This window comes from Haliotis cracherodii, unplaced genomic scaffold (genome assembly GCF_022045235.1).
Source record: "Haliotis cracherodii isolate W230 unplaced genomic scaffold, xgHalCrac1.p SCAF_4, whole genome shotgun sequence".
Taxonomy (NCBI): domain Eukaryota; kingdom Metazoa; phylum Mollusca; class Gastropoda; order Lepetellida; family Haliotidae; genus Haliotis; species Haliotis cracherodii.
Window position 1 is genome coordinate 30714927 of NW_027266297.1, and position 576716 is coordinate 31291642.

General features: G+C 39.9%; 23 protein-coding genes across 43 annotated transcripts in view; 14 read left to right on the forward strand and 9 right to left on the reverse strand.

Moving 5' to 3' along the window:
• Positions 1-446: 446 nt before the first annotated feature.
• Positions 447-1924, forward strand: LOC139478723 (transcription factor mef2A-like). The gene is made up of 2 exons (XM_071261322.1): positions 447-495; positions 1077-1924. The coding sequence occupies exons 1-2, from the start codon at positions 447-449 to the stop codon at positions 1922-1924; spliced, it is 897 nt and encodes a 298-aa protein (XP_071117423.1).
• A 7691-nt stretch (positions 1925-9615) lies between these two features.
• On the forward strand, positions 9616-10603 carry LOC139479367 (uncharacterized). Its single transcript, XM_071262226.1, has 2 exons — positions 9616-9664; positions 10077-10603. The coding sequence occupies exons 1-2, from the start codon at positions 9616-9618 to the stop codon at positions 10601-10603; spliced, it is 576 nt and encodes a 191-aa protein (XP_071118327.1).
• A 4859-nt stretch (positions 10604-15462) lies between these two features.
• Positions 15463-16106, forward strand: LOC139478155 (uncharacterized). The gene is made up of 2 exons (XM_071260492.1): positions 15463-15514; positions 15658-16106. The coding sequence occupies exons 1-2, from the start codon at positions 15463-15465 to the stop codon at positions 16104-16106; spliced, it is 501 nt and encodes a 166-aa protein (XP_071116593.1).
• An 8178-nt stretch (positions 16107-24284) lies between these two features.
• LOC139480511 (uncharacterized) lies at positions 24285-25213 on the reverse strand. The gene is made up of 3 exons (XM_071263604.1): positions 25165-25213; positions 24837-24977; positions 24285-24661 (listed from the first exon to the last, which is right to left on the reverse strand). Exons 1-3 carry the CDS (start codon positions 25211-25213, stop codon positions 24285-24287), a joined length of 567 nt encoding a protein of 188 aa, XP_071119705.1.
• A 5137-nt stretch (positions 25214-30350) lies between these two features.
• Positions 30351-31199, reverse strand: LOC139480495 (uncharacterized). The gene is made up of 2 exons (XM_071263585.1): positions 31151-31199; positions 30351-30766 (listed from the first exon to the last, which is right to left on the reverse strand). The coding sequence occupies exons 1-2, from the start codon at positions 31197-31199 to the stop codon at positions 30351-30353; spliced, it is 465 nt and encodes a 154-aa protein (XP_071119686.1).
• A 5530-nt stretch (positions 31200-36729) lies between these two features.
• Positions 36730-37569, reverse strand: LOC139478159 (uncharacterized). Its single transcript, XM_071260497.1, has 2 exons — positions 37518-37569; positions 36730-37157 (listed from the first exon to the last, which is right to left on the reverse strand). Exons 1-2 carry the CDS (start codon positions 37567-37569, stop codon positions 36730-36732), a joined length of 480 nt encoding a protein of 159 aa, XP_071116598.1.
• Positions 37570-44859: 7290 nt separating this feature from the next.
• Positions 44860-45739, reverse strand: LOC139478156 (uncharacterized). Its single transcript, XM_071260493.1, has 2 exons — positions 45688-45739; positions 44860-45287 (listed from the first exon to the last, which is right to left on the reverse strand). Exons 1-2 carry the CDS (start codon positions 45737-45739, stop codon positions 44860-44862), a joined length of 480 nt encoding a protein of 159 aa, XP_071116594.1.
• A 9043-nt stretch (positions 45740-54782) lies between these two features.
• On the forward strand, positions 54783-55691 carry LOC139478160 (uncharacterized). Its single transcript, XM_071260498.1, has 2 exons — positions 54783-54834; positions 55264-55691. The coding sequence occupies exons 1-2, from the start codon at positions 54783-54785 to the stop codon at positions 55689-55691; spliced, it is 480 nt and encodes a 159-aa protein (XP_071116599.1).
• A 6051-nt stretch (positions 55692-61742) lies between these two features.
• Positions 61743-62638, forward strand: LOC139478157 (uncharacterized). Its single transcript, XM_071260494.1, has 2 exons — positions 61743-61794; positions 62211-62638. Exons 1-2 carry the CDS (start codon positions 61743-61745, stop codon positions 62636-62638), a joined length of 480 nt encoding a protein of 159 aa, XP_071116595.1.
• An 8685-nt stretch (positions 62639-71323) lies between these two features.
• Positions 71324-72192, forward strand: LOC139478158 (uncharacterized). Its single transcript, XM_071260496.1, has 2 exons — positions 71324-71375; positions 71765-72192. Exons 1-2 carry the CDS (start codon positions 71324-71326, stop codon positions 72190-72192), a joined length of 480 nt encoding a protein of 159 aa, XP_071116597.1.
• A 9323-nt stretch (positions 72193-81515) lies between these two features.
• On the forward strand, positions 81516-82416 carry LOC139480547 (uncharacterized). Its single transcript, XM_071263651.1, has 2 exons — positions 81516-81564; positions 82001-82416. Exons 1-2 carry the CDS (start codon positions 81516-81518, stop codon positions 82414-82416), a joined length of 465 nt encoding a protein of 154 aa, XP_071119752.1.
• A 6874-nt stretch (positions 82417-89290) lies between these two features.
• Positions 89291-90225, forward strand: LOC139480507 (uncharacterized). Its single transcript, XM_071263601.1, has 3 exons — positions 89291-89339; positions 89533-89673; positions 89849-90225. The coding sequence occupies exons 1-3, from the start codon at positions 89291-89293 to the stop codon at positions 90223-90225; spliced, it is 567 nt and encodes a 188-aa protein (XP_071119702.1).
• A 5306-nt stretch (positions 90226-95531) lies between these two features.
• LOC139480510 (uncharacterized) lies at positions 95532-97157 on the forward strand. Its single transcript, XM_071263603.1, has 3 exons — positions 95532-95580; positions 96137-96277; positions 96781-97157. Exons 1-3 carry the CDS (start codon positions 95532-95534, stop codon positions 97155-97157), a joined length of 567 nt encoding a protein of 188 aa, XP_071119704.1.
• A 5464-nt stretch (positions 97158-102621) lies between these two features.
• Positions 102622-104235, forward strand: LOC139480509 (uncharacterized). Its single transcript, XM_071263602.1, has 3 exons — positions 102622-102670; positions 103227-103367; positions 103859-104235. Exons 1-3 carry the CDS (start codon positions 102622-102624, stop codon positions 104233-104235), a joined length of 567 nt encoding a protein of 188 aa, XP_071119703.1.
• A 5452-nt stretch (positions 104236-109687) lies between these two features.
• On the forward strand, positions 109688-111316 carry LOC139480493 (uncharacterized). Of its 2 annotated transcripts, XM_071263583.1 has the most exons (3): positions 109688-109736; positions 110293-110433; positions 110940-111316. In XM_071263583.1, exons 1-3 carry the CDS (start codon positions 109688-109690, stop codon positions 111314-111316), a joined length of 567 nt encoding a protein of 188 aa, XP_071119684.1. The 2 variants fall into 2 exon arrangements, with proteins under 2 accessions (XP_071119684.1, XP_071119683.1); XM_071263582.1 differs by lacking the exon at positions 109688-109736 and having other exon boundaries at positions 110220-110433.
• Positions 111317-118634: 7318 nt separating this feature from the next.
• On the forward strand, positions 118635-119873 carry LOC139478424 (uncharacterized). The gene is made up of 2 exons (XM_071260879.1): positions 118635-118689; positions 119266-119873. The coding sequence occupies exons 1-2, from the start codon at positions 118635-118637 to the stop codon at positions 119871-119873; spliced, it is 663 nt and encodes a 220-aa protein (XP_071116980.1).
• A 24467-nt stretch (positions 119874-144340) lies between these two features.
• LOC139480555 (microtubule-actin cross-linking factor 1-like) lies at positions 144341-420048 on the reverse strand. 19 transcript variants are annotated; one of them, XM_071263685.1, is made up of 91 exons: positions 420000-420039; positions 406846-406929; positions 385879-386064; positions 368645-368706; positions 320285-320302; positions 316912-317001; positions 316112-316189; positions 315623-315715; positions 253357-253523; positions 251026-251141; positions 244127-244233; positions 243501-243620; positions 242544-242639; positions 242149-242279; positions 240861-241118; positions 240133-240337; positions 239346-239474; positions 238802-238879; positions 238185-238346; positions 237429-237533; positions 236697-236792; positions 235635-235757; positions 235062-235208; positions 234708-234770; positions 234448-234539; positions 233651-233765; positions 232484-232658; positions 231711-231868; positions 231136-231296; positions 230613-230751; positions 229971-230161; positions 229142-229301; positions 228499-228582; positions 218499-218720; positions 206381-217189; positions 198632-205966; positions 195639-195785; positions 194915-195070; positions 194032-194214; positions 193282-193365; positions 191626-192936; positions 190922-191045; positions 189796-189948; positions 187664-187902; positions 187243-187372; positions 186441-186640; positions 185760-186092; positions 185023-185185; positions 184278-184444; positions 183693-184022; positions 183114-183434; positions 181727-181942; positions 180623-180736; positions 179866-179979; positions 179050-179262; positions 178440-178601; positions 177774-177944; positions 176693-177019; positions 176157-176465; positions 175498-175704; positions 175195-175314; positions 174674-175000; positions 174079-174285; positions 173205-173324; positions 172963-173071; positions 171970-172196; positions 171454-171678; positions 171067-171168; positions 170139-170465; positions 169661-169852; positions 169046-169174; positions 167789-167959; positions 166738-166893; positions 165231-165437; positions 164719-164838; positions 164354-164520; positions 163572-163731; positions 162603-162797; positions 161882-162010; positions 160677-160820; positions 159917-160105; positions 159297-159445; positions 158165-158429; positions 157830-157992; positions 156976-157088; positions 155810-155926; positions 152557-152674; positions 150956-151015; positions 147887-148071; positions 147075-147222; positions 144341-146218 (listed from the first exon to the last, which is right to left on the reverse strand). In XM_071263685.1, exons 3-91 carry the CDS (start codon positions 385994-385996, stop codon positions 145965-145967), a joined length of 33372 nt encoding a protein of 11123 aa, XP_071119786.1. In that variant the 5' UTR covers positions 385997-386064; positions 406846-406929; positions 420000-420039; the 3' UTR covers positions 144341-145964. The 19 variants fall into 19 exon arrangements, with proteins under 19 accessions (XP_071119786.1, XP_071119788.1, XP_071119779.1 ...); XM_071263687.1 differs by having other exon boundaries at positions 147123-147222; positions 320285-320332; XM_071263678.1 differs by having other exon boundaries at positions 320285-320332.
• Positions 420049-431635: 11587 nt separating this feature from the next.
• Positions 431636-444124, forward strand: LOC139479807 (multiple epidermal growth factor-like domains protein 6). The gene is made up of 5 exons (XM_071262686.1): positions 431636-432341; positions 435247-436275; positions 437538-438563; positions 441105-441171; positions 443706-444124. Exons 1-5 carry the CDS (start codon positions 431642-431644, stop codon positions 443725-443727), a joined length of 2844 nt encoding a protein of 947 aa, XP_071118787.1. The 5' UTR covers positions 431636-431641; the 3' UTR covers positions 443728-444124.
• Positions 444125-458186: 14062 nt separating this feature from the next.
• On the forward strand, positions 458187-470819 carry LOC139479800 (thiopurine S-methyltransferase-like). The gene is made up of 9 exons (XM_071262679.1): positions 458187-458315; positions 462937-463093; positions 463463-463555; positions 464152-464281; positions 464957-465009; positions 465322-465396; positions 466938-467023; positions 467350-467394; positions 468870-470819. Exons 2-9 carry the CDS (start codon positions 462960-462962, stop codon positions 468995-468997), a joined length of 744 nt encoding a protein of 247 aa, XP_071118780.1. The 5' UTR covers positions 458187-458315; positions 462937-462959; the 3' UTR covers positions 468998-470819.
• Positions 470820-480404: 9585 nt separating this feature from the next.
• On the reverse strand, positions 480405-491868 carry LOC139478813 (thiopurine S-methyltransferase-like). 2 transcript variants are annotated; one of them, XM_071261470.1, is made up of 9 exons: positions 491801-491868; positions 488403-488551; positions 488117-488209; positions 486279-486408; positions 485669-485721; positions 485004-485078; positions 484248-484324; positions 483607-483651; positions 480405-482577 (listed from the first exon to the last, which is right to left on the reverse strand). In XM_071261470.1, the coding sequence occupies exons 2-9, from the start codon at positions 488528-488530 to the stop codon at positions 482378-482380; spliced, it is 801 nt and encodes a 266-aa protein (XP_071117571.1). In that variant the 5' UTR covers positions 488531-488551; positions 491801-491868; the 3' UTR covers positions 480405-482377. The 2 variants fall into 2 exon arrangements, with proteins under 2 accessions (XP_071117571.1, XP_071117572.1); XM_071261471.1 differs by lacking the exon at positions 483607-483651.
• A 3424-nt stretch (positions 491869-495292) lies between these two features.
• Positions 495293-502834, reverse strand: LOC139479368 (probable thiopurine S-methyltransferase). The gene is made up of 8 exons (XM_071262227.1): positions 502707-502834; positions 501852-501944; positions 500353-500482; positions 498740-498792; positions 498000-498074; positions 497424-497500; positions 496715-496759; positions 495293-495964 (listed from the first exon to the last, which is right to left on the reverse strand). Exons 1-8 carry the CDS (start codon positions 502832-502834, stop codon positions 495795-495797), a joined length of 771 nt encoding a protein of 256 aa, XP_071118328.1. The 3' UTR covers positions 495293-495794.
• Positions 502835-530258: 27424 nt separating this feature from the next.
• On the reverse strand, positions 530259-541118 carry LOC139479369 (thiopurine S-methyltransferase-like). The gene is made up of 9 exons (XM_071262228.1): positions 541094-541118; positions 540312-540369; positions 538384-538476; positions 537582-537711; positions 536442-536494; positions 532982-533056; positions 531426-531502; positions 530940-530984; positions 530259-530472 (listed from the first exon to the last, which is right to left on the reverse strand). Exons 1-9 carry the CDS (start codon positions 541116-541118, stop codon positions 530318-530320), a joined length of 711 nt encoding a protein of 236 aa, XP_071118329.1. The 3' UTR covers positions 530259-530317.
• A 32341-nt stretch (positions 541119-573459) lies between these two features.
• The window catches only part of LOC139479372 (thiopurine S-methyltransferase-like), an 8914-nt gene continuing 5657 nt past the window's right edge, over positions 573460-576716 (reverse strand). The window contains exons 6-11 of the mRNA XM_071262229.1: positions 576611-576663; positions 575458-575517; positions 574894-574908; positions 574494-574570; positions 574024-574068; positions 573460-573614 (exon numbers count right to left, since the gene is read on the reverse strand). Coding sequence (XP_071118330.1) covers positions 573460-573614; positions 574024-574068; positions 574494-574570; positions 574894-574908; positions 575458-575517; positions 576611-576663 — 405 coding nt within the window. The remainder of the gene's footprint in view (positions 573615-574023; positions 574069-574493; positions 574571-574893; positions 574909-575457; positions 575518-576610; positions 576664-576716) is intronic.

Below are 576716 nucleotides of genomic sequence, written 5' to 3' on the forward strand. Positions count from 1 at the left end.
TGTGATACCGGTAGGGTAGGGCATGCTTACCCTTTTCGCGAACACCTGGTGTCATCACTGATTTTCAGTGATTCAATCATATACAATTACATTAATAAGGTCCTTCTTACTGAATATACTGATGGTTTTTACTAAGGAACGTCAACAAGAGAAGGGTTGGTTTGTGGTGGGTGATACCGGTAGGGCAGGGCATGCTTACCCTTTTCGCGAACACCTGGTGTCATCACTAGTCATATAGTTTTCACTATTTTGCCTTGCACGCCCAATGGGGTTTGTATCGGTAATAATCGTTATTCCCCAGCGTTGGCGTATTATATTTACCTCAACATGATAATATTAATCCTGTTCATCATGTTGTAAACTATATAAATTAACTGTTAAAATAATGCTATACTAAATAAACGTACTACCATTGTTGTGTCACAGTATCGACCTAGAGGAACAACATGAAGACTATTGCTGTCGTGTTAGCGGTGTTTGCCGCGGCCGTGTACGGTAGGTGCATTTAATTTTATCTAACGGGAGCACACAAGGCCCACTGATCAATGGAATCCTAGATTCTCTCCCATCGTGACTGTTGATCTGTCAGCATCACATCCGCCAGGTTCCACCTGGTTCGCCCTCATCCAACATTAAGCTGACACGCCGTGTTATAACCGAAATTCACTCAGAATCGAGTGCAATGTATATTTAAAACCTAAATGAATAATAGTATTTTTTTGCAGAAATAAGTATGTTCATTTTTTTATTATAAGAGGCGACTAAAAGGATCGGGTGGTTCGGCTCGCTGACTTTGTTGATGCATGTCATCGTATCCCAATTGTGTGGATCGATGCGCATGATGTCAATCACTGGATTGTCTGGTCCAGACTCGATTATTTTACAGACCGCCGTCATATAGCTGGAATAATGCTGAGTGCGGCTTTAAACAGCAAACAAACAAACAATATTATAATTTCTTCTGTGTTATTGAAGGATGGGCAACATAATACCTCTATACTTATTACCAGACGGTTATGAATGTGTTCGACAACGTGTATGGACTCTTTTGATAAAAGTATCATTTCTGCTTTCAGCCCAGACCCCAACTGCCCCAAGCCCTGTAACCAATTCTCCACTTGGGGGTAAACAGGCATCCAACAACAACAACAGTAACAACAACAACAACAACATGAACACCAACACCATGAATACTCCTGCGGATACCAACATGATGAACAACAATCTAAACAACAGGATGAACAGCGTCCATAACAACATGATGAACAACGGTCTCAATAACATGGTGAACAACGGTCTCAATAACATGATGAACAACGGTCTCAATAACATGGTGAACAACGGTCTCAATAACATGATAAACAAAGCTCATTCTAACGGCCCGTTTGCTCATTTCCAAAACCAAATGTTTAGGAACTTGAACAACAATAACAACAACAACAACATGCAGAATACCGCGATGGCCGCCTTCCCTCAAAACAACAATGTTCACCAAGACCAGGGAAAAAGCCAACATTCACAGTCAGCATTTAACTTCTTGCCATTCATGTTCGGCAATGATAGAGTCAACCAGATGGCGATGCTCTCGTTGATGTCGAATCCCTCCTCCGCCAGTAACATGCTGCCTTTCCTGGCATTGGGAGGGGGCAACGAAAACATGATCCGCCTCATGATGCTCGGCAACGTCATGAATCAACGCAAGGGAGGTCATGGTGAGGGATTCAACCCCTACACCATGCTCGCTTTGAACGGAAATGACATGATGCAGAAGCTCTTCCCAATGATGATGATGCTGAACCAGAACGGTCAGCAGGGAGCTACCTCCACCGCCACAGCCTCATCTGGAGCGACTACTACTGCGGCCAAACCCCAGGGAGCTAATAATGGATATCTCAATCTTATGATGATGAACAATATCCTGTAAATGTTGTTGGTTTGTCACACGGTGGTATTGAGATGATCCTCAATAACGCTTCAATGCTTGATTTACATGATGGGAATAAAACAAGTACCTATGTAGAACAGTTTTGATTTTAACATATTGAGTTTGATACTCTTTGGTACGTTTGGAGTTGTTGCACCCTTAAGCAACTCTGCTTCATCATGGAGCGACTGTGCCAATATCATGCGACATATGTTGCCTTGCAACAGCAATATCACATTGTTTATTAGGATTTCACAATCCCCGATATAATGTTCGGGTTTTACGAAGTAGTCAGTTCTCTCCATGCTTCAGGATGGAAGGTGGCAATAGCGTAGGATATACTCTTGCTAACAAAGATTTTAAGTTACAAGTTTATCGAATTCTGACACAAAACGCTGTAGTCTTTGACAGGCATTTGGAAATTTTGGAGAACATGAATACATGGCACTTTTTGCATGGATATCAACGTCTTTATTCTTTGTACGACGTTTCAGGGCTACTTGCTCCTTCATCAGGTGAATGCTTAGTAGTGCATAATATACAGTCGAAGTCAGCAATATATGTGTATATATATATATATATATATATATATATATATATATATATATATATATATATATATATATATTTAAGAATTGACTTTCACTTTGTGTGAGTTCATTGGAGCTCCGACGTTCATACAGTTTGGCCCTCACTCTATGAAGGTTCATACTCCAATGAGCTCACACTAAGTGAAAGTCAATTTTTATAATATTTCGTATCTCTATTTTGTACCTCAAAGGATCTAGATCCATACGGAATATTTAGTACGTGTGACGTCATGTTTACACTGACAGCCATACAACCACCTGTATCGCAGATTAAAATAGTTCCTCAAAACGAGATGTGACCTAAACGTATGTATGCTCAACATGCTCTACTTTTGTAGTTTCTTTACAACAAATGTATTCAAATAATATCCTCATAAGATGAGAAATGTCTGATAAGAACTACCTCAGTAAGTCAGTCACAATGACAGCGCGTCGTAATACATTTATATCAAGTACAAGACGTCAAAATGGCCGACACGATAAACGTGTCGGGAGAGATTTCGGGAGTTGTTAATGAACCTGTGGCGGTTACATGTTTTAGTCATCATTGATCAACTGGTCGACCATTGAAAGGTGTGGTTTGTTGGGTACGAGGAGTATTGTCATGAAGTCATATCATCAAGTAAAATTAAGATAGTAACAAACAAATTCATTTCAGTTTAGACACATACACACGTTTCATTGGCGTGAGTGAGTATGGTTTTACGCCGCTTTTATCAATATTCCAGCAATATTCCAGCGGAGGACACCAGCACTGGGCTTCACACATTGTACCCATGTGGCCTTCTACGTGACGAGCGAACGCATTAACCACTAGGCTACCCAAAGGCACTTGTCACAACCTTAACAAGAACAATATGTGACAGTTCCAAATTCACAGGTGCTGCGGGGCCCACTGGACTAAAACGACGTATTCGGTGTAGATTTACATCTCTTAGTCCGTATTAAGATCAGCTTTATTTGAGTTTGAATTCAGAATTCACCCCGATAATGTTCTTGCTCTGTTAGCGGGGATGGGCAGTCGTCTGAGGCGCCTCAATTCGCTATGGGGAGTTGCGTCCCTTGGGCACACCAGAAACCTGTGATTTGTGGATTCGAATCCCGGTTCGCCCCGATTATGTTTCTAGTTTTGTTTAGCACATTACCCATGCTCGTCTTAGACCTGCATTACTTCGAGCTTTCCACCCACAATAAGCTGATATAACTGGAATACTGTTCAACGCGGCATTAAACTCAACTAACTCTAGGGGAAGTCTTTGATAGGCATTTAGAAGTTGGAACAACATTATGACAATTTACAAAGAATATAAGAAGTTCTTATTTATATAAGAAAAGCGTCATGTATTCATACTTCATGGTGGTCTGACACTAATCGAGTCGACATTTGATAAATCAGTACTCATTAACATTTTGGGCCTTTAGTAGTGCTTATTTGTGAGAAAACATTGGAATAGCGGGCAATCTGTCAAGTTGAATCTAAATTGCGAAATCATCTAAATGAGAAAGCGGATCGTAAGTCTGTAAGGAACATGGGGACAGCTGGTTCTTCTTTCGTGTCATTACCACAATTCGTGTTTTGCAAACGCTGACAGGTTTTATTGCTTAGTGAGGTCTAGTTACATCCTTGTATGAGATTTTAGCGCGATAACCATAAAGACTAATACTTGGACAGTTTACGTCAATCTTTTACGATAAACTTTGACTCTAATAACTTTTACACTAGAGTGTTTTCGTTTTACACTTCACAGTATACCTATCTGGACCCTCATGTTTAACGTTCTTGGTAATGACATGCAATCAGCCGTGTCAAACAGCATGACCACCCAATACCCATTTGTACAGGCACAAACTACCTTGGTTCCATTTTGGCCCGGGTTCCCCTCCTGGGACCACTTGCACAAAGCGATCTTAGCGCTAAGATGATCTTAACCCACATACTTTCACATAGGCTTAATATAGCCCTAGCGCTAAGATCGCTTTGTGCAAGTGGGCCCTGGTCCTTAGACGTACATTTGTCAATCAGGTTTCGAAGACGCTTTGTATTAGCCACGTCACAAATACCTTGTTCTTCCACAATAAGGTTTAGACAATGTATTTTGTCCCAGGAAACACTTACATTTGATCTAAGATCTTCCAAACAAAAATGATACTTGTTAGGGGAATGGTTTTTTTTCTACAACGGACTATTTATTACTATATATGATAGAAAACAAGCGTTCTGGTCACCCGGCGACCCACGATTCCTTGCATTATATGTGTATTGCACGGCTTTGAAGTACGCGCGTAAGTTACATATGTCACGTTCATTTCATCTCTTCGTCAGTTACTTTGAAGAATTGATTCTAGCACACTATTTCGTATTAGTGAGCGGGGGAGTAGGGTTTTACGCCGCTTTTAGCAATATTCCAGCAATATCACGACGGGAAACACCAGAAATGGGCTTTAACATTGTACCCATGTCGGGAATCATACCCGGATATTCGGCGTGACGAGCGAACGCTTTAACCAATTTCGTATGAGTAAGTCAGTGAATATGGTTTTACGCCGCTTTTAGCAATATTTCAGCAAAATCACGGCGGAGAACACCAGAAATGGGCTTCACACATTCAACCCATGTGGGGAATCAAACCCGGGTATTCGGCGTCGTATGTGAAAATATTTGGTTTAACGTCGTTTCAACATTATTTCAGTTTGTCAGCTTGATGTGGAGAAAGGGAAGGGATGCAGGACGTTTACTACTTCGGAGAAATCCAAGAGCATGGTGATGAAAGACGGATGGTCATAATCAGCTGCAGGGCGAATATGAGAGTCGCACGCACTGCCAGGATCTTAGGGCACCGTTACGTACAAACAGGAAGCTACTTCCACTCTCTGTCTCGTGAGGCGTCAAGCGTGTCTTATAGACTCAGTCATCCCATGCATCCATGCCAGTTAAAAGGGTGCAGTTGGGTAGCCTAGGGGTTAAAGCGTTCACTCGATCTGTTGAAGACCCGGGTTCGATTCCCCACATGGGTACTAAATTTATGTGTGAAGCCTATTGCTGGTGTCTTGTTCTTGTTAAGGTTGTGACAAGTGCCTTTGGGTAGCCTAGTGGTTAATGCGTTCGCGTAGAAGGCCACATGCGTACAATGTGTGAAGCCCATTGCTGGTGTCCTCCGCTGGAATATTGCTGGAATATTGCCAAAAGCGGCGTAAAACCATACTCACTCACGCCAATGAAGCGTTTGTATGTGTCAAAACTGAATGAATTTGTATGTTACTATTTTGATTTTACTTGTAAATATTATATGACTTCATGACAATACTTCTCGTACCCAACAAACCACACCTTCTGGTTAAAATAAAGTGACCCCCTTCAATCCTCTGTAAATCGGTAATGGGAATTCATAATAACCACAAAGTTAACCTTACTTCTGAACAGAAAGCCAGCATTGCTAAGCGCAGTATTGAATTTGTTTTGAAAGAAATATCCCACGAGGCGATCTTCATCCCAGGTGAGCGGTCATCCGGTCTTTATCTTAGGTAAACGGTAACCTGTTTTTTGGTGAATTAATATCTTCACCAGTGCATTTAGATCACTGACGACACATGCCTTCAATTACCTGCTAATTGTGACGTCATCGTCTGGTCATCTCCGTGTTGTTTGAATCATGTCCGTGTCACGTGACATAGTTACGAGTGTAAGTCCCCTGAGCCACTGTCATTAATAATGTAATTAAAATAGATTCAGTGTAGAAAAAAACAGAAAGCTGAGTATGGCCGTCTCTGTTCCACTGTAACTGGGAGAGTTAGTGAGTGATTTGGGTTTAACGCCGCTTTTAACAGTAGTCCAGTTATATCACGGCGTGTCAGCTTAATGTGGGAGGAAAGCCCGAAGTGATGCAGGTCTCTGACGTTTACCACTTCGGTGAAACCCACGAGCACGGGTATGGTGCTGACAAACCTAGAAACATAATTGGGGCGAACCGGGATTCGAACCCACAATCATAGGTTTCTGTCGTGCCCAAGGGACGCAACTCTGCACAGCAAATCGCGGCGCCTTAGACGACTGGGCCACCCGTGCCACCTGTAACTGGAAGAAGATTCCGAGATTCGTCTTATTAGTTGATGGTTTGTCCTACACAGCAGTTGAAGGAAACAACAGTAGAACCTTTTCCATACACATGCCTTCCATGGTTCGTACTTGTAGTTAACATAGAACAACCTGGACAAAATACCTAACGGAACAGCAACATAACTTGAATCGTTTTTTAAGATTCATCTTTGTGATTAATATAGTACAGTCTTCACACCTTCGTTTATAGAGCAGCGATGAAATGTCTTTCCTAACGAACAAGTTATTTAGAGAATTCATTATTAAGAGTGACATAGCATTTCAATAAAAGTGACAACGCATTTCAATAGTCTCTCCTAAAAGCAGAGTCAATTGAACAATTTCGACTGTATCATGTTTATGAATCAAATAGCGGCGAGAGGTGTTTGCAAAAGGGGATAATTCAGTAACACATGCAAAGGAAAGTCAATTGTTCATCACTGAAGTTCATTTCTGAGGTTACAAAAAATCGAGTTTTTTAGAATCCACATGGTATTTATTACACCTGTCTGTGAATCTAAAGTCCTTCCTTCATTCAGGATTATAGCTAATGGTAATTGATGGAACAGCAATATAATTTCTTATATCTCTAATATAGAAAGACTTGATTTTAACATTTCCTCTTAGATGCTATACTACTGAATAGAACCCGTGAAAATCCGGGGTAGAATAGGTCTTCAGCAACCCATGCTTGCTGTAAAAGGCAACTCTGCTTGTCGTATGAGGCGACTAACGGGATCGGGTGGTCAGGCTCGCTGACTTGGTTGATGCCTGTCATCGATCCCAGTTGCGTGGATCAATGCTCATGATATTAATCACTGGGTTGTCTGGTCCAGACTCGATTATTTACAGACTGCCTTCATATAGCTGGAATATTACTAAGTGCGGCGTTAAAAAACCAACGAACCAAACAACTACTGAATAGAGGGTGCTCATGGGGTACATATAAAGAATTTAGTTGCACTGTATTGTTTAGACCTTAAATGAAATCTTATTTAAGCAGAGGTACATGCCTTTATCATAAGGCTTTATAATGACAAGGAGATTAATGTAGTTATTGGTATTTGCAACATCGTAATGTTTGCATGATTAAAAAATATGCAATTCTTATAAATCATCATTATGGTTTTAAACTTCATTTTTCAAAACGATAAAATGAAAGATAAAAGATGTTACTAAACATTGTTACACAACAGTCTAAAATTAAAAAGGCTAAGCCGGTTTGGATGAATCTCTCGTTTCCTGATATACGAAAATGATGGGATTTTATCGAAAAATAATTGTCCTAGTGAAAGCTTGATAAAAATAAATATGACCTAGACTGAAAAATTCTTTTGTCAGCCTGAAAACAATACATTCTTGCTAAAAAGAATATATTAATATATCTCTAGGCGCATAGCTTTAATTAATAATATATCTGGTGCTGTAGCAGAAAAAAATCAATTCTTCATACAAAATCCCAGCACTCCACCCCACCCCATCCCACCCCACCCCACCCCACCCCACCCCACCCATCCTACCTCGGCTCCCCGTTCACAGTTGCTATGTCATCACGTCGAATCAGCACAGACACTATTCTTCTTCTTCTTCTTCTTGACATTGACAAGATGCATGCATTGTTCCTGTACGTCCATATATCCTATCAATCAAATATGTGAAACAGCTATTGTTACGTCACAATGGTCACACATGACAGCGGTCATTCACAACTAACAATCCTTTGAGAAGATTATCTCAAATCCATCAAGGCATGTGTTGTTGTCATGCTTGTCAAGCAACGTATCACTGTAATTGATGAGTGACAAGGGATCATGTTTGATTCAGACAGGGTGGATATATACCCCCGTCTCTTTCCTTGTTGTAGCACTTCCATCAACCTTTTTCAACAACCACTGTATACAGAACCTCACCTGGTAAGTTGGCTACGGGTAACATGACTTTCGATGTAGCCCTTTGAAGGTACAGCTAGTAACCGATTTACCCATATTTTGAGGTATCATACTAGATCATGCTTTGTACACGGGCATACAGACATAACTGAATCAACTGTACAGTGAACGTTACTAACATTAAGCATTCACTTGATAACTCATTTATGATGATGCGACGTTATTGTTCAGCTATGGCCACTCCGCTTTTCCAGACCTACAGATAACGTGATGTGCTTACTATAACAAATACTTACTATTTTGCTCAAATTATGTAGTGGCTGGTGCTACCGATAGAGCAGGTCTACGATTGCCCATAAGGGACATGGAGTCTGTTTTTCGATATTTTGATATTTCACTTACTTTTTTCGTAATGTTTTGCAAATTAGCACAATTTGTCATACAAATATGTGATAAATCATGTATAAAAACAACCGAAAACATGGAAAATGTACTTTCAAGTAGCTATTGAATCGCTGAATGTGAAGCGAAAATTTCAAAAACTAAAATGAAAATACAGAAAACTATTTCCACCGCGATGACAATATTCCCACCGCGGTGTAAATAGTTTTCACCGCGATGGAAATAGTTTTCTGTATTTTCATTTTAGTTTTTGACATTATCGTTTTTGTTTTTGACATTTTCGCTTCACTTTTCAGCGATTCAATATCTTCTTTATACGTTACTTATCACATGTTTGTATGACAAATCGTGTTAATTTGCAAAAGGTTACAATAACAGTAAGTGAAATATAAAAATATTGAAAAACAGACTCCATTTCCCTTATGAGCCACCGTACAGGACATGCTTAACCTTTTCGCGAACACCTGATGTCATATTTCGCTAACACCCGTTGTCATCACTGATTTTCAATCATCTATATATGAAATGTTCACCACTATTTTGCCATTTTACGCCCATCGGAATCTGTTTCGGCAGATTTTCGAACCTGAATATTCAGGTTTTATATATCCTTCTATTGACTTCCTTTTAGCGAGGTTTTTCTGGTAACGATAGCATTGTGGCAAAGAAATTAAATATGTTGTGCTTACAAGTCTCATTTCCTTTCAGTGAACAATCATGAGGTCGACTCTTTCTCTCCTGGTAGCCTTGTCTCTCGTTGTTGGAGGTAATATATGCTGTCTGGTAGTAGTAGGATATACTATTTTTTCAATTGATTAAACAACATTTCCGTGTTTAAATGGCGCACTAAAATGGCAAACGTCAACGACATGTGCCTCTTCGGGCTTTCCTCTCACTTTTGTGGGGCGGTCGGGTAGCCTGGTGGTCAAAGCGTTCGTTTGTCGCGCTGAAGACCCGGGTTCGATTCCCGACATGGGTACAATGTGTGAAGCTCATTGCTGGTGTCCCCCGCAGTGATATTGCTGGAATATTGCTAAAAGCGGGGTAAAACCATACTCACTCACTCACTCACTCACTCTCACTTTAGTCTGAAACATCTAATATGACCGAAATAGTGCTGAAACTCACTCATTCACTATATTTGTTAAAAATACTTACAATGATTCTATTCATATTAGCCCAGCTGATGCATCACAACCAGGCAATGACAGGAGGCAACCACGGGAACAATTACCAAGGAACCATGATGAGGCCCAATCATATGAGCCACCAAAGGACGGTACCGACAGGCACCGGTAACCATAGTCCCATCAATTCCGGCCCGTCTGCTATGTCTCTGTACCAAATGGCAATGGGTTCCGACAAAGCTGCAAATATGGCACTGTTTAACATGATGATGAACTCCCCAAATGCAGACACCTTGGTACCCCTAATGATGCTGAGCAACACCAACGGTGGCAGAAGCAACAACAACAACGACTTCCTGCGCACCATGGCCATCATGAACACATTGAACCGAGGTCAGCAGGGAAATGGTCAAGGTCAAGGCCTCGATTCCCTGATGATGATGATGGCGTTATCTGGAAACCAAGAGGGAAAGTCTATGTTCCCCATGTTGTCCGGTACCCCAAATAATGGGGCCTCCTCTGCAGAAGGGGGTAACTCACAGGCTATGGATATGTACATGCTGAGTAGAATGGTCTAAAGAACTCATCCACCTCAAAGAGATGTTTCAGTATTTCATCGGAATAAAAACATGATATTATCTTAACACTATGTTTCTTCTTCTGTGTTACTGAAATTGAAGTTGTTGTCGTGGCTAAAGCGTTCGCTCGTCACGCCAAAGACCGGGTTCGATTCCCTACATGGGTACAATGTGTGAAACACATAACACAGAAGCACATTTTTGCCAATTTGTATGACTGTACTAGTATTGAAGGCACATAGAAAGTTTATCCTAAATGGACGACACAGGCAATCCTCATCTGCAAACTCTACAAGTGTAAGGTGACCCATCTGACGTTGGTCTTTCATGAGTGGGAATCTGTCCTCTGTGGTGCGGTTTCTCCTCATACCTCATACTGCACTTTCCGTGTCTTCATTATCCCCCGCCCCGTAGCATATTGACACCTTCCACGTTAAGGCAAGACAATGGCGTAGTCGTTGTCCCCACCAGAGTCCTTCGCTTGAATGAAGTCGGATGGCCTGAAAAGTGAAACAGAAGGCTTTCCGTTTGCCTGCTTAGTCACTTCCCACTCGAAACCGTCTATGTGTGATTTTGCATCAAAATGTAAATATGAAATGTAGATTATGCAATGAATTTAATGAGACTGTCCAACATACTGTCAGTGGATGCTCAGCTTTGGCAAAAAAACAGTATCGATCATTTTATTACCATCTTCGCCATGCTTGTGGTTTTGACACAGAGGTCCATCAATGGTACGATCCAGAATATGTAGAGGTCGTCATGGAAAATGATAAATACAAAATTCTTTGGAATAGGCCCGTATACAGCCTCATATTTTTCCAGGACAACAAACCTGATCTTGTCCTTTTTGATAATCCAATAAAATCATTATTATCATTGAATTTTCTGTCCCTTTTGACACTAATGTGATTGACAAGATTAAGAAAAAAAAGGTTAATCTGCAGACATTGCTTTCGAAATATCTCGCTTGCATCCCAAGTACCAAGTTGTCCGACTCCCAATTGTTCTCGGTGCCTTAGGTTTGGTACCTCCGAATCTGTAGACTGACATTGGGAGAGTACCAGGAATACAGCCCTTCTGACAATCTAGGTAATGCAGAAGGTTGCAGTTCTGGGTGGGTTTGACTAGGCAGCGCTTCCTGGGAGAAGTCCCATTCGCTGTCTGGGCTGTGTGTTGAGGGGCCAAGGGCCTTGAACTTATGATGAGCCTAGCCAGCCTGACTGTGCCAGGATAACCCAAACCCTCTTTGCTGCATTTTTTTTTATCTTAATCTGTACATAATAATAATTTTAAAAATATAACTACAAATAATGCCGAACATTAAAATATACTTATATTTAATATATAAAATAGGTTTAGGATGTTTGACGTTTCAGTGATCAATATTGATACTGATATAATATGACAAGTCTGCTATGTATTGTGTTACATGAGAAAAGGTGGGTAAACAGTGCACAAACACTCCTGAGTATTCTTGTATCGATCAATAAACCTTACAAACTGACTGGATCTTGAATTAAGGCCAGAGTGAAATGAGGCATTTTTTTTATCGAGACATTGATTGTGAATTTTGTGGGTTTAAACCGTTTCTAGTATTATTCATGTCACATCTAAAGCGGATGATACACCTAAGAGATGCACATGCTGGCAATCAAACCCGACTCTCTTGAGGGAACATTCTACCCACGATGCTACTCACAGCCCATGTATAACTGAATTTCCAAGCGTTTCATCGAGGCATTAATGTTGTTACATAATCGTTTTCAAATTTTGCGGCTCGCTGACTTGGTTGATTCGTGTCATCGTATCCCAGATCATGGTAGATCGATGTTCATGTTGTCGATCACTGGATTGTCTGGTTCAGACTCGATTATTTACAGACCACCTCATATAGCTGGAATATTGCTGAGTGCGGAGTTAAACAACAAACAAAAGATATATACTAAATGAAAAACAACCTTTTCTTGCAGATTATATAAGGAGCTGCAATTTGATACTAACTCATTGATTAAGAATTACATCTACTGTTTGTCATAAAGTGAAACGTGCCAAGACTTGCGTTGTTCGAGTGCACTGTCCGAAATAGGTAAGAGTGAGCAACGTGACTGAAATGAGACCAGATTGATATTTGATACATCGACTATTTTGCAAAATCCTAGATTATACACACCTGATGAAAGTATGATTGTCATATTTTCTGAGCGTCTCTATGCTTAAAAAAGACGTTGAAGTATTCATTTACATCCATATTTATTTCTGTATATCCATTTACTTACAAATAACTCTGTGATTGATTTGTATAAAACCTTTCCAGTTCAAATGACATTCAGATTTTCAACTGTTCCGTTTCTTTGTGACTGTATTAAGAGGAGCTCCATTTACTCTCGATATCGGTTAAACCGATTTAACGTCATAATCCTGACATAATTCGAATCATAAATATGATTATATATCGGTACTGTGCTTGTGTCGAACTGACTTAAAATCCCGATAGAATCCTAATCACAGTATGGTTATATATCGGCACTCCGCTTGTGTTGAGCTTAATTATATTCCCGACAGAATCCTAAAACACAAGTATGGTTATATACTGGTACTGCGCTTGTGTCGAACTGAATTATATTCCCGACAGAATCTTAAAACACAAGTATTATTGTTATATATTGGCATTCCGTTTGTGTCGAACTGACTTAAGATCCCCACAGAATCCTAATCACAACTATGGTTACATATTGGTACACCGGTTATCACAAGACTGGATGTTCTCTGATATTGAAATGTTATATTAAGAGTGCTTCAAATTTTAAAATTCACGTAAAATGACGCACAGAAATGTTTATTTCAAAAAAGATTGATGCATTGTCCCTTATCTATATGACGGTCTAAAATATGTCTAATATATGTGAAGATACTTATTAGGATTATTCATTTCAACACTAACGAATTCAAACAACGTGAGACGTTTGGCTTTAATTCTCAACCTACAAAATGACAATGATTTCTTTTCGTTTTTAATGGCAGGCCTACACAAAAATTAGCAAGATTAGGGAATATAGATTAAGTGTTGTATTGAGAATATACGTTGTATCTAAATTACAAATTGGGAATAGATTACTCGCCAAAAAAGCAATGAAGACAACATTATCTTGCATCATCCATTTTTTGGTTGTGAAACGTTATATATTAAGAGTTATGTTTAAAGACATTTATCCCAAATCAACTCTTAAAACATACATTCAATATTAAAAAAATCCGATTTACATTAGTCTGGACGTATATAGATATAATGTATACGAAAAGACACGCGGATGTTAGATTAACGTTAACTACACTCCTGGGCAAAAGAAAGTATACACTCATGTTTGGTGGTGTCTAAACGTGAAACAAACAACACATGATGTATTTGCTGCGGGTATGATAGTTATATTTTTTACTTTAAGTTTGCAGTGTTTCGGCGACTGTTTCCAGCCTTGTAGCATTTTGATAAAGTTTGTAACTTTTTGGTAAGTTTTGTACCTTTTAAATCCAATTTTCAAGTGTATACTTTTTTTTGCCCGGCAGTTTATATATGTAAAACAACTCACTTATTGCTTTTGTTTTCAATTACAATGAAATTCGGGCAAGAACTCGGTGGAGTGAGTACACAATTTCCAGACTGAACACTGCGGAAACAGCTGTCACGCTGATTGATAAGACACCGTGACAAAACATGTGTATAAATGTACATAATGTGGGCACATGAGTGATGACGGTCATCCGTGTACTGACCATTGCGTAATGACAAGCATTATCTTATCACAGAGTCATGATGCTATGTTACTGAGACAATTTACAACGTGACCGCCATCTTGGGTAATAAATGCCTGACGGTGGATGACGTCGGTCAACAGGGGGATATAAACGCTCTTGTTCTGGACACTCGGCACAAAGACCTTTGCTTGAGTTCTGGTTCAGAAGCAGCACACGGTAAGGAAACTTTTACGTAGACTCAGATGATATGTTCGTGTATCAAAGAGACTGTAATTTATTTGAATCATTAATTGTGCATGATTCACTGAAACTATTATTTATCCTTTAAAACCATGTGATGTGTTGGTGCAAATATAACCTTTCATGGTCCTCGTCACTACTACCTCATCGATATGTTTGTTAGTCACACATGAAACAGTGGAACATTGATTTTGATCGTTAGTGCGATTGTTGGATATACATTTTGAACTTTTATTTCCCTTAAAACCATTTGATGTATTGGTTGGTAGAAACAGATATTTATGTAAATGAAAGTTGACCACTATCTTGACCACGATCGTTAGTCATAGTTGACATTCAATTTCATATGCTTCATAGAGAAATCAGAACTTTAGATATTTGATTTATATAGCGTAGGGAGTTGCAAGAGGTAGAATGTGTTGGTCATTCGTATTAATTTATTTATATTTTCGATCCTAACATGACAACCACCATACTTTTGTTTCAAAAGGTATAATGCAATACTCAACCTTATTATTATATTTGTACTTTTAAAACCTAAGATTACAATTATTTTAAAATACTTTATACATGTACATACATGTTTTTTTCCTGGTTTTCTTTACGTGAAGAAAAGATTATCGACTGATTCTTATCTTATACAAAGAGAGTGAATGAGATATATGGGCAAAGCGTTTCAATTATTTGAAATTGTGAATGGTTCTTTCTCATTGAATCAGTCTTTTTTTGTATTATCAATAGTCCCTGTTTAGAAGATACATTTTTTACTCACTCACTTCAACTTCAATAATCCATATTTTCTTTTGAAATTCACTGATTTCAATTAAGTTACTGTATTATAATTATAGGTCCAACCTGGTCGAATCATGACGACAGCAGTTTGTGTAATTATTGCCTTTGTGGCAGTGACCATACACGGTACGTATATACAAATATACTCATAAACGTAATGAAATTTATTTTAAACCGTGCAATATTTTCAAAACGATATCTTCTAAAAAGGTAGCAGGGACAATTCATGTTATATATCATTGATGGTTTCTCATATCGAATATTTACAGCACAGGGCATGCCTTCATCAGCTCAGAACAGTGTTGGGTACGATATGAAAGCCTCCAACGTCCCCCTCGGTAACACCGTCAACGGCATACCACTCGCACCTGCACAGCATCCGAGCCCGATGCCAGGCGCTCTCTTGTCCCATGCCAGTAATGTCTTCAATAACAACCACCCGACGGCTGCCACCAACAATCACCACGCCAACAACGCTGCCCAGTCCCCCATGAACTATCTCCCTTTCATGATGGGGGGTGACAACGGGCGCAGGATGGCCATGTACAGCATGATGATGAACCCAAGGCAGTCCAACAATATGATGCTCCCTTTCGCCATGATGAACGGCGTCGACAACATGTGGCCCATGATGGCTCTCATGAACAATCGCAACCAGAGAGGTGGACGAGGCTTCGACCCCATGACGATGATGTTGCTTGGAAGCGAGATGATGTAACCACGACCCTACGACTGTAATAATTTATCCATTTCATGTCACCTATTTATTGAAGAATGAACGTCCCAACTATTTCCGACCCCTGATTCATAGATTGTATTTCAATTTCCAAAATGTTGCTGTATGAACATTCTCACTAAAATAAAGATATTGCATCAATGTGAAATTAATTGTTTTATGTGATTGGACTTTGATATAAATATGATCAATATGAAATTAATTGTTTTATGTGAATTGACTTTGAGACAGATTACTAAATCTATTCAAAGATGGCATTTTATCTTCGACTACGGTATTTTTCTACATATTAAGCAATAAAGATGCATTCATAGTATTAAAGGCCTCTTCATTCAAAAAGCCATCGCCAGAGAATATTTATGAAGATGATCTTTATTATCTGCCAAACAGATTCCATTGGGCGTAAACAGACAGATAGACAGACAGACAGACAGCTTATTCAGTAATTTAGGCATCAAGGCCCATAGTACAATGCAGATTGGATATTAACATTTGTCACGTGATGTACATGATTAGATTATCATTATAAAGACACATTTAAAAATACAGAAACACAATGGATCATATCAGGATGAGCAGAATTTAGCAGATTTAGCATTAACTGACGGTCTTTAAAAATACATTGGACGTAAAAGACAAAATAGTGTTGAAATTTATATGAATTGATCACTGAAAATCAGTGATGACACCAAGATCATGTGAAGAGGGTATTAGCGTACTATTTTCTTTCGAGGTATAAATGAAGGGACAGACTGATGGTACCTTTCTCAGCTGCGGTGAAGTAGCGGTCAGTTTTAAAAAAACGCCCTTTATATCTATATGTCATTCATAACATTCGCGGATGTTCAAAGTGGTGCACAGCACAGCTATCCAAATTAATATTTGTTTTGTTGTTTAATAGAGCTATAGTAGGGCTGAGTTAGTAAGTGAGTCAGTGATGTGTGTTTTACGCCGTTTTTAGCAATATTCCAGCAATATCACAACAGGGGACGCCAGGAATGGGTTTCACAGATTGCACTCATGTGGGGAATCGAACCCGGGTCTTCGGCGTGACAAACGCTTTAACCACTATCCCACATTCCCTGATATAGTAGGAGAACATCCTGACACTATTGTAGTTATTTAGCTCAGGTATGATATATTTGGCAAAAGGCAGAACATGTTTTATTAAACTTGTATTACAAGACTAGGGCATCTTCTACAATATAACGAGATAAAGGACCGACCATTTTTAGTGGGTATGACTAACCAGAACACCTTACCCTACACATCGTTTAAGATTATGTATCAGCACTATTTTCTTATGTTGGCACTCCGGTAGCTTCAAATTACAGGTAGCTCGAAATATGCTTGATTGTCCCAATGCTTTGTAACTGTTGATAACATCTTGTGCAAAATGTTAGGCTTATATAGCCACTATAAACAGCAGTTGTGTTGGTAAACCAACACGAACACAAGGATTATTTCTAGTGCAGTGTCATATGACAGATACCTCCGTCTATCCTTGTGACGGGCACCTGTCTGGGTACCGCTATGACAGGTACCTCACTGTAAATCTATGACTTGTGTCTCTGTGTGTCTTTGTTACTTTTTATCTGTTACTATATCTAGATAGGTCCGCCTACATTTCTACCTCCTATTTCTATTTAGGTCAGCATATATTTCTACTTTCTATATCTAGTAAGGACACTTACATTTCTACCTCCTATATCAAAATGGGTCTTCTGTATCGAATTAGGTCCATCTACATATATCTAGTTAGGTCCCCCTACATTTCTATCTTCTATATCTAGTTACGTCCGACTACATATATCTACTTAGGTCCACCTACATTTCTATCTTCTATATCTACTTAGGTCCACCTACATATATCTAGTTAGGTCCACCTACATTTCTATCTCCTATATCGAATTAGGTCCATCTACATATATCTAGTTAGGTCCCCCTACATTTCTATCTTCTATATCTAGTTAGGTCCCCCTACATTTCTATCTTCTATATCTAGTTAGGTCCGCTTACATTTCTATCTCCTTTATCTAGTTAGGTCCCCCTACATTTCTATCTTCTATATCTAGTTAGGTCCCCCTACATTTCTATCTTCTATATCTAGTTAGGTCCGCTTACATTTCTATCTTCTTTATCTAGTTAGGTCCGACTACATTTCTCTCTACTATATCTAGTTAGGTCCACCTACATATATCTACTTAGGTCCCCCTACATTTCTATCTTCGTTACCACAGAGTGTCTTCATTGCTTTCAAGATATGCTGCACGTGATTTCAAAACTTTACAGCTAATCCTGCACGAGCCAAATGGTGCTTCTCGAGACATGTTTCTATGACGTCACATGTTATGCGTTCATAAGCATCGGTTCACATAACATAACAGTATGTTCCTTTGTGGATCGAACACATCTACTATCTCTTAAATATGAGTAAGCCTTCATGTATTAACCAACATGTATGGAATTCGCGTTTCTTTTGGTGGTGAGTGCATATTGTGCAATTGATTAATTCGCACAGATAAAGATATGTAGGTAATATTTGTAATGCATAGATGTATCCACGAATATTTACTTACCATTGGCTGCAGCGCCAAAAAGAGCAATACAGAGGCATTTTGTCTGAAAAAAATACTTTGTCTATTTAGAATTCTGATTTACTGTCATAAATTCGTCTGTAAAAGTTTTTGTACTGCTTTGTACTAAGATGCTGGAAGATGCAAATGAACGTTCGAGTTAAATACACGGCACTTCTCAAACATTTGTATTGGCTAATTTTCAAACTTAACATGCATTCTCTAAACTATATTATTTGTAATAGTTTTACGTTCATGAATACAACACAGCCTTATAAGAAGTAATAGTCTAACATTCCCAAATATCAATAAAACTAGCCAATTTATAAATATGTATGTATCATCATAGCTGATAAAACCAAAGAATTTACCTGGCTTGGATTGTCCCTGTACCGAACTAGAGTGCTCCTGTAACTAATGAAGCCAATGATACTATCACCAGCTCAGCTGCAGTTTATAAACCATACGTTACAGAATCAGCAATAAGTGCAACACAACTTGTCTAAGATGGTATTAACTACGAGTCAAATTGACCACACGTAATACACTACAAGGTGTCAGTCGGCGCTTCACGCTGTTTTGTAATAATACAAGGTTGACACGAGTGCTGTTATGGATGACTGATATTCATGTACTACTCATGTCGCGATTACCTTTAATTGTTTAACAAATACTCAGATGTTCCTAATTAATATGTTTGTGGGATTTGACCTACCATGATTGTAGTAATTTAGGGAATTCAGAATATCATTGGAAGCTTTCCCTTAAGTTCGTTGACGGTTGTTGTCTTAAATAAAAGGTCTATCATTGTGAAGTATTTATTGATTTGTAAAATAAACCCATTGTGTTTGTAAACTGTTCTTTTGTTGTGTTACGCTATAAGCAACTGCAATAAACATGTTATTCTTATGGATGAGGATTCGAAGTACAGGCTGTTTCAGGCTATATTGTAGAAACATATTTAAAACTTTAAATGTTTTTAAACAGGTACATAATATATGAGTTGTCTTTAATGTGATATGACACATAACTAATTTCATATTCAGATATATACCTAAAGCCATAAGTTCGCAAAGACTTGATGACTTCACTGATTTTCAGATATCCCTTCATATACTTTTTAGTGCTAGTTAAGCCCAAGGATTCTGGTTCGAAAAAAAATGGACCCACATAGGCTTTCTAAGGTTTAATAAAACTTAAAACAGACTACTTATAAAGACGGGTATATATTTCTGAACATAAAACTGATGCAATCTTTAAATAGTTTGAGTGCTGATATATTCCTTCAGATCGAATACAAAATTATTGACAATGCTGTTTACATCTTGTACAATTCTTTAACCAAAAGAAATTTTGAAATGTTAATGTTCTAAAATCCACTGTGATATTGCTGCTATATTGTTAAAAGCGTCAACAAACCAAACTCACACACTCATTTACCTTTTCCGAAATGTACATCAATATGAATTGTTGAAACTATGTTCAGACATTTTCATTAAATAGATTGTTATATGCATAAAATATGCATCACCTTGAACCTGGATACCTACTTTAGACCACTATTCAATGGATTGTATGTTCTTTAAAAGTAAAATAATCTTGAACAGAGAGGTTAAATCCCATTTCTCCTCACCAACACGTTCAGAGTGAATGGGTGAGTTAGATTTAGAAATGGGCTTCACACATTGTACCCATATCGGGAATCGAACCCAGGTCTTCGGCGTGACGAGCGAACGCTTTAACCACTAGGCTAACCGACCGCCCCGAAATACTTTTAGATACTTGATAGGTTCTGATACTGATATAACAAAATAAGTCACATTTATTTATGGATCCTAAATACTATCAGAAACTATCTACCACACATAAATAATAAGTGTATATAATATAACTCAATGCCTGTTACAGATTTATTTATATTTGTAAATCAAAATGTTGGTCTTCTAAAAAATATTCGTAAATCGTTCTAACGAAATCAATGCTGTTTTAAACATACTACGAACAACGCGTTCTGTGTAATCTCACTGGTAAGTTAGATATACCTTAACAGCTTCAGAGGAACGACGGATGTCCACATGATTGTATTCAATATGAATCAAAAGAACATAAGACCCAGGTAGCATGCCACGAATGCGTCTAGGTATCCCTGTAATGTTGTATTACAACACAACAAGAGGGAGTGATTGACACATTGACAGTAGGTGACATGGGGGCCTCTTTGTCATGTGGTGCAGTTTATGAGGTGTTTTATATAATATACAACGTGGTGTCTGTAATTCATTGAGGGAATTCACATATATGTTATATATTCTGTAGCCTGTATCGTAGGAGTATCATCTTATTTAGTAAACTTGATCGAGAAATAGTCTAGAAGCATATTGTATTCTAGGCCACCGGACCATATACATAAGTTCAAAATATGTACAATATAATACTTGTATTATCCTTGCACCTATCGTTATAATGTGCTTCCTGTAGACATGGTATATATGCATAACTTTATTTCATTTGTGAGAAAGAGTTTTATTTTAAGTGTTTCAGACAAATATAAAAGATGAGAGGTATTGTTTTTGTCATAATAGAAGGGATAAATGGAGATATTCATTTTCAATTTTCATTGTTCCGTAATGGGCATACACGTATAAATACTGAACGATATGGTCTGAAAGTCATTGTATACAAATAAATCTCAGGTTCTGCATCATGAGCATGTGTTGATGAATCACTATCAAATAGTGATGATACCATGTGCTCGCGAAAACGTGAGCGTATTCTGACCCACCGGTGGCACGCGTCACAAACACATGCAAAGGCAAGTCAACTGTCAAACACGGGGACATTATGTGTATCGTGTATAGATTTTGTTACTCTGGATCTTCATGCATAGATCTAAATATTGACTTTTCACTGACTATTTATAGAACGATATCAGATGATGGATACACCTGAAGTTAAAGTTAAACTTGTTGGCCAATTTCCTTGTTTTGATTTGGCCAATCCGAAAAGAAATTGAGACTCGTATGCATAAAAAAACAGGTCAGCAAGGAGGGGATCATAAACGACGGACATGGAGTGCCTACTTCTTGCCTGAATGTCCTATTCCCAAACGTAACACAGATGTAACTCTATTTACATCAACCCCGTTTGTTTTTCCTTAAGTTTGTCGTGTTGATACCAGAGTACATTGCATGATAATATTTTTATTTTATTTTTAAACATTTCTATCACGCTTTGCTTTACCGCGTTTAATTAGATACATGGCATTATTAATTTCCTCATAAGTAACGGAAAATTGGCGAACGGAATCGCACAATGGACTCTGGAAAGGGTTTTGTCGCTTTTATTTATTTAATTTATCCTGACAAATCTTATAAGTGTATCCTGACTTATGCTGACTTGCGAGAAGAAGCAGGTGTTAAAATCCTTCTTATGGACCTTCCAAACTGATGATTTCCTGCAGCTGCATTCAGCCTATATGCCATAACTTGCTCAAAGGACACCTTTGTTTATCTACAGGTGAATCTGTTTCGGTGGATAATCTAGGCGGCTAATTAATTCTCTTGCATTTTATGTTTACTTAAACTGGGTCTGCTGGTCGACTGAAGTCCCCGAGTTTCATCACAAGCTCAGTAGCGTTTATCAATGCTGAGTCAGCTAAAAAACAAATGTTTGGGCCGAGACATCAAAACAGCCCCCACTGTGTTGATAAATGAATACATTCATTTCGTCAACGTTTTTCTTTACTCATAAGCAGCAGAATCTTTGCACTTGTACACAGCAGACGTAATTCAAAAATGAACATGTCGGTTTTATTAGTGTCAACAAAATGAGTAAATGCACTATCGTTTCACTGGATTTTCTCGACCACTTGATTGTCTGGTTTGTTTACAGTTTGTCGTCGCGTGTCAGGAGTACTGCTGTGCGGCATCAAGTTCTGGATACTTACTTTTTATGCAAATTGTGTGAGTGGCGGGTGCTACCAGTGGAGCAGGAAAGTCATGCTATCCTATTCACCAATACCTGCTGTCATCACTGATTTTCAGTGGTCCATTCATATACCTTTTATATCTAATTTGCCCTTTACGCCAAATGGCATCTTTTTCTGTGGAGAATCTAGGCTAGTACTTTATTATCTCGCATTAACAATTTGTATTTACGTCGGTTACGGAACGTACAATAAAGGTGTGTTGTTTTATTACATCGAAAGATCTGAGATGCTAATAGTTCCAGTCTTAATTAGAACTTGGTATTGGGAGTTAATAATGTCGTAGCACTGTGGTTGCTTTGAGAAACGGGTCCCCTAAACGTTACACTATAATGACGAAAGGGAAATAATCAACCAGTCACGTCAAAATAATAAATATCGGCTTGTAACGGGTTTTGGGAAGGGAAATGTTGGTAAACAACTGCAATACCCTTAGGGCACAGACCGCGACCTCGGAGTCAGTATACTGTGTCTGAGTGGGGTCATCATGTTAACTGTGGTATGGCATCTCAGTGGGAGAGCAATATCAAATCGGAATTAGTCCTGGCTAGTACAAGCAGACACACATAATCACACAAACGTGGATGCACGTTGCTATATGATAAGAAATAATAACCTTCATTCCATGTCACCTCATCAACACACCGTCAGGGTAAGATGCTGAAACAATCTATCTGTCGAAGGAGTGAATACTCTTCCAATGACTCCATCAAAAGTACTTCCTTACTCTTAAATTATACTTCAAATAAAGGACTCCTTTACATTGTATAATATAGAATGTAGAAACAGATATCGATCTCATACGAGTATACACATCTGTACATACTTCTTATTTTGATATGGTTCGTCTCAATCATATGGTAAATGCCTTCACTTTGAAGCAGCCCTTCCAGCTGCCACTGTGCTTGAAAAGTAAAGCTTTCAAAACGTTATATGGTAGACATGTGGAAGACATTTTCAAATCTGAAGCATCAGTGACCAAAATGATGTCCCTGCAATTCCCTATTTTGACTTGTGCTATATGTTCCCGTGTGTTTTTAGATGAACAATTGACTTAACTTTGCATGTGTTTGTGACGGGTGCCACCGGTGGGGCAGGATACGCTCACCTGGTATCATTACTATTTGAGAGTGATTCATAAACACATGCTCATGATTTAGTCGGAATGGTACTCGACTCTGCTTTATGTAGAGATTGGATAAGGAAAGGGTTTTGTCGAATTTATCATAAGGAATGAACGTATGAACAGTATCATCAATACGGCGACACTGTAAATGTATTGTCACGTCCATGTGGCAGCCTCTTTTGTTGCCGCTGTTCATGATCTAGATTTAGTGAATGAGTGTGTTTGAACGAATGTAACGTAACGGTATCATCAATTCGTCACGTGTGGTATATAGGTTTAAAACAACAAACATATAGCATGTATGATTCAAGAAAGTTTATTCAATAAATTATTATTGTTTCATAAATTAGTCAATAAATAGTTCGTGATATAAACGTTTTGAAGGTGGATCATGGGATACCATCTAACAAACATACATAAATAATCAACCCCTTGTGTTCACTCAAATATTACACCACAGTTTAGTCAATTCTTTAGTTCATCGCTTCATGAAGAGTCATCATCATGAAGGGGTTCATCCTCTGGCCTCTCTGGTTGCCGCTGTTCATGAAGGCCATCATGGGCAGCATGTTCTCATACCCTTGGTTCATCATGTAGAAGGGGAGCATGTTGTTGCCCTGCCTCGAGTTCATCATCATTCCGAGGGTTGCCATGTGACTTCCTTGATCCATACCCATCATCATAGGAAGCATGTAAGAGTTGATGTTGTTGGTGTTGCTCTTGTAACCAGTTGCAGTGGACGCGGCGCTGCTTTGGTAACCACTGTAACCATTCGCTTGGTAGGCGTAGTTGTTTGACATTGGGTAAGCGTTGGTATTCGTCGTGGGATAAGCTGGTGCAGGTGCTTGAGCTGCAAGCAAATCATGTTTCATGTGAGTTATCGTTTACTTTTACTAATATTACGTTCCTTATATCGTTTAACTGCTACTGCTACTACTACTACTACCATTACTTCTACTATTACTACCACTACAACTACCACTATCACTTGTCTTTGTAACCGTTGTCTTTGGAAACAGAATTACCTTGGTTACCGTTCTTGGTGGACATACTGTTACCATGGTAACCATATGCCGTGGATACAGTGTTGCCTTGACTGTGTTGGCTGTTCATTGGAGGGAAACTGAACTGGTTGATGTTGTTATAAGCTTGTGCAGTACTTTGAGCTGGAAAAGAATGATGAGAGTTATGATATTGCAATAGAATTGTGCACAGTGTCTTATCTTTAAGAATATTCATGAACTGTACTCGCAACACAAACTGTACTTATATATAATTATTCAACTGATTAATTCGCACAGATATGCAGTTAATATTTGTAATGTATATATGTATACGCGAGTACTTACTTACCATTGGCTGCAGCGCCAAAGAGAGCTATGCAAAGGCATATGATCTTCATTTTGTCTGAAAAATATACTTTGTATAGTTCAGAATTCTTAACATGCATTCTCAAACAATATTAATTGCATTTATTTCATGTTCATGAATGCAACACAGCTATATCAGTAACAACAGTGTTGCATTCCGATATTTCAGTAAAACTAGCCAATGTATAAATATGTATGTATCATCATAGCTAATAAACAAAAGAATTTACCTGGCTTGGATTGTCCCTGTACCGAACTGGAGTGCTACTGTAACTAATGAAGCCAATGATACTATCACCAGCTCAGCTGCAGTTTATAAACCATACGTTACGGAATCAGCAATAACGTGTATACTCTTACACAAATGATCTATGACCGTATTACCTATGCGTGAAACAGACCTCATGTAATAAACTACAAGTAAACCGTTCAAGCCGTTTTGTAATACTACAAGGGTGACACGAGTGTTATGATAGATGATTGATATGCCATTTATGTCCCTTTAAGTTGATAAACAGGAAATCTGATGTTCTTAAAAATTATTCTTGCTTTAATGAATGTAGTAGTTTGGGGGATTTAGAATACCATCGGAATCTTAACCTTGACGGCTGTTTGCAAGTCTCAAATATAAATACTATCATTGTAAAGGATTTATTGATGTGTACAAAAAGGCCACTGTGTTTGTGATCTGTTTTTTCGTGTTACGCTATAAGCAACTGCAGTAAACATGTTATTTTAATGGCTAAGTGTTGGAAGTTTATACTGTTTTAGGTTATTGTGTAGCAATATATGTTCAAACTTTTAATGATGTTAAGCAAGTACGTGATATGTAAGATGTCTTTAATATTGTATGACACACAATTCCTTGCTCAGATGTATATTCAAAGTCATAAGTACGCAAACACCTGGTGACTTCTAGTCTATTCTATGATCCATTCTATGCTTTTCACCGCCAGTTTGCCATATACGATATTAGTATCTTTTTCGTCGGATAATCGTGACAGGTCCAAAACTTGGATCCAAATAGACTTTCTAAGGTTAAATAAGAGTCTATTCAAAACAGACTATTTATACTGACGGGTTTCGATTTCTGAACATAAAACTAATGCTATCTTGTTCGAATCCGCACCTTCTATTATGCTGAGTGGCAAAATAATTATTCATATCGAATAGAAAACGCTTGACAATTTCATAAACCAAAAGAATTATAAAAATATGATTTTTCTAAAAACCGCTAAAAACGTCATAAACCCATGTTCAGTAACTTTTACCTAAATGTACATCAATTTATGTTGACAGTATGCGGTCGGGTAATCTAGTGGTTAAAGCGTTAGCTCGTCTCGGCGAAGACCCGGGTTCGATTCCCGACATGGGTACAATGTGTGAAGGCCATTCTGGTGTCTCCCGCCGTGATATTGCTGGAAATTTGCTAAAAGCGGCGTAAAACCATACTCACTCACTCAGACATTTTGATTAAATAGATTGTTATATGTATATGCACGCAGAAGTGTGTAGAGTTGCGTACGTTAGGCGTGACAGAATCTGAGGATTGTTGGTTTGAATGCAACATGATTATTACCCCTGATGATAACCTATCTTGTTTGTCATCACGATACCGAGCTGGTGGATTTCATTAATGTGGTAAAGTGTGAATCACTTCGTTCTTGACTGACCTTTCCCCGTATATGTTCAGTGTAATCTCGATAGTTCAAACTGTTGAAGCCAAAACATTGAATTCACTCACTCACTCACTCAAGACATTTCAGGGTATTCAAATGTATTTAAATGTAATGCGTTAATTTGTATTATGAGCAAACATTCAGGTTTTGTGTATGTATATATTATCATCATATTGAAAACATTTTCAGAAATTTACATAAACTACTTCACTGGATACTGAGGTATGCTAGTGTAAAACTGTACATTTTACAGATAGAAATGAAGGTCATATGTCTCTGTGTAGCTCTCTGTGCTTGTAGCATATGGTTAGTGCGGTGGACATTCACTATGAACTTGTATCGGGAAAAATATATGTCACTAATCCATGACACATTTTCAATGGAAAAATATGCTAGAATGCATAACGATGGTCTCATTGGTGTTGCCAAATCTGATCAGGTAACGCATATTTGCAAAGAAAAAATGAAGAATGCGTATATATTGCAATGTTTGTCAATGCGTATAGAGTGCAATGTTTGTGAATGCGTATAGCTTGCAATGTTTGTGAATGCGTATAGCTTGCAATGTTTGTGAATGCGTATAGCTTGCAATGTAATTTTGTTCCAACTCAATGTCCTACAAATGCGTAAACAACGTTCACCAGTTCAGCCGTAAGAATCAAGGGCGCACTCTATCAACCAACAATCCTTACCACGTAACACTAAAGCCCCCGCACCGGGATATTTTAAACTGAAATTCCCACAGTGGTAGTGGTAATGTTTGGCGTTTTTTGTTACAGGCAGCATTTATAAATTTTCAAGCCATGCGACGGCGCCCTTCAAATGATCGAGTCTGGACCAGACAATCTAGTGATCGATATTGTGTGGAACGATCCCCGCCGTCTGATTACGCTGAGCAATAACCAAGTTAACGAAAGTGATCACCCGATCTATTACGACCAGCACAGTCAGCTTGGTACCTATAATTCTAAACCGGAATACCCACGGGGGTATTAGTAGTAGTAGTACTAGTAGTTGTGGTAGTAGTAGTAGCAACAACAGCAATAGTCGTAGATAGCAGTAGTAGTAGTAGTAGTAGTAGTAGTAGTAGAAGTAGTAGTAGTAGCAGTTGTAGTAGTAGTAATAGTCGTAGTAGAAGCAACAACGGCAATAGTAGTAGGTAGCAGTAGTAGTAGTAGTAGTAGAAGTTATAGAAGTAGTAGTGTTTGTAGTAGTGGTAGTAGCACCAACAGCTGTTTTTTTCTCAAATCGTGACAAACATATCAGCTAGCTATATCTATGGCAAATGTTATTTCTTACACTCATGTGGCGTCACTCATAATCGATGTGTTATGTATTTATAAATGCGTCAGAGTGATCGTGAAAATTTACAAAATATCAATAGATTCGATGCTTTTATTCTCTGGTGCCACTTAAGGGTGTGTAAGAAACATATTACTGAACTCGTTCCTATCGCTTTCCCTCGTTAGATAGGTTTTGAAGCCACTGGGGTAAGATAAATGGTATCTGACAGACACTCGTGTAGTTATCTCTATATTCTATTCGGGTCTTGCACTGCCAAGCAACATAGCAGTGATTGGATTAAAGGTAATCTTGAACAAATGCGTATGCTTATATAATGGTAGTTTTCCTTCCAAGCGGAAGCTGTATACAATACCTGTGATCTTCTCCAACGTGCAATTGTTATCCGTATATTGTTATAAGATACTGGGTAGAATGACTTGGTTGATGCATGTCATTGTATCCCAATTGCGTGGACCGATGCTCATGATGTCATTCACTGGATAGTCTGGTCAAGACTCGATTACTTACAGACCGCCGTCACAGAGCTTGAATATTGCGGCGTTAAACAACCAACCAACCAACCAACCAACCAACCAACCTCATATATCTCATACTTTTTTAACCGATGTACTGATGAATGTTGAATAAGATATATACATTTTCACCGAACAACCATGCTGCGAGTAGCCTTCTTTAACTTTCGATATCATCCCATATTTAGTTGAACTCAAATGGTAATTATAGTAATTATATCATCCATTTAAGGACCAGGGACCGGGCAACCTATTGAAACTGAAGCCAATAAGTAATTTTGAAAAAAGTGTCTATAATTTACGTGTGCTGTATACGGCATTTATTATATGGCCATAGCAATCATTGAACTATCGCAAACACACTAAAATTATTTCAGAAGACAGTTTAATGTAATACTAATACCCATGGTTGACAATCGAACTGTTGACACACGCTAAACATATGATGCAAACATGTTATGGATAACATTTTCTGTTTTGTGCTTACCCTAATTAAAATGTAGCCGTGAAAATCACACATTAATAGATTGAGGTGACCGGTCGCGTTGGTCACAGAAACATACCCGTTGATGACACAATGCAGTTTGTACAATAAAGTAACAAACCGTGAAACGTTCCTGTATGTTAACCTAAAGGAACCTGTACGAGAAAGAATTTCAAATGAACTGTGAATATTTACATACATACTTCCACGGCAAGATTAATCTCAAAGCCCAATAGGACAGCGACAATGACAATGACAATCTTGTTTGTCCTTTAGTCCAACAGACCCATAAACTACGGTTATAACGAACACGCTTATAACGAACTGACCGATATAACGAACTTATTTTTTAGTCCCGGCCATTTGTTGTATATATGCTGTATATATGCTTATAACGAACTACGGTTATAACGAACTAAAATTAGTGGTCCCCTTGAGTTCGTTATAACCGTAGTTTACTGTAGCACATTTACTTACTTACATATTCCTGCAGCTTCAGCCCTTAGTGTCTACTTTTCACAACTTTTGAGGTACAATCGAGTATGCTTTCTCTTTCATGATTTCAAAGAGCGTCCTACACCACTTGTTCAGAAGTTGTTTGATCAAGGTTAGAACATTCAAGGCCTCAGTGAAGCTTTCAATACGTTTTATTGTAGAGGGAATTTCCAAATTTGACGCTTCAGTGACAAAACTTATGCAATTCCCAATTGGCTTGTACCCGTGTTTTTTTCAGGTGAACAGTTGACTTGCCTTTGCATGTGTTTGTGACAGGTGCCACCGGTGGGACGGGATACGCCCACCCTTTTCGCGAACACCTGGTATTATCACTATTTGATAGTGATTCACAAGCACGTGCTCATTATATTGTCGGAATCGTACAACTGACTCAGTTTTGGGCAAAGATTCCTTATGAATACTGAAAGGGCTTTGTCGCTTTTATTAACTAGGAACCACTCAAACAAACTGTATAATCAGTTCAGTGGCATTGCATCTAAATTTAGACATACAAAACATCAATACCATATAATTCGAAAGATTTTATTCAATGACTATATAAGAAATATGCAGCTGATTAATAAATAACGATGTAAGTAATGACTGCATCAAGGATGATCATCCGGAAAATGCTTAAATAACCAACCCCTTGTATTCCCTTCATAAATATAAATGACACAGTTTAGTCAATTCTTTAGTTCATCGCTTCATGAAGAGTCATCATCATGAAGGGGTTCATCCTCTGGCCTCTCTGGTTGCCGCTGTTCATGAAGGCCATCATGGGCAGCATGTTCTCATACCCTTGGTTCATCATGTAGAAGGGGAGCATGTTGTTGCCCTGCCTCGAGTTCATCATCATTCCGAGAGTTGCCATGTGACTACCTTGATCCATACCCATCATCATAGGAAGCATGTAAGAGTTGATGTTGTTGTTGCTCTGGTAACCATTTTGAGTGGACGCGGCGTTGCTATTGTAACCACTGTAAGACGACATGATGTTGCCGTTGTTCCCTTGGTAGGCGTAGTTGTTTGGCATTGGGTAAGAGTAGGTATTCGTCGTGGGGTAGGCTTGGATGTTCAAGGTAGGATGAACTGATGAAGGGGCTTGAGCTGGTAGCAAAAATGTTTCATGTGAATTAAGGTTTACTACTACTACTACTACTACTACTACTACTACTACTACTACCTCTACTACTACTACTAATACTAATACTAATACTACCACCGATCATAATCATAAGAGATCGTTTTAACCATTTGTTCGTTTTTGGTAATTTTCATTTTATCAAGCCTATCGACCATGTGATTTCGACAATAAATACACGCAAATATAGCATTTTCTATGCGTCTTACATACTAATAGACATGATTCGCAGTGTACAATATATATCTCACATCTACAAGAAATGTTATGGAGTGAGAGGAATAGGTCCGTACACATATTTGAGGAGCGGTAGAACATTATATTTCTAAGTAATCCATATGTTTACTTACCGTAAACTGCAACGCCAAACAGAGATATACAGATGCAAAATACTTTCATGTCTGTATGTTATTTTCTGTAAAGAGAAATTGTGAATATTCATCATATATTCAATACAATATTAGCGTACTGGGTTTAGTTTGACACCGATTTGAACAGTATTTCCGTTACATCAGCGTCGTGGCAGCGTCATGTTGGAAGTAAGCCCGAACAGATGCAGACCTTTGGCATTTACCACTTTGGTGAAACCCAAAAGATTAGTACTCAGTTGAGTGAGTGAGTGAGTATGGTTTTATGCCGCTTTTAGCAATATTCCAGCAATATCATGGCGGGGGACACCAGCAATGGCCTTCACCCATTGTACCCATGTGGGGAATCGAACCCGGGTCTTCGGCGTGACGAGCGAACGCTTTAACCACTAGGCTACCCCACCGCCCCAGTTTGTGAGTAGAGTGTATATGTTATATAAGGTGATGGTGAAAAAAGTATATCACCAACTATAAAATAAAACATTTTCCTGAAGAAAATCATCAAATAATTTAACAACAGTATAACAATGCATGCTAAAAACTAGAACTCAGCAAAAAGCAATGGATCCAGTTGCATTGAAAATACCATTGATAGGAAGCCTCAACTCACCTGGGCCTACTTCAGTTAACAAGCAAGAGAAGATGTGTCTGGTGAGCGACAACAGAGACGGTTCCATATATATACTGTACACTGGACGTGAATGGCATTAAGACACGTCAAACGAGCTGATACATCTTCATCAAACATGTCACAATTACATAACACATGAACTAATCGTGGTACATATTACAATATGTCCTGCACCTCGACTGTCCCTGCAGGCATATGGACAAAGTGAGGTAAGCTGTAACAATAACGAGGGATGTACATAAGCATCTTGCGTGTCATCAGGGAGCATGTTCATAACCTAAGTGTACATTTAGAGCATCATTTAGAGATTAGGTCATGGCTAATGACCACAGGAATATACAAGCACCTGTCCGGAATACAATATACCTTTGCTATTGAGGGCTGTAACTTAAATTAGTTTGACATCTTTGCTTTAGATATGATTTGTGTGATCTTAACTATGAATTACTGATCTCACTTGCATTGTCTGGCTTATTTCTTTATTTAATTCCCATTTTCTTTTAAAGTTTTAATATATGATTATGGCCTATTATGAAAGCACCATAGTATATTAAGAGTGATGTTTGAACACATATAATTGTTTTCAGGTAAGAAATGAATTTCGTATTGTGTTGGTTTACTGGAGTATGAACGCTTTGAACAGTGCAAATTAAAATCGTGTAAACGCCGGAGCTTGCGACAGTATTGGCGAGATTTACGAAGTTCCAAATTTTCAGAGGTCATTTTCAATAATTTTGGTTTGCCTAAAATGACAGTGGCTGATATCACTGAACAGTGAATTTCCCATAGAATTGAAAACTTGTGTGCGTTATGTATATTTATTAATTTAATCATGTTCTACTTCAACGTGACCGCCGTCATATAGCTGGAATAGTGCTGAGTGCGGCGTTAAACAACAAACAAACAAAACTTCAACGTGAGAGTTGAAGAGGAGGGACACATATGTCCCTCTGGCATCCATGGGTTAATGCGAATATGTAATTAAGTGTTTTAATGAAACATTGTGTAAAATAGGATTGTTATTATATTTTCCAATATTGCCGATCTTCAAGATCGTGGTAAGCAGGGGATCAAAGAGAAATCTTCAACTCAGGGATTCATCGTGAAAAGTAGTTCCGATCAAAAATCGTATAAACGTCAAAAGGTGAAGATATACTTTGTAAAAGTCACTTTTTTAATTTGTTGAAGCAGCAAATAAAGCAGTCACATCCCGGAAATCCTCACACAAGTTTTGTTTCTGCCTTCTGCCCTTATTTCAATTTCATTTCAAAACAAAAATATTGTACCGTAGATGTACGTCTCTATGTATATGTATTATGTTTAGGTAGCAGGACAATTGCAAAACGGACATTTGGACAATTGTCCCCTAGGACAATTACCACATATTTCATTTATGCATTGTTGTTCAACGCCACACTCATCAGCATTCCAGCTGTAAATATAAAACGTCAACGCCAGAGAATAACTAGTCTCGATTATCTGACGAAACAGATTTCATTTGACTTGAATTTATCAATGAAAATCAGGTGTCCGCGAAAAAGGGACGCATGTTATTATCCTGCCCTACCGATAGCCCAGCTATTTACACAACTTGTATATAAAAGGAAGTATTTTGTTGCTACCTGTAAGTGGTCGAATCAAGACCAGGGAACCCAGTGATAAATATTTATGTGTAACGATCCACACCTTACGGGTTCGGTAAAACACAATACTCGAAGTCACCGAGTCCCACCACCTGATCCGTTTAGTCCTCTTTTACGACCACCACAGGTTCCAGTGACTTTAACTAACCCACGGGTATTGTATGCAGTGGATGAACGCCCAAGTTAATGGTCGCAAGGCTGAAATCTGACATTACCCAAATTTAAATATATATAGTTTCTTATGGCCATACACCAAGGAAGCACCGCGGTTACAGATATATTCTGATGTAGGCTTCGTTATTCCAATAGTAAATAGGTTAAGATGAAACCGTTTGGACGAAACAATATAAAACTTTCCACAATACAATTGATGCACAAAGTAGGAATATGTGTGACTCTATGTCAGCGGGCTGTCAATACCAATGTGAATAAAGCTGCAAAACCCTTTCCATACTCAATAGAAATCTCTGCATAAAGCAGAGTCGATTGTACGATTCAGACTATAGCTTGAGCATGTGTTTATGAATCAATATCAAATATTATAGCTAAAATGGATAGAATTATCATTAAAACGCCCGCATGTTATCAGAAATGAGCGGACCACTGTAACTTGATAATGCCCTCATACCACTTGACGACGGGCCATTATCACGCCCGTTGTTAGGTGACGTCAAAGGATAGGATCGGTGACGTCACGTTCAATAGTGACGTCATCTGATTTGTTCTATGACGTTTCCATATAGTAAAAGTGGGTAAGTAACATTCGTGTTGATTGCAGTAAATGTTTCAAACACGATATTGTTGTTTCTTTTTATTTGATAAAAAATTCCATCCATTTTAGCTATAATAACGGTAACGCTCTCGGTCTTTTCAACTGCCCTCCTTCGTCGGGCAGTTAATGGAAGACCTCGGGCTTCTGCAAATGATAATGCCCAGAAAAATAGCGTTACCCTTATAATGATGATACCAGGTGTTCGCGAAAAGGTGAGCACCCGTCACAAACACATGCAAAGGCAAGTCAGTTGTTCATCTGTAAAAGAAACACGGGAACATATGGTACAAGTCAAAATAGGGAATTGCATCGGGCATCATTTGTGTCACTGATGTGTCCTGAGCATGAGGTGTATGCCGCTCTTTGAAATCTGGGTAGAAAGAGCATGCTTGATTATACCTCAAAAGCTGTGAAATATAGACACCAAGGGCTGGAGCTGCAGGTTTTGGTTTGGTTTGGTTTGTTGTTTAACGCCGCACTCAGCAATATTCCAGCTATATGACGGCGGTCTGTACATAATCGAGTCTGGACCAGACAATCCAGTGATCATATCATGAGCATCGATCCACGCAATTGGGATCGATGACATTCATCAACCAAGTCAGCGAGCCTGACCACCCGATCCCGTTAGTCGCCTTTTACGACAAGCATGGGTTGCTGAAGATCTATTCTACCCCGGATCTTCACGGGTCTGGAGCTGCAGGAGTATGTACGTAAATACATGAGTCTGTTGAACTAAAGAACAAACTAAGATTGTCATTGTCTTTGTCATATTAGGATTTGAGATCAATCTTGCTGTGGAAGTATGTATGTAAATATACACAGTTCATATGATTTTTTTTTCTCGTAGAGATTCCTTTGCGCTGATCCCTATGCGACCTTGTCTTGTGTAGTGAGTCGGTGAGTTGGGTTTGACGCCGCTTTTAACAGTATTCCAGTTATATCGCGGCGTGTCAGCTTAATGTGGGAGGAAAGCCCGAAGAAATGAAGGTGTCAGACGTTTACCACTTCGGTGAAACCCACGAGCACGGGTATGGTGCTGACAAACCTAGAAACATAATCGGGGCGAACCGGGATTCGAATCCTCAATCATAGGTTTCTGTCATGCCCTGTCTTGTGTAGACCGAAGCAAATAAATTAATGGTCTTTCTGTAATTTAATCATCCTTTTTTTCACCAAAAGTTTTTATACCACGTTATTTTTTAGACGTTACTATTTTTGTCTAGTAAGTTATGTAGCTGGGCAACGCAGATAAACGCAGATAAACGCAGTGGTCGTACGATCGCGTCCAAAAGTAAGAGCAGTATGACAATCAGCATTCATAGAAAAGGTACAGGTAATCGACGTGAGGATTGTGAGAATATGCGGGAAATGCCAAACCTAACCCACCTGTTCGTAAAATGGAATCGTCCGACATTGCCGAGGTCGTATTCTATTCAGGGAGTCATCATTATTAGAATTTGGGTAAAAATGTTTAAAGCTTGGACATTTGATCAACATTCTTAAAGAGGCTGTACATATTGATATCTCATATAAAAAAAATACGAATTCGAATTTGTTCTAGTTTTCGTTTTGCATTTTCTGAAACCAAAATCACATGAAAATGTGCTTTTCGCAGCTTTCATATTGACTTACACAAGATTGTATTGGATTACTATTATCGTAATATATATAGCCTTTCGTGGTTGGTGACCACATAGAGCTATATGTATAATACGAATCTAGTGTATATGGATGATATGGACTAGTAATTCCCGCTAAAAACTATACGCATTTGTATAGCTGTATGTATAACACACAAATATAGTGTATTTGGATGATATGGACTAGTAATTCCCGCTAAAGCTATATGTATTTGTATAGCTGTATGTATAACACACAGATATAGTGTATGTGGATGATATAGACTAGTTATTCCCGCTAAAGCTATATGTATTTGTATAGCTATGCGTATGTAGATCCTAGTTGGACTTAGTAAAACCCTACTTACTGACTCACTAACTCACTGACAGAAGTTGAGAACAACATGCGATATTTAATTGTTAGATTTTATTTCACGGTTCACTCAGATAATTCATTCCATTTGCAATAACAACTGCTTGAAATATAAGTACCTTCTGTGAGAAGAACAGTTAAGTGACAATCACATCACGTGAAGGGGTTAATACTAGTAACTATAACGATGAACTAATGAACTAATATTGATTCAGTTGTACATTTGAAAAGCCTTGTCGATGATGTTGCTGAAGATGTTTGTAAAAAATCATAAAATATCAGTGTATTTCAAGGTTTTACGTGAAGGCGACCATTGTCAAGTGTCATTGGCCAACGAGTAAAACTGCTTTCTATAAAAGAGAATGGTACAAAGAGATATTGTAACATGTCAATGCATCTTTATTGCTTAGTCCTAAGAAACACTAAACTGTCAGGGGTCGGTAATAGCTGGGTAGTTAGTTCGTATATCTATAAATAGGTGACTTGAAATGGATAAATTAATACAGTCGTAGGGTCGTGGTTACATCATCTCGCTTCCAAGAAACATCATCGTCATTGGGTCGAAGCCTCGTCCACCTCTCTGGTTGCGATTGTTCATGAGAGCCATCATGGGCCACATGTTGTCGACGCCGTTCATCATGGCGAAAGGGAGCATCATATTGTTGGACTGGCTTGGGTTCATCATCATGCTGTACATGGCCATCCTGCGCCCGTTGTCACCCCCCATCATGAAAGGGAGAAAGTTCATTGGGGACTGGGCAGCGTTGTTGGCTTGGTGGTTGTTGGTGGCAGCCGTCGGGTGGATGTTATTGAAGACATTACTGGCATGGGACAAGAGAGCGCCTGGCATCGGGCTCGGATGTTGTGCAGGTGCGAGAGGTATGCCGTTGACGTTGTTGCCGAGGGGAACGCTAGATGCCGTCATTCCGGGGGCGACACTGTTCTGAGCTGAAAAAGAACATATTTCCAGTCATTCTTCAAAGGAAAACATTGAATCTATGAATATGTTTGGAATATCTTTAGACATGCATCGGGCTCAAATGCTGTGCAGGTGAGAAAGGAACACCGTTGCCGAGGGGGACGTTGGACGCTGGGTTTCTAGGGGCGACACTGTTCTGAGCTGAAGCAGTTGTTTTGAAAAAAACCCTGTTATTCTCATATCTAAATAGAACATAATCAAGGGAAATATTGCGGAAATATGGCCCGAAAACAGCATTAGGAAATACAGGAATTCGTCGTACTAACTCGGCCACATTTTACACAATGTGCAACCGTCTGTTTTCAGGGGACACCAAAGCCATCACCTACCATGAATAGTGACTGCCACGAAGGCGAAAAGAGCACAAATTGCTGTCTTCATGATTCGTCTTTCCTGCAAGAGATAAACAACAACATTAATGAAAGAAAATACACGAATGAAGACCATTTATGATGTCCCCCGCCGTGTTTTTGCTGGAATATTGCTAAAAGCGGCGTAAAACCATACTCACTCATGCACTCAAACATGTTTACTTCGTCAGTATCCGCGGATACAATATTTACTTCAGCTCCATTCCATTTTCTTTTTCATGAACGTTAATAATTGGGCTTTTTGCCATACGAGCATAAGACAAATCAATAGGAATTCTGAAATTTGAAGTGAGTGAGTTGGGTTTAACGCCGTATTTAACAGTATTCCAGTCATATAATACGACGTGTCAGCTAAATGTGGGAGGAAAGCCCGAAGTGATGCAGGTCTCAGACGTTTACCACTTCGATGAAACCCATGAGCACGGGTATGGTGCTGACAAACCTAGAAACATAATCGGGGCGAACCGGGATTCTAACCCACAATCATAGGTTTCTGGCGTGCCCAAGGGACGCAACTGTGTATAGCGAATCGTGGTGCCTTGGACGACTAGGCCACCCGTTACCCCCTGAAATTTGAAGAACATGAAGACATGAAACCATTATCTATAACTTTTTATGGAGAAAACAACACGTGGAATGCTGGACTTCCTCATAGATAACATCGCAGGCATCGCCATGGGTACCAACTGTGATCCTCTCCTTGCTGATCTGTTTCTTTGTGTATACGCGGTTTGACAGAATTAAAACAAGGGAATTTGGTCACGGTGAGTTGAGGTGAACTGGGGTTTAACGTCGCTTCCAAGATCATTGCACTTATGCACCTGGGTGTGGGTGTGGCTGCTTGTACTAGTCCAGACTGATGCCGATTAATAGTGCTAGCCCACTGAGATACCATGCCGCAGTTTAACATGAATACCCCACTCAGACACAGTATACTGACTCCGAGCCGACCAGTCCTTGCCGATCGCCAGACAGGGTAACAACAAATACCATCTTTTAACGTCTTTTGGTATCACGCGGCCGGGGATCGAACCCCGGACCTTCCGCTCTCCGGGCGGACTCTATACCACTAGATCACGGGGGCGGTCGAGTTTGGTCAAGACGTTTATATTAAGCCTTAGTTATATCGATAATTTGATATCTCTCAATAACGTCAAATAGCTAATTCCCTTCTACCGATTTACCAACCTGACATATAAGAATCAACCTCACCTATTTCATATGTAGATCTATGCATAAAGAGTCACAAAACATTTGAGCACATTACCAACTTTGACGCATCAGAGACTAAAATGATGCCCAATGTACATCCCCATTTTGATTTTTACTATTTGTTCCCGGTTTGCTTTAGATGAACAATTCACTTGCCTTTGTATGTGTTTGTGATGGGTGCCACGAGTGGGAGAGGATACGCTAACCTTTTTACGACCTCCTGGTATTAAACGCATTGTTAACGGAGCACTACACACCACACACTCCCATCGTATACTTAGCCTATACATATCCGAAACTATATAAGATACAAAAAGTTGACGTTTCCTTACCTTGTGCTGCTTCTGAACCAGAGCTGAAGCCAGGGATGATGTGTTGAATGTCCAGCACTGAGCCTTTTATATCTCCTGGTGTGGCAGTGGGTCGTGGTTTCCTGTCAGCAATACATTACCCTTCTACATGATGTGCATGACGTAAGTTGTCAAGTGACCATGTCTTCATGTCTTGGTTATCACATATTTCTTGTTGCATGTCGGTATAAACATGTCGCAACGATCATCTTAAACTTACTACGAAGTTCATATTGAATAACAGTCTTCTCTTGATTAACCAGATAGTCCAGAATACCCAACTCTAATCTTATATGACATATTATCTCATATAGTTTCTTTAAGGATGATTCAAATGCGTCTTACAAAATAAAATCTAAACGAACATTTAATCGGTAGTTTCTAAACACCAATGTTTGAATATAAATATGAGCTTATGTTTATTTGTCTGGGTTTCCTCGAATTTATGAATATGCATTACATATTTTGTATACACAAAAACTTCCTCGGACTCGACAAGGTACATAACATTGACAGTATCTGTGTGTGCCTGGTATAATTCTTGTCAAGTTAGATAAATATGATGATATATTTCTAAAATTGTTTTTGTATTTAATAATGATTCAGAATTGAATCTCTCAAAGGGGATTCGGTTCTTGCAAATTGACATTCCTAGCGTAATTCAAGCCTTTCAGTTTTGTTACGTATATCAAAAGAAAAAGTAGTGATTAAACAGGGCCAATTTCTCAGTTTTATACACCAAAATGAGTGAATGAGTTTGGTTTTACGCTGCTTTTAGCAATAGTCCAGCAATATCAAGAGATTCGAACCCGTGTCTTCGGCTTGACCAACGACCGCTTTAACCACAAAGCTTCACCTCCGCCCCGTTTCAAACGAGATACTTATCACAACGTAGGACACTTACAGAAAGTAGACACCTAGGCATGGAGCACATTCCCATTGTACTTGGACAGGCTCCGCGAATCCCAGGTTTCTATGTTTACCCGCTTATGGAGTAAGTTACCAAGTCACAAATAGGGGCGGTCGGGTAGCCTACTGGGTAAAGCGTTCGCTCGTCATGCCGAAGACCCGGGTTCGATTCCCGACATGGGTACAATCTGTGAAGCCCATTTACGGTGTCCCCCGCCGTGATATTGCTGGAATATTGCTAAAAGCGGCGTAAAACCATAATCACTCACTCTCTTAGTCACACACATATGTGAGGCTCACACATCCTGTTAATTAGCTAGTTATGATCAGGAATATCAGAATCTCTATTGTCAAATACTTTTACTGGCAATGCAATATTTACCCTTGTCGCTTGGATATTAATTAATTAGCCTTAACTGTTCTTGTTTATTATATCATTTGTAATAAAAAGTAACTAAAACTAAACTATGTATAAATAATGACTATAAACATTATACATCAAAACAAATTATTGCGAAATGGTTATGTCCTATTATGCATAAAACGGCTTTAAGCTACCTGGCTTGACCTCATAAATGGTTTGTTGTGTTCCCGTTAGACTGAGTGAGTGAGTGAGTGAGTCTGGTTTAACGCCGCTTTTGACAGTATTCCAGTCATATCACGGCGTGTCAGCTTAATGTTGGAGGAAAGCCCGAAGTGATGCAGGTCTCAGAAGTTTACCACTTCGATGAAACCCACGAGCACGGGTATAGTGCTGACAAACCTAGAAACATAATTGGGGCGAACCGGGATTCTAACCCACAATCATAGGTTTCTGGCGTGCCTGAGGGACGCAACTCTGCACAGCGAATCGCGGCCCCTTAGACGACTGGGCCAGCCGTGCCCCCGTTCAAGTTAGAAGTTGGATCAATCTGTGAAACAATATTGGCCATATCGCTATTATTATTACTGATTTTCAGTTATTAATATGTTGTATGCAGCTACTTTCATCTTTGAGTAGACTTTGGATTTAAACACATTGTCTCCTTTCTGCCTTGATCAACAATGTGCGAGAAGATTTTCAATATAGAATGGGTATCAAGCATGTGATGTTACTTGCTAGAGTCCATCACTTACTTGATAACGGTGATAGAAACTACACCGTAACGTCGCTCCTAATTGCCATAAAGATGTTGTTCATCCATATGGCTTATCCTTACTTTGTACTCCAACTTCTAAATGCCTCTCCAAGAAGAGCTATAAGAATCTGATAATCGACCCGTGAAGACTCGGGGTAAATAGGTCTTCAGCAACCCACGCTTGCCGTAAAAGGCGACTATGCTTGTCGTAAGAGGCGACTAACAGGATCGGGTGGTCAGACTTGCTGACTTGGTTGATGCATGTCATCTGTCCGAATTGCTGGATCGATGCTCATGATGTCAATCACTGGATGATCTGGTCCAGACTCGATTATTTACAGACCGCCGCCATATGGCGGGAATATTGCTGAGTGCTGAGTTAAACAACAAAAAACAAACAAAAACAAACTCTGATAATCGTGGATGGCTATAGCTATTCGATGGTTCCAGCGTAACCACTCATAGTACTACAGCTTCAGATAAGGTTTTGATCTAGACACCTCTTCTCAGTGTATCCGCTGCTCTGCATATTTGTTGCAACAGAAATACATATTTTGAAATTGCAGTTTCTTTCCCTTTTTCAATATTTATAATATATTTGACTACTGGGCATTTCAAAAAAAATAACGGCAAAATAATCTAATATCTAAGTACCACACCCTCTGTAATTATTGTGACAATTTATCATTAGCACTAATTGGTATCCCTTTTTTCTTTAAACATTTGCTCATGTCAGGAAATACACTCCCGTTTCCATAAAACGTTGTGTCATCACCGCGACTTAACAGTGATTTGTGGTGCGGTCGGGTAGCCGAGAGGTAAAAGCGTACGCTCGTCACGCCGAAGACCCGGGTTCGATTCCCGACATCGGGTATAATGTGTGAAGCCCATTTCTGGTGTCCCTCGCCTTGATATTGGTCGATTATTGCTAAAAGCGGCGATACAACCACACTCACTCACTCACTCACTAATGTGATTCGTGTCTTAAGGTTCATGAATGTGTCCCTTACATATTGTATCGATGGACAGTCTACCCTTACTATGAGAGAAACGGCACCAAGCAAAGGCCATGAGTCTTTTATCCACTCCTATCTTTAGGAAAATAACTATTATTACGAATATAGCGTTGAAGAAACCTAGTGGTAAAGTGTTAACCATTTCATGTCCTGCCCCACCGGTGACAACAGCCACAAACCAAAGCAGAGGCAAGTCAAATGTGCACCTGAAAAAACAACCGTGAACATATGGTACATGTCCTTCACACGTCTACCATAAAACCTTTTGAAGGCTTTACTGAGGACTTGAAGGTTGTAACCCTGATCAAAGAACTTCTGAGCAAGAGTTGTATGTGCTGTATGAAATCTTCGTAGGCAAAACTCGAAACCTTATTCTCACGATATGCAGAGAAAAGTTATGTCAGCGGCTGTCACTTCATGAATGAGAAGCAGTTTGCATGCTGCTCCGATAGCATGAGACTGGTGGTATTTCAACACAAGATCGGCTTAGGTTTGAAAATAAAGCGACAAAACCCTTTCCATGTCCACATAGAAATCTCTTCTTAAAGCAGAGTCGATTGTACAATTCCGACTATATCATGCGCATGTGAATAGTGATGATTCCAGGTGTTCGCGAAAAGGTGAGCGTACCCTGCCCCACCGAGGCACCTGTCACAAACACATGCAAAGGCAGGTCAGTTGTTCACTAAAAGACATGGGAACATATGGTACGAGTCAAAATTTGGAATTGCATCAGGCATCATTTTTGTCACAGATGCGTCAAATTTGGAAATGTCCTCCACATGTCTACCATAAAATTTTATGAAAGCTTTCCTGAGGCCTTGAATGTTGTAACCTTGATCAAACAACTTCTGAGCAAGAGGTGTAGGACGCTCTTCGAAATGTTGGTAGAAATAGCATGTTCGATTGTATTTCAAAATTGCGAAATGTAAACACCAAAGGCTGGAGCTGCCGGAATATTGCTCGACATGAAGGGAAAGTTGACTGTTGGAAAGTTATACTCACTATCACAATCTCAGGACCAGTTCTACAATAAAAGCAAGTTCAAGTTCCTCAAAGTGACCACAGCACTACGCCAGTCTTCACTCATGAACACTAGGCTTATTTCGCTAACTATTTAATACAACGTGCAGCAATGGAGTAGTGATGTTGCATGAAGTCGCTGAAACCGTGTAACCTCAGAATCCGCCGCATAAACTTCGAATATTGTTATAACGTGACGGCCATTTTTGAAGGCACATTATTCTGTGTTTAACAGATATTATGGATACATCTTGATTTGAAGACAAAAACAAACGTAAACAATTTGAACAGTCAAGGACGTTGGCATTACGAGGTTCATATAATAATAACAAGGCTATTTGTATAACGCAAACCACTGAGGGACATGCTCACTGTGCAAAGTCAGCATATGTACATATATACAACAGAGTGGGGACAGTAAGATAGTAATATTATACACATTCAATTGTAGCGTTCACAAAGGTATGTTTGAAGTCCAGACTTAAACACAGTGATGCCAGGTGCACTTTTACGGCTAACGGAAGAGAGTTCCATATACCAGGCACCTGTGAACTTTGGTACAATACATGGTTCGGTGCACTGACCTCGAGAACGACACTACTTTATTGGTAGGTCAGACTCCTTTTTTACGGATGTTGATTGTGAAATACTTGGTCGGTAGGTCGGCACATAATAAACAAATAAAATGCATAGTATTGGATTTTCTTTTAAAATTCATGTTAAAGTTTGATTTGGATCGGTAGGTACAAAAATAATAATCTTGGCCTGGTTTGGGACCTTACAGACAGTGTTAATCTAAAATACGACAGCCGCATTTTAATTGTCATTAATGGCAAAGCGATTTGAACCTACGTCGGTAGCAACCTTTATCATACTGATTACATGGATATTTGTTTCAGAATTTTCGATTTTTAAAGTCGGCGGATCCATGAACTAAACAGAACATGTAATACCTCAAAGTATTCTGGGGCAGTCGGGTAGCCTAGTGGTTAAATCGTTCGCTCGTCATGCCGAAGACCCACGTTCGATTCCCTACATGTCTACAATGTGTGAAGCTCATTTCTGGTGTCCACCGCCGTGATATTGCTAGAATATTGCTGAGAGCGGCGTAAAACCATACTCATTCACTCACTCATAATATTCTTCATCACGCATGACACAGAACTTTTTGTTGTATCGTCAACTGGACGATGAAGAAAAGCTGACTTTCTGAATCTCTGCACTTGTACACATGCAACAGACGTAATGCAAAATTAAAATATCGTGTTTTTTAGTTTCAACGGAGTTCGGTAAATGCACTATCATGTCACTAGATCTTCTGGTTCATCGATCACTTGATTGTCTGGTTTGTTTACAGGCCGCCGTCACATGGCAGGGGAACTGTTGTGCGGTGTTGTGCGATGTCAATAAAATCTGTTTCGACGAATAATCAAGACTAGTTATTCTATTGCATTGACATTTTATATTTCATTATATTAATAAAGTGGTACAAAAGGTTTTCATTCAAAGCATGTTTATTACATCATTTCTAGAAGGAAAACATTGCCAGTTGTCGTTCATGTATCAATAAAAAGGTGACGTTAAATTCACGGTCGGTCAAAGTTGGGAAGCTTGTTCATACATCAATAAATAGGTGACATGAAATGGATAAATCTATATAAGAGAGTCGCGTTTACATCATCTCGCTTCCAAGAAACATCATGGTCATAGGGTCGAAGCCTCGTCCACCTCTCTGGTTGCGATTGTTCATGAGAGCCATCATGGGCCACATGTTGTCGGCGCCGTTCATCATGGCGAAAGGGAGCATCATATTGTTGGACTGCCTTGGGTTCATCATCATGCTGTACATGGCCATCCTGCGCCCGTTGTCACCCCCCATCATAAAAGGGAGATAGTTCATGGGGGACTGGGCAGCGTTGTTGGCGTGTTGATTGTTGGTGGCAGCCGTCGGGTGGATGTTATTAAAGACATTACTGGCATGGGACAAGAGAGCGCCTGGCATCGGGCTCGGATGTTGTGCAGGTGCGAGTGATATGCCGTTGACGTTGTTGCCGAGTGGAATGCTAGATGCTGTCATTCCGGGGGCGACACTATTCTGAGCTGAAAAAGAACATATTTCCAATCATATTTCATTTAGAATACTTCAAAAGAAAACATTGAATACTGTAAAAATAAGTTTGAAACATGCTTGGACATGCATATAATTGATAAAATCTTCGCCTACAGAGTAATAATAAAAATAATTTTATCATTATTCGCTGAGGGGCAAGGACCCTGAGCTGATGATGACCCTAACCAGCCTGACTGTACCAGAATCACCCAAACCCTCTTTTCTGCATTTTTTTATTTTAATCTCTACATAATAGCAACAATAATAATAATTATGCTACTACTACTACTACTACTACTGCTACTACTACTACTACTACTACTACTTCTACTTCTACTAAAGTACTGCCGATGTGACGTTAAATATTAATTCACTCACTAAACTACTTACCATGAATGGTGACTGCCACGAAGGCGAAAATGACACAAACTACTGCTTTCATTATTCGTCTTTCCTGGAGAATAAAAAATAATATGAATAGAAAGTTATAAACATAACAAAAATGACTTGAAATGTGTACTTCACTACCATTACCGTTACAAAGGCAGGTAACCGTGAAGGGCTTTCCTCCTACAATAAGTGGACGCGATAACTAAAATACTGTTCACATTGGCGTAAAACAAATTAACTCACTATAAATACAATTTTTACTTTTACTTCCTCTGGAGATAGTAGTTCAAACATTTAAAGACGTATTATATTTGGTCAGGATAACTTTATTCTGAAGCTATATATGATACAAATAGTTGACGTTTTGTTACCTTGTGCTGCTTCTGAACCAGAGCTGAAGCCAGGGATGATGTGCTGAATATCCGGCACTGGGCATTTTATATCCCCTGGTGTGGCAGTGGGTCGTGGTATTCCGTCAGCAATACATTACCCTTCTACATGATGTGCATGATGTAAGTTGTCAAGTGACCATGTCTTCATGACTTGGTTATCACATAATTCTTGTTTTATGTCCGTCAAGTGACCTTGTCCGTGGTTATCACATATGTCTTGCCGTATACCCTGATGATATGTTGCATGCATCAGTTTAAATCTACACAGCAGTTTTGAATAATAACTTCCTATGGAATAACTCTAGATCGTTCCACGTCCGAGCTGCCATATCTTTTAACGTCGCTATCAATGATTGAATATATAATAATATAATAATCATGTTAAGTTTTATTTGCATAAGAGTTCACTCGAGAGCAATTACTTACAAATAGTTAATTGTTGCGTTGCATCAATTGTACATATATTCGTCTTAATCTGTCTACGATGCGCCAACGTTAAAATTTGGTTTAGGAACCTGATGTCCAACAACTTGTCAGAGGGGTACACAGAGTACGTGGTCTAGACTTCCAGTAGTCGCACTTCCAGCCTCGGTGGCTGAGTTGGTTAGATCGCTAACTTTGTTGGCGATTAGGTGCCTTTCTCTGACAGTGTTGGTTCGATTCCCTGATTGGACTCAACCAACACAGTATTATTATTTGTAGGTAGAAAGTGTAATCCCAAATATAACATTGGTTTCATTGAACTTGATGTCGTTTTCACAAACGAAAGGGTTTAATGTCCTCTATTGTGCTTAGATTTCTCTAGTTTGACTTTTTGTACCATAAGTTCCCTGTCTTGTTCAGGTGAACACTTGACATGCATTTTTCCCTTTGACAAGATGGATGACTTCAATTTTCCCTTCATGTCAGTCCTTGGTGTCTACATTTCACAACTTTTGAGGTACAATCCAGCATGCTCTTTATACCAAGATTCAAAGAGCGTTATACAACTCTTACTCAGAAGTTTGATCAAGGTTAAAACATTAAATACCCCAGTAAAGCTTTCAAAAAGTTTATGGTAGATATGTGGAGGACATTTCCAAATTTGACGTATCAGTGACAAAACGTATGTCTGATGCAGGAATTTAGTACCATTTAATGTAAACAGTGATGAGGAAGTTGTCATATATAGATGCTCAAACTACCTGTAAACTTCCGGAATGGCGTGAATGGATGTCAAGCGGTATAGAAAGATATGGAACAATCTGTGATTTTTAGGGACACAGGACTGGTCTAGCACTGTGTGGAAAGTGCTGGAAGGTAGTTAGACTATATAAGTGGAGCGGATGCGTGCCTGTCTCATCTCACATTTCATCTGACATTACATCAAGACATTACATCACCCTAGTGTTCAGCCAAGGCCTATCTTTGAAGTTTGACCACTGTTGCCGCGTGGTAATCATTATTCTTGTCATTGTCATTTCTGCTGCTCTCACATTTTATACTGGGGGTGGTCGGGTAGCCTAGTTGTTAAAGCGTTTGCTTGTCACGCCGAAGACCCGGACTCGATTCCCCACATGGGTACAATGTACGAAGCCCATTTCTGGTGTCTCCCGCCGTGATTTTGCTGGAATATTGCTAAAAGCTTACTTACTTGCTTACTTTGGAGATTTAACGTGCGCATTCAGACTGATGCGTATTTTGCACACGGTGCTAAAAGCGGCGTAAAACCATATTCACTTACTTACTCATACGAAATGGGTCGGCCGGGTAGCCTAGTGGTTGAAGCTTTCGCTCGTCACGCCGAATACCCGGGTTTGATCCCGACATGGGTACAATGTGTGAAGCCCATTCCTGTTGTCTCCCGCCGTGATTTTGCTGGAATATTGCTAAAAGCGGCATAAAATCATACACACTCACTCACATTTTATACTGCCATTGAATAGTGTACTACCTATATATTGTGTATTGCCATTGTAATTGCTGTGCTGTAACTTGTATTGATTTGTTAACCTAGTTAATTGTGTAATTCAAGTGTTGATTGTATACTGTATGTTGGTTGCTTGTTGGTTTCACACTACATTCTCTTAGGACAGATTTCTGGGTTAACATATTGTTTCAATTTGGGAATCGACACGCAACAATATGTTCCCATGGGTTTTTTTCAGGTGAATAATTGGGTTGCCTTTGCATGTGTTTGTGACGGGTGCTACTGGTGGGGCAACACCATTTCGCGAACACCTGTTATCATCACTGATTGATAGTGATTCATAAATATTATTATGCTTATCATATATAGTCAAAAAGGTACAATGGACAATGCCTGGATGTTTCTTGGAGGCGAGATGATGTAAACACGACTCTCTTATATAGATTTATCCATTTCATGTCACCTATTTATTGATGTATGAACAAGCTCCCCAACTTTGACTGACCGAGAATTTAACGTCACCTTTTTATTGATATATGAACGACAACTGGCAATGTTTTCCTTCTAGAAATGATGTAATAAACATGCTTTGAAATGATGAAAACCTTTTGTACCACTTTATTAATATAATGAAATATAAAATGTCAATGCAATAGAAAAACTAGTCTTGATTATTCGTCGAAACAGATTCTATTGACACCGCACAAGAACAGTGCATTTACCGAACTCCGTTGAAACTAATAAACATGATATTTTAATTTTGCATTACGTCTGTTGCATGTGTACAAGTGCAGAGATTCAGAAAGTCAGCTTTTCTTCATCGTCCAGTTGACGATACAACAAAAAGTTCTGTGTCATGCGTGATGAAGAATATTATGAGTGAGTGAATGAGTATGGTTTTACGCCGCTCTCAGCAATTTTCTAGCAATATCACGGCGGTGGACACCAGAAATGAGCTTCACACATTGTAGACATGTAGGGAATCAAACGGGGGTCTTCGGCATGACGAGCGAACGATTTAACCACTAGGCTACCCGACTGCCCCAGAATACTTTGAGGTATTACATGTTCTGTTTAGTTTATGGATCCGCCGACTTTAAAAATCTAAAATTCTGAAACAAATATCCATGTAATCAGTATGATAAAGGTTTCTACCGACGTAGGTTCAAATCGCTTTGCCATTAATGACAATTAAATGCGGCTGTCGTATCTGTAAGGTCCCAAACCAGGCCAAGATTATTATTTTTGTACCTACCGATCCAAATCACACTTTAACATGAATTTTAAAAGAAAATCCAATACTATGCATTTTATTTGTTTATTATGTGCCGACCTACCGACCAAGTATTTCACAATCAACATCCGTAAAAAAGGAGTCTGACCTACCAATAAAGTAGTGTCGTTCTCGAGGTCAGTGCACCGAACCATGTATTGTACCAAAGTTCAAAGATGCCTGATATACCATTGATATGGAACTCCCTTCCCTTCAGCCTTAAAAGTGCACCTGGCATCACTGTGTTTAAGTCTGGACTTCAAAAATACCGTTGTGAACGCTACAACTGAATGTGTATAATATTACTATCTTACTGTCCCCACTCTGTTGTATATATGTACATATGCTGACTTTGCACAGTGAGCATGTCCCTCAGTGGTTTGCGTTATACAAATAGCCTTGTCATTATTATATGAACCTCGTAATGCCAACGTCCTTGACTGTTCAAATTGTTTACGTTTGTTTTTGTCTTCAAATCAAGATGTATCCATAATATCTGTTAAACACAGAATAATGTGCCTTCAAAAATGGCCGTCACGTTATAACAATATTCGAAGTTTATGCGGCGGATTCTGAGGTTACACGGTTTCAGCGACTTCATGCAACATCACTACTCCATTGCTGCACGTTGTATTAAATAGTTAGCGAAATAAGCCTAGTGTTCATGAGTGAAGACTGGCGTAGTGCTGTGGTCGCTTTGAGGAACTTGAACTTGCTTTTATTGTAGAACTGGTCCTGAGATTGTGATAGTGAGTATAACTTTCCAACAGTCAACTTTCCCTTCATGTCGAGCAATATTTCGGCAGCTGCAGCCTTTGGTGTTTACATTTCGCAACTTTTGAGATACAATCGAACATGCTATTTCTACCAACATTTCGAAGAGCGTCCTACACCTCTTGCTCAGAAGTTGTTTGATCAAGGTTACAACATTCAAGGCCTCAGGAAAGCTTTCATAAAATTTTATGGTAGACATGTGGAGGACATTTCCAAATTTGACGCATCTGTGACAAAAATGATGCCTGATGCAAGTCCCAATTTTGACTTGTACGGTATGTTCCCATGTTTTTGGTGAACAACTGACTTGCCTCTGCATGTGTTAGTGACAGGTTCCTCGATGGGCAGGGTACGCTCACCTTTTCGCGAACACCTGGAATCATCACTATTCACATGCGCATGATATAGTCGGAATTGTACAATCGACTCTGCTCTAAGAAGAGATTTCTATTGGACATGGAAAGGGTTATATATAATCATGTCATTGGGACATGGTCCGCGTCAAAAATATTTTTCTCTTTCACACCTAAGCCGATCTTGTGTTGAAATACCACCAGTCTCATGCTATCGAAGCAGCATGCAAACTGCTTCTCATTCATGGTTTTGGTTTGTTGTTTAACGCCGCACTCAGCAATATTCCAGCTATATGACGGCGGTCTGTAAATAATCGAGTCTGGACCGGACAATCCAGTGATTGATATCATGAGCATCGATCCACGCAATTGGGACCGATGACATGTATCAAGCAAGTCAGCGAGCCTGACCACCCGATCCCGTTAGTCGCCTTTTACGACAAGCATGGGTTGCTGAAGACCTATTCTACCCCGGAATCTTCACGGGTTTTCTCATTCATGAAGTGACGGCCGCTGACATAACTTTTCAATTATACATATCGTGAGAATAAGGTTTCGTGTTTTGCCTACGAAGATTTCATACAGCACATACAACTCTTGCTCAGAAGTTCTTTGATCAGGGTTACAACCTTCAAGTCCTCAGTAAAGCCTTCAAAAGGTTTTATGGTAGACATGTGAAGGACATGTACCATATGTTCACGGTTGTTTTTTCAGGTGCACATTTGACTTGCCTTTACATGTGTTTATTGGCTGTTGTCACCGGTGGAGCAGGACATGAAATGGCGAACACTTTACCACTAGGTTTCTTCAACGCTATTTTCGTAATAATAGTTATTTTCCTAAAGATAAGAATGAATAAAAGACTCATGGGCTTGGTGCTATTGATATCCCCGTTTCTCTCATATTAAGGGTACACTGTCCATGGATACAATATGTAAGGGACACATTCATGAACCTTAAGACACGAATCACATTAGTGAGTGAGTGAGTGAGTGTGGTTTTATCGCCGCTTTTAGCAATATTCCACCAATATCAAGGCGGGGAAAGCAGAAATGGGCTTCACGTATTGTACCCATGTCGGGAATCGAACCCGGGTCTTCGGCGTGACGAACGTACGCTTTAACCTCTCCGACCGCCCCGCGAATCACTGTTAAGTCGCGGTGATGACACAACGTTTTATGGAAACGGGAGTGTATTTCCTGACATGAGCAAATGTTTAAAGAAAAAAGGGATACCAATTACTGCTAATGATAAATTGTCACAATAATTACAGAGGGTGTGGTACTTAGATATTAGATTATTTTGCCGTTATTTTTTTTTTTGAAATGCCCAGTAGTCAAATATATTATAAATATTGAAAAAGGGAAAGAAACTGCAATTTCAAAATATGTATTTCTGTTGCAACAAATATGCAGAGCAGCGGATACATTGAGAAGAGGTGTCTAGATCAAAACCTTATCTGAAGCTGTAGTACTATGAGTGGTTACGCTGGAACCATCGAATAGCTATAGCCATCCTCGATTATCAGAGTTTGTTTTTGTTTGTTTTTTGTTGTTTAACTCAGCACTCAGCAATATTCCCGCCATATGGCGGCTGTCTGTAAATAATCGAGTCTGGACCAGACAATCCAGTGATTGACATCATGAGCATCGATCCACGCAATTCGGACAGATGACATGCATCAACCAAGTCAGCGAGCCTGACCACCCGATCCTGTTAGTCGCCTCTTACGACAAGCGTAGTCGCCTTTTACGGCAAGCGTGGGTTGCTGAAGACCTATTCTGCTATATGGATGAACAACTTCAACAAAGTCTACTCAAAGATGAAAGTAGTTGCATACAACATATTAATAACTGAAAATCAGTAATAATAATAGGGATATGGCAAATATTGTTTCACAGATTGATCCAACTTCTAACTTGAACGGGGGCACGGGTGGCCCAGTCGTGAAAGGCGCTGCGATTCGCTGTGCAGAGTTGCGTCCCTTAGGCACGCCAGAAACCTATGATTGTGGGTTCGAATCCCGGTTCGCCCCTATTATGTTTCTAGATTTGTCAGCACCATACCTGTGCTCGTGGGTTTCACCGAAGTGGTAAACGTCTGAGACCTGCATCACTTCGGGCTTTCCTCCAACATTGAGCTGACACGCCGTGATATGACTGGAATACTGTTAAAAGCGGCCTTAAACCAGACTCACGTACTCACTCACTCTAACTTGAACACAACAAACCATTTATGAGGTCAAACCAGGTAGCTTAAAGCCGTTTAAATGCATAATAGATCAAAGGACATAACCATTTCGCAATAATTTGTTTTGATGTATAATGTTTATAATCATTATTTATATGTAGTAGTTTATTTTTTAGTTACTTTTTATTACAATTGATAACATACATAAGAACAGTTACGGCTTATTAATTAATATCCAAGCGTCTAGGGTAAATATTGCATTGCCAGTAAAAGTATTTAACAATAGAGATTCTGATATTCCTGATCATGACTAGCTAATTAACAGGATCAAAGGACCGATGTGTGTGCCCCACATGTGTGTGTGAGACTAAGAGAGTGAGTGAGTGTGGTTTTACGCCGCTTTTAGCAATATTCCAGCAATATCACGGCGGGGGACACCAGAAATGGGCTTCACACATTGTCCCATGTCGGGAATCGAACCCGGGTCTTTGGCGTGACGAGAGAACGCTTTACCCAGTAGGCTATCCGACCGCCCCTATTTGTGACTTAGTAACTTACTCCATAAGCAGGTAAACATAGAAACCTGGGATTCGCGGAGCCTGTCCAAGTACAATGGGAATGTGCTCCATGCCTAGGTGTCTACTTCCTGTAAGTATCATGCGTTGTGATAAGTATCTCATTTGAAACGGGGCGGAGGTGAAGCTTTGTGGTTAAAGCGGTCGTTGGACAAGCCGAAGACACTGGTTCGAATCTCCAAATGGGTAAAATGTCTGAAGACCATTTCTTGTTTCCACCGCCGTGATATTGCTGAAATATTGCTAAAAGCAATAAAACTAAAACTGAAATTGAAACTGAGAAATTGGCCCAGTTTAATCACTAAATTTTCTTTTGATATACGTAACAGAACTTGTCCAGACAAACGAAATGATATTTGAAAGGCTTGAATTATGCTCGGAATGTAAATTTGCAAGAGCCAAACCCCCTTTTGAGAGATTCAATTCTGAATCTGATTCATTATTTAATATAAAAAATAATTATAGAAATATGTCATTATATTTATCTAACTCGACAAGAACAATACCAGGCACACACAGATACTGTCAATGTTATGTACCTTGTCCAGTCCGAGGAGGTTTTTTTGTATATAAAATATGTAATGAATATTAATACATTTGAGGAAACCCAGACAAATAAACATAAGCTCATATTCATATTCAAACATTAGTGTTTAGAAACTACCGATTAAATATTCGTTTAGATTTTATTTTGTAAGACGCATTTGAGTCATCCTTAAAGAAACTATATGAGATAATATGTCAAATAAGATTAGAGTTGGGTATTCTGGACTTATACGAACATGGAGTATATAGCACAATGGCAATTCAATTCATTAGCCTGTCCACAACTACAGGAAAACTTTGTTGTCAACTGGCCTAGTTAATCAAGAGAAGACTGTTATTTAATATGAATTTCGTGCAAGTTTAAAATGATCGTTGCGACATGTTTATACCGACATGCAACAAGAAATATGTGATAACCAAGACATGAAGACATGGTCACTTGACAACTTACATCATGCACATCATGTAGAAGGGTAATGTATTGCTGACAGGAGACCACGACCCACTGCCACACCAGGGAATATAAAAGGCCCAGTGCTGGACATTCAACACATCATCCCTGGCTTCAGCTCTGGTTCAGAAGCAGCACAAGGTAAGGAAACGTCAACTATTTGTGTCATAGTGAGTGAGTGAGTGAGTTTGGTTTTACGCCAATATTCCAGCAATATCACGGCGGGGGACACCAGAAATGGGCTTCACACATTGTACCCATGTCGGGATTCGAACCAGGGTCTTCGGCGTGACGAGCGAACGCTTTAACCAGTAGGCTACCCGACCGCCCCTTGTATCATATAAAGCTTCAGAATAAAGTAATCCTAACCAAATATAATACGTCTTTAAATGTTTGAACTACTATCTCCAGAGGAAATAATAGTAAAAATTGTATATATAGTGAGTTAATTTGTTTTACGCCAATGTGAACAGTATTTTAGTTATCGCGTCCGCTTAGTGTAGGAAAATAGCCCTTCACGGTTACCTGCCTTTGTAACGGTGATGGTAGTGAAGTACACATTTCAAGTCATTATTGTTATGTTTATAACTTTCTATTCAAATCAATTTTTTTTTCTCCAGGAAAGACGAATAATGAAAGCAGTAGTTTGTGTCATTTTCACCTTTGTGGCAGTCACCATTCATGGTAAGTAGTTTAGTGAGTGAGTGAGTTAATATTTAACGTCACATCGGCAGTACTTTAGTAGTAGTAGTAGTAGTAGTAGTAGTAGTAGTAGTAGTAGTAGTAGTAGTAGTAGTAGTAGTAGCAGCAGCAGCAGTAGTAGTAGCATAATTATTATTTTTGTTGTTATTATGTAGAGATTAAAATAATAAAATGCAGCAAAGAGGGTTTGGGTGATTCTGGCACAGTCAGGCTGGTTAGGGTCATCATCAGCTCAGGGTCCTTGCCCCCTCAGCGAATTATAATAAAATTATTATTATAATTACTCTGTAGACGAAGATTTTATCAATTATATGCATGTCCAAGCATGTTTCAAACTTATTTTTACAGTATTCAATGTTTTCTTTTGAAGTATTCTAAATAAAATATGATTGGAAATATGTTCTTTTTCAGCTCAGAATAGTGTCGCCCCCGGAATGACAGCATCTAGCGTTCCCCTCGGCAACAACGTCAACGGCATACCACTCGCACCTGCACAACATACGAGCCTGATGCCAGGCGCTCTCTTGTCCCATGCCAGTAATGTCTTCAATAACAACCACCTGACGGCTGCCACCAACAATCAACACGCCAACAACGCTGCTCAGTCCCCCATGAACTATCTCCCTTTTATGATGGGGGGTGACAACGGGCGCAGGATGGCCATGTACAGCATGATGATGAACCCAAGGCAGTCCAACAATATGATGCTCCCTTTCGCCATGATGAACGGCGCCGACAACATGTGGCCCATGATGGCTCTCATGAACAATCGCAACCAGAGAGGTGGACGAGGCTTCGACCCTATGACCATGATGTTTCTTGGAAGCGAGATGATGTAAACACGACTCTCTTATATTGTTTATCCATTTCATGTCACCTATTTATTGATATATGACCTAACTACCCAACTATGACCGACCATGAATTTAGCGTCACCTTTTTATTGATTTATGAACGACAACTGGCAATGTTTTCGTTCGATAAATGATGTGATAAACATGCTTTCGAATAATGAAAACATATTGTACCACTTTATTAATATAATGAAATATAAAATGTCAATGCACTAGAATAACTAGTCTTGATTATTCGTCGAAACAGATTCTGTTGGACGTAAAACACAAAATGGTGGTGAAAATTCTATGAATGGATCACTGAAACTCACTGATGAGGTTTTGCGAAAAGGGTAAGCATGTCTTGTCCTACCGGCAGGAACCGCCACTCACACAATTTAAATAAATAATTGTTTATTTTCTGACACCGCACAACACCGCACAACAGTTCCCTTGCCATGTGACGGCGGCCTGTAAACAAACCAGACAATCAAGTGATCGATGAACCAGAAGATCTAGCGACATGATAGTGCATTTACCGAACTCCGTTGAAACTAATAAACACGATATTTTAATTTTGTATTACGTCTGTTGCATGTGTACAAGTGCAGAGATTCAGAAAGTCAGCTTTTCTTCATCGTCCAGTTGACGGCACAACAAAAAGTTCTGTGTCATGCGTGATGTAGAATATTATGAGTGAGTGAGTGAGTATGGTTTTACGCCGCTTTTAGCAATATTCCAGCAATATCACGGCGGGGGACACCAGAAATGGGCTTCACACATTGTACCCATGTCGGGAATCGAACCCGGGTCTTCGGCGTGACGAGCGATCGCTTTAACCACTAGGCTACCCGACTGCCCCTGTAGAATATTATGAGTGAGTGAGTGAGTATGGTTTTACGCCGCTCTCAGCAATATTCCAGCAATATAACGGCAGGGGACACCAGAAATGGGCTTCACACATTGTCCCATGACGGGAATCGAACGTGGGTCTTCGGCGTGACCGCTTTAACCACTAGGCTACCCGACCTCCCCATTTTGAGGTATTAAATGTTCTGTTTAGTTTATGGATCCGCCGACTTTAAAAATCGAAAATTCTGCAACGAATATACATGTTATCAATATGATAAAGGTTAAAATCGTTTTGCCATTAATGACATTTAAATGCGGCTGTCATATTTTAGATTTATACTGTCTGTAGGGTCCCAAACCAGGCCAAGATTTTGTTTTTGTACCTACCGATCCAAATCAAACTTTAACATGAATTTTAAAAGAAAATCCAATACTATGCATTTTATTTGTTCATTTTTTTCCGACCTACCGACCAAGTATTTCACAATCAACATCCGTAAAAAAGGAGTCTGACCTACCAATAAAGTAGTGTCGTTCTCGAGGTCAGTGCACCGAACATGTATTGTACCAAAGTTCAAAGATGCCTGGTATATTATTGACTGACGTAGTGCTGTGGTCGCTTTGAGGAACTTGAACTTGCTTTTATTTTAGAACTAGTCCTGAGATTGTGATAGTGAGTATAACTTTCCAACAGTCAACTTTCCCTTCATGTCGAGCAATGTTCCGGCAGCTCCAGCCTTTGGTGTTTACATTTCGCAATTTTTTAGATACAATCGAACATGCTATTTCTACCTACATTTCGAAGAGCGTCCTACACCTCTTGCTCAGAAGTTGTTTGATCAAGGTTACAACATTCAAGGCCTCAGGAAAGCTTTCATAAAGTTTTATGGTAGACATGTGGAGGACATTTCCAAATTTGACGCACCAGTGACAAAAATGATGCCTGATGCAATTCCAAATTTTGACTTGTACGGTATGTTCCCATGTTTTTGGTGAACAACTGACTTGCCTCTGCATGTGTTTGTGACAGGTGCTTCGGTGGGGCAGGGTACGCTCACCTTTTCGCGAACACCTGGAATCATCACTATTCACATGCGCATGATATAGTCGGAATTGTACAATCGACTCCGCTTTAAGAAGAGATTTCTTTTCGACATGGAAAGGGTTTTCTCGCTTTATTTATATGTAATAATGTCATTGGGACAAGGTCTGCGTCAAAAATATTTTACTCTTTTACACCTAAGCCAATCTGCTTCTCATTCATGAAGTGACAGCCGCTGACATAACTTTTCTAAGCATATCGTGAGAATAAGGTTTCGTGTTTTGCCTACGAAGATTTCATACAGCACATACAACTCTTGCTTAGAAATTCTTTGATCAGGGTTACAACCTTCAAGTCCTCAGTAAAGCCTTCAAAAGGTTTTATGGTAGACATGTGAAGGACATGTACCATATGTTCACGGTTGTTTTTTCAGGTGCACATTTGGCTTGCCTCTGCTTTGGTTTGTGGCTGTTGTCACCGGTGGAGCAGGACATGAAATGGCGAACACTTTACCACTAGGTTTCCTCAACGCTATATTCGTAGTAAAAGTTATTTTCCTAAAGATAGGAGTGGATAAAAGACTCATGGCCTTTGCTTGGTGCCGTTTCTCTCATAATAAGGATACACTGTCAATGGATACAATATGTAATGGACACATTCATGAACCTTAAGACACGAATCACATTAGTGAGTGAGTGAGTGTGGTTTTATCGCCGCTTTTAGCAATATTCCACCAATATCAAGGCGGGGAAAGCAGAAATGGGCTTCACGTATTGTACCAATGTCGGGAATCGAACTCGGGTCTTCGGCGTGACGAGCGTACGCTTTTACCTCTCGGCTACCCGACCGCACCCCGAATCACTGTTAAGTCACACAACGTTTTATGGAAACGGGAGAGTATTTCCTGACATGAGCAAATGTTTAAAGAAAAAAGGGATACCAATTACTGCTAATGATAAATTGTCACAATAATTACAGAGGGTGTGGTACTTAGATATTAGATTATTTTGCCGTTATTTTTTTTTAAATGCCAAATATATTATAAATATTGAAAAAGGGAAAGAAACTGCAATTTCAAAATATGTATTTCTGTTGCAACAAATATGCAGAGCAGTGGATACATTGAGAAGAGGTGTCTAGATCAAAACCTTATCTGAAGCTGTAGTACTATGAGTGGTTACGCTGGAACCATCGAATAGCTATAGCCATCCTCGATTATCAGAGTTTGTTTTTGTTTGTTTTTTGTTGTTTACCGACGCACTCAGCAATATTCCCGCCATATGGCGGCGGTCTGTAAATAATCGAGTCTGGATCAGACCATCCACTGATTGACACCATGAGCATCGATCGACGCAATTCGGACAGATGACATGCATCAACCAAGTCAGCAAGTCTGACCACCCGATCCTGTTAGTCGCCTCTTACGACAAGCATAGTCGCCTTTTACGGCAAGCGTGGGTTGCTGAAGACCTATTTACCCCGAGTCTTCACGGGTCGATTATCAGATTCTTATAGCTCTTCTTGGAGAGGCATTTAGAAGTTGGAGTACAAAGTAAGGATAAGCTATATGGATGAACAACTTCAACAAAGTCTACTCAAAGATGAAAGTAGCTGCATACAACATATTAATAACTGAAAATCAGTAATAATAATAGGGATATGGCAAATATTGTTTCACAGATTGATCCAACTTCTAACTTGAACGGGGGCACGGGTGGCACAGTCGTGAAAGGCGCTGCGATTCACTGTGCAGAGTTGCGTCCCTTAGGCACGCCAGAAACCTATGATTGTGGGTTAGAATCCCGGTTCACCCCTATTATTTTTCTAGATTTGTCAGCACTATACCTGTGCTCGTGGGTTTCACCGAAGTGGTAAACGTCTGAGACCTGCATCACTTCGGGCTTTCCTCCAACATTAAGCTGACACGCCGTGATATGACTGGAATACTGTTAAAAGCGGCCTTAAACCAGACTCACTCACTCACTTACTCTAATTTGAGCACAACAAACCATTTATGAGGTCAAGCCAGGTAGCTTAAAGCCGTTTTATGCATAATAGACCAAAGGACATAACCATTTCGCAATAATTTGTTTTGATGTATAATGTTTATAATCATTATTTATATGTAGTAGTTTAGTTTTAGTTACTTTTTATTACAATTGATATAATAAACAAGAACAGTTACGGCTTATTAATTAATATCCAAGCGACTAGGGTAAATATTTCATTGCCAGTAAAAGTATTTGACAAAAGAGATTCTGATATTCCTGATCATGACTAGCTGATTAACAGGATCAAAGGACGGATGTGTGAGCCTAAGAGAGTGAGTGAGTGTGGTTTTACGCCGCTTTTAGCAATATTCCAGCAATATCACGGCGGGGGACACCAGAAATGGGCTTCACACATTGTCCCATGTCGGGAATCGAACCCGGGTCTTTGGCGTGACGAGAGAACGCTTTACCCAGTAGGCTATTCGACCGCCCCTATTTGTGACTTAGTAACTTACTCCATAAGCAGGTAAACATAGAAACCTGGGATTCGCGGAGCCTGTCCAAGTACAATGGGAATGTGCTTCACGCCTAGGTGTCTACTTCCTGTAAGTATCATGCGTTGTGATAAGTATCTCATTTGAAACGGGGCGGAGGGGAAGCTTTGTGGTTAAAGCGGTCGTTGGACAAGCCGAAGAAACTGGTGCGAATCTTCAAATGGGTAAAATGTCTGAAGACCATTTCTTGTTTCCACCGCCGTGATATTGCTGAAATATTGCTAAAAGCAATAAAACTAAAACTGAAATTGAAACTGAGAAATTGGCCCAGTTTAATCACTAAATTTTCTTTTGATATACGTAACAGAACTTGTCAAGACAAACGAAATGATATTTGAAAGGCTTGAATTATGCTCGGAATGTAAATTTGCAAGAGCCAAACCCCCTTTTGAGAGATTCAATTCTGAATCTGATTCATTATTTAATATAAAAAATAATTTTAGAAATATGTCATTATATTTATCTAACTCGACAAGAACAATACCAGGCACACACAGATACTGTCAATGTTATGTACCTTGTCCAGTCCGAGGAGGTTTTTGTGTATACAAAATATGTAATGAATATTAATACATTTGAGGAAACCCAGACAAATAAACATAAGCTCATATTCATATTCAAACATTAGTGTTTAGAAACTACCGATTAAATATTCGTTTAGATTTTATTTTGTAAGACGCATTTGAATCATCCTTAAAGAAACTATATGAGATAATATGTCAAATAAGATTAGAGTTGGGTATTCTGGACTTATACGAACATGGAGTATATAGCACAATGGCAATTCAATTCATTAGCCTGTCCACAACTACAGGAAAACTTTGTTGTCAACTGGCCTAGTTAATCAAGAGAAGACTGTTATTTAATATGAATTTCGTGCAAGTTTAAAATGATCGTTGCGACATGTTTATACCGACATACAACAAGAATTATGTGATAACCAAGACATGAAGACATGGTCACTTGACAACTTACATCATGCACATCATGTAGAAGGGTAATGTATTGCTGACAGGAGACCACGACCCACTGCCACACCAGGGAATATAAAAGGCCCAGTGCTGGACATTCAACACATCATCCCTGGCTTCAGCTCTGGTTCAGAAGCAGCACAAGGTAAGGAAACGTCAACTATTTGTGTCATAGTGAGTGAGTGAGTGAGTGAGTGAGTGAGTTTGGTTTTACGCCAATATTCTAGCAATTTCACGGCGGGGGACACCAGAAATGGGCTTCACACATTGTACCCATGTCGGGATTCGAACCAGGGTCTTCGGCGTGACGAGCGAACGCTTTAACCAGTAGGCTACCCGACCGCCCCTTGTATCATATAAAGCTTCAGAATAAAGTAATCCTAACCAAATATAATACGTCTTTAAATGTTTGAACTACTATCTCCAGAGGAAATAATAGTAAAAATTGTATATATAGTGAGTTAATTTGTTTTACGCCAATGTGAACAGTATTTTAGTTATCGCGTCCACTTATTGTAGGAAAATAGCCCTTCACGGTTACCTGCCTTTGTAACGGTAATGGTAGTGAAGTACACATTTCAAGTCATTATTGTTATGTTTATAACTTTCTATGCATATCAATTTTTTTTCTCCAGGAAAGACGAATTATGAAAGCAGTAGTTTGTGTCATTTTCACCTTTGTGGCAGTCACCATTCATGGTAAGTAGTTTAGTGAGTGAGTGAGTTAATATTTAACGTCACATCGGCAGTACTTTAGTAGTAGTAGTAGTAGTAGTAGTAGTAGTAGTAGTAGTAGTAGTAGTAGTAGTAGTAGCAGCAGTAGTAGTAGCATAATTATTATTTTTGTTGTTATTATGTAGAGATTAAAATAATAAAATGCAGAAAAGAGGGTTTGGGTGATTCTGGCACAGTCAGGCTGGTTAGGGTCATCATCAGCTCAGGGTCCTTGCCACCTCAGCGAATTATAATAAAATTATTATTATAATTACTCTGTAGACGAAGATTTTATCAATTATATGCATGTCCAAGCATGTTTCAAACTTATTTTTACAGTATTCAATGTTTTCTTTTGAAGTATTCTAAATAAAATATGATGGAAATATGTTCTTTTTCAGCTCAGAACAGTGTCGCCCCCGGAATGACAGCATCTAGCGTTCCCCTCGGCAACAACGTCAACGGCATATCACTCGCACCTGCACAACATCCGAGCCCGATGCCAGGCGCTCTCTTGTCCCATGCCAGTAATGTCTTCAATAACAACCACCTGACGGCTGCCACCAACAATCAACACGCCAACAACGCTGCCCAGTCCCCCATGAACTATCTCCCTTTTATGATGGGGGGTGACAACGGGCGCAGGATGGCCATGTACAGCATGATGATGAACCCAAGGCAGTCCAACAATATGATGCTCCCTTTCGCCATGATGAACGGCGCCGACAACATGTGGCCCATGATGGCTCTCATGAACAATCGCAACCAGAGAGGTGGACGAGGCTTCGACCCTATGACCATGATGTTTCTTGGAAGCGAGATGATGTAAACACGACTCTCTTATATTGATTTATCCATTTCATGTCACCTATTTATTGATATATGAACTAACTACCCAACTATGACCGACCATGAATTTAGCGTCACCTTTTTATTGATTTATGAACGACAACTGGCAATGTTTTCGTTCGATAAATGATGTGATAAACATGCTTTCGAATAATGGAAACCTTTTGTACCACTTTATTAATATAATGAAATATAAAATGTCAATGCAATAGAATAACTAGTCTTGATTATTCGTCGAAACAGATTCTATTGGACGTAAAACACAAAATGGTGGTGAAAATTATATGAATGGATCACTGAAACTCACTGATGAGGTTTTGCGAAAAGGGTAAGCATGTCTTGTCCTACCGGTAGCAACCGTCACTCACACAATTTAAATAAATAATTGTTTATTTTCTGACACCGCACAACACCGCACAACAGTTCCCCTGCCATGTGACGGCGGCCTGTAAACAAACCAGACAATCAAGTGATCGATGAACCAGAAGATCTAGCGACATGATAGTGCATTTACCGAACTCCGTTGAAACTAATAAACACGATATTTCGGCGTGACAAGCGAACGATTTAACCACTAGGCTACTCGACCTCCCCATTTTGAGGTATTAAATGTTCTGTTTAGTTTATGGATCCGCCGACTTTAAAAATCGAAAATTCTGAAACAAATATACATGTAATCAATATGATAAAGGTTTCTACGGCGACGGTTAAAATCGCTTTGCCATTAATGACATTTAAATGCGGCTGTCATATTTTAGATTTATACTGTCAGTAAGGTCCCAAACCTGGCCAAGATTTTGTTTTTGTACCTACCGATCCAAATCAAACTTTAACATGAATTTTAAAAGAAAATCCAATACTATGCATTTTATTTGTTCATTTTTTTCCGACCTACCGACCAAGTATTTCACAATCAGCATCCGTAAAAAAGGAGTCTGACCTACCAATAAAGTAGTGTCGTTCTCGAGGTCAGTGCACCGAACATGTATTGTACCAAAGTTCAAAGATGCCTGGTATATTATTGACTGACGTAGTGCTGTGGTCGCTTTGAGGAACTTGAACTTGCTTTTATTTTAGAACTAGTCCTGAGATTGTGATAGTGAGTATAACTTTCCAACAGTCAACTTTCCCTTCATGTCGAGCAATGTTCCGGCAGCTCCAGCCTTTGGTGTTTACATTTCGCAATTTTTTAGATACAATCGAACATGCTATTTCTACCAACATTTCGAAGAGCGTCCTACACCTCTTGCTCAGAAGTTGTCTGATCAAGGTTACAACATTCAAGGCCTCAGGAAAGCTTTCATAAAGTTTTATGGTAGACATGTGGAGGACATTTCCAAATTTGACGCATCAGTGACAGAAATGATGCCTGATGCAATTCCAAATTTTGACTTGTACGGTATGTTCCCATGTTTTGGGGTGAACAACATGCCTCTGCATGTGTTAGTGACAGGTGCTTCGGTGGGGCAGGGTACGCTCACCTTTTCGCGAACACCTGGAATCATCACTATTCACATGCCCATGATATAGTCGGAATTGTACAATCGACTCCGCTTTAAGAAGAGATTTCTTTTCGACATGGAAAGGGTTTTGTCGCTTTATTTATATGTAATAATGTCATTGGGACAAGGTCTGCGTCAAAAATATTTTTCTCTTTTACACCTAAGCCAATCTGCTTCTCATTCATGAAGTGACAGCCGCTGACATAACTTTTCTACGCATATCGATCGTGAGAATAAGGTTTCGTGTTTTGCCTACGAAGATTCCATACAGCACATACAACTCTTGCTCGGAAGTTCTTTGATCAGGGTTACAACCTTCAAGTCCTCAGTAAAGCCTTCAAAAGGTTTTATGGTAGACATGTGAAGGACATGTACCATATGTTCACGGTTGTTTTTTCAGGTGCACATTTGACTTGCCTTTGCATGTGTTTATGGGTGTTGTCACCGATGGGGCAGGACATGAAATGGCGAACACTTTACCACTAGGTTTCTTCAACCGTATTTTTTTGTAATAATAGTTATTTTCCTAAAGATAAGAATGAATAAAAGACTCATGGGCTTGGTGCTATTGATATCCCCGTTTCTCTCATATTAAGGGTACACTGTCCATGGATACAATATGTAAGGGACACATTCATGAACCTTAAGACACGAATCACATTAGTGAGTGAGTGAGTGAGTGTGGTTTTATCGCCGCTTTTAGCAATATTCGACCAATATCAAGGCGAGGGAAACCAGAAATGGGCTTCACGTATTGTACCCATGTCAGGAATCGAACCCGGGTCTTCGGCGTGACGAGCGTACGCTGTTACCTCTCGGCTACCCGACCGCACCACGAATCACTGTTAAGTCACACAACGTTTTATGGAAACGGGAATGTATTTCCTGACATGAGGAAATGTTTAAAGAAAAAAAGGGATACCAATTACTGCTAATGATAAATTGTCACAATAATTACAGAGGGTGTGGTACTTAGATATTAGATTATTTTGCCATTATTTTTTTTGAAATGCCCAGTTGTCAAATATATTATAAATATTGAAAAAGGGAAAGAAACTGCAATTTCAAAATATGTATTTCTGTTGCAACAAATATGCAGAGCAGCGGATACATTGAGAAGAGGTGTCTAGATCAAAACCTTATCTGAAGCTACAAACAAACCATTTATGAGGTCAAACCAGGTAGCTTAAAGCCGTTTAATGCATAATAGATCAAAGGACATAACCATTTCGCAATAATTTGTTTTGATGTATAATGTTTATAATCATTATTTATATGTAGTAGTTTAGTTTTAGTTACTTTTTATTACAATTGATATAATAAACAAGAACAGTTACGGCTTATTAATTAATATCCAAGCGACTAGGGTAAATATTTCATTGCCAGTAAAAGTATTTAACAAAAGAGATTCTGATATTCCTGATCATGACTAGCTAATTAACAGGATCAAAGGACCGAGGTGTGTGCCTCACATATGTGTGTGACTAAGAGAGTGAGTGAGTGAGTGTGGTTTTACGCCGCTTTTAGCAATATTCCAGCAATATCACGGCGGGGGACACCAGAAATGGGCTTCACACATTGTCCCATGTCGGGAATCGAACCCGGGTCTTCGGCATGACGAGAGAACGCTTTACCCAGTAGGCTATCCGACCGCCCCTATTTGTGACTTAGTAAGCTACTCCATAAGCGGGTAAACATAGAAACCTGGGATTCGCGGAGCCTGGCCAAGTACAATGGGAATGTGCTTCACGCCTAGGGGTCTACTTTCTGTAAGTGTCCTACGTTGTGATAAGTATCTCGTTTGAAACGGGGCGGAGGTAAAGCTTTGTGGTTAAAGCGGTCGTTGGTCAAGCCGAAGACACGGGTTCGAATCTCCAAATGGGTAAAATGTCTGAAGCCCATTTCTGGTGTCCCCCGCCTTGATATTGCTGGAATATTGCTAAAAGCAGCGTAAAACCAAACTCATTCACTCACTTTGGTGTATGAAACTGAGAAATTGGCCCTGTTTAATCACTAAATTTTCTTTTGATATACGTAACAAAACTGAAAGGCTTGAATTACGCTAGGAATGACAATTTGCAAGAACCGAATCCCCTTTGAGAGATTCAATTCTGAATCATTATTAAATACAAAAACAATTTTAGAAATATATCATCATATTTATCTAACTTGACAAGAATAATACCAGGCACACACAGATACTGTCAATGTTATGTACCTTGTTCAGTCCGAGGAGGTTTTTGTGTATACAAAATATGTAATGCATATTCATTAAATTCGAGGAAACCCAGACAAATAAACATAAGCTCATATTTATATTCAAACATTGGTGTTTACAAACTACCGATTAAAAATTCGTTTAGATTTTATGTTGTACGACGCATTTGAGTCATCCTTAAAGAAATAATAATAAATGAGATGATATGTCAAATAAGATTAGAGTTGGGTATTCTGGACTTATACGAACATGGAGTACATGTAACTTCTTTGATAGGCATTTAGAAGTTGGAGTTCTAAGTAAGGATAAGAAATTTATGGATGAACAACTTCTTTATTACAGTCACAACCCTCGCCACCAACCTCAAAGACTTCAAGATCAGGAAACTACAAGAAGCCATCAACATCAAAAGACTTCAGCCCTCAATCAACCGTGGCCAAGGCTATTACATACCCCTGGCCTACCATCAACTCATAAAAGACCCAAAAGACCCCAATCAGCCATAATCCCGTTGTTTACATTACTGGCTTCATCCTTTGTTCATGGCACTGACTTCACCCATGGTCATCATCACTGCCCTTGTGTGTACACAACAGGCTTCTCTACTCCAGCATAACAATATCTACTCTATTGTATAAACATTGCCTCCTACGTGTATATATACTTGCTTACCGCACTCTGTAAATCTAAAGCTTTCGACATGGTATGGCACGACGGGCTAATACAAAAACTTCAAAAAATAGGACTCAAAGGTCAGATAATAAACTACATCCAGGACTTCCTAAACAATCGTAAAATAACCGTGGGTATAGACCAAACACTATCGGACCAATGTCCCCTAGAAAATGGCACTCCCCAGGGCAGTATCCTCAGCCCCTCCCTCTTCAATATAATGATAAACGATCTATTCGAGGGCCTATCCCCTAAAGTAAACACATCGAAATTCGCGGATGACGGAGCCCTCTGAATCCGCACTAAAAGCATTAAAATGGCCCAAAATTTACTCCAAAAATCTCTTCATAAAATACAACAATGGGCTGACAAATGGGGCTTCTCCCTTAACTCAGAAAAAACAACAGGAATAGTATTAAAACATAAAAACATGAAACCCGCCTCCCCAATCCTCCAGCTAAACAACCAAACAATCAAATTTCAAAAACAAACCAAATTCTTAGGACTTATTTTCGATGAACATCTCACCTGGGATGCTCACATCCAAAACCTAACAACTAAATGCAGTAAAGACCTAAACACCCAAAGATGCCTAACTGGCTCTAACTGGGGAGCCTCCAAAGATACCCTCCTCTCTCTCTACATATCACTAATTAGATCAAAACTAGACTACGGCTGCGCCAAATACAACACCCTAAACAACTCTCTATCTAAAAAACTTGACTCAATACAATATCAGGCCCTCAAACTCATTACACGCACCCAACATGGCACCTCCTACACTTCACTTCAGGCCTTAACAGGAGAAATGCCACTAAGTCTACGCAGGGAACAGCTAAGCTTAAATTTCTGGGCCGCGTCCCAATCAAACCCTCTCATCCAAAACTTAATAAACCAAAATATCAGCCCCAAAAACCAAGCTCTAGCTCGTAAACACCCCTTACTTCCCAAAGAATAACAAACTACCTCAATGAACACCAAATTAAAAATCTTAAACAAAACTGCAAACAATCAAATATCTTCACCCCTAAACTTAAAATACCCAAAATAGACACAACACTAGCTAGCCAAATAAATAAACAAACCGACCCAAACATAGCTAAAACCACCACACTAGCATACATACACGAAAATTGGCCAAATTGGTGTCACATTTACAAGGACGGATCCTCAGATCCGACCTCCAAATACACAGGTTTCGGAATCCATACCACACAACCAACTAAAAGCACACAATCCTTCCGACTCCCAAACAACCAATCAATATTCACGGCAGAACTAATGGGCATGGCCTCAGCCCTCCATAATCAAAAACCACAAAAAAATCCTAATACTTACCGACTCCCTAAGTGGACTGCAAGCCCTCCAAAACAAAAATACCAAACACCGACCTAAATTAATAAATCAAATACTTAAAAGCTCCAACGACCGAACTAAGGCAGGCAAACAAATAACCTTCTTGTGGATACCCGCCCACGTAGGAATATACGGTAATGAAAACGCCGATAAAGCAGCTAAACTATCCCTCAAAATCCCAGAAATAAGCTTAAACTTACCAATCTCAAAATCAGAAATTAAAAGCGTAAACAAGCAAAAAATCACCAAAAAATGGCATAACCTTTATCTAAACTCAAATAGCCCAATAAAAAAAGTACTCAGCAAACCACTAACCAAACCAAAACTTCTCCATCCATCAAAAATAATCGACAGAGTAATCACTAAACTCCAAACAGGACACACCAACCTAAATAACCATCTAAAAAAAATTAAAAAACATACTACAGGTAACTGCCCACACTGCAAACAACTAGAAACCCCAGAACACGCACTCATCCACTGCACACACTACCTAACACATCGAACCGCATTACAAACCACCCTCAATCTAAACAAGGCTCCCACTCTAGAAGCAATACTAAACCCACAAAATAAACTAGAAAAATTCAAGGCCTTAGGCGTATTCTTAATCAAAACGGAACTAATAAAACGCATTTAAAAACACTATAATCTACCAAATCAAAATTACATAAACAAACACACATCCACCATACCCAGTTCTCCTCCCCAACCCCATCGGCATCTATTCCAAATCTCAAAATTCCAAAATTCTATATAAGCAACCCCTAAAGGCCCCTCTTGGATTGCACACACCACTTTCGCCCCTTTCGGAAACACATTAAATGGCCTGGCCGGGCCCGTGTGCGAAATACGCATCAGTCGGAAAGCGCACGTTAAATATCCAAAGTAAGTAAGTAAGTAAGTACTCTGTAAATCACTTGCTTGATAACGGTGTTAGAACCTACACCGAAACGTCGCTCTTAATTGTAATAAAGAAGTTGTTCATCCATAAATTTCTTATCCTTACTATGGAGTACATGGCACAATGGCAATTCAATTCATTAGCCTGTCCACAACTACAGGAAAACTTTGTTGTCAACTGGCCTAGTGTTAATCAAGAGAAGACTGTTATTCAATATGAACTTCGTGTAAGTTTAAGATGATCGTTGCGACATGTTTATACCGACATACAACAAGAAATATGTGATAACCAAGACATGAAGACATGGTCACTTGACAACTTACGTCATGCACATCATGTAGAGGGGTAATGTATTGCTGACAGGAAACCACGACCCACTGCCACACCAAGGGATATAAAAGGCCCAGTGCTGGACATTCAACACATCATCCCTGGCTTCAGGTTCAGAAGCAGCACAAGGTAAGGAAACGTCAACTATTTGTATCTTATATAGCTTCGGATATGTATAGGCTATGTATACGTTGGGAGTGTGTGATGTGTAGTGCTCCGTTAACAATGCGTTTAATACCAGGAGGTCGTAAAAAGGTTAGCGTATCCTCTCCCACTCGTGGCACCCATCACAAACACATACAAAGGCAAGTGAATTGTTCATCTAAAGCAAACCGGGAACAAATAGTACAAATCCAAATGGGGATGTACATTGGGCATCATTTTAGTCTCTGATGCGTCAAATTTGGTAATGTGCTCAAATGTTTTGTGACTCTTTATGCATAGATCTACATATGAAATAGGTGAGGTTGATTCTTATATGTCAGGTTGGTAAATCGGTAGAAGGGAATTAGCTATTTGACGTTATTGAGAGATATCAAATTATTGATATAACTAAGGCTTAAGTTAAACGTCTTGACCAAACTCGGCCGCCTCCGTGACCTAGTGGTATAGCGTCCGCCCGGAGAGCGGAAGGTCCGGGGTTCGATCCCCGGCCGCGTCATACCAAAAGACGTTAAAAGATGGTATTTGTAGTTACCCTGTCTGGCGCTCGGCATTAAGGGGCTAAAACAAGGACTGGTCGGCTCGGAGTCAGTATACTGTGTCTGAGTGGGGTATTCATGTTAAACTGCGGCATGGTATCTCAGTGGGCTAGCACTATTAATCGGCATCAGTCCGGACTAGTACAAGCAGCCACACCCACATCCAGGTGCATAAGTGCAATGATCCTGGACGCGACGTTAAACCCCAGTTCACCCCCAACTCACCTTGACCAAATTCCCTTGTTTTAATTCTGTCAAACCGCGTATACACAAAGAAACAGATCAGCAAGGAGAGGATCACAGTTGGTACCCATGGCGATGCCTGCGATGTTATCTATGAGGAAGTCCAGCATTCCACGTGTTGTTTTCTCCATAAAAAGTTATAGATAATGGTTTTCATGTCTTCATGTTCTTCAAATTTCAGGGGGTAACGGGTGGCCTAGTCGTCCAAGGCACCACGATTCGCTATACACAGTTGCGTCCCTTGGGCACGCCAGAAACCTATGATTGTGGGTTCGAATCCCGGTACGCCCCGATTATGTTTCTAGGTTTGTCAGCACAATACCTGTGCTCGTGGGTTTCACCCCCGAAGTGGTAAACGTCTGAGACCTGCATCAGTTCGGAGTTTCCACGAACATTTAGCTGACACGCCGTATTATATGACTGGAATACTGTTAAAAGTTAAACCCAACTCACGCACTCACTTCAAATTTCAGAATTCCTATTGATTTGTCTTATGCTCGTATGGCAAAAAGCCCAATTATTAACGTTCATGAAAAAGAAAATGGAATGGAGCTGAAGTAAATATTGTATCCGCGGATACTGACGAAGTAAACATGTTTGAGTGCATGAGTGAGTATGGTTTTACGCCGCTTTTAGAAATATTCCAGCAATAACACGACTGGGGACATCAGAAATGGTCTTCATTCGTGTATTTTCTTTCATTAATGTTGTTGTTTATCTCTTGCAGGAAAGACGAATCATGAAGACAGCAATTTGTGTTCTTTTCGCCTTCGTGGCAGTCACTATTCATGGTAGGTGATGACAGCTTCAAAAATATATTTTCGTAATGCTTTGGTGTCCCCTGAAAACAAACGACTACACATTGCATAAAATGTGGCCGAGTTAGTACGACGAATTCCTGTATTTCCTAATGCTGTTTTCAGGCCATATTTCCGCAATATTTCCCTTGATTATGTTCTATTTAGATATAAGAATAACAGTTCTTTTTTTAAAAACAACTGCTTCAGCTCAGAATAGTGTCGTCCCCGGCAACACAGCGTCCAACGTCCCCCTCGGCAACGGTGTTCCTTTCTCACCTGTACAGCATCCGAGCCCGATGCATGTCTAAAGATATTCCAAACATATTTCATAGATTCAATGTTTTCCTTTGAAGAATGACTGGAAATATGTTCTTTTTCAGCTCAGAACAGTGTCGCCCCCGGAATGACGGCATCTAGCGTTCCCCTCGGCAACAACGTCAACGGCATACCACTCGCACCTGCACAACATCCGAGCCCGATGCCAGGCGCTCTCTTGTCCCATGCCAGTAATGTCTTCAATAACAACCACCTGACGGCTGCCACCAACAATCAACACGCCAACAACGCTGCCCAGTCCCCCATGAACTATCTCCCTTTTATGATGGGGGGTGACAACGGGCGCAGGATGGCCATGTACAGCATGATGATGAACCCAAGGCAGTCCAACAATATGATGCTCCCTTTCGCCATGATGAACGGCGTCGACAACATGTGGCCCATGATGGCTCTCATGAACAATCGCAACCAGAGAGGTGGACGAGGCTTCGACCCAATGACGATGATGTTTCTTGGAAGCGAGATGATGTAACCACGACCCTACGACTGTATTGATTTATCCATTTCATGTCACCTATTTATAGATGTACGAACTAACTACCCAGCTATTACCGACCCCTGACAGTTTAGTGTTTCTTAGGGACTAAGCAATAAAGATGCATTGACAGGTTACAATATCTCTTTGTAGCATTCTCTTTTATAGAAAGCAGTTTTACTCGTTGGCCAATGACACTTGACAATGGTCGCCTTCACCTAAAACCTTGAAATACACTGATATTTTATGATTTTTTACAAACATCATCAGCAACTTCAATCATCGACAAGGCTTTTCAAATGTACAACTGAATCAATATTAGTTCATTAGTTCATTGTTATAGTTACCAGTATTAACCCCTTCACGTGATGTGATTGTCACTTAACTGTTCTTCTCACAGAAGGTACTTATATTTCAAGCAGTTGATATCGCAAATGGAATGAATTATCTGAGTGAACTGTGAAATAAAATCTAACAATTAAATATCGCATGTTGTTCTCAATTTCTGTCAGTGAGTTAGTGAGTCAGTAAGTAGGGTTTTACTTAGTCCAACTAGGATCTGCATACGCATAGCTATACAAATACATATAGCTTTAGCGGGAATTACTAGTCTATATCATCCACATACACTATAGTCGTGTGTTATACATACAGCTGTACAAATACAAATAGCTTTAGCGGGAATTACTAGTCTATATCATCCACATACACTATAGTCGTGTGTTATACATACAGCTGTACAAATACATATAGCTTTAGCGGGAATTACTAGCGAACATCATCCACATACACTATAGTCGTGTGTTATACATACAGCTGTACATATACATATAGCTTTAGCGGGAATTACTAGCGAACATCACCGACATGCACTATAGTCGTGTGTTATACATACAGCTGTACATATACATATAGCTTTAGCGGGAATTACTAGTCTATATCATCCACATACACTATAGTCGTGTGTTATACATACAGCTGTACAAATACAAATAGCTTTAGCGGGAATTACTAGTCTATATCATCCACATACACTATAGTCGTGTGTTATACATACAGCTGTACAAATACATATAGCTTTAGCGGGAATTACTAGCGAACATCATCCACATGCACTATAGTCGTGTGTTATACATACAGCTGTACATATACAAATAGCTTTAGCGGGAATTACTAGCGAACATCATCCACATACACTATAGTCGTGTGTTATACATACAGCTGTACAAATACATATAGCTTTAGCGGGAATTACTAGTCCATATCGTCCACATACACTATAGTCGTGTGTTATACAAACAGCTGTACAAATACATATAGCTTTAGCGGGAATTACTAGCGAACATCATACACATACACTATAGTCATGTGTTATACATACAGCTATACAAATACATATAGCTTTAGCGGGAATTACTAGTCTATATCATCCACATACACTATAGTCGTGTGTTATACATACAGCTGTACAAATACATATAGCTTTAGCGGGAATTACTAGCGAACATCATCCACATGCACTATAGTCGTGTGTTATACATACAGCTGTACATATACATATAGCTTTAGCGGGAATTACTAGCGAACATCATCCACATACACTATAGTCGTGTGTTATACATACAGCTGTACAAATACATATAGCTTTAGCGGGAATTACTAGTCCATATCGTCCACATACACTATAGTCGTGTGTTATACATACAGCTGTACAAATACATATAGCTTTAGCGGGAATTACTAGGGAACATCATCCACATACACTATAGTCGTGTGTTATACATACAGCTGTACAAATACATATAGCTTTAGCGGGAATTACTAGTCCATATCGTCCACATACACTATAGTCGTGTGTTATACATACAGCTGTACAAATACATATAGCTTTAGCGGGAATTACTAGCGAACATCATCCACATACACTATAGTCGTGTGTTATACATACAGCTGTACAAATACAAATAGCTTTAGCGGGAATTACTAGCGAACATCATCCACATACACTATAGTCATGTGTTATACATACAGCTGTACAAATACATATAGTTTTAGCGGGAATTACTAGTCCATATCGTCCACATACACTATAGTCGTGTGTTATACATACAGCTGTACAAATACAAATAGCTTTAGCGGGAATTACTAGCGAACATCATTCACATATACTATAGTCGTGTGTTATACATACAGCTGTACAAATACAAATAGCTTTAGCGGGAATTACTAGCGAACATCATCCACATACACTATAGTCATGTGTTATACATACAGCTGTACAAATACAAATAGCTTTAGCGGGAATTACTAGCGAACATCATCCACAAACACTATAGTCGTGTGTTATACATACAGCTGTACAAATACAAAGAGCTTTAGCGGGAATTACTAGCGAACATCATACACATACACTATAGTCGTGTGTTATACATACAGCTGTACAAAAACAAATGGCTTTATCGGGAATTACTAGCGAACATCATCCACATACACTATAGTCGTGTGTTATACATACAGCTGTACAAATACAAATGGCTTTAGCGGGAATTACTAGCGAACATCATACACATACACTATATTTGTGTGTTATACATACAGCTATACAAATACATATAGTTTTAGCGGGAATTACTAGTCCATATCATACACATACACTATATTTGTGTGTTATACATACAGCTATACAAATACATATAGTTTTAGCTTAGCGGGAATTACTAGTCCATATCATAAACATCCACTATAATTGTGTGTTATACATACAGCTATACAAATACATACAGTTTTAGCGGGAATTACTTGTCCATATCATCCACATACACTATATTTGTTTGTTATACATACATCTATACAAATACATACAGTTTTAGCGGGAATTACTAGTCCATATCATCCACATACACTATATTTGTGTGCTATACATACAGCTATACAAATGCATACAGTTTTAGCGGGAATTACTTGTCCATATCATCCACATACACTATATTTGTTTGTTATACATACATCTATACAAATACATACAGTTTTAGCGGGAATTACTTGTCCATATCATCCACATACACTATATTTGTTTGTTATACATACATCTATACAAATACATACAGTTTTAGCGGGAATTACTAGTCCATATCATCCACATACACTATATTTGTGTGCTATACATACAGCTATACAAATGCATACAGTTTTAGCGGGAATTACTAGTCCATACCATCCACATACACTATATTTATGTGTTATACATACATCTATACAAATACATACAGTTTTAGCGGGAATTACATGTCCATATCATCCACATACACCATATCTATGTGTTATACATACAGCTATACAAATACATATAGTTTTAGCGGGAATTACTAGTCCATATCATCCACATACACTATATTTGTGTGCTATACATACAGTTATACAAATACATATAGTTTTAGCGGGAATTACTAGTCCATATCATCCACATACACCATATCTATGTGTTATACATACAGCTATACAAATACATATAGTTTTAGAGGGAATTACTTGTCCATATCATCCACATACACTATATTTGTGTGCTATACATACAGCTATACAAATACATATAGTTTTAGCGGGAATTACTAGTCCATATCATCCACATACACCATATCTATGTGTTATACATACAGCTATACAAATACATATAGTTTTAGCGGGAATTACTAGTCCATATCATCCACATACACTATATTTGTGTGCTATACATACAGCTATACAAATGCATACAGTTTTAGCGGGAATTACTAGTCCATATCATCCACATACACCATATTTGTGTGCTATACATACAGCTATACAAATACATATAGTTTTAGCGGGAATTACTAGTCCATACCATCCACTTACACTATATTTATGTGTTATACATACATCTATACAAATACATACAGTTTTAGCGGGAATTACTAGTCCATATCATCCACATACACCATATCTATGTGTTATACATACAGCTATACAAATACATATAGTTTTAGCGGGAATTACTAGTCCATATCATCCACATACACTATATTTGTGTGCTATACATACAGTTATACAAATACATATAGTTTTAGCGGGAATTACTAGTCCATATCATCCACATACACCATATCTATGTGTTATACATACAGCTATACAAATACATATAGTTTTAGCGGGAATTACTTGTCCATATCATCCACATACACTATATTTGTGTGCTATACATACAGCTATACAAATACATATAGTTTTAGCGGGAATTACTAGTCCATATCATCCACATACACCATATCTATGTGTTATACATACAGCTATACAAATACATATAGTTTTAGCGGGAATTACTAGTCCATATCATCCACATACACCATATCTATGTGTTATACATACAGCTATACAAATACATATAGTTTTAGCGGGAATTACTTGTCCATATCATCCACATACACTATATTTGTGTGCTATACATACAGTTATACAAATACATATAGTTTTAGCGGGAATTACTAGTCCATATCATCCACATACACCATATCTATGTGTTATACATACAGCTATACAAATACATATAGTTTTAGCGGGAATTACTAGTCCATATCATCCACATACACTATATTTGTGTGCTATACATACAGTTATACAAATACATATAGTTTTAGCGGGAATTACTAGTCCATATCATCCACATACACCATATCTATGTGTTATAGATACAGCTGTACAAATACATATAGTTTTAGCGGGAATTACTAGTCCATATCATCCACATACACTATATTTGTGTGCTATACATACAGTTATACAAATACATATAGTTTTAGCGGGAATTACTAGTCCATACCATCCACATACACCATATCTATGTGTTATACATACAGCTATACAAATACATATAGTTTTAGCGGGAATTACTAGTCCATATCATCCACATACACTATATTTGTGTGCTATACATACAGTTATACAAATACATATAGTTTTAGCGGGAATTACTAGTCCATATCATCCACATACACCATATCTATGTGTTATACATACAGCTATACAAATACATATAGTGTTAGCGGGAATTACTAGTCCATATCATCCACATACACTATATTTGTGTGCTATACATACAGTTATACAAATACATATAGTTTTAGCGGGAATTACTAGTCCATATCATCCACATACACTATATTTGTTTGTTATACATACATCTATACAAATACATACAGTTTTAGCGGGAATTACTAGTCCATATCATCCACATACACTATATTTGTGTGCTATACATACAGCTATACAAATACATATAGTTTTAGCGGGAATTACTAGTCCATGTCATCCACATACACTATATTTGTGTGTTATACATACAGTTATGCAAATACATATAGTTTTAGCGGGAATTACTAGTCCATATCATCCACATACACTATATTTGTGTGCTATACATACAGTTATACAAATACATATAGTTTTAGCGGGAATTACTAGTCCATATCATCCACATACACCATATCTATGTGTTATACATACAGCTATACAAATACATATAGTTTTAGCGGGAATTACTAGTCCATGTCATCCACATACACTATATTTATGTGTTATACATATAGGTATATGAATTACGGGTCAGCACCATATATAGCTATGGAAAAACTACACCACCGTTTAGTATCCTTTCAAGTGTTTTAATAAATCTGAGTGAGTGAGTTAGGTTTAATGCCGCTTTTAACAGTATTCCAGTCATATCGCGGCGCGTCAGCTTGATGTGGGAGGAAAGCCCGAAGTGATGCAGGTCTCAGACATTTACCACTTCGGTGATAAACATAGAAACATTTTCTGTTTAAATTACCACCAAAGACAATAAATAGATCTTAATTGTGCACCCCCCTTTCCAAACATGCTGTATCCGCCCATGCCAGCCCTTGGTGTCTACATTTCACAACTTTGGAGGTATAATCAAGCATGCTCTTTCTACCCAGAATTTCAAAGAGCGTCATACACCTCATGCTCAGGAGTTGTTTGATCAAGGTTACAACATACAAGGCCTCAGTAAAGCTTTCCCCAAGAATTATGGTAGACATTTCCAAATTTGACGCATCAGTGACACAAATGATGCCCGATGCAAATCCCTATTTTGACTTGTACCATAAGTTCCCGTGTTTCTTTTACAGATGAACAAGATTAGAAACTATATATATTTAAATTTGGGTAATGTCAGATTCCAGCCTTGCGACCATTACTTGGGCGTTCATCCACTGCATACAATACCCGTGGGTTAGAAGAGGTCACTGGAACCTGTGGTGGTCGTAAAAGAGGACTAAACGGATCAGGTGATGGGACTCGGTGACTTCGAATATTGTGTCTTATCGAACCCGTAAGGTGGGGATCATTACACATAAATATTAATCACTGGGTTCGATTAATATTTATGTTTTTCGCGGACACCTGATTTTCATTGATAAATTCAAGTCAAATGAAATCTGTTTCGGCGGATAATCGAGACTGGTTATTCTCTGGCATGGACGTTTTATATTTACAGCTGAAATGTTGATGAGTGTGGCGTTGAACAACAATATATAAATGCAATTAGTGTTAATAGGTGGTAATTGTCCTAGGGAACAATTGTCCAATTGTCCGTTTTGCAATTGTCCTGCTACCTAAACATAATACATATATACTCGGACCCCATGGTACCGCGGCATTCATCGTATCGCGGCATTTGTGATTTCCGATAGTTCACGCGGGGCACGCCTCTTAGCGGCTGTCTTTTAATGCAAATCAGTAACCACGAAGTGCTCACTTCGTAAACAATTTCAATTTCCTCGGAATGTTCCGTCTGCTGTAAGTAAGGAGTTATTAATCAGTTGATACATATTTCTGGCATCTGTTGTGATATTGCCTTACCCCCATCTATCAATGGCCAACTATATAACCCGCAGTTCCCCAAGTAAACTTTCTCTATCGACCTGAACTGAACATCTGCATATTCATGGCGACTATTTTTCTCTTACTTTTCGGTAAATATGCATTGAATACCTATATTGCTGATAACACATTTAGAATTTTACTTGTGCTGTCTTTGCACTTGTCTGGACAAATCACTGATGTCTGGCATGATCATATCAAGTGGTTGGTAGAATTATGTCCTCTTTTTGTCCAATTCGGACCTCCATACACAACTTTTCTCTGTACCGCGATACGATGGAGTTCTCTCCCTTGTCAAACAGAGCGCGAGGCCCGGCTTTTACTCGGAGCTACTGATGTAAATAATGAACTTTTATCAGTAAAATTTGCATTGTTTGATAACATGAATGATATCTGATACAGAGAACACGAATAAACATAAAGGTTAGTGAGTGCATTTGGTTCCGTTTAGCGTACATGACAAGTACCGCGATACCCCGAGGTTGCAGGCTACATAGAGACGTACATCTACGGTACCATATATTTATATTGAAATAAAATTGAAATAAGGGCAGAAGGCAGAAACAAAACTTGTGTGAGGATTTCCGGGATGCGACTGCTTTATTTGCTGCTTCAACAAATTCAAAAAGTGACGTTTACAAAGTATATCTTCACCTTTTGACGTTTATACGATTTTTGACCGGAACTACTTTTCACGATGAATCCCTGAATTGAACATTTCTCTTTGATCCCCTGCTTACCACGATCTTGAAGATCGGCAATATTGGAAAATATAATAACAATCCTATTTTACACAATGTTTCATTAAAACACTTAATTACATATTCGCATTAACCCATGGATGCCAGAGGGACATATGTGTCCCTCCTCTTCAACTCTCACGTTGAAGTTTTGTTTGTTTGTTGTTTAACGCCGCACTCAGCAATATTCCAGCTATATGACGGCGGTCACGTTGAAGTAGAACATGATTAAATTAATAAATATACATAACGCACACAAGTTTTCAATTCTATGGGAAATTCACTGTTCAGTGATATCATCCACTGTCATTTTAGGCAAACCAAAATTATTGAAAATGACCTCTGAAAATTTGGAACTTCGTAAATCTCGCCAATACTGTCGCAAGCTCCGACGTTTACACGATTTTAATTTGCACTGTTCAAAGCGTTCATACTCCAGTAAACCAACACAATACGAAATTCATTTCTTACCTGAAAACAATTATATGTGTTCAAACATCACTCTTAATATACTATGGTGCTTTCATAATAGGCCATAATCATATATTAAAACTTTAAAAGAAAATGGGAATTAAATAAAGAAATAAGCCAGACAATGCAAGTGAGATCAGTAATTCATAGTTAAGATCACACGAATCATATCTAAAGCAAAGCTGTCAAACTAATTTAAGTGACAGCCCTCAATAGCAAAGGTATATTGTATTCCGGACAGGTGCTTGTATATTCCTGTGGTCATTAGCCATGACCTAATCTCTAAATGATGCTCTAAATGTACACTTAGGTTATGAACATGCTCCCTGATGACACGCAAGATGCTTATGTACATCCCTCGTTATTGTTACAGCTTACCTCACTTTGTCCATACGCCTGCAGGGACTGTCGAGGTGCAGGACATATTGTAATATGTACCACGATTAGTTCATGTGTTATGTAATTGTGACATGTTTGATGAAGATGTATCAACTCGTTTGACGTGTCTTAATGCCATTCACGTCCAGTGTACAGTATATATATGGAACCGTCTCTGTTGTCGCTCACCAGACACATCTCCTCTTGCTTGTTAACTGAAGTAGGCCCAGGTGAGTTGAGGTCTTCCTATCAATGGTATTTTCAATGCAACTGGATCAATTGCCTTTTGCTGAGTTCTAGTTTTTAGCATGCATTGTTATACTGTTGTTAAATTATTTGATGATTTTCTTCAGGAAAATGTTTTATTTTATAGTTTGTGATATACTTTTTTCACCATCACCTTATATAACATATACACTCTACTCACAAACTGGGGCGGTGGGGTAGCCTAGTGGTTAAAGCGTTCGCTCGTCACGCCGAAGACCCGGGTTCGATTCCCCACATGGGTACAATGGGTGAAAGCCATTTCTGGTGCCCCCTCCATGATATTGCTGGAATATTGCTAAAAGCGGCGTAAAACCATACTCACTCACTCACTCACTCACTCAACTGAGTACTAATCTTTTGGGTTTCACCAAAGTGGTAAATGCCAAAGGTCTGCATCTGTTCGGGCTTACTTCCAACATGACGCTGCTATGACGTGATGTAACGGATATACTGTTCAAATCGGTGTCAAACTAAACCCAGTACGCTAATATTGTATTGAATATATGATGAATATTCACAATTTCTCTTTACAGAAAATAACATACAGACATGAAAGTATTTTGCATCTGTATATCTCTGTTTGGCGTTGCAGTTTACGGTAAGTAAACCTATGGATTTCATATAAAGATAATGTTCTACCGCCCCTCAAATATGTATACGTACCTATACCTCTCACTCCACAACACTTCTTTCAGACTTGAGATATATATTGTACTCTGCGAATCATGTCTATTAGTATGTAAGACGCATAGAAAATGCTATATTTGCGTGTATTTAATGTCGAAATCACATGGTCGATAGGCTTGATAAAATGGAAATTACCAAAAAACGAACAAATGGTTAAAACGATCTCTTATGATTATGATCGGTAGTAGTAGTAGAAGAAGAAGTAGTAGTAGTAGTAGAAGTAGTAGTAGTAGTAGTAGTAGTAGTAGTAGAAGTAGTAGTAGTAGTAGTAGTAGTAGTAGTAGTAGTAGTAGTAGTAGTAGTAGTAGTTGTAAACCTTAATTCACATGAAACATTTTTGCTACCAGCTCAAGCCCCTCCATCAGTTCATCCTACCTTGAACATCCAAACCTACCCCACGACGAATACCTACTCTTACCCAATGTCAAACAACTACGCCTACCAAGGGAACAACGGCAACATCATGTCGTCTTACAGTGGTTACAATAGCAACGCCGCGTCAACTCAAAATGGTTACCAGAGCAACAACAACATCAACTCTTACATGCTTCCTATGATGATGGGTATGGATCAAGGAAGGCACATGGCAACTCTCGGACTGATGATGAACTCCAAACAGGGCAACAACATGCTCCCCTTCTACATGATGAACCAAGGGTATGAGAACATGCTGCCCATGATGGCCTTCATGAACAGCGGGAACCAGAGAGGCCAGAGGATGAACCCCTTCATGATGATGACTCTTCATGAAGCGATGAACTGAGGAACATTGTCTTAACTGTGTCATTTATATTTATGAAGGGAATACAAGGGGTTGGTTATTTAAGCATTTTCCGGATGAACATCCTCGATGCAGTCATTAACTTACATCATTATTTATTAATCAGCTGCATATTTCTTATATAGTCATTGAATAAAATCTTTCGAATTATATGGTATTGATGTTTTGTATGTCTAAATTTAGATGTTATGCCACTGAACTGATTATACAGTTTGTTTAAGTGGTTCTTAGTTAATAAAAGCGACAAAGCCCTTTCAGAATTCATAAGGAATCTTTGCCCAAAACTGAGTCGATTGTACGATTCCGACAATATAGTGAGCACGTGCTTGTGAACCACTATCAAATAGTGATAATACCAGGTGTTCGCGAAAAGGGTGGGCGTATCCTGTCCCACCGGTGGCACCTGTCACAAACACATGCAAAGGCAAGTCAACTGTTCACCTGAAAAAAACACGGGAACATATGGTACAAGTCAATTGGGAATTGCATAAGTTTTGTCACTGAAGCGTCAAATTTGGAAATGCCCTCTACAATAAAACGTTTTGAAGGCTTCACTGAGGCCTTGAATGTTCTAACCTTGATCAAACAACTTCTGATCAAGTGGTGTATGACGCTCTTTGAAATCATGAAAGAGAAAGCATACTCGATTGTACCTCAAAAGTTGTGAAAAGTAGACACTAAGGGCTGAAGCTGCAGGAATATGTAAGTGTGGGTATGGGTATGCTATATATGGGTCTATTGGACTAAAGGACAAACCAAGATTGTCATTGTCATTGTTTCTGTCATATTGGGCTTTGAGATCAATCTTGCCGTGGAAGTATGTATGTAAATATTCTGGATATTGCTGGAATATTGCTAAAAACCGGCGTAAAACCATACTCACTCATTCACTTACAAACTAGTTTCAAATATATAATATTGTTCCTGGGGCGTGCCTGAAACCTATGATCCTGAGTTCAAATCCCAGCTTCAGCTTGTCAACTAAGTACTAATCTTTTGGGTTTCACCAAAGTGGTAAATGCCAAATGTTTCTCATATTAGGCTTTGAGATCAATCTTGCCGTGGAAGTATGTAAGTAAATATTCACAGTTCATTTGATTTTTTTCTCGTAGAGATTCCTTTAGGTTAACATACAGGAACGTTTCAGGGTTTGTTACTTTATTGTACAAACTACATTGTGTCATCAACGGGTATGTTTCTGTGACCAACGCGACCGGTCACCTCAATCTATTAATGTGATTTTCACGGCTACATTTTAATTAGGGTAAGCACAAAACAGAAAATGTTATCCATAACATGTTTGCATCTTATGTTTAGCGTGTGTCAACAGTACGATTGTCAACCATGGGTATTAGTATTACATTAAACTGTCTTCTGAAATAATTTTAGTATGTTTGCGATAGTTCAATGATTGCTATGGCCATATCATCAGTACATCGGTAAAAAAAAGTATGAGGCATGAGGTTGGTTGGTTGGTTGGTTGTTTAACGCCGCAATATTCAAGCTCTGTGACGGCGGTCTGTAAATAATCGAGGTTTGACCAGACTATCCAGTGATTGACATCTTGAGCATCGGTCCACGCAATTGGGATACAATGACATGCATCAACCAAGTCATTCTACCCAGTATCTTCACGGGTCTATGAGAAATAACCATTGATCATATTGATATAGATATAGATAAAGATATAGATATAGATATAGATTTGTATATAGACAGCGCTAAGTTGAATAACAGGATACGGATAACAATTGCACGTTGGAGAAGATCACAGATATTGTATACAGCTTCCGCTTGGAAGGAAAACTACCATTATATAAGCATACGCATTTGTTCAAGATTACCTTTGATCCAATCACTGCTGTGTTGCTTGGCAGTGCAATACCCGAATAGAATATAGAGATAACTACACGAGTGTCTGTCAGATACCATTTATCTTACCCCAGTGGCTTCAAAACCTATCTAACGAGGGGAAGCGATAGGCACGAGTTCAGTAATATGTTTCTTACACACCCTTAAGTGGCACCTGCTTCCGTTGGCTTGACTGTATCATCCATGGCCACCACTTATCATTGAAGGTTCAAATGGGATGTTCCAAAATTAAAGAATGCTCAATTTGTAATCTCTGTTTATTTGTTTGTTTGTTTATTTGTTGATTAACGCCGCACCTATTTGACGGCGGTCTTTAAATAATCAGTGATTGACATCATGAGGATCGATCCACGCTATTGGGATACGATGACATGCATCATTCAAGTCAGCGAGCCTGACCACCCGATCCAATTAGTCGCCTCTTAATACTCTTTACTACAAGCATGGGTTGCTGAAGACCTATTTTATCCCAATTTCCAGGATCTTGTAATCTCTAATAGTTTCTGCATTGAAACATTTTGCGAAAATTCAAGGGCAGAACATGTACTTGGCTGATTGTGTGCCATCGTTCCGACAAGGCAAGAATCACTGCTCCTGTTATCAACCATTGGTTGAAAGTGAAATATTTACAGAGTTACATTAATTTAACTTTCTCTTTATTGAAACCCTAAACGCCATACAGATGATGAGAGTTGCTCTTATGGATCATCGCTTAACACGTTAACGTGAATGTAATCCTTGCTTTGGGAGTTACTAGGAGATAAACTGCAATTTAAACGTGTCGAGCGTGCAGCAGTAGGGCTCAACTGTCATTATTGGGATCACAATGTAAAACAGAGTGTTGTACACTCACCTTACAACAATACAGTTAAAACGACACTGTAAATATAGCAGCTATAGGGGGCGGTCGGATAGGCTAGCGGTTAAAGAGATCGCTCGTCACGCCGATGACCTGGGTTCGATTCCCGACATGGGTACAATGTGTGAAGGCCATTTCTGGTGTCCCCCGCCGTGATATTGCTGGAATATTGCTAAAAGTGGCGTAAAACCTCACTCACTCACTCACTCACTCACTCACTCACTCACTCGCTATTAGCTATAGTGTGAAATAAACAAACCCAATAACATTACATGTATAAGAGAGAGATGTTATTCAATAAACACTCATTATATAAAGGTATCGGGATTGCATAATTGGTTAATCATTCATAGATAAATATATTTGTTTGTTTGCTGTTTAACGCCGATCAGCAATATTCCAGCTATATGACGGCGGTCTGTAAATAATCGAGTCTAGACCAGACAATCCACTGCTTGACATCATGAACATCGATCCATGGCAATTTGGATACGATGACATCCATCAACCAAGTCAGCAAGCCTGACCACCCGATCCCGTTAGTCGCACCATACGGCAAGCATGGGTTGCTGAAGGCCTATTCTACCCCTGATTTTCACGGGTACACAGATAAGTACTCCTCTGACATTCATAGCTATCAATGCTGTGATGGTTTTGTCAATGTTCCTTATTCAACACTTCATGACGTTGTTGGCGTTGCTCTGGTAACCATTTCTGGTGGATGCGGCGTTGCTTTGGTAACCATTGTAAGACAACAAGATATTGCTGTTGTAGACGAAGCATGGGTATTCGTCGTGGGGTAAGCTGGTGCAGAGGCTTGGCCTGGTAGCAAAAATGTATCACGTGCGTTATCGTTAACTTTACTGCTACAACTAATATTACCACCACACCATTACTACTACTACTGCTGCCGCTGCTACTACTACTGTTACTACTGCTACCTACTACTATTGCTGTTGCTTCTACTACTGCTACTACTACTACTACTACTACTTCTACTACCACCACCATTACGTCTACTACCGCTGCCGCTGCTAATATTACTGTTACTACTGCTACCTACTACTATTGCTGTTGTTGCTACTACGACGACGACTACTAGTACTACTACTACCACCACCATTACTACTACTACTACTACTGCTGCCGCTGCTTCCTACGACTATTGCTGTTGTTGCTACTACTACAACGACTACTACTACTACCACCACCACCATTACTACTACTACTACTACTGCTGCCGCTGCTTTCTACGACTATTGCTGTTGTTGCTACTACTATTACTACTACTGCTACTTCTACTACCACCACCACCATTACTACTACTACTACTGCTGCCGCTGCTTTCTACTACTATTGCTGTTGTTGCTACTACTACTACTACTACTACACATACTACTACTACTACTACAACTTCTACTACTACTACTACTGCTACCTACTACTATTGCTGTTGTTGCGACTACTACTACTACAAATACTACTACTACTACAAATACTACTACTACTAAAACAGCTACTACTACTACTTCTACTACTACAAATACTACTATTGCTGTTGTTGCTACTACTACTACTACTACTACTACTACTACTACTACCCCCGTGGGTATTCCGGTTTAGAATTATAGGTACCCAGCTGACTGTGCTGGTCGTAATAGATCGGGTGATCACTCTCGTTAACTTGATTATTGCTCACCGTAATCAGACGGAGGGAATCGTTCGCATGTCTTGAAAATTTATAAATACTGCATGTAACAAAAAACGCCAAACATTACCACTACCACTGTGGGAATTTCAGTTTAAAATATCCCGGTGCGGGGGCTTTAGTGTTACGTGGTAAGGATTGTTGGTTGATAGAGTGCGCCCTTGATTCTTATGGCTCAACTGGTAAACGTTGTTTTCGCATTTGTAGGACATTGAGCTGGAACAAAATTATACAAACATTGCAAGCTATACGCATTCACAAGCATTGCACTCTATACGCATTCACAAACATTGCAATATATACGCATTCTTCCTTTTGTCTTTGCAAATATGCGTTACCTGATCAGATTTGGCAACACCAATAAGACCATCGTTATGCATTCTAGTATATTTTTCCATTGAAAATGTGTCATGGATTAGTGACATATATTTTTCCCGATACATGTTCATAGTGAATGTCCACCGCACTAACCATATGCTACAAGGCACAGAGAGCTACACAGAGACATATGACCTTCTGTAAAATGTACAGTTTTACACTAGCATCCCTCAGTATCCAGTGAAGTAGTTCATGTAAATTTCTGAAAATGTTTTCAATATGATAATAATATATACATACACAAAACATGAATGTTTGCTCATAATACAAATTAACGCACTGTAAATACATTTTAATGCCCTGAAATGTCTTGAGTGAGTGAGTGAATTCAATGTTTTGGCTTCAACAGTTTGAACTATCGAGATTACACTGTACATATAAGGGGCAAGGTGAGTCAAGAACGAAGTGATTCCGACTTTGCCACATTGATGACATCCACCAGCTCGGTATCGTGATGGCAAACAAGATAAGTTATTATCAGGGATAATAATCATGTTGCATTCAAACCAACAATCCTCGGATTCTGTCACGCCTAAGGTACGCAACTCTACACAATTCTGCGTTCATATACATATAACAATCTATTTAATCAAAATGTCTGAGTGAGAATATGGTTTTACGTCGCTTTTAGCAATATTCCAGCAATATCACGGCGGGAGTCACCAGAATGGCCTTCACACATTGTACCCATGTCGGGAATCGAACCCAGGTCATCGTCGAGACGAGCTAACGCTTTAGCCACTAGATTACCCGACCGCATACTGTCAACATAAATTGATGTACATTTAGGTAAAAGTGACTGAACATGGGTTTATGACGTTTTTAGCAATATCCAAGCCATATCACCGCGGTTTTTAGAAAAATCATATTTTTATCATTCTTTTTGTTTATGAAATTTTCAAGCGTTTTCTATTCGATATGAATAATTATTTTACCACTCAGCATAATAGAAGGTGCGGATTCGAACAAGATAGCATTAGTTTTATGTTCAGAAATCAATACCCGTCAGTATAAATAGTCTGTTTTGAATAGACTCTTATTTAACATTAGAAAGTCTATTTGGATCCAAGTTTTGGACCTGTCACGATTATCCGACGAAAAGATACTATTACAAACTGGCGGTGAAAAGCATAGAATGGATCATAGAATAGACTAGAAGTCACCAGTTGTTTGCGTACTTATGACTTTGAATATACATCTGAGCAAGGAATTGTGTGTCATACAATATTAAAGACATCTTACATATCACGTACTTGTTTAACATCATTAAAAGTTTGAACATATATTGCTACAAAATAACCTAACACAGTATAAACTTCCAACACTTAGCCATTAAAATAACATGTTCACTGCAGTTGCTTATAGCGTAACACGAAAAAACAGATCACAAACACAATGGCCTTTTTGTACACATCAATAAATCCTTTACAATGATAGTATTTATATTTGAGACTTGCAAACAGCCGTCAAGGTTAAGATTCCGATGGTATTCTAAATCCCCAAAACTACTACATTCATTAAAGCAAGAATAATTTTTAAGAACATCAGATTTCCTGTTTATCAACTTAAAGGGACATAAATGGCATATCAATCATCTATCATAACACTCGTGTCACCCTTGTAGTATTACAAAACGGCTTGAACGGTTTACTCATAGTGTATTACATGAGGTCTGTTTCACGCATAGGTAATACGGTCATAGATCATTTGTGTAAGAGTATACACGTTATTGCTGATTCCGTAACGTATGGTTTATAAACTGCAGCTGAGCTGGTGATAGTATCATTGGCTTCATTAGTTACAGTAGCACTCCAGTTCGGTACAGGGACAATCCAAGCCAGGTAAATTCTTTTGTTTATTAGCTATGATGATACATACATATTTATACATTGGCTAGTTTTACTGAAATATCGGAATGCAACACTGTTGTTACTGATATAGCTGTGTTGCATTCATGAACATGAAATAAATGCAATTAATATTGTTTGAGAATGCATGTTAAGAATTCTAAACTATACAAAGTATATTTTTCAGACAAAATGAAGATCATATGCCTTTGCATAGCTCTCTTTGGCGCTGCAGCCAATGGTAAGTAAATACTCGCGTATACATATATACATTACAAATATTAACCGCATATCTTTATCTGTGCGAATTAATCAATTGAATAATTATATATAAGTACAGTTTGTGTTGCGAGTACAGTTCATGAATGTTCTTAAAGATAAGACACTGTGCACAATTCTGTTGCAATATCATAACTCTCATCATTCTTTTCCAGCTCAAAGTACTGCACACGCTTATAACAACATCAACCAGTTTAGTTTCCCTCCAATGAACAGCCATCACAGTCAAGGCAACACTGTATCCACGGCATATGGTTACCATGGTAACAGTATGTCCACCAAGAACGGTAACCAAGGTAATTCTGTTTCCAAAGACAACGGTTACAAAGACAACAAGTGATAGTGGTAGTTGTAGTGGTAGTAATAGTAGAAGTAATGGTAGTAGTAGTAGCAGTAGCAGTTAAACGATATAAGGAAAGTAATATTAGTGTAAGTAAACGATAACTCACATGAAACATCATTTGCTTGCAGCTCAAGCACCTGCACCAGCTTATCCCTCGACGAATACCAACGCTTACCCAATGTCAAACAACTACGCCTACCAAGCGAATGGTTACAGTGGTTACCAAAGCAGCGCCGCGTCCACTGCAACTGGTTACAAGAGCAACACCAACAACATCAACTCTTACATGCTTCCTATGATGATGGGTATGGATCAAGGAAGTCAACTGGCAACTCTCGGAATGATGATGAACTCGAGGCAGGGCAACAACATGCTCCCCTTCTACATGATGAACCAAGGGTATGAGAACATGCTGCCCATGATGGCCTTCATGAACCGCGGCACCCAGAGAGGCCAGATGATGAACCCCTTCATGATGATGACTCTTCATGAAGCGATGAACTAAAGAATTGACTAAACTGTGGTGTAATATTTGAGTGAACACAAGGGGTTTATTATTTATGTATGTTTATTAGATGGTATCCCATGATGCACTCTCAAAACATTGATATCACGAACTATTTATTGACTAATTTATGAAACAATAATAATTTATTGAATAAACTTTCTTGAATCATATATGCTATATGTTTGTTGTTTTAAACCTACATACCACACGTGAACAATTGATGATACCGTTACGTTACATTCGTTCAAACACTCATTCACTTAACCGGGATCATGAACAGCGGCAACAAGAGAGGCTTCCGCATTAACGTGACAATACATTTACAGTGTCGCCGTATTGATGATACTGTTCATACGTTCATTCTTTATGATTAATTCAAAACGTGGAGGCACAAAAAGCGACAGAACCCTTTTCATATCCAATAGAAATCTCGAGTCTCGAGTCGAGTACAATTCCGACTAAATCATGAGCATGTGTTTATGAATCACTCTCAAATAGTAATGATACCAGGGACCCGCTCCACAAAGCGATCTTAGCGCTACGACTGTCGTAAGCCTATGTTTAAGTATGGGAGTTACGATCATCTTACCGCTAAGATCGCTTTGTGGAACCGGGCCCAGGTGAGCGTATCCTGCCCCACCGGTGGCAATCGTCACAAACACATGCAAAGGTAAGTCAATTGTTCATCTAAAAACACACGGGAACATATGGCACAAGTCAAAATAGGGAATTTCAGGGACATCATTTTGGTCACTAATGCTTCAGATTTGAAAATGTCTTCCACATGTCTACCATAAAACGTTTTGAAAGCTTTACTTTTCAAGCACAGTGGCAACTAGAATGGCTGAGCATTTACGATACGAATGAGACGAACCATATAAAAATAGGAAGTATTTACAGATGTGTATACTCGTATGAGATCGATCTCTGTTTCTACATTCTATATTATACAATGTAAACGAGTCGTTTATTTGAAACATAATTTAAGAGTAAGGAAGTACTTTTGATGGAGTCTTTTGAAAAGTATTCACTACTAAGACAGATAGATTGTTTCAGCATCTTACCTTGACGGTGAGTTGATGAGGTGACATGGGATGAAGGGTATTATTTCTTATTATATAGCTACGTGCATCCACGTTTGTGTGAGTGTGTGTGTCTGCTTGTACTAGCCAGGACTAATTCCGATTTGATATTGCTCTCCCACTGAGATGCCATACCACAGTTAACATGAAGACCCCACTCAGACACAGTATACTGACTCCGAGGTCGCGGTCTGTGCCCTAAGGGTATTGCAGTTGTTTACCAACATTTCCATTCCCATAACCCGTTACAAGCCGATATTTAATATAAGGGCAAATTAGATGTAAAAGGTATATGAACGGACCACTGAAAATCAGTGATGACAGCAGGTATTGGTGAATAGGATAGCATGACTTTCCTGCTCCGCTGGTAGCACCCGCCACTCACACAATTTGCATACAAAGTAAGTATCTTTTGCCTGATGCCGCACAGCAGTACGCCTGACACGCGACGACAAACTGTTAACAAACCAAACAATCAAGTGGTCGAGAAAATCCTGTGACACAATAGTGCATTTACCCATTTTGTTGAGACTAAAAAGAAACCGGCATGTTCATTTTTTGAATTACATCTGCTGTGTACAAGTGCAAAGATTCTGCTGCTTATGAGAAAAGAAAAACGTTGAAGAAATTAATGTATTCATTTATCAACACAGTGGGGGCTGTTTTGATGTCTCGGCCCAAACATTTGTTTTGTAGCTGACTCAGCATTGATAAATGCTACTGAAAAAAAATATTATCATGCAATGTACTCTGGTATCAACACGACAAACTTAAGGAAAAACAAACGGGGTTGCTGTAAATAGAGTTACATCTGTGTTACGTTTGGGAATAGGACATTCAGGCAAGAAGTAGGCACTCCATGTCCTCCGTTTATGCTCCCCTCCTTGCTGACCTGTTTCTTTATGCATACGAGTCTCAATTTCTTTTCGGATTGGCCAAATCTAAACAAGGAAATTGGCCAACAAGTTTATCTTTAACTTCAGGTGTATCCATCATCTGATATCGTTCTATAAATAGTCAGTGACAAGTCAATATTTAGATCTATGCATGAAGATCCAGAGTGACAAAATCTATACACGAGACTGTATGACAAGAGGGATGCTTTCAACTTTCCCTTTTTGTCGAGCAATATTCCAGCAGCTCCAGCTTTTAGTTTCTACTTTGGTGTACTTTTGAGGTTCAATCGAGCATACTTTTTCCACGAAGATTTCAAAGAGCGCCATACGACTCTTGCTGAGAGTTGTTTGATCTGGGTTACAACAGTCAAGGCCTTAGAAAAGCTTTCAAAACGTTTTATGGAAGACTTTTGGAAAACATTTTCCAATTTGACGCATCAGTGAAAAAAATGATGTCCGACCCAATTTTCTGTTTTGACTTTTACCATAATGTCCCCGTGTTTGACAGTTGACTTGCCTTTGCATGTGTTTGTGACGCGTGCCACTGGTGGGTCAGAATACGCTCACGTTTTCGCAAGCACATGGTATCATCACTATTTGATAGTGATTCATCAACACATGCTCATGATGTAGAACCTGAGATTTATTTGTATACAATGACTTTCAGACCATATCGTTCAGTATTTATATGTGTATGCCCATTACGGAACAATGAAAATTGAAAATGAATATCTCCATTTATCCCTTCTATTATGACAAAAACAATACCTCTCATCTTTTATATTTGTCTGAAACACTTAAAATGAAACTCTTCCTCACAAATGAAATAAAGTTATGCATATATACCATGTCTACAGGAAGCACATTATAACGATAGGCGCAAGGATAATACAAGTATTATATTGTACATATTTTGAACTTATGTATATGGTCCGGTGGCCTAGAATACAATATGCTTCAAGACTATTTCTCGATCAGGTTTACTAAATAAGATGATACTCCTACGATACAGGCTTCAGAATATATACCATATATGTGAATTCCCTCAATAAATTACAGACACCATGTTGTATATTATATAAAACACCTCATAAACTGCATCACGTGACAAAGAGGCCCCCCATGTCAGCGACTGTCAATGTGCCCATCACTCCCTCTTGTTGTGTTGTAATACAACATTACAGGGATACCTAGACGCATTCGTGGCATGATACCTGAGTCTTATGTTTTTTTATTCATATTGAATACAATCATGTGGACATCCGTCGTTCCTCTGAAGCTGTTAAGGTATATCTAACTTACCAGTGAGATTACACAGAACGTGTTGTTCGTAGTATGTTTAAAACAGCATTGATTTCGTTAGAACGATTTACGAATATTTTTTAGAAGACCAACATTTTGATTTACAAATATAAATAAATCTGTAACAGGCATTGAGTTATATTATATACACTTATTATTTATGTGTGGTAGATAGTTTCTGATAGTATTTAGGATCCATAAATAAATGTGACTCATTTTGTTATATCAGTATCAGAACCTATCAAGTATCTAAAAGTATTCGGGGCGGTCGGGTATCTTCGTGGTTAAAGCGTTCGCTCGTCACGCCGAAGACCTGGGTTCGATTCCCGATATGGGTACAATGTGTGAAGCCCATTTGTGGTGTCCCCCGCCGTGATATTGCTGGAATATTGCTAAAAGTGGCGTAAAAATCTAACTCACCCATTCACTCTGAACGTGTTGGTGAAGACAAATGGGATTTAACCTCTCTGTTCAAGATTATTTTACTTTTAAAGCACATACAATCCATTGAATAGTGGTCTAAAGTAGGTATCCGGGTTCAAGGTGATGCATATTTTATGCATATAACAAACTATTTAATGAAAATGTCTGAACATAGTTTCAACAATTCATATTGATGTACATTTCGGAAAAGGTGAATTAGTGAGTGAGTTTGGTTTGTTGACGCTTTTAACAATATAGCAGCAATATCACAGTGGATTTTAGAACATTAACATTTTAAAATTTCTTTTGGTTAAAGAATTGTACAAGATGTAAACAGCATTGTCAATAATTTTGTATTCGATTTGAAGGAATATATTAGCACTCAAACTATTTAAAGATTCCATCAGTTTTATGTTCAGAAATATATACCCGTCTTTATAAGTAGTCTGTTTTAAGTTTTATTAAACCTTAGAAAGCCTATATGAGTCCATATTTTTCGAACCAAAATCCTTTTGGCGTAAAAGGCAAACTAGGGCTAAAAAGTATATAAAGGGATATCTGAAAATCAGTGAAGTCATCAAGTGTTTGCGAACTTATGGAAATGAATTATGTCTCATATCACATTTAAGACAACTCATATATTATGTACTTGTTTAAAACATTTAAAGTTTTAAATATGTTTCTACAATATAGCCTGAAACAGCATGTACTTCGAATCCTCATCCATAAGAATAACATGTTTATTGCAGTTGCTTATAGCGTAACACAACAAAAGAACCCTTTACAAACACATTGGCTTTATTTTACAAATAAAAAAATACTTCAAAGTGATAGACCTTTTATTTAAGACTTGCAAACAACCGTCAACGAACTTAAGGGAAAGCTTCCAATGACATTCTGAATTCCCTAAATTACTACAATCATGGTAGGTCGAATCCCACAAACATATTAATTAGGAACATCTGAGTATTTGTTAAACAATTAAATGTAATCGCGACATGAGTAGTACATGGATATCAATCACCCATAATAGCACTCGTGTCAACCTTGTATTATTACAAAACAGCGTGAAGCGCCGACTGACACCTTGTAGTGTATTACGTGTGGTCAATTTGACTCGTAGTTAATACCATCTTAGGCAAGTTGTGTTGCACTTATTGCTGATTCCGTAACGTATGGTTTATAAACTACAGCTGAGCTGGTGATAGTATCATTGGCTTCATTAGTTACAGTAGCACTCTAGTTCGATACAGGGACAATCCAAGCCAGGTAAATTCTTTGGTTTTATCAGCTATGATGATACATACATATTTATAAATTGGCTAGTTTTATTGATATTTGTGAATGTTAGACTATTACTTCTGATATAGCTGTGTTGTATTCATGAACGTAAAACTATTACAATTAATATAGTTTAGAGAATGCATGTTAAGTGTGAAGATTAGCCAATATAAATGTTTGAGAAGTGCCGTGTATTTAACTCGAACGTTCATTTGTATTTTCCAGCATCTTAGTACAAAGCAGTACCAAAACGTTTACAGACGAATTTATGACAGTAAATCAGAATTCTAAAATTTACAAAGTATATTTTTCAGACAAAATGAAGATCATATGCCTCTGTATTGCTCTCTTTGGCGCTGCAGCCAATGGTAAGTAAATATTCGTGGATACATCTATGCATTACAAATATAACCTACATATCTTTATCTGTGCGAATTAATCAATTGCACAATATGCACTCACCACCAAAAGATACGCAAATTCCATACATGTTGGTTAATACATGAAGGCTTACTCATATTTAAGAGATAGTAGATGTGTTCGATCCACAAAGGAACATACTGTTATGTTAAGTGAACCGATGCTTATGAACGCATAACATGTGACGTCATAGAAACATGTCTCGAGAAGCACCATTTGTCTCGTGCAGGATTAGCGTGTCAAGTTTGGAAATCACGTGCAGCATATCTTGAAAGCAATGAAGACACTCTGTGGTAACACTTGACTGATTGTTAGTTTAACATTAATTGGTGTACATTCTTAACGAACATACTTCTCTATATGTTTCTTTGGTTCGTGTTTCTTTTATCGGTGAGTATATACACGTATCGTTTGTGTTGCGAATACAGTTCATGAATATTCTCAAAGATAAGACACTGTGCACAGTTCTGTTGCAATATCATAACTCTCATCATTCTTTTCCAGCTCAAAGTACTGCACATGCTTATAACAACGTCAACCAGTTTAGTTTCCCTCCAACGAACAGCCATCACAGTCAAGGCAACACTGTATCCCCGATATATGGTTACCATGGTAACAGTTTATCCACCAACAACGGTAACCAAGGTAATTCAGTTTACAATAACACAGCAGTTGTAAAGGCAGCTAGTGATAGTTGTAGTAGTTGTAGTTGTGGTAGTGGTAGCGGGAGTGGTTGTTGTTGTTGTTTATTTAACACCGCACTCAACAATATTCCAGCTATATGTCGGCGGTCTGTAAATAATCGATTTTGGACCAGACGAACCAGTGATTGACACCATGGGCATCGATCTACGAAAATGGGATACGATGACATGCATCAAAAGAGTCAGCGAGTCTGAACACCCGATCGCATTAGTCGCCTCTTTCGACAAGCAGAGTCGCCTCTTACGGCAAGGGTTGCTGAAGACCTATTCTAACCCGGATTTTAACGTGTCTCATTGGTAGTAGATGAAGTAGTAGTAGTAGTAGTAGTAGTAGTAGTAGTAGTAGCAGTAGCAGCAGCAGCAGCAGCAGTAACAGTAGCAGATAAATGATATAAGGAAAGTAATATTAGTATAAGTAAACGATAAACATTTTTTTGCTACCAGCTCAAGCACCTGCACCAGCCTACCCCACGACGAATACCAACGCTTACCCAATGTCAAACAACTACGCCTACCAAGCAAATGGTTACAGTGGTTACCAAAGCAGCGCCGCGTCCACTGCAACTGGTTACAAGAGCAACACCAACAACATCAACTCTTACATGCTTCCTATGATGATGGGTATGGATCAAGGAAGTCAAATGGCAACTCTCGGAATGATGATGAACTCGAGGCAGGGCAACAACATGCTCCCCTTCTACATGATGAACCAAGGGTATGAGAACATGCTACCCATGATGGCCTTCATGAACAGCGGCAACCAGAGAGGCCAGAGGATGAACCCCTTCATGATGATGACTCTTCATGAAGCGATGAACTAAAGAATTGACTAAACTGTGGTGTAATATTTGAGTGAACACAAGGGGTTTATTATTTATGTATGTTTATTAGATGGTATCCCATGATGCACTCTCAAAACGTTTATATCACGAACTATTTATTGACTAATTTATGAAACAATAATAATTTATTGAATAAACTTTCTTGAATCATACATGCTATATGTTTGTTGTTTTAAACCTATATACCACACGTGAACAATTGATGATAACCGTTACGTTACATTCGTTCAAACAAACTCATTCACTAAATCTAGATCATGAACAGCGGCAACAAGAGAGGCTTCCGCATTGACGTGACAATACATGTCGCCGTATTGATAATACTGTTCATAACGTTCATTCCTCATGATTAATTCACAAAGTGGAGGCACAAAAAGCGACAAAACCCTTAATAGTTTCCATATCCAATAGAAATCTCTACACAAAGCAGAGTCGAGTACCATTCCGACTAGATCATGAGCATGTGTTTATGATTCACTCTCAAATAGTAATGATACCAGGTGAGCGTATCCTGAACCACCGGTGGCATCCGTCACAAACATATGCAAAGGTAAGTCAATTGTTCATCTAAAAACACACGGGAACATATGGCACAAGTCAAAATAGGGAATTTCAGGGACATCATTTTGGTCACTGATGCTTCAGATTTGAAAATGTCTTCCACATGTCTACCATAAAACGTTTTGAAAGCTTTACTTTTCAAGCACAGTGGCAACTAGAATGGCTGAGCATTTACGATACGAATGAGACGAACCATATAAAAATAGGAAGTATTTACAGATGTGTATACTCGTATGAGATCGATCTCTGTTTCTACATTCTATATTATACAATGTAAACGAGTCGTTTATTTGAAACATAATTTAAGAGTAAGGAAGTACTTTTGATGGAGTCTTTTGAAAAGTATTCACTACTAAGACAGATAGATTGTTTCAGCATCTTACCTTGACGGTGAGTTGATGAGGTGACATGGGATGAAGGGTATTATTTCTTATTATATAGCTACGTGCATCCACGTTTGTGTGATTATGTGTGTCTGCTTGTACTAGCCAGGACTAATTCCGATTTGATATTGCTCTCCCACTGAGATGCCATACCACAGTTAACATGAAGACCCCACTCAGAAACAGTATACTGACTCCGAGGTCGCGTCTGTGCCCTAAGGGTATTTCAGTTGTTTACCAACATTTCCATTCCCATAACCCGTTACAAGCCGATATTTAATATTTTGACGTGACTGGTTGATTATGTCCCTTTCGTCATTATAGTGTAACGTTTAGGGGACCCGTTTCACAAAGCAATCACAGTGCTACGACATTATTAACTCCAAGTTCTACCAAGTTCTAATTAAGACTGGAACTATTAGCATCTCAGATCTTTCGATGTAATAAAACAACACACGTTTATTGTACGTTCCGTAACCGACGTAAATACAAATTGTTAATGCGAGATAATAAAGTACTAGCCTAGATTCTCCACAGAAAAAGATGCCATTTGGCGTAAAGGGCAAATTAGATATAAAAGGTATATGAATGGACCACTGAAAATCAGTGATGACAGCAGGTATTGGTGAATAGGATAGCATGACTTTCCTGCTCCACTGGTAGCACCCGCCACTCACACAATTTGCATAAAAAGTAAGTATCCAGAACTTGATGCCGCACAGCAGTACTCCTGACACGCGACGACAAACTGTTAACAAACCAGACAATCAAGTGGTCGAGAAAATTCCGTGACACAATAGTGCATTTACCCATTTTGTTGAGACTAAAAAGAAACCAGCATGTTCATTTTTTGAATTACATCTGCTGTGTACAAGTGCAAAGATTCTGCTGCTTATGAGAAAAGAAAAACGTTGAAGAAATTAATGTATTCATTTATCAACACAGTGGGGGCTGTTTTGATGTCTCGGCCCAAACATTTGTTTTGTAGCTGACTCAGCATTGATAAATGCTACTGAAAAAAATATTATCATGCAATGTACTCTAGTATCAACACGACAAACTTAAGGAAAAACAAACGGGGTTGCTGTAAATAGAGTTACATCTGTGTTACGTTTGGGAATAGGACATTCAGGCAAGAAGTAGGCACTCCATGTCCATCGTTTATGCTCCTCTCCTTGCTGACCTGTTTCTTTATGCATACGAGTCTCAATTTCTTTTCGGATTGGCCAAATCTAAACAAGGAAATTGGCCAACAAGTTTAACTTTAACTTCAGGTGTATCCATCATCTGATATCGTTCTATAAATAGTCAGTGAAAAGTCAATATTTAGATCTATGCATGAAGATCCAGAGTAACAAAATCTATATACGAGACTGTATGACAAGAGGGATGCTTTCAACTTTCCCTTTTTGTCGAGCAATATTCCAGCAGCTCCAGCTTTTAGTTTCTACTTTGGTGTACTTTTGAGGTTCAATCGAGCATACTTTTTCCACGAAGATTTCAAAGAGCGCCATACGACTCTTGCTGAGAGTTGTTTGATCTGAGTTACAACAGTCAAGGCCTTAGAAAAGCTTTCAAAACGTTTTATGGTAGACTTTTGGAAAACATTTTCCAATTTGACGCATCAGTGAAAAAAATGATGTCCGACCCAATTTTCTGTTTTGACTTTTACCATAATGTCCCCGTGTTTGACAGTTGACTTGCCTTTGCATGTGTTTGTGACGCGTGCCACCGGTGGGTCAGAATACGCTCATGTTTTCGCGAGCACATGGTATCATCACTATTTGATAGTGATTCATCAACACATGCTCATGATGTAGAACCTGAGATTTATTTGTATACAATGACTTTCAGACCATATCGTTCAGTATTTATACGTGTATGCCCATTACGGAACAATGAAAATTGAAAATGAATATCTCCATTTATCCCTTCTATTATGACAAAAACAATACCTCTCATCTTTTATATTTGTCTGAAACACTTAAAATGAAACTCTTCCTCACAAATGAAATAAAGTTATGCATATATACCATGTCTACAGGAAGCACATTATAACGATAGGCGCAAGGATAATACAAGTATTATATTGTACATATTTTGAACTTATGTATATGGTCCGATGGCCTAGAATACAATATGCTTCTAGACTATTTCTCGATCAAGTTTATTAAATAAGATGATACTCCTACGATACAGGCTACAGAATATATAACATATATGTGAATTCCCTCAATAAATTACAGACACCACGTTGTGTATTATATAAAACACCTCATAAACTGCATCACGTGACAAAGAGGCCCCCATGTCAGCGACTGTCAATGTGCCCATCACTCCCTCTTGTTGTGTTGTAATACAACATTACAGGGATACCTAGACGCATTCGTGGCATGCTACCTGGGTCTTATGTTCTTTTGATTCATATTGAATACAATCATGTGGACATCCGTCGTTCCTCTGAAGCTGTTAAGGTATATCTAACTTACCAGTGAAATTACACAGAACGCGTTGTTCGTAGTATGTTTAAAACAGCATTGATTTCGTTAGAACGATATACGAATATTTTTTAGAAGACCAACATTTTGATTTACAAATATAAATAAATCTGTAACAGGCATTGAGTTATATTATATACACTTATTATTTATGTGTGGTAGATAGTTTCTGAGAGTATTAATGATCAATAAAGAAATGTGACTTATTTTGTTACATCAGTATCAGATCCTATCAAGTATCTAAAAGTATTTCGGGGCGGTCGGGTATCCTCGTGGTTAAAGCGTTCGCTCGTCACGCCGAAGACCTGGGTTCGATTCCCGACATGGGTACAATGTGTGAAGCCCATTTGTGGTGTCCCCCGCCGTGATATTGCTGGAATATTGCTAAAAGCGGCGTAAAAATCTAACTCACCCATTCACTCTGAACGTGTTGGTGAAGACAAATGGGATTTAACCTCTCTGTTCAAGATTATTTTACTTTTAAAGCACATACAATCCATTGAATAGTGGTCTAAAGTAGGTATCCGGGTTCAAGGTGATGTATATTTTATGCATATAACAAACTATTTAATGAAAATGTCTGAACATAGTTTCAACAATTCATATTGATGTACATTTCGGAAAAGGTGAATGAGTGAGTGAGTTTGGTTTGTTGACGCTTTTAACAATATAGCAGCAATATCACAGTGGATTTTAGAACATTAACATTTAAAAATTTCTTTTGGTTAAAGAATTGTACAAGATGTAAACAGCATTGTCAATAATTTTGTATTCGATTTGAAGGAATATATTAGCACTCAAACTATTTAAAGATTCCATCAGTTTTATGTTCAGAAATATATACCCGTCTTTATAAGTAGTCTGTTTTAAGTTTTATTAAACCTTAGAAAGCCTATATGAGTCCATTTTTTTCGAACGAGAATCCTTTTTGCGTAAAAGGCAAACTAGGGCTAAAAAGTATATGAAGGGATATCTGAAAATCTGTGAAGTCATCAAGTGTTTGCGAACTTATGGAAATGAATTATGTCTCATATCACATTTAAGACAACTCATATATTATGTACTTGTTTAAAAACATTTAAAGTTTTAAATATGTTTCTACAATATCGCCTGAAACAGCATGTACTTCGAATCCTCATCCATAAGAATAACATGTTTATTGCAGTTGCTTATAGCGTAACACAACAAAAGAACACATTGGCTTTATTTTACAAATAAAAAAATACTTCAAAGTGATAGACCTTTTATTTAAGACAAACAACCGTCAACGAACTTAAGGGAAAGCTTCCAATGATATTCTGAATTCCCTAAATTACTACAATCATGGTAGGTCGAATCCCACAAACATATTAATTAGGAACATCTGAGTATTTGTTAAACAATTAAATGTAATCGCGACATGAGTAGTACATGGATATCAATCACCCATAATAGCACTCGTGTCAACCTTGTATTATTACAAAACAGCGTGAAGCGCCGACTGACACCTTGTAGTGTATTACGTGTGGTCAATTTGACTCGTAGTTAATACCATCTTAGACAAGTTGTGTTGCACTTATTGCTGATTCCGTAACGTATGGTTTATAAACTGCAGCTGAGCTGGTGATAGTATCATTGGCTTCATTAGTTACAGTAGCACTCTAGTTCGGTACAGGGACAATCCAAGCCAGGTAAATTCTTTGGTTTTATCAGCTATGATGATACATACATATTTATAAATTGGCTAGTTTTATTGATATTTGTGAATGTTAGACTATTACTTCTGATATAGCTGTGTTGTATTCATGAACGTAAAACTATTACAATTAATATAGTTTAGAGAATGCATGTTAAGTGTGAAGATTAGCCAATATAAATGTTTGAGAAGTGCCGTGTATTTAACTCGAACGTTCATTTGTATTTTCCAGCATCTTAGTACAAAGCAGTACCAAAACGTTTACAGACGAATTTATGACAGTAAATCAGAATTCTAAAATTTACAAAGTATATTTTTCAGACAAAATGAAGATCATATGCCTCTGTATTGCTCTCTTTGGCGCTGCAGCCAATGGTAAGTAAATATTCGTGGATACATCTATGCATTACAAATATTAACTACATATCTTTATCTGTGCGAATTAATAAATTGCACAATATGCACTCACCACCAAAAGAAACGCAAATTCCATACATGTTGGTTAATACATGAAGGCTTACTCATATTTAAGAGATAGTAGATGTGTTCGATCCACAAAGGAACATACTGTTATGTTATGTGAACCGATGCTTATGAACGCATAACATGTGACGTCATAGAAACATGTCTCGAGAAGCACCATTTGTCTCGTGCAGGATTAGCGTGTCAAGTTTGGAAATCACGTGCAGCATATCTTGAAAGCAATGAAGACACTCTGTGGTAACACTTGACTGATTGTTAGTTTAACATTAATTGGTGTACATTCTTAACGAACATACTTCTCTATATGTTTCTTTGGTTCGTGTTTCTTTTATCGGTGAGTATATACACGTATCGTTTGTGTTGCGAATACAGTTCATGAATATTCTCAAAGATAAGACACTGTGCACAGTTCTGTTGCAATATCATAACTCTCATCATTCTTTTCCAGCTCAAAGTACTGCACATGCTTATAACAACGTCAACCAGTTTAGTTTCCCTCCAACGAACAGCCATCACAGTCAAGGCAACACTGTATCCCCGATATATGGTTACCATGGTAACAGTTTATCCACCAACAACGGTAACCAAGGTAATTCAGTTTACAATAACACAGCAGTTGTAAAGGCAGCTAGTGATAGTTGTAGTAGTTGTAGTTGTGGTAGTGGTAGCGGGAGTGGTTGTTGTTGTTGTTTATTTAACACCGCACTCAACAATATTCCAGCTATATGTCGGCGGTCTGTAAATAATCGATTCTGGACCAGACGAACCAGTGATTGACACCATGAGCATCGATCTACGAAAATGGGATACGATGACATGCATCAATCGAGTCAGCGAGTCTGAACACCCGATCGCATTAGTCGCCTCTTTCGACAAGCAGAGTCGCCTCTTACGGCAAGGGTTGCTGAAGACCTATTCTAACCCGGATTTTAACGTGTCTCATTGGTAGTAGATGAAGTAGTAGTAGTAGTAGTAGTAGTAGTAGCAGCAGCAGCAGCAGCAGCAGTAACAGTAGCAGATAAATGATATAAGGAAAGTAATATTAGTATAAGTAAACGATAAACATTTTTTTGCTGCCAGCTCAAGCACCTGCACCAGCCTACCCCACGACGAATACCAACGCTTACCCAATGTCAAACAACTACGCCTACCAAGCGAATGGTTACAGTGGTTACCAAAGCAGCGCCGCGTCCACTGCAACTGGTTACAAGAGCAACACCAACAACATCAACTCTTACATGCTTCCTATGATGATGGGTATGGATCAAGGAAGTCAAATGGCAACTCTCGGAATGATGATGAACTCGAGGCAGGGCAACAACATGCTCCCCTTCTACATGATGAACCAAGGGTATGAGAACATGCTGCCCATGATGGCCTTCATGAACCGCGGCACCCAGAGAGGCCAGAGGATGAACCCCTTCATGATGATGACTCTTCATGAAGCGATGAACTAAAGAATTGACTAAACTGTGGTGTAATATTTGAGTGAACACAAGGGGTTTATTATTTATGTATGTTTATTAGATGGTATCCCATGATGCACTCTCAAAACGTTTATATCACGAACTATTTATTGACTAATTTATGAAACAATAATAATTTATTGAATAAACTTTCTTGAATCATACATGCTATATGTTTGTTGTTTTAAACCTATATACCACACGTGAACAATTGATGATACCGTTACGTTACATTCGTTCAAACAAACTCATTCACTAAATCTAGATCATGAACAGCGGCAACAAGAGAAGCTTCCGCATTGACGTGACAATACATGTCGCCGTATCGATGATACTGTTCATTACGTTAATTTCTCATGATTAATTCACAAAGTGGAGGCACAAAAAGCGACAAAACCCTTTCCATATCCAATAGAAATCTCTACATAAAGCAGAGTCGAGTACCATTCCGACTAGATCATGAGCATGTGTTTATGAATCACTCTCAAATAGTAATGATACCAGGTGAGCGTATCCTGAACCACCGGTGGCATCCGTCACAAAAAAAGGTAAGTCAATTGTTCATCTAAAAACACACGGGGACATATGGCACAAGTCAGAATAGGGAATTGCAGGGACATCATTTTGGTCACTGATGCTTCAGATTTGAAAATGTCTTCCACATGTCTACCATAAAACGTTTTGAAAGCTTTACTTTTCAAGCACAGTGGCAACTAGAATGGCTGAGCATTTACGATACGAATGAGACGAACCATATAAAAATAGGAAGTATTTACAGATGTGTATACTCGTACGAGATCGATATCTGTTTCTACATTCTGCATTATACAATGTAAACGAGTCGTTTAATTAGAAATACAAATTAAGAGGAGGAAAGTACTTTTGATGGAGTCTTTTGAAAAGTATTCACTACTAAGACAGATAGATTGTTTCAGCATCTTACCCTGACGGTGTGTTGATGAGGTGACATGGAATGAAGGTTATTATTTCTTATCATATAGCAACGTGCATCCACGTTTGTGTGATTATGTGTGTCTGCTTGTACTAGCCAGGACTAATTCCGATTTGATATTGCTCTCCCACTGAGATGCCATACCACAGTTAACACGAAGACCCCACTCAGACACAGTATACTGACTCCGAGGTCGCGGTCTGTGCCCTAAGGGTATTGCAGTTGTTTACCAACATTTCCATTCCCATAACCCGTTACAAGCCGATATTTAATATTTTGACGTGACTGGTTGATTATGTCCCTTTCGTCATTATAGTGTAACGTTTAGGGGACCCGTTTCACAAAGCAATCACAGTGCTACGACATTATTAACTCCCAATACCAAGCTCTAATTAAGACTGGAACTATTAGCATCTCAGATCTTTCGATGTAATAAAACAACACACGTTTACTGTACGTTCCGTAACCGACGTAAATACAAATTGTTAATGCGAGATAATAAAGTACTAGCCTAGATTCTCCACAGAAATAGATTCCATTTGGCGTAAAGGGCAAATTAGATGTAAAAGGTATATGAACGGACCACTGAAAATCAGTGATGACAGCAGGTATTGATGAATAGGATAGCATGACTTTCCTGCTCCACTGGTAGCACCCGCCACTCACACAATTTGCATAAAAAGTAAGTATCCAGAAATTGATGCCGCACAGCAGTACTCCTGACACGAGACGACAAACTGTAAACAAACCAGACAATCAAGTGGTCGAGAAAATCCCGTGACACAATAGTGCATTTACCCATTTTGTTGAGACTAAAAAGAAACCGGCATGTTCATTTTTGAATTACGTCTGCTGTGTACAAGTGCAAAGATTCTGCTGCTTATGAGTAAAGAAAAACGTTGAAGAAATTAATGTATTCATTTATCAACACAGTGGGGGCTGTTTTGATGTCTCGGCCCAAACATTTGTTTTGTAGCTGACTCAGCATTGATAAATGCTGCTGAAAAAAAATATTATCATGCAATGTACTCTGGTATCAACACGACAAACTTAAGGAAAAACAAACGGGGTTGCTGTAAATAGAGTTACATCTGTGTTACGTTTGGGAATAGGACATTCAGGCAAGAAGTAGGCACTCCATGTCCTCCGTTTATGCTCCCCTCCTTGCTGACCTGTTTCTTTATGCATACGAGTCTCAATTTCTTTTCGGATTGGCCAAATCAAAACAAGGAAATTGGCCAACAAGTTTAACTTTAACTTCAGGTGTATCCATCATCTGATATCGTTACTATAAATAGTCAGTGAAAAGTCAATATTTAGATCTATGCATGAAGATCCAGAGTTACAAAATCTATACACGAGACTGTATGACAAGAGGGATGCTTTCAACTTTCCCTTTTTGTCGAGCAATATTCCAGCAGCTCCAGCTTTTAGTGTCTACTTTGGTGTACTTTTGAGGTTCAATCGAGCATACTTTTTCCACGAAGATTTCAAAGAGCGCCATACGACTCTTGCTGAGAGTTGTTTGATCTGGGTTACAACAGTCAAGGCCTTAGAAAAGCTTTCAAAACGTTTTATGGTAGACTTTTGGAAAACATTTTCCAATTTGACGCATCAGTGAAAAAAATGATGTCCGACCCAATTTTCTGTTTTGACTTTTACCATAATGTCCCCGTGTTTGACAGTTGACTTGCCTTTGCATGTGTTTGTGACGCGTGCCACCGGTGGGTCAGAATACGCTCATGTTTTCGCGAGCACATGGTATCATCACTATTTGATAGTGATTCATCAACACATGCTCATGATGTAGAACCTGAGATTTATTTGTATACAATGACTTTCAGACCATATCGTTCAGTATTTATACGTGTATGCCCATTACGGAACAATGAAAATTGAAAATGAATATCTCCATTTATCCCTTCTATTATGACAAAAACAATACCTCTCATCTTTTATATTTGTCTGAAACACTTAAAATGAAACTCTTCCTCACAAATGAAATAAAGTTATGCATATATACCATGTCTACAGGAAGCACATTATAACGATAGGCGCAAGGATAATACAAGTATTATATTGTACATATTTTGAACTTATGTATATGGTCCGATGGCCTAGAATACAATATGCTTCTAGACTATTTCTCGATCAAGTTTATTAAATAAGATGATACTCCTACGATACAGGCTACAGTATATATAACATATATGTGAATTCCCTCAATAAATTACAGACACCACGTTGTGTATTATATAAAACACCTCATAAACTGCATCACGTGACAAAGAGGCCCCCATGTCAGCGACTGTCAATGTGCCCATCACTCCCTCTTGTTGTGTTGTAATACAACATTACAGGGATACCTAGACGCATTCGTGGCATGCTACCTGGGTCTTATGTTCTTTTGATTCATATTGAATACAATCATGTGGACATCCGTCGTTCCTCTGATGCTGTTAAGGTATATCTAACTTACCAGTGAGATTACACAGAACGTGTTGTTCGTAGTATGTTTAAAACAGCACTGATTTCGTTAGAACGATATACGAATATTTTTTAGAAGACCAACATTTTGATTTACAAATATAAATAAATCTGTAACAGGCATTGAGTTATATTATATACACTTATTATTTATGTGTGGTAGATAGTTTCTGATAGTATTTAGGATCCATAAATAAATGTGACTCATTTTGTTATATCAGTATCAGATCCTATCAAGTATCTAAAAGTATTTCGGGGCGGTCGGGTATCCTCGTGGTTAAAGCGTTCGCTCGTCACGCCGAAGACCTGGGTTCGATTCCCGACATGGGTACAATGTGTGAAGCCCATTTGTGGTGTCCCCCGCCGTGATATTGCTGGAATATTGCTAAAAGCGGCGTAAAAATCTAACTCACCCATTCACTCTGAACGTGTTGGTGAAGACAAATGGGATTTAACCTCTCTGTTCAAGATTATTTTACTTTTAAAGCACATACAATCCATTGAATAGTGGTCTAAAGTAGGTATCCGGGTTCAAGGTGATGTATATTTTATGCATATAACAAACTATTTAATGAAAATGTCTGAACATAGTTTCAACAATTCATATTGATGTACATTTCGGAAAAGGTGAATGAGTGAGTGAGTTTGGTTTGTTGACGCTTTTAACAATATAGCAGCAATATCACAGTGGATTTTAGAACATTAACATTTAAAAATTTCTTTTGGTTAAAGAATTGTACAAGATGTAAACAGCATTGTCAATAATTTTGTATTCGATTTGAAGGAATATATTAGCACTCAAACTATTTAAAGATTCCATCAGTTTTATGTTCAGAAATATATACCCGTCTTTATAAGTAGTCTGTTTTAAGTTTTATTAAACCTTAGAAAGCCTATATGAGTCCATTTTTTTCGAACGAGAATCCTTTTTGCGTAAAAGGCAAACTAGGGCTAAAAAGTATATGAAGGGATATCTGAAAATCTGTGAAGTCATCAAGTGTTTGCGAACTTATGGAAATTAATTATGTCTCATATCACATTTAAGACAACTCATATATTATGTACTTGTTTAAAAACATTTAAAGTTTTAAATATGTTTCTACAATATCGCCTGAAACAGCATGTACTTCGAATCCTCATCCATAAGAATAACATGTTTATTGCAGTTGCTTATAGCGTAACACAACAAAAGAACACATTGGCTTTATTTTACAAATAAAAAAATACTTCAAAGTGATAGACCTTTTATTTAAGACAAACAACCGTCAACGAACTTAAGGGAAAGCTTCCAATGATATTCTGAATTCCCTAAATTACTACAATCATGGTAGGTCGAATCCCACAAACATATTAATTAGGAACATCTGAGTATTTGTTAAACAATTAAATGTAATCGCGACATGAGTTGTACATGGATATCAATCACCCATAATAGCACTCGTGTCAACCTTGTATTATTACAAAACAGCGTGAAGCGCCGACTGACACCTTGTAGTGTATTACGTGTGGTCCCATTGACTCGTAGTTAATACCATCTTAGACAAGTCGTGTTGCACTTATTGCTGATTCCGTAACGTATGGTTTATAAACTGCAGCTGAGCTAGTGATAGTATCATTGGCTTCATTAGTTACAGTAGCACTCTAGTTCGGTACAGGGGCAATCCAAGCCAGGTAAATTCTTTGGTTTTATCAGCTATGATGATGCATACATATCTATACATTGGCTAGTTTTACTGACATTTGGGAATTTTGGACTATTACTTCTTATAAGGCTGTGTTGTATTCATGATCGGAAAACTATTACAATTAATATAGTTTAGAGAATGCATGTTAAGTGTGAAGATCAATCAATACAAATGTTCGAGAAGTGCCGTGTATTTAACTCAAACGTTCATTTGCATCTTCCAGCATCTTAGTACAAAACAGTACCAAAACTTTTACAGACGAATTTATGACAGTAAATCAGAATATTCTGAAATTTACAAAGTATATTTTTCAGACAAAATGAAGATCATATGCCTCTGTATTGCTCTCTTTGGCGCTGCAGCCAATGGTAAGTAAATATTCGTGGATACATCTATGCATTACAAATATTAACTACATATCTTTATCTGTGCGAATTAATAAATTGCACAACATGTACTCACCACCAAAAGAAACGCAAATTCCATACATGTTGGTTAATACATGAAGGCTTACTCATATTTAAGAGATAGTAGATTTGTTCGATCCACAAAGGAACATACTGTTATGTTATGTGAACCGATGCTCATGAAAGCATTACATCAGACGTCATAGAAACATGTCTCGAGAAGCACCATTTGTCTCGTGCAGGATTAGCGTGTCAAGTTTGGAAATCACGTGCAGCATATCTTGAAAGCAATGAAGACACTCTGTGGTAACACTTGACTGATTGTTAGTTTAACATTAATTGGTGAACATTCTTAAAGTACACACTTCTCTATATGTTTCTTTGGTTTGTGTTTCTTTTATCGGTGAGTATATACACGTATAGTTTGTGTTACGAATACAATTCATGAATATTCTCAAAGATAAGACACTGTGCACAGTTCTGTTGCAATATCATAACTCTCATCATTCTTTTCCAGCTCAAAGTACTGCACATGCTTATAACAACGTCAACCAGTTTAGTTTCCCTCCAACGTACAGCCATCACAGCCAAGGCAACACTGTATCCCCGGTATATGGTTACCATGGTAACGGTTTATCCACCAACAACGGTAACCAAGGTAATTCAGTTTATAATAACACAGCAGTTGTAGTAGTGTGGTAGCGGGAGTGGTTGTTGTTGTTGTTTGTTGTTGTTGTTTATTTAACGCAGCACTCAACAGTATTCTAGCTATATGTCGGCGGTCTATAAATAATCTATTCTGGACCAGACAAACCAGTGATTGACACCATGAGCATCGATCTTCGCAAATGGGATACGATGACATGCATCAACCAAGTCAGCAAGCCTGGTCATCCGATCCCGTTAGTCGCCTCTAACCACAAGTATAGTCGCCTCTTACCACAAGCATAGTCGCCTCTTACGGTAAGAATGTGTTGCTGAAACCTAATGTAACCCGGATTTTCACCCGTCAGTGGTAGTAGCAGTAGTAGTAGTAGTTGCGACAATAGTAGTCCTAGCAGTAGAAGTAGAAGTAGCAGTAGCTGTAGCAGTAACAGTAGCATTTAAACGATATAAGTAAAGTAATATTAGTATAAGTGAACGATTAACATTTTTTGCTACCAGCTCAAGCACCTGCACCAGCTTACCCCACGACGAATACCAACGCTTACCCAATGTCAAACAACTACGCCTACCAAGCGAATGGTAACAGTGGTTACCAAAGCAGCGCCGCGTCCACTGCAACTGGTTACAAGAGCAACACCAACAACATCAACTCTTACATGCTTCCTATGATGATGGGTATGGATCAAGGAAGTCACATGGCAACTCTCGGAATGATGATGAACTCGAGGCAGGGCAACAACATGCTCCCCTTCTACATGATGAACCAAGGGTATGAGAACATGCTGCCCATGATGGCCTTCATGAACCGCGGCAACCAGAGAGGCCAGATGATGAACCCCTTCATGATGATGACCCTTCATGAAGCGATGAACTAAAGAATTGACTAAACTCTGGTGTAATATTTGAGTGAATGCGAGAGGTTGATTATTTATGTATGTTTATTAGATGGTATCCCATGATGCACTCTCAAAACGTTGACATCGTGATTATTTATTGACTAATTAATGAAATAATAATTTATTGAATAAAATCTCTTCAATCATACATGCTGATGCGTTTGTTGTTTTAAACCTATATACAACACGTGTACTTTCGGCGAATTGATGATACCGTTACATTACATTCGTCCTCACACACTAAATTGGGATCATGAACAGCGGCAACCAGAGAGGCTTCCGCATGAACGTGACAATACATTTACAGTGTCGCCGTATTGATGATACTGTTCATACGTTCATTCCCAATTCACAATGTGAAAGTATTTACCATATAATCGAGACAGTGAGTGAGTGAGCTGGGTTTAACGCCGCTTTTAACAGTATACCCGTTATATCACGGCGTGTCAATCAGTTTATTCATATATAACTGTAAGACCACAGGCCCATAGTACAGAATACATGACAATGTGGAAGCGGTTAGGAATGTTACAAGGATTCATTTCTATATATTTCTAAATTTCGATATAAAGAGAGAGAGAGATTTTGTATAGCCGTTTTGCTTACATGTGAAATTAAAGAGATAAACTTGGATATGTTTGGATGTACATAGTATTTCTGTTCAATATATTTTTTCCTTAAATTATCATATTTACAACATACAAGTAGAAAATGAAATTCATCTTCGACAACATTTAAAGAACATTGTTTACATAATCTTAAACATTTGGGTATTTTGTTGTGTCTGCCAACTTCAACCATTAACCTGTCTGAGCTGCATCTAAATTGTGTTAATGATATTCTGCATTTTCGTATATTTACATCAGTTAAATATTTTTCTGCGCATATTTGCTTTTCAAAATATCTATAATATTCGCATTTGCTAGAAACATCTACAGTAGATCTCCATGTTTGAAAGTACATGTCAAAAAGCGTCTGCCTTATTTTCGATATGAACATGGCATGATTCTCTAAGAAACATTGGTTTTCCCAGATGTAACCATACCCACATTTATACAGTAGACATTTAACATTGTATGCCCAATTTTGATCTCCATTCTTTTCATACAATAGCATCATATTATAACATTTTTTGGCAATCTACTTACTGGCATTTTTAGTAATTTTAACCAATATCTTATGATTTTTAAGTAGTGATATATATACAAGGGCATGCGACCACATTCACCTTAAACCATTACGTTAGACGTACTATGTTTAACACCAAGAAATCTTTTGCATGCGTATAAATGTACGGATTCAATTTCTTTAGCCTCTGCGAAACCCCATATTTTTGAACCATAGGAAAGAGTAGGAGCTATTTTTGTGTCAAAGATTTTGAAGAAAGATTTATAAGCACACTCGCTAAAATGTTCAAACGTGTGTAAAATGCCCAATAGCATCTTTTTAGCTTGGATTGCTGCATTACATATATGTCGGTTCCATGATAATTCACTTGAAAATATTACACCAAGATATTTATATGAGGTTTCAGTTTTGAGTAATTGTCCATGAAAGTACCACTTTTCGTTTTTTGACAGCGTATTTCCTTTGCTAAATACAACAATGTTTGTCTTATCTAGATTAACATTAAGTTTCCACGTATCACAGTACAATTCTAGCTGATTTATCAAAGTTTGTAAACCTTTTACAGTACTCGAGAACATGATTATATCATCTGCAAATAGTAACATAAATATTTTTATAAGTTCAGGATGTAATTGTATACCATCATCGTAATTTCTTTTGATTTGGGCTGCAAGCTCATTAATATAAAAAAAACAGAACAAAAAGAGCTTAATACACATCCTTGGCGTACACCAGTATGACATATAAAAGAATCTGAATACATGCCGTTTTGTTTAACACATGATTTAACTTCCTTATAAATACCACATAACAATTTACCCATTTTATTACTGACACCATGTGAATTAAATAGATACCATAACTTATCTCTACAGACTGAATCGAATGCTTTCGAAAAATCTACAAATATAGCATACAATTTTCCACGTTTACGTTGAATATACCTATCTATAAGAGCCTGGAGAACAAACATATTATCAGTGGTTGAGTAACCTTGTCGAAAACCTGCTTGCTCTTCCTCAATCTTATCAAGTGCTTCCAACCACAATACCATGCGTTTATTAATAATGCTAAGAAATATCTTACTGAATATACTGGTAAGTGTAATCCCCCTATAATTTTCAACATCAGTCACTGAGCCTTTTTGTGAATTAGAACGATAGTTCCAAGTGTCCAACCTTTTGGAAAGTAAGAGGTATCCATTATTGTATTGAATAATATTTCCAAATACGACAGGGTATTATCAAGAGAGTATTTAAAGAATTCTGTGCGTGTCAAGCTTAATGTGGGAGGAAAGCCCGAAGTGATGCAGGTCTCAGCGTTTACCACTTCGGTGAAACCCACGAGCACGGGTATGGTGCTGACAAACCTAGAAACATAAACGGGGCGAACCGGGATTCGAACCCACAACCATAGGTTTCAGGCGTGCGCAAGGGACGCAACTCTGCACAGAGAATCGCGGCGCCTTAGAGGCCTTGGCCACCCGTGCCCCCATATCAAAATAAGAAATATTTGAAGATCAATATACGCGTATGAGATCGATCTGTATCTACGTTAAATATTCTGCAATGTAAAGGAGTTGTTTAATATTCGAAATACAATTTAAGGGTAAGGGTTGTGTTCATTTGTGTGGAGTAAGAACGTACCTTTGTTGTGTTCATTTCAAAAGTATATATTACTTTAATAAACTGCTACAGCATCTAAATTTGAGGGGGCGGTCGGGTAGCCTAGTGGGTAAAGCGTTCGCTCGTCACGCCGAAGACCCGGTTTCGATTCCCGACATGGGTACAATGTGTGAAGCCCATTTCAGGTGTCCCTGCCGTGATATTGCTGGAATATTGCTAAAAGCGGCGTAAAACCATACTCACTCACTCTAAATCTGAGGGGCATTGCAATCGTTTGCAAACATTGCCTTGTCTTTACCCTACACAAGGAAATGATTGTTGTATGTGATTGTATAATAATGTCCCTTTCGTCATCATAATGTACCGTTCAGGGACCCGTTCTGGATCCACAAAGCATCAACACGAAAGTACGTAGTAACTCCTAATAACATCTTCTAATTTCAACTGGGAGTATTACTATCTCAGAGCTATTGATGGAATCACATAACCAACGTAAAAACACACGTAGACAAGCAAAGGTGGTCGTTGAGGACGTTACGGTATATGGGCTGAATGCTCCTACGGGAAATACATCATCAATGTGGAAGGTCATTAGAGGTATTTCAAAACCTGCGTCTACTGGTATGTCAACAGACGTCAGCATACATGGCATAAGAATAAATTCCATAAATAAAAAGATATATCTGCTAAAAGTGTCCATTATTCGTGTCTGTTCTTGACGCTTGCGTTACAATGAGGAAATTTATAATGCCATTCATCTTAACAAAAACGGTAAAGCAGTAAATGTTGATATGTGACAGAAATGTTAAAAATTCCAGAAAACATGCCATGTACTCTCATATCAACACGACAAACATAAGGAAAATCAAACAGGGTTGCCATAGATATAGTTTCATCTTTATATTCAAAGGTTCAGGACAATTTGTCAAAAATGAAAGCAAATATCATCTGAAGTTTACTGAGAAGAGGGAAATGCTGGACTTCCAAAAAATATATAATGTTAATGCCAAAACATATTCAAGTCTGGATTAACTGCCGACAGATATTCCATTGGGCTCAAAAGTCAAAATAGTGGTTAAGATTATATGAATGGATCACCGCAAATGTTAAAACTTTTGCAGTAATGACGTACCAGGTGTTCGTGGACAGGATCAACGAATCCTTCCCTACCAGTAGCACCCGCCACTCACACATTTTGCAAACCATCTGTGTCACGTTTGGGGATAGGACATTCAGGCCATGGGCGCCACCTTGGTTGTGTGTTTCTTTATGCATACGAGTCTTTTTTTGGATCGTCAAAATGAAAACAAGGAAATTTGGCCAACAAGTTTAACTTTAGCTTCAGGTGTATCCATCATCTGATAACGTTCAATAACGGTCAAATAGTTAATACCCTTCCACTGATTTATCCACCTAATTTAGGAATAAAGGAGAAGACTGAAACCTCTTATCCGTTACATATTTAGATCTATGCATAAAGATTCATAGTGTCAAAAACTATTCACAAGACTGCATGACAAGAGGAATGATTTCGACAGTCCAATAGTCAAAGTCCCCTTCACGTCGAGCAATATTCCAGCAGCTCTAGCCTTAGCGTCCACTTTATGGTACTTTTGAGCTGCAATCGAACATACTCTTTGCCTTTGCATGTGTTTGTGATGGCTGCCACCGATGGGGCAGGATACGCACACCTTTTCGCGAATAACTGGCTACATCAATAGTTGATAGTGATTCATGAACACTTGCTCATGAAGTAGAACCACCGAATCATTTATTACATGTCTGCCCATTATGTAACAATGGAATTGAAAATGTACATTATTTTGTCATATTATATCCCTTGTGTAATGATTTACACAAGACTGTATTGCAAGAGGAAAGATTTCGACTGTCTAATTTCCATTTATGTCTAGCAATATTCCAGCAGCTCTTGCCTTCTACGTGTCTACTAAGGTGAATCGAGCATACTTTTTCTTCGAAGATTTCAAAGAGCGTCAAACGACACTTAATGAATATTATTTGATCAGAGCTACAACAATCAATGCCCTAGGACAGTTTTATGGTTGACATGAGGAAGGCATTTTCTAATTTAACGCATCAGTGACCAAAACGATGTCCGATCCAATTTCCTATTTTGACTTTTACCATAATATTCCCGCGTTTGCATGTGTTTGTGATGGATGCCTCCGGTGGGGCATCACTATTTGATAGTACTCATGATGTAGAACCTGATCAATATTTATACCAGTATACAGTAACTTTAAGAAAGTATCATTCAGTATTTATTGCGTGTATGTTCATTATGTAACAATGGAATTGCAAATGAATATAAATTTGTCTTAGTTTGCCACTTGTATAATATTTATATCCGGCGTAAACACTGAAAAGGAAACTCTTCCTCGGCAACTAAACAAACTACATACATACCATTTCTACAGGAAGCGCACTGATACAATAGACGCAAGCTCAATGTTAAATGGTACTTTGCACTGATGCACTGATGCTATATCTTACATCCTTCTTTTATCAAATACTTCAAGAGCATATCGTAATTCGTATACCTGAGAAATAAGCTCTGAAATTACCCAAAGTAATTAATGGTTTATCATCGTATTGAATTGTATAGACTAAGTAGTAAAGTATTGAATTGTCTAGACGAAGTGGTAAGGTATTGAATTGTATAGACTAAGTGTTAAAGTATTGAATTGTACAGACAAAGTGCTAAGGTATTGCATTATATAGACTAAGTGGTAAGGTATTGAATTGTATAGACTAAGTAGTAAGGTCTTGAATTATATAGACTAAGTGGTAAGGTACTGCATTTTATAGACTAAGTGGTAAAGTATTGAATTGTATAGACTAAGTTGTAAGGTATTGAATTATATAGACTATGTGGTAAGGTATTGCATTATATAGACTAAGTGGTAAGGTATTGAATTATATAAGGCTAAGTTGTTAGATATTGAACGTTCAACAACAAACAAACATGTCAGAATTCCTTCTTTGTATATTGACATGTTGTTTTTTTCCTTCCAATAGAAAGGAAAACTGCGTATATGTGAGGGGTTCATTCGGTATGTCGCAGACATGACTTATTTGCACGTATTGCACTTCTTTATATGTTGTTACTTATTTAACTAAACAGACAAAATTGGTATTGTTATAGTTTAACAAAACGTTTAAACAATTAACATAACACGGTTGTCCCGGTGGAGCATCCTTCAGTAAACCCATCCTTGCCGTAAAAGGCGACTATGCTTGTCGTAAGAGGCGACTAACTGGGTCGGGTGGTCAGGCTCGCTGACTTGGTTGATGCATATCATCGATCCGAATTGCGTGGATCGATGCTCATGATGTCGATCACTGGATTGTCTGGTCCAGACTCGATTATTTACAAACCGCCGTCATATAGCTGGAATAATGCTGAGTGCGGCGTTAAACAACAAACAAACAAACAAACAAAACATCCTTCGGTAGCCTGGCCTTGTCGCAGAAATGAGGATCTGTCCAACACTGATGCAGGACAAGTCACAAAACCAACACCCGGTCTATAAACATGAAGAAGCTTTGTGTCAGGAAACGCCTGAGGGAAGAATGTATATGTCCAACCTAACGCAATACGTTGCTTTATTAGTGAGTGAATTAGGTAATTATGACATTCTAGATGTATTACTTCATCTCGGACACGAAGAAACTGGAATGATCTGAAGAGTGATGTGATATGAAGTGGTATATATACCACATACTCTGTCCCAGACAACACTCATCTCCAGCATCTTCTTGCATCTTGAAGGTAACTTTGTGGGTCCAGGTTGCTTTACGTGTATGCATCTTATCTTAATGCGTTTGTTTTGTTACCATGTTGACACTTATAGAATTTAATATTTACTTTAGTTTACATAGTGTGTTAATTCTGTATCTGTATTTACATTCTAAATAGTTGAAGCTTTACGATACATTCTTATATTCATAGTATTTACTGAACCTCTACCAATACGATGTGCAATAGGATACGGGCATTTGTATCTATTCTATTTTGGTGTTTACATGTCGCAACATTCTCTTTCGGCCAAGATTTCAAAGAGCGTCATACGACTCTTGCTCTGAAGCTGTTTAATCAAGGTTCCAACATTCAAGGCCTCTGTAGAGCTTTCAAAAAGTTTTATGGTACACATTTAGAGGACATTACCAAATTTGACGTATCAGTGACAAAAATCATTTCCGTTGCAATTCCCTATTCGGACTTGTACCATATGTTCCCATGTTGTTTTTTCAGGTGAACAATTGACGTGCCTTTGCATGTGTTTGTGACGGGTGCCACCGGTGGGTCAGGATACGCTCACCTTTTCGCGAACACCTGGTATCATCACTATTTGATAGTGATTCATAAACACATGGTCATGATATAGTCTGAATTGTACAGTCGACTCTGCTTAATGCAGATATTTCTTTTGGATATGGAAAGGGTTTTGTCGCTTTATTTAAATGATGTACTATTTACTGTAATGTATTTATTCTTTACTTACAGACGAAATAACATTAACATGAAGGTTTTCTTTCTGTGTGTGGTGGCTGTCGTGTTCGGTGTCGTCGCTCGAGGTGAGTTGATCTTTCTATGGTGATTGAGTTGAACATAAAGCCTGTTCAGTTCTATGTATTTGATAGTGATTCATAAATACATGCTTATTATATAGTTGGAATCGTACAATGGACTGTGAGTTTTGCAGAGATTTCTTATGATCATGGAAAGGGCTGGGTCTTTTTTATTATACAGTAAACTACGGTTATAACGAACTCAAAGGGACCACTAATTTTTGTTTGTTATAACCGTAGTTCGTTATAACCGTAGTTCGTTATAAGCATATATAACATATATACAGCAAATGGCCGGGACAAAAAAAACAGTTCGTTATCTCCGTCTGTTCGTTATAAGCGTGTTCGTTATAAACGTAGTTTATTGTAATTACAAATATTGTTATAAAAAGAAATTGTCGATTTTATTTAGATATAATTATCGCTTGGCTGAAATCCAACAACTAAAGCCAACTTTTTGCTAATAGGCGTTACTGATTGAATACTTTATTAAAGTGTTTTGAAATATATTTCAAAATTATTTAGCAAAATATTCAATTAGTAAGAGATGGTGATTTGTGAGGTATGGTTTCTGTTTAACAGCGCAGTCCCCTGCAACTAATGCCACAACTGTCGATGCTCAGACAAGTGCTACAGTCCCACAAGGAAATCCTGCAACAAATACCCACGTCCCACAAGGAAACCCTTCAACAAACATCCCAAACTATCATATGATGAACACCCAAGGATACCCCACGACAAACCCACACGCCCCATATGGATTCCCCGTGATGAACACTCAAGGGTACCCCATGGCAAACACCCAAGGATATCTAATGGCGAATACCCAAGGATACCCAATGACGAACAACCCGGTCTATCCAATGACCATCGGCAATAGTATGCCTACTAATAATGGTTACCGTGGCAACATCTTGCCCGCCAACAACCATTACCAAGCCTTAGGGAACACCAACAACGTCAACTCTTACATGCTTCCTATGATGATGGGTATGGACCAAGGAAGGCACATGGCAACTCTCGGAATGATGATGAACTCGAGGCAGGGCAACAACATGCTCCCCTTCTACATGATGAACCAAGGGTATGAGAACATGCTGCCCATGATGGCCTTCATGAACAGCGGCACCCAGAGAGGCCAGAGGATGAACCCATTCATGATGATGACTCTTAGTGAAGCGATGAACTAAAGAATTGACTAAACTGTGGTGAAATATTTGAGTGAACACAAAGAGGTTGATTATTTTTGTATGTTTGTTGGATGGTATCCCACGATGCACGTCCAAAACCATTATATCATGACTATTTATTGAATAATTTAAAACAATAATAATTTATTGAATAAAATTTCTTTAATCATACATGCTATAGAGTTTGTTGTTTCAAACCTACATGCCAACTTTAACACCATGTAGAATATTATGTTTTCCTGTTGGTCAGGACTACATTTAAGAATATAATTATGTACACATTTTTATACGATAATTTATTTATTTATTAAACAGATTTTTATTTTATTTTTAAAACTGTTCACTATTTATGTTCACTTTGGATAAGCATCATTATTCACTGGTTTAAATTTAACATGGTATTAATAACAAGAGATATGTCTTCACGTAGATAGATCTACCTGAGTTCATAAATTCATCACTTTCAACATATCACGCATGAAGAGTTTTCACCTTTGTATATAAACAATATGCAGTAAACTACGGTTATAACGAACTCAAAGGGATCAGTAATTTTAGTTCGTAATAACCGTAGTTCGTTATAAGCATATATGCAGCATATATACAGTAAATGGCCGGGACAAAAAACAAGTTCGTTATATATGCGTCAGTTCGTTATGAGCGTGTTCGTAATAAACGTAGACGTCCTGTTCATACACTATCATACACTTTCCCGCCTGTGTTGAAGGGAATTATTAACACATCAATAACAACAGTGTTAAAACTCATATCAAGGCGAAAGTGTAAAGTGCACAATATTAATATAGATATTAAGTATGCATTATTTACATTTTAGAAACATAGTGTTGACAAAGACTAATCTGCGCTTCAGTAGGAGTAACTGCGTTATTTCTGCATTACAAGAGCCCACTCGACTTGTCACTCGATCCCACTCGGCATATTCCGGTATTTACGGAGCAAACATCGTTCGGGTAACAATGGAGAAGTGATATTACATGTAGTCACAGATTTTCCGGCCTTTATATAAATTAGGTATACGATAATTTGAAAACCAACCAGAAACAAGTTATACAGTTAACAAGCTATACAATTAAATAGTTATAGAAGGTGCACGACTACGGCCAAATGGTGTTGTGTCCAGGAATAGTCACGTGAATGAAACTAGTTTCAAAATGGCGTCTTGTCAGTGTTGTCCGAGATGAGCCGAAGGCGACGTTATGTGAAGGATGTCTGGTCGAGGCTGTGTTACCTTAGCCTGGGGCAATGTAATACAAATGACCATCCATCACCTGTGTTACACCCGAATGTTACACTATTCTTGATTTTGACATTTTAGTGAAAGAGCCAGTAGTATTTTTTATTTTTATTAACCACTAAAACAGGTAATCTGTCTCTGGGAATGCGTCGTCTACAACGCGAAGAACACCTAGTGCCTTTTGGCATGCTTCTGACTGATAGTGGGAAGTATCCGATACATGCAATGTGTCCCAGCCCGTGATTTGCCGATTTGGAATATGTTTCTGCAGAACATAAAATGTTGATGATCGACCCTGCAAAGGGCGCCTTAATCAGGATTAAGTCCAGGATCGATTAATCAGAAACCAAGCTTTACGAAATCGGGCCCAAACATTCAATCAGATCTCTGTTCACTTGCGCAAGGACACTAGTGTTCAACTTACTGACCAGAAATCTACTTCATGCAGCTAATCTGCATGCTCGGCGACCACGTGTTGGATCACAGTTAAAAAATCTACACATTCTAGCCAGACACCAGTAGTATTATGAGCGTAGAAACTGGGACAATCGCCGGTGATCTCGAGTAATGGACTTTCTGGGTAGGCGTGGACGTGTCTTGGGCGTCCTAACGATCGTTAATGTTACAGATTTGTGGGTGAGTCGGTAATGTGGGGCGGGTTCACTGGGACTGCTAGAAAACCACTGCCAGGAAGGCATGGAGTGAGTGAGTGAGCGAGTGAGTGTGGTTTTACGCCGCTTTTAGCAATATTCGAGCAATATTACGGCGGGTGACACCTGAAATGGGCTTCACACATTGTACCCGTGTCGGGAATCGAACCCGGGTCTTCGACGTGACGAGCGAACGCTTTAACCACTAGGCTACCCGACCGCCCCAGGAAGGCATGGAAGGGTCGCTGGACAGTACTACCTAGATAACATATTGGCGCCAATTGTTGTGTCTTTTATCCGCCATGCTGGTCCACGTTTTGTCTTTCAAGAAAATAACGCTCGTGTCCACCGACTGCTGACTAAATCACAATGGCCAGCCATGATGCCTGACCTTACCCCAACAGAGCACGTCTGTTCGCCGACGTCAACGTCCACCGCGTGTTCAAGAGGACTGGACATGTCTCCCTCAAATTGTCATTGGGAGATTGATTCGGACCATGCCAAAATACGAATGTTTGACCAATTGTGGGGGCATAACCCATTGGTCAAGTCATCTATAAAGTTCATTTTTCACTTCGCATTCCTGTCGCTTTTCTTGGTTGTTTGCACCCAAACACCGCCAACATGTTCTGTTGATTGTCATGTCACACACAGTCATTACCTTTTCCTATCCATCCACAACCATTACTCGATACCTCTTTGTATTTCTCCAATCATCTGTTATTTTTCGCATATCCCCTACTTTCCTTGCAGAGTATATATGAAGCACGAAAGGTTTCACTGGGGATTCGATGTTTAGAAATGCTAAGCGCATTTTAGTACCCAGTCGTTTAAGGCGCCGCAATTAGCTGTGCAGAGTTGCGTCCGTTGGGCACGCCAGAAACCTATGATTGTGGGTTCGAATCCCGGTTCGCCCCTGTTTGTAGGTTTGTCAACACCATACCCGGGCTCGTGGGTTTCATTAAAGTGGTAAACGACCTGCATCACTTCGGGCTTTCCTCCCACCTCAAGCTGAGACGCTGGATATAACTGGACTACTGTTAAAAGCGGCGTCAAACCCAACTCATTGATAGGAACTTGCAGATTGAGGTGGGTCCGGTAACCTATATGACTATCCCAAAATCGGTAAATTCTAGGCCACAAAATCATTATATGAATATTAAATATTAAATATTTATAAAAAGTGTTCCAGCACTTTATTGCTCGTCGTAAGTGACGACCTAATGTTTGTTTGTTTGTTTGTTTGTTTGCCTTTTTACGCCGCGCTCAGCGATATTCCAGCTATATGACGGCGATCTGTAAATAATCGAGTCTGACCAGACAATCCAGTGATTGACATTTAGTCGCTTTATTTCCCAACTGCCAACGCAATTCCTTCTCTCTTTCTGCTTCTGTGCTCATTCTCAAATAATATCCCCATCACTATATGGCTGCAATATGATATCCCCATAACTATATGGCTGCAATATTGCCGATGCGATGTGAAAATTTAAATAGTAATGTATTCGCAGCCTACAATTTCGGGATTTCCTCCCACATCAAGCAGACGCGGCTTGACATAACTGGAATACTCATTTCATAACATAGATATTTACATACGTTTCTTAATAACTTTTCATCGTTTGAAGACAGAAGCGTTCTAAATATATACATATTCTGATTATGATAATACAGAGTAGACAGATGTAGGTGTTTATGTTCTTATAGGAATTTCATATTAAAGTAAAATGGTATTCACCCTCTATCCCTTGATTATAAAGAGGACACATGCGTTAGCTTAAATAAACCCCAACTACCTCCCTTCGCTAGCCTTCAAGCTTAAACTTTCTTCACCATAAACCTCTTTCTAATGCCCTAAAGTGAGATTGACCAACCCCATACGAGCCCGGATACCGTCAGTAAAAATCCAAGATGGTTGATACTTACCTAATATGAGCCCGGATACCGTCAGTAAAAATCAAAGATGGTTGATACTTACCTAATATGAGCCCGGATACCGTCAGTAAAAATCAAAGATGGTTGATACTTACCTAATATGAGCCCGGATACCGTCAGTAAAAATCCAAGATGGTTGATACTGAGCTATTATGAGCCCGGATACCGTCAGTAAAAATCCAAGATGGTTGATACTGACCTATTATGAGCCCGAATACCGTCAGTAAAAATCCAAGATGGTTGATACTGACCTATTATGAGCCCGAATACCGTCAGTAAAATTCAAGATGGTTGATACTGACCTATTATTGCATGATATTACAGCGAGGGCCCACCTACCTGACGAAGGTGGGCTATGTTGAAAGAATGACAAAGACGCAACAGTGGATTTAATGGCCGAGGGTGTGGAGGTTCTAAAGGGCTACCCCAATTTAGAAATGGAATAAATACTATTACAGGCCTAAATGGCATAACCATGCCATGCCAAATTTCGCGATGTGGCGACTTGAGTCGCCAAACATATTTGTTAATAGATAATTGATGCCAAGGCCCAAATGGCGGAAACGTCACTACCCGACCACAGATGCGGGTCTAAATGGGAGCGAACGCCGCCAGGCCAAATTCAATTGTTAATATATACTTAATGCTACGGCCCAAATGACGGAAACGACGCAACCCGACCAACGCTGCGGGTCTAAATGGGAGCGAACGCCGCCAGGCCCAGCTATGTGGCAACTTGCGTTGCCAAATATAATTGTTACTAGATTCCCAAGTGAAAACCTGGGAAAGACTGGGTTCCAACTGGTAAGAAGGTAACCCAGTCTGGGTTCGCGCTGGAAAGCAGGTAACCGGAAACCCTAATTAGTATATGTATCAATATAAATTATGATGATATAGGAGGGAGCCCAGAAGAACCACGCCACTCCAATTTGTTGTGCCTGATACCTGTCATAGACAATAAAGTTGGAAATGAGATAGATGGAGACAAACAGGGCGAGCGGGTGGGAAAGCGGAAAGTGACAATGCGATGTACAACGCGATGAACGGCTGTGCGAAAGTTATGAATAGAGACAGTTACGTAATTGAAAAAGCAGTGATGACGTCACAACGACATGGTTACGTAACTTCCGAGGACACGCGCGTGCAATGACGCAACAAGAAGTAGGTAAAATTGTAAACATAAGATGATATACCTGCAATAAAAACATTTAGTCGCTAGTACTAAATGTAAATATGAGCCCGTATACCGTCAGTAAAAATCCAAGATGGTTGATACTGACCTATTATGAGCCCGGATACCGTCAGTAAAAATCCAAGATGGTTGATACTGACCTGATATTTTACTGACGGTATACGGGTTCATGTGGGGTTAGTAGTTCTGCTCTCTGATTGGTCAATCTCACTTTGAGGCATAGTAATACTAGTTATGGTGTCTTTAGTTGCCGTATACGGTGCCATATTAGGTTAGCAGATCAATAACGCCTCGCCCAATATTTTTCTGCTAACCTAATATGACACCGTATACGGCAACTAAAGACGCCATAACTAACAACATATACCCTTCCTGTGTTAAAAAGTAAAAATGAAAACAATGGTACAAATTAGGTATAAATGTAGCATCTTCCTACGTGATTTCTATGACGTATCGGATATTAAATCTGTGTTCAACCAATTTATCAAATACAATATGGTGTATCATTTTCACAAACATTCAAGCACCTACACACTACAAAGCACTGAAGGTGAGGTGAGGTGAGGTGAGGTGAGGTGAAATTGGGTTTAACGTCGCGTCCAAGATTATTGCACTCATATAGCGACGTGCATGCACATGTGTGTGTGTGTGTGTGTGTGTGTGTGGCTGCTTGTACTAGTCCGGACTGATGCCGATTTATAGTGCTAGCCCCCTGAGATACCATGCCGCAGTTTAACATGAATACCCAACTCAGACACAGTATACGGACTCCGAGCCGACCAGTCCTTGTTTTAGCCCCTTAATGCCGAGCGCCAGACAGGGTAACAACAAATACCATCTTTTAACGTCTTTTGATATGACGCGGCCGGGGATCGAACCCCGGACCTTCCGCTCTCCGGGCGGACGCTCTACCACTAGACCACGGAGGCGGTCCAAAGCACTGAAGACAATTATGAAGAGCACAGAAGAATACCAAGAACTTCCCATACACACAAGTTCACATTATTACCACCTTGATAGATATGTGAAATAAATCAGCCCGCCTTTAGTGTAATGATCTAAGTGAGAGCTGACCTTATGGACGTCGGGCTTCACAGTGTAACGTTAGCAGCGCATTAGACCATTAACAAGTAACAGGGCAGAGCATCGAGGTCACACGAGAGAAATACACCTGATTGATTTATTTAGATGAACTTCATCGAAACTGAGTTCAATGAAAGTGTTTATATACATGTATATAATGGTGTTTATATATGTATATATAGCCGGTAAACATACCGATATTGACAATGCGTTGCATTACTATAGTTTGATTACAACGACGCAACGTTAATATGTTGTCAAATATGAAAAATAAGCTTTCATCGTGTTACAGTTTATATTACATAGTTTGCATAGTTGTAATTGTCTACACTCGACCCCGGTATAACGGACACCTCAATATCAGATCGTAATCCACATAACTCAACCCCGGGTGTAACGAACACCTCAATATCAGATCGTAATCCACATAACTCAACCCCGGGTGTAACGAACACCTCAATATCAGATCGTAATCCACATAACTCAACTCCGGGTATAACGAACACCTCAATATCAGATCGTAATCCACATAACTCAACCCCGGGTGTAACGAACACCTCAATATCAGATCGTAATCCACATAACTCAACTCCGGGTATAACGAACACCTCAATATCAGATCGTAATCCACATAACTCAACCCCGGGTGTAACGAACACCTCAATATCAGATCGTAATCCACATAACTCAACTCCGGGTATAACGAACACCTCAATATCAGATCGTAATCCACATAACTCAACTCCGGGTATAACGAACACCTCAATATCAGATCGTAATCCACATAACTCAACTCCGGGTGTAACGAACACCTCAATATTAGATCGTAATCCACATAACTCAACTCCGGGTATAACGAACACCTCAATATCAGATCGTAATCCACATAACTCAACCCTGGGTGTAACGAACACCTCAATATCAGATCGTAATCCACATAACTCAACTCCGGGTATAACGAACACCTCAATATCAGATCGTAATCCACATAACTCAACTCCGGCTATAACGAACACCTCAATATCAGATCGTAATCCACATAACTCAACTCCGGGTGTAACGAACACCTCAATATTAGATCGTAATCCACATAACTCAACTCCGGGTGTAACGAACACCTCAATATCAGATCGTAATCCACATAACTCAACTCCGGGTATAACGAACACCTCAATATCAGATCGTAATCCACATAACTCAACTCCGGGTATAACGAACACCTCAATATCAGATCGTAATCCACATAACTCAACTCCGGGTATAACGAACACCTCAATATCAGATCGTAATCCACATAACTCAACCTCGGATATAACGAATACCTCAATATCCGATCGTAATCCACATAAATGATATTAGTTATGTGCATGTGACCGTGATAGTCATGTTACTGTGTTGATCCCATTAACACATGGAATTTTAGACCCGATGGTGATTCTTTGTCTGTCAGCGCCGTTATTATCAAATGTACGAATGTGACATTTCACATTATAAATGCATTACAGAGTGTTCATATTCACATAAACTATGGGGCAAAGGAAGGCATACACCCATATGTGATAGTGGGTAAATATGAAACAAAGAAGAAATGGTTAGTAGATGGTGATGTATTTGATACGGGTAATATAGTTGTGTTTTGGACCGCAAGTCTCCAGCGTTTCGGCTGCTGTTTTCAGACTAGTAACCTTGTGATAAGGTTTTTTTTTGGTCACATCCAATTTTCAAGTATTTACTTTATTTTACCCGGCAGTTTGTGTATTAATTCTACTATTACTAACTCATACGTCGTACACGTGTTCGAGGTTTCTCCAAAGTGGTAAACGTCTAAGATCTGTGTCAATGTAGCTCTCATACACGCCATTTGAATTACTTCACAAAACGGCGTAAAACCTTACTCCCATATGTGTCAGATGTGGTTCCTCACATGCTCTCATTGATAGGAGGGGGCACGGGTGACCAAGTCGTCTACGTCGCCGCACTTCGTGCTGAGTTGCGTCTCTTGGGCACGCCAGAAACCTATGATTGTGGGTTTGAATCCCGGTTCGCCCCGATTTTGTTTCTAGGTTTGTCAACCCCATACCCGTGCTCGTGGGTTTCATCAAAGTGGTAAACGTCTAAGACCTGTGTCACTTAGGGTTTTCCTCCCACATCAAGTTGAGACGCCGTGGTATAACGGGAATACTGTTAAAAGCGACGTTAAACCTTACTCACTCACTTATTGTAAAACCTACATTGGTGTTAGTTATCACCGATACACATGTACATATAGATTGATTCTTCTGAAGACACTTATTCATGTGCAGCATGTACATCCATTTAAACAATCGTGTAAAAAAACGATAAACGAAATCAAATGTTTATATTCAAGACCCAGTTTTGAAGATGTCTTATCATATGCCATAAACAAAACAAGAATCAACATTAAATCACTTAATCGCTCAATATTAAATCAGACCCCGACTGTTATAACCAGCAAAGGTCTAAGGTTGATGTGTCCTGCGCCAACAGCGAAAGGTAATACCATGTTACAAAGAAATTATGAAAACAGAAATAAGGATAACTCTTTGACCCGATAATGTTTGGAAGCCATTGTAACGCTGTTTAACCCACCCGCCAAGCGTAACAGATGAATGTGTAACCACCGGCCATGTTACGTCACACTGGCCAATGGTCTGGTTTGTATGAAGTAATGAGGCTGGTCATGAGACCAAGTGCGGCTCAACTCTGTGATGTATGATCGTAGCCTGCCCAGTCACACACATATATATAAAATCAAGGATTTACCTGGTTCATATGACAGAAACGCTCGGAATACAACAGTGTTGACGTTTAGTATTGGTAAGTCTACCTTTTGATAAAATTATTTTTACTATTTTATATATATATATATATATATATCCCTCTCTCTCTCGCTCTCTCTCTCTCTCTCTCTCTCTCTCTCTCTCTCTATATATATATATATATATTAAATGAGTGTTTCAAGTTTATTTGTTCTCAGTGACAAAATTATTTGTAGAGAATAACATCAATAATTGATAAATCTTACTTTTTATAATAATAGTACTCAAACAGTTGTAAAATTCACGGTTCACTTTTGATAAATATGATCATTCAAAATGACTAATTGCTGTAAATATTTTATAATCTGGATAATTGTATATTAATTTTATTCTTATTCAATTTCTAACCATTTTGATAATTTTAATTATTCTGCAACTAGTTCTTCATCGTTCTTTATCTTCAAGACTAACATAAAAGTGAAACGTATTTTGTCCCTTCTTCATTACTGCTATAAGCTCAGTTTTCCGGTTATGTTTGAAGAAATTATCAAACCCATCCACCATTTCTTTTAAGTCGAAAACCAGTTTATATGTTTACCTGTTCAGCCTCAGCCGTCCAGGTTAACAAAACTAGGCTGCATGTCAAGACAAACCCCTACTTTTGTGTGTGCGTGTGTGAGTGCGTGTGTGCGTGTGTGCGTGTGTGAGTGACGGGTAGTTCCGGTAGGTCATGGTTTACCTTTTCTCGAGCATCTGGTTTCATCACTGATTTTCATTGATCCATTCATAGAGTTTTCACCACCATTTCGCCTTTTACAAACACTGGAATCTGTTCGGCGGATAATCGAGGCTGGTAATACTCCAGCGTTGACGCTATATATGTACAGGATTATGTGAACAGAGTGTGTGAGTTGGGTTAAACGCCGCTTTTAACAGCATTCCAGTTATATCACGGCGTGTCAGCTTGATGTGGGACGAAAGCCCGAAGTGATGCAAATCTAAAACCCACGAGCACGGGTATGATGCTGACAAACCAAGAACCATAATCAGAGCGACTAAGGATTCGAACCCACAATCATAGGTTTCTGGTGTACCAAAGGGACGCAACTCTGCAAAACCGTGTCATCTATGTGAACATAGAAAATTATATCAATTCATGAAATATACATATACAATAACATGTATTTGAACTGTATGGTGTGTGAGTTCAATATACTGTTACAATTGACATGCTTGTAATGATGTGGGAGTGAGTTGGGTTTAACAGTATTCCAGTCATATCACGGCGTGTCAGCTTAATGTGGGAGGAAAGCCCGAAGTGATGCAGGTCTCAGACGTTTACCACTTCGGTGAAACCCACGAACACGGTATGGTGCTGACAAACCTAGAAACATAATCGGGGCGAACCGGGATTCGAACCCACAATTGCGGCGCCTTAGACGACTGGGCCACCCGTGCCCCTTATGCTGTGGGATCTAGGATTAGGGATCTGTGAGGACGTGAGGCGGATACTGACAACAGGAACCTGAGAGTAAATAGGCTTCATTTAAGGTACAAAACGAGGGGCAAAGTGTAGAGTAGAAACATGAATGTAACCACAAAGTCTGATACTGGAAAATTCAGAATTCAAGTCTACATTTAGTTTTATTGTCAGAACTACTCAATATCATTATCTTATTTTTCCTAATTAGAGAACATTTATTTCAGAAAAAGTAACAACAATGAAGTTCTTCATGATCTGTTTCGCAATGTCTGCATCTACACTAGTGCACGGTAAGTGAGGGAGTGAGTGAGTTTGATTTTTCGCCGCTTTTCGCGCATGGACGTCGCTATATAAGTGCAATAATCACTTACCTCTAGACCTGTGTGACATTACTTGTCATGATAACTTCCAGCCCAAAGTTATAATTACACAGAATGACACAACCCTTTCAATATTCATGAGAAATCTCTGCTAAAAACATACCATATCGTAATCCTGTGTTATGATTCACTACCAACTAGTGATGATACCAGGTCTTCGCGAAAAGGTGAGCGTATCCTGACCCACCGGTGGCACTCGTCACAAACACATGCAAAGGCAAGTCAATTGTTCACCTGAAAAAAACACGGGAACATATGGTACAAGTCAAAATAGGGAATTGGATCGGACATCATTTTGGACACTGATGCGTCAAATTTGGAAATGTCTTCAGCATGTCTGTCATAAAAAATTTCGAAAGCTCTCCAGAGGCCCTGAAAACCACATTCACTCTAGCGCGAGTAAACTACAATACAGTAGAGTGTGCTGAACAAGTCAGATGCCAATACACCGCATCTGCATAATTTAGAGTATATATTGTCTTGCAAAGAGAATTGAAAACGAGGAGCAAGAAGACGATGGTCAGTGATGCACTCTTGGATACAAGAGTAGTCTTCACTGACAGCGAAAGTAGAGTACATAGACATAGTGACGACCAGAAAGACTCACCCTCTTACACGATATAATAACGAAGTTTCATTGTATGTAGTATTCGCACATTTTTCCAAATGCTTTCCAGATGAGTGTATTATTTTAATGCAGAATTTTTTAATTTTTCTTCTTATTTTTTTTACATTTTTTTTTAATTTTTTATTTTTATTTTTTTTTAAATTAATGCAGAAATAGTTTAAAGTGCTCAGCCCCATATTAAGATAACATGTATCTGATCAACAGTTATCTGATCTACAGAGTGCTTTAGATTTTGATAGAGTAGATTCATTTCTATAATTCAATGAACTTTCTTTTGCTTCAGGTCAATATTCCACCGGTAACGATCTATATCCAGGAGGACGCACCTCTTATGGAAATGGCTTCAACAAACAATACTATGTCCAAAACCAAACACCTGGCACCAAGGATGTGGTACCTTACTTGATTCATCGAAGCCAACCTGTAGCCATCCCGGTCCTGAAAACCCAGTTTAACACCATGTTCAACACACATGGTTACCTAGGCAACACCAACAGAAATACAAACGGTTACTACAGACACATCAACGGAAATGGTTATAATGACAACATCCGCGTGAACGAACTGAGCATCCAGATGTCCAGAAACAAAGGTTACCATAGCAACTCGGCTATGCTCCCATTACTGTTTGGGGTCGAACATGGATCCGAACAGATGGCAGCCCTGGGACTGATGATGAACTCAAGACAGGACAACAACATGCTCCCCTTCTACATGATGAATCAAGGGTATGAAAACATGCTGCCCATGATGGCCTTGATGAACCGCGGCAACCAGAGAGGCCAGAGGATGAACCCCTTCATGATGATGACTCTGCATGAAGTGATGAACTAGGGGGAGAAGGAACATTTACCAAGGATTACGTATGCACCAGTTGAACATTCAACACGCACACAATAATTATTTATAATGATTATGTATTAATTGATAGGTAATTGATTGAAATAATGAAACAGTAAATATCCATCCGATTAATATAATCGGGTTTCGTTTCTTAAAGTACATCCAGGGTGTCTTTAAGCTAAACTCGTTTTTTTCATTCCAGATAACAAACAACAGTCAATATTGCTCGTGAATTGTCAGTGTTGGTTGGTTAAAAGTACTTTATGGAAGAACGTATACATCACTCATGGCCGACTATTGAACATCGCTTTAAATAGGTTAAGCGAACCCTTAGTTTAAAAACTATCGCGTTAGATTTCGGCAAATAGAAAAAAAAACATCGGTAATTATTTATCACGTTGTGTTTGTTAATTTATTGCATCCAAATATGCGTTAGTAACTATGAGTATGAATAAGTACACAAGAAAAGTTGATCAAGTCCATGTATCTTCGTGTTTTATTCATGCCATCATTCATTGTCTGCATCGTGCGTTGTTCCCCCGACAGTCTTGTGTGTGTGACACCGCTCATTAATATGCTAGACGTGTATCAGCCTTTGGTGTCTACCAAAGTAAAACATTAGGTAATGATTTGACCCTTGAGTTCATCACGCCAGCATTACATATGGCTTCCATCAACGTAAAGACATGATGTATGATTCACATAGCTCTTGTCCGCTTGTAATTGATTGGGGCGTAGATTCTGTGGGCATGTAATGTTTCTATTTCGGATGGATGGGTTTATTTTGAATATACTTAGCATGTGTATTAATTCCAGGTATAGCCATGTCACTTTAAATTAACGACGTTAAGTTCTGACTTGATCCTATGTCTGTTGTTTGTCTGTCCGAACTATCTTATAGTGATTTTGATTGCTTCTTTTAAATCCAATTACCTTGTCTGTAGTTTCGTGCATTAGGAATATAAACTAAAGGTGTTATTCTGCGTCAGTCTACACGCCTAACACTCAGAAGCATGACACAGAAAAAGAATAAATGAGACCTTCACATTTGACGAGAGTACAATGTGTGAAGCCCATTTCTGGTGTCCCCCGCCGTGATATTGCTGGAATATTGCTAAAAGCGGCGTAAAACCATACTCACTCACTCACTCACTCATCTGACGAGAATTCGCACCACATATTGCTTAGAACTATTTTTCGTTTTATCTAACACAGTAAAGTACGGTTATAACGAACTCAAAGGGACTACTAATTTTATAACCGTAGTTCGTTATAAGCATATATACAGCATAACTACAGCAAATAGTCGGGACCAAAAAAGTATGTTCGTTATATCCGTCAGTTCGTTATAAGCGTGTCCGTTATAACCGTAGTTTATTGTAGTTCTTATTTTCCATTCGGCAATTTTCAACTTTTCACCTTCATTGTACATATCAACGGCGATTATGTTTATTTGTGTATCTGTTATATCGTTTATGTTGACATAAACCTATCGAATGTTTTAACATGTTATATATTCAAATGTGAATCTATTTATTTATTTATAATGTATTTATAAATGAAGTCAGAATTAAGGAATTCAATGTTCCGTTTAATTATTTTTGATAATAAAATCATTTGTAAGTATTATACACAACGTCATTTTCTTTTTACTCTTACCATGCTGTTTGTATGCTGAACATGTGAGCGTATTTATACCACTTTGGGTACAATCATACCATTGTATGTTAATGTGTACCATCGAGCGCATACCATCGTGCGAAATCTCATACTGGGAGGGGAAGAATTGTGGATTTATCGTTTTCCATGACGCCCTCTACATATCTTGGGTTATTATTATTTGGGAATACACAGACTATAACATTATGTACAATCACTTCCCGAAATACGTGTGATATTGTTTAAGAAGTGGGGGCAAGGGTGTCCTTGTCGTCTTAAGTCGCCGCGATTCGCTGTGCAGAGTTGCGTCCCTTGGGCACGCCAGAAACCTATGATTGTGGGTTCGAATCCCGATTATATTTCTAGGTTTGTCAGCACCATACCCGTGCTCGTGGGTTTGACCGAAGTGGTAAACGTCTGAGACCTGCATCACCTCGGGCTTTACCCCGACATTAAGCTGACACGCCGTGATATAACAGGAATACTGTTAGAAGCGGCGTTAAACCCACTCACTCACTCATACTGGGAACTGTTGTTCCTCTGCCTGGCGCTCGGCATTAAGGGGATAAAACAAGGACCAGTTGGTTCGGAGTCAGTATACTGTGTCTGAGTGGGGTATTCATGTTAAACTGTGCATGGTATCTCAGTGGGCTAGCACTATAAACCCGGCATTGGTCCAGACTAGTGCAAGACACACACACACGGTAATCTTGGACGCAACGCTAAAACCCATTTTGCCTCATATCCGCCAAACCGCACGGTATTGCCATTGAATGTACTAATGCCGATGGAAACCTATTCGATTTAGAGGGGATGTGTAGGTGTATAGTTTGTTACGTTCACAAGATATAACGTTCCTTTGGTGCGGCGCTTTTTCTTTGATGTTTTAGTGAAATTATCTAGGTATTTACGGCAAGTTTATTTTCTTAATGCACGATGACGCGATTCCCTAAAGTAACATTTCCAAGATACTTGTCTTAGACAGAACGAGATGTTTTTAAGAAGTAATACTACTAGTTAACTAGGCAATGAAGCCATGCGCTAGAAATAAAAGAGACCAATGAAACTGCCTCATCTGTTTCATATTTAGATTTATGCATAAAGATTTAGAGTAACAAAACAATCTCGACAAGGCTGCATGACGAGACTTCAACTTTCCAATAGTCAACTTTCCCTTTGTGTCGATGAAGATTCCAGCAGCTCCAGCCTTTGTTGTCTACATTTGTATAGTCAGGGTGACCACATTCAAGGCCCCAGTGAAGGTTTCAATATTTGTATGGTACATGCGGAAGACATTTCACATTTTTTATTTTTTATCATCATCATCATCATCATCATCATCATCATCTTTATATTATTATTATTATTATTATTATTATTATTTACAAATTAAATTTAATATATGCCGCAAAGAGGGAATGTGTGATCCTTGCACAGTCAGGCTGGTTAGGCTCATCATCAGCCAGCTCAGGGTCCTTGTCCCCTCTACACGCAGCCCTGACATCGAATAGGACTTCTCCCAGGAAGCGCTGCCTAGTCGAGTCTGACGGGAGGTTTTCGGACAATGTTCGGATTTATCGTTTTCCATGACGCCCTCTACATATCTTGGGTTATTATTATTTGGGAATACACAGACTATAACATTATGTACAATCACTTCCCGAAATACGCGTGATATTGTTTAAGAAGTGGGGGCACTTAAGCGCCGTAATTCGCTGTGCAGAGTTGCGTCCCTTGGACACGCCACTAACCTGTGATTGTGGGTTCGAATATGTTTCTAGGTTTGTCAGCACCATCTCCCTACTTGTTGGTTAACCAAAGTGGTAAACATCTGAGAACTGCATCACTTCGGACTTTCCTCCGAAATTCAGCTGACACGCCCTGATATGACTGGAATACTGTTAAAAGCTCCTTTTTGAACTACTTCTAAATTATCACTAGCTCTTGTACTACTTCTTGGCCTGCAGACAACCGCAAACCCTTGTACAACCTCCAAAATTTGACTTGTTAACCATGTTCCCGAGGATTTTCAATTGAAAAAATTGACTTGCCTTTGCAGGTGTTTGTGTAGTTGCACCAGTGGGGCAGGATACGCTTACCGTTTAACGGACACCTGGTTTCATCACTATTTGATACTTATTCATATAGACAAGTTCATGAGAGAGTCGTAGATTTCAGAGGATCATGGAAAGGTTTCGTCGCTTTTGTTTTCTAGTATATGCCATTGAATGTGGAGATGCAATTAACACCGTCATTGAAGCATCCAGATGTCTTAATTTCAGATTGAAGAGGTTATGGAAGAACTGTCTTGTTATGCAACGTCCTATGTGTAAGGATAAAGGTAGTATATACGTGCAATGTGTATCCTCAGATATTCCGTTAGAAAATCTAACCGACTACCTGACAATACACCAAAAAGGCAGTTTATCATCTTTTACAAAACCTGGACTATGATATTGACTAAAAGGAATAATGGACTCTGCTTTAAGCAAATATTTATTCAAAGGATTTTTTCGCTTTTATTTATTGACTATAATACAAGGATTCATAGATCTCGATTTCTTGCCGTCGTTCGACCTCAACAGGACGAATGCTGTCGGCAGGGAATATAGACACTCCTTGCATGAACCCGCAGGGGAACGCTCCATCAAACATTGGCGGGACGGTGTCTGCAGGTGCGCGGTACATCCGGGTCTTTTAGTGTGTCAGAACAGAGCCAGGTTTCCAGAAGAGAGGTTTGTCTGCTTCCGTGACGGATCCATGCCTTGTATTGTATAAACTGTTGTTTTAATGTCGGCGATGAAGGAGCATATGTGTTTCTATACATAGAAGAATTGTTTCGCCACCTTCATATGGGAACTAATTTTAGACATTATTTGAGGTCTGGAATGTAGAGCGCTTGTACCGTAAATGCTGCCGCGAGACGGGTTTCCGGGCGATTTGAGCCCATTGCATGAAGAGTTTAGGTAACATTCAATAACATTAACTGTAGAATATTCAAGGAGTGCCATCGTGATCAAAACAACGGCTTCCTGTCGCGCGATAGCTAACTTACAGTGACACAGACAGACGTACGTAGACCTGTATGAGAAACGTCTGAACGTGTGTCCCGTTTGTAGAAAATTTAAGTTAAAATAGACTTCGTTAGACGCTTATATGGTACAATTGCAGAGTAAGAAGCGAAATGTAAAGTAAATGTTGTTTTGGGCCGCACTCAGCACATTCGTTTCATTCTTTTCCAGCTCAAAGTACTGCACATACTTATTACAACGTCAACCAGTTTAGTTTCCCTCCAACGAACAGCCATCACAGTCAAGGTAACACTGTTTCCACGGCATATGGTTACCATGGTAACAGTTTATCCACCAACAACGGTTACCAAGGTAATTCAGTTTACAATAACACAGCAGTTGTAAAGGCAGCAAGTGATAGTTGTAGTAGTTGTAGTTGTGGTAGCGGTAGCGGGAGTGGTTGTTGTTGTTGTTTGTTATTTAACGCCGCACTCAACAATATTCACGCTATATGTCGGAGGTCTGTAAATAATCGTATCTGGAGCAGGAAAACCAGTGGTCGACAGCATGAGCATCGATCCATACAGTCGGGGTTAGATGGCATAATATCAGCTTTGTCTCTCACTGATGACAAACTGTCGGTTCCAACCATATACACACACGCACGCGCGGACGGACGCTCGCACACACTCCATCAGGCCCCACCAAACGTTTACAAATGTTTCTACAAGAACGAAGGCATTATAACGTCAGAGGAGTTTCAGCTGTTAACCTTTTTCAAATCTTACTAAATCCAGAAAAAAATGAAACTTATTTGTCATTCAATTATTCTTCCATCTCTTATTTTTAACAAATTTAGGGTATACGGTCATAATTGAACCCAACGTCTCCGTGGTATGGACCAGGTCATTCAACGTTATTTAATCGTGTTCGCTTTGCAGTTGTATTTCTTTCCCCTGGTAGTATATTGGGAATCGTTGGGTATGGTCGGTCTGGAATGTGGAATGGTGGCGTTATATGTACACTTGGTGCCATCAATGGCGTGCTTGACATGTGATTGTAATTCGCAGTGTTTATTACGCTATTACATCTTACATTATCAAGAGAGGAATTCAACAGACGCCGAATGTTTTTGAAACAGTGAGTAATGGCGGTATCACCAGTAGGAAATAGTCCTCGTGTGTGTATTTCCTGGTTGGACTCAGTGCACAAACACGACAACAATCCCAGAGAGTGGCCACGGTTTCTGGTCTATACCTGGTTCAACAACATGAACTTATAAGGCGAACACTTTTTCTATGTCTGGCCATTTATGTATTTAGATTTTTGGTGATAATGTTTCATTGTTAAAATAAAGCAAGAGCCATTAATAATAGTATGTATGTTTCGGGATTGTGTGTATAGAAACGCTGAAAACGCAAAGTCTTGTTCCTATTTATATCTATGTTGCATTCATCAGACCCCCAAAGATCCGGGTTAGAACTGGCTTTCTGAACCCATGGCTGCCGTAAGAGGCGACTAACGGGATCGGGTGGTCAGGCTCGCTGACTTGACGCATGTCATCGTATCCCAAATGCGTAGATCGATGCTCATGATGTTAGTCACTTGATTGGATTATTTACGGACTGCGGTCATGTAACTGGAATATTGTTGTGTGCGGCGTTAAACAACAAACACTCAAAGCATTCATCAATTAAATGTTACAGTCAGAGTGTAAGATAAAGATGAAAAAATATTTCAAAACATAATTATGTGTATAGGCATATGTTTGTGGTATTTACGGTTCTATTTTGCGTCAAGAGATGGCGTCTTGGATCTCTGATAACCATATCTGTCACCTGAAATCAGTCATATCACCATACAAGCCATCCTCGACCCGAATCAACATGCAAACTAAATTGAATACCTATGATAACTGAAGATGGATACAGATTTGCCATAGAAAATCAGGGGAAAAAAAATAAAATTCGACTTATTTCTTTAAAATTATTTGTAAAGGAATTAATACAGTTTCAAAACAAGCACCTGTTGCCTTTAACGTAACGTCGCACATTGTGTGTCCTTGACTCTGCCAAAGTGGTGGCAAACGCTTTTTGTATGTTAACAACGTTGCAAGGAGCGGCCGTCAAACATTCCTGTCGTCACAGACGCAATACAAACGTTTGAAGAATTAAAAGAACAGCAAACCCCAGCGGTCCCTGTCTTTTGAGAAAAATTAATAACACACTCGCCTAACCCTACATATTCTACGAGAATATTTACCTTTGTGTCAAAACAATTTTTAAGGTTCAGATTTTGTTGCTTCCTTAAGCAGGTAATATTTTCTTAAACAAACAATTTACTACATGCCTGGGAGGGGGGGGGGGGGGGGGGGGGGGGGGTGGGGGTGGGAGAAAGGAGTGATGAGTTTGGAGTGAGTATTGGCACAATATTTGAATAACTTCCGCACCAAAATCAGGTTCACATTAGACGCCATTCAAATACGAAACATCAGTTTAGATCTAAATAGATCGTACGTATACTCCTCACCTGATTGTATGCAAACTCACACCACCCCATCAAAGGTACATCTCAAGGCTAAATTAAGCAATGCGAAGAAGGTCTCGGATGCCGTTGCTCTGTGTCACAATCAACAAGCGCCGGGTCTGCATGGAACCCAAATACCTGCTTATGGAGTAATAGAATGCCAGAAGTCGAAGACAAACAACACTTGATCTCGCTGCAGCTATTCTCGGCCTGAAGAAAGCCAAACCCTCCTTGATCCACTCACATCAATGGGATGTATTTTTTTACTCCTCAACGGGCATCAACTTAAAGAAGCGCTCGTAAACATTTCGCGAGTAAAGGTTTGTCTGAAGTGAGGGAAATTCACCTGAGTCGCGAATACCAGTGCTAAGAACATCATAATGACATTACGCTATTGGTGTTGCAATTGGTTCTGAGCCAGGAGTTCACTGACCATTCTGGACGTGCATTTTATACAAGTAAAACTGACCCAGCTATGGTCATTATGCAAACAGGTCTCGTGATTTCCCCGTTACCAAGCCTTTAATATCATTGTGTGAATGCATGTTCTCAAATTAACGATGGCAATGTTTTTAAACTGTTACCAAATGACACAACTATGAAGAAACGTATATTTTTATATGTTAATTTGAAAGAAGTAATTGCAACATATTTGTTGAAAAGGAATGATGACTTCAAATACTTTAGTATACTCAAAACAGTGTGATGATAGCATAAGAAGCGATCGGTACATACATCCTTGAATCTGACATATAGGAATCCTTGGGGGATCATGTTGGCCCAAGTTGTAGCAAATAGGTGATGTTCTGTATGTGATGTCTGATGATCTGTGCCGTCATGTAATGTGTGATGATCTGTGCCGTCGTGTGATGTGTGGTGATCTGTGCCGTCATGTGATGTATGATGATCTGTGCCGTCATGTGATGTATGATGATCTGTGCCGTCGTGTGATGTGTGATGATCTGTGCCGTTATATGTGGTGCTCTTTGTTGTTCTGTGACACGTGATGATCTGTGCCGTCGTGTAATATGAGATGGTCTGTATGTAATATGAGATGATCTGTGTGTAATATGTGATAATCTGTATGTAATATGTGATGATCTGTGCCGTTATGTAATTATATGAGATAGTCTTTATATAATATGTGAGGATCTCTGCCGTCATGTAATATTATGTGCTGATCTGTGCCGGCATGTGATGTGTGATGATCTGTATGTAATATGTGATGATCTGTATGTAATATGTTATTATCTGCGCCGTTATGTAATTATATGAGATGGTCTTTATATAACATGTGATGATCTGTGCCGTTATGAAATATTATGAGATGGTCTGCATGTGACGTGTGGTAGTCTTTGTCGTCATGCAATACGTGATGATCCGAAGTCTGTAATTTTGCAACCATATTACGTGCGGCCTGTCAAGAATAGAACACGATAGTCTTGTCTTGTGACAGTCAGGCGACGGTCAGTACGACTTGAGACTTGATATTTTACACACAATATGAAGGGTTGGAAAATATGGAGAAAAAACTCAACGTGGACGCAATGCGTTTGACGTTGCTTGCAGAAACCATTCCATATGTCACAAGTATAAGGACGGGCATTCATTGGAAAAGTTTGTTACAGAAAAGTTGTGCTAGATTGTTGTTATCATCATCATGATTATTATCACCATCATCATTATCATCAACACGTCATCATCATCATCTGTATATTCTTTTTTTACCACCTTCATCGTATATCATCATTCGTATTATCACCATCGTCTTAGTTATTATCACCATCATTATTATTATCATCATCATCATCATCATCATCATCACCATAATCATCCCTAATACAATGTGCAGCAGCATTATTATTGTCAGTATTATTATCACTATCATCATCATTATCATCACCATTATCGTTAATGATATTATTTCCAGTTTATCAGCATCATTCCCCAAGAGGATTGGCGTGATATATCGTGTGTGTCCAGACGGCACATGTTGAAGGTTTGACGGGCGGTTCTCGATTTGATGCAGTCGATCTGCGCGTTACATGGCTTAAAGTGGGGAAACCGCCTCCATAGAGAAATTCTATATCCCCAGATCTACAGGAACTAATATCAACATGGTTTGGATTGATAAACGAACCTCAAGGTTGGTATGAAATCAGTTCCAAAATATGTCATAGTTAGTGATGTTTTACATTAGTCATATTCCACGGCGACAGGATGACGTCACTGAGCAATAAGAAAGTATTATTTGCATATATTTGCACAGGACCTGTCGGTCATCCACACCAACGCTTATTGTAAGATGTTACAAAACTATAAATCTGTCATACAAATCGAATATATAAAGGGGAAGGACGACTTTTTATGCAACTATCAGGACACACGTCTAACAATCACCGTGTATGAATACAGCCCTTTGCCATTCTTGGACGCCAGACGTTCCGAATCCGATTCCGGAAATGAAGTTATTGGTTCGTCATAGCTGTGTGGATCAGAATAAACCGACTGTCGTGTATTGCTGCGATGTATTCAGACTCAATCAAGTCTCAGTCTCCAATATCCGGTCGTGCAGAAAAAGAGCCATAGAGATATATGACATTCATCCGCTGAGTACCAGGATGTCATTGGTCATAAATTGCATCCAGATACACGGGGCACTGGAGACCTGCGATCTCACCTGTGGCCTCTCGGATAATTTTCGTTCTTCCTTTCGAACTGGTAACGTCAACAGGTGATCGGTCTGATCTAAAAACTGATCATTTCGTGAACGTGAACGACTAACATTAGTGGGACTTTATTCAGCATTGAAACGGAGAGGCGTGAGAATATGGCGTCAAGGAGATGCTCGGTGGTAATTCACAGGGTAACTATGGGTCAATCTCCTTTCACGAACATTCGGTCGGGTTTTCCCAAGGGTAATTGGGACTGCAGGCAACTGAAATCTGAAAGGGCCCCTCGCATATAAATAAATGTCAATGATACAGTTTGTAAAAGTTCATCTTGGTGTCAACATACTGATATGATTGCAAAGGTTTCGTGGGTGTCATGTTTGGGATTCATAGGCGCAAGCCTATCAAGTGAACGATCGAAATGCGTCGAATAATTGGCGCCACTTCTCTGGTGGGTGCCATTTTGATGTGTGTTTTTTTTTTTTCGTTTTCGTTGTTTTTTTTGGTTGTTTTTTGTGTTGTTCTTTTTGTGTGTGTGGTTGTTTTTTTAGGGGGGGGGGGGGGGGGGGTCGGATCTTACGCCCGGAAATATTCTAGCAAAGTGAGGGCGACCTTAAATCATCGATCCTGGGCCGAACAAGCCAGTGATTAATATGCACAATGGTCCACGACATCGGGGTGCGATGGGGGTGGGGGTGGGGGGTTTGGGGGGTTAGGGTAGGGTACAAACTATCTACATATGGATAATTATAGACATGAAAGGTACATATACGTGATGTACATTATACATAGAGGTATTATATGTCATTTCATTTGTGTGATGTCAAAGCAGGCCCGGCCTATATCTCCAACACATCCTCCCAGCTGACTGGCAAGATATTTCGGACCCTCGCCACCAAGAAGAGACCATAGCCAGGACCCTCCTGCCTGGGAAGTTCTTCTTGTCGTTTCCAGGGTCCTTGTCCCACACACGCTCGCCAGCCGACGCCGTGCCTTCAACCGCTTGACCCCACCCCCTCCAACCCAAGCCCACCATTTTCCATATTATTCTATATTTTATTACATCCCACTCCCATCCAGCCAAACCCCAACCCCCTAGCTTTTCTTAGATAAGGACTGTAAACGTTTATACTATTTTGGGTTGCACTTCTTTAATAATTCTTTACGCTTTTTCTCCACAATAGCATAAGTGCAACCCTGTGTGCGAAATACGCGGGATGTATCGTTTTACATTTCCAGATGCGGACAAGCCACGTTAAATTTCAAATTGTTGTAGTAGTAGTAGTACCTGCAATCCGAATTTCTCGCTCACTTGATTGATGCATGTCGTGTCTGGTCAAGACTTGATTATTTACAGCCAGCCTGTCATATACATGTAGCTGACTATTGCTGAGTGCAGTGTTAAACAAACAAACACTCCAATACATATATCCTTATTTCAACGTTTACACTTTTTTGTGCATGTAGTCTTGACTGTTTGCGGCCAAATACAGTTCTTATATAAACTACGTGGTTATAATTTGTCGCAGCTTGGTGAGGAGGGTAATTTACCCACAACCAGCCTATATCAGTGCTTGTTTTAGCCCCTTATTGCTGAGTGCCTAGCAGAGTTACATGTAGAGGAGACAAACCTGATGCTTTGAGGTATATGAACAAAAAAGAATATTGAAAATGATGTTTCATACTCGAGTTAATGCTGTGAGTAGGTTTCAGTTATATCACTCTATGTCACCTTTAAGAAAGTCCAGACAAGCACAAGCACAAAGCTATCTTAGGGTTAAGGTGGTCGTAACTCCCATACTTTAACATGGGCTTACAACAGTTGTGAAGACTATCACTATCGCAAGATCTCTTTGAGTAATGGTCTTAGATGCTACAACTTTGGCAGAAAATGGCAGGTGCACAAGTTTGGTAAATATGACCAAGAATCAAATTCAGAAATGAATTTTCGATTCGAAATCATGATACCATAGTGAGTGAGTGAGTATGGTTTTACGCCGCTTTTAGCACTATTTCGGCAATATCACGGCGGGGAACACCAGAAATGGGCTTCACACATTGTGCCCATGTCGGGAATCGAACCTGGGTCTTAGGCGTGACGAGCGAACGCTTTAACCACTAGGCTACCCGACCGCCCCTCATAATACCATATTTGTCTACCTACCAGTGTGCTATCCACTTCCAATCTCAGCTCCCTGGGGAAGATACAACTTTTCCCAAGTATCAGACGTCTCAACAATAACTTCTTCAGAAAAACACATTGTCTTGGGTGTGAAGAGAGCCTTATCCCCATCTCCATCCTCCATCTCCATCTCCATCCCAGAATATATATTTTTCTATTCTATTCACAACAAACAAAATCATGAGATTCATATATTTATTCAGTGTATTTTGAATCAATCATTTTCTGCTTTTCTGGCAAGGATAATTTCCCCATTCACCCGAAATATCATTTCAATATTATGCAGAGTTAGCACGTTTCGTACACGACGTACATCTCTTTACAAGAAGCGATTGTTATCAAATTATGTCATGGAATATGGCATGTGTTAAGTAAATTATTCCTGTGGACCAAGTACTACATAAGGTATTTGGGAATGGTTACAGCGGCAATATTGTAGTACCAGGGACATCATAATAATAGTAATATATAGGACAATAATTTAAGATGATATCAAAATATTTTCAGCTCATATTTATATTACTTTAAAATAAAAAAATTAACCTTGACTACATTTTATGTAAGAACAGCAATAAGTACCTTGAGTGAGAGACAAACAGAACCATTCAAACCAAGGGACTAATGGCTGTACGGCTTAGCCTTCGATACGCAATGTTCAAACTAATGAAAATGTTGTTCATATATAATACACATCTGCATATAATTAAGCGGCATGAATGAATAACGGAGTGAAGCTTAAAATCAGTCACAACCAGCATACAAAATGATATATCACGCTCACACACTATCTTTCTCGAACACACTGCTAAACCAACCCAAACTTTAATCGTAAGACAAATATTTTCAACCTGGTCACAAAAAGGTGGTAAATTTGCAGCAACAATGACTCAGAGAGAAAACATTTGAGAAACGACATCAAATTCGGTTGCTAAAATATCTACAACGTATCTGAAATGAATGAAAGAATTACCGTGACGGTAACACCACAAAAGTGTTACTGAATGAAAAAAACCTAACCTTTTCACACTAATAACAATATGTATACACAAACAACAACTTCGACAAAACATTTTCTTTAAACATCCATAACAATAACTTTCGATTCAACAATCTTTAGCGTGGATGCATAAAAATAATTTTGAACCTGATAACATTCTATCAGAATCGTTACAAATATCTATACAGGAAAAGTTGTATACCATCATTGAAATATACATCGCTTAGGCACCCTGTATCAGTTAAATATCAATATGTATAAGCTTTTAAATAATTATAAGTTACTTCTCGACTATAGGCCTCTACATACTCAACACCCCTGTAATCTAACATGGAATAGACTATTGTATTGTCTAGGTGGTTCTACTTTTATCACAGGGGTGTCTTGAGACAAACACTAGACAGTGGCTTATGTCAGCTATAAGCACAACACTGTAGGACAACACTAGTTCCAGGGTATTCATATCTCTAGCTAAATCAAGCACTTAGTGGGGTAACATTGTCAAGTTTCACACGATAAGCACAAGACCTCCAATGATCAATAGACGTCGTCACACAATTGACACTCTTCCTTGAACTGAGATTCACAAAGCAGCACTTGATGATGACGTATTGTAACGAAATTGACAAAATCAAAACATGATTCTTTTTCTTTGCACATCCATATTGATTAGCATCCAAGCATATTTCGCTGTCAATCATTGATGCAAAAAACTAAACACACTGTACACTGTACATTTTCAGAATCCGAATGTACGCAAAAACTGAAAGACATTGAGAGTGTTCATTTCAATCACTTGTCTGAAAAGTCATCGTTCACTTCTTTCGGGGAGAAAATTTGGGTATTTTTGATCCTTTGGTTGGCGTTGGTATGTGAGACTGTGTGTGCGGGGGTGTTTGCAGTGTCCGAGGGTATGTTGGCGTCGTGGTGTTGCGTCCACCTGCACTCCGTGCCTCAGCGTGGCCAGTTAAATTCACATCAGGTTCACTGGTCTCCGATGCTTCACTTCCTGTCCTGCTCGGTGGACGACTTCCTGTTCCGGTGCTAGCTCGACTTGAACTTCTACTTACTGTAACAGAAAAGTGAGTGTGTGAATGTGTTTAAACGACTGTCAACCAGAAACCAGCCTGAATGAAATAGGCAAGTTACCAGGACCAGGCAAACCAATGGTTGATGGTATGAGCAACATCACTCCGAGGGATGATGACAGGCAATCAGCCAGGTCACACACTGTGACCATAAAATCTTTATTTAAGTCATTTTAAACAAGGTGAGTGAGTGAGTATGGTTTTACGCCGCTTTTAGCAATATTCCAGCAATATCATGGCGGGGGAAACCAGAAATGGGCTTCACACATAGTACCCATGTCGGGAATCGAACCTGGGTCTTCGGCATGATGAGCGAACGCTTTAACCACTAGGCTACCCGGTCGCCCCTTTTAAACAAGGATATGGGGTTCTTGGGATATATTTTGACCTAGAATCCCCATGAGGTGAAGAAAACATGGGCAAATCTTTTCAGAAAGGAACTGCTATAAAATTAGGAAAAGATTATTAGTAGCAACTAGCTACATAAAAACTACTTTAATTATGTTTTAGCTTAACTTTTTTGCTACCTATTCAGTGATGAGCAACACTCAGTTTTAAGATTCTACCATCTTAACAAGTTTAAGTTACTAAAATGACTTTCTCATTTAACTCTACAAACATAATAATCAAATTCTACATATACAATAGTTCTTTAGATTTGTACCAATGTGTTAGTATTCTTGAAAATCACCTAATGAAGCCAAAGAAAGAATGCATCCAATCATGTGACTAGTCACATGACCAGTAGATCACTCATATGGATCAAGGCTGTTCTCACTGATTTCGGAAAAGTTTCATCCATTCTGTTCATAGAGGAAGTAAAGAAAGAAGTTATACCTGGACTATTGATATTTCTAGGACTACGAAGATCTTTCGAATAGCGACCTTTCGGCGTCTCTGTTCGCGACATTATTTGGGTCACTTCCTTGTCAGGGCTTGTCTTGCCACGTTTCCATGGTGATTGGTGTTGTGTCTTTTCACGAATCTAAAACATGGTTATGAATTATGTTATTCTAAGTACTAATAAACAGACTTTAATATATCATATGTAATAACATGAAACAAATACAGCACAATGACATGCTTTCAACAGTCACAAGGGCAAACCACCCAGGCTTCCAATGACAAGCAAAAGGTTTGTTTGTTTGCTGTTTAACGACACATTCAGCAATATTTCAGGTACATGACGGCGTTCTGTAAATAATCAAGACTGGAACAGACAATCCAATGATTGACATCATGAGCATCAATCCACGCAATTGGAATACAATGACATGCATCAACCAAGTCAGCAAGCCTGACCACCAGATCCTGACTCTTACGACAAGCATAGTCGCCTTTTATGGCAATCATGGGTTGCTGAAGACCTATTCTACCCCGGATCTTCACGGAGCACAAGCAAAAGGCACTGGCACCTAGCTAAACCTGGAGAAGACAGTATATTCATCTATATCTTTACATATGTAGGACAGGACTTTAGCCACTAGTTTGAAGACTGATTAGTTAAATTCTGTTCGGAAAAGTAAGCTCAACTAATAAAAGTCCAAATACATGTAACAATAAATTCCACTGAAAATGGCACTCAGAGGCATGTTCGGGCTAGTCGGCTCAAATGTGTTTGGCACAGACTGGATAGGGTCGTGCTGTACCTTGTAGATGGGTCCACTTGCGGTGCTGGGGGAGCGGCTGCTCCAGGAGTTGTTGCCGCCGGAGTAGGTGGAACTACCGGAGTTGGAGCTGGGGGGAGTCTTGGGGACAAAACCTGTCATAGATTGACTCACACCCTCTGCAAGGATAAACTGCTCCCGGAGCTCTATATTTGTTCTTCCCTTTGCTGCAACACACGATGGAAACATATAAATTTCTATTTCAGAAGATTGGCATTTCTTCTGATTTCTTTTGTTAAAAGTGTTAGTTTGTTTAAGTTTGTTAGGATATACATTATTGAGGTATTTATATATGTTCAGACAAGAATAAAACATTACAACTTGAACTGAAAATTAACCTTTTTTCATGAGAACAATTCTTTGGAGAATGTTGTGAACTTAACGTCTGCAAAATAATCTTAAAGGCATAGTCATCACGATTTAGATAGATCACACTTTAAAGAACTATTTGTAAAATAAATTATGGTTTGCACTGAAATAACTATTAGATCATCTTATGTTTTGAGATGTTCAACTACATGAAACATGATGAAGCAGTCGAAACAAAGTGATGCAATTAGTTGGTTACAGCACAACTTCGAATGAACATGAGGTGAATGAAATCAAGATGCATGCATTTATATTAATTCTGGTTAAACCTATCAGGTTACTTTACAAAATGCATGTTTAGTGGCCTTCCAAGCGTATCTGATGCCTTAATTATTAGTAGCTTGTTTGAAAATTTTGACAAGCTGGGACAGATCAGACCGATCTTCCCCCACCACAACATTGTGGAAGCAATTTCAACGTTTTCAAACAAATAATGTCTAGACAGACCAAAGTTTGTTATGAGTGGGTACGGTTTTTATGACGCTTTTAGCAATATTCCAACAATATCATGGCCGGGGACACCAGAAATGGGCTTTACACATTGTACCCAAATAGGGAATAAAACTTGGGTCTTCGGCATGATGAGCTAATGCTTAAACTACTAGGCTACCCCACCACCCCAGGATTGTAATGAACACAAATCCGGGATTCTGTGATCAGTCGATCCTGATGGCTAAGGTCCATAACTCTGCATAGCAAATTGTCGCACCTATACCCGCAGGGCAACCATATCCCTTGGATGGGGACTTCATCTTTATTTAGGATGTGGAGGAATAGCCAGCAACATTACAGCTCTAGCCCAACCTGTGAAACAGTCGGGTCAAGGAAACCCTGTCTAGTCATATGAGTGAGTTAGTGAGTTGGGTTTAATGCTGCTTTGAACAGTACTCCAGTTATATCATGGCATATCAGCTTTTTGTGAGATGAACGCCTGAAGTGATGCAAGAATTAGACGTTTACCACATTGGTGAGATTTAATTGCCATCTATCTATCATGCTTAATGATTTGCGCCATTCAATCCCTAAATCTTACAAGAGTAGGACTGAATTCTTTCCCAGGATGCTCACAGACAGGTGGCCACAGTAAACATCAATAGGCAATGTTTACCATAAACAGATTCATATACAATTAAAACCTGGAATGGTGACTGAATATTAATTATTCTCAAACGCATCAGTAATTCATTGCTATATTTTATTTCTCCCCACTAAATGCTCCTGTGGATAACTACGCATCTTGCTGCTCCAAATAGATTATAATGCTTCTCCAAATAGTGAGTGAGTGAGTGAGTTGGGTTTAACGCCGCTTTTAACAGTATTCCAGTCATATAGCGGCATGTCAGCTTAACGTGGGAGGAAAGCCCCAAGTGATGCAGGTCTCAGACGTTTACCACTCGGTCAAACCCACGAGCACGGGTATGGTGCTGACAAACCTAGAAACATAATTGGGGCGAACCGGGATTCGAACCGGCAATCATAGGTTTCTTGCTTGCCCAAGGGACGCAACTCTGCACAGCGAATCGCGGCGCCATAGACGACTGGGCCACCTGTGCCCCCGCTTCTCCAAATAAATTAGGATCCTATTTTTACAAACTCAATATGTTGCTGCTTTCGATAACAACAAGAGATTAGTCTGTTCAGTAGCCTAACTGTGTTACTATCATCTAAGCATGATCTAGTAACATATTCTGTTCCGGAGACCAAGAGATTGATTATATTTACAACAATTTTCTCTTGAAAGCCGTAAAGATTAATGTAAAAAATATTCCAACATTATGATCTTTCATTATTTGCACCGAAATATTTTACATGCATATTGCACAGAAATGTACTTTCATTAACTTATGATCATTGTTTCAAAATTGATCAATGATAGTTCACACATTTTGTTTACATTTTTCAATGAATACATTTTTCAATGAATAAATAAATAAATCAACTTAAAACACAGATAAGACTTATATCACTCGGCATAAAACAGTAACAGGCTGGACAACTGAAATAAAACTTTTGAAGCATTTCCTGCAAAAAAATAATTTCATTAGATATTATTACATCAAATTATACTTCAGTTGTTTCAAATTCTCTTCTTTTGGATAAAAAAAGATGTTAGCTGTGTTAGACGTTTGTTGATTGTTAATCAATGAATGTTAATTGTTCAATGATAATTGTTGATGTTCAGACTCTTGCACAAAACAAAAGCAACAACTTTTTAAAAATCATCCAAAAGTCATGCTGAAAAAGACAATGTATCACAGTAATCATATCCGCAAAAATTGAAAATTACAACATCAAACAGTGTCTACTTCTACTACTATCTATCGGGGTCCTAGATATTGACGATGTCACGGCTAATCAATATCGCCAATATACTACTGCCACCGAGGTCAAAACCATTCCGTACACAAAGGCTGGGTGACATACATTGCGAATAAGACGTAAAACACATGCAGGACTCGCAAACCACACCATGCGACATGGGATCTATAACCCAGATGTAAATTTCTACCAAACACAGGTTTTTTGGCTATAGCAACAACCAATCAAATCACAGCTACTTGTCAACACAGGGACCAAACATGTTAAGCTGTGGTAAATGTCAAGGTTACTATGTCAATCACGCGACTGGCAGCAAAAACCAACGCAGAGAGTGAGAGTTACGTGGAGGAAATTGACACATACACTGGTCGTGATGAAGAAAACGTCTCATGAAGCGAAATCGGTTTCGCCGCCACAGGCCGACTTTGAAGAGAGAAAGAAAAAGAACAAAAGTGGCGAATTGATTTCATCGGGGTGATCTACAACTACGTACATGTATATAATCGACATATGCATTCCGACTACATTTATCTGATGCCAATCTGGGATATATTTCTTACAGAAGCGTAAAATAATAGGTATGATCTACAAAATCAACAGAAAGCTCCCAACAACAAAAATAAACAAAAAATGCAAGAGGTGAAACCTTCAACCCTGTAAAAAATAACATGAAAAAAATCTGAAAAAATTATTTTCCCCTCTCCAGTGCTATACTCACAAAAAGTTTTGATCTTTTTGGTCTGTTTACCAAAATCTGAGATTGCGTAAGATGAAGAAAAAAAAACATGATCAGTGGGAAAAATATGGCATCTTCTGTCATCTTTTTGGCTAAAAAAACATGACCCAGCAAACACTGAGATCCAAGGATGAAGGAAATGTAAAACTAAATCCAAGAAATGTGAAGTCAGTGATGTCTGAAAATGTGAAGATGACAGACCACAGGTAGGTGCTGAGAGACTGAGCTGTGAAGTAGTGCATAATTAAACCCTCACAACAAAAATATTGTTATTTATACTATTTTCCTAGTTTTATGTTATCTTATATTATATCTTTAGATGATTATTTCATGAACATGATGAAAATAATATTACTACAGACAAAATTTCACAAAGTGACATAGTGAATAATTATTGCTAATAATTCCATCAAATAATAAACTTAGATAAACTTTCTACCAATCCATTCATAGTTCAAGACTTAGGATAATAAAGAAGGGAAACGATTCATACAATCATTCAAGAAAAATGGTTATGTTTTCATTCCAGTATCATACCAATTTCTAAGTCCCAGTCCCAAATATTTTCTGTGAAATGCAATTTATAATTTAAATTCAAGATGTGAAAAAGAAAATTAAATGAAAGATAGTGAAATACAGTGTCATATGCATAAATTAGCCAAAATCATCAGTGTAACCAAACACATATGAAAGTAACAGTTTAGGTTATACCTTACTCGGACCAACAAACAAATAAATTACAATTAAGTAAGCAACAATTGTTCAAATTTAAACAGACAATAAAACTTTCTGTTCATTTATGAATAATAGTCACAAATTAAAATTTGGAATATATATCAAACAAAACATGCAACATTTAAGCTTTTACTTGCACACATCTAAATCATTCAGTCTAACACTATGATTTGCAGAGAGAGTATTTTTTCATTGAGCAGATTCACATACGAGGCTTCTATCAGCAATGCATTGAATACTTAAAAGACCAACTACAAAGCATGTACATTTTCTTGAAAATGGTTAAAGCGTCGTCTACAGAATGTAAATATTACACTGAAGTTTCTTTCAGTAAATCGTTTCTAAACCCATGTCATTCTACATTTGACCATGTCATTTGGTCATGAAACTAAAATCAATTTTAATTTGGGGTTCTTTGCAAATCTAAATGCTTTGCACTTGGAGTCCATTGTCATGTCCCTGAAAATAAAAGAGGAGGAAGTGCTGTATGTACCTCTGCATGGGTCGTTCTTCACGAGGAATTCATCCAACGCAATCCATCCTCCTCCAACTCGAACCATCACGGTGCTACGTAGGATTCGAACCAGACGCAATTTCTGTGAGTCCCCAAACTGAAATAAAGATCACAGAGAATGTAGGCACAGTCTTATTTGTCAATGGGCAAGTAGGGAGAGAGTGAGTGAGTATGGTTTTACGCCGCTTTTAGCAATATTCCAGCAATATCACGGCGGGGGACACCAATGGGCTTGACACATTGTACTATGTTCGGAATCGAACCCAGGTCTTTGGCGTGACGAGTGAACGCTTCAACCACTAGGCTTACCGACAGCTCCGGAATTTGGGAAATAGTTAATACATATCTTGGGCTGTACAGCCATGAAAGGCTGTTTCATAAAAGAATATTAGTGCTATGGCTACTGTAGGAGTATCTCGATGATTCTTGACACATCAGTTCAATTGCTGTTTGTCATTTCAAAAAGGCGCTCTCCTTACTAATCAATCTGATCTAAGCTCTAAGGCTACTTTAACACACATTTGCAGTAGTAGTGCTAAGCTTTCTTTGTGCACATGGTCCCTGCTGAGAGAGGGTTTGAGTGAGTGAGTGAGTTGGGTTTAACGCCGCTTTTAACAGTATTCCAGTTATATTGCGGCGTGTCAGCTTTTAATTTCAATTCGACTTGTCCATTGATGTCACTTATGTCAACTTTTCCAACAAGATGAAGATATGCATGACTGAAAATGCAATATACTGATTTTTTCCAAGTGTATTGCGATACGTATTCATTAGTATTTTATACCGTGGTATACGGGGAACACCACGCACCTCTAATGCTTATGGTAGAACTTTTGAAGTTTCATGCTGTGACATGACTGTAAGTCATTTCAAAGCTGCATTAAACCCAAATCACTCCCAAGGCCCACTTGCACAAAGCGATCTTAGCGCTACGACTCTTGTAAGCCTATGTTAAAGCATGGGAGTTACGATCATCTTAGTGCTAAGATCGCTTTGTGCAAGTGGGCCCAGGTGAGGGATAGTTTCCTTGTGGTTATAGGCATTAGAGGTGTAAAGGTACGGTGGGGTTGCTACGGTGATACAGTTAATCGATGTATCGTATTGCCGGCCTTGAATCATGATACAATACTACATCACTCTGTTGTTACCCCATCATGCCCATCGCTATCATTATTGTCAGATCTTGTGATGAGCCTACTCAATAGGGACTTTTTATGACGTAAACTAAACCATAACTTAACACCATGGAAATAAGGAAATGACTTTGAACTGGAACAGATTTTAAAGGACGGGTGATTGACAGATTGATTATGGTCAAACAATGAATAAACAGTTGATGTAAAAAGATTGAGGAACACCATGAAATGAGAATACCTACCTGGACAACCCAAATGACTACAAGCTCCAAAATACTGATTGACAAGCAAAAGAAATGTAAACAAAATAAGCTTAAGATAAGTCTTAGGATGGATTCCTTCAATAGCAACAATTAAATTTCACGATAAATGATAGATGCGTGGAATAAACTCTTCACCTGTAGACAACACCAGCCCAGTTCACTGGGACATAAAACAGGCTAAATATTGATTCATATTTCACAAGAACTATATCCAAAGTGCTTTCAAGTTTCATATCAAAATAAAAAAAATCCCAAAGGAATTTTTTGGGTAAATTTAGTTAATCCTGTGAATGTCATTTTGGCTTAAAACAAAACTGAAAGAATTGGTTCTCAGGCAATGGTTTTCGAAAATATAGTGCGGGCGGGTGGTGTCTTTTTTTCTTTTTTGGGGTGTGTTGGGGGTTGTTCAAACTAGTATGTAACCAAATAAACAGTTGTGTACAATCAACCTGGGAAAGGACCTCTCTAGATCAATGTATTCCTTGACAGGTAAAGAACTGGAATACTGTATTTGACTACCGTTGGACTTGGAATATTTATGGATTTTTAAAAAAAATATATTAAAAAATGGAAATAAAAACAAAACGTGCGGTTGACTTTATGATGCGGGTGGTGCCTGAGAACCAAGACTATTATTTTTTTTAGCCTTAAACACGTAACACATCTTTAAAAACAATCAGATGAAAACAATAAAATTCAAATACTGAAGAAGAGAAATCAGTTCAGACACTTGTGGATTTGTCAAGTGAATACACAAGAAAACGGAAGCTTGACTCAACAAGCTTTGCATGTTCGTTTATGTTTAACTGAATTCTAAAATTGCCTATCGCAGGTCAAAAGCCAAATAAAACAGTGGGAGAAAATTTGAAGAAGATTATAGACAAAAAGCTTTTTATTCTGAATATGCCTAGGCATGAAAAAAAAGAATTTCTAAAAATGCAGAAAGCTTTGAAAGCTTTGATATCTTAGGTTAAAATACCTTGAATATTTTGAGGGGTTTTCTTTTTATAGTTTTCCTCTGTAAAACAAAAGTGGATACAATGGGTGCATGTGCTTGTGGTATACGGACAACCCAGGCCCTGAAGCTTCCATACATCACAGGTGGGAAAACCTACTTCAGATTCTAAAAATAAGTAATATGAACGGAAAAACTTCCGCCCAAACCCCTGTGTCGAAATTTGTAAAATTCATAACTAGAAGTATTAAATAATCAGTTATGTAGGATGAGGCAAAATTTTAAGCAGGGGTTAGGGGCAGAAATCTTTCCATATAAACTGTAAACATCTACTTATCCGGATTTGAAAAATGTCCAGGTTTCAACATGTACAATATTATTTTCTTGTCTATTAATTCTGGTGCTATTTGTGTCCAATCTAAGTTGGGAGGTATCAGTACTGGTATCCAAGGTGCCAGCTACCTTCTATCACCAACTGGTCAGATTTTGACAACTTTGAAGGTGTTGAATACCAAAGAGAGTTGAAATGTACTAGAATATGTGCAAGTCGGACTTGCAGGACTAAAAAGACATTGTAGACTTTAAATCCTCCAGGCACATTTCTAGACAACTTATCCCTTCGAAATATCCGTACGACAATAACATGAGCCAGAAAAGTAATTCAACCCAACAAGGTTCAAGAGAAAGCAGTTGAACAGTGAAACCACTAAATGCAAGCACTACAATCCAGCATAAACTTGATGTGAACTATTCTCTATGTGACATAATATTGTTATCCTTTCAAGATACTCTTCAGATACGTATTGGCACAAGTTTGTTAAGAGCCCTAAACAGTGTATGAAAGTATTGTGACTGCGAGATGGAGAGGAGATATTCACCCTGTATTTCCCTTCTCCGATCTTGTGAATCTTGTACTGCCTCATGCACGTGCACTTGTGCACCTGCCGCTTCACTTCATCATTGATCTTGTCTGCTTCCGTCTCGGGTTTGGGAGGCTGTAAATACATATACACTATATAGTAATTCCATTTCATATGATGAGATTATGACAATACAATACAAGTGAATCTCAACTTGCTTAAAATTGCCCTTTAACGTACTCCTCACAGTAGTTAGTGGGTGTGAATGGTTTCAAGCCACTTTCAGCAATATTCCAGCTATACTAGGGCAGGGGACACCAGAAATGAGCTTCACACGTTATGCCCATGTGGGGATTTGAGCCCAGGCCTTCAGCGTGATGGCAAAGGCCTCAACCACCTATAGAGTCATGTGCATGTAGTGTGTGTGTGGCTGCTCGTACCTGTCCGGACAAGTGATGGTTTTATAGTCCTAGCCCACTGAGATACCATGCCGCAGTTTGACATGGATACCCCACTTAGGCACGGTATACTGGCTCAGAGCTGACTAGTTGTTGTTGTAAATCTAATGCCAAGTGCCAAACAGGGAAACAACAGTTACCATCTTGTAACGTCTTTCGCATGACATGACCAGGGCCCTGTTCAACAAAGCGATCTTAGCGCTACGATTGTTGTAAGTCAGTGTTAAACAATGGGATTTACGATTGACTTAGCGCTAAGATTGCTTTGAGGAACAGGGCCCTGGGATCGAACCACCATCAATATTCTAAGTATGGTAATATAAATATTTCAAATGTCCAAAGGACTCTGCTGTTCTGCTGTATTTAACATGTACAGCGGTCACAGCGCTGTCCTTGAACGGGTACGTAGTGAGTAAGTGAGTGAGTTGTTTTTAATGCCGCTTTTAACAGTATTCCAGTTATATCGCGGAGTGTCAGCTTAATGTGGGAGGAAAGCCCGAAGTGATGCAGGTCTCAGACCTTTATCACTTCGGTGAAACCCAAGAGCACGGGTATGGTGCTGACGAACCTAGAAACATAAATGGGGCGAACGGGGATTCGAACCCACAATCATAGGTTTCTGGCGTGTCCACAGGACGCAACTCTGCACAGCGAATCGCAGTGCCTTAGAAGACTGGGCCACCCGTGCCCCTACGGGTATGTAGACTAAGTCAGGTTATTACTTACATCTCTGTCTGGTCTGAGGGCTGATACGAACTCCTTGTAGTCGATGTAGCCATCACGGTTACGATCAAAAATATCAGCAACAGCATTCATTTCAAGTTTGGATGTTGGGAACTCTGAAGAATAACAGTATCATACAACATAATTGTACACGTGGACAAATATTAGTTTACTTTCAACTTCACATCAGTCTACATTCAATCATAACAGAAACTGAAACTTGCAATTGTCATCTTTAAAACTTCAGTTTGCAACTTCTTTCACTTGTCTGATGCCCAAATCTATTGACATGTCTTTCTGTCCATATGGCAATAGTTAACTCTACTGAAAACGAGGCCTCAATACAACTTCAGGCTAGTAGATCCAATTTTTGTAATTGGTCCCGGAAAATGTTTTCCTAAAGTGCTGTATCTCAGCCAAGGTCTCTTGATCCATATGAATAAAGTGTTACAAGGGTTTTGGTCGTGTTTCAAATGTGGACCAGACAATCCCCTGATTGGGCGCGTGATTGAGTCGTATTTTAAGATGCTTTTAGCAATATTCCAGCAATATTCCAGCAATATGACAGCGGGGGGACACCAGAAATGGGCTTCCAATATTGTACCCATGTGGGGAATTGAACCCGGGACTTCAGCATGCAGCGTAAACATTTTAACCACTAGGCTATCCCTCCGCCCTTATCCTGTTATTGACATCATGAGCATCGATGTAGTTATTTGGATACGATGACATGTACCAACTGAGTCTGCAAGCCTGACGAACCAATACTGTTAGTTGCCTCTTTCATGGCAAGCATGGGTTACTGAAGACCAATTCTAACCTGAATCCTCATGAAGGTGTTACGAAGTCGTACTCACTGGACGAGATGATACCCTCAATGAACTCCTTCCTAGTGACCTGGCCGTCGTGGTCGCGGTCCTGGCGACGGAACAGGTCCATAATGCGAGCCTTGTTGTGATGCATCCATCGCAGGTAGCGCTTCCGCCACTCATCAAAGTCGAAGTTTTTCATTCTCTCCACCTGAAAGTGAGACTCAGATTTCAGTAAAAGATCCAATGTTTCGGAAAAACAAAATTGCCATGAAACCTAATTTTGAATACGATGAACTGTCCTCCTGAGAAAAGGTTCCAGATTGGAACTTTAGCAAGTAGACTTTTTCAAATTGTATTCTCAGTTATCTCCCCTGCCTCACCTCATTCTGGTACTCCAGTGCATCCTGGAGTTTGCGTTGTCTGTCCATAGCCATAAGCCACACCTGCCTCCATTTGTTGAACAGAGCACCGACTCTGGGATTGGCATATAGAGGTTCGGGTGTTTTTCGGCCTGGTTCTGGTGTGCGGCGACCAAAATCTGGTGTTCTACGTCCGAAATCTGGTGTTTTTCTACCATAACTGCGACTGAAGTCAGGGGTCTTTCTTCCAAAGTCAGGAGTTTTTCTTCCTGGTGTGTCAAGGCGTCTGAAGCAGAATTCATTATTTACAAGTACCTTCCTCCCAAAAGTACAGAGTCCCTTTCACAGAGTGAATGAGACTAAGGATCGATACAGCTTTTATCAAAGCTGACTTCTGGATTCAACTTCATTATTCGTTCAATGAGACATTTTGGTACAGATGCTACTGCCTTTATCGAACAAGTGATCAATAACTGGGTAGGTGAGGTGAAATGGAGTTTAATGTCGCATCCAAGATTATTGCACTTATATAGCGACGTGCATGCCGCGTGTGTGGCTGCTTGTACTAGTCCAGACTGATGCCGATTTATAGCGCTTGCCCACTGAGATACCATAGCGCAGTTTAACATGAATACCCTACTCAGACACAGTTTACGGACTCCGAGCCGACCAGTCCTTGTTTTAGCCCCTTTATGCAGAGCGCTGGGCAGAGTAACAACAAGTACCATCTTTTAACGTCTTTTGGTATGACCTCCTAAGACATCTTCTAACGTCTTAGGAGGTGCAATAACTGGGTAGGACATGTATAAACAGCTTACATAATATATGCAAAGAGATAAAGCATGATGACACACAAGGGCACAGTTAGGTGTCTGAATCAATACCCCTCCTGCAATCCCCTCCGGTTCCGCCAGTGCCCTAGTATTAACTATCAAGCAAATCCATACCAAATAACCAACAGAACACTCCGTAAACTGTAACCAGGCAGGAAAACAAGCCTGCAGCATGACCACCTAACACAGATGCTACCCCTTCACACCTTTCCATACTGATATGCTCAGTCTGTTGTCTGATTCATGCCTCATTTAGAGACGGTTCTGTATTTATATATAGCCTTGTCTGCCTTTTTCATGCCTACTAATGTGAAACTTACGATGACTTGGTTGGTGTCTTGTAAGCTCCTTTGAGTACAGGGATGAATGAGGAAACTCCATCTTGAGATACTGATGATGTCCGCCTCTTTCCAGCCTTGGTCAGTCGGTCAACTTCTGGCTGCTTGCCAGACATCTCGTTCTGGAAATCCTGAAATGACAAAGATCAGTATGAAGACAAAGATGTTTTAAAAGGTCAAAGACGAAGGGCAATCAGATTTATTTGTTGAAAATACTTCAAAGAAAATATTCCACCACAGTGGTACTACTACACAGAATAATATACACTCACTTGAGTAATATATTTCAATAACTGTTCGACATTTCATATTTGGTGACCCCTTTGACTCTGTCCCACCACTGACCCTGGTAACCAAAGTCCAGAGTGCCATTGTACAAAACAACCTTAGCGCTACGACTGTCGTAAGTCTATGTTAAGGTATGGGAGTTATGATCACCTCAGAGCTAATTTCGTTTTGTAGAGCGCCCAGCACTCTTTGCGCTACGAATGTCTTAACTCTATATCAGTGTGAATTACAATAGTCGTGGCACTAAGATCACCCTGTGAAATATGTCCCTATCTACGTCAAAGCAAAGTTTGATTTGAATCGATGTCACATACCTGATGTTCCCGGATGAGCTCCATGATGGCCGGGATTTCTTCCGGGAGGGGTTCCTGGTCCTGGTTGTGGAGCTTCACCTCGGCTGAGTTGAGCCAGGCCAGCAGCTCCTCCAGCAGGGCGTTGTTCTTCCTCAGGTGGGTCAGACCCTCCGCCAGGCGGTGGCCGCGCTGCCTTGACCAGCTGGTCAGCTGGAATACACATGGCAGCTTGTAACACTGGGCACATTCCGTTTATATTGAAAGAGTGTTAACATCTCATTCACACCATGCTATTCATATGAAGCTAAGGCCGAAACATCAATATACAGCCTGAGTGCAAAATCGGCAACACCGGAAACACTCGTTAAATCTCCTACATCATCATCATCATCATCATCATCATCATCATCATCATCATTACACAGTGAAATCCTGTGAATCATAAAAACAATGAATGAGTAGGGTTAAATGCCATTTTTAGCAATATTCAAATTAGCTTCACACATTGCACCCATGTTGGGAATTGAAACCGTGTGGGGTGTGTGAACGCTTAACCACAGTCCCTTAAGAGATGTGTTGATAGTGTTAAGAAGGCTTCTGCTTGGATCATAAAATTGCTCAGATAAATATTTCAAGTTCAAGGTCAAATTAAGAAGATCACACTGTGGTAGATCTGTCAACGTCATATACTGGCTATGTATAAGATAAATTACTTGAATTTTTGTAAATGCGAAACACCCTTCCAGTAGAATTCCTGGAACGTATTGGTGGATGATCTCACCTCCTCCCAGCGAGCCCGGAGTGCTGACAGCCAGTACTTCATCGTGGACACAGCGTCAGGGTGACACCGCTTCATGATGTCCTGGCCGATGTTCAGAGTTTCTCTCAGGGTCGCCTCTTGTCTCATCAAGGCCTCCTCAAATTTCTGTAACAAATAACACCAGGATTAAGAATCACTGTCAATGTCCACACATCCACAAGTTCCCATCTCCACCACAGACAACCATGTCATTTCACTGGCTGGAATGGAGGTAAAATAGTCAACAGGGACTACGCTCCACAATATGGTGCACATTTTAAGTCTAGATCTGAGATACTGAGATCTCTGTTAATAGGGTTGCCATTAACTACAAGATCAATTACATTATATAATTTATCAAAAGAAGAATGTGTTTATAGGGACTTGAATCAAACTTGCCGAGACTGCCATTCGCCAAGGCCTAGTCCCTTTTAAGTAACAGTTACCTAGGATCTAGTGTTTCATGAAGAAGTGACTCACTGTTTGTGCCAGATATGACGGAGTGAATCTCTTAAGATGTAGTCAGCAATATGTCACAGCACAGCAGTGAGTAAATAACGGAGACTGCACAAAGCAAACCAACGCTTGGTCTACTACTTAAGCAACAATCGATGCCACTGGGCACAAATCAACCCAGTCACACACTTTACTCATTTCAGTCTGCCTCAACAAGCATGGTGTAATGAGGGCCAAGCACACTCATTGGTGACATATATGATCTGATGTGATCAGATGAGGAATGCATGCATGCATGGGAGTGTATGTGGTTGTTGTTTAATGCTGCACTCAACAATATTATATGACAGCGGCCTGTAAATAATTGAGACCAGACATTCCAGTGATTTAAATGACACTTATGAAACAATGATATCCCATATTTAGGGGTTCAAAAAGTCTTCAAGCCGCGAGGTAGGATGTTCTTGAAGCCACAGATCAGCTGACAGTTGACCCTGTGTTTGTTCCCAATTGGGGATTCAGGATTAGAAGGGGTCCCCAGCACCCTATGCTTGAGGTACGAGGCAACTCAGTGAAAATGGTGGTCTGAGTGGGTGACTTGGTTGATTGCATATCAATGTTCCCCAATTATGTCAGGAGTTGTCCTTAATATCAATCACTTGTTTGTCTGGTCCAGACTTGATTATTCCCAGGCCGCCATGAGGGTGACGTTGAATCACAAACAAACAAACCTTGTGCTCGTCCATCTGCTGTAGGATGAGCGGCTCCTCATCGGGGATTGGGCCTCGGTAGCGGAGGGTCTGTTCCGCCTCCGCAAGCCATTCCACCAGACCCTGGGCCTTCTTCTGGAACTCGTCAGCCTGGAGGGACAGAGTAGGTGGGTTTGTGAGTTTATACCACTTTGATAAGGGATCCAAACCAGTTGACATATTATCAATGTGAGAGGAGGGTCTAAAGTGATGCAGGTCAATCATAGAAGTCACTTATAGCATTTTGTAAAACCTAAAAGCATTGATGTGATACAGACAAACCAAAGATCCTAATCTAGGTAAGCCAAAGATCCAAACCCACAATCACATAATTCTGGCACTACTAAGGGACACAACTCTGCATCATGACATCTTCAGAAAGAAGAGTTCCAAAGCTTGAAAAAGGGATAAAATCAGCTTTTGACTGAATTTAAATTGAAAATATTTTTGCATTGTTACAGTGAGCTGGAAAGTGTTAAATGTATTGCGTAGATAAGGGATTTGAACAGCATAAGCCAAGTCATGCATGTGAGGACACATAACCCCATTATCAGTCGAATACCTGAAACTCTGGTTCAGGTGAGCTTAAAATTCATTAATTTGTTCAGCAGCAATATTAAGCAATCAGATAACAAGCATTAGAATGAGGACATGATATCCAGACCAAAAGGCTGGGTATATTCAGTGTTTCATGTGTACACACCAGTTTGTGTGCCTGGTCGAGTCTCTGCTGTTTGTTGGCACTGAGGCGGCAAGTGCGGTCCCACATGGTGGACAGCTCGATGAGCTGTGCCTGGAGCTGGGACGTGTCCTCCTGGGACTTCTCCATCAGCTCCTTGGCTGACTTCTGTACAAAGGCAACTGTGTTGGTTCTTGCACTCAGCTCCGTTTGGAATGTCTGTGAAACAAAATCAAAGTACAATAAAAATTGTGTGTACTTTTTAAGATCGTGTTACTAATAGTGTTCTGCCAACAATCATACAATTCAATTTAATGCTTGACAAAAGCTAAGAGTTAAGTAAAGATATTTTAATATTTATTAATTATTATTAATTTGGTAACTTTTCATGACAAAATGTGGTTTTAACATGACATAATAGACATTATATGCCTGTATATATTACACAGCATTGCTATGTCACTATAAACTGCTATGGTTATGTTATTTATTAAGACAGCTGGGAGTATTACTAGATCTTACACCTCACTCATCAATATTCCCCTGTATCACAGTGGCCTGTAAATAATGGTGTCTGGACCAAACAGGTAAACTGTTACTGTGATTGTTGCTTTAACACCGCACTCAGCAATATTCCAGCTATATGACGGCGGTCTGTAAATAATCGAGTCTGGACTAGACAATCCAGAGATTGATATCATTTGCAAGCATCAATCCATGCAACTGGGATTTAATGACATGCATCAACCAAGTCAGCCATCCTGACCCCCCTCTTATGACAAGCATAGTCGACTCTCACAACAAGCAGGGTTGCTGAAGACCTATTCTAACGCGGTTGATTGATACTGTGAACAATGATGAACAACAATCCACATTTTCAGGGTACAATGACAGAGTCTGACCACCCCATCCATTTATTCATCTCTTATGACCAGCATAGTAGCTGGGGCCTATCCTAACACAGAGTCCCCACAAGTCAGTAAGTGTCCCAACCTTGTGTTGGTCAAGCAGACTGTTGACCGTCTCAATGTCGCCATGGACGAGTTGGTCCTCTCCAAGGGTTGGCTCGACCTTGGCCAGCCAGTCCATCAGAGCTTGCAGGGCATCATTGAACTGACCCGAGGTGAGCAGCGCCTCCTCAAGCTTACGTTGTCTGTGATAAGGTAAAAAATATAATTCAGACATGTGGATAAAGGTGAGATGAAATGGGGTTCAACAGTTCAAGATTATAGCATACAGACTTTGAGTCGATCGATCTTGAAGGATGTAAACATAATTAGATTCTTTCCTCTTGCTGAGATATAATAGACTACATAATTTTAAAAGGACATCTTTACATTGCATATTTAAATTTTGCGAGTACACAAACTTTGTACTTTGAAGCGAAAGTTGACAATCTAGATACCCATGATGGTTCGGTAAACAGAAACTTCCTATGAGAATCAACACACTTGGCTACAGCAGAGACCATATACTGAAATAAAGTCTGTAAACACTCTCACGTGAGCCTTCAGATCTCGCAGATCTTGCACAGTCATTTGATAATTATCACTTTGTCTCGCATGGCGGTAATCAGTTCCTAATTAGCCCGGAGGCCTGCACCTCTGGCTACAGTGATATACAGTGGAACTGCAAAAAGTGTAGGAAAGGGAGACAACTCCTGACAGACTTGCAACCAGCATACAACCATGCTTACTGAAACCATGGCAACAGGGTACTCATTCCTCACCCATTCACCTCACCACTATCAGACTGGCATACACATATCTACGTACCTGTCAACAGACTTTCCACAGACAGCATTCCATCTGGACTTGAGATCATTCAACATCTGTTGTATCTCAGGGCTATCTTCCTTGGGGCATCGGTCTTTGAGGGAGCGGCCAGTACGGTTAACTGTGTCGAACTTGGGCTGCTTAGAGCCAAGCTTCCTCTGGAACTCCTGGTAAAGGAAGACAACTCTGTAAATGCTTGAATGCTTTGAGTTGTTTGATAAAATTGCAATTGCTTGCTGAACTTAATATTATGTTACTCATTAAATCAAGTGTGCACTGGAGCTTCATAGAATACTGACAAACTGAAGGCCAATTTTAACTCTGATCTTCATGGGGTTGAGCACAAGAGAAAAGGATGTCATTACCTTATGTTTGGCAATCTGGGCCTTGATCTTGTCTGGTTCATTTGCAATGAACTGGTCGGAGTCTACCTCGCTCTGTGCCTCCACCAGCCAGTCAATCAGGTCTCGCCACATGTCGTGGAACTGAAGCAGTCGTACATTAGCATGTGATCAACATGGCAGATAGCATTCATAGTAGCCTTTACAATAGGAATACATACCTGTACAAAATCTAACACAACATGTATTTTTAGGCAAAACCAAAAATGTGCAATTTTTCTACAGTCAAACAAAAGTGAGTGAGTGAGTTGGGTTTTTACGCTGCTTTTAACAGTATTCCAGTTATATCCTGGCGTGTCATCTTAATGTGGGAGCCTGACCACCCGATCCCGTTTGTCGCCTTTTACAACAAGCATAGTCACCTTCTACGGCAAGCATGGGTTGCTGAAGACTAATTCTACCCCGGAATAAGATGACACTACTGTTGTCATTTTCATCCCCATCCCCATCACCACCACCCTCCTGTTTCGTCTCACCTGCTTGGCCTCCTTGTACCCCCGCTCGAGGTGCCTGGTCCTCTCTGCACTGCGGGACACGATCTTCTCCCACCGGTGCTGTGCACTGGACAGCAAGTTCTTGATCAGGATGACATCCTGCTTCTGGCTGAAGTACTTCAGATGGGTACCCATCTTGTCAAGAGCGACCATCGCCTCTCGGTGCTTGCTCACATCCTTTTGTAGAAACTGTAACAAACCAGAGATAACATGAGCTTTTACGCCGCTTTCAGCCATTTTGTAGACATATCAAACACAAAGAACCAATTTCACTTAACTGATGTGGTTATTAAACCTGGGTCTTTTACACGATAAGAAAATGCTTTAAACACTAGGCTACCCGAACCCCCTGTATCAAACTGGAAACAAGTCGTTAACTCCATGTCAAAAATTCTAAAATTTGTAAGCATTATTTCAGCAATATTGTTGCCAGAATATTTTGTGTATATATAAATAACAAGATGTTAAAATATGATAACTAGATCACATATTATCATTAAAATACAAGTTAGAGAATATTCAATACAAATTACAATAAACCAATGACACAAAAAAAAGATGATTACACTTCACTATCATGGTGAGATGTTGTTAAGATGTCTACATGTCTCTATGACCTCACACCCCACTGATCCCATGGTAGGCTGTTGCCAAGATGCCTACATGTCTCTATGACCTCAAACCCCACTGATCCCATGGTAAGCTGTTGCCAAGATGCCTACATGTCTCTATGACCTCAAACCCCACTGATCCCATGGTAAGCTGTTGCCAAGATGCCTACATGTCTCTATGACCTCAAACCCCACTGATCCCATGGTAAGCTGTTGCCAAGATGCCTACATGTCTCTGTGACCTCAAACCCCACTGATCCCATGGTAGGCTGTTGCCAAGATGCCTACATGTCTCTTTGACCTGATACCCCACTGATCCCATGGTAAGGTGTTGCTACGATGCCTACATTTCTCTATGACCTCAAACCCCACTGATCCCATGGTAAGCTGTTGCTACGATGCCTACATGTCTCTATGACCTCAAACCCCACTGATCCCATGGTAAGCTGTTGCTACGATGCCTACATGTCTCTGTGACCTCATACCCCACTGATCCCATGGTAAGCTGTTGCTACGATGCCTACATGTCTCTATGACCTCAAACCCCACTGATCCCATGGTAAGATGTTGCTACGATGCCTACATGTCTCTATGACCTCAAACCCCACTGATCCCATGGTAAGATGTTGCTACGATGCCTACATGTCTCTATGACCTCATACCCCACTGATCCCATGGTAAGCTGTTGCTACTATGCCTACATGTCTCTATGACCTCAAACCCCACTGATCCCATGGTAAGCTGTTGCTACGATGCCTACATGTCTCATTGACCTCAAACTCCACTGATCCCATGGTAAGCTGTTGCTACGATGCCTACATGTCTCTATGACCTCAAACCCCACTGATCCCATGGTAAGCTGTTGCTAAGATGCCTACCCTGTGTTCATCAATCTGCTTGGTGACTCTGTCCACCAGGCGGCTGACAGGGTTGAGGTTGTTAAGGGTTTTCTCTGTGTCCGTCAGCCATGCAATGAACTTGTTCAACTCCGTGTGGAAGTTGCCAGCGAGGCCAACAGCTTCCTCCAGCTTTTTCTAAAAACATAACAAATAATTAATATCATATTTAAACACCAATATACATTTTTAATTAAGCTGTCTGAACATAAAATTTTATCGGAGATTGTCTGTGTTTCTGAACAGCAGAGAGCTATAAGCATGTTTATGACACATCAAGGAAATGCTATTTTCGAAAACACGCTTGCTCCCAAATTCTGAAAGTGGACATGTCAAATTTAATTGTAATATGTCCAATATTTAGAGAATATCAACAAGAAGGCTTGCTGAGTAGTTTTAAGTGTGATATAGTGTTGATATATTTGATATCAAAAGACTCGAGTAAGATTCTATCAATCATCCAAAATCATTTCCCCAAAATTTTCAGTTTGTAACCAGTAATTAGCAGTGTCTTATGTGTAAAAAGAACAGCAAAGGCTGAAAAAATATTAGTCTTGGTTCTTACGCACTGCCCACGTCATCATAAAGTTTGCTGCACATTTAATTTTTATTTCCATTTGAAAAAAGGTGAGGTGAAATGGGGTTTAACGTCGCGTCTAAGATTATTGCACTTATATAGCGAAGTGCATGCACGTTTATGTATGTGTTTGGCTGCTTGTACTAGTCCAGACTGATGCCAATTTATAGTGCTAGCTCACTGAGATACCATGCCGCAGTTTAACATGAATACCCCACTTAGACACAGTATACTGACTCCGAGCCGACCAGTCCTTGTTTTAGCCCCTTAATGCCGAGCGCCTGACAGGGTAACAACAACCGCCCCTCCACCCCCAAAAAAACAAAAAAACTATTAAAAAAACACCAAAAACCCAAAACACTGCTCGTACTATATTTTCAAAAGCCATTGCTTGAGAACCAATTCTTTAATTTTTCTAAGCCTAACAAGTGGCAGAGAGACTATATAGCTACTGACCTTCTTGTCCTCTGCTCGATTCTTGGCATGGTCCCACCTCTGCTTGAGCGCCCCAACATTCTGGGTCAGGTTGGACTGAGCAGGGCGCTTGGATTTCTTGGCTAGTTTATGTCCTTTGTCTATGACAGACTTGATCATGGGGTCAAGGGCTTGAAGTTCACTGTATACATCCTGTAGCAGAAATAAGGAATCTTCAGCCATGAAGATACGAAAGTTTCCCTTAGAGTGGCCTCCCTTGGTCATGTTAAGCAGACGACGCATTTCATTGCACACCATAATAAAAGTCGCCATCTTTGTTGTTATGGTACAATATTTAAGATCGATTTTAGCAATCCTAAGTTGGTCTGGAGCAACTTAGCATTTTGAACTTAACTTGCAACTCTATTAGTTAAGATTGCTTTGTGGAACGGGCGGCTGATCGGAACATAAATTTAGGATCGCATACTTAGGGAGGTACAATCAACTTAGCCCTAAGATCGCTTTGTGGAACGGGGCCCAGGTCTTAGGTGAGGTGAAATGGGGTTTAACGTCGCGTCCAAGATTATTGCACTTATATAGCGACGTACATGCACGTGAGTGTGTGGCTGCTTGTACTAGTCCAGACTGATGACAATTATTAGTGCTAGCCTATTGAGATACCATGCAGTAGGTTAACATGATTACCCAACTCAGACACAGTATACCGACTCTGAGCCAACCAGTCCTTGTTTTAGCCCCTTAATGCTGAGCACCAGGCAGGTTAACAACATGTACCATCTTTTAACATCTTTTGGTATGAGGCTGCTGGGGATCAAACCCCGGACCTTCCACTCTCTGGGCGAACGCTCTACCACTGGACCACGGAGGTGGTCTTAATGCATGTCTTAGATTTGACCTCCTGGGTGAAACCCCTGAACATGGGTATGGTGCTGAAAACATTATCAGGGTTAACTGGGATTCGAACCCATGATCATGATTCTCTGTTCAGATAATTGTGGCGCCTTAGACGACTGGGCATCCTATAAACATACCTATATCACAATATCCATTGAATTGAAGAAACTTTGAAGATGTTGAATTCATGAGTGAGTGAGTTAGGTTTTACGCCGCTTTTAGCAATATTCCAGCAATATCACGGCAGGGGACACCAGAAATGGGCTTCACACATTGAACCCATGTCAGGAATCGAACCCAGGTTTTCGAAGTGACGAGCGATATTTGATTCATTGGTATCATAGTGAACAACTGTCTAAATAAAATATTTCAAACAGATTTTACCATAAACTTCTCGAGTTGTTCCTTGGCAGTCTCTGGGAGTCCTCCGACCGGCTTGGAGGTAATGAGTTGGTTCTCTACATCCCCCAGTTTCATCATGATGTCCTGGAGGTCTCCACCAAAGGAGCGAGCCTGGGAACACAGATGGGTCAGTGTTACAACGTTATCTGATAAATAAACACTATTAGGCCATATGTTTTTTTGTTTTTATTGCTTTACATATTTTTGGCCCCAAAATTCAGGTCGGTGGGTCAAGAGAAAAAATTATCACAAAAATGTCTAATTTCCAATATATTTTAATTTCCTCAAATGGTAAGTTGCTAGAATAAAAAGTAGTGCTTGGGAATTTTTACGATAGATATTAAACAGGTTTTAATGACCGTATTTTAAATAATATATTGAAAGTGACAGTAAATGAGTTGGTTTTTATATTAACATTTGACTGATTTTAGCTAGGCTGATTCGGGTAACGATGACACAAAATCAGCAAAGTCCCGAAGCCTGACCATCTGATCCATCAAGTCGCCGCACACTACCAGCATAGGTGGATAGGGACCAATTCTAACCTGAAGGGTTGTAACCACAGGGTTACTTTTCATGTCAGTGGCCACTACTCACCTCCTTGAGGGCAGACTCCAGCCTGGCCTGCTTGTCGCCTAACTTGTCCTGGAGGTCGTCCCATCTGTTGTTCATCTTGTCCACCTTCTGCTTGGCGGCCGACTCTCCACTGTCAGCAGCCATCAGCTTCAGTGCCTCCTCGTTCAGGGAGTCCACGCTTGGCTGGTGTGCTGTGATGTCGTTCTGGAGAGACTGAGGACCGAAAGGAGATGCATGTAGTTACCTAAATGTTTCAACACAGGCCTACAGGAAATCAAGCCTCCTTTTATGGAATCAACACTCATTCTGGACTTTCCACGTGTAGCCATCATTCCAAAGAGGAAAATAATTTTTCAGAATACAAGTACATGGGTATAAGATTAACTTTGAAGTGTGTTCTATGTTTTTCAACCCCCAAACTGTCAAGTATTAAGTCACACAACATCAATCCACAACAACTGACCCGACACCCCATTCAAAGGGAGACAACACCGCTCACCTTTAGTTTAGCCAGTTCCATCTCGATGTCCTTGACTTCGCCCTCGACTGGTGTGATGGCATCAAGGGCCTTGTCCGTCTTCTCCTCCCAGGACAGCAGCTCGTCCAGGGCATGGTCAAACTGACCCACACTGAGCAAGGCCATCTGCAGCTGTCTCTGCCTCTCTCCGATTCCGGCCACCAGTGTGTCCCACCTTGTATTGACCTCCAGGAGAGGCTCCTTCACCACGGCGGCCTGCTCAGCATTGGAGTCCTTCACCATGTCATTCACTTGCTGGGTCAGGGTCTCAACGTCAATTTGTTTGGGGTCAACGTCAGCTTTGAAGATCTGGAAGAAAAATGTGTAAGATAATTATCAATGTGGAACTGTTGATGACTAGGTAATCTAAAGAGTACTCATCCCAGAAGAGTGAGTGAGTGCGTGAGTGAGTTTAACATGGCTTTGAACAGTATTACAGTTATGTGAAGGGATATCAACTTAATGTGGGAGGAGTGAGTGAGTGAGCGAGTGAGTATGGTTTGCAATATTCCAGCAATATCACGCCGGGGGACACCAGAAATGGGCTTCACACAATGTACCCATGTCGGGAATCAAACCTGGGTCTTAGGCATGACGAACAAACTCTTTAACCACGAAGCTACCCCACCGCCCCAAATGTGGGAGGAAATATTTCCAGTGGAATTACCTGTTTTTGAATACATCTTCATTTTGCATATCTTACACTCAATTAAGCATGGGTGTAAGTCATAATTTGGAAGCTGGTGTTTTTGGTCTCCTGGAGTCCCGACAAATGAAATTTCAATGTACACTAAGGTTGCAAGAAAAATTAATATTTCCTAACTGCCAATGTTTAAGTTATTTGATACTTGTTCCATCTTCACTGTGTGAGGTGGATTAAAAAAAAGGTAATACTGGTGGCTATATGTACCTTGAGTTCATCCCACTGTTTCTTGATTGTCTCAAAGTCAGATCCAATGGGTCCAAGGTCACAGAACCTTTCTTCCATCCTTTGCAGCCAAACAAGCATTTTCTGAAAAGGAAAAACCCCATTGTCATAAGCAAGGTTAAAAGTTAAAAAAAACAAAAGCATATTTGGACAGCTGAAACACATCCTCTTTAAAATATTTCATCATTCTTGTAATGAAACCAGCTGAAGAACCTGTGTGGCAAAAGCTGTTGTGTAAATGGCCTGGACAGATCGTCCAATGACTATGAGTCCAATGACTATTTAACTCTGTGAATTGAATAATTCATTCCTACTCTGAGAACTCCTTTACGAAAGAATTATGTTGAGTTGCAAAGCAAGATTACTGACCATCAGCTCATCCTGGAAAGTGACAGCCTTCTTCAGAGCATCTTCAAGGGTCTTGGACCTCTTCTCACACTCATCACTGATGGCGGCCATGTTGGCGTCTGCATCCTCGATGTTCTTCTGGACTTCTGGTTTGTCTGAATCTCCGACCATAGACAGGAGATGGTCTCCTGCCTGGCGGACATCATCCAGATCAGCAGCAGTAGCCTGGATGTCCTCTTTCAGAGCCTGCAGAAAGAAACAGGATAGTTAAAGAATGATACAAAATGTCAAACAGACGTATCATTAGTATAAAGATAAACCGTGGCCTTTGGGTAGTCATTGAAGATGTTGTCATATGAGAGTAGCAATATTTTTTCATTTTTTTAAAGCTCAAAGCGTACTTAAAAGTTTATATGATAGACAAGATAATTCTCTGAAACATAACACAAACATATTCCTGATAGACGTTGTCTTCTCTCCTTTCCTTGACAAAAATATTTTATTCTACTTGGGCTTCACAAGATGTTACCCTCTCACCTCAAGCTCTTCCTGCTGTTCTCGAATGGCTTCTGGTTCTAATGCTGGAGGTTCCTGGGTTTTGATGTTGGACTGCAGTTCATTGAGAGTGCCCATGAGGTTGTTGAGGTCATCCCAGAACTTCTCAGACACATCAAGTGTATCCTCTAGGTTCTCGCCACGATCCTTCGTGCTGGTCTTGATGTCGTCAAACAGCTTGATAAGTTCATCCAGCTTTTCTTTAACATCTGGAAACAAACGCTTTCATATTACACCTCTTATAGGAACTATTACTTTTACTTGATTTTTACTTTTACAAACCAAGCAACATGATGGCAGCCTCCAACTAATGGGGTCTGGACCAGTGATAGACATAATGAGCAACAGCTCATTACACTCGATCGGATCGGGTGGTCAGGCTTGCTGACTTGGTTGATGCATGTCATCGATCCCCATTGCGTGGATCGATGCTCATGACGTTAATCACTGGATTGTCTGGTCCAGACTCGATCATTTACAGACTGCCATCATATAGCTGGAATATTGCTGAGTGTGGGGTTTAACAATCAAACAATCAACCATTACACTCGATCAACCAAGCCACCAAGGCCGACCAACCGATCCACTGAATCACCTGGTCCGACAGGCAAAGGCTGCTGAGGACCTGTTTTAACCTGGAATCCCCATAGCTGAGCACACGGGATCTATGACTGAGCAAACGGGATAAATGATTGAGCAAATGGGGTTTTACGCTATGGTGAGCAATACATCAGCTTTGTCACTTCATCCTTCACAACAAGCAAACATCTATGAATGGCACAGGTGTATGATGGCACCCAGGTCCACAGGTCTTCACACCCAACTGAGTAAACATGGCTTTTTGCTGCATCTGCAATCTTGCAGCAGTTCGCATCAATAACATGACCCAAACTTTTATTTGCCTTTCCTTAAGCGCCCATCTACTCTGCAAACTATTTATCCAAGACATCTGGATAAATAAAATAATTCCTTCACCTTTCACTGCATCATCCTGAGTGTCTCCAGCCTGTTTCAGCAGCTCTTCAGCAGTGACCTTGACCTTCTCCAGTGCCTTTTCTCGCATGTCAATATCACCAATGATGTCCTGGAAAACAGACAAACACTGAATAAAAGTCTGCAGATGTCTGGTATGATACAACCTCAACCTGTACATCTTCTTTAGCAATCTCAGCGGTAGTATGGAGTAGCAGTCTTTAACACTGGGTTCCGATGCCTACCTTGTTCTCAACAATCTGGTCTCTGAGTTTGTCAGGGAAGGCCGAGATGGGCTCAGCATTCTGGACTTGTTCGTTGGTGGTGGTCATCGTCTCAAGCATGTCCTCAAGTTGGTCAGTGAACTGGAATCAAACAGTACACGTTTTCATATGCCATCTTATCAAAGTATTTCTGAGCATGAAATGAAGCCAGTTGGGAAGACAACCCAAACATCATTATCTGGACATATCTAAGTTGATCATTGTCATACATGATAAACAAATTTATTTCTGATTTATTTAAGAGATATACAACAACCATAGTCATTTATTTCTTATGTGAGAACTCAATATTATTTACAACCTCCCTAAGGATGTTCATGAAGTTTACAAGCTTTAAAAATATTTTCCCGTATTTAAACAGTGATAACTCCCTGAATACAATTTGGTCATGGCAATGTCGGACAACTCCATTTTATGAACAGGGGGTTTAAGATTGATATTTCCTGAATATTCTTACAAATCTCATGGGGATTCTCAGTACCTTTTCTCCCAAAACTGATTGCCATAACTCGCCCACTTTTGGAAACAAGCCTTCAGCCACTGCTTTTACTTGCACTGCCCAGCTCCATCTCTGGGGAACAACTCTCTACCCTCTCCAAAATAACATCGTCCAATTTATGATGTCATCGTGTTGTGAGCATATGTTCGTATCTCCAGAAATGATGTCATGACAGAACAATGTTTTATGGTGAAATAAACCACGCCTCATTCTTTATTGTTCTTTGAGATTTATCCCCTGGCTATCTTATATCTTGAACTATGTTTCCCAAATAATAAATGCATGATTTTTCAATAACTGATCTGATTTCTGACACACAAGGGCATGATAAATTACCTCAGCAGATTGTTGCATGGCAGCATCGATGGAATGTGACCTCTCCCTGACACCGTTTCGAATCTCCTCCATGCGGCGGTTGTCATCATCCAATATGTCCTGGACTTTCCCAGCGTCTCCTTGGCCACAGATCTGCAGCAGTGCGTTACCCGTCTTGTTCAGACGGTCACACATCGGCTTTTGGTCGGTCACATCCTGTCTCAAGGCCTGGAAGGAGAAGACAGTTACATACAAGTGTAGTGTAAAATACATTGACTTAGCGATAGTGCAGTTAATCATGATGGAGGCTTCAAGAGCTTCACAAACCTAGTGCCCATAGGAATTTCAGATCTGGGTCTTCTGCACGGCAAACATCAACATGAGTCCACCTGTATACATGTCTGAATTAAGAAACTCATTTCTACAGAAGTCACTATACAATACTGAATCTTTCCTATTTTCCTTGATGGTTGCCCTCTCATTTTGTGTGGACACGCTCTTCTACAAAAATATGTATGCTTTGAAGGACAGGCTTATTGACTTGGCTACCCATGAAATACTAAACCCATCTGCAAAGTTTTGCCTCACCCCAGCCCCCAAATTTAATTCCACCAACCTTGATCATCTCTTGTTGTTTCTTGACCTGCTCCATGTCAATAGAGGGTTTCTCCAGCTCTGCAAGTGAGGGCTCGATCTCCTCCATCCAAGACACAAGGTCAGCATGGGTATCAGTGAAGTGCTTAGACAATGGCAGTGCCTGTTCCAGCTGGGTGAGCCTGTCATTGCTCATCCGAGACAGACCATCAGATCTCTGCTTCAGAAGATCCATCTTCTCCCTGATGGCACCATCCTCCTCAACAGAATTCTCTCTCAGTAGTTTCTTGCCCAGTGCGATGGCATCTCTGGCCTTCGATTTCTGACTGTTAATGTCATCATTCATGGTCTAAAATGAATAAAAGTAAGTTTACAAAAAATGATGTCAAGTAAACTTTGTGTGTATAGTTCATTACTGATAAAGGATTCTCTTTTGATTCTACGCTTCTGAACCATGGCCAATTAGCTTATTAGCCATTGAAGATTTTGCAACAAATAAGACACACTATTCATTACCAATTACAGCATGTACAAGATCCATACCTTCTGCTCCACAAGTTGTGGCTGTAGGACACTAGGGTCGGAGCTGATGGCTTTACATTCAAGAAGCTTGCCCTCCTCCTCATCAAACCACTCCAGCAGGTCATCAAGGGCATTCACCACCTGCAGAGGTCATTTGACATTTCAATGAAGTCTCATAGGTCTACACTTTTAACATAAAGCAACTGCAATTTTTTTGTGTGCGAGTTTGACATGAGTCAATTTTCTCAATTCTTAACTGCCTCAAGTAATATGAATCAATTCCTTGTTACACATATTGCTACCCTGAGATATGGCATCACCCACCTCATTTGACTTCTGTCTGGACAGTTGGACCTTCTCTGCCTTCTTGGCAATCTGGTCCTTGACATTATCAAACCTCTTGTTGTCCTTGGAGATGAGGTCTTCAATACGGAGTCCGGAGTCTCCTGGAGCCAAGTCCGCTAAGTCGTTGCCCTCAGAGTTAAGAACTTCAAGGATTGGTTCAATCTCATCAAGTTGGTCCATGAGTACCTATATGGACATATTCATTGATGAAGAACAGCCAAAAAACTGAAGGCAATGGTTTTAACATCATGGTTTTCAGGTTATGGAACACAGCTATCATTTCAACATATATCCTGAAACCACATCTATTGTAGACGTCAGTCTCAAGCACATAGAGCTGTGAGGTGTGAGCTGTGAGGTCACAGAGTGGTAAAAAATAAAAATATGATTTGATCTATGATGTCAGATATAATTACATATCTACTCAACCATGTCAATGCACTGGAACTTTCAGTGGACAATGTGACCCCACCCATAACCCCTGATCATCAGCTTTAAAAATACAGCTTCCAACTTGAAGAAATTAAGTACGCTGATCTCTAGACTTAACATCTCTCTTTCATATTACCATATGAAACATGATCTTCAATTTCAACCATAGTTTTGTATGCCTTTCTACTATTCTAAAACATGCTTACCTGTACATGCTCTTCAGCATCCTGACCAACAGCGTCTTTAGACCTTGCCTCTGGTTCTACCTTGTTGAACCAATCAAGGAGCTTGGTATGAGCATCATGGAACTTCTCGGCCAATGGGAGAGCTTCTTCCATCTGTTCCAGGATGTCCTCCACCTTGTTCCTGAGGTCACCATATCTCTTCTGGCCATCATCAATCTTCTTCTGGATAAAGACCACGTCATCACCTTTGCAGTAATCCTGAAGACTCTTGCCCTTGGAGGCCAGACTATGAACATCATCATCCTTTTCATCAATCTCATCTTGGAGTTGCTGCAGAAGAAACACTCAGGTGCTCATTGTTTTTTAGAAATGACAACATTTTGGAAATCAGTTTTGAGATTCGCTGACTGAAAGTACGGTGGATTGGAGTGTGTCTGCATGTCCTGCAGGTTGTTCACACTGGGCCACCTGTCCTCCAGCATTATTTTGTGGCCAAAATATCAATTGGTCAGCTCTTTACAATATCAACTGTTTAACAAAGAACTTGTTAAACTCACCTTGAGTTCCTTTACCAGCTTCTTGATCCCCTCAGCATCAAGAGCCTTGGGTTCAAGCTGGGCAAACTTCTTCTCGCCTTCAGTCAACCATGAGGTCAGGGGCTCAGTGATTCCTTGGAAGTCCTTGGCAAGGTTCACAACATCCTCCAACATCCCCATCCTCTCGCCAGCCTTCTTGGCCAGAGCCCCCCATCGGGCATCAAGGTCACCCATCTGTTTCTGGATCTTCTTCTTTTCCTTGGGGTCTACGGTGGACTGTAGTGTGTCTGCAGTTTCCTTCAGGTTGTTCACGCTGGGCCATCTGTCCTCCAGCATCTTCTGCAGGAACTGTTAGGAGAGACATTGATGTTAGATCGGTTCAGATGCACAGGATGATGGATATTTTGGTCTGAAATCTGTGTATAAGGTGGCCAGTGGATGATGGAATAAAAGCACATGCTGGTCCTGGTTTGAGTGTGGCTTAAGTCACATTTAGCAATACTAGAGCAATATCATGGTGGGGGAACAAGAATGGGCTTAACAACATGTACAAATGTGGGAATGGAACTTTTGTCCTAGGTGGTCTTTTTTGTGACGAGCAAACAGTTATCAGGCTTCACAACTAACTCCCATGCTGGGTCCACTTGCACAAAGCGATCTTAGTGCTACGACAATCTTAACTCCCATACTGTAACATAGACTTACAATAGATGTACTGCTAACCTCACTTTGAGAAAGTGGGCACTGGAGCCGATTCTACAAAGCGATCTTAGAGCAAAGATTGATGTAAATATGTGCTAAAGTATGGGAGTTACGAACATCTTAGCGCTAAGATCGCTTTGTGGAATGGGGCACTGGTTTGAGTTAGTTACCAGGGCCCACTTGCACAAAACGATCTTAGCGCTAAGACTATCGTAAGCCTATGTTAAAGTATGAGAGTTAAGATCATCTTAGCGCTAAGATCGCTTTGTGCAAGTGGGCCCTGTACTATCATACCAAGCTTAATCATATATATGAAATACAAAAGAACCGACCTGACCTTTCATGAAAACAACACTCCAAAACGATCGGTCACTTCAAATAATGTCCTTCCTACACTTACCTTTTGTTCTTGGAGCTGAGCCTTGACGACCCTGAACTCGGGTGAGGGAGGTTTCTGGTTTGCCACCATGTCCTCTGTCTCGGACAGCCAGGACAGCAGAGAGTCTAGGGCATCATTGAACTTCCCAGACTGCAGCAGGGCACTGTCCAGACTCCTCTCCCGGTCAGACACCTGGAAGCAAGCAATGGGCAGTGTAACCAACCACATGCAGATTGGACAGATTTTGTTGTGGTTCACAAACATAGAGCAGAGACTATGTGAAGGTCGAGGGAGTGAGTGGGTCAAATTGGCTAACGCTGAAACGTATTTAAGTTATGTCACTGTGCATCAGCTTGTTGTAGATGCATACAGTTTTTGTGAACCCCATGGGTATGAAGTCAACAAACCTACACACTCATCAGAGTGAATCAGGGATTTAAATCCACGATCATGGGTTTGTAATCAAAGCTGTAAGAAACCCCAGCAAGAATTATTGAAACAGTTATAATGCCAGTTTGATTGTCTGCTGTCTCAAATTTGAATGTACCTTTGGCGTAACAGCTAGTGCCTTATCCCTAGACAACTGTGGAACACAGTCCCTCTGCCTCAAACAACCACCATTGGTTGCGGGGGACCTATTCTAACCAATTTTTTTCATGTGAGACTTTTTGTAGAAATGTCACATACCTTCTCATTAAGTTGGGACCACTTGTCAGCAAGGACCTCGAGATCAGTTTCGAGTTCAGATGTGTCCACTCCAGGTGGGACTGACTGAATCAGGCTCTGTCCCTCTGAGGTAACAACGTCAAACTGCTTCTGGAGTGGCTCAATGTCCTTGCGAATAACATTCTGGATAAAGAAATTACATAAACTTCAACAATTTTGCATGAAGCCAGGTGTCACAAAGTGTCTAAATGAAACATTCATTGAGACCAATCAGTTAATCTGAAACAAGATCTAAACAAGTTAACAATTCCAAATACTCTTCTAATTTCACATCAACAATTCTTATATTCAAACAAGTAATCTTAATTATTGAGAGCACACAATTTCTTTATCGTTTGGCCTTTTCATCCACTGCGATTTCTAAATATATTAACCTTGGCCAATATCCTAATAAAAATCTCTAACATCTGCATCCCGGAACATGTTTGTCTCTATTGAAACCAGTTTCTATTAGTTCTCAACATCTTAACCTTGGCCAATATCCAATAGTAAAGCGATATCATCAGCATCACTGAACATGTCTCTAAAACTCATGTCCACAACTTCTAGCCGAACATCTGCCCCATCTGACCTTGAGTTCATCCTGCTGCTCCTTGATGAGACCAACATCTCCTCCAACAGGTTTCAGCGACTCCAGCACGTCTGCGGACACATCCATTCCCTTCCTCAGTTTCTTCAGATTCTCGTTGACATTCTTCACCTTGTCCTGGTTGGCTTCAATATCAGCAGCCCGTTGTCTGGCTTGATGACTCAGACGGTCATGCTGGTTCTTCAGGTTGGCAAGCTGAAAAGGCAAGTCAATAGATGTTTAGACCAATAGATCTGTAGGAAGGCCTTCAGGCTGGTAGTTATGTAGAAATGTCTCTGAATAATTCTTGCTGATGTACCCATTCCATGAGTCATGAGTGCGTGAGTTGGTTGCTTTGAACAGTTTTTCATTTATATTACATGGTGTCAGCTTGATGTGGCTGAAAGTCTTGAAAAGCTTATCAATTTGGTGTATCCAACAAGGACAGGTATGGTGCTGACAAACCTAGAAACATATTCATGTAGGGTTCGAGAGGAAAGTCATGTATTTTCTGAAAACCTTTGCTGATATGATGGAACAAACACACAGTAACCATGAGCTCCTCAATCACAGTTAGCTCCACTGTACTGAATCAGACCTGTCCCATACAAGGGCAGTGAGACAATCCAACCATCCAAGAACAGTGTACAAGTTTTGAGAATGAGCAAGTGAAGATTTAATGCTGCTCAACACGTCATGGACGGTGACACAGAATTGGCTTCACACATCATCGTCAGCATGACAAGTTGATTCCTAATGTAGGCTACACCTCTGCTCAGAAGTTTTAAGAAGAAGACAAGGAATGAAGGAGGTCTTTACCTGTGTTCTCAGCATATCTGGGTCGGAGACATATCCAGCCCTGAGGAGGTCATCGCTCTGTCTCTCCAGGTCCTGGAGGGCCTCTTCCATGTTGTCCAGCTGTGTCTGGTAGTCCTACAACACAAGCACTCCTTAACACAAAGACTAAAGCCACACAAATAGACAAACCCTTTGTCAAGGTACCATATCATGATCATTTTTTTAATATATACATCAACTTTTACAATTGGTATTTTGTTATGATCTTCTGGGCGGGACGTCAAGCTTGACAATATTTATCATATACAGTACAATACAGCCATGTGATTCCGATACTCAGTTGAAAATATTATCGCCTAGTTTGTATTTCGACAATGGTAACGAGAGGAGTGTCCTGATTGGACAGGTGCAACACTACAAATAGATTCATACCAGTCGATAAATACGTTCATTGCAGAAACTCAAAGTTAAATAATGACCCTCTGTTTAATGGTGTCTATGAATATTTTGTCCTTGTGATTTGCTCTCCATAAATAGGCATATCATTCGCATACTTATCACCCATACGAAATATTTGAGAAAGCTGGCATCTATGACAGAGAGTGAATATGCTCTTACACATTAGAATGAGATACACACATTCTACACATGAGAGGATTTGAACCAGGTGAGGTGAAGACCCAACACTCAAGCCACAAGGATTACCAAATGACTGACCTACATTCAGAAGAGACGCTGTGGTGTTTACGAAGGCGGGGGATACGGGGCAAGCACCTACCTGAAGGTCCTGCTTCTGGGCATCGAGAGTGTGTTCGTCGCGGGCTACTGGGGCCATCTTCTTCAGCTCATTCTCCAGGTCAGACATTTCTCCAGCCACAGTCCTCAGTTGTCCCTGACATAGAATAAACAGGTGTTACTGACAGTGAGGTGAAATTGGGTTTAACATCGCGTCCATGATTATTGCACTTATATAGCGACGTGCATGCACATGTACGTGTGTGTGGCTGCTTGTACTAGTCCGGACTGATGCCCATTTATAGTGGTAGCACACTGAGATACCATGTCGCAGTTTAACATGAATACCCCAATCAGACACAGTATACTAACTTCGAGCTGACCAGTCCTTGTTTTAGCCCCTTAATGCCGAGCGTCAGACAGGGTAACAACAAGTACCATCTTTTAACGTCTTTTGGTATGACGCGGTCGGGGCTCTACCACAAGACCACGGAGGCAGTGTTACTAACAGTTTCATCACATACTTGCCTTAGTTTCTGAGTTCGATTAAAAGCAAGTGTTATCTTAAAATATAGCAACATATATATGTATACTACTCAACTTTCAATAGGGATAATCAGATGTCATTCTGTTTAAATATACACTTGACATAGACTGCTCCAAGAAGTTAAAGAACACTGACTTTTTCATATGACTATAGTTAATCTGTCATGTCTGGTGGGTATTGCAACACACAGCCTTCCAATTGTGGGTGTTTTTTAACTTGTTTTGAGTAGTATATTATGAGAATCAGTTTTGTGTAACATGGAGAGATAAAAATATCCATAACAAACGTGGAGTAGTATATATACTATACCATGGCAGATTGAAAAAATCGCAACAGGCATACTGATAACTAATCAGGTGGACATACATTGTGACCACCCAAACATCATACATCGAATCTTACTTGGGTACCAGGATCTATTTTCTCCAGAAATCCCCATGGGGTACCTGACATGGTTGTAGCCTCACTGACATCAGGGCCCACTTACACAAAACAATCTTAGTGCTTAGGTGATCGTAAGTCCCATATAATAACATAGGCTTACAATAGTCATAATGCTAACATCTCTTTGTGCAAGAGGGCCTAGGACATGCCTCTCACCTGGAACTGTCCAACAACTTGTGAGCCAGTCTCCATGTCACCAAGAAGCTCGTTGAGATTATCCTTGAGGGCATCCTGTCTGCATCGAACCTTGTCCACGCTGGCTTTCAGTTCTGCAGTGTCTGGTTCATCTGAAGCCTCTAGGCTGACTCCCTCCACCAGGGCGTCCAGGTAGTCGAGCTGGTCTTGGAGGCCTCCAACATCCTCTTGGAGGTTCTGGAATACAGGAGACACATGGAGGACATCTGATGGACCTGTAGCCACACTGGCGCTATGTTGAATATGTCAAGTTCAAAGTCTACTAGGGGCGGTCGGGTAGCCTAGTGGTTAAAGCGTTCGTTCGTCACGCCAAAAGCCTGGGTTCGATTCCCGACATGGGTACAATGTGTGAAGCCCATTTCTGGTGTCCCCCGCCGTGATATTGCTGGAATATTGCTAAAAGCGGCGTAAAACCATATTCACTCACTCACTCACTCACTCTCAAAGACTACTAGGATGTAACAATTATATAACAGGTAGATATAGAAATGTACATAGCCTATGTGAGGTAACACTCACTCAGTAACATGTTTTATTCATACCTAGATTTGAGTGATCTTCAATGAAGTAGTTGTCAAGGTCAGTAACATGAGTTAGTGAGTGAGTGGTTTAACAGCAGTATTCCAGTTATAACTTTCACTATAGGTAAAATGGATAAAATTATCATAAAAACGCCCGCATGTTATCAGATATGAACGGGCCACTGTAACTTGATAATGCCCTCATATTACTTGACGACGGGCCATTATCACGCCCGTTGTTAGGTGACGTCATAGCGATAGGGATAGGTGACGCCACGTTCAATAGTGACGTCATCTCGTTTGTTCTATGACATTTCTATATTTGTAAAAGTGGGTCAGTGACATTCGTGTTGATTGCAGTAAATGTTTCTAAACTGATATTGTTGTTTCTTTTTATTTGATAACAATTTCTATCCATTTTAGCTATAATAACAGTAATGCTATTTTTCAGAGCATTATCATTTGCAGAAGCCCTCGGTCTTTTCAACTGCACTCCTTCGTCGGGCAGTTAATAGAAGACCTCGGGCTTCTGCAAATGATAGTGCCCTGAAAAAAAGCGTTACCCTTCTAGCATTTCAGCTTAATGTGAGAGGAAAGTACGAAGTGATGCATGTCTCGGATATTTACCACTTTGGTGGAACCCATGAGCATGGGTAATGTGCTGACAAATCTCAAAAATAAATTGGAGCGAACCAGGATTAAACAATCACAGATATCTGGCACACTCAAGGGATGCAACTCCTCACAGCTAATTGCGGTGCCTCAGACATCTAGGCCACCCGCACCCCAGCAACATACTAGCTCCATGAACAGTGTTAAATGGCTACCTTGATCTTGTCTAGATATTTGGGATCCTTGGATATTTGTCCAAGAGCGAGATGGGATTCCAGCTTGTTTTCCCACTTGAGGAGGTTGCCGGTGGCATCTGCCATGTTGTCCTGGATCTCAGCCAGTCTTTGCTGGAGGTCCTCCAGACTCTGGCTCCTCTCGGTGATGCCTGAGTTGAGATGCTCCCAGCGGTTGTTGAGGTCGTCCAGTTGGTTCCTCACATTCTGCCGGCCATCCTTCACACATTCCATCAGGGCCTCTCCTTCCCGATTCAAGTGATCATGGTCGTGGGTCTTCTTCAGAACATCATTCTGCAGAGCCTGTCATACAAAGAAAACATGAATTTTGAACTTGTGTCATAACCTAAGAACATGAATTGGGGCGAGAGCCACACAGATCATCATAGTTATCATCCTCCATCATTATCCAAATTGCCTACATATCATCATCGTCGTCATCCATAGCCTACATATCATCATCATTCATCATCATCCATCCATCATCATCATCATCATCATCATCATCATCGTCGTCGTCGTCGTCGTCGTCATCATCATCAATAATAATTGCCTACACACCTGCAGCTCCTTCAGTTTCCTGCCCACAGTGTCCTTCTCGAGTTTATCAGGCTGGGTCTTCTTTAGCTTGTCATCCGACATGTCCATCCACATGAGCATCTTGTCCAGGCAGTCCTGGTACTTCTGGGCATGTGCCTTGGCTTCAGCAAGATCCTGCTCCTTGTCCTTGGCCGAGTCCTGGAGATCCTTCCACTCAGACTGGATCTGATCCAGGGTGTCTGCGATGTTCCTTGTGTCCATGGTTGGAGAAGATTTTTCCAGGATCTTCTGTCCCTTGTCCAACAGATCCCTTATTTCAGGCTCTTGGGCAGTAATATCTTGAAGCAAAACCTTAAACAAAGAGTGGGTTGAGTTTACAAACGGTGCAGGTCTTAGACGTTTCCACTTTGGTGAGCTCATGAGCATGAGTGTAGTGAGAACTACATGAACTGCTATCGATGTGTTGTTCAATTTGGTACTTTCAACGTATACTTTTTGGCATTTTTTCAATGCAGAAAAACAACACAACTTATTAGTAATGTGAACATGATTTTCCATCTCATCCATACTGAACAATCAAGTCAGCTGTAGTCTTATGCTCCATACCTTGTGATCATCTGCCTGTTTCTTCAGCACATTCTGATCCCCAGAGAGAGGCTGCTGGTTGCGGAGTCGTCGAGATGCCTCGTTGATCCAGGCCAGGTTCTCCTTACAGTCAGCAGTGAACTTCTGGCCCTCCTTGCCAGCCACCTCCAGGGCATCATTCCTTGCATCTAAACAGGATAGACAACAAATGTTTCAATACGTAGAAAACAGATTTACCATGATTCATCCCTGTGCTTACAATTCATAAAAATAATAATTGATCTGATCGAAAGGAATATATTTTGTCAAAAAAGTCATCAAACTACACCACTTAGGCTTTACAAAATAAAAGAATTGGTTCTCTGGCAATAGTTTTTGAAAATATAGTGCGGGCGGGTAGTGTCTTTTTGTGTGTGTGTGTGGGGGAGGGTTGTTCGAACAAGTGTTGCCAAATAAACACTTGTGTACAATCAACCTAGGAAAGGGCCTCCCTGTATAAATGTATTCCTTGATGAGTAAAATACTGGAACACAGTATCTGACTACCGTTGGACTTGGAATATTTAAGGGTATTTAAGGATTATATTAAAATGGAAATATAAACGAAATGTGCGGCAAACTTAATGATGATGCGAGCGATGCCTGAGAACCAAGACTATTATTTTTTTAGCCTTAATTTACTCATGATGTTCCACAATCTTACAATTGTCTGGTCCAGAAACAATTTTTCACAGACCACAATCTGATAGTCAAATCTGCAATCTTACCCATTTTCTTCTCGGCATCAGCCAAGGTTTTCTCAACCCTGGCCAGCTTGGCACGAAGGTCCGCTTTGGTGGCGGAGTCTTTGGTCTTCTCACTGAGTTGTTTACACAATTCCTTAGTGCGAGTCAAGACTGGCGTCTGCTCAATCATCTCCTCCGCCAATTGCTACAGGAAGACAGAAACATATTCATTACCTGGTTTCCCTTCTTGGATTTAACAACACTGAAACACGAACTTCTGGGGAACTGAACCCAGACTTTTGGTGTGACAAGCGAATGCTTAACCCACTAGGCTACCCCACCGCCGTTCCTTTCTTGTAAACCTTTGATTAAGTGTTTAATAGCCTAAATGTTAAAGGATATAAAAGACTTTTATCCTGTTAAAAAGGTGGAGCAAATAATACACTGGCAAAACAGATGAGATAGCCAGTGTGTTGGGGCAGATCTGTTGCTTTCAACACATTAATCTTTATCATTCCATACCACCTTGTGATGGAGAAAAACCCTAATTTATGACTACTTTAGGACTATAATTGGGCTGAATCTGGGATTTTAACCAAAACAAAGGCAATGTGGGTTTAACAATAGAAAGAGACAGCAAATAAGAATACATAAAAAAAGATTTTTTTTTAAAAGCCCACTGAAAACACATCCACTGTTTTTTATCAAACAATCTTCAGTTTCACAAACAGCACACTCAGTACAGGATATAACCGAGTTTGGATACAGGTGCCACTTACAATCATCTCATCGGCCTGCCTGCTCTGTTTCTCTGGGTAAGGGCTGACAGGTGGTAGGGAGTCCAGCCTGTTGTGGAAGTCATGGCCCCAGTTCTGTAGCATGCTGGTCTTCTGGGCGAACTCAGACCCAATGCCTTCCATGGCACTCAGACTGGACTGTCGCTCATTGAGGCGGCTCTGCAGTTTCTCCCAGGCCTTGCTGATGGTGTCCATCTTACGGCTGATCGTGGCAGCGTCACGTGAATCTGGGTCACATTTGTCCAGGATGGAGTGACCAGCATGGATGAACTGATCATACAAGGGCTCCTGGCTGGTGAACTCTTCATGAAGGACCTACACAGTTCATTATATATCATTATAAAATCTATTCCAAAGTAAGTCATGAGTACTGGCATGCGAAGGCAACATTACACACTAAGTTTACTTCTTATCATGAACCTGATTATTTGAATTAAAAAGTCTGAATAGCATCAAGTCCCAGAAGAATTCCCATGATCCTGTTAACCAGGAACCCAGTCAATAAAATGACACTGGTAGTCTTTAATCCTGTTCCAACATAGACTTAACAAGGTGCCGTAACTACACTACAATTGCGTTGGATTATCTCCGCAATCTGGTTGACCTTTAACAAGGTCACAGCAGCATTCACAGTGCTGCTAGATCTTTGATCAGGTCACTAACCTTGACCTGGTCTAGTTGGGTCTGGATGAGTGCAGGCTCAGTAGCAACTGGCCCCAAGACGTCGAGCATCTTCTCCTTCTGGGTAAGCCACTTGTTGAGCAGATCCCCATTCTCACGCAGGCTTCGCAGGTGGGACACTATGTCCTCCAGGCTCTTGCGGCGCTGCTCAGAGGTAGCACGGAGTCCATGCCACTTGTCATCTGGTGAATACAAACAGGGAGATCATGTTTTCAGCAATAGTATGTTTGTGTGTTTGTTGTTAAATGCTGCACTCAGGAATATTCTAGCTACATGACGGCGGTCTGTAAACAATCGAGTCTGGACCAGACAATCCAGTGATCGACATCATGCAAGTTGATCCACGCAATTGGGATACGATGACATGCATCAAACAAGTCAGCATGCCTGACCACCCGATCCCGATAATCGCCTTTTACGGCAAGCATAGGCCTCTCACGGCAAGCATGGGTTGCTGAAGACCTATTCTCCACCCGGATCTTCACCGGTCTTTCAGAAATTATAGTGGTGAGATCACAGAAGATTCACAAGAAAACGAGAGACTGATAATGACGTCACTTAATGGAACAAATTATGCCTCACATAGCCATTATAAAAATAACTGCAATGACATTTTCCTTTCATCGTATCCTAAATATGTAGAGTGCAAACCTGAGTTTATGGCAATAGGAAGGACAAATGTATTTTATAAAAATGTATTTCCCTATTGTGACTGTACAGTTTTGCCAATTAGTAAAAAGATTCTTTCTAATACGTGTAATTTCTGAGCTACTGAGGTACTGACCTAGTTGTGAGATCTGGGACTGAAGTGTGTCGAGTCCGGGGACGCCAGGCTTGGTCTTCAGCAGGTGCTGCGCTTTCTTTCTGATGTCCTCTACGAGACCCTCTTTACCAAGTAGCTCCCGGTGGAATGCCTGCAAAAACCATCACCCACATCAATATCTACACATTACCAACATAACTGACATTCAACTAAACTTTCGGTGTAAACAAAAAGAAAATTTGAAATAGATTTATTTCCCTATTAATTTCACATAATAATAGTTCACTACAAAAATAAATAATTCGAAAAACTTTGAGAGAAAAACAGTTAGCTACCTTGTCAAATAAACAAAACATAATGACTCAATAGGAATATGATTCTCATCTCAAACAAATACATGTAGTTACAAGAAGTGGAAATTCAGACGGGTGGCATCTCTTACCTCATGGTCCTTCAGCTTCCTCTTGGCCTCCTTCTCATTGGTGGGGATGGAGGCCACCTGTTTGCTGATGTCGCCGTCCTTCATGTCCAGCCAGGTGAGCATGTCCTGCAGGTCCTGCAGGAAGGTCTTGATGCTGGCCAGCACAGTGTTCAGCTCCTGTTGACGGTCAGCCAGGCGTTCGCCAACGATGTCGTACCGCTGGTTGATGTCCAACAGCTGCTGCTGGGTTTCAGACAGATCTGAACAACAGCATTGGTCAGTCATTAAAGGTCATCTTAACTTGACAAAAAAGATTCGGTATTTCAAGAAAATGTATTTGTAAAACTAATAATTAATGAAACCTAATATGGTAGCATATATTTCAGATGGTGTTTTTATGTCCAGTAGCTGTTGCTAGGTTTCAGACAGATCTGAACAACAGCATTGGTCAGTCATTAAAGGTCATCTTAACCTTTACAAAAAAGATTTGGTATTTCAAGAAAAATTATTTGTAAAACTAATAATTAATGAAACCTAATATGGTAGCATATATTTCAGATGGTGTTTTTATGTCCAGTAGCTGTTCTAGGTTTCAGACAGATCTGAACAACAGCATTGGTCTAACATTCAAGGTTATCTTAACTTTAATAAAACTTGAAAGCATGGATTCAAGAATTTGTTTATTTGTTTGTTGTTTAATGCAGCACTCAGCAATATTCCAGCCATGTAATGGCGATCTGTAAATAATCCAGTGACTAACATCACAAACATCGGTCCACCCAATTGGAATACGATGACATCAACCAAGTCAGCAAGCCTGATCACCAGATCTCCTTAGTAGCCTCAAGATTATGTCAAGCATGGGTTGACCTATTCTAACCAGGATCTTTACGGGTGTTGAGTGAGTGAGTTAAGTTTAACGTCACATCGGCAATATTTCAGCCACAGGTGTTAAGGATTTGAAAGAAAAATTATTTGTTAATTGATGATAAATAAACCTGAAATGGTTGCATGTATTTTACACACAAAAAATTCAAATTTGGATTTGGACAAACTGTTCTGGAGCCAATGACATCAAGACAGAACAAGAATACAAATGGTCTTATGTACTGCAACTGAAGCAAGGTTGGTCTTTTATGGTACGTCATCTTCTGCTATTTCAGTGATCAGTATGTGATCATGACTTCTTGAATCCTGACAATTCTTGAACAAAGGATCCTTAATGAACCTCAACCACAACCTCTTTTTCAGCTTCAGATTGACTTACCGATTTGTTATAATAGAAATGATGACACACTTCATATCAGATGGTGACATAGTTGACTTTCATCAGACAATATTTTACACTGTTCACAACCGATTTACCTAATTAAGACACATAATTCTAATCATCTGCATACATGACAAGTGCGCACTGTGCAATGTCGCTGTGACCTGCCAGCCTGCTAATAGTGGGGGTTAGACATGCAAGAGGGGTACTGTTAGTTGTGTAGGTCATACATCGGTCATCTATACACGGGGTCACAGTATAGACATGGGTACACAACAAATATCATTGTATATTGTCTCCAATACTGCACCATTATGGAATGTTATGAAATTTATGTATGATTCAATATCGGTTTATCACTCACAGCAACATAAATAGGCACATGCTATTAAATGTTTTTGACTTCCTTTTATTTTGAGTTGACACATGTTATAGCAGTCATTAAAACTTGTTACTTATTTAAAAAAATAAGTATTTACATTTCAAATTTTGGATAAAAGTAATATATAGACTATTATCATATATAAACATTAATGAAAAGATACATCTTTTAGAATAAAGATATTTATTTATATATCAATTATCAAATCTGTGGTAATTTTTTTTTGAAGACAAAAAGCATAAATATAAACTTCAGGGTTCCATTCAATATAGCAATCTTAGCGCTAAGACAACCATGACTCCTATACTATAACATGGATAACATGGACAGTCATAACACTAAGATTGTTTGTGGAACAGCTGCCTGGTTAAAGATCATAATTTTATTTCCAAACCGAATAATATAAAGTAAAAACAAAAAACCTCAACCAAGGTGCAATACAAGCAAATCCTCAAAGCCCCTGGTAATGGACGTGAATGAATGACGCGGAGATGTACATACCGTCCAGCAGCAAGTTGTCGGAGCTGCTCTTTCTGCTGCTGACCCCGCTGGACTCGCTGGACAGCGGGCTGGTGGCCAAAGTGGTCGGGGATGTGGGGAATGTGGGGGAGGGGGTACGCAGTCGCGAAGAGTACAGACCAAGGCGTCTCCGACCTGGTGGCAGACGGGCAAGATGTGGATGCAGAGAGCATGATGGTGAAGGTGGATGTGGAGATAGATCGTTTCACGTTCACAATATGTTGCTAATTGTTATTTGGATATTTTAAAGCATTATTTTATAACTTCTTTAAGTATCGTTTAGAAATTGAAATGATGAACAAAGGAGATGGTTCTATCGATGTACAACTTCTTTATTACAATGTAACATTTTCGAGTAGATACTAACACCATTATCAAGCAAGTGATCATTGTAATAAAGAAGTTGTATATCCAGAACTATCTCCATTGTTCATAATGTTATGATCAAAACAGTAATCATCAGTGAATATTTTTGTCAATTTTTGTCAGTGATGATTTTTGGCATTAAAGGTTTTTAAATTTGTTTATAGCAATTACAGAATATCATAATGTGAACATGAAACCACCTATAAAGATACTGGTGCTCGTAGAAGAAATTATGAGAATCAAAATGCTGGCTCTCCACAGCCAAGTGGATCACTTCAACTGTAGATTGTGTGTTAAGGCAATAAGTATTCCAAGTTGCTCCACATGACAGCATGGTCAAAGGAATCTCATGACAACCCAAACATAGATCTCTAAATCCTTGAGTGCAAGTGTCAAATCTCAAACATCTATCAGAACCAAGTTGGCATCAGTGAGGTAGGCTTGAGGAACATACATATTCATAGTTACAGCATTTACATGCAAATAATGCTGATTTCAATATCAATACAGTTTTTTTATCAAATGCCATCATGCTTGCCAACTTGCATCTGACCAATAAAGTTACCAAATACCATAAAAGCTTAAAACCCTGCCATCTAAAGAGAACCCATACCATTGAAAAGTTCTGAAAATCAGAAATTTGAATTGAATGAAATGACTGGTGATCATGAATATGCCAAAATGCAGTTCTGACATGCATCTGGTCCAAGACACTAAGCAAGCTGTAGAAGTTGGAACCTACTGTTTATCCTCCTGAATGGACTGAGAGGACGCTCGGTGGGTGACTGCATCATCTCAAGGGCATTGCCAAGGTCATTGATTTCGTCCACCTTCTCACCATGACCCTCAAACTCCTCAAGCATTGGCTGCAATAAAACAAAGATATTGTTTGTTTGTACTCATTGTCATATCATGTTTTTCATTTGCTGCAAATTATGGAATCAGCCACTTGCCCTACAGACACTCATGGTCAAACAAAGCAACTTCATTTGAGATTACATGTCACAAACAATTACAGCTATAAAATGTACTGGCATTTGGAAGAATTTTGGTATTTAGATCAGTAAACCTATTAAAGATACTTTCTGAATATGTCAGATATTACACAGAGCATTAGGCTACCTCATGGTAAGGCCAGACATTTTTCAAACTTGGTTTATAAATCAACTGACACCCCAAACTCCCACCTAACTTTAATTGAAAAATTAATAAATTCCAACCAACTTAACATTTTGAGAAAATCAAATATTGATATTGAAAACAGAATTTTTTATTATTCATATATACCAACCTGAATTTTTGGGCCAAATATCTGTACCCCTCTACATACACACAAAAGTCTTGCCTAACAGAGTGACAGTAAGCTTATCATGAGAATTCACTGTACGTTATATATACTGTTATAATTTCTACATCACCAAATTAAATTTTGTGACATCCTCTCACCTGTAGTTCTGCAATCTGCCGCTCCACCGTCTCAATGTCAACAGCCACCGGCTCAAAGGTATCCAGCTGAGACTCTATTGCTGCCAGCCAGAGAAGAATCAAGGTCTTGGCGTTCTCAAACTCGTTGTCCTGTTTCTCTTTCTGTTCTGCCTCTCTCTCCTTGTCTGCCAGGAGCACGGTCAGGTCATCCCAGTTCCTCTCTAGCTCGGCGAGCGAGTCCTTCACCGAAGTCACCTCCCCTGTCCTTGGATCTTTAACAAGGGAGTCACCTAGCTTCTTGAGATCAGAGACTAATCCAGCTCGTCTGTTCTTCTGATTTGCTACTTTTTCAAGTTCTGATTTCATCTCTTCACTTGGCATTTTGTTAAAGTCTTTTGATTCCATGTTGTCAATGTTAGCTACTATCCACTGATTTGAGTCTTTAAGTTCATCCTGGAATTTCTTCAGCTTAGCAGACACATCCTCAAGGTCGCGTCCTCTCACCTCAACCTTCTTTTGGATGGTAGCATACTGCTTGTCAATGTCCTCAACTTGTGATTCAAGTGCACGAGCCATCTCGAGGTCACAGGTCTTGATGAGATCAAGGGCTCCCTGTTTGATGGAGTCAATGCTGGACTTATGATTCAATATATCACTCTCAACAGCACGGAACTCCTGCATCTGTTCCTGAATATTGTCTGGGTTCAGACTGATTGCATGCTGCTTCTTCATCACCTTTTCAGCATCTTTCATCCAGTTGAGCAGACCACCTACAGCCTCCTTGACTCCCTGAGACTTGGTTATGGCAGTCTGTAGACTCTTCGTCTGATCGTCAATGTCTTTGTTGAGTGATTCGTATCTACCGGTAATGTCCTTCAGAGTATCTTGCATTTTACCCAATTGCTGGGGGTCAGCAGAGATGCCACTTAGACCATTGGTCAAGTTCCTTCCTTTCCTTTGGAGATCATCCACAACACCAGACTGTGCAATAGCATCAGTTCTAAGTGACTTCAGCTTTTCCAGCTGATCATGTAGTCTATTGGGATCAGGAGAACCACTTTCTTGCTTGTTGGACATAAGGTTGTCTTCAGCTTTTGTCAGCCACTGAAGCAGTTTGAATGCCACATCATTATAGTCTCTCTGTTTGTTGGCCAGATCACTCAACCTTTCACCAAAGTTGCCGCACTTGCCCTTGAGATCCTGGTAGCGTGTTTGAGTTTCCTTGAGATCATCCTTGACAGTTTCTGCTGCCAGACCCTCCATGCTGATTAGACTCAGGCGAGCTGGACGTTGTCGGTCGGCTTTGAAAGCATCAACCTCCAATTTGTGCAGCTGGAAAAAAATATATTAATGTGAGTAATACTCTGGACTCTTTGAGGTGAAAGCAGCTGGTGTTAGAAAGGGCTTTTTGTTTTCTGTATGAAATTGACTGTGACTGTGTGAGTGAGGTGCATTAAACATCGTCAACGGTATTTCAGTAATATTATGGCATGTCAGATGTGGGAGGAAAGCAAGAATTGATCAACATTGCCACTTTGGTAAAACCCACAAATACAGGTTTGGGGATGGCAACCCAGAAACATAATCAGGGCAAAACAGGATTCAAACCCATAATCACTTAGACAATTTGGACTCTAACTGTGACTAAAGATTCCAATAAATAAAGGTTCCACATACCTTAGCTTCCTCCATGTATTTCTGAGATGTCATTGACATGAACCTGAGGTCAGCTTGATGAGTCACGATGTCGGACAGCAGGGACTGAAATGAAGGACATGAGATCTGAAGAAAGAAGCAGGACATACATCCCCACCAGAATGCACTTGAGGGTTTTTATACATCATTTTCTCTTCTTAGTCATGACATGGCATAATCCAGCTTTTGACATGGTACAATTTGGCTTATGACATGACATGGTATAATCCTGATTAAGACAGGTAAAGAGTTCAGATTTTCAGGTCTAGATCTGGTTATTCTCAATTCGTGATGTGTATTCCAACCATTCAGACACAATGCCAATCCTAAAACACTATTTTCAATAGTCACCCTTTTAATCTGATAACTGGGTTTGAGCAGACAGAAGAATGTACAAAATTAAGGAAGTGAAGGACTGAAAGATGCAGGGATAATACCTAACAGGAAATGTAAACAGCTTACTTCATGACAGGACAAGAGCAACATCTTCATCAGACAAGAGTCATCAGAAGATGACAAATCCCCCTTGCCCCCACAATAGCATAAGCCACTACTTCAGCCCCTAGTTAATACATGTACCAGTTTGGATTAATAATCTTTCACGGTTTTCAAGTTATGTTCCGGAAACAAAGTATGGTCAGACAAACAAAGCAGATGATGACTATATCCTCCCTCCATTATATGTCAGGGGGATAAAAAGAAAACTATCTTGGAAATCATTTCATGCCATACCTTCTGTTTGTCCGCCAGTGGTTTGAGATCCTCGAATCTCTGCATGCACTCCTCCTGTCTGTCAAGCTCCTTCTCGGCTCCAGTCAACCACACCAGGAATTTGTTGTGCTCCGTCTCGTACTTCGTCAACTCCTCCAGGGCCGTAGACAGGTGCTTCAGACGTGTCTCGGATGACTTCACAACCTGCACACAGGAGTGTCAATACATGTTCATGTTCAGTGAAATCAGTTGTAGTGTCAGTTAGCTGGATCTGTAGTTGACTCGCACATCATGGTATGTGAAATTGATGAAGGAGGAAACTGATGGCAATGCTTAACACATTGGTGCCACACACCATATTTATATTTCAGAATTCATTGTAAAATGAGATGAGATTTCAACATGAGGTTATCATAGCTACCCATGTGTCTGGTAACATATTATTCAGCAAGTAGTTTCTGTATTCTTGCAACTGACTTTCTGATATTTACTGACAAAGCAAAGGATCTTAATATTCATTTCAGAGAGAATTAATTTGGATAACATAACTTAAAATGTTGCTACAATTGAGAAAAGAAAGAAATGAATATTGCCAAAGATAGATACTTAGATACTTTCTCAAAGTTCTTTCCATTCAGTCCTAAACATAGTCAGTACAGCTAAAAAATGAAAATGGGACCTGTACCAATCTGAGTAAGTGAGTCTGGTAAAATGCTATTTCCAGCAATATTACAGCAATATCCGAGTGTGTGTCACCACAAATTTGGCTTAGAATCCGGCCCATTGTGTGACGAGCAGACATTTTGCTAAGCTACTCCGCAGTGCATCATAACACAGACCTAGTGTGATAAACTTCTGAAAGCATATCACCACATGATATCCTGCAGGTTTATTATCAGCCCACCTTGCTGAGACTCTTCTTCAGCTGAGCAGCCATGGTCTGGATCTCCACGACCTGCTCGGGCGTCAGCTCCTCCTGGTAGTGTTCCGTTAGTTGTTCAGCTTGGTAGACCAGAGACAGCATCCGCTGCTGGTGACTCACGATCTCCTCATGGACAGCCTGAAGGAGGAAGCAGAGTGTGTGAGTTACTGAGTTGGGTTTGACACAGTAATAACAGTATATTAGTTATATCATGGCATATCAGCTAAACGTGGAAGCAAAGCATGAAGTGATGCAGGCCTTGAACATTCACTACTTTGGTGAAACTCATGATCATGGATGTGGTGCTGCAAAACCTAGGAACATACCCAGGGTAAATCTCTGATTCAAACCCATGGTCACAGGTTTCTGGCATGACCAAATGATGCAACTCTGCACAGGGAGTTCCAGCACCTTCATTGCTGACACCATGACATTATTATCATCCTCATAATATTATCCTGATGAATACTTAAATGTACTTGTTTTCTTTTGAGGGCACAAAGTTCTGGTGATCACAGGACATTCATTAAATGGGCACAATTCCCTCCCGTCTTCATCCTGTTTTTGTTTTGCAGTTTTCAGCAATATTCCAGCAATATGACAGTGTGTGACACCACAAATGGGCTTCACACAGTGTACCCATGTTGAGAATCGAAATCCCGGCCTCTGGCGTGATGTCACCATGTGACCTGCAACAGGTGCTTACCTTGTGAGCCTCTAGCTGACTCTGAACCTTGTAGGCCTCGTCTCCCATCTGTTGGTCCTCCTTCAGAAGCTGCTCGAAGTCCGAGATACGATTCTGCTCGTTGTGCAGATCCTGCATCAACTTCTCATAGGAGTCCGCCAGACGCCCCTAATGTCATAGACACACACAGGTCAGTATCACTGTCATGTCTTAATGCGTCACACAACTTAATCTAAATAGTTCCACTATCAAAAAAGACTTATTCACTTGAATATCTTCAGTTTATGCAAATCTATAAACATTGAAATCAATTTCACTTTATGGAAATCTAAGGAGTAAAAATAAGATTGAGGTCCAATTTATAAAAATAACATATATTTTCAATTAGTAACATTTAAAAGTCCAATTAATCTCTTTTTAACAAAATATAAATATATTTTTATTCATAATAATAAGGACATAAAATGTATGATGAATGGTGAAATGGAAGCTATGAGTCCCATACAATTACTATACTACTCAAAATTTTCTAAGGACCACACCTTTGACTAAAGATAACTATTTTGGTCTTTTGCAAATGTTGAGTAGTATTAAGTGTTTTAACAACTGTCTAAATTCTAAAAACATCCAATCAACATTTTTCACATGCACACAAGACCACACACACGTGCAAGCAGAATATAAAACATTGTCAGTCTGAAACAGAGGTTCATTAATTGGCTGCTGATCTGGACAATTCTCTCAGTGTACCTAAATAGAGAAATATAAGTAATAAACTTTAACACACAAACATACACATAATAATATACCAAACAAAAAACAAACAGTAGAGGTCAAAGGAGACAAAAAGTATAAAAAGGATTTTCTTGGAAAACACCGAGGGCATCAAGAAGATAAACATTCAAATATATAAAGAAAATCCATTGTGAAAATGTCCTTTTCGTTCTCTGTATGTGAAAGGATTGACACATCTTGATATCAGCTATTTGATTTAGACACATAGCATGGTATCAGGCTTTGTAAGTTCATTTTGAAGAGTGGGGAGTGTTGTTGAGTGAGTGAGTGAGTGAGTGAGTATGGTTTTACGCCGATTTTAGCAATATTCCAGCAATATCATGGCAGGGGACACGAGAAATGGGCTTCACACATTGTAACCATGTCGGGAATCAAACCCAGGTCTTCGGCGTGATGAGCAAACACTTTAACAACTAGACTACCCGACCGCCCCCCTGAGTATTGTTGACAGGCATCCAGTAATACCATAGCTCTGTCATGGGTGCCTGTCATCGTGGTTCCAGACAAACCAGTGGCTGATAGCATGAGGAATGATCATCAATCTGCAAGGTCACACATTGTATCCACATAGTCCTATGGTATACGATTTATGGGTAGTGAGACCATAATACAAATACTGACTTCCACACCAGTTTGTGATCGCATCACAAAGTACACATTAGAGGTCAAAATGGCCGCTGTCAAACTCATAGTGGCGATCTAGATTTGTACCAGTTCCATATACAATGTTGACATCTCAAAAGTATATAATATAAATTCTACACCCTGGTTACAGCTGGTCAATGACCAAGAACGATGTCACTAACTGGACAGTGTGACTTGTGTCAAGTGATTAGCAAAAGTTAGAACTGCATGAGATCCTGCAAATCAGAATATGGACTATTTATTACCGTTTGGCAACACCTGTATGTGTTTCTAAATGTTTCACTCAAAAATATGTTGCACAGTGCAAAAACAATATCACATCCCTATCTGTCTTGTCAACATGTAAATATTTCAAACACATATTTATTTCCCAAACATTGAAAAAACACATAATAAATACATTCATGGGACTGTTCTTGTACAATACAAAGTTCATCTCATCTTGTATCATCTTAGAATAGACGGAACATTTTCATGTCAACTAAACCGCTCATTACTGATGCCACCTGATGAGGTCAATGAGTATTGTCAAGCAAAGTCTTACTATCTATAAATCTACAAAACATACATAAGAAAATCAAAACGTAATGCTCATTAAGTGTGACACATATTGTACAACTAACATCAACATATGGTGACACTGAAACATTTGATTAAACTTAAATCAATGATAAGACTTTACAGTCAGAATCTCTTTGCAAACATTTGACATACAATTCATACTGTGCTGAGAAATATTTGACAAATTCTAAAATCTGACACGAAACATGTTTTGCGTTTAATCGTGTGAAAAACCATAAGTACAACGAACCAAGGATAAATTTAAACCTCTGCCCAATCTACCCAGAGTAACAAAGTTTTTTATATCTTTAATAGTTTACTTTCAAGTTACTATTCAAGAAAATCATGAATTTTTTTTTTTAACAAATTTGATAGTGAATTTGTGGACTATAATTCAAAACAAATCTATTTCTTGATGGTTCTTCACTCAACATTGGCTGTTTATCCCATTTCATCCTTTGAGAGAGGCTTATTCAGCTTTTAACATTACCCTCATTTCTTAGAAAGGCATATACTTCAGATTACTTATACAATCATTGAGCTGACTGTTCAGTGATATCAAAAGTGTAAATCGACTAATCACACCATGCATAACTGATACAACTATTAAGTTAGTCTTGGATGTAAAACACAAAGGAACTAAAAGTAAAACATTCCTTGAATTCAAATCATGCGGACGTTGCAAACACGTTCACATCTGTTAGTGGATATGTTGGATCAAAAAGCCTGGTTCACCATGCCTGAGACAATAGTCTTGTCTTGTCTCAGTGAGATCAGTTGCTCCTTGTCATGACACCAGACCAGGCCATGTCATCAGTTAGTAAATTTTAATCCATTTTATTCAAAATTGAATGAAAAACCTTCATGCAGAAATAACTTGATCACAGGCATAAATCCAAAATGCACTACTCTCATCCATTTTCTATCCAAACGGACAAGATTTAACTCCATGGCGGCAAAATTCAACAGCAAGCAGATGGCATTCGAACTGAAATGTTGATCATGCCAAGTACCTTTCTCCTTTCCCTGGCTGTGTTGCCTGCTTTAATGTTCATCTTCAAAATGAGCTCATTCAGCCTGTTGGCCTCACTCTCTGGGGTGCTTGCATCACTTTCGTCCCAGCTGATGGTACGAGCTCTGTCGACCTTCTGTTTTAGGTCACTGCCAAGGGTTGATGGCCTTTGGATTTTCTCATGTGGTGAGCATGGAACTGACTCATTGGAATCACTCTCTGATTCAATGTCCTTGAACCTGACCATTCTGCCTGCTTTCCCACCTTCTGATTTCTTGGGTTTCGATGTTCTGGTCGTATCAACTTCAGCTTCATCACTAGTTTTGATCTGGATGTTGGGTCTGTCAATATCTCCATTTGAATTCCTAAAATCAACCTTGAGGGATGGTTTGAGATCCACGTTTTGCTTGACACCATCTCTTTCAGCCATGTTAGGTACCATCTCCTTGGAATAAGGACTAACACTTGGGGATGAATCTTTGATTAAATTTTCAAATTTAGTTCCCCTTTCATCATGATCTTCATCCACATTTGACAAATCTTTTACATGTGTTTTTACCTTGACATCAGCATCTCTGCCATATTCAATAACTCTTGAAACATCCTTTCTGGAACTTTCAGGAACGTTTGGAATATCTTTTCCATCATTTCCAACAACTCTTGATACATCTCTGGCAAGTTCTGAAACTCCTTTTCTGGAACTTCCATCAAAGTTTGGAATATCTTTTCCATCATTTCCACCAATATTTGACACATCTCTGGCAAGTTCTGAAACACCTTTTCTGGAACTTCTATCAACTTTTGGAATATCTTTTCCATCATTTCCAACAACTCTTGATACATCTCTGGCAAGTTCTGAAACTCCTTTTCTGGAACTTCTATCAACGTTTGGAATATCTTTTCCATCATTTCCACCAATATTTGACACATCTCTGGCAAGTTCTGAAACACCTTTTCTGGAAGTTCCACCAACTTTTGGAATATCTTTTCCATCATTTCCACCAATATTTGACACACCTGTGCCAGGTTCTAAAACATCTTTTCTGGAAGTTCCACCAACTTTTGGAATATCTTTTCCATCATTTCCACCAATATTTGACACACCTGTGCCAGGTTCTAAAACATCTTTTCTGGAAGTTCCACCAACTTTTGGAATATCTTTTCCATCATTTCCACCAACTTTTGGTACATCTCTGCTAGTTTCACCAAGTATACTTATATTTGGAACATCTTTTCCATTCTTTCCAACAAGTCTTGATTCATTTCGGCCATTTTCATCATTTTCTGAATCATCCTTCCTGCTAGTTTCACTGACTTGATGTCGATCTTTTTCACCATGGTAACTGGTTTCCAAATCATTTCTTCTACTAGTGTCACTGCCTTCTGAAATAAGGCTTCTTCCATGATCATCAACCTTGAACACTTCTCTGAAGTTGTGATGAACTTGTGAACCATCTTCCTGGTTGTTTTCATTGATGTAAGAAACATCTGTCATAGGTTTTTGTATATTTTCAGCCCATGATCCTCCTGACAGTACTAAACCTGAATCAACCTCTGTCGTAGATGCAACACCAAATGTAGCTTGAAGTGGTTTTCTTATCCTAACTGTGTCTTTTTTGGAGGCTGCAAGAGCTGTACAAACAACTTCAGGTGCAGATTGATTGCTAATCTTATCAGCCTCAGTTGGTGCACTTTCTGGTTTTGTCTTCTTGTCATCTGATGTCAGGACACCTGGTTTAGGCCTATCATCATCACTGGATACTCGAGTCTGATCTTTCTCTGGAAGTGCATCTCCTCGTGCAGATTGTTTCTGCCTCAACTGTGAAGATTCTTGCAAGCCTTCTCTCGAGCTACTACTGAGGATAAGTCCAGCAGCTATAGCATCATTGAAGTCAAAAGACTGGTTACTGGAGGGGTTAACATAGCAGCCACTGTCAGGATCAATCAATCCTCTTTTTATTGCCTCACCTAGGGATATCACACTGTCATGACTAAGGTCCCTTACTTCAACACAGAGAGGAGTGATGACCTGATCTTCGATCAGGTCCTTCAAAGAATCAGTTCTCACTGGTCCTACAAACTGCCCAGAAGATGAATCGTATAGTCCTTTCATCACTGCACTGTAAAGACTTAGTCCTTTAGGGCTCAGAATGAAGCCTCTTTGTACAGCATCAGCTAATGACATGCATTCACCTGTTTGAGGGTTCTTGTAGTTACCAGTCTTGACATCAATCATGCCTAAACTAGCAGCTCTTCTCAAAGTAATTGGTTGGACAGTATCTGGATCGATGACCTGTGAGTTAGATCTATGAAGTATGCCACTCTCAAAGGCTTCTTCTAGTTTCTTTCTTCCAGTCGAAGTTGACTCGGATAAGAATTCTTCGACATAAATCTCAACTGCACTCTTTGAAGAATCTCTCTCCTTAAAGATGTAACCCACATCTTTAGCTTGCTGCAGTGTGAGGTCTTTATGCATGTTCTGGTCATGGTAAGTTCCACAGATTGGGTCAATTATTCCTCTAGATATGGCATCCTGGAGTGTTAATGGCTGCTTACTGCATGGAGAGATTACTTTAGCATTGTGATCAATCAGACCAGCCTCTATAGCTTCCACAAGTGAATATCTCTCCCCTGTTGTTGGATCTACAAATCTCCCTGTGTCATTCTCATAGTATCCCTTCTCAAGTAAGTCAAACAAAGTCCAATGTTTTTGACCATATTTCTGTTTCTTTACAGCGTTTTCTATTAAAGAATCCAAGGAAGCTGACAGTTCCCTTGATGGGGGTGTCCATTTGACTTGATGTAAATCCTTAGTGAAGCTTTCTGCTGCTGACACCTTTGCTGGGCTACTCAGTGACCTTGAAAAGTCAGATTTTGATGGATCTTTGTGTGATTCTGTTGTACAATCTGTAATTTTCTGTCCCAATGGTGAAACTGAATCATCATCTAAAGAACTTGAAATAGGAACTGTGTTCTCCATATGATGACCTGCGTCTCGTAAACTATCAGCAGATTTTGCTCTTGGAACTCCTTTTATGAAGAGTTTAGTTTCATCTTTAGGAGACTGTAGGCCATATTCATCACCAACGGAAAACTGTGCATCAGTATCCTTCACAGCTTTGACTGTCTTGAGTAAATGTGGGTCTCTCTGAACTGCTGCCATTGCTGCATCTTGTTTGGGAATCACACCTTTGTCAGTGTGAATAGATTCCTTGAATTGCACTCCAGGAATATGGACACTTTTCTCAGAAGAGTCTGCCCTGACATCTCCAGAAACACATACAGTTGCCTCATTTCCTGTCTTATTGTCCTTTGGTCCCAATCCTTTATCACCCCTCACCGACAAGTTAGAATGTTCATTTGGAAGCCCAGGTACAGGAATCTCTCCCATCTGTACCGTATCTTTGCCATAGTCTTTGGTCCCTTGTTGAGGAATGTCTGATGAGTTCTTGGAATCCCCAACAAAGAAATCTGGGGCTTTCAATTTCTCAACTTGTCTGTCCCTATCTGAATCTCTGAAAGCAAGTCCTTCCATTGATTTCACTGAGAAACTCCCATCCTTTGAAAATGCCTGAATAGGTACGGTGACATTAAGGCTTGAACGTTCGTCAAACACCTGTTTACCACTTCCAGAAGGGGAAACATCCGGCTGGTAGACATTTGGAGCAGACTGACTCCTTCCATTTGTCTCTGAAAATGTCATGCCCTGCATTTGCATAATATTTTGCTTTCTTCCACTAGTTGATGGGTCGGAAGTGATGAGTCTGCCTGTAGTCATGGCATCACTAAGAGACAGTGGACTAGCTGAAGCAATGTAGTTGCCAGTGTGTGGATCGACTAGGCCCTTGTCCAAAGCCTGCTTCAGGGAAAAATCTCCAACTTCAGGAACAACAACTTGGGGTAGGTCTGGGTTGATAAGTTTCTTACTGATAGCATCTTGAAGGGTCAGATCTTTCCCAGAGACTGGGTCACAAAATCTTTGTTTTCTACAGTCATACAGTCCTATTTCCAAAACATCAGCCAATGGTAAGCCAGATGGAGGCTTTTCAAAAAGAACATGGTCACTGAATGCTTGGGAGATATCAACTTTGTTTCCCAATGAATCAATGATAATTTGGTCTTCTTCAATATCTGCAGATCTAGCTAATACATCAGAGAGAGGTTCGTAGTTCTGACTGTTAGGCTGTTTGAATAATACATCTGATATGTCAATGAGACCAATATCTATAGATTCTTTCAATGAAAGAGGCTTTTTAGATAATGGATCAAGGATTGTGCCTTGGTTCATCTGCAGTAGTTGTCCATCAACACTTTGTTTCAAGGACAGAGTCATGGTACTAATGTTCTCCTGGATTAAACCTCGATCAAGGGCTTCCTTAAGATTCACCATTTCACTGGTTTCAGAGTCCACAACCAGAGCATTCTTAACATCAATAATCTTGGCATCTACTGCCTCCTTGAATGTCAGAAGTTTCTTGTTTCCTTTATCAAGGATTTTAAGCCTGTCCGAGTCAATGAGTCCTTCTCTGAAAACTTCACTCAGATCCCTAACTTTTCCTGTAGATGGTTCAATAAACTTTCCAGTTTTCTCACTGTATATCCCCTGTCTTATAGCTTCCATCAAACTGTCATCCGAAATACAAGAGTCAGAGAAAATGAGACCTTTCTCAAAACCTTCTCTAAAAGTCAGTTTTCCACCAGACTCCGGATCTGTGTACATTCCCGTTGAAGAATCAACTAGGCCTTCTGCAATGGCTCCATCAAGTGTTACAAGAGTATTACTTGATGTATCTCTCACACTAACAGAAAGTCTGTCTATAAGTCCAGACTCCATCGCATCATCTAACTGAACAATGAAACCACTGACAGGATCTCTAAAAGTACAGGTGTCAAGATCAAGAATATTTTCCTCAATTGCTTCTTGGAGGGTAATATTAGGCTGGTTACAAGTGTCTATGATGATTCCTTTGTCCATAGCATCTATCAAGTTGTAGTCCTCACCCTCAGCAGTATCCATGCAAGTACCCTGATCCAGATTCAAAAGACCATTGTCCACTGCTGAGTTAAAGTTAAGTAACATTCCAGTGCTTGTATCTCTGACTTTGATCAGATCTGGGTCAATTATACCATTTTGAAGAGCAGCTGACAGTTCTTCTTCTTGGTTTGTATCTGGATTAAGAAACTTGTTTGAAATGACATTAAACAGACCTTCATCAAGAGTTTCAGACAAGGATAATCCAAGAGGAGCTTTTGACCTGAGGATCAGTCCTTTGTCCATGGCAAAGTTAAGAGCTATTGCTTGTCCTGTAGCATCAATCATTTTGCCTGATTCTGGATCAATTATTCTTTTGTCTAGGGCTTCTCCTAAAGAAAGAATATCCCCGCTGAAAGGGTCTCTAACAAGAGAGTCTGTGTGGATGAGATTGGATTTCAATGCATCTTTCAGTGGAACTGATTTGTCTTTAGATGTTACACAATTCAAAACGGGATCATACATGCCTCTGGTAATAGCTTCATCAAGAGTAAGGCTAGATTTCCTACCAAAGTCACCTGCATAAGAAGATCTCCTTCTTCCAGGGGTGATAGTTTCAAACAATGAAATCTTCCTTCCACCTGGAATCACAATGTCAAGTGTATCAAGATTCAAAGAACCATTTGAAATAACTTCCTGCAAAGTGAATTTTTCCATGGTGACTGGATGTGTTAGTCTGGAAGCAGGGTTGATCAGACCTTCAGCAATGGCTTCTGTCAGAGATATGAAGTGTTTCGTCACAGGATGCTGGACTGCTTTTTCCTCAGGGTCAAAGATCCCACTCTGGAATGCTACAATCAAAGGAAGGAAAGCTTGTGGCGTATTTCTCAACAAACCTTTCTGTTTGGCTTTGTAAATAGTCAGTTTCTCACCACTTACTGTGTCATATATACCACCAGACTTCATATCCACAAATCCTAGGTTGATGCTTTCATGGAAAGAGTACACCAGTCCCGTTCCTTGATCTACCACATACACATCTTTGTGTGAGAGCAACCCACTTTCGTAAGCATCCTCAAAGGAAAATGTTTCTCCATCAGTGAATAGTTCTCCTGTCAACGGATCCAAACTTCCGTTTTCTAAAGCTTCCAGGATTCCAATAGAATTAGGCAGTCTTTCACCATTGGGGATGTTTAACCTCTTTCCATTTGTCCCATTTGCCATATTTGATGTTGGAGACTTGGCTGAATTTAACTTACTGGACACAATTAATCCACTATCCATCGCATCAAGAAGAGGTAATGCCTTCCCAATGGAAGTGTGAAACACTCTCCCTGTCTGTGTATCAAGTATCTTTCGTGATACAGCTTCTTCAACAGTAACCCATTCACTGTTTTCATTGTCAAAGATTTCTTTTTTATTGGTATCAATAAAACCTTGGTCAATCATCTGCTCAAGAGTAAGCAAAGTTCCACATTCACCTGGTTTGTAAAACTGATCTTTCTTTGTCTTAGAGAGATATGTCAGCACTGCTTGCTGCAGTGTTACTGGACGGGCATCCAAAACTAAACCCACTCTTTTAGCATCCTCCCAATTCATCCATTTGCCTGACACAGTGTCCTTCACAGTCGCATCTTTTGTGGACATCAGTGACTGCTGGATGCTTACTGGAACTGAGTATTTCTTTCCACTCTTCCTGTCCATTATCCTCAAAGACATTCTTGCCTCTCCTTTCACAACAAGCTGGAAAAGTCCCTCTCCCAGTTCTTTTGATATTGCATCTACAGTGCTGGTATCACAAGCATCATCTTCATGGATCATCAGGACTCCTGTTTTAAGAGCTTCAAGGACTGGGGTTACCAAGCCTGAGTTCATGTCAACGACTCGGCCTGACTTCCTGTCCATCTGGCCTGATGACAATGCTTCTAACACACTCACATCATCTTCTCCTTGAAACTGTTTCACTCGAAGACTTTCAGGTAGAAGAGATATTTTTATAGCATCTTGAAATCCTAACTTGGTACCTTTTTTAGGATGAATGAGCTTCTCTGATTGAGGCTCCCAAAAATTGAACAAAAGATTTTCAATGTATCGTTCAAGTATAAGTGATCCTTGTCCTGCAGGGTGACTTGGCTGTTGATTCTTTTGAAATTTCCCTTTCTCAATGTCACTTGCCTGTGAAGACATATCACTGCAACCATCGTGTTGAGAATCGACACTGGTTGAAACTGTGGGGTCTTGTGTCAAAGTTTCAGTCAATTCACTGTCTGTTGATGTATCGGGTGTCGTGCTTTTAACTTGTTCATCAGATATGGACATGGGTGACACTTTGATGGTTTTACCTAATGAATCCTTTGTCCGTTCCTGAAATTGACTCTTGTATTAGTTCATAAATTTCATAACATTGAAATGACATTGTCACGTTATACAATCATCAAATTGAGTTTAATAATCTCAACACTCAACAAAATGTAGTAAGAAGCTGCAACAAAAGAACAATGTTAATTTACACAACAAAAATAACTTGCATGTCTGTAACAAAATTGCAAGAATATCTAAATACAACTGAATTACCAAACTGTATTTTATCTTTGAGAAATCTGAAACAGGTTTACTTACCACATCCTATCAATAGAAACACAATTATACAAATGAGACACAAACATGATGATATGAACAAAAGGAAATCAACAACTAATGTGACCACTACAGTAATACTAGTCTACAATAAAGATGTGCAATGAAATGAAAATGAGTGAAAACATGCTGAAAACTCACCACCGGTGTGGTTGGGGTAGTTGCTGAGGACGTTGTGACAGAGGATGCCGGGGAAGATACCTCAATGACTGGAGGAGCTGGACTTGTCACCTGTACAGCACCAACACCTTGAGACTCCTCAATGTCTACAATTCCGGCATGTTCGGCTTCTGACAAAGACATCTTCTCACCTGTTTTGGTGTTAACAACATTACCAGATGAATCTATAGTAAATCCTGGTCTAGCAGTGTAGGTTGCAGAACCAGATGTCACAGTCACCTCTGTGGCTGTTGTGGATACAACCTGTCCATTTTCAACCACAATATCTTGTTTTGGTTTGAAAGGAGAGCCTTCTGTCATTGTGATGTATTTGTCTTGTGGTGGCTTGTGGTTATCATGATCTTTTGAAGATGACATTGTTGGTGCCAGATACCCCTCTAACACAGCTTGTCCAACTGGCATGGACTTTCCAGAGTCAGAATCTGTGAATATACCAGTTAAAGGATCCACCATCTCAAACTTGACAGCATTGGTTAGAGAAAGTATTTCTTTCTTATGTTGAGGTTTTCGATCCACAACATCTTCATTTCCATTTGGTTGCACATTTGGTTGCAAGTTGAGGAATCCACACATCACTGCTTCATCAACTGTCATGGTTTCACCAGTCAGTGGATCATGATAGAGTCCTGTTGAGTCTACTGAACCTGCTGTGAAGGCTTCATCAAGACTTGGTTTCTCAGTTGGAGACAGATGACTAATCATGCCCTTTACCTGGGCTTCACTAACTGTCATTTTCTGCCCGGTTTGTGTGTCAATAAGCTCCTTCATTCCCTCAGCAGAAATGACAGGAGCCACGCCTGATTTCAACATAACAACACTTTCCCCACGATTACCAACAACAGTTGAGACTGGGGATAAGAACCCTTTGTCAAGGGCTGCTTGAATTGTCATTTCCTGTCCAGAGAGTTCATGATGGAATAGTCCAGTTGTTGTGTTTATGAAACGTAGTTTAAGAGCATTCTGAAAGGTGAATCTAATTCCTTTGCTTGGCTCAACTTTGAACCTGTATGGTCTACCATCATCACCGAGAAGTTTACCAGATCGGATCCCTTCATCAACACTGTATGTTTTGGAAGCTTCATTATCCCTGTACAGTCCAGTATTGGGGTCCACAGAACCATTTCTCATTGCATCTACAAATTTTTCTCCATGCCGTTTCACGGTGATACTGACATCAGCTGCACCCTTTTCATCTCCTACCTCCTCAGTGATGACTAATCCCTTCTTGATAGCATCTGCCACAGACATAACAGATCCTGTTCTGGTGTCCACAAATGTTCCTGTTGGATCAAGTATTCCTTTGTTAACTGCATCACCAACAGAGATTTCTGCTCCATTTCTTGTGTCAATTACACCAACAATGTTGTACTTCGAGGATGATTTCTTTGACATAACTGTGGTCTGTGTTTGAGATATAGTCTGAATGGATCCTGCAACAAGTCCTTCTTTCATAGCTTCCTCGACAGACAATTTCTTTCCAGTCAGAGTATCAGTGTACATAGTACAATGTTCATCAATGATACCCTTATACATGGCATCCTCCAGCCTGAGTTCCTCTCCTGTCTTTGAATCCATGACTGAAGTCACATTTATCTGTTTAGAGTCTTGTTTTTGTTGTTCAGACTTTTCCACATCTTTCCCTTCAATCATGCCCTGCTTCATTGCAGTCATGACAGGCACCTTCTTCTTTGTAGCTGTGTTGTAATAGGTTCCTGCCTTTTCATCTAGTATGCCATTTTTCATGGCATCCCTAATGGACATCTCCTTTCCTGTCCTGGCATCAGTTACACTGGTGATGATCAATCCTTTAACCAGAGTGAATTCCTGAGCCTTCTGTCCTTGAACGACATCAGCACTCACCATACCTTTTCCCATAGCTTCATCAACAGAGATATGTTGACCAGTGTTCTTGTTGATGAGCTCTCCCTTGTCAGGGTCAAATATTTCCTCTTCTACAGCCTCAGCCAATGAGATTTCTCTTCCTGTGGCAGGGTCAACCAGACTGTGGATTGTCAAAGATTTCTGGACAACTGAAGTAAGTACCTGTCCTTCCTGTTCATCTCCAGAGATCTGGAAACGTTTAGCACCATGGACAGCTTTTCCTGTACTTGAATCAATATATTCCGCTGTTGCTCTCTCTCGAACTGGAATATCTCGCTTTTCTACAATAACTGGGGTAGTAATAGTTTCTCCATCGACAGAATCTAAAACTGCTAAAGACTTTGCAAATGTTGTGTCAGGTCTTACTTCTCTGGTTGAGGAACTAATTAGTCCTTTCTGAAAGGCATCTTGAATCGATATTGATGTGGAGAAGGCTGGGTCATTGTACATTCCGGTTTGCAAATTGATCAGTCCAGTGTCAATAGCTTCTACCACAGGGACTTCTTTGCCTTTTCGGGAATCATACACTGCAGTAACATCAAACGACTTTCGTTTCTTCAAAGTGCTTTGTGCAGGCCCTTTTCTGATCAAACCTTCACGGACACCTTGTTCAACTGACATGGCTTCTGAGTCAGAGATCTTATACATTCCTGTGGAAGGGTCAATAATATCTTGTCGAACTGCTTCCTTCCAAGACAAGTAATGTCCACTCTCTGCATCATACACTGACTGTTGTTGATCTCTCCTTTTCACAACTGACACATCATGGGCCCCTTGACCAGAAGTGGTTCCCTTCAATAAGCCTTGTTTAAGAGCATCTGCAATCAACATTGACTCGCCAGTTCTCTTATTGATAACTACACCTGCTGATGTATCAAGAACACCATTCTGAATTGCCTCTGCAACAGTCATCTGGATGTTTGTGGCAGGATCCAAAACTCCTTGAATATTGAATGTTTTTGTCTGTGTGACAATGTTTTCACTTGATCTTGTGTATTTTTCCCCTGTCTTCATCTCAGCCTTAATTTCACTTGCTGTTACTAACTGTTGCTCCATTGCCGTCTCTATAGGAATGTGTTTCTGGGCTGACTTCTCGAAATAGGTTTTCCCCTCTTTGTCAATTATTCCTTTAGCTATTGCTTCTGCAAGAGGAATATTTCTACCAGATTCAGGATCTCTTACAGACTGGACTTTCAGGGTCTTCTTTTCTGAAAATGCCACTTCTGCAGCAAAACCAGCTCTTGTTGTGTGTTCTTTGGTTCTGACACTATCAATGAGAGTACCTTGAACAAGCCCCTTTCTAACAGCATCAGAAATGTCCATAGCTGTTCCTGTAGATGGGTCTACATATGTTCCATCTTCAAGATGAATAATTCTTTTGTCAATGGCTTCATCAAGACTGATTTGTTGATTCGTTCTGGAATCATAAACAGAGTCAACACTTACTTTCTCGACCGTTTTGGCAAGAAGTTTACTGTGTTCAATTGGGTTGACTGACACTTCCTGAATGATTCCATCTTTGATCAGCTGTTCTAGGTTCTTGGGCGATCCTTTAACTTCCATATGACCAGTGTGATCAAGAATACGATCAAGAAGAGCTCTCTCCAGTGGTATCTTGGATCCTTTGTAATTAAGAATGGCAGAATCTCCTCTCACAACACCTTGTCTGACAGCCTCAAACAAAGTAATTTGCCTGCTCGTGTTTGGATCCTTAAGAACACCTGTCTTTGTGTTCAGGTAGCCTGTTGACACAGCTTCCATTAAGGTCAAGACATCAGCCTTCCCCTTCCCAAGTTCTGTACCTTGTTCCATCTGGGTCACTTCAATGACTTTAGGAGAAAGTTGTTTCACAGTTACAGTTTGGAAAGTAATCAATGGCCCTTCACTTTCTTTTGGTCCTTCTTGTACAGGTGCAGCTCCTTTCCTTGATCCAAATACAGAGCCAATTTTCTCCTTTGCCATGAAGGCAGCAGCTACAGGGGCACCCACAACAGCTATGAGACCCATCTTTGCAGCTTCTTTCAACGGAATGCTTCTTTTCGTGTCTGGGTCATAAACCTCTCCAGATGTTGCATCTAATTTTCCTTCTGAAATGCCCTCTTCTAGTGTGTAAATTTCACCAGATTTGACATCATAAATGGAGAACTTGCTGCTCAAAAATCCTGTTTTTACAGCTTCTTGGAATGTCAGACTTTTCTTTGGGGAAGCAGGATCCTTAAATCCTCCTTTAGATTTGTCATACAGACCTCTCTCTACTGCTGTCAAAGGACTCATACCTTCTGATTGGGCAGGCTCTAGGGTAGCTGAGGGGTCAAGGATCTGTTGCCTTAGGGCATCAACAATAGCCATTCTGGAACCAGTATTTGGGTCTGTGTATTTCTGTGTCTCAAGATCGATGAAGCCCAGATCAAGGGCTTCAGCAAATGATATCCGTTTTGATGGATCAATAACTTCTCTGTCTCTGGACCTCCTCTCCACATGCTCCTTTGTTGTTCTGATTTCATTGAGTTTCTCACTTACATTAAACGTCACCGATTTTCCAGAAGTTGCAGTCTGAGCTTCTCCAGAAGCAACATAGCCATAGCTGATTGCAGCAGCCAGAGACATGATGTCACTTGTCAAAGGATCGGTGAATGTGCCACTCTCCATGTCAACAAGTCCTTTAGCAACAGCATCTTTTAAACTCATGGCTTTGCCGTTGATTCGTAAAGTATTTAGGTGTTCAGGATGAGGAATGAGTCCTTCAAGATCAGCTTCCTGAAGGGTGATCTTCTCATCTGTGTCAGCATGAATTAAGTATCCAGTTCTGGGATCCAAGATACCCCTGTCAATAGCATCAACAAGTGGGACTGCATGGCCAGATTTTGGATCTATGACAACAGAGTTCTCCGAGTCGACCAGACCTTTACCAACAGCTTCACTTATAGTCATTGATCTCCTGGTCTTGGGGTCAATCACTTTTCCAGTCGAAGGAATGTATTGTTCTTCTTTGACAAGCTGATTCAAGGTGGGAACTTCATTAGACGGTCTCAAAGGTTTTGTATCAGTAACTCTAGATCCAGCCACAGATTCCACTTTTTCAGAATGTCTTACAGAGGAAGTGATTTTGTCACCAGCAGTGCCTTCTGTATGGGAACTCTTTTGCACTGTTGTGGACTTGAATGTCTCAGAAAACTGCACACCTTGGGTATAACCTGATGTTGTTTGTGTCTGATCACCTGTTACAGCTGTCAGAGCATTGAATGTAGGTCTATCAATAAGACCTTTATCTAGGGCTTGATGGATAGTGTATGTTTTACCCGAGTTCTTTTCTGTGATTGACCCATCATCCCAGTTTATTGTTATCTTATGCCCGGACTCAAATCCAGAATTCACAGCAAGCCTTTCAACAACTTCTGAATCAATGTATCCTTTCTGTACAGCCTGAGTAACAGTCATAGCAACACCAGTAGATTTAACAAGGACTTGTCCAGAATTCCAATCTATATCAAGGTCAGAGTCACTAACAGAGGGCACACTTGGTTTGGTTTCAGAGCTGGAGATAGAGGGTGTATATATTTGGGGAGCAGAGATAGAACTTGGACTAGGTTGCATAGGAACACCCTTCACCTCAGACTGTTGAGAAATACGCACAGATGATTTTGTTGGCGATGATGGAGAGGGTGCAGAGAACAGGGAGGAAGCAGAATCTACAGGAGCAACTCCAACTACACCACTTACCGAAGAAAATCTGTCAGTGGATGTTTCCGAACTATCCAGTTCGTCTGTCACCTTCCCCACCTCATGTAACTTTGTTTCAATCTTTCCATCTTCCCACATATCCGATGGTTTCCTAACCTTTTGAATCACACTTGTTTCCATCACTACTTGTTGAACTTCTCTAGAACTGGTTGGCTTGGCAGGACGGATGTTGTCACCTGGTTTAGCATACACTATTGTTGTCAATGGTTCTGTTTCCCTTGTCTCCACTGTTCTTGAGGACTCTCTGTTATTTGGTTCCCCATTCAACTGTCCTTCAGATAATCCAGATGGACGGCTTGATCTCTCTGACGTCTTCTTCTTGACTGCATCCACAACCATCTTCCCAGCTAAAATAGGACCACCGACAATAGCAAGGAGACCCATCTTCAGTGCATCTTCTGCAGACATGCTACTTCCATCAGACTTGTCAACAACATTGCCTGACCTGTCAATGAGACCACGTCTCAATGCATCCTGATACTGAACATGTTCACCAGTCCTTGTATCCAATACTTCAACACTTTCAGGCTTGAGTTTACCCTGAGCAAGGGCTTTTTCTAAAGGAATTTGTTTCCCCGATTGGGAATCCAATAACTGTCCAGATGAACAATCAAGCACATTTTCAACCAAGTCTCTTTCTATTGCAACTGGGAGTGGTATTTTCTTGTTGGTTGCTTTATCCCAAACTAAACACAATGTCCCATCAATGAGACCCTGCTGCATCGCACGTTTCAAGGGTACCCTTTCTCCAGTCTGAGTGTTTTTCACAGTAACCAGTGTGCCTTCAATATAGTTCTTATTTAATCCTTCTCGCAATGTGATTGATTTGCCAATAGTTGGCTCAAAGATCTTTCCAGATCTGTTGTCAAACAATCCATTCCTTACAGTATCAATCAGGTTTAGCTGTTTGCCTTTGAATAGTTGTTCTGCTTGCTTCACACCAGATTGTTCAGCTACCATAGGATCAACTTTGCAAGACACTGGATTAACAATACCTTTTGTTAAACAATCACTTAGACTGATGGTTCTTCCTGAGGTAGGATCAGAAATGGCTGTTTTGTCTGCATCTATCAGACCACATGTGACAGCATCAGACAGAGTCATAGTCACTCCAGTTTTGGGATCTTTGACTCTGCCCCTTTCAGTGTCTACTATGCCTAGTTTCACTGCTGCCTCATAAGAAAGTCCGAGAGGTTGTCTGCCTGATTCCTGAGTAAAGACTTCACCTGGAGTTAGAGGTGTATGAGGGAAGTCTGTGGATCTGTTCAACGGACTATGACTTTCTATTTCAGTGGAATAATGAAGAACTTCTCTTGCAAGTGTTGACTCTCCAGGTTCTTCAGCTGTTGTCTTTTCCAGTTCAATGTCCACAACTGACCAAGGAGAATCTTTATCGGAGCTTCTTCTCAGAACAATCTTTGGAATATCATCATCTTCATCCATGGATTTCTCAAGTTCGGAAGCACCAGTCTGTTTGGATGGGTTTAAGAAGCCTTGGTTCATAGCATTCTCAAGTGAGATCTCTTCTCCACATCTGGTGTCATAGAAGGTACCTTTTTCAACATTAATCAGGCCTTCTTTCACAGCTCTTGCTACAGAAATCTGCTTTCCAGTTCTAGGATCAATAGCAGATGTTATCTGGTGGGATGAAGTGAAAGTTGGTTTTTCTGCATTGACGGAGCACCTCATGATTTCTTCCTCTTTGGTCTTTGCTGTGACTTCTCCATGAATTAAGCCTTTTTCCATGGCAACAGTAATAGTCATTTTTTCACCTGTTAAGGGATTGCGATAGATACCATCATTGACCATGAGAATATCATTAAGGACGGCATCATCATAAGAGATCATCTCCATTGTTCTGGGATCAATGACACTGTTGATGCTTAGAGTCATGGTTTCAGAGTGAATGTCTTCGAGCAGAGTAGCTTCAAATGATTCTTGATCATCAGCAATATGGATACTAGCTATTTCTGCTCTTTCCATGTCATCTTCATCTTCTGCTGTGTCTGCCATAACAAGGCCACTGTCTATTGCCTCATTGAGTGGCATGCTCTCTCCAGTGACAAGATTGTGATAGATACCCTTCCCATGATCAAGGATACCGTCCTCAATTGCTTTGTTAACAGTTACCAGTCTACCAGTTCTTGGATCTTTGACAGCAGTCACAGCTAGCGTTGTCAGTTTTGTTGTGGTTATCTTGTTAACATCTCCTTCTGCATTTGATGTCACAGATGTGAGTTCAGCCTCAATCAGTTTCTTCTCGATGGCTTCATGGATTGACATTTTCACCCCAGTGAATGGGTTGATGTAAACACCTTCTGACTCGTCAATGATGCCCTGGGATACAGCATCTGCTACAGTCATGTATTTGCCAGTGAGAGGGTGCTTCACACTCTTCAAGTTGAATGTTTTGGTTTCTCTAAGCAGAGATCCAGGAACAGACACAGTTGTACTGATGTCTTCAGCTATCACAAAGCCTTTCTGTATAGCTTCACTGATGGGCATTGTGTCCTTTCTACCAAACTTGTCAGCTCCATGATAGAGGCCATTTTCTTGGTCAAGGATTCCATTTCTTATTGCTTGGCTAACGGTCATTTTCTCACCAGTTTTGGGATGAATAACACCGGTGATGGAAAATGCTCTCGTTTCCTTAATAGGTTCACCATTTTGAGAACTTGGATCACTCATTTGATCTGCTTTTATGTAGCCTCGTTCAACAGCAATGTTCAAAGGCATTTTTGTTCCACTGGTTGAATCACAGTAAAGTCCTTTCTCAAGATCAATCAAGCCCCTATTCATGGCGTCTGTTACACTGATGTCCCTGCCAGTTCTGGGATCAACAACAGACTTCAGAGTCAACTGACGTGTCTCATTGATGACTGTTGGTGTTATAGATGGTAGGGATGTGGTTGTGGTTGTGAAGGAATACTGAGCACCAGATTTAGACATGAAAGATTCAACAGACTCGGAGGGTTCAGTGTCTCTTGGCTGTGTTCCGTGTGACACTTTGAATGTAGCACCATTTCTTTCATCCAGTTCATCAAAACCTTTAGGAAGAGTTCCATCAGGCGTGGAGGGCCATTCTGAGCTGAGGCGAAGGTATCCTCTACTTAAAGCTTCATCAACTGGCATCTTTTCTCCTGTCTGAGGATGGGTGTACATGCCAGTTCCATCATCCAATAGACCTCTCCTGGTTGCTTCTGTCACCGACAGAGACCTGATCACTGCCTCAGGGTGGGAAGGTTGTATCTGAGTCAGGATGGTTGTTGAAGTCACAACTGGACTAATGAGACTCAGCAAGTCTGAAGCTTCATCTGGAGATAATATTCCTTCTGTGGCTGCTTGTTGACAAGTACGGAGCTTCCCTGTTCTTGGGTCTTTCACTGAACCATCTTCTGGTGAGATGTATCCCAACTGCACTCCTTGCAGCATGGTCAGTGTTTGACCAGTTCTGTCTTTGAGACTGGTTTTCTGGTTTAATTTATCTACTAGGGACTGATCGACGATGCCACGAGCCACAGCTTGTTGCGGTGAAAGTTCTTGCCTTGTCCTTTTATCAATGAAAGTGCCCTTGGATGTCATTAAGCCTTGCTTCATTGCTTCAGACAAGGTTACTCCTTGTTTTGTTGAGGTATCCTTAACTAAGGAGTCTGAGAATGTAACACTTTCATTCACAAGCTTAAGATCGCCCTGTCCAACAGCATTCAAGATAGATTTCGGAGAGCCTCTACCAAACGGCACAAAGTCACCAGCTTTATTCACAAGCCCTCGCCTCATGGCTTCACTCAACGATAGTACATCACCAGATTTGGGATCAACAAGACACTTACTTTCACCATCAACCAACCCTGACCTCAAAGCTTCTTCAAGTGTCACTACTTGCCCTGAGGTTTTATCGAGTATTGATCCATTTTCTAGTAAGCACCCATCAGATATCACATCTGAGAGAGGAGCTGGTCTCCTCACAAGCCCTCTTGTATGAGCTTCATCTAGTGGCAATCTCTGGTTTGTAGTTGCGTGGACATAGGTCCCAGAGACAGGGTCCACTATTCCTTTACTCACAGCTTCAGTGAGGGTCATGCATTGTCCTGATTGTGGACTCAGAATTTCACACACACTAGAATTCACAATCCCTTTTTCTACAGCATTGATCAAAGTCAACTTCTCCCCAGTAAAGGGGTCATGTATCTTTCCAGTAGATTGATCAAACAAGCCTTGCTCTATTGCCTGAGTGAGACTTACTGAAGCATCAGCCTTAGCAAGATCAGAATTGGGAACAACAGCTTGAGCATGTGTTATAGCTGTGATTTTGACAGGCTCTCCTTGCAGTGAAGCAGCACAAGATTCTGACATAATGTTCCTTGACACTGCAACAGACAAAGGCATTTCTGTACCAAAAGCTGGGTCTTTCACAGAATTGGTAACAGGGTCATACAAATCTTCACCAATTGCTTCCATAAGAGTTAAACTTTTGCCTGTCCTATCCTTGATGCCTGAGTTGGAATTCAATTGTTTCAAAAGGCTCTCATCAATGAATCCTTGTTTTGCAGCATTGTGTAAGGACAGCCTCTGTTTTGATTTGGGTTCACAGTAGGTTTGTGTCTTGGGATCAATCAAACCAGATTGTATAGCTTCGACAAGGTTCACTCTTTCCCTGGTCGATGGGTTCAAAATGGCTGACACATGCAACAATGGTCCCCTTGGTGCAACCTCAGTGTTCCTCACTGTGATCAGTGTCTGAACATCTGCACTGGTTGCCCTGGCATTTGAACTTGTCATCACAGCCACCTTTTCATACAGACGTCTTTGATGGTCTTGACTCACAGATACGCTCATACTATCAAGATTTGTCCTACTTCGCTGAGGACCTACGACTTCCTGGACAGTGCCGACCTTGGAAACACGCAACAGCCTTTCTTGGCTCTCCAACTGGGCTGAAACAGTAGCAGCTGGTTGGATAACAGCTTGACTGACGTAGGTATGGTGTCCACCGAAGTAGGTCGTGGGTAAGTTTCCGTAGCCCTCGAACTCGTTGAGTTGCTGGAAGAACTCCTCCATGTCCTCATCAAACAGCATGGAGGATCGTTTAGCCAGCTCGGCACGGAATGTACGAAGTAGGGGAATTTCATCATCTATGACCATTTGGAACTGAAAGGAAAGATACAAGGTCTGACTAAGTATTCAGTTTCTGTGCTACGGTGAAAGTGCTCCATCAAAATAATACTGGTCGGGTGAAGAAAGTGTGCAGAATAGTGAGTTGTGTTTGATTATTTATTTTTAAATGAGTGAATGCAGTTTTATGCCAGTAGGTAATATTCCAGCAATATCACAGCAGGGCTGCTAAAACACTAAGTTACACATTGGAAGCAGCAGACTTCAATTGTTGTTATTTCCAATGACAAGCACTGACTGCCCGAAATAAATTAATTCAAGAAGTCCTACAGTGCAAAGCAATCTTTATGTGGACAATAAAGAATCATTTAATATAATATTTGCTCTTTTTGTATGCTTCAATTTGTTCAACCAGTGTTATAGAGAAAGAGCACAAACATTTGCAGAATCATCACCACTATTTTGAACAGAAAGATTTAGCTATGACAGAAAGACACGCAAATTAATTCATACCTCAATGAATCAAATTTACAGTTATATTTAACATACACCACATGATGATCAAATTATGATGTAACAATTACATACATCTAAGTTACTACTTTCAGTTATTTTCCTCTATTGTTCTGATTTGCACAGTGATAAGAGATTGAGATATATCTACATCATAAAAACATCTCTTCCATGTTATATAAAGTATTCTAAACTTTCAAGACAAAGTAAAGAAATTCTCATGTAACACAATATAAGATCTGCATCCGTAACAGCATCAAAACATTGAGGCAAAACTACAAAAAGAAATTATTTCCCTGGTTATGAAGTCATATAATTTTGGACTCAACACCCAATTCTCCTTTCCTTGGTTTTAAAAGTGTGCTACTGAAGTGAATTTGATAATGCTTCAGCGCAATGGTGGTAAAAGATCGAAAAGTAAAATGAGATTTCCGTTGTTGGTTGGTTGGTTGTTTAACGCTGCACTCAGCAATATTTCAGCTATTTGTAAATAATCGAGTCTGGACCAGACAATCCAGTGATTGATATCATGAGCATCGATCCACACAATTGGGATGAATGACATGCATCAACAGAGTCAGCGCCTCTTACGACAAGCATAGTTGGCTTTTACGGCAAGCCGGATCTTCACGGGTACTAAAATGAGAAGAGAACCAAGAATTTATTTGTGTTGAAACATACACACTAGTACTCCCATGAATCAAAACTGCAGTGGAGGAGAAGTTTAATGTGGAAAAAAATCTACCTACTGTAAGAAAGGGAAAATCTACTTCTTCAACCTTCAGGTATTGTTTGACAACTCCACCCAAAGGTTGCGGTGCAAGTGACTTACCTTAATGTCTATATTGGCCTGGGACAGTATGGCTGTGATGTCCTTCAACCTAGCACTTGTCCACTTGACCATTTCCATGTAGTCCTTGTTCAGTGTGTCCAGCTCTTGCTGCACTGCCTTTGCACCTGACTGAGTCTTTAACTTCTTATGTACAGTTTCGATCAACTTGGCGTCAACTTCTTCAAGACTTTCCCTGTAGTGCCGCAGTCGCTTGTCATAAATCTGAAATAAATAATGTCCAATTTACAGCTTTTCCATTAAACCATTTTTACCTCAAACGCACAGTCCTTAATATAGTTTAATTTATAGGTCAATGACACTAAACTCCAAATACAATATCAAGGTCTATACAAAGTCTGGATGATAGACAGTTAAAAAGCAAAGCTCAGTCAGGTCAGATAATACTATGATGAATTAATTTACAAATTAGAAAATCATGCATATTAATACATGATTGAATCACAGTATGTTTCATTCAGCTGACAATGGATAACATAAGTATAATACAAATATGAAAGGCTGTACAAAACCATATTATATCATGCATTTCATTAATAGTTCACTGTTAGAATACCACTGTTAACTGATAAAGAAGAATATATTAAAATCAAGGACAATTATTTGTGACAAATACAAATTTGAAAAGACTGATGCCCTTTTGAATACAAATGTTGTATCTTTAGGTTTAACTCCAATGTTGTCCCTTTTAGAATTTTACAAAAATATGATCAGTTTTACTATTCAGGATAAAGTGTTTGAAGAATGATTTATCTAAATCAAAATGTTCAAATTAAACGGTTGTTGAAACGAAAAAAATTCAACAAACATTCCAAGTTGACAGTTTGGAGGCTTTAATTACATTATTCATAATCAGTGGTCAGTGAAAACAGTAGAGCTGACATTCATATTTGCAATATACACCAAATTGACATGTGATATACAAATGACATGCAGTAATCTGTCAATCTGATTGTTTGATTGGTGGCAACTACAGGCTGTATAACACACCCTGCCATGTAGCAGTAAATACACAAGCGATATTAACATGAGGTGACAGGTGATTGATATGCTATATATGGATATGCATATATATAAATGATTGATGTCCCTTGCTAAGAATCACACCTCACTGTCATGTATGCATATTTCTTTTACTTGGAATGCAAAGTAGAAATGTTTCCTTGATGATAATTCAAACCGTGGTTCAAAGATGACCAAATGTGTATATTATTAGACAAAATGCCAAAAACCTTGTTTTTTCTGGAATTAATTCTTATGAATTTAGATTTTTCAAGATATACTTGACGAGATATATGTTATATGATATGTGACAGTGGGGTGTATGCGCAGTTCTACAACACTGAGCAGTGATATATACACATGATATAAGGCTGTGAAATGTACATGTTATGGACAATGTTCTGCCAGAAACCAAATCTCAGAGCAACAATGCTAAGCATATCATATGAATTAGATGGCGATTGTAATGGCTGTTATAAACAGTGATGTATGTCACACACAATAGCACCTAAACTGACACTTTGGGAACATTCCTCACACAACAGTAACAAGTACATATCATACAGTGGACTGACCTTATCAAATAAGCAAACGGTATCAAGTTATCATAACAAATGTCCATAAATCCCCTTGTTACTTTATGTTACCTTCGCAATATTTTATGTTCACGGAAAACACTTTAAGATGAGTGTGAGGGGTCTTAATGCCTCTTTGAATGGTATTTCAGTCATGCCATGTCATAGATGTTTACCACTTTAGCAAAATCCGGGATCATGGGTATGGAACTGACAAAACAAGGATCATTATTTGGGAGAACTTACGGATCGAACCCAAGATCCTGACATGACCAAGGAACATAACTCTGCACAGTTGCAATGTTTGACACCACTGATCAACCCTTCTCTACATACAACACCGCTACTGTAAGTGGTTGATTATGTATAATCTGCTTTGAGCCATAATCCAGCAATATCCCAACATGGGACACTAGAAATGGGCTTCACACATTGTGCCCATTTATGGAAACAAACCTGGGTCTTCGGTGTGATGAACTACTGCTTCAACAACAAGGCTACCCCACAGACCCTTTAAGGGTGTTGTAGTTTTACTTACTTACAATCCTTTACAAAGAACATGTTCTGTCAACGAGACTAATTCTTAGTACAGTAAAGCTTTATTAATACATCTCAATATCAATATTTCAGAATAAAAGATGGATTGCCCTGAAGCTAATTACCCCATATCTAACACCGGCTTACTATAAAAGCCGATATTTATCATATTATATTACACATTTATATACTGCAGGTATCCAGGTACTAGTATCTGCTCAAATACGGTTTTGTTTGTTCCCTGACCAGTGGATCCGTTTTCATTCCAGTTATCATTCTAAACTCCCTGGGGAGTATACACCCAAAGCCGCCTACGGGTTATACATCTACCTCACATATGGAGTACCCATTCCCTGCTGGGTGAATAGAGGCATATTTGAACAAAGTCACTTGCCCAGGGTCGCACAACTCGTTTGACACATGTGTTTTGGGTGTATGTACCCCGGTACATATTCGTTTTTTCACCATCTGGTCACCTACCTTCGGACGAAGGGTTTTTTTGGGTGTACAGGGTGAAAAATTTGAAATTGTTGATATTAAACACCCTTAATACTGACAGCCATTACAATTTATCCATCATGAATTCAAGCTGGTATGATTCAATGATTCAGTTATCTGAAAGATGATACATTATGTAACATAGTCTATATGGATATAAAACCTAATCCTTTCAGCTGATCTGGAAGATCTGGATCTTCGGATGCTCAATCAAAGGATGACAATAGACCTACAAATCATTGGAGAGATTTCAACAAATACCTCCATTTGAATCTTTTTGATGTGTAGAATATGTATGGGTTCGTAGATGATAATGAGTTTTGGTTCTTATTGTCACAAAGAAACTGGAGAAACATTTATATTTATTAATATAATATGCAAAGTAATCAAGTCAGAAACTTTACATTACCGGTACATAGTGTTTGGCTTTAATATGACCTTCACCTAGTAACCTTAATGTTTAACTGTTAATCTATCAACTGTTATTAATGCCTGTTCCAGGGCATCAAGTAACTTTCTTCCTTTCTTACTACTGCCCTGACTCTGTATTTTGTTCCTTTAATATACTGTGGGGGTCTGGAATTTTTTATTGAGACAGAATATCTTTTCTGTTGGTGTTTTATACGTTTTTTCTTTGAAAAGAGGAGCGAGACAATGTATTTGCACCCACAACATATTTTTTTTCAGAACATCCAGTTTGTCAGGTAAACAATCTTTGTGTTGTTCAACTTGAGGAAAAGGTTTTTCTTTAACCAGCATTTTGGGGAACACATTAATACCCACCCCCATCCATCCATCAAGAGTTTCAAATGATTGGCAACTTACTAAGTACCCTGAATCCTTTTCCTATTTCTCGAACCTTTCTGCTTACAAATACCGCACCATCATTTCCAATCAATTGTGATAAATAATATTTCCTTTTCCAATCTTATTTTTCCCAATATAAGGCCATTATCTGTCTGAGTTTCCTATGTATGGCCCTACAGAGTTCCAAATAATTATTATCTCAGCTCACCTTTTGGTCTACAAGTCAATTTGTAATTCTGTTTCCCCAAATGTTACCTCAATTTGTAATCCATTTTGACATCTTGGGACCTATTTTGTGACCCTGTTTCCCATCTTGTTTGTAATTATATCCTATCTGTGACCTTATTTGTAACTGTTTCCCATTGAGTGCCCCTATTTGTAATTTTTTGCTATTTTGATAACTTATTTGTAACTGTTTCCAATGCAGTGTCCCTATTTGTATATGGTACCATCTAGTGCCCCAAGTTGTGTTTCCCCATACAGTGCCAATATTTGAATTGTTTCCCATCTCGTGCCAATATTTGAATTGTTTCCCATCTGGTGAACTTATTTGTAATTGCTTCCCATCTTGAGCACCTATTTGAAATTGTTTCCCATCTAATGCCACAATGTGAATTTTTTCCCATTCAGTGACCATATTTGTAATTGTTCCCCACCTAGGGCACTATTTGTACTTGTTTCCCATCTAGTGCCACTATTTCAATAGTTTCCCATCTCATGCCCTTATTTGTATTTGTTTGTCGTCTTGATCACTTATTTGTAATTGTTTCCCCAAATTCTACCCATATTTGTAATTGCTTCCAAGCCAGAGCACCAATTTTAATTGTTTCCCATAAGGTGCCATTATTTGAATTGTTTCCCATAAGGTACCATTATTTGAATTGTTTCCCATCAGGTGCCATTATTTGAATTGTTTCCCATCAGGTGCCCCTAATCATATTTGTTTGCATTCTTGATCACTTACTCGTAATTGTTTCCCATCTCATACCACTATTGATCAAAACAGACCACAATGGGAGCTACAAGGTTGTGGATTAGCTAGATGGTCATGGATAATGTTTTCATATTAGCTACATGGTCACAGACCACAATTACAGCTACAAGGTCACTGCAAGGTCACAGACCACAATGATAGCTGCAATGCAAAGGCAGAGACCACAATGATAGCTGCAAGGTCACAGACCACAATGATAGCTGCAATGCAAAGGCAGAGACCACAATGATAGCTGCAAGGTCACAGACCACAATGATAGTTTCAAAGGTCACAGATCACAATGATAGCTTCAAAGGTCACAGACCACAATGATAGCTGCAAGGTCACAGACAACAATGATAGCTTCAAAGCTCACAGACCACAATGATAGCTTCAAAGCTCACAGACCACAATGATAGCTTCAAAGCTCACAGACCACAATGACAGCTTCAAAGCTCACAGACCACAATAATAGCTACAAGGTCACAGACCACAATGATAGCTTCAAAGGTCACAGACCACAATGATAGCTTCAAAGGTCACAGACCACAATGATAGCCTCAAAGCTCACAGACCACAATGACAGCTTCAAAGCTCACAGACCACAATAATAGCTACAAGGTCACAGACCACAATGATAGCTTCAAAGGTCACAGACCACAATGATAGCCTCAACGGTCACAGACCACAATTATAGCTAGAAGGTCACAGACCACAATGATAGCTACAAGGTCACAGACCACAATGATAGCTTGAAGGTCACAGACCAAAATGATAGCTTCAAGGTCAAAAGACCATAATGATAGCTACAAGGTCACAGACCACAATGATAGCTACAAGGTCAGCCCACAATGATAGCTACAAGGTCACAGACCACAATGATAGCTACAAGGTCACAGACCACAATGATATCTACACGGTCACAGGCCAAAATTATAGCTACAAGGTCACAGACCACAATGATAGCTGCAATGCAAAGTCACAGACCACAATGATAGCCACAAGGTCACAGACCACAATTATAGCTACAAGGTCACTGAAAGGTCACAGACCACAATGATAACTGCAAGGTCACACACCACAATAATAGCTTCAAAGGTCACAGACCACAATGATAGCTGCAATGCAAAGTCTCAGACCACAATGATAGCTACAAGGTCACTGAAAGGTCACAGACCACAATGATAGCTACAAGGTCACTGAAAGGTCACAGACCACAATGATAGCTACAAGGTCACAGACCACAATGATAGCTACAAGGTCACAGACCACAATTATAGCTACAAGGTCACTGCAAGGTCACAGACCACAATGATAGCTACAAGGCTGTTGATTAAATACATGGTCATGGATGTTTTCATATTAGCTACACGGTCACAGACCGCAATGATAGCTACATGATCGTGGATGGTAGCTCTGAGGTTATGGACAATGTTTTGATATCAACTACAAGGTTATGTACAACAATAGAATCTACGAGTTCGTTGGCCGTATTGTGTTTAGCACAAGATTGTGTGCAAACTCTTCAGGTTAGCTACAAGGTCACTGACCACAACATTAGTGACATGGTAGCTACAAGGTCATTGATCTCTTTGATTTCTACAAGGTCATTGGCCATGGCATGATTGCTACAAGGTTGTGGGCCACAATGGTGGGTAGAAGGTCGTTGATCATAATATTAGCAATAAGGTCATGGATCCCACGTTTAGCTACGAGGTCATGGGGGATACATACAGCTACACGTCCAGGTGACTATGACAAAGAGGGGCGGGGGACTGTTCCTCTTGGATAGACAGTTTCAGAGTCTACAGAGAAGCATGCGCTCTACAGTGAGTTTTCTACACTATTGTAAGGTTGGAATTAATACATTACTAAACTCTATATTTTCTATGATTAGACGAAGTAGTTTATTATGAACTGAATCATGAATATAGTTATATGACTGATATCTGGGGATGTCCTGTATTGAGGGTAAAAGGTTTGAAATATGGACAAGAAATTTTTTCAAATAAATTTCAGGATATTTCTTTAAATATAACTCAGGACACAACTTGATGAAGTACATTTCACAATTATTAGACGCATCAAGTTTCCTTTTGCAACCCCTATACGCTCAAGTCACTGACAGTGAGTGCACTGTGTTGAAGAAAGAAGAAAAGTCTGAAGTGATGCAGGTCTTACATGTTTACCACTTTGGTGAAACTCCCAAGCATGGGTATGGCGCTAATAAACCTATAACCATAATCACGGTGAACCAGGATTCGAACCCACACTCATAGGTCTCTGGCGTGCCAAAGGGAGGCAACTCTGCACAGCGAAATGCAGTGCCTCAGCCGACTGGGCCACCCCTGTCCTGTCAAGTCAGTGACAATGTCATTGATAAGCATATCTATAAAATGGTTGTGAGTTCAGAGCTTCAACACCGCTTTGTACAGTATCTCAGACATATCACGGCTTGTCAGCTGAATGTGGGAGGACTCACTTGAACTAAATAATTCCGAAAACCACACAATAATAATATTGCCATGCAAAATACCCTTTTCTTGATATCTAACTTTATAATAACATTGATCCAATTTACACAAACAAGGGCAGACAAAACCTGCAGAGTGACTGACTGACTGACTGAATGTGCGACATTGACAAGTGCTGTGCAACATCATCATCTAAAGAATTCAGTTTGTACAGACAACTGACACTTCTCTCACACACAAGTGCACAATGAAATGTAAATGACGTATCAAAAGTGACGATTCTTGTCTTGCAGGTTAACAATGAAGTGACGTAAATGTTGATGAAGGATGTTAGCCATCAGCTGAAGCTGTGCGAGTCAGCTGGGATCAGATTAGTGTGGTTAATGTCACATGCTCTACAGCCTGGCCATGCAATCTACAGTCTACATGCAATCCACATGCAATCTAAATGCAATATACATGCAAGCTAAGGCAACAGATTTCACTTAGTGACAATAATCACCTCTAAGAAATCAAAACCAACCAAAAAGAATACATTCTTTCTTAGTTTTCAAAAATTTGGGTGCTGTATGTTCTGTATATTAAATAATGAGTATATTGTCAAATATAATTCAAATGTATTAAATTGTTTCACAAAAAAGTAATGTTAAGCATATCTATAAAAGTATTTCTTGAAATCGATAACCATCCAGTCCCCTTTGAATTATAAAGGCATGCTTCATTTGACTCTCAGTGAATTTGACAACAACCAGATATCTTCATGATTTTTGAAAATTTGATTAAATGATCGACATGTTGTCAAAAACAGGTGAGGTGAAATTGAAGCACATATCTATCAACATGCATGGTTAACCATCACCATAAGAAGACATCTAAATGCACAAGCTCTAACAATGAAAAACAAGAGAAAAGAAGCAAGCAACATTCCAAGATCTTTGCACTTACAAAGCAACAATTTACAAAACAATATATTCAGTGTATATATAAAATTACGGATAATTTCTTTTTCCATTACTGATACATGGCTTATATATACAGTCTATTCTAAAGATTACATGTTTTTGACAGTGGCTAGAAGCTCACTGAATGGAAAGTTCTTAAAAATGTCTCACCCAAAACTAGGTGTCTGACATCAAAATTCCAAAACAGAACATTGTTTTCAATCTGATCAAATCAGAATAATAAAATATATTAAAAGCATTTACTAGCTCATTCTATTTTATAAAGCACCTACGAACAAAATTTCTAGAAAAACAAAAGCAAAACAAAAACATCGCAGCCAGATGTCTAAAGTTTTGTAATAAACGTTACAGCCAACAAACTTTCCATTGAGGAGCCAAGGTCACCATTTGTATATTACTTACTGGTGGCTCAAGGTCAAACGTCTAGCTGACATTCATTGCGGAAAGGTTGGACAAGCCATGTGCATGAGCGGCAGTGCATTGTAAGTCACAACAAACAATAGTAACCAAATTGTTGCAAGCTGTGTCGGCAAGCAGCGAACTGAAAAAACTGGAGCTGGAACTAAACAAAACAAGCCGGACGGTATCGGAAAAAGGGTACAAAAATCAAAAAAAGGGTAACGACGGATTGTCCCTAAACACTCAAGTCGACGGAAATCTGCAGCGCAACAAGTTCACGTTAAAGATATGTTTCTTTGCTGGCGCGTATGTTTTGATTAGAATATAACAAAGCTCCAGGGATTAGGAGCAGCTAAAGCTCCAGGGATAGACACAACCACTTGTCCGTAAGTCCGAGACTAGTAACATTCTCGAAGGACTAGTTGTTATATCTCAAAATTTAGTTATTTTCCATAACCACATGCCCAGAATGAGCTGCGGACAAGCTGGCTATACAATGGTGTCTACCCCTGAGGTCTGTTGTAAGTAGTTGGTGGTATATGCTATATGTATATGTTACTGACATACACAACATATAATACAACCTGAATTAATTGCATCGCGGGAATCCGAGGTTAGCTTCCATATTCGTAGGTTCTTCATACTTGAGTGATTAGAGATACCCCAGTACCGAAGTACTTGAAAACAATAGGGGAGAGAGAGAGAGAGAGAGAAAGATGAGGATGGCGGGTATATTCTGTAGTAGTGTTACTGAGCCGAGGGAGGAGGGGAAGGAGGAACAGGGGGGTCAGGAAAAACAATCTGTAACAGAATCATTGTGCACATCTTTAATCATTGAGGGATGACATGTTGATTGGATGAAGGTAGGTCACGATGGTGTTGATATATGATAAGTATGGAGTGTTTAAGATGGATGAAATTGACAAAACAATAAAAGAACCCTCATTTTTAAATCGATGTTTATTGTGATATTGACATTTATAGTGAAAAGCCTTCACTTATGTTCCAGTTACCATGAACTTGAACAAATCCTTGAGAAAAAAAAGATAAATATTAATATACTTTTGTGTTTGTGAGTGATTCATATGTCTTAATATTTTATGACCAGGCATAACTTTCAAAGCTAAAATTGTTTAATATATTTTTAAAATCTAAAAAAATCATTGATAACGAGACATGACAAGCACTGAAACAAAACGTGGCTACAGAACTGCACTATACAACACAACACTAAACAACACTAGGCAACACTACAATCCATAGTGCATGAGAGACACAACAAACAGTGGTGATGACGGCGGCCAAGGCAGGCTGGACGGTGGACGAGGAGGGCTGCACATGCTGTAGGCAGACGAACAGCTCCATGCAGGGCTATATAGGAACCTGCAGTGCCAGGAGTCAGGGTGCATGTACATGCTAGCTACACATGCCACAAACAAGAGTGAGTTTATTTAAGTAGTCTGAAAGAAACAATGGTATGAGTGTTCTCGTTCATATCTTCATTCATTCGTCCTTCCTCACTGGATTGTTGCTCTGTTCCTATCGCCAGGTATGGATGCTTGGGGAGAATATGATTCACAATGATCTCTCATTTTGTCAAAATCCAATTTTCTTTTATTTCTTCAACATTTTTTAATTGTTTCAGGGGTATTATTAACTTTGTCTTGTGGTTGTGTCAGGGCATCCATACTGTGCTAGGAACAGGCAGCGTACAACTATACAGTGTAGCTGTGGAGACAGAGACTGGCACAGTACCTTTGCTTCTCGGATGTACTGTCCGCCATGACGGTTGACAGCCTCGATCTGGTGGCGACGTTCTCCGAGGGAGTTGTAAATAGACTGAAATACACCAGTGTCAGGCATGTAGAAGGTATAAGTAAGTGGATGTCATGAGTGAGTTACTTGTGACCCTGCTTTCAATCGTGTTTTAGCTACATCACAGCATGTCAGCTTTATGTGGCAGGAAAACCCGAAATGATGCAGGGCTTAGATGTGTACCACTTTTGAAAAATTGAAAGGTGCTGATAAATCTGGAAACAATGACAGCTAATCAGGGATTTGAACCCAATATTTCTGTTTCTAGAATCTTTATACAGTCAAGTCCCATTAATCCGACTTGATTGGTTGCATATGATCATGTCAGATTAACGAGTATGTCGGATAAACGAAATTAAGTAGTATCAACGTTCGTGATCAAACATTGGACATTACACGATAAATAACCATACAAACACAAAAGTCTCGGAAAGCGAAAATGTCAGATTAACGGGTCTAAAGAGCACTGATTTAATCAGTTCCTATCTTTAGTGTCGAATTGTCAATTGTTGAAATAACGAGCATCGGATGAGCGAGACTTGACTGTACGTCAATTCATAGACTTGGCAAGTTCTGGACTCACCATGTTGGGCTCCAGCTGTTGTTTGACATGGTCGACGTTGTCTGACAGGAGGGGCTGGGACTCTATCCTGGCCTGCATCTGGCCGACCCACTGCTGCTCCCCGGTCAGCCCGTTGTGGTACAGGGAGGCCAGGTCAGACGACGTGTCCATGCTCCGCAGTCTGCAACATGCAGCATCATGGCGGATCACTTCCCAACTTGGTTTTTTCTTCCGTATGTTACGTTTGCATATACAGAAAACTACGGTTATACGAACTCAAAGGGACCACTCATTTTAATCTATTGTAAATGTTGTTCGTTATAAGCATATAATCAGCATATATACAGCAAATGGACGGGACCCAAAAACAGTTTCTTTTATCCTTCAGTTTGTTATAAGGGTATTTGTTATAAAAGTAGTTTACGATCTATATTACTATAGTTCAGAAGTAGTAGAAGTAGTTCATAGTTTATTTCATGCCGCACTCACAATATTCCAGCTATATGACGGCAGCCTATAAATAATCAAATCTGGATGAGACAATCCAGTGATAAATATTGTGAATAGCACTCCATTCCGTCAGGTCAACACAAGTAAACGAGCCTAACCACCGGATCCATTTGGTCACCTCTTACGACCAGCTTAGGTTGCAAACATATCCAAACCAGAATGCAGACAGGGGCCATGACATATATGTCCTGTGTCAGGATTTGCAGTCTGGACCATGAATAACTAGAGGCTAAGATGGTCTGATGAAAAGTCAAACTGCCCATAGATATAACACAAAAACTAAGTTAACTTTTTCCTTCCCTTGACATCATAAACTACAGGCCCGCTTACAGCCTCTCACCTCTCCACCACCTGTATACAGACATTGTCCCAGCGCCCGGTGACCTCGTCAACGTCCTTCTCCAGCGACTCCACGTCGTGGTGCTGCATGACACCGGGGCGGCTGTGCTCTGTCAGTGCCCGCAACTTCAGCACCTCCCGCTTCAGGGAGTCAACGTGGGGCTGCTTGGTCTGGATGGAGGACTGGAGGTCCTGGGGGTGGAAATGTGGAAATGTGGAAGTGGAAATGAGGAAGTGGGAATGTGGAAGTCGAAATAGTGTTACAACTCCAGAGATGGTAGACAGCAGTGTTCGAAACAAAACATAAATGTCAATGGGTCCTTCAATGTGATAACCTAATATTAAAAGTTGATTATTTAAGGCGTCCCAATATAAAAAACACACTAGTAAATCTTTTTTTTTTTTCGTTGTTCAAGTTAGAAACCAAATTTTGTTTACAATAATTTTGGTGAAATCATGTTGTTCTTAAGTATTGTAGCTTTCATTGCCAGGTTAGCGTGTTCAATATGTGGATTTTTTTTATATAAAGATTTTATTATTTATTTACAATTGAAATCAAAACAAAACATGCTGCAGACTTTATGATTATGTGGGTGGTGCCTGAGAGCCAAGACTATTATTATTTTTTTTAGTTTCAACATACCACCAGCTCCTCTTTTGTATTGCGAAGACCCTGTGTGTCAGAGGTCATGTTGTCATGTGAGGCCAGCGTAATCTCGTAGTCCGACACTAGCTGCTTCACTTCATCCAGACTCGAAACTACAAGCATGGCGCTCTTCATTCTGGAGGAAGACAAATGAACATGAAATGAAAATGGTGACTGCAGTGCCGTAGCCAGCCGGTGGGTCAGGGTGGGCAGTTGCCCCCCTGATTTTTTTAAAGAAAACGGTTTTATTTGAATCATGAAAATACAAGTTGGGTACAAGTGATACTTGTACAAATATTTGCACCCCCTGTCAAAAAAAGTTAACATGAGATAGTGGGATTCAGACTCTTTAAACTGTAACGTTTGAGCTAATAAAACACATTTCATTATTATAATGAGTTTTGATTTCTTCTTAACGCTAGCAGCATGATACAGTTCACATTAACAGTAATTTGTTACTTTGAGTTAATCATATCTCAAAAGAACGTAATATTTGTCACAACCTTGAATTGTCTCTCACCTATCTACATATATCTGTGAAATTGCTTTAAGCTGGTCACATTTCTGGACCACGAGATTGAGGCGGGATTCAATCTGGGATGTTTTTGGCGTGATGTTCTGGTACGTCTTCTGCAGACGATCCACATCCTGTTCACTGCTCAGTAGGTCTCGGTCAAATTCCTGCACCACAAATAACAAATGTTGGTGTATGGCACAAAGACACTATCCACCAGCTCCCTGTGTGGCCTCCAATCATGAGCTATGTCTTTTGAATGTTTGACATTTTTATGTCGGTAAAAAGCCATTGCTTACTGAGACAATATGAGTTAACTCCCCTTGTTCATTTACTTTTCAGACTCCACACAGTTTCTGATTTCGACAAATATCAAATATTTTCAGGCAAGAAACATATTCACACTAGTAGGAGTAAAATTATTACAATAAACCACAAATTAACATTGGGAAATATTATTATGCAACAGATTCTTATGGTCGAGTTACGCGAGAAAGACAGCGGTCATATAAATCAAAATGACTAACATCAACATAGACTATCTTTCTCATCTATTTATAAACAACACCAGTGTTGCTTACCTGATGTGAGGTGAGAGATCTGTGAACAGCCTCAGTGTTGTTGTGGATAGGCTTGTTGAGGAGGGTGGACAGCTGCTGGTCACACTGACCCAGGTTCCGGTTTACCTGCTCCAGCTGCTGCAGGAAGCTCTGGGACGCCGACTGACTCAACTTGGACTCTGTCAAACAGAACAGAACAGAGGATGAAGCATCAATGTATCACACTACAGACCTATTGCTGAGTGACGCAGAACAGAGGATGAAGCATCAATGTATCACACTACAGACCTATTGCTGAGTGACGCAGAACAGAGGATGAAGCATCAATGTATCACACTACAGGCCTATTGCTGAGTGACATAGAACAGAGGATGAAGCATCAATGTATCACACTACAGGCCTATTGCTGAGTGACGCAGAACAGAGGATGAAGCATCACGTCTCGCGCTACAGACGTATTGCTGAGTGATGCGTAAGGAGGAATCTAAAATGGCAGAACAAACCATCAGTCATTCCGCTGATATAACCCCCTTTGTTTGCTTGTTGTTTAACGTCACACTCAGCAATATTCCAGCTATATGACGGTTGCCTGTAAACAATCAAGTCTGGACCAGACAATCTGTGCATTGATACTGTGAGCAACAATCCATGCCATAGGGATACATGACACATTATCAAGCAAGACACCGAGTTTGACCGAGTCTGATCCCTTTGGTCGCCTCTTAGGGTTGTTTGGGGCCTATTCTAACCCGAAAGGTTGGTCAATGAAAGAACTCGACCATCTGTCAACTTACCGTCTGCTGCTGCCTGAGACGAGAGGTTTAGGAAGATCTGGTTACACTCCTGCAGATCTTGTCGGAGTTTGGCCATCTGGGGGTCAGATTCTCCAGACTCGGCCAGGAGTTTCTCCGCGTCCTGTCGCAGTGCCTGCCATATGGCCACACGTTGGGAGGGGTCAAGGGCACGGAACTGGAACGACATCAGTGATTGGTATTTGCATGTACACTCTCGTTAAAATGAACACTACTTTCTCAACACACCAGCTCTTACGAAAGATGTAACTTTATTGTCAACCTGATTAACAACATAATCCTTATTGATATTGTGTTACAGCGAAACTCCTCTTGAACTTTGTATAACTGGATACATATCTGATGTTCCCCAAGAAATAGCGCTTGATCAACAATAATCAAACCTCGATGCTTGGAGATAGATGATGCTGTCTTGGAATCCAATACATAAAATCCTAATTTTTCCATTTCTTCCTAAGTAAATCTTTCAACCCATTATGGTTGAATACTACTACTGCTCTAAATATGGTCTGTAGATAAATGTAGATATAGCTTGTAGTTTCAGTCAGATTTGTTAGTTCTTTCAAAAATGACATCTTGTGTTAAAGGTTGGTTGGTTGGTTGGTTTGTTGTTAAATGCTGCACTCAGCAATATTCCAGCTATATGACGGCGGTCTGTAAATAATCGAGTCTGGACCAGACAATCCAGTGATTAATATCGTGAGCATCGATCCACACAATTGGGATCGATGACATTCGTCAACCAAGTCAGCGAGCCTGACCACCCGATCCCGTTAGTCGCCTTTTAGGACAAGCATAGTCGCCTTTTACGGCAAGCATGGGTTGCTGAAGATCTATTCTACCCCGGATCTTCATGGGTCTTGTGTTAAAGGCATTGTTGTAACGTGTTTGTTTGTTTTATTTGCTTGTTGTTTAACATTACAGCTACATGATGGCGGTCTGTAAATAATAAAGTCTGGACCAGACAAACCAGTGATAGGTATTTGATCAATGTTACATGTTGATTGGTACAATGACATGCAATTAACCAAGTCAACAAGTCTGATCATCCGATCCATTCAGTCGCCTCATGGGACAAGCAGAGGCTGCTGAGGATCAGCTCTAACTGGGAATCCCTATGGTGGAGCTTCAGTATGTGCACTAGGTTACCTGTTTGAGGTCCCATCCCTTGACAATCTCTATCGTGGCAAGCACCATCCCCTTCCTCATGTTCCGCTGCTGGGTACGGCACAGGGACAACAACTTCTCCAGCTGCGACTTTAACCTGACAACATTGACAGATGACTTCATGGTGCGCATTGGAAGTGACGGTAACTGTGTTACCTACAATAATGTTGGAAGGTTCCAACAAATGGAAAATTGGCTTAGCTTTGGGGAATACCCCTTACAGGTAATTCCTAGTCTATTTTTAGTAACTTACGTAAATACCATAATTATCAGTCAATATTTGTTTCTTATGAATGACATGTGACCACTTCTCAGCCAATGAATATGATGGAAATCTTTGCATTACATTATACCACAAACTAATGTCATAATATCAATAAATTGTCTTCAGTGTTCTAGTGGGAACATTTTTAAGTCTGTGACTTTGGCCACTATTCAGAAGACCAATTTTGGTATAGAAAAATCAGTCAAGAAAGAACAGCTGATGCTAATCTATATATGAGTGTGCATACTAAGACTAACATTGACTGAAGATAATGCCAAATTGCAGGTTTGGGCCAGTAGACTCTGTCTGTTGTTTCACAGACTGCTGCACTGTCTACACTTTCTTTCTTAAAGCACTCAATATCCCCAGACCTGTTAGGGAGCACTCTGTGTCAAAATAAGTTACTTAATATATTCAAAAGATTTAAGTTTCCAAGTTTGGATGACCAGCTTAAGTTTTTCACCTGACCAAGTTCCAAGATGGCTGGTGCACACAGTTCAGTCACATGACCTACCTGTTTGCATAGTCCACGGCTTCCTGGTTGGGGGGTGGGATAATGAAGCAGACAGATGGCACCGTCGATTCCATACCCACAGCCGTCCGCACCTGGCGCAGGGGAGAACATAGATCATAACCTCAATGTACACGTCACATAAAAATATTATCAACATTTGCCTTCCCATTTAAATTTTCTGTGAAGAAATTGATACTGAAATTGTTATTAATACTTTGAAAAACAAAATGTTGCCTGGTGATTAAGATTCTTTAACGTACCTTCCATTTCAGAGGATCTGAATTGCTCAACAAAACACACTCTTCTCCCCTCTGGAAACTCAGCTGCAGTAGAAGAGTCACATAAACTTAAATACCTCACACAAATGACCACGTCAATGTTTGTAAAGGCAAATATAACAGAACAGAAGGAGATCGTATGTCAAATTGGAAGGATGAAAATTCAAGTACTCATCACCAACAAAACCACATACTTTTATCATATTAAACTATGTTTCTAGAGCAAGAGAAATCTGAAAAAAATATGGTTTATGTGAATACCAAAAGGATTTTGCCAGGTGTGCATAATTTCAAATATGTGGATTTTATCGAACGTGATAAAACATGTCAGCTTACCTCCTCCTGGTGGTATGTGCAAATTGATCGGATACGGACTGGATTGAACACTGGGCGGTTCCGTTGCAGAAGGGGGACAACCTCGTGACTGCGTACCACCAGAGACGAGATATGGCGCTCGTAGTCATGGAGACGGTCCTGCATTTCCTGCAAGGATGAGCAGGTGGTTAAATCATATATCTACACATCTTGTTTCAGACTACAAGTCACCTAACAATTTCCTCCATATCACAGTGCCATGTAGACCAACTTGTGTTCTGACAATTGTTCATCTTTGTTGATTAAAATGAATCTAATCTACCATAAACTGTAAATTGTACGCCCACATCATGGCATGCCTTTTAATAACAATAAATGCTGAACCTGTAACTATGAATATTCTATGAGAATGAAAATATAGTGCAAAATATGGTATTTTATTCCATGTCATATTTCATATTTTGCCTTCACCTTTTAGTTCTTGGCAAGGGCAGATAACTTTACCTTCATGATGCATTTTCAATGACAAGTAACCCTAAAATCTTATTCTATTTACAAGAACGTCACATGATGTCACATGATTCGTGCACCTACCTCCAGTTCTCGGAGTAGATGTTCTGCCTCTTCTCCAGGGAGCATGTTTCGTGCGTATCGTTTCTGGAGATGTTCCGTCTGTCGCATCATCCACTGTTCACACTCCTGCCCCTCCTCGAAAAACTGGGGGATAAAATAGCAGGGTTTACACATGAGGTAATTCATTATTTCATCATAATTATCAGTGCATAAAATTCCCGGAAATTGCAGTCGGACAACTGGACAGGCAACATTGCAAAGTTACCAGTCAGATAAAATGTTGCTAGTCCAAAATTTTCTTGACTAACGAAAAAATGTAACAAAAGGGTAAACATAAGAATAGTACTGTCTAATGTTAGTTCTCAGAAAGTTACAATAAACTGGTGGATTGTCAACTTAGTAACTTCAATTCCTGACCTTCGGGGTGCAGCTTTTCAAAACTGACCCTCTGTCAGCAAAATTGACTGTCTCGGACTGTCGGTAGGTGTGTATTTTAAACGCTGTATTCATATTCCGAAGGTTCACATAAATAAGTCAATGGATATATGAACATGGAATTTCACCAAGTAATTTGTCATAAGAAAAGAGCATGGTGCAGTTATAAGACCTTGCTGAGCTAATAAACTGAATGGTATTCTTTCCTGAAACACTATCATATCTCATGGCCATGGTCAACACCGAGGAAGGTCTGATAGAAATAACAACAATTTCATTCTTCTCTTATCATCTTTGGAAAATGTATCCTCTATGAGAGATTTCTTACAAAAATGCTGAACATCATTGGCATTGGCCCTGTGACCCTGACACAAGGACCTTAATTACAATGAGTCTCCATCTTGTGTAGTAACAAAGGCTACAGAACATTATTAAACACCTAAATGGGACTATGCTCCATGTCCAACCTGTCAAGCAAATCCTAAATTTGACTTCAAGGACATGAATCAAGTTTTGACTGCTAATTATCCCGAGTCTAGTCTCCCTTTAGGTTTTGTTGCTCCAACTGAAACAACTGATCCAAAAATATTGCATAAATATACAGAGACACACTGAGAGGGAGGAAACATGAGATGTAGGTGGGTGTACCTGTTGGTGGGCGGTGGCGTGCTTGAGGTGCTGCTCCAGGCACGCCGTCAACTCCAACAGCCAGGACCACTGAGACTGTAACGTGGCCATGTATGCCTGCAACATTGACACATAACACACGGTCACCTGGCTCTCAATAGGAATACAAGGAATACAATTGAAATACAAGGTCAATATATGACGGCGGTCTGTAAATAATCGAGTCTGGACCAGACAATCTAGTGATTGACATCATGAGCATTGATCCACCAAATTGGGATACGATGACATGCATCAACCAAGTCAGCAGGCCTGACCACCCGATCCCGTTAGTCGCCTCTTACGACAAGCAGAGTCATCTGTTACAGCAAGCATGGGTTGCTGAAGACCTATTCTACCCCGGATCTTCACGGGTCGGCTGTAAGAGATAACTCCATGGATCAGATAGTATTAAATGCTCATCATTTGGTTGATTGTACCCCAACGACATAGGTCATTGCTCATACATAATATCAATTACCTGACTATTTATGGGTAGACGTCATATACAGTAAACTACGATTATAACGAACCCTAAGGGTTCACTCATTTTAGCTCGTTACAACCGTAGTTAGTTTAAGCATATATACAGCATATAAACAGGGACAAAACAATAAATTTGTTGTATCTGTCAGTTTATTATAAGCGTGTAAATTAAAATCGTAGTTTACTGTAGTAGGAACATTGCTGAGTGCAGTGTAAAGCAATTGTTACCTCAACAGTCTTAGCTGCTGGATGTCTGTCTAGAATCATAGCACCACCTCGTTCCTGTACAGCGTTGAACTGGGACTCGCGGGACTCTAGCTGTCGGACCAGGCCCTGCAACAACAAACAAATGACAGGTTATGAATACAACATGGCTCTCATGGTTCACAATTAACGCATTGCAGAGTAGACTTAATCATGCCCCCAGCAAGAAGGTAAGAATTAGTCACACACACATGTAATTAATTTTTTTAATTTGCAATTTTCTTCTCACATGGCATGTTACATTTAGGAAGATGTTCATATTTTTACACCATATTGAACATATTTCAAATATAAATAGTTGTAGAAATATTTTTTTTAAATTATTTTTTTAATCTCTCACATTACTAATTGCTCAAACTTTAGTTTGGATCCAAATATGATGAGCAATTGTGCTATACACAAAATATATAAAAAAGTTGATCTGACAACTATCTATCACTTCGGTAATTGGTTTGAAGTTGTTGGATAAAAAGGCAGCGTGTGTATCATTTCTGACTTTGTGATTGGTCTATCATGTAGTTTGATGGACAGCAGTGGTTATAAGTTAATTCTACTCTAATACGATGCAAATTGAAGACATCTTAAACACTGATAACACACAAGTGCTGACTAACCACAGATAATGTTCAAGGTATGAACCCAAGATTAGCAGGGACACAACTCTGTAGAATATAGGCCATCTAGTCACCTTCAAATGAGGAGCACAAATGCTGAACCTACCCTGTGTTGTTCATCGACTTCCCCGACGTTGATGTTGCGACTGCCCCAGTCTCGGGTCGTCTCCTCGCCCTCCTTGTGTCCGAGCCACACCAGCTCTGCTGTGGCCACCTGGATAAAGTCATGTAGTGACTCCAGGCACTTCTGACGGCGTACGGACGTGTTCTAGAGATACAAACCAAATACTGATACATGTTCTGTGAAGTAAAGTTAATATTATGATCCTCTGAAAACAGATTAGGGTCTTTCAGTAAGTGATTGAAAATACAAAATATTTTTGTAGAAAGTGAAATAAGTGAAATTGAGATATTTTATCATTTGGGATTTAAAAGTTATTAAATGAGTATGGTTTTAGCAACATTCTAGCAATATCAGGGCAGGGGACACACGAAATGGGCTTCACCCATTGTACCCATGAGGGGAATTGAACCCGGGTCTTCGGCGTGACAAGTAAAGGCTTTAACCACTAAGCTACTAAACCGCCCCTATAAGAAAAAGGAATATCAATGTTCTTAATTAGGGGGTTCCAGGGACTCGAAGTTTTCTTCTATTATATGTTAATCTAGGGACTTCCCCAAATTGTACAAGAACTCCATTAATATTGAGTATATGGCACCCACCGTTAACAGGGAATAAGCCACTTCTGCTTTGGAAAGAGTCTGGGTGTAAAGCTTTTGTTCTTCTCCTGAAAGACTTCTCTGAAAACAAAATTGGCTGGCATCAGTATTATTCTAAAAACATCCTCATGAAACACTAACAAGCCACATGCTCAGCTATAGATGGAACAATTAATATTCATTTAAAAAACATTTTACCAGAACAAACTACATGTGTCTTAAGGAAATAATGAAGTTGCAACATCATGTTAAAATGTTTGAGATTCATAGAGAAAATATGAAGAATTTTGAAAAAAGAAAATATTACTTAAGCATCTGGTATACGTGTTACACTTTAATTATAAACTTTCATGGTGATTCCAGGCAGAACAGATCCTCATACTCATTGCATGACGAAATTCAGTTTGCCCCGTACTCCATGCCTATTGCAGGATGAAATGCTGTTGGGATGGAGACAATGTGTGACCTGGCCATTGTGTGTCATTAATACCTGACTGCATGGCTTGTTGCTCATGCTATCAACCACCACCAAACTGAGAACACCTACCCGGTCTGCTATACACTTGTCGACCTGAGCCCGGAAGCCAAGGATCTCCTGGTGGACCCGTTGGTGGGCCTGGAGCAGGGCCTGGATACGGGACAGCTCATTGTCGTACTCGGCTGACTCGAGGGATTGCTGAAACACAGATAAATATATAGTTGTAAATAATGACTTGTAATACTCCACACCAAGGAGGAGAAAGCTAACACGAAAGTACAGAAAGTAACATGACATTACTACCTCCATTACTACCTCCAATGGATCAGGCAGCATATGAATATCATTTTTATCTCCCTAGGTATCATACCAAGTATGCCTAGATATCACCTGATGGAATCTGTATCAGCCACTTCTCAATATATCGCATCAGAGTGATTGAGGGAGTATGTTGAGGGAATCAAAGCCGGGTCTTTGGCATGACAATACTCAATGACTCAATACACATGCAGGTAATAACGGGGACCTTCCTGACAGCAAGACCTGTGGTGATTCCGGGGAAGAACATAGGTTCCCAAGGTTGTTAGAGGTGAATATATGGATCGGGAGGGCAGGCTCTATGACATGGTTCATTGCATGTCATCGTTCATGATATCAATCACTGGATTGTCCTGGTCCCAACTCGATTAATTACACACTGACATGAGAAAGATGTGATATTGCTGAGTGCAGCATTAAACAACAAACACATTCATGACCGCAAAAATACTCCTGTGTTCAATAAAATCTCTGAAATTAGATGCATAAACTGCGTCCCTCCCACTCAGTGACCTTAATCTTGACCTTGAGTACACACCTGCTTCTCCTCGATCCAGTCAAGACAGTCCTGTAAGTGTTTGAAGGCGGGGTTAGTGTCCACCATCCGAACCTCTGTGATGACCTCCTTCCTCTTGGTGATGGTGCGGCCCTCCTCCACGTAGGACCTTGACAGCAACCGCTGCACCACGTTGCTGTACAGCTGTGTGCGTAGCTGCGACACACGCGTCTGAAGGTCCGATACCCTGCAGAGACAAACAGAGGTCATACTTAACATGTTATAGACATGAGAAGCTAAAACACTTTTTCTCAAGCACTAACTGTGAGACATAAGTGGACAACCATGTTTTAGCCCATGCGTGTCCAATGTACAAGTAACAGTCAATGTGGGTATAAAATGGTTCAAACAAAATGTATCTGAGTGAGTGAGTGAGTGAGTATGGTTTTACGCAGCTTTTAGCAATGTTCCAGCAATATCACGGCAGGGGACACCAGAAATGGGCTTCACACATTGTACCCATGTCGGGAATCGAACCGGGTCTTCGGCGTGACAAGCGAACGCTTTAACCACTAGGCTACCTTACCGCCCCAGATGTATCTGAACTGCACTCATGAAAGTTGAAAATGCAACATTTTACTAATACTTTTATTTCTTACTTTTTTGCATGACCCGTCAATTATGATGCTGAGAATATACATATATATCCGTTTCATGATTATCCATGTATCAGCTCATACACTCATACATTCCATCTGTCAGATCCTCACCTCCTGTAGATTTGATCTGCCTGAGGATATCGTCCATCTTGTAAACTGTGAATGTCTCGGAACAGGTTACGAATGTTGTCCTCTATGGTCTTGATTGACCGGTCAATTGCATCACAGTTACGCTTGGCCTCGAAGGGGTGAATCACATCCACCCTCCTCTCTTCCTCCGCCACCTTCCTCTCCAGATCCACCAGAGTGTCCTCATTTAGCTTCGACTCTCGGTGCACCTTCTCCGCTACTCGCTGCAGTCTCTCCAACCTGTAGGAATCATCGTTAGTTATCACAGCTGCCATTATCATCATTATGATCATTTATCATAAATGGGCTTCACACATTGTACCCATGTCGGTATTCGAACCCGGGTCTTCGGCGTGATGAGCGAAGGCTTTAACCACTAGGCTACCCGACTGCCCATTTAACATATACTTCAGTGTTCAAGAATGAGGTTTCTCAAGTTGAGAAAAGTGATTTTTTCATTGCAGTGAACATTACACTTGATATTTCACTGCATTGAACACTTTAACGGAACTATTATCATACAAGAGTTACCTCCTGCAAATTGTCTCCCTTTATCGTAAGTGTCTGGCCCTGACATAAGCTTTTGACTTCCTTTTTACGGAAGTTCCACATTGACAAGGCAAAATATTGACAGAGGGTCATTTATGGAGTTAATATGGCTTCTTGCCATTGGTTATTCTCTTGAAAATGTTTTGTTATTAACTGTAAATTTCTCATTAAACTCGTCAATTGAGATGATTCATTCCGCAAAGCACCAATCTTGTTAATTGACCAGCCTGTACTTTTATCGCTTCCAACAGCGGTCTCATGGCTTTCAAGAATATGTTTTTGTTGAAGTTGATTTTTTAAATAATCATATCCAAATGTATGATAAAGAAGTTTAGTGACTTCAAGTATTTTTCGTTACTATTGTTTATATATTTTAAGAATTTGCAAACACGGAACTACGTTTTAATTCGCAATTACTAGGGGTGATGAAACCGTTCAAGGTTTTACATTTGAAATTAAATAATTTAATTTTCAGGTAGACAACTACAGAGAAAGTACATAATAAATAAGATAGTTCATATGTCTCGTGAAATATTTCTATGCCACTCATAAAAATATCTCATTTCTCACCGTCACTCAATGAGAGAAATCTTCATCACATCACACCAAGGAATCATTAGAATTATCATCATTGCTATTGTCATCACCATTGTCATAATAATCGTCATGTATCATCCCCACACAGCCCCCCGGATATAGAACCCCTGTGTCTATAGCTCACCTGAGTATCTCTGCTTGGAGGGCCATGTCTCTCTCCTGCTGGGCAGAGACGAATCTGCTCCACAATCGGTTGATATTGTCCGGACTAAACTCCTCCTCTATCCCGGGATGGGCGGAGTCTGTGGAGAGTTGCTGCCACACAAGGAAAGAATTGTATTCATCATCCATTAATATTGTAAAGATATTTTTCATATTCAGATAAGACACCTTGTAATGTCACACCACTGAAAGGTTTATCTATAATTTCAACCTAAAAAGTCACATTCAAACAAGTAATAACAAAGTGTTTCCTCTAAAAATCACCCACATTTTTCTAAAGGTGATTTCATACCACAGGAAGGTCTATCCATGATTTTGCTCTGACAAGGGTCAAAGATACGATGTATCAGTATTCACCTGTATTTCCTCCCACAGTTTGAGCAGCTTCTTCCTTTGTTCCATTCTTTCTGGGAAATCTTCCAGACGGAATCTATTGAAGTCAGCCAGCAAATTCTGCATAAAATACAAATACAGTCAAATATGTTTATAACGAACATGCTAATAAAAAAAGCGACGTATATTACGAACTTAATTTTTGGTCTCGGCCATTTGCTGTACATATGTTGTATATATGTTTATAACAAACTACAGTTATAACAAACTAAAATTAGTGGTCCATTTGAGTTCTTTATACCCGTAGCTGACTGTACATATAAAAACAGCGTTCATGTCTGTACTAAAAACACTGAGCGAATCAATGTCATGTTCAACACAGTGAGTGTTTTGTTTTTGTTTGTTTGTTGTTTAACGCCGCACTCAGCAATATTCCAGCTACATGACAGCGGTCTGTCAATAATCATGTCTGGACCAGTTAATTCAGTGATTGACATCACAAGCATCAATATAAGCAAATGGGATACAATGATACGCATCAATCAAGTCAACGAACCTGACCACCTGATCAAATTAGTCGCCTCTTACGACAAGTATGGGTTGCTGAGGACTAATTCGAGTGAGTGAGTGAGTGAGTGATTGAGTGAGTGAGCGAGCGAGTGAGGTATGGTTTAACACCGCTCAACAACATCCACAAAATGGGCACCATACCCCATGTTGGGAATTGAACCCGGGATTAAGCATGATGAGCAAACACCTTAACCACTAGGCTTCCCTAGCACCATGTTTAACACAGTAAATCCCACGTTTGCCAGTAATTTCTCATACAACACCTTGTAAAAGAACATACTATATAATCATCTTGCCAGTCCATGATGGAGATGTAATAATGTTACCGCTCTGTGAGTTCACCTTGTGCATGGAGCCTAGTGCACTATAAGTACACACACATTGTTGGATGTACATAAGACGAGCACATACCTTGAGCTCCATCAGGTTGCCCGGGAAGGAGCGGTCGAGCATCATGTTAGTGGTGGGAGTCAGCCAGGAGAGCAGGGCGGTGGCGAGGTCGCGGTACTCCTCCACCTTCAGCTGACGCTCCTGCACAGCAACAGCAACAACACACAGCACCATTAACGCACTGCCTCATCAACACACAACAGCATCAAAACACAATTAAAAGGGGACTACGCTGAAGAGATTTAAAAAAAAATAATTAATGACCTTTCTTGCTTTCAAAGGCTAAAAAATGTCTCTGTTTTTACATTGCAATAGCTTATAAACATCACAAAAGTAATGTTAATCAAATAACTTTTTTCCTCGTCTGAGCCACAGAAGAGTATCCAATACGTATTTGTATGGGGTGAGAAGGTTCTAAAGACAAAATTATCAATTTGTTGTTGCTCTACATTTTCTTATTGATGGATTGTTAAAAAAACTTAATTCATTTCTTTTTTAATATTTATATCTGAATATACCATAAATAATAAAAATAGATGAAAATAATAAAATGTTTAAAAACAGAACGTTTCTCTAAAAACTAATTTTTAAGCTACAAGGACTAGATGCTTTCCCAACTGTAATGGGTACACAGGGGAAGTACATACATTGTCTCTGAGTGACTGCTCGACAGTGGGGACTTGTGGGAAGACATCGTAGAGGGAGGAGACGTAGGTCAACACAGACTTGTCATCGGGGTCGGGTACGTCCAAATCTGAGGATACAAACATCACGTAAGTACACATCATATACCCCACATCGTGGTGTCTGCTATGTACACTGAAATCTTTCACATGACATCTTTCACATGACATCTTTTACATGACATCTTTCACATGACATCTTTTACATGACATCTTTCACATGACATCTTTTACATGACATCTTTTACATGACATCTTTCACATGACATCTTTCACATGAGATCTTTCACATGAGATCTTTCAGATGACATCTTTTATTAAACAATTTCTATGCTTAAATCAAAAAGAATTCAAATCTAATGTCTATTTCCCAGAGCTAGACAGACTCGTTTAATTTTTGTCATCTAGTCTTGGATAAAGGCCAGGATTAAATCAAAAGCAGATATTCCAGCCTAGGGCCGTTTCACAAAGTCATCATACCGTTACAACTGTCGTAAGCCTATGTTAAACTATGGGAGTTACGACAGTCGTAATGTTACGATTGCTTTGTGAAACGGGGCCCTGGTGCAGGACTAATTACAATGAGGTATGACTTGATGACCTGGTTGCTTGTGTGTGATCATGTTTGGCGGGCTGAAAACTGCTGTTATTCTTGACAATATTTGATATATTTTTAGGTGGAAAATAGAGCATATTGACTATGATTAACATTTAACTGATTTCCTACACTGCTAATAACAGTAAAACAACATTATGTAACTAATGCGATATTGTTAGAACAAGGTTGCTATGGTACTGAGATGGGAATCTCTGACAAGGACATATGTGGGCGTTCTACCAACACACAAAGTGTTCTACATCTGGGCACACACATCGGGGACACATCCACTTTCTGTACATTTGCCTGCACTTAACTGGCTGTGTGTGTAGCCTGCTGTGGTCTGTGTTATTTACCTATGAAACAGAAACTTGGCTTTGGAGACCTTATTGCTGAAAACAGGGTGTGCCGTTTGGCTTATACCTACAATGTCCAATCTGGTGCAGGCAAACGTGAGTGAGTGAGTGAGTGAGTGAGTGAGTGAGTGAGTGAGTGAGTGAGTGAGTGAGTGGGTTTCACACAGCTTTTATAAATTCTCTGCAATATCACAGCGGGGGACACCCAAAATGAGTTTCACACATTGTACCCATGTGGGGCATCAAATCTGGGCATTCAGGGTGATGAGGCTACTACAGCGCCTGAGTGAGAGTCAGGTTTTATGCCACTTTTAGTAGTATTATAGGCTTTACACTTTGTACCCATGGGGAATAAAACCTTGGCCTTCGGCAGATGAGTAGGCACTTTAACAAGCTAAAAACACCCAATGCACAAAATAACAATAAATTTCTTTTTAATTTTGGTCTAAGTTTAAAATATTCCACTCTGATGATTTTCAAGTCTGGAACGTTAGCATTCTTTATCATTACATAATGCTTTACTAAACGTAATATTGAATTAATCATATTTTTTCTCATTTAATATGACTTAATCAGTCTTTTTTTAAATCATGAAAAGGATAAATATAATTATCCTGACAGATGTCAGGTAAACTTCGTCTTCCAAACAGGCATGATCTTACTGATGCTGTAACACGCGGGAATGCTGATAAACATCGTGATACATTAACCTGACAAATAAACATCTCGGCTGAAATGAAAAACTAACTCATCCAATTACATCAATTTCCGTGCATCAATTACTCGCAAGGATTACTACAGACACACATATTCCTCTTACATTCCAAAAAAATATTCACCTGCCAATTACACTGACTGGCATGATCTGCACAGCATGGCAAGGCCTATACTGCTGCGTTACAGCATGACAGCATGAAACAGGATCAGCCATGGAGCAACTGTACCATTTATTGAACCTCAACTTAAGTATAGGTTTAATAATTATGCCGGATCATTGGAGTGAGTGAGTGAGTGAGATCACTGTCAGCAGTATTCCAGAAAGATCATGTAAAAGGACCTGCTATTCTGTACTAGAATCCTGATTGCAAGACAAGCATGAGGTGCTGGGAACATATTCTGTCCTAGAATCCTGATGGAAAGACAAGCATGAGGTACTGGGAACCAATTCTGTCCTAGAATCCCGATGGAAAGACAAGCATGAGGTGCTGGGAACATATTCTGTCCTAGAATCCTGATGGAAAGACAAGCATGAGGTACTGGGAACCAATTCTGTCCTAGAATCCCGATGGAAAGACAAGCATGAGGTGCTGGGAACCTATTCTGTCTTAGAATCCCAATTGAAAGACAAGCATCAGATAATGGGAACCTATTCTGTTCTAGAATCCCGATGGAAAGACAAGCATGAGGTGCTGGGAACCTATTCTGTCTTAGAATCCCAATGGCAAGACAAGCATCAGATAATGGGAACCTATTCTGTTCTAGAATCCCAATGGAAAGACAAGCATGAGGTGCTGGGAACCTATTCCATCCTAGAATCCTGATGGAAAGACAAGCAGGAGGTGTTGGGAACCTATTCCGTTCTAGAATCCTGATGGAAAGACAAGCATTAGGTGCTGGGAACCTATTCCGTCCTTGAATCCCAATGGAAAGACAAGCAGGAGGTGTTGGGAACCTATTCCGTTCTAGAATCCTGATGGAAAGACAAGCATTAGGTGCTGGGAACCTATTCCGTCCTTGAATCCCAATGGAAAGACAAGCAGGAGGTGTTGGGAACCTATTCCGTTCTAGAATCCTGATGGAAAGACAAGCATTAGGTGCTGGGAACCTATTCCGTCCTTGAATCCCAATGGAAAGACAAGCATTAGGTGCTGGGAACCTATTCCGTCCTTGAATCCCAATGGAAAGACAAGCAGGAGGTGTTGGGAACCTATTCCGTTCTAGAATCCTGATGGAAAGACAAGCATTAGGTGCTGGGAACCTATTCCGTCCTTGAATCCCAATGGAAAGAAAAGCAGGAGGTGTTGGGAACCTATTCCGTTCTAGAATCCTGATGGAAAGACAAGCATTAGGTGCTGGGAACCTATTCCGTCCTTGAATCCCAATGGAAAGACAAGCATGAGGTGCTGGGAACCTATTCTGTCTTAGAATCCCAATTGAAAGACAAGCATCAGATAATGGGAACCTATTCTGTTCTAGAATCCCGATGGAAAGACAAGCATGAGGTGCTGGGAACCTATTCTGTCTTAGAATCCCAATGGCAAGACAAGCATCAGATAATGGGAACCTATTCTGTTCTAGAATCCCAATGGAAAGACAAGCATGAGGTGCTGGGAACCTATTCCATCCTAGAATCCTGATGGAAAGACAAGCATTAGGTGCTGGGAACCTATTCCGTCCTTGAATCCCAATGGAAAGACAAGCAGGAGGTGTTGGGAACCTATTCCGTTCTAGAATCCTGATGGAAAGACAAGCATCAAATACTTGGAACCTATTCTGTCCTAGAATCCCGATGGAAGGCAAGCATCGAATACTAAGAACCTATTCTGTCCTTGAATCCCGATGGCAAGACAAGCATGAGGTGCTTGGAACCTATTCCGTCCTAGAATCCCGATGGAAAGACTAGCATCAGATACTGGGAACCTATTCCATCCTAGAATCCCGATGGAAAGACAAGCATGAGGTGCCGGGAACCTATTCCGTCCTAGGCACCCGATGGAAAGACAAGCATGAAAAACTGGAGACCTTTTCTGTCTTGGAATCCGAAAGTGGTTGCATCAGACAACAAACTTTACATAAGTTTTGAATAACCTTGACATTTCACAAAAGTAGTACCAGCAACTGTCAAAAACGTCAAAACATTTCACAACACCCATAATGTAGCTGAAATGTGGAGAATCACTCACAGTGTCAGACAGCCTACAGCCTCGCCTGAACATTTGGCACTATTTCCGTAACAAACAAGCTATGACTTTACCTGACATTATCAAATGTCATAAATACAGGGGGATGCTCATAATAGTATTACTGTCTGAAAACAAACAGATTCAGGAGATTTAGTATCGTAATTGCGTTTGCCCTTGCATCCATTTCAAAGTCAAAGCAAACAGGTTGTTATCTCTTTCGGAATTTACCAACTTCAGAAATAATCAAGGAGATGACATCTGATGCAGTAGTCATCAGTCGTGAGCCATATCAATGCGATAAGTATTATCTCCAGTATTATATTCAGTATTTTGTCTTGTCTCGTATTTAATATGACCAGTTTCAAGTCACTGGGAGAACAAGTTCTCGGGTTATTGCTTGTTTGATGGTTTTAAGTGGGTGAAAGACTTTAGTAGCGTGAGTGAGTGAGTTGGGTTTAACGCCGCTTTTAACAGTATTCCAGTTATATCACAGCATGTCAGCTTAATGTGGGTGGAAAGCCCTAAGCGATGCAGGTCTCAGACGTTTACCACTTCGGTGAAACCCACAAGCACGGGTATGGTGCTGACAAACCTAGAAACATAATTGGGGCGGACCGGGATTCGAACCCACAATCATAGGTTTCTGGCGTGCCCAAGGGACGCAACTCTGCACTGCATATCGCGGCGCCTTAGACGACTAGGCCCCCCGTGCCCCCACTTTAGTGGAACAGATCTTAGATGTTTACTACACAGGTTAAAACAATGCCAACAGAACGATACTGACATCAGGCGGTGCCAAAAGCCTGTGAGTACACTGACCCCCCAACTTATTCTTGTGTATATTTCTCAGCAGAGTTTACCCTAGACTAGTCCACACTGAGGATGGGAAATTCTGAAACTGTGGACTTAGCTTCATTTAAGGCTACAGCGTTACAGTAAGGGCTGGGCGGAAGGGAAAATAATATGGTTCAGGGACTGTAGACAGACTAATTTAATCCCTTACATATGAGCTGTCACAAGCGAAGATTAACAGACTTGAAAGAAATTGTGCCAGATACTGCTTCATGTCAGTGCCTTAAAGGGGGACTAAGCTTGGTTAATTGGCAGTCACAGCAAATTTAATTTACAACTCTAAAACAACAGTTCCCAGTTCCATTTTTATAATGTACACCAAATTAGGAGTTAATGATAACCCTAAGAACAAAGAGACAATGTCTAACTTTCACAAACGAAAGTAATTACATTGATCATGGAGCATTGTCTCCCTTCAAGATGGAAACTGCTGGCTCTTGGGACAGCCTCAACTACAGTCTCAACTACACCGTTCAACTACACCGTTCAGAATCAGCTGTTCAACAAGCAGTTTTCGAAGAGAGCTTTCAGTGCAGATCGAATCACCTGGCAGCTGTGATTGGATGATTTTGTATAAGATTATGGTTTTGAAAAGTACATCCATCAAGTAATTAAAACTGATGATTTTTATCTATATTTTGTGCTATCTTTTTCAACATTATAACTTATGCTTGGGGTGGTGTGTTTAATGTCCTGTACTCAGAAACAGGGCTGGCTAAGCTAGTCAAATTTGTTGTTTTCATTTCTGTTCTAAGGCCAGACTGTGCTCACATGTACAGGTAAAAGCTGTTGAATGCTTAGTTATTTTTCAAAAAAAAATATAATGTTATTACAGAAGTCTAACGGAAAACATTTGTTCGTGTGTAACCAATAAGCTGAATATCTTCACAAATAAGGGACACAACTCTGCTTGTATCAAACTTTAAGGTTACATTCAGACAGGAAACAATCTTCTCATAATAATCACAGGGAAAAACACTCAATCCTCAATCATCTTCACCTCAACAAGATATTCTGTAAACATATATCTAGCCACTTAGTTCAAAGGTGCAACTGTGTATTACATTATTCCTATTAAGGGCCAAACATTAACTACGATCAGCCCTGATGATGTGCATTGTATCGACCGTGCCAAGATACTCAAGACTTGTTTCAAGTCAGGTGTCTTAAGTATTCAGGTTATAAAAACTGTCTAATCTACAGGCTGAAGATCTGTGTGATAAACGTATCAGGTTAACTCTACTTGAGCCCACTTCCAAACCTACTTATATCTGTCCTAGACTACACATTTACATAGGAAGGTATACACACTGAAGGGAGAGTAGGGGTTACAAAGTTACTCCGTTGGAACTTGCGTGGGAAACTTTACCAGATAAATATATTCATTTTAATAGGTGGTGAGGTGTAATGGGGTTTAATGTTGTGTCCAAGATCATTGCACTTATATATCGACATGCATGTGTGTGTGCCAATTTTATAGTGCTAGCCCACTGAAGTAACGTGGCGCAGTTTAAAATGAATATTCCTGTCAGACACAGTATACTGACTGAGCCGACCAGTCCTTGTTTTAGCCCCTTTATCTTTATGCCTAACGCCAGACAGGGTAACAACAAGTACCATCTTTTAATGGGTATGACCCGCTCTGCTAATCATAGAGCCAAGATTTTGTGTGTGTGTGTGTGTGTGTGTGTGTGTGTGTGTGTGTGTGAGTGTGTGAGAGAGAGAGAGAGAGAGAGAGAGAGAGAGAGAGAGAGAGAGAGAGAGAGAGAGAGAGAGAGAGATTGAAAATAATCGAAATCTGGACCAGACAATCGCATGACTGATATTATGAGCAGCGCTCCACACTGTCAGGGTACAAGGACATGTTATCAACAGTCACAGAGTCTGACCACCTGATCCATTAAGTAGCCTCTTCAGACCAACATAGGTTGCTGGGGACACACATTCTAAGGTTTTAAGACCTGACTAACATCCTTGAAATCTCAAAATAAAAGCATTCACTGCAGTGAGTGAGTTGAGTGAGTGAGTGAGTGAGTGAGTGAGTGAGTGAGTGAGTGAGTGAGTGAGTGAGTGAGTGGTATAACTTCTTTGGACCTGGCAGTTCTAATAATGTCTGATAATTTGATACGATGAGTTGTTTCCCTTTGTCCTCACCTTCAGGGTCAAGAAGTCTGGTAACTCCATATTCCCTCTCATATAATCGGAAAGCTGTCTCTAGGTTCTGTTTGTTGCTGCAATGTCTGGCTTTCCGGAAGTCCACCAAATCCGGTCTGGAAACAGAATTGTACATGGATCTTATTGTCAAACCTTATATGCACAGCATACTGACAAAGGTTATCAAATTCAGAGTTTTTATCACAACTTGTTCTACAGATCCTAGAAGAAAGTGTTTTTTTCTGAAGTGTAAAAACAAAATAACAAACAAATCTGTAAAATAAAAAATAAAACTGATAATGTTCCTTATCTTGAAAAATCAAAATTTCAGAAAATGGATCACTGCTGTTGAAAAGTTGTCTGTCTAGACTTAATTTTAAACACTGTATTACATCATGTGATAAGTATAAGATAAGCACAAGATAAACACAATGGCCGTCTTTGTTTGTTTATATTTCATCATGAGCTATCCAATCCTGCTCAAGCACTTGCTTATCAAATGAAAACAAACCTCAGAGTATGTTTATTCATTACATTTTCTATCAGATTTGAAATGTCTCCTGAACCTAAACAGTCACAGATTTTCTATAAACATTACAAGAAGATATATCAATAAACATTCCCAGAATCCCCCAAACATGCAAAAGGAACAAAAAAATCAAATTCCTTCCTAGAATTTACACAGCAATAAAGATAACTATCTACTTGAAATAATCATTAAACATCAACTCGCCACCAAAACTGACAATATAACATAGGAAAATGATTAGCGGAATTAGCAGAAATGGTTCGCAAATCAGTAATTTCAAGTAAACAATTTATACAACTGTTCATCACAATTTAAGATGAGCAGAAAGGAGACATAGCATCAGCTGAAAATCTTCGTTAGAAAAAAGAAAGAAGTGTTTTTATCTGGTTGGCTATGAGCCGAGTTGGGAGACTACGCATAGATGTAAATCTAGGCAGACACCTATACCAGGGAGATGTGATGGGAATGACTGTGATATGCAGCAAGGAAAATACTATCAGATACTGGCATTCTGTACGCGATGGTGGCCACTGGATCATCTGTTATACTAAAAAGCTGGGTATTCTTGACACTTAGGTTAGTAGGGCGTTTGGTTATGGAAAATCGGTGGTTTGTACTACAGGTACTGGGCAAGTTCTTGGGACCACTGAAAACATATTGAGTTATCGGTTGCGTGAAAAAGCCAAGTTTAATATTAGACAATACCGTCAACCGATCAGAATTTATTAAGACCATAAACTCTGTCCAAAATTAGCCATGAAAGTCAAGGTGTCCTTGTCATAACACGAATGTAAAAAGTTAAAGATTTAGAGGGTCCTATAAATGCCAGCTCTTACGGCAAGTAAAGGGTGCTGGTGTCTTATTCTGACTCAGAATTACCAATGGAGTGGCAAACTGGTGGTTGATAGCATGACCAACTGATCCTCATCTTAGTCAGCGGGGGCGGTGGGGTAGCCTAGGGGTTAAAGCATTCGCTCGTCATGCCGAAGACCCGGGTTCGATTCCCAACATGGGTACAATGTGTGAAGCCCCTTGATGTTGCTGGAATATTGCTCAAACCATACTCACTCACTCACTCTTAGTCAGCGGTTACAAACTGGGGTTCTGGTGTCATACTCAGAAACACCAAGGGGAGAGGCAATGGTGGTTGACAGCATGAGCAACAACCATACTATAAAGGTATAATGATCCTCATCTCTGTCAGCTGTAAAGCTGGGGGTTCTGTTGCCCTGTTCTGACCCAGAATTTCATAGGTGAGTGAATGGAACGGAAGTATTGTGCCAAAAATCCCCACAGGGCCATGATGGATTCCACATCAACTGTAAATGCCAATCTCTTTCACTGGTCAAGTTCAGCGCATCTCCTGAAATGACCCTCCTCAACCACAGATCATCCAACTAGAGCAACAAATGAGCATGGGGATGGGTGGCAAGAACTCAAAGCTTTAATCAGTTAATGCTCAATGACAGGAACAATTTGTCACATGCTTGAAGATTGTGAGGTGAAATGGGGTTTAACGTCATGAGTGAGTGAGTGAGTGGTGCGTTATTGTAGTTATATCATGTTGGTCTGCAAACAGTCGATAGGCTCAGGAAAACACAACTTAATGATTAGTCCACCCTTCTGACAGGGCATTGGGGTCCTGAATTGTGGATCTAATCAGCCTCTAATGGGGCATTCAAAGTACAATGACAAGACTTAGTATGTCCCTGATATAGACAACTATTTTCACATTAAAATTTGGTTCTGTTAACTATTTAATCATGAGAGCACAAATCAACCAATGAAAAGGCATTTCTCACCTGTGTCTGTGTGCAATGGCAAGGAATGCTTTTCCGTCTCTCCAACTTCTCGAAAAGTCTCTGATCTGGACGCCAGGGTATCCTTCCACATGTCTGCGACTCCATAGCAACAAGGCGTCACGTGCTGTGATGTCTTCACTCTGCCCTGGCACCACAACTTCGGAAATCTGAAAAAAGTCATTGTCATTGAAGCATATTTTTTTTAATCAACGTTTCACCAACGTTTTCTTAGCTATTGAAAAAAACTGCATCCAACATTTGCAGAAAACACAGCAGGCAGTCATCTGAAATAAAACTTCTTGAACTAAATTAGCAGTGCTGGAGGCTGTGTACTGACATACCACTCAGCTTCAAAACGACAAGGGACACAGGTAAATTGTCATGTATTTTGTCAAAAAGTGTTAAATATTGTTTGTTACATGTGATGATACCAAGTTGTGTCACATGGAATCATGCAGTACTCTTGAGTGAGTGAGTGAGTGAGTGAGTGAGTGAGTGAGTGAGTGAGTGAGTGAGAGAGATTTCAGTCATATTCAGCTTAATGTCGGAAGAAATCCGAAAGTGATGCCAGATCTTGGACAATTAATACTTTGAACCAATCAGCATGGGTAGAGTGCAAACATACAAGCTTCCTAATCAGCAAGAATCTGGCATTTGATTGGTCAACTCTGAATGTAACTCTGCACAACAAAATCCGGCACTCACACAAACAGACACCCATGCCCACCCAGTACCAAGTGAATGAGTGAGCAGCTGTTTTGGAACACTAGGCTATAAAACTATCGTCACACTGAGATTCAAACCCACATCTTGGTGGGACCAGATCACACTTTAACCACTTAACCGCCTACCCTACCTTCCAACATCCAGAAAGGGATATGACAAATCTGATGATATAGGGCAGCACTTGATCTTCCAGTATTATCTTCCTTTAAACATATTTTATTGGAAGAATTTGAGTCAGTAATCTGCTTCTACACAATGCAAATAACTGCATAGGATAATGAATATAGAATCCCAATAAACAGGTCTTAATGTATTTATAAAAACATGAAGCAAGAGAACCAGCTGGCACTCATTATCATCTACCTCAGCAAACTGGACAAACAAGGTATTCAGAATATGTAGATAGGTTAATATGATACCAGATAATTCTAGAGAGGCCATATTAAACTAAAAGTCACAACTGAAACAGGTCCTAAATTCCATGGAATCAATTTGATCTGCACGAGGCAGGAATGATAGTTGTAATGTGATTATGATTGCAGAACCTGCCAGTCAACCTTCCCAAACATGTCGCTGGCAAAACAGGAACTGATATTGACACTAGAGCTGACATTTTAAAAAGAGACGTGTCAGTAGCATTTGACCCATTTGTAATATTAGCTACAACATTCCACCTCCGTGTAGTGCCAACAGCTTCTTGGGGCCACTTCGTACTGATTGATAAACAAATATCTTTGAAATAATGGCTCCATTTGAAAATACAAGAAAACTTCATGTAACCAGCAGCTTATTATCTGATCAGCATTGACATCAGTGAGTGAGTGAGTGAGTGAGTGAGTGAGTGAGTGAGTGAGTGAGTGAGTGAGTGAGTTTGATTTTACGCCGCTTTTAGCAACATTCCAGCAATATCACGGCGGGGGACACTAGAAATGGGCTTCACCCATGTCAGGATTCGAACCCGGGTCTTCGGCGTTACGAGCAAACGCTTTAACCACTAGGCTACCCGACCGCCCCCAGTGTAATTGGACCTATTTATGCTGTACCATCACTCAAATCATTCAATTTTTGTGTTTTGTTTTGTTTTGTTTAAGTGTTGTTTAATGCCACACTCAGCAATTTTCCAGATATATGACGGCAGTCTGTAAATAATCGAGTCTGGACAGACAGTTCAGTGATTGACATCCTGAGCATTGGGATGGGATACGATGACATGCATCAACGAGCCTGACTACCCGATCCCGTCAGTCGCCTCTTACGAAAGGCAGAGTCGAATTTATCGTCAAACATGGGTTGCTGAAGACCTATTCTAACTCGGATCTTCACGGGTCCAATTATTGTGTGGCATAAACAACATAAATGCCACAGTTACTTTAGTCTGGCTATGGCTTTTTCACGGAAATCAATATTATGATAAAATTAACATCACAAACACAATAAAATGCATGATGTTAACCTACAGCTGATAACATCATCATAAACAGAAACAATTTCCCAATGAGTGACTGAACAAATACTAAAAATCATAAAAAAAACCCATTTTTTTCATGTTGAGCAATGATCATGAACATAAAACAATAAAAACATCATTCTGGCGAATTTACAACAACCTGGCAAATACAAACACAGATTTGTCAATATCATTTGACAGGTCTGTCATGTTAGCTAAACAAACATACCAGTAGGCTTATCGTCGTTCACTTATCAGCTGCATGTTGTTTAAATGTGTATTGTTTCTAGCACTTTATTTTGATCCTTCCAAATTTAAAAAGAAACATTATGCTGTCTTTAAAGGTTACAGCGATCATCTGACCCACTTCAAATATTGACAAAGCAGAAAATGACATCTTGTGTTAAAGGCATTGCTGTTATGTGTTTGTTTGCTTTTTTTTTTGCTTTTTTTTTTGTTTAACGCCGCACTCTGGAATAATCAAGCTATATGACGGCGTTCTGAAAATTATTGAGTCTGGACCATACAATCCAGTGATTGACATCATGAGCATCGACCAACGCAATTGAGATACAATGACATGTTTCAAAAAGTCAGCAAGTCTGACCATCTGATCCCGTTAGTCGCCTCTTACGACAAGCATTGTGGCCTTTTACATCAAGCATGGGTTGCTGAAGACCTACATTGTTGTAACGTGTTTGTGTTGATCAATCAGGCACTGAGGGGTTGCACAGTTTATAGTCATTAATTTTGTCTTCATGAATAATTACTTACTAATTAACTACTAACCACCTATTTATCGTCCACAGTGTGTCGTGAAGTCAGAGCAGTATAACAGCTGTGACTTGTAACATTTCCATAGCATGCTATGCCTGGGATGTTGCAGCATACAGATCAATAGCATTTCAACAACTCGGTCTTTGAGAGGCAGCTTTGTCAAAGAACTGTTAAGTGTATAAAGAGCTTGTACTAACAATCTGGGTTTTGGGTCATATAATGAAAACAGTAAAAATCAGTATGACAGCATTGGAGGCATACAAGTTTTAACCATGTGAAGCCTGTGGGTAAGTGGACAAGGAGGTGGACAAATTGAGTTAATAAGAAAACAATCCTGGGTCTTTGATCTTGAACTTCCTCATTGCCCCACAATGAAAGAAAAATCATCTTAAATAAATAATACTGTATTCGACGTAATAAGCGCCCCGCTCTAATAAGTGCCCACGTCGATATTTGCTAATATATTGGCTAGTGAACAATCCCAATTAGCACCCCTTCCGATTGATCAATGTACAAAAGACTTCCCACCCCTCCATCTCCATATTACCTGACCCCTCATTACTCCCTTGAACCCCCTGTTCCACCCCTCCCTCTCCACATAAATTGACACTCACTACTCCCTTGAATACCATGTCCCACCCCTCCACGTAAACTGACCCTCACACTCCAAATCCCATGTCCATTTCCCCTATACATTTCCAGGTATACTGACAGCCACACCTTGCTAAGGTGCTCTCATGGAGATCACTGACACCTGAGAAGACACGAGTCAGCTTCAGCTGGGAGTTTACTGACACTATCAATGTCCGTCTGGAACAGCTTGATTGCTGTAGGTCAGAAACAGCATTAGCAGGTGCCCTATACCTTCTCATACATGAGCGGGAGAGATTATGCTTATCCCATCCCATATTATTCAGAAAGTTTTCATTTTGACATATAAATATATATATCTCAATATCACTGATTGACACATTGTTTTTGTTTCCCAAACAAGCATAAAGGTCTCTGCCACAAAGTTCAACATTTTAGCAATATCTCACAAAGGGACTCCAACAATGTTTTTTACAACAGTGGGCAATTCCATATTATATGCCTGCTGGAATCAAACCTGGATTTTGGGCTGGATGAGGAAATGTTTGAATCATAAGGCTACTCCACCACACCTCCCACTAAAACTCCATCCTAATATTACACAGGAACGTGTGAATTCTACTTTTCCTTGAGACACATTGTATACTACACAGAAGAGGTTAAAGAATCTGTAATCTTTTCATATGACTATCCTCAAGACATGACAGATTAACTATAGTCATATGACATAAATCAGGTATTCTTTCACTTCTTTAGATTAGTTATAAAATTGTTCGAAGGCATGACTTTTTCGGACGATATTCAACTGTACCCAATGATAACCTTGAGACCATTACAGTCCCATGCATGCCCCCACACACACACACGCATGCACGCTCACACACACAGTGTTCGTTGTTGACTTAATTATGGACATTATACCTATGTCCTTCACAACTATCTCTCCTGCATGCATGGCCTCACACATTCCTTCACAAGATGATGGATATCGCTGTTGAAGTGCTCTAATAATTTCAATGCTCTAGTGACCACAAACTTATCAAAATCCAAAAAGCTGTCAGTATACACAAGATGATGCATTCAGTTGACATCAATACCATTCCAGGGTTTTTTATTTTATTCTTCAGTCCATCTCAAATGACATATACTCTTATCAAATTATAGGGATCATCCACTGTCAAATAATGCACAGGTGTTAAAAGTTACGACACAGCAGAACTTTGGGGCCAATCACCACACAGAGTTCCGCTTGAGAAGGGCTGTGCCTCAATGAAAGGATAGTGACCCTCTACGATTACCTATCAAGCAGGCTGTACCAGCTGTAATACCAGAGGCTTGGTCTACACAGGTAGCCATCTAAATGAAGGGAGGGGATAGTAATCTTGGTCACCTGCCAAAACCATTTATGAATCCATTTACAAGTCTGCCTATTGAGACAAGCCCAAATCCTTAGTTAATATATATTTCATAGTTTTGAAGCCAAACATCAAAATATTATTTGAAATGTAGCCAACAGTTTGAATACATAGTCAGTATTTGGATAAGTTTAATCTTTTATAAAACAATCAAGTATGCTATCAGTATATCAAACTGACTGGATTAGTTTGTTTGTTATTTAACCCCGCACTTTGCAATATTCATGCTGTTATAATGACAGCGGCCTGTAAATAACCGAACCTGGACCAGACAATCCAGTGATTGATATGAACAACAATCCATGCCTTAGTGTATGTTGGCACACTATCACCTACACACTTAGGATTAACGGCAACATAGTGAGTGAGTGAGTGAGTGAGTTGGGTTTAACCCGCTTTTAACAGTAATCCAGTTATTTAACGGCATGTCAGCTCTATGTGGGAAGAAAGCCTGAAGTGATACAACTCAGGCATTTACCACTTCGGTGAAACCAACGAGCACGGGTATGGTGCTGACAAACCTAGAAACATAATCTGGACGAACCGGGATTCAAACCCACAATCATAGGTTTCGGGCGTGCCCAAGGGACACAACTGCACAGCTAATCGCGGCGTCTTAAACGGCAAAATAAGTCTGTCACATGTCACTCGACAATCCATTTCAATGTCGTTGATTTCTCATATAGTCATATCAAAGCAAAACTAGCACCATTTCTGATAAATGATGAGCATAGTAAAAAAGCAACGTGTGGCAATTACTCATTCAGGACCCTACCCCAGAAACAACAGCTCTCTTGAGGAGGTGCCTAATCCGGTCAAGTTGTAAATCACCCTGATATGACAGCTATACTCTAAACATTAACCCATGCTGTGATATCCTCTTGAGACACACCTTGACTTTCACCTTTCTACAGCTGGTCTGCATGCTATATACATGGTGTATTTACAGATGATATCAGAGTGGCTGCAGGTGTTTTAATTGAAAAATATCTATATATTGAATATAATTCACCTTAATTATTTTCCTTATGAGTGAGTGAGTGAGTGAGTGAGTGAGTATGGTTTTACGCCACTTTTAGCAATATTCCAGCAATATCACAGTGGAAATGGGCTTCACACATTGTACCCATGTCGGGATTCGAACCTGGGTCTTCGGCGTGACGAGCAAGGGCTTTAACACTAGGCTGCTCTACCACCCCATTTAAGAAAAATAACAACAATAATAATGATGATCTAAATGAAGATTTTTGTCACTAGGATACGTCAAAGTTGTGACCTGGACACAGGGTGTTGCATAAGTGGTATCATTGTAATATTTGTTGAATAAATGTTAACTTTTTATATGAAAACATTTCCAAATTGAAAAATATGTAATTTAAATGATTAACCTAATGAACACTTGTATTCCTTTACAACAATAAATATTGAAACGACAAATAAAAAGGAAACATTTTTGTCACAAATGGAATGTAAAAAGTTACAAACAAGTGTCTGCGACAGTCGTGAGTCTTCTTTCAAACTGCAGTGTCTACACTGTCTACAGTTGTGAAAAGATCAACCACAATAGCATAGTGCTTGTCAAACCATCAACCTATAGCAGGCCAACAATCCCCTATCTTGTCTGGACCATTGAGAAATGTCTGAGGTGTCTTTCTAAACAACAGGTAAATAACAGTAGTTAAAACACCTCTCACAGGCATTCAAATTTGATTATACACCCTGCCATGAGCAAGCAAACATGAACTTCCTTGGAAGGTATTTCACACTAGAGTTAAAATCAAATATTCATTTTGATGGTGGTGACAACGTACTATGAATACCTTATGCCAGTCAATAGGTTCATTAGATGTCTGGGGCCGGTCGGGTAGCCTAGTGGTTAAAGCATTCCCGCGTCACGCCAAAGACCCGGGTTCGATTCCCAACATGGGCACAATGTGTGAAGTCCATTTCTGGTGTCCCCCGCCGTGATATTGTTGGAATATTGCTAAAAGCGGCGTAAAACAATACTCACTCACTAAATCATTAGATGTCCATTGTAAATAAGTCCATGCAAACATCTATTGTCAACATGTTCAGGAAATTCTAACAATCTTAGCTAAGTATTAATTTCAATTAATAAATCATTTTTTCCATAATTCAAAAAGAATATACATATTCCACTGATTACCTCTGTATTTCCATTCTGACTGCCATTTACATTCTTTGGCCTCTTCTTTTTCTTCTTTCTAAAGCACCGAAACATTGTGCTCTAGTCCATCCAGCGAATCAGTTTTAAATACACAACAAATATTGCCACAACTGGTCACTCAATAGTCAAGTCATTCCGAAATTCTACATGAACCATCCTATTGTTAGCACTGTGATATATCCCATCTGTGGCTGTCCAGCCTATACTCCTTCCATAAACGTTATACCATGATCCGGTCAGTTAGAAATTCCGTCAGAGATCACCGGAGGAATTTACCAACATGCCATGAACTGGTGAGGTCAGATTGCACAATGGCTTCAAGTGACCGTTGGATGGACTGAAAGACTCTCACAGGTAACACAGCTGAAGAGGACAAATATTCACAGACCATTAACCTGCTCGTTGATACGGACAGGAATCCCACAAGGGGTAACTCACGGGGAAAGTGAAAAGGGAAAACTCACGAGGGGATCTCGGAGAACTGGTTTCCCTCGGAAACTGGCCTGAATTCACCTCTAACTCTGTTCTCCAGGTGAGGTCCTCTACACAACGAGAGAGTGGGAGTACAGGTGTGACGAAGGCGAGTATGGAACTAGGCACTGCTCACCGCCACTGACACAGAAAACTGTGATAAGATGCAAGCTGTTGATCCTGACATAAGTCCCTGAATGGCCTGGACAAAGATGGCATCCCTCTTCTTTGAAATTTAAATATTTGGAGTATGGCAGGCGAACCTGGAAATCTCAAAGGACATCACCTTTTTGCCATCACAGACCCATTTACCTGAAACTTGATCAAGCTATTGTAATACTCCTGATAGTTTATCAGCGATCTCGGTAATTCCCGGAGAGGTATACACACTCGATCTGCGACATCTGATACAACTGACATGGGTTTTGGTATCCCACCAATATGCTAAATGTCCCTCTGATACAATGTGGGCCTCTGTCCATCTGTTTGCGCTAGGTAAGCCAACATGTCAACAATTCAGGATGAGATTGTAAGTCAGGTAGCTTAGCTCGATATGGCTGACCTCTGAGGAATGGTGTCAATATATATTGGTCTGATAGCCCAGCCAGGATATATAGAGGTAGGTAGGCAGCGCCACTTAACTAAGGGGTAAGTTATAAGGGGGCCACTTATCAGCTTAAGACATGAAACACTGTCTATTGATTGAACAAATAAGAGTAAGCTAATAATGCCAATATTGAGGTAGCAGTAAATGGCATGATTAATTCATATAATTACTCCTATATTAACATAACAAAATTTACGATTTAAGTTAATTTTCACAAATTATTTTATACATTTTTTATTTTAAATTTTTACCCCAAATATAATTAACAATTTCTTACAAAAGTCACCCATTCTTACCCACAGAAAAAACAAATGGCACTAATTTTTTAAAAAATTCACATGTCTCAAAAGAAAGTCTTGTTTATTTTGACTTAAGATGGATGACAATAGAGAGTATATTAAATATTGTCTTGGTGTTTTTCCAAATTTCTGTCCCCCAAGGATAAAAATGTTTCTGACCCAATATCAACATTTGTGTGAAAAATAAACACAGATACCAAATATAGCTGATTATAAAGCCCATAATCCACAGGAAAACGTAACCAAGCTTTCACAGTACATCCCATGAACAACCAACACAAACATCGCCTCCCCCAAGCACTCTCCCCCATACTAACGACCATACACACCACACAGGTAACCTTTAATATCACCTAATGCACGGACATATTTCAGAATTTACACACAACTCAACCCATACTCCACAATGCAGAAAATGAACAATCAAATCCATGTAAATCCAAACAGAATGCCGACTACTGACAAATCATTATTTGTTTTGTTATGGCTGAAACGAACAGGGGCCAAATATGATCCTTCCATTAGTGCTTTGAACTTTTCCAGCATTTAATGGATGTTGGCAGGAGACAAAGATGGCTGAGGCCAAACACATCACAAACCTTCCAGGCACCTGCCGAGAAGATGGAAATCAAATGCATGGGATCATATTTCAGTGACATTTGCGAACAAAATGGGCTCAACCTCTGTAAGATGGTGTAAGATGAAACAAGGTCCCGAGGTTCCAAGCTTTGGATGAGAGGGTTGAAATGCCATTTGATTGGACTGGTTTGGGAGGACCTGGTTGGTTAACCTTTGGTCGTCCTGCACCATGACTGTGGAATATATTTATTTTATGAAAACCAAACCAATCTAGATATATATACATATCATTTTGTGTTGATACTTTGTGTTATCCTGACTTATTCAATGCCGTAGCCAGCCGGGGGATTTTTATAGAAAACATTTTTCCTTGTGAAAGTTAACTTGAATAAGAAATGAATAATCTTATTTGCCCCCACTGTCAAAAAACTACGGCCTTGTTATTATGTATATATTTATATAGTTTATAGAATATTGTCACTGTTTCTTCATGGAATGTGTGTGCAATAAAATCTTGTACCTTATATTGTATACAAAAGCAAGTCTAGCCAGCTGTAGGCAGCTCTAGTCAACATATGAAATCAGCATCATTAAAATTATTTGTTTTAATTTTAGAGGAGAGAAATGTGTCGTGTAATAAAAGACACCATGGACTAAATGTTAATTTAACCTTTGGATGCAAAGCTTGTTGCCTCTGATAGTGACATATCCAGCTGTGAGATGTTGAATAACCCTCCACAAATAGTGTACGTAATATATACCCTGGAATAGCATTTCAAAAATATTTGAACTTAATGACAAATAGTTGTTTTATTTCACGTGATGTTTTTTATAAAAGAAATCTGTGTTGTGAGTGAGTGAGTGAGTGAGTGAGTGAGTGAGTGAGTGAGTGAGTGAGTTATGCCGCAATATTCCAGCAATTTCATGGCAGGGGACGCCAGAAAAGGGCTTCACACATTGTACCCATGTCGGGAATAAAACCTGGGTCTTCGGCATGACGAGAGAACGCTTTAACCACTAGGCTACCTGACAGCCCCTGTGTTGTGAAAATCAGAATTAGAGATGAGGTATTTGTTTAGCCAATAAGGACACTTTGGTTTGTTTGTTTATTTGTTGTTTAATGCCACACTCAGCAATATTCCAGTTATGTGAGGCGGTCTGTAAATAATTGAGTCTGGACCTGACAATCCAGTGACTGACATCATGAGCATCGATCCACACAATTGGGTTACGATGACATGCATCAACCAAGTCAGTGAACCAGACCACCCGATCCCGTTAATCACCTCTTACGACAAGCATAATCGCCTGTTATGGCAAGCATGGGTATCTGAAGGCCCATTCTACCCCAGATCTTCACAACTATTGATTATTTGACAAATGTACAAACTGTGTAACCATACCTACATATAAGTGTGAAACAGTCTTTATGAAAGAAAACAATCCCTGTGATAGACAACGTAGACCATCACCAGGACAACGTCCATCACTCCAGACAGTTAGATATACACCCTGTCAGGGACTTAGTTTTAACCTCAGAATGTCATTTTGACCCCTTACTCTACCTCATTCCCATAATGCATCTGTCTGTCAACAATGGGATCATTAGGGCATTTTGTTTCCAACACAGAACATGTGCGTTAATAATTAAAGTGAAACATGACCACGAAAGGCAGGATTAGATTTCACTTGAAGATTATAGAAGCCATTTGTGAGATCACATACTTGCATAAGTTTCCCTGAAAAATCTCAGAACATATGCTATGTTTACTATTTTCTTATTCTTTCCAAGTGGCTAAAGTCAATAACTGTTCAAGGACGAATATTTCTTTTTCAAACTGTTTCTATGACAACCCTAGATTTTTAATTCCATACACAGCCTAATTAGTGTACATACCATTGGAGCAGCATGACCTAGTTCAAGCAGTGTTTTATAAACAAACATTCTGAAACACAGCTGTAAGACAATGATCTCTCAGGAAAAGATAATAACAATAAACAGACACACCACATATCGCTGTCTATAAAGAAGACTAACATCTAGTCTCTGAAATGAACATATCGTACAGAAAAAAAAAAGTTTTTAAATTATCTTTTAAAAAAATAATAAAAAGGAACCCATAGACTCTCTTCATTTTCAGATACTTTCAGATATTTTCCTGATACTGCAGAAATCTAGACTTGCCAAACATTATAGACTTGCATGGGCTGTATTTGATATATTTGTATCAGGGTCTGTAAAACAGACTATCTATAAAGCAACCCCTTCTATGAGGCGACCCCCCTGTACAAGCCTTCAAAATCAATGCTAATTTATATACCCGTCTATAAAGCGAATCGGAATGAAGCACGTCACCAGCGCATACACAATCTCTACGTTTACAATGAAAACGTGTTAGTCTTCCACAGAAAATAAATACATTGTATCCCTTCAGCGAATCCTGGGAAACGAACAGATCATAACAATTAAACTTGGTCAGTACAAATTTGAAATTTGAGATAAAACATCACTAGAATTGATGATTTACCAATTAAATTGTATTTCCTGTTCTGCAAATAAATATGACTTTCAGTGAGTCAATGAATGGCATTTATGATATATATATATATATATATATATATATCAAATCTAAGTCTAGATATGCAATGAACACTTTTTATAACCAGACAGTGTAATTACATAATGAGTTTCCGTACTTCAATACGGATTTGTTGATATGGTATTTCTGGTGTTACGTGCTCACAGTAATGTCATTGTGTTTGGGGGAAAAAACATCAAAACTCTTCAATCCTGTGTATAAGATAACCCCTCTTGAAAGCCCCCTAATTCTAGGTATGAAAAATTCACCTCATACACAGCGATATACAGTAACAATAACCATCTCCCTAAAATGCCTGGATCCTGGTCACATGAGTGATTGAGTCCATGTTGTTTGTGACTCAATAGGCAATGTAGTATACACATCAACCATTGTGTCCAGCTAATCCCCATTCTGGCCACAAGCACGAGATACTGGGAACCTATAGAATCCCCCAGAGGCTTCTGTCTCAGCCTCAGCTGAAGGACATGAGGCATGAATCCGAGGCGTGAAGCTGGAGTATAGGCCAGCGAAAGTGGAGATAGCCTCTGACTTGCAAGGCTGTGATGGCAAAACATCTGGCCACATTCCTCCCCCGCCTGGGATAGGGCAGATAAGCGGGTGATATGTACATGCAATGTGCAGTGATAAGCAGGCAAGTTAGAGACAGATCACTGCAATTTACACCAGAACTCAAGTGGCAGCAGTCCCTAAAGAGCTCAACCTTGGGATAAGATAGGGCCACTGGCCTTGGGCTTACTGTGACCATGTGTCTGGACTACAGTATCCTCCAGGACAAGATTGATTGATTGAGTATGGTTTTACGCTGATTTTAGCAATATTCCAGCAATATCATGGCGGTGGACATCAGAAATAGTCTTCACACAATTGAACCCGGGCCTTCGGCGTGACGAGCGAACACTTAAACCACTAGGCTACCCGACTGCACCTCATGGCAAGACAGAGTAACTGCAGTAACATGAAAGAATCGGGTGGTCCTTAGCTTCTTTTGAGTAGTATATTATCCAACATCTGGATAATGCCAACCTTTTTTTTTATTACACAGATCATGGATCCACCTACTCAAGTTTGGAAAAGTGAATTTTGTTTATTTTTGTTGTGTGTGTTTCAGCAGACTTCATATAGTCTATAGACTTCACTTGCATCTCTTACAAAGTGATTAATGGATGTAATAAAAGACAGACACAACAACCCTGTGTCTGCAGGTATACTGTCTCCATTATTCCATGTCTGTTGTATAAAACATTATTCATTTGATTAAAGCCGCTTTGATGCTTTTCCTTGCCTCCCACCTGAATAAATCCATGATCCAAGTGCTTGCTAATAAAAGGAACTACTATATCCTTTAACACCTACTTCCATTCACCCCACAACTGATAAAAGCTTATTATTTTACCTCAGAGAAATGAGCAGTTCAACAAAACACTCTAGAGCCCCCCCCCCCTCCCCCCCCCCCCCTGCGGCACACATTTTAAATCAACCAGGCACCTCTTGTTCTATAATCTGGCTAATTAGCCACCTATTTTGGTTTAGCGTTGCCCTCTGTTATTCTGGTATCCAAGACTTTGGATGCGGTGCGTATACATCAATTAACACTGTGTATTCCCGGCCTGTATCTGTGTATTATCATGGCATCATCGTCCACACCTTCAGTGCCAAAGCATCTTCCTTAGCCTCTGACATACCAACTCTGCTCTCTCCAGACACCCAAATATTTTGCTTCAAGTTTTGCTCTTCACCTCTGTGTATATTTTGTTCTACTCTGAACTTTTAAACATTATCGGAACCTGTTTCTCCTGATGACTCAAGCCTACCTATTTGGCACATTAGCTTCCAAAGTTCACCTGATGAATATTTATCTGGCCACAGATTATTTTCTCTGAGGCTCAAAGATCTCACATTTCAAGCAAGAAATGTCACAGTTTTGTGAAGGGCGCCATGGTCCTGTTTTGTCTGGAACCAAGGCAGCTGTTTCTGTGTTCTTGGGGCTGGGTGATGTTGTAAGTCATTACACTAAGGCAGTATAGACATCAACATGCATCAGCTGTGTTTTGAGGGGGTTGAATGAATTGTACCATCACTGTTTTTAAAAAGAAAATGTAATTCTGTTCAATTTCATATGACAATCTATAATCTATTTCATTATCTCTTGTCTTAAACTGAATTCATATACATTTGTTATTTATTACATCAGATAAATACTTTGTCATAATTTCAAGCTTTAATACAAAGGAATGAACACAAGCTTGAACATTTCAAACATTCAAGAACTCAAAAATCACCCTGACCCCTCCCTTCATTGATCGGTCACCCTACCACCCTACACCACAACACCCTAGACTAACATACTGTGTCCGAAATGAACATATTCTACAGCAAAAAAATAGTTGTCAAATTATCTCAATAAAATATAATAAAAAGGAGCCCTGAGACTCTTTTCATTCGCAGTAATCTAGACTTGCCCACTATTATAGACTTGCATGGGCTGCATTGGATATATCTGTTTCAGGGTCTGTATGAAAAACTAACAACACCCTAGCCCCTACCTAAACCTCCTGCCTAAACCAATCGGTCACCCCACCATCCCCTCCCTCACATCACACTAGCCCCTACCTAAACCTCCTGCCTCAACCAATCGGTCACCCCACCATCCCCTCCCTCACATCACCCTAGCCCCTACCTAAACCTCCTGCCTCAACCAATCGGTCACCCCACCATCCCCTCCCTCACATCACCCTAGCCCCTGCCTAATCCAATCGGTCACCCGACCATCCCCTCGCTCACATCACCCTAGCCCCTGCCTAAACCTCCTGCCTAATCCAATCAGTCACCCCACCATCACATCACACTAGCCCCTGCCTAAACCTCCTGCCTAAACCAATCAGTCACCCCACCATCCCCTCCCTCACATCACCCTAGCCCCTGCCTAAACCTCCTGCCTCAACCAATCGGTCACCCCACCATCCCCTCCCTCACATCACCCTAGCCCCTGCCTAATCCAATCGGTCACCCCACCATCCCCTCCCTCACATCACCCTAGCCCCTGCCTCAACCTCCTGCCTAATCCAATCAGTCACCCCACCATCACATCACCCTAGCCCCTGCCTCAACCAATCGGTCACCCCACCATCCCCTCCCTCACATCACCCTAGCCCCTGCCTAAACCTCCTGCCTCAACCAATCGGTCACCCCACTATCCCCTCCCTCACATCACCCTAGCCCCTGCCTAAACCTCCTGCCTCAACCAATCGGTCACCCCACCATCCCCTCCCTCACATCACCTTAGCCCCTGCCTAATCCAATCGGTCACCCCACCATCCCCTCCCTCACATCACCCTAGCCCCTGCCTAAACCTCTTGCCTAATCCAATCAGTCACCCCACCATCACATCACACTAGCCCCTGCCTAAACCTCCTGCCTAAACCAATCAGTCACCCCACCATCCCCTCCCTCACATCACCCTAGCCCCTGCCTAATCCAATCGGTCACCCCACCATCACATCACACTAGCCCCTGCCTAAACCTCCTGCCTAAACCAATCAGTCACCCCACCATCCCCTCCCTCACATCACCCTAGCCCCTGCCTAATCCAATCAGTCACCCCACCATCCCCTCCCTCACATCACCCTAGCCCCTGCCTAAACCTCCTGCCTAATCCAATCAGTCACCCCACCATCACATCACACTAGCCCCTGCCTAAACCTCCTGCCTAAACCAATCAGTCACCCCACCATCCCCTCCCTCACATCACCCTAGCCCCTGCCTAAACCTCCTGCCTAATCCAATCAGTCACCCCACCATCACATCACACTAGCCCCTGCCTAAACCTCCTGCCTAAACCAATCAGTCACCCCACCATCCCCTCCCTCACATCACCCTAGCCCCTGCCTAAACCTCCTGCCTAATCCAATCAGTCACCCCACCATCACATCACACTAGCCCCTGCCTAAACCTCCTGCCTCAACCAATCAGTCACCCCACCATCCCCTCCCTCACATCACCCTAGCCCCTGCCTAAACCTCCTGCCTCAACCAATCGGTCACCCCACCATCCCCTCCCTCACATCACCTTAGCCCCTGCCTAATCCAATCGGTCACCCCACCATCCCCTCCCTCACATCACCCTAGCCCCTGCCTAAACCTCCTGCCTAATCCAATCAGTCACCCCACCATCACATCACACTAGCCCCTGCCTAAACCTCCTGCCTAAACCAATCAGTCACCCCACCATCCCCTCCCTCACATCACCCTAGCCCCTGCCCTCACTGATTGGTCACAAAACCACCCCCTCCCTCAAAAAATAGTAACCTCTCCCTGCTCTGATCGATCACCCCAAAGAAAGCTGGTCCTATGCCTGAGCACACCTTGGAATCCCTGGTCTTCGTACCCCGCTGCCACATTGACCCCAGTTAACCCGGTCTCCCAATACAAACAGGCTGTGATCCCTGGCTGGGGCACTTGGGGACAGCGTAAATGTTGAGGGGTCATTGACTCCTGGTGTAATTGCATGGTAGCCTTGTGTAAAGTGGAATTCATGAAAGATTTAAGAAACTGTTTGAAGAATTTCAAAGGAACTGTTTCAAATATTTTGAAAACCCTTTTAACTTTATTTTGCAATTGACCTATGACTCCTTAGTAGCACCAACTTCTTTTTGTTACTTTGTGAACAGAATACCCTGCTACATCTATGGCCATCTTTGAATTGCTATGGAATCTTGAATCTTGACCATTATTTAAATCAGTTGCTCATTCCATTTAGCTGTTGCCACTTCGGCAAAAATCTTAACAAGTATCTTAATAATATTCTGAGCCATGCCTGGAATTTATATATACATATATATTACTAAAAGCCTAGGCAAGTCTAGATCAAACTAAACCAAGTCTAGTTCATTTGATTCCACACAGCAGAAGAGGAAAGGTTCCTTTAAAAAAAAATAATAATAATTATCTGAAAGAAAGGTTTTCATTGACTAAGTGTTAGTCTATAATATTCTTATCAATAGTTGTTAGCGATGAACAATGCCATACACATCACACACATTATCAAACACATTTCTCAGCCCTTTCTCACCTTGAATCGTATAACTCTCCTAACACAATGTAATGAAAGACATGAACAAGCTAAACAGACTGAAACAAGCCTATGTCAGGGGATCAAACAGTGACCTGTACGCCAGGCTTGTCACAAACCCTTGCCAACTAAAACATGCAGTGTTTTCCTTCAACACAATAACACACAGGAGAAACAGGCAAACAAAGTCCTCACTGTAAACTGTAGAAAGAGGGTGTAGGGAGGAGTGAGTGAGTGAGTGAGTGAGTGAGTGAGTTGGGTTTAATGCCGCTTTTAACATTAGTCCAGTTATATCACGGCGTGTCAGCTTAATGTGGGAGGAAAGCCCGAAGTGATGCAGGTCTCAGACGTTTACCACTTCGGTGAAACCCACGAGCATGGGTATGGTGCTGACAAACCTAGAAACATAATCGGGGTGAGCCAGGATTCGAACCCACAATCATAGGTTTCTGGCGTGCCCACGGGACGCAACTCTGCACAGCGAATCACGGCACCTTAGACGACTGGGCCACCCATGCCCCCATGTATGGAGGAACAGCCTCCGAAATGTTATACAGATGATTTATGATTTGCATGTTGTGTTCTGCATAGTATTTGGGAACGTACAGTCAGATGACAACTGATAAATGAATAATTATTATAATCATATCTAATTCTAATTAATATGAAAATGAAATATTGTCATCATGATAATCTTAAGTACATGACAATGCTTAAGTATTTTTCAAGTTGTTTTTTTGTATCCTTTACCAATCATTTAGAACCACCTAATCTATTATAAAACAAGAAAACAATATTTTTGAAAAAGTATAATTAAAGATATAATCCAAATATTAAACTTCATTTTTCTAAACAAACTCTCAATACATTATTTGTTTTGATTTTCATTGCTGGGATGTTGATGGAATATGAAAATATAATAAATATTATGTTGTCTGATCTATGTTCTTGTTCATATTGGTCTTAAGTTTTTGTGTTTTTACATTGTTGAGAAAGATATGCCATACAATTCTCTGACACTGAATACAAATATTCTGTTCTCAGTGAACATTTCTTAGGAACGAATGAGAAAATTAGAGAAAATGTCCTATTTCAGCAGTAACTGAGTGCAAAGAGGTCACCCCCTCCTCCACCTCCACCTCCTGCCAGTTTCTCCATCCAACAGACTACAGCTATCAGTGGGAAACAGGCTAATGTTTACATGTAACAGGAGCGAAAAGATAATAGACAACTTTAATTACACTAGTCTGCCGGTTTGTACAGAGACAAAACACAGAGGAGATACTTGTGTTATCTGCCCACCATCTCAGGCAACAAGACATCCATTCATACAATGGCTTTTTGTACTGTCTGGAAAATGTTGGCTTTTCTTTGAAATCCAAAACACTCACGTCTGATTACATAATTAACAGATTACTGATAGAACCTACTCCATACCAGAGAGATTAATTGTGCAAATGATGAGCTTTTGCAAAAATTAGAAATGCCATTAAATGCACAGTTTGGTAAATAGATTAAGGACAGGGGCAAGCAAGAGTCATCAGGAGATGACATCTCCCCCAAATCTGGTGCAATTTGGAAAGTTTGGCCACTTATCCCACACCCTTTGGCTCATTGCCATCGGATACATTCAGTTCAGTGAAGAAAAAATATAGCTGTTCATATTTTTTATAATCCCAAATCATCAAATGGCGCAAGCTCACCTCAAGACTGATCTGTACAGTAGGTTTCAACTAGAAATAATCAACGGTTTTGGAGTTCTGCTCTGGAACGAGCACGACCCACATTTTCAGTTTAAGTCCAACTTGTCATCATGACAACAAATAAAAAAAATAAAAAATAAAAAGGCACCAATTTGTCACTTGCACTGGACTGATCTGTATTACAAGTTTCAACAAATGATATTCAACGGTTTTGGAGTTTTGCTCCCTAAATGGAAAATGAATGGAGGGCAGATAAACAAACAGACATGCTGATCGCTATATCTCCACATTTTTCCAACTTGAAATAATACAAGTATACATTTCTATCACTGCAAGATAAATCATCAAGTGAATTTATTTTTTCACCCCTAATGTTTCCCAACACCCCAACGCCAGTATTCGCCAGATGTACAATACCAGACAGCTGAAATGAACACAGATGTGTTTCAACCAATGCCTCTCCACTGCTGCTATCAGGAAGACTCTCCCATGTACATTCCCTGGTCCTCCAGGTCTATTTCCTGTCCATGCACTGAGTATATTTTCTCAGACATCTTCAGATTGACTGCTCAACAAGCAGAACAAGCTTCTGACCGTTCCTCTGATAATGATTGTCAAGCTGACCAGTAATTGTACTTCAGGTGCTATGGTCTTCAGACCAGTTGGTCAAGAATCTGGCCATTTCCATGAGGGATCAGGGTTCACTTCCACAAAGCGATCTTAGCGCTAAGATGATCGTAACTCCCATACTTTAACATAGACTTACAATAGTCATAGCGCTAAGATTGCTTTGTGCAAGTGGGCCCAGGACCTTAAATTAAGATCTGATTATATTTAGTCAATGTTAACCGTTAACCCAGGATCACATTAGCATGTCCATAGGTCATCACCTACACTTTGGTCAAGGAATTATTTTTCCAACAAATTTAACATATCATTCACTCTTATCACAGCATATATACCGTAAAAAAACACTCAAGAAGATTCATAGTGATTCATAGTGATTCAAGATTCACAGCAAGTACTAAAATGAAACTAACACTTTCGCAGTGGGTAAGCTGAGTCAAGCAAGTGTCTGTTGTAGAAATTTGCAATCATTATTTTGAGAAGTAGAGGAGATTCTCAGATGGCCTATCTGCTACCTGCTGTCATCGATAGCAGCCCTGACAACAGTAGTGGCAAACACTACACACAACAATGCTGCATCAGCAGTTTGCACCCACATGGATGTGGTTATATTTGAGAAGGACTTGATGAGCCATACAAGAAACTGGTCTAAATCTCATCAACACAGCTCAAGTCTCTGAAGTTCTTCTAGTATTCCACCATACAGCTTCATGTGATCTCCGATGACGCATCCTGTGCTCCATGTTAAGGGACTCTCAGATCACTTTGGTGTGCCAGAAACCTATGATGATCGAAAGTTCGAATCCCAGATTCGTCCTAATCACGTTTCTAAACCTGCATCACTTCAGGTATTCTTTACACATATACTGAGTATAGGTGAGTGAGTGAGTGAGTGAGTGAGTGAGTGAGTGAGTGAGTGAGTGAGAGTGTATAATGCAGAATGTCAGTTACATCACTGCATGTCGACCAGTATTTCAGTTAAATCACATAGAAGCTCACCACTTTGGTGAAGGCAACAAACATGGAATGGCGATGATAAACCATTATGAGAGGGCAAATCTAGGAATCGAAACCCGCGAAACAGGATTCTGACATGGGTAGGTACAACCTCTGCATTGTCAGTTGAAGCACCTAAGGCCACTGGGCCATTGGGCCAATCAGGCTCAAAAGTCCAGGGCCCATTTGCACAAAACGATCTTAGCGCTAAGACTATTGTAAGTCTATGTTAAAGTATGGGCGTTAAGATCATCTTAGCGCTAAGATCGCTTTGTGCAAGTGGGCCCAGGTGGTCCAGTTTTGATCTGACATCAGAATCAACGACCGCTCTGGGCTTAAAATGACTAGGTCACCTATGCTCCACAGAGCATCAGACTTCCTGATACATAATATGATAAATAATACGATAAATGATATGATAAATGATATAATAAATAATATAATAAATAAAATAATAAATAATATGATACATAATATGATAAATAATATGATAAATAAAATGACAAAAGTACAACAAAAACACCATCAACATGAAATGAAGCTGGTAATTCACAGTTTAATTCCAGGATAAATCGGAATCTGTTTACGTGACTTTGCCCAGATCTACCATCTGGACCACAGGACTGTTTGTGTGTATTTCAGAAGAAACATTCCGCATGTTTTAACCTGGTAAAAGTTAAAACACATCCATAGCACATATGTTTTCAAAATATAAGTATTGATCGTCCATATTTTTAATGGAAAACAGCTTTCGTAAAAATGTTTTTACATCTGTATATGCAAAGCTCAAGTAACTTGGCTTGGTATTCTGGATGTTAGGAGACTAGTTTGAGTTTAATTTAAATTTCATGGTCTAGAGACTTCTTGATGGCCGAGGCGTTACCAGTGACTCAGTCCCCATGTGCCACGCCCACATGATTGAGTGAGGTTATGGCATGTGTCATTTTTTCAATGTAAATAAACAAAAACATTCCAAAGACCTTTTAAATAATCTATTTTAAAGCAGTTCGCTTAGAAGCATCAAGAGTTTGAACATGTTTTAAAGTTCTGAGGCTTTGTGTTGTCAAAGTCAGGAGCTGGAGTTGACGATGTTGCAAAGAAGTAACAACCGCCAGGTGGTAGACATTTTAAAACCATCTCGTCTGAACGAAACCTTAACTGGTTGAAACTTTGTCTTCTAACAGAAGTTTTCTTCATGAATTAGTTTTTAATGCTAAGTTCTGCTGTAATTCTATCTCTGAAGGCTGTTTAACTGACATTTTCTCCAGCTCAAGTTGCTAAATTCTGAGTCAACTCCACACCTTTAAACCACAAGACTATCATCCTGAAGTCAGAATAACTACAAAGACATCAGCAAAAGAGTTCAGAGTTCAGAGTGAGTATGGTTTTACGCCGCTTTTAGCAATATTCCAGCAATATCATGGCGGGGGTCACTAGAAATGGGCTTCACTCATTGTACCCATGTCGGGAATCAAACCCGGGTCTTCGGCGTGACAAGCGAACGCTTTAACCACTAGGCTACCCGACCGCCCCTAAAAGAGTTCAGAAGCAGTAGCAGACAAATTGTGTTCGCACAACAGAGACCAATACCATTGGATTTACAACTGATTCACATTACAATTAATGAAAGATAACGAAATTGAATTTAGTCACTTGTCCCAATTGTCTAGAAGGGATTTCAGAAGAAGCGGTAACATTAAATATCAGCCATCGTTTGATATTTGATAGGGGGAAAATATTCTGCCTCCAACCAAACTCCCATGCCCCACCCAGGATATTACAAGGTCTGTCACGAACACACATGTTTGGCAGGTGAGGAGGATAGCAACAACATTGGAGTCTTCCAGGCTGAGACTCATCTACATAATAACAGCAGCATCTACATACTATCTTCTGATCCGTCTTCAGCAACCCATGCATGCCGTAAAAGGCAACTATGCTTGTCGGAAGAGGCAACTAACGGGATTGGGTGGTCAGGCTCGCTGACATGGTTGAGGCATGTCATCGTATCCCAATTGCGTGGATCAATACTCATGATGTCAATCACTCGATTATTAACAGACCGCTGTCATATAGCTGGAATATTCCTGAGTGCAATGTAAAAAACAAACCCCAAAAAACCCCATACTATCCCCAGCATCTACATCATCTACATCAACCGCCTATTATAAACCAAAGAAAACATAACTACATTGATTACTCTCAACTATTCCCTTGCTCTATGTTTATTTTCTCTGTGGTCTGTTGTCATTGACTGATCACTAATGGGTATCCCTTACATGTCAGCTGTCCAGGATATCAACAACCAGTCACTCCCCCTCCCCCAGGTCTTGTCGGCCTTGTCACCCTGACAAGGCCGGCTACCTAGAGATGATGCTTTCACCTAATGAGAAGAACATGTTTGTCAGCTTCTTATGCAAACCTGGCTACACATGTTAGTTTGTAGATAGTTGTACTGACATCTTAAGGCTACCAGCGGTTCCTTTCATCTCTATGCTGTTAGAACCAATCAGTGAGAGGTCTTAACATTCAAGCCTAATGACACAAAGTATGGCGAAGAAATAACAATGTTCTTGCAAATTTGGATATTAGGTTCCTAAGGTTTCTGGAAGGCATGAGGCATTCAGCTGCTCATCAAAACTCATGACTCATGGCCCATCATGACGAGGGGGGAAGTGATCCATGACTCAATTCGTCAAGCCAATACATTGCAATGGTAGAAATTATTGTTGGCAAGCTCTTATGATGAGTGGTCCATCAATGCCATGTTGTAAAAGTGCGAAAGAATCTTCAACTTTTGGATTCAACAATTGGATTAACCAAAGGCCTCAGTTTGATTATACTGTACATTACATGACTCTTTTAGGCAGAGAATTCTTATAAATATGGAAAGGAGTTTTGTTGCTTTTATTTCCATTCTTCCTTTGCACTGAGGCTGAATGAGCCATAGAGCCACACACATCTGCAGTTTATTTTCTCAAATGTTCCAAATAAAACTTAGATCTTAGCCAGTCTAATAGCAGTAACGTACACAAGTCCTTACCAGTTCCAATGAAATTTGCAAGGATTATCATGGCCTGATAACGGTTATCTACTGGAGGAAAGAAATACTTGAAGGAAGATTAATTTCAACCAAACTTAAAAACTAATAATTTCATAACCTTAACAGTGAATATCAATACCCAGGAAACAAGTTGCACTTTCAGGGCAATAACTGCAATATACACCAAGTGCATTACACCAATGAGGTACAGACATAATGTTAATATACAATTTAAACCTGATATTAATAGGTGGCGGTGGTGAAAGCACAGCAGCAATATTCTATTATTATTGGCAATGTCTGCACGATAAACACAGCTCCACCACTGTTATGCTGCCCCATATTGTCTCCATTACTAGACGATCACAGGGATGGGAGGGTGCCCGGAGGAAATGAGGGTGGGCATGGGATGGGTATCAGCTGATGAAGGTCAGCAAGCAGGGAGGTAGATGTTGCTATGGCCACTACACACAGTCTCACAGCAGGACAATCCCAAAACAGTAACTGCCTTGTTACAGGATCCCTACCAGTAGGTATGATGTTAGACTAACATTTAGTCTCTGAAATCTTATATTAGACAATATCCTTCTTGACTCTAAAAATAAAAAAATTCCCTATGCTGTGGAATAGAGCTAGCTTGAGCTGGCTAGACTTGCTTTTGTATGCATTTCTAGATTATTATTTTTTCATAAAATAAATATATTCCACGGTCATGGTGCAGGACTAGTATGATGTGTACTGAATGCATTGTGACCTTTCAGAAAATAATCACTGATATATAATTCTCATAAGAAGTGAAAGAACACCCAAATTTTTAATATGACTATAGTAAATCTGTCATGGCTGGCGGGAGTGAGTGAGTTTGGTTTAACGCCGCTTTTAACAGTATTCCAGTTATATCGCGGCGTGTCAGCTTCATGTGGGAGGAAAGTCCGAAGTGATGCAGGTCTCTGGCTGGTGGGCATTGCAACACACAGCCTTCCAATTGTGTGTGTTCTTTAACTTGTTTTCAGTAGTATATATGCAGTTCATTAAGGTATTAGGAGATTGGTACCAGAATTACAGCTAGGTATAGGTCCGATCATGTTTAAGATTAAGGTCAATACTATGATCAAGGCTACTGGTGACCAAGAAAAGACAAAGTAGACACAATTTAGGGATAACAACTTCTTTAATTACTGTAACGGATCCATATACCGTTGTCAACCAGGACTACTTTGTCATCTGTCAACTTCTAAGTAATGCCTATCAAAAAAGACCAAGAAAAGGCTGAAATCTTTTGGCACCTATGTCAGTGAATGAGTGAGTATGGTTTTACACTGCTTTTAGCAAGACAAATTCCAGGCATATCACGTACTTTCACACATTGTATCCATGTGTGGAATTGAACCCTGCCTTTTGCATAACTGTCGAAGCTTAAACTACCACACTGCCCTATCACCCCATAAGGCGATGGTAATTCTTACAGTTGATGATAACAAACCGTGTCGTGTGATTATTATCGTGAATTTCTTTCCATACATATATTTATCAATGGCTATGGTTAAGGCTACTGCTAAGTGTACAGACAAGTTAGTAAAATAAGCCTTCTGCAGACATTAAAAAAAGATCCTTCAATAAACATGTAAGTGCATTAAATGCCTGAAGATCTCCTTTAAGCACATGCACATGGAATGTGTGTAATTCTCCTGCAGGGTGTCAAACACAGAGACTGTCGGTACCTCTGAAGGAACTGATGCCATATATCACAGCGCCAGAACAATGCAGCGTCCTGTTGTCTGATAGATAAGAACAGTCAGGTCAGCGTGACAACATACACACTGCCGCCTCCCTGGCGTGGGGAGATGACTGTCTGCATATGTATCATACTCCACATACCACATCAGGTGAGGACAAGGTGCACAAGAGTGAGTGAGTGAGTGAGTTGGGTTTAACACCGCTTTTAACAGTATTCCAGTTATATTACAGCGTGTCATCCATGGCAAGACTATCATACTAGCAGGACAACCATGGCAATACTGTCACAATAGTAGGACAATAGCAGGACAACCATGGCAATACTATCACAATAGCAGGACAACCATGGCAATACTATCACAATAGTAGGACAACCATGGCAATACTGTCACAATAGCAGAACAATAGTAGGACAACCATGGCAATACTATCACAATAGCAGGACAACCACGGTAATACTATCACAATAGCAGAACAATAGTAGGACAACCATGGCAATACTATCACAATAGCAGGACAACCACGGCAATACTATCACAATAGCAGAACAATAGTAGGGCAACCACGGCAATACAATCATAATAGTGAGTGAGTGAGTGAGTTGGGTTTAACACCGCTTTTAACAGTATTACAGTTATATTACAGTTATATCACGGCGTGTCAGCTTAATGTGGGAAGAAAGCCCGATGCAGGTCTCACTTCGGTGAAACCCACAAGCACGGGTATTGTGCTGACAAACCTAGAAACATAATCGGGGCGAACAGGGATTCGAGCCCACAATCATAGGTTTCTGGCGTGCACAAGAGGTGCAGCTCTGCACAGCGAATCGTGGTGCCTAAGACGACTGGGCCACCTGTGCCCAAGGTGCACTTAGCAATTAAGTTTTCTTTTCATTTGACTACAAAAACAATCTGCTAATGATCAACCTAATGATAAAAGTGTTCTGAGAAATGTCACTAATCCTTTCTTTTACCAGCTCAACCTCGTCGACGTATGTCAATTGCAAACCCTAGCCATACAGTCAGTCTTTTGTTATAAGCTTCCCTCGACAGATATTGATGTTCATGTACATATTGTTAATGGAATAATGGATGTTACATCACAATGAGCAGTGTTTGTAGTTATAGTAAGGTCGGCGGACCAACAATGGTAGGCCGAAATCTTTGGTACCTATATCAGTTAGTGAGGGTGCATGGTTTTCACCATTCTTAACAATAACTCCAGCAATATCACATAATGGCTAGGTATAAGTCTCTTCATGATTAAGATGATGGTCAAGGCCAGCTATGGTTAAGATTATGATTAAGGCTATTAGGGTCCAAGAAAAGGCTGAAATCTTTTGGCACCTGTTATGAGTGAGGGAATGTGTTTTAACACTGCTTGAGTACTTTCTACCTATTGTAATGGGCTTTACACATTGTTACCATGTGGGGAATCGAACTTGTATTTTCGACAACTGAGTGTGAGTGAGTTTGATTTTATGCTGATTTTATGCTGTTTTTAGCAATATTCCAGTAATATCACGGCGAGGGACACCAGAAATGGGCTTCACACATTGTACCCATGTCGGGAATCCAACCCAGGTCTTCAGCGCAACGAGTGAACGTTTTTATCACTAGGCTCCCCGACTGCGCCTTTCGACAACTGCTTTGACCACGTGGGCTACCCCATCAACCTGTTATGAAAACAGCTCAAGTGAACTAAATGACTATGTTACATCTACAAATCTAGCACCGAAAGTCCGAGATAAGTGTGGCATTATAGAAGTTGGGCATACACCAGGCTGCCTCCATTACCGACATTATCTGGCAGGTATACATAACGATACATCCTGTTGATGTCAGCAGCCGAAGCACCTGGAGGAGACAGGGGAGATGTGACTAATGCCAGATAACAGATTCCATTATTACTTTGGCATAAACACAAAGCCTCTCCAAGAGTTGAGAAACATCTTGTCGTCTCAATGACATGTGAAGCTGATCATTGAGACAGACCAGAAAACAGATGCAGAACTGATACAGATCACAAACTGGCCCAACTTGGCAGCCATCTTGGATCTTAAGCCTGACACATTTATGGAAGCTATTATTGCAGTCATGAGGGGTTGGGATGGGGGGACGGGACGGGGGGGGGGGGGGGGGGGGAGAGACGGGGATGGTATCTTGCTTTGTACTGGTAACTAGGAAAGAATTTATCTTTCACATTGTGATGGAAAGATTAACATTGCAATTGTCACGCAAAATTTAAGCACAAATATTTATGTAGATTGAAACTCGAAAATACACTTAAAGTGTGATAATGAGTAAGAATGATGTATGTAATTCCTCCAGATAGTAAATACATAATATTAATGTCATAACGAATTCAGAACTTATCAAAGTGTTTAACAAACCCAGGGTATGATTAATAAAGTAAAAAAAAGTGTTTTTATTACATTCTCTTGTAAACCAAATAAAACTTACTCTTAAAATTGAATACAGACAGTTGCATCCAAGCAAAGAACCAGTTTCTTCACCCCCTATTACAAACACATGTGTACACATAACTTGACCCCGGATGACCCCAAAATGGGGCAAATTGGTGCCAACAACTCATCAAGAAGCAAAATATGAAACGGCATGTACATTTCATTCCAACGCAGAGCCTCTGCACCAATTAAACAATCAATAAATAAATCAAACATCATATTTTTACTACTTCCTCATAGAACTTGCGCTCAATTATTTTTTATCTTTAACATAGGCAAAAATCATTATTTGTACATATCTTATGACAAAAACAATGATTTAATGTGTGAGAGTATTGAATTTAAGATCCTGAAAAACGTACATTTTAATATATAATTCATATTTGAATAATATATGTACAAAGAGTGAATATGGTTTTACATCGCCTTTAGAAATATTCCCGGAATATCACACCATGAAATATAGAACGAACACAACACTGATATATACATACGTGGGAAGCTTAAATCATGAAAAGTATGTCCTCTTACCTCTTTTTGACTAAAGCCTATGGAAACATTCAAACGAAAATCAGGATCAGGTCTTCCCCAGTAACGCTTAGTCAGCAACTTTTGTGTTGTCTTCCCATTGTTTTCACAGAGACAACAAAAACTGCAGCCACATCTTAAACACGTATTTGCAGGCGACACAACCCTTGGCCAAACCTCAATCAGTTTGGATGTGTTGCTATTTGATCTGTGGTACACTGACCGAAAGATTTTATTGTCTTTTTTCTCCGATTTACAATCTTTAGGTGGACTGACGCTGGACCGAGCGCCTCGGACAGACTGTGGACTTAGTGATCGGGCATGTTTGAGAACTGGGGTGAAAACATTCTTGGCCATTTTAAGCACAGTTCACAGACGAAAGTACACCTTCTCTGCTTGCCACAAGGAAACTGGTGTATTTCCTTTTTGACCGGAATTATCACATAAGCGAGAGGTTTATGTTCTTTGATCTCAGGTCAAGGCAGGCCTGACCGTAAGTCCTTCATTGTAGTTCATCAACAAGAACATGTTCTCAGATAGAAAATCCACAACTGTAATACCTCACGCCTGTAGAACAAACTACGTAATATTGCAATAGAGTTTCTTATAGTTACCTCGCGGTTTCAGTTTTCTCTGCATTCCAAACCAATCATATATTAGGTCAGAATGACATGGAGCCTCTCCAACTTATCCCACAGCTGTATTCCAAATATCTCTTTCATATGAACTCTGCTTCATTCACAAATGAGGCAGTGTTTATCATTAGCCCTGTAAACACGTCAGTTGTCAAGTCTTTCACAATCCACACAAAGATAAACGTAGATATCCAGTGTCCACTTCTTATTTACCTTGCCAATATTCATATCAAACACTCCGACCAAAGAACAACACATACGAAAGATTCCCCTCTTCTACCTTCAGTTTGTCTTCCAACAATTGGGCAAGACTTCCGTTGGTCTGCCCTTATCACATTCACTCTGATTCAAAGCTGGGGGATCATATAGCATTGCTGCCTCCCGGGTAAACATGTTGCATCACTGGTAAAAAATAATGACCAATGTGATCTACAGGCATCATTGGTGCAGCACTTTCCACGTTTTTGCCATGTGTCTGGTGAGAAAAGCTAGTGCTTCTTCAAGGAAAGTTCAAGTAGGAAACCAGATGTGAGCATGTCCCAGTGACAAAGATCAGGAGAGGAAATAAAATATCCTACTATAAGATTCCAAGCTGTTGTGTACATGTACGTAGGCCTGCGGGAGAAATGTAAGAGGGTGCATATGGATTCACGTTGTCCTCAAAGGAGTACTTGGCTTCCTAATTTCTTCTTGTTATCATTACAGTTGTACATTCCAAATAATATACATTTCATTCTCAAATTTCAAAAAACTTGTTTAACATATGAGCTTTAAACCTTATTCCTATTTCACAAATATTTTCAAATATTCTTGGTAATAAAATGGAGTTACCAATTTCAGATTTTAATAAATTGAAGTAGCAAAATATACTTAAGAAAATGTTTTAATCATTTGGCGAAAAAATCATTTTAACAATATTTAATAATATATGGTGAATAATTATAAAATAAATAATTCAAAATGAAACAATAGTTACATAAAGAAAGACATGATATAAAACATGAACAATTTTCAAAATAATGGAATAATGAAGACAAGAAATATGCACCCTGATACAGACCTCCAAATACCAAGCGACTGACTGTGAAGTCAAGAAATTGTGAACATATTTCACCCTGGATCACACTGATTAGCCAGATTATATAATATACCAGTGTAAAAGCAAGAAAGTACACTTTGCTGACAGATTGATCGCCTACTGACCCCAGGGCATCTTGTGTTACACACTTAATCTCAGGGCTTGGCTTGTATGCATATCAAGAAAATCAGCTTAACATGGTGGATATTAATACATCTTATTCAATCAATACATTTACAGTTGACATGACAATAATTTGGTATCAAGATATATATTGCCTGTAACCACCTGAATCATAAACATCTACTTAATATTTAGGCATAATTATTGCTGACCTTATCAAGATGTTCTTAATGATGAATTGATTTGGCTAGAGACACAAAATATATTAAAATTTTAAAGAAAATAAGATCATGTATTGAAATTCAATTTTGTATCACTTGCTCTATCCTTGTCATTTATATATGCATATCTGGTGTGTTTGTGTTCACGTACACTACATTTGTTCTTTAACGGAATGTATTGCAATAAATGTTGCCTAATCTTATCAAATGATAGAATAAATAAGTTAATTTAAAGCACACATAGATTACCTGCTGGGTATAATTATTTAATCCAAGTTAACTGTTAATACATTCCATGCTGTCTAATTGCCACTGTGCTCACAGTAGTAACCCAGAGAAAGGGACGATGGATAGATTTACCCTATGTTGATAGGATCTGTCCACTTTGTAATACCACTGTCGGTGACGAGTTTCACTACTTGTTTGAGCGTACACATTTTGAAACTGATCATCAGTGCCATCTTAAAAAGTACTACCTTATTCAACGTAATAAGCGCCCAGGGCGCACTCAAAATTAGTAATAGGGGGGCTCTTATTAGAATATTACTTTGGTGAAAAAAAACAGAGTTGAAAAATAAATATCGTGGTTTATGCCGACAGCCTGAAATGTTATAGGTACGATAGATATATTTTTCCAGAATGTAATTGCCCATAATTAAGTGTGTTATAACACTTGAGTGCATATTATACGCGAATAAATTAGTCTTATGTACACTGATCAATCAGAAGGCGAAGATTGTTCACTAGCCAATATATAAGCAAATATCGCCATGGGCGCTTATTAGAGCGGGGCGCATATTACGTCGAATATGGTATTATGTCAAGACTAATTATAAACTTCAACAACAATTTTCTACTCTTAAAGTCTCAGTGTTAAGAAACCTCAGCAGATTTTTCTCCTGTATACTTAAAAACTTTTAGTGTCTCATACTAATAATCATGCTAATATCCTCCGTTATCAAATGACTTCCTTGCATTCATGTCCATGTGCCACTGTGAGTGGTTAGTTATGGAAATAAACTATGTGAGTGATGTCACTATCAAAGCCAGGTTGGAATATAAACACTCTATCTCTGCATGTGGATAATCACACTTTCAGGCACATAGTGCATCCCAGCATGCAGCAGTCACGCTGTCAGCGCTATATCACACGTGAAGCATGTATACATGGACCTCAATCAACGCCACCAACCTTGATACTACTTACCTATATCCTGGTAATTCAATACCTACATAAACAAAATCTCCAGTGTGGTTCACAATTTCTTTGAAGTATCAGCTTTGATGAATTCTCTCAAGTGTTCGTTACTTTTTATTTGCGTTGAATCACCCATCGGTGTTGATTGTCAACGCATGTTTGTTACAGAAGAAAAATAGATCAACGTTTCATAACTGAACCCAAACATTGCTTGCTTTTCAACATTCATCGCTACAATGAATGATGTCTTATTGACAAATAATCAACATGAACATTCCAAACAAAAAACAGTCTGCCCGAAAAGAAATTCAAAAGAGAATTATGTATATTTGTGTAAGTATTTGAAGTGAAGACAAAAATTTGTAATAAATACTGGCTTAACTATGAATCAGAAAAATATATATTCAAACTGCATTTTTATTCTCGAAATAGATGTAGATCATCATAAAGTCTCAAGTGCACATACATAACATAAGTAATATTGACAGCCCATGGCCTGAAACTGATCACAAATCATTCCTTCATTCAACCTTATCAATAGTCTAGATACCAAAGTTAATATCCAGCAAAGAGCTATTGAATGACACCGATTTCCCTCATTCATTTCATGCTCATTTCATCACAGCTGATATTCAACCATGAACGATTGCTCCTTAAACTTAAACAACCCTTGCAAATAATGTTTGAATGACTGCTTATCAGTAATTGATGTGTGTGATCAATCAGTGCTTTGTGACTGTGCCTACGACCAGATAAGGCCTCATTAATTTTATCTAGGAGACTGGAGCTCACCTGTGCTTTCCATTTCCCATGCTGTTTCACAACAGATATGGCGAGCTGAAGTCACTCAGTGACAGGATCCAAAGGAGCAACAGCGTATTGTAAATTGAAGTAATTAGATGGCAAGGTGGAATTCTATAAACTTGTGTAGAAAACAGTACTGTCTCACCAACACTGGAGGTGTGTGTGTGCGATGCTTTGAACAGTGTAACAGTTTATATATCAGTGCTGGAGTCGTGTGTGCGATGCTTTGAATAGTTTTCAGTTATAACAAAGCTGGAATTGTGTGTGCGATGCTTTGAACAGTGTAACAGTTTATATATCAGTGCTGGAGTCATGTGTGTGATGCTTTGAATAGTTTTCAGTTATAACAGTGCTGGAATAGTGTGTGTGATGCTTTGAATAGTTATCAGTTATATCACAGCTCCACTTTCATGAAACCCATGAATATAGTTTGGTGTTTACATTAACCGAGGTTCATAATCAGAGTGAGTAAGTGAGTTAGTGAGTGAGTATGGTTTTATGCCGCTTTAAGCAATATTCCAGCAATATTCCAGCAATATTCCAGCAATTTCACAGCGGGGAATACCAGAAATCAGGGCTTCACACATTGTACCCATGTCAGGAATTGAACCCGGATCTTCGTTGAGACAAGCGAACACTTTAACCACTAGGCTCCCCGACCGCCCCTTCATAATCAAGAGTGAATCGGTGTACTGAAACAATGGATATGGGACAGAATTCTGGACATTAGGATGTGGCTTCTTACATATCAGAACTACCCAGGGCCCAAAACTGACAACTGATCAAACTTTCACCTGCTTCATGACCATTTATTTTTGTTTAGCGCAGTAACCATATTGAAAAGGGCCTTCAATGGCAGGAAACATCTACCAACCAAAATCTATAACTGCAGGTCCAGTATGATATAGGTTCCAGGTCCCTAGGATTGCCCTACAGGCGCTTTAAAATGAGAAAACTTTGGATGTTCCTGCAATGTCATGCCATATCCACCCTATGTCACGTTTGTAACCTGTACTTATTTCAAATGGATGTGGATTCTGGGGGAGAATTGGTCCCCAGCAACCTACACTGGTCTAAGAGGTGACCATACGGATTGAGTGGTCATTCTTGGGTTGGTCGGTTGGTTGGTTGGTTGGTTGGTTTGTTTGTTTGTTGTTTAACGCCACACTCAGCAATATTCCAGCTATATGACGGTGGTCTGAAAATAATCGAGTCTGGACCAGACAATCCAGTGATTGATATCATGAGCATTGATCCAATCAACCAAGTCAGCGAGCCTGACCACCCGATCCCGTTAGTCGCCTCTTACGACAAGCATAGTCGCCTTTGACGGCAAGCATGGGTTGCTGAGGACCTATTCTACTCCGGATCTTCACAGGTCTCATTCTTGGGACTGTGTTGATTGCGTATCATCGTACCCTCACAGCGTGGATTGTTGCTCACAATATCAATTACTGGATTCTCTGTTCTGACTCGATTATTTACAAACTGTCATCGTATCGCTGAAATATTGCTGCATGCGGCACCAAACAACAAACAAACAGGCACAAATCCTTGTGGCCTGCTCGTTCCCTGTCAGGGCCAGACTAGCCACATTTATCAACATTTCATCAGCATAATTCTCCTTAACTGATGAAGGCAACACTTACACTAGGTATCCCCAGTACGGACTAAGATGCTACACTGCTTGCTCTGATACACAAGCTTCACTTCCCTGATATTATCACCTTGTACCAGCTCCGGGCAACACTTAGAACATCCATAAACACCATTACACCCCGACAATGGCCTCTGTACCTGCTTTTATAACACGCACACATGGTAGGGACAGGCTAAATGGCAAAACGTCTTCTATCCCTGGTGTCTGTTCAGTGGCATGCCTCCTGCAGATGTAGACAAATATTTCCAGGGTGAAAGGAAATGGTTCTGCACGACTTGGGTGAAAGTAACTCAAAATGGATGTGAAAATGAGGGTCAGTTTGAGTATGGTTTTATGCTCTTTGAGCAATATTCCAGCAATATCATGGGGCCAAAGGAAACAAGAAATGGGCCTCACACATTGTATCAAACCTGAGGCTTCAAGGTCATGAACAATTGCTTTAATGACAGAATATCCAAGAATGAGAACGAACACAGGATAATTGCTGGGCCCCGTTCTTCAAAACGATCTTAGCGCGGCAGTGATTGTAAGCCTATGTTAAAGTATGGGACTTACGATCACCCTAGTGCTAAGATCACTTTGAGGAACAGGGCCCTGGTCTCTTTTACAGATCCCAGAATCTCCAGCAGCCAATACTGATCCCCTTTTCAGCCTGAAACTAAAAGACATTAGGGCCCCTTACTACTCTAGGGTTCCTTACATAATTAGGGGCGGTTCGTTATAAGCATTAGTGTTTTAAGCGTTTGCTCGCCATGCCGATGATGGCCCAGGTTTGATTCCCCACATGGGTACTATCCGTGAAGCCTATTTCTGGTGTCCCCCGCCGTCATATTAATGGAGTATTGCTAAAAGCGGCGTAAAACCATACTCACTCACTCCTTACAATATACGTTTTATTAAACTTTCTACACAACTCTATTTCAGGGGCCATATGTTAGTCCAGGTGACTGTCGGTGTCTTGTTGGTGTCTTGTTGGTGTCTTGTCAGGATGCTGAAGGGTCGGTGAGACAGTACTGGATGAGGGTTTGAGTCACAGGGGAACCTCATTAAACCAGATCCTGTTACTCTGCAATCTTCATGCTCTTCACTTTCCACGCTGACAAATTATGACCACTATAACATTTCATATATATATTTGTCAAGAAATTGATAAATCTAGACAAATAAATGGAAAATCAACTGTGCAGTTCAATCCAAATACATCATTTCATAATTCGCATCTTTCATGATAGCCCAGTGGTCACGTGTTCATTCTTTGCGATAAAGTTGCAGTTTAATTCTCCACATGGGTATGTAACTTGTGGAGTTCATTCTTGAGTGTTGTCAATTCTTGTTGCCAAATGCTGCATCACTAACTCAAACCTTAGTTACAGTTTGTCAAAGTATTCTAATATAAAATAATTTTATGCATATTTACTAAACAGACACCAAACCAAGACTAAACACTTAGTATTTAAAACGGTTCGGAAATTCTTAGAGAAATCTAAATGCTTCATGTGTCGCACCATGTCCTCAGATCCTTCATAGCAAAAAAGTCAACATGTCTCACAGAGTTGCCTCCCTTGTTTCAACGGAATAATCTCAGATTGTGTTTAATTCACAATTAAATTAACTAATTGCCTTCATTAAAACTTCAAACAAAATGCACCAAGCGATATCATTAAATAGAAAAACAAGTCTGCTCCCGATTTACGTCTGCCGGTATTAATGATGGTGTCTGTTCTATGTAGTCATTAACGTGTTTCTGTCATGCTGCATTCGGCCTGATCACCAGCTCACGTAGGCCTCATTCCATGTTCCCCAACATCAGAACTTGTGTAACGAAGCCTCCAGTGCCCACGACCTGTTTCCCCTGATGAGCAGAGCTGGATAATTGGTTGAATGTGAAGTTGTATTAAGATAGCGGTGTTTATCCTAGCCGCTTGTTGCATGTTATCTCGACAAGTGTAATGAAACCGTCTGTTTTCATTGAATAAATCCTGCCAGTGACATAACATCCAATCTGGCAGGAATATATTCACATTTGTCTAATAGGACTTAATCGGAGGGCACATTCTTTCAGCATTATGGAAGAAATTGTATATCACGGAGAAAATGATTACTTTGCTGGCCAAGCTGAATGAGACTGCCAACACTGGGATTCAGAGGTCTACTTAGAGGGTATTCAGGACTCAGCAGTGTTACATGGGATGCAAATAAAATCATATTTGGTACACAGATTCAACATCTAAAAAATATATAAAATGGGGTATGTACAAATTTATTAATATATTTCATTTGTTCGATATGTTTAGCGTAACTGAACTTCAAATCGCAACTATTATCCAATTTGTGTTACGTAATATTCGGGGTGAGCAGTGAAATTCAGAGTGAAAACTTGGATGTACTCAGGGTTCAGGCAAGGGTGGGTGGCACCTCCTGAATGGTGTTGTGAAGATGGAACCAAAACAGGCCATGCCTCCTATCTATAATCCTGCACATACCTTTCTCCTGCATCAACATATTCTGATGCCATGGTAATCCATGTACCTGGCAGACCGGAGTCGTGTTTATACAAACCACATGTGCTACCTATCTGCACCTCAAAGCTGCAGCTTACCATCTGTTTCCATTGCAACCGAAATTGCAGGATTTGCAGATATCAATGAAATTATCCTGAACAATTCCTTTGGCATTTGCACGCAAACTTTCGCAAATCTCCACCGACAAGATGATCATTACTGCTCATAACAACTGCTGTTGTTATTTCCTGGGTCACATATGTGATACGCCAAGTTTGATTATTAACACATATCACACTCTTGGGAGAAAGTGCACAGGTAAAAAACATCTGTTATTTGTCAGCAGAAAATAATGTGGTGCTTCAGGGCACTAAAAATTCATCCAGATGAGATAAATCACAAAATATTCAGTTCCTTTCATCATCCCCTGCCACACAAACCCTGCTCCACCCACACCATATATCACCAAAGTTGTATTGGAGACCACCCTGCATGACTTTTCATACAGATCCCACTGATAAAACATGTCCTGGGCCCTAGCTAGCTGTTCCACAAAACGATCTTAGCACAACGACTGTGTAAGTCTATTAAAGTATTGGAGTTACGATCATGATAGCACTAAGACCACATGGGTAATGGAGCCCTGTTCTGTAGATATCATCTTCCTGAGGCAAGTGTGTTTACTGACTATAAAAGTCCAGTTTCCACACTTGCCGAACTAGGCTTGATTTTCCAGGCCAGCTCATAGAGCCACCAGGGGCTATTACGAGTTATGTCCCTTCTATGTCCCTCCTATTGACCAATTAGATTCCATCTCTCATATCATTCGCTTCTAACAAAACGTGGTGCTAATCTAGACGTATCAGACCATTGAGCCACCCTTGCCTCCAGTCATAGCTTGTAACTAGGAGTGGTCTCAGTAAAGTAGGTCTGGTGATCTAACCACAGAATCTGAAGAATGAACAGTCCAGATGGACGACTGTAGACTGAGATGGGATTCCTCTGTGAGCAGGGGGAGATAGTCTACCTGTTTCAGCCTGATGACGGAGTCGCCACTCGTGTAGAGAGAACATAAGATGGGAGGTGATGGTGGTGATGGCTCCAGATGGAGGGAGTGGAGACCGAGATGGGATCGCTCTGTGCGCAAAGTGAAATAGTCTACCTGTCTCGGTCTGATGACAGAGTCGCCACTCATGTAGAGAGAATATAAGATGGGAGGTGATGGCGGGGGTGATTTCACCTCACCCAGAACATGTAAATCATCAACCTGACATTATCCAGTTACCATGCCCAATTTGTTTTGGCTACTGCTCTGTTTGTGGAGTTTCAAATAACTACCCTGAAGATGGACATAATCAATTCAGGGGCGGTCAGGTAGCCTAGTGGTTAAAGCGTTCACTCGTCACGCCGAAGACCCGGGTTCGATTCCCAACATGGGTACAATGTGTGAAGCCCATTTCTGGTGTCCCCTGCCGTGGTATTGCTGGAATATTGCTACAAGCGGCGTAAAATCAAACTCACTCACTCACTCACTCACTCACAATCAATTCATGACACCAGTAACTGATGTATAAACTCCATAGTCACCATCAAATCTGATCCCAGACAACAGATGGCGCTACTTCAGTATCTCCAAAATGCTGCCAAAGTATCCACATGGATCCTAATGGATTAAGTGTAACCACTACCATGCTAAACCGACTGTACGTACACCTGATTCACCTGATGATCGTTCCGAGATCCAGGTACAGGACACTAACCTACTCCAGGTGTGAAACAGGTGTAGGTGGGGCAAGGATTCATGTTTGACTGCTGATGAAGGTAATAGGTGATGAATATCTGATATATCACATCATTATTATCAGTGGCCATCATTAACTTATGATTGGTCAGGGATAAAAAAAATTGTCAAAATAATTGGTTGAACTGAAGAGGTCCAGACATTGATAAAAGAACTGATGGAAGAACTGATATTTTAGGGAGTGTGTGAGTGTTGTTTTATGCCACAGACAGCAATATTCCAGTTATCTCACAGCTTCTGGTGCATTATCAAATCTGGGCCACGCAGACCAATGGTGTAAGAATGAGCAACACGACAAACCATTGGAGTATGATGACACACACAGGAGATACTCCTGTTAACCTTGCAAGAGACATGCAATCCCCTTCAAGCAATCCCCTACAGTGAGTCGCAAGGTCTTTCTGAAACATCTGTCCGGTAAATACACTCTGCAAATGACCGGTCATACAAGAAATTGTTGTTTACAACTCCACACACGAACAGTCCAGGAACAACTACAGTACAAAGCACACCGATGGTTCTATGACCCACAATGACCTTCCCCCCATCTGATGAGGCAGGTGTTTTGGGGAGCAGGCCCAGACCAGGAGATGAGAGTACCTACGCTGGAGTACCGCCTCCGTAGTCTAGTGGTAGAGCGTCTGCCCGGAGAGCGGAAGGTCCGGGGTTCGATCCCCGGACGCGTCATGCCAAAAGACGTTAAAAGATGGTACTTGTTGTTACCCTGTCTGGCGCTCGGCATTAAGGGTCTAAAACAAGGACTGGTCGGCTCGGAGTCAGTATACTGTGTCTGGGTGGGGTATTCATGTTAAACTGCGGCATGGTATCTCAGTGGGCTAGCACTATAAATCGGCATCAGTCCAGACTAGTACAAGCAGCCACACAAACACACACACGTACATGCAGGTTGCTATGTAAGTGCAATAATCTTGGACGCGACGTTAAACCCAATTTCACCTCACCTCACCTCACCTCACCTCACCTCACCTCACCTAGGCTGGAGTAGTGTAGGATACAATGTGAATGAAACTCTTACCATATTGCAGGATACTTCCAGCCTACCAACTTTCTATACAATTCAGCCAAGGGGGACATACCCATTTGGCAATGGTATACATTGTGAAAGAAGTCTGTCTCCTGTCAGTTTGGTGCATTTCATAAGGTTACCCAGGCACATGTGTTAACAGAGGAAAGGAAGCTGAGACGTCTATATCTTCTGAAGACAGAACATATTCTCAGCACATAAATGAAACAATGGTCACCAATGGTGAAACATCCAAAGAAATGAATTTTCAACATAAACGAAACATGCAAAATTTATCTTTATCAAGTAAAGCTTGACATTTTAATGACCAGTTCACTGCACCTAACACCGGAGAAAGGTTGAACATTTTTGGGACAGAATGTTCTTCGAGGTCATTATCCTTTTTGAAAACAGTCTTTCTGACATCTTGGAGGTGATTTTTCTCAAATAAGATATAAATAAATCTGAAACACAGCGTATAAGAACTTAAAAAAATCTCTGCTCTACTTAAAGAGAACAATACAAGGAAGCGAACTTGACAACCTCTCCAACAATTCTTGCCTGGGTTTCCTTTCATCCATTAAAACTTCAGTATCCAATTACAGCTCGGAATCATAATAATAACATGGTCCATCCATGTTCTCCCAAAATAATCCCTGACCCCAGCGCCACCCCCTGGACATTTGCTGACCACATGCCCTGACTGCACCACACCAGGCATCAGTGAAAGTCTAAACAAACCTTCCTTGTTCGCACTTGTCACAAATTATCTGATCAGTATCTTCAGGGCGAGGACTGGTGAGATAGAAAATACTCCAAACACCATCCCACAGCAATTTGCCACTACAATCTCTAAATTCCTCATCTAATCAGTGCAGGGGAGGACCTCAGATTGTGGGTCAGCTTTACTGCCATGTCGGTCCCTTTAGTTAGTGTAATTTTTTCCCCATCATTAAAAATGACATGTTGCAATTTCCTCTCCTCAGAATCAACTTAGGATATGCCGTGCTGGGTATAGCTAGACTCTCTGTCTCAGATCATTCTCCTGTAGGAATTCCTCAAATTAAGTCTGAAGCCTCGACAGTGACATTGCAAAGCAACACCTCAATGAATTAATGTTTGTTGTTAAATGCCACACTCGCAATATTCCCGCTATTTCATGTTGGCCTGTAAATAATCAAGACTGGACCACAACACAAGGTATTGCCATGCAGGAGCAAAGATCTACGCTCTACCCAACGGCCAATCCAGGTTGTTGAGGATCTTTTTTAACCCGGAGTCCCCACAGGGATCTGGTGTCAATGTAACTTAACAATTCTTAGGGTAAAACAATTATGATGACATCAAGCTATTGTTTTTGCTGTTGAGTCTGAGCCAGGAATTCAGTGATTAACAAAATTTAAACAAGTAAAACAGATGCAACTTTAGGTAATAAAGCAAAATTATTGAGAAATTATTTGTCAACCGTAATACGGTTCAACGTGGAGAAATCATGTGATTTCATTACAGAATGAAAAGGGTCATGCTGAATTAATGTTTTGATATGTTGAAAAGAAGAAGAAAAAACAGTCAGCATAAAGGAATGATAAAAAAAGAAAAACCTCCTTTAGAGCTATCCATGACAATGTCTTTGCAACCACAAAGTGGAGAATGGAGATGTTATCACAGACAAGTAAGACAAGTAACGCAACATCTAAGTATGATGTATTGCTAGCTAGTAGGTGAATATGACTTAGTTGAAACAGTGCTTCTGATCCTGGGCCAAGTTTTGTCTAAACTTCATCATACAATCAGACTGACTAGCTACCGTGAATTGTTGTTCACAATACCTGGATTGCCTGGTCCAGGCTCTATTATTTACAGTCCACTGTCATATAGCTGGAATAGTGCTGAGTATGGCGTAAGCAACAACTACACACACAAAAAAACTATCTTGAAATACTAATCATGAAATTTCTGAGCCTTGGACAAATAATCTGTAATTTGGGAAGATTATTCTAGATATTACCCATCACCCTTTTTCTCAATGATGGGCAAATGATTTCACAAGTTAACGAGTTCACCACTACCCTACCAAACCATCTCCATCTTTGGAGAAAAATGTACCATTGGAATGTCCATTGTCACAGCCTCTTTCCAGGGAGCTGTCCACATGTACAGTACTAACCACCCTCCCTGCACCATGTCAGGTATTTTCATTCCACAAAAATGTCTGCAAAGCTGCAAAGAATTCAGCCATAAAGACAATCAAGCCGAACCCCTGCGTCAACCCCCTGTAGCGCAACATCTTTTTTTAACTTCATCGGAAGCATCTGTAACAAACTTGACCTCCGCCTACCGTTCTGACCCCAGTCGTGCCACCCCCTGTCGTGTACCATAAACATATATCAAAGAAGATTCCTTCATCGAGGAGGCTCTAAGAACAATGCAGCACCTGTCCATGGATCAACTCCAGCTGGTCTTCCAACACATACTGTTGTCAGCATGGATCCACCGGATTTTAACAACTTCTTGCATACTAATGATGAGTGCAGTGATACCAAACAAGTACCTGAAGTTGGATAAACAGACTCCTTTACATGCCATAACTAGTTAATCACAATGAGAAGATACACATCAAGTTGTGTATACAACCCTCTCCTTCTCAAGTTAATAACAATATATACCTCACAGCAACGTTTCCTCTACCAACAAACAATCTGTAAAGAATTCACAAACCCTCCATTTTTCTTAAACTGTTCCCAGTTGATTTCACATATGTCATGACACCACAACCCCCTCCAACAACCTCACAATACCCATTCAACATCCCCAATCTGCTGTAACAACTCCACAACTCCCTCTAACAACTCCACAACTCCCTCTGACAACTCCACAACTCCCTCCAACAACTCCACAACTCCCTCTAACACTCCAAAACTCCCTCTGACAACTCGAAAACTCCCTCCAACAACTCCACAACTCCCTCTAACACTCCAAAACTCCTTCTGACAACTCGAAAACTCCCTCCAACAACTCCACAACTCCCTCTAACAACTCCACAACTCCCTCTAACAACTCCAAAACTCCCTCCAAAACTCCCAACCTTTCAAACCAATTCATACAACCACCATCAGTGGTCCTTCCCTTCAACTCCCTTGACTGCATCACAACCCCCTCAACAACCCCAAAACCTCTTTGAAAAGGAACCCATCCTTTCAACCCATTCTCATTCCCTGTTCCCCCTCAGAGCTATTCTGTCAATCACCTTTTAAACCTCCACCCCAACCCCCTTAACACACCCTAAACCTTTCAACACATCTAATCACCTTAGTTGTGTTCGCTATCCAACGTAACTCAATCACAAGCCAGTCAGCCTCCTACCCACAAGCCCATCTACACACTAAGATGCCCTGTCCAACAACTTCCATCCCATAAACAGCACCATGCCCTTCCCCTTTCTCATGGTCATTTCGTAATCCTCCTTCCCCACCCCACCCCGTTCTCATCTACCCCCGACAGAACCCCCACCTCCCCTACAGACACCTGGAGAAATCTACTAGGCCATCAGACAAGAAACAGTAGAGAAAACAGTGAGTCTATCTGCTGGCAGTGTAGGTAACAAGGGCCAGCCACGAGTGGTGTCGGCAAAAGTGAGTGAGTGAGTGAGTGAGTTGGGTTTAATGCCGCTTTTAACAGTATTCCAGTTATATCACGACGTGTCAGCTTAATGTGGGAGGAAAGCCAGAAGTGATGCAGGTCTCAGACGTTTATCACTTCGGTGAAACCCACGAGTATGGGTATGGTGCTGACAAACCTAGAAACATAATCGGGGCGAACCGGGATTCGAACCCACAATCATAGGTTTCTGGCGTGCCCAAGGGACGCAACTCTGCACAGCGAATCGTGGCGCCTTAGACGACTGGGCCACCTGTGCCCCCCAGTCAGCAAAAGTATTTCCCCTACACTGATAGTTGACTTAACCTTTAATTCACAGCTTGTATATTTGCCTAAGTCTGAACTTGTTTTCATAAATAAAACAAAATTCAAGAACATTCAATCCAGACCCTTCAGATTAACCCTCGGGAACATTAAACAGAAATGTGTGATTCTAACACTGAATATTATGCGTCTTAGAATCAAACCATATATCCACCAAAATATTAGGAAATCTCTGAACGTCAGCAACAATCATGCCAAGCTGTTTAAACATCTGAGCCAAGACTGAAGCTCTCTTGGAATGGAGTACAGGACATTCAGATAATCAAATCTGAATTACAAGGAAATGAAATCCTGACGTCAGATCTTAAGATTCTCATACAGACCTTACATATATTTATCAAATGATCTCATCTCACCTCCATCCCATTATCATCCCTTCATCGGCTCAGAAACCAAACCTTTATGGTTCCTTTATAGAATTACTTTATCAAACTTTATACATAACTTTGTTCCAAAGTCTATACTATCTCTAAGATGCTAAAATACAAATCTTTAGCACCCTCAAAAATGAGGGTTTATCACAAACAGCCATATTGCAGCCAAACCAGATGTTGAATAATCAAAGCATGCAGTTTTTCTGCTCTCTGCACCTTCAAAGACGATGGTTTATTATAAGACGAGCAGTATCCTGACCCCCCAAGTTATCTGTTTCAGACATATGATACACATATCCAGCATATTATATATGATAACAGGGATGACATTCAAACATCGCCCTGGCCTTTACTTGTATACACGAGATGAACATATGCAGATAGAAGATCTATGATGCCTGTGTACACAAAGAAAAAAGGGAAATTATTTCTTGCAATGAGAAACATCCTTTCACAGGATTGCAAATTGGAAAAAAGATAGGATGTGGTATTTAGGTAGCATTTGTTAGTGGGGCTCTTGCCAACTGACTAAATACAGAATGGAATGAAAATAATTCTGTATCAAAAGAAAATGGGCAAAGCAATATATCATAAAACAAAAATTATTTAACAATTTTAGTTTTTTGTTTTAATTCATGATCCTAAAACTGGTGTTCAGCCCATAATGTAGTCTGTCATACAGACCCTGATACAAATATATCCAATACAGCCCAAGCAAGTCTATATAATGTTTGGCAAGTCTAAGTTACTGCAGTATCAGTATCTGAAAATGAAGAGAGTCTCTGTGCTCCTTTTTAACAAGAGGTTTTTTTTCTGTTCATTTCAGAGACCTTAGTCTACCCATAATGCTAAAAATGTTTGTCTCAGATTTGGTTAGATCAGTTTACTCTTCACATGCTGACACGTACATGTTACACCGTACATCATTTAGACTATACCAAACACAAAATATGTTTAACTTAGTTTTATGAATAATCTTCTTGTCTTAAAAAAAACATATTTCATATACCATATATGACATTTTGACCAAAAAAAAAACCATGAAAATATTATCTTTACTTTCCCACCCATCCCTTCTCTTTTGCCATAAAAACTTGAATTATCATAATTCTCTGCCGTTTATCAGCGCCACCTAGTGATAGCACGACGCTTTTGCACTCATTTACAACATGGAACTACTTTTACAAATTATGCCACTAACAGGTGCTGACATGCACTCGAGTTCAATCTTAAACAATCTATATATCTCAAGGCACTGTGACATGGAGGAATAGATGAAAGTAATTTCACATCCTAAATTAAACATTCCATAAAGTTTAAAACCTACTTAATGGTATCTCCTCACCGTATACATCAAACTTGCCTTATTCTGAACTGTGAGCTAAACACACACACCTATGAGAAAACTGTGTATTTTACAATTCCGTGGCATGGAAACTGAAGATAATATTTTCTTATTAACCATCACAGTAACATCCAGTTTCAGATAAAATGTATTCAACCTTAAATGTTAAATTTCTTTGAGAATAAAATTCAAACAGAATTTGAGTTTGAGATGGAAATTTCCTGTGCAAAATGCCAAAAAGTTGGCATGCCCAAATGCCAAAATACTCATAAAACTGCGACTACGAAATTGCTTTGGACTCTTTTTGACATTCCAGTTGAAGCACGCTACAGTTGTCTTCAGGAAAACAACACAAAAACCGTGACCTACTCTAAAGGGATAACAACCGGGAACTAACAGCATGCAGCATAGTCTAACATCTTTAGCAGGTATCTGTGTTGTTGAAGCCTGCTGTAGAAATTGTCTGGTAATGATGCACCAAGAATAACTGACACAACCTGGAGCAGTGTCGGAGCTACCCACCTTGCCACCTGTCAATGACGAGATGTTGAATCTCCGACTGGCGGAGAACCGGAGAGCTGTCAACCCTTCGGAAAACTGGTGTTCCGGAAATCTTCGTCTCCTATTCATGATTCGTATATATCCAGGGTATATCCAATATTACTGCAGTTATCCGCTATTGTATTCTCACTATGTTGGTAATCTTTATACATAACACTTCCTGCAGTCCATGTCTCCTAAGCAGTGTACAAAACCTACACACAACATCATCATTAGCGAGACAAATATCACAGAAAAGACACAGCCTATATCACCATCGCTGTGAACACATAAATAACAGTCTTCTGTGTTAAGCCAAAAAAGTGCAATAGGAAACCACACAGCAACAACTGCATGTACATCACACTCAAAACAAAACGCTGATGCAAAAGCCCTCAAGCATCGCATGAAGAAACAGTCAATAAAAGCATTTTCGGTAAATGTCAGTCACCATGACAACCAGGTGGTAAAGAACTACTTTTTGAACCGATTCCAAAACTGCAAATGCTTATCTTGGAGTACAGTGGTCTATCCAACACAACCCCCACTGACTTCGACTCTGCCGATCAGATGTCGCCTGATGTTTATATCCTGTAGCACTTTCCCCATTCTCTGCCCTCGGTTGCTTGACTGATAGTGAGGTGAGGGGAAGGGATCCCCCTTGCCCCCTCGTCACGCTTTATTGGCTGTGGGAGGGAGGCAAGATACTTGGGAGTTTTTGTTGTAATTCCTCCCAGTGTGCACCATCCCTGATTCATGGCCGCTTGACACAGTACATGCAGAGGAAATAATTATGTCTATGTTGCATGCCTGTCGGTCATAATTATGTTGTTTGTAAATGATTGGTTATAATATATCAACCAATTAGATTAATAACATGTTTTCAATGTCATCAGGGAATAAATACTCATAAACATTTCTAATCATATTTCTTGCTTTTATTACCATGGTAGTTTCTAAACACACAAAATTCTGACTGCATAAAAAGACATAAATTTAGGTCATACCATCACGTGAGTGAGTGAGTGAGTGAGTGAGTCGGTGGGTGGGTGGGTGAGTGAGTGAGTGAGTGAGTGAGTGAGTGAGTGAGTGAGTGCTTAACACCGCATCAGTATTATTGCAGCTATCATACACTGAAATAATGACGTAAAATACTGATTAAGCCAACATTAAAGTCAATCACGATACTAACACTGAAATAAGCATAAGATTTAATAAAGCTACCACAAACATCAACAGCACATCAAACCTGCCACCCCAAAATACTCCTACCCACAACAAGATCAAATCAAATCAAAGGATCCAAATTGCCAAATCAAAAAGAAAATATCTTTGAAGACGCCCAAGACATGTTTAAAAGAACTTCTGTCAGAGCTTCAAGTCGCTTAAAAGAAAGTGAAGGTGGGAATAGATAAGGAGGCTTGAAAATGCCAGGGCTCTTGTCTCCATCAGATAAACCTCCTGCATGTGTGCAACTGATTCTGTCTGAAGCTGGGGATACACCAGTTATACACTGGATTTGTATAAACTAGACTTATTCAGACACTGTCAACCAATCACTGATACCTACAGTTGTCTTTAATGGTATCATTCAAAACTGGATGTATTCCCCTTTGAACAGATCCTCATTATGTATAAGGTAACTGATGCCTGTCTAGATTAGATAGATGTTTTCATGCCAAATCTACCTGGAGTGTACTCATCTGCCCTACAACACTAATGATAACAACATGTATGTATGTATTTTTAATTGCTCTGGCACTGACAAAGCTCTTCTGAGATGTATGGAAAATAATTTCAAGTGATGTTAAAGCACTTTTAGGCTAAAGCTGATTATTACTCTCACCATGATGAATTGGATATTTCCATCAGTGAATTAACAAATATGACTTGGTTTTATGATGCTGTAGATGAGGTGAAATGGGGTTTAACGTCGCGTCCAAGATTATTGCACTTATATAGCGACGTGCATACACGTGTGTGTGACTGCTTGTACTAGTCCGGACTGATGCCGAATTTATAGTGCTAGCACACTGAGATACCATGCCGCAGTTTACCATGAATACCCCACTCAGACACAGTATACGGACCTCAAGCCGACCAGTCCTTGTTTTAGCCCCTTAATGCCGAGCGGCAGACAGGGTAACAACAAGTACCATCTTTTAATGTTATGACGCGGTTGGGGATCAAACCCCGGACCTTCCGCTCTCCGGGCGGACGCTCTACCACTAGACCTTGGAGGCAGATTATGATACTGTAAGCAGTGTCAGCAATGTTGCTGTGGGGTAGAAACAGACTTTGACTTTACATGTGGGAATCAAACCCAAATTTTGGGCATGAAAAGCTCACTGCTTCAACCACTGAGCTACCAATATCACCATTAATAATGAAGATATCCAAATCAAATTCTTCTCTATAAGTGGGGCAAGGGTGGCAAAATTGTTTGAGGTATCACAGTTCCCTCTGTAGAGCCATGCAGGACCTGCTCGTCAATGATTTGAATCCCTACGTCTGTCAGCAGGTCAGCCACCGAAGTTTAAAATGTTCATGACTTGTGTTTCTATGGGCTTTCCATCAATATCAAGCTGGCACACTCCAAAATCACTAAGATTGACTAACGGGATCGGGTGGCCAGGCTCGCTGACTTGGTAGATGCATATCATTGTATCCGAATTGCATGGATCAATGATCACAACAATCACTGGATTGTCTGGTCCAGCCTTGATTATTTACAGACCGCCATCATATGGCTGGAATATTGCTGAGTGTGACGTTAAACAACAAACAAACCAAACCAAACCAAAATAACTAAAATACTGTACAAAGTAGCTTAAAACTCCCTCACTCAGGCTTGTCTTTAACTATTTTTGGTGGCAATTTCAACTGTAAACCCTCAATAACAACAGAACGGAAACCTCATCTATTACCGTATCTTGAACTGTTCATGGGAACGCAATACTCAAATACCAACTTGTAACCCTCCTAATGATCTCTGTACTTTCTCTTGCAGATACACAACATAGGTAAACATGACAGACCATCGCAAAAACTCCACCTATTTACCACCCATGAACATACTCATGCAAAAAACACCAAGAAAAAACTTATAATGAGATCACAAAAACCAGAATAAGTACTATTTTCAAGTCTAACTTTCTAACATTTGTTATCTTGAGATGATAATGGCACATAGATCCTTGTGTAAACTAACTCTAACCTGCACACATGGGTTACCTCCCCTTCTTTCTCCCATCCTACCACCCATAGAGGGCACTTCATTACACTTGGCAAGATCAGCGTGTCATTCACATCTCCTAGGCTCACCTACGTTTATCATGTTCACCAAGGGTACGAGACAATATTTTTTTATGGAATATATTACTTCAAAGTAAGCTATTCCCAAGAAAGATTAAGCTGTTATTTCTTCAAGTTGAGGGTGAATGACATATGTCAGTACTGATAATGATTCACTCTGGACCTCCCACAATGGAACCTTAATCAATACATTACTGTACACACCAAACTTGGAGAATTATACAGATAGAAACATGAGGTGAGGTGAAATGGGGTTTATCCAAGATTATTGCACTTATATAGCGACGTGCATGCACGTGTGTGTGTGTTCGACTGCTTGTCCTAGACCGGACTGATGCTGATTTATAGTGCTAGCTCACTGAGATACCATGCCGCAGTTTAACATGAATACCCCACTCAGACACAGTATACTGACTCCGAGCCGACCAGTCCTTGTTTTAACCCCTTAATGCCGAGCGCCAGACAGGGTAACAACACGTACCATCTTTTAACGTCTTTTGGTATGACGCGTCCGGGGATCAAACTACGGACCTTCCGCTCTCCGGGCGGACGCTCTTCCACTGGTCGATAGAAACATGACCTAACCTCAATAATACATATGTATTATTGGGCAATGGACTAGTGGTGTATAATGGATATATGGCCGTGTATGCTATACAAGACCGCTGATATAGAATTATATATCATAGCCCTCAAACAATAATTTAAAGGCCAAAAATTAAATCTGTGTGTAAGTTGAGAGCCAACAAACATGTAAGACACTAAAGGCTGAAAAGAATCATGTTTGTTTCATAAATGTTATTCTGTTTTGTAAGTCACAATTGGAATAGAAATGTGATATGAAGCTAAAAAGAATTATTATTTCAAAGAATTCTTTATCATAACATGTATCCCATCACCACCAGTGTATCACATGTTGTATCTCATGCCCTGTGCTTAAATACAAATCTACCAGACACTTGCTAATTATTTACTTCCTTTGATCCTTTACACTTCAAGATGGTCCGTCCATGAACAAAGTGTATCCAGTACCACAACATATTGACATCAAAGCCCCTTCTGCTACTGAATTTAAATATCCAAGTCATTTTCTGCATTATTTCTTTCAACTTTTTATTCAAAACACAGAAATACTTACTCATGCACAAATACAAAATTTTAACTATTCTGACAAAAACATTACTATTGGATAACACCAATAACACTAAAAGGACAAAGGTGCCAACAAAACCAATCCAACCAGGTGCTACTTAATCAGGGTTCTAAAGGTGTTTCTCTCCTAAACAAATTACCAAAGGTATATTTCCTGTGCTGGGATAATGCAGTGTTTATATACTAGCTGACTGCTCCCTACACAGTGTTGATGGTCTGGGGCTGGCAAAAACATCCTGCTGAAAGCATCACCTGAATGTGCCAGCGCCAATGGTGTGCCTCTCTGGAATCCATAGAATAGGAAGGCGTTACTGACTGTACTCTAGAACACTCAATCTCACATTGTACCTACACTGTGTTGTGAACACAGAACAGGAGACTGGCCACGAATTATGTTTTATCACATGATCATGTTTAGGTTACTATATTTAGGGGGGCGGTCAGGAAGCCTACTGGTTAAAGCATTTGCTCGTCATGCCAAAGACCGGGTTCGATTTCCGACATGGGTACAATGTGTGAAGCCCATTTCTGGCGTCCCCCACTGTTATATTGCTGGAATATTGCTAAAAGCTGAGTAAAACCATACTCACTCACTCACGACTATATTTAGATACTTGAATCCTTATTGAATACAATTATTCTCAAAACCACCTCAAGCCCCAAACACGAACAAGAAAATACCTTACAGATGTCTGCGATGTCCACTTTAAGGTACCATAAACAAAGCACATTTTTACAAGCTGATATTTTCATCTGTGTTGAAGAACATGACAATAGACATGGAATCAGTGCTGTTCCGTTTCACCTTAAGTTCTTCTGATTATGTTTTGGCTCGTTCACTAGTGACAGGTACCATGGTTAATCTTCTCGGAATGTTTCTAGACTAAAGATTTCCCCTCCAGTAAAAATGTCAGAATCCCGTTTGGACAAGTACCTGTTTAACAACCTCACAAATATGATTTCCTCGTCAAAATGTCAAAATCTTAATTTTGAGCAGGTATTTCTTACCTTGACTCAAAACTTACAAGAACATTTAAAAACCGTTTCTTGTCAGTGTATATTTTGCAAGCGTCTATTTCAGAACTTCTGTAGCAATAAGTTTTGGAGAAGAACCATGGTTGCTTTGATGATTTAATCATGTTGATTTGAAGGTTCGAGAGTTTTTCCTACCTGATGTAATAGCACACCTGCGTAAACACAGACAACCCAGATCAAACACATCACACTAGCAACGTGTACTGTTTATACAGTTTACACTCAACTAACTGCCAACCTTAATAAACCAATACTATCTCTTCCTAAAGCAACTTCCTTACAGATTTGAGATATTCTTCTTAAAGTCTTGGCATAAATGTTCCATATGAAAATAATACTGTTTTGGGCTTACCCTATCCTGGCTGATCCTTTAACTTAGCCCTAACATTCCCGTTAACTGAACAACTGCTTACCTTCAAATAGACAGACATATACATGTGTCAAGTAACCCATTCCATGCGATAATGAAGGTGCGGGATGAGAAACAAGGGCCATGTATCAGATACAAGGGCCAGATGTGAGGAACGAGGGTCATAATCAAAAACATGGGCCATGTACCACAAACAAGGGTCATGAATCTTAAACAAGGGTCATGAATCTTAAACAAGGGTCATGAATCTTAAACAAGGGTCATGAATCTTAAACAAGGGTCATGAATCTTAAACAAGGGTCATGAATCACAAACAAGGGCCATGTACCACAAACAAGGGTCATGAATCTTAAACAAGGGCCTTGTATGAGAAACAAAGGCCCATGAATCACAAACAAGGGTCCATGAATCACAAACAAGGGTCATGAATCACAAACAAGGGTCCATGAATCACAAACAAGGGTCATGAATCACAAACAAGGGTCCATGAATCACAAACAAGGGCCATGTACCACAAACAAGGGTCATGAATCACAAACAAGGGCCATGTATCACAAACAAGGTCCATGAACCACAAACAAGGGCCATGTATCACAAACAAGGGCCATGTATCACAAACAAGGGCCATGAACCACAAACAAGGGCCATGTATCACAAACAAGGGCCACATACCACAAACAAGGTCCATAAATCACAAACAAGGGTCATGAATCACAAACAAGGGTCCATGAATCACAAACAAGGGTCATGAATCACAAACAAGGGCCATGTATCATAAACAAGGGCCATGTACCACAAACAAGGGCCACGTACCACAAACAAGGGCCATGTACCACAAACAAGGTCCATGAATCACAAACAAGGTCCATGAATCACAAACAAGGGTCATGTACCACAAACAAGGGCCATGTATCTGAACCAAGGGTCAGGTATGAGAAACTAGACTCATGTATGAGGAACAAGATCCCCATGATCCTATGGTATCCTGAAGAAATGTACCTGATATGGTTCTGGAGTGGCATATCATATGACAGGTTTGAAACCAATTGGCAAAAGACCACACTGTCTGCATTTATAAACAAGCAACCTTCACTGAGTATTACTCTCGTAAATCAAAACACCAACATGCCAGACACTAATTATGTCTCTAATGTACTGTAAATGTCAAATTGGAAAAAGTGAACATTTTCAAACTGCTTGTGAAATAGATTCTGCAGGATGTGACTGTTCCTTCTGAATATATTCATGGGCCAAGAATTAGCACATTTACGGTATTTGTTTTGTAATCACCAGTTTCTTATTACCACAGTTCAAGAGGGTCATGATGTGACGGGTTCAACGAAATTGTCTGAATATATCAGGTAACATGTCCCAAGACGTGTTCAAGATAATGAATGTGTAATACTTGTTTTACATTCCCACAGGAATTTGGCAAAACCCATTCAAAGATGAACGATTTGGATTTACACAATGAAACAATGTAGAAATTCTACACAATGCCACTTATTATAGTTTTTGCCATAATTTCAATACTTTTACAAACCAATATCTTAAAAAAATAGAAAACTCATCATAGTACCACTATACCGGGTATCTACAGCTTATATCACCGCCTAAGACAGTGTGCTATTCTACTTATTCAGTGGCTCACAGTGTGCATAGTGTGCTATCTCCAAAATGCAAAATTCATTATAACAGCAAAACAAATACAAGCATCATAACAGTGTTTCCATTGTCCTAAATAGTGAGTGAGTTTGGCCATTTTCAATTATTTCAACAATTTCAGTCATTGTGCTTTAGTCTGTGGGAGGAATGCCTGAAATGACGCAGGTGTTAGGTGTTCACCACTTTGGTGAATCATTATGAGTAAGGCGCTGATAAAACTAGAAACAAAAACCGGCAAATTCAGGGATCGAATCCACAAATAATATATTTCTTGTGCACCCAAGGGACATGAAATGTAGCGCCTTTGAAAACTGTGTCTACTGTGCCTGCCAATGAGTGGGTCAGTTTTAAGCTGCTTTTAGTACTTATTTATAAAAGAATGAGCTTCACACATTGCAACTATATTGAGATTTAAACCTGGTTCTTCAACATTCAACGTAAGGAGCACATGCTGCAACCACTGGGCTACCCACTTGAGAAGGATGGAGATCTGGGCAGGAGACAAGCTAAGACCAAGATATACTTTTAGATGGTGAGGTGAAATTGGGTTTAACGTCATGTTCAAGATTATTGCACTTATATAGCGACGTGCATCTACGTGTGTGTGTTTGTGTGTGGCTGCTTGTACTAGTCCGGACTGATGCCGATTTATAGTGCTAGCTCCCTGAGATACGATGCCGCACGAATACCCCATTCAAACACAGTGTACTGACTCCGAGCCAACCAGTCCTTGTTTTAGCCCCTTAATGCCGAGCCCCAGACAGGGTAACAACAATTACCATCTTTTAATGTTAACGTCTTTTGGCATGCCGCGGCCGGGGATCGAACCCCGGACCTTCCGCTCTCTGGGCGGACGCTCTATCCCTAGACCACAGAGGCGGTCTATATACTTTTAGGTAGTAGTTCAGATAGAGTTTCTCTGAGGAAAGGTAGCTTGAAAACATCGTGAACATGACATACCTTCTGCCAAAATTGTTTTAAATGGAATAGCTTCAGACAAGTTTCAATTTTGTTGACAGAAAAGCATTTGAGTTCAAGTTTTACATATGTTCATCTTTACAGGCAAAAAGTAGCTGACAGTTGTGATATGCTAACGCCACATGAACTCTGAACCTGTCTGCCTAGATTAGAACCCTGTGTCGTCCATCTCCTGTCAGGAGGAGGATTCAAAATGTTTTTACGGGCTTGTGCTCTGATATGAATATTGATGACAACACTGACATTAAACATGCAAAAAACACAGGCCATTAAAATATGAAGCAGCAAGGTGCAAAAGGTCTGATAAAAATGTGTGGCAATGACAACTAAATTACACTGACAAAAAAATATAATTTTTTATTATTTTCCCAAATATGATTATGAAACAGCTCAGAAACAACTCAGATTCAGAATATTTGCACCGATATGCTTCCTGGGGTAATGTCATTTTCAGAAAGATGAAATATGATCTGTTCCAAGGTTCATGGGATTGTGTATGCATCTTCCATTAGCACCATTATGATGAAGAGGTTCTTCAAGAAAACACATGACCTGGATGCATATGGCCAAAGATCTTCTGGAGGGGGACATTCTCCAGCCATATAAATCTCAGTAGCTAGGCAATAACTGACCCTGCAGCCAAAGACCTCATCACCCCACAGATACAATCTGCTCTGGCATATTTTTATCACCTAAGGGGCATCCCAATCTTACAACAACAAAAAGACTGGATAAGTCACTCCTGCGTGTCATGATGTGGCCAATTTCCTTTTCAGTTTCTTCATTGGCTGTCAAACAAGCCAAGTAAAAAAGACATAAAAGCACTGGTTCCAGAGCATAAATGTTGCAAACTCAAATATCCTTAAAATGGGTTGCGACAAATCCAACAAGAGTCCATCATTTATATCAGACTATTTTGGAGAAACATCTGGTCGTCGTAGCAATATTTTACTTGTCTCATATTGGGGTAATTGTGGCTGTGTCAATAAAAAGTTCTTTGTGTGCATGTCATGGGACAAAATGATAAAATTCATGTAATTCAAACAATAATTAACTGCTGACAACTAATATGTTTTTGTCTATCAACTCTAGAATTACTGTCACAGAACTCGGTAATATGCACCTGTTGTGACCCTGTTTCTGGCATAAAGGTATCTCTCCAGCATCAACACAGTGTCTCTATAATGTATGTTCCTGCACGTTCCAGTATCACTGCATCATGTGTGTATATAATGTTCCTCTTGTGTGTTATCTCGTCTCCATCACCACACTTACATAAAACAGATTGTCCATGACTCATAGACACCAGGGAGCATCTCATCAAACCAGGAACAAACCTTTCCTTCTCTTGAAGAAGAGAATAGATCAAGCCCACTTATTCCAGCAATGTGAGCTTTCAACAAAGACAGTGTACTGTGTCATGACTTGCGATAGTCAAAGTGCTGCAGTTGCTTTCTGGAACAGGAGCAAAGCGCCAAAATTCCCTAGAACAATGAGTGTCATACCACCATACTATAACTGTATCATCAAAGCGATCTCTGGGTTACCATCAATGTCATAACTCTCATTATTACACAAAGTGATCTAAAGTGTTTCCCATCATCACCTCAAGTGAGTGAGTGAGTGTATGCAGAATCATCCTGTAGATAATCATGTCTAGACTAGGAAAAAGATCATCCAGGTACATGGACAAAATATCACCCAGGCCACATCATGGCTGCTTCATCCTCATTCCAGTTATTAAGGCAAGAAGGTGCTGGGGACCTATTTTGATCTGGCAGGCGATGAGGACCTATTCTCGTCTACAGGGTGCTGGGACCTATTCTAACCTACAGGGTGCTGGGGACCTATTCTAACCTACAGGGTGCTGGGGACCTATTCTAACCTACAGGGTGCTGGGACCTATTCTAACCTACAGGGTGCTGGGGACCTATTCTAACCTACAGGGTGCTGGGGACCTATTCTCATCTGCAGGGTGCTGAGGACCTATTCTCATCTACAGGGTGCTGTGGACCTATTCTCATCTGCAGGGTAGGAGGACCTATTCTCATCTACAGGGTGCTGGGGACCTATTCTCATCTACAGGGTGCTGGGGACCTAGCTATTCTCATCTACAGGGTGCTGGGGACCTATTCTCATCTACAGGGTGCTGGGGACCTATTCTCATCTACAGGGTGCTGGGGACCTATTCTCATCTACAGGGACCTGGGCACCTCTTCTGGTCTGGAGGGTGCAGGGGACCTTTTCTGATCTGGAATCCCTAGCCCAAGAGATTATACTCCATTAAAAAACAAGATATTAACATACATATCACTCCAATGACATCTTTGCTCCTGGTTTCACAACAATACCATTGTACCGAATTCTTCAAATTGCAAAGCCTCCTTGGTGTTACAAATACCATAATTTAACTGCATGGGTTTTGTTGCTGAGACCATTTTGTAGAGTGAGTGAGTGAGTTGGGTTTAACGCTGCTTTAAACAGTATTCTAGTTATATCACGCCGTGTCAGCTTAATGTGGGAGGAAAGCCCGAAGTGATGCAGGTCTCAGACGTTCGGTGAAACCCACGAGCACGGGTATGGTGCTGACAAACCTAGAAACATAATCGGGGCGAACCGGGATTTGAACCTACAATCATAGGTTTCTGGCGTGAACAAGGGACACAACTCTGCACAGGGAATCGCGGCGCCTTAGACGACTGGGCCACCCATGCCCCCCCATATTGTGGACACAGCTACGAAGATCGTAAGTCCATGTTAACACAAGCGTAACTACACTCGTAGCTGTTACATCACTTTGTGATCTGTACCTTCTCAATTCTTCAGATCTGTAATGCAGAAAGCAGTGGCAAGCAGAAGGGTGAAATCCAACCCAATTCTTATCATTTACCGATAGAGGATGAAGATATACTTCCTTATCCACAGCAAAATTAATTCTCCTGTCTATTCCTTGGAGAGCACAACCAAGTACCATGAAGCAACCATTGGCAGAATGACAGCATGTACCTCAATGGATGCCTCCTTGGATTACTCAGGAAGGTACTCAAGCATCTTATATCATCATACTTCATGCCAGTTAATGAAATAGCTGGGACCCTTTCACTTGAATTTGATGATAAGGGGGCCTGATGCCGTTCTGTATCAATGAGCAAGAGGATTTGGTAATTATAGGGTCTACAATACTTTCACTGGATCAAGAGCAAAATAGAAGTAATGTTTGGCTATTCAGGATTGCATGTTTGGCTATTCAGGGATGAGATTAACATTCTGTACTATCCCTGATAGGAAATCTGAATTGATCATTCAACCAAACGGACTGACAATTTGTTACATTCCATCAGTGATTCGGAAGTCTATTTTTACAGGTGGAGACTTTTATTTGTAACCGTTCTCTGTGACTTACAAGCTAAAAAACACAAGCTGGCTTTTTAGGCAACAATGTTTGAAAACAGCAGAAACAAAATGCTTGCATACATTGTTATTGTACTCATGTGGACTGGGTATTTTGTTTTGCCCAATATTTCTGTTTTCAGCATAAACCACCGCTCCCTCACTAACTCTAAAAATGAAAGTGAGACGACACAATAAACGCTTACATAGCACGGAATGTTTGTTGGAGATATTTCATACAGTTACAAAACTTGGTTGACAATTTAACTTGAATTGAAACTGAAAATACATGAACCTCCTTTGCATCTGGAATGTACCTGTGTGTTTTGTACTTAATATGCATATATTTGTAGTTAGTAGAATATTGCCACTGTTTCTCCATAGAATGTCATGCATCAAATATCTTATTTTATCATTTCCCAGACAATATTGAACACTGGTCTTATGACACCATTTTCAAGAAATAAGTCACATTCAGTCCCCACCCAAATAAAAATATCATTCCCCATACAAAATATGCAGCATATTATCCCCATGAGTGCGTGAGTGAGTGAGTTTGGTTAATGCCACTTTGAACAGTATTGGTATCACACTACGAAGCCTGTGGGTGGTAGACATGACTCAACCTGGTTCCTTCATGGAGAACCAACACAGACTCTGGTGCCTTTCTGCCCAGCACGTAGGTTATAAACTCCACATCTGAACAAAGTGTCTGGTGAAAGCATAGCATAAACTTTGTAATCGACATAGCAGTTATGTTGGCATCCTGAAGACTAGCTTGAACAAAATCTGTTATACTGGATGTAAAATTACACCTTTTTTTAACACATGGAGCCATTTAAACCCATTAAGAGAGGAAAATGGATTTTGTGATTGGCAAATTAGTATTGTTTATGATGAGTTAAAGTGTCTTTCTTTGTTATGTCTAGGAGGAAGTATGGTTCTGTGTCTTTTATGGGTTTAATTTAAATAATTAAAATGCCTCTAAGAAAAATGACCTATGTTGACAAAATGTTCCAGATCCTTTGAAAACTGACATATTTCGACACAACAGACCCACATCAACAAAACTAATTCATTTTGGCACAACCAGCAACAAAACCAGGACAACAGACTCACGCCAACAAAACAGATACGTTATGTCAACACAGTTCACGTCCATACACAACAGATTATGTCGAATGCAAATCGTAAATGAAATATTATTAAATCAATTACCTAACCAACAAAATCACAAAAACAAGACTAGTATAAATTTAAAACGTTCCAAAACATTCATGATATGACAGCATCAGCTTTGGAACCGACAAAATAGTAACCATGACAATAGCTACTTCAAATACTCCATAACAGAAATGACTACGATTATCAGCTTAAAAATAGGTACATTGACAAAAACATCAGTTCAAACCTACAACATATTGGCAAATGTACACACTTTCTAGGTTCCAGTCACTCAGATGACCATCACAGATAGGCAATCACAAATCTCATCAGTCACAATTAAATGTCTGCCAAGAAGAGCACCTATCTATATTTAAGAAAACTTCTGTTTTTGTAACGAAGATGTCTTCACGCTTCACCCATAAATTTCAACACACCACTCCAAAGCATGAGAAAGATTGTCACATGTGAGACCAGAATTCGAAGCATGCCCAAACCTCTCCCTATCTGTTCATTATGATAAGAGAAGCCCCACATTTTTACTAGCAGGAGATAAGATAAACCCCTGTCTGTTATAGCAATTTACGATGATTCTAGAAACATTTGCATCATGTCAAAGTAAACACATTTTTTCAAAAACATTTGTTCGTCATAATTGCCCAAAGGACGAGACAGAGTTTCAGCTGGTTGGAGTCACATTAAGTTTGTATATTGCACTCTGCATGTGTCGCGAGTAATCGCTGATACAGCCAATAGGATGCAGCTTTCACCACAAAAAAATATTTATTGTTTTTTTTAATTTTCAGGACAGGTGACTGAAATGAGGTCATAAATAAGTTCAAATGTTGCTTTTTAAAGCCTTCTAATTGGAAAAAGTAACTTTCATCATGGCTTGTGACATATCGTCTTGAGAAATCTTGCATTTATGAATGGTTGTTTTTAGACATACCATACATATACAAGGAACATCAGATATAGCTATATATAAAGCATACCACGAGGTATGAGATGCTGACTTTCTCACAGATTTGGGACATGACCATCAAAGCTAACTTCAAAATATTGTCACCAACAATTAATTCATAACAGTACTATGGCCATGTTAATAAATAATGTCAACAATCTTACACAACTGTCAAAATATATTCATTATTGATATTGATTTCTCTACTCTCGAACATATCAAACAAACTTGTTGCTTATGTCGTAAGACTTTTTCTTCAACAATCTTAATTGTTAATTTTGTATGCAAGCCATGATTGATTTCTTAATTGTCTAACACAAAAATAAATGTATAACAATCCATCTCCCGCTGTGTCAAAACCCAAACTGATTTAGCTACAGTTACGTGTAGTTACAAAAGACGGTGAAACCATGCAGCATCTTACTGTATGACTGTCAACAGCGTATCATTTGAACATATGTCTGTAGACATACACCATCAGGTAATGAAGTGATCACTCAGTGAGCGTCTATTAATTACTAACTTTGTGACATGTGGCACATATTCCCTTGTATTCACATGACACTGTGTATCAACTTGGGTTGATCCGTCTCCATATTAACAGAACACATGGTTCCTGGTGTATATGAGTCTGTGCGAGGTGTGTCGATATCAGTGTTATTGCCCTCTCCATCAGCAGCCAGGGTAGCTGCGTCTCATCTGTACCCACAGTCGATGGAGTTGCTGCATCTGCTGCATGTATCACTGAGCCAATGGTGGGGTGTCACAATACCACAAGTGTCCATACATATCATGATACAGTAAACTACAGTTATAACAAACTCAAAGAGGCCACTAATTTTAGTAAGTAATTACTGTAGTTTGTTATAAGCATACATACAGCATATATACAACAAATGGCCAGGACTAAAAAATAAGTTCGTTATAAGTGTGTTCGTTATAAACGTAGTTTACTGTACTTGTGTCATAGTACTATAACTCGTGTATTGTTGTCATCGATAACAACTTACATAACTATTGTGAAGCAATAAAGTTTAGATTTACCAAAACAGACTTGTTAGTGTCAATATTGTCAATTGTTGAAGACGAAAGGCTACCGTTTTTTGTTATATCTCTAATGTCCACAAAGTAATCTATGCATAAATGTGTCACTGCTCACCAGTGGCGTGAAATATGTTGAAATATTTTGGATTTTCTTTCATATTTGCTTAAAGTGACTTTTCCGATATTCATCGATAATTGACTGATGCTTGATCAATATTTAGTTTGCGATTTTCAATCTCAATGATCTGTATCGACAGCCAGCCCTAATCGTAATGTCAGGTGACTTGTGACAACCCCCATGAGGCTGCAAGAACCTGCTGAATGTGTGACAGTACACGAGAGTGATGGTGCCTGGAGCACATAAGTCATTCACTGTCATGTACAACATACCAATGAAAGGAGGGGGACAAAAGAATATATGTATCCAGCAGTCAGAACATATTTTGTGTGAGTTCTACCCTCTCAGGCTTAATGTACTGGAGTGGCCCCTGAGATGGTGGACAACATTGGTATGACATTACAATCTACGAAATGGCTTTCAGGAAGTGAGGAGAGTGTGAAATATAGACATCAACATTGTCTTTAGACACGGGCTTGAATTCTGTAGGCTGTGGTGCCAGTCTTTGGTAGATTATCCATTTGTTTTGCTCATAAAAACATGATCTGTGACTGTTTTGAATACAGCAATATGGCGTGAAAACTGACGTTTCCTATTTGTAGCAGTGGTGCAATTACTTTTCTGATCTAAAAGTTTCTTTCAAACAAATAACAGACAGATACCATTGAGTGACAAAACTCATTTAACAGAAATATTATGCATAAAAGAATGAAGGTTTTTTATTTGATCTAGAAATGTCAGTTTTCACTCAACAATAGACAAACAAACATTCAACAAGATCCTCAAGCATGAGGTCAGAACTGCATGGAATGTGAACATCTATTCAATCAAGCATATATAAATATACCGAAAATCCCTGACTAAAGGCATGTTTTTTCCAAAGGCCCTCAGATGTGAGGTATTGCAACAATTCGACATTTTTATTCTGAAATTCTTTACAAACAATATCACGAAATGGTAGTGATCTTGTAACACTTGAAACACAGGCTTTACACCTGAATTACATCGGACCTATTGTTGATGGAAGGGATCTTTAATGAAGGATTTACGAAATATTAATCATGTTTATATCAAGGGAACAACTGCATGAAATACAGTATTACATAAAATGAAACAATGATTTTAAAGAAGTGCATTGCAATATAAATATACCACACGCACTTACTCAATGCATTAGGTATGTCAGTATAACACGTACAGTCAAGTCCCGTTAATCCGACATGGTTGGTTGCATATGATTATGTCAAATTAACGAGTATGTCTGATAAAAGAAATTAAGTAGTATCAACGTTCGTGGTTGACTACACGATAGATAACGATATAAAACACGGATTGTTCATTAATTGTTTATTGTTAAGCAAGTTTATCTCTGCAGCCGTTGTAATATGCAGCTACCAACCGACTCATCTTGCATCAAAACACGGAGTACGCTGATCACTGTGTCAGATTAATGAGACTGATTTATGAGTGATTTTGGTAATTCATTGCAAATTAGGTGTGTCAGAATCAGAGTGCGATACTGTCGGATTAACGGGTCCAAATAATTTAATCGGTTCCCATCACTAGCGTCGGATGAAGCCGATTGTTGGATTAACGATTGTCGGATTAACGAGTGTCGGATTAACGAGACTTGACTGTATATTTCATGTTCATGTGTTCAGTGAAACCTGTTAATCAAGACTTACCATTTCCATTGAAATCACTTAGATAATCAACTTTCGGGATTAGTGAATCAAACAGAATAATATCTATTTAAATATGTACTGATTCCAAAATAGAGGGGTTTGGGATGAACAGGGTCCTGTTTAAGAAGGTTTCACTGTACAGTGTATGTTCATGTCACACATATATCATGTACACATCACACACGTGTGATGGAAAGCCTGTATGTGTATATCATGCATATAACACCTACCTGGAAATGTAAGATAACAGTCCATATCAACCCCAGGGTCAGTTTGGGGTTTCCGTCCACAATTTCATCGGACCTTATATTGACCAGTCGTATCTAAAAAGAAACGGTTCATTGATATACAATTTGTTTTCTTTATTATTAAAGTTGTGCTGTCCACAATGTAACACAGTAAAAGGATTTTATAACACTTCAATTCATGATCATCATTTTAATTCTTACTAATTAGTGACAACAATGTTGTTACATGGCATCAAAATATCACCAAGGAACTCTTCTTGATATGAAGATGATATTCTCTTATGTAATAAATCAAGATTTATAAGGAAGAGTGTGCAGAATACCATAAGCCATGTTATCAATTCACACAATATTCTCTGACTGTGACAGTTTGTGCTAGGCAATGTAGAGTTGTCTCCCATTAATAATCACCAATGTTGCTTGGAGCACGCCAGTGCCACAATATTATTTTCGAGTTTTCATACTACTTACCCCCTTCATTTTGAGAAACTCTAAGCTTATCTGTACATTCTGAATTTTGTGGAATCTCATGTGTCCTTTTTCTCTTGGCTGAAACAGAAAATGAATTTTTTTATTGAATCAAATATATTACTTATACAATTAATAACACCAAAACCTCAATTACTTCAAACACTGTAATGGAGTGAGTGAGTGAGTGAGTGAGTGAGTGAGTGAGTGAGTGAGTGAGTGAGTGAGTGAGTGAGTGAGTGAGTGAGTGAGTGAGTGAGGTGGGTTTAACGCCGCTTTTAACAGTATTCCAGTTATATCGCGGTGTGTCAGCTTAATGTGGGAGGAAAGCCCGAAGTGATGCAGGTTTCAGACGTTTACCACTTCGGTGAAACCCACGAGCACGGGTATGGTGCTGACAAACCTGGAAACATAATTGGGGCAAACCAGGATTCGAACCCACCAGATGACTAGGCCACCCGTCCCCCCCCTGTAATGTAGACTATGTGGACACAAGTGAGATATTAATATGTAGTTGTAGTATAGCTTGTTCACATTTTCATAATTCTTTTCATAACTTGTCTTTTAAAACGCAACATATTATAACAAACTGATATGATTACAATACTAAAAAGCATTTAAAATCAAAATAAGTCCAAACACTGAAAAGTTATCAGGAAATTGTTGACAGGAAACTTGGTTTTTGACAGAATAAATAAAGGAATGGGCTTATTTCCTTTTCACAAAAACATTTGCCAGATCAATAAACCAACCAACCAAAACGTGTAGTTGTATTTCATAAAAACACTTTTCATCACGCTTACCAATATTTCGTGTGCCAGCACCTCCAGAAGTGAGATCAAGTTATGTCCATCGCGGAGATCTTCATACAAGTCCACTATTCTCCTTCCAGCCTGGAAGTACAAACACACTCTGGTGAATACATTGCTTTAAGCCATGGTATAATCAGGTGAATATGGTATTTTAAGCCATGGCATGAGGTGAATATCCTGTTTTAGCCATAGTACAATGAGGTGAATACAGTGTTTTAAGCCATGGTATAATGAGGTGAATAGGGTGTTCGGAGCCATATGGCATGATGAGGTGAATATGGTGCTTTAAACACCAATGCAAGGCCATCTAGTGTATACTATTATTCTGTGTAAAGAAACAAATCATCAGCAAGGACAATGTGACTTAAAGATATGAAACTTGTACAGATACCAACACCTACTGTTCGTAGCCACATTTCAGGGCTACTTCCTGCCCCTAAAACAGGCATGACGTGTAAGCAGTAGTCAAGAAACATTACAAACAAAAAAGAAGTTGCTATGCTTAAAACTTTTATGTTTTTGTTTGTTTGCTGTTTAACGCCGCACTCAGCTATATGATGGCGTGTCTGTAAATAATAGAGTCTGGACCAGACAATCCAATGATTGACATCATGAGCATCAATCCACGCAATTGGGATACGATGACATGCATCAACCAAGTCAGCTAGCCTGACCACCCTATCCCGCTAAAAAACTCTTACAAACTTTTGTTTTCATGTTCTTCAAACTTCTAAATCCTTATCCAAGACTTACCAATGTGAATGTACACTGATGTACATTGTTTTATATGTATAAATATATATAAGAAGAAAATCAGAGAACCTCTGACAATGACTTACTAATCAATGTCTTGAAATTGAAAGGAAAGTTATTTATTAAATGTAAAGACATTACTCCACGTATTAAACTTAACAGTCTTCAATGCTGCAAAATTAACATTTAATTTAAGAAGAATATTTCATTTGCATACACTTGAAACAAAGCAAATTAGAACAGTTCTTGATTCTTTTTAAAATGTGTCATTGGAAAAAAGAATGTATTTTCTGCCTTTAAAATCCATTTCAGAAATTAATCATTGATCAAATTGCAAGGGAAACGCCATATAAATATCTGATAATTTTTCTTACAAAACTGCAAGTAAACAGGATCTGCCCAAAACTGGGATATACTTTCATCCAATTAATCCAGTTTGGATGAGCCAATAACCTTTCTCAAGTTTCTCCTCTGATAAGTTGTAACAATATTTATGATATAAGGGGGGTAACTCCCCACACATGACTGCTATCTGCTGGAGGTAAGAGCTGCGCAGCTGGTTGATTGTGAGATGAGGGGAATCCCTTCGGTGGGACTATCTTGCCGGGGCTTATCATCACGAAAATCGGGGCGGATAAAAGTGCCAGGCACTATAGCTATACAATTTACAGCAAACAGCTGTAGAAAAGAACCTAAAAACGTCATCTCTCTTTACGAGATATTAGATATTAAGAGTCAAAGAGCGAGCTTAAGTCATCTTCTTCCACTCAAGATCTACTTGAAAACTAGTTCTCAGAATAGAATGGTCTGTTAAAATATGCACATGACATTGGTTGATGAAAGTGTTCAATGGTGCACAGAGCCTTACCTTCATGCCTCAAAACATCAAACTTTACCAGTGCAAATACATCATAAATGGTTTGTGTTAAAGAACTTATCTTTACCAGCATACAGATTGTTTATCATTCTTCAAATCTCTATTACTTCTTTAAAAACACACACAAATATCATTTTTGAAACAGTTCATACTGAAAGACTTCATTACTCTGTGTGAACTGGGCCTGATGCCTATTTAAACAATACTTTTTTCACGGACTTGTCAGCTTAATGTGGAAGGAAAGTCCCAAGTTACACAGGCCATAGTAGACTTGCACATGTCTCTTAGGCAATAATTATTAGTCTAAATCATAAGTTCTAGATTAAGTAAATAATAAGAACAAGTTGTCCCTATAAGAGACTGGTGTGTACTGTCCACATATCTAGGCTCCTATTAGGAGGATAGAATTACGTAACATCCATGGACTAAGGCCACAGCTGTTTGTCACTTTGGTGAAACCCACGAGCACGAGTTCGGTGCTCACAAATCAAGTTCATAATCAGATTAAATACGAGATTCAAACCCATGACCAGCGGAACCTTGCACGGTAAGAGGATACAAACAATCAACTGCAGCACTAAGACCCCTGGGCTGCCACGCCCCATTTGCAACCTAAAACTGTGAATGCTTCTTTAATCATAGATATTTGGTGACTAAGACCTGATGATTTCACATATCATTGTTATCAACAACCCAGGTGCAGCCTAAAGCCTATGTACACAGTGTCATACCCACACACTATGATCACTGTATGAGAAATGTACAACTCTGACGACATACATGTCCGTATAACCTTATTTCACTCAGTGGTGAATAAATAATATATCTCATGTGCAAGAATAAACATAACACAAACTGTCACACAAACAATCACGATATTTCATCCAGATTAAGAGACCATTATAATATAATCTTTCATGAAATATTTTTTCCTAAATTTCAACTAAAGTATATTCAACCAAAGCTGTCAAACACACTGTCCTCAACTACACATGCCATATAGAAGCTATTCAATGTCCATGCTTAATCTACAAACAAAACTGATGAAGAACTATGTTCTCCAACCATGCATCTGCACAATTATCATGTCAATATCAGTGATGTGCCACTACACAATAAACGGTGAGATGAAGTGAAATAAGAAACTGTTTATCTGTTCCAAGTTAATTTTTTTATCAAAAATATAAAACTGTCCGAAACCGAACTCAACAAAGTTTATATAACAAGCTGCTCAGATCCAATTTCAAATGAAAGGTTTCATCACTTCTACACAGAATCTGTTTAAGTTAATGTAATTGTAATCAATTATTTATTGTCATATCTAAAAAAACATATGATTAATCAATTTTTTTCATTCTAAAGCCATAAGTATTAACAGACTGGAGAAAAAGATGAAATACTACACAAAGCCAAACATTTGTTCAAACAGTTGCAACAAAAATGTATAGAAACCATGTGACACAAATCAACCAATCATTTCAATGGATGGTCGTGTAACATCTGTCACTATCAACACAGCAATATCACAAAAAGACATTCAGAAATAAATAAAATGCACACAATTACTCTGAAACTAAACTTCACATAAGTACGAAAAGAAAAATCAACACATTTGGGCGAGTCTGAAAACATGAACTCCATGCGATCATGCACATGAAATGTACGACTACAGCTAGAGACATCTACACGAGGGAATGGATGAGTGTCAACTGCAGCATTCTCCAAACATGTTACCTGTGAAAACCTCCAATGCTGCATGTAATCAACAGGAAGAGGATACCACTGTCAGAAACAAACATCACAGTTGTCAACAATATTAAATATGAATACATCAATACAGTCTTCTCACAACAATAAACCATACTGAGACATAATAACTTCATGGACAGAAAGTCCTTTCTTTTCCGATAAAAGTCCACCCAAAATGAATCTACTGGCCATAATTGTTCCTTGGCATCATTTTTCGGAAGAACGTTTTCTTTTCATATGAGCTTGCGAACAGCTATGTAAACTTGCCCCAAAGAATTTTTCCAATAACCATGGGATTTCACCAAGGGTCTGTCATCTGATACTGGCATACCAATCAATTATCCCACTAAATATATGAAAAAAGTCAAATTCATCACATTTAAATAAGTATCTAAATACAGATGAGGATCAGATCAAGATAAGAGGATAGTATCATTGGTTCTAAGGCAGTGTGGTCTCTCTCTATAATGGGAGACAACTCTGTAAGGCTGTTTGCTCATTCCCCAGTACACTGGCCAACTTTACTTTACTTGCTGTGAATGGCTGGTGTATCATAGATGTGTTGAAACACTATTACATATGATTTTTCCTAAAATTCAATTCAGCCATTGCTGGAATAAGGGTCCTATTATCAACTGATAATTCTGGTATGTTTAGACATCCGTATCAGGTCCTGTCATGACCAAACAAGTATCTACGAACATAAATTATACATTTGGTCTATATATCATTGTCTTTTTATTCTATCCCTTATCACACACGTCAGCGTAATATATACATAGGTACATCACATCTTCCCCACTGATATGAACTGAGCCTCAAGCACAATGTTGCAAACAAATGTAAATAATTAGCAATGTCTACAGCAGCTAGAGCTCCTGGGGACGATTTGAAGTTTTGTAAGATTCTTCTTTTCCACTGACAGCAAAAGCTTTGGATGACAAAAATATCAACGATGTATTCGGCATCGACTAAAATGATGACATGAGAGCAGGTTTAATATTGCAAAACAGAAATAATACAATATTTAACACTGCCATCAATTTTAGTCACCAGGTACAATTAAAAGCAACAGAACCAGGCCTAGACAGAAATCTTTTATTTCCATGAAATGACCCAAATAAATATATATAAACCTAAAACAAGCTGTTATAACCATTTAGATTTACTGTTATTCGACATTTTGAAGTGAAATCCACAAACCAATTTTTTGAAACTGGTTTAATCATTGTACAGACACTGACAAGTTAGAGGTGTACGTGTCTCCCAATCCCGAGGGGGTAGGTGTTACAGTGCCTGGTGCATGGAGACTGTTATCATTGCACGTTGAACGAGGTGTACATGTCCCTGTGACTCATGCACGGCTTCATCTAGTCTGTTATCTCACATATCCTCGCCCATATCTCATACATCACACACCTTCTGTAAATATCAATGTCAGAATTGAATCTGTGTCAGGTTTATACACGTGCTGTGATGGGAATCCAAAGCAAGAGACTTTGTCTCTGAGTTTAAAATTCCAAATGCAACTTGGCAGTATGTCCCTTATTATAGACATGATCAATGGGAGTCTACATATTTATGTCAGGTATGTAATTTGTGGCTGCAACTCTTCCTGTTTATTGTTTGCATGTCCCTTCCAAACTTTCAAAGTAATTATAATCACACCAAAATAGTTAACATTTTATTATGTACATATTGGCACAAATTTTTCATGCACCTGTTCAAATATGGAAACTTTCAAAATTTAAACAATAGTTATCATTGTTAATAATTAAAAGTGAGTGAGAATGGTTTTATGTCGCTTTTAGTAATATTCCAGCAATATTCCAGCAATATCACAGTGGGATACACTAGAAACCCGGATCTAAGCCGTGAGGAGCGACGCTTTATAATAATTCAAAGCCATAAAACCTAGAAACATAATTAAGGCAAACTCGGATCAGAACCTATGATATAGGTTCCTGGCACACATAAGGGAGGCAACTCTGCACAGTTAATTCAGTGCCGCAGACAACAGAGCCACCCATGCCCCCACTAAATTAAATGACAGGTCCCTAAAATAGTTTGTTTGTTTGTTTGATTTTGATCCGATGCTACTTAAACCTCTGTAGACACTGATAACGCAAGTAGATTCAAGGATGCTTCATGTCCATCAGGGACAGTGGGAGATGGTACCTGGGACATGCAGCTTCGTTTATATCACTCCACATGTCAGAACACAGGCTTCTTGTCACCATCTCCATTAGCTAATTCTCTCTGATGACCTCAGCTTGTCTTAGTCATCAGTTCAAAGGGACAGAAAGAAGATAGTACATCTTAAGGCCTGGTCCACGACTATGGCTTAACATTAAATGTTTCAAACTGGTTTCAGATCTTAAGGGGATGAGGAATCATAAACATTGGTTCTGATCTAACCATAAGACAATACGATGTTGAAAATAATCAAATCCAAAACATTTTATAGCAAATCTGAATATTTGTTCTTCACTAAACTTTGAAGCACACTGAATTTTGGTTAACCAAGCAGTGCAGCAGTAAGTGAAAATGTCTGGTTTAACAAATTATCAGATTTATGAATCCTGAGTATGTAGTAATGATCCGTTGGCTATACAACATTCCCACAAGACCTTGGAAGGCGGGGGTTTCCATCCAGCAGATGAGACATGCCGGGTTTTTTCCCAGTATCTGTGAGATTCAGTACTAATGACATGAGAATTCAAGAGACAGAAACTGAATTCACTAGCCGTAACTGTCACGTAATGATCGACACATCTGCCTTGGTCTCAGCTGTGTTTTTTAATCCTGCAAGCTGGCAAAATCAATGATGAAATGTGTTGAATTAGCAGCAACCTATCCTGGTCGCTTTACCCACTTACAAGGTTACCTCCCTTGAAAAATTTCCCAGTTTGCCCCAGGCGTAGGGGCCTCTCCCACACTCGGCTGCAGAGTGGTCACCTGCCACGGCTAGACCAACATACAGTCTATCAAATCTTGAAGTACACAATCAGTTTTGTTGTTTTTTCGCCTTTCTAAATTCTAAAGCTAGATTTGTCTATTTTCATCATCTTGACTGGCTCATTATTCTGCAGTCAAGACTACTTCACCAGCCAACATATTTTTACTGTATTGTTACGGAACCTGACCTTCGATCTACAACGTCACTAGTTATGACAAACAAAGACTAACACATAGTCAATGAAAATAAAATAATTTTAACTTTTTTTCTTCAGAAGTTTTACAAGCACACTTGACTTGGTTTAGTTTGATATTGACAAAATCCCCACAACTGGCCAGTATATGACAAAATCAATGAAACATGCAGCACATACCATACAAGATCAGGCTGCCCAACTGATTACCTGACACGGCTGGATGCAACTATATTTTCTTTGCTTTTCTAGGCAGTCATTCAATAACAACTATATTTAGTTGTAATTCTACCATAACCTTGAAGAATGATTTATTCTGATTGGTTAAAAAGACGTATTCTGTTTCATACTGAAACCTATTTCAAACATACTCTGCGCTTAGTTCCAAATTGAAATAAGAGATATCTACTCTACAGAGGACTACAACAAATTTCAAAACAGTAGGTGAATATCCTGAATATTCCCCTGGGAAAAAATCAACATCTTCAAGTGGATCTTCAAGTGAAGCCTGCAATTAGAAAATAATTTTTGAAACAGAACACCATAAATTTCTTTTAATGGAGAATTATTGAAAAACGGTATGTATGTTGACTTCTAAACTGGTTTTCAAACATTTTGAGATCTCTCAGCTAGTATGATACAGATGAAGAATTTCTGAGTTTGTCCTCGGTTTGCTTCCTCAGCATATTTATTCCATCAATAATGTGAACCATTTTATCACCTAACAATATCTTCAAGAGTCATCCACCTTTAACTCCAGCATAGCCATAGAAACCTCACCGGGACACTGAGGCGTGTCAATATCACCATGTGTCTTGAGCATAAAAACTGACAACTAGGGTTAAGTCATTTTAATCACCTTTGTATCTATAGAATTCAGTACAAAACCAGCTCTTATATCCCGGGAGTGTCAGTTTCAACAAGACTCTCAGTGTATACTATGTATATATACCACAGCAATAAGATAGACTTCAATGGGCCACACGTGGTTTGATTATCCAGCTGTCATGCTTGATTACGTTGCATATCATGGATTGAAATGTACATTAATCGATCAGTCAACAGCATGTCTATTACAAACACACCCCATTATAACGTTATTGCAAGATCTTCAATGAATACATAACAGGATCCATGTATTACCCCAGCTGATAAATTCTCGTTTTGAAAACACTTAAGATGTAATAATCCTGTGTCAACCTCATAAAAGTGTTGGTAAAATAGAATATATTAACACAGTGTTAAACCAGATGTAGCATTCCCAGAGACAGTGTCGAGATAAACACAGCAGGTTACAGAATCATTGGTATGGAGTGATGTCGTTTTGTATATATATATAGATACTACTCAAATGAGTGAGTGAGTGAGTTTGGTTTAACTCCGCTTTTAACGCTATGCCAGTTACATCCCGGCGTGTCGGCTTAATGTTGGAGGAAAGCCAGAAGTGATGCAGGTCTCAGACATTTACCACTTCGGTCAAACCCATGAGTACGGGTATGGTGCTGACAAACCTACAAACATAATCGGGGGGAACCGGGATTCGAACCCACAATCATAGGTTTCTGGTGTGCCCAAGGGACGCAACTCTGCACAGCGAATCGCGGTGCCTTAGACAACTGGGCCACCCGTGCCCCCTACTCAAATGAAGTTAAAGAACATCTTTTGAGTAGTATATATAATCTCATCACTAATTGCCGGGACTGTAGGTTTCTCAGTATTGATGACAGAACTGAATGCAAATTTGTAACATCAAGTGTTAAAAGAAATTACCACACTGGAATAAGATAGCTCATGGACACTAGGGCAGATGATAAGAAGAATCAGCCATTTATAATCAATAAAAAATAATCTGCTGATAATGTGGAAGTATTTGTAAAATTTGTCAATATCCGTTTAGTTCCAGATCATTTTTCACTGTTCAAAGATTAGTCAGAAAATACAGGTATTGCTTCCATGTTTTTCAAAGTGTATAAAAAAGTCTATCTGAATGTCATGACAACCATCACGTAGTCAGAACACTTTTAGGCAAGACAATGAAATATGAACTAAAAGACAAACAACAAAAATAAATAAAGTATCTTCATCAATCAACTACATCTGATAACCAAAAGTTTAAAATATTGAACTTCTAAAACCAAAACAGAAAATGAGTAATTTTTTCCCACAATATAATGAAAAACATGACAGGAGAGACAAAGCCTATGGTTGGTATGAGGCTGTAGGAGTCTGAGTACTATTACCACATATCTGGCACTGCATGGGAATGCCTTATCTAATCAACATGGGATAACATTACCAGTAGCCTGTAGTTCTCCACTCCAGGAACCTCCGTGAGTTTGTTTCCCACAAGTTTATTAGCCTTATTTCATGGAGCGCCATATGCTTCACAAGAGACCAAATAGGCTCAGTTCATAACCTGGCAATGGGCTGATGAGTCTGTGACCAGGGACGATGGAATGATGGCCTGGATGATATTACAGGCTTACATTTTTGTCAATTTCTTTCTGATTGAAAATTTAAATGTTATAAACGAAGTCGGATTGTTAATCATTGCTCCTAATAAGATACTTTCAAAACTTCATTATTTTCAGATCCATGAAGATCCAGGTTTGAAAAGGTCTTCAGCAACCCATGCTTGCCATTAAAAGTGAGTATGCTTGTCGATAGAGGCAACTTACAGGATCTGGTGGCCAGGCTTGCTAACTTGGTTGATGCATGTCATCAAATCCCAACTGCATTGATCAATGTTGATGACATTAATCACTGGATTGTCTGGACCAGACTTTATTTACAGACCACTATCATTGCTGAGTGTGGCATTAAACAACAAACAAAATTATTTTCATCATCTTCACTGTTTGAACATCAACATGATATGAGCATCATCGTCAACACAATCTTACTAACATCATAATCATAATCATCATAATCATCATTGCCATCTCAATAACATCAACAAACCCATTAACTCATTCATAGCATCAGCAGCAACATCACCACCATTTTAATCAACATCATCTCGTTAACATTATCACCATCATCAACATCAAGTAGATACAATATATGGATAAATTATTTACAGTAAAGGTGACGTTCCATTATAGATCCTTCAAGCAAGGCTTGAGGTATAAGGTTTTAGGTATAAGGATCTATACCGAAACGTCACCTTTACAGTAAATACTTAAGTTGTTGTCCATAAATCATCCTTCAACTTCTAAGTAATGCCTTTAAAACAATTCATGAACAAGATCTCCATAACATCATCATCATTTTTGCCATCTCTTTACAATAATGACATCACCATCTTCATAATTGCCATCTCTTTACAATTATCACCACCATAACTGTGTTAGTGAGATTTTATTGTTTCAACAAGTTACAATTTCAGCAGTCCACTTAAAACTGTAACAATGACAATAACATCTGACCTAAACAAATTCATCAATTATTAAACAGGTAGTATATAACAGTATATTATTCCACGTGTTTTAAGGGATTTCCAAGACACAGCTTTCCCCCATCCAGTGCTCCACGCAGTGACACAGGATAGCCAAGTCAAACAAATCACCTGTCACTCAGGAGTAACCCCACCCCCAAACTGCCGGTGAGGACAAACATCCCACCCACACAGGCACCGAGCACTCTGTGTATGTAACTGATACGCCAACACCTACAAATTACCTTTTTCTCCCACTACTAATATACAGGGAGTCAATAAATGTCTCCGTCTCAGGCATCCCTCTCCAATATCTACCACAAATGTTCACCACAGAAGATCAATGTCAGTTATGTCCCTGTAGAACGCCTCAACACAGACATCCATCTCAACCCATTTTTCCTCTAAAAGTACTGTAGTGAGTGACTGAGTTAGTATGGTTTTACGCCGCTTTTAGCAATATTCCAGCAATATCACGGCGTAGGACACCATAAATGGGCTTCACACATTGTACCCATGTCGGGAATCGAACCCGGGTCTTCGGCGTGACGAGCGAACGCTTTAACCACTAGGCTACCCGACAGCCCCTAAAAGTACTGTAATATTGTTGTGAGCAATGTCTATGTTATATCTGAAGATGCATTTTGAGAATTAAACTAACAACGAAAGCCTTAAAGAAATGACAGGTCTTAAATTTGCCTTATGAATAAATGTCTGTTATATGCATATCAATCAGAAGTCAATTAAAAAAGTGTTGTTGTTTTTTAAATTAAACACAAACTGAAACTATTTAATAGAAATCAAAGAGTTATCAGCTTGAAAGTCAATGTGTACAGATAGGAGCAAGTCTCTCCCCCAATCACACGAGGACTAAATCTACCAGTACACCTCGATGAGTCATATCCCAGCTTGTCAACTTCATGAGGGAAGAAAGCCCAAGGTGACAGACAGTTGTGAAAGCCAGGAGCACAGGTATGGTACTGACAGATCAAGGATCATTATCAGTGGAAAATTGAGATTCAAACATCCTAACAGCAGAACATCACAAGGGGGACAACTCAGCACAACAATTGCTGAGCCACAGACCACTGGGGTTCCACAGGGACTAGACTGAAAAAACATATTTCATCAAAGAAATTATTTATTAATTTACTTATCATATTTGAAGAGGTGACTTCAGATTTTGAAAGTAATCCCCACTAAGGCATGGAAGAAGCTACTAGCTAACATTGTGGTTTACGATTGTGGTTTACGACGAGTGTAGATATCTGACTTCAAACCCTTGCTGTGTGTGCAGGTCACAACCCCTTACATTGATTTCCACTGCAAGTAAACCCAAGTTGAATTTTTATGCTGAACAAATATCTGATAAATCCAAACTCAAACAGCCTTGTCACAACCTTTACATCATGGTACTGAGAAAGAAACCACATCAACATGGGACTTGAGTTGAAAGTTCGGTTGAAGTAAATGTAGATGTGTAGACAGAGTCGTGCAGGGAAGAATGGAGAACAGCTCTCTGATGTGTTAATTGCAGAGATCTAACAGATCTTTTTGATTTCAAAGTTTGAATACAAAGTACTTGGGTGAAATGTGGTTAAACGTAACATGCATGAATGCACGCATGTCAGTCTGCATGTACTTGTCCATATTTATTCTGTTTAATAGTGCTAGCCTCCAGAGAAACCATGTCACAGTCCTTGTTTTATACCCTCAAAGCCAAATCTTTTATAAGGCAATAAATTTCTCAGCTTTTAAAAAACATACTACAGTGGACAATAGCTACATAGATTCACATTTACTTATCATCTAGACTGGGTGTGATTAAAAGCAGATCTTCAAGTTATCATGCTGACTAAAGACAGGTCTGTTCCTGCCTGAATGGCGTATCTTCAGAACATGGTCACGTGACTTCCTCTCTTCCTTCACCCTTTTAGGCTTAAAACAATAAAAGAATTGGTTCTCAGGCAATGGTTTTTGAAAATATAGTGTGGGCAGGCGGTGTCTTTTTTTTCTTTTTTGGGTGTGTGTGGGGTTGTTCAAACTAGTATGTAACCAAATAAACAGTTGTGTACAATCAACCTGGGAAAGGACCTCCCTACATTAATGTATTCCTTGACGAGTAAAAATCTGGAATAGTGTATTTGACTGGCGTTGGACTTGAAATATTTATGGATTTAAAAAATTGTTTTTAAAAAAATGGAAATAAAAACAAAAAGTGCGGAGGACTTTATGATGCAGGCTTTTTTTAGCCTAACATGACTCCATTACAGGGAAGTCTACAAAAACATGGCTGAATTGGAATGTGTAACAGTTGTTCAATACTCACAAGATTAACAATCAATTATGAGGCTAGTATTTTGGAACATTATTTATTTCTCAGTCCTAACTTGCTTTACAAAACTTTGAAGTGTTTGCAGATGGATATATTTGTGTCAGCACCCTTTCACGGTGCTAGATGCTATCACCAAATCTATATCCAAACCTTTTTCAAACACAATGATATATCCACCATTAATTCGAATGACTATTGCACCATAATAGCAGCACCACACTAAAGAGTTAGCAATGGGTTTGATCGCAATGTTGATTACAAAATGTTCACATGCAAACGGTTAAAGCAATCGATCAGACTCTATCGGGGATATTTAGACAATTGTATTGAGGTATTGTGGATTGCATTACGGGAAAATTATTAACATGAGATTCACCTCCAGCAGACAGAACAACTAAAAGATACACCTAATAAGCTCCAGTAGGGTTGTGTTGGGTGGCTTTGCTGGAGACAAATGCCATTTGGATATTTTCATGGTTTGAGCAACTTATGACAGGACATTCTTCAATGACCTGACCAAAATTGAAAAATATCTTTACAACATTTTGGAGAACAATCAGTCAGTGTTCCAGAAAATGAACCAATCAGAACCCACGGACAAAACAGCTCACTAGTTCATAACACTTATAAACTACCCATGCTTTTTATGTTTTAACTTATTTCTTAGACAGGCTGCTATTCAGTCGGGGTGGTGGTTCCGTGAAATGAAAAATAAAAAATGTTCGGCCTAAGTGAAGATAGGTTGAGTGGAGTAACTCTCCAAAATTTGCACCTTTGTGGTAACTTTGGTATTAAAACCAGCACATAACACGTTTTACTGTAAGGTTCTACAACTGTGCCATCAATGACCTTGTCCTTATCCACCTGAAACTTATACCCTCACCAACTTGTCAATTCCATATTAATCACATGCAATAACCTCTGACATACATCATGTAGAGATCACAGCACCTGTCGCAAGGACAGACACATATCGACTTCGTTGTTTCACACATGCATGTATATGAAAAAAAAAGACAAAAGTCTGTTCTCTTGAATTGATTTGAATAAGAAACCACTGAGGCATCCTTTTGAAGCACGACAATGTTTAGAATGAAAATATCTGTGGAATGATGCCGTACAACATTTACTTCACAATTTAACTCAGGGCTTCATTGTTATTCTTAAATCAACCAGTCTTTGCAGTCATTTTCTCTGAAAGCAATCCAAATACATTACAATCAAAGTATGCATGGCAGAATATAATTGATGCTGATTTCATATTTGAGTGATATTGAATATCAACATAGAGGTGTGGCTCTTATTCCCTTATAAAACAATTTACATCAAATAGAAACTAATTTCAACATCTAAAAATAATTATATAGCCTATTTATCTTAATTCCATAGTCTAGTTTTTGTAATAATGAATAAAATTATTTATGACATGTTTATTAACCAATTTAGTCCTATCTGGAAAGCAGATGTCTGCATTTTGTTTCTTTCAACCTCAAAAGAGCAAATGTGTAATACAAGCAGTCTATGTGTATATAACATGTCAATTGCAAATGTTTATCTCAAACTTAATCCATATTTACTCCATAACCCATCTTACATTATCTGACATGAAGTATCATTTATCTCCCCTTAAGATGGTATTAACCCTAATTTATAACAATATATAACACAGTGACAGTCGCAGATGGTGTATAAATTGTATATAGACCACACCACATTAGGCCTACATCATCCTTCTTTGCTGTCAATTTCACAGACATGTGGCACTTAATGTAATGTACATGCTATATACGATATATTTCATGCAGGAGGAAAGCATCTCATCCATTCGGACATCCCATATTCAACGAAGTAATTACATCTGGAAGAATTTGGTTTCTTTTCCCTGTGCTTCACAATGAGCTAGTGCAGCACTGTGCTTTTCAATTAGGAACAGAAGCCTTGAAACGAACTTTGAAGGTCAATGTAACCTGTATCAGCTTTCCTACACCATTTAGACTGCCATATTGTGTCTCAATTATATATATTTACTTGATGACTCAACATAATTACAGCCATATTACTAAAAACAAAAAGTCTGGAATCATTAAAAAAGTATGTTTTCTGTTTAAAATTGAAGAGTTCTGTAGCCCAGTGTTTAATGTGTTTCTCTAATCACATTAAAGGCCAGGGTACAAATCCAACAAAATCTCTGATGTCTATTTTCGGTATTTTACCATAAACTTACTACAAGATTGATTAACTTGTCAAACCTCTTCACTCTCAATCTCCTAAATCAATTCAACAACTGATTAACTGCAAACTGATTCCTATAGTTTCAAACTCTATTCTCTCTTCGTTCATCCCTTTTAAACATATTTCCTAATCTCATGATGCACAAAGCAATACTAAACCTCAAATAATTTGACTCATTAAAACTTGGGTGCATTAACAACAGGGTTGTTCAATTAACAACACCTCCATATGCAATCATCACTTAATCATTGTTACACAAGACAGTCCCTATCAAAATCCACCTGCCTCCATCCCTGAAATGTATCCCTAGTTAATAGCAACCTTCTGTGTTATACCGACATGTCAGTGACATTATTTATCTAGGTGGCTCGCAATATACGAGTACAAAGGGGAGAATGAGGCTTGGGAATCTGGGATATGTAGGCGGCATTCCAGCTACATGGGCAACAGCCTAATTCTCCTTGATACCTACAACAATGTAGGCGGGGAAATATACAGGTTTATCCCCCTGGGAGACATGAAATGATTGCCATCTTCTTGGTGGATATGAAATGTATATATGTCACTGTACATCACTGTAGCTAATAAAATGATATCAATTTAGTCTGGATTGTAGGACCAGATTATGTAGTCTGGAAATAATTTGGAGGATCAATAAGGATGAATTTCACTCCCGAAGGATATATATTGCTGTACGAAAACCTTTCCATAAGAGCCATTTCTGATACTGAAAGCCTTAACATATGTAAGTTTTCATTTCTTATTGCTTATTTTTTATGTGAGTGAGTGAGTGAGAGAGTGAGAGAGTGAGTTGGGTTTAATGCCGCTTTTAACAGTTATATCGCAGCGTGTAAGCTTAATGTGGGAGGAAAGCCTGAAGTAGTGCAGTCTCAGATGTGAGCGAGTCAATATTTAACGTCACATCAGCAGTATTTCAGCCATATTGTGACGATGTCTCAGACGTTTACCACTTCAGTGAAACCTATGAGCACGGGTATGGTGCTGACAAACCTAGAAACATAATTGGAGCAAACCGGGATTCGAACTCACAATCATAGGTTTCTGACGTGCCCAAGGGACGCAACTCTGAACAACGAATCGCAGTGCCTTAGATGACTGGGCCACCCGTGACCCCTATTTTTTAAGACTAAGAGACATATATATATGAACATAAAAAGAATGTGAAAAAGGGTCCATAGTCATAGAAATAAATGCTCTTGTGCCTAAGATGGAATAGTTTCCTGCTCACGATAGTCATGTCAAAAGTAATTAAATGATGGAAATCTCCATCAGAGGCAAACAATAAATGTCTTCATGCCTAATATTTCATTTTGGAATTTAAGTCATAAATTGTGGTAAACAAAAAGTAGAACAAAGATTCAATTCCTATTCACACATGTTGTAAACAAGATATTAAGTACAATTACTGACCCAATACAGTTGAAGTTATTACTGTAATTAACACCCAGGGTTCCAGTAGTTAGATCTGCCATATGAAGATAGAACAAATTTGATTGATTGATACAGACATTGGCATCTATTCTATATACCAACCGGAAGAATTTGTTTAGTCTGTCATCAATATTATGATCAAAAAGGAAATTATGATCCCCCACCTGCAATGATCTATCAGCAAATTATGAAAAACTCTAAAATATAAAATTCAATACCATCACAATCCAGTTGACATAAGTTCTTGCCAGATATCAATATGTTTATAATAACTCAATAATTACCATTATCATCATGCATAGAATAACGTCAATGTCCAATGCATACTGAAATTTATTACATCCGATATCACCTACAGATGTAACTGTAAACCACTGATAAATCTATATAATCCATCCTACGCGGCACAGAAAACAATGATATGCATTTCATTATTCCTCAATTGACCCCATGCAATATGCTCCACACTCTAATGGTAATAACTAACGTCTAGGTCACCGCGACCTGGAACTATGAAGGCAGAGGTTTATTGCCAGAATGGATTATTGCGATCATATTCAGATTTATTTCATTGTTTTACTGCTACTGACGACTTATTCCTGACTGACATTAGATCTTTCCTATGAAATATGCAACACCCCGTTCCCAGATGATTAATAACACCGGTGATCAATTTCCACATCACTACTTTCTCATAACTGAGATTAATACGAACATGAAAGTGTGATATTGCTGACGATGCACAATCGGTTCTGTCAGCAGTAATACATAAACCAAAGGAAAGGCCATGTGTTTCTGTTTGCAATGCTGTTTTCATGTCATACAAGCAATGTCTTCCTTGTGAAGGTAGACTTGGAGCAGTTATGGCAGCCAAGGGACAAATCAATACTGCTCATCAACTTAAGAGGATTTGATCAAGTAGAGACATCACTGATTGTTGTTCAGCAAATTCTTTGTCCAGTAACGACCCAGCTTTGTTCTTTTCATCATGACACATGTCAATCAAGTCTGTGGAATTGGGTGGAATCGATAAACATCTCCGCTTTACACACGTATTTGAACGTATATCTCCAGCATTTCCCACTCTAATTCTTGAGATCCTGTGTACAGTCTGTCAACATGTTCTATCGTTCTTCTCATACTTATATCTTTTCCAGTCTGTCTCAGTCCAAACCTTATCATCTCGCTGTTGCCCAGCCCTTAATGTAATGCGTAGCCCTAAAAGAAGCATGTCTAGATATTCCACAGGTTCAGGTTCTGAATCAGCCATCTCACAAGGGCTCCTTTTCAATATAAAAGGAGCTGTTTGTTTCTATCAAAACTATATATTTTAAGAGACTAAGCTTCAGGCTTCCCCTTTTCCTTAACCTCCTTATTTCACAGGTGACAATCATTTCTTTCACGATTTCTTACAATGCATCGCTTCCCATGATGCAAGCATTCATGTTTAACTGACAACCACTATTCTGTATCTTAGCCTTGAGTTCCATGGACGAAGAGCCCTACTAAGCACTCCCTGACAACTCATGTATCCCAGTAGACATTTGTTGTCTCCAAGAGCAAGGCAAAACCCCTTTAAATCCATTAGCATTTAGCTAGCTCCTTAGAAACCAGCATTCTTTGATAACCAACCCCTTAAGGCCATTAGCCTTTAGCCAGCTCCAAAGACCTAAATGTTTCCTCTAACCCAGTACAGTAAACTACGTTTATAACGAACACGCTTACAACGAACAAACCGATATATTTGATGTATAAATGCTGTATATATGCTTTTAACGAACTACGGTTATTAAAAACTAAAATTAGTGGTCCCTTCGAGTTCATCTTAACCGTAGTTGACTGTAATTAATTATCTTTTAGCTTTCTCCAGCACTCCCTAAGAAATAAAAAAACCCATCAGACTGGATAAAAAAAACCCAGCATTCAAAACCCCTTAGTTTATATCCTTCTCCAACTCCCTCTGCCAACTTTCCCTCAGCAAGACATGCTTTCCCTCCCCCTCTCGCCCCTCTTTGACAGCCTCCCTCCCCCATCTTGCCCCTCTTTGACAGTCACCCTCCCCTCTCGCCCCTCTTTGACAGCCTCCCTCCCCCATCTTGCCCCTCTCTGACAGTCACCCTCCCCTCTTGCTCCTCTTTGACAGTCACCCTCCCCTCTTGCTCCTCTTTGACAGTCACCCTCCCCTCTTGCTCCTCTTTGACAGTCACCCTCCCCTCTTGCTCAGTCACCCTCCCCTCTTGCTCCTCTTTGACAGTCACCCTCCCCTCTTGCTCCTCTTTGACAGTCACCCTCCCCTCTCATCATCACCAAAAACCCTCCCCTTCTTTTGAGCCTTTATCCTTCCTCCTCCCCTTTCACCGACATCCCCCAATCTACCTTCCCCTGCCACTAACCTACCCATCTCCTCCATCTCCTCCATCTCCACAACAAACACATTCCAATACAAGGCTGACAACCCTCCTGCAGACAAATTCATAAACGTCATAATCGTGACAAAAATGAATCTTACTTAATCCAACCATCACTCAAATGTACTGCATTATCTCACAAATACACTGCAAGGTCACCTTGACCCACATGCATTCTTCCACTTTTTTCATCCAGTACACCAATCAATACACACGCTGGAAGTCCAAGACTGTACTCTCCGTAGACTCGGCAACCACTATTATATTTCCTCTTCTTCCCACACTGCCAGACTAGACACTTGTCCAACTCCAAGACTGAAGCATGGAACAAGCATTCCTGGCAATCTGGGGCCAGTGCCAATGCTCATTATGTATGTCTGACATTGTGCACCGTTTCAATCGTTAATTTCAAACGGGAATATAACAATGGCTGCACGAAGGCTTCACATCAGGAAACGGGCTCCATGTTTATGTACTATAGCAATAACCTAATTGATGTAATTACATGTCTCCTGTGTTACTGACACAGCACCATCACCACCACCCCTGCAATCATACATTAACAATGAACTACATGTGTTCCGATCAGACCTAGCCATCATATAACAGGTTATTAACTGCAGTTTTACTATTTTCGGTATAAAACATGACAGATGTAAAAAAATGAGCCTTTCCCAGGCTGACTGACACAAGAATGCTATCGTATCCTGATTTGTTTGTTTCTTTGTTTGGTGTTTGATGGTTGTCTGTAAATAATTGAGTCTGGAACAGACAATCCAGTGATCAACATCATGAGCATTGATCCACACAAAGCTCCTACCATTCATGGATTCTACAGGTCCTATTCCCAATATGATCATACATATTTCATGTCAACCCCAGCCAATGTTCTGGACAATACTTACAATGTATTATGACTAATAAAACAACATTATTCTTTATTTTAACAGGGCAGTGGAAAAAGGTCTGTGTATAAAGCACAATCACACATTGATATGCCTGGAGTTGATATCTTATTCCCACATTATATCTTATGTAATATAATAGCATACAATAAGTTTCAGATTCAGTCCAACGATCTTGAAGAAATTGTGATTTATTGAACTTTGCTTACTGTTGATGTCAGTACCAAGGTTTAATTCTGGATCAGACAAACTAGTGGTCAGTAAGTTGACCCCCATCCATGACATGGGGAATATGCACATTCAGCCTTTACACACTGAACAGGTCTTCAACAACCCATGCTTGCCGTAAGAGGCTACTAACAGGATCGGTGGTCAGACTTGGTTGATGCATGTGATCGTATCTAAATTGTGTGGATTGACGCTCATATCATAACGTCAATCACTGAATTGTCTGGTCCAGCCTCATTTATTTACAGACTGCTGCCACATATTGGACTATTGCCGAGTGCGGCTGTTAAACAAACAATCCAACACACATTGCAACAACCCAATCCACATTTTATGTAATTTTTTATTACATGCTTGTGGTATTGGCAGCTAATCTGCTCTGCAATCCCTTCTAGGAGCCTCGAAGGAATGAAAACCAGAAAGCAAAGATACCATCCCTTATACAGAGGCAGGTTCATCGTTGACAGACAAGCAAAACCAAATTGACCAAAACACATGACCAGTTTGTCCACAGGTCAAGTTGTTCATGGTTACAAAATTGCTTATAATGAAATCACATATATCTACACCGATCTGACAACCAATTTGTTCAAAACAAACTTTCCAATATTTCTGATAGTTTCATCCTATGAAATCAATACATCAAGGCGTGTCAAACAGGGAACAAATGTTCTGATAAAAGACATTCCTGGCATGTCTACAATACAGATTAATCTTCCCATAAAACAGTAGCCTCCAGGTCTGGGCTCTTGACAAATTCCTACCACATGAAATCATGGACGTATCAGCTCCAGTATCAAGTGATAAACAAATCATCACATCATAACACTTCCTGACATAGCCCAATATATCCCACAATCAGATAACAACAAAGATAATCAGCCTTTGTGAGGTGTCTGTCCTGTAACCTTAGTGACCTCCCACGAGTCATGGCGAGCGACAGTCTTCGATGGTATTTTTGTATTGGTAATGGAAATGATGGACAACACCCTGATGACTTGGCCATGGGGCAGGTTCTAACAGCTTGCTTCCAGAAGGCTCTATCTACATGCTCTACAAAGAACAATGATGTCATGTCTGTTTGTTGTTTTATGCTCACTCAGCAATATTCCAGTCATGTGAAGGTGGCCAGTCGACTGGCGCCTAGTCAAAGGACACCCCCAAATGAAACTCACAATAATCTTTTAACGAGTAGGCTTTGTGTATCATTCAAGTTATGTGTGGTATGCATAAATGCTCAGCTTGCAAAATATCAAAAAGTTCACACATTTTAAGATTATTATTTTTCAAATGAAGTCAGTGCATCAGCTAGTCATCTTTGAGGTTGTCTCTATTTAATGCTGCAGCTATGGCTGGCCACAATGACAGCTATTATTAATAAACAATGGTCCACACTTTCTGATATATTTTCAGGTTCCATACAAGCAGGTCCGATGACACCATAACATTGATTGGTTACTCATGTGGACTACAGTTGTTTCTGAGGGTCACTAAAACTACACATGCACCAGTCTAGAACTGCAGCATTGCAACCCTGTCCTGGGTTGCTGTCACACTAAGTGATGCTGACTCACTCATGACAAGGGCGTTGAGACATGTCAATAGCAGTGTTGACAACACTTGATGCCCTGGCCGATATACATGGGTCAGTGTGGGGACACATGTCTCCCTCTACAGGGGTCTGTACCCACAACAATAGCTACACTGTTCATGGCACTAGTGTGAAGGTGTTAATATCACAGTGATAACACCCTAATAGCTCAGATGTCTATCACCGAACGTTGTCAGTTTCACAAGTGTGTTGGAACTTGGGTGTTAATATCATGCTAATATCACATAGACAACCACAAATGTCTCCCATATATATCACCACACACAAGGATGCTGTAGGGGATAAACTGTCTCAGGAGAGGCCAATATTATTACCACGATACATTGTATGAAGTTAATATTACACTCGTATCAAATAGACAGGACCTAATGTTTCATATTATCATGTATCACCACACAAAGGGTTACTGAAGGGTATAAACTGTATACATGAGGGACCAACATCATTAGAATCCTTGGCATTTAAAAATGTCAGATGGCAGTTGGGCCACCATCCAACACTGGAAGGGTGTATATGGGCAGGGCATTAATTACATCAATTGCGGTAATTACAATGTACTTGTTACTCCAGGAGAATCACTCACTCACTCACTCTGACTCACTCCTTCTGTCAATACAAACATGTATACAAGCATCAGGAGTCTGATTAACATGACTGATGTTCCCATTTTTTTTTTAAATTCCCAATGTTCAAAAGTGTCCCGTAACCATGGCAATCAATACCATCAGATGATGTAGACCCCCTGTTCTTCCTTCCCAGGTGTCCCCTCTTCCTGGCTGTAAATTACAGTAGCCGGTACTCAGTGTTCATCTAAGCAAGAGTCAATCAAGATGTCACTCTAAGCCAGGTGTTTCCACCTACTATAATGACCTCATCAGGGTTCAGCCCGGTCAGGCACTCAGGACCCCAGGAGCCTCTGATGGTGTCAGTCAGGCAGGGAACAAATAGGTATTTGCCATCTAATCATTAAGAAAATATACTTTGTACAATTCTGGAGGGGGTAACATCAAAAAGTGCTTCCAAGAAACAGTAAAGCCATTCAAGCAGGTGAAGGTAAAGGCTATGCCTTCTTGATACTCGTTTCAAGGACAAGATCATTTGAAATACAAATATGAAGGTTTATTAACGGTCACAAAAGTGTCATATAAAAGCTTAATGGCATATTACACAATCTGTCTTCTTTCAGATTTCATTCCCTTGTCAAATATGCCCTATTCTTACACAAGTGTTTTGCTTGTCCAAGACTACTACTAAAAAACACTAGTTCTCTGGACTAGTCTTGTAAACGCCACAATTTCTAAGGCTGTTACACTGACTGCAGTTGGAGATAAACATTGCAATGCAATACCTAGACTAACATCTAGTCTCTGAAATGAACATATTTTATGGATAAAAACAGCTGTTGAATTGTAGTTATGAAATATAATAAAAAGGAGTCCAGAGACTCTTCATTTTCAGACACTGATACTTCAGCAATCTAGACTTGCTGAATATCATAGACTTGCATGGACTGTATTTGTTTCAGGGTCCGTATGACAGACTTATGCAATACCTGGTACATAGATTTTAAAGAAAGAGTCTCATCCTGGCCAAAAAAGATTTATCAATTCACATGTGTTATAAATCAAACATAACTGGTTCCCAAAGATAATTATTGTATGGCAATGGAAGGAGTCCCTTAATGAAGGTCAAACTAAACATAGGCCCCATCTTAAATAGCCCTTCAACTACAAGCGGTAATATTCAGGAAACAGGTTTAAAGCAAATAGTCAGTGCGTGACCGAAGATTCCTTCATGTCTTCAAAGATATCTCCAACTAAAATAACTTTTAGAAAAGACACATGAGTGCCTTGATCAGGCAAGTGGTCCCAGGCTGCTTCGTCCTGTCAGGCAGCAGTCCATATACCCCACAACACAGCATTGTGGTAGTCATTAAACCACTCATCTGTCACTAAACATTCAGCCTCAGGCTCCCACAAAAAATTGGCCACGGTTTTTGATTCAGAAGAGAGTCAGCATTTGTTGTGGACCAGCAAAGCATGGAACTTGTATCCGGCCCTAAGAAAACACTACACAATGTTGTCACAAGACAGAGGAAAGAAAGCCATGAAGTTTCGTTTTTCCTCGCCCTTTACAGAGCATGTGTCATGCTCAATCATGCCACATCCTGCAAGTGCCATGCTATAACATGCGTAATGAACAGTGGCTTTCAGAAAAGCAGGAATTGCAGGTTTTCCAAGGTTCAATTCCGATAGAATGTCATCACTAGTCTCCTTCATCCCCACCATCTGCAAGATAATGATTCTTAAGTCTCTTTCTTCACTGATAAAATTGTCTTGAGCCACAAAGAAATAGCCTTGAGGCAGTGTGGCATGGTGATTACACTGTTTTCCCCAAATAAAAGCATTTGGTTTTTGTAATGAAATTAGTTTTATGCCCTATCCACCTGACTTTAAACACTTACAATGTGCACTGATGTCAGTTGTCATTTGTCAATTAATGAAGAAGGGAATAACATCATATTTACTATCTACTCACAGCACTGCCACTCGGTAATTAAAAGAGTGAGTGAGCATGGTTTTATGCTGTTTTTAGCAATAATCCCGTAATTTCACCATGGGGAAATAACAATAATGGGTTTCACACATTGGACCCATGTGGGACATCAAACCCATGCAGATATAAAAAGGGAACTGTATGAAAGAAAAACAAAATCCTCATATTGTGATGAACATATATAAATTAATATTATAAAGAAATATTCACCAAATATTTTAACATCTGTCACAAAAATAAAAGCCTCAAAACCATTTCCATAATCAAAGGAAATTCCATCAGCATCATGAGCTTGTGTTTATGAATCACTATCAAATGGTGATGATACCAGGTTTTCACAAAAAGGTGAGCGTATCCTGCCCCACTGGTGGCACCTGTCACAAACACATGCAAAGGCAAGTCAACTGTTTATCTGAAAATACACAGCAACATGTGGTCCAAGTCAAAATAGGGAATTGCATCAAACATCATTTTTGTCACTGATGCATGAAGCAAAAATCTTTAAGTCTTTTCGTTACTCGATGAATGTCTTCAAAAGTCATTCATATGAACAGACTTTTCAAGTATCAACCATCTTCCTAACTGAGTGCTAAATGTGTAGATCCGGGGTAGAATAGGGCTTCAGCAACCCAAGCTTGCCATAAAAGGCGACTATGTTTGTCGTCAGAGGCGACTAACAGGATCGGGTGGTCAGACTCACTGACTTTTTTTATGCATGCCATCATATTCCAATTGTTTGGATCGATGCTCAATCACAGGATCAACTGGTCCAGACCGCTGTCATATAGCTGGAATATTGCAGAGTGCAACAAACAAATAAAGGAAAAGGTTCCAAAGCATATATATCCACACTCATTCATAGATCTATAGCATAACAGGAGATTGTGCAAGAAGAATTGTAATATAACATTAATCGGAGCAACTTAACCCTTTCCACCCTCATCCCTTCAAGTTAAACATATTAGTCCAAGCTTACTGCAAATTAATACCCCCAAATCAAAATATTGCATCATGACAACACATGAAGAAAAACATGTTGACATTACACGGCATACAAAGACCCAGATCTCCTTCTGTTAGAAGTCCCTACCCTAATACCTTCAGTTAATCCCTATAATCCTAGTCCCTCCTCTATATAAACTGCCAATGGGTATTAACCCCTTACTCTCACAGTCACTCCTTAACCCCTTTAAGACTAACACATTCGAATTGCAATTCCTCAAAACTCAAGCAAAACCATCACAAAGCAATAAATGTCACACTGACCCATTTCGCCTTCCAGGAGACCTCCTACCCAATAAACAAGGACAGCACACCTCCAATTATCACCTATTAATCTACAGGGGCCAATCTACCTGTAGCACCAAACATAAACATCTTGTCAGATTTATATAAGGTCTGTTGAAACCAATTCAGAACCCTCTTACTGCCACTTGAGCCACCAAAGCTTATGGCCACCCGACTGAGATTCTTCAGTACTTAACACTATAAGTATGGGGGTCAGTGAGGTCAGTAGGACCCCTGGGACGCAACTGTACCCTTACCCTCAGGGTCACGAGCAAGGATGTTGCTAGAATTTTTATATAAGAGGTTTTTTTACATTTAAAACAGAATACGTAATAATGAAAGATTGACTCACTGGCAACTACATGACATAACCATTGAATAATGATCTCATATCTCCTTAAAATGTTAAGCAATAGATTTTGGTAAGAAATATACATACACACATCTTTAAAATGTAGGAATTAAATGTCTAAATCTTGGCATACATGCAAGATGTATATAGATTATATTTCTAGGTTCTTCCAATATCCAACCCTAAAAAGAGTTTGCAGTTGCTGTGTAAATATGATTGAAAAGAGTAGTCTTGAGCAAACTGCAACAACACTAAAATTGAAGAACTCACATCAGCCTAAAGCAATGGGATCAAAATTAAACTGAGTGAGTGAGTTGGGTTTAACGCCGCTTTTAACAGTATTCCAGTTATATCACGGCGTGTCAGCTTAATGTGGGAGGAAAGCCAGAAGTGATGCAGGTCTCAGACGTTTACCACTTCGGTGAAACCCACGAGCACGGGTATGGTGCTGACAAACCTAGAAACATAATTGGGGCGAACCGGGATTCGAACCCACAATCATAGGTTTCTGGCGTGTCCAGGGGACGCAACTCTGCACAGCGAATCGCGGCGCCTTAGACGACTGGGCCACCCCTGCCCCCAAAATTAAACTGAGCAAAGAGACAAACACAGACAACATTTACTAGCATGTGATCAAAACATCTCAAAATCAACCTAAAAAACATTTAATACTGAACAAAAATAGCTACTTAACAAGAAACTTGACATGCTTCAAATAAAATTACCCCTTCACATCAAACCCTTAAGACTGCCAAATTTACAAAACTGAATCGATCTTTTTATATATGTAATAGCTCCATCAATTTCATTATGCAACGCTTGCCTCTGATCCCTATTGACCAATCCAACAAAGTTTTTACCCCCAACCCCCCAAACCTCATAAATCACAATTAATTGTTCTCACTGGACAATTAACAATAGACATAGTGTGAGTGTCCATTTCTTCAACTTCTCAACCTGAGGACCCCATAAAAACTTCAAAATGTACAAGCAGGGATTACACAATGTTACGACTGCAATAAACCTCCAATGGCAATTTAACTGATGACTTCTCATTTGGAGTCCAACTGATGTTGAATAAACTATCGGATGAATAGCGCCAGAGAGGCTTCAGATTGATAACATACTCGACCTTTCAAATTTAGGGATCTTGTGAGATAATTGAAAAACACTCCTTTCCAATTAATTGAATAAATCTGACAATTCAATGTGGCCAGAGAGCTTTAATAGGACAACACTGAGGATAAGATTCAATAGCATTACTTCACCTTTGTGAAAATAATACCATGCTAAGCATGATTAAAATGCAATTTAATTTTGTTGAGGTATTTGTTAAAAGATCAAAGGGGTAGGATTCACAATAGAACTAAAATGACAACACTATTCAATCATGAGGCAGTTCCTGGATTCTTTCAACGACTTAATCATGTCTCCATGATGTGATTGGCAATGTTCCTGACTTAACTTCTTAATGTTTATAAACAGACAACAACAACATAGACCAGGGATAGACACATCCACTTGTGCAGTAGTCTGAATCAAGTAAACATCTTGAAGGGACTAGTTGTTTTATCTCAACATGTAGTTATTTTACATACACATCAAGTCTCATTCAAGAAATGTCAGCACAGGAAGTCAGATGCATCATACAGAAGATCAACAGTCCTAAAATTGTCATTTGTCATTAATGTTATGATTAATTTTTTTAAATAATATAATTGGAATTTTACAATATGTCAGTCAAACTACTAGCCACACTTGATGTAAATGTCACAGCGATGAAGCAGAAAGCCTCTGTGTCGTTTCATCAATCATTATTCGCAAACGATAACACCAACAGGAAGATAGCTTTAAGCCAGCAACATTTAGACACAGATCAAAGTGACCTAACTGTGCCATCAGTGCATCTCAACTAAATTTAAACATTAGCAGGAATCTCACAAATGTTTTAAAAGTGCTAAGGAAACATGTTCAGTGTCTTAATCTTTCTGCACATATAACTTGCAGAGCAACATCAAGGCCATACTTTGAAAACAGTGGTGTGTTCCTATCCAAGTATTCATATAGTTGTTGAATGTATCATGTTGGATGGAAACATGTATTTCTGGCGGATCTCAATCCTGTGTTGAGAGGCTGACATGTTTGAGCAACAACATCCGAGAACAATATTTCGCTTGCCAAGAAACATTTTTTTGAAACAAAAAGCTAACACTGAAAATAGCATCTACAGATGTAGATATTTAAATGTACATTAAGGCCCTTAACAACTGTCAACACTCTCAAAAGCCCAAATACAAACATTTGTTTACAATTTCTAATGGTACTGAAACACTCAGGTTCTCAATGAAACTGTTTCATCCAATGACGTGACAGCTGTACAGGTGATGTTATGAACCGTAATGCACACCTGAGTGACATCCACAGGCATGTTAACCGCATGTAGCAGTAGGCGCTGTTCCAGAAATGTACGTCAGTGTAATGATACTGATGACTTTACCATGTGTCGAACAGGTAGACAGACACACAGGAGAAACACAATTCCTTTCTGCCAACTGTTGATCAGTGTTTGGCAATCTCCTGCACAGGCTTGTTGGCAAAGCGTTTGATAACAAAACATTTTTCAGAACAGAATGTTTTAATAGCAAAACCTTGAAAAAGATGCTGGTGAATAACAAGAGCAGTTGTTTGAAAAGTGCTTAATTATACACCTCACAAGAGAAATATTTATCATTGTTGTTTTTTTGCAATAATAAACAAATTATCTTCAGACTGGTGTCAAATCTTTCATGTTCTAATTTAAACATCTCAACACGGGTTAGTCAATAGTGACTTGTCACTTTATTTATACTTATATTTTATATTTATTTATATAACTATTAACAAAAAATCTAGGCATATTATTTGCCATGCATAAGCTCCCCATTATAAATGAGGAGGTAAAAGATACCATTATGAAGTGATGGGAACCACAACATGTTTTTACATCTACAAAGTTCCTTTAAACATTCCTAAACCATAGCCTGATCATCAAAACCTGAACCAGTGCAGCCATGTTTGCAAATATCAAGGGGCATAACTCAGCAGATATGCAGACAAACTTCCCCGTCATGTTGCATACGATCACAGCTGAAAAAGAGACACATTAAACCATGAATCACTGTAAAAACAGCAGACACCTCCTACTGTGCTATCTGTCTCCATCAAACCAAATTAGATGAAGAACAAAATTTGTAAAGAAAACACAAACACGTTCTACCAGTTGAGAATTCATTAACCTGGATAAACAAGTTGTGTTGTGTTTGAGAGGCACGATAACATCTATGAAGTCTTTGGTTAAGGTTTAACCAACTCGGTGTAGACGACACTCATATATAAAAGATGGATATCACACAACCTTTTTGCTTGACAATATAAGACTAAGCAAATACAGGGGATTGATAAGAGATAATACCCCGACACCAAAACCATGTTGTCACAGGGTAATATATATCTTATATAACCTTTAGAGCTAATATATGCCATGAAGGATATACACACTTGGTGATATACAACCTCTCTTCTGTGCTGTAAGCCATGTTCATACATGCAGTACTATGCAGTAAACGATGACACCAATGTGCTACAAGTTGTTTATGGAACAGGTGTAAATGAATTGTACATGTTAGACATGATGTACTTGGCTGCAGTATCAGAGTGAGTGAGTGAGTGAGTGAGTGAGTGAGCGAGTTTGGTTTCACCCCATTATATTCCAGTTATATCACTGCGTGTCAGATTAATGTGGGATCATGATTCTTGATATTTTTGTAATTAGTACAATGTTACATCAATATCCTTACAATGGTACACCAGTATCTGTACAATGGTACATCCATATCGGTACAATGGTACATCAGTATTGGTAACATTCATCGATATCGGTACAATGGTACATCCATATTAGTACAATGGTACATCAATATCAGTACATTGCAACAAGCAGCATTAATCTCACTCACTTACTGATTTTTCTTCTTCTTATAAATAATTTAAGTAAAGAAGCTGGCATTCAGATATATCTTCATCGACCATAAGACCCTTTCAGCATAATGGATAACTGAGAATGCCAATGAACACAGTGATATGATGAGTAATCAGTATCTGTTGCATAACAGTTTATTCCCCACTGAAACATACAAGTGACATCATTACATTGTGAAATGTGCAAAGGTGTAGCAATATCATTGTTTATACACACCATGGTGCATACAGAAAGGAACATCCAACGTCAAATGCCAATTTCAGCACCAGGTGAAATCAGCAACACAACTCCAAGACAACCCTCCATGCTTTATACACCATATGTTGTAATATACACCATCCGGTTGATATCATTACGCGATGGTTCCAGGTAGGATCAACCACACGAGTCACGCTCAACACCAGCATAATGGATTGATATATATATTAGAAATAGGTTTAGACAAATTTGCCTTGTCAGAGTTTGGTTGCTACCCATCTGCACACACTCCTAATACCCAACCCAAAATTAATCCACGAATGTGTCTGTTCCAGCACGATGCCTGAATTGATTATTGCCTCAGAAAACAGACCTAATATCTGCTTCCCTCTTATAAATCTCTCAAGTTTTATCTTTTCAATCAAACTTCTTGAGACTTTCTTAATCAAGAATAGATGTTGAAACTCACATGAATAATTGAAAAGTAAACAAGTATGAAATTCAGATCTATCGTGATTCAATGATGAGTCACGCACTCCAATATTTGCTGAAATAATATCAATTTGTTAGAAATCGACAGCGGAGCATAACTTGAGATACTAACGATTTATTGATCTGATGTAGGGTTAAACATTCCTCAGTGACAAAACCCAAGATAGTACACGCTAGTATCCTGATTATGTAATGACTCATTACTCCCCACCACATGTCCATACTTGGCTATAAACCTATTTCAGCTTCCTTAGCAAATAACCAAACAGGTTCTTGTCAAACAAATTGCCCATCCCAAATTTTAGGTCTTTTTACTTGAGAGAACCAAGTAATGTAAAGCCCCCTAAATGTCAATCTAAGTGAGTGAGTGCATGTTGTTTTGCTGTCTGTCTAGAAAATCTCCATCTAGTCTGGGTCAGACAAACCAGTAGCTGATGGCTGACAAACTGTCCACTACATCATGATGTCATACACGATGACGATGATGATGATGATGATGTCACATACATGATGATGATGATGTCACATACATGATAATGATGATGGCACATACATGATGATGATGACAATGATGATGTCACATACATGATGATGATGATGATGATGATGATGATACAGCAGGAAACACAATTCACAGACCATCCCCTAGAAGTATTTTGTCCTTATAGGGGATGTTGTAACATGGAGAGCTGTGAAATACATAGTAGGGTCTTCTTTAGTGATAGGGGCGGTCGGGTAGCCTAGTGGTTAAAGCGTTCGCTCGTCACGCCGAAGACCCTAGTTTGATTCCCGACATGGGTACAATGTGTGAAGCCCATTTCTGGTGTTCCCGCCGTGATATTGCTGGGATATTGCTAAAAGCGGCGTAAAACCATACTCACTCACTCCTCACTATTTGGTGATATAAAGGGACATCCCAAGTTGGGGGGGGGGGGGGGGTAACAGGACAGAATAGGCAGCACCAGCACTGGCTCATCGTATGTGGTTGTATCATCATCATCATCATCATCATGTATGTGACATCATCATCATCATCATCATCATCATGTATGTGACATCATCATCATCATGTATGTGACATCATCATCATGTTTGTGACATCATCATCATCATCATGTATGTGACATCATCATCATGTATGTGATATCATCATCATCATCACGTACATGACCCAGGAAAAGAAACAACTTGCAAGTCTTCTTTCAGAAACTCTCCCCACATTCAAGCCTGTACAGGAAGCTGATAAAAATGTTTACTTTATGAGGACCTTATTATAACATCAAAATAAACAAATTCTGAGATAACCTTAAGGTACTTCAAACAAAGTTATAAAAATTCCTTTCAAGGTGAATACATTTATGCCTCACAGTTTACAATAAGTAACAGCTATTAACAAACTTCTGTGGATGAGCTACTGATGGAGACGAGAGATGGTTTATGTGAGGTGTATTACAAGGTCTATGAGATACGCCCTTGTGTAATGTTGAATGTTGAGGGAATATTTACGACATCAATGCCCCTGGTGGTGAATCTGTGAAGAACCAAAGGGACAACTATGCTACCTGGTGGTGAATCTGTGATGAACCAAAGGGACAACGATGCCCCCTGGCGGCGAATCTGTGATGAACCAAAGGGACAACAACACCCCCTGCTGGCAAATCTGTGATGAACCAAAGGGACTACGATGCCCCCTGGTGGTGAATCTGTGATGAACCAAAGGGACTACGATGCCCCCTGGTGGTGAATCTGTGATGAACCAAAGGGACAACAACACCCCCTGGTGGCAAATCTGTGATGAACCAAAGGGACAACAATGCCCCCTGCTGGCAAATCTGTGATGAACCAAAGGGACAACGATGCCCCCTGGTGGTGAATCTGTGATTAACCATAGGGACAACGATGCCCCCTGGTGGCAAATCTGTGATGAACCAAAGGGACAATGATGCTACCTGGTGGTGAATCTGTGATGAACCATAGGGACAACGATGCCCCCTGGTGGCAAATCTGTGATGAACCAAAGGGACAATGATGCTACCTGGTGGCAAATCTGTGATGAACCATAGGGACAACAACGCCCCCTGGTGGTGAATCTGTGATGAACCAAAGGGACAACGATATCCCCTGGTGGTGAATCTGTGATGAACCAAAGGGACAACGATGCCCCCTGCTGGCAAATCTGTGATGAACCAAAGGGACAACAATGCCCCCTGGTGGCAAATCTGTGATGAACCAAAGGGACAACAATGCCCCCTGGTGGCAAATCTGTGATGAACCAAAGGGACAACGATGCCCCCTGCTGGCAAATCTGTGATGAACCAAAGGGACAACAATGCCCCCTGCTGGCAAATCTGTGATGAACCAAAGGGACAACGATGCCCCCTGGTGGTGAATCTGTGATTAACCATAGGGACAACGATGCCCCCTGGTGGCAAATCTGTGATGAACCAAAGGGACAATGATGCTACCTGGTGGTGAATCTGTGATGAACCATAGGGACAACGATGCCCCCTGGTGGCAAATCTGTGATGAACAAAAAGGGACAATGATGCTACCTGGTGGCAAATCTGTCATGAACCATAGGGACAACAACGCCCCCTGGTGGTGAATCTGTGATGAACCAAAGGGACAACGATATCCCCTGGTGGTGAATCTGTGATGAACCAAAGGGACAATGATGCTACCTGGTGGCAAATCTGTGATGAACCATAGGGACAACAACGCCCCCTGGTGGTGAATCTGTGATGAACCAAAGGGACAACGATACCCCCTGGTCAAAAATATGTTAATACATGGTGTAGTCATACGAAGGCAGCCATGCTTGATATTTGGAGAAAGTAGTTTATGAAAAGTGTCTTGTTTGTTTGTTTGTCAGCAATATTCATTTCCATTGAGTTATTCCATAACATTACACTGACACCAATAATAAACTGTCAAAAACCATCTTGATCTCAGGCAATGAATCCTGAAATCCATTGTGGTTTGAATACACAATCAAAATCAATGGGCTCAATGGTTTAGTGTTTGACCTTCAACAATGTCAGTGTATACAAGCGCCACTGGCAACATGTCCTTGCATATTGACAGCACAACACATGTCAACTCCCGCAATGAAGGCCTCAAGACAACTTGTTACCATTGCTTCCGAATAGGGAAGCTCCACACGGTGTTATACACATGGTAGTCAATGCAATGTGCTGGAAATGCTGATCCATGTGATGTTACTTTGTATGTACTGACATGACATTTGGTCAATATTTGCTAGTCTGATCAAATTATTCTGTACAAGCACTCAGCCACAATGGAAATGAATCAATCGAAAAGTTACATGGGATCATGTTGGATCACACCAGACAGTTGCTACCCTGTTCCTGCTGAAAGGAAATGAAATTCTTACATCAATTCAGTACCTGATCACAGCAAATCACAAACGGGTTTAAGTTATATGCTATATTTCTGTTCAAGTGAGTGAGTGAGTGAGTGGGTGGGTGGGTGGGTGAGTGAGTGAGTGAGTGAGTGAGTGAGTGAGTGAGTGAGTGAGTGAGTGAGTGAGTGAGTGAGTGTGGTTCTACACAATCTCCTGTTCAGCTACAGATCTATGATTGAGTGTGGATGCATATGCTTTGAAACATTTTGCAGTTAGTTGTGAGTGAGTGAGTGAGTGGGGTTTTACCCCACTTTTAGTAATATTCCAGCAATATCATGGTAGGGGACAAACAAATGGGCTTCACACATTGTACCGATGTCGGGAATCGACTCCGGGTCTTCGGTGTGACCAGTGAATGCTTTAACCACTCTGCTACCCGACTGCCCCTTCTATTCAAGTGATTTATACAAAGAAAACCCAATTTCAAAAGAAGCTAATGAATTCCTGATAATGAAGTTAAAGGACACCCAATTTCAGGTTAAAAGAACCCCCGATTTTTTTATATGGCTTTTGTTAATGTCATGTCATGGCAGATTAACTAGGCTCATATGAAACAATTAGATGTTCTACACAAATATGTTTCGACCTTGTGAATTACACATCATTTCTAAAAAAAAATTAATTTAGAAATCCATGTTTTCAATATGAATATCATGCATCTACTATTCTCTGATTAAAATGTAAATAAACTAATGCTATGACCAAATGTATTCATCTTTCAATAGCTTTCAATAGCTCTGGCATTTCATCCAGCTTTTCAGGGTGATTCGCTGTGAGAGTTGCGTCCCTTGGGCGCGCCAGAAACCTATGACTGTGGGTTCGAGTCCTGGTTCGCCCCGATTATGTTTCTAGGTTTGTCTGCACCATACCCATGCTCATGGGTTTCACCGAAGTGGTAAACATCTGAGACCTGCATCACTTCAGGCTTTCCTCCCACATCAAGCTGACACACCGCGATATAACTGGAATACTGTTCAAAGACGAGTCAAACCCAACTCACTCACTCACACACTCATCCAGCTTTACAGAAAGTCAGTCCCAGGCTTGCAGCTACAGATCACTAGCCTTACACAACACACACATTTTTACCTGCATATCGTTTCTCTTCAGGAACGCACCATGGCTTTCTTTATCTCCACAACAAAGACACAACCCAAGACTTGAACTGATATCATATCCCCATAACCTACAGGATGACACAACACATCAATGGGGGAGCTCCACATAGTTATGACCTAACTGTTTATATATACATTAGTGTGGTGAGAGTCCTCTATACATAGGGATTAGTTTCATTCTTACCAAAACGTTATGAGACAGGGGTGGTGAGATCACCATCTTCCCCACATTCATCATCAGTCAAAATGTGTCGAGTCACAGCTAGGGGTCTGATAGCGAAAGTGCAAAGATGTCATTCACTTTATCAGATTTTGTCAAATCCATGTGCAGCTGCTGGTGCTTTTGTATAACTGGAAGCATTGTCTATAAAGGGACTGTTGCACCATATCAGTTTTGTGCTTGTCTATAAAGGGACTGTTGCGCCATATCAGTTTTGTGCTTGTCTATAAAGGGACTGTTGCGCCATATCAGTTTTGTGTTTGTCTATAAAGGGACTGTTTCTCCATATCAGTTTTGTGCTTGTCTTTAAAGGGACTGTTTCTCAACATCAATTTTGTGCTTGTCTTTAAAGGGACTGTTTCTCAACATCAGTTTTGTGCTTGTCTTTAAAGGGACTGTTTCTCAAAATCAGTTTTGTTCTTGTCTTTAAAGGGACTATTTCTCCATATCAGTCTTGTACCTTTATTTAAAGGGACTGTTTCACCATATCAGTTTTGTGCTAGATTGTCAGTGGAGCAACAGCATACGTGTATATGCAACTATGTGTTCATGCTGTGTTGAGGATAGTGTCATGTGTATTGTGTTGTGTATGCACTTGTGTAATGATTAATGCTGAATGTTTATAGTGTCAATTATGCTGCATATTTACAGAGTTTAGTTCAGCCTTGTCTTGTGTTTAATGCTGCATGTGAGTAGTGCTTAATACTGCATGTCCAGTGCTTAATGCTGCATGTCCAGTGCTTAATGCTGCATGTGAATAGTGCTTAATGCTGCATGTGAATAGTGCTTAATGCTGCATGTGAATAGTGCTTAATGCTGCATGTGAGAAGTGCTTAATGATACATGTCTTGTGCTGAATGCTGCATGTGAGAAGTGCTTAATGCTGCATGTCTTGTGCTAAATATTGCATGTCTAGTGCCTACTGCTGCATGTGAGAAGTGCTTAATGCTGCATGTCTTGTGCTTAATGCTGCATGTGAAAAGTACTTCATGCTGCATGTGAGTAGTGCTTAATGCTGCATGTCTAGTGCCTACTACTGCATGTGAGAAGTACTAAATGCTGCATGTGGGAAATGCTTAATGCTGCATGTTGTACCATTAAACTCCGCTTAATACCACAGTGCCGTAGATGTACAGGGAACTGAACTCAGCTCCTCAGCAAGATCAGAAAACACATTAACCACTGTACTACTTAAAGACCTTGGGTCTAACAAGCTCTGTTAGTTTAGTTTTATAAATCAAATTTCTTTCCAAATGTCAGGCCCATGTTTCAAAATAAAATATCAGGAGAATTACGAAGAATATAACTAACTTAAGAGTCCTCCACAGCAGATTTCCAAGTAATCATCCTAACTCAAGGGTCAGGCTCCACCACTCTAAATCACAGTCTGTCTAACTTGAAACATTGAATTTTACACATCCCTTAGGCAAGACACCACAACATGAAACCACAAGCCTCCTATCTGTCTTTATCATGTCTAGAGATGGAGCCAGTCATACTGAATATAAATCAATAAGACCAACTTCAGAAATCAAGACCAAAATATCTATTAAGAAACAAAACACACTGCATCCTGTCTAATCTAAGCATGTGTGGGGACGTGGTTGTATCCCATTTGCAGCTGTACTACATGCACAATGTGTCTGGGGACACTGACGGTGAGCACATTGTACCCAGATCACCCTCTTAGACTGAACTGTGAAACATACATCTGATGAAGAATTCATGAGGAAAAACACAGAGAAAACATGAAGCCATGGTAAAGGCATGGTGAAGACACGGGTAAAGCATGGGTAAAGCATGGTGAAGACACGGGGAATGCATGGTGAAGACATGGGTAAAGCATGATGAATGTATGGTGAAGACACGGGTAAAGCATGGGGAATGCCTTGGTGAAGGCATGGTGAATGCCTTGGTGAAGGCATGGTGAATGCATGGTAAAGACACGGGTAAAGCATGGGCAAGACACAGGTAAAGCATGGGGAATGGATGGTAAATACATGGGTAAGGTATTTGAGAGGCATGGGGAAGAAATGGGTATAGCATGGGGAATGCATGGGGAATGCATGGGGAATGCATGGTGAACACATGGGCATGGGTAAGGCATGGGGAATGCGTGGGGAAGAAATAAGAATAAGGCCCCAAAACTGGGAATATGGAAAACTGGGAATATGCTCATATACCTTGTGTAGTAATAGAATATAAAGAAGCTGTCACGCACAGTCGCCATGTTCAAAATCTTAAAACGTTTTTTTAAAGTTGACAGCTTTGTAGAATGTCCTTGAAAAGGAGTTGAAATTTATCAAACGGCATCAGCCAGTCCCGCATCTCCTCCCAGCCGCAAGGGAGTGGGGGTGAAGGTGATGTACGCAATTAAACCATGCCGATTCAGGTAAACACGACATGAACGTGTCAGGAGTGCCGATGGCGGGAATGCTAGTCAACAGGTTTGGCCACTTTGGGACGTGAGGACATTGGTAATCGCCTGCTAAACAGGAGCCCAGTACACTGATGTATACTAGATGACTGAGGAAGAATAGAGAGGGCTTGGGAGGATATAGTGATACAGTGTTCCTTCTATACACTGCTCCATGATAGGGAGGGTAGAGATAATGTTTATATCACACACTGCTTCATGATAAGGAGGGTAGAGATAATGCTTATATTACACACTGCTCCATGATAGGGAGGGTAGAGTTAAAGTTTATATTACACACTTTCTCATGATAGGGAGGGTAGAGATAATGTTTATATCACACACTGCTTCATCACACAATGGATTGGTAGAGATAGTGTTTAGATCACAGAGTGCTTCATTATATGTTGGGTAGGATAACGTTCATATTATATTCTGCTTCAACTAGGGTGGATAGGATAGTGTTTATACTACTGCTTCATCAAGGGTGGGTTGGACAGTGTTTATACTACTGCTTCACTAAGTGTGGATAGGATAGTGTTTATACTACTGCTTCATCAAGGGTGGGTAGGAGACTGTTTATACTACTGCTTCATCAAGGGTGGATAGGATAGTGTTTATACTACTGCTTCATCAAGGGAGGGTTGGACAATGTTTATACTACTGCTTTATCAAGGGTGGCTGAGGATGGAGTTAATATCATATACCGCTTCATCACAGGGCTGGCAAAGATGAATTATATTATAAGTTTCTGCTAAATCATAGGACAGGCTATATAATAGGAAGATGATTTATATAGAATTGTAAAACCTGTTTGTTATTTCGATGTATACAACAGTGCATGAATAGAGGCATTCAAGCTGTGTCCTGGTGAATGGGCAGTGTTCATGAATCCAACACACCCTGTTGTGTGGATACATTGAGGCAGAATAGGGAACTTATTTACATGGCCTTGAACATCATACTGAATATTTCAAAAGTTATCCCGACTATCCTGGGTCTCCCTATTCTGCCGACAAGGATCATCACCAAATAGAAGTCAAACTAATACTCTGAAGACCATGTTAAGACCCTTCCTATAATAATGGTGACAGAAAGATTAAGTATTTGTTCCTTAGCAACAGCATCAATATTCTCATCTGTAGTCCTTAAAGGGGGCTGTGCCCATTTTCTGTCCTATTCATTGTAATTAATAATGGGAGGAACTAAGACTTTGTCTCATTGAAATATTTTCATTATCATAAACTGCATAATAAAATTTCATCTTGCAGACAAACAGGGTGTTGTTTGAGAAACTTGAATTGAATATGCTAGTGCTGCCAAGTAGCCTGAGCCTTTTACTTTCACTATTTGACAGGTGCTGCTTTATCAACTGAATTTACATGGTTAATATTTTTATTTTTTTAAATAATTTTAATTCAACTGATGAGGATGAGTAGGAAATGCCTTCCCTTCAAAGGAGACACAAAACCAATTCACCTTGAGGGAATAAATATATTTTATCAAGAGTAAAAATGAAGATGCAATAAATTTCTATTTACATTTCCTAAGGTTCAATATTTGTATGCCAGAGTTTGTTAATATCTCTAAATTGTGATAAAGATAAACCTCTTATCATGTCAAGGAAAAAATATTTCCATAATGTACAAATATTAGGTCTTCCTCTCATGCTAATTTCATCAATACATTTCTGTGAGTTTTAATAAACCTCTTAACATGCTCAGGGTAATGCACTTCCATAATGTTCAAATATTACACATTCCTACCTTATTAATTTGACAACACACCTTTGAATTTTAATAAGGATCAAACTTTAAGATCATAAAATTCCATGTCCTTCGCCCAGTGTTCAAATATTATCACGCAAATTTCATCCGACACACCTGTGCAATGTACAACATCAAGCTATCCATCACATCACAGGTGTGACATCAGCTGGGTGATACATTACAGTATCTGGGTGTTAATCGACATCTTAACCTACTTTTATGTTTATTTTGGCTCAGGACTATTCAGAGAGTGTGCCATAGTACACATACCCTTTCCATATCGGGTGGGGAAAGACTACCGAAAAACAGCAGTTGACTGCCCTGAGGGTAAGCCTATAAGGGGGCTTGGTAGTAAAGAATGTTTTTGTACTAGCGGTTCTTAAGTGTATTTGCGTAGCAGAGATGGGTTAACATGCTATTTCTGATATTCTTCACAATGTCAGTGATTCATTCATTTCTTGCATGGGAATTCATGAAAGCAAATCAAACAATAAAGATATACTTCCAATTTACATCAAACAATCTGATAAACCTGGTTTCTGATCCGACACAAATGTTTTCAACAACAAATTGTTAGCCAAACCAAAAGTAGGTCTTTTTACAAATAAAAATCCTTTTTTCCATCAAAACATGTCATGGTTCAAAGGAGAAAAGAAATAATGCATATATATGCTAAGATCTATAATCTGAAATAATAACAGTTTGCACATAAAAACACAATTGTGATGGCTGTAATCTTTATAATATTGCCTCTATAATCAACAAGCAGTGGGTGTCCCGGAAAAACATCCAGTTCCTGACATATGAAAGAAAGTACTATCCTGGTTCAGAGAGGCCCCAAGTGTCATTGTAAACAGTAAGCATAAAAGAATGGCCAGGATTACTATAGTGTGCTTCAGGTCTTGCAAATTGCTAGTTGGTAACGTGCAGGGACCTCCCCCATATTGTTGGTGTGCAATGGAGATGATCCACACGGACCATAGGACCATAGTGCTCTGGACCTGAGCATAACAAGGCCTTGAATATATGAATAACGTACACCCAGACATTAGGGAGGCAAGGTCATAAAAACAGCTTAGTCGACTTGATTCAGTCATTCGGGACATCAGAAGGGAAGTCTTCAATGTCATGACATCTGGATTAAAATGACCCAGTTTAGTCCAATGACGGGCCTTTTAAAATGTAGTAGGTTACAATATTAATGTGTGATTGAGTGAGTGCATGAGTGAGTACGCTTTTATGCCACTTTCAGCAATATTCCAGCAATTATCACGACAGGGGAAATTGGGGAATTGATGTGTGGAATCGAACCCAGACCTTCGTCGTGACGAGTGAATGCTTTATCCATTAGGCTACCCCATCGCTTCTTTGATATTAACGAATATAATATAGGCAAAAACATATTTATTTCATCATTTAATTAAATCTGATAGTTGATAGGATGGATAATTCTGCAATCGTAAAGATGACGAAATGTGTAGTTTTGAGAGTATTTGAAAGTTCATGTAATGGGCCGTAGGTGTGTTTTGGGTCTTAGAACATAGATGGCTTGAAAAGTTCCAGTTCTGTGAAAGATGATCTGCTTTTCAACATCTTTCGACATACTAATTTAGAAACAGGTCATTCTCTTATTCCAACACATGGCAAAAGAAACTGACTTCCACTGCAACAAATCATTCCCTTGAAACAAAAAGTGCAGAACAGCTTTCTGCACCATGTTATTGCCTTGCATCCATAGAGTGCATGCATGTTAGTTGTTGAGACCCACAATTCCGCTTTCAAACAAAGTCATCTTTTCCTCCAAGAGTTCTTATTTTCAAAAGCAGTCTGGGAAAAGAGGAAATCTTGATACCTTTCTAAGTACGACCTCCCTGTTTGAGACGGAGAGATTTGTCTGTTTGCCAGTGCCTTCTAGATATACACAAAGCTGTTGGTGTCGACAAGGCAGGTTAAAGACTGTTAAGGCTGCTGGGGTTACTGACATCAAAGGCTGAAACTGCTCCCCTACAACTGACCAATACATCAAGTAGTGGGCAGCAACTAGCATGACTAGGTGGGGCACCTGTTGATGGTTTGGACAGGCTCTCCTTCTACAGGTCCTTGAATGGTCAGTTGTTTGGTCAGATAGCCACTTGAACCTTGGATTACAAATGTGTAGGGACAGCTGGATGGGCTGAACTGATTTGAAGATCCTAGGAAAAACTAGAATGACCATTGGCTTAACTCATATGCTTCACGGTCTGGTGTCCATTTCCAAAGCGCTTTCCAGCAATATCACAGCAGGGGACGGCAGGATTTGGTTCACAGATTGTAGAGAATCAGTCTCAGGTGTGATCAACCACAAAGCTACCCAACAACCATTAATAAATATGTATATGGGGGTCTACAACTACAATGTTAAAGGGGCGTTGGGGTAGCCTAGTGGTAAAAGCGTTGGCTCATCACACTAAAGACCTGGGTTCGATTCTCCACATGGGTACAATGCCCATTTCCGGTGAAGATCCGGGGAAGCATAGGTCTTCAGCAACCCATGCTTGCCGTAAAAGGCGACTATGCTTGTCATAAGAGGCGACTAATGGGATCGGGTGGTCAGGTTCACTGACTTGGTTGATGCATGTCATTGATCCCAACTGCATGGATCGATGCCCATGATATCAATCAATGGATTGTCTGGTCACGGCTCGATTATTTACAGACTGCCATCAATAGCTGGAATACTGCTGAATGCGGTATTAAACAACAAATAAACAAACAAACATTTCTGGAGCTCCTTGCCATGATATTGCTGGAATATTGCTAAAGGCAGCATAAAACCTTATTCACTCACTTACTCTCAACATTGCATGGATAGTATGCTAGGACCCTACACAGATGTTCTCCAACTGTATTTGAAAATTGATTTTTCCATCCTTAACTTTCCCACCCTTGTGAATAAATGAACTGTTCCGCATACAATATAACACCTATGGATCGAACACAAGCACAGCTCGGGAGCTGGTGCACCAGATGCTTGAATAATCATTACGTATTGGCAAACACCCGGTAGACAGAATTTCTTAGATTTGCATAATCAATTAAAATTGATAGTTTTCATTCCCACCCTATGAATATTTTGAGTATTCTGTATCAAACACACAGCGTGCTGTAGGTAGGATTATCTCATCATAATATCAGTAACATTTCCTCAACACCTCAGGAAGTCAAAGCCAATACAATTCCAAATCTAAAACACCCTTGCACTTACCAATGGCTGAAAGACACTGCTCAAAAGAAGTTAAAGAACACCCAATTCTTTCATATTAGTTTATAGCCATAACATGAATATGAAAGAATCAGGATTTCTTTAACTTCTTTTGTGTAGCATATTGTCAACAACACATGTCTAGTTCTTTCTAATTCAGTGAACAACCCTGATGATTATTACACATATCTAGCAGAACACTTATCTCAAATACAATTTAGAGTGGCCTCCCCTTGTTTGACACATGGAAATCCAAATAACACCAAGTAACAATGAACTAGACACACTGACAGTCTTTCCTTTAACGACTTTAGCGACTTGAGCCACTCGTCCAAAGCCCCAGTCTGTCAAATTTGGGCTTTTAAGCTCAGCTAATAATAGTCCACAGAAAAATACTAAATTCTACTGATAACGATGCTACGAGCCAAGTCAGGGTCAGAGGTCCCGAAACATTTTGGCATAGACTGCAGTGACCACCCAATGACCTTTTACCGTGGGTTAATAGATGGCAAATGGTAAAAGCTGACCACTTGTAATGTTGTAACTGTCATACACAGTAACAATCACTTATGTCCATCAGGGGGATAATGCTATTAACATCCTACATACACTCCCCAACAGGCGTGTATTGCACCTGTAAATATTGCTAGCATCCCAGTAGCCTATTTCATCATGTGTTACACACTGCAGACAAAACTATCTGTGTATGATATAAACAAATCAGACACAGACAAGATAAATACATATACATTGACAGGACAGATGTCTTACAAGACTTTATTGTTTAAGGGGTCTGCTACTGTAAGGTAAACTGAGTAAATCATGGTCAGTATGAGGTCATTGTATAGGTGTCTCTAACAAAGGTAGTATCAGCGTTGCTAATTGTGACTCAGGTATCGTTAATTGCAATATAATGTTTCACATCCAAGCTTATTTGGTGGCTATGACTGAGCAGTGTTTTATGTTTCTAGATATACTGCAGTTCTTCATGGTTGGGTGATAAAGAATGGGATCCCACATATTAACCACATGAGGACTACCCACCACTGTATTTCCTAAATGCAGTATTTCCTAGATAAAGGAGTACTTAAAAATAGGATTTTCCTTTTGTATTGGTCTTCTACAATGTCTACATATCTATTCACAGCTCCAGAAACTGCATCTTTACAGACTGCCGTCACATAACTGGAATACGACTGAGCACAAACAAAGGAAACAAACGATTCTATTTTCAGCCCAATACATATGACACGACCCTCAGGATGGCCATCCAATGAAACTACTGAGCAAGAGAAATTCTGTCCTCAGTTAGAGAGGACAAATAAGTCCCGGGTATCATAATACAATCAAGATGAAGCTCCCTAGACTATCAAGGATGCAGAAACTGGAACTCAATTAGATTTCCTGTACACATCATTACGAGGATCCATAGGTCACTGGAATGAGTATGTAATACCACCACAATTTTAAAAACTAATTTCCAAGAAACCAACCATAAAAAAATGACCAGCAAAATAGAAACTAACAATGAATCTTTCTACTTTCCCCACCCCAATTCTGTTGATGTATCCGATCCAATGTTTGCTCGGGGCATACACCAGTACAATAACAAGCCATTCAAACTACGAGTGTAATATTTCAATGGCTGTGACTCATCCGTAACAAATATCCACAACTGTTTGTCTATGTCAAAAAGTGCATTGTGTACTGACGTGTTTTTATGCCTCTACGTGCCAACCATGAAACAAAACTCACTATATCCAAGAGGTGGGTGTACGGTGCAGTAATGCACCCAGCAACAAACACAATCCCACCCAAAGCTAACATGCTGTCCAGATTGCAGATGATTAACAACTGTTCACAGGTCGGAGTGACATTTGCTGATATTTGACTTGTCATCTGTCACCTATGTCTGCATTATCACCTTGTGGTCAGCTATTTGAAAGCTACAGCTTAGCACAGTCTAGTCCTGTGCCATGACTGTGGAATTTATATATATCATTATTTACTAAAAGCCAAGGCAAGTCTAGATCAAACTAAACCATGTCTAGTTTCCTTGATTCCATAGCAGTAGAGGAAAGGTTCTTTTCGAGAGAAAAAAACCAATTATTTTAAAGAAATGTTTTCATAGACTAATATAAGTGTTGCAGCGTTAGAAACTGTCACTTGTCCTGCAGTCCTTGCCAAACTGTCCAATAGTTAAGGTATCATAAGGACTAGTAGAAATTTGCCGTTTTTAGGAGTTTTGCTATATGTTATCACTATATACATAAGGACTAGTCCTGTTTGGTCGGTGTTGGAAGGGGGAACTAGCCCTTATACAGAGAGAGAAGCCAATGCTCCTACATCTATGTTGCATGCTATGTTAAACCTATCTTTCCTTATACATGTACATGTAATATGACAGTTGACTGCATTGGTAGATTGCATTGGTAGATTGTATTGGTGGATTGTATTAGTTCACTGCTTTGGTAGATTGCTTTGGTAGATTGTATAGATTCACTGCATTGGTAGATTGTATTGGTAGATTGTATAGATTCACTGCATTTGTAAATTGTATTTGTAGATTGTAATGGTGGATTGTATTAGTTCACTGCTTTGGTGGATTGTATTAGTTCACTGCTTTGGTAGATTGTATTGGTAGATTGTATAGATTCACTGCATTGGTAGACTGAATTGGAAGATTGTATAGATTCACTGCATTTGAAGATTGTAATGGTAGATTGCATTGGTAGATTGTATAGATTCACTGCATTTGTAAATTGTATTTGTAGATTGTATTGGTGGATTGTATTAGTTCACTGCTTTGGTAGATTGTATAGATTAACTGCATTAGTAGATTGTATAGATTCACTGCATTTGTAGACTGTATCAGTAGATGGTATTGGTGGATTGAATTAGTTCACTGCTTTGGTAGATTGTATTGGTAGATTGTATAGATTCACTGCAATGGTTGATTGTATTGGGGAGATTGTATTGGTGGATCGTATTAAACCATTGTATTGGTAGATTGCATCCATTGACTGCATTGGTTAAATTTATTGGTAGAATGCATTGACTGATATTGATGGATTACAAAAAAGGCTGATGTCATTTGGTGGACTTCACTGACACATACAGATAATATGGCAATAAAATCACTATCTGATGATATACTTTCATTACAAAAAACATCACATGAGTTCACATCTGATGAAAACCTTGGGCCACAATCATAAATACCAGTAAAAAAAGACCAACATATTTCCAACATATATTCATAACCTTGCACGGAGAAATTCAAGAAGAAAGTTTGGCACTTACACTTAACATGTTCACACACAGTCTTGACAATCTCCTGTGGATGGGGTAAGATGGTATCATTATGAGAAATAACAGTAACCATGGGAACTATCTTCATGCACCTTCCTACCTTCCTATCATAATGAAGACAAAACGGCCAAACAAGGGAAGCACAACGTTATCTAACTTCCAATTTGTCTCAAAATTCAAAAGCTAAAGAAAAACGAATGAGAATCATGAGACAAGTTTGAGCAATTACTCAGCATTTGTAAAGTTCATGTTCTTCTTCTGTGTTGGATGTAGATATTTCTCGGGTATTATTTTCAGACTGAAGTCACGTGTTAAAACTAAACCAAGGAAGTGATCCAGCAAATACAAGCCTTTTTTACAACACTTCTACAAAGTCAACTAGACCAATAATGTTTGTTTGTTTGTTTGTTGGTGTTTAACGCCACACTCAGCAGTATTCCAGCTATATGACTGCAGTCTTTAAATAATCGAGAGATATCATGAGCATCGATCCATGCAATTGGGATATGCATCAACCAAGTCGTAAGCCTGACCATTCCATTAGTCGGCGCTTATGACAAGCATAGTAACTTTGTATGGCGAGCAGGGTTTGCTGAAGACCTATTGTACCCCGGATCCCAATAACATTTTAATTAGAGCTGAAAACCATATCTTAAACTTTACATAAAAAGTTGTTCCGAACCAAAATGGACAATTTTTTTTAAATATTTTAACCAGTTTTACCTTTTCTGAAACATTTTCACAAAGACCGGACAATTTCAACAAATTTATTTTAAAAGTTGACCACCATCCACCAATGACGTTTCCATCTCACACAAGCTCCTATCCAGGCAATTTATACATTCCTTGAAACATTTAAAGGACCATATGACCCTTGCATGATTTCATAACCTGTGCGCTACCACATCAAGATTATGATTCATAGATCGCCAAGCTTGGGTTACCTCTAGGTTCAATACATACCCTGCACAGATAAAAAAAACACTGCCCCACATGCCACCATATCCTGGTAACCCAGCCATGTATTTGTGATAAGCCGTATCGGATATAGCTAATATTTACACCTGTGTAAGCCCTCGAATAAAACCCCGAGCAGAAGTATACATAATGTTGCCTTTAAGAGTGAGTAAGTGAGTGAGTATGATTCTACGAAGCTGTTAGCAATAATTCAGCAATATCACGGTGGAGGACAGAAGAGATGGGCTTCACACATTGTACCCATGTGGAGAATCAAACATGGACCTTCGGCGCCATGAGCAAACGCTTTAACCACCAACGCCATTATTCCAAAGTTTTTAAAACACTGCTAAAACCTAGATCAGCAAAAGAAATCAAATCTTGGCCACACAAATCTGTGGTTGATAGCATAAGCAGCAAACCTTACTATTGAGGTACAATCAGCTCCCAAAGTAATCGTAGCAATAACATAAGACCTATGATAGTCATAGCGTAAACTAACGCCAAGTCTCTGAAAATATAATTTTGACAGAAACAAAAAAAATCCATTTAAATTGAAAAGGACCCCCAGTGAACTCTAGACATGCTGGAACCACTGGAACACCCATGACCCTGCTGGTGCATGTGTGAATCACAGGGTTTGAATTGACACCAGGACAGCCAGGCTTCATTTTTAGACAGCTCTTCCAACCCTCATCCTTATGAAGGCTATTATGAGCAGTCTGTGCATGAACATTTTTTAGTCAATTATCTTGAACTTGGCTCTAAATCATCATTTTCAGATTGTCGGGTTATTAGATGGACTATTTTTCGCTTAGGATACTAGACCGAACAGAATTTTATAAGAATCCGGCTTCGGCGGAGTGACTAAAGCCACAGACTGTATGAGTAAGAACTGCGAGACTACATATTTCTTGGAAGATAGGTTTCGTTTCATACCTTGTAATAATGACTCACCCACCCCTTGTATCAACAATACAACATAATCCAGGCACTATAAATCTATATGTTCATTACATTGTTCGGAATTACCTATTTTGTATAAAACATGGGGTGTAAAACTACTCTTGCTTTCATTCACTGATTCCTTTTTTTTTATTTCAGAGAACTTAACAATGCCTTAGGGTCAAATCTCTTCTCAAAGTATTCAAAGGCAACCTGTCAACTTGGCAAAGTATGTTTCAATAAAACTCTACGTTGCTAATACATCATATGCATACACTTGTAACACCTTTTCTCCTCCTAGCATAATACAATAACAAAGTTGCACTCAAAAGTAGCCCGTAGTGGTTAATTTATGCCCGATTAGAGTAACCACTTCTTCAGATAGCATACCGGAGTAGGCACATTGTGTTGCCCAGGGCGAATCAAGATTCTTTCATGGTCGACTTGCCACGTAGTCGCCAGAATTGCTGATCTAGGAGTCATGGTCGACAACAAGTCATTTTGCAGCAGATTAATCTTATTATGTATAAGATCAAGTTTTTCCCCGTTTTTCAGCGTTAAAATACATGTGATTTTACTCATGTAGTAAACAATGGTTATCTTCATACATGTGATTTTACTCATGTACTAAACAATGGTTATCTTTATAAAGAAAGTCACTACATGTCTGAAATATAGCCAATGATGTTTATTTTCAACTTACCGTCGAACAAGGAAAAAACATAACTGAAAATAGTTTATTTATGTTTTAAAACATATAAACAAAGTTTATTATGATCATAGTAAATTCAAAGAATCATTTCTAGTTTCAAAGATTTTTACAGAAATCAATAATACAATTTGAAACAAATATTGATCAAGTTATGGTTGGCAAATATCCAGGAATAAACTGACCAGTTAGTGACCTAATGACACCGACAATACCGAAATCGGTGGACAAACATCGAGCTTACCCTACGTCAATCAAACCATTAGACCGACCAATTACAGGGCCATGCTTACCTGACCGGCAATATTGACAGAACTGTTTTCGCCTCAAACAGTATTGACAGTCGTCACAAAAATAAAAGTGAAATATCCAACCCTACTCGACAACCATTACCCACTTAACCTTATGAACTGTGTCGTCAGTCTCACTAGTTCTCACAAGTGTCGACAAGCAAAGCCATGTTACAACACTATGTCAATCCAAACTACTTGTCAATCGCTTGTCTCTGTCAATAACTGGGAGCATATTGATTGTGGTTCATGATGAATCATGTTAATGACTGTAGCATTCCTCTGCAGGAAACACTGCAAGACCTGGCGCTGCGAGTAAGTGAATGTTGTTAATTGCCTAGTCAGCAATATTTGAACAGTTTTGTGAGTGAGTGAGTGAGTGAGTGAGTGAGTGAGTATGGTTTACGCCGCTTTAAGCAATATTCCAGCAATATCACGGCGGGTGACACCAGAAACGGGCTTCACACATTGTACCCATGTCGGGAATCAAACCCAGGTCTTCGGCGAGACGAGCGAATGCTTTAACCACAAGGCTACCCGACTGCCCCACTGAACAGTTTTATGATGTCGGTCTGTATATGATCCATCTGGACTAACTAAACCAGAGACTGACAGTATGACCAACGATACAAGCCATGGAGGCACAATGAGTGAGTGAGTGAGTGAGTTGGGTTTAACGCCGTTTTTAACAGTATTATCAGTTATATCACGGCGTGTCAGCTTAATGTGGGAGGAAAGCCCGAAGTGATGCAGGTCACAGACGTTTACCACTTCGGTGAAACCCACGAGCATGGGTATGGTGCTGACAAACCTAGAAACATAATCGGGGCGAACCGGGATTCGAACCCACAATCATAGGTTTCTGGCGAGCCCAAGGGACGCAACTCTGTACAGGGAATCGCGGCGCCTTAGACGACTGGGCCACCCGTGCCCCCCGAGGCACAATGAGACACAAGCAGTCAAATCTGGACAGGTGAGGTGAGGTCGAGGTGAGGTCGAGGTGAGGTTTAAGTGAGGTGAGGTTGAGGTTGAGGTTGAAGTGAGGTGAGGTGAGGTGAGGTGAGGTGAGGTGAAATAACGTCACGTTCAAGATTATTGCACTTATATAGCAAAGTATCAGTGTGTCTGGACTAATGCAGATTTTATAGTGCTAGCCCACTGAGATACCATGCTGTAGTTTGACATGAATACCCCACAGACACAGTATACTGACTCCAAACCGACCAGTCCTTGTTTTAGTCCCTTAATGCTGAGCGCCAGGCAGGATAACAACAATCTATACTGAAACATCGCCTTAACAGAAATTAAGGAAGTAGTTATCCATAAATTGTGTCTACTTTGTCATCCGTCAACTTCTAAGTAATGCCTCTCGAACAATTCAATGCAATACAAGTCATAAGAAGCTATAACATTAGTTATGGATTAAATGTACACATTAACCTGAATTTTAAAATATATCAGTCAAATCTGGAAATTTTTAATGGCATTTGAAGCCAAATTGATACCTCTGAGCAGGTCTAGACAAATTCCTGAGCATTCATACCTCTTAGAATTGAACTAAATAGCTTCAACAATAATTATCACGGCAGACACTCTCATAAGTAGGAAATGAGCTTATTGGATAAAACATTATTAGCTTGTCCAGTATCAAATTGTTCTTTCAATTCATCTGAACAATCTGGAATCCAAACACTGGAAAATCATTGAAACATTCTTTTCACTGGATGGTGACAAATCTCAGGAATCCTATTCACAGACAAAGCAAAATCTCCCTGTAATCCCTGCTTGAAACATGTCGGTATAGCAGGACCACTGTCATCCATTCAGAAATGCCTCGAAAAAGATTTTAGAGAAATTCCCACTTGGGTGAAATATACCTTTGCCCATGTGTGACCTAAATCCCGACCTCCGGAGCTAATACCTGCACAGACCTTAACGTGTTAGCGAAGATCAGAGATAATTGGGCTTCACTCTCACCTAGTACTGAGTGAGTCATTCTGTAGAGGACACCTTAAAGAGTGGTTACACAGTTTCACATAAGCCTCATTATCAGCGGTACATTGTTCATCTTGAAGAAACTGCTAATAGAAAAATTCTGATTTTTTATTGCTGACTCAACAGGTATAGTATTTCACCAGCTAAATCACGATTTCTAGGCAACATAATAAGTACCACTTCAGTAATTAAGGGCTTTAAAAACTTTTTCGATAATAGAGCCTAGGCCTGGTGTTTTCTGTTAAGAAACCTGTTATATTACACAAGAAATATATACACTGGCATGGCCTTTGTAAGGGAGTGCTCACAAGATTATGAAGCAGGGCATATCATAGGGTGAATATGGTAATTCAATAATGAATTACAGAGTTATGAAACAAACTCTTGAAATCATAATTGAACTAGATTTATCAAACCGTACCTATGTACATAGTCAGACTAAAATGCAAGAATTATCAAAAACATGCAAGTCTGCAAACTAATCTTTTAACAAGAAAAAAAAAGAATCTTGACGCTGACACTGATGTTCTGACATAGGAGATTAACTTTCATAGAGTTGTTTTTTGATAAAAACCACATTCATTTCAATTCAAGATAAAACACCTTCTTGAGTTTGACAAACTCAATTTACAGAGGATGGACAACTAACAGAAACTCTCCAGCGGAGATAGACTACACCTGACCGAGGATGAAAATGTCTCTGTTGCCCGTTGCAGCAACAATCTGTAGATGAACCCCCTCCATTCGTCATTACTTGCGACTTTTCTAATTCACTTGTTGAGACAACATAAAAGAACCCACACTGAAAATGTGTTTGACATTTGAACGCTCAGGAAATACAATCAGATTCTAAATATCTACCATTCTTGTTGTGTTAATTTGTACATCTCTGCTTCTAATGTGACTCAAGTCCCCTAAAAAGGACTTCAAAGTCAGGCGTTAATTTCAACCTGAGGATCATCAATTTCAACGTCAAAATCCAGGCTCGTCGTTTGAAATCGTTTCAGCCATATTTGGTCAGAGCAAATCACATCACCACCATGAAAGGATTACAAATTCTGTTCGCAACTGACGAGAACGACAGAAAACGTCATCCAATCAGACATGTTTGCACGTCGGTTTCATGTAAATAGCAGAAGGTTCCCAAGAGCTGTTTTCGTCCCCATTGCAAGGTGTGTCTGCTTGCTAACAGGGGGCGCTGTGTATGTTTCTGTGTCATGGATGAGCTGCAAAATGTCACCAGACTCGTGCAACAGCTAAAGTAACAGCTTGTCAGCAATACTCACCTTTAATAAATGCTTATTGACCCATTTTGTAAATGTCTTCTTCTGAACAGCATCTCGCTGGTCTGAAACAGAAATCAACAGGCCATTTGAGACTTGAGTCAAATTTAATTCAGCAAGGAAGGAGGTAGTGTCTTTTAAAATTCGGTTCTGCCACAGCTGGGTAAAGATACACAGTTTTCAAATAGTCAAACACCCTGCGGAGATGAATGTTGGATGTTAACTCAATGTATATGGACACAAAAGCTGAGGCACAGATGGGATCTGCAAATGAGTTGACTTAGAAAGTGCATTTTGGCTTCTGCCGTGAACAATTTCCTTTGAAAAACAAACGGCCTTAACCGTGGTACTCTTGAAATAAAACATGAGCTTCTTTGTGTTCATAAAGCATGCAGTAAAAATGTTCATCCATTCAACTCCCCATGGCATTTTTAAGCTTGTAATTAAAATTAAACTTTGAAATACAAACTACTTTCATAAACATAACCAGACTTAGAAAAGGGAAGTGATGCCAATGAGAGATATTCCTGCTACTTTGGCTGCAGACACAAACATTGCCTTGATGATGAATGTACACTTGCATAGTGCCAAGTTCACTCAACCCAATACAGCATACATTAACTATATGTTTCACTCTGCGCAAGTTTTCTCATCTCGGTTGTTGGAGCTCTCACTCTATACAGTGCATAGTGAATCATTGATGAGTTTATGAGTTTACGAAAGTAAGCTGGAAAGTCGACAAGCCCCATTAAACCATCCAACTCTTAATTCAAATACATATAGCAAACTTCAAACACCCAGGATTTCACGTCCAAGCCCTTCATTTGAGTGTGGAAATGAACCCTGGCCTTTGGCATGACGAGCAAACACTTTAACCACTAGGCTCCCCTGCTCCCTCTTAGTTTGAACACTGGTTAGTATTACCTGATAGTAAGTGTGAGTGTAACTTTCTCCCTGCAATAACATGAGGGTAATACCTTACATGGTCAATATACTGTCTTTGACATTCGTCAACAAATATTTTTAATTTATATCGGAAGCTGAGTAAGTAAATCTGATCCATTGACTGCAGTAATAATGGCGTTAGCGTTGTGAGCATACTTCAACGGATGGACTGTAGCATATTACAAATATCTCTTTTTTATTATTATTATGTACAGATTAAAATAATAAATGCAGCAAAGAGGGTTTGGGTTATCCTGGCACAGTCAGGTTGGTTAGGCTCATCATCAGCCCAGGGTCCTTGTCCCCTCTACACGCAGCCCAGAGAGCGAGTGGGACTTCTCCCAGGAAGCGCTGCCTAGTCAAACCCACCAGAACTTTTCAGAGAATGTGAAGACTCCCCAACACACCAGCTTTCTGCATTACCCAGATTGTCAGAAGGGCTGTATTCCTGGTAGCAAACCCAGGTACTCTCCCAATGTCAGTCAACAGATTGGAAGGTACCAAACCTAAGGCACCGAGAACATTGGGGAGTTGGACAACTTGGTACTTGGGACGCAAGCGTGACATTATTATTATTATTATTATTATTATTATCACCGTATTTGACGTAATAAGTGCCTAGGGCGCTCTCAAAATAAGAAATAGGGGGCTCTTATTAGAATGGTATTTTGGTGGGAAAAAACAGAGTTGAAAGATAAATTTCGTGGTTTATGCTGACAGCCTGAAATGTTTATAAACGACAAATATATTTTTCCAGAATTTAATTGCCCATAATTAAGGGTACATATAACACACGAGTGCTTATTATACACAAATAAATAAGTCTTGTGTACATTGATATATCGGAAGGGGTGCAAGTTGGGATTGTTCACTAGCCAATATATTAGCAAATATCACCGTGGGCGCTTATTAGAGCGAGCCGCTTATTACGTCGAATACGGTTTTATTATTATTATTACTGCACTATTATTATATATTGTTCGAAAGTACAACTCAATGTCACAATGAAGAAACAAACACTTTTGTGTGATCAATGTTGGCTACATGACGGCCATCAGGCAGTGTCAGCATGACAGCAGTCAATGACCTAGATCCATCCTAGCTGCAGATGAACATATGACATTGACGTGACAGGTGCCCTGGTGTGTGTGTCAGTCAGTGTAATAGACACATCACCTAATTGTCCTTGCATAATCAGACCCATCTATCACCATCCTACTTCTCCGGGCTGTATGGGAGGCATGACAGGGCTTTGCACATCATGCATCGCTGGATTCCAGGACTCTGTCGCGTAATATACTACCAAAATAAAGTTAAAGAACACACGATTCTTTCACATAACTACAGTAAACTACGGTTATAACGAACTCAAAAGGACCACTACTTTTAGTTTGTTATAACCGTGGTTCGTTATAGGCATAAAACAGCAAATGGACGGGAAGTTTGTTATATCAGTCAGTTCGTTATAAGCGTGTTCGTTATAAACATAGTTTACTTATAGTTAATCTGTCGTGTAATATACTACTAAAATAAAGTTAAATAACACCTGATTCTTTCATATAACTATAGTTAATCAGTTAATAACACCTGATTCTTTCATATAACTATAGTTAATCAGTTAGTAACACCTGATTCTTTCATATAACTATAGTTGATCAGTTAATAACACCTGATTCTTTCATATAACTATAGTTAATCAGTTAATAACACCTGATTCTTTCATATAACTATAGTTGATCAGTTAATAACACCTGATTCTTTCATATAACTATAGTTGATCAGTTCATAACACCTGATTCTTTCATATAACTATAGTTGATCAGTTACTAACACCTGATTCTTTCATATAACTATAGTTGATCAGTTAGTAACACCTGATTCTTTCATATAACTATAGTTGATCAGTTAATAACACCTGATTCTTTCATATAACTATAGTTGATCAGTTACTAACACCTGATTCTTTCATATAACTATAGTTGATCAGTTACTAACACCTGATTCTTTCATATAACTATAGTTGATCAGTTAGTAACACCTGATTCTTTCATATACCGTATATGACCGCGTATAAGCCGAATTTTGAGGACCAGAAAAAAGATTCTGTAGAAAGGGGTCAGCTTATCCACGGGATACACTTTCATGATAGTATTTTTCAGATCGTAATCTGTCAGAAACATCGCCTGAATGACGGTCCGATAGATCACAACTTCCCGAAAGTTTGGAAGTTGCCACGACTAGAGCCATTATTGTTATAAATTATCAATAAAGTTATTATTATACACCAATGTTGTCATTATTAAAAAAATGTTATACATGTTACTACTTCCGATAACAAGTTTTCAATTGAATGTTCAAAGTTTATCGTTCTTCGTAAACTCCACAATTTTTACATGTAACAATATATGTAATTCACAGCTATAATATATAATCCCCAGATGAAATCGCCAATAGCTATTACGTACGTTTTGCAAAGTTCATAAATTGATAATGAACAAGTGTCTACCTTTATTGAAAGAGGCAAATAAACAACTGTATCGGCGAGTTATTCCGTTCGCCATTTGCAAAAACATGTGATCAGCTGTTTCCTGTGACGTCACAAACGGTGATCACTGTGATTGCTTCCTGTTGTTTAAAAAGCAACACGGTACACAAGGAAATGAGCATTGATAATAACGGGCCGATTGGTATTGTCATGTTGTTTACACAAACATTTTCAAGTTGTGGGTGCTTAGCGATCGTGTTGGGAGTAGGGGCTTAATTCCTTTGTTTTCGAGAGATTAGGTTAATAAACTGGAGAAGCCTGTGAGTAAGTGATGGTGTTCATAGTATGATAGTTTATTTAATTCAATTGGATTAACATACAATAGTGGTGTAAAGGGGGTTATAAAAGTTAGTATATTTTTACTGACTGACATTCTCATCATGAGTTTGAAACGAATACGCCATGCTTACGATGCTGAATTCAAACTCGCTCTAGCTGATATATTTTCTCACGGGTTCATAATTCTATATACACCGATTCACAAAATGGCGCTTGTTGTTGATGGCAACATATAACGATCATTATGAGATTAAAAAAAACAACGAGAAACAGCTTCCCACATTATGAAAGTGGATGACTGGTTTGTTAAATCTTTATTAGAAATAATAATGACTTTTTCAATATAATTACAATGTTTTTCATCTTATATTTTTGAATATCTGCGAGTACCGGCACATGTCTTGCAGTCCGACTTCGCAGTGTTTTTTGCCTTTCAATTCCTGGTTCGGCTTATCTGCGGGTCATATCATTTTCTCTCGTATTTCAATGGTCAAGTTAGCACCTCGGCTTATCTACGGGGTCGGCTTATCCGCGGTCATATACGGTAACTATAGTTGATCAGTTACTAACACCTGATTCTTTCATATAACTATAGTTGATCAGTTAGTAACACCTGAATTTTTCATTCTTTCATATCATTATGCCGTGACAGATAAACCATAGTAATATGAAAAACTCAGGTGTTCCTTAACTTCTTTAGAGCAGTATATGTTGTTATAATTCTATATATTAAGACTGTGAGTGAGAAAAGGGCCCATATCAGATGTTCTAAAAACAGGGCTGTAACTTAAGTTTGATAACCTGGATCACATAAACCAGATATTGCGGGGTGCAATCTATGCTGTTCAGAACGACATACAATCAGCCAGATAGAGCCTGGACCCAATATACCAACGGTTGATATTGCGAGCACCAAACCATGTTGTTGGGTACACCATTGTAACCACATAATCCTCATTAATGGATGCTTCTGATCATCATGGGATACTTTAGACCTATTATGCTACGGAATCAAAAAGGGCTTCCCTGCTTTTTTAGAATGTTCATTTTTCAATTGCCATTTACCGTATTCAACGTAATAAGCGCCCCGCTCTAATAAGCGCACATGGCAATATTTGCTAATATATTGGCTAGTGAACAATCCCAATTAGCACCCCTTCCATTTGATCATGGTACACAAGACTTATTTATTTGTGTATAATACGCACTCATGTCTTATATGCACCCTTAATTATGGGCAATTAAATTCTGGAAAAATATATTTGTCGTACATAAAAATTTCAGGCTGTCAGCATAAACCACGAAATTTATCTTTCAACTCTTTTTTTTCACCAAAATGATATTCTAATAAGAACCCCTTATTTTTAATTTTGAGAGCCCCCTAGGCGGTTATTACGTCGAATACAGTAACAGAATTGTACCTTTAGATTTTCACCGTAACACTCAAAGTTTCCTGGGTTATATGTCAAGTAATAACACCAGTATGTTGTGTAACTTTTGACCATCAGCATATCTCAAACAATATCTGGTTTATACATCACCAAATTCTACACGATTTTCAGATAACAATATGTCACTCCCCGATTCAGTCATACTGCAAGGCTGATACTTCTGTATCTCTAAATCAAATCTACATATTGGTCAAGATGTGTGCTACGAGGTGCACTTGGTCTACCCTGTCAGTGGGTTCTCACAAGTGCCACATGTGACCTAGATTTTGGCTGTCCTAAGGCTGGTATGTATGTATGTATGTATGTATGTATGTATGTATGTATGTATGTATATATATATATTTACATGACATACTTCACTGTGTGCATGACATACTTCACTGTGTACATGACATACTTCACTGTGTACATGACAAATTCCAATTTACATCACATCAGTTTCATGACATTAAACACAGACTTCCAGCATCGTCTCAAGTACATCAATGGAGAAATCCTAATGTCATCAAGGTTACAGATTTGGGGTACCTTTCCGCAAATACTTAATTTAATATTACCAATACATCATTGAATTCTCTTTCATTACAGTAGACATATGTGTCATTATTTATCTACATTAATGTCAAACTGTGAGATGTGCGTTTGATGAACATGCCTCTTACATCAAATATTTGTTGTTGAATGACATTGAAATGTCAAACCAACCCTTTATTACCTACATATCTCACAACAACTATTTAAAACTACCATTAGACTTTATCATTCAGGGCAGTCACTGTGTATGTGTATTTTTATCTTATCAAAATTTTACTGACTTCATAGTGCAATACAAGGTGTTTTATATACGTATTTATGTGTGGATATTGTGTGGGTTGTGAGTGGGAGGTGGGATGGGTATAGATTAGTCCAGGTCGTTGCAAATACTTTTAAAACTGGTTCTCAATAAATATTAAGTCAACACAGCCATGAACTGCATACAAGCCTATACACAAGTGGCTGGTTCATCATGACCTTAAAGCAACACTCATGCTCAGAATACCTGCATAGTTCAGATTCTTATATGATGCACAACATCCAATTGAATTACATCCAAAATGATATCAGCCAATAGAACTTCTTCACCTCATCTTTATAGGAATTTTAAAACTTTACTTCTTAACAACAAAGTAGCCCATTATTATCCACATTCAGCTCGTTAGATTAGGTCACATTCTTACAAAACTTCATTTTCGTTAACATTGCACTTACATGATTACCGTATTCAACATAATAAGTGCCCTGCTCTAATAAGTGTACACAGCGATATTTGCTAATACCGTATTCGATGTAATAAGCACAATTGGCGATATTTGCTAATATATTGGCCAATGAACAATCCTAATTAGCACCCTTTCCAATTGATCTGAGGCCTCAAGTACAAATAAACAGATTGAATTGAGCAATGTACACAAGACTTATTTATTCGCTTACAATACGCACTCGTGTGTAATATGCACACTAAATTATGGGCAATTAAATTCTGGAAAAATATATCTGTTGTACATAAACATTTCCGGCTGTCAGCATAAACCACAAAATTTATCTTTCAACTCTGTTTTTTTTTCCACCAAAATAATATTCTAATAAGAGCCCCCTATTTCTAATTTTGAGAGCACCCTGGGCACTTATTTCGTCGAATACGGTATTCTTCATAATCTTAACAAAGTGCAACATGCTCTCACAACAATTGCCAACAGAGACACAAGGTCACCATGACCTTTCTGGCCCCAACAATCACTAGTGACGATCTACACCATGTATACAGGAATTACTGGAAACATAAACCTAGATTTCTCAGATATACTCTACAATTAGTAATTACTACAAAGATCATGCGCATGACAAGACTACAATCAAGTGTGTTGAGAATTCTGGATGTGGCGTATGATTAATTGTGAAATTGACAACCCTTATCAGATGTAGATAACAATGTGTTCAGGGAAGCATTGTGGACATGTGTGTGTCATCCCTCATTGAGTTCCATGATCCAATGTGTGGTGAGGTGAGGTCAGAAATGGGTTTAAGTCGCGTTCCAAGCTTACTGCACTGACAGTGACATGCCTGAACGTAAGTTTGTGTGGCTGCTTGTACTAGTCTGGAATCATGTCGGTTTTACAGGGTAGAAACTAACATTATCAGTCCACTAGTCCTGATAATGATAACATTTAGCAAATCCCTTAAAAAATGGCAAATTTGTACTAGTCCTTAAGATACCTTAACTATTGAGCAGTTTGGCAAGGACTATGGGACCATAATGCCAATTTATAAAGTTTTATAGTGCTAGACCACTGAGATACCATACAGCAGTTTAGCATGGATACCCCCCACTGAGACATTAGACCGACCAGTCCTTGTTTTGCCCTTAAATGCTGAGAGCCAGGCAAGGTAACAACAAGTACCATCTTTTAACGTCTTTTGGTAAAGTGATGACGTGATTTCATCGCCATAAGAAACTTGCAGTGAGTGAGTGAGTATGGTTTTACGCCGCTTTTAGCACTATCCCAGCAATATCACGGCGGGGACACCAGAAATGGGCTTCACACATTGTACCCATGTCGGGAATCGAACCCGGGTCTTCGGCGTGACGAGCGAACGCTTTAACCACTAGGCTACCCGATCGCCACCCCCCCCCCCCCCCCCCCCCCCAAGGGTAGAATAGGTCTTCAGCAACCCATTCTTGGCATTAAAAAGCAACCTTGCTTGTCGTAAGAGGCGACTAAAGGGATCGGATGGTCAGGCTCGCTAACTTGGTTGATGCATGTCATCGTATCCCAATTGCATGGATTGATGCTCATGATGTCAATCACTGGATTGTATGGTCAAGACTCAATTATTTACAGGCCGCCGTCATATAGCGGGAATATTGCTCTGTGTGGCATTTAACAAGAAACAAGCAAACATTACAGAGAGACACTGCAGTATGAATGATTAGATTGACTAAATATTACAATGTCAGAAAGCGCTTGTGTTGCATTGTTCTGCAATCTTTCAAATGATGTAATACACTATGGCATGTAACCCTGAGATTATTTGAAATGAACAAGACATGCTGATCAATAAAGTCCTTGGCATATGGCGAAAATATGCTGCGTCATCTGCAGCACAGACTGCAATAAGCAGATATCAGAATATAGGGCATCAAGTTTGAGTCTGCAACATAACGAAGTAATTTCAAAGGGAGGTGGGCATGCTACTGATGCATTATGAAAGCATGTACCAAGTTGTAACCATGGTATATCAAGACCTTCTGAAAGGCCATTATTCGGCCCTAAATCTCCAGGAAATGTAAAAATTTCCAAATTGGAATTAAAAATTGCCCAATTCATATTGGTCTAATTATAGTGAGTGAGTGAGTTTGGTTTAATGCCGCTTTTAACAGTATTCCAGTTATATCACTGCATGTCAGCTTAATGTGGGAGGAAAGCCCGAAGTGATGCAGGTCTCAGACGTTTACCACTTCGGTGAAACCCACGAGCATGGGTATGGTCCTGACAAACCTAGAAACATAATCGGGGCTAACCGGGATTCGAACCTACAATCATTGGTTTCTGGCGCGCCCAAGGGACACAACCCTGCACAGCGAATCACGGCACCTTAGACAACTCGGCCATCGGTGCCCCCTGGTATAATTATAACTAATGTTAGGTCCTGGGTCGATTCCCACATGGGGGTTACAATATGTCAAGGTCATTTCTGGTATCCCCTGCCAGGATATTTGCTGGAATATCACTCACTCACTCACTCACTAACTTACTCACTCACTTACTGGGGAACTCCAGAATATTGAATGCATAAATATACAATTTTTTCACTGTTAATTCCTCCAAAAGTCCTCCAAAGTCTATTGTAACCCTCCCATATCTCAAACCACTCTGTAATCAAAGACTCTCATGGATTTTTACAATTTTCTCAAGGGAAGTTGTCAATTTACATCACATCCCAGCAAATTTCTGACAAAACAACTCATTTCCTCCAGCGTCACCAAACACCAGTGCTGGTCATCATGGGTGCTCACAGTGCATAGTCCTCTAGCAGGGCCAACCGTGTCAACTGGCGACCTTGCCCTTACAAAATCAACATGCAAACATACACGTTTCTTCACACTAAACAAATATTATTGATTTCCTTGTTGTGGAAAATTAACTGTCTTCATACATTGTACAACACAGTCTCTCATTCATTCTGGTTAAGTGTGGAATGCTGGAGGGATGTGAGTGATGAGTGTATCGCGTGATGTTTTCTAATGTTCATCCCTTTAGGCTTGTTTCTCAATGTTAAAATTTATAGCTTGATTGTTATAATAAATATTGCATGTATGGGCTAGCTTTCCTACTGGGGAGAGATCTAGTGAGGAAAAATGACATGTAAAACTTCAAAACCAGGGCTTTTTATTGGGTAACATATAACTTAGACTTGCACAAGTCTCTAAGATAATTATTATGTTAAATTATAATTTATAGATTACATAAATAATAACAACAAGTTTTCACTAAAGAAGACAGGCATCCTTAGTACTGGCTGCTTATCTAGACCTGCTTGTGATGAGGATAGAATGACTATACCTCTATGGACTTATCATTCAGTACAGCCTTGGAGCAAGGCTACGTATTATTGCACCTGAAACATTTCCAAGAAGCTGTAAGTGTGCCAAGAGGATATTTTATTACTTGATTTACGTTGTTGTTTGTAAAAATCTTATCCCACACACATTCCATCAAAAAACATTTCAACATGGATTTTTTCACAATCAAGGACAAACAAAACAGAAACTTCAAAAAAGCAGCATCTACAAGGATGTATCTGGACCCGCTCAGAGGCCGATATTAGGCTCTAAGTCTGCAGCAAATGTCAGTAAATATTTCAAAATGGAAACAAAAAAATCCAAATTCATGTTAATATAGTTTTTAACTAATTCTTTGTTGATGTGACTTGTATTTCACTGACAACAGGCCAATATAGAAGAGGAGGAAAAATTTTATGTTTTTTTTTATTTCACTTGATGCAAAATTAAAGTGCCTATGAAAATAAGTTTTGGAACAAGAGAACAAATTTTCCCAATTTGCATGTTCATGGCCCTAGATAAATCATATGTATATCCATCCGCATGTGTAGAAATAAATGTCAGATCAGGACCTCAAATTACTTTGTCATGATTATAGTAACATATACTTGTCTTCCGCCCTGGCATGGCATTTCCTCTGTGACATCACAGAGGTCCTGTGACTTTCCACAATCAGCTGTCTCCGCAGTCTTAATACAGCTGGAGTCATTACAGCAAATAAGTAACAAAATGTTTAAACATACAGCCTATTTGTGACAAATATCACAAAAATAACTGGTATAATGTTTAGGAATGCAGAATAGATAGAGCAATGAGTCTCCAGCGGGGAACATTTGTCAACGTAAGATCTTACAGTCTGAGTTTGACCCAGATCAGCTAAATAAAAGTGAGTGAGTGAGTGAGTTTGGTTTAATGCCGCTTTTAACAGTATTCCAGTTATGTCACGACGTGTCAGCTTGATGCTGGAAGAAAGCCTGAAGTGATGCAGGTCTCAGACGTTAACCACTTCGATGAAACCCACGAGCATGGGTATGGTGCTGACAAACCTAGAAACATAATCGGGGCGAACTGGGATTCGAACCCACAATCATAGGATTCTGGCGTGCCCAAGGGACGCAACTCTGCATAGCGAATCGCGGCACCTTAGACGACTGGGCCACCTGTGCCCCCCAGCTAAATAAGAGGATCAGAGGGTCACAATGTGTGACCAGATCTTAGTGCTAAGTAGGCTTGGAGGAAGAGGCCCCAGCTGATAATGATCTTTATAGCCCGGATTACCACTACCGTATTCGACGTAATAAGCATAATAAACAGAGTTGAAAGAAAAATTTCATGGTTTTTGCTGATAGCCTGACTGTTTATATACGACAGATATATTTTTCCAGAATTTAATTGCCAATAGTTAAGGGTGCATATAACACACGAGTGCGTATTATACACGAATAAATAAGTCTTGCGTACATTGACCAATCGGAAGGGGTGCTAATTGTGATTGTTCACTTGCCAATTTATTAGCAAATATCGCCGTGGGCGCTTATTAGAGCGGGGCGCTTATTAAGTCGAATACGGTAATGCTTACATACACAGGTTCCCCTGGCTCATATTTGCCAACTTGTAGATCATCATGAATTTTTAAATATTTCTGACTGTGGCATAAAACTGAATTCACACAGTTTGTTTCAGATATATTTTCACTGCTTTTAGCAATATTCCAGCAATATCACGGCGGGGCACATCAGAAATGGGCTTCACACATTCTACCCATGTGGGGAATCAAACCTGGGTCTTTGGCGTGATAAGCGAACGCTTTACCCACTGGGCTACCCCACTTTGTTAAAAGGTTCCACTATATCAGCTTTAAGAACTGCTTGATATTTATTTCAAAAGCAATGAATGCAAACACACCTTTCAGCTAGGAAGTGGTATTTAAATAACACCAACAAAAAGCAGCCATTTTATATGTACAATTAATAGTTAATAGTTTCCAATGTTTTTGTTGGTATAGCACTTTATTCAAACAATCCAATCAATTGTAAATACCAACAAACATACTGTTTATGCTCCCTGCTTACAACCATGACCCGCTCTACTATTACAAAGCATTTTCCTGTAGCCTCATTACCCTAAAGTCTGAGGAGTCTACCGAAGTCTAAGGACAGTTTATACACATACAGGTCTAATGCAGAGTCTAATGTTGTTGTATATTCAGGTCACATACACCTCATGTGTGAACAAGCCACACACTCAACCGTATACACTGTATTGGATTATTCTCAGATCCATAAAAGGGTCCGTTCATCTGTTATATTTATATAAAAGGCAACATATATTGGCATATTTTCAGCTATTTAATTATTGCATTTATTTGCTCAAACATATGAACATACCTGTAAGTAAATTTATGCAATATACTTGACATGATGAATGAAATACAATTTAGACTATGTTATTTTCTTTTAATCATTAATATGAACTTTAGAATTTGTATGGACATATATACAATATACACAATATATATGTGAAGAAACCTGTGAAGATCCAGGCTATAATTGGTCTTCATCAACTCATGCTTGTCATAAGAGGTGACTAACAGGATGGGGTGGTCAGGCTCACTGACTTGGTTGATGCATGTCATCGTATCCCAATTGCATAGATTGATGCTTATTATGTCATTCACTAGATTGTCTGGTCTAACACTGCTCTGAACAGTATTCCAGTTGTATCACAGCAAATCAGCTCAATGAGGGAGGAAAGCCTGAAGTGATGCAGGTCTCATACAGGGTATGGCCCTGATATACATGTACCTGGTGAGTGAGTGAGTATGATTTGACGCCGCTTTTAGCAATATTCCAGCAATATCACGGCGTGGGGACACCAGAAATGGGCTTCAGACATTGTACTCATGTCGGGAATCGAACCCGGGTCTTTGGTGTGACAAGCAAATGCTTTAACCACTAGGCTACCCGACCGCCCCACATGTACCTAGAAACAGAATCAGGGTGAACCGGGATTCGAAACGATGATCACAGGTATCTGGCGTGCCCAAGAGATGCAACTCTGCAGCGGCTTAGACTACTGGGCCACTCTTGCCCCCAATTATTATTTAGTACTGAATACTTCAACAGAAGGTGTGATACATACACTACATTGACTGCACGAGTTGTCATGCCTGGACCAGCCCTTTCCAACATAACGGTGATCCTTCCAATTAAAACACCACTAAACCTACAGTACATACATACAATGACACATCAATAATTTATTGTATTGTCGGACTTCAAATAATATAACATGTCAGTTATATCAGATATTCTATCAAGCTCAAGAACAAACAACAGATATATGTTACATTACTGACAACCTCACTAATATGTGTTACCTGCGTTCAAGTTTATACCAAGGTATGTTCATGTTACACGTGTCCACTATCAAATAGTCAAATGAGTAATGTGTTGTAAACATATCAAACATAATTATTTTTTAACATCAAGTCAATTTTGTTCAGAGACTTTTTGTTATAGATTTCACTGCGTAGACATAAGAATGGCAAATGCAATGTTCTGATTAAAGTCAAAATTGAATAAATCATCCAAATAATAACCTTCTCTATCCAGACCAAATTAACTTGGAAATCACCCTACTGGGTCGTCACAGTTAACAATAATCCTGATTAACAAGGTCCAACATGGACAGTAACTGCTCTTTTGGAATAAATCCTATTAACAGGAACCTCACTCATACAAAACCTCTAACATTACCGAGTTGAGAACAGCCCTGAATAACAAATTTTAACATGGACAATATTCAACTTCTCAACCAGATTAATTCAAATAAACATGAACCTTACTTATCAAGATCCTATTACATAATTACACAGTCGAGAACAGTCCTGATTAACAAGGTGAAACTCTGCAGGGTTCAGTTCTAATGTACTAAACAGTGTTCATTTCAACAGTAGGTTGTCAATATCTATGGAATGTTTATGACAGATGACGATAATAAAAGTATGCTTCCCTTACAAGTCAGTTTTAACTGCTCTAACAGGCATATTTTGCCCACCACCTGATGCCGATGTACTCGCAACTGTAACACTGAGAAAGAATTTGCGAATTCCTAACTGATAACAACTGTACTGTTACTGGAAAACTGCCATCACCATAAATACTGCAACCAAGGGCGATGGAGCAAAAATGATTATCTAATACCATCACACCTGTCATTATAGTTGATCAAAGGGGGGAGGTAAAGGGAATGGCGTTGTCATGTGGATTGAGGGACTGGGGGAGAGGCTTATGTAGGAGAGATACATGTTATGTGTATGTTGAGAGCCTGGGGGAGGGGCTGTTAATGAGGGGGTTGGCCTGGGGGAGGGCTGATGACAAGGGATGTGTTATTAGGGATCAGCTGGCATGCTTATGTGTGATTGACAGAAACTGATTACTCTCTGAGGAAATTGACCATGCACTGTACAATGACATCACCTTTTTTGAGTGATAGGCTTAAAATTAACCTTACTTTGTTTGACACACCGTCTCAGGTTGTAATTATAAATGATAACTGTGATCTAGTGAGCTGTAGATAAACTGTTATATATTCAGACAAGGATTGTAAGTGAGCGTTTAATCAGATTGAAACTTGCAGATTAATCAAGTAGACTGAATCATTATCCACTTACTAATAACATTTTCCACTGACTAATAACATTATCAACCAAACTGTATCTGTTCTTCCTTTACAATCAAACCATTACTATGCCAGTCAGACAATGTGTGAGATTGACTGATTCATTTACTTATGTACATGATTCTAAAGTATTTCAATGTAAAGCACTTTTTAACTGCAATAGAACACACCCTAGCAAGGCTCCCCTGATGGTGAGTGTGTGAGTGAGTGAGAATAGTTTTACTCCGCTTTTCACAATATTCCAGCAATATCACGGCGGGGGCACACCACAAATGGGCTTCACACATTGTACCCAAGTGGGGAATCGAGCCCGGGTCATCGGCGTGACGAGGTAACGCTTAAACCACTAGACTACCCCTGATGGAAGTGAACTGGTAACATAATCGTATAAAGTCACAGGTCATGAATAAATGTGGTAAAAGCATATCTCCAGTAATTATTGTCTCTTCATACTGCTATAATCTAATTATCAGCCTGTAATGTTATTTGTGCTGGTACAACTCATATAATCTAATGACAAGTACAAGAGTCCCGAAGAATTACAATAGCTGGAATGTAATCAACTCCAACAACATCTCCCAAACTGAAAGCAATCTGACACTGACATCCTTGCTTGTCAATAACATGCTGGGATGTTTACAAAACTGCGCAATGACGCAAATAATTAAAATACCAAACGATATTTATCAAAAGTTAATTTATATTTGAAGGATTTCTTTAATTATATTTGCAACGGTTCAATGCACTGTCAATCGTGGCGATAATGATTCATTTAGAATATGGTAATCCTCAATCACTCCTGACCTTCAACTGACCATTGATATGAGGGTGTGATGGACAGTTCATTAGCATTTGTGGACATCATAACAATGATCGAGCCACAAAATAATGATCCATCGTCCAGGAGTGACCCAGATAAAAGAAATCCTATAAGACTGCTGACAGAGCATGATGATCACGATAACCTCATGGAATGGGAGTACTATCTGTCAACACAAAAGTGACAAGACTTTTCAATTTCAGAATTGAAACACTTTGAAACCTGAGCTCAAAGCAGGCACACAAACACTGAACCAATACACTTATGTAAACATATCAAATATGGAAATCTTTAAAATAAATTATGAATTCATGGGACTTATTAGAATGTTTATTTATGTCTTAACTAGAAAATTATATTTGGGGTAGCTTATGCAACCACCCCTTTAAATCATGTCCAGTCTGAGACTTTAGCCAAAAGTATGAAGCTTTTCTCGTAAAATGTATTTTGGTCTAGAAAGATCAGCTTGTGCAATAACACATACCGTATTCGACGTAATAAGCTCTAATAAGCACCCTCGGCGATATTTGCGAATATATATTTGCTAGTGAACAATTCCAATTGGCACCCCTTTCGATTGATCGCTTATTACGTCAAATACGGTACTAAGACTATCAAATACTGAAAATTTTCAGGATAGAAACTCAAGTTTGGGGCACAGGCAGCATTTTTCTCATGATACTTCAGATAAGAGCATAGTTTTGCATTATCATGTTTAACTAATTCTGCAGAATGCATAAACTGTTAAAAGGGAACAAAATTATTCTGTAAAAGCACAGAGATAAACACATGAGGAACATAAGAAATGTTGTTTGTTTGTAGAAAGCTCACTCTTTCCCTATTCCATACAGTCACAATCCCCTTTCTATGCGACAAATTCCTAGGCTTATTTGCTAGGATGATCTCTCACCTGTATCCTTGAGTCGATTTTGTTCGTACCAGGCCATAGATTTTGTTGTGCCAAGCTCTGTCACAACACTCTCCCCTTCCTCCACCATATATCCAAAACCATTTGACATCGCCATCGTGGCGGAATTTGTGCCACATGTGTCCTAACACTTCTCCCAGATCCGATCAGCTCCCTTCAGACATATAGTCGCTGCTTGAATGTCACGCTCAGGGAGGGAACTTCAAACCCGATGTAAACTCCCCCTCCAAACTCTCACTGCCCTAACGAGGACAGGTAGGATCCAAGTGTCCCAATTAGGGTAAATCCAAAATCCAGGTACATAAATATAGAGGACAATCTCAGGTATGAGGCGATACGTTCACTTTCAACCAATCTTCTTGTTCCAATGCTGTTCAAAAGTTACCATGTGTTTCACAGGCTATTATGCCCCGATAGGTTGCTGGCTGCTCAAACATTCAGCTGTTCTAGTTGCTTGATATTGGAATGTCATATACATGTCCGATGAACAGGACCCAGCCACGGGTTAAGAGTGTGGCAGTCGGTTGGCTGACGCACTGCATCAATGGGTAGGCCTGCTATATAAATAGCTCGCCACTCATTTGGCAAGTGGCCTGTCTGAGAGTCAGTGGAGTGGGGAGAGGTATACCTGGTTGGACGAGCTCACCAAGATAGGGGGAAGCACATTCACTTCCGTCACTAGCAGACGATGTTTTCTTCTATTGTTGTGGTCGATCTCACAAAGAAGCCTTACTCTTAGGCAAATGGTGTTTGTTCTACAGACATAGGCATGAGTCAGAGCTGATCGGCAATCTAGAATCGCTTAGAACTCGTACCTGCTGTGCATCTGGGAATCATGTTTCTGTTGTTTATGTTTTTTGTCTCGTGGAACTCCACGTGTATTTGGTCTACATACATACCCACGTGCTCGTGTTTGGGGAAGTTATGGGGGATTAGTGATTATTATTTTTAGCATTTTGAAGAAATTAATAATCTTATAAACATACCTGCTATACGTATGACAGCTCTGTCCGCTGGGTCCAGCTGCAAAACACACAGTGGAAGAGACTCGTAGTCTTCCTGGAATTGGTAAAAATCCTTACAATGGTACGGTGATCGATCCATGTTTCTTGTTTTAGTATTCCTTCATGGTGTGGACTGGTCTAGTTCAACTCGCTGTAATCATGCCACATCTGCAAGATAAAGTAAACTCCTACACATTCGACATATTTTGGCAGCTAAGTTCATGTGACATGCAGAAAAATGGCTAGCAGACAGCGATATCATTACCGGCTTGGTCGCGTATTTCACTTCCGACTCTGCCTACAACTTACCATATTTTAACAACCAGGTTTGCTTTTTAAAAACAGCAACTCTCTTACCACTTGAGCCGTCCCATAATATTATTCCAGTCGAAAACCATTCCATTTTCTAAGAACATGGCCGCGAGTAGCCAAACGATTCTGTCTATGCAAACACAGTTACTTCCCTTTGAAGAACAGCTGCAAATCCCTTCTCCTCCCCATTATTGGAAATTATGTTTTAAAATTTTAGAAATAAAATGCACCGCCCGACAAAAAACATTTCTTACAATAAGCAAATCAGTAATAGAAGATATAGCAACCGAAACCTTGGAACCTCTTAAATCTCAAGTATCGATAAAATCCGAATATGGTAGTTTATGAGTCAATACAACGGAGGGAGGCATACTGAATGTGGGAACAGCATTTGTTGGTCAATAATTCTCGTGTCTTCGCAACTCAGCCAATGAAATTCCAGTGAAGTGATGTCACCACGTACCGGTGCACGCGCTGCCGGTGGGATCAAAGGTACAATACCGACCGAGCTGTAGTTTATTGTCTCCCTGATTAAGCTTGTTAGGACGCATTGTTGTACCTGCTAATATGTTAAAGGAACAGGTAATTTAATGCGGAAAACAGCGATACATGTCCGTAAACAAATGTGAACCGAAGGTGATCGTTCCTGTATCACGCTGAAATGAGTGATGATTTATCATTTGCCCCCCCACCACCATAAAATCGACAACGTGTACGACTTGTTTTCATTGTTTTTCTGGTGTCATTCTGATGATTCAATATTTGTCATTTTGATCGTAGTTATGATTACCATTCCAACGGCCACGTGGAAGAATATTCCAAATGTTGCAATTTTGGGAAAGCGATTTAATGAGCGGATTATCTGTTGAAAGGATTATGACCTGAATGGTTTAAACGTTTCGTGAAAGTAAGCAACCACTACCACACACACACACACACACACACACACACCACATCCCCAGCCCGTTTCTCCGCCAAAATATTTCAAAAGAAATCATTAAATTATAACCTGTACCCGTTCTTGCACCTGCAAATCTCACAAGTCATTACGATAAGCTCATGCTGTAGTTTCTAATGAACGTGTATTTGAGGATGATTTATTTGATCGTTTGTTTGGAAAGGATCGTCAAATGAAAAAGTTAGAAGTTTTCTTGTCAAAATCTGACTCACTGTTTTATGGACGTGTGTATACATGATTGGATGAACTTTATCAAATTTCCTAGAACTGCTTGTCTGTTTTGTGAATAGACTAATGACACCCTTCGGCGTGGCATACTTGTCCACATAGCAATTTCAATGAAACATACATCTCAGTTTGTTGACACCTGACATAGTGTGAAATACAAGTGATGGACGGCGTGATAGCAACATAGTTGAAATGTACATTTCGCGAGGCGATATAGACAGTTATACATGAAGGTCAAGGCCAGTCGAAAGACTCATGCCATATACCCCCAAATTATCAACGATAGATCAGATATCATTTCATAACATATTTATTCGACATTTATGGTTACCAATTTCTCAGATTAATCGACGCCTATAACTCATATACATTTTAACGGTATTTTGTACGTGCAATTTTCACATTGGGTAGAAATAACACGCACTACTCGTGCAGACTGAAGTGTGAATTCGGCACCTTGCAGCCGTTAATGCTCTTGTTGCTATATGCTTACTTCCTGTGGTAAATTCGGCCGATGCTTATGCGAGATGAAACACGACACATGGTGGACACGCCCACTTAAGTGCCGTGTAACAAATATGCAATGAATCATAACACAGACGTTTCATTTTCATCTATTTTCAAAACAGTTAACCTTTCCGGTGGAGTTTGATGTCATTAATGAAATAAATCAAGATCTAGATAACTATCAACATAAAAAGCAGAGTAAACTGAAACTGAAAACTGAGATCCAATTTCTCTTAGATGAAATGTACATGACATGTACAATACAGAAATAGACATGTATTCATATCACGTTACACATGCGTTACTTACGTGACAGTACCTATATGCATTACTGTATGAAATGAGTGAAACACACGCTCGGGACTGTCCATGCCTGTCCAAAGGTGCATTAGATATTAATAGCCGTAATCATTTGCAAATACGGTTTATATGTATCCCACGATATTTGATAAATCACCACATCATTCGCGTGAACATTTCCGATTGCGATATCTTACACTCTAAAAGGCGCGGGCATCCTGAGGCGTGTATTTGTTGATAGTTGATGATTGATAGGGATTAGCCAATCATGTTAAATTGAAAGCGGATATTGTGATGCACTGCCATTATCAGCTGATAACAAAATATTTTATCGTTGAAATGTTATGTAATATTTTTTATCATAACTCGATTGGTAGATGAGTTATCTTCATCGTTTTATATAATTAAAAGTCTAATACAGAAGCGTTTTTGAAAAAGCCCATTATTTACACAAGACTGATATTTGAAGTGAACTCGTGAAGTTGCAGACCAGCTCGTGGGAAGAAAGGTACGGTCTAAGGGAGATAACTCGTGAGGTCTTGGCGTCCAATGATGTCCGAATCAAGAATGACCAGCGATACGGTATATTATGTACCGCTAATTGTGGTGTTGATGGGCAAATGTACTTCTCACGATCTCACTTAGCGTTTATTAATTTCTTGTAACAAAAACAAAAATATGTTGGGGCACGGTTAAGGTGAAGGAGGTTTCCAGTTCGGGGTATACAAAATCATACCTGTTCCTTCCATGTGGTCGTTAAGATGTGTAAACATAATATTATATATCAGTTTTAAGATTAAGACCAGTTATAACTAACGTCCTCTGTCAGAAGTGCATGTATGTTTGTGGGTTTGGGTCACGAGACCGGGTGGCGAGCGCATGTGCTCATTGCGTACAGTAAAGGGATTCAGCTCCAAATATCGACACGGGTCACCCATTAATTCTTTGTACTATATTTCGGAAACAAATAATTCCGTGCAAAGAGCTATATTAACATAATGAGACAAATTACTATAAATTCTAATATGTTAATTAGCTACTACCATTTCACTACTTCCAGAAGTAGGTCTACAGCCCTCACAGCGATGTGTGTTGCTAGCGAGGAGAGCGAGGAGTCGATATTGACAACAATCGCTCTTTATGTCTTTGATGTTTCCCGTTGATTGACAGGTCCCGATTTCCCATGACAGGTCTCGTGACCCAGGTCATGTACATTTCGTCTAGCAGGTGCCCGCCTACACAGCGCGTCCCTGAATAGGACGTTTCAGAATAAACTGTTAGGTGGAAGAAAGTGTGAACGTTTCAAAGAGTCGTTTTGTAATGTAATGGTCTCGTAAAGAATTACCTTGTCACTTAAACATTTCAACCCTTTTATACCAACAATTGTTACATTTGCGTACTCACGAAATAAAGCATTTCAGAGAGAAGCAAGTTATACTTAACGTTTCCATGACAACCTATGCTACAGATGACACACAAAGCCGGATGTGCTATCCATAAAGATTATAAACTTTATGAAAACAAACCTCTCCTAATATATTTATTAAATATAGCAATTATCAAGGGCGGTTATAATTTTCAGCAAGATGAAATCGCGTTTGGTAATCATGTCATTTTGTTAAAAATATATCACATGAGTTGATCATATAAATTTTACTGGTATATATTTACTTTTTATATACCCGTTTACCTATAAGATTGTTTAATATGTTACAGAAAGGGTTATGCGCAGTTTTGCAACCGCTTTTGATCCGCGTCTGATTATTTTCACAAAACCTGCACCGTGCTATACATCCTATGCTACATTGCTCGATATCTTGTATTATTTTCAACTACTTTTGACACAATTTCTCAGTTACTTGGACCTTGCAATAATATTTATCATAACTAAGATATACATAATGATAAAACTAAAATAACATTCGCTAAAAAAGATATGATTTTTTTTATATTTCTGCTGACACTGGAGAGGTGAAGGAGGGGCTTGTGGGGTCACGGGTTTCCCAGGGCAACAAGCACGTCTTTGGTCCTCGCAACTACACTCAGAAGTCATTAGCTGGAGTGGCAAAAACAGCCGGGGGCTCTCAAAATAATTTAATTCACATAAAAAACCTTCACATGTATTGTCGATATGTGTATTCTTGTTGGGAACGAGATCTTTGGAGATAAGCTTGCTCGTAAAACGTGCATCTCGTGCAAATCTCAACACGGACTCGATCTATTCGTTAGACTGAAGACACCCGCGATGTCCCCTATAGTTCGGCGCAGACAAACAACATGTCATCAGCGGTATCCCTCGATGCTTACATTCAATAAATTACTTAACATGTCGTGGAATTGCAATTCAAGAGACACGACTGATTTCTAGGATGTGAATATTTAAGTGATTATCCTCGATCCATGAAGCTCATGCAGTTTTCCATTTTGAACTGTGCCAATTATCCCGTGTTTGCATGACCATGGTGAGGAAAAACGGCCCTTCGCTTATATCTGGACCTCCATTGCTCGTTCAGCTTACTGACCTTGACCTAAACCAACTTAAGCAACAACAGAGCCTCCTGTCTGTCTCCCTAGAGAATTGTTTTAAAAATAAACTCAAGTCTAGAATGATTTGGTAAGTCTAGATTAATCGTTCTCGGTTCCATTTATATTTTAGTTTGTTATCTTGTAGCTATTTTATATAAGATAACTTGATTATCAAAACGTTACTAGTCTGAAAACAGTCGCCGAAACTTTGCAAACGTAACGTCCACACACGACTATGATTCCTGTATCAAATGCATCTCCATTAAATAAACACTTTTTCTTTGTTTAATTTTCAGCCGTCATCAAATATTGGTGTATGCTTTCTTTTTCCCGGCAGTATATTTTCAAAGTCCTGTCTTCAACACATATCCACTATATACAGATTCGCACTAACGAGGTCTCACTGTACTGAGGTAAGTAGCTTATTGTCTACGTCTGAGGTTGACTGGCCTCTTCATGATGAGTGAGATATGGTTTAACGCAGCTTCGAACAATATTTCTGTTACGTGAGGTCGTATCCAATAGGTATAAGGAAATTCCGAAGTGACACCAGTCATAGATGTGCACCACTTTGGTGGAGTCTACGACCTCTAGTATTGTGCTGATATAGGTAAAGAGTCGTAATCGATTGAATCTGAGATTCAAACCCACGACCAAGATGACGTTACATCATTCACAGATATTGTAATATGACACGTGATTGATAACATATTGTCACAGTTGATAACATGTAAGCAAACGTTCAGAATGCATACACATGAAGTGCGCCGTTTACACAATAAGTCATAATCCATATCTGATTAAATCTGATAAGTAGAACAATGGTACCTACTTGTTATTCCGAACGTAGCATGTTACGTGCATCGACTCGAGATAAAAGGGATTCACGAGGACGGTTTATTCAGCTTATCGTCTTACATGTTGTACTTAATAAAATACCAGCGAGCGAGTGAGTTGGGGCAACGCCGATTTTGACAGTATTCCAGTTATATCACGGCGTGTCCACTTAATGGTGAGAAAAGCGCGAAGCGAGGCAGGTCTGAGGCATTCCCGATTCTTCCGACAGACGATTTAGGCGAAACCCACAGGAACAAGAATGGTGTTGACATATCAAGAAACAGAATCAGGGCGAACCGGGATTCGAACCACAATCATAGTTTTCTCGTGCGCCCAAGGTACGCAACTCTCCACAGTAAATTGCGGCACCTGAGACGACTGGGTGATAAAATACCAACTTCCCTTGAAAGGTGAATCTTTAATAATATCAAAGTCAGACATAATTTGGAATGAGAAGTTTCGATATGCAAGACGTAAGTATTCATATATATTAAGGTACTTTAATGTTTCTAGTGTTGTGAAGGAAGGTGTACATTGAGCCATCTCTTAGTGACGACGCATGTGCATCAGGGACAACTCTTTTAGTGAGTGAGTATGGTTTTACGCCGCTTTTTAGCAATATTCCAGCAATATCACGACCGAGGACACTATAAATGGGCTTCACATATTGTACCCAAGTAGAGCATCCAACCCGGGTCTTCGGCGTACCGAGCGAACGCTTTAACCATTGGGCTACCCTGGCGTCCGACTATGCTTAGAGAGTGTCTTACTGTAAGAAGTGGATAATGAACAACGTGCTTGAGGTTATACAATATTGTTCAACGCATCATATCTAGACTGATACTTAGTCCCAGAAATAAAGTTATCTTATTTAAAAACATATATCCACAAATAAAATCCAAAAGGAGACATGAACAATCCTTAATTTCAGGTGAGACAATTTAGACTTGCCAAATCATTCTAGACTTGAGTTGGACTCATTTATATATTATTTTCTCTCGGGTCTGGGAGAAAGACTAGTATCATACCCAACTACAGGTGTTAGATAGAGTAGCAACAGAAACTATGAAATCACTTAAATCCATATATATATGATAAGGCATTTGTACGTTAGGTTAATAAATCATAACTTCCCAAAGCATTAATAACACACTGGTCCTCGTGTTGCAGCTGTGAAATGTACATTACACTATACTGTTAGCTATTGTGGATAGCGCGACACCATGCGTAAATCATATCGGTATGAACTACAACTAGCCAAATAGGGCTGTCAGGGAGTCTACCTACATAAGCCTTAGATCGGTTCCGATTCTCTACATACAAATCTACCCAATAATGTAACATAATTGTGTGTAGATATACGCTAACATAACGGTACTTCAAAATCATTGTCATTAGCGCTTATAAGAATCGCATATCTTTTTTTGTGAACCATTTTCATCATTTTCAAATCTTGGCGCAGCAGCCTTCATTACAGAGTTTGGTGCAGTCGACTTCAATACAAACCATACCACACGCATCAAAATAACAGAACTTCCCTCTTGCAAAATACTCACATCAACAATAATCCCGACTCTCGAGGTGTACCCCAAGTCGGCATTTAGAACGCTGTTCACCACAACCCAGTTACAAGGAACAATGACAAGTTAGGCTCGTGCACGGTGTCACTTCAAGCCGGCCCCTACCCTCAACTGTGTAAGCTAATCTACATAATCCCCTACCCGCAATACTGCCACAGCTGGCTTATCTCACGGAGACGATAATGAGAGACTCAGGGCAAAAGTTACAGGGTCCGCTGAGGTCACGTTGACCTTCTGAGTGCATTGGACATGACTTGGCGTATGATGGTCCGTACGTGCACGGTCATTGTATGGTTTGTCTCCAATGTAATCTTTGATAGCAACTTAGAAGGACATGGAACCAGTTATTGCTAACTTCTTTATTTGTGTTGTTGTTATGTTAGACTAACAGTTAGTCTATGAAATATTATATTACACAATATCCTTCTTGACTAAAAAAATAATACAAAAAATCCCCTATGCTGATTTCATGTGGAATAAAGCTAGCTAGGGCTGGCTAGACTTGCTTTTGTATGCGTTTCTACATTGTTTCAAAAAGAGCAACATTTCATTCATAAATACGCGCCTAAGTTAAATGTAAAGGCGTAAGTTATTTGTCCATTGTCACCTTGGTATTGTGACGTCATAGTTTCCTAAATGTTATGACGTCACGTAACTATATGTGACTACATCATGTCCATTATTCACTATACGGCCTGATGAGACTCGTACGTGGTACGGGTTGAAAGCGCTAGCCTATTAAAACTGTGTTCAATCTTACTCCACTTATTTGATTATTACTATATATATGTATATATATATATATACGTGTTTTCTTGTTTTTTTTTAATATATTAGTTATCATGCTTGTTTATAAGCTTGGTTATTTACCTCCGTAATCGATAGCTGCATACATGTATGGACTTTTAACACGTGTGCATGGTCGATGATTTGAATTATAACAGCCTGCATTCTTGTATATATTGTACTATGTTATGCTATACTATATATGGTATTTCATATCCTATTTGTGTCACACGTGCACCTGCTGTATTATTGAATACTAGACATGTATTCATGTTGTCAGCAGTATGTCTGCAATTCATATTTCATCTGTTAGATACAGCAACTGTGTAGGATCAGTACTTGGGCACCTTCTGCAATGTGATCGCAGCGCTAAGATGATCGTAACTCCCATACTTTAACATAGACTTACGACAGTCGTAGAGCTACGATCGCTTTGTGGAATGGGTCCCTTAGACTAGAATGCGTGTCATTTTGACTTTAAATGGAGTTTTCGTACCAGTACGCCATGACGTACCGATATAGGAATTCTGGTCTTTGCAGTCACCCTACAGCTCACTCTGAAAGACTGGACCATTAATACAGTAAGACTGACCCGACACACTATCTCCTAGCCTCTGGTATCCTTGTACATACAGATTTAACACACATGATCTTCAATGTAAGTACACGTATATCCATTATGTAAGTTCAAAGGCTTGGTAGAACATGAAAAGCTAGAAAGGAACGGGGCCCAGGTGCCTCAATGTCATTGAATATTATAGGAACTTGATGAGGAGGGAACGGCACGTTGCAACCTCTTTGAAATATGTGTAGGTGACACGCAGATCTAATCCCCGTAGAATCTGTCTTCTGAACAGAAGGGATGAGTTTGACACATCAAAGCCAGCGCAGAGTTAGGCCCCTTGGACGTGCCAGGATCCGCTTATTGAATACCGAACTCAGTTCGTTTATGAACCATGGTTTGTCAGCGCCCTAGAAGAGACGCATGTTGTGGGCGTGTACCGCTCTAGTGAACCCGCCAGCACGTGTATGGTGCGACATATGCTAACATTTAGTCCCAGAAATATAGTTATCTTATAAATATATCAATTTTAACAAAATAATATCCAAACGCGGCAATCTAGACTTGCCAAATCATTCTAGACTTGAGTTGGAGTTTATTTTCGAGAGTCTGGAAGAGAGACAAGGTGCTAACACACCAGGAATCGTTATCACTGCACGTTGTGATTGTTTTTCTGTGGTAAGTATTTACCCCTCCGTAACAGACCGTTGACTTGCAAGTAACATTAATCTCATACTTGACAATCATGATTCCTGCTCTTTCGAAAATCTGAGTATAAAAAGTGAAAAGTGGACCTCGGTAACCTCATTAACAACCTTAGCGATTGCGACGTGTTAACGTGTTAACGTAACATTGCCATCCTGGAAGTGTTACATTGCCATCCTGGAAGTGTTACATTGCCATCCTGGAAGTGTTACATTGCCATCCTGGAAGTGTTACATTGCCATCCTGGAAGTGTTACATTGCCATCCTGGAAGTGTTACATTGCCATCCTGGAAGTGTTACATTGCCATCCTGGAAGTGTTATGGTTAAAACTTCAACACTCTTCACACTGTCCGCTATCAATATTGTAACATATTGGGCATGAGAGAGTCAAGATACATTCTGGCAGGTCAGACTTGACAGAGAACACACGCAATGTGTACCAAAAACAAATCTATCAAAGTATTTATGTGATATCAAAATAATATAAACTCACAACCAATAAATGATTAACCTAATATACATACTTAACAAGCAAGTTATAAAATACTTAGAGAATATTGAAACATGTTTTGAAATACATATAAAACTCATTCGTGCAAACCACGTACCTGTCTCTTCTGTAAGCGAGACCAAAGTGAATGTTCCTAGCCAATCCTGCAAATGTATCCTACATTGTATCCTACATTGGTCCTTTAGGAGAACACACCTGGTCTTCTTAGAATCGCATTGTGTGTGACCACCCTTGCCCTTCCTTGGCGTGTGTGTGCAGAGAATAGAGTAAGTATGGTGCTCTGCTTGGACTGTGTTCTATAGGTCCGTCACAAAAACGATGAACGTTGTAAGCTGTAGCGCAGGGCTGAACTGACGAGGTTTAAATGACGTGTGGTTGTTCCGGGCGAAGGCATGCCCCCCACAGCCTTGGGTCGGACCTACAGGAGGTCGTTCTGAATATAGGAGCTTCAGTTGCAAGGAATTGAGCTGTAGCGACTGATCAAACTGTCCAAGCATTCAATTGACTGTGGGCCGACGACAGCGTCGCGATTATTACTATTAATCGTTTAAACCGATTTCATACAAGATTGATAGTTGAAGAATGGTGATGATTGACGACTCTTGTAACAGATATAAGTATATTGTTTCTGCTTGTAAGTATTTTGTTTTCAACCTAAATAGGGGGGGGGGGGGGGGGGGGGGCACGGGTGGCCCAGTCGTCTCAGGCGCCGCGATTCGCTGTGCAGAGTTGCGTCCCTTGGGCACGCCAGAACCCTATGATTGTGGGTTCGAAACCCGGTTCGCCCCGATAATATTTCTTGGTTTGCAGCACCATACCGGTGTTCGTGAATTTCACCGAAGTGGTAAACACCTGAGACCTGCATAACCTCGGGTTCTCCTCCAACATTAAGCTGACACGCCACGATATAACTGTAAAACTGTTCAAAGCGTTAAACCCATCTTACTCACTCACTCACTCACCCATAATAAGTTCATATGAAGAGACAAGATGTTCCATTCTGAACATGTTCATATGTCAGACTACTGTCAGAGTTACCTCCCCCAAAGGGGCGTTTACGATTGGAAAGGAAGCTGAATCTATCATAAAACAATAACTGCAGTTGGACCCTCTATCTGTCGTAGATCTCCTGAAGCCAAGAGATGCAAAGCGAAGGCCAAATCAGATGTAACTCTTTTTCTGAAAGATGGTCAGTTACTCGGACGTCGCAGCCAAAGAAATTCTGTAAATTTCTAAAGATAAAAAAATCAAATCATATCAATACGAAAATAGAAATATTATCAATACTGAAATCCAATTAGATATGTGTACCCTACTCACACACATGAGTCCCATAGAAGTGCAGCTCAGCCGAAATTGCTATGGCAGTAGACGATCTTAAACACGCAAAGCAGCAATATTATATCCCTGTCTTTCTTCAGCGGTTAGAGGCTGCAAACTCCAGCAGTTTTCTAATGTCTTTTTCAGTGTCTACCGCATGCTCGGTCACCATTCTTGGTCACAGATATAGATTAATGATTTACGACTCCATATACATGTTTGTGTTTTCAAAATTCGATTAATCTGTTGATATTGATACTTGAAACAAAAAATCTTTCTCCTAACAGCACTTGGTTTAGTCCACCCAAACTACAGAATAGGGGTGTGAGGTTAACCCCTTGAATGCCATCTTTCCTACAAGGATCCCCCTCACCAGTATTAGGGGGCATATTTGGGATACACATCAGAGACTTTAGCTACACACATTTCTTACTGCTGACGCACCCTGCAGACCTAATGGTAATTATAAGCTCGTGTTCTGGGACAATATTAAGATACCACACATAGGATAATGATTACCATTATTAATTATATTAATACAACAACTTTGAACAAATTGTAAATATGTTGTAGATACGGAAACAAATTAATTTCAGGATGTGTGGGCAACATATTCATTTCAGTTGACAATCAGTTGGAAATCAACAAATTGCAGTTTACGAGTCAGTGAATCTATTCGTGATACTGTTGAGCAAATCCAAATATTTATTTTTTCACAATAGTTGGAGAATAATTAACGAGGCCTACTACATAATCAAATTGAAGCTATTGAAGGTAGATAACTGTTTATAGATACCAAATGCCTAATCATGAAAATTAGTTTCAAAGTCGATGGTTGTGTAGTAAATATTACTGAAGATCAAATCTGACAACATGTGGAGGTCAAGGAGGTCATCGGAGGTCAGGGAGGGCAACCAGTGTAGCATATGCGCATACATCGACCCTACAACAAATGGGCATCTCCTTGTTTCGCAGACTTTAACTCAGCGTGACGTGAGCCCACTGGATCGAGATTCGCCCCTTTAAATTCCCAAGCAACTGCTCCAGCAAACGCCAGCACTCGGGTAACGACATGCGTGGTAGTCATTAATTTCAAGTCGAATAAATCTTACAAATTTGCATTGTTGAATGAAATAGGTACTCTTCCTGCTATCACAATGCTATCAATAGGGTTGTAGGAAAACCATGGCAATACTATCACAATAGCAGGACAATAGTAGGACAACCATGGCAATACTGTCACAATAGCAGGACAACCATGGCAATACTATTACAACAGCAGAACACAAATGGCGATGCTATCACAATAGCAGGACTATAGTAGGACACAAATGACGATGCTATCACAATAGTAGGACAACAGCAGGACACAAAATGGCGATGCTTTCATAATAGCCGGACAACCCTGACATTACTATCACAATAGCAGAACAATAGTAGGACAGCCATGGCAATACAATCACAATAGTAGGACAATAGCAGGACACAAAATGGCGATGCTTTCATAATAGCCGGACAACCCTGACATTACTATCTCAATAGCAGAACAATAGTAGGACAGCCATGGCAATACAATCACAATAGTAGGACAATAGCAGGACACAAAATAGCGATGCTATCACAATAGTAGGACAACCATGGCAATACTGTCATAATAGCCGGACAACCCTGACAATACTGTCACAATAGCAGAACAATAGTAGGACAACCATGGCAATACTATCACAATAGCAGAACAAAAGTAGGGTAACCACGACAATACAATCACAATAGCAGAACAATAGTAGGATAACCATGGCAATACTGTCACAATAGCATGACAACCATGGCAATACTATTACAACCATGGCAATACTATCACAACAGCAGAACACAAATGGCAATGCTATCACAGTAGTAGGACAACCATGGCAATACTATCACAATAGCAGAACAATAGTAGGGTAACCGTGACAATACAATCACAATAGCAGAACAATAGTAGGGTAACCGTGACAATACAATCACAATAGCAGAACAATAGTAGGACAACCCTGACAATATTATCACAATAGCAGAACAATAGTAGGACAACCCTGACAATACTATCACAATAGCAGAACAATAGTAGGACAACCATGGCAATACAATCAGAATAGTATGGCAATACTAGGACAACCATGGCAATACTGTCACAATAGCAGAACAATAGTAGGACAACCATGGCAATACAATCACAATAGTAGGGCAATACTTGGACAACCATGGCAATACTGTCACAATAGCATAATAATAGTAGGGCAACCATGGCAATACTGTCACAATAGCAGAACAATACAAGGACAACCATGGCAATACTGTCACAATAGAAGGGCAATACTAGGACAACCATGGTAATACTATCACAATACTAGGACAACCATGACAATACTATCACAATAGCAGAACAATAGTAGGACAATCGCGGCAATACTACTGTAATAGTTGGACAACCATGACAATTCTATCACAATAGCAGAACAATAGTAGGACAACCACGGCAATACTATCATAATAGTGAGTGAGTGAGTGAGTTGGGTTTAACGCCGCCTTTAACAGTATTACTGTTATATCGCGGCGTGTCAGCTTAAGTTATGCAGGTCTCAGACGTTTACCACTTTGGTAAAACCCACAAGCTCGGGTATGGTGCTGACAAATCTAGACACATAATCGGGGCAAATGGGGTTTCGAACTCACAATCATAGGGTTCTAGAGTGCCCAAGGGACGCAACTCTGCACAGCGAATCGCGGCGCCTTAGACGACTGGGCCACCCGTGCCCCCAACTATCATTACAGCAGGGGCAGGACAACCACGGCAATACTGTCATAATAGTAGGACAATAGCAGGACAATTATGGCATTACTATCACAATAAGAGGAAAACCACGGCAATACTGTCATAATAGTAGGACAATAGCAGGACAACCACGGCATTACTATCACAATAATAGGACAACCACGGCAATACTGTCATAATAGTAGGACAATAGTAGGACAACCACGGCAATACTGTCATAATAGTAGGACAATAGTAGGACAACCATGGCATTACTATCACAATAGTAGGACAATAGCAGGACAACCATGGCAATACTGTCACAAAAGTAAGGCAATATAGTAGGTCAACCACGGCAATACTGTCACAATAGTACGACAATAGCAGGACAACCATGGCATTACTATGACAATAGCAGGACAACCACGGCAATACTGTCACAAGAGTAGCACAACCACGGCAATACTGTCACAATAGTAGGACAATAGTAGGACAACCATGGCAATACTGTCACGGTGTTAATGAGGAAAAGACACAGGCCGACACGGAGGCGCCTGAAGAAGGCCGTTCTGTCAGACACCCCTGGCTCGTTAGTCCGACAAATATACCGATATAATTATGATAAATATACATTATTGCCTGGATTAACGGGTTATCTCCGTATTCACCCGTATTAAGCAGCAGAGTTTTGACTCCTAATCCTATTGAGATTACCTGTACGGGGTACGTTCTCCCTCTTTGGCGAGGTACAGTGTTTTGTCCTTCTGTGACAAAGTTAAGTATTAAGATCACAAGTTGTTGCCATTAATCATATCAACCCGTAAGCCGTTTAGACGGGGATAATTCTGTTCTTACAGATGTTTTTTTGTTGTTGTACGTGTTGTTCGTCAACCTCAATAGAAACACTGCACGGTATACCAATGGAAATACCCACACGAAGACACACAGACACGCACGCATCATGAATTTTATCCAACGTTAACGTATATTCCATTGGATTGTTGTTCAACGCCGCTCTCAGCAATTTTCCAGCTATATGATGGCGGTCAGTGAATCAACGGGTGAGAGCCAGACAATCCAGTGATTGATATTATGAGCAACGATCCACGCCGTCGGGGTACAATGACAAGCATCAACCAAATCACTGACAACCATCAAATCGCCCCTCACGACCAGCAGAGGTTAGAGGGCAATTCTAACGGGGAATCCCCACGGGGTAAAATCAAAGCTTTTGTTCTCTGTTGTTTCGCATACATGAGCACATGCCTACGTAACATACATACTTAGCTTATTGATGTAAGGTGATTTGTTTCTGCTGTACCTTCTTAAGACCATGGCTGAAATATTGTCAACCTAATGTGACAGTGGCAGTCCAATATAGCCATAGATAGCGTCTTAGTCCTGCACCATGACTGTGGAATATATTTATTTTATGAGAAAAAAAACACAATCTAGAAAAGTATACAAAAGCAAGTCTAGCCGGCTCTAGCTAGCTCTATTCCACAGCATAGAATTTTTTTTAGAGTCAAGAAGGATCTTGTGTAATATAACATTTCATGGACTAAATGTTAGTCTAATCACGTCTCGCCTTGGCTTCTTGCTAGCTGGCATTAAAAAGTATTGACTTCAGGCTCACGATACTTCATCGCCGAGAGACAACCCAGAGGGTGTATGTTACAGAGGTTCTGTCGTGAAGCAGCCTATGATTTGCTCATATCGCCGGGACAAGGTAGCACAGCAAGCGCGAATACTGCAATTCCTTTAGTGAGTGAGTGAGTTGGATTTTAAGCCGCTTTCAGCAATAGTCTGGCAATATCACGTATAGCAGGACAACAGAAAGGGACTTCACACATTGTACCCAGTTGGGAATCGAACCCGGACCTAACAAGCGAACGTTTCAACCACTCGCCTACCCCGCCGGACCGCATTTCTTTTAAAGGGGGATGTGTTCACAGATTAACATACACGCACGTTTGGAAGTCGTGTTATTTATGTTAAATGCTTGTCACTAAATGAGTTGGTTATGGTAACATCACTTAGTATATACGATGCAAATTTTATATGTTTGGTATGTTTTGTCATTCTTGTTCCGCGAATGGCAGTGAAATAAAACTTGATAAAACATTATTGCTAACATGTTTGAATAAGACGAGAAAGTCTATGGCGTATTGCTATTAGTAGTCCACTTGTTTACATGTTTAGAAATGTAACAATATAATGTAAACTACGTTAAATCGGATTTTCCAGAGAAATCGTCCAGGTGGACAAAGGTCGGGATGAACGGGTAGTCCATAAACATCAGGTAGCGTTTCTGTAGATGAATACACATCACTGCTCTGCTCTGCTCTGCTCTGCTCTGTACTGCTCTGTACTGCTCTGCTCTGCTCTGCTCTGCTCTGTATATGATGCACTCAGTGATGTTACGCCCAACGTGCCTGTTGCTGTAAACGGATTCATGTTCTCCGTCATGCTACTGCACGGTGCAACAGCTATCCTGTATAGGCAGGTATACATATAACACCACAGGCCTTGAAAAAAAGTCATACGCACTGGTAACCAGAAGAGACCATGAACGCATGTGTAACAGGTGGACCTTATAGTGTTGACAACGGTAAGCAATCTCAATAATATCAATTTTAGACAAAGTTGCATAGCAACATGACATATATTATCATGTATTGGTATATACTTTGGTGTACATGTGCTTATCTATAATGCACCAAAGAACCCTCAAATCGCTACATTCTTACCCCAGTCAGTGGATCAGTGTTTACGCAATTGTCATTCTCAGCTCCCTGAGGAGTATACAACTAAAACTGCCTGTGAGGCGCTAGAAGGCTACATTACAATTTCATTTTAATTATGTATCTTAATTATCTAATTACCTTTTGCTAAGGTGTTCCCAAGACCCGTGCTAAAATATTACTTATGTCGAGTTGACAACATGCAAGTCAGTACACATTATACACCCCTGTCGTTATACCATAGCAGAAACAATACCTTTGATGAGAGTGAGTGAGTTTGGTTTTACGGCGCTTTTAGCAATATTCCAGCAATATCACGGCGGGGGACACCAGAAATGGGCTTCACACAACCTGTGAGGTACACATAGTCATTATTTCACTGAAAACAAAATTAATAGCGAACCAAGAGATGGGCATCTTCCCGAGGCAAGAGAGTTAACTGACTTTAAAAGTCTAGTTGGAAACGACTTTTATAGTCAGTTAACTCTCTTGCCTAGGGAAGATGGAGATGGGAGATTCCGTTGCTAACTCAAACTATTTTATCTTGCTGAACCACAACGGTACAACCGTTTAAATAGTTCTACATGTCACCTGGCGCACATGTCAATCTTGTTGCGAATTATTGCCTTTGGTCATTATGAAATCAAGGCGGACTTCAAACTAAATATTGTAAATGTTTTGGGTTTTTTAAGCAGTTCTAAAATATATTTGTGTAACGCGTCTCGCTTACATTTCACATTAACCAATTGGTGAGGCTAATACCTTCGAAACATGACTTCATTTGTGACAATCACTTCATGTTCTAGTTATGTCTGGAACCTGTGTCAAAATCTAAACTTCAAATCTTTGATGGAGCATGCGTCTACCATCCTCGGAGCCTACCATTGACATGTAGGGGATTTACAAGTGATTCCAAGAAATAGTAAATACAAAAAAAGTTATCCTGTTGAGATAATACAGATTACATACATATTATATATGTCTAAACTATCAGAGAAAAGGCTATACTGTTTGCACGCTCTACCAAGTAAATATTCTTATGCAAATATTTTGTTAGAAATGCTCTCTGAACAATAAGCATTGCCTATGTTTTCAATGACTCTTCGCTTTAACGTCAGACAAACACACATCAATAAGATCTCTTGTTGATTTTGTAAAAGAAATGTATGTAGTTAAGGTCATGCCATGAATAGGGGCCGACTTGGAAGTTGGATATGGTGCAGCAGGTTTGTACCGCGTCTCGACGCGCGGCAGACTGTCACGGCTGTAATACGTTCATAAAAAGTTTTTTTTTTAAATCTCATTCACGTGGGTGTATTTTTAAATATGCTGTGTAAAACGCATATTTCGTTTCGTAAGATTAAAACTTTTGGCGTCAATGTTATCATGAACCTTGCCGCTGTGGTTTCTGACGAGTTTAAATTGGCAAAAGCGTGAAAGGTCAGGTGACCTGCGTCTCTTTCACAAAGTGATCGTAGCGCTAAGACGTTCGTAACTCCCATACTTTGACATAAATTTACGACAGGGGTAGTGCTAAAGTGATTGTAACTCCCATACTTTAACATAGACTTACAGCAGTCGTAGTACTAAGGTGATCTTAACTCCCAAAGTTTAACTTAGACTTACGATAGTCGTAGAGTTAAGGTGATCGTAACTCCCAAAGTTTAACTTAGACTTACGATAGTCGTAGCGTTAAGAGGATCGTAACTCCTATACTTTAACATAGACTTACAGCAGTCGTAGTGCTAAGGTGATCTTAACTCCCTAAGTTTAACTTAGACTTACGATAGTCGTAGCGTTAAGAGGATCGTAACTCCCATACTTTAACATAGACTTACAGCAGTCGTAGTGCTAAGGTGATCTTAACTCCCTAAGTTTAACTTAGACTTACGATAGTCGTAGCGTCAAGGGAATCGTAACTCCTTTTCTTTAACTTAGACTTACGGCTGTCGTCGCGTTAAGAGGATCGTAACTCCTATACTTTAACATAGACTTACGGCTGTCGTAGCGTTAAGGTGATCTTAACTCCCTAAGTTTAACTTAGACTTACGATAGTCGTAGCGTCAAGGGAATCGTAACTCCTTTTCTTTAACATAGACTTACGGCTGTCGTAGCGTTAAGGTGATCTTAACTCCCAAAGTTTAACTTAGACTTACGATAGTCGTAGCGTTAAGAGGATCGTAACTCCTATACTTTAACATAGACTTACGGCTGTCGTAGCTTTAAGGTGATCGTAAATTCCATACTTTAACATAGACTTACGACAGTCGTAGTGCTAAGGTGATCGTCACACCCATACTTTGACATATACATACGATAGTCGTAGCTCTAAGGTGATCGTAAATCCCACACTTTAACAGTCGTTAGCGCTAAGAGGGCTTTGTGAAACGGGGCCCAGATTCTTGAAAATAAGCTACTCACGAAAACATCCATGTTTCCTTCATGGGCTAAGACCCCACAGAATGAGATGACGCCATGTCTGCCCGTTTCATGTCTGAGTACAGCATTGTGACAATGACACTGTGAGAGACTAAATCAAAGTGGGTATTTGTTGACTTATTTACCTTTCTCAATTCAATTCGTACAGGGAGCGCAGATTACGTAACATACAGTCTATGAACTTTTACTTTTCTTTTATACATTTCTTGGAATGTGGAATATAGCTAGCTGAATTTACCTATTTGTGTCATTTCGACTGTTTCTAAATTCCAAGCAAATATTCCACAGTTAGGGGAGGCGAAAATATGCGAACATAACCGGTAGGTTATTCATCTTACGTCAGATACCTACCAGGTAGTCGATATTGACATACATGGTGATTTCAACAAAGGGGATATTGAACGCATTTGTCCCAAACATCTGTTAATGACTTCTACCGCCTCCGTGGTCTAGTGGTAGAGCGTCCGCCCGGACAGCGGAAGGTCCGGGGTTCGATCCCCGGCCGCGCCATACCAAAAGACGTTAAAAGATGGTACTTGTTGTTGCCCATTCTGGCGCTCGGCATTAAGGGGCTAAAACAAGGACTGGTCTGCTCGGAGTCACTATACTGTGTCTGAGTGGGGTATTCATGTTAAACTGCGGCATGGTATCTCAGTGAGCTAGCACTATAAATCAACATCAGTCCGGACTAGTACAAGCAGCCACACAAACCCATACACGTACATGCACGTCGCTATATAAGTGCAATAATCTTGGACGCGACGTTAAACGCGACGGTAAACCCAATTTCATCTCACCTCTACTTTGAAGGCCACCGTCGTGATCTGCAACTAAACGTCGGACGCTTGCTTCGTGTGTATCAGGAACAAGAAGATGATGCCTTGTACGTTATTGAATGATAATTTGTCATTAGGTTAAATTCCAATCTAGAATTGACAGTGCGTATGATCTGTTAGGCGTTGTGTAGTTCAGCATGACTAATGCATTGGGTTACACCACGGGAATGCATAATCCATAATATCATATACATCTAGCGTAAACCAGTCTGGGTGTGCCTGACATGTACATTGAACTAGTGAAGTGAAATCACGAGTTAATTCCAAGTATGAACACACTATTATCAGCAATGCTTATGTAATCAGCCTTGCTGAGCAGTATGGACATCAAATTGCAACATATCTCAACAGGTTATCGATGTAGCAGGAGTTATCGGCCCTGGTATTCGTGATAAATGTTTACTTGCATTATAAATGTTATACACATAGGATCATAAATCAAGCACATACGGTCGAGACGCCCCTGAAATATATCCATTGTGTAAAATCTATATTCAGTTCAATACAAATGCGAACGGCGTTGAGGCTGGCTTGCAATTTGCAGCCTGACCTATTTTCGTTTTCAAACTGAAACGAGCCTACAGTCATAGATAAGATCTCAATTGCAACCATTTTGATACATGTTTACTTGATAATTAATAAACACCTCTGCCAGGTGAGACTACATGTGATTAGGCCTATTCTTAAATATCAACAGCAATAATGCAGATGTATGTGTCACGTAAAACACATGTTTGTCAGGCATTACGACGACACATGAAATGTACATGTGGCTCGCGCATAAACACAGGTGTTAATCTCTAGACAGGTGTACATATACATACGTATACAGGCACATATAAAGCGCCAGCTGAAAGTCGTGTTGTGCGTCTGACAGAAGCCGCATGATAAGTGACGGGAAATGGATCAGGATGAAATTAACAAGACTCACTATGACTAATACATGATCGGATATCAGCAATGAGCACTAGAAGACCGAAATGTACACGAATATAGTACAGACCTGTACGCTAAACTCCTCAGGCGCTAGTAAAGTCCTCATTTGTACACTCCCAATGTCCTGACGGTGTCACTTGTCATTGACACACTGAAATGTACAACAGTAGAGCGATAAGCTGTATATACACTGCGGGCCTATTCTCGTCAATAACGCTGATATTGACACGTCTGGGTGAAAGAAATTTATGACCGTTCGAACACAATTCGGGTCATTTATGAATGAAACGTTCCCTTCCTTGTAGCGTTGGGCTATTGATGCAGCGTTGTGAGGTAGGGTTGCGGCGGGTATTCCGTCTATTTATTAATGAATGACTGCAACAAACGAGTGAGGTAAATTTCAAAAATAGAACACACCAAGTAGATGTGTCGTGTACATGTGTGCTGTATTGCATAGAAATCTTAATGCTTTTTAGAGTCAATATTAACATTGCAATGGTGTAGAAAAAATGAAGGCGTCAATGTTTGCATAACCTTTTCAGCCCTTATAAACTCCGTGAAATGAATTGCCCATTTTGCACTTGCTAATTCATTGTTCTCGTCGTTGGAATTGGTACTCTAATGGAAAGCTTTATGTGATACAAAAAACACCAATGGTACTCTTTTCTGTAACATATGAAATATGTTCACTTCAGTGACTAGATGTGAGACTTGAAGCAAGGCAGTGATGCAACTTACTATAGTGAAACATAAATCACTTTAAGTAAAGACACGTAAAATATTGTTGAGTGCGGCGTTAAACAACAAATAAACAAACAAAACTTCAAGTAAAATAATGATTTAACTACTTTGATACGTAATACGTGAAGTAATGATATGAGTTTACTTATTATAGTGTGACATGAATCTCTTGGGGCCTTGTGGTCGGGACGCTCTAGCGACTGTAACATTGAGAGCATTACTGTGGTCGCTACAAGATTTCGTGAGTGAGTGAGTATGGTTTTACGCCGCTTTTAGCAATATTCCAGCAATATCACGGCGGGGAACACCAGAAATGGGCTTCACACATTGTACCCATGTCGGGAATCGAACCTGGGTCTTCAGCGTGACGAGCGAACGCTTTAACGACTAGGCTACCCGACCGCCCCTACAAGATTTCGACCCTTGTATTGCAGGTGTAAAAGAAAAAGGACTTTGATAAGAAGATAGATACAAACTGTTTGTGTAAATACAGGTGTGAACTATCAATCACTCTGTCTGGTTTTGCGATGTCATCCTGTCGGGTCGTATCTCTGCAACACATTCTACAATGCACCCTGCAACTTATACAATACACACTGCGATCACGCACACTAGAAGACATAACAACAAGCACTGCAACGGATACTACAATACACACTGCGAAGCACACTACACACTGCAACATTTTACCACACACATACTGCAACACACGATGCTACATACTGCAACACCTAACAACACAGTGCACACTGCAACACATAACAACGCACACTACACACTGCAACACATAACAACACACAATATACATGCAGCACACGATGCTACACATTGCAATATATAACAGCAGACTGCACACTGCATCACAAAGCAACACACTGCAACACATAACAACACACTACACACTGCAACACATAACACACTGCAACACATAGCACACTGCACACTGCAACACATAACAACACACTGCACACTGCAACACATAGCAACACACTGCACACTGCATCACAAAACAACACACTGCAACACATAACAACACACTACACACTGCAACACATAACACACTGCAACACATAGCACACTGCACACTGCAACACATAACAACACACTGCACACTGCAACACATAACAACACACACTGCACACTGCAACACACGATGCTACACATTGCAACACATAACAACACACTGCACACTGCAACACATAACACACTGCAACACATAGCACACTGCACACTGCAACACATAACAACACACTGCACACTGCAACACATAACAACACACTGCACACTGCAACACATAACAACACACTGCACACTGCAACACATAACAACACACTGCACACTGCAACACATAGCAACACACTGCACACTGCATCACATAACAACACACTGCACACTGCAACACAGAACAACACACTGCACACTGCAACACATAACAACACACTGCACACTGCAACACATAACAACACACTGCACACTGCAACACATAACAACACACTGCACACTGCAACACTTAGCAACACACTGCACACTGCATCACAAAACAACACACTGCAACACATAACAACACACTACACACTGCAACACATAACACACTGCAACACACTGCACACTGCACACTGCAACACATAACAACACACTGCACACTGCAACACATAGCAACACACTGCAACACATAACAACACACTGCAACACACGATGCTACACATTGCAATATATAACAACAGACTGCACACTGCATCACATAACAACACACTACACACTGCAACACATAACAACACACACTGCACACTGCAACACACGATGCTACACATTGCAACACATAACAACACACTGCACACTGCAACACATAACACACTGCAACACATAGCATACTGCACACTGCAACACATAACAACACACTGCACACTGCAACACATAACAACACACTGCAACACATAACAACACACTGCAACACATAACAACACACTGCACACTGCAACACATAGCAACACACTGCAACACATAACAACACACTGCAACACACGATGCTACACATTGCAATATATAACAACAGACTGCACACTGCATCACATAACAACACACTACACACTGCAACACATAACAACACACACTGCACACTGCAACACACGATGCTACACATTGCAACACATAACAACACACTGCACACTGCAACACATTATGCTACACACTGCAACACATAGCAACACACTGCACACTGCAACACACGATGCTACACATTGCAACACATAACAACACACTGCAACACACTATGCTACACACTGCAACACATAACACACTACACACTGCAACACACGATGCTACACACTGCAACACATAACAACACACTACACACTGCAACAAACGATGTTACACATTGCAACACATAACAACACACTGCAACACACTATGCTACACATTGCAACACATAACAACACACTGCACACTGCAACACATAACAACACACTGCACACTGCAACACATAACAACACATTGCACACTGCAACACATAACAACACACTGCACACTGCAACACCGAGACACACTGCACACTGCAACACATAACAACACACTGCACACTGCAACACCGAGACACACTGCAACACACGATGCTACACATGCTGCAACACATAACAACACACACAACACACTGTAAACTACGACACATAACAACACACACAGCACTATGCAACACGAATGGAAATGCTTAATGAACTGCAAGTGATTGATATTGCTTCTTTATACATACAATGTCCACATTTAGAAGTATTAACCATCTATTATTAGCATATACTGAAACCTCTCTATGCATATAATGCATATATTGCCTTGGGTTTGGTTGTCATGTTATATAATTTCTGGTCTTTTGAGAGACAGTTGCCGAAACTCTCAATGTTGTGTGAATCCATCTACAGACGCCAGCTATTTGCTCCGCTTTCGAAATAGCCAGGAGAAGCTTCCAGCAATAATCAGTTTTGATACCGTTCAGGGTGCAACTAAATGCAAGACGATATAAACCACTTACAATCAAGGGTAAACTAAATGTGAGACGATATAAACCACTAACAATCAAGGGGAAACTAAATGTGAGACGATATAAACCACTAACAATCAAGGGGAAACTGAATGTGAGACGATGTAAACCACTAACAATCAAGGCGAAACTAAAGCGAGACAACAGCAGCCTAATACGACCACAGGGAGACAAGATGACACATCCGATAAAGATTACAATACGCGATAACGAGAAATCAAGAGTTTTAAAGATCAGTATCGCGATCAAGTTGACACACAAATAAATAAAAACGGAAACAACTTTCCATAATCATAAGAAATATCATTTGTGCGAAATATTTGCAATGACCGCTATACTTTTATTCTTTACACACAGTTATCCCTTTTTTCAATAAGTTTGTGTGAACTTTCAAAACGTTGAAACATACAAACGGAACCTAACATGACATGTTGCCTATTTATTTTTACTTTGAACCCTGTCAGTACACAGCGCAACGCAATGTCGACAAGCGACATGACAAACGGGGCAAGTAACACCGAGAGCCTTAAGCTTATCACTAATTTTACTAAGGCACCTACCTTGTGTAATATATGACAGAGAGTGTCAACGCTATTGACGCGTGTACGATACACGTCGGATATAGACAAGCCACCAAGGTTACAGATAGGAAAGCAACGTAGTGTCAATTACATGCTAATGCATTTCAGCTAAATCCAGTCACGTCCTGTATACTACAGGTGACTGATGACGTCACAGTGACATAGAGATTGTTCATTGTCTTACTCCCCCGCATGAAAGCTGATGGCAGTTCGCATCACGGCTGTTAACGGTAGTTATTTGACCTTGACGCGTGCCGCGAGGCTGGACGTAATGTCATCATGACTTTTTTATTCATTGGCTCCAACTGGGTTTTGCCTCGTTAGAGCAAGTGATTAAGTCTGGTTTAACGCCGCTGGGACAGTGTTTCTGTTATACACGGCGTGTCAAGTTCATGTGGGGGAATGTCAAAAGTGACAGATCAAGGATAAAGAGGAAGGATTCGAACCCACAAGAGGATCCTGGTACAGCTAGGGGGTGCAACTCTCTGTAATGTTAGTTGCTTCACCATAGGGACTGGTCATTTAATCATTCATTATATGGGGTGGGGGATGAATTTGAGACTGTCTTAGGACTGTGTCATGTTTTGCCGAACATCCCCCCTCAACAGAATTAATTAAAAAAAAAAGTAGTAAATAAATAAAACTTAATGTAATATTTCCTCATGACCCCTCCTCCTTATAATATATTACCAGTCCTTAAATGTTCAAATTACTAATGTTTTTATTTTAAAGAAAACAAACTATGTTATGCTTTTATGACCCCACCCCCTATAGTTGTAATAAAGGTTAACGCCCCTGTCTACCGCTGTGTCACTTTTCACCCCCAAGCCCACCCAACCCCACCCCACCCCAACACACACACACACACCCTCGTTTATTCTAAACGTGACCACTCCAACCTAATAAATGACCAGTCCCAGTTCTCGAAATGATCGATAGTTTGTTTCAAGCAATTTTGGAATTTTCAAACCCTTTATCTCTCGAATTTTACAAGCACTGAAGGAAAAATATCTATTTAATTTGCCTATCAATCAAAAACCTTTATGACAGCAATGCACTGAAAATACACATTTTCGGCTAAAATTAAACATAAGTTGCACCTTAACATAAAGATAAAAAATTAAAACGGTGGTGTCAATTTCGCATGTCATGCATATTTCACTACATCTGAGCCATTGCCTCTCTGTACGAGTCAAGTTCAACTAAATCACCATGTGATGCCATGCGCACACACCACGCTACAATAGACTCTTTCAATACCCTTGACATTTGCATTAGTTCATCGTCGACACAAAACGATTTACAAAAAAAAGTCAAAGTCCTAATTTCATTATTTGCCATTCCCGAACCCTAAGGTGATGTCTCATTGACCTTTCCACCATGCTCTGGCAGCATTATAATCTCTTCTCCCTCACCCCTTACTTAACACGTGTCATGCTCGGCAGATCAAACGTGAAATGAGACCAGAACTGGTAATAACATACTACAGCCACTGCTCACTGCATTTCACACGATAAAAGTAATCCCAGTAAGCCCTGATGGTAATAAAATGACCTGATTTCGATTGTATATAATAGAGGGATTGTAATTTTTCACATGAGGTAGAGGTAGCTATAGTTATTCAGTGTATACTTACAAATATCAAGTTTGAATTGATAGATTTTTATATCGAGAGTAATATGAATCACATAGAGAAAGGTGAGAGTAAGAATGTATTTCGTATTTTGCTATTGGTAATGTCACTGTGTTTAACTGAGAATGTATGAGACATGTGTGACAAACAAGGAGCAATATATAATTACTTGAAACAGATAAAAATGTTATTTGTCATGGGAAGGGAATTTGCTGTGTTAATAGTTGTTTAACTCGTTTTATGTTGACACAAACCATTGCAGGTAATGTTTTGGCGAATTCATTTATAATTTCACTGCTTAAAAGTCGCTAATAGTTTTTTCCAAAGTTTATAGGGACTAGTTTTATTCAAATTTAACACTGGCTTTGCTGACTCAATTTTGTTAATGTATGTCACTCTAGAAGTTAGTGAATACACTAATTTCAATAACACAATTATCAGCTTTAAAGGGCGCAATTTATATCTTCCAGGTCTAGACAATCCTCGATTACCAAGGGTAGTATATCTCAATTCTATTACGATAAATACACTGAATAAAAATAGTACACTATATCATCTTCGTTTTAGCCCGGTCAAATTACACGATGCAACAAATAACCGTCCAGTCACATTACTGGCGTGAGGGTAGAGCAGTTATGTGCTATGTTAGTCGTGATAGATAGTGAGATCGTGACGTCACATTAAAAGCGAAGCTCACGTGGTGTATAGGTCCAGGGTATATATCATCATAGAATGGACATATAATATCCCGTATAATCGATGATGGATCTTAAAATGAAAATGGAAATGGGATCATGCAGCATGGTCCCTCTTTCAGAAGAAACTTAGAATCTGTTAGAAATTTCATGGCATACTTGTGATGACATTATTTACCATGATGAATATGTGTGTCGGAGTTTGTGGAACGTGTATTGGAAGATATGATAATAAGGTATATATCCAACCATACTGATATATGTATATATAAGAGTAATGATTGATACTACAATACAGATATTATAATTGCTTTCATTTTGAATGACTATGACCACATTTTTATCAACCGATCTCATAGCACACACAGCATATGATAGAACAATCATGATATATACTTACATATAACGCAGAGTGTCTATTGCCTCCCTTGGCCAAGAAACAGAGCATTACAATTTTACTGTCTAGATAAGTGTTCTCTGATGTTCTCTGCACTGACACATCCCGACACCTTACATGCATTAAATTCGACCCAGGACTTGTGCGTCCCTTAAATTGCTATTTTGTATGTATTCTATGTCGTTACAGCGAGTTGAAAGGAAAGATAAACAGGTCTATGCCTGGAACGGTCACGTGAGCTGTGTTGAATATCGTAGTTAGCGTGCTGAAGGCCATTTAGTAGCGACCCATGTGCCTGTGCATAGATTGTACATAGAGGGGTACTGCAAGGTGATGTATTCAGTTCACATCTTTCTATGTAACGCGTTATCGTTAGTTGTTCTGACTCATGGGTTGTCTATAACTTGTCCATTGCTTGCCTATAACATCTTAAGGGGCGACTAGGGCTCTAAGAGACCTTACTCACAACTGGGTGAGTGTTTTATAGTGTTTAAAGAATTGATCCCCGTAAAGATAATATTAGTAAAACTGTTTATAGTAAGGAGCCAAGAGTTCACGTTTCCGTGTGCTATGTTTGGAGTGTTTTAATACATTGATGGCTGTTCTTTTCAACACCTTAACGATAATGTTGCATTAGGTTTAAATTTCAGCAAAATATTATACCCCAAGGTTTGAAGTTGCCGTTCTGGAACGATTTTATCTAAACTTTGAAATAGCTTGAATTACACAGTGATATGTTAGATATTCACGAAAAAATAACGTCAGTACTACTCATTAAAATGTATGCAGTAAATGATTCAAATATTAATATGTCTACTACGTATCTATAAATAAAAGATAAATACTAAAATATGTTTATCGCAATTCAGCAATCGGCACGTTGTGTGGTATAGAAAACCGACATGTCAGAAGGAGAACAAGGATAATTCCTTCAGAAAAACTGAATAGAGACAGCACCCTAAAAAACATAATCGGGGCGAACCGTGATTCGAACCCACAATCATAGGTTTCTGGTGTGTTCAAGGGACGCAACTCTGCACATACCTCCTGTATAGATCTAGACACGAGGCTATTCCAGTGAATCATCAAAATATATATGTTCATGTATTTACATATTTTTACTTACCAAGCAAATAATAGTTATTGTAGAAGTAGAGAGGGCAGTTCCAAATTTGTCTCATCAGTGATCACTGCAATTCCCTATTTTGCTTTGTACCATATGTTCCCGTGTTTGTTCAGGTGAACACTTGACATGCCTTTGCATGTGTTTGTGACGAGTGGCACTTTTTCGCCAACACCTGGTATCTTCACTAATTCACAGTGATGCATAAACACATGCTTATGATACAGTCGGACTCGTACTCTGCCGTACGGACTCCGCCTTTAATGGAGATGTTGATTATGAGAGTGGTTGTCGTTCTTACTTCTGTTGGGAATCAAACGCAGGAGTTCGGTTTGATGTGCCAAAGCTTTATCAAGTCGGACTAACCCAACTACTCGCAAAACACATAACCTGTTGTTGCTCAATATCTGGAGATATCAATACTTGTATCTCAGTAGCAAAAGAAGGAAATATACATCTACTCTTTTGATCGGGATATTTTTGTCTTGCCATGATACATAAAACTGATTATTATAATACATGCTTATCAAGTGTATTATAAATGTATGTAAAACATTTGATTATCCGTATCAAAATTAGATTAGCATCAAAAACCATTTAAGAAAAAGACGGGACTAACATGTTATTGTGACATTACAATGACACCGGGTCTGTAAGTGAGTGAGTGAGTATGGTTTTACGCCACTTTTAGCAATATTCCAGCAATATCACGGCGGGGGCACCAGAAATGGGCTTCACACATTGTACCCATGTCGGGAATCGAACCCGGGTCTTCGGCGTGATGAGCGAACGCTTTAACCACTAGGCTACCCGACCGCCCCCCGGGTCTGTAAACCGTGCGAAGTAAAGATAATCTCCGTCATACCGAAACTTGTTTTTTTTTTACCGAAACCACGGACTTATATATATATAGGTCTGTGTCGAAACGTGTCTCAACTAGGGCTGGGACGGGTAACTCGGGTACCCGAGTCGGGTGGGTACTGAGTAGGACCCGGGTACCAACAGGACTACCCGGACCCGTGGTTAGTCACGGGATATAATTTTTAATGACAAATATTATCTAGAACTCTATGGTTACACTACAAGTCATTAATGTTTACTTTTCCCTCTGATTATGAACCCATTCCTTCTGATTTTTCATATGTTGAATAAAGATATAACTTAATTCAACTTGAGTGTATGAATGACCAGATTGTTTAATACATGTATCTGAATACATTTTGCCAGGGCTATTCTAAATATGTTCCCAATCGGACATTTTGAGACATCTCCTGAGACCAACAGTGGGTACCCGGGTAGGGTCGGGTAATAGGTGGGTGGGTACCCGGGTAGTAAATTTGCTGAACAATCCTTTCACACAATTACATAAACTTTTAGAACGTCCGGACATCTTTGAAACGATCGTTTCATTTGGCAGAGGTCAGAGACACGAAATTGCTGAAGCTATTTTAGTTTGTTATAACCGTAGTTCGTTATAAGCATATATACAGCATAACTACTGCAAATAGTCATGTCCAAAAAGTAAGTTCGTTATATCCGTCAGTTCGTTGTAAGCGTGTTCGTTATAACCGTAGTTTACTGTAGTTGACAGTGTTCGTAAAACTTGTCGATGTCAGCTGCCCTTCCACACCCTTGTGAAATGTACATCCAGTTGGAGGAGAAGAACTATAGAAATAACAATTGTCGTGTCAATACCAGCCCATTCTCTGCCGGAATCTGGCCATTTAAAGTGTTTGATAGTCTAATATTGCCCTACGATCTCTACTGAATGAGGATGAATCACATGTGTGACCAAGTGCTAATACAACGTACCCCCACCTTAAATGAGTGATTTTTAAAAGCTCTGAATTTATTGATACTGCCACAAGCCTGTCTACACCTACTACAAACCAACACTTTGTCATTCAGATATCCCAAACTTAAACAGGTCTGATTGTACACGAGTATTCACCAAGTGTACACCTGTTACGATTCGTATTATGAACAGGGCGGTGGGTTAGGCGCGTGGTGAAAGCGCTTGTCCATGATGCCGGAAAGTGGGGTTGGACTCAATTCATGGGTTAATGTGTTAAGCCTATTCTTGACGTCTACGCTATGACCTGACTGAAAAATGGCTAAAAGCGGCTTAAATTCTTGCTCACATTTGTGTTATAAATGCTTGTATTCTGTCACTACTGGTCAAATGTTATCAGCTTAATCTGGGAATACCATTTATTTTCTTTGTCTTGGGGGTACGGATGGCCCAGTCGCTGCAATTCACTGTGCAGAGTAGCGTCCATAGGCACGCCAGAAATCTATGATCGTGGGTTCGAATCCCAATTCGGCCCGATTATGTTTCTAGGTGTGTCAGCACCATACCCATGCTTGTCGGTTTCATCAAAGTGGTAAACGTCTAAGACCTGCCTCACTTCGGGCTTTCCTCCACATCAAGATGACATACCGTGATATAACTGGAATAATGTTCGAACGACGTTAAACCAAACTCGCTCTCACGCTCATTGAATAAAGTTCTCCAGCTTGCCCTCAACATTCACCCCATTCTGAGTATATTACTCTAAGTTCAACATCACCTGGTGTTATTGAATTATCACCTCCATGTCAATACAACAAATACATTCAACGTCACCTGATATTACTGGATTATCACCTCCGTGTCCCTTCAACAAATATCACCTCTCCAATCACTGGCGCACTGGGCAACGTGGCAATCTCTGTTTAACATACGGGGCGGTCGGGTAGCCTAGTGGTTAAAGCGTTCGCTCGTCACGCCGAAGACCCGGGTTCTATTCCCCACATGGGTACAATGTGTGAAGCCCATTTCTGTTTTCCCCCGCCGTGATATTGCTGGAATATTTCTAAAAGCGGCGTAAAACCATACTCACTCAGTCACTCACTGTTTAACATACATATCTACAAAACCCCAACAAGGAATCAAACAAGACCTCCAATCCAAACGGTCCGCGACAGGGCAGACGATACAGACGTATTTGATCTACTTCAAGTACCCTGGCTCATCCCAGTCAATGTTAAGTACCCCATACACCGTGCAGTGGGAGTAAATCAGTCGCCATGTGATGGCCAGATCCGTCCGCTACATGCCATGTTTATACAGGGGGTCAGAGCAAAGCCTTGATACCTGCTTACAGTTTACCTTTCACACCACCCTAATCTCCAGGGGCTCACGTCGTGCCTAGCGTCAGGCCTTAGGCCAAGGCGTTGTAGGCCAATATGTCTTGGTTGATGTAAACCATGGCTTAATTTCTCGTTTTTCAACACATTTAAGAAAATAACTGAAGAACTGTACCCACTTGTAAACCTTTTTCATACTTAAATTGGATTCAGTGATTTCATGAGTGAAAGAAGATGTTATTGGCGGTTTGATGTGGGAGGAAAGCCCGAAATGACGCAGTTCTTAGACGTTGGTGAAACACACGAGCACGGGTGTGGTGCTTTCAAACCAATAATCATGATCAGGGCAAATCTGGGATTCGAACCCGCGATCATGGTATTCTGCAACGAATAGGATGTCACAGATAACTGGCCCCACTCCACACCCATTGCTCGTGATGCCATGTCTTCCTTACGCATACAGTAATGTACATTGTATCGAGCCTATCGTGACCAATAATGTTTCAATAGCCCTCCTCCACTCCCTCGTAGTCGGACAGTGCGTTCATTACATTAACACATTGCTTGACATGGAATTACTGTTAAGGGATTGAAGGGAGACTGGTACCCTGTCATTATAGCGACTACACATGCGGCTATGAGCGCAAGCGTTCTAGGGCAAGCTAACCAGTCTATATTGAAGGTAAATGTCGTTTTACGCCTCAGTCAGCAATATTCCAGCTGTGACACTGTGACCTGTGTGGGCCGGCACACCAGTGATTGGCTGCATGAGGAACTTTTCACAGCGTAAAGGCGTGATGCCACTCAATTACATATCGTAACCGATCCTTGACTTTTACAAGCATGAGGTGCTGAGGATGTATCCTGCTATCCGTGGTCTCGTGGTAGAGCGTTCGCCAGGAGAACGGAAGATCCGGGGTCCCCGGCCACGTCATTCTAAAAGAAGTTAAGAGATGGTACTTGTTGTTACCCTTCCTGGCGCTCTTGTCATAAGAGGTATAACTTCAGCCCGTCAAATAGTCAACCTTCCATATATGTCTACTTTCGGTGTATCTCGCAAGTTTTGAGATATAATCGAGCATGCTCTTTCTAAGAAGATTTCAAAGAGCATCTTCCCACTCTTGCTCAAAAGTTGTTTGATCAGGGATACAGCATCCAATGCCTGTGTAAAGCTTTCACACAGTTATACGGTAGACATGTAGATGGCATTACCAAATTTTAGGCTTTGACTTGTAGCATATGTTCTCGTGTTGTTTTCAGGTGATTTGCCTTTGCATGTGCATGTGCCACCGATGCGGCAGGATACGCTCACCTTTTCACGAACACCTGCTATCGTTACTATTTGATAGCAATTCATGAACACATGCTTATAGTCTAGTAAGAATCGGACAATTATGATTATGGAGATATTTCTTTTCACAGAGCAAATGGTTAAAGCTAACAGAGAAAGAATCCAGCTGAAAGCTGAAGGAAATGGCAGTGTGGTGTCATGATGTTCTGTGGTTTTGTTATATGTTTGTCTTCTTCAGTTAAATAATTACTCTGGTCACGACGTGCTACTTGCTATGCCCACATAAACTGTTTCAAAAATGAAAGTCGAAAATCAAAATCGTACCTCTATCACAGTAACGGATTTCAGAAAGAATGGAAGCAACCAAAATTAAACAACTGCAGTCATAGTATATACTTCCTTTAAGCCTTTGTTACGTCACAATTGTCTTCTGCAGCATAAACGTCAAGGGGTTAACACGGCGCTCCCGACAATGTCCCTTCTAACTTGTCTCTGCCGTGTTTCACATAAAACAACAAAAGCCGAAGACGTGCACCCAGTCCCAGTCATGTACATGTCACGCAGACGTAGCTATCAAGAAAACATCATAAAGTCACTTACCACGAGACCAAATAATCCCTGGATTTCACACAGACACGGTACAACGTACTCCGATATGTTCCGTGTGAGTCTGAATAAAGACTGTCCTTTTCTTGCCGGCATGACAATACTGTACTGACGTCACGTGGGGATAAATACATTTCACTTTGAAAGAGCCCTGACCCCTGACCTCAAACAAGTAGGGTGATCATTGGAGTGTCCTCCTGCTTGTAATAGAATAGGAAGTGAAACATTTATGCATCCTGTAATAATCAAAATACAGTCAGTGAAAATGTCACTTTAGACGTGGATGCTGTACAGCCAGACCTGTTTAGCCCGTGTCTCAATATAGCCTACTTAGCAGTAGGCATTCGAAATGTTAATGTTATTAACACACCTATCATCTCAGTCAACTTTCCCCAGTTTTATTGTTTGTCCCACTGGCTAAATACAACTATGTTCTAGCGAACATGTTCATAACATATAATTGTTTTAAGCATTGAAGGATTTATGTGGATATGCCCGCACGTTGATGCCCTTCGGTTGTTGTGTAATGCTAATCTCTCTCGACTAACGTTCCTTCACAACCCGCCTTGGGGTAGACCTTGTATCGCTTGGATATTGTGGCAAGTGAGCGATTCACAAAGACGAATATTTGCTGCCCCAACTCCAAACGATCAAACCCAGACATATGTCAAGGGAATTTCGATGAGAAAGAAAATATGACATATGAAAACACGCAGCCGGTTACAGAAAGACAGACTGCCAGATAGCTAGATACATGAAGATAGGTAGATATATAGACAGACAGATAGATAGGTACCCATGTGGGGCATCGAACACGGGCCTCCGTCGTTTATGAGCAAAAGTTTTAACTACTAGGCTACCACGCCGTCCTTAGGAACGGATAGAAATAATGATGGACAGAAAGAAAGAAAGAAAGAATGAATGAAAGAAAGAAAACATATAAAACGTCAACGCAAGAGAAAAGACAGTCTTGATTGTCGGCCGAAACAGATTCCATTTGAGCAAAATAGCTGTGAAAATTATATGAATGGAAATTTACATGAATTAACATGAATACCATATATATATACCACATTTACCAAGTAACAGGGCAACGGGTACTATTTAGTACGTAAAGTTATAGAAAGGGTTTGGTCGCTGAAAGATAAATGAAACCAAAAATAGCCTTTTCTGAGCACAAACCTATTTTTGAATAAACAGTTCATTTGTGGATTATAATGTAGTTCACTGCAGAATGAATGGTACCATTGCCTACTTCTGCATACGATACAGACAAGGATTTGAATGTGCCATGTTTGATTAAATAACTAAGGAAACCGGCGACAGTTATGTTTCTTAGTACATGAGTTAATATATAAATATTAATATTCATAAACTGCAGCTGTACTTGATGCAAATAGCGCGTTGGGTGCTACAGAGGTATATGCTGACGCCTCCTTCTTTTATAACACTAACATGCTTTTCTTAGCGATACGCATAGCTCGACACCAGCGATGCGATAGTGGTTCAATAGCTATGGCGCGGCGACACGTGCCCATTATGGACAAATGAACATGTAATACCCTTTAATTCATATATAGATAAACATTTCGCACAGGGGATGGCAGATGAAAGACTTTGTCCATGAATAGAGAGGCACGGATAGGATTCACTTCACAACAACGCCGTGTGAGTGAGTATGTTTACTGCGCTTTTATCAGTATTTCAGTTTTCGTCGGAATTCATCAAAAGGAGAGCTTCATCATCTTATTGATGTGTATTATAATTCATATCCCTTCATATATTGCACGGATGTAGGAGGCAGTCTCTTAATAACACGGGGCACGGATGGCCCAGTCGTCGCGATTCGCTGTGCAGAGTTGCGTCCCTTGGGCACGCCAGAAACCTATGATTGTGGGTTCGAATCCCGGTTCGCCCCGATTATGTTTCTAGGTTTGTCAGCACCATACCCGTGCTCGTGGGTTTCACTGAAGTGGTGAACGTCTGAGACCTGCATCACTTCGGGCTTTACTCCCACATTAAGCTGACATGCTTATTTAAATGGAATACTGTTAAAAGCGGCTTTAAACCAAACTTACTCACTCACTCTCAGTTGGCCAATTACATAAGGTCCATGGCCAGCGACATGTCTTATCATATAAGTATTGACCGACCAGTCCCTAGTCGGCAGAACAAGTCCCCAGTAATTGCATGTCCTTAGAACAGACTAGAATGAGGATTGAGTGGTTTTGATGCATAATTAAGCTCATCGTTTTATCGTCAAGCGACGGAGTCGATCATTGCTCGTATTGTCAATCTCCTTGGTTTTTCCCGTCCACACGACTCCTTAAGAGGTCAATGTGATGCAGTTTAATATCGCTGATGACGGCGTAAAACAACACTCACTCGCTGTGGTATGGCGCTGTGGTATGGCAGTTAAACTTTGAAAGGGATATTCTACAATGAAAAGAAAACATTTACCTGGACTATTCACGGCATTATGTGTGTGAAATGGGTGTGAAGGTAATCTGTCAGGTGAATTTAACAGGTATTAATGAGGTCACCATGAACGCAATGAACACAGGCGCATCTTTCTTACACGGGGAAAGAGCTCTTTAATGTTTAGGAGCGTCTCAAAATGTGTTTTCTTATATTCGTTAAAGAAACATGACTATACATACAACGTGTAACTGGTTCAATAGATATTACTAACGTCACTATTAAAAACTTGATAGAGTATGTTCTTTATGGATAACAACCGCTTATTTATTGCATATAGCGACGTTTCGATGTAGATTCTAACACCGTGATCTAGGGGGCGGTCGGGTAGCCTAGTGGTTAAAGCGTTCGCTCGTCATGCCGAAAACCCGGGTTCGATTCCCGACATGGGTACAATGTGTGAAGCCCATTTCTGGTGTCGCCCGCCATGCTATTGCTGGAATATTGCTAAAAGCGGCGTAAAACCATACTCACTCACTCACTCTAGCTCGAAAGCGATATTGTAACGCCTCGGTGGTGAAGTGGACAGAGCGTCTGCTCGGAGAACGGAAGGTCCGGGTTTCGATCCCCGCCCACATCATACCAAAAAACGGTAAAAGATGGTACTTGTTAGCCTGGCTGACGATCAGGGATCAAATAAGGTCGGTCCCAAGTGGAGCATGGTATCTCAGCAGGCTAGCACTGTAAAACCGGCATTAGTCCGGACTTGAACAAGCACGCACAAGCACACACACGCACACCAAACCACACAGCCACTCACAGACTCCCCCCCCCCCCCCCCCCCCCCCACCCACCCACCACCACACACACACACACACACACACACAGACACACACACACACACACACAACTCAAAAGTGTAATAATCTTGAAAGCGACGTTAAATCTCATTTTACCTCACTTCTTTATTTCTAGATAAACAGGGGCGGTCGGGTAGCCTGGTGGTTAAAGCGTTCGCTCGTCACGCTGAAAACCCGGGTTCGATTCCCGACATGGGTACAATGTGTGAAGCCCATGTCTGTTGTCCCCCGCCGTGATATTGCTGGAATATTGCTAAAAGCGGCGTAAAATCAAACTCACTCACTCACTCTAGATAAACAAGTAGAGTAACAAGTAAATTATGTTTACAGACAGACCATGCATCAGATACGATACCTGTAATGATGCTAAAGTTTAAAGAATATATAGAATACCATTCACTCACTCACTCGCGGACTTTCCGAAATAGAATTAATTGTCAGAATCATATTTGAGACTGTCCCTACACAAGTAGAGGTCAGAGTACTTCCCGTGCCAGGAACGTGCAAAGGAAGCAGAAGGAAGTTGGGTAATGATTTACAAACATCAGCGAGAAAGTTGATCTGGTATTGACAGACAATTGACTAGAACTTGTCATCGTGAGAAGTCGCTGATCAAACAGATTTCAAACTCGTCACGTACGCGCGAATGACAGAACAGTCACACATATTTGTCTCAGGATTGTTACAAGTTGGTGGTTTCCTTCGAATACATTCACAGAAGAGGCTACGCCCTAGTGATGTATGGCTTAGATCTTGACCCTTAGTGAAGTCTCTACCAAAATGTTTAGACTTTGAAACGTGTGTGTGTGTGTGTGTGTGTGTGTGTGTGTGTGTGTGTGTGTTGTCGGGGACGATTATCATATCAGCAATTAATGAAATTGCCATTCCTTTACCCTTGTTGCGAGCACCCGGCTTCATCCATTCTCATCATTTTAGCCGCAGTTTTGCCCTTTGCACCCAGTGGAATCAGCGGAGACTGGTTGTTCTCTGGTGTAAGCTGACGTTTAGTATTTAGAACAGTGTATATTGCCTCGTATTCTCGAATTAATAGGTATGTAATTCATTCATTCATTTGGGTATTCAAGTTTACCAGAACATAAACCTTTCCTCTATAACTACAAACAAATGTATTGGGCAGCCATTTAAGAGTGAGTGAGTTGGGTTTAACGCCGCTTTTAACATTATTCCAGTTATATCGCGGTGTGTCAGCTTAATGTGGGAGGAAAGCCAGAAGTGATGCAGGTCTCAGACGTTTACCACTTCGGTGAAACCCACGAGCACGGGTATGGTGCTGACAAACCTAAAAACATAATCGGGGCGAACCGGGATTCGAACCCAGAAATCACAGGTTTCTGGCGTGCCCAAGGGACGCAACTCTGCACAGCGAATCGCGGCGCCTTAGACGACTAGGCTACCCGTGCCCCGTGTTATTAGGAGACTGCCTCATACACCCGTGCAATATATGAAGGGATATGAATTATTATACCCATCAACAAGATGATGAAGCCATTTAAGATGTATATAAGATCGTTCTAGTATGTCTCCCGTGTTTTCACGTTCATGGCCTGGACGTCTCGACAGTTGCCATGCAGCAGTCAAGCAATCTCTGGTCCTATTGCAGATGATCACAGTAGATTGGGAAGGCCACAAGACAGTTCTCATCTTGTTTGTTTCAAATATGCGTAAGTATTTCGGGACACTATAGTCACGCTTTGTTACCTTCTCCAATGTAGACGTAACGGACACTTGGGATTTCCATGCTGGCGTAACGTCTACTGTGGATTTTAATGTATGGTACCCAGCAGGAATAACAACCTTGTATCAACTTTGAAGCAATGGCGCACTTCAACGTTGAAAAGACGTTGAATTTTGGTCAAAAATGAAAGGTGAAATGACGTTGAAATCTGACGTTGATTCAACGTTGAAATCTGACTTGATTCCACGTTTACGTCAGACATTGCAATCAAATGTTTAAATCTAAGTTTATTCCGCATCAGACATCAATAGTCATGGCATCCAACAGAAAGACTCCTCCTCCTCAAATCTTCAGGAGTTCAGAGTTGCATGTGCTGATACTCTCACGCATAATCTGCTCTGTAATGGAACATAAACGGAAATATAAGCATACCCGCTGCAACCTGAATTCACTTTGAAATACATTCTCTCTTGGATGCATCCCCTTTTGGATAATATGATGTAGGGCCAAGAAAAAAATCAAAATGTTTTAAATCACAATTAGGTTTTATGTTAATTTATTTTCCAAACCAATTTTTAAGATTATGTGCACATTGTTCACAAATGTTTCAATATAATTAAAAGATACTTGATTTTCCCAAGGATTTTCAAATTAAAACCATCAGACAGTAACTTCATTCTCAAATGAAGGGACGGAACTAATCATGAAATGATCTTAAACTATATCCATGGTCTCTCCTTGTGCACTGGACTAATAACAAAACAATTACACAAGTATATTCTCATGACATGAGTAGGTTTTTAAGAACAAAATATAAACAAAGATTTGTTGCCACCTCAATTTAGAAAAGGAAATGTCCGAAAATGTGTCTTTAACAAAATTCCTAACTGAGAATAATGGGATGGTAGGATAGGCAATAATGCTTTTTATAGAACGATATTTTACGCTTTAAACATTGAACTGAATTGAAACAGGATATATTTTTCAATTTTTTAATTCTTGAAAATGTTTGTATTTAATACACATATCTTTCTTCTGGGCAAAGTTGCAAGGACCAACACTCACGTAAGTGTTGTACTTTAGCATAATACTAATATGAGTATATGTATTAACACTTTATCTCACGACATTTAAATTATCTTTGTCGACGACGCTGTTGGTGTAAGAGAGCTAAGAAGTGGATTTGGAACGAAGGTGTCACGCGCTGGGATGGAGCTTGAGCGTGGGGTGACTAAAGGGAAGTAACTCCAATTATATTACAACATATTGGCATAAACTAAAAGATAACAACTTCTTTATCCTATATAACGACGTTTCTTTACCTTCTAGAGGTGAATTACACATTGTTGTAATGTCATTTTCAGCTTTGCCGGGCCTCCTGCCTAACCACTCTGCTACCCTTGCGGGTCAACCTGGCGTAATCATGACGTAACGAACTAGTTTATTTTTAACTTTGGTTTTCCCATAATTATAGTTACCTAAAGAAACATTACATATATTTTGTAGTAACCTTAATAAAGTCAATAACGATGAACATATTATATGCCAAAAAAATAATAGTATAGTTTATATATTAAAGCAAATTTGATTACAAATTCAAACATATATTTATGATTATTTGTATGCGCATAGTAAATGGTGTTTGTATAGACTAAAGTTAGTATTGATGATAATATTTCCCGGCTTGTATTGGTCACAATAAACATGACGTTTTAAATGTTCAGTGCGACAGTTCTTTGCAGAGATGGAGATTGTAAAGGTATGTGCGAAATCATAGTCCTTGATCGATTTTCATCAGTAAGTCACTTATATGAATATGTAGTATCGGATTTTACCAGAGACCTTATCCCGATATATGGTCTCTGATTTTACAGATGACTTCTAGATCAGTAGATGCATGTGCACTGCATCATGCATGGTCAGGTCTGCATGGGGTACGACTGTCTAGACAAGACACAGGAACTCGTTATTGGTCAGTAAATAAAAATATATACCCCCTATATGTAAGAAGAGAACATATAGGGGGTATATATTTTTATTTACTGACCAATAATGAGTTCCTGTGAGACAAGACCCTACATCACGTGATGTCTTTACTGACGGACCGCATCGATCTCGGCTGTGGTCGGACCAAAGACATACATATCCTATACGTCTATGGTCGGACATATAAAGCTGAATCTAGAGTTGGCAATAATACAAAGTACACAGTTAACAACAATGATAACAATTATGAATTGTGATGTGATGATGACTATGATGCAAAAATAATTAGAAAATTTAATATCCGAACGTGACGTTCGTCATGATAATCACCACAGGCCTTGTGTTCAAGTGTACCATGATCTGATCGTTTGAAATATGTATCTAACTAGTTTTGCCACAGTTGCGGTAAATCAATTCCCAATCAGACATTTTGTTCCCAACTCTTGAGACCTACAGTTGGTACCCGGGTAGGGTCGGGTAATAGGGTGTCGGGTACCCGGGTAGTAAATTTGGTCTCGTCCTACCCCTACCTCTGTGACACGCCCAAGGTCTCCAACAGCCGGTAATCTTGAACACTTAAATGTTAAATCTATTGATCTGCATTGTTTGTTTTATTTATACTGATTTTGTTTTGATTTTAGACCAGCATTGAACTTTATCAGCTTTTAGCAATCATTTGCACTTTTGGTAAGAGAATTTCTTTCATTTTATGCCTCATATTAGCCAACAAAAACATCTGCTGTTATGTTGTTCATATGTTTGTTAGTATTCCTGATGCTGTGTGTGTCGGGTGTGTATTAACCTTACTGTGGCTATGGGGGCACAGGTGGCCAAATGGTCTAAGGTGCGGCAGAGTTGCATCCCTTGGCCATTCCAGAAACCTGTGTTCATTGGTTTGAATCCCAGTTTATGTTTCTAGGTTTGTCAGCACCATATCCGTGGCTTTCACCAAAGTGGTAAACATCTGAGACCTGCATCACTTTGAGCTTTCCTTCCACATTAAGCTGACACACCATGATATGTCTGGAATACTGTTCAGAGCGGCATTAAACTCAAGTCACTCACTCATGTGGCTATTGGCTCTGGTCGGTCAATCTGTTAACTGCACACATTTGTCACATATTTGTCTGCACATTCTAGTTTTCAGATTGTTTTTAGAAAACTGCAAAGGGTAGTCAAGATCACTCCGAACACAGAAACAAGTATTCATCAAAAGACTCTACTAGCAGACACAACTTTTTTAGTTAGCAACATCTTATTGAGTGATATCAAACGTTTCAGTTCCTGCAATGAAGCCTTTTTAAAACAAAAGAATTCTTGGCAATATTGCATTGTGTCCACCACGGATATAAATAAATGATTCAGATCCAGGCATGAACTTTACGATATGTACAAAACATTTGTTGTGTGAAATTATTTTCAGCGAGGGCCTGACTTTTTACACAATCTCGACACGGTACATGGTTATATATTTTGAGGTTTTCTATTTCTAGTATTAATTAATACTAATTTTCTCATATAAAATTAAAACGTAATTTGCACAGCAAGTTGACTCATTCTTTGTTCTGAGCAATATGTTCATGTATGATGATGATATTAAGTGTAACTATCCATGTTAGATATTACCTTTTCAGGCTACGGGTACACAAGGTACGACCCATTTGTTGTGACTATTCCTGGCACGGTATTATTTGTATGCATTGGCATTGATGTGCATTGTTGAGCTTGTTCTAGTTGTTTGGGATGGATGTTTATGAGGAAGTCTGATGTTCCTGAGGCAAACGTGCCCACTAGCCTATATCAAAGCCTAGTTTCTACCCTTGCCACACCAAGGCCACTTTTCTTAGCTCGACCCTGGTGCCACCTCGTTTAGACCATGAGTTGTGCCCCTTGTAATGAAAACGCGATATCCAATCAGATCGCTGTTCTTACAACTTCACAAAGATGGCGACTGCCATAGACGATGACCTAGTCGATCAGATACTGAAAACATTCGCGATTACATCCCTGATACAAAAACATAGGCAATGGTTGGGGGTTGAAAAGATGAAAAAGGCATGTCAACAAAGACAGGCAGCTGTAAATCACTTTCATGCGTAGGTGTACCAGTTGTGGATGTTTCTTTGATTGGACTATCAATATGTGCGATAGTCCAATCATATTTAGCACAGGAAAGTGGGTTTGATGTGGCAAGGGTAGAATCAAGACTTTGATAAAAAGGCTAGTGGACTCTCTTGCCTCTGGACGATGATGTTCTGTTTGCTTTCTTTCATCTGCATTTTCTGTTATCCATCCTCTGTTATCCAGGGCATTTTATCTGCATTCTGTTAATTTTACCTTTGACCCATAATGGCCATACCCCATTAGCTTTGTTGTGAGTTTAATTCCAATGACAATACATTACATGTAGCCGTACGTCGAAATGACTCAATTTAATGTCATATGCATCAAAATTGATAATAGATGCAAATACTTATCTGTGCATGATAATGTCCTGTGAGGCTATTTGAATAATTGAATTGCTCAAAATTGTCAACTGTATGTAACATGTCAGTGACATTTCTATTCTGGTAGAACTATACTCAAAGGTCAGCATGTTTGTGCATTGTACCCCCACAATCTAACACTGTGAGTCCCCAGGATTCTAAAATAGACAGATCCAGGTAAATTCCTGGATGATATTGTCAAAGAGTATCTGTTCCTCAGGGGTAGAAACTAACAGTTTTCGTCCACTAGTCCTTATAATGATAACATATAGCAAAACCCCGAAAAATGGCAAATTTCTACTACGGTAGTCCTTATGATATCTTTACCATTGGGCATTTTGTTAAGGACTATAGGACTAGTGCCAATTTCTAACGCTGGTTCCTGGGGTGAAATTGTTCCTTGTAGTATTTTTTCTAGGTGAATTATTCTCATGGAACAGATTTTACTAGGAATATTTTTTCGATGGTACATTTATACTGGAATATGTACCAAATGGAACTAGTTCCTTGGGGAACAAATCATCATTCACAATATCACTTCTTGGTGGGTAACATCTTTAACTGGGGACACATGGTGGCTGAAGTCCTACTCCGCCCTTGTGTGTGAGACCTATAACTTGAAAACTATTAAATAGATTCGTTTCAACTTTGTGAACACTTTTTATATATACTACTCAAAAGAAGTTAAGGATCACCTGATTCTTCCATAATACAATAGTTAATCTCTCATGCCATGACAGATTAACATTACCAATATGAAAGAATTGGGTGATCCTTAACTTCTTTTGAGTAGTATATATAGGAGAGCTGCAGTGTGAACTATCCTGCACGTTACACTTAATATGTTTGACAATAATGAGGTCACTATACCGCACACATTTCGTTACACTTAATATGTTTGACAATAATGAGGTCACTATACCGCACACATTTCGTTACACTTAATATGTATGACAATAATGAGGTCACTATCCTGAACATTTCCTTACACACATAGTTACCTCATTATTGTCATACATGTTATAATGTGTCAGATAAGGATATCAATATGTCTATTGAAAAAACATTGAAATAAAACTTCACACTGCAGCTCTCCTATATATACTACTCAAAAGAAGTTAAGGATCACCCAATTCTTTCATATTGGTAATGTTAATCTGTCATGGCATGAGAGATTAACTATTGTATTATGGAAGAATCAGGTGATCCTTAACTTCTTTTGAGTAGTATATATAAAAAGTGTTCACAAAGTTGAAAAGAATCTATTTAGTAGTTTTCAAGTTATAGGTCTCACACACAAAAATGTTCCAAGAAGGCAAAAGGATAATTCCTTGGTATAACTATATACCCCCACCCCTGTTTGACAATAATGAGGTCACTATCCCGCAGGTTACTCTTATAATGTTTGACAATAATGAGGTCACTATCCTGCAAGTTACACTTAATATGTTTGACAATAATGAGGTCACTATCCTGTACGTCATGTTACACTTAATACGTATGACAATAATGAGGTCTCTATTCTGGCTCTCTATTCTAAACAACAAATAAAACAAACAAACAAACACTATCCCCGCATTTTATGTTATACTTAGTATGTATGGCAATAATGAGATAACTATCCTGCTCGTTACATTATGCTTTACATGTCAATAATGAGGTTACTATCCGGTACACGTTATGTTACACTTAATAAGTATGACAATAATGAGGTCACTTTCCCGCACATGATATGGAATGAAACAAAGATATATTCATTAAAAATTAAAGTACAATCAATCGCAACATAATGATAAGCAGTTCAATAATGTACCTTAATCACATTTTGTATTACTTGTAGGTTCATGTCTTGCCACTCAGTGCAACTATGGACCACAATGTGACCGACCCTGTCCCCCGGGGTGCCAGCCACGCCTCCCCGGAGGCAGGACTCCTGACGCCCCCACACTCCCCACCATTGCAAGTCCATTCTCCCATTCACTTCCCACAACTTCAGCACAAGATGTTCCTGTGAGACGTCACCACCCGGTCACTGGTGCCACAAAAGCTGACCCAGGTCCTATTGCCAGCTTCCAAGAGGCCAAGTCAACTTACCCACCCACCCCTGCTTACCCAATCACTGTCATCCCTCCATGTCATCCTGAAACAGGCGAATGTCTCAATGGCTGTGTCAGGGGAAAACATGGCAGCATGTGCCAGAATGCATGCAGTTCGAACTGTTCAGAACTTGACTGCCTACAGACAGGAGAGTGTGTCAGTGGATGTGTACGTACAGTCTATGGAGAGGACTGCAACTTGCTCTGTAGCAGCAACTGCATGTATCAGGACTGCCACCAGAATGGAACATGTGCCCATGGCTGCATTGATGGTTTTTACGGAGACTCTTGTGACTCAAGATGTGGCAAGAACTGCCTCAATGACCGCTGCAGACAGAATTCCTCAAGAGGAACCTTTTTCTGTCTGGATGGCTGCGTGGAAGGGTGGAGAGGTTTGATGTGTCAACGCAGGTGCCCTGTACATTGTCTCTCCTGTCATCCTGACATTGAAAGAGGATCCTGTTCCTCCTGTGAGCAAGGCTGGAGTGGCATCAACTGCAAGATACCCATCGTCAACCACTGTAAGGCTCCAAAGGAGGAAGAGAAGTGTACCTCTGGTTGCCATGATGGATTCCACGGTCTGACCTGTCAACTCAAGTGTCCAGACTTCTGTCTGCGATGTGAGCAGGATGGTGATGAATGCACGATGTGTCATCCTGGGAGATACGGTTCAAGATGTGACAAATTCTGCAAAGACTGTCAGCAAGCGCTGTGTCAGATTGACACTGGGGAATGTGTTCATGAAGCCAAGCAAGAGGAGTCAGATGTATGCCATCAACATGCATATATGCTTGGTAAGTACATGTTAAATCAATCTAATTAAAATCAGATCTTAGTTCCTGCTACCGCTAAACAAAGATCTGAAGACATCCCATTAGGGGTCACGTCAGAACGACCTTTCATCTGACCAATCAGTGTGTCGCTTACCAGATTATGAAAGTGACAGTCGGAATGTGATTTCTAATCATGCAATCTTGAAAACTATAACATGGGGTATTCCGGTTTAACGACTGACTCCTTACAATCTAGACCATCTATTAGCCATTACAGAATGTTTTTTGTTCAGGTTTCAAATTTGTAATCGAGAATTTGTCAAAATATGTTTCGAAGCGTAGTCTCCAATTTGAAATTTGTGCCGTAAAGCACGAGAAAGCTGCCTTCTGATTGGTCATTCCATTGGTCGGTCAAAGTTCGCGCAAGGTCGGTCTGACGTGACCAGTAATGGGATGTCCTCAGATCTTTGTTTAGCGGTAGCGAGAAATTAGATCTGATTTTAATGAGATTGATGTTAAATGGATGAAAAAGGATTCAGCCAGTATCCACTGTCAAACCATTATGATGACGTCCAACTATAATTGTTGTTGCAGTTGATTCTGAGCCAGGGCCCAACTGCGCAAAACGATCTTAACGCTAAGACTATTATAAGCTTATGTTAAAGCATGGGAGTTAACATCATCTTAGGGCTAAAATCTCTTGTGCAAGTGAGCCCTGGTATTCACTGGACATTCAGGTCATTCTAGTCATTCTAGTGACCTGCAGAGTCATGCTTTAAAAGATATTGAGAAATTATATATCTACCGTTTGTCTGAGAAATCATTTGAAACTGTCAATTCAGGAAGTAGAATCAAGTCACCCCTTCTCAGTGTAGCAGCGGGCGTGGAGTCATCCCACAGATGACATCCTTACCTTGTCAGCTTGCTTCTGTTGACGGGGGAGAATGTAGCATGAGCTTGCTGACAGGGTTAACCTCTTTGGTCATGTGGACAAGGCGTCCAACCTCGGATCAGAAGGTCGTGGTTCGAATCCCATCACAGGACTCGGAAATTTTATGGCTGCTACATTGGTGCCCAACGTGGGGCTGAGCACGTTCATATTAAATTTGAGCAAAATAAGCCTCAGTACCCTACTATGCGGCCCGGGACGTGCCTTCTGTTGACGGGGGAGTATGTAGCAGAGGGCTTTGAGTCATCCCACAGATGACATCCTCACCTTGTCAGCTTGCTGACGGGGTTAACCTCTTTGGTCATGTGGACAAGGCGTCCGACCTTGGATCAGGTCCGTTGTTCGAATCCCATCACGGGACTCGGAAATTTTATGGCCGCTACATCAGCTCAAAGATTTTACTTCTGGAGGGAAGAGATTCGTAGGATTTCTAGATTACAGAGTTGACCATAAAATTATCTGTATTATATTTTATGTTGGGAATTAGACCGTTCACTACGTTAACAGATCGTTATTATAACAGAAACAAACGTATGTTTTCCATGTATATCTAAAATGATATTATTTGTTATTAATTGTCTGGTGAATTAAACAATTTAAATTGAAATAATTCATAATTCATCATATTATGAATACGTAACAACTTGTAATATGTGTGAAAAGTCGTACTAAAATACGCTATTTGAAGGGGGCGTGGCCTAAATGTAAATGTCCGATTGGGATTTAAAATTTTCCAGACCCCTGGTTGGGATCTAGGTATTCGGCATGGAAATTAAGCATGGATCTCAAGGTGAACTTCATCCTAATGCTAAGGATGAAAGGTTCAGGCTTAAAAAAATTAAATATGTTCTTAGGCAATGACTTTTTGGCCTCCCAATATAAATGTATTCCTTTATGAGTAAAATACTGGAATACTGTATTTGACTAGCTTTGGACTTGGAATATTTGAGGATGTTTTTAGTTTTTTAAAAATGGAAATCAAAACGAAATGTGTGGCAAACTTTATGATGATGCGGGTGGCGCCTGAGAACCAAGATTATTATGTTTTTTAGCCTTAAGTAGTCCCCAGATTCAAATACTACAACAGCCAACTTCAAGGAACCCAGGGTACTCTGCAATGTCTGACACTTGTATTGAAATGACTTCTATAACTCTGTCTAAACCAAACTCTGAGAGACATTTTAGGTTGTTCAAGACTGCCACCTGCCGAGACTGATCTGAGCAAGGATTATGTCCCACAGTGATGGTCATAAAATTAACATATACTGGTGGCCATGGTAACAAATGTAAGCAGTGTTCCCGCTGGCTTTTGAAACTGCCAGTCCTTGTGGACTGTCAACTCAAAAAATTACCAGTCCCCTCTAATTTTTGCAAGTCCCAACTTTCAACAAATAATAAAAAGTATGAAAATTATTTCGTTTTAATTCTTTGATCATCATGTTCAGTGCAAAGATGTCATCTCTGAAGTAACTTAATTAGATCTAAATGTCATTCACACAAATTTCTCTCTTTTTGTAATATTTTGAGACAAATTTGCTAAAGAGTGGTAACAGACAAGCTGACTTTGTTCGAAAAATGTACTTATAAGAATATCACCGATGTTTAGTTCAACAACCAAGATTTATCAGGTACTTTATTTGCCGGTCCACGGGGACTGGCAGTCACATCATGACATGAATCACCGGTCCACGCCTAAGTTTACCGGTAAAAAACTGGTAATTTGAAAACGGGAATGCTGTGTAAGTTTATCAAATGACTGGAGATATCTGTGGTTTACTAAATTCAGTTTATAGCCATGGTGTATGAAAACATAGTAAAGAGGTAGAAAGTTAGTAAGCATGGAAAGCTAGCCAAATTTGATAAAAAAACAAAACAAAACATAATCACATGATTATGATTAACCTTACTCTAGATAAGTAGATCTTTTCATGTTTTTGGTTGTGTCAATAAAATACATGCCTTCCATTGATTGTTTAGATTTCAACTCTTCCCACTGTGCCAAGCATCACAGACAAAAACGACATATTGTTGAGTGCAGAGTCCATTGCCAGTCCAGTTCATGTTCTTTGTGCGACCTTGGCTGGTTTGGTGAGAGGTGCACGGAGTTCTGTCCCCAGAACTGCCACAATGGTTGCAACAAGACAGGAGCCTGTGATGGATGCCGGCCAAACTATTATGGAGACAAATGTGCCCTGGGGTGCCCCCTGAACTGTAGAGACAGCAGCCCTGGTGAGGTTGTATGTGAGCAACAACTGGGACACTGTATGGCTGGATGTCACACTGGTTGGTATGGAGACCTGTGTAACATGACCTGCCCTCTCAACTGTAAAAGAAACATTTGTAGTCAACATGATGGCAAATGTACAAATGGTTGCAAGCGAGGTTGGAAGTGGAACAGTCATCTGAACATGTGCTTACCGGTACCGATGTCCTTCACCTTATTAAAGAATGTCCAACCCAAACATCAACCTTCTTCCTGCAGAGATCAGACTTATGGGGAGAGATGTGAAATAACCTGTTCCACATTATGCATTAATAATTCATCCTGCAAATTCAATTCAGAAAGAAACAGTCCTGTCTGTTCGTTGGGATGTGTGGAAGGCTTTTTTGGTCCATATTGTCAAAACCGGTGTCCAGCTGCTTGTCGGGCATGTTCTGATAAATCTGTCTGCTCCAGCTGCAAGTCTGGATTTTATGGAACATCATGTTTGGAAACTTGTAGCTCTAACTGCAAAGGATGCTGGTGTTATAAGAATGGCACCTGTGCCAAAGGCTGTACTGAAGGATATCATGGGCAGACCTGTGAGATTCCATGTGTAGCAAATTGTCAGAGCTGTGACCAGATGTCAGGAAGGTGTTTGACCTGCAGATCTGGGTGGTGTGGGCTGAACTGTGACCAGTTTTGTGGTGGATGTAAACTGGGCATCTGTGGTGAAGATGGACAGTGTCCTCTGGGCTGTAATCCAGGTTATGGAGGCATAAAGTGCAACGAATCCTTGTATGAAAGTAAGTTCGACTTAAGGGACAGACTATTTGATGTTCTGTTGGGGCCTCGGGCCTGTTTTCACAAAGCGATCATAGCGGCACAATTGTTGTAACTACCATAGTTGAACATGGACGTTCAACAGTCGCAGTGCTAAGATTGCTTTGTGAAATGTGGTCCTGGGCCCACTTGGACAAAGCAATCTTGGCGCTACAACTATTGTAAGCCTATGTTAAAGTGACGATCATCTTAGTGCTAAGATCGCTTTGTGAAATCGGGTCCTGGAACTACATTATTATACTGTTTCTGCTTCAATATATACAAGAGTTTTTCTCTGAAAGGATAAGCCGAGCAACTTTCTTTTTCACAACACGTTTTTTTGCAGGATACCCAGCATATCCAGTAACAATGTCATGTGGTCTTTGTAAAGCCTGATATTTATTGTGTTTTAGTATGTCCAGAATAGCCAATAGTCAGTCCAAAAGGTCCTGACACATTCTCATTTGTTTTGTTTGTTTGTTGTTTAACGCTGCACTCAGCAATATTCCAGCTATATGATGGCGGTCTTTAAATAATCGAGTCTAGACCAGACAATCCAGTAATTGACATCAAGAGCCTCGATCCACACAATTGAGATTGATGACATGCGTCAACCAAGTCAGCGAGTCTGACCACCCGATCCCTTAAGTCGCTTCTTACGACAAGCATATAGTCACCTTTTACGGACCTATTTAAGACCTATTCTACCCCGGATCTTCATGGGTCTGACACATTCTCATATGCACTTGGATGGTCTTCTCAATAACAGAACTATGTGGGGCTTGAAGTTTTGGGTCAAATCTCATGGTACTTGGTTCTTTATTTTCTCGGCGACATTGATCATGCAAATACTGATTCTTTTCACTGAGAACAAACAATCCGGTATTTCTCCACATGTTGAGGCATCCTTTGGGTGCACAGAAAATTCTTTGATCTTCTTGCTTCATGTTACTGTTTTTCGGGCAAGTACTGAGAAAATGGGGATTTTTACTCTGCAACCAAAAATTAGAAAGATGTGGCCTTGTTAACATCTTTTTTGCTTTTAACTAAAATTTCTTGAAATGCTGTGGGGGTGAGTGACATAGAAGGATGTTTAAGTCAGTTAATTTACATGACTGAACTTTGCTTTTGTAAATTTTATGTTGAACATGTTAAGAATGCAGCAACTGTGGTAACGAACAATGTCTACAAGTATACTTAGAATAAGTAAATGTATAAGAATTGTTGATTAACTATATAATTTCAGATGAACAGCCATGCTTCAAATTCAAGAATGCACAAAAACGAAAGAAAAGACATGCTTGCCAATACGGATGCCTGACTAGTGAATGTACAAAATGTCTTGACGGTTTCTACGGTGACATCTGTAACGAGCGGTGTCCGATCAATTGTGAGAGTACCTGTACGAAAACCAGTGGGGAGTGTGATCATTCCTGTAAGAGAAACTGGGGGCCAATTTGTGAACGTAAGTGTCCATTGAACTGTCAAGAAGGATGTGACAAGTCATCAGGACACTGCTATGGTGGATGTAAGAGTGGATGGTATGGACAGAACTGTAGCCAGAAGTGTCCTGTTAACTGCTTCTCAAACATCTGTAACCAAGATACAGGCAAATGCATGCAGGGTTGCACCAATGGTTGGCAGGGGCCTCTGTGCAATATGCCATGTTCTGAGGGATGTGTAAATCAAACCTGTTTTCAAGATGGAACATGTAAACATGGTTGTTATTCAAACTACACTGGGGCTTTTGGAAAATGTTCTATTCCATGCATGGAGAAATGTATAGGTAATAAATGTACCATATCGAAACCGTTGCGTGCATACATCTGTACCCATGGTTGCGAAGATGGGTTTGCAGGACCTTCCTGCAATTTGAAATGTTCTAGAAATTGTGTTACATGTGAACAGTTTAATGTGTCAAGGTGCAAGGATTGTTCCTGCGTCTCCTACGGCTCTGAATGCCAGTACCGTTGCAGTGAGACATGCAGCAACTCTTCCTGCCCAGTGTGTGACAAGCAGGGATCTTGTCTGCATGGCTGTGCTGATGGGACCTGGGGTCAGCAGTGCAAAAAGAGATGTAGCAGCAACTGTATTGCTTGTCTTGGAGGGAAGGAAGAATGTACAAGATGCCAGAATGGACTCTATGGAAGGAAGTGCAATAAGAAGTGCAGTGGCTGTCAGGATGGGGACTGTGATCAGAATGGGAAGTGTATCAGTGGCTGTGTGCGTGGCTTCAAGGGGCCAGCGTGTGACATTGTCAAGCATGTGTCAGGTAAGTTGTAATGGGAAGTGTATCAATGGCTGTGTGCATGGCTTCAAGGGGCCAGCGTGTGACATTGTCAAGCATGTGTCAGGTAAGCTGTAATGGGAAGTGTATCAGTGGCTGTGTGCGTGGCTTCAAGGGGCCAGCGTGTGACATTGTCAAGCATGTGTCAGGTAAGCTGTAATGGGAAGTGTATCAGTGGCTGTGTGCGTGGCTTCAAGGGGCCAGCGTGTGACATTAAAAAATTGTCAAGCATGTGTCAGGTAAGCTAGTGGGAAGTGTATCAGTGGCTGTGTGCATGGCTTCAAGGGGCCAGCGTGTGACATTATCAAGCATGTGTCAGGTAAGCTGTATTGGGAAGTGTATCAGTGGCTGTGTGCGTGGCTTCAAGGGGCCAGCGTGTGACATTGTCAAGCATGTGTCAGGTAAGCTGTATTGGGAAGTGTATCAGTGGCTGTGTGCGTGGCTTCAAGGGGCCAGCGTGTGACATTGTCAAGAATGTGTCAGGTAAGCTGTATTGGGAAGTGTATCAGTGGCTGTGTGTGTGGCTTCCAGGGGCCAGGGTGTGACATTGTCAAGAATGTGTCAGGTAAGCTAGTGGGAAGTGTATCAGTGGCTGTGTGCGTATAGCTTCAAGGGGCCAGCGTGTGACATTGTCAAGCATGTGTCAGGTAAGCTAGTGGGAAGTGTATCAGTGGCTGTGTGCATGGCTTCAAGGGGCCAGGGTGTGACATTGTCAAGCATGTGTCAGGTAAGCTGTATTGGGAAGTGTATCAGTGGCTGTGTGCATGGCTTCAAGGGACCAGCGTGTGACATCGTCAAGCATGTGTCAGGTAAGCTGTAATGGGAAGTGTATCAGTGGCTGTGTGCATGGATTAAAGGGGCCAGCGTGTGACATTGTCAAGCATGTGTCAGGTAAGATGTTATGGGAAGTGTATCAGTGGCTGTGTGCGTGGCTTCGAGGGGCCAGCGTGTGACATCGTCAAGCATGTGTCAGGTAAGCTAGTGGGAAGTGTATCAGTGGCTGTGTGCGTGGCTTCAAGGGGCCAGCGTGTGACATTGTCAAGCATGTGTCAGGTAAGCTGTAATGGGAAGTGTATCAGTGGCTGTGTGCGTGGCTTCAAGGGGCCAGCGTGTGACATTGTCAAGCATGTGTCAGGTAAGCTAGTGGGAAGTGTATCAGTGGCTGTGTGCGTGGCTTCAAGGGGCCAGCGTGTGACATTGTCAAGCATGTGTCAGGTAAGCTAGTGGGAAGTGTATCAGTGGCTGTGTGCGTGGCTTCATGGGGCCAGCGTGTGACATCGTCAAGCATGTGTCAGGTAAGCTAGTGGGAAGTGTATCAGTGGCTGTGTGCGTGGCTTCAAGGGGCCAGCGTGTGACATTGTCAAGCATGTGTCAGGTAAGCTAGTGGGAAGTGTATCAGTGGCTATGTGCGTGGCTTCAAGGGGCCAGCGTGTGACATTGTCAAGCATGTGTCAGGTAAGCTAGTGGGAAGTGTATCAGTGGCTGTGTGCGTGGCTTCAAGGGGCCAGGGTGTGACATCGTCAAGCATGTGTCAGGTAAGCTAGTGGGAAGTGTATCAGTGGCTGTGTGGGTGGCTTCAAGGGGCCAGCGTGTGACATTGTCAGGCATGTGTCAGGTAAGCTAGTGGGAAGTGTATCAGTGGCTGTGTGCGTATAGCTTCAAGGCTGGACAAAGGCTGCTAGTTTTCTAAAATGTGCAACAATTGGGATACAAGTAGAAAATGTTAATATGGTTTAGATTTATGTGTAGGATAAAGCACGTCCAAAGGTTTTCCTGATATTTAAAACCTGCGTTAGGGATAAAACAGAGGGGCCTCAAGGAAAAAGAAACTTAAAACAATATCAATATTTTTATGTTTCAAACATACTTTCCATGAATCTCAGGAAACCGGCATAAAATATCTGTTGCTGGCGTACAGTACTTGAAAAATACATTCTTAAAAGTATGGTGATTAATCAGTGCCTCTGTTTCCTAGTGGTACACTCACAGGGCCATAGATAAGAAAGTTGTGTGAAAGGCAGTATTGATTATATTTGTAACAACATAACAGTGATCAGGTAAGCTGTAATGGGAAGTGTATCAGTGGCTGTGTGCGTGGCTTCAAGGGACCAGCGAGTGTCGTAAACATATTAAGATATGAACACTCTGATAATGTTCCATTTATTACCGGAGATGTGTACATACAGAGACAAATGTTAGTGTTTTACTATAAGGACAGCAAGTCATAACAGCAGCGAAACCACAATTTGTCGAATGGCATCAACAATCTTCAGCTATGATGTCATTTCTAGTGTGACATTATTCTGCCCTCACGTCACGATAAGATTTGAATGACATCAACAATGCCGTCCAGATGACGGAAACAATACACTGTTGTCTCGTGACGTGATATGACCCTTGGGCACATATGATTTTTATAAACCCTTATGTTTTTCCCCTCGTAGGGAATAAAGGATGTATTATGAAGTATGTTTGTGCAACACTTTTCAGATTAATTTGTATTAATATTCATTTCTTCACTTACAGAATGGACAGCAGGCAAGGTTGTTTTCGCAATTATTGTTCTCGCCGCAGCAGTAATATATTTCTCCTTGTAAGTATGAGATGTTGAACTGTTTCGCTTTGAAGGTCATTTGTGCTTATTGTCTTCAAAAAGTTAAGGCCACACAATATTAATCATATGTTTCTCGGATTTATTCCAGCTTGGCCAATCAAGGTCGTTATTTATTTATTTATTTATTTATTTTTTTATTTTTTTATTTATTTGCTTCTTATTAAGGGTAGCTGGCCAGTAAAATGCAAACTGAAAAAATGTGTGGCCTTAACCTGGGCAAGAGTAGTTTGTTAGTACGAGACTTGTAAAAATCGAAAGATTTCTCCCCAAAACTAGCTATTTACATAAGGCACCAGACCAAAATGACCTGCAGACCAGTTGGATTTGACCAATGGTGTCTACACTTGTAAATGGATGCTAGGCTCATTCACAACCAAATGTTTTCCCATAGACTTCTACAGTTACGTTATATTTTTTAACAAAATAACTAAGCATTCAACAGCTATTACCTGTACGTGTGTGCACAGTTTGGCCTTAGAGCAAAACAAACAAAAATTACTGGCTTAGCCAGCTCCTTTTCCGAGTACAGGAAGCTAGACACACCACCCCAAGTTTCGCACCAAATGTCACCTACTTGAAAATAGCTGCGGTCACATTCAGCATAAGTCATCATGTTGAAAAAGACAGTACTAAATATAGAAAAACATGGCCAGTTTTAATAACTGGATGGATGTACATTTTAAAGACATAAAATCTTTCAGAATATCCTCCAATCACAGCCTGCAGATATCTCTCGATCTGCACAGAAGGCTCCCTACCAAAACTCCCTACGAAAACTGCACTGTCCAAACTGGTTCTGATTTGGTGTAATAGAACCTGCCCCATCTTCCCGAGCCAAGTAAGTTAACTGACTATAAAAGTCCAGTTTCCATCCTTGCTGAACTAGACTGGTATAATGGAGTTACATTTTGGCTGGACTAACGTGTCTATGCAAAGTCCAATCAAAATCTCGCACTGAAATCGAAATCCGGTTCGTCATGCAGATTTCAGTCGACTGCAGCATTTGCAAAGCTTGTGCACCGCCAACTTGTAGTCAACAAATATTTTCTAAATCTTTTCATGTTTTTAATCAAGGTGCTCACATGATTTGATGCACTTTACGATTTAAGACTCGTTTTATCACAATATAGATCTTGATTATCAATCAGATCGTCTTGACTGGGCGCCACCTTTTTGTTTGAAATAAATGCAAGTGATACGAAAGGTTGAATCTAATTGGTTAGTAGGAGACGCATAGAAAGGACATAACCACTGGTGGCGCTATGATCGAGCCCTGGAATTCCAGCCTAGTTTGGCAAGGGTGGAAACTTGACTTTTAAAGTCAGTTAACTCCTTGCTTCGGGAAGATGAACCTGCCTAGCAGTCATGGCTGCCCGCCAGTCACAGCTCCCCACTGTGATAGGCACCAAGTTGACCTAGACTGACCATTCTGTTTAAAAACAAGTGATGACTTTCATGACACCTACTACTCTTTCCCCAGCTAATTTATGTTCTTTGTCAATTTGAATTTCTAATTTATTTCAACTATCATGTGATTAGCATGATTAGTATAGCAGGAACACAAGAGGGAAGAGAGTGCTTTTCTGTTAGTCTGGATTCTCGAACCAATCTGATTAAACGAACAATATGTAAACTAATATAAGTGCGAAACAGTAAGTTGTGAAACTTTTCACATTTCACTATGATGGCATTTCCAAAAGTATGCAAAAAATATAAATGTCCTTACATTTATGGTTTGAGACAAATTTCAAGATTCTTGTAATGGCCGCGTCCCCAATGTTGGCAGCCTTTTAGCAGTATACTTTACTCAGAGACAATATTTATGGTCCTACTAGGAGTGAGGGGCGGTCAGGTAGCCTGGTGGTTAAAGCGTTCACTCGTCACGCCGAAGACCGGGTTCAATTCCCGACCTGGGTACAATGTGTGAAGCCCATTTCTGGTGTCCCCCGCCATCATATTGCTGGAATATTGCTAAAAGCGGCGTAAAACCATACTCACTCACAAACAAACAAACAAACAAACAAACAAACAAACAAACAAACAAACATACTCACTCACTCACTCACTCACTCACTCACTCACTCACTCACTCACTCACTCACTCACTCACTCACTCACTCACTCACTCACTCACTCACTCACTCACTCACTCACTCACTCACTCACTCACTCACTCACTCACTCACTCACTCACTAGGAGTGATGTATGAATGATTGTCCTCCAGACTGATATAGTATTCAAGCATTGGTTGCTGGGTCCTATTCTAACCTGGAATCCCCATGGAGCCTGACATCCCAAATATGTCATGTCTGCTAAAACAAGTGAGTGAGTGAGTGAGTATGGTTTAATGCAGCATTTAGCAATGTTACGGCAGGGGACACCAGAAATGGGCTTCACACATTGTACCCATGTAGGGAATCGAACTATGGACGAGCGAATGCTTTAACCACTAGGCTATCCCACCACACCTGCTAAAACAAGTGTTATAGTGAAGTAACTTTTCTATTTTCAGTTTGTTTTACCAAGCTTACTAAGCTAAAAAAGCTAACTGAGCCAGGTGTTTTTAATGACGCATTGATGGAACAAAGACAAAGACCAGCTTCAGGCCGAATTCCATCGCAGCTATGTACTTGATTGGATGGGCAACAAAACACCCAAGTCTTGGACCTATGCATACTCTTGTATCTATCACATGAAAAGGAAAGGGTCTCATACAGCATTAAGTTTCATTAGTGCGACCAACTGGAATTAATTGATTGGTTTGATGAAATGACTTCAGGTAAATGGTTTGTTAGCCTTTCTTTGCTCATGACAAAAGAATTGTGTTCATAAATATTTTCCATGTCATTTCTGTATTATGTAACTCTAACCACAGTTACCACACTATTTTCATATGTTGACATTCAAATTATTCCAAGTGTTCATGTTTTACAGTGCTTCTTTTTATTGACTCATGAAGAAGGATATTGATTAATTTTTACACCTGTTTTAATTGTTAATCATTCTTATTTAACCGTCTCACTTTTAACTGCCAGTATGTCTAAAACAGATCCTTGTTTATGTGCTTTTTTTGAATGTTTTTAATTCAGCTCCGCTTTCACCAAGCCTTCTCAACCAGAAATGAAATGAATCCAAATTGTGTTGAGTTCTGCTCACATGACTATCACATGACTATCACATGACCATCACATGAAAGATGACTATCACATGACACAGTCTGGTTGCAGGCATGTGTGTCACCTAGGGCCCCATTCCACAAAGCGATCTTTGCCCTAAGATGATCATAACTCCCATACTTTAACATAGGCCAAAGACAATCGAAGTGTTAAGATTGCTTTGTTTGTTTGTTTGTTGTTGAACTCCAGCTATATGATGGTAGTCTGTACATAATCCAATCTGACCAAACAATCCAGTGATTGATATCATGAGCATCGATCTACGCATTTGGGATACGATAACATGCATTAACCAAGTCAGCGAGCCAGACCACCTGATCTCGTTAGTCGCCACTTACTACAAGCATAGAAGGCTTTAACGGCAAGCATGGGTTGCTGAAGACCTATTGTACCCTGGATCTTCACGGGTCTAAGATGGCTTGGTGGAACTGGGGGTATACCTAATTCACATTAAGCATTGTTGTAGGAACTACATGCAGGAGGATATGACAAAACATAGGTCATGATGGAATTCTGTGTTGTCACTACTGCTGTGGTGTCCAGGATATTTTGTAGAGATGCTCCAAGTGGAAAGGTCCTCATGTTGTCAGAACTCTATTAAACTCGGGGAGTGGTCGCGTAGCTTTGTGATTAAAGCATTCGCTCGTCACGTCAAAAACCCGGGTTTGATTCCTGACTTGGGTAATACTATAAAAAGGGAATTTTTTGCGACTGTTTTATTATTGCGAGTTTTGCGAACGAGACTCAATCGCCAAAATTAAAAACGCAAAAATAAGTATAAATAACACATACATACTTTATTCATTGCAACACATCATCAAATGTTGAAATCATCAACCAAAACCACAAGTTATTCAATAAGTTAAAAACACAAATGAATGTAGAATGGTCACACAATACATCACAATTGACAGTGTAAACAGACCAATTAGTGTCAATGTTACCCCTTGCAATCCCTTCCAGTCAACTTTCCGGCCAACTCAGATTAACTAGCTTCTGAGAGAAGTTGTCTATTGTTTGGTAATTGAGGGGTCATCTCAACAAGGCAACTCGCAAAAATATCTCGTCGCAGTATTGTCTTTGGTGTGGTATTCGCAATATTTTAACGGCGCAGAAATAAAGCTGTTTACAGTATGTGTTAAGCCCATTTCTGGTGTCCCCCGCCGTGATATTGCTGGAATATTGCTAAAAGTAGCATAAAACCATGCTCACTCACTAGCTCAATATTAAATGAGGTGTTATTTCATACATAAATATATTGAAACTGCCTTTTGTAGAAATAGTTAGATATCTTTACCTGTGAACATATTTCAGGCATATCAGAATAGATAAGTATATCGGTCCATCCAGTGTACATTCTTATATGAATGTCATCAAAATTAGGATCAAAGTTATTCCAACATTGTGCTTTATGTAAGTATTTCTACATTTCATGTATGTATGCATTGTTATTTAACCAAAATAGCTGTGATCATGTGAGTTTGTGTCCTGATGTCAATGTTATTGCCATGTTGAAGTTGTCTGTACGTTTGTGACTAACGTGTATAACAGTGCTAGTAAATTTATCGTATTGTATTTGTTGCATGATTGATCTACAGCAGATGATTATTGATCGTTGATGATGTTGACTTGTTTCACAAATATACCCTTGTATGAGCCGTTGTGCAGGCTGAGATTGAGCGTGTGTTGAGTCAGATGATGTTCTATATTTTATTGTTAGAGATTTGATGTCTAATGGCCTTGATCTGATAACCAATTTGTATATCATAATATTTCTTTTGTATTTAGTTGACATTTGACACTGGGTGTAAGTTGTTAAGGCAACATTTTATTTAGTTTTTGCTTTTTGGATTTTACAGACCTGATTCAAAAACCACAGTCAAAATAGAATAGAGAAATTAATTTTGTTTTATTTACTTGACGGCTCTGCCTTTGAAAATTAAAAAACCCCAAGAACTTTAACGTAATAATTTATCAAATGCATTTTAAATATATGAAATTTTGCCATGTCAAACACCACATCCATAGCCGTTTTATTTTTAGGTCTGTGGTTATCCCATTGTTTTATTACCCTATAATATTACCAGATCAGTTGATACATCTGTCATATTGAACAGTATTACATCTTTTATGAATTCCTTGCTCAAGAACACCAACCTCTGTCTTCAATACACTCCCCCCAAATACTCCATGAAAGTGACTTAAGAGACCGACAGCACTTAATGTGTATCAAACACTTACAATATTTTGGTATTCAAGAAACAATATATGTTCAATATATTTTTGGGATTTATCTTTTCATTATTATGAGAAATACTTAATTGTGTGTCAGACACTGGCAAATTTTAATCAACAAAAAAATGTTTGCTTGTATTATTTTCAGACTTATCAGTTCATTATTATGAGAAATACCTAATTATATTTCCTAGTATGAATCAGTAGAAGTTTAGTTCTTGCTATCTTTGCCAATATGCCTCACGGCAGCTGGGAATTAGTAAAAGCTGTTAATTATTAGAAGGCGGACAGTGTAATTTTAATAACATACTAGTAACTATTAGGTATTATCTTTAAGTATTGTTGATATGTGGATATAATATGTATATATAAGCTAGTATGTATATATAAGCTGTTTATTATGTTTCACTTTATTAGTAATCAAACACAGTAATTTAGTATCTTGTTTTTTTTACCTCTATACTAAGCAATGGGTCTGCTATAAAACCAGGAATATTTTCTGTAACCTCCAATGGTAAACCACAACCGCTGCATCTACTTCATTATTTTGTACTTGTATTAATATGTACCCTATTTTCTGGTGTATAATCATGATAATGCACACTTCTTTCCCAAATAGCCAGCTGCAGAGAGTGCTGTGAGAATTATACAAACATGCGCTAGCAAAAGCATGTACTGCCTTAAGCTGGTTGGAGCTGCTATGACACTGTCTGGTTATAAACTTTATTCTGTGTATTTCAACCATTATGTTTTTTCTCAATTTCATTAATTGTATGCAAACTATTACTCAGGATTGTGTTCCTAAACTTGGTGATATGTGTGTGAAATGACATACAGCTGGAACCAACTCACCGTTGTTCTCAGTAGCCATGATGATAGGTCTTGGAAGAGTCCAAATTTACTACCCGGGTACCTTACCCCCTATTACCCGACCCTACTCAACAACAGAGTTTTGCTTGTATTATTTTCAGACTTATCAGTTCAGTTTTTATGAGAAATATATTTCCTAGTATGAATCAGTAGAAGTTTAGTTCTTGCTATCTTTGCCAATATGCCTCACGGCAGCTGGGAATTAGTAAAAGCTGTTAATTATTAGAAGGCAGACAGTGTAATTTTAATAACATACTAGTAATTATGAGGTATTATCTTCAAGTATTGTTGATATATAGATATAATATGTATATATAAGCTATGTGTGTGTATATATAGGCTATAAGCTGCTTATTATGTTTCGGGTACCCACTGTAGGTCTCAGGAGATGCAAATTGTCCGATTGGGATTTTTTTTTACCACAGCACTTGCAAAACGTATTTAGATACATGTATTAAACAATCTGTTCATGCACACACTGAAGTAGACTTACTGGTAAGTTATATCTTTATTCAACCATATGAAAAGTCAGAAGGAATGGGTCCAGAGTCAGGAAGAAATGCAAACATTAGTGACTTGTAGTGTAACCATATAGTTCTAGATAGTTTTTGTCAATAAAATATATATCACATGACTAACCACGGGTCCGGGTAGTACTGTGGGTACCTGGGTCCTGCTCAGTACCCACCCGACCCGGGTACCCGAGATACCCGTCCCAACCCTACATGATGAGATTACTACTATTATTGCCTTGGTAGTTGAGAATGCTTGCTAAACAACTTCCTGCGGATAACTTCACTGGTAAAAACTTTTATTACCAACCACTTTTAGGTACGCGGGATCAGAGCCCTGTTAATTACATTTTCTGGATGCAGCACTGCAGCGGCTGGATGCCATGAAATATTTATTGTGTAAGTGCATGCCAATATTTCAGTGTTAAAGTATAGTTTTCGTTGTTTTATTCTTGCAACGAGCGACCAATCAATCAAAACATCATCTTCAATCTAATGAACATGCATGGTCATTCATCTTTTTGAAATTCCAGTCTAGTGCCAGCTGTGTATGCTGATATCACTCAAGAGTTTATAAATTGCATGCCAAGACAAATTAAGTGGTATGGCAGATGCCTAGAGAGAAAGAGTTGGCACCCTCTTCTGTCTTACGCCAAGGTATCCAGCAGTTTTCACGAATTGCTTGTGTGGAGACTTTGCATAACAAAAACCGTGCACTAAAATGTTGTTTTACATTTATGAATCAAGATGTTGTACCGTTAGAAAGAGAATGTTAAGTCATTAAGGCCATGTGTTACTCTTGGTCTTCCAGTCCTGCGGTATGACTTGCTGACCATCGTTAATTACATTTGAATGTTACCGGTACCCAGTATTATCATAACTTTGTCTGTTATTGCTTTGAGATATGACTTAATATTTAAGCTTTAAAGATTGAAATCCCTTTTTCGTAACAGATAAACATGCGATACATCTAAGATCTATCAACAATAGGCATGTTCTCTCATTTCCCCCTTTCCTTGGCACATATAGTTGCCCTCCTACCTCCTACTATAGAAAACTATGAGGTTACTAGCAAAAGATGTCATGCTTTATATCTCCATGGGGTTTCTGCAGAAAAAACGCAATACCCAATTCTTTTAATAAAAACCAAATATGGTATTGTGGTTATTCCAGTCAGTAACTTTTGTCCCTGTGTTTCAATGGCATGGATTGTTGTTCATGCTATCAACCACTGGTTTCCCTGGTAAAGATTCCAATATTTACACACCACGTTGATATATCCTGAATAATACTGACAGCAGCCTTATACATAACACACTCAGCACTATGCAAGATCCCTTTTGAATCACAGTTGTTTTGAGAGGAAATTCTATCAATGAAGTTTTGTTTCTTGTAGCTTGATCTGAAATTTGGCTATTTCACTTAACATTCAGTCCATTCTCATGGATTTCTTTTAAGTGGCATTAAGAAGTTGGTGTGATGAAGTAAGACAAGTTCTATGGATGAACAACTTCTTTATTGCAATTAGTGCGACGTTTCGGTGTAGATCCTAACACCTTTATCAAGCAGGTGATGGAAGCAATATTTACTTGATCTCCTGAAATTTGACTATTTCACTTAACATTCAGTCCATTCTCATGGTAGCAATATTTACTTGATCTCCTGAAATTTGTCTATTTCACTTAACATTCAGTCCATTCTCATGGTAGCAATATTTACTTGATCTCCTGAAATTTGGCTATTTCACTTAACATTCAGTCCATTCTCATGGAAGCAATATTTACTTGATCTCCTGAAATTTGGCTATTTCGCTTAACATTCAGTCCATTCTCATGGTAGCAATATTTACTTGATCTCCGGAAATTTGTCTATTTCACTTAACATTCAGTCCATTCTCATGGCAGCAATATTTACTTGATCTCCTGAAATTTGTCTATTTCACTTAACATTCAGTCCATTCTCATGGTAGCAATATTTACTTGATCTCCTGAAATTTGTCTATTTCACTTAACATTCTGTCCATTGTCATGGAAGCAATATTTCATGCTTGGATCTCTCGTCTGCATAATGGATGTGTAAGCTGATCTGTCCCTATATCTACACTATATTTATCTATTGATGAATATTTGTATTCATTCATCTCTATTTCTATTTGTGATAGAGTATTTCTAAGACTTGGTGCTAATGGATGGATTACTTATGTTACAATTATTATGTTCGATACTTGTATCTCTTGTCTGTATAATGGATGTGTAAGCTTATCTGTCCCTGTATCTACTGTATATATATCTGTATGTATATTTTTCTGATGAAACATCTATATGACTTGGTTCTATTGGATTGAATACGTCTGTTGTATTCATTTTATTTGTAAATATTTGTTGAATAAGATCTCTTTTATCAGTTAATGTCTTGGAAATGCTTTGTTATTTGATGTGAATTGTAATCTTTGTTGATCTGAAAGAGTATGATATTATATTTTTTGGACTGACCCTTTGATTTTAAGGTGGGGCCAAGGACTTTGTATGGAGACAGGTATTTCTTCAGCTTCAGTTGCAAAACCAGATATTTTTTTAGTTTAAAACTATGACTATAAATACATATATTAAACAAATTAGAAAACAACAACTTGCAACAATGTATTTTTTATGAATACACAATACCATTGAGAAAGTGGACAAATGTAACAAATATTATATTTGGGATAACTCTTTCTTAGTCAAGAACAGATTCTCGTACTTTTTGGGGTTGAGTCCCACCCGGTATTTTTTTCTTCTTAGTTTCAACATTTCCTGGGACAATTGTTTTCCCTGAGAAGATCCCAACCCCAACCCCAACCCCAACCCCAACCCCCAACTCCCAGCCCCAACCCCCGATCCAAGAATATCTAATGGTTGGTCACATGTGAGCTGTGAAGATTCTACTGATGACTTGTTTGTTTTCTTTAGATATGACAACAATCATTACTTTAATTAATTATTTGTTTTTCTTGTTGCATATTGATGTATGCAAAAGCGATTGAACACCAAAGGATAGATATTATTTATGCTTAATCACCTGTTCACATGAAAGTACCCACCAATATGTTATTTTTTGTTTGAAACTGGAAAAACAGAATAAGAAGAAATAAAAACAAATAATTTATTTATGTTATGTAATGTTTATGTTATGTTATGTTATGTTATGTTATGTTATGTTATGTTATGTTATGTTATGTTATGTTATGTTATGTTATGTTATGTATGTTATGTTATGTTATGTTATGTTATGTATGTTATGTTATGTTATGTTATGTTATGTTATGTTATGTATGTTATGTTATGTTATGTTATGTTATGTTATGTTATGTTATGTATGTTATGTTATGTATGTTATGTTATGTTATGTTATGTTATGTTATGTATGTTATGTTATGTTATGTTATGTTATGTTATGTTATGTTATGTTATGTATGTTATGTTATGTTATGTTATGTATGTTATGTTATGTTATGTATGTTATGTTATGTTATGTATGTTATGTTATGTTATGTTATGTTATGTTATGTTATGTATGTTATGTTATGTTATGTTATGTTATGTTATGTTATGTTATGTTATGTTATGTTATGTATGTTATGTTATGTTATGTTATGTTATGTTATGTTATGTTATGTATGTTATGTTATGTTATGTTATGTTATGTTATGTATGTTATGTTATGTTATGTTATGTTATGTTATGTTATGTATGTTATGTTATGTTATGTTATGTTATGTTATGTTATGTTATGTTATGTTATGTTATGTATGTTATGTTATGTTATGTTATGTTATGTTATGTTATGTTATGTATGTTATGTTATGTTATGTTATGTTATGTATGTTATGTTATGTTATGTTATGTTATGTTATGTTATGTATGTTATGTTATGTTATGTTATGTTATGTTATGTTATGTTATGTATGTTATGTTATGTTATGTTATGTTATGTTATGTTATGTATGTTATGTTATGTTATGTTATGTTATGTTATGTTATGTTATGTTATGTATGTTATGTTATGTTATGTTATGTTATGTTATGTTATGTTATGTTATGTTATGTATGGTATGGTATGGTATGGTATGGTATGTTATGGTATGTTTATATAGGTCTAACAAATGCATTGTTTGGGAGTAGGTATGAACATCAGGGGGACTATAATAACTCTATATAAAAAATGAAATATAAAAAGGGTACCTAGGTTCAAATAAACTGCATATATGAGAAAATATACACTTGAAACACTTGTCACTGCAAACTTAGGGCCTAAAACACAACTGTGATACTGGCACCAAGTACATCCCCTGAAGAGCCATTTCTTGTTGGTTTTATTTTCACCACCATTACACATAAGTGAATACTTTCTGTCGGACACCATGTTCTTACAACAGGTGTTTTCAAGGATGGCAGGACCTATTTGAACACAGCAGATGTGATAAGTGTCAATTTGGAGCATTTTATCCTTGCCAATAAACATAAATATTGTAATTTTTTTACAAAGAAATTGAATAATGTTATGTTCCATAATGGCAAGGTGATTAACAGATTTTTTGTACCACCCTCCTAATGTTTTCAAAAATACATATCTGGAAAACAACGAATATAAACAAGAGGCTTCAGTGTATTTCTTTTGGGTTGATGTTAGTACTGATTGTATTTGATTTTTTAAGATTAACAGTATTTGTTAGGAATGAAAATAGAAGGACATCCCACATTGTGATGACCATCAACCCAATCAGTACAACCAAAAGTTTTACTTCACATTTTATTCTGGGCTGTAAGAAGGAGGGACCCTTCAGTGCAATACACCAAGAGAGACTTATTGTTTGAATGCTGCATTTAAGAAATATGTATTTCACTATTACTAGATGCTTGTGACTTCCAAATGAAATCTGTCAGAAGTGCCACTGAAAAATCAAATCTATTTATATTTTATATCATCATATTGACTAAATTAGTATGCATTTACATTTACATAAATGATACTCACATTAATTGTGGATCAAATGACTTGTATCTATGTGTACACCTTTAGGAAATGAACTTGTATTTATGTGTACACCTTTAGGAAATGAACTTGTATTTATGAGCTACTGCTGTTAAATACCTACATATATGTTTCAATTCAGTATTAATTCAGCTGATGTGAATGTCTCACATCCATGGGGCATAGATGATGTTACAAATGTGATAATTGTTATGTTTAAATATTGAGATTGAGAGGTAATTCCTTTTTAATAAAAAAATCTATTTTAGTGTGTTTTGTGTGAATATATACGAAGATAGTCAAAATGGTCATTTTAAATGAAATAGTTGTCAAATCCACAACGAGTTTCCAGTAGATACAATGTGGTGAATGGTTGAAGCAGCTACCTCTCCAAGTGATTCCAATAGCCTGCGTGTTCGTCTCAACATTACCCATTTGATATTTTACGAATGCTTCTTCTAGAATAAATACGTTAATCACCTATATGCTCTCTTGTTATCAGTTACATATCCATGTTCTGAATGACACTAAGACATCTTGCTTGTACTGGGATTGACTTCACACTCGCTGAGCCTACACGAACTTGCACATTATTTTACACATCACATAGACATGCACAATCCATTAAACGCATGTACATTTAGTTCAGGAGAAATGGGATGTGCCGCCTGTGCGCGCGTGTGGCTGCTTGTATCCGGAATAGCAGCAGCTTTATAGCGCTAGCCCACCGGGAATCCACGCCGCAGTGATAACACGAATACCTCATTCCGACACAGTATACTGACCCAAATACACCAATCCTTGTTTTATGCCATTTAAGCCGAGCGTTAGACATGGTAAGTGACTTAAAACGTCTTTTAGTAAGACGCGGCCGGGGATCGAACCACTTACCATCCTTCCGCTCTCCGGGCAGACGCTCTATCCACTAGACCAAGGATGGGGTCTTGCATGCTGATTAAGAGTGGACGCGAATGAAATTTGACTTTAAATTTGGAAAATATTAGATTCTGATTGTTCGATCAGAGGTTTAAATCACAATAACGACATCTGAAATAGCTCATTGGACGGCTGCATCACCGCGGAAGCAAGTATTTATGGAGGTACTTCTTTCTTAATCATTGTTGGACCGCGTTTGAAAGAAGGATATGGACACTGTATTTTTCAAGTAGGTGTGGCAATACATTTTAGCCAGAAAACATCATGATAGAGAAAAGACAAAAGTAATTCAAGCTTTTGGGACAACAGAGAGATTGACTTTTGCTGCACGTTAGGTTCCACATTTAATTAAGCAGAGTTAAATATACTGGTAGCATAGCTCTACCTTGAAAACACAGAATGTTTTCTCCGAAATAGATGAATCAATTTAACACATCACATTTCAAACCTGATTAACTAATTAACGCCTTCATTATGTCTATTGGGGCACGGGTGGTTCAGTCGTCCAAGGCCCCCCGATTCGCTGTACAGAGTAGCGTCCCTTGGGCACGCTAACCTATGATTGTGGGTTCGAATCCCGGTTCGCCCCGATTATGTTTCTAGGTTTGTCAGCACCATACCCGTGCTCGTGGGTTTCACCGAAGTGGTAAACGTCTGAGACCTGCATCACTTCGGGCTTTCCTCCCTCATTAAGCTGACATGCCGTGATATAACTGGAATACTGTTAAAAGCGGCATTAAACCCAAATCCCTCCCTCACTCATTATGATTGTCTATTTCTTCACCACCCATCTTATACCTCTATCAAAACTTGAGTAGTATAATATATCAGATCTTATGTCCTCTTATGTCATGATGTCCTCTGTCAAAAGTGGCATTTTTCAAATTTAGCAAATTTGAATTTGTCAAGAATTTGCATGTTGTTATGAGGCAAGTAATATACATATGAAATATTCATTGGACATTTTCTCACTGTCCATGATATTTTAAAATTTATGGATCTAAATGGATCACATACTATGTCTTAGGTCTGTGTTCGTTTGTTTGTTTGTCGTTTAACGCCGCACACAGCAATATTCCAGCTATATGACGGCGGTCTGTAAATAATCAAATCTGACCAAACAATCCAGTGATTAACATCATGAGCATCGATCCACGCAATTGGAATACGATAACATGCATCAACCAAGTCAGCGAGCCTGACACCCCCTCCCCCGATCCCGTTAGTCGCCTTTTGCGGCAAGCATGGGTTGCTGAAGACCTATTCTACCCCGGATCTTCACGGGTCTCTTAGGTCTGTGAAATGCATATTTTATTCAGCTACGTGCAGATGTGCATACACGTGGATTTGATTATCTGGGAGCTTGACTGTACAGGCACTTGAAGATTATGCATGGGAGCTGAAGTCAACACTTTGGAGTTTAGCCGGAAGCCAGCGTAAGGAGTTTCGAATGGGAGATGTGGTCTGATTTGGTTTCAAGAGAAATAATCCTGTATTCTGAACTTATTGTAACTTGTAGAGTTGTGTTTATTTGTCAAGGAAGTTAGCAGTCCGTTACGATAATCTAGTCTCGATAACACTAGCCACCTGGCTAGAACATGAGCACTTTCAGCTGTGATGTTTTGTTTTGTTTGTTTGTTTATTGTTTAACGCCGCACTCAGCAATATCCCAGCCATAAGAGGGCGCTCTGTAAATAAACGAGTCTGGACCAGATAATCCAGTGATTTACATCATGAGCTTTGATCCACGCCATTGGAGTACGATGACATGCATCAAACAAGTCAGCGAGCCTGACCACACGTTCTGGTTAGTTGCCTCTTACGACAAACATAATCGCCTCCTATGACAAGCAGGGGTTGCTGAAGACCTATTCTAACCCGGATCTTCACGGGTATTTCTGATTTTCCAATGGAACGGAGATGGGTATAACATTATTTGCGAGTTCTGTCTACCCGTGCCTCCATGGAGTGGTGTGATTCAATCCACATACCAAGGTCTTTCACAGGCTTGGACGGTTGAACCGATGGTAATATCACTTCAGTCAGTTAGGTGATGACTTCTGCCAACAAGTAAAACCTCCGTTTTGGCGTCGTTCAGCTTTAGCATTTGCCTTTATGTTTTTATTGCAGCAGTGCATGTTTCTGTTTGCTCGAGGACTGATGACTGTGAGGTAGGAGAGAAAGCTTGAATCAGTTGAGCGTCATCTGCATAGGAGTAGTGTGGGACTTTGAGTGAGTCTGGTTGAACGCCACTTTTAACAGTATTCCAGTTATATCGCGGCGTGTCAGCTTAATGTGGGAGGAAAGCCAGAAGTGATGCAGGTCTCAGACGTTTACCACTTCGGTGAAACCCACGAGCACGGGTATGGTGCTGACAAACCTAGAAACATAATCGGGGCGAACCGGGATTCGAACCCACGATCATAGGTGTCTCGCGTGCCCACGGGACAGCAACTCTGCACATCGAAAAATGCTGGGCCCAAGGAACTTTTAAAAGTTTGTCTCAGTTAATACCAGTTGACTTCTATCTTTTAAATATGACTGGAAACATGACAAAGCTTCATCAGTTGCAACGTGATGTTTAAGTGTGCGAAGCAGTATTTCATAGTCTACATTATCGAAGGCTGATCTCACATTGTCGTAGAAAGAAATAACACAGGCGTTCTGTATACAATATATATGTATACATGGAAACAAAAGAGACACAATTCTTTCCCTATTCGTTTCCGCTGAGAGAAGAGTCGATTGTACAATTCCGACCATATCATGACGGACGCGTCAATGAATCGCCATCAAACAGTGATGACACCTGGGCCCACTTGCACAAAGCAATCTTAGCGCTACGACTATTGTAAGCCTATGTTAAAGTATGGGAGTTACGATCATCTTAGCGCTAAGATCGCTTTGTGCCAGTGGGCCCAGGTATTCGTGAAATGTTGGGTGTATTTTGCCCCACCGGTGGCAGCGGTCACAGACACGTAGAACATCAAGTCAATGGTTCACCTAAAAAACAACAACACAGGAACATACGATACAAGTCAAAATAGGGAATCGGCCATCTTTGTTTTTAGTGATGCGTCAAAATTTGAAACGTCCTCCACGCGTCTACCATTAAACTCTTTAAAAGATTCACTGAGGCCTTGAATGTTGTAATCTTGATCAAACAAGGAATATTGCTGAATGCTGCGTTAAACAACAAGCAAAACTTTACAATTCAAAGCCAATCTATAATTAAGAATCATTGCTATTAAGAAGTACTGGACCATAAGTGTAAATACCAATCTAGGTACTCGAGTCTGATGCTACACAAATACAACCAGGGCAAACCTATTGCCACCCATTATTCCTCAATCATATTATCCTCTTGCGAACATCGGAGATGGAATAACACGTCAGTGTATCTGGGATGTGCACAGCTGACAATGACGGTGGGATTCAATCAGGTGTGTTTTATTAGTAAGTGAGTGAGTGGGTATGGTTTTACGCCGCTTTTAGCAATATTCCAGCAATATCACGGCGGAGGACACCTGAAATGGGCTTCACACATTGTACCCATGTCGGGAATCGAACCCGGGTCTTCGGCGTGACGAGCGAACGCTTAAACCACTAGGCTACCCGACCGCCCCTTTATTGGTTAGTACACAAGACCCCGTGATAACGCTGGGTAAGAATAGGTTACCAGCACCCCTTGACAGTCGTACAAGCCAAAACGGGGATCGGGTGGCCAGTGTTGGTGACTTGGCTGATGTACGCCATGGTACCACGACCGGTCGGAACGTCTCATGCAATCGGCCATTGTTTTGTCCAGCTAATGTATGCTCCGCTTTTACCATCTGATATATATATATATATATATATATATATATATATAACATCCGTGCTGTAGCACATGTGGATAGCGCGGATAGAGCTTCTAATGCATGTATTTCATAACATGTTGACCACCTGCGTCGTCGAGTGGACAGGCGTCCCAGGCCGCGTCATACCTTACGTTGATGATATTTGTTGTTGCATTCCGCATTAATTGAATCAAACAAGGCCCGTCGTCTCTGTGTCAGTATCATGTATACTGTCTGAGTATGGTTTCCATGTTAAACTGCGGCATGGTATCTCAGTGGGCGAGCTCTATCACCTCTGACCTTTATCGCTCTACTTTATCTGCATGTACCCCATTACTGTCTCGTTCTGTTACAGACTACTGATGTCTGCAGCCTTCCACACGCTAACCCATTGAATGACAACGTCAATCAGAACACCGCTACGAACCTACATATATAACGTGGCACTTATTTCATTCTTAGCGGTAACTGTGTTCATGCGCATAGCAGACATTCGTGGACGGCGAGGAGGCGAATTGTCAATAACCGGCTCATCATAACCAAGGTAGGATAGATGCTGCATTTTCTCACACCTTTATATAATGAATTCATTATCTAAATTACAAAAAGTAAAAGTATAGGATGCGCAAGGACCTGTTTCACACAAGCTAATTTCCCCAATACCGGTCACAATCCACACCCGTCGTTAATAACTCTTGCTTTGACGTTGCCACTGTCCCGTGCTCGCTCACACACTCGACACGGCAAGGTAATGTCAATAGTTTCATCGTAACGCACGGTGAACGCGCTATAACGGGGGTAATTATTGCCGTACAGTGTACTGAGATAGGAGGTATGGTATATACGCTACACCAGCCGCTGTTGGATGCTTCAGATTTACATCCCTTGTGAACTCTCTCTCTCTGTGTCTTCTCTCTCTCTCTCTCGCTCTCTCTCTCTCTCTCTCTCTCTCTCTCTCTCTCTCTCTCTCTCGGTGCGTGCGCACAGGGACTTTTACACAGTATAGTGACACTGGGTGTGGCCATATATCTTGTATCTCCTGTGTGTGTATGTGTATGAACATCAAGTGGTGTGATATGAATCAAGATGTCCTTGTGTTTATGTTTGTTTCGTTAAGACACCAAATTAGCATTAACTAATTAATTAGTTTACATTAGTTTCACCTGATTCCATCAGACTTGTTTTGACCCCCCACATCGCACACACCCGTAACCATGGTTACGCGTGCATCACAATCCGCTGGTTGTGAATATAAGCTCCTATGCAAAAGAAAGCATATACTTGGATTTGACAAATAAAATTACAAACGTTATCAAAACATGATTAGGCTGAAAACAGTCGCTCAAACACTCAAAACTTAAGGTCCAAAACACAACTATAATTCCCGTATTGGTTGTCAGGATCCTCTGGTAGTAGTGTAGTGTGCACAGTTGTACCCCTTGGTTGTCAGGATCCGTTGGTTGTAGTGTTCACAGTTGTGTCCCTTGGTTGTCAGGATCCGCTGGTTGTAGTGTACACAGTTGTGCCCCTTGGTTGTCAGGATCCGCTGGTTGTAGTGTTCACAGTTGTGCCCCTTGGTTGTCAGGATCCGCTGGTTGTAGTGTACACAGTTGTGCCCCTTGGTTGTCAGGATCCGCTGGTAGTAATGTACACAGTTGTGCTCCTTGGTTGTCAGGATCCGCTGGTTGGAGTGTACACAGTTGTGCCCCTTGGTTGTAGTGTTCACAGTTGTGCCCCTTGGTTGTAGTGTTCACAGTTGTGCCCCTTGGTTGTCAGGATCCGCTGGTTGTAGTGTACACAGTTGTGCCCCTTGTTTGTCAGGATCCGCTGGTAGTAATGTACACAGTTGTGCCCCTTGGTTGTCAGGATCCGCTGGTTGTAGTGTACACAGTTGTGCCCCTTGGTTGTTGTGTTCACAGTTGTGCCCCTTGGTTGTAGTGTTCACAGTTGTGCCCCTTGGTTGTTAGGATCCGCTGGTTGTAGTGTACACAGTTGTGCCCCTTGTTTGTCAGGATCCGCTGGTAGTAATGTACACAGTTGTGCCCCTTGGTTGTCAGGATCCGCTGGTTGTAATGTACACAGTTGTGCCCCTTGGTTGTCAGGATCCGCTGGTTGGAGTGTACACAGTTGTATCCCGTGGTTGACAGGATCCGCTGGTTGTAATGTACACAGTTGTGCCCCTTGGTTGTCAGGATCCGCTGGTTGGAGTGTACACAGTTGTATCCCGTGGTTGACAGGATCGACTTGTTGTGTACACTAGATCCGTTACCGATGACCATCCCAGTTCCCGCGGTAAACGTCCATGCCAGTTTGGATTTCCTCTCTCTTTGACCTCATACAACGTGATACCCTTGAAGATATGGGTTAGAATAGGTCTTCAGCAACCCATGCTTGCCGTAAAAGGCGACTATGATTGTAAGAGGCGACTAACAGGACCTGGTGGTCAGGCTCGCTGACTTGGCGAATGCATGTCATCGATCCAAATTGCGTGGATCGATGCTCATGATATCAAACACTGAGTCGTCTGGTCGAGACTCGATTATTCACAGACCACCGCCATATAGCTGGATTTTAATGAGTGCTGTGTTAAACAACAAACAGACAAACAAATCACACAACGTGATGCAAATAACCGAAATATCCTCAAAGCAGACTAAAACTAAAAGTCACTCGCTCTCCCCTGCACGACGGTAACTTCACGAGTCTCTCTGTCTGTCCCTCTCTTTCTGTCTCTAAACTTTTGAGGGCAGACGGGTAGCCTAGTGGTTAAAGCGTCCGCTCGTCTCGCCGAAAACCCGGGTTCGATTCCCGACATGGGTACAATGTGTGAAGCCCATTTCTGGTGTCCCCCGCCGTGATATTGCTGGAATATTGCTAAAAGCGGCGTAAAACCATACTCACTCACTCAAAACTTTTGGTTCATGTAATCAGAGGGTTAAATCCTCCCCCTAACCAAATCAGGCCTCTCTTTATAAAACATGGAGGTCGCTTATCGAATCCGCTTTGCACAGAATGTCCTTCCTGCTCTCATAATTACCTTCCTGTGTGATAATATTTCCTGGTGGAATCCAAATGGCAATGTTAACAATAAAAGACAAACGGGTACCTTGGTGATAGTTGATCGCTGCCAGACACAGTGACACGACGATGTTGGGACGGGTGTTGATTTGACGGTAAGGAATAATTCGAGATGAGGTGTTTTCGCCCTCCTATGTCTTTCAACCATATTACTGCTCCTAGACCCTTTAATACATGGACCCATGGGTATTCCATATTAGAATACGTCCCAATCCGCCTATGCTTGTTTTTCTAGGCGACTAAATGGGTGGTCCGGTTCGTCAACTTGTATTTTGTATGTCATCGAACCAAGACGTTGTAGATCATTGCTAATATTACGTCACTGGATTGTCTGATCCAGACACCATATACAGGCCGTCATATAGGTTATGTATTCCTGGGTGTGGCGTTACACAACATACAAACAAACATATATGATATAAGGCGAGGTTTCGGGCCTCGTCCCACAAAGCTATCGTAACGCTGACACTCCCTTACTTTAACATAGACTTACGACAATCACAGTGCTAAGATTACCCGTGAAGATCCGGGGTAGAATAGGTCTTCAGCAACCCATACTTTCCGTAAAAGGCGACTAACGGGATCGTGTGGTCAGGCTCGCTGGCTTGGTTGATACCTGTCATCGATCCCAATTGTGGGGATCAATGCTCATGATGTCAATCACTGGATTGTCTGGTCCACACTCGATTATTTACAGACCGCCAGACATATAGCTGGAATATTGCTGAGTGCGGCGTTACACAACAAACCAACCAACCAACCAATGCTAAGATCAACTTGTGGGACGGGGCCCTTCTTGCAACATACCTGCTAGATATGGACAGTGGCCGAAGCTCACGCTATCAACCACTAGATTGTCTCGGGTTCGATTCCCCACATCACACGGCGTCAAACCGGCGTCAAACCACACTCATTCACTCACTCAATATGGATATGATATATATTTTCACTTCGATAAATATGGTTTTTTTTCTGATGAAATTTTTCGATACACTCTATTGTGAATGTTATGACGATATAGACAAACAATCGCTCAAAGCATGGTTAAGAAAGGGTACAATATGTCAACGAGTATGTTTCAGGCTGTTGTTTTGTTTGTGACATCAGAATGCCGTCACACATGAGCTGGTGGATAAATGATGCCTGTATTTATGGCTAAAAACCTCAAAGTCTAAGGTGGACATGATGATCATTGTTAATGTTTTTGACATATTGTTTTACATAAAGCCACGGAAGCCTTTTAGGGCCATTTGTTTTTGTATTTATTCTTGAAATTTCAAGATACATACTAACTTGAAATTTCAAGATGCTATGTTGAAATTTCAAGAATCTAAGTTGAAATTTCAAATGCAATGTTGAAATTTCAAGATAATAAGTTGAAATTTCAAGATATTATCTTAGTACGTATCTTGAAATTATAGGGGGCACGGGTGGCCCAGTTGTCTAAGGCGCCGCGATCCGCTGTGCAGAGTTGCGTCCCTTGGGCACGCCAGAAACCTATGATTGTGGGTTTGAATCCCGGTTCGCCCCGATTATGTTTTTAGGTTTGTCAGCACCATACCCGTGCTCGTGGGTTTCACCGAAGTGGTAAACGTCTGAAACCTGCATCACTTCGGGCTTTCCTCCCACTTTAAGCTGACACGCTCACTTTTGAAATTAACTTTTGAAACGTTAAACAACAAACAAATAAACAAATATGAGCGGAACTCTCCACAAGTAATTACGGTGTGAGGTACCGATGGCAAGAAACACATTGAACATAACTCAGCTGAATTTAAGTAAGTTTGCCGTAGGCTGTATACAGTGTAACCCCGAAAGCCAAACCCCGTTAATCCGGAAAACCCACCTTCTGGACATCACTGAACGCATACATATGTACAAAAGTACATAAATGACTATTCATACCCATATTTCATTAATCCGAACATCTTTTATTTCGGACAATGACTGGGGGCACTACAGTCTGGATAAACGGGGCTCTACTGTATATAGTTCTTCCACTAATCAAAAAATGGGTTTACTCGAGCCATGTGAGAAGCAGTTTAGTATATATTATTACGATGTTTCCTTTATCACCTAAACTGTAGATGTGAGATGTCAATCGGTCCAGATGACGGAGAAGTGTCACGATGAATCACCCCAATCCTCTGTCCTGGTAGACGACCCGCAGCGACGCATTGATGATTGGTTGAAATCCTGGGACGATGGAACCCTGGGATCGTTGGTAGATACACATCCGGACCCGTAAGTGACCAGCCATATTTACTTCCGGTTTGCCGTTGTTGATATTAATATAGTAAGCAGGTTTAGCTTCCTGTGTTAAGTGCTTCACACGTCCTGGTTATACAAGGTTCGCAAGGCCAGTGGTTATCAACTATTACTCATAAACGCTATTAAAGATGAAACTTTTTTCACCCGTTTCTGGATCAAGAAAGCGATCTTAGCACTATGACTATCTTAACTACGATCAATTAGGGGAACGGAAGCTTTGGATATATATTCACTGAAGTAATGATTGGTAGCATTAATAGCGGCCTATGTAAGTTTTCTGTAGACTCTTTGTACCAACACAACTCATTGTGGCATCACTATTAAGCCATTTGTCTGGTCCAGATGTCTGGTGGAACATTTCGATGATCTAACTGATGGACGCCAGCATCTGAGAATTCTCGTACCTCTGTGTGGAACGTGTCTAGATATGAAGTGGTGAGTTTAGCACCCTGGTGGTTTTATGTCTCACTTTAAACATGAGCTATCAGGGGGTCGTCCATCGGTAAAAATGTTACGTACGGACCAGAAGAGCTGGTCTTTTATACACGCATACGTTTCGCCAATTCGATGTCCGCGGATTACTTTTTGTCAGAGATGTATTTCAGTATCAAACCCTTTTTGAAAGCTAGGAGCGGTCGGGTAGCCTAGTGGTTAAAGCGTTCGCTCGTCACGCCGAAAACCCGGGTTCGATTCCCGATATGGGTACAATGTGTGAAGCTCATTTCTGGTGTCCCCCGCTTTGATATTGCAGGGAATTTTGCTAAAAGCGGCGTAAAACTCACTCACTCACCCTGTTTGAAAGCTTCAACATTCACTTTGATCAAGGGCACACCTTGTTTATCGTATCGTTGTAGTACGTATCGTATCGTGACGATCGTAATAGTCAAAGTATTAACCTCCAGATTGCAATCGTACTTTATCGAAATACTTGTTTCGATCATTATACGTACTGTATCGTGACCTAACCATCTTTATGCGTACTGTATTGTGTATAGAGACTCTCTGATCATTGTGACCCGCTTCTGTTCCAGGTTTGCTGACCGAGGTCACAGCGTGGTGGGCGTGGACATCTCCGAGGTGGCGGCCAGACTGTTCTTTGACCGGAACCAGATCCCCCATACAGTACAAGACCTCCCGCACGCACAGGGGAAACTATATCAGGTACTCCGCCTTACTTTGTCAACAGCTATAAAAACCACAAACACTGTTCTTTGTATTTCATTGTCCGTCAATAGATGGGTCAAGTTTCGGGTTAGAGTAGGTCTTCAGCAAAACGTGCTTGCCGTGAAAGGCGACTATGCAGGATCTTTGTTTCTGCTCCGTCCCTTGTCCGTGGAGATTCGGGTTAGCACTATCATCACCAACCCATGCTTCTCGTAAGGGCTGATTAACGGGACCGGGTTATCAGATTCGCCGGTGGTTAGGCCTGCTGACTTTGTTAATGCATGTCATCGTGTCCTAATTGCGTGGATCGATGCTCACGACGTCAATCACTGGATTGTCGTAGACTCGATTATTTGCAGACCGCCGTCATATAGCTGGAATATTGCTGAGTGCGTCGTTAAACATCTCGGAAATAAACAAACAAACAAACATACCCTGGCTCTTTCGGACATCATTTTCCTCCACGACTTCATTTATTTTCCTGAAGAATGATTTGAGTTTATAAGAGATTTTTATTCATGATTAAATTCACTCCGCCAGTTGTGTGCAACACAGTTGCGTGTCGGGAATTTTAAAAAACATAAGATGTTGCTCAACTAATGAATATTTGCATTTTCATCTCAAAAGGGATTTTTCAATTAACACTGATATGAATGTTTTGAATGTTGACAGTCAACAGATGATACCATCAAGTTCTACGTGGTAAACTTCTTCGATTTTAACGAGTAGGTATATAATAAAGTTTCACAAAATGCCTGATCTGCTACGGTTATTGCATGATTATATTTCTGGGTCTTGTCAGCAGCATGCTCGTGGATTTAACGAAAGTTGTAAACGTCCAAGACCTGCATCACTTTAGGCTTTCCTCCCACATCAAACTGACATGCTGTGATATCACTGAAATATGCTGTTGAAGGTGGCGTTAAACCCAAATCACTCACTCGCTTGCAGGGCAGCATAAAACATGCAACTATTTTTCAAAAGCTAATGAGGTTCCACGTGGCTGTTTGTTATCACATATCCATACATATTTTCAGAACACTGGAGGGTCTGTTTGATGTTGTGTGGGACACTGGATCCCTTGGTTCTATCGATGCTCGAGACAGAGACCGGTAATGTTGCTTTCCTTCTCGCTTTGTTGTAGATGAACAGAGGGGTTATATTCCCCATAAGTTTAAAATGATTGTGTGTAATAACTAGCCGATATTTGCAAATGCAGTTTAGTGATTCTTCATGGTGATTGGTCAATTTAAGCCATATACAGTGCTTCTGACGTTGATATGCGATATGACGTCATCCACTGTTCATGACGTTATAAACTGATTACTTTTCGTCATCTGAACAGTAGCTGCCTTTAGTGACGTTTCTCAGTAGGGTTCAAATTTCGTAAGTTTTTCCTTCACCATCTCTCTGAAATGGCAATGAGCAATATGTAGAAGGCTCGGTATATATTGTAGCTCGTTGGTTATTGTAACAAATGTTATAATTTGGGATAACACTTTCTTTGTAAAGTAAAGAGTCTCGTACTTTCTTGGATTGAGTCCCGTCCGGGATTCAAACCCACACTGCCAGACTGAGGCACCTAATTGCCAGCACACAAAGTCAGCGATCCAACCCACACAGCCACCGGAGTCTCAAAGCAGTTATACCAGTTCCATGCAATATGAGATTCGAACCACGCCAATCTCCTATTAGACCGGCGGCACGGGTGGCCCAGTCGTCTAAGGTGCCGCAATTCGCTGTCTGTGCAGAATTGCCTCCCTTAGGTGTGTCAGAAACCTGTGACAGTGGATTAGAATCCCATATTTAATCTTGTTGTATCAATCTAGGTTTATCAACACCATACCCGTACTCTGGGGTTTCTCCTAAGTGATAGACCCGTGAAGATTCCGGGGTAGAATAGGTCTGCAGCAACCCATGCTTGTCGTAAGAGGCGACTAACGGGATCAGGTGGTCAGCCCTGCTGACTTGGTTGATGCATGTCATCGTATCCCAATTGCGTGGATCGATGCTATGGTATTAATCACTTGATTGTCTGGTACAGACTCGGTAATTTTTAGACCGCCGCCATATAGCTGGAATATTGCTGAGTGCGGCGTTAGACAACAAACCAATCAACTTAAGTGATAGCAGTCTAAGACATGCATCACTTTTGGCATTTCCTTTGTATTTGAGCCTCATTTGTGGTGATTTCTTGTCAAGGAGACCGCCTCCGTGGTCAAGTGGTAGAACGTCCTCCCGGAGAGCGGAAGGTTCGGGGTTCGATCCCCGGCCGCGTCATACCAAAAGACGTTAAAAGATGGTACTTGTTGTTACCCTGTCTAGCGCTCAGCATTAAGGGGCTAAAACAAGGACTGGTCGGCTCGGAGTGGGGTGTTCATGTTAAACTGCGGCATGGTATCTCAGTGAGCTAGCACTATAAATCGGCATCAGTCCGGACTAGTACAAGCAGCCACACAAATACACACACGTAAATGCACGTCGCTACATAAGTGCAATAATCTTGGACGCGACGTTAAATCCCATTTCACCTCACCTCACCTTCTTGTCAAGGAAGTTTGAGGCTCTCTGCATTCCAGCTAGCGAGCAAGTATTTATACTCGTCCTTGTGAAGGTCGCCATATTTGACAAGATGTGTGTATTCTTGCTTCAGGTACATGACAGCTATGAGCTGCGTGCTCAAACCGAACTGTGTCTTCTTCCTCGAGACACTGGTCTTTGACAAAACGAAATTTGAAGGTAATATATTCGATACATACAACATTGAGTAATTAATATTTCTATTGTAAGAAGTCTTTTACGTCCACATTGTCATAATTCAACACAATCAATCCGTTATAATATAAAATAGCACGACTGTGAGAACAAATGCCGATAAAGATATTCGCTTTCGCGCGTCACGCCTCAGGCCCGGATTCAACTCTCCACGTAGTTGCTGTGCAATCCCATTTACCGGCGACCTTGCCTTGATATGCCGGCCTAACACTTTCAGTGTAGGGAACACCAAAACAATGCTTGAGTTTCTTCTTCCTTCTGTAAAGTTTTTGCATTGTTTTTGCTTTCAGGTCCGCCATACAGTTTCCACATCGAAGATGTCGAGGAAGTCTTTGGTAAAATATTTCTGAATACAATATTTTTTTAGACGTGTTTGGTTCGTGTTTTAGTAAGTGTGTAAACAGGATCGTTCGCTTGTCATGCTGAAGGCTCGGGTTCGACAGTGGTACAATATAGAGACAATTTCTGGTGTCCCCTCATCCATCTAACTCGCTCACCTGTTTTCCTCAGGAAGGAACCATACACCAAACGATGTGTCATACATGATATCGAATCTTTTAAACTATAGTGAGATTGTTTGGTTTAAAGCCTTTTTCGATTATATCACAGTGTCAGCTTGTGGGAACAAACGCCGCAGTGGTGCAGATCTTAAAATATACCACTTTTGCGAATCCCACGAGCAACCTCTTCCCGTGGCAAGGGCGTTAACTGACAATCAAAGTCCAGTTTCCAGCGCTATTACGAGTTATGTCCCTTCTGTGTCCCTCCTATTGACCAATTAGATTCCACTTCCCATGTCGGTTGCCTTTGCTTCAAACCAGATGATCGTCAAGACGATCTTATCGATAGTCAAGGCCTCTTTTGTAAAAAAACGGGTCTTACCTCACGAAGTGCATCAAATCATTTGAGCACCTTGAAAAAAAAAAGAAATATTTGGAAAATACGTGTCGATGCCAAGTTGACAGTCGACGCGGATCTGCACGTTGAAATCCATGTTGTTTACGAGTCGTGTTTTATGTCTAGTAGTTTGTTACACGATTTTGATTGGATTGTGCATAGACTCGTTAAACCGGCCAAAATGTAACTCCGGAATTCCAGCCTAGTTAGGCAAGGGTTGAAACTGGACTTCTATATTCAGTTAACTCGCTTGCCTCAGGAAGATGACGAGCAAGGGTTGGTGCTGACAAACTTAGAAACATAATCAGGGCGAATATGCAATTCGAACACTTGATCATAAGGGTCGTTGATGCCTAAGGGACGCAACTCTGCACAGGAAAGTACGCCGCAATAGAAGATTGGTCGTTTGATTATAGAACACAAACGTTGCAATTCACGTCACAGCTGATGGAGGCCAATAGGGAGAGTGTGTTTGCTCGTTATGCTGAATATTCTACCTGGGTATGACGTGTAGGGAATAAACTGTGGTTTTACATCCACTTAAAGCCTCTTGTCTTTGTGATTCTCGTGACGCTACGGATTGCAGAGTCGTTGCAAGTCGAGCAGAGTTGCGCCCCTTAGATGTGTCATGATCCTATCCTCTGATCGTTGGTTCCAATGACAGGTTCTAACTGGTTGTGATAAATAGTTTGTTAGTAATATAATTTAAATACTGTTTACTTTTCTCACTAACTTGTAACGCCTCATACTATCGCTACGGCCACTAAAACACATACACCAACTCCTGATAAATGCGATCCTTGTCGATGACCTGATTCAGGGGATACTTAATGCTGACTCGTATCATTTGGATGATAGTCCGTATCGAAATGCTGTTTGGAAACATTTTATTTAAATTATCTCTCTGTTGTAGGGAACATGTTTACGGTTGTCAAAGTCGCTGACCATGGCTATGACGTCCCTGAGGATGACCGTGATGTTGAGGAAGGAATTCATGACATCGGATTTCGATTTCACTTTTATTGTCTCACTCGGATGTAACAGTACTGGTCACTGATTCACACAAATCCGACTCTGTCTTGCACGGTATGTTAGGAAGTCACAACTAAGGCCAGTGCCATGGATGGGTTCGAATCCCTTTCCCATCACATGGGCCCAGAAGAGTCCACCAGAATACCATCCACAAACACCGATTCTTTTATATACCACATACAAATGCCTAGCAGAGATTGGACAAAAGAATACCATCAGAAAGGAGTCGCTGTACCTGCGGTGATGATACCACGGACACCTCTTGTTGGACTGGGCTCCTGTCTACCTAAACGAGTAGACAGGCGATGGCCGATTTCCGTAGCCTGCGATTGGGCGACACTTAACATGGCGTTCATTGGTTCTCAGTAACGAATAGAAACAAATGGTGGACTGCGACATAATTAACATAAGTAGGGCAGTTTGTTATGATTTGTATTGCCCCAAATCAAACTCTGTAGACATGTCTCCGTGCCAATTCCATTCAAAATTAACGATGCTACACATACGCACTTCTAACCGCATATGGTACAGATTTCTACCGCAATGTTTGGCCTGTGTGCTAAAAGCGCTAATACCGCTAAGCCTTCTGCTCGAACCAACAGGGAAACAAGTTTCACCGGGAATGTATGAAAGTCACTGTAACTTTTCACATAGATTTGACCGTATGAATAGCCAATAGAATATCCAATATGAATAACCTTTTTGAAAGGCAGTGTTCGTATCATTGTTGAAGCTGGGTGGCTTTGATATGGTATAGTTTCGAGCACCGCTCACCAATAACGTCGGATTAACATATGCAACTAATGTTACTATTTCCAGAAAAAAGCGCCATGCATGCAAATGTGCATTGAGCTGCTTATACTGGTCCGGACTTTATCCGATCTATAGTGCTAGCCCACTTAGACGCAATACCCAATCAGACCAATCATATTGTCTTCGAGGCGACCAGTCCTTGTTTTATTCGTTTTATCCGGCAGTTTCAACGCGGAACTATTTCACTCATATATCGAGTGCATGTGAGTGAGTGTTGGGTTGCTTGTCACTGCTGCATTGTCACCTTTATGCTTAGTTCTGGTATTCGGTAATTTCTCCCCACAACAAGGATTAGCTTGAAAGAATGCAATCATGAACTTTACTTAACTCATATTTGGATTAAATCGAAAAAAATGTGTTTTTTCAAGATTTGGGAAAACAAAATCAAAGATAACTAGTAGTGTCTGCATTTTGCAAAATAACTGAGGATGTGCGCGATGACTACTCATAGTAAGGCCGTATAACATGTTTGAAGACAATATAACATGTCTTAAGCGTCTTTTCGTATACTTGACAAAGCTGGCAGGTATGCTTATAATGTGTGGGTGTAGTTTGAATTTATGCTATTAATTGGACACCAATTGCTGGAATTGTATATGCTCTTGTACACAATAGCATAGTGGTTAATGCACTGGGTCGTCATGTCAACGACACGCGTTCGATTCCCTTAATGGTAAGATGTGTGGAGCTAATTCTTGATATAGCTGTCGTGATATGGCTGGAATAAGACAGAACACTCATTCACTCACTCACTCACTCACCCATTCACTCACTTTCGGCATATGTGTGTCCACGTATTATTTAAACATGCGCGAACATTTATTTGGCCACCAATCCAAAAGGTGGAATTCCTATCCTGTAAATATGACCACAATAAGTTAAAACATGTATTTTGCTGCAATAATTTAATTCATGATGATTCAGTTGCACCCATTTTCCTTCTGTTTCCCCGATGTTAGTGCAGTGCAATATTTTCTATGCAATACAAATGCCTTATTGGGATCCATTATTTTCACGACCAAGACAAGTAATAAATATGTATATTTGTTATATTTTATTAAACTTCATATGTTTTATGTAAGTCGATTGTTTCTAAAATAAAAATATGTTGACATAATATGTTCTGTTCTGTATATATCTAGCCGCAACAAGCATGCTACTTGTACTAATTAACTAACGCGATACATAGGTAAAGACAGGAATAGCAACAACGGTGATATGTCATCTCTGAAGTCTGTTGCCCATGTTCAGTCTGCGTATAAACGTTGCACTCAGACCCGTATGTATGTTACTAATTAAGGCAATCACTGAATGTTAGACTGATATATTCCAGAATATAAGAGTAGGCAGACAAACACATATCACTAAGTACCATATGTGAAACTGTAGGTTACAAATTAGGGCAACCATTGATTGTGAGACTAATATATTCCAGAATATAAGAGTAGACAGACAAACATATCAGACAGACAGGCAGTTTATTCAATATGTAAGGCCCTATGGTCCATAGTACAGCGAAGTTTTAACAGATACATGAAAATCAACGTGATCTTGAACATAGCGTAATATAATTCTAAATAGTCTAAATACATGTTTTAAATACATTGCTAAAGATTTGATAACATCTCCATCGGTCGAATCCAACAAATTGACATTAATTGATTGTCTTTGTGTGTAATATCTAAATTAGATAGAAAGTTTGATCTCAACGTTACATATTTTTCAATTATAAAAAGGACATGAAACTCGACTTCAATCTCCTGGTTGGTACAGTTAGTACATATACAATTACCAAATCACTATTCTTGGTTTTACGACATTTACTGACAAGGAAGTTATGGAGAGATATTCTAAATTTACAAAGAGCTCTCGATTGGGATTGATCTTGTAATATAGTTAAATATTTTTCTGGTTGTAACAATGATTTGATACCAGCATAATTCTTGAGAAAGCAAACATATCACAGAGTACCATACAGACAAACACATATCACTAAGTACCGAATGTGTGACATTGTATGAGACTAATTAGGGTAATCATTGAATGTTAGAGTGATCTATACCAGAGTAAATGAGTATACAGCCAAACACATATCACTAAGTAAAAAAGGTGAAACTGTGACATTGTATGTTAATTATGAGGGCAATCTTTGAATGTTAGGCTGGTATATACCAGAGTGTTTGACTATACAGACAAACACATATCACTAATTACAACAGGTGAAACTGTTACATTGTATGTTAATTATGAGGGCAATCATTGAATGTTGGACTGGTATATTCCAGAGTGTTTGACTATACAGACAAACACATATCACTAAGTACCATATGTGAAACTGTAACATTGTATGTTAATTATGAGGGCAATCATTGAATGTTAGGCTGGTATATACCAGAGTGTTTGACTATACAGACAAACACATATCACTAAGTACCATATGTGAAACTGTAACATTGTATGTTAATTATGAGGGCAATCATTGAATGTTAGGCTGGTATATACCAGAACATATGAGTAGACAGGTAATGACAGATGGAGGGGGTGACTTCAAGTAAACAAGGAGTCCCTTTAAGTTGGCCCCAGCCTAGTGCTCTAATACATTAGCATATCAAATATATTCATCTGCTTCCGATGTGCTCGAAGTACGAAGTCAGGCTCAATATCCCCATGTCTACAGAATTGACTGCACCCTGGCTCGTTGTGGACTCTGTGAGAGTTGCTTACAGGCCACAGTCAGGAGAAGACATACATCACTCCCTCTTCTTTAGAAAATAATTCTGTAGAACAATCACAGCTAACGCCTCTTCGTCAGACTGACTGGCCTCTTCCTCCCTCTCACCCTCCTTCAGCGGTTGTCCTTCTTCGTCCACATCCCCGTGGTAGGCCTTTCTTGGGTCGAAGTCGTATTCGTCTTGGTATTCCACATCGCAGATGTCGCCTTGGTTAACAACATAGCGTATTTTATTCGGTTAACTCAAATTAGTTGTTTAGAAAGCATTAATCAAAATGTGATTATATCATAAGGTTTATTTTAGATCACAAAAATAAGTTGTTGATTGTAAAGTTCCCCGATTTTCTTTATTATATCAATCTCGCCCTCTCGCCTAAATCACACTTCAGCATCCACAAAACAAATCGTACCAAAGGTTTGACAACATAGTTCTGAACTACAGCCTCTGGTCCATGGAACTAAGAGACAAACCGCCCGAGTTTGGAATGTTTGGTTACGACTGTTTGGACTGTATCTCACAGTTAGGCTTGTCACCCCGAGCCGTGATATGACTTGATAATTGCTAAAAGCGGCGTAAAACCCTACTCACTCTCATGTTTGAATCAGTTCTAAGAAGGACGTGCTTCAAATTGTATTGTAATTATAGTCAGTGCTGATGAAGATGGAGCTGACACTGATTTCAACTTTCAAGGTGAAACATCCCGCGTCATCAACACCAGAATCAAAGAGCACGAAACCTCAACCATTAAATCAGGCAATAAATCAGCCATCTCGGACCATATCAGCAACTGTCCTAATCACAACATCAACTGGGACAACGTCCACATCCTCTCCAACAACCTCCATGATTTCCCTTTAAAGAAAACTAACAGAAGCAGTCCACATTCGCCGCCACAAGCCATCAATCAACAGAGATCAAGACTATTTCATCCATCCGCCTACTATAAACTAATCAAGCAATAATCACTTATCCTGTTTAATTGGCTTAATGTCCCATTGGCTTCCACCTCCGTGTTCTCTGTCCATCGTGTTGTGACAGTATCATCCTTCTGTTGTCAACAGTTACTCATGTTATCCCACTCATGTATGCAATTGTTGTTACTGTTAACCCTCCACCTACTATATATATTCTGTACAATGTCCCTCATTCACACATAGTCTGTATACAGGAAACTAAATTCTCTACCAGATCTAAATTCACCCTACCAAACTATAACTCAATAAGAACTGACCGAGCCAAAACAAACCCAGGTAGAGCCGGAGGCGGCCTAATCATATACGTCAGGGAAGATTTAAGCTACAAAGAACTAAAAATAAACACACCGAACCTAGAAGCAAACGGTATCCAAATAACAAATAACAACCAAAAAATTAATATCATAAATATATACCACTGGGTAGAAAAACAGGTCAAACCTGAGGATTTAAACACCCTCCTCCAAATAGGCAATAAATCTACAATCTTCCTAGGAGACTTTAATGCCCACCACCCTACCTGGGGTATAGAAGATAAAATAGATAAACACGGAAAACTCATCTCAGAATGGATAGAACAAAATGACCTAATACTACTAAATAACAACCAACCTACTAGATACGACAAAATACACCACAAAATGTCGGCTATCGACTTAACCATATGCACCCCAGATTTAGCCCAAAGTATTCAATGGGAAGTACACGGGGTACCACTAGGTAGTGACCACTTCCCCATAAATATAACTATAGGAGACGTAAACATCCCATCACCAGCCCCAAACCAGGAACCTAAATTCCACTACAACAAAGCCGACTGGGACAAATTTCAGGACATTTGCAACCAGGCTAACCTAGCTGACCTAGAAAGTAACGACCCCGAAATCTACTGTAAAAACCTCACTGACTATATAATAAACGCAGCTAAAAACTCCATTCCTTTCAAAACAACCAGCATAGGCAAACCCTCGGTTCCTTGGTGGAACGAGGAGATAGAACAAACGAGGCGTAAACGCAAATCCGCATTCAATAAAGCCAAACGTGACTCCAAACACCTAAAGATAGCACATGAACTAAATCACAAAGTACAAAGCTTAGTTAAAACAGCTAAAACAAGAGACTGGAAAAAATTTTGCGAAGAAATTAACCATCATACAGACGCCAGAACAGTTTGGCGCAAAATCCACGCCATTAGGGGCATTAAACGTCATAAAAAAACTCCCAACGTAAACAATTCAACAAACCCCACTGAAAAAGCTAATAACCTAGCAAATCACTTCTCGGCCGTCAGTAGCAATAGCAACTTCAACCAAAAATTCCAGGAACAACTAAAAGCAGAAACCAAATTTACCAAAGAGCCAAAAGATAATAACCTAGAAATTAATCTCCATTTCACAATGGAAGAACTACTCCACGTCCTACAAAATAGGAAAAAGGGCACAGCCCCAGGCTTAGACCTTACTTCATACCAGATAATTAAACAACTACCACCCAAACTACTCCAAACTCTTCTGAAACTCTATAACCTCATATATCTAAACGGACAGGTCCCATCACCTTGGAAACAAGCCCTGGTCATACCAATCCCCAAACCCAATAAACCAGCTGACCAGGCTAATTCATACAGACCAATCTCCCTAACTTCTAACTTATGCAAAGTAATGGAATCAATGGCCAAAAACAGGTTACAACACTACTTAGAACAAAACAACATAATAAATCCAGACCAAAGCGGTTTCACTCCTGGACGCTCAACCTTAGATAACCTCGCCCGACTAGAGCAGGACATTAAAACAGGCCAACTTAACAAACAATATACTACAGGCATCTTTCTAGACTTCTCCAAAGCATTCGACATGGTTTGGCATAACGGACTAATACAAAAACTACAAAAAATAGGACTTAAAGGTCAAATAATTAACTACATCCAAAGTTTCCTAACAAACCGCAAAATCACCGTGGGCATAGACCAAACGCTATCGGACCAATGTCCCCTAGAAAATGGCACTCCCCAGGGCAGCATCCTAAGCCCAACACTCTTCAATATTATGATTAACGATTTATTCGAGGGACTATCCCCCAAAGTAAACACATCAAAATTCGCGGATGATGGAGCCCTCTGGATCCGCACTAAAAGCATTAAAATGGCCCAAAACTTACTACAAAAATCTCTAAATAAAATACAAAAATGGGCTGAAAAATGGGGCTTCTCCCTAAACTCAGAAAAAACCACAGGAATAGTATTTAAACACAAAAATATGCAACCCGCCACCCTAAACCTCCAACTAAACAACAAACCAATCAAATTCCAAAAACAAACCAAATTCTTAGGATTAATCTTCGATGAACATCTCACCTGGGATGCTCACATTAAAAACCTTGTAACCAGATGCAGCAAAGACCTAAACACGTTAAGATGCCTAACCGGCTCCAACTGGGGGGCCTCTAAAAACACCCTCCTCTCACTCTATATATCACTAATTAGGTCCAAACTAGACTATGGCAGTGCCATTTACGACACCTTAAACAACTCTCTCATTAAAAAACTAGACTCAATCCAGTATCAGGCCCTAAAACTAATCACACGAACTCAACATGGCACCTCTTCCACCTCACTCCAGGCCTTAACAGGAGAAATGCCACTTAAACTACGTAGGGAACAACTTACCCTAAACTTCTGGGCCGCGTCCCAATCAAACCCACTAATCGAAAACTTAATAAAACAAAATATTAGCCCTAGAAACCAAGCCCTAGCCCGGAAACATCCACTACTTACTCCAATTTCCCAAAGAATAACCAATTACCTAAACGAACACAAAATAAATAATCTTAAACAAAACAATAAATCATCCAATATCTTCACTCCAAAACTTAAAATACCAAAAATAGACACAACACTAGCCGATACACTAAATAAACAGACCGATCCTAACATCGCTAAAACCACCACACTAGCATACATACATGAACATTGGCCAAATTGGTGTCACATATACACAGACGGATCCTCAGATCCGATCTCAAAACACACAGGTTTCGGAGTCCACATCGCACAACCAACCAAAGACACACAATCTTACCGACTCCCAAACAACCAATCCATATTCACGGCCGAACTAATGGGCATGGCCTCAGCACTACACAATCAGCAATCTAAAAAACACCAAAAAATCCTCATCCTAACCGACTCTCTCAGTGGACTACAAGCCCTCAAAAATAAAAACACTAAAAACCGCCCCAAACTAATAAATCAAATACTCAATAGCTCAAACAACTTAACTAAGGTAGGTAAACAAATAGAGTTCATTTGGATCCCCGCCCACGTAGGAATCTTTGGAAATGAAAAGGCAGATAAAGCAGCAAAATTATCCCTTAAACTCCCAGAAATAAGCTTAAACTTACCCAGCTCAAAATCAGAAATCAAAAGTGTCACTAAACAAAAAATTAACAAAAAATGGCAAAATATATACCAAAACTCAAATAGCCAAATCAGGAAAGTACTCAAAAAACCCTTAAATAAACCCAAAATACTACACCCATCCAAAAAAATCGACAGAATAATTACCAAACTACAAACAGGCCACACCAAACTAAATAATCACCGTAAAATAGCTAAACTACACACAACAGGAAACTGCCCACATTGCAAACAACAAGAAACACCAGAACACGTACTCATTCACTGCACACACTACCAAACACACCGAACAACACTACAGACCACCCTAAATCTTAAAACCGGACTTACACTAGAATCAATCCTAAACCCACAAAATAAATTAGAAAAATTCAAAGCCTTAGGCATATACCTAATAAAAACAGGACTAAATAGTCGCATTTAAACCCCAAATAAAATATTAAAACCAAAACTACCTTATTTGATAACCACCCAACACACACAGCTCCCTTAGTTCGTCCCCCACCCACTCTTGGCATTCTTTCCAAATCTCAAAATTTCAAAATTTCTATATAAGTAACCCCTAAAGCCCCCTCCTGGGTTGCACAAACTCACTTTTCCCCTTTTTGGAAACACATTAAATGGCCTGGCCGGGCCCGTGTGCGACATACGCTTGCAGTCGGAAAGCGCACGTTAAATCTCCAATATAAGTAAGTAAGTAAGTAACCCTCATTCAGCAAGCCCAATGGGACGCAAGTAAGATTGGCAGATGGCTATACAAAATTCAACCCAAGGTCCAACAAAAGCCTAACTCATACTCAAATGAAAGGAAAATTGAAATTGCTATCTCACGCCTCAGACTTGGTCACAGAAAGCACTATGACAAGGTTTGTTCATCTTGCAATCAGGCTGAAACCATTGACCACGTGTTACTAGAATGTCAAGACCATGCCCCAGCCCGGGCTAGGTTAAAACAAGAATTGCAGTTAGATCCGCTATCTGTCATATATCTCCTAAAGCCAAGAGATGCAATAGCGAAGGCCAAACTAACTCTATTTCTGAGAGATGGAAAGCTGCTCGAACGTATATAAACAGAGCAGCCAAGGATAAAAATGAAATCATATCAATATAAGAAAATAGAAATCATATCAATGCAAAAACAGAACTTATGTGAACACCGAACTCACAATAGATATGTGTACCCTTCTCACACACAGGAGTCCCAAAGAGGGACAGGTCAGCCGAAATTGCCTAGGCAGAAGGCGACCTCTTAAACACCTAATGCAACAACAACAACCCTCATTCAGTCTTGCTTGACAACGGTATGAGGATATTTACCGAAACGTCGCTTTTTTACGGTATTACAGAAGTTGTTATCCATAAAATTGTGTCTACCTTGTCATCCTTCAACTCCTTAGTAATGCCTATCAAACAATTACGCCGTGATATTGCTGGAACATTGCTAAACACGGCGTAAAACCATACTCACTCACTCATTGATACTGCAGCTTCTGAAATGACCCTTGCAAATATTGTCGTTACCGTAAAACTCTTTTAACTGTTCCTCAGTGAAATGATAGGGTGCTTCTGAAATGAAACAAAGCTTAAGTTTACCCACTCCTACACAACCCTTCCTGGGCTGGTATTGTTAATCTTCAGCTGTGATATTCGAGTACAAAAGAAATGATTTAAATGATCAGTCACACTGATTCGATCTTATATATTTGTTCTCTGTTTGATAACCTGGGCTCCGATCCTTGGTTTAACCCCATTAAGGTCCGGGTTAGAATTGGTCTTCAGCAGCCAATGTCTGTCGTAAGTGGCGACTTACGGGATCGGGTGGCCAGGCTCGCTGACTTGGTTGATGCATGTCATTGTATCCCAATTGCGTGGATCGATGGTCATGGTGTCAGTCACTGGATTGTCTGGTCCAGACTCGATTATTTACCGGCATCCGTTCTATACACAACATAACACAACACAGTCAAGATACACATAACACAACACGACACACACACAACACAACATAACAACAAACCACACACATAACACAACACACACACACTCTATAACACACACACACACACACACACACACACACACACACACACACACACACACACACACAAACTGGTTTAAGACAGATTGGGAGGGAAAGGTGTCTTTGAGCTGATTGTTCTATTTTAGTATTAGAATTGAGCATGACGTGGGTGGATATATACCGGTCTTATTAATGCAACTTACTAAAAGACTTATTTTCAATCTACCTGAGTAGATTTTCTTAGGAAACTCCAGCATCATCAAACTCCAGTCAACATTAATGTATTAAAAAGTTTTTTTTATCCGAAGGATTGCATTTCCTGTGTCGACAGTGTGGGACTACACATATACTCAGAGAGGTGAGGTGAAATTGGGTTAAACCTCCCGTCCAAGATTATTACACTTATTTTGCGACGTGCATGCACGTGTGTGTGTGTGTGTGTGTGTGTGTGTGTGTGTGTGTGTGTGTGTGTGTGTCTTCTTGTACTTGTCTGGACTGATGCCGATTTATAGTGCAAGCGCACTGAGACACCATGCCGCAGTTTAAACCAAAAATGCTTTCGTTCACTCACTCATATTAATTGCCTCATATCCATTCGCTCATATTCACGGCATCATATCCATTCGCTTATATTTTCTATTTTTAAAGATTAACTTGACTTTTCAACTCTTAAAGTCTTTTGGTATCAAAGCCATCACATCTTTCGCACATCATTTTCACCATGAATTAATCTTAATTTTTTTATTTCACCGATTTGGATTAAAACGTGTTTTTCACTTCATAATTTACTTCGCCTCGCTGGGTGTGTCTAACACAATTGCAAGTCCGGGATTTTGTGTCTGTAGTCCTAATCACCTGAAATAGAATCACGAAAAATAGTTGCATAATACTTAAAGAAAAGTTAAAACAAGCCATTCCGCCGATAAGGAATCTTACTTACAATAATGATAAAAAATTGCAAAGTGCGAATTTTAAAAATATCCACTTTGCTAGCAATAAACATTATCATTGGGTTTTGATCACGTGATTTCCTTCGGGTATGCTTCGGCAGTCTTCGGCGAATGACGTCTGGTAATGGATGAGCACACGACGTTTGGAAGCAAGTTACTTCATCAGAACATCAACCGCAAATAACGGTTCTTTTCTATACCACAGACAAATGCCAGCAGAGATTCGGTGAACAGATACCATCAGAAAGGAGTCGCTGTACTGGCGGTGATGATACCACGGACGCCTCTTGTTAGACTGGGCTCCTGTCTACATAAACGAGTAGACAGGCGGTGGCCGATTTCTCGCAGCCTGCGATTGGACGACACTCAACATGGCGTTCATTGGTCCTCGGTGTCGAATGGCAACAAATGGCAAACTAAGTGAAGTTTGTTTCCGAAGTAGAATTGCTCTGGACAAAATATACGTTTATTATATGTTGTATCACTCAAAACACATTTTCGTTCTGTGGACATGTCGCCATGTTTATTTGCATTCATAATTAACGACGCTACACATGCGCAGCTATAACCGGTACTAATTTGGACCTCTTTGTTTGACCGCCGTCTGTTCGTTAATGGCGCTAAGCCTCTACATGAACCAATAGGGACACATTTTTAGCCTCTTGTTACCTTCATATATTGTCTTGAATGTATGAAGGTCACCCAAACATCACAGCGCTGTTATCAGTGTTGAAGATAGATGCTGTGTGTGCATTTCACAGTATCGAGTGCCGCTCACCAATAACATCGGAAGGAATTTAACATTGTTGCTATCATTGTTATTATATAGAATAAGTTGTTCTGTGCATTGAGGCATGAGATATTCAAACACAACAATGTCGTCGTTAGGGTTTGTATCTCATGATACTTGAGCACAAGAAACACATCTTTCCTGATTTCGAGTTAAGTTGATCATGCGTTTCCACAGTGTCTCAGTATCTTTCGCTGAATCTGCAATTTTTCACCGACAACTCATTCTAAAGTTCGTACAGTGCACCTTATTAGGATTCATTAAGGTGAGGTGAAATTGGGTTTAACCTCGCGTCCAAGATCATTGCACTTATATAGCGACGTGCGTGTGTGTGTGTGTGTCTGCTTGTACTAGTCCGGACTGATGTCGATTTATAGTGCTAGCTCACTGAGAAACCATGCCGCAGTTTAACATGAAAACCCCACTCAGACACAGCACACCGACTCCGAGCCGACGAGTCCTTGATTTAGTCCCTTAATGCCGAGCGCCAGACAGGGTAACAACAAGTACCATCTTTTAACGTAATTTGGTATGACGCGGCCGGGGATCAAACCCCGGACGTTCCGCTCTCCGGGCGGACGCTCTACCACTATAGCACAGAGGCGGTCCATTAGGATTCATTAAACAGATAAGTCATAAATATCTTCATGTGTAATGTTATATTTAACTATACATGTACATGTTTTGTACAACAACTTGATAATTGTTTCTAAAATAAAATATTTTGATTTTATATGTTCTGTTCTGTATACATCTAGCCCGAAAAGCGATACTACGACTGCGTACATACAGTTACAATCTGTTAAGACATGAATTAGTCACAACGAACAGATATGATCCCATCTCGATAATCTGTTGCCCATGGTCAGTCTGCTATAAACTAAGCTCTGAGTACCGTATATGAAACTGTGACATTGTGTACTACCAATCAGGTTATTCACTAACGGTTAGATTGATATATACTGTAATAGATTACGATACAGACAGACACAGCCGGGTGGGGTGACTTCAATTGACCTTAAAACACAAATGTGATGTCATTCTAATGTTTGAAAATCTCCATTATTTTTCAGGAATTGAGAGTTGTTTGTCAATTATATATGATCTTGAACCAACATTTGAATTAATTTCCACTTGGAATAGACGGAACTATTTTTTACATTTATTGACAAGTGAATAATTTAATTTTTTTCGAAAATAGTGTCTCTAGCGGGGTTGGAACCCGCATTGTTTGATTTGAGAACGTGTAGTTGTCAACGTCAGCTACGGCGGCACACGAAGGTATGGTGCAACAGCGGCAAAGAACGCATTCCTCGTGCAGCACGCAAGGGCGACTCACGCAGTATAAATACAGTCTACAACCAGTTCTGGTTTATTTTTCAAATATTTTCCACAAGGGAATATTTTGTCAATGTGTAAAAGTAGGGGGCCTCTGCTCCATTATGTTTGACGAATGGAGAGTTACTCGGACAATCCCCTACACAAAGACTTCATTTAAACAAAGACTACCAGTTGACCACATCCTAATCCACTGAGATATAAGCATTATATCAAATATATTCATCTGCTTCCGATGTGCTCGAAGTACGAAGTCAGGCTCAATATCCCCATGTCTACAGAATTGACTGCACCCTGGCTCGTTGTGGACTCTGTGAGAGTTGCTTACAGGCCACAGTCAGGAGAAGACATACATTACTCCCTCTTCTTCAGAAAATAATTTTGTAGAACAATCACGGTGTTTCCTTTTTTGGACTCCGCTTCCTTAGACTGGGCGGCCTCTTCCTTCCCCACTTCCGCCTTCAGTGGTTGTCCTTCGTCGTCCACATCCCCGTGGTAGGCTATGGTAGGGTCGAAGTCGGATTCGTCTTGGTATTCCACATCGCAGATGTCGCCTTATAAAACAACACAGCGTATTTTATTCGGTTAAGGCAAATTAGTTTTTAAGAAGATCATTCATCAAAATATGATAAGTTAGCTTTCGTTATAGGTGAGGTGAGGTGAGGTGAGGTGAAATTGGGTATAAGGTCGCGTCCAAGATTATTGCACTTATATAGCGACGTGTATGCACGTGTGTGTGTGTGTGTGTGTGTGTGTGTGTGTGTGTGTGTCTGCTTGTACTAGTCCGGACTGATGCCGATTTATAGCGCTAGCTCACTGAGATACCATGCTGCAATTTAACACGAATACCCCACTCAGACACAGTATACTGACCCCGAGCCGACCAGTCCTTGTTTTAGCCCCTTAATGCCGAGCGCTAGACAGGGTAACAGCAAGTACCATCTTTTAACGTCTTTTGGTATGACGCGGCCGGGGATCGAACCCCGGACGTTCCGCTCTCCGGGAGGACGCTGCGTTCGTTATAAGGTATAGTTTAGATCGCAAAAATAAGGGGTTCATTGTTAAGATCTCCGATTGCTTCATTTCTATCAATATCCGCCTCTCTCCTTACCCGAGCTACACAAAACAATACCAAAACCCCCCTAGTACCTTGACAACAGAGGTCTACAACTACAGCATCTGGAACATGGAACTAAGAGATAAACCGACCGAAGTTTGACTTTTTGGGTGCGACGTTTTTGGACTCTATCTCATATCTCGTCTTGGCTCCCAGCGCCGTGATGTGTCTGGATGAAGTGCTAAAAGCGGCGTAAAACCCTATTCACTCACTCTCATGTTGGTATCAGTTCTAAGAAGGACGTGCTTCAAACATTATTGTGATCATAGTCACTGCTGATGAGGACTGAGCTGACATTGATTTCAGCTACTATATTCTTTCCGAGTGACGTTTGGAAATAGGTGCTTGATAAATGTACTCGCACCTACACAAACACGTCGCACTGAACAAAACTGAAGATATAAGTCAACTTGGTATTCATTGATACTGCAGCTTCTAAAATGACCCTTAAATATATTGTCGTTACCGTAAAACTCGTTTAACTGTTCCTCAGTGAAATGATAGGGTGCTCCTGAAATGAAACAAAGCTTAAGTTTACCCACTCATATACAGCCCTTCCTGGGCTGGTATTGTTAATCTTCAGCTGTGATATTCGAGTACAAAAGAAATGATTTAAATGATCAGTCACACTGATTCGATCTTATGTATTTGTTCTCTGTTTGATAACCTGGGCTCCGATCCTTGGTGTAACCCCATTAAGGTCCGGGATAGAATTGGTCTTCAGCAGCCAATGCCTGTCGTAAGAGGCAACTAACGGGATCGGGTGGTTGATGCATGTCACCGTATCCCAATTGCGTGGATCGATGATCATGGTGTCAATCACTGGATTGTTTGATCCAGACTCAATTATACAAAGATACGCAATACATGTTGCTGGTATGTTGATGAGTGTGGCGTTAAACACCCCCCCCCCCCCCTCCCCTACCCACCCCCACCCCCCCGCCCGACCCCCACCCCCACCCTCATACATTCTCTTGGGTTTATGATCAAAAAGAGGAGGGGCGGTGTCTTTGATCACATTGTTCCATTTTGGTATTGGAATTAAGAATCAGGTGGATGGAGAAATATCGGTGTTATAACTAATAAAAAGACTTATTTTCAAATTACCTGGAAAAATGTTCTTAGGACACTCCAGCATCATTGTGGACTTTGGTCCCATCAGCCGTCGGATGACTTTCAAGTAGCTGGAAGGACAAACACATCAGTCACTATGACGTGTGCAGTACAGAACACTGTTTTGTCGATAGCATAAAATCCCGCGGAAGACTTTAAATAATTATGAAAATAACGAAAACACGTGATTCTTTAATATGAGAAAGTGTTGTCAACTTATAACGATATAAATATAAGCACATATTACAATAAAAGTGTGTGAGTGAATGACTATGGTTTTACGCCGCTTTTAGCAATATTCCAGCAATTTCACGCCGGGGGACACCAGAAATGGGCTTCATACATTGTACCCATGTCGGGAATCGAACCCGGGTCTTCGGCGTGACGAGCAAACGCTTTAACCACTAGCCTACCCGACCGCCCCTATAACAAAAGTGATAATCACAGTAGCATTGGGGCCCCCTCAAATCTCCATCCTTGTCGCATCTTCGGAAGCAAGGGGTGCTAGGGGCTTATTCTGACCCGGAATCCTAATAAATTCTCAAGAAGACTTTCCAATATATATATATACAAAATGTGAACCAACTTGTTGCCATGGGAATGTCAAAAATATTAACACAATTTATTTTTGCAAAAGGCACCAGTTTAGCAAACTTTGTTTGGACAGAAAATAATAACATACTTGAGCCACACAACCATTTTAATATGTATATACTTCAACTAAAACAAATAAGTACATTGCATACATACTCGGGTCTGTCTCGAACGTCCACAGCGCACATAGCCTTCGAGTCCCAGATGAAGTCGAACGTTCCTTCCAAATCCCTTGAAACAGAAACTGTTGTATGTTATAACATACCTATTTATCTCTAAATGCATGTAAATATGTATGAGGACGGTGTTCATGTGTGTAAAAGCCGAAATGACAGGTTTGCTTCTGGGGGCGGCCACTGCAGGGGTTGTTTTCATTTTCCGACCCGTCTCAACCAGAATAGGAGTATGACGATATGAAGTCATGTGCATGTTTGTCGTTTAACACCGAACTCAACAATATTGCAACTATTTGACGGCGGTCTGTGAATGATCGAGTTTGCTCGCACACACGCACGCATGCACTTCTCCAAGTGGACTGGAGATAACCCAGGTTTGTGTTTAACGTACATTTATATATGTGTTAGTAGTAAAATGAGACACACGACACACACAGAGACACACCACGCATGCAAGCACACACTCACGAACGCAAAGCTTTCATAATCCCCACCCACCCCACCCCACCGCACCACACATACTCACACACACACACACGCGCGAGTACATTGAGAAGCAAATTTCCTCTGCAATGATCTTGCTGGAATATTATCAAAGACAGCTTAAAGCCAGGCTCACCCACCCACTGGCGGTGTTATACTCACTCGCTGAAGCGTAAGAAATTTCCAACGTAATATTTGAAGGTACCGGAATCATTCTGTCAGGAGAAAAAAAAGGCAATTAATAAACGGAACCTTTTATTGTTTTGTTAACGTCCAAGTGTCTTGTGATTGTCAAATAGATGTTTTGTACTAATTTTATTTGTCAACATACGAGTCAGCACATTCTCGGCCAATGACAAGTGCCTGTATTGTGTGAGACGTAGCCATCGACCGACATTTCATAAACAGTTTGAGTATAGGCTCTGTGTAACAAAAACACAATACAGTGTTTACTGGAAGGAATTGTTTGTTTAGCGAGATGCATTCTTGATCACAATGTTGTACTGCTGACGTGTGCAGAAATAGAACAAGTATTCCACTGTGACGCAGTTAGGTCACGTGTTTCTCTAGCTCTTCCAGCCTCTTAATTTGACTCGGTGACTATCTTTGATAGAGCATGTTCGGGGCAAATTGCATTTGATTACTTTATATATATTATTTCATGTTTCACTATTTGCCTTGGAATGACTAAAAAATGTCTTTGAAATTGTAAAATTGTAAAATTGGAAACACACAACTAGCGTATCACTTTTCTTGTGACTGGTGCCATTACCCTGTAAAGTTTCCCGGCGATACTGGGGACGTCTTCAATGATAGGTTCCTGCTTGTACTGTTTGAAGATCCGCTGTGCAGCGCTCTCGGCCAGATCAGCGCCGACCACGGAGTGACCTTGCTCACATAACCTAAACACAAAAACGAAACGAAAACGTCAGCATATCAGCATTTTCCCGCGGCAAGGGAGTTAACTGGCTCTAAAAGCTCAGTTTCCACCCTTGTTGGGCTCGCCTGGAATTATCGAGTTATATTTTGGCTGGACCAACGAGTGTCTGTGCATAGTCCAATCAAAATCCCGTAACGATATCGACATCCGGTTCATACACAACAAGGCAACTGACGTGCCGAATTCGTTCGATTGCAGGATTTGCAGAGCACGTGTACCGTCAACTAAGCGTCGACACATATTTTCCAAATCTTTTCATGTTTTTAATCAACATTGCTCAAGTGATTTGATGCACTTCGCAGGGTAAAGCCCGTCCGTCTTATACGATGAAACTCAGTCATGACTGGGCGCCATTTTGTTTGAAGCAAATGCAAGCGATATGAGAGGTTGAATCTGACTGGTAAGTATTGGGGGCAAGGAAGGGACAAAACTCGGAATAATCACTGGTGGCGCTAAAATCGAGCTGAGAAGTTCGGCAAGGTTGGAAACTGGACGTTTAATGTCAGTTAACACCCTTGCCTGGGAAAGATGCGATATCAGAGAGCCCACATAATTGTAATGTTATTTGCTACAGAGGGTCCCTGATCAAAGAACCCTTTATGGTAGATAGTCCTAAAATTAAAAACACAGCTAAAACCTTTAGCACAAAAGCATAAGATGACATATTTGTGCTGAATTCCTTTACTCGCTATTGAACGGTGCATTTGACGGTTTACTATAAAATGAAATCAATATTGAAGTGTCGGTTATTGATATACTTAGGCTTTGATCCTTTACTGGGTGAGTGGGGTTAAAATAAAACTTAAAAGTGTCTCAGCTTTTTCACAGTGAGTTAGCTTAATGTTGGATGAAATCCCGAAGTAAACTTGTCGTACAAGTTCGAGTTAAACAAACCCTACATCGTAATCAGTAAGAATGTGGGTTCCAAACCCGTAACCAGTGGATCCTTTCTTGACTAATGGGCGCAACTCTGCACAGAGAACATTTGTGCAATTGTGATCTCTTCTTTATTGAAAAGAAAACGGCAGAAATTGATAGTACAGCTGAAAGAGTGAGTGAGTGAGTGAGTTGGGTTTAACGCCGCTTTTCACAGTTTTCCAGTTATATCGCGGCGTGTCAGCTTAATATGGGAGTAAAGCCCGAAATGATGCAGGTCTCAGTTGTTTACCAGTTCGGTGAAACCCACAAGCACGGATATGGTGCTGACAAAACTAGAAACATAATCGGGGCGAACCGGGATTCGAACCCACAATCATAGGTTTTTGGCGTGCCCAAGGGACGCCACTCTGCACAGCGAATAGCGGCGCCTTAGACGACTGGGCCACCCGTGTCCCTCAGCTGAAAGAAGTAATGATCCTGTAAAATGTTGAATAGCAGGTCTTGAGTTTCGAACAGCTTCAGAAATTCAAGATAGACAGTCTGTTCATTGCCGAAACACGTTTCCATACAAACAATCGAGACTAAGATTAACATGACCATTGAGTACAACCATGGCCCAACTTTCACACCGAGTGATTTTTTTGTCATATCCGACATTTCCGGGAATAAGAATGGTTGTTCAAACCAAACAGTTTTATGTGTTTCATGTTTTGATCAACACGTGTGGTGAATGTTTGTACTGTGTTGGAGCTTTGTGTGGAGTTGGTGCAATGTCCAGTAGAAACACTCACCAGATGAGGTCATAGGTCGTGGCACAGAGGGGGACAAGGATTTTCAGACCTTTCCGTCCCTCGGTAACTTTCTCAAAGTATTTCGCAAGATTCCTGCATAAAAATAAATAAATTAAATTATAAACATCGAAACTGTAATTTATTTTACAAATACTCTATGTGTAAACAGGTTTAAAATCTGAGTTCCAATTTAAACCTTTTCCAAATTAAGAATGGTCAGGTTCCGTGTGAATGAAGTCTCAGTGTCCGACCAGTGTCCGACCTATTCTTCCCTAAATATACCTACGGGCCGGGGTCCGTGTAGGTGAAGTCCCACTGGCCCTTGTCCCATGCCGTCAACCAGTCTTCAAGCCGTCCCTCCGGGGTTTCAGACACGTGCCAATGGCCAGGTTGGACCCGTTCCTTTTTTGACATTGTTCCAACCTAATAGTTCCCCTGTAAAACACATTAAACAGGTGAACTCAGTAATAACCTTACATCTTACATTTGTATCTTTTTATCATTATTTCGTTTTTGTATGCTTTATTGCAAGTGGTTACATCCAGTTACTCTCGACAAAACGTATGTTACAGTTTAGACAGGTGTTTTTTCAGGTGATCATTTCAGTTGCCTTTGCATGTGTTTGTGACAGGTGCTACCGATGGGGCAGGAAGTGCTCCCATTATAGCGAACGCTTGGTATCATCATATGATTTTATTTGATGGTATAAGTTTGTTTGTTTGTTGTTTAACGCCGCACTCCAGCTATATGACGGCGGTCTGTAAATAATCGAGTTTGGACCAGACAATCCAATGATTGACATCATGAGCATCGATCCACGCAATTGGGATCCCATGACATGCATCAACCAAGTCCGCTAGCCTGTCCACCCGATCCCGTTAGTAGTCTCTTACGACAAGCGTAGTCGCCTTTTATTATACAGCAAGCATGGGTTGCTGAGGACCTATTCTACCCCGGATCTTTTGTCCCTTTTATTTGATATTGTTTTTTTTATTAGAAGCACTATGCATTTTCGGTGAAGACAAAGCGCAAGTATATTGATGGATGATTACGGGTGTGTATCCAGCTTTGGAAAATGGGCCGGGCCATTTTCAATTTAATTCAAGACGATCATGAATTTCGTGGGCTAGGTCTATTAATGCCTACAGTGACAAATGCCTACAGTGACTAATGCCTACAAAAGTTGTTGTTTTAGTGTACACACTGTTTCACGCACCTCTGCACTCAAGTGGTCTACTCTACTTAGTGTTCACTAATGCCTAAACTGTAAACACAGACTAAATAATGACTTAGAAATGTTACTGGGATTGGGAAAATATTTGACCTTTGTATAACTTTATTTTCTTAGATGGTATTGTACTTTGATAACCGGAGCAGGAAATATGGATTTTCTGTAAAATGAGAGTGGAAAAATAATGTTTTAAAGTAATTGATGATAAACTTTGAGAAGGAAATTTTCCAGTATAAAATATAGTTATCGAAGATTGGAAGGTTAGAGATATAGACATGGAAAATCCGAAGAAGGTCCAGTATCATATGTCACAAAAAGGTGGTCAGAAAGTCCAACTAGATGGCTACAGGTACAGACCCAACAACCGTACGCTAACATATGTGCACTTGAAATGTGTACAACGTTTGTGCTTAGGGAAATGCACAACAGTTGGCCAGTTTGTGAGGAATCAGTCACCTCGTAATCATCAACCAGGCGACCTTGTAGCATTGCAGACTGTCAGCACACTTCGACAGAGAGTTCAAGCAGAGACAACTCCCATCCAGATGATTTACGACGAGGAAGTTGCCCGACTCGACGTTCAGGATGCTGCTGTCTTCCCGGCTTACCACAGCAAGAAGAGTGGCCTCTACAAACAGAGAAGAAAGACGATTCCCCCACTTCCACAGTAACTGAGTGAAGTAGATCTCCCTGATATCTACAAGCAGACAACCGATGGAGAGCCCTTTCTCTGTATAGATGACGGAAATGAAGACAAGATTCTGTGTTTTGCCACCAGTGACCGCCTTCACCTATTCCAAGAGATAGACACTCTGTTAATGGATGGGACATTCTACAGCTGCCCTCCTCTTTGGGATCAGTTGTATGTCATTCATGGACTCGTAGGTACCAAGATGACCCAGATAGTGTTCTGCCTTCTGCCAAATCGCTAGCGCCAGACTTACGAGCGTCTGTTCCGTCTTCTGAAGGATGCTGTCCACCAGTCAACAGGGATTGTGGAATCATCACGACAACATTGGCAACATTGGCCCCAGAACCAACAATCATCTAGAAGGGTGGCATCGTCATCTTAACAAGGTCATCCAGAGAGCCCATCCGATCATTTTTGCCTTCATCAAAGTGATCCAGAGACTAGAGAAGACGGAAGGAAACAAGCTTGCTCAGTATCTCCATGGCGCCCGTCCACCACCCCGCAAGAAAATCTACCTAGAGATCAACCAGAGACTAGCAAGGCTACAGGAGCAGCTTCGACTGGGTATCAAGTCTCCTCTCCAGTTCCTTGATGCAGCTGGATGTGTTGTAAACCTGGGCTAACAAAGCAACTAGTTTGTGCAACTCTGTGACACATGAAATATGATAAATGAAAATGAATGATACATATGGATGATGTATGAGATGATATATGATGAATGTAAGTCTGATATGTATATAATGTACATGGAATATGATAAATGAAACTGAATGAAATGTATATGAGGATAATGTAAGATGTGTGATAAAATGGGAGTGTGAATGTGATGTTTGAATCATAATGTACGTGAAATATGATAAATGAAACTATGGATGACGTATGATGTATGAAATATCAGAAGAAATGCATGAATAAAGAAAAAGCACTAAATATCATTTGCTAGTGTTTGTCATTTGTCACTGTAGGCAATAGTACACTAAAATGGTCCAGTTCAACTCTGCAGAGAGGTAGCAGGGTATCACATGTAAAACCACTGAAGCATATAAATGCTTTTAGACTGTAGGCATTTGTCACTGTAGGCATTAGTGGACTCCTCCATTTCGTGTATGGTTGATTTTTTTATTTATGATCTCTGTACATAACGTCAGTTGATTATTACTAACATATGCGCGCGGTGTGCCTGTACAGTTACAGCAATATAGTAAACATAAAGAAACTGTTATAACAAAAATGAATGGCAGTGGCGAAATGTACGAAAATTATTGCGTGAAAAGCTGCAATGTCAACTCGCACAATAGACAGATTGTGTGTGTGTGAGTGTGTGTGTCTGCCTGTGTGTGTGTGTGTCTGTCTGTCTGTCTGTGTGTGTGTGTGTCTGTCTGTCTCTGTGTGTGTGTGTGTGTGTGTCTGTCTGTCTCTGCGTGTGTGTGTGCGCGCGCACCGGTTCTTGTTTTATCCCCTTAATGCCGAGCGTCAGGCGGTTAACAGCTCAAATGTATACATTTCACGTAAAGTGTAACGCGGCCCGTTCTGACGGAGAATCCCGAGTCTTCCCGACAGGCTTCCTGTTCAGCCATCGCGGCATGTCTTCGTCCCAGGTATACAACACGCCTTGTGCGGAACAATGAGTTTATAATGACATTATAAAACTTCATCCCCATATTTCGTTATACTGGGGTTGCACGTAGTGAGGCATCTACTTAACTGAACTTACACGACATGACCTTAAGTATAACAGTGTACCAGCGTTATTCTCACTAACCTGACGATAAGTTCGGTGTGATCTGCTGCGGGACCCGGTGACTGCCGGCAAGCGGAGTGACGCCTTCCTACCCGATGTCAAGGGGGCCGTATCAAAAACGAAGAAGTCAAATAAATATCATAAACATTAAATGTGCTTCTTGTTGGTGTGTTGAACCCCGACATCGAGCCAATGGATTGGGACAAGGACAAAACAGCTGTTTCATTTGAAACAAGATTACATTTAAGGAAGAGAATTTATGGATGTCAACTTCTTTATTATGAGGAACACAACGTTTTGCCAGATGAAGGAGTAAGCACATACACCGAAACGTTGTGTTCCTAATAATAAAGAAATTGACATACATAAATTCTCTTCCTTATGTGTATCACTCCTAAATGCCTTTCAAAAACAAGATAACATTTGTCCAAAAATACAGAGATTAGATCAAAGATGAATTGATATATTGATATATTGATTTTCACACCAAAAAAAAGGGATAGAATATACAACGAATAGGCACACGAATTATTTTAGACGTATAGCGAGTGCTGGTCGTTTCAGATGCGCTATAGATATATATAATCACGGCATACAAGATATCTATCCATCTAAAATAGCTACTTTAGAAAAACACCATTTCTAGTACTTTTTCTATCGAAAAATAAGTTGTAACTTACACGTATTGACTTACTCAGTATGCTATTCTGAACCCCTTTGTCCGTGAAACCCGTGAAGATTCAGGGTAGAATGGGTTTTCAGCAACACATGCTTGCCCAAAAGGCGACAATGCTTGTCGTAAAAGGCGACTAACGGGATCGGGTGGTTGATGCATGTCATCGATCGATGCTCATGATATCAATCACTGGTTGTCTGGTCAAGACTTGATTATTTACAGACCATCGGCATATAGCTGGAATATTGCTAAGCGCGGCGTTAAACAACAAACAAACCAACCATTGTCTGTGCCAGCATACACTGACAGGCATTGCAATATCAAGTGTTATATCAATGTCCAGCAAATCCCCCGAGCACCAAGCAGCGGAACAACAACGTCTCTTGGTATGACGCAGCCAGGGGATCGAACACCGACCTTTCGCTCTCTCGGCAAACACTCTATCCACTACACCACGGAGGCGGCCTCTTTGTTAGAATAGGGTTCTTGTGTTCTTTGTTTATAAAGAATGCTGACCTCCGCCAGTCAGCATATCATATATATAACAATATGTATAATGAGTCAGTATGGATCTTTCTAAAGAATTTTGCATAATGATATTAAACACTGCCAGGTGTCTTACTTCAATCATACACGTTGATGCAAAAGGCTATTGTATTTGTTACGTTTAGGGTATGATTTATATTTAGTAGGTATGTATTTCTGACGCACTGTTTATTACCGGACACAAACCATCACAAAATGGTATTCATATTCGCAACCTTCATTACAAAGAATTGAAGCATTTTTTATCAAGGAATATTCAAATACCTGCTAATTTTTATTGTGAGACAATGGCAACTGTCAAAGAAAGTGTGTCATGGTCTCATGAAAATTTACAATTGTTTTATGTTTTCGGCATAATTCTTTCAAAGTAAGTACAATTTCTAGTTTTGGAATTGCTGACAAGAAAAGCGTGTCAGTCCTATTTAATGGAGCATCTTAAACAATTGTTCGCTGAACTCTATCTGACCAGCACAATGGGAGATACTGGTCCTGTCCGATGTGTCGGTTTGAGCCTTGGCAGGTTAAAGATAATGGAACGAGGTACGTTAATTGTAATATTCCCTAATTTCATAATTTCCAATTCTTAATATGAGGCATGTAACGTAATAAAATGTTTGTAAAATTTTGACCATTTCCCCAAGTTAGTTATACTTACAAAGATGGCATTAACAACTCAAAGGAACTATGGAAGAACTCAATTAACTCATAAGTACCTTCAGAATTGTTATATTTCAAACCGTTTACTCATTCTTCTGTTTTATCTTCAGCAATCGGAGAATCGAACGTTATTTAAACTAAGTCATATCATGAATACCTTCGTCAATGTCATGTAAATCCACACCCTCATCCTCAACTGTTCCTTTTGTTTGTTTGTTGTTTAACGTCGCACAATATTCCAGCTATATGATGTGACAATAACTTATTATGGTTAACACTGATACGTATATTTCTCGCCTCTATATATCTTTACAATAAACTGGATCTTTATGACACCTGTAGACAGACAAGAGCCTATTTCTTTCGTAACTAAAATATTCACATTTCTTGTCAGACCTGCAACTTTTCTTTCACGTAGTACAAGATCGTCTCACACTGTTTACAGCAGTCTAAATGGACTAGGAAATACTGGGGCTGCTTTATCAATATCTAAAAGTATCAAATTTAAAAAGGAGTCGAAAATGCCCACAATATCATCAGATTGTAAGCTGTCTCTAAATGAGTTCCGTATGGTTACGTCCAACATGTGTTAGTCCCAAGTTAGTTCAGGTGCATCGGGAGATGCGACAGATGAGATGTCACGTGACTGTAGTGAATACAAAAGCGGAAGGCGTCGCGGACTCTAACCTTGTTACAGTGTCAAAGCGTCGACAGTTAAAACAGTGACCGTGAAGTAGAGGAAGGTATTCATGACATCGGATTTCAATTTCCTCTTTATTGTCTTACATGTCTTCATTATTAGGAGACCCTTGAAGATCCGGGGTAGAATAGGTTTTCAGCAACCCATGATTGCCGTAAAAGGGGACTATGCTTATCGTAAGAGGCGACGAACGGGATGGGGTGGTCAGATTGGCTGACCTGGTTGATGCATGTCATCGATCCCAATTGCGTGGAACGATGTTCATGATATCAATTACTGGATTGTCTGGTCCAGACTCGATTATTTAGAAACCGCCGTCATATAGCTGGAATATTGCTGAGTGCGGCTTAAAACAACAAACCAACCAACCATTATTTGGATTCATAATTAACGGCGCTACACATGAGCACTTATAACCGGATATGATACAAATGTATAGCGCTAAGCCTTCTGTGCGAACCAACAGGGAAACACGCATATTCGATTTTTGGCCACAAAAATCAAATGAAGTTGTTCCTTGTGTTTAGGCTAGAGATAATCAAACACAACAATGTCGTCGTTAGGGTTCGAATCTCATCTGCTGTGTTGGGAGCTGGACGAGCAAAATAACGCTTTACTGATTTCGAGTTTTAAAGTCGATTGTGCGCTTTCACAGTGTCTCAGTATGCTTTGCTGAATATGCAATATTATTATTTCCTGAGGATTCCGTTGTACTCCTTTTGGATATTTTAACTAACCACTCATTCCAGAGTTCGTACAGTGCAATATTTTTCTGCAATACAGATGCCTCATAAGGATCCATTAAACAGATAAGTTATACATATCTTCATGTGTAATGTTTTATTTAACTTTGCTAACTCGATAATTGTTTCCAAAATGCAAAATATTTTGACATAATATGTTCTGTTCTATATATATCCGCAACAATCATGCTACTAGTACTTATTAACTAACACGACACTTAGAAAAAGACAAGAATAGTCACAGTAGTGTGATGTCATCTCAATAATCCGTTGCCCATGTTCAGTCTGCCTATAACGTTGCACTAAGTACCGGATGTTTGACAATGTATGTTACTAATTAAGGTAATCATTGAATGTTAGACTGATATATACCAGAGTATATGAGTACACAGACAAACACATATCACTGAGTACCATATGCGAAACTGTGACATTGTATGTTTCAAATTAAGGCAATCATTGAATGTTAGACTAATGTACTCCAGAATATATGGGACGACAGACAAACAATTAAACAAAGAGTTCATTTAAGCAAGGACTGCACGTTGACCACAGCCTAGTGCTCTAAGACATTAACATATCAAATACGTTCATCTGCTTCCGATGTGCTCGGATGACGGTAGTCAGGTTTAATATCCTCATGTCTACAGCATTGACTGCACCCTGGCTCATTGTGAGTTGAGAAGACATACATCACTCTCTCTTCTTCAGATAATAATTAAGAAGAACAATAACAATTGACTCCTCTTCCTCCCCCTCCTCTTTCTCCATCAGAGGTTGCCCTTCTTCGTCCATATCCCCGTGGAAGGTTTTGTAAGGCTCGAACTCGTATTGGTCTTGGTATTCCACATCGCAAATGTCGCCTTCGTGAACAACAAAGCGTATTGCATTCGGTTAAGGCAAAAACAATCAATCAAAATATGATTAGTTGGCCTTTGTCATTAGGTTAATTTAAGATCTCAATTGCATGAAAATAAGTAGTTGATTGGGAGGATAAAAGAATTTCTTTATGATATCAAACTCGCCCTCTCGCCTCAGCGCCCACAAAAGAAAACAAAATTCGTACCAAAGTTTTTACAACACAGTTCTGAACTACAGGCTCTGGTCCATGGAACTAAGGGACACACCGATAGAGTTTTGATTTTTGAGGTGAGACGTATTTGGACTGTATCTCATATCTAGTCTTGGTTCCCCGCGCCGTGATATGGCTGGATGATTGCTAAAAGCGGCATAAAACCATACTCTGTCTCATGTTGGTATCAAATCTAAGAAGGGCGTGCTTCAAACGTTATTGTGATTATAGTCACTGCAGATGAAAATGGAGCTGACATTGATTTTAACTTCTTTATTCTTTCGGAGAGACGTTTGTAAACAGGTGCTTGATAAATGTACTCGCACCTGCACAGAAACGTAGCACAAAAAACCCCAAAGAAAATGAAGTCCTAAGTCAACACGGTCTTCGTTGAGACTACACTGTATAGACACTTAGCATATTTAGATTGAATACACCAAACGTCTTTTCTGTTATGGATTTATACACATTCTTAAACATGACTAAGCACATTTTGACTGAGATCAGCTTCTCAAATGACCTTTATAGATATAGTAGTTACCGTAAATATCTTTCAACTGTTCCTCAGTGAAATGATAGGGCGCACCTGAAATTAAACAAAGCCTAGGTTTACCCACTCATATACAGCCCTTCTTGGACCGGTCTTGTTTATCTAGGACATTTGAGCACAAACGATAGAATATAAATGATCAGTCACACTGATTTGATCTTATGCATTTGTTCTTTGCTCTGTCCCTTGGTTTAACTCCGTGGAGATTCGTGTTAGAACTGGTCATCACCAACCCATGCTTGTCGTGAGGCGCGACTAACGGGATCGAGTGCTCAGATTCTCTGGATGTATGTCATTGTAACCCGGATGAGTAGACCGTCATATAGCTGGAATATTGAGTGTGGCGTTGAAACCCCCCCCCCCCCCCCCCCCCCCACACACACACACACAAATATGCATTCCCTTAAGATCAGGGCCTAGATTTTCGAAACGATCTTAGCTAAAATAAATCTTAACAACTTACGTTCAAAAATAAGATATCTTAAGGCTACGATAGTTTCGAAAATATGCTACGATAGCCTACGATTTGCTTACGATAAATTTACGATAATTTTACGATTTACGATCGTTTCGAAAATCAAGGCCTAGTTTGGGACGGCGTCTTTGACCAGATTGTTCCATTTTAGTATTGGAATTAAGAATGACGTGGATGGATATATATCGGTGTTATAATTAATCGAAAGACTTATAACCAAACTACCTGGAAAAATGTTCTTAGGAAACTCCAGCATCATGGTACACCTAGGTCCCATCACCCGTCGGATGACTTTCAAGTAGCTGGGAGTACAAACACATCAGTCACTAAGACGTGCAGCACAGCGCACAGCATATCTACGCTTGTATTGTCAATAACATAAAATCAAGCGGAACACTTTAAATATGAAAATAACAAACACACGTGCTTCTTTAAAATTACAAAATGTTCTCAACTTACAACGACATAATTATTTGCACTTATTATCATAAATGTAATAATCACAGTAAGAAGCAACCATCCCAAATATCCATCCTTGTTGCATCTGAGGGCAAGCAAGGAGCCCCTTATCAGTCGGAATCGTCATGCATTCTCATAAAAAGATTCCAATTATATAATATATATATGTTTGAACCAACTTCTTGCCTTGGAAATGCCGACAGTAATAATATAAAAAAAGTGCTGAGCTGCAAAAGGGCACCAGTTTAGCAAACTTTCTCTGGGCAGAGTATAATAAAGTAATTGGGCCACACAAACCATTTTCTTATTCAACTGAAACAAACGAGTATATTGCATACATACTCGTGTCTGTCTCGAACATCAACGGCGCACATAGCCTTCGAGTCCCAGATGAAGTCGAACGTTCCTTCCAAATCCCTTGAAACAGAAACTGCTGTATGTTATAACATGCCTATTTATCTCTAAATGCATGTAAATATTTTCATCTGAAGACTATGTTCGTGTCTGAAATTGCAGTTATAACGTTTGTTTCTGGAGCTGCTGACTGGAAGGGGTGTTTTTATTTTCAACTTGTCTCAACCAGAATGGGAGTAGGACAATATGAAGAGATAATAAGCACATAATTGTGAGAAGAAAGAAACGTCAGCTTATTTATCGCAAACCCGAAGTCACTTTTTTTTAACATTACCATTAGCTTAAAGAATAACATTTTAGTCTTATTTGCCCGTGTTGCAATCCTGCCTTAAAAGTCACGGCCTAAACTTAGGAATATTGGTAAAGACCTTGTTTCAACTATTCGAATGTCCTGGTGGACTGGAGATTACCTAACTGTTTTAAACGTACATCAATATTTCCCGCAGTTGAGCTAGTCGTTCCTGTAGATGATCAAGCATCCCCATGCACGCACGCACGCATGTACGCACGCACACAGGTATGTGCATACAAACTTTCTTCTCACAACGTGGGGACAGGGGGTGTGGCGTTGTGGGTAAAGCCCTGATATAACTGATATATTGCTAAAAGCAGCGAAAATCATATCCCCCTTGGGTTATAACATGATAACAGTATATCGTTATACTCACTCGTTAAACAGAAAGAAATTGCCCACGTAAAATTTGAAGGTACCAGTATCATTCTGTAACAGAAGAGAAGATACATTGCATTTGATAACCTGAACCTTTCATTATTTCTTAAACGTCAAATCGACTTAGTGATTATAAAATAGACGTTTTGCATATATACATAACTTGTCCCCTAACTAGCCAGCACTTTCTCGGCCAATGACCAGTGCCTGTATTGTGTTAAATAGCCTGGGCATAGGTAACAAATACACAGTACTGTGTTTAATGAAAAATATTGTTTCTTTTGCGTTTTATATAAAAATATCGCACAGTTGGCGTGTGCAGATATATAATTCCATTGTGAGGTTATTAGACCAGTGTTACTTTAGGTCTATTAGCCTTATAGTTTGACTCGGTGACTATCCTTAATAAAACACGTTTGGGACGAATTGCAATTGACAGCTATATATACAATTTGCCTAGTGTCACCGGGTCATTAAATCTAGCCTTGTCACGATCTACTGGCCGCAACGTTATTTCCAACGCCACTCGCCAAAGTCCGGCGGTCGTCGTTGTAAAGTGTCATTGCAGTTAGACATACAGTGTCATTGCAGTTAGAGAATTGGTGACCCGACTATTTCCTGCTTTTGAAAATTTAATGGCACACTCATACCATGTATGGACCTGACGTTTGTCATCTCCTAAATGTTCGCTACCTTAGTCATGTATTGAAAAGAATTGTAACCATGAATTGCAAAATTAGGTGAATTTATATGTACACTCAAATATTTCTCAGGTATTTATGATTATTTTTGCCTCCTCAATAATTGTATATGGCTTGTGGTAAATCTGTAATGAAGCCGTTGGATAGCTTATATTCAGTGCTTTATTCTATAACTAACTTCAGTATATAGAAATTAGTTTCCTATGCGTGTTTTCCCCATGATTAAAAACACACGTTGGCGGCCCAGACTGTTTATTCCCCGGCTGTACATGAGGGATTGTCGCCTCTGAGGTCCGCGCGCAGTATATATCTAAACTTTGTCAGATCTTGTGTCTTTACCACTCTCGTTGTATTTATCTACTTAGTAACTATGGTTTCCAATACTCAGTTCTTCCAGTAATCCATGGATAACAATCCTTCCCGTGATTGTCTGGTTACTAAGCAACTAGGGTTTCCAATACTCAGTTCTTCCGGTAATCCGTGGATAACAAACCTTTCCGTTATTGTCTAGCTTTTGGGGAATTTTAGTATTTTCTTCCTCAGTCAAAGTGGCTGAATATTTAGTCGATATTCAGACGTTCTCGTCTATTTTACAGTCAAGGCGACATATCTTTATTTCCAGTTATTTATCCTAAGCCGCTTGTGTATTTGTTCTGATTTAATTAATCAGAGGTCTTCGTCAGCGCAGATTGGGCTTATTTGATCTCTTTATTGTCATGTTTTGGTACCATTAGTTGTTAATGATATACCTGTGAACCTGTTACCACGTTCTCATTACATTTACTGACACCCCTGTTCAATGAAGCAGAGATCCGTGACACCTGGGCACGACGGAAATATTTCTTTAAAATTTAGAAATTGGAAACAAATAGGAAGTGTGTCTCATTTCTCTCCTGATTGGTACCATTACCTTGTAAAGTTTTCCGGCGATCCTTGGGACGTCTTCAATGACTGGTTTCTTCTTGTACTGTTTGAAGATCCGCTGTGCGGCGCTCTCGGCCAAATCAGTGCCAACCACGGAGTGACCTTGCTCACATAACCTAAACACGTCAAAAACGTCATCGATATCAGAGAGTCTGTAAAATTGTAATGTTATTTACTACAGTGTACCCTTGCTCACACAACCTAAACACAAAGACAAAAACGTCAGCCATCGGATCTTCATCAGTCTTTGTACAAACGGGTGCAGGTGAACCCACTAACCTCACGGTAAAACCATCACTCTGTTAAAAAGAAGCGACGATCATGGCTAACAATTAATTAATTTGGTGATGGCTAAGTTACTAGTATATACGGAAACAGTTTACTTTAAAATGAAATAAATATTGAAGTGTTGGTTACCAAAGTACTGACGCTATGATCCTTTGGTGTATGAGTATAGTTAAACTCCTTTTTAAAGAGTGTCTCAGTTTTGTTCAGCGTGATTGTGTTAGCTTAATGTGTGATTAAACCCCAAAGTGAACAGGTTGTATGAGTACGAGTATAGTAAATCATAGAGGCCATTTCCCCTTGCAAACAAACCATATCTCGTAATAAGTAAGAATATGGGATTCGAACCCAAGATCACCGGATCCTTGACTAATGGGGGCAAATCTGCACATCGAATATAGGCGCACGTGAACTCTCTTGAATTGTTTCATTGGCATTACTTGAGGGAATTCAACTAATAAATATTATAGATGTCTTATTTATTTTCTAAAACGTGTAAATCCCATTTCTGGTATCCCAGGCCGTGATATTGCTGGAATATTGCTAAAAGCGGCGTAAAACCATATTCACTTACTCACCCTAAAACACCTGCAGAAAAGTATGGTTCAACGGAAGGATTTGTTTGTTTGTTTGTTTTAACGCTGCACTCAGCAATATTCCAGCTATATGAAGGCGGTCTGTAAATAATCGAGTTTGGACCAGACAATCCAGTGATTGATATCATGAACATCGATCCACGCAATTAGGATCGAGGATATGCATCAACCAAATCAGCGAGCCTGACCACCCGATCCCGTTAGTCGTCTCTTACGACAAGCATAGTCGCCCTTTATGGCAAGCATGGGTTGCTGAAGACCCATTCTACCCCGGATCATCACGGGTCCTCATCTGACAGAAGTTATTATTGTATGATATGTTAATGCAGGTTTAGGATTTACAACTTCAACGTTGTTCAGACATTCCAGATGGACAGTCTGTTCATTGCCGGAACACGTTTCCATACAAACAATGGAGACTGGGATTAACATGAACATAGAGTACAACCATGACCGAACTGTAAGTGTTTTTGTCATATCCGACAATTCCAAGAATAAGAATGATTGTTCAAGTCGCAATGTTTTTCATAACGCCTTCGGTGTATGCTTGTACTATGTTGGAGTACTGTGTTGAGTTGGCGCTATGTCCAGTAGAAACACTCACCAGATGAGGTCATAGGTCGTGGCACAGTGGGGAACGAGTATTTTCAAACCTTTCCGTCCCTCAGTCACTTTATCAAAGTATTTCACCAGATTCCTGCATAAAAAGAATAAAGTTTAACAGTTAACCAGTTGTCGGACTTTCATTTTGTGGAAACCTCGGTGGCTGAGTGGGTTAGATCGCTGACTTTGTGTGCTGGCGATTAGGTGCCTCACTCTGGCAAGTGTGGGTTCGAATCCCGGACGGGACTCAACCCACAAAAAAGTACGAGAATCTGTACTTTACTAAGAAAGTGTTATCCCAAATATAACATTTGTTACATTTGACCACTTTCTAAATGGCGTTGTGTATTCAAAGAATAAAATTATCAACATCGACACTGTAATGACTTTTGTTGTTGTTGTTGTTTGTTATGAAACCCCGCACTCCAATATTCCAACTGTATGAGTCTGGACCAAACAATCTAGTGACTTACATCATGATCATCAATCCACGCAATTGGGATCCTCCGCCTCTTACCACGAGCATTCACCTTCTACGGCAAGCATGGGTTGGTGAAAACCTATCCTAACCCGGATCTTCACGGGTCGTTATGGCTTTCGAAATTCATGATCATCCACATGCTCTATGTGTAAACAGATACAAATTTGTAAATCAAGTTAAAACTTTTCCAAATTAAGATTGGTCAGGCTCCGTATAAATAAATTCCCAGTGCATGACCTACTCTACCCTATGTAAACCTACTGGCCCCGTGTAGGTGGAGTTCCAGTGCCCGACCTACTCTACCCTATGTATACCTACTGGCCCCGTGTAGATGAAGTCCCTGTGCCCGACCTACTCTACCCTATGTGTACTCACGGGCTAGGTTTCAGGTAGACGAAATCCCAATGGCCCTTGTCCCATGCCGTCAACCAATCTTGAATCCTTCCCTCTGGAGTTTCAGACACGTGCCATTTGCCAGGTTTAACACGTTCCCTTTTCGGCATAGTTCCAACCTGATAGTTCCCTGTAATATATAACATTCGTTAACTCGGTAATGACCTTACATATTACATTTGTATGCTGCTATCATTAGTTGTTATTCAAAATGCATTTATGGCTTCTTCCAAATGTTACACCCAGCTACACTCTGTACAATATATATTGCAGTTTAGACAAAGCTCTTTTGAAATGTTGCTTTGTCAAAACTAATTCTTTCAATATGTTTTTTATCCGAAGCACTATGGATTTCCTGTTACGACAGCAGTTAGGGACTACACATATACAGAGAGACTGTGTTTTCTGATGTTTGGTGGTAACGGGTATATGAATGAATTGCAAGTACTAGTAATTCCGTGGCATTTGATTCGTTAACCAAGCATTTTCTGTCGCTTACGTTGCCATAATCCGAGAAAGAATATAAGGTCACGCCTGCTGACGAACGGATAAAATTATTGAAGTCAATTCTTAACTATCCATTTTTATTAAATTCTTCTTTATTTCCCATTTTAAATTTACTTCAACACACACACACAGACACACACACAGTGCAGTAATCGACACAACATCTGATGGCTGTGTAGTGGACTGTGTCACGTTGAACAGTCGCCCCCACTCGTATCACATCTGTAGTCTGTAGTCAGTTGGCCACAATGTGTGACCAGGCCGGTTGTGTGTCACAGTAGCCCTACAACGCTCATGCTATCAACCACTGGTTGCCTGGACCAGAATTCATTGTTTCCAGGCACCCGTGATATACCTGGAATATTGCTGGCAGTGTACATCATATTCACTGCCTACGCATTCATCATCTTCCCAAGGAAAGAGTGTTTACTAGCCTATATCAAAGTCTACATTCTACCTTTGCCATTTCAAGTTTACATTGTCTTGGCTCGATCGTGGTGCCACCTCGTGTAGGACACGAGTTGTGTCCCTAGTGATGAAAACGCTAACTCTAATCAGAACGCAATTCTTATTTCGATTTGAGATTTCATCCCTGACAGACAAAAACAATAACAATTTACCACAGTAAAAATGATTTTCACTGCTGCAATACCCAGGGAAACAGGCTGTAAAGGCATATCGGCTATCAGTGTCAAGTATGGCTGCATATCGCTGTAACATGACATGCACAGCAGATGGCATCTAAACATAGCGCTGCTTCTGAGTCAGCGTGATAAGCGTTTAGTCATTCGAGTTAAAATGATAAAAATGAAGGTTTAACTCAAATATATAAAAGTACATTTGCGAGTTGATTGAACACTGAACCACTTCGAAAATATTTGTCCTCGCTAAATTTTGAAAATATTTTAAACACAAATTCGACAGGCGATGGCTGGGACCACGTTTTCGGAACCGAATTTTAATTTGTAAAATTGTGCGATAGTCGGCATGGTGTGGCAAGGGCGATAACTAGACTTTGATACAGGCAAGTAGACACTCCTGAGTCTTCCCACATATCCACTGCCTCGTAGTAATTCACTGCCTCGTAGTCATTCCCACATATCCACTGCCTCGTAGTAATTCGCTTATATTACCTGCCTCATATCCATTCGCTTATATTCACTGCCTCATATTGATTCGCTTATATTCACTGCTTCATATTCGTTAACTCATATTCGCTCATTAACACATGGTATTCCAAAATTACTTTACTTGTGTAGCGGCGTGCTTGTACAACAAGCCCACTTACGCCGGTCTTACAGTTCAGCCCACTGAGATACCATGCCGCAGCTTAACATGGATGCACCATGGATGCCCCACTCAGAAACAGTAATTGACTCCACTCAACCAGTCGCCGCATTTCCTAAACCCGAGTGCCAGGCCGGGTAACAACAAGTACCATCTTTCACGTATGACTCCTTCGTCCAGAGGATCGAACCACCTACCTTCTGCACCCCTCAGGGTCTGAATGAATCTGTCTGATATATAACCGAGGGTTGGTTTGCGACACCAGGTTCACTCCTCTAGTTCACCTCGCATACTGCATGTGAAGTTCCATTAACAAGCTGTTGCACCGTGCATTGAATAAGATGCAAGTCATTGTTACTTCTTGCGCAGTCATGCCGGCATATCTAGGATACGACATGCCTATTAAGTCCAAAGAAGTTTTAACGAAATTATAGACTTTCGAAATGATATTTCGTAAATTAAATGTGCTTGCATAGTAAAGGATTTACTAAACTGAGATTGCATAGGATGACCTTAGGTATATTTGTGAATCAGCGTTATTCTCACCAACCTGACAATATGCCCGTCGTGTTGAACTGCAGATCTCAATGACTGCGGGCCTTAATTGTGCAGTGGGAGGAGCTTGTGTTATCACGTGACACTATCTTCGGCCAAAAAAGGTTGGGTCCAAAGAACACATCTCAGTGGTGTCATTGCGTGAAAAAGATGTCTCACGCACAATCTGCACATGCGGTATACTCTTCAAAACAAGTAGAGGATCATGAAAATGGAAATATCAAGTAATAAAACAAAGATACTTGTTGACAAGAAACGTCCTATGCAAGAACGTTTGCAAATCTTTGTTTCATGTTTCAGGAGAATACAAACTACAGGTGTGTATAACAAACAGTCCCAAGCATACTACAAACGCAAACCTAAATAACTAGGTTATGATAAAGAGTGAGGGAGTGAGTTGGGTTTATCACCGCTTTTAACAGTATTCCAGTTATATCATGGCGTGTCAGCTTAATGTTGGAGGAAAGCTCGAAGTGATGCAGGTCTCAGACGTTTACTACTTCGGTGAAACCCACGAGCACGGGTATGGTGCTGACAAACCTAGAAACATAATTGAGGCGAACCGGGATTCGAACCCACAATCTCAGGTTTCTGGCTTGCCTAAAGGACGCAACTCTGCACAGCGAATCGCGGCGCCTTAGACGACTGGGCCACCCGTGCCCCCTTTAAGAAATTAAAAGAAACAACACCCACTCATCGTGAAACGTAAAACGTATAAAACGTGACACATAGAGAAGAGGTAGTTCCGCCTCGATCACTCCGCCCCAGCATGAGAGAGATAAGACGAACAATAGATAGGGACGTGGCCCGGGCCAAGATGATTGTACGGTGTTTCATACAGGTTCACCTACAGTGTCCCCTTTGTTAACTGGAACCATACAATTTAATTTCTGGGTCTAGAGTAACATCCAAGCTGGACGATTATAAACGTATAATATTAAACTTTGTTAACATATTTGATATCGTCAGGCTGACTGAAACATGGTTGAAGGAGACAGATTGGATATTACTATTTACATCACATCTTCCCAAGGCAAGCGTGTCCACAAGCCTCTATCAAACCCTAGTTTCTACGATTGCCACATGAGGGCCACTGTTTTTTGTAACAGTATTGATTAGAAACACTTTAGCTCATCTTGTAGTGGACCAAAGTGTGTGAGAGTGGTGTATGAAAGACGGTTTACCGAAAGACCTGTTGTATGCATGTGTTTATTTTCACCAGGAGTCTTCAACCTGGTATAATACCCTGTTACGTCAATGTGAAAACGTTATATTACTATTATAAGATGATCTGTTGTATGCATGTGTTTATATTCACCCGGAGTCTTTAACCTGGTATAATAGCCTGTTACGTCAATGTGAAAACGTGATATTACTATTATAAGGTGATCTGTTGTATGCATGTGTTTATATTCAGCCGGAGTCTTCAACCTGGTATAATACCCTGTTACGTCAATGTGAAAACGTTATATTACTATTATAAGATGATCTGTTGTATGCATGTGTTTATATTCACCCGGAGTCTTTAACCTGGTATAATAGCCTGTTACGTCAATGTGAAAACGTGATATTACTATTATAAGGTGATCTGTTGTATGCATGTGTTTATATTCAGCCGGAGTCTTCAACCTGGTATAATACCCTGTTACGTCAATGTGAAAACGTGATATTACTATTATAAGGTGATCTGTTGTATGCATGTGTTTATATTCACCCGGAGTCTTTAACCTGGTATAATAGCCTGTTACGTCAATGTGAAAACGTGATATTACTATTATAAGGTGATCTGTTGTATGCATGTGTTTATATTCAGCCGGAGTCTTCAACCTGGTATAATACCCTGTTACGTCAATGTCTTCTTGGTGGATCTTTCCGTTTTGTTTTTTTGCAGAGCCCCAGGGAAACACAGATGGTACTGTCCCTTGCTTTAAGGTTCTCCTGACTGGAGTGTACTTATAGTCCTCATTCATTAAGTGGTAAGATCAGACAGTTGTTTCCTTTTTTACCTGAACACAGAGGTGTTACATTACTTACATGATACCATGTCTTCAGCAAACCATACTTGCCGTAAAAGGCGACCATGCTTGTCGAAAGAGGCGACAAACGAGATCGGGTTGTCAGTCTCGTTGATACATGTCATCGTATCCCAACTGCTTGGATCGATGATCATGATGTCAATCACTGGATTGTCTGGTCCAGACTTGATTATTTACAGTCCGCCGTCATAAAGCTGGAATATTGCTGAGTGCGGTGTTAAACATCAAACAAACAAACCACGTCGTAATATTTCATTGATCTACATCAACAGAAATTAAGTCTGTGCCGATTGATTCACCAGTAAAGCATACAAAAGTCTAATTATCTCTGTTCATCTAAGAACCAAAACTAGGGCAACAATCAGATGAAGATCGCTAAAGACTCATGTATGTATCTCAAATGTCACGAGCGAGCGATGTTTCCTACTCGTGGCGGCTCGTTGCACGAAAAAAGCTAAATAGCGTAACATGTCGATTTGCCCATTTTTTTCAATTCATTAGTATTTTATCTACCTGCTGATTGTACTTCCATTACTACGTGTTAACTATATGACAACGGTGATATAATGCATGCATCATACTCAAATGGACTGTTTGACAGTTACAAGTGATATTGTCTTAGATTCGAGCGAAAGAGGCTGGGTGTATTTTTGACTTTCCGTCACTGTCAAACATGGTACATGTTCGAGCATACGTTTGTATGACTACGGCATCGTTTGCCAATGGATATATATTTAGTAAGCGAAGAAAATGACGGCACCCGTTTCCGAAATTTAACATCTGAAGTTGATGAAAGCGTTGAGCGAGTCACACAACGCATACGTTTGCACAGACTACATAATATGAAGCTATCTTAAACAAACAAACAAACAAGAAGTCAATGTAAGTTACATTTTACATTAATATCTACTTGATTAAGTCAATTATTTAATTGTAGTTGTTGCGTTGTCAATATATTTGTATATTGTAACTGTATTAACAAAGTGGATTAGTGTGACCGTCAGTGTGAACAGAGAGCAAACACTGATGGAGCTGGGTATGTGTCTTGGCTGACATATTGTCCCTCAAATAAAGTTATGAATGACGTTAAATAAACTTAATTATACAAGGGAAATCTCGAGTAAGCTGGGGGCCCTAAATGTTCTTAATGTCTCGAGTTGCAAAGGTAGGGCTGAAAAGTGTTTGGCTGTCACGTTGTTGGCGTTCAGAAAGTCGCTAGTGACTCGGGCTGTGTGCGTCGGGCGGGTGCGCGCACCTGCGTCGCTCCCATTTGCAACATATCTATGGCTCTCCCCGCCTGCTCTGCAGTTAGTCGAGGCATGTTTGTTGTTTGTATCGGTTTCATGCGATGAGAGAGTACAATCCTGCTCATGTTTTATACGAGAATTTCATACGGGTAACTTTGTGCACACATTGCATTTTTAGTGATTAAATTCACTTTTCTCGCAAATCACGTAAAGCAAGTGCACATGTTTACAGGGAATAGCTAAGTTGCATTCCAGCTATGTGTTACCAACTGTTTGGCAAATTTGTTGAAAACTGACGACCTTTATTTATTTGGTGGCGTTTCTTTTGTCCGCTAGTATATACCTTTCGGCCTGCGAGAGAGAATAGACCCGGCGGTACCAGGTGTGGAGGCACAGTGTTGAAACCTAAATGTGCACCTACAATATTATTGGAACGTGGCAAAGTAATACGTATTACAATCGCAAGTGACCGACAGAAGACGCAGAAACGATGCTAAAGGTTCTATTTTCTGATTTACAAACAAGGAACGGCAGCGCACCCTCCCATCCAGTGTTCTCAGGAGAGCGAAGTGGACCATCACATCACATGCTCGGGAAGTTAGAGTAGACGGGAGTCAGTGTGAGGGTGGGAGTAGACATGGGGATGGACAGTGGTCGGGTCGGAGAGGAGCCATTGTTTCATATCAATCTTTGTGCACTAAATATGACCATCAATTCAGTTTGACAAATGTCTGACGGCTGATTATTATTCCCATCTTCATTGGCCTTTGTTCGCCAAGCAACGAATGGGTACCCGGAAGGATGGGCTGTTAATGTACATGGAATTCTTTCTACCACCCAACATGCAGTGTGGGTCGTTTACACACGCTTGTTAGGAGTCCTGCCCTTTATACATATTTTGGGGCAGTCGGGTAGCCTAGTGGTTAAGGCGTTCGCTCGTCACGCCGAAGACCCGGTTTCGATTCCCGACATTGGTACAATGTGTGAAGCCCATTTCTGGTGTCCCCCGCCGTGATGTTGCTGGAATATTTCTAAAAGCGGCATGAAACCATATTCACTCACTCATTATATATATTTTAATTTGACGCACATGAATCAATGATGTCATTCCAATTTGCTTACCCTTTCAGACATATTGTCTGGAGTTTTGGCACATGATATACAATGAGTTGCCTGTGTGTGTTGAGATTGTATATATTTGTGCATGCGGATATGTTACGATATTATTACCATTGAATATATACAGAGCATAATTTAGCAATGCCTCATTTTCTTACATTTCCTCTATATCATTACCCGCATGGTTATTGAAGCTGAATTTTGTGTTTATGTTCACAGTAAGTGAATCATTATTACTGCACATAATTTCAAACCAAATCTGTGGGTGCTTTTGCTTTGTCTCACAACTGCGAAACTTCTTCATGCGTAATGTATCCTACAGTGAGAATGTCTTGTGTGTCTCATGGTAGATTTCAGACCGCCTCCGTGGTATAGTGGTAGAGCGTCCGCCCGGAGTGCAACAATCATGGACGCGACGTTAAACCCCATTTCACTTCACCTCACCTCACATGGTAGATTCCACAAAGCCTTGTGTCCCTATTTTACAATGTTCTACCAAATTCATTTAAATATTTGTTCTCTACGCCGTCTTCTCTAAAACAATTATGTTTAATGCAGTCTCATGTAGTAAACATAGAAGTTGTCTCTACTTATTTTGTCTTTAAGTTTACATCGGTTTGCTTTACGGAATCATAATGAATTATAAGCATTCTGAACATTATTCAGGTTATATTATCATTTGGGACGGTCGGGTAGCCTAGTGGTTAACGCGTTCGCTTGTCACGCCGAAGATTCGGGTTTGATTACCGACATGGGTACAATGTGTGAAGCCCATTTCCGGTGTCGACCACCCCGATATTGCTTGAATATTGCTAAAAGCGGCGTAAAACCATACTCACTCACTCACAAAATTATCATTTCATGTTTGGTAGCCAAGGACTTGAATTATTTAGTTGGCATTACCTTGGGATTATGTAAGATTCTTTTACTGACTTATTAATTATTTTACATGAAGCCCATTTCTGGTGTCCCCCACCGTGATATTGCTAAAACCATATTCACTCACACACCCGCCATAATTTTACAGGTGTTAATGGATTGTGTATGCCTTTATATCTGGCATTGATACTGAATATTGTTGAATAGGGGAAGTGTACACGCAAAAATCACTTTCTTTCTTTTTGTAAACAAAACGCAATTTAGAATTAGTTTCTATCTGTGTTTGAAAATATACACTCATTTTTTTCACAGTGAAAGTAGGAAGCTCACAATAGTGTGAAAATGATATGCTGTTATGAGGCCTTCGTTTTTCGAGCTAAACAGGCCTGAGTTATCCCCCTTAGATTATGACGTAATTGGTGCCGATTCAACTGGGTCCCTGTCTATTCTGAACGCAAAAGATATCAAGTACAAGTTTTCGGTAAAACAACATGGCCTACGACACACTCCGGCGCAGTGGTGACTCAGCATAACACTATGCTGGCTGGCATCTGAGACGCTAGAATCACACACCTGTACCTACACCACATGAAGCGGCTCTAACAAAGCGTGATGACGTGATAAAGTTTATCAATTGGCACCAATGACGTCATATTGCAAGGGGCATAAGCCATGGTGTTTTTGTTATGGAAATAGAACACTTGGTAAATGTGAAAAATATAAATCGTTTTAATGCAAAACATATGTTAATTAATTGTGATATTTTTACATTTTTGTCTAGGACACTTCTAGGTTGACACTTTTATTGTGGAAAAAGTACAAGAAAATTAGGTTCATTTCCGTGTGGACTTGAACTGATGGTGAATTAAATGGAGCTCCAGGTGTTATTATAACGAATTCACAGATTAAAGTGTGCGCGCTCAGTGTGGTTGAAGTGGAGCGAGATTTTACCGCCTAGGTCCATGACGGATAGAGTTCAGAAGCTCAAAAACGCCCACTTAGTGCTACGATTCACATTTGTATGACTGTCGTTCGGAGTGAACTTACATACTTACGTTTGAAGATTTAACGTGCGCTTTCCGACTGGAGCGTATGTCGCACCCGTAGTGGAGTAAAGGTGTGCTTCTTGATTCTATAAGTGGATTATATCTTAAACAAACAAGTCCATGTTAGTTACATTTTACAATAATATCTACATTAGATAAGTCAATTGTTTTATCAGTTACAGTTGCTTTGTTACGATATTCGTATTGTAACTGTATTAACAATGTGGATTAGCATTTATAACATATTATGAGCTTACGTATTCAGAACTTCGTAAAATAGATGATATTTGTGTTGATTAAACTCCGAAGAAATCCACAGTCCTCCTGAGCAGATTTCACCGTTACAATAAGTTGCCAAATGAATGTACATTAGGGTAGAGGAGATCGGGCACTGGGACTTCATATAGCCAAGTCCCTTCCCAAGTGGGTAGGGTAGGGGTCCGAAGAATTTTGTTTGAAAAGGTTTATGATTTTTGTCAGCACTTCAAAATATATGTCAAAGTGTAGCGCCGGCGCAGCATACCCAGGGAACCAGGCTGGGCCTCAGTAGAGTTTTGAAAAAGGTCTTCAAAATGATGCCCGATGCTTTTCCCTATTTTGACTAGTACCATAGTTCCTGAGCTTGTTTAGGTGAACACTTGACGTGTATTTACATATTCATATGTGTGTGTGTGTGTGTGTGTGTGTGTGTGTGTGTGTGTGTGTGTGTGTGCGTGCGAAAACTCCATGTCATTTAAACGGTGTAAAGGTTTTTCATATGTCTGTTAACATGGAGCTAGGAAATATTTTCCATGTTTTTCATTTAACTCAAATACTCGAATTTCTTCTAGTCTTTGACTAGTACAAGCAGCAACACATATATATTCCTATTATATTAATGAAGAGTACATATTTCAGTGTGTTTCTTTCTGTGTTGAATCCCTTCATCAATGTCATTAAGTCAGTGGTGTATATTATTAAAAACAAATGCATACTATACAATGTAATGCCTGTAAAACTGTCAGACCATAAAAACACATGTCTGTCCTGTTAATTTATATTTAAGTAGATAGTGAGAACATTTCCACATACCGTCCATATGTATAATTTGAAATGCGACTTCTAAATATCTTAGGTCTCTTTTATGATTAACGCCCACATCAGCCATCTGACACACAGATGACTTTCAGTACTGTACATCCACGTATAGACTGCTCGTGTCACAGAGCGGAAACACAGCTCGCATGTTAAATGCGCTCTACATTCATGTGTTCTGAGGCATGACGTGCCGATGAAAGATCTTGACCTGTCTCAAAGACAACATCATTGGACAGCAAAAGTTTGCTTCTTAATTCTATAAATGGATTATATCTTAAACAAACAAGTCCATGTAAGTTACATTTTACAATAATATCTACATTAGATAAGTCAATTGTTTTATCAGTTATAGTTGCTTTGTTACGATATTCGTATTGTAACTGTATTAACAATGTGGATTAGCATTTATAATATATTTTGAGCTTACGTATTCAGAACTTCGTAAAATAGATGATATTTGTGTGTTTAAACTCAGCCAGATTTGCGTGAGGTAGGAAAACACATTTATACAAGGAACCGTACAAAGTATTGCGCCAAAATGTTGTGGAGAACACTTGGTGATTGTAGTCATCTCAGTTATCGGTACATGTGAAATGTCCAAGGTGAAGATCAGCTATAATAACGCGTATGTACCTCGTTGGAATCGATAGCGGCCTGTCTCCTGCCCGTGGAAGAGACGAGAATGCGAATCCTATTTTGGGGAATGGTAGCCCATTCAGCCTGCAACGCAAAAGCCAACTAATGCAACGTCTTGGGCTGTGGTTGACGTCGGCGTAGCCGTCTATCAAATTCATCCCACAGATGCTTTATTGGGTTCAAATCCGGGGATCTGGAGGGCCAGGGGAGAACATCAACGTTTTTGTTGTGTAGAGAGGCTCTTGTGATCCGTGTTGTATGCTGTCGAGCGTTGTCCTGCTACAATACACCATTGCCGTTTGCTGCAATTCGGAAGACGTGTGGTATGAGAATTTCGTGGATGTGTCGTTGAGCCGTAAGATTGCCCTGGATATGGACCAAACCTGGATGGGAGTTAGCCGCCCACATCATGACGCTACCCCACGAAACCTGTCCACTTGCTGTACGCAGTTTCTGACGTAACGTTCTCCCCGACGTCTGTAGACCCGAGCTCTTTCATCCCCTCGACGGAGGAGAATTCTTCTCGGTGCTGAACAAAACATCTCTGAATCGCAGTTGAACCAATACCCTGTGTTGACGAGACCAACGCAGGCGTTGTTGACGATATTGTAGACTCAATATGATGCGTCGAACAGGACGTCTTGCTCGTAGACCTTCTGCTCTTAAACGGTTTCGTAGGGTCTGGTCGGAGATTCTGCGCAGTCTGTTTTTTGGGTATGCGTTTGGGGTGGCTGTGGTCGTCCTGTCATGTAGGTGGCGCAGTCGGATGTAACGATCTTGGGCGGGGTGGGGTGGGGGGTGTGGGGGTGGGGTGGGGGGGGGGGGGGGGGTGTGGGGGGTGTGTGTGTTACTCTTGGTCGTCCCGACATTGGCCGATCACGTGTTAACCCCTGCTACAGTTGAAACCGATCCCATAGCCTTGTGATGGAGCTGGGCTCTACATTGAAAACCCGGGCTTCAGCTGATCGGGATTCCCCTGCCTGCAAGCGGCCTATGACGTTGTTTGTTTGCACTTCTGTTAATCTTAGCATGTTGTTGAACTGTCACTGTTCGATTGCCATAAATAGTGACTTTACTTGTCGTGAGAGGCGACTAACAGAATCGGTTGGTCAGGTTCGCTGATCCATGTCATCGTATCCCAATTGCGTGGATCGATGCGCATATATCAATCACTGGATTGTCTGGTCCAGACTCGATTATTTACAGACCGCCGTCATATAGCTGGAATATCACTGAGTGCGGCGTGTACAATAAACAAACAAACAAACACTGTTCGTTTTACGAAGATGCCAGGCAATCAAAAACCCTGCACTTTCCGAATCGTACGTGTTTCCCGACAAATGGTTTGCACGTCATTGTTGTGATGATTTTGATCCTGGAAATTTGTCACTGACACCATAACATAATATAACTGTTCATTTTGCAGCTCTTGGTCCACTTATTTTGCTCTAATGGCTAAAAATATCCGTTTTGCTTTGCTTTTTTAAAGGTGTATGAGCTGTGTGTGTGTGTGTGTGTGTTTAATGGCATTTACCCGATAATTCTGAAAAAAACCCGGAGAAATATATTTATTTTGTCGAAAAATCAACAAATGATGTTGCAAACAAAATCAGCTGTGAAGACACTGTTTGTTGTTTCAAATTGCACTTGCCAAATTATCAGTCATGTTCCTTATTATGCTTTTCACTATAGACACATTCCAACACATGATATTGTTTGTCGAGAGTACCTACTGACCCAATATGGCGGGTGTTTGTAGTAGCATTCTACCCGTCCTCGTGCAGGCGATAGCAAATGTTTCTTATTCGCTGTCGAATACAGAAATTATAGTTAAAACATAATTTACATAACATAATTTTGTAATCCCTACTACCTACTACTGATTACAGTGTAAGGACGAGTGATACAGGACGGCGACATATATTTATAGCCAGAATAAAGTGTGTTACATACCCACGACCTGAAACATACCCACGACCTGAATTATATCTCATGGCATTGAAATCCGGGTACTCCACTGATTATGAACTCTACAAAACTATACATGGTAAATCCAAGAATATGATCCATAAAACGGGAAATTATGTTGAAAGACACCTCACTGGGGACATAACACACTCAACACGAACACAGACACACTGTACGGAATCAGCTCTATTACCCGTCTCAACCTGTCCGTCACAGTTCGCACTTTGCTGATTTGAATATAGTTCAGGGGACACAACTCTGTGTATACTATAGACGGCTTAGATTCGCTTATGATTTCAACATCAAACTATTTATGAAAAAGCACATTTAGTAGTGTCTTTTTAAGTAATTTATCATTGAAACTTAGATGCATAGTATGAAAATGTTTGCATCATGTTCAAGTATATTTTAAACTATGACAACCAATATATATAGTTATTGTCTAAGAAATAGACATCTCAATTATTGAATGTTGACAATTTTGAACCTCTGGAGCCTGCCTTTGAATGATTTGTTGTAAAAAACACCATCGAGAAAAAATAAATATCGGGTAACAAACAGACATCTGTATGTCCGGGAAATATAGATGAATATAGATGTAGAAAAATTACAATTATTCGTCTCCTTTTATTTAAAAAATGATTTGTTTTGAAGCAGTAACTGAAGAAATACTCCGCAACCAGAGAAACACCCCGGCCACTTGACCTGCTTTAAATGTCCGTCGCAATTTCCTATTTTATTCCCGTATTTGTTTAGGTGAACTCTTGTCTTGCCTTCGCATGTGTTTGTGACGGGTACAACCTTTGGGGAAGGACACGTTCACCTTTTCGCGAACACCTGGTATCATCAGAATCTGATAATAATTCATAAACACATATGATTATGGAAAGTTTCTTTTCGTTTTTAATGGACTTACAGCAACACTTATTGGTGAGGAAATGATGTGTTGCAAATATATTCAGGTTTTCGGGAAGCTTTTTACTAGCATTTGAACATGAGCAAGTCTTTGACTCAAATTTGATGTTCATAGAAACAGTACAAACATGGCATTAAAGTTATTTTGGCGTCGTAGACTTGTCCATGGTTAGATTTTTTTTAAAAAGAATAAACTTGTAAATTACTGCAAAACCTCTGATCTTATTTTCAGTTCTGCCATGGCATCAGCGTCCCCTCACACCCGAGCAGTTCAGTGTACACACGAGAGCCTGCTGGATGATCAAAATATCATTTGTGCTCCACCCAGAGCTGCCACCGAGGCCTTGCTCAACAACACCAGCAGTGCTCGAGCTGCCAGGGTGGGGGGTGATCAGTGTGGCCGTCACTGTGAACAGAGAGCAAACACTGATGGAGCTGGGTATGTGTCTTGGCTGACATATTGTCCCTGAATTAATGTTATGAATGATGTTAAATGAACTTAATCATACAAGGGAACCCTCGAGTATGAGTGAGCCCTAAATGTTCTTAATGTCTCGAGTTGAAAAGGGGATGATTAATAAAGACCGGTAGGGCTGAAAAGGGGTTGAGAGTGGAACGTATATTAGATGTATGCTGTACGGCCTGAAAGAGAGATTAGACCTAGGGGTATCAGGTGTGGAAGCGCAGTGTTGAAACCTAAGTGTGCATCTGCAACATTAATGGTTTAACAGTATTTCCCTTATCGAGAATTTACAAGATCGGACCGTTTAGTGGTAGATTACAGTAAATGTGCGGAACTAGACAAAGTAAAACGTATTACAATTCTGACGATCGCGAGTGACCGACAGAAGAGACAGAAACTGAACGATGCTAAAGGTTCTATTTTCTGCTTTACAGACAAACAACAGCAGCACACCCTCCCATCCAGTGTTCCCGGGAGAGCGAAGTGGACCATCACATCACGTGCTCGGGAAGTTAGAGTGGACGGGGGTCAGTGTGAGGGTGGGAGTTGACATGGGGATGGGCAGTGGTCGGGTCAGAGAGGAGCCATCGTTTCATATCAATCTTTGTGCACTAAATATGACCATCAATTCTGGTTGACAAACGTCTGAAGGCTGATAATTATTCCCATCTTCATTGGCCTTTGTTCGCCAAGCAACGAATGGGTACCCGGTCGAATCTGCATGGACGCTGGATCGTTTACACACATTGGAGGAAGTCCTGCACTATATAGTTGGCAGCGAGTTTTTGTACGCACATATATCATCTTTTTGCTTGACCTGTTGACTTCAGTTTTTTGAGTTAGTGGATCAGTACCGAAATATGATGGAATATTCTATAGTAGAATATAAGATCTGACTTGTTTTTGATACCAATACAGCTTTTAAAAAACTTATACAGTTTAATACGTGAAATAATGTATTAGCTATGCCATCTGAAAACGTGATTTACTTTTTAAATGTTGTGTTTTACATATGTTGATCAATTTGTGCATTTAATATGTTAATACAAATTTGCATCTATAGAGTATATACGTCTGTTTTGAATGCCTACGGAAGGCCACACGTGAAATCCGAACTCGTAGCTTTTCGCGTGTATAAATTTGGTGAGCCTCGTCAGAAATAGAGGTGAACATTGGAGTCGAACTTACTAGCTGATTCTAGTAGTAGTAGTTGTTGTCGCAGTTGTTGTAGGAACAGCAACAGCAGCAGTAGTAGTAGTGGTGGTAGTAATGGAAGAAAAAGAAGGATTAGTAGTAGTAGGAGTAGTAGTAGTAACAGCAGCAGTAGTAGTAGTGGTAGTAGTAGAAAAAGGAGTAAAAGAAGTAGTAGTAGTAGCAGTAGTAGTAGTAGTAGTATTGGTATTAGTGGTAGTAGGATTAGTATAAGTAGTAGCAGCAGCAGTAGTAGTAGTGGTATTAGTAGTAGAAGGAGTAGTAGTAGTAGTAGAAGCAGCAGCAGTAGCAGTAGTAGTAGTAGCAGTAGTAGTAGCAGCAGTAGTGATATTAGTGTTAGTAGGATTACTACTATTATTATTAGTAGTAGTAGTAGTAGTAGTATTAGTAGTAGTAGTAGTAGTAGCAGCAGCAGTAGTAGTAGTGGTAGTAGTAGAAAAAGGAGTAAAAGAAGTAGTAGGTGGCAGAGGTACTATGCTGGCTGGCTGGCTGCCGGCCGCATGGAACTCTGGGTAGGAGAATTAGTGAGTGAGTGAGTTGGGTTTAACGGCGCTTTTAACATTATTCCAGTTATATCACGGCGTGTCAGCTTAATGTGGGAGGAAAGCCCGAAGTGATGCAGGTCTAAGACGTTTACCACTTCGGTGAAACCCACGAGCACGGGTATGGTGCGGTACGAGAATGAAGGGAGTGTAATTAATCCAATACATAATTCAATATCATGATGATCAATGGACCTTTTCGCGGAACTGCCTCTAAATATCATTGCTGCACAGTTTGCAGATGGTAGATCGTTGTGGAGACGTGTGATAATTTTCAGTTTGTCTTGGTATCTATCCATAATTGGTTAAGTAAAATCAGTAGATGGTGTTCAAAATGGGGGGTTAAGATATCCCTATAAAAATCATTGGACGATGATGATCACAAGACGAAAAATCTCACATGAAAAACTTTCCATCACCATAAATTGGAAATAATGTCAGTGTTCAAATGAGTTGGTGTTCATATTGATCAAAGTGAGTGAGTAAGTGAATGAGTTTCGTTTAACGCCGCTTTTAGCAATATTCCTGCAATATCACGGCGGGGGACATCAGAAATGGGCTTCACACATTGTACCCATATCGGGATTCGAACCTGGGTCTTCGGCGTGAGGAGCGAACGCTTTAACCACTAGGCTACCCGACCACCTTGGGTTGAACATACGAAGATTACCCGGTAGCTGCTCAGCATGGTCTTTACTATTGTAACCCTGTTGGGGTTTCTGCTCAGGTGACCGCCAAGCCTCTGCCCCGCCTTTCACTGTAGCCTTCTCTCCTGATCAACACCCACTGATGTGTAGTAAGTCAGCAGAGTTATACAAGATAAGCTAGCGTACACCCACTCGATCTAAAAATTGCTTCAGGGTCTAACGACTTTTTTTTTTCTGTAGGCGTAGTGTGTGCTTTCACTCGGAATGTGCGTACGCTTCATAATTCACAACTACCGTTATCGTCAGTGATCACCGACACGTCAACTGGGTCAGGGTAACGTAACCGTATTGTATCAACGTGTCGTAAGCCAGGCTGCTGCATCATTGTCCAATCGGGTATGTAGACTGCATAAATCAAATATATCTGAAACAGACAAGAAGTCAGTGTAAGTTACATTTTAAATTAATATCTACTTTGGTTAAGTCAATTATTCTATTTGTTATAGTTGCTTGTCAATATATTCGTATTGTAACTGTATTAACAATGTGGTTTAGCATTTATTATATATTATGTGCTTATGTATTCAGAACTTCGTAAAATAGATGATATTTGTGTTGAATTGACTCCCAAGAAATCCTCAGCCATCCTGAGCAGATTTCACCTTTGCAATAAGTTGCCAAATGAATGTACATAGGGTATAGTAGATTGCGTACTGGGACTTCACCAACGCATAACGACTATGTAAAGTTTGTGGTAAGACATTCAGGCAAGAAGTAGACATCCCCATGGGCGCCAATCGTGCTCCCCTTCTTGCTGATCTGTTTCTTTATGAATTTTAATCCGTATTTCGGCTCGGATTGACAAAATCCAAACTAAGTAATTTGGCCTAAGCTAAGAGGTATATGGATGATCCAATATCCTGCAATAAAAATCAAATAGCCTAGATTTCGGGCACAAGAGTTTTTCTCAACCGTACAGTCCCCAATTTTCAAACCAGGAACTCGTACTTTGGACTGCATCTGTTTAGAGCTGATAATCAAGAGCCCAGTTTTGTCATCATTAAGTTTGAGAAAGTTGCTTCTCACCCAGCATCTGATGTCATCTATGCAGCTTGAGATTGCTTTAAAGGCAATGCTGACTGATGATGTAGTCAACGGTCGGAACCCCAGATACAATTGTGTATAATCAGCATACAGATGGAAGTTTAGATTGTGAGATCTTGCTGTATCTCCTACTGGTAGGGTGTAGATGGTGATCAGCATTGAGCCAAGGACAGAGCCTTCAGGCACTCCAAACTTAAGTTCAAACTTCTTTGACCTTACTCCATTAATGATGACAGATTGATAGCGTCCTGAGACATATGAAGCAATCCAAGATAAGGCATCTCCAGTAATGCCAACTCATGATTCTAGTGTTGTCAGTAGAATGGAATGATCTATGGTGTCCTGAGAGTAATGCCAACTCGTGATTCGAGTGTTGTCAGTAGAATGGAATGATCTATGGTGTCCTGAGAGCAATGCCAACTCGTGATTCGAGTGTTGTCAGTAGAATGGAATGATCTATGGTGCTGAAAGCCGCTGATAGGTCCAGGAGCACAAGAACTGCAGCTCCATGAGAATCAACAGCATGAAGTAGGTCATTCTGCACACGCAACAAGGCTGTTTCCGTGCTGTGACCAGTCTTGTAGGCTGACTGCATAATTTCACTTAGGTTATTTGCTTGCATATGATCATGAGTGAGTGAGTTGGGTTTAACGCCGCTTTTAACAGTATTCAAGTTATATCGCGGCGTGTCAGCTTAATGTGGGAGGAAAGCCCGAAGTGATGCAGGTCTTAGACGTTTACCACTTCGGTGAAACCCACGAGCACGGGTATGGTGCTGACAAACCTAGAAACATAATCGGGGCGAACCGGGATTCGAACCCACAATCATAGGTTTCTGGCGTGCCCAAGGGACGCAACTCTGCACAGCGAATCGCGGCGCCTTAGACGACTGGGCCACCCGTGCCCCCCATATGATCATGAAGACGTGATGCTACCGCACGTTCGATCACCTTTGAAATAAATGGCAGGTTTGAAACTGGGCGATAGTTTTTTTTGAACATCTTGACTAAAAATTTTCTTCTTGAGGAGTGGAGTTATCAATGCTATCATCTATACAAAGAAAGAATTGTTTAAAATGAAAACTCTCGATGATGATCTGTGCTCATTTTGTGAAACTGATACTGAATCCTTACTTCATGTATACTGGGATTGTAAGCATGTTGAATAGTTTTGGGCTAAAGTTGAATGTTTCTGAAAGCAAAATGTTCAAAACAATTGAACATTTACAAAGTTCTCTGTTTTACTTGGGTACAACTCTAACATTCTGTTAAATCAAATCATACTGGCATGCAAATAATATATACATGTATCAAGTATAAAGATAAGCAAATTGTCACTTGAAAGGTTTCTGAAGACTTTAATTGATACATTTCAGATACAGAAATCAATTGCACACAAAAACAATACAATAACACAGTTTGACAGAAAATGGAAACATTTGACAAATGAATTGTATAGTTAATATGTCTCTATTTATTTAAACATGTAAACATTTCCACTAATGTGCTGTAAGGATTTAGCTTCACACTTAGTAAACATGGCAAATGTAGCCTACCCGTTTCACCATTTGTAAACATTGTTGGACACCTGTAGCCAACTTAAATTTGCTATCTGGTGTAAAGGTATGTAATCTACACCTAATACGTATACGACATGACGTGCTACTCAATGTATAACTCTGTTATATCATATACTGAATTGAATAAAAAATATAAAAAAAGAAAAGATTGTATGTGTATTCTGATATGCGTCACTGAAATATTACTTTCGATTGTTGGTATAAATACGGTAGACTCTTTAGTGCATCTTTGAGGCTGAGTTAGATGTTCCAAGTGTTCTCAATCCTCCATGAATGTACATGCAACAATGAAACGACTATGAAACAACTATTAACCTAGATGTGTGTTATAGAAATGGTTGCTGTGTCTCTGCCCCTCATCGTGGTATAGCAGCTATGACCTATTTTCAACAGTGTGTGAACAAGCGATAGCAGCCTCAATGTGTCATCTGGTGTTCATGAGTTAGAGGGGCGCATGTGTCCAACCTACCTATTGCGTGATTGGGAAGAGGTAACGTCCTGGTTCCACGATCTCTGTCACTCGCAGTCGCCTGTATGAGATACAAGAGGTGATAGTGCGTATGTGTGCGCCATTGCTTTATAAAACAGAACATGATTTCAACGAGGAAGAACTGAATGTAAGTTACATATCATATATATATTTACATTATTTAAGTCAATTATTTTAATTATTGTTCTTGCGTTGTCAAATATATTCGTGTTCTAATTGTATTAAAAATGTGGATTAGCATATACTATATTTCATTAACATCTTTATTCATTACCTTCACATTTCATACCTTAGGATGCATATATGTATAACACACTCAGTAAACTGAACATCCTCACGCAGGTGAGTCTCAGTCTGTCCAGGTGAAAACCTATAAGTCGGTTCATGGCATAAATGGGCAGTCGGGTAGCCTTGTGGTTAAAGCGTTCGCTCGTCACGCCGAAGACCCGGGTTCGATTCCCGACATGGGTACAATGTGTGAAGCCCATTTGTGGTGTCCCCCACCGTGATATTGCTGGAATATTGCTAAAAGCGGCGTAAAACCATACCCACTCACTCACACATGGCATAGATCTACATGTGGAGTGTGGATAACACTAAACGTGGAAATAATGTTGCATATTTCCATGTAGGGGACAAAGACATTATGCCTGTGTAATGAGGATTAGTTTGTTATAAAATATGTACAGTAATCAACCTTAGTATTCTTGATTGTCAACTCAATATCATAAAAGTGTTTGAATGACTAATGATTGATCAAAGAAAAACATCACCCCAGCGCTATGCAGGAAACTATTTTATGCCATATATCATGTTGCGCCTGACCGCCGTCTCCTGCACAAAACACACATGCATTAATCTGATTTACTGACGCTTCAGTCGGATTGGGAACTTCAGCACAACATGCACAACGTATGCACAACTGGGGCAACTACCTGTTGTTTTGGGTAACTACCTGTTATTTTTCATGCTTATATGTATGTACCCTTATGTCTTATAAAAAAAATAGATAAAATAATTTGCTAGAGGTTTTTCGTCCAAATTATCTCTCTGAAAATATTAATCAGAGGACATATTTCAGTGTGTTTCTTTCTATGTTGAATCCCTTAATCAATGTCATTAAGTCAGTGATGTATATTATTAAAAAACAAATGCATGCTACACAATGCAATGCCTGTAAAACTGTCAGGCCATTACATGTGTAGAGATGTCTAAATGTGATGTTTTAGTTGTGCTTTCAAATATTCTCTTAAAAAAGAAACGCAAAGCCAGATTTGCGTGAGGTAGGAAAACACATTTATACGAGGAACCGTACAAAGTATTGCGCCAAAATGTTGTGGAGAGAACACGTGATGATTGTACATCAGACATCTCCCCATCGCCATTGAGGTCAAACCTTGTGTTGACGAGACCAATGCAGTCGTTGCTGACTCAATATGATGCGTCGAATAGGACGTCTTGTTCGTAGACCTGCTGCTCTTAAACGATTTTGTACGGTCTGGTCGGAGATTCTGCGCAGTCGGGTATTTGTGATGCGGTTTGAGGTGGCTGTGGATGGGGGTTGTTACTCTTGCTCGTCCCGACCATGGCCGATCACGTGTTAACCCATGCTGTTGAAAGCCTTGTGATGGAGCTGGGCTCTACATTGAAAACCCGGCTACAGCTGATCGGGATTCCACTGCCTGCAAGCGGCCTATGACGTTGTTTATTTGCACTTCTGTTAATCTTGGCATGTTGTTGAACTGCCACTGTTCGATTGCCATAAATAGTGCCTATGCTTGTCGTAAGAGGCGACTAACAGGATCGGGTGGTCAGGTTCGCTGATGCATGTCATCGTATCCCAATTGCGTGGATCGATGCTCATGGTGTCAATCACTGGATTGTCTGGTCCAGACTCGATTATTTACTCGCCGTCATACAGCTGGAATATTGCTGAGTGCGACGTATACAATAAACAAAGAAACAAACACTGTTCGTTTGACGAAGATGCCAGGCAATCAAAAACTCTGCACTTTCCGAATCGTATGTGTTTCCCGACTAATAGTTTGCATGTCATTGTTGTGATGATTTTGATCCTGGAAATTTGTCACTGACACTATAACTCAATAAAACTGTTCATTTTGCAGCTCTTGTTACTCTAACTTTGCTTTTATGGCCAAAAATATCCGTTTTGCTTTTCTTTTCTTAAAGAATTTATTTGGTCGAAAAATCAATAAATGATTTTCCAAACAAAACCAGCTGTGAAAACACTGTTTGTGGTTTCAAATTGCACTTGCCAAATTATCAGTCATGTTCCTTATTATGCTTTTCACTTTTGAAACATTCCAGCTCATGATATTGTTTGTCAAGAGTAGAGTACCCGCTGACCCAATATGGCGGGTGGTTGTAGTAGGATTCTACCTGTCCTCGTGCAGGCGATAGCAAATGTTTCCTATTCGCTGTCGTATACAGAAATTATAGTTACAACATAATTTACATAATATTGTAATCCCGCTACTGCTGACAACATAAAGTGTTAGAACGAATGATACAGGTCGGCGACATATATTTAAAGCCAGAATAAAGTGTATTACATACCCACGACCTGAATTACATCTCACGGCATTGAGATCCGGGTACTCCACTGATTATGAACTCTACACAACTATACATGATAAATCCAAGAATATCATCCATAAAACGTGAAATTATGTTGAAAGACACCTCACTGGGGACATAAAACACTCAACACGAACACAGACACACTGCACAGGATGAGCTCTGTGACGCGTCTCAATCTGGCGGCCATAGTCCACATTCCGCTCTTTGAATACAATTCAGGGGACACAACTCTGTATATAATATAGAGAGCTTTGATTCGCATATGATTTCAAAATCAAACTATTTATGAAAAGCACATTCAGTAGTGTCTTTTTTAAGTAATTGATCATTTAGACTCAGATGCATAGTATGAAAATGTTTGCATAATGTTCAAGTTTATTTATAACTATGACAACCAGTAATTATTATCAAAGAAATAGACATTTCAATTATTGAATGTTGACAATTTTGAACCCCTAGAACCTGCCTTTGAATGATTTTTTGTGAAAAACACCATCGACAAAAAATAAATATCAGGCAACAAACAGACATCTGGATGTCCGGGAAATATAGATGTATATAGATGTAGAAAAAATACAATTATTCGTCTCCTTTTCATTTAAAAAATGATTTGTTTTGAAGCAGTAACTGAAGAAATACCCCGCAACCAGAGAAACACCCCGACCACTTGACCTGCTTTAGATGTCCGTCGCAATTTCCTAATTTATTCCTGTATTTGTTTAGGTGAACTCTTGTCTTGCCTTTGTATGTGTTTGTGACGGGTACCACCTTTGGGGAAGGACACGTTCACCTTTTCGCGAACACCTGGTATCATAATAATTCATAAACACATATGATTATGGAAAGGTTCTTTTAGTTTTTAATGGACTTACAGCAACACTTATTGGTGAGGTAATGATGTGTTGAAAATATATTCAGGTTTTCGGGAAGCATTTTACTAGCATTTGAACATGAACAAGTCTTTGACTCAAATTTGATGTTCATAGAAACAGTACAGGCATGGCGTTAAAGTTAATTTGGCGTCGAAGACTTGTCCATGGTTAGATTTTTTTTAAAAGAATAAACTTGTAAATTACTGCAAAACCTCTGATCTTATTTTCAGTTCTGCAATGGCATCAGCGTCCCCTCATAACCGAACTGCTCAATGTTCGCAGACAAGCCTGTTGGATGATCTAAATATCATGTGTGTTCCGACCAGAGCTGCCACCGAGGCCCTGCTCAACAACACCAGCAGTGCTCGAGCTGCCAGGGTGGGGGGTGATCAGTGTGGCCGTCACTGTGAACAGAGTGCTGGGTATGTGTCTTGGCTGACATATTGTCCCTGAAATAAAGTTATGAGTGACGTTAAATAAACTTAATTGTACAAGGGAACCCTCGAGTATGAGGGAGCCCTAAATGTTCTTAATGTCTGGAGTTGAAAAGGGGATGATTAATACAGGCCGGTTGGACTAAGAAGGGGTTGAGAGTGGAATGTTTTATTAAATATATGCTGTACGGCCTGAAAGAGAGATTAGACCTACGGGTATCAGGTGTGGAAGCACAGGGTTGAAACCGAAGTGTGCATCTGCAACATTAATGGGTAATAGTATTTCCCTTATCGAGAATGTACAAGATCTGACAGTTTAGTGGTAGATTACAGTAAATGTGCGGAACTAGACAAAGTAATACGTATTACATTTCTGACGATCGCGAGTGACCGACAGAAGAGACGGAAACTGAACGATGCTAAAGGTCTGTTTTCTGATTTACAGACAAAGAACGGCAGCACGGCATCCCATCCAGTGTTCCCAGGAGAGCGAAGTGGACGTTCACATCACATGCTCGGGAAGTTAGAGTGTGGGGATGGGAGTATGCACGGGAATGGACAGTGATCGGATAAGATAGTCACATCGGCAATGTTTCAATCTCATTAAAATCAGATCTAGGTTCACGCTGCCGTTAAACAAAGATCTACCGACTACGTGATTACGGTCGGGTCAGAGAGGAGCCAGCGTTTCATATCAATCTTTGTGCACTAAATATGGTCATCAATTGAGGTTGACAAATGCCTGTAGGGTGATAATTATCCCATCTTCAATGACCATTGCTCACCGGTGCTTCAGTTTTTTCAATCAGTTGATCAGTACTGAAATATGATGGAACATTCTATAGTAGAATATAACATCTGTCTTCTTGTTGTTTTTATATGAAGATAAAGCTTTTGAATATTGTGTACAGTTAAATACGTGAAATAATGTATAAATAATGTCATTTGAAAACATGATTTACTTGTTAAATGTCAATTTGTCCATTTACATATGTTAATACAAATTTGTATCTGTACAGAATACATGTCTGTTTTGAATGCGAACGGAATGACAACGAGACATCCCAACTCACGGCAGAGGTTCCGTAGAGGTGAACATTGGAGCCGATTTTATTCTCAGGGGATTCTAGTAGTTAAAGCCAAGCAGTAGTAGTCGTAGTCGCAGTAGTAGTAGTAGTCGTAGTCGCAGTAGTAGTAGTAGTCGTAGTCGCAGTAGTAGTAGTGGTAGTAGTAGTGGTGGTACTGGTAGTAGTAGTAGTAGTCGTAGTCGCAGTAGTAGTAGTGGTAGTAGTAGTAGTGGTGGTACTGGTAGTAGTAGTAGTAGTCGTAGTCGCAGTAGTAGTAGTGGTAGTAGTAGTGGTGGTACTGGTAGTAGTAGTAGTAGTCGTAGTCGCAGTAGTAGTAGTAGTAGTAGTAGTCGTAGTAGTAGTAGACTCGCCAATCACAAGAGAGGAAATTCAAAAAGCTATCTACGATTTGAAAAACAGCAAGAGTTCCGGCATAGATGGTTTAATTCCAGAATGTTTTAAACATTCTGTTAATATTCTACTCCCATACCTTGAATTCCTGTTTAATAAGATTTTAGAAACGTCTTATTTCCCAAAAGAGTGGACTATCGGAGTGATTGTTCCACTACATAAATCAGGATCACATACCGATACCAAAAATTATCGAGGAATTACCCTTCTGAGTGTTTTTAGCAAAATATTTGTTTCTATTATTAATAAAAGGCTCACTTTTTGGTCAGATTCATTAGATAAAATTTCGGAAGAACAAGCAGGTTTTAGACAAGGGTATTCAACCACGGATAATATTTTCGTACTTAATGCGATTATTCACAAATACATGCAGAGAAAAGGTGGAAAATTTTATGCAATTTTTGTTGATTTCAAAAAAGCGTTTGATTCTGTAAACAGAAATATAATGTGGTCATTGTTTCTTTCAAATGGGGTGAGTAATAAAATGGGTAAACTATTATGCAATATTTATCAAAATGTAAAGTCATGTGTTAAAAATCGGGGAATATACTCTGATGTTTTCACATGTAACATTGGTGTACGTCAAGGCTGTATTCTTAGCCCATTTCTGTTCTGTTTTTTCATTAATGAACTAGCTGCACAAATTAAGGAAAATTGTATGGATGGTATACAGCTGCATCCAGATATTGTTAAGATATTTCTGTTGCTTTTTGCTGATGATATAGTCCTGTTCTCTAGTACGATAAAAGGTTTACAGAATTTGATAGATCAACTGGAGCTGTACTGTTCTAATTGTAAACTCCAAGTGAACACTCAGAAAACGAAAGTGTTAGTTTTCAAAAAGGGAAATAAACTATCAAGTAGGGAAAAATGGTTCTTCAACTCACAACCGTTAAAAATTGTCACTTCTTATAAATATCTGGGAGTAACCTTCACAGGCAGATTAACGTGGAATTACCACGCCAGTAATGCAGCAATGCAGGCAAAAAAGATACTAATGGGAATCTTACATAGTTTGAAAACGTTCACTGATCTCTCATATCAAACCTTTTTTAAAATATTTGATACAAAAATTACTCCAATTCTTTTATATGGAGCAGAGGTCTGGGGCATACTGAATACAGAACTATTGAACTGGTCCATCTATATGCTTGTAAACGATTCCTTGGCGTAAAAAACTCTACATCGAGTGTTATGGTATATGGTGAATGTGGACGTGTACCACTTTAGATATTTCAGCATATTAGAATTCTCATGTATTGGTTCAAGATTCTTAAAATGCCTATTGATAGATTACCTAGAAAATGTTACAATATGATGTTATTGTATGAAAAACATGGAAGCCGCAATTGGGTATATGATGTAAAGTCGTTTTTAAATGATTGCGGCTATGGGTATGTTTGGCGTAATCAATGTGTACCAAACAATCCAGATTCATTTTTAGTTTCTTTACGCCAAAGACTTAAGGATATATACTTGCAAAAATGGGCATCGCAGGTTTTAAGTTCAGAAAAATGCAATTATTACAAGCTTTTCAAGACAACAATTTCCCCAGAATACTATTTGTTTGACATTAACTTTAAAAGGTTTAGAATAAGTTTAGCACAATTTAGATGCAGCTCTCATAGACTTAGGTTCGAAGTAGGCAGGCATAGAAACATAGACAGAGAATTGAGAATATGTGAGCAATGTGATTTAAATGTGATTGAAGATGAGTTTCATTTTCTGTTAGTTTGTCCAAAATACGACCACCTTAGAAGAAAATATATTGATCTGCCTGGTTATGTACATCCCACTATACAAAGATTTACAACGATCATGTCAACAACTGATAAAGATACTCTAAAAAATCTATCAATGTTCTTTTATCATGCTATGTTAATTAGAATATGACCTGTTAAACGGATCTGTAACCACTCCCGAAAACAGAATTGTACTATGGGCCTGAGGCCTTTCAGTATGGAATAAAACTTATCCTATCCTATCCTAGTAGTAGTAGTGGTAGTAGTAGTAGTAGTAGTAGTGGTGGTAGTAGTAGTAGTAGTGGTGGTGGTACTGGTAGTAGTGGTGGTACTGGTAGTAGTAGTAGTAGTCGTAGTCGCAGTAGTAGTAGTAGTAGTGGTGGTAGTAGTAGTAGTAGTGGTGGTGGTAGTAGTAGCAGTGGTGGTGGTGGTTGTGGTGGTGGTAGTAGTAGTTTAGTAGTAGCAGTAGTAGTCGGGGGAAAGTGTGTGTGTGTGTGTGTGTGTGTGTGTGTGTGTGTGTGTGTGTGTGTGTGTGTGTGTGTGTGTGTGTGTGTGTGTGTGTGTGCCGGTCATATAGTGCTCAGACACATTATACTGACTGCGACCCGACCAGTACTTTAACGTCTTTTGATATGACGCGACCGGGCATCGAACTACCGACCTTGCGCTCTCCCGGCAGACCCTCTGTTAACGAGACACGGAGACGGTCCTGACATCTTAACATGTTGTTGAACCCTCGATTACTTGATCAACCTCGTACACATGAAAACCTACACAAGTCTACAGGATGAGGGTGTGAGTGAGTGAGCGTGTTTGTAAGCCGTTCAAAGCAGTGTTTCAGTGATATCACACCACGAGTTGGCAGGAGACGTTGTAAGCATGGGTCCTGGGAATGGCATTGTCCCGAAAGTTGTGAAGTAGTGTGGTTATATCAGAAGAAGCTACTGTAAAATCACCGAAGGTCTGTCGCAAGTCTCTTCTCGGGGACAAAATCAACCAATTTTCTATTATCATATTTTATTACCATTTCTAATGAAGATTTTAGCATTTATTATGGTCTTCCACCCGAGCCAGATGCTGTATGTGGTTTTAACGTTTGTGTTCTGTTCAAAGAATCAAGATGTATTTCATGGCGATGGTGGAGACTGCCATTGCAGTTAGTTCCTCTTCCGCAGACAGTAGGTCTGTAGACAAGACTTGACGTCATATTCTGTGAAGTCCTGAGGCATCGCGTCTTTCTGAGCGTCACCGCTGAAGGCCTCGCTGAAGTCGTACACATACTCATTCAGATACTCCACGTCGCAAATGTCGCCTGCGTAAAAAACAATGTGCAGACTATCTCACAGATTATGATCGTTGATACAGACAAATTCATATTTTAAAATCGCTTTCGGCAAGTATGAGTAGAACGATATCACAGGCGGATCAAGAACAAACCAAAACCACCTCCACCCCCACCCCACCCCAACCCTCAGTAAATTATCTAAGACAGTAACATTATCTGAGAGAGAATTTTTGACCCCTCCCTTTTAGAAATACTGGCTCCGCCCTTGTGGAGAAAAGCACGAAGTGATGCACGTCTTAGATGTTTACTACTTTAATGAAACCCTGTAGCCATGACAGGCAGCCCAGAAACAATCATGGCGACCTGGGATTCGAATCCACTATCAAAGGTTTCTGACACTCTTGGGAAACGCAACTCTGCACAGCAATTGCGGCGCCTTCGACGACTGGACACCGTGTTTCTAACATAACATAAGCGTATAATGAAGGGTTTACCGTATAACTCTTTCAGCTGCTCTTCATTGAAATGATAGGGAGCCCCTGCAATGAAGTAGACACTGCCACCGTGATCTGCACTCGGAAGACTCGGCAGCTACATTTTACCTTTTCGATACAATATATGAATCTATTCAACAACATATATTTTTAGTTGATATATTGTTGTTAAATTTGGAATAAGCCCCAGGTGTTCTAAAACAGGCAGTATAACATACACAAAACAATGAGTGAGAAAGAAATCATTTTAATGTAAAACTGAAAGAATAAGAGAGCTATTACTACATCAAACGTTATCAAACTATGCACGAGTCGTTAAGGCTGTATGAAGAGTGACTGAACAAGAAGATAAGGCTGTTAAAAGCCCATTCAGTTAAACTCTCATAATAATATCTAAATACTAACGAATTAGAAGATCTTGGCTATATGATAACTAATAATAGGTGTCTGACAGTCACAATTGCCAGATGTAACATCTAATAATACCTGAACCTCCTTCCTTGGGGAACTCCAGCATTGTGATACACCTGGGCTTCATCACCCCCCTGACAGCTTCCATGTACCTGGAATACAAGCCATCACAGAGGTGATTTGTCTCTATATTCACACTGTCAGTTACTTGTGAGACACTCTCCTGACAGTTGTCATGTACTTGGAATACAAGTCATCACAGAGGTGATTTGTCTCTATATTCACACTGTCAGTTACTTGTGAGACACTCCCCTGACAGTTGTCATATACCTGGAATACAAGTCATCACAGAGGTGATTTGTATCTATATTCACTCTGTCAGTTACTTGTGAGACTCCCCCCTGACAGTTGTCATGTACCTGGAATACAAGTCATCACAGAGGTGATTTGTCTCTATATTCACACTGTCAGTTACTTGTGAGACACTCTCCAGGCAGCTTCCATGTACCTCCTGGAATACAACCATCACAGAGGTGATTTGTCTCTATATTCACACTGTCAGTTACTTGTGAGACACAACCCTGATAGCTTCCATGTACCTGGAACACAACCATCACAGAGGTGATTTGTCTCTATATTCACACCGTCAGTTACTTGTGAGACACTCCCCTGACAGTTGTCATGTACCTGGAATACAATCATCACAGAGGTGATTTGTCTCTATCTTCACACTGTCAGTTACTTGTGAGACACTCCCCTGACAGTTGTCATATACCTGGAATACAAGTCATCACAGAGGTGATTTGTATCTATATTCACTCTGTCAGTTACTTGTGAGACTCCCCCCTGACAGTTGTCATGTACCTGGAATACAAGTCATCACAGAGGTGATTTGTCTCTATATTCACACTGTCAGTTACTTGTGAGACACTCTCCAGGCAGCTTCCATGTACCTCCTGGAATACAACCATCACAGAGGTGATTTGTCTCTATATTCACACTGTCAGTTACTTGTGAGACACAACCCTGATAGCTTCCATGTACCTGGAACACAACCATCACAGAGGTGATTTGTCTCTATATTCACACCGTCAGTTACTTGTGAGACACTCCCCTGACAGTTGTCATGTACCTGGAATACAATCATCACAGAGGTGATTTGTCTCTATCTTCACACTGTCAGTTACTTGTGAGACACAACCCTGACAGCGTCCATGTACCTTGAATACAAGCCACCACAGAGGTGATTTGTATCTATATTCACACTGTCAGTTACCTTTTGCATTGTAGACAGCACGTCATAGACTTAAGTACGACTGTAAATGGTTTTAGAAAGTATTAAAATTTGAATCGAATCAAGCACCGAAATCATACGTCTATTCATTGACTAAACGACCCGTGGAAATCCGGGGTAGAATAGGTCTTCAGCAACCCATGCTTGCTGTAAAAGGCGACTATGCTTGTCGTGAGAGGCGACTATAGGGATCGGAAGGTCAAGCTCGCTGACTTGGTTGATGCATGTCATTGTATCCCAGTTGTGTGGATCGATGCCCACGACATCAATCACTGGATTGTCTGGCCAAGATTCGATTATTTACAGACCGCCGTCATATAGCTGGAATATAACTTACTTGTGTCTGTCCCTCTCATCTACAGCACACATCGCCCCCGCGTCCCAGACGAAGTCAAACTTCCCCTCCAGATTCCTGGAACACAATAAACCCATCACAGTGTTATTTGTGGAGTGTTTGAGGGAAATACAGTATGACAACCTCAGGGTTTTATTATTCACACGGTGTCTGTGATAAAAAACAATAAAACCACCTCAGCTTGTAATTTTAAAACTTCCCCTCAAGATTCCTTGAACAATAAAACCATCTTAGTGTGTTGTTATAGGTGGACATTATGGGTGGAATACAGTGAAACATTCGCAGTGTTCTTACTGGTGGAGAATCTGAAAGAAACACAATATGACCATATCAGTGTTTTGTGTAATCATGGAACGTCATTTCAGTTTACTGTTATTAGTGGACTGTCTGAGAGAAACACACTAAAACCATTTCAGATTACTGTTATTAGTGGACTGTCTGGGAGAAACACACTAAAACCATTTCAGTTTACTGTTATTTGTGGAGTGTCTAAGATAAACACACTCAAACCATTTCAGATTACTGTTATTAGTGGACTGTCTGGGAAAAACATACTAAAACCATCTCAGTTTACTGTTATTAGTGGACTGTCTGGGAGAAACACACTAAAACCATTTCAGTATAATTTTATTAGTGGAGGTTCTGAGAGAAACACACAAAAACCATTTCAGTTTACTGTTATTAGTTGACTGTCTGAGAGAAACACACAAAAACCATTTCAGATTACTGCTATTTGTGGAGTGTCTAAGAGAAACACACTAAAATCATCCCAGTGTGTTGTTATTTGTAGAGTGTCTAACAGAAACGCACTAAAACCATTTCGCTTTATTGTTATTAGTGTAGTGTTTAAGAGAAACACACTAAAACCATTTCAGATTACTGTTATTTGTGGAGTGTCTAAGATAAACACACTAAAATCATCCCAGTGTGTTGTTATTTGTAGAGTGTCTAACAAAAACGCACTTAAACCATTTCGCTTTATTGTTATTAGTGGAGGGTCTGAGAGAAACACATTAAAACCATTTCAGATTACTGTTATTTGTAAACTGTCTGGGAGAAACACACTAAAACCATTTCAGATTACTGTTATTAGTGTAGTGTCTGAGAGAAACACACTAAAGCCATTTCAGATTACTGTTATTAGTGTAGTGTCTGAGAGAAACATACTAAAACCATTTCAGATTACTGCTATTTGTGAACTGTCTGGGAGAAACACACACTAAAACCATTTCAGATTACTGTTATTAGTGTAGTGTCTGAGAGAAACACATTAAAACCATTTCAGATTACTGCTATTTGTGGAGTGTCTAAGATAAACACACTAAAATCATCCCAGTGTGTTGTTATTTGTAGAGTGTCTAACAGAAACACATTAAAACCATTTCGCTTTATTGTTATTAGTGGAGTGTCTGAGAGAAACACACTAAAACCATTTCAGATTACTGCTATCTGTGAACTGTCTGGGAGAAACACACAAAAACCATTTCAGGTTACTGTTATTTGTGAAGTGTCTAAGAACAACACACTAAACCCATTTCAGATTACTGTTATTAGTTGACTGTCTGAGAGAAACACACAAAAACCATTTCAGATTACTGCTATTTGTGGAGTGTCTAAGAGAAACACACTAAAATCATCCCAATGTGTTGTTATTTGTAGAGTGTCTAACAGAAACGCACTAAAACCATTTCGCTTTATTGTTATTAGTGGAGTGTCTGAGAGAAACACACTAAAACCATTTCAGATTACTGCTATCTGTGAACTGTCTGGAAGAAACACACTAAAACCATTTCAGATTACTGTTATTAGTGTAGTGTCTGAGAGAAACACACTAAAACCATTTCAGATTACTGTTATTAGTGTAGTGTCTGAGAGAAACACACTCAAACCATTTCAGATTACTGTTATTTGTGGAGTGTCTGAGAGAAACACACTAAAACCATTTCAGATTACTGTTATTAGTGTAGTGTCTGAGAGAAACACACTAAAACCATTTCAGATTACTGTTATTAGTGTAGTGTCTGAGAGAAACACACTAAAACCATTTCAGATTACTGTTATTTGTGGAGTGTCTGAGAGAAACACACTAAAACCATTTCAGTTTACTGTTATTTGTGGAGTGTCTAAGAAAAACACATTAAAACCATTTCAGATTACTGTTATTTGTGGACTGTCTGAGAGAAACACACTAAAACCATTTCAGATTACTGTTATTTGTGGAGTGTCTGAGAGAAACACACTAAAACCATTTCAGATTACTGTTATTTGTGGACTGTCTGAGAGAAACACACTAAAACCATTTCAGTTTACTGTTATTTGTGGAGTGTCTAACAGAAACACACTAAAACCATTTCACTTTATTGTTATTAGTGTAGTGTTTAAGAGAAACACACTAAAACCATTTCAGATTACTGTTATTTGTGGAGTGTCTAACAGAAACACACTAAAACCATTTCGCTTTATTGTTATTAGTGTAGTGTTTAAGAGAAACACACTAAAACCATTTCAGATTACTGTTATTTGTGGAGTGTCTGAGAGAAACACGGTAAAATCATTTCAGTTTACTGTTCTTGGTGCAGTGTCTGAGAGAAACACACTTAAACCATTTCAGATTACTGTAATTAGTGGAGGGTCCGAGAGAAACACACTAAAACCATTTCAGATTACTGTTATTTGTGGAGTGTCTGAGAGAAACACAGTAAAATTATCAAAATATGTCATTCGAGAACTGAGGGAGAGACAGAGAGTCCAAGTAAAACCCCTCAGTGAGTCATTCCTGGGTGCAGGGAGTGAAACACTAACATGGAAACTGTCAGCTCCGGATGGACTGAGCTCTGATGAAGCGAACATTAGGATATAAACATTCTTACACCGAATCCCTCAAATAATATATGGTGATTGTTAATTTGAAAACTTATTTCGCAATATAGTGCAGCAAGGGGTATAAAATTCGAGTCCGTTTGATCCGAGGGTGATTACAGTTAATAAGGACGCAGTGTCTGTCTGTTTCTTTAGAATCTAAACAAAAAATCTAAATAATATGTCCCCCAAACTGAAGGTTGCATCAAATAATGGTGAAGCGTGATTTGAAAGTCTTTCGGCTTCGATATTTCCGAAGGGGATTGTTGTGTACCACAGAGTGATATTCACATGATTTATCTACACGAGTGAATGAGTGTGTGGGTATGATTTTACGCCGTATTTAGCAATATTCCAGCATATCACGGCGGGGGACACCAGAAATGGGCTTCACACATTGCATCCATGTCGGGAATCGAACCCGGATCTTTGGCGTGAAGAGCGAACGCTTTAACCACTAGGCTACCCGACCGCCCCTTTTCTATGCGATTGCATTACATGTCATATAGTCATGCTCACATTATTATTCAAACTCAAAGGACAGGGCTCAAATCACAATAACGATTGTCTGAATAATACTTACTCATCAAAACGAAAGAAGTTCCCCACATAGAATTTGAAGTTGCCACTTGCATTCTGTGTAGAAAAAGAACAAGACGGTGCAGGATACCAACTGATCTCATGGCATAGATCTTCGCAACGATTTTCTGTATTCGGGTTGGATAACTGTATCTTAAATTCTTTATTTTGCTATGGTTATAAAGTCGTGATTGTAATCAACTGAACTGAAGAGGTACATAGAAAACCTTGCAAATACGTTCAGGTTGGCTCGTCTTGATCTCAAATACAAGCATGACCTTATAAGCACGTGCAGGTTGGTTCGTGCTGACCTCAAATACAACCAATGCCTTACACATACGTGCAGGTTGGTTTGTGCTGACCTCAAATACAATCAAGACCTTACAAATACGTGCAGATTTGTTCGTGTTGACCTCAAATGCTAGCAAGGCCTTACAAATACGTGCAGGTTGGTTTGTGCTGACCTCAAATACAACCAAGGCCTTACAAATACGTGCAGATTTGTTCGTGTTGACCTCAAATGCTGGCAAGGCCTTACAAATACGTGCAGGTTGGTTTGTGCTGACCTCAAATACAACCAAGGCCTTACAAATACGTGCAGGTTGGTTCGTGCTGACCTCAAATTCAACCAAGGCCTTATGAACACGTGCAGGTTGGATCGTGCTGACCTTAAATACAAACAGGGCCTTACAAACACCTGCAGGTTGGTTCGCTTTTACCTGCAATACAGGCATGACCATGTCAACGCGTCCAAGTTGGAGCGTGTTGTGGATCTCAAATACAATCAATGCCTTGCAAACACGTTGTATCGTGTTGACTTCAAATACAAGGTATCATGCAAACACGTTCGCGTTGGATTGTGTCAACCTCAAATACAAGTATAGCATTGCTTGTACGAGTAAGTTGGATAGTGTTGACCTCAAATATAAGAAAGGCCTTACACACACGTCAGGTTGGGTCACGTCGACCATAATACAAGCAATGCCTTGTTTGGGAGCATGTGTGTAATGAATGTTACACACCTCGTTACATACCTCGGCGCATGTGTGTCATAGACAAAGGACTCTGTGTAGGTCATTGATGATGTATAGACCCTCTGTGTGAACAAAGAGTATCATACCTGTCTCCTGACTGGTGTCATTACCTTGTAAAGTTTCCCGGCGATACTGGGGACGTCTTCAATTATAGGTTCCTGCTTGTACTGTTTGAAGATCCGCTGTGCGGCGCTCTCGGCCAGATCAGCGCCAACCACGGAGTGACCTTGCTCACAGAACCTAAACGGAAACGTCATCGATATCAGGGAGTCTATATAATTATTGCGGTTAGTGTAATTAGATAGTAAGCAATGAACATACTTAATAATACAAATTCAAAAGAAACGGGGGACACGGGTGGCCCTGTCGTCTTAGGTGTCGCGATTCGCTGTGCAGATTTGCGTCCCTTTGGGTACGCCTGAGACCTATGTTTGTGTGTCCGATTCGCCCCGATTATGTTTCAAGGGTTGTCAGCACATAATCCGTGCTCGTGGGTTTCACCAAAGTGGTTAACGTCTGAGACCTGTATCACTTTGGGCTTTCCCCTCCACATTAAGCTGACACGCCGTTATATAACTGGAATACTGTTAAAAGCGGCGTTAAACCCAACTCACTCACCCAAAAGAAATGCCTCTCCATCCTGAACTGGGATGTCGCAGAACTTGACCTACACAACGGTCTCTCGCCCCTGCTGCCAAAGGCTGCCAATATTGTTTTTGACGGTCTCCGTGCCTCTGACAGGTTCCACGAAACAAGATGAATACCCCGATCTTTGATGTGGTTCAACATGAACCTGTAGATTGAATGGGGCTGAGCCTGCTGGCATAACGTAATTGCCAAAGGAATCCTATGAAGCCTATATTGATAGACGCGTGGGTGCATCTCATGTGCTGATTTGACAGACTCACTCACCAGATGAGGTCATAGGTCGTGGCACAGAGGGGGACGAGGATTTTCAGACCTTTTCGTCCCTCGGTAACTTTCTCAAAGTATTTCACCAGATTCCTGAAAGGACATTGTCAGAAACTTGTGTTTGCAAATAGTGTTGTAAATAATCCCGTACATACATTATATAATGACTCATGTCTTCAGTTGGTATGAACTGAGTAATAGCTCAAGGATATTGTAAGTGCAAAATAATCATATAATTGCATTTTAGCTTTTAAACAGGATTGAACAAATATTTTCAGAGAAGCAAACGCTCTCTGGTGAATCGCAGTCCATAATAAAGTTGCATGTACACACGTTCAGTCGTAGCAATGTATGGAAATACTGTCTTCTGTTAGTGAGATTACTTTGCATTATTTCATAAACATGCGACTTGTAATCTTCGTATAAACGAAGAAAACAAAGAGTGAATATCATATTAATCGATTCATGAAACCCAAGCCAACTTTCACCCAATGCATACTTCCCCGTCATTCAAGTTCAGGTGAAGACAAGGTGCCCAACCTACTCTACCCTATGTATTCCTACTGGCCGAGCTCCGTGTAGGTGAAGTCCCAGTGTTCGACCTACTCTACCCTATGTATACCTACTGGCCGGGCTCCGTGTAGGTGAAGTCCCAGTGTCCGACCTCCTCTAACCTATGTATACCTACTGGCCGGGCTCCGTGTAGGTGAAGTCCCAGTGTTCGACCTACTCTACCCTATGTATACCTACTGGCCGGGCTCCGTGTAGGTGAAGTCCGAGTGTTCGACCTACTCTACCCTATGTATACCTACTGGCCGGGCTCCGTGTAGGTGAAGTCCCAGTGTTCGACCTACTCTACCCTATGTATACCTACTGGCCGGGCTCCGTGTAGGTGAAGTCCCAGTGCCCGACCTACTCTACCCTATGTATACCTACTGGCCGGGCTCCGTGTAGGTGAAGTCCCAGTGCCTGACCTACTCTACCCTATGTATACCTACTGGCCGGGCTCCGTGTAGGTGAAGTCCCAGTGTCCGACCTCCTCTACCCTATGTATACCTACTGGCCGGGCTCCGTGTAGGTGAAGTCCCAGTGCCTGACCTACTCTACCCTATGTATACCTACTGGCCGGGCTCCGTGTAGGTGAAGTCCCAGTGTTCGACCTACTCTACCCTATGTATACCTACTGGCCGGGCTCCGTGTAGGTGAAGTCCCAGTGTCCGACCTCCTCTACCCTATGTATACCTACTGGCCGGGCTCCGTGTAGGTGAAGTCCCAGTGCCTGACCTACTCTACCCTATGTATACCTACTGGCCGGGCTCCGTGTAGGTGAAGTCCGAGTGTTCGACCTACTCTACCCTATGTATATCTACTGGCCGGGCTCCGTGTAGGTGAAGTCCCAGTGTCCGACCTCCTCTACCCTATGTATACCTACTGGCCGGGCTCCGTGTAGGTGAAGTCCCAGTGCCCGACCTCCTCTACCCTATGTATACCTACTGGCCGGGCTCCGTGTAGGTGAAGTCCCAGTGCCTGACCTACTCTACCCTATGTATACCTACTGGCCGGGCTCCGTGTAGGTGAAGTCCGAGTGTTCGACCTACTCTACCCTATGTATACCTACTGGCCGGGCTCCGTGTAGGTGAAGTCCCAGTGTCCGACCTCCTCTACCCTATGTATACCTACTGGCCGGGCTCCGTGTAGGTGAAGTCCCAGTGCCCGACCTCCTCTACCCTATGTATACCTACTGGCCGGGCTCCGTGTAGGTGAAGTCCCAGTGCCTGACCTACTCTACCCTATGTATACCTACTGGCCGGGCTCCGTGTAGGTGAAGTCCGAGTGTTCGACCTACTCTACCCTATGTATACCTACTGGCCGGGCTCCGTGTAGGTGAAGTCCCAGTGTCCGACCTCCTCTACCCTATGTATACCTACTGGCCGGGCTCCGTGTAGGTGAAGTCCCAGTGCCCGACCTCCTCTACCCTATGTATACCTACTGGCCGGGCTCCGTGTAGGTGAAGTCCCAGTGTCTGACCTACTCTACCCTATGTATACCTACTGGTTCCGTGTAGGTGAAGTCCCACACACACACACAGACACACACACACAAAGGCAGAGGACAACTGTTGATTATCAAATAATGACTAAAAAGATCGTTGCAAGACCATCAGATTTCTTCATCAGCATTTGTAAGTCATATGTTGTAATAATCGGCGCAACATCAGATGGCTGTGTAGTCGTTGACTGTGTCACGTTGAACAGTCGTCCCCGCTAGTAACACACATTGTCAGTAGTCAGGAACAGTTGAATACAATGTGTGACCAGGCCGGTTGTGTGTCACAGTAGCCCTACAACGTTCATGCTATCAACCACTGGTTGCCTGGACCAGAATTCATTGTTTCCAGGCACCCGTGATATACCTGGAATATTGCTGGTAGTGGTACATTATATTCACTGCCTCGCATTCATCATCTTCCCAAGGTAAGAGTGTATACTAGCCTATAATAAAGTCTACATTCTACCCTTGCCATTTCAAGTTTACATTGTCTTGGCTCGATCGTGGTGCCACCTCGTGTAGGACACGAGTTGTGTCCCTTGTGATGAAAACTCTAACTCTAATCAGATCGCAATTCTTATTCCGATTTGAGATTTCATCCCTGACAGACAAAAACAATAACAATATACCGCAGTAAAGATGACTGTCAGTGCCGCAATACCCAGGGAAACAGGCTGTAGAGGCATATTGGCTATCAGTGTCAAGTATGGCTGCATATCGCTGTAACATGACATGCACAGCAGATGGCATCTAAACATAGCACTGCTTATGGGCACTGCAACGCCGTGATAAGCGTTTAGTCATTCGAGTTAAAAAGAAAATAATATTTAAGGTTTAACTCAAATATATAAAAGTACATTTGCGTGTTGATTTAACACTGAACCACTTCGAAAATATTTGTCCTCGCTTAATTTTGAAAATATTTTAAACACAAATTCGACAGGCGATGGCTGGGACCACGTTTTCGGAACCGAAATTTAATTTGTAAAATCGTGCGATAGTCGGCATGATGTGGCAAGGGTGATAACTAGACTTTGATACAGGCAAGTTGACACTCCTGAGTCTTCCCACATATCCACTGCCTCGTAGTATATCGCTTATATTCCCTGCCTCATATTCATTCGCTTATATTCACTGCCTCATATTCATTCGCTTATATTCACTGCTTCATATTCGTTAACTTATAGTCACTAATTAACACATGGTATTCCAAACTTACTTCACTTGTGTAGCGGCGTGCTTGTACAACAAGTCCACTTTCGCCGGTCTTACAGTTCAGCCCACTGAGATACCGTGCCGCAGCTTAACATGGATGCACCATGGATGCCCCACTCAGAAACAGTAATTGACTCCACTCAACCAGTCGCCGCATTTCCTAAACCCGAGCGCCAGGCAGGGTAACAACAAGTACCATCTTTCACGTATGACTCCCTCGTCCAGAGGATCGAACCACCTACCTTTTGCACCCCTCAATGAATCTGTCTGATATATAACCGAGGGTTGGTTTGCGACACCAGGTTCACTTCTCTAGTTCGCCTCGCATACTGCATGTGAAGTTCCATTAACAAGCTGTTGCATGATGCATTAAATAAGATGCAAATCATTGTTACTTTTTGCGCAGTCATGCCGGCATATCTAGGATATGATATGTAACATGCCTATTAAGTCCGATGAAGGTTTTACGAAATTGTAGACCTTCGAAATGATATTTCGTAAATTAAATGTTCTTGCATAGTAAAGGGTTTACTAAACTGACATTGGATGAGATGACCTTAGGTATATTAGTGAATCAGCGTTATTCTCACCAACCTGACAAAATGCCTGTCGTGTTGAACTGCGGATCTCAATGACTGCGGGCCTTAATTGTGCAGTGGGAGGAGCTTGTGTTATCACGTGACAAAAAAGGTGGAGTCCAAAGAACACATCTCAGTGGTGTCATTGCGTGAAAAAGATGTCTCACGCACAATCTGCACATGCGGTATACTCTTCAAAACAAGTAGAGGATCGTGGACATGGAAATATCAAGTAATAGAACAAAGATACGTGTTGACAAGAAACGTCCTATGCAAGAACGTTTGCAAATCTTTGTTTCATGTTTCAGGAGAATACAAACTTCAAGTGTGACGTATAACAAACAGTCCCCTGCATACGATAAACGCAAACTTTATTACTAGGTTATTGATAAAGAGTGAGGGAGTGAGTTGGGTTTATCACCGCTTTTAACAGTATTTCAGTTATATCATGGCGTGTCAGCTTAATGTGGGAGGAAAGCCCGAAGTGATGCAGGTCTCAGACGTTTACTACTTCGGTGAAACCCACGAGCACGAGTATGATGGTGACAAACCTAGAAACATAATCGGGGCGAACCAGGATTCGAACCCACAATCATAGGTCTCTGGTGTGCCCAAGAGACGCAATTCTGCACAGCGTATCGCAAACCTTCTCCCACCCCCAAAGTGATATTCCACAACAAATCATTTGGACATAACTGTCAGTGATTTGCAGCTACTGTTGACATTTGCATACACAGTCAAGGGTGAAGGGTGAGGGTGAGAGAGACAGTAACTACTGAATCAACAAAGTCACAGCCAAGGTTGGACAGATTTTGGGTTGATGGGGGTGGAGGGTGGAGCAATAAATACACAGTTGTACACATTGAGAGGTGATGGAGAGGTTGTGGGGGGGGGGGGGGGGGGGGGGGGGGGGGGGAGGCACTGCCTGACGGGCCTGACACACTTTCTCACTTATTTACATATTAACAGCCCATTACAACATCACTACTATTTATCATGCCTATGGGATTTATCTCTAGCCCAATAAAACATTACTTAATTTTTACCGTTTGAAGATCTCCTGTTTAGAATTGTTCTTCAGGAACCAATCCTTGTCGTAAGAGGCGACTAACGGCATCGGGTGGTCAGACTCGCTGTCTTGGTTGATCCATGTCATCGTATCCCAACTGCGTAGATAGATGCTCATGATGTCAATCACTGGATTGTATGGTCCAGTCTCGATTATTTACACACCACTGTCAAATATAGATAGGGATACAAGGAGATAGTGGATCCTGTAATGCAAGCATGGGAGAGGTGTTAGATATTATTAACATAGATAGAAATAAGGAAAATCACCTTCCCCAGCAGGTATCAAGAGATATTTAACGTGCACATAGACTATCTTTAAGAATTTAGAAGAGTGAGTGAGTGAGTGAGTTGGGTTTAACGCCGCTTTTAACAGTATTCCAGTTATATCACGGCGTGTCAGCTTGATGTGGGAGGAAAGCCCGAAGTGATGCAGGTCTCAGACTTTTACCACTTCGGTGAAACCCACGAGCACGGGTATGATGGTGACAACCTAGAAACATAATCGGGGCGAACCGGGATTCGAACCCACAATCATAGGTTTCTGGTGTGCCCAAGGGTCGCAATTCTGCACAGCGAATCGCGGCGCCTTAGACGACTGAGCCACCCGTGCCCCCTTTAAGAAATTAAAAGAAACCACACTCGCTCATGGTGAAACGTAAAACGTATAAAACGTGACACATAGAGAAGAGGTAGTTCTGCACAGACCCAGGATAGTGATGCCAGACCAAAATAGGCTGGAACCAGGAGGCAGGATGAAGAAAACCGAACTGACTGTCCGCCTCGATCACTCCGCCCCAGCATGAGAGAGATAAAACGAACAACATATGGCGACGCGGCCCGGGTCAAGATGACTGTACGGTGTTTCATACAGGTTCACCTACAAACCCTAGTTTCTACCATCGTCACATCAGGGCATTCGTTTTTGTAACAGTATTGATTAGAAACACTTTAGCTCATCTTGTAAAGTGGACCAAAGAGTGTGATAGTGGTATATTCATTTTACTAGATAAGTAAACAAGTCGTTTAAAGAATGACCTCTTGTATGCATGTGTATATATGCATCCGGAGTCTTTAACCTGGGAGGGGCGGTCGGGTAGCCTAGTGGTTAAAGCGTTCGCTCGTCGCGCTGAAGACCCGGGTTCGATTCCCGACATGGGTACAATGTGTGAAGCCCATTTCTGGTGTCCCCCGCCGTGATATTGCTAGAATATTGCTAAAAGCGGCGTAAAACCATACTCACTCACTCACTCACTCACTCTTTAACCTGGTATAATACTATGTTACGTCAATGTGAAAACGTTATATTACTATTGTAAGATGATCTGTTGTGAGGATGTGTATATTATCATCGGAGGTTATTTTAATTCTTGGGGGGGCACACCACTTGATTTTGTGGAAGACGATATCCTTTATTTTTTGGAAGGTAATGATAACAACAGTTGGGATTTTTTATTGGATAGTCTCAGCCTGAAACGATTTTCGCGGGTGTAGGGGGTTTCTCTTTAAAAGGACATCAAGGTGTCAACAAGAATAAGATTATTTGCAGACCGCTGTCATGTGCATGTAGCTGACATATTGCTGAGTGAGGCGTTATGCAAGAAATAAACTACCAGAACACGTTATCTGTACGATACCTTCCTTAAAAAAGTATCACGCTAAACAAACATCCGTCGCCTCTTACAACAAGCATAGTGGCCTCTTGCGGCAAGCATGTATTGCTGAAGACCTATTCTAACCCGGATCTTCACAGGTCAACTACCAGGCTATTGGATACATATAGCCATATAAGATTCTATCAATTGGTCTCAAATTGATAACATAAATATTCAAACTGTACCAACACACCATTAGATATCAGCCACCTTTGTAAACAATGTTCAGGTAGACGAAATGACCTTTTTTGATTATTCATCGTGCACATTGTTAGTTCTTTCTTTTACAAAAGACCCGTGAAGATCCGGGGTAGTATAGGTCTCAGAAACCCATGCTTGGCCTAAAAGGCGATTATGCTTGTCGAAAGAAGCGACTAACGGGATCGGGTGGTCAGGCACGTTGACTTGGTTGATGCATGTCATATAGTTGGAATATTGCTGAGCGCGGCAAACAAAAAACAAATAAACAAACTTGATCTATTTATTGCCATCATAACCTATAAAAAATCTCAGCTTTCTAATGAACCCAGCATATTTTATACTAATATGGCATTGTATCATATATTATTTGAAGATAAAAGTCTTCTCCCTTGAAAACCTTGACTTGCATGATATATTTCTTACTTCAGTTTTGTTATATATTTCACATGTATGTGGATCATTGTTTGCTGTACAAGACGAATGAAAGTCCTGTGTGGGTGTTATTTTTTTATCCAGCAAGATTTTTGCACCTCTCTTGGTGTAGTCTTTTTATATCAGGGATTCTGAAATGAAAATTGATAAAAAAATAATAATTAACCCGCCTTTGCCACACCAGAGGTTGCCTAGATCCTGCGTATTACAAATATAGAAAGCTGTGTTGTATAAGTATTGAGTTGGGTGACAAAACGTTTGACTGCGCTATTGTGACTAACTACTTTTCACAGCAGGGGCACGGGTGGCCCAGTCGTCTAAGGCGCCGCGATTCGCTGTGCAGAGTTGCGTCCCTAGGGCACGCCAGAAACCTATAATTATGGGTTCGAATCCCGGTTCGCCCCGATTATATTTCTAGGTTCGTCAGTACCATATCCGTGCTCGTGGGTTTCACCGAAGTGGTAAACGTCTGAGACCTGCATCACTTCGGGCTTTCCTCCCACATTAAGCTGACACGCCGTGACATAACCGGAATACTGTTAAAGGCGGCGTTAAACCAAACTGACTCACATCAGTATCTAGCTGTAATAAAAACAACAAAATTGCGTAGCAAGTGGAACAAGGGGTAGGTCGGGGTTGAATGAAACACAAGTATTTTTAAGGGGGTTCTATTGTTGATTCAAACTCGTTTATGTTAATGGGTAGATAATTGAGAATTTTAAATTTAACAACAGTATTTTCGTCCAAAGCGTACCAAAAACAAGTGTAAACATTCGTTCCTCCTGTCAATGAAATGTGAACTCTTGTAAAAGTAATATAAGAATTAGCATCAGGGAGGAAACTCATAGAGAAGCATGTTTTCTGCTTGAAACAAACCCGCACTCGCAACGTTGTGGGTTTCAATTTTAAGAATATCTGCATGTCTCTACTGATCTATTTCATTATACAATAATAATATTATCAAATCGGTCTAACATTAATCTTATTTCCAAACACTGTACGTTCACCTCCTAATTGTACCACGACTACGTGAAATACTAGAATTTGATTGAACAATCAATATCAGACGTGTAATCAATTTAGATTGAAAAAAATGAGTCTGATTTTATGACCGCTTCACTGCGCACTTAGCTCTTTTTCAGTTGCACTGCATTGATGATATCTCTGTTGATTAAAGTTCCCAGAAACCCTCAGATATCCTGAACAGATTTCACCTTTGCAATCGATGCAAAATGCTAGGTTCGATGGCTTATGGAGGGGAATTGTCACGTATTTGAACATTCTTGTGTTTTCTAATATTTCGGGATTTTATAGTTTCTTGTCATGCGCGGCGGCAGCTATGAAGGTTCTGCAGGTAAAACATTCATGCATAAATAAATCTGTGTCGGAGAACGTTCACATGACGAACAACTGCCATACTTGTAAGACTCTGTTGCCCTACTTGGATGGGGTTTTAATTATATGGTTAACGAGGATCTGTAAATAATCCAGTCTGGATCATTGACACCATGAGCATCGATCCGCGCAATTGGCATACGAAGACGTGCATCAGCGAGCCTGACCACCTGATCCCATTAGTCACCTCTTACGACAAGCATAGTCACCTTTTACGGCAAGCATGGGGCGCTGAAGATCTATCTTACCCCGGATCTTCACGGGTCATGTATATATTAATTATAGTGTAATGTGATAATAGAAAAATCAGAGTGTATAGCAAGATGGCGTGATGGTAATGAGAGTGTGTGTACTGAAAGAGTATGGTTATGCGGTGTGAGGGTACTGAGAATGTATGGTAATGCGGTGTGAGGGTACTGAGAGTGTGTGTGGTACTGAGAGTGTGTGTGGTACTGAGAGTGTATGGTAATGCGGTGTGAGGGTAATGAGAGTGTGTGTGGTACTGAGAGTGTGTGTGGTACTGAGAGTGTGTGTGGTAATGCAGTGTGAGGGTACTGAGAATGTATGGCAATGCGGTGTGAGGGTACTGAGAGTGTGTGTGGTACTGAGAGTGTGTGTGGTACTGAGAGTGTATGGTAATGCGGTGTGAGGGGTAATGAGAGTGTGTGTGGTACTGAGAGTGTGTGTGGTACTGAGAGTGTATGGTAATGCGGAGTGAGGGTAATGAGAGTGTGTGTGGTACTGAAAGTGTATGGTAATGCGGTGTGAGGGTAATGAGAGTGTGTGGTAATGCGGTGTGAGGGTAATGAGAGTGTATGGTTGTGCGGTGTGAGGGTAATGAGAGTGTATGGTTATGCGGTGTGAGGGGTAAAGAGAGTGTGTGGTAATGCGGTGTGAGGGTAATGAGAGTGTATGGTAATGCGGTGTGAGGGTAATGAGAGTGTGTGGTAATGTGGTGTGGGGTATTGAGAGTGTATGGTTATGCGGTGTGGGGGTAATGAGATTGTGTGTGGTACTGAGAATGTATGGTAATGCGGTGTGAGGGTAATGAAGAGTGTATGGTTATGCGGTGTGAGGGTAATGAGAGTGTGAGGGTAATGAGAGTGTTTGGTAATGCGGTGTGAGGGTAATGAGAGTGTGTGGTAATGCGGTGTGGGGGTAATGAGAGTGTATGGTAATGCGGTGTGAGGGTAATGAGAGTGTGTGGTAATGTGGTGTGGGGGTAATGAGAGTGTATGGTTATGCGGTGTGAGGGTAATGAGAGTGTGTGTGGTAATGAGAGTGTGTGTGGTACTGAGAGTGTATGGTTATGCTGTGTGAGTGTACTGAGAGTGTGTGTGCTACTGAGAGTGTGTGTGCAACTGAGAGTGTGTGTGGTACTGAGAGTGTTTGTGCTACTGAGAGTGTATGGTAATGCGGTGGGAGGTCATAGGCTCATGGTTCAACATATTTACAAGTTATGCGCGTTTCCTCCCTATGTTGACATGTACCATATGTTCCCGTGTGTTTTTCAGGTGAACAGTTGACCTGACTTTGCATGTGTTTATGACGGGAGCCACCGGTAAGCTACGACACGTTCATCTTTTCGCGAACACCTGGTATCTTCACTATTTGAATGTGAACACATGCTCATGATATGGGCGGAATCGTACAGTCGGTGAGGTGAAGTGAAATTGGGTTTAAACGTCGCGTCCAAGATCATTGCACTTATATAGCGACGTGCATGTACGTGTGCGTGTTTGTGTGGCTGCATGTACTAGTCCGGACTGATGCCCATGTAAAGTGCTAGCTCACTGAGATACCATGCCGCAATGTAACATGAATACCCCACTCAGACACAGTATAATGACTCTGAGCCGACCAGTCCTTGTTTTAGCCCCTTAATGCCGAGCGCCAGACAGGGTAACAACAAGTACCATCTTTTAACGTCTTTTGGTATGACGTGGCCGGGGATTGAACCCCGGACCTTCCGCTCTCCGGGCGTACAATCGAGTCTTATGAATATGGAAATGTTTTTGTCGCTTTTATTTCTTACAAACAATGCACGCTGTGTGTACAAGACAATACTTTGTAATAGTGTAACACTTGAAGTTGACACGAACATGCAAAACAAATGGATAAGATGTAAACTACTTGTGAATATATATTTTTCTTTATTGAAGATAGAGTTTACACACAAGCATAAAATGATACTCATTTTCTACTTTGAGTGTACAAGATTTATTGAGATTTTGTTGGAAACCGTTTTTAGCTCGGCTGTAAAAATGACGTAAACATTTTCACACTTCCAACACTCTGTTCCATCCAGGCCTTAACTGAAAATGGTGATTTTTATTGCGTGAATGATTTATTGATCGAGATAGAATGGCATGTTATGGGTTATATTTGATAACAACATACACTGGTACCATGTCAATCCACAACATTCGAGTATGATCCATAAAAACGTGAAATTGTCTTGAATAACGTCCACGGATCCAGTGTCCTCTCCGCCGTGATGTCGTCCATGGATCCAGTGTCCTCTCCGCCGCGATGTCGTCCATGGATCCAGTGTCCTCTCCGCCGCGATGTCGTCCACGGATCCAGTGTCCCTCTCCGCCGCAATGTCGTCCACGGATCCAGTGTCCTCTCCGCCGCAATGTCGTCCACGGATCCAGTGTCCTCTCCGCCGCGATGTCGTCCACGGATCCAGTGTCCTCTCCGCCGCAATGTCGTCCACGGATCCAGTGTCCTCTCCGCCGTGATGTCGTCCACGGGTCTAGTGTCCTCTCTGCCGCAAATGTCGTCCACGGATCCAGTGTCCCTCTCCGCCGCAATGTCGTCCACGGATCCAGTGTCCTCTCCGCCGCAATGTCGTCCACGGATCCAGTGTCCCTCTCCGCCGCAATGTCGTCCACGGATCCAGTGTCCTCTCCGCCGCAATGTCGTCCACGGATCCAGTGTCCTCTCCGCCGCGATGTCGTCCACGGATCCAGTGTCCCTCTCCGCCGCAATGTCGTCCACGGATCCAGTGTCCTCCCATCAGTAGACGGCCAATAAGACCGTGAACTCACAACATGTGTGGTTGAGTGCAAACCTTATCTCCTGCCTTTAAACCCACAGGATGGAAATGAACTTGTCTCATGCCATTATGTTTGAAAAAGGAAAGACAACGTATGAAGTTTAAATATATGTGCTTGATTTCGATAACAGATACATATGAAGTCTAAAACACACACACACACACACACACACACACACACACACACACACACACACACACACACACACACACACACACACACACATACATACATACATCACGTTGTATATATATATATATATATATATATATAGAGAGAGAGAGAGAGAGAGAGAGAGAGAGAGAGAGAGAGAGAGAGAGAGAGAATACTACACTCATTCTCGTTAGATACCATTTGTTCTAAACGAGTGGACTTTCTATGACATCAGATAACAAAGAAAGTTCACGAGTGTTCGCCAAAGACATTCATGTTAACTGTACCACCCTATACTGAAGACGTGAAAATCAACAAACTCAAGTCTGCTTGCATGTCAGTGCCAGCTTCGAACGATCGAAGGGCAAGGTCACCACCGGAATAAGAAAGGACAACCGTGATCTAGGCCTACTCACAGCGTTTTACGCTAGAGATAGGGAATGTTATTGTTCACATTTGGGATGTTTGGGGCCACAAATTCAGAAGTCAGGCACACTTCCACGGAGCTTTCGAATGAGTTTTATCAGAACTGTTCACTTTTGGTGATATGGTAGTGCAGTCGTGTACGTTCATTCATGAACAACATCTCCCGAAACAGCGCCACAAAATACGCTTCGAAGGGGATACGCTTTGTAAATGGATATCGCTCGATTATATAATGTTTGTAGAAGCTGTATGCATAACTTATATAGAATGCAAACTGAATTTGATGCCTGTGACTATTTTGTTTGGTTTAACAAAGTGTTTGTAAATATCTCTCGTTCTCATTAATTTCTTCAGTTCTGCCTTGTAGTTGCAAAAATGAATAAAGTCTCGCGATTTTTATGAATGAAAAAAGTAGTCCCGGTGTAACAGAGGTCACGGTTATCCAATCAAAACGAATAAAACAAGGTCAACCTTGTACGACACACGTGTGACGTACGGATTTAGTATCTTACCACCTGTATCTTCATCACGTTGAAGAATTTCTTTCAAACGGATCTTGAGCGTCGGTGCTGTTTTGTTTGCAAACCCAACTGCAGGCGTATGTTGTTAATGCGTATGCATAGGAATGTCAACAATGCCCATACCATAGAAAGTCCACTCGTTTCATAAAAATGGTATCTAACGAGAATGAGTGTAGTATTCTCTATTTATCTTATGATACATACATGCACAACATACTCGATAAACAGAAAAGCCATGTATATATATATAGCACGTTGGGGAATTCACCTTCCCATTTCACTCCTGGCACATAACATATAAGTATTTATCTTAAGATACATACATGCACAACATACCCAACAAACTGAACAGCCAGGTAGGAAGGAGAAAAACAATAATTCTTCCTTGTCTCGTCAGGACCGAAGTCCCGGCTTCGATTCCCCACATGGGTACAATGTTAGCGGTCAGTCTGTGTCTCAGCCTCAGGGTTCACAAAGTAAGGCCCTTGTTGCAACACTGTCAAACTGAGGATACTGAAACATTACAGTTTTACTCAATTCTCAAAAAGTATTATAAAACCTTGTCTGCCAGTGTGTAACAAAAGGAATAGGAACTCACCTGTTAGGTTTAAGCTTAATGATGCTGCTAGTTTATTTCATTAAAAGTATATCAAATCCTGCTTGTTTTGACCCAAAAAATCAAACGCAAACACTACACTTGGATGTTCAAACATGGTAATAGCAGTAACGCATTTGACATGTTTTATGTATAGATTTGTGTCTGATTCAATCACTTGACATTAATATACCATTACCTTTGTTTTCTCATTCTTGCAATGGGTCGAGGATGGTGCTGTCCCTTGCTGCAAGGTTCTCCTGACTGGAGTGTACTTATAGTCCTCATTCATAAAGTGGTAAGACCAGACAGTTGTTTTCTGTGTTACCTGAAGACAGAGGTGTTACATTACTTACATAATAATAATAATGTCAGAACCACGTCTTCAGCAAACCATGCTTGCCGTAAAAGGCGACCATGCCTGTCGTAAGAGGCGACTAACGGGACCGGGTGGTCAGGCTCGCTGACTTGGTTGATACATGTCATCGTATCCCAACTGCGTGGATCGATGCTCATGAAGTCAATCACTGGAATGTCTGGTCAAGACTCGATTATTTACAGACCGCCGTCATAAAGCTGGAATATTGCTGAGTGCGGCGTTAACCCCCCCCCCCCCCCCCCCCCCCCCAAAAAAAAAAACAACAACAAAAAAACACCAAAGGAACCACGTCCTGGTATGCCATTGATCTATATAAACAGAAATGAAGTCTGTGCCGATTGACTCACCAGTAAAGCATACACAAGTCTGATTATCTCTATTCATCTAAGAACTAAAACTAAGGCAACAATTAGATGAAGACCGCTAATGGCTCGTGTACGTATCTCAAATGTCACGAGCGAGCGATGTTTCCTACTCGTGGCGGCTCGTTGCACGAAAAATAACTAAATAGCGGAACATGTCGATTTGCCCATTTTTTTAAATTCATTAGTATTTTATCTCCCTCTGATTGTAATTTTACTTCCATTACTACGGTGATGTAATGCATACTCAAATGGACTGTTTGAATACCCTGTACCCAACAAAATCTGAAATGTGTACATGACACGTAGGGGGACAAACCGTGGACGGAACAGCGCAAGCACGGTCTGCACGTGCTACACAGTGACCGTGTTCATTCAATGACAAGATGCGCTACTCAGCAGATGTTAAACAGTTGATGCTGAATGTGTATGATTTCTGTAGAAGTGAAGCAGAAAGAGCAAAGCCTTTTTATGCAATTAATGAATTCTTGAAACCAGCTTCAAAAGCTCTTGGTATGTCCCCTCAGAAACTTTAAAATGTTGTTACTCGACGAGATACAAATAGTCAGGCCAAGAGGTAGGGAACATGTCAAAACCACGCAGGGTTGATAAATTAGACAGTTTTCAAGTCAGACGTGCAATTGCTAAACTGCACTCAGAAAATAAGTACCTGTCCCTAAGAATTTTGAAGAAACACCTTGAAACTGACCATGATTTTCGTGTTCCAAAGTACAAATTATGGCAGCTGTTGCATACATTTGGTTACAAATACAAAAAGATAACTGGAGAAAATAGGGCTGTGTTGTGTGAAACCTTATATCCTGGCAAGTAAAGTAATTTGTTGTTAGCATGGTTAGAAGACATGAAACAATGAGAATAAGAATTATATTAACACAAGAAAGTTAATTGCATTACAAAATAAAAAATACATGCAGCGAAAACGGATTCTTGATGTGTTTGCCTTTGACCGGAATCGAACCGATGTCTAAAGAATACTCCCTCAGACTACCATTCAAAAGCTTCATTACATCTAATTGCAATATACACTTAGTTATTATGAACATCAAAGTATGAACCCATCATACTTGTGATAAAATTAAATGTGTGAACCTTTCACACTTCTTGAAATAATAGATGTGTGAACCCACCACACTTGCTAAAATAATAGATGTATGCAAATTTAAAAGGACACTCACTGTAAAGGGCGATGAACCTGATACTCCCTGGTCTTGTTCCGGCCATCAGAAGTTGCAGAGCTCCAGCAATGTTTTAATGTGTTTTGCAAATATCTCAGTATTTTCCTCATGCTAGGTTACAATTCCTGACCACAGATGGATCTCAATTCCGAATATGTGCTCGTAATATAAAATTTGATTCAGATAAAACTACAGAGACATGCCAGCAAGATAGCAAGATAATCTCTCTTAACATGCTTTAGATATCCTAACCGCACTAGATTTCAACACAAATGCAGAAACATATTCATATTTTGATTATAATCACTATTATTATTATCTCATAAACATACTTATTTCAGATGTGAATGATAGTGAAAACAAAGTCTAGATAAAATATTTAAATCTACATACTTTTTAATACATGGTACCAAACTGCATACTATGCGATATTTATTCATCTATCCATTCATCTTCTTTCTCAGAATACTTATGGAAGAGCTCACATAACAAATTTAAGGAGTTTCTTGATACTACATAAAGTGCAACATATAAATCATTTTTTCAGAAAAGATGCAAAAGTAACATGAAAATATAATTACTAAAATTATAAGAAATAATTTTTGTATTTCAAGTAAAGTAATTTGTTGTTAGAAGACATGAAACAATGAGAATAAGAATTATATTAACACAAGAAAGTTAATTGCATTACAAAATAAAAAATACATTCATTGAATAAGGATTCTTGATGTGTTTGCCTTTGACCGGAATCGAACCGATGTCTAAAGAATACTCTCTCAGACTACCATTCAAAAGCTTCATTACATCTAATTACAATATACACTTAGTTATTATGAACATCAAAGTATGAACCCATCATACTTGTGATAAAATTAAATGTGTGAACCTTTCAAACTTCTTGAAATAACAGATGTGTGATCCCATCCGCTTGCCAAAACAAAAAATGTATGGTTGAAAAGTCTAGATACAGGTTACCGAGGCAAGAGCATCCACTAATCACACTTGCCACGGGAAGATGGACCAGATAAGTCTACATAGCTTTCCATGACAGACCATAACACTACTTAAGCCAATAAGAGCTGTTGCAGACCCTGGAACTGTGGAGGCATGATTAAAAAACAGTGAAGTCTTAGTTTGCCTAAAGTAGTTTATCATGTTCATAGTATTATTTACCTGTAATCTTTTATGATACAAAAAATGACATGTTTATGATAGGGTTTATAGTTGTTTTAAGCTAACCCCCATAAGGTCCGTCATAGTCATGGAATATGGGATACCCATCGTTTCCTCAAATGCTACTAAAATTGCAGCACATCTTTTTTATAGCTAGACTATTTTGAAAATTCTGTCATTGGGCGATGAAGCTCCAAATATGCAGAAACATGTTGTCTGCTTGGTTTAAAGGTCAAAATTCAATACCTAAGTAATATTTCATAAACACTGAAAACTGGACATCAACATGTTTAATCAAAACCATCTGTTGCGTGCAGCAAATTTCTTATTACTAATAGACCTCTGGCGGAAGGTATCCGGTATTCTAGCAATGACATTTTTTGCCTTTATTCACTAGTGGAAATAATATTTCAATCTGAAAGGACGTTCTGTTCATTCTGAAGTCAGCCCTGAACAGGGGATCGCTGTATCGAGACACGGTAGCCTCTACGCATACTGTGCCAAGTGGGGTTTGGATCCCTCTTCTGTCTTGTGATAAAACACAGAGCAGTGTGGGCGAAGTTTAAGTTAGTGGCAGCCATAGCCTCGGCCGGCCTTGATACCATCTCTATCGTCTAGTCGGGTAGAGCAGTCCCGATGAGCGTGTCACATACCATTTTATCATGTCGTTGTTTCGCTTTCGTTGTGGTCTGGCTTCGACTGTATTATATGAATGTCTCTTAAACAAACAAACAAGAAGTCAATGTAAGTTACTTTTTACATTAATATCTACTTTGATTAAGTCAATTATTCAATTGTTATAGTTGCATTGTCAATATATTTGTATATTATAACGATATTAACAATGTGGATTAGCATTTATTATATATTTTAAGCTTACGTATTCAGAACTTCGTAAAATAGATGATATTTGTGTTGATTTAACTCCCAAGACATCCTCAGTCATCCTGAGCAGGCACAAGGCAAATTGGGCAGGACGTTCAAGTTAGGTTGATATAACTTGATATGATACCTTTCAATAGCCATAAAATAGCCAATTCCCTTTCACTGATTTACCGAGACGAACTAGAAGAAGTGGGTAGGGTAGGGGTCCTGAGATTCCTGTTGGAAACAGAATACGTTTTCAGTCAGTGCCTCATAATATATGTCTGTAAGGAGGAATACAGAAAAAACAGACTTACCAGTAATTTACGGCAACTTCGGCCTTTGGTGTCATATGTTTAACAACATTTAAGATGCAATTGAGCATTTCCATCTATGAGGATCTCAGAGCGTCTCAGGGGTCTCAGTAAAGTTCTCAGAAAGTTTTATGGTAGACATGTGGAGGACATTTCCAAATAAGTGAGGTGAGGTGAAATTCGGTTTAACGTCGCGTCCCAGATCATTGCACTTATATAGCGACGTGCATGCACGTGCGCGCGCGCGTGCGTGTGTGTGTGTGTGTGTGTGTGTGTGTGTGTGTGTGTTGCTGCTTGTACTAGTCCGGACTGATGCCGATTTATAGTGCTAGCACACTGAGATACCATGCCGCAGTTTAACATGAATACCTCACTCAGACACAGTATACTGACTCCGAGCCGACCAGTCCTTGTTTTAGCTCCTTAATTCCGATCGCCAGACAGCGTAACAACAAGTACAATCTTTGAACGTCTTTTGCTATGACGCGGCCGGAGATCGAATCCCGGACCTTTCGCTCTCCGGGCGGACGCGCTACCACTAGACCACGGAGGCGGTCTCCAAATAAGTGACCAAAATGATGTCCGATGCAATTCCCTATTTTGACTAGTACCATAAGTTTCCAGTGTTTTTTTTAATGTTTTTAGCTGATATTTCTTATGACTACGAAACGGGTTTTGTCGGTTTTAGATTATGGATATTATGCCGCTTTTATTAACCTTATATAATAGGAATCGACTTGTCTCGGATACAATGATATTAGAATAAGGACAGACAACATAAGAATGTTTAAATATATATTTACTAGACTTCAAAATAGATGAATGTATATTGTTTCTTCAGGAATGTATCTCCCCATTTAACACCAGGTACATGACATATAAGTATATACGTTATGATGTATATATGTATAACAAATTCAGCCAATAGCCTGACGTAGGTCAGTCTCTGTCTGTACAGGTAGGAGGGTTTAAAACAGTAGATAGGTTCATGGAATATGTAGAGTTTCGATAACACTGATGACACTTAATCATCTGGTGTAATTCCCAGTCGAGGAAGCCAAAGATACAATAACAACTGTAGAAAAAGGGTTACTTCGATAAAACAAACAAAAACATGCTGAGTTGTCAAATTTTAAATACTTTTAATTAATTCAGTATTCTCCTAATTATCATAAAACAGTTGGATTGACCAATCCACTCCCGACCCTACCATTATATTGTATGACACCTCAAATGTTGTTCTGTTTTTTATCTTAGCTCTCTCTCTCTCTCTCCGGGCGGACGCTCTACCACTAGACCACGGAGGAGGTCCACTGATTATGAACTCCAGACAATTATACATGTTAATTCCAAGACAAGGAAGTATGAGCCATAAAACGAGAAAAAAAGGTATCGAATAACACACTCGCCCCGTGCAGACGTGTCCTTCCTAGCTCGCTAACAATGCTCTACCATGAGAGATATCGCTGTGTCTCTACCGAGGGAGCTTGTCTCCATCCTGGAGCCCCTGCTGGCTTACAGGGTTGGTGACTACTCCCTCAGGATTTCCTATAAGTCCAAAACCTCCACGCTCTCCATCTCCTTTGACCTAGATCAAAGGAAAAGGTCTCTGGTCAAAGCTCCGGCCAAGACCAAGCCCCACAAGGAACCCACCACGGCCTCTGCTCCTCCTCTGCTCCTCCTGCACGGAAGGCCCCCACGGAAGAAGATCCCCCCCCCCCCCCCCCACCCCCCCACCCCCCCCCCACCTCCAGTCCTCAGCATGGAGATAGAGGAATCTCTCCCGCCTAACCCGCCTCCCCAAGCAGCTGCGTCGGAACTCGCTCCCCTCGAATCCAGAGGGGAGGATCCCTTCCGCTAGCCAGAGGGGACGAACCCTTCCGCTCGCCAGAGGGGACGAGCCACGGGAGGAAGAAAAAGAGGAGGAGAGACATCTCCTCTCCCCAGTCATCCCCCAGCCCACCACCAACCATGTCCAGGTCCCTCAACCACAGCCACACCCAGACAACCCTGGTCGAGGCGACTGGCCCTACTCTCAGCGAGAGTCTCTGCCAGACTGAGCCGCTGAGTGGGTATGAGGACCCCCGCACCAGCCTGGACCATCAAGCTTCCCAGGTCCTTGGACGCAACAAGCCCGGCCACTCCATCGCCCTCTCCAACGACCACGGGAAGCTCTACGTCAGCTCCAGGAAGCCGCCACAACCTCTGGTCATGGTCCAGTTCCTTGGGACAGAGAGGTTCGAACACGAGATACACAGTTACCAGGATCTATCTGACTTCCTGGCGGACTGTGATCTCAAGTCGACCCCTCCCTTCACCGCCCAATGCGCCGCCAGGCTTACCAGAAGCCTCTACAAGCCTCTACGCTAAAGTGTTATTATTACTAGCGGAAAGCGCACGTAAAATCTCCGAGTAAACAACAACAACATCGAATAACAGCCCAATTTAGACGTAATACACTGAACATGTACTGAAAGGAATGTGTCAAAATGTGGTTCACTGTTCCCAATTTGCTCATATACAAGGGACTCTGTGTAGGCGTTACAGTGTGTGATTCGTACATCATTTCAATATCAAACTATTTGTAAAGAGCACTTACTAGTGTCTTTACATTATTTACAGTATGAGGACATCACGCTATTGTTCTTGCCTTGATTTTCAGCCAGGAATTCAGTTGCTATTCTGAACGTGCATTTTCCACAAGTAAAACTGAAGCTGATAGAGGTCATTATGCAAAATCATAGAATCACAACATGATTTAAGTCAGAGAAATCACACGAATCTGTTGATCTGTTTAGGGCTCGCTGGTTCTTCTTCCTGAATCTACAGATTCTCATGATTCAATTTATTAATAGGTGCATATTATGAAAATATTTACAAAATACATAATCATAAAGTAAAGGCAGTGATCAAAAAGACCGTACGAGCTCACCTCATTCCATTTTAACCACAAAGGTTCATGACGTCACTGGGGAATCCCCACCTTAGGGCGAAACTAGCAATTAGGTCAGCGACAGCGTCCTCCGGTGTGTTATCATTGGCCGCGAAAAATTTTAAAACATTTTTGCAACTTATTTTGACATTTTAATGTTTAGAAGTGAGGGGAAATGGGGTTTTATGTCGTGTTCAAGGTTATTGTAATTTTGGCGATGTGCATCGACATGTGTGGGTGTTGCTGCTTGTACTAGTCCGGACTGATGCCGACTTTCAATATTGATTTTAATCAAAGCCTATGAACATACCCGTACCCATCACATGAAAAGGCAAATCAATTGTTCCCGTGAAAAAAACGCAAGTGAACACATGGTAAAAGTCAAAATAGGGAATTGTATCGGATATCATTTTTGCGTCAAATTTTAAAATATCCTCAACTTACTACTATAAAACCTTTTCAAAGTTTTACTGATGCCTTGAATATATTGTAACCTTGATCAAACGACTTTTGAGCAAGAGTCGTGTGCCTCTGTATTCAGCAATGTGTATTAAACTAGTTTATGCTGTATGCCCCTGTATGGGGAACTACAACATGACATGCAAAACGTTTGCAAACGTTGCGCAACTACCTGTCGTGTTTGTTATTTTTCATACTTTTATATATGTACTCTTATATCTTGTAACAATATAGTTAAAAAAAATTGCTAAAGGTTTTTCGTTCTCAATATTCCATCAGGGAAAAGGGGACGTTTCTATTAATAAAAAGTACATATTTCAGGGTGTTTCTTTCAGCATTAACTCTTTCAATACCGTAGGCCGGTTATCCGGCCAAGAAGCATCGAGTCCCCAGACACCATAGGCCGGTTATCCGGCCAAGCCGTAGTCACGTCAAAACAGTATATATTATCAGCAGTAGCGGGATAACAATGTTATGTAAATTATGCTTTAACTAAGATTGCTATATTCGACAGCGAATAAGAAACATTAGCTATCGCCTGCATATTTCAGTACAGGTAGAACCCTACTACAACCACCCGCCATATTGGGTCAGCGGGTACTCTACTCTTGACAAACAATATCATGTGCTGGAATGTTTCTATAGAGAAAAGCATAACAAGGAACAAGGCTGATTATATGACAGGTGCATTTGAAACCACAAACAGTGTCTCCACAGCTGATTTTGTTGGAACGTCATTTGTTGATTTTTGCGACAAAATAAATATATGTTAGCGAAAATATTTAACTTTCACATTTCTTTATCAGAATTATCGGTTAAATTCCATAAGCCATACAAAACACAACTAAAACATAACATATAGACATATCTACATATGTAATGCTCTGACAGTTTTACAGGCATTACATTCTATGAGTATTCATTTGTTTTCATAACATACAACACTGACTTAATGACATTCGCATATGATTTCAATATCCCGCTACTGCTGATAACATAAAGTGTTAGGACGAGTGATACAGGACTCAGTGTCTCAATTGGGGTCACCGTTCGAAGTTTGCTGATTTGAATTCAGGGGATACAACTGTGTTCGTGCTTAACGAAACCTGCATAGCTTTGATTCGCATATGATTTCAATATCAAGCTGTTCATGAAAAGTACATTTACTAGTTCTTTTAGATGCATAGTATGAAAATATTTACACAATGCAGTGTATTTCCAATTATGACAGCCAATAATTATGAATATTGAATGTGGACAATTTTGAACCTCTAGACCCTACCTTTTAATAATTTGTTAAAAAACCCACTATCAACAAAAAATAAATATCAGGCATTAAACAGACATCTGGATGTCCGGGAAATATTGGGTTGTAGAAAAATAATAATTTTCGTCTCCTTTTCATTTAAAAATGATTTGTTTTGAAGCAGTAACTGAAGAAATACCCCGCACCTGAGAAACATTCCAGCTATTTGACCTGCGCTAGATGTCCGACGCAATTCTCTATTTTATTCCCGTGTTTGTTTAGGTGAACTCTTGTCTTGCCTCTGAATGTGTTTGTGACGGGTGCCACCGTTGGAGAAGGACACGTTCACCTTATCGTGAACACCTGGTTTCATCAGAATCTGATAATAATTCATAAACACATATAGTCAGTTGGCCAGGGGTGGAAAACAAGATTTTCGTTCCCTCATTTTCCTGTATACCTTAAACCTTTTCTATTGCATAAAGGAGGTATCTGTACACAATTTTCATTGGGTAGTAAGCTTGCAAGTGTGTGCGTGAATTTTCAGGAATTTTCAGAAATTGCATAAGTTGAAGCAAAAGTTTTTTTATTAAGTCATTAAACTATCCAAATCATGTCTTTGATTATAGGTTGTGTTCGGTTATCTGAATTTGGCAAACATTTTGTTTCATATAACTGTTATTCTAATTCTCAGTGGAAACATTGGTAAAAATCATGTTTTTTACTTCATTTTCAAATCTTGTGAGGGGGTAAAACACTAACTCCATTAAATTGTGACAATAAAACCACTATAATTGAGTATTAAAATCTGCCTTATTGTGATATGCTGGTAGATTATGTTGATGTAGTGGATGAGTGGGATAATTGCTACAATGCTTAAAAACACCAAAATAGTAAACTTATAAAGAAAAATTATGTCTAAATCTAAACTAAGCCTCTTTTCCGCTGGTGGCCAACTGACTAATATGAATATGGAAATGTTCTGTTCGCGTTTAATGGACTTACAGCAACACTTATTGGTGAGGTAATGATGTGTTGAAAATATATTGAGGTTTTCGGGAAGCGTTTTACTAGCATTTGAACATGAGCAAGTCTTTGACTCAATTTGATGTTCATAGAAACAGTGCAAACAAGCAGTTAACTTTCTTTTGGCGTCGTAGACTTGCCCGTTGTTAGAATTTAAAAAAAAGAAAAGCCATTCGTGCTTTGTTATTTAAAAAGGAAAATACCTTACAATATAATCATCCATGGTCCTTATCATATCCGTCACTGACGTTATCTACTAACACCCGATTGAATCAACTTGTAAAATACTGCAAAACCTCTTTTTGTTTTTTTTAGTCCTGCAAAGACATCCTAAATGTTCTTGATGTCTGGAGCTGAAAAGGGGATGATTAATACAGACCGGTAGGACTAAGAAGGGGATGAGAGCGGAATGTGTTATTAGATATATGCTGTACGGCCTGAAAGAGAGATTAGACCTAGGGGTATCAAGTGTGGAAGCGCAGTGTTGAAACCTAAGTGTGCATCTGCAACATTAATGGTTTAATAGTATTTTCCTTATCGAGAATGTACAAGATCGGACCGTTTAGTTGTAGATTACAGTAAATGAGCAGAACGAGACAAAGTAATACGTATTTTAATTCTGACGATCGCGAGTGACCGACGGAAGATACAGAAACTGAACGATGCTAAAGGTCTGTTTTCTGATTTACAAAAAACAGCAGTACGGCATCCCATCCAGTGTTCCCAGGAATGTGAAATGGACGTTCACATCACGTGCTCGGAAAGCCAGAGTAGACGGGAGTCAATGAGAGAGCGAGCTTTATTTAGGCATCTTAGTGTGTTTAGGTCTTTACTGCATTTAGTTGTTAGGTTTTGGATGTGAGCATCCCAGGTGAGATGTTCATCGAAAATAAGTCCTCAGAATTTGGTTTGTTTTTGAAATTTGATTGTTTGATTGTTTAGCTGGAGGATTGGGGAGGCGGGTTTCATGTTTTTATGTTTGAATACTATTCCTGTTGTTTTTTCTGAGTTAAGGGAGAAGCCCCATTTGTCAGCCCATTGTTGTATTTTATTAAGAGATTTTTGGAGTAAATTTTGGACCGTTTTCATGCTTTTAGTGCGGATCCAGATGGCTCCATCATCCGCGAATTTTGATGTGTTTACTTTAGGGGATAGGCCCTCGAATAGATCGTTTATCATTATATTGAAGAGGGTGGGCTGAGGATACTGCCCTGTGGAGTGTCATTTTCTAGGGGACATTGGTCCGATAGAGTTTGGTCTATACCCACGGTTATTTAACGATTGTTTAGGAAGTCCTGGGTGTAGTTTATTATCTGACCTTTGAGTCCTATTTTTTAAAGTTTTTATATTAGCCCATCGTGCCATACCATGTCGAAGGCTTTAGAGAAGTCTAAGAAGATGCCTGTGGTATATTGTTTATTTAGTTGTCCTGTCTTAATATCTTGTTCTAGTAGGGCGAGGTTATCTAGGGTTGAGCGGCCAGGAGTGAAACCGCTTTGATCTGGGTTTATGATGTTATTTTGGGTTAAGTAATGTTGTAATCTATTTTTAGCCATTGATTCCATTACTTTACATAAGTTTGAAGTTAGGGCTATTGCTCTATATGAGTTAGCTTGATTAGCTGGTTTATTAGGTTTAGGGATTGGTATGACAAGGGCCTGTTTCCAGGGAGTAGGAACCTGTCCGTTTAGGTAGATGAGATTGTATAGTTTGAGTAGCGCCTGGAGTAGTTTTGGGGGGAGTTTTTTAATTATTTGGTAAGAAATTAGGTCTAATCCTGGGGCTGTGCCCTTTTTCCTGTTTTGGATTACGTTGTGTAGGGTTTATTTATTTCTAGATTGTTATTGTTTGGTTCTTTTGTGGGTTTGTTTTCTGTTTTAAGTTTATCTTGGAATTTTTGACTGAAGTTGGTGTTACTGCTAACGGCCGAAAAGTGGTTGGCGAGATTATTTGCTTTTTGGGCGTGGTTGGTTCAGTTGTTAATGTTAGGCTTTTTTTTATGTCGTTTTACAATATCAGGCTCTCAAACTAATTACACGCATCCAACAGGGCACCTCCTACACCTCACTTCAGGCCTTAACAGGAGAAATGCCACTAAGTCTACGCAGGGAACAGCTAAGCTTAAATTTCTGGGCCGCGTCCCAATCAAACCCTCTCATCCAAAACTTAAAAAACCAAAACATCAGCCGCAAAAACGAAGCTCTAGCTCGTAAACACCCCTTACTTACCCCAATATCCCAAAGAATAAAAAACTACCTTAATAAACACCAAATTAAAAATCTTAAACAAAACTGCAAACAATCAAATATCTTCACCCCTAAACTTAAAATACCCAAAATAGACACAACACTAGCTAGCCAAATAAATAAACAAACCGAACCAAACATAGCTAAAACTACCACACTAGCATACATACACGAAAATTGGCCAAATTGGTGTCATATTTACACGGACGGATCCTCAGATCCGACCTCCAAACACACAGGTTTCGGAGTCCATACCACACAACCAACTAAAACCACACAGTCCTTCCGACTCCCAAACAAACAATCAATCTTCACGGCAGGACTAATGGGCATGGCCTCAGCCCTCCATAATCAAGAATCCAAAAACCACAAAAAAATCCTAATACTTACCGACTCCCTAAGTGGACTGCAAGCCCTCCAAAACAAAAGTACCAAAAAACCGACCTAAATTAATAAATCAAATACTTAAAAGCTCCAACGACCTAACTAAGGCAGGCAAACAAATAACCTTCTTGTGGATACCCGCCCACGTAGGAATTTACGGTAATGAAAACGCCGATAAAGCAGCTAAACTATCCCTCAAAATCCCAGAATTAAGCTTAAACTTACCCATCTCAAAATCAGAAATTAAAAGTGTAAACAAGCAAAAAATCACCAAAAAATGGCATAACCTATATCTAAACTCAAATAGCCAAATCAAAAAATTGCTCAGCAAACCACTTACCAAACCAAAAATTCTCCATCCATAAAAAAAAATCGACAGAGTTACTCCAAACAGGACACACCAACCTAAATAACCACTTAAATGTTTTTTTTAAAAAAACACTACAGGTAACTGCCCACACTGCAAACAACCAGAAACCCCAGAACACGTACTCATCCACTGCACACACTACCTAACACATCGAACCGCATTACAAACCACCCTCAATCTAAACAAGGCTCTCACTATAGAAGCAATACTAAACCCACAAAATAAACTAGAAAACTTCAAGGCCTTAGGCGTATTCTTAATCAAAACGGAACTAATAAAACGCATCTAAAAACACTATAATTATACCAAATCAAAATCACATAAACAAACAAACATCCACCATACCCAGCTCCCTTAGTTCTACTCCCCAACCCCATTGGCATCTATTCCAAATCTCAAAATTCCCAAATTCTATATAAGCAACCCCTAAAGCACCCTCTTGGGTTGCACACACCACTTTCGCCCCTTTCGGAAACACATTAAATGGCCTGGCTGGGCCCGTGTGCGAAATACGCATCAGTCGGAAAGCGCACGTTATATCCCCAAAGTAAGTAAGTAAGTAATACTAAGAGGAAAGCTATCAGTTTAGACACGAAATTGAGAATTATTAATGCTCTTGATCCAAGATGGCGGACGTTTCCGAGCGAAAACATGTATAACGAACAACGGATATAACGAACTGATTTCTCTGGTCCCTTGTAGTTCGTTATATCCGTGTTCTACTGATGTCCGTGTACATTCATCTATTTTGAAGTCTAGTAAATATATATTTGAACATTCTTATGTTGTCTGTCCTTACTCTAATATCATTGTATCTGAGACCAGTCGATCCCTATCATATAAGGTTAATAAAAGCGGCATAATATCCATAATCTAAAAGCGACAAAACCCGTTCCGTAGTCATAAGAAATATCAGCTAAAAACATAAAAAAACACCGGAAACTTATGGTACTGGTCAAAATAGGGAATTGCATCGGACATCATTTTGGTCACTTATTTGGACGTTCAAAGATTGTACTTGTTGTTACCCTGTCTGGCGATCGGCATTAAGGGGCTAAAACAAGGACTGGTCGGCTCGGGGTCAGTATACTGTGTCTGAGTGGGGTATTCATGTTAAACTGCGGCATGGTATCTCAGTGAGCTAGCACTATAAATCTGCATCAGTCCGGACTAGTACAAGCAGCCACACACACACAGACACACACACACACAGACACACACACACACACACACACACACACACACACACACACACACACACACACACACACACACACACACACACACACACACACACACACACACACGTCGCTATATAAGTGCAATAAACTGGGACACGACGTTAAACCCAATTTCACCTCACCTCACTTATTTGGAAATGTCCTCCACATGTCTACCATAAAACTTTCTGAAAACTTTACTGAGACCCCTGAGACGCTCTGAGATCCTCATAGATGGAAATGCTCAATTGCACCTTAAATGTTGTTAAACATATGACACCAAAGGCCGAAGTTGCCGTAATATTACTGGCAAGTCTGTTTTTTTCTGGAGTCCGTATCTAACAATAGATGCAATCTCCACACGACGCGGGCGTCTAATTTTAGATACGGACTCCAGTGTTTAAAACAACCAATCAGAAAGCAGAGTTACTGACACACCACTAACTAGCACAGTTTTGAACTGCCAAGCGTGCCTAGCCGATACGACTAACGAGACTGATATAGTAAATTTACCGCGCGCTTTCCGACTGGCGTATTTTGCACACGGGCTCCCAAGAAATCCTCAGTCATCCTGAGCAGGCACAAGGTAAATTGGGCAAGACGTTCAAGTTAGGTTGCAGGTATATTGATGATATGATACCTTTCAATAACCATAAAATAGCCAATTCCCTTTCACTGATTTACCGACCCGAACTAGAAGAGGTGTGTAGGGTAGGGGTCCTGAGAATCCTGTGGGAAACAGAATATGTTTTCAGTCAGTGCTTCATAATATATGTCTGTAAGGAGGAATACAGAAAAAACAGACATTCCAGCAATATTCCAGCAGCTTGGCCTTTGGTGTCATATGTTTAACAACATTTAAGGTGCAATTGAGCATTTCCATCTATGAGGATTTCAGAGCGTCTCAGGGGTCTCAGTAAAGTTTTCAGAAAGTTTTATGGTAGACATGTGGAGGACATTTCCAAATAAATGAGGTGAGGTGAAATTGGGTTTAACGTCGCGTCCCAGATTATTGCACTTATATAGCGATGTGCATGCACGTGTGTGTGTGTGTGTGGCTGCTTGTACTAGTCCGGACTGATGCAGATTTATAGTGCTAGCTTACTGAGATACCATGCCGCAGTTTAACATGAATACCCCACTCAGACACAGTATACTGACTCCGAGCCGACCAGTCCTTGTTTTAGCCCCTTAATGCCGATCGCCAGACAGCGTAACAACAAGTACAATCTTTGAACGTCTTTTGCTATGACGCGGCCGGGGATCGAACTGATGTCCGTGTACATTAAAAAAATGCTGAGTTGTCAAATTTTAAATTCTTTTAATTAATTCAGTATTCTCCTAATTAACATAAAACAGTTGGATTGACCAATCCCCTCCCGACCCTACCATTATATTGTATGACACCCCAAATGTTGTTCTGTTTTTTATCTTAGTTACCTGGGCGGTCGGGTAGCCTAGTGGTTAAAGCGTTCGCTCGTCACGCCGAAAACCCGGGTTCGATTCCCGACATGGGTACAATGTGTGAAGCCCATTTCTGGTGTCCCCCGCCGTGATATTGCTGGAATATTGCTAAAAGCGGCGTAAAGCCACACTCACTCACTCACTCTTAGCTATCTTGAAAGGAATGTGTCAAAATGTGGTTCACTGTTCCCAATTTGCTCATATACAAGGGACTCTGTGTAGGCGTTACAGTGTGTGATTCGTACATCATTTCAATATCAAACTATTTGTAAAGAGCACTTACTAGTGTCTTTACATTATTTACAGTATAAGGACATCACGCTATTGTTCTTGCCGTTGATTTTCAGCCAGGAATTCAGTTGCTATTCTGAACGTGCATTTTCCACAAGTAAAACTGAAGCTGATAGAGGTCATTATGCAAAATTATAGAATCACAACATGATTTAAGGCAGAGAAATCACACGAATCTGTTGATCTGTGTGGGGTTCGTTGCTTCTACTTCCTGAATCTACAGATTCTCATGATTCAATTTATTAATAGGTGCATATTATGAAAATATGTACAAAATACATAATCATAAAGTAAAGGCAGTGATAAAAAAACCGTACGAGCTCACCTCATTCCATTTAAACCACGAAGATTCATGACGTCACTGGGGAATCCCCACCTTAGGGCGAAACTACATGTAGCAATTAGGTCAGCGATAGCGTCCTCCGGGGTGTGATATCATTGGCCGCGAAATTTTTGCAACTTATTTTGACATTTTAAAGTTTAGAAGTGAGGGGAAATGGGGTTTAACGTCGTGTTCAAGATTATTGTAATTTTGGCGACGTGCATCGACATGCGTGGGTGTTGCTGCTTGTACTAGTCCGGACTGATGCCGACTTTCAATATTGATTTTAATAAAAGCCTATGTATCATACCCGTACCCATCACATGTAAAGGCAAATCAATTGTTCCCGTGAAAAAAACGCACGTGAACACATGGTAAAAGTCAAAATAGGGAATTGTATCGGATATCATTTTTGTCATAGGTGCGTCACTTTTTAAAATATCCTCAACTTACTACTATAAAACCTTGTAAAGTTTGACTGATGCCTTGAATATATTGTAACCTTGATCAAACAACTTTTGAGCAAGAGTCGTGTGCCTCTGTATTCAGCAATGTGTATTAAACTAGTTTATGCTGTACCCCCCTGTATGGGGAACTACAACATGACATGCAAAACGTTTGCAAACGTTGGGCAACTACCTGTCGTGTTTGTTATTTTTCATACTTTTATATATGTACTCTTATATCTTGTAACAATATAGTTAAAAAAAATTGCTAAAGGTTTTTCGTTCTCATTATTCCATCAGAGAAAAGGGGGCGTTTCTATTAATAAAAAGTACATATTTCAGGGTGTTTCTTTCAGCGTTGAATCCCTTAATCAATGTCATTAAGTCAGTGTTGTATGTTTTAAAAACAAATGAATACTCATAGAATGTAATGCCTGTAAAACTGTCAGAGCACTACATATGTAGATATGTCTATATGTTATGTTTTAGTTGTGTTTTGTATGGCTTATGGAATTTAACCGATAATTCTGATAAAGAAATGTGAAAGTTAAATATTTTCGTTGACATATATTTATTTTGTCGAAAAATCAACAAATGACGCTCCAACAAAATCAGCTGTGAAGACACTGTTTGTGGTTTCAAATGCACCTGTCATATAATCAGCCTTGTTCCTTGTTATGCTTTTCTCTATAGAAACATTCCAGCACATGATATTGTTTGTCAGGAGTAGAGTACCCGCTGACCCAATATGGCGGGTGGTTGTAGTAGGATTCTACCTGTACTGAAATATGCAGGCGATAGCAAATCTTAGTTAAAACATAATTTACATAACATTGTAACCCGCTACTTCTGATAACATAAAGTGTGAGGACGAGTGATACAGGATGGCGACATATATTTAAAGCCAGAATAAAGTGTGTTACGTACCCACGACCTGAATTACATCTCACGGCATTGAGATCCGGGTACTCCACTGATTATGAACTCTACACAAGTATACATGGTAAATCCAAGAACATGAAATAATGTTGAAAGACACCTCACTGCCGACCTAACACACTCAACACGGACACAGACACACTGTACGGGATCGGCTCTGTTCCCCGTCTCAATTTGTGAGTCACAGTTCGAAGTTTGCTGATTTGAATTCAAGGAACACAACTGTGTTCGTGCTTAAAGAAAGCTGCATAGCTTTGATTCGCATATGATTTCAATATCAAACTGTTCATGAAAAGTACATTTACTAGTTCTTTTAGATGCATAGTATGAAAATATTTACACAATGCAGTGTATTTCCAATCATGACAGCCAATAATTATGAATATTGAATGTGGACAATTGTCTAGACCTCTAGACCCTGCCTTTTAATAATTTGTTAAAAAATTCCACTATCAATAAAAAATAAATATCAGGCAACAAACAGACATCTGGATGTCCGGGAAATATTGGGTTGTAGAAAAATAATAATTTTCGTCTCCTTTTCATTTAAAAATGATTTGTTTTGAAGCAGTAACTGAAGAAATACCCCGCACCTGAGAAACATTCCAGCTATTTGACCTGCGCTAGATGTCCGACGCAATTCTCTATTTTATTCCCGTGTTTGTTTAGGTGAACTCTTGTCTTGCCTTTGCATGTGTCTGTGACGGGTGCCACCGTTGGAGAAGGACACGTTCACCTTATCGTGAACACCTGGTATCATCAGAATCTGATAATAATTCATAAACACATATAGTCAGTTGGCCAGGGGTGAAAAACAATATTTTCGTTCCCACATTTTCCTGTATACCTTAAACCCTTTCTATTGCATAAAGGAGGTATCTGTACACAATTTCCATTGGGTAGTAAGCTTGCAAGTGTGTGCAGGAATTTTCAGGGGGTCGAAATTGCATGAGTTTAAGCAAAAATGCATAATTTGACAAAATTGGCTGTAACATTTTTATTAAGTCATTAAACTATCCAAATCATGTCTTTGATTACAGGTTGTGTTCGGTTATCTGAATTTGGCAAACATTTTGTTTCATATAACTGTTATTCTAATTCTCAGTGGAAACATTGGTAAAAATCATGTTTTTTACTTCATTTTCAAATCTTGTGAGGAGGTAAAACACTAACTCCATTGAATTGTGACAATAAAACCACATAACTGAGTATTAAAATCTGCCTGAACCATTGTACTATCATATACAGAAAACAAAATGAAAATATATTACATAGATATTGTATACAATGTTACCCCACCCTCCAAAAACACATTTTGACGAAAATTGCTTATTGAGATATGCTGGTAGATTATGTTGATGTAGCGGATGAGTGGGATAATTGCTACAATGCTTAAAAACACCAAAATAGTAAACTCATAAAGAAAAAATATGTCTAAATCTAAACTAAGCCTCTTTTCCGCTGGTGGCCAACTGACTAATATGAATATGAAAATGTTCTGTTCGCGTTTAATGGACTTACAGCAACACTTATTGGTGAGGTAATGATGTGTTGAAAATATATTGAGGTTTTCGGGAAGCGTTTTACTAGCATTTGAACATGAGCAAGTCTTTGACTCAAATTTGATGTTCATAGAAACAGTACAAACAAGCAGTTAACGTTCTTTTGGCGTCGTAGACTTGCCCATGGTTAGAATTTAAAAAAAAGAAAAGCCATTCGTGCTCTGTTGTTCAAAAAGGAAAATACCTTACAATATAATCATCCATGGTCCTTATTATATCCGTCACTGACGTTATCTGCTAACACCCGATTGAATCAACTTGAAAATACTGCAAAACCTCTGATCTTATTTTCAGTCCTACAATGGCATCAGCGGCCCCTCACAACCGAGCAATTCCGTGTACACAAGAGAGCCTGCTCGATGATCAAAATGTCATGTGTGTTCCACCCAGTGCTGCCACCGAGGCCCTGCTCAACAACACCGGCAGTGCTCGAGCTGCCAGGGTGGGGGGTGATCAGTGTGGCCGTCAGTGTAAACAGAGAGCAAACACTTACGCAGCTGGGTATGTGTCTTGGCTAACATATAGTCCCTGAAATAAAGTTATGAACGACGTTGAATAAACATAATTATACAAGGGAACCCTCGAGTATGAGGGAGCCCTAAATGTTCTTAATGTCTGGAATTGAAAAGGCGATGATTAATACAGACCGGTAAGACTAAGAAGGGGATGAGAGTGTTGATGAGAGGGAAAGAGAGATTAGACCTAGGTGTGTCAGGTGTGGAAGCGCAGTGTTGAAACCTAAGTGTGCATCTGCAACATTAATGGTATAATAGTATTTCCCTTATCGAGAATGTACAAGATCTGACCGTTTAGTGGTAGATTACAGTAAATGTGCGGAACGAGACAAAGTAATACGTATTACAATTCTGACGATCGCGAGTGACCGACAGAAGAGACAGAAACTGACCGATACTAAAGGTCTGTTTTCTGATTTACAGACAAACCACAGCAGCCTGTCATCCCATCCAGTGTTCCATGCAGGAGAGCGAAGTGGACCATCACACCACGGCTCGGGAAGTTAGAGTGTGGGGGTGGGAGTATGCATGGGAATGGACAGTGGTCGGATAAGATTTATAGTCACATCGGCAATGTTTCCATCTCATTAAAATCAGATCTAGGTTCACTCTGCCGTTAAACAAAGATCTACCGACTACGTGACTACGGTCGGGTCAGAGAGGAGCCAGCGTTTCCTATCAATCTTTGTGCACTAAATATGACCATCAATTGAGGTTGACAAATGCCTGTAGGGTGATAAGTATCCCGTCTTCATTGACCATTATATGAAGATAAAGCTTTTGAATATTGTGTACAGTTAAATACGTGAAATAATGTATAAATTATGTCATTTGAAAACATGATTTTCTTGTTAAATGTCAATTTGTCCATTTACATATGTTAATACAAATTTGTATCTGTACAGAATATATGTCTGTTTTGAATGCGAACGGAATGACAACGTGACATCCCAACTCACGGCAGAGGTTCCGTAGAGGTGAACATTTGAGCCGATTTTATACTCAGGGGATTCTAGTAGTTATAGCCAAGCAGTGGTAGTCGTAGTCGCAGTAGTAGAAGTAGTGGTAGTAGTAGTAGTAGTTGTAGTGGTGGTGGTGGTATTGGTAGTAGTAGTAGTATTAGTAGTGGTGGTGGTACTGGTAGTAGTAGTAGTGGTACTAGTAGTAGTAGTAGTAGTAGCAGTAGTAGTAGTAGTAGTGGTGGTAGTAGTAGTAGTAGTGGTGGTAGTAGTAGCAGTGGTGGTGGTGGTTGTGGTGGTGGTAGTAGTAGTAGTTTAGTAGTAGTAGTAGTTGTGTAGTTTGCTTGTAAGATATTAGGGCTCAAAATAAAAAAGTGTGTGTGTGTGTGTGTGCGTGCGTGCGTGCGTGCGTGCGTGCGTGCGTGCGTGCGTGCGTGCGTGCGTGCGTGCGTGCGTGTGCTAATGCCGGTCATATAGTGCTCAGACACATTATACTGACTGCGACCCGACCAGTACTTAAACGTCTTTTGGTATGACGCGACTGGGCATCGAACTACCGACCTTGCGCTCTCCCGGCAGACCCTCTGTTAACGAGACACGGAGACGGTCCTGACATCTTAACATGTTGTGGAACCCTCGATTACTTGATCAACCTCGTACACATGAAAACCTACACCAGTCTACAGGATGAGGGTGTGAGTGAGTGAGCGTGTTTGTAAGCCGTTTAAAGCAGTGTTTCTGTGATATCACACCACGAGTTGACTGGAGACGTTGTAAGCATGAGTCCTGGGAATGGCATTGTCCCGGAAGTGGTAAAGTAGTGTGGTGATATCAGAAGAAGCTACTGTAAAAACACCGAAGGTCTTTCGCAAGTCTCTGCTCGGGGACAAAATCAACCAACATTTCTATTGACATATTTTATTTTATTTCTTATGAAGATTTTATCACTTATTATGATCTTCCGCCCGAACCAGGTGCTGTATATGGTTTTAACGTATGTGTTCTGTTCAAAGAATCAAGATGTATTTCATGGCGATAGTGGAGACTGCCACTGCAGTTAGTTCCTCTTCCGCAGAGAGTAGGTCTGTAGACAAGCCTTGACGTCATATTCTGTGAAGTCCTGAGGTATCGCGTCTTTCTGAGCGTCACCGCTGAAGGCCTCGCTGAAGTCGTACACATACTCATCCATATACTCCACGTCGCAAATGTCGCCTGCGTAAAAACAATGTGCAGACTATCTCACAGATTATGAACGATGATACAGACAAATTCAAATGTTAAATTCGCTTTCGGCAAGTATGAGTAGAACGATATCACAGGCGGTTCCAGAACAAACCCAAACCACCCATACCCCCACCACACCCCTCAGTAAATTTATCTGAGAGAGGATTTTTGACCCCTCCCTTTAAGAAATACAGGCTCCGCCCTTGTGGACTACTTTGGTGAAACCCTGTAGTCATGACAGGCAGCCCAGAAACAACCATGGCGACCTGGGATTGGAATCCACTATCATAAGTTTCTGGCACGCTTGAGGAACGCAACTCTGCACAGCAAATTGCGGCGCCTTCGACGACTGAGCATCATGCCTTTAACATAACATAACGTATAGTGAAGGGTTTACCGTATAACTCTTTCATCTGCTCTTCACTGAAATGATAGGGAGCCCCTGCAATGAAGGAGACACTGCCGCCATGATCTACACTCGGAATTAACCTTTTCGATACAATATATTAATCTATTCAACAACATATATTTTTATCTTATCTATTGTTGTTAAATTTGGAATAAGCCAAAGGTGTTCTAAAACAGGCAGTATAACATACACGAAACAATGAGAGAGAAAGAAATCATTTTAATGTAAAACTGAAAGAATAAGAGAGCTATTACTACATCAAACGTTATCAAACTATGCACGAGTCGTTAAGGCTGTATGAAGAGTGACTGAACAAGAAGATAAGGCTGTTAAAAGCCCATTCAGTTAAACTCTCATATTAATATCTAAATGCTAACGAATTAGAATATATTGGCTATATAATAACTAATAATAGGCGTGTGACAGTCACAATTGCCAGATGTAACATCTAATAATACCTGAACCTCCTTCCATGGGGAACTCCAGCATCGTGATACACTTGGGCTGCATCACTCCCCTGACAGCGTCCATGTACCTGGAATACAAGACATCACAGAGGTGATTTGTCTCTATATTCACACTGTCAGTTACTTGTGAGACACTCTCCTGACAGTTGTCATGTACCTTGAATACAAGCCATCACAGAGGTGATTTGTCTCTATATTCACACTGTCAGTTACTTTTGAGACACTCTCCTGACAGTTGTCATGTACCTTGAATACAAGCCATCACAGAGGTGATCTGTCTCTATATTCACACTGTCAGTTACTTGTGAGACACTCCCCTGACAGTTGTCATGTACCTGGAATACAAGCCATCACAGAGGTGATTTGTCTCTATATTCACACTGTCAGTTACTTGTGAGACACTCTCCTGACAGTTGTCATGTACCTTGAATACAAGCCATCACAGAGGTGATCTGTCTCTATATTCACACTGTCAGTTACTTGTGAGACACTCCCCTGACAGTTGTCATGTACCTGGAATACAAGCCATCACAGAGGTGATTTGTCTCTATATTCACACTGTCAGTTACCTTTGGCATTGTATAAGTCATACTGTGGCTTCAAGACAGCACGTCCTATGTAGGAACTCAAATACTTAAGTACAACTGTAAATGGTTTTAGAAAGTATTAAAATTTGAATCGAATCAAGCACCGAAATCACACATCTATTCATTGACTAAACGACCCGTGGAAATCCGGGGTAGAATAATTCTTCAGCAACCCATGCTTGCTGTAAAAGGCGACTATGCTTATCGTGAGAGGCGACTAACGGGATGGGAAGGTCAGGCTCGCTGACTTGGTTGATGTATGTCATTGTATCCCAATTGTGTGGATCGATGCCTACGACATCAATCACAGGATTGTCTGGTCAAGATTCGATTATTTACAGACCGCCGTCATATAGCTGGAATATAACTCATCTACAGCGCACATCGCCCCCGCGTCCCAGACGAAGTCAAACTTTCCCTCCAGATTCCTGGAACACAATAAACCCATCACAGTGTTATTTGTGGAGTGTTTGAGAGAAACACAATAAAACCACCACAGTTTGTTGTTGTTGTAAAACTTCCCCTCAAGATTCCTTGAACAATAAAACCATCTTAGTGCGTTGTTATAGGTGGACATTATGAGTGGAATACATTAAAACATTCGCAGTGTTCTTACTGGTGGAGAATCTGAGAGAAACACAATATGACCACATCAGTGTTTTGTGTAGTCATGGAACGTCTGGGAGAAATACACTAAAACCATTTCAGATTATTGTTATTAGTCGACTGTCTGGGAGAAATACAGTAATAACATTTCAGATTACTGTTATTTGTGGAGTGTCTGAGAGAAACACAGTAAAATTATCAAAATATGTCATTCGAGAACTGAGGGAGAGACAGAGAGTCCAAGTAAAACCCCTCAGTGAGTCATTCCTGGGTGCAGGGAGTGAAACACTAACATGGAAACTGTCAGCTCCGGATGGACTGAGCTCTGATGAAGCGAACATTAGGATATAAACATTCTTACACCGAATCCCTCAAATAATATATGGTGATTGTTAATTTGAAAACTTATTTCGCAATATAGTGCAGCAAGGGGTAATAAAATCGAGTCCGTTTGATCCGAGGGTGATTACAGTTAATAAGGACGCAGTGTCTGTCTGTTTCTTTAGATATACTCAAATCTAAATCATATGTCCCCAAAACCGAAGGTTGCATCAAATAATGGTGAAACGTGATTTGAAAGTCTTTCGGCTTCGGTATTTTCAAAGGGTATTGTTGTGTACCACAGTGGGATATTCACATGATTTATCTACACGAGTGAGTGAGTGAGTGTGTGTATTTAGCAATATTCCAGCAATATCACGGCGGGGGACACCAGAAATGGGCTTCACACATTGCACCCATGCCGGGAATCGAACCCAGATCTTCGGCGTGAACCACCACGCTTTAACCACTAGGCTATCCGACCGCCCCTTATCTATACGATTGCATTACATGTCATATAGTCATGCTCACATTATTATTCAAACTCTAAGGACAGGGCTCAAATCACAATAACGATTGTCTGAATATACTTACTCATCAAAACGAAAGAAGTTCCCAACATAGAATTTGAAGTTGCCACTTGCATTCTTTGTAGAAATATAACATGACGGTGCAAGATACAAACAGATCTCATGGCATA

Bases quoted from the DNA above. Each gene is read 5' to 3' on its own strand.
- LOC139479807 (XM_071262686.1), top strand. From the start codon at position 431,642: ATGTGCCAGAATGCATGCAGTTCGAACTGTTCAGAACTTGACTGCCTA. The intron at 436,276-437,537 runs GTAAGTTCGACT...ATATAATTTCAG, and splicing joins CAACGAATCCTTGTATGAAA to ATGAACAGCCATGCTTCAAA. The intron at 438,564-441,104 runs GTAAGTTGTAAT...CTTCACTTACAG, and splicing joins CATTGTCAAGCATGTGTCAG to AATGGACAGCAGGCAAGGTT.
- LOC139480555 (XM_071263682.1), bottom strand. From the start codon at position 385,996: ATGGATCGATCACCGTACCATTGTAAGGATTTTTACCAATTCCAGGAA. The intron at 238,880-239,345 runs GTAGGTGTTCTC...TTTTGTTTTCAG, and splicing joins ACAAGTGTATAGCAGACCGG to AGAAGTCTTTCAGGAGAAGA. The intron at 163,732-164,353 runs GTACGTAGATAT...ACCTTATCACAG, and splicing joins TGTGGAAAGTCTGTTGACAG to ACAACGTAAGCTTGAGGAGG.
- LOC139480509 (XM_071263602.1), top strand. From the start codon at position 102,622: ATGAAGATCATATGCCTCTGTATTGCTCTCTTTGGCGCTGCAGCCAAT. The intron at 102,671-103,226 runs GTAAGTAAATAT...ATTCTTTTCCAG, and splicing joins CTTTGGCGCTGCAGCCAATG to CTCAAAGTACTGCACATGCT. The intron at 103,368-103,858 runs GTAATTCAGTTT...TTTTGCTGCCAG, and splicing joins CACCAACAACGGTAACCAAG to CTCAAGCACCTGCACCAGCC.
- LOC139478723 (XM_071261322.1), top strand. From the start codon at position 447: ATGAAGACTATTGCTGTCGTGTTAGCGGTGTTTGCCGCGGCCGTGTAC. The intron at 496-1,076 runs GTAGGTGCATTT...TTCTGCTTTCAG, and splicing joins GTTTGCCGCGGCCGTGTACG to CCCAGACCCCAACTGCCCCA.
- LOC139480547 (XM_071263651.1), top strand. From the start codon at position 81,516: ATGAAAGTATTTTGCATCTGTATATCTCTGTTTGGCGTTGCAGTTTAC. The intron at 81,565-82,000 runs GTAAGTAAACCT...TTTTGCTACCAG, and splicing joins GTTTGGCGTTGCAGTTTACG to CTCAAGCCCCTCCATCAGTT.
- LOC139479368 (XM_071262227.1), bottom strand. From the start codon at position 502,834: ATGCCGAAAAGGGAACGTGTTAAACCTGGCAAATGGCACGTGTCTGAA. The intron at 498,793-500,352 runs GTAATGGTACCA...CTTCTGTTACAG, and splicing joins TCGCCGGAAAACTTTACAAG to AATGATACTGGTACCTTCAA. The intron at 497,501-497,999 runs GTATGTATGCAA...TTGTACTCCCAG, and splicing joins GATGTTCGAGACAGACACGA to CTACTTGAAAGTCATCCGAC.
- LOC139478158 (XM_071260496.1), top strand. From the start codon at position 71,324: ATGAAGACAGCAATTTGTGTTCTTTTCGCCTTCGTGGCAGTCACTATT. The intron at 71,376-71,764 runs GTAGGTGATGAC...GTTCTTTTTCAG, and splicing joins CGTGGCAGTCACTATTCATG to CTCAGAACAGTGTCGCCCCC.
- LOC139478155 (XM_071260492.1), top strand. From the start codon at position 15,463: ATGACGACAGCAGTTTGTGTAATTATTGCCTTTGTGGCAGTGACCATA. The intron at 15,515-15,657 runs GTACGTATATAC...GAATATTTACAG, and splicing joins TGTGGCAGTGACCATACACG to CACAGGGCATGCCTTCATCA.
- LOC139480510 (XM_071263603.1), top strand. From the start codon at position 95,532: ATGAAGATCATATGCCTCTGTATTGCTCTCTTTGGCGCTGCAGCCAAT. The intron at 95,581-96,136 runs GTAAGTAAATAT...ATTCTTTTCCAG, and splicing joins CTTTGGCGCTGCAGCCAATG to CTCAAAGTACTGCACATGCT. The intron at 96,278-96,780 runs GTAATTCAGTTT...TTTTGCTACCAG, and splicing joins CACCAACAACGGTAACCAAG to CTCAAGCACCTGCACCAGCC.
- LOC139478160 (XM_071260498.1), top strand. From the start codon at position 54,783: ATGAAAGCAGTAGTTTGTGTCATTTTCACCTTTGTGGCAGTCACCATT. The intron at 54,835-55,263 runs GTAAGTAGTTTA...GTTCTTTTTCAG, and splicing joins TGTGGCAGTCACCATTCATG to CTCAGAATAGTGTCGCCCCC.
- LOC139478813 (XM_071261470.1), bottom strand. From the start codon at position 488,530: ATGTCAAAAAAGGAACGGGTCCAACCTGGCCATTGGCACGTGTCTGAA. The intron at 485,079-485,668 runs GTGAGTATAACA...TTCTGTTTCAAG, and splicing joins AATTTCTTACGCTTCAGCGA to GGATTTGGAAGGAACGTTCG. The intron at 484,325-485,003 runs GTATGTATGCAA...TTGTCCTTCCAG, and splicing joins GACGTTCGAGACAGACCCGA to CTACTTGAAAGTCATCCGAC.
- LOC139480495 (XM_071263585.1), bottom strand. From the start codon at position 31,199: ATGAAAGTATTTTGCATCTGTATATCTCTGTTTGGCGTTGCAGTTTAC. The intron at 30,767-31,150 runs GTAAGTAAACAT...TTTTGCTACCAG, and splicing joins GTTTGGCGTTGCAGTTTACG to CTCAAGCCCCTTCATCAGTT.
- LOC139478424 (XM_071260879.1), top strand. From the start codon at position 118,635: ATGAAGGTTTTCTTTCTGTGTGTGGTGGCTGTCGTGTTCGGTGTCGTC. The intron at 118,690-119,265 runs GTGAGTTGATCT...TCTGTTTAACAG, and splicing joins GTTCGGTGTCGTCGCTCGAG to CGCAGTCCCCTGCAACTAAT.
- LOC139478159 (XM_071260497.1), bottom strand. From the start codon at position 37,569: ATGAAGACAGCAATTTGTGCTCTTTTCGCCTTCGTGGCAGTCACTATT. The intron at 37,158-37,517 runs GTAGGTGATGGC...GTTCTTTTTCAG, and splicing joins CGTGGCAGTCACTATTCATG to CTCAGAACAGTGTCGCCCCC.
- LOC139480511 (XM_071263604.1), bottom strand. From the start codon at position 25,213: ATGAAGATCATATGCCTTTGCATAGCTCTCTTTGGCGCTGCAGCCAAT. The intron at 24,978-25,164 runs GTAAGTAAGTAC...ATTCTTTTCCAG, and splicing joins CTTTGGCGCTGCAGCCAATG to CTCAAAGTACTGCACAAGCT. The intron at 24,662-24,836 runs GTAATTCTGTTT...ATTTGCTTGCAG, and splicing joins CACCAAGAACGGTAACCAAG to CTCAAGCACCTGCACCAGCT.
- LOC139478157 (XM_071260494.1), top strand. From the start codon at position 61,743: ATGAAAGCAGTAGTTTGTGTCATTTTCACCTTTGTGGCAGTCACCATT. The intron at 61,795-62,210 runs GTAAGTAGTTTA...GTTCTTTTTCAG, and splicing joins TGTGGCAGTCACCATTCATG to CTCAGAACAGTGTCGCCCCC.
- LOC139480493 (XM_071263582.1), top strand. From the start codon at position 110,220: ATGAATATTCTCAAAGATAAGACACTGTGCACAGTTCTGTTGCAATAT. The intron at 110,434-110,939 runs GTAATTCAGTTT...TTTTGCTACCAG, and splicing joins CACCAACAACGGTAACCAAG to CTCAAGCACCTGCACCAGCT.
- LOC139478156 (XM_071260493.1), bottom strand. From the start codon at position 45,739: ATGAAAGCAGTAGTTTGTGTCATTTTCGCCTTCGTGGCAGTCACCATT. The intron at 45,288-45,687 runs GTAAGTAGTTTA...GTTCTTTTTCAG, and splicing joins CGTGGCAGTCACCATTCATG to CTCAGAATAGTGTCGCCCCC.
- LOC139479367 (XM_071262226.1), top strand. From the start codon at position 9,616: ATGAGGTCGACTCTTTCTCTCCTGGTAGCCTTGTCTCTCGTTGTTGGA. The intron at 9,665-10,076 runs GTAATATATGCT...TATTCATATTAG, and splicing joins CTTGTCTCTCGTTGTTGGAG to CCCAGCTGATGCATCACAAC.
- LOC139479800 (XM_071262679.1), top strand. From the start codon at position 462,960: ATGACGGAGAAGTGTCACGATGAATCACCCCAATCCTCTGTCCTGGTA. The intron at 464,282-464,956 runs GTACTCCGCCTT...GAATGTTGACAG, and splicing joins CACAGGGGAAACTATATCAG to TCAACAGATGATACCATCAA. The intron at 465,397-466,937 runs GTAATGTTGCTT...TTCTTGCTTCAG, and splicing joins GATGCTCGAGACAGAGACCG to GTACATGACAGCTATGAGCT.
- LOC139479369 (XM_071262228.1), bottom strand. From the start codon at position 541,118: ATGCCTCTACAGCCTGTTTCCCTGG. The intron at 536,495-537,581 runs GTAATGACACCA...TTTTCTACACAG, and splicing joins TCGCCGGGAAACTTTACAAG to AATGCAAGTGGCAACTTCAA. The intron at 530,473-530,939 runs GTAAACCCTTCA...TTTTTTACGCAG, and splicing joins GCAGCTGAAAGAGTTATACG to GCGACATTTGCGACGTGGAG.
- LOC139480507 (XM_071263601.1), top strand. From the start codon at position 89,291: ATGAAGATCATATGCCTTTGCATAGCTCTCTTTGGCGCTGCAGCCAAT. The intron at 89,340-89,532 runs GTAAGTAAATAC...ATTCTTTTCCAG, and splicing joins CTTTGGCGCTGCAGCCAATG to CTCAAAGTACTGCACACGCT. The intron at 89,674-89,848 runs GTAATTCTGTTT...ATTTGCTTGCAG, and splicing joins CACCAAGAACGGTAACCAAG to CTCAAGCACCTGCACCAGCT.